The sequence below is a fragment of the Hemicordylus capensis genome, chromosome 16, assembly GCF_027244095.1.
Source record: "Hemicordylus capensis ecotype Gifberg chromosome 16, rHemCap1.1.pri, whole genome shotgun sequence".
Taxonomy (NCBI): Eukaryota; Metazoa; Chordata; class Lepidosauria; order Squamata; family Cordylidae; genus Hemicordylus; species Hemicordylus capensis.
In genome coordinates, this window is record NC_069672.1 from 2,755,167 (window position 1) to 3,314,977 (window position 559,811).

Below are 559,811 nucleotides of genomic sequence, written 5' to 3' on the forward strand. Positions count from 1 at the left end.
GAGTCCCCTCAGGGGATGGAGCCACTCTGGGAAGAGCAGGAGGTTCCAAGCTCCCTCCCTGGCAGCATCTCCAAGATAGGGCTGGGAGAGAGATTCCAGCCTGCAACCTTGGAGAAGCCGCTGCCAGTCTGTGTAGACAATACTGAGCTAGACGGACCAATGGTCTGACTCAGTATATGGCAGCTGCCTATGTTCCTTTCATCTTTTCTAAATCTCCTAGCATTTAGCTTCAACAGATGACGCTGGGTTCAAAACTTAGAAGAGGATGCCTCTGAAATGTGCCCCTTGCCTTACATCTCTCCAGAACAGGGATCGCCAACTGTTGACCTCCTGTGGATGCTGGACTACAACTCCCATCATCCCTGGCTGCTGACCATCATGACTGGGGATGATGGGAATTGTAGTCTGGCAACAGCTGGAAGGCTGCTCTTTGAGACCCCTGCTCTGGGCCATCTGTCCTCAGACTGTTTCTCCAAAGGCAGGGATCATCCAGACATCATGAAGCCATTCATTTTTTGAGCTGCAGTCCGATTATGTAATGCCAGCTGCAGGAAAATAAAATGAAAATATGTATTTAATAGGACGTGCTCCAGCTTTCTCACAGTGAATGATGTGAGCCGGTCAGCTGCACGGGCTGTTTTCCCAAGCCATCCTCTGAAAGCGCATTACCCGAGTGCCACAAACAAGGCTTAACCTCTCAGCGAGGGGGGAAAGGTCCATTCTGCTAACAGGTCTGTTATTAAACTGACTTGTTTAGTGCAATTCAATCTATTCCTGACCACGCTGGACCCAAAAATATATAAGCAGACTCTCCATAGCTCTTCCCTGAGTGGTGATAAGTTCACCGCGATGGCCTGCCTCCTCGAGATATTATATTTTGCATTATGAGGCAGCTGCCTCCCTCTTCAGCTCATGGGTAAAGAGTTGCACAGGATTTCCCACAGCCTCAGACAGAACGACGCAGGCTGGGGAGCCAGTTTTGTGGCAACAAGCTTGAATTGTCCCCTGTGCTATGGAGGGCTCACCTTAGATTGCATTTGCATGGGTGACTAGATAGAAGCAATGAGGCTATTCCCACGATTGTAGAAAATCAGGTTCGCCTCGGCTACCCCGATTTCCCACAACCGTGAGAACCACCGGGTTTGGCTGCGAGCCTGGGGGTTCTTAAGCAGGTCACCCGCTTAAGTAACCCGGTTCTTAAACCAGGTTTAAGCATCGTGAGTTGCCACACCATGGCTCCGCACGGCAGCAACTCACAAGGAGACTCCTGGAGGGGAGGTGAAAAGCCACCTCCCGGCTCCGGGGGTCTCTCCAGCATGCTGGAGCTTCCGGGGGCCGATTGGTTCCCACTCCCCCCAGCACCCACCAGCTCCGTAACGGAGCCGGTAGTCGTGTGGGTGACCACTTCGGCCTCCCAGAGCAGACTGTCTGCTCGTGTGCGGGGAATGTGGGTTAAGCGCGTTGGGTGGGTTAACCCAACCAGGGGTTTGGGTCATCTGGGAGGCATGACTACTACTACTACTATTACTAGGGATATTTATATGCCGCTCTTCAATCAAAGTTCTCAGAGCAGTTTGCATAGAGAAATAAATCAGACATAAATAAAACGGTCACCTGTCCCCAAAAAGCTCACACTCTCAAAGGAAACACAAGGCAGAGACCAGCAACACCCACTGAAGGGATGCTGTGCTGAGGTTGGATAGGGCCAGTTGCTCTCCACCTGTTAAATACAAGAGAACCATCTTTTAAAAATGTGTCTTTCTGCTCACTTAGCAGGGGCACAAGGCAGGAGTGTGCCTTCCCTCCAGCCCACCCCCACATGGTCGTGAGAATGGACTCATGAGCTGTATTCGCACGTAACATGGAACCATGAGTCCAAAGAACCCATGGTTCAGCTCCCCCAAACCCCTGCTCTCCTGTCTGAATTTAAACATCACAGAGAGCACTCTCTTCAGTCTGCAAGACTACAGAGAGGAGGAGGAACTGGCTGGGCAGGCTTCCTTCTGGCATGAATGACAGCCTGCATAGCCATTCACCACCGGAGGGAGGGAGGAGCTTCCTCCCTCAACTCCAGTCACACTGAATGCAGCCTGCAATTCTAAATCTGGACGACACCCAGGCTGTGTGGAGCCTTGAGTTTGGGAGACAAAACTCATGACAACCTGAGGGTTCAGCTTGCAGCTTGAAAATCAAAACCTCCGGTGGGTCGCCTTGTAGAAGTAGAGTTGCACGCATTCGGACAACATGATGAAAAAAACCTCTGCCCCCTAAAACACCAGTTCTGCATTACATGTGAATGCGGCCATGGTTTGCCTCATGTAGTGGGGGGCTGTCCTTCACTAGATGTTTTCAAGCAGAGACTGGATGGCTATCTGTCAAGGGTGCTGTAGGAGATTACTGCTCTGATCAGGGGCTGGATTAGAAGACCGCCAAACGTCCCTTCCAACTCTGATATTCTAGGACAGGGTTTCTTAACCTTGGGCCCCCAGATGTTGTTGGACTACAACTCCCATCACCCCCAGATTTGGCCTTTGTGGCTGAGGGCAATGGGGGTTGTAGTCCAAAAGCATCTGGGGAGCCCAGGTTAAGAAACCCTGTTCTAGGATGTTTTGGTTCTTCCTGGTTCCTTATAGTGATGGTCTATTTCGACAGATTACATTAAGGCTGTAACATACGCTATGCATACTCGCTAGGGAATACGATACTATCCCTATGCTTGCTTATCCAGACATGAATTTAATTTACTCAGATGGAACTTGAGTAAATTAAATCCACGTCTCGATAATCTAGTATAGGAAGAGTATCGGACTGCATATACCATCCTGTTGCTGGAGGAAAATGACTCTTGCATCCAGGTCTGGAAGCATCTGGGTAGGTGTTATTGAAAACAGCAGAGCAGACTAGAAAGGTCAGATGCAACAGAGCTCTTCGCTTATTAAAAAAAAGTGGCTGACACCCTACCGAATGATACACGCGTGCAATGATCAAATATGTACTTGCACCAGATGGTTGAGGGTTTGCATGAAGCTGTGGTATTTCATGATGTTGTTCAACCTCTATTGGGCAGGCTTCTAAGAACACAGGAACCTTGGAAGCTGCTTTATACTATTGGTCCAGCTAGAACAGTATTGCACACACTGACTGGCAGCAACTCTTCAGAATTTCTTATAGGGTCTCTTTCCCAGCCGTACCTGGAGATGCTGCCAGGGGGTCCACTTAGGACCTAGATGCTCTTCCCCGGAGCCAAGGCCAAGGCCCTATTTCCTAAGGATAAGATCTTACAGCATTCACATGCAAGTGCCCATCCAAATGTAAACCAGGCCAGCCCTGCATAGCAAAGGAGACAATTCATGCTTGCTACCACAAGACCAGTTCTCCTCCCCAGACCACCACCAGGGTCATAGTGCTGAGAGACAGAACAAATAACAGACCTCCCTGTTCTGTTTTCATAGGAACAGAGGAAGCTGCCTTCTACCTGGTCGGTCTCTTGGTTTATCCAGCTCAGTAATTGCCTACACTGGCTGGCAGCAGCTTCGCCAAGGTTTCAGAGAGGGGTCTCTCTCCCAGCCCTACCTGGAGATGCTGCCAGGGATTGAATCTGCATGGAAGCTGATGCTCATGCACTGAACTTTGACCCCATCCCCATCTAAATGCCAACCAAGATGGACCCTCCTTATCAAAGAGAACCATACTCTCTACCAAAAGACCAGCTTTCTGCCTCAGTACAAGGACCTGATCCAACTCGGCTCTTTTAATAAGACCTGAGGGTGTCGAGCCTGAAAGATCAACATCTTCACCAGCCTACCATGGTTAATGGCGAGTCGCAAATGACAAATCCCCTTAATAGACTCATAAATTTTGCAACCCGTATATCTCCCATAATATTAACATGACTCTTAAGGTCCTGAGTCGGCCATAAATCTGTCATACGTCAATAAAAATTATGCCAGGAAATAATCTCATTAAGGAAGCCTAAATGAGCACTTAAGGGGTCTATCTATAACAACCAGAGACTGTGTTTGTGGCTGGAGAAGCCAAATTAAAAGGCTTTCCAATTAAATGCCTTGAGCATCTTCTGTCAAAAGGACTACAACCTCCGCAACCCTTACAACTGCATCTTTCCACATATCCGTTGCTACAACAGACTACATCTGCAGTATGCAGTAGATGGGCCTTCTTGGGCCTGATCCAGCAGGGCTGTTCTTATGTTCTTGTGGCACCCTCTGCAACCGGAGTTGAGGGAGGAAACTCCTCCCTCACACCCACTCCTATTGGCTGAGCAGGCTGTCCTTCAGGAAAGAAGGAAGTCTGCTCTGCCTATTGGCAGTCTCGCTGACAGCAGAGAGGCCCCGCCCCCCAACGTCCGAGCACGGACAGAAGAGTGGGGGAGGGGCATGGAACCACAGGTCCGTGTTAAGTCTGAATGCAGTGGCCATGTAACTGATGTGTCGAAACTGATGCATCGCTATAATGATATATATTTAAAATTAATCGTTCTTTGGACTACAGATTTTTATTAAGCTGATCCTGAGCAGAGCATCTGCGCCCCTAGTTCTCCCTGTCTCCTCCCCCATCTTAATTTCATCTTCAGCCCCAGTCCGCTCTCCCCCTCACTTCAGCCCACAAAGTTCAAGAGGATGCCAGCATGGCTAACACATCAGTCAGGGAAGCTATAGAAGGGAAGAGGACCGCCTTCAGAAAATGGAAGTCCTGCCCAAACGAAGAGAACAGAAAGAAACATAAACTCTGGTAAAAGAAATGCAAGGAGATGATTGATTAATTGATTGATTGATTGATTAAGTGCCGTCAAGTCGGTGTCGACTCTTAGCAACCACATAGATAGATTCTCGCCAGGATGATCCGTCTTCAGCTTGGCCTTGAAGGTCTCTCAGTGGTGCCTTCATTGCTGTGGTCATCGAGTCCATCCACCTTGCTGCTGGTCGTCCTCTTCTTCTCTTGCCTTCCACTTTCCCCAGCATGATGGACTTCTCAAGGGAGCTGGGTCTTTGCATAATGTGTCCAAAGTATGGTAGTTTGAGCCTGGTCATTTGTGCCTTGAGTGGAGCACCTTCCTTGGGAGGCAAGACTGCAGCACCTGGGGCTCTTTACTTTAGAAAAGAGGCATCTATGGTGATACATGATAGAGATCTATAAAATTATGCATGGAGTAGAGAGAGTGGACAGAGACCACTCTCCCTCTCTCTCTCTCCCTCTCCCTCTCCCTCTCTCACAACACTAGAACCAGGGGTCATCCCATAAAACTGAAGGCCAGGAAATTTAGGATCAAGAAAAGGAAGTACTTTTTTTTACACAGCTTTAAACATAGATGTAATTAATCTATGGAATTTTCTGCCATGGGATGTGATGATGGCCACCAACTTGGATGGATTTAAAAGAGGCTTAAACAAATTCATGGAGGACAGGTCTATCAGTGACTACTAGTCTGGTGGCTGTGGGCCACCTCCAGCCTCAGAGGCAAGATGCCTCCAAATGCCAGTTGCAGGGGAGCAACAGCAGGAGAGAGGGCTACCTCTCACCTCTTGCCTGTGGGCTTCTTGGAGGCATCTAGTGGACCACTGTGTGAAACAGGATGCTGGACTAGATAGACCTTGGGCCTGATCCAGCAAGGCTGTTATCTTCTTAAGTTCTTATGTCAAGGTTGCAGGCAGATGACTCTCCCAGTCATACCTGAAGATGCTGCCAGGGATTGAAACTGGAGCCTTCTGCATACAAAACAGATGCTCTACCACTGAGAAAACTGTTATCTACAGAGTCAGCCCACTGGTCCATCTAGCTCAGAATTGTCTACACTGACTGGCAGCAGCTTCTCCAAGGTTTCAGGCAGGAGTCTCTCCTAGCTTTACCTGGAGATTATCAGGAGTGAACCACAATCAGCTAGTGATGATGGGTGATGTAGTTCAAGAACCTCTGTCACTCACCCATGTTTGCAGAATGTCCCAGGTTCTGTCCCTGGCATCTCCAGATTAGAGAGGCTTCTTCCTGCAATCTTCGAGAAGCTGCTGCCAGTCTGTGTAAACGATACTGAGCTCGATGGACCAAGGGTCTGACTCAGTATGCTTCCTGCATGCCTATGAAGGGGAGGAAGAGACGTTGCTCAGAAGCAGAGCATTTGTGATGGAAATGTCAATCTCGTTGGTCTGAACTCCCCATGTTACTGCCATTAATCAGCAGGGTTACGTGTGGATGGAATCTGTCAGGTCACATCAATTTGCTCTGGCTGACATTGAGAGCTGGCTTGATGGATCTGATCCAACCTGCAGGAGAGACATAACAGCTGCAAAAGATCTGCCACTCTTACTGTGTCAACACCACCTTCGGAGGTGGGATCATGAGTGGTTCACATTCAGCCAAGGAGAGCACGCATATGGGAGAACGAGGTCAGAGGAAGTCGCAGATGAAGCTTTTACGAAGAGCGCATTGGAGCACAGAAGATAAGAAGGGCGGGAATGGGTCACCACAGGACATATTTCTTTAGGAGGGGAAAAATGCAGATAACAACATGGGGTGATGGAAACAAGATAGGAACACGTCCTTGAAGTTCAAATGTAATGTTGTGAAGGTGGGAAGCAAAACAGTGATGCAATTTGGAGGACGGAAGCCGTGGACTGGTCCTCACCATCAAAGTGATGCTGAAACTGTTTAAGAGCAGGGATTCTCAACATGTGGGTCCCCAGATGTAATTGGACTTCAACTCCCATATTTCCCAACCAAAGGCCACTGGGGCTGGGGATTATGGAAGTTGAAGTCCAATAACATCTGGGGACCCACACGTTGAGAAACCCTGGTTTAAGAGAGTGCCTTCTTTGTTATGAGCCCCACTGCCTGTTGACATAGGAACAAAGATTATGGGGGTGCGCATACATGGCCTCACAAGAGAGATTCATACTGAAGCTCTTCTCACTATGGGTGGGAAGAGCTTCTTCCGGGTCTGCGGGGAGAACGGGCTTAGCCCGCAGATGCTCAAAAGGCAGCCCTGGGTGGCCAGATCAGCTGCCCGCACAACTGCCAGCTCTGTCATGGAGCCGGCAGGGGCTGCAGGGATTGGCTACTCCGGTGGGGAGCGGGCTAAGCACCCTTAGCCCGCTCTCCACGGATCGGCCGAATAGCTTCACTGTCTTTCCGCCCATGCTTTCGGCAGTTGGCCGTTTAATCCAAGAGCAAACAAAAGTCACCCAAAACAAAATAAGAAAAGAGCAGACTTGTCTCAGGCTGTTAGTGGCCTCTTCAGGGTCAGATACTTGGCCTGGGTTTCCCTTCTCTTCCTTTCCCCCTCAGGAGTCCTCTGGGAAATTGGAAAAGGGGTTCCACTCACCTCTTCCACTGAGCTGTGGCCCTATCCTAGTCATCAGCTTTTTGTGAAAAGTTCAACTTGCCACTTTGAGAAGAGGAAACCATCGAAATAAGGCAGCCCCCCTCCTCTGCTTGAGCCTAGAAACTGAGCCTTAATTTGCCCAGCTTTTCACCCTCTTGCTTGGCTTTTCCACGCGGCCATCTTACCGGCCGTCGCTACCTGGCTTGCCTAAACCTCCCCCTCTCATTCCTTGCAAATGTGTGGCAGGATTCCGTGAGCGATTGCTTTTAAGTGACACAAACTCATGTTGATATGATTAACTTCCCCTAACCCTTGCCAATAATCGGGAGATTCATACTTCCTAAGGGGCCATTGATATGTCAAAGCAGACGGGCGAGAGCCATAACTGCATGCTTATGTTCAACAGAGCAGAGAAAGAACCCTCTTTCTACCAGTCGGCCCGTCTTGCCTTGGCATTTAATAGAGCTTTTATGATTATTTACTATTTCTTGCTGGCACACCTGGAAGCCGTGGCCTGTTTTGCTAGGTTTCCACACAGAGATATCCATGGGGCTAGCAGTGAGGAGAGCAGGTCTTGTGGTAGCAAGCATGAACTGTCCCCTTTGCTAAGCAGGGTCTGCCCTGGTTGCATTTGAATGGGAGACCACATGTGAGCACTGGAAGAGATTCCCCTGAGGGGATGGGGCCGCTCTGGGAAGAGCAGAAGGTTCCCAGTTCCCTCCCTGGCAGCATCTCCAAGAGAAGGCTGAGAGAGACTCCTGCCTGCAACCTGGGAGAAGCCACTGCCAGTCTGGGTAGACAATACTGAGCTAGATAGACCAATGGTCTGACTCAGTAGAAGGCAGCTTCCTATGTTCCTATGTTATGTAATGGAACCACCACCACCCCAGTAAGTGACAAAACTGCATTAAGACCCTGTAATGGAACAGCTTCTGCATGAGGTGAAAGTGTAATAAACGGCAGGGATGACCACTTAATGTTTCTCTTTCTTTTGTGATCACTTCATGCATGCACATCTTTGCTGTCTGGTGGCAAATACTAGGATGCTTCACCGGATGAGGAGAAGGCTGGAGAGGAAACCACTGAGTACGCTGGAGGGACGGGAAATAAATATATTAAATAAAAACTAATAAATAATTCATAATTATTACAATTCTTCCCTGATCTTCCTCCAAGGAGCCCAGAGAGGTCTACGTGGTCATGTTTATCCCCACAACAACCCTGGGAAGGAGGTTAGGCTGTGAGTTACATGGCTGAGCGGTGGGGGACAGGGATCCATCTTATTTATTTATTATTCTCTGTGTAAACCGCCCTGAGCCATTTTTGGAAGGGTTGTATAGAAATCAAATTAATAATAATAATAATAATAATAATAATAATAATTAACAAACAGCAAGTGCCGCCTTTGTAAAGAAGCAGATGAAACCGTGGACCACCTAATCAGCTGTTGTAAAAAGATCGCACAGACTGACTACAAACAAAGGCATGACAAGCTAGCAGGGATGATACACTGGAACATCTGCAAAAAATACAAGCTACCTGTAGCCAAAAATTGGTGGGACCATAAGATTGAAAAAGTTGAAGAAAATGAAGATGCAAAAATATTAGGGGACTTCTGACTACAAAAAGACAAACATCTGCCACACAAAACACCAGATATAACTGTAGTCGAGAAGAAAGAAAAACAGGTTAAAATAATCGACACAGCAATACCAGGGGATAGCAGAATAGAAGAAAAAGAAATAGAAAAAATCACCAAATACAAAGATCTACCAATTGAAATTGAAAGGCTGTGGCAGAAAAAGACCCAAATAATCCCAGTGGTCATTGGCGCCCTGGGTGCAGTTCCAAAAGACCTTGAAGAGCACCTCAACACCAGAGGGGCCACAGAAATCACCATCAGCCAGTTACAAAAAGCAACTTTACTGGGAACAGCCTATATTCTGCGACGATATCTATAACCATTGACAATAAAATTCTGGCATCCCAGGTCCTTGGGAAGGACTCGATGTCTGGATAAAACAAACCAGTCAATAACACCTGTCTGACTGTGTAAACAAGAAATAATATAAGGCAGCTTCCTATGCTACTATGTTTTGATCCCTATGTGTTGCTAACATTTAATTAAATGTACTAAATGTACTAAATGTACTTACTAACTAAATCAGTCAATAAATCAATCTATCAGTCTATCAATCAATCAGAAAGTTGTGGTCCTTGACTTCCAGTTATGCCTCCTGTTCTCACAGGTATGGGTCCAAAGTGTGAGCCTTCAGACACCCAAACGGTTAATTCTGTTCCTGACTGGACCATCTTCTTGGAGACCTTCAGAGCTGAGTAGAGTAGATCTGCAATTCCTGGAACCCGGCCCACAGCCTCAGCAGGCCCTAGGAGGGGAGAAGATTGCTGCAACTGTGTTAAACACTCTCGCCATTATGCTATTATCTCTGCCTAATTTGCCATCCTGTCCCCTAACATTCCAATTTCCTCCTTCACTGATCACAGGGTTTAATCGTGCTAATAAACTTTTCTCGGGGATTGTTGGGAAATTGTCATCACGACCCATCATACAATGGGATACCTGGTCTGCCAGTCCAACCAGCCTCCTTCCTTTCCAGCTGGGCAGGTATCATCCAAACTGAACCAGTGAGGTCACGAATTGTTCTCATTCTCAATGCTCCGTGTCTTTAAGGCACATGGGGAGCTGCCTAATACTGAGTCAGGAGCTTGGTCTATCCACCTCACCATTGTCCACACTGACTGGCAGCCGCTCTCCAAAGTTTCAGGCAGGAGGCTCTCCCAGCCCTTTTTGGAGATGCAGCCTGGGGATTGTACCCGGGACCTTCGGAATGCAAAATGGATGCTCTACCACTGAGCTACAGCCTCATCCTAAAATTCATGACAGAAAATGGGGCTACTTAGTGTAGAAAAAAAGATGACTGTGGGGAGACATGATAGAGGTCTATAAAATCATGTGTGGTGTGGAGAAAGTGGATAGAGAGAAATTCTTCTCCCTCTCACAGAACACTAGAACCAGGGGTCATCCCATGAAATTGATTGCCTGGAAATCTAGGACCAACAAACGGAAGTACTTTTTCACACAACGCATAATCCACTTGTGGAATTCTCTGCCACAAGATGTGAAGACAGTCAACTACCTGGATGGCTTGAAGAGGGGTTTGGATAACTTCATGGAGGAGAGGTCTATCAAGGGCTACTCGTCGGAGGGCTATAGGCCACCTCCAGCCTCAGAGGCAGGATGCCTCTGAGTACCAGTTGCAGGAGAGAGGGCATGCCCCTTTCAACTCCTGCCTGTGGCTTCTGATGGCATCTGGTGGGCCACTGTGTGAAACAGGATGCTGGACTAGATGGGCCTCCTTGGGCCTGATCCAGCAGGGCTGTTCTTATGTTCTTATGAATGGCAGCAGCATCTCCAAGGATGCAGGCAGGAGTCTCTCCCAGCCCTATCTGGAGAGGTTTCCAGGGATCAGCCCCATCTTCTAAGGGGCGTATCTCACTGTAGACAGTGCTGACATCCAGTCACCCTTCCAAATGCAAACTGGGGCAGACCCTGCTTAGCAAAGAGGACAATTCATGCTCACCACCAGAAAACCTCTGAGTCTCAAGGTCACTCTTACCGAGAGCCAAGCCAGTTTATGCAATTGTTGTCATCTCTTTCTGTTTCACATTCTGGGCCATTCTAGGCTTTAAAGCTCTTGTGGTGATTCCAGAATGAGGAAAAGGCGCTTTGCTTCATCTCTTCTTTACTACCAGACCATCATCAGGTTTTATTACTCCAATGGCCGCAAATGCTACTACTAGACTCCAGAGCTTCATCTTAGCAGTCAGTCGCGGAGGGGTTTGTGATTCAAATGAAGCCACCCCCACAAATGTACGGTAGGAAGGAGTAGTAAACTGACAGCTCAAGGCAAATGATCAGTTCTTCATTCTTCTGCAATGTGGGTGGGTAATGCCTGTGTGTGTGTGTGTGTGTGTGTGTGTGTGTGTGTGTGTGTGTGTGAAAGAATAAATGAAGAGATAAATCAAAACGTCTCTTAGAAAGAGCACATTGGCAGAACTTGAAAAGCTTGCTTGCAATTATTTATATCTCTGTGTATAGTTCCAAACAACATCAACAACACCACACACACCACCACAACAACACCTCTCTCTCTCCTCTCTCTCTCTGCAGGAATTATGGGATCCACAGTTCCTTTTCCATCTCCCAAGAGGATTTATGTCCCACCCCTTAATATATTTAGTTAGGTTTTTGATTTCTGGCTCACCTAGAGATGCAGGTGTACTTTATGTAAAGGGCTTAGAGGCTTGCATTTTGGTGGTATAAAAATTTAGTAACACAGGGATGGGGCCATAGCAGGGATTGCAAGGACATTGTAGAACTGGGAAAGGTGCAGAAGAGGGCAACCAAGATGAGCAGGGGCCTGGAGCACCTTCCTCATGAGGCAAGGCTACAGCACCTGGGGTTTTTTAGTTTAGAAAAAAGATGACTGCAGGGAGACATGATGGAGGTCTATAAAATCATGCATGGTGTGGAGAAAGTGGAGAGAGAGAAATTCTTCTCCCTCTCCCATAACACTAGAACCAGGGATCATCTCATGAAATTGATTGCCAAGAAATTTAGGACCAACAAATGGAAGTACTTTTTCACACAACTTGCCTAATCCACTTGTGGAATTCTCTGCCACAAGATGTGGTGACAGCCGACAACCTGGATGGCTTGAAGATGGGTTTGGATCACTTCATGGAGGAGAGGTCTATCAATGGCTACTAGTCAGAGGGCTATAGGCCACCTCCAGCCTCAGAGGCAGGATGCAGTTATGTTTACCCTCACAACAACCCTGTGAGGTAGGTTAGGCTGAGAGAGATGTGACTGGCTCAGAGTCACAAAGTGAGTTTCATGGCTGAATGGGGAGCTGAACTCAGGTCTCCCCAGTCCTCGTCCAACACTCTAACCACTACACCACACACTTTGCTTGAGGGCAGATTTTGGAATATTTCACTCAGAATGTGAAGCGAATGTAGTTGAGACAGTGCAGCATGTACTTTTACACTCCTCTTTTTACTGCAGTAGTCATCATAGTTTTATTTTGCCCTTTAAAATGAAATTTCCAGACAAGTAAGTTGATTTTTTTAATGCTTCTTTCCTCCTTTCTGAGCAGAACCCAGCCATTTCTTATAATATCGCTAGGTTCTGCCTATCGTACCCACCAACAGCTAACTAAAACACAACAAAAAGTAATTAAGATTGGGTGCTAGGCTTGAGTATTTAATGCTTTGTCTGTATTTTTCTGTGCAATGTGTTTTGAACTTCTGTATTGTATTTGATGTTGTTTGAAGCATTGCTAACAGCTGGTCCTTGGCCACAATAAGGTTCACTCATTCATTCGTTCAAAAGAAAAACAACTGGGGATGCATTTTAAATCTTGCATTATGCAACAAATCTTTGGGGTTTGTTGTGCAAGGCAGAAAGGGCCATGTGACTGTTTGAATACATGGAAAAAAGTAGATCTCTCCTGCTCCAGGCTGCTCTATGATCTCCTCAAGGCAAAACAAGGATGCTTCAGCACCCTGGACAGTTCCCAGACAGGAAAATTGGCCAGAGCTAACCAGGAACTGGAGAATACGAATGGGGTCTCCCAGCAGATCACCGGGTTTTGTAGTCTTCTGCTAAGGCAAGGTGACAGCTGGTCTTGTGACAGGAAGCATGAATTGTCCCCTTTGCCAAGCAGGGTCTCCCCGATTTCCAGTTTGGATGGATGACTACATGTGAGCACTCTCTGCTGTAAGATATTCCCCTTAGGAGGTGGAGCTTAGTACTAGAGCATCTGCTTAGCATACAGAAGATTCCAGGTTCAATCGCTGGCAGCATCTCCAGGTAGGGGTGGGAAAGACTCCTGCCTGCAACCTTGGAGAAGCCACTGAAAGTCACTGTAGACCAAGGATTCTCAACGTTGGGTCCCCAGATGTTATTGAACTTCAACTCCCATAATCCCCAGCCCCAGTGACCTTTGTTCAGGGCTCATGGGAGTTGAAGTCCAATAACATCTGGGGACCCAATGTTGAGAATCCCTAGTCTAGACAATACTGAGCTAGATGGACCAAGGGTCCGACTCAGTATATCCTGTCTTTTCTAAGCTTTTGTGATGAAAGGGGCCTAGCCCTATTTTGCAGGTGTTTGCTCTGGCAATGCTAGAGGGCTTTGCCATGACCTAGAGGTCCTCAGAGGACTCTTTTGACTTGCAGGATGTTGGCAAAATGATGTGCTCAGGTTTGGTAGGTGTGCTGGTTAGAAATCCCTGGATTCACCTGCTGTGGGAGGTAGAGATGTGCCCAAAATGATTTTTTTCTATTCAATTTGAGGTTGGATCTAATCAGCCTGATTGGATTCGACCTTGAAATGATTTGCACATCCCTAGTGGGAGGTCCCAGATTCATGGAGTCATCTGTTGCCTCACTCATTGACGTCTCCCACTCTTCTATGTGGATTCTCCACCCCAGTCACACCGGAGGGTTCTTGGCTTCCGGGATCATGGCCAAATATTTCCGCGTGGCATTTTCCAGAAATGAGCCTGATCGTTTTGGAAGAAACGGTGCTGACTTGATTGAATTCAGAGCTCACTGCAGCTGAGCTGAGCGGAAACGACTCATCGCTCTTGATAAGTGCTTTTCACGGTGTCAAAATATTCTCCCTTTTTTGGATATGTCATCATGAGTTGAGAAATATTCACAACTTCATTTTCATAATCTGGTTCTCCATTTCAATCCATTTCACTTGCCCTCCACGACATCATCATGTAGCGACATATGCATAGCTGGGAAATGCTGTGTTGTTCTCCCAGTGGCTACGGGGTTCCTGATTGACTGGGATGGCCCGTGAGACTATCCAGAGAAAAGAAAGACCTTAGTCATTAAAGGTGAATCTCTGGCATGGAGTGTTTGAAGGGGAATACTTCTCCCGCAATACTTTGGCAATACTTGCCAATACTATATGCAATACTTGCCAATACTATGCGTAACACTTGTCTATGTGCAATACTTGCCAATACTATGCGTAACACTTGTCTATGTGCAATACTTGCCAATACTATGCGTAACACTTGTCTATGTGTAATACTTGCCAATGCTATGTGCAATACTTGCCAATACTATGCATAACACTTGTCTATGTGAAATACTTGCCAATGCTATGCATAACACTTGTCTATGTGTAATACTTTCCAATACTATGGCAATACTTTCTCCTGCAATACTTTGCCGTTTTGGGCTCCGGGTATTGAGGGGGGATACTTCTCCCACTGAAATAGCTGCTTGCAACATGAACACAGCTCTTTTTAGTGCTCAGTTTTTCCTGCCCACTTCACTGGGAAACAGACTGAATTTGCCAGACTAAGGGGAACAGAGTGTGCTAGGAAGCTGTTCCAGCCCTTTGGTATTCAACTGGCATGAACTCTCAGCTGTTCACTGTGAGGAGATGCTACATGAGATGGAGCGTTTTATCTCATGTGCCGGTTGGTGTATTTTTTTTTTTTGTATCGTTCCATCAAATTGCACCACTGGACTCACCTGGGTTTGCATTTGGATGGGTGGGTGCTTAGGAGCTCTGTAAGTAAACCCCCCCCCCCAAGGCAGGCCTGCACAACTTTGACCCTCCAGCTGTTCTTTGGACTACAACTCCCAGCATGCCCACTGTGGCCAATAGCTAGAGCTGATGGGAGTTGTAGTCCAACATCTGCAGGAGGGATGTTACGCAGCCCTGCCCTAAGGGGATGGGATGGGACTACCGCTCAGTGGACGAGCATCATGCAGGTGGTACCAGTTTCAATCCCTGGCAGCATCTCCAGGTAGGGCCAGCAGAGACTCCTGCCTGAAACCTTGAAGAGATGCTGCCAGTCAGTGCTGACAATACTGAGCGAGATGGACCAAGGGTCTGACTCTCAGTACAAGGCAGCTTCCTATTAAAGGGAGGGGGCTGTAGTTAGACAGACCAACAGCAGTATAAGGCAGCGTCCTATTTTCCTGTGCTTCCTAAGGGGGAATCATGCATAGGGGAAGAAGCAAGAGGATTGCCTCTATCTCTTTCTTGATCCTTTCCTATGGATGGAGTAAATGTTGAGGTGGATTGCAGAAATTGAGACTTCCCAGTCTCAGAAGCAGCATGTGTGTGTGTGTGTGTGCGCGCGCTGCTGGTGTTATTCCCTCCTTCATCACCAGAAGCAAGGAAGGGCTCAGTGACTCACGTGATCTGGAGTCTTCCAAATCACAACCTAATAACTTCTACAGGAGCCAGCACGGTGTAGTGGTTAGAGTGCCGGATTCGGACCGGGGAGACCCGAGTTCAAATCCCCATTCAGCCATGAGACTAGCTGGGTGACTCTGGGCCCGTCGCTTCTCTCTCAGCCTAACCTACTTCACAGGGTTGTTGTGAAAGAGAAACTTCAGTATGTAGTACCCCACTCTGGGCTCCTTGGAGGAAGACGCAGGATATAAAATGTTGGATAAATAAATAAGATAAGATAAGATAAAATACTACAAATATTTATATATCGCTTTTCAACAAAAAGTCTCCATAGCTGCTTACATTTATATAAATAAATAACAGTTATTCGTGACACTTAAGAAGACACTGGCAGTTAGGAAGACTATATCAGTGGCCCCTGAGCAGACTATAAGTCCCAAGGGTCACCAAGCCATCCCACCTGAGGGAGTGTAGAGTAGTACATCAAGGCGACAGAGGAGGGAGTAAAAAAAAAACCACAATTCCCCTCTCACACTGCTGCTCCTGCCAGACTCTAAAGGTAACTGTGTTTGGGAAGGGCTGGTGTATGTTTGGGAGATCTTGGATTGGCCCAGAAAATGATCCAATTTCTTCTTGCTTGGGGTAATTTCTGAGTCAAACTGTGGTGGTGTGGTGGTGTGGGAGAAGCTTGCCCATCTCTCTTCAAGGGCTAGATCTCCTTTCCCCCCACCTTAACCAAGACATTGATTTGGGTGTCCCTGGAACGGATGAAAGTTTCCTGAAGGTAGTGAAGAAAATGCACTCAAAACTCCTACCACTTTGGCAAGACGTGTAATCATCAGCATATGCAATTCCCTCCTTTTATTGGAACCCGTGAAAGAAAAACCCACACCTTGGGTTTCTAAAGTCTGGAGTCCTGAAGTGCAGAAGAAAAAGCATTCTTCCGAACAGTATACAATGCATGTCAGCTATGTTAACGCTCTCAGAGCACATAGTCATTAGAAAACTCTTTTATTCTCCGGGAATTGTCATTTCATTTTGAAGTGTAAAAGGCGGTGGGGGGGATATTTTTTTTAAAAGTTTTATTGTTTGTGTGAGTGTATGGAATTGAGCAGACGACTCTAATCATAGCAACAATTGTACCAGGGGAGCAGTCAAGGGGAAGAGAGAGCTCCACAGATTCAAGAGACCAAAAAAATGCTCAGGGCAGGAAATCGTTTAATTAAACCCAACACAGAACATGAGAAGTTGCTTTATACCGAATCAGGCCTTTGGTCCTTCCATCCCAGGGCTGTCTCCGCTGAAGTGGTTTTCCAGGGATTCAGGGAAGGGTCTTTCCTGGTCCTACCCGAAGAGACCACGGATTGAATCCGGAACTTTCTCCATGCAGAAACTGTACCCTTCTTCTTTATCCCAGCACACTTGGATAGAATAGGTCTGCTGTAGGAAGAGCAGCCAGCCAGACTCCATGACTTGTGAGCCTCCCAAGAAATTGCCATTTGTTGGAAAGACGGAGGGAGGAGGAGGGGGGAGGGGATCTGGTAGGACAGTGTGAGACATGCTTTTCCTCCACCCTTGACACAATACGGGCCGCTCCTCCTACCCAGGACTGTATCCTACCCTGATACAATACGGGCCGCTCCTCCTACCCAGGACTGTATCCTACCCCGATACAATACGGGCCGCTCCTCCTACCCAGGACTGTATCCTACCCTGATACAATACGGGCCGCTCCTCCTACCCAGGACTGTATCCTACCCTGATACAATACGGGCCGCTCCTCCTACCCAGGACTGTATCCTACCCTGCTACAATACGGGCCACTCCTCCTACCCAGGACTGCATCCTACCCTGATAAAATACAGGGCACTCCTCCTACCCAGCTGTCAGTTATAAGTGTGAGTGTATGGAATTGAGCAGACCAGAGTCTTCCTCGAGTCAAGGCTTTAATATGCCTTTTTTTTTTTTTTTGCTTGCCCCCCCAAGGATCTGCTGCTGCTATTCCCCTCGCCCTTGGTCTTGCTTTGTGCTTAATTCAGCTCCTTCCTGGATCTATGGGAACATCTGCTTTTGTACCTGGGAAACCTATCAATTTGCAGCTCCCCAGCCCTGGTGCAACTGTACTATTGAGCGCTCAAGTTTTTACCCTTCTGGAGTGGCGGCCGGCATCGCAACATGGCGCTTGTGCAAGGCTGCTGAGCTAGCTAGATCAACGAAGTCTGGAGCTTGTGTCCCAGACAAGTGCGGTGCTCACACAAACCTATCTGCACTTGCACAACAGGATGCACAACATGTGCTACAATTCAACTGCTTTGCAGGAAGAGTGCAGTTCAGAAAAGTCCCACGATGGAGGGCCGCTACGCAACCTTCTTGCACTACCATACCTGGCTTTGTTCCACGGTGTTAGATACCAGACTTCTGTGTTTGTGGTTGTTCCCGGATATCCCTCTTCCCACTGGCACTTGCCCTTTCTGTGCTCTGTTCGCCATCTGTCGGGACTGTGCCCCAATGCCCAGCAGGACAGGGCACTCACCCAACCGGGCAGTGAGCTGATCACCAGCTGGGGGGGGGGTTGCCTGGCTGTGCACGAAGCCAGCGGCCACCATGTTGGGAGGCAGGGCTGTCCGTAGAGAACCCTGGCGGGGTGCAAATCTGCCAGTGAAGGGCCCCCTCCCAGTTCATTCTAATGGGAGTTAAAAGAGTGGGGCCTGGGGTGGCCACCGTGTTTGCCATGCCCTAAGGACAACTCTGCTGAGAGGTGAGAGAGGTACAGGAGGCTGGGGATGGAAGGCAGAAGAGAGGTATTGGCTGACCCTGAGAACATATACAATGGGCTTGAAGCCAGTGGAGATGGAAGGGGGTGCTTATGTGGGTTCCCGGGGAGGAGCAAGGCTTTCCCTCCCTCTCTGGCAGATGGAGGAGGAATAGGGAGCTTAGAACCCCCTCCCCATCTTTCTGAGGCCTGTATGCCCAGGGGTTGTGAGGCACGTTCAGAGGAAATGCCACACCATCCATAGGAATTTCACCATTCATTCTGTGTTAAGGCACCTGTTTGGTTGGGTCCATGTACCACACATGAAAATGGTGTATGTTGGGTTGCTATCTGCCTTGACACTATTCTCCAGCGCGTCAGGGAAGATAAAAACCCAACCTATATTCAGAATATCTGCTTGTTTGGAGAGCTCACCAGAAGCTAAAGGGATGCATCTCAAGCTGTCTATAAGTGATATCTGCATGTGGGCACCGATTCACAGCTGAACCGGCAATTTCTGAGATGTTTTGGTGCTAAGCTAGTTTCGACTAGAGCATTTGGCACAAGATAGTCCATGGTAGTCCTTTTTCTCCCAAGAGAAGCTATATTCTACAATCTGAATATACAATGCAAAGTAAAATTTGCAAATTTATTTTTCTTGTTCTGGCTATGAAGGAGCGTGAGAAGGACCTTTGCAGAGACCTGTATACCTACAACCTGCTGCAGCCATAACCAAAGAAAATATACATCCTTCCCACTTGGGTATAATTTTTTTTATATACATATGCCAATGGCACCAGATTGAATTAATGGATCAAATGATTACAACTCATATGTTAATTAACTAACACTACTTTGTAAGGCTGACCGCCACAGTTGCTAAGATGAAATGGATACTACCACATCTGAATTCCTTCATCTGGGACAGTAGTGCTTGTGGGGATCAGACCATCATGGCCCTTATGACCCCCCACATGATTGTCTCATTCCTGGAACAGTCTTGGATCTAGGGATGTGCACAGAATTTGCTCAAATCGATTCAAGTTTGAAACCATTGAATAGAGAGGAAATTTGCATCGATTCAAATTTGATTCCGATTTGAATCGATTCAAGTGAATTTCATGCACATCCTTAGTTGGATCCAGCTCCAAGGATTACCCCCCAATGCTGCTGCAGCAACTTAAAAGTCTAGCCTAAAATTTTAGTGTAAATGGTCTCCATGGATGCCAACACAATATGCACCAGTATTCAGACAATGGTGGAATGAGGGTTTGGCAACGTTATAGAATATATATTTTATGATGTTCAAAATTCCATTAGGATTACATTGGAAATACCCACAAGTACTACAGAGTGCAGCCAATAGGTACAAAGGAATAGAAAATCCAGGGACGTCAGTACAATGAGGAGGTCTTCACACAGCCGGGGGCAGGTCATTGAATCGTAAAGAAAAAAACAAAAAACAAAATTACAAATACTTTTCAATGGCAAGTTTGGAGAGAGAGAAACTCTGTGTGGCCTGCACTGTTTACATTGGTTTAAAAAATAGAAAAAAAGCCCCGATATACTGAGCCTACAGATCACATCAAAAGTAAACCCCGCCCGCCCCAAATCACATTGATCAGCGTGCAAATTTTGGTTCGACTGCTTTCTGTAGAGAAGAGTAAGCATTAATTTAAAAAAGAGAGAGTGAAAGAGAGTGTTCCTTGTTTCGTGATGGGCATTTCCATGGCAAGGATGCAGAACGGCCTTCTAGGTCACATCAGACCCTCGCTTTTTTTTTTTAAACTTGACCCCTTGGAAATCGCTTATTAATTTATACTTTACATTGCATCAGTGTTCAGTCCAGCCCAAACCACAGTCCCAAAGGAAATGGATGGTGGGCTCTGCAGGGAATTGACCTGAGCCAGCAGCCAGGATGAAGAAAGAGAAATGGAGGAATGAGAGAGATCAAGTGCAGACGCCGGGTGGCCCTGCCATGAGGGAGGGTGAAATGATGCAGGGCTGATACGACGGCCCACCCCAATGGGAGAAACAACAAAATGGCACAATTCTGCTTCCCTCCTTCCCTTCCTAACACAGAAGGAAGGAAATCAATTGACACGGAGGAAGGATCTGGTGTTTGGCCCATGCCTGGTCTTTCTGGCCTGTTGTGGCATTTGCTGAAACCCTCCTCCTCGTCTCCACAACCATATCCTGCATTTTCTCTTCTGCCAATCAGCCAAGGAGATCCATCTTACTATGGAGAGAGAAGTCCTGCCTGATTCACATCTCTTCGGCATGGAAAAACCAATTCAGAAAGCTCGTGCAAGAAGAACCCTGCATGAGGATGCTCCAATGTCATCCAGAGAATCTCTTCTGCCTGCAAGAACGATTCCCTACCGCTAATAGCTCTCCCTTTTTAGTTCTGCCTGACGTCGCACAACTCTTTTGAGCACTCACGCGCGGGGAAAGAATGACTTCTTATTGCCTTGCACATGTTTTCTCTGCATCCCAACCCAACGCTCGAATAGTAATGACCTCGAATCCAACTCTTGCGAAATGCAAGTAGTCATCTGCAGAACAAGTAATGGCTCCAAATGGGGCATGCCCAACTGCATCAAAAGCCACCATTCAGAGTGGTTGGATGAACACTGCAGTGCACAAACAGATGTGAGTCTGCGTATGTATCGGCTCTGAGCATGGAAGGTCAACCAAGCATGTGGGTCTCCTTGGCTGAATCGGGAGGCATGCATGTGGGGAGATGGTGTGCCCTGGCTGGCCTGTTCTCCTCCTCTTCCCTGCCTACATCAAAGTGCATAGGGAGATCATCTTTTGTCTTTGGAATAGAAAGTCTTGGCTTTATTTGGCTTGCAGGAAAAGGAGATTCCACAGAGCGTCATTAATTCCCTTGATTGGCCAGTGGCATTATCCTTCCTAATGTCATGGAGCTGGGCTAAATAGTCAGCTGCCCCCTGCTAACTGAACAAAGAGGCACCTTTTTAAAGTGGGGATTCTCTTTATTTAGCAGGGGGAGAGCAACTGGCCCTCTCCACCCCCAGCACAGCATCCCTCCAGGGGCTGTTGCTGGTGTCTTATCTTGTGTTTCCTTTTGAGATTGTGAGCCCTTTGGGGACAGAGAACCATCTTATTTATTTAGATCTGTGTCAACCACTTCGGGAACTTTTGTTGAAAAGCAGTATATCAATATTTGTCGTCGTGTTTGTAAATAGTCAGAAGGGTGAAGTGCAGCATCTGGAAATCTAGGGGAGGGGAGGGGGAGAACAAAGTCAGGTATTGCTTCCAGGAAGGCATGGTCAAGACCAACCTGGAAGCTTTAATACTCTTACCAGGCCAAGGGAAATCAATGGGTTGCCTTGGTAAGTCGCATCACCATGGGTCCCCGGAGCCTGGGAGTGATTCACAACCCAGGGGCCCCTTTGCTCTCCATCCTGAAATGGCTGACTTCAAAGGGCAGCATAAAACAGATGCGAAATATGTCCTTGTGAGCCTGTCTTGCTCTTGACACCCCCCATGTCTTAGCAACAGGCCTGGGGCTGGCTTCAAGTTCCATGGGGCCCTCAGAAAGCCTTCATTGGGCCCCTCTGACATGGGTGGGTCCTGAGAGAGTCCCTCTGTCACAACTACACAAATTGCTCTGGACACAGAAGTGGATCAGGAGTGATTTCTCCTGAATCATCCAATTCAGAGGATCTGCAGGGGATCAGAAGAGACGGATCAGCAGTGAGTTCTGCTGAAGAACACCCCTGGCCTAGAGATGTATTTTTTCCTGCCTGACGCATGGAAACACTAGTTTCCAATGCTTCCCCACTGAGTCAGGAAACCTGGGCCTTCAGCAACTGCCCAGCGTCAACCCCTAATGCCCGTCTTGGCTAGCAAGTACAAGGACGAGATTATACAGAGATATAAAGAGACAAGTTAGGCCAATGGGGATGTCGGCAGGGCCTTCTCAGTCATGGCACCCAGGCTCTGAGAGTCCCTCCCGGGGCAAGGGGGCTTCCAAAGTGACATCAAGACCTGTTTTTGTTTGGAAGGCTATTTGGGGGGACAGGCTGCATTTTATTAGCTGTGGGTTTAATGCTTGGCCCCTGCCGGTTTTAATGAATGTTTGCAGTTCACAGCGTTGGATGGTTCTCTTAACAGAAAGATGGGGTATGAAGATATGAAACAAAACAAGACTCTATAATCTCATGAAAGCCAGAAACTTTTTTTTTTTAAAAAGTGTGGTAAAGCCGAAATGAGATAACAACCTACCCATCCCATAATATTTCCATCTCAACAAAGAACAATGAATTAACTAGCCAGGCCCTCTGGTCAGGATCTAGAACACATAGCCTTGTTTCAAAGGGGGCTTCTGCTTCTGTGAATTCAAAGAAACAAATCATCACTAGTAATGATGGGGCAGCAGGGAAATTAGCAAGCCAGAGGTTGCCGGTTGGAATCCTTATTGGTATGTTTCCCAGACTATGGGAAACACCTATATTGTGCAGCAGCGACAGAAGAAGATGCTGGAAGGCATCATGATCTCATACTGCACGGGAGGAGGCAACGGTCAACCTTTCCTGTATTCTACCAAAGACAACCACAGGGCTCCGTAGTCACCAGGATTCGACACCGACTTGACGGCACAACTTTACCTTTAATGATGGGGTGGGGGCAACTTTGGAATTGAAGGAATTCCAGAACTAAACTGGCTGATTTGGAAAAGACATTTCCCCCAGTGTGAGTTGTGCCAAATCCCCTCTGAAGTTCGTATTAAACTTGCTCCCAGCCAACTGTCCCCACAACTTCTCAAGAAAACTTCCCCTTGCAAAAGAGGAGGCAGATGTTGAGAGAACTGATGGGCACAGCTGGAGACCTGGTAAGCATCTTATTCCCTGGCCTGGACAGCTCAGGAGCATCATTGCTTGCTAGGGTGCTCAGGTTCCTTTGCCTCCTCATTCAATTCATGCAGCCAGAAAGCAACTTCCATGCATCCCAGAGGACTATAACCATGAACCCTGCAACATAAGAACGGCCCTGCTAGAATGGCCCAAGGAGGCCCATCTAGTCCAGCGTCCTGTTCCACACAGTGACCCACCAGATGCTGCTGGAAGCCACAGGCAGGAGTTGAAAGAGGCCTGCCCTCTCTCCTGCTCTTACTCCCCTGCAACTGGTACTCAGAGGCATCCTGCCTTTGAGGCTGGAGGTGGCCTATGGCCCTCCGACTAGTAGCCCTTGATAGACCTCTCCTCCATAAATTATCCAAATCCCTCTTAAAGCCATCTAGGTTGCTGGCTGTCACCACATCTTGTGGCAGAGAAGTCCACAAGTTGATTATCTGTTGTGTGAAAAAGTACTTCCCTTTGTCGGTCCTAAATTTCCTGGCTGTCAGTTTCATGGGATGACCCGTTTCTAGTGTTATGCATGAGGCAGAAAAATTTCTCTCTATCCACTTTCTCCACACCATGCATGATTTTATGGACCTCTGCCCTGTCTCCTTGCAGTCGTCTTTTTTCTAAACTAAAAAGCCCCAGCAGGTGTTATAGCCTTGCCTCATAAGGAAGGTGCTCCAGGCCCCTGATCACCTTGCTTGCCCTCTTCTGCACCTTCTCCAGTTCTATAACATCCTTCTCACCTGTTTCCAAAAAGCCCTCTCCATCACCATTCCCTTCCATTTTCAAGGTTACTTCAGATGAGTAGCCGGAACACCTGGGAGCAAGTTCTCTGAGATTTAGTTTTTTCTAGCTTTCTTGGAAAAGGCTGGGGAAGACCCCAGATCCCCCCCCCCCCCGAGAATTCTCCAAGACAGCTTGGAAATACCAAATAACTACAAAGAAAGCTAGGGGAAGCTTGCCCTGGAACATGCATCGGATTGAAATTTTTTAATTGTCCACTGTGGTTTAAAAAAGCTGCTGCTGGAACCAGGTTTATTCTTCATTTTTCCTCCGGCATACTAGGACTGAATCCTTTGGGAGCATGGGGGAAAGGTGTAGCACCACTACCAGCTTTTATAATAGTTTGATGTCAGTTTACCTGTTACCAAAAGAGACCTGGGGATGAGGAGAGTGCTGGACCGTTTCTTACAAAGCTCCCCAGAACTCTTAATTCCCTGGTCTGAAATCAGGTGTGAAAAAATTGTTCTGAACATTTGGTTTGAGGCCGTTAAACTGAAATCAATTGCACTTCGCAGCAAGGGATCTGTACACAATGGGTTCATTTATTTTTCAGTGGGGAAAGTAGATCTAATGGCTCAATCTGGCACAAGGACGGTCTGGATCTATCCTTTCTCCAGTGAATGCGACAAGATGGATTTTTGTTTTCTCACCATGCCTCCTTTGAATAGCCTAAACTTTGGACACAGACCAATTTGGATCCAACTTCTACATTCGTACTTCTCCGCCACCCCCCTCCCCCCTTTTAATGCCACCGCAGCTGGGTGGAAATCGGAAAGCTTTTTTGAATAGCTCTAATTGTGTGGATGCTGGCATCACTTCCTATCGGGTGCCATCTAAATTTGGAATTTCCTTTATGTCCTTTAAAACTGGAAAATGCATTTTTGCGTCGTTCTTTTTTTAATCAGGACCAGGTTGGGTTTGAGAGTTGGGCCGTGCCCAAATCCAAACTTGAAGGGCATTCTTTGCAGCCTTGTATCCCTCTGACTGGTTGCTGAAGTTGGCAGATGAGAGCTTAGGCTAGAAACTTAGCAGTCTGCCTTATACTAAAGTCAGACCTACAATCTCCATAATCCCTGGCTATAGGCTACTGTGTCTGAGGATTATGGGAGTTGTAGTTCAAAAGGAGCTGGGCGGGAGGCTAAGTTGAGCAGGACTGTTCTAGGTCAACTGCCTACTCTGACTGGCAGCAGCTCTCCAAGGTTTTGGGCCAGCCCAGGTGGGAAATGCTGCCAGGGATTGAAGCTGGGACATTCTGCACACAAAGCAGATGCTCTACCACAGAGATATGTAACCATCTCAAAGGTGCCTAGGAAGCTGCCTTCTACTGAGTCAGACCTTTGCTCCATCCTGCTCAATACTGTCTGCTCTGACTGGCAGCGTCTCTCCAAGGTTTCAGGTGGGAGTCTTTCCCAGACCTACCTGGAGATGCTGCCAGGGATTGAAGCTCGGACCTTCTGTATGCAAAGCAGATGCTCTTCCACTGAACCACAGACCCCACCCCATAGAAGCTTGATCATGAAACGCAGAAGATTCTGCCCTGTTGAGCAGAAAGCAACGTCACTTTCTGAGGATGTATACCCAGCCTGTCCAATCCAGAGGGTTCTTACTGCCTGCTAATCACGTGGGCTCCAGCTGCACATCCTTATTCCCCTTGGAACGAGGGAAACACTTAGGCCAATAAATATATACTCTGCAGTAGTTCACTAAACTAAATCCCAGCCTCGGTCGTGCAGTTTGTGCTTTAGGCTTTGGAGTTATGAAACTCTGGATTAGTTTTTTAAAAAGGTTTTGGTATCCAGGAACATAGGAAGCTGCCATATACTGAGTCAGACCCTTGGTCCTCCCAGCTCAGGGCTGTCTACACAGACTGGCAGCGGCTTCTCCAAGGTGATAGGCAGGAGTCTCTCTCCCAGCCCTACCTGGAGATGCTGCCAGAGATTAAATATGGGACCTTCTGCATGCCAAGCAGAGATTCTGCCACTGAGTGCCGACCCCACCCCAAAGGTGGCATACACTGGTCTCCCATCCAGGCACTGACCACACCAAGACCTGCTTAACTTCAGCAAGGTGGCTGTATCATGTGCCCTTAGACCATGCACAGGGACCCGCCACAATTAAACCACCACAGATCTCTCTAGGACAGTCTTGCATGTAGCAAGGTCTTCGACATAGACCCGGAGCAGAAAGCTTTGGAGAGGTACACGTCCATCAGACTTTTTCACAAGCTCAAATGGTTGGATTGGACATGGCATGAACATTATGAGGGACATAGGAAGCTGCCATATCCCGAGTCAGACCACTGGTCTATCTAGCTCAGTACTGTCATCACAGACTGGCAGCAGCTTCTCCAAGGTTGCAGGCAGGAATCTCTCTCAGCCCTATCTTGGATATATCTTGGAACCTTCTGCTCTTCCCAGAGCAGCTCCATCCCCTGAGAGGGAATCTCTTCCAGTGCTCACACTTCTAGTCTCCCTTTCATATGCAACCAGGGCAGGACCTGCTTAGCTAAGGGGACAAGTTGTGCTTGCTACCACAAGACCAGCCCTAACCCTCTCCCCTCCAGTCACTGTGGGGTGACATTGGCTTCAGCTATACTCTAACCCACACAGGATTCCCTTTAGCTTTTCCTCTTCTTTTGAGACTGTTAAGACCGCTCTAGTTCAGATCATTGTTTTAGTGGTAATAAAAATATCATTCAATTTCAACAACAACAACAAAAACCACTGATGAATGTTCAAAAGTGCCTTCTTTAGCTATGAAACGCCCTGCACAACTCAAAAGCCTGGCCACTACAAACCAACGCATGTGGTTGGGCATAACACATTTACACCATGATTAGCTTGACCTCTCTCTCTCTCTCTCTCTCTCTCTCTCTCTCTCTCTCTTTGGGATCAGCACATGGCCATCATCCTGACAACTGATAGACACTAGCAAAATGACCATTGTAATGATTGGGGGCAAAAGGGTATTGAAGAAGATCCTTTGCATGATTCCACAGTAGGATACAGTGTTCCTCTGCTAGAATGAAACTGAAATGTCCATCCCAAATTTCACTGTTTTGTTCACACAGACTGTAACTGTAGGAGACATTTGACTAATTTAATGGGGCAAGAACAGGGGCAAAGTATGGGGTGAATTTTATGATCCGTGGTGATTGTGTTCCAGGGTTCTTCTTGTTTTTATCCACAAGGTTCTGGAGTGAGAGCAGGAAGCATTGCCCTCACTCTGACTCAGCTTCATGATGATGGTGAGGATGAGTGATCACACCTGAAGCCGACTCAGAGTGAGGGCAATGCTCCCTGCCCTCACTCTGAAATCTTGAATAAAAAAACATGGTGCTCAGAAGTGGGCAGGAGGTGCAATCACTGCCAAGGGAAGGACAAGGAGGGCTGAAAAAGAGGACCAGGGGGTTGATATCATGCAACTCCCTCTTTACTCCAAGACCCCACTGATGAGCAGGAAAGGATTTCGTCCCAGCGCTGGTCTTTGTGCATTCTGCACATTCTGCAGCTTGACCAAACTTTCCCCCATAGGAATTAATGGGAGGCATTAAAGAGGGCTGCACTCAGGAAACTCATCAGGGAAGGAACCCCCATCTGATCATCCCAGGACTTAAGAATCAAGCTTGTGCCTTTCTGCATAGCCCTCTCTTTCAGATGCAGAGTCAATTCCTGGCTTCCTGGTCACACTACAGCATGACAGAACCTTGGAAATCGCTTCCACATACATGCAAAGAATCTGTGCAGGAGAAGGCATCAGCTGCAATTCACAAAGGCGTTTGTGCTGGCCACCCGATGCCGCTTTGGAGGAGATTGCTTTGATTCTTCCTGTTAGCCATGACCATAATCCAACAGTCTACGGGGTTATGAAGCCGCCAAGACAGGAAGCTTCACTCACACGTGTCCAGCTGGATTTTCTTCTCCAACTCAGGGCAAGGACACAATGGCTTCTCATTGCACATCGCATCCCATGCATGCAAGGGGATGGAGCGGTTCTGTCCAGAATCTGGCGGTGTGAGACAGCTCCAGGGTATATCCACGTGTGATGTGCCCTCCAGAATTTGATACATGGTCGTGAGTACAGCTGCAATCAGAGCTGCTGCTGAAATTTTGCACACCCAAGTTTCTCCTGGATCTTGGAGTTCTGAATTACAGAGTCACAGGAACACAGGAAGCTGCCTCCTACCAAGTCAGACCCTCGGTCCATCTGGCTCAGTACTGTCTACCCAGACTGGCAGCAGCTTCTCCAAGGTTTCAGGCATGTGTTGATCCCAGCCCTACCTGGAGATGCTGCCAGGGAGTGCACCTGAGACCTTCTGCATGCCAAGCAGATGCTCTACCACTGACCTACAGCTTCGTAGCACAAAAGAACCTGCCTTGTACTGAGTCAGACCCTTGGTCTATCTAGCTCAGCATTGTCAACACAGACTGGCAGCAGCTTCTCCAAGGTTTCAGGCAGGAGTCTTTCCCAGCCCTGTCTGGAGCTGCTGCCAGGGACCCTTCTGCACACAGAGCAGACGCTCTTCCACTGAGACCCATCCCCTAAGGGGAGTATCTCACAGCACCCACATGTAGTCTCTCATCCAAATGCAAACCAAGAAAAACCCTGCTTAGCACAGCAGACACTTAATGCTCCCTGCCACAAGACCGGCCCTCCTTTTGTTTCTGAATAGAAAGCTGCCAGTGTTCTGCTTTTTAAAAAAGTTGCCATTTGGGGACCTAACACGGAGCCTCCTTCCTAGAAAACTCTCCGCTGTCTCTCCTTGGGAGAAACCCTGAGATCTGCCTCCATTTTTCCTTCCGAAGGTGTTGGTGCTCCTTCCATGGCACGCCAGCCTTTCCCCATGCAGTCACATACACTATCCTGTGGAACACAGGCAGTGCTAGATACACAAAAGATCCAGGGTCTCGGCCAGTTTCACAGGGATTCCCAGATGTTACTGACTACAATCGCCATCGCTCTTAATGGGCTTTAATGGTCAAGCACGATGATCTGTGGCTTGCTTGGTTAGAACTGCTGTTGGCTACAATTCCCACCATTCCCAGCTGCAACATCCTTTGGCTGGGGATTGTGGGGGTTGTGGTCAACAATGTCTGGGGAGGCCTGTTACAGGAAATACTGGTCCGAGGTTCAATTACATTCAACTGTGCCCCCGAGAATGATTCTATCTGTCTCCTCCCCAAAGGGAATCTGGGGGAGACCAGTGCTGAATGGAGGGGGGGCATAAAGCATCTTTCTTGTCCCCCAGCACAGAACCTTTTAGGGAAGAGACAGAGACAAGAAGCAACCATTGTTTCTTGAGCAGCAGAACTGACCGTGCGTTCTCCCAATTGAGAAAGGGGTAGCTGATAAGATTCATGGCTCTGAGCCATTCACTGGGGGGCCCAAGCTCCATGGGGTGCCCCTATAGACACCCCAGCTATGGAACAATGGTTTTTTAAAAGGCCCTGCACATAGAGAAAATTTGCATATATTGGATCCCCTGTGCATTCTGGGTCAAGTTCTCAAAGGCATGGTCCCCTCACTGATATAACCTATTGTTTCATTTGGCCCCACCTGAGGGCACCCTATAGGACACCACCGTCTCCTGGTACTGGCTGAGATCCTGACTAAAACTGTGCAGCAAGAAAATTGTGCAGCTGCCCAGAATCCTGAAGCTATGCTCTTGCATCCTTACAGTGTGCATGGATGGAGGATGGAGGAGAGCGGAAGAGGTTCCCCAGCAGAAAACGGTACCTGGATCTCCGGCCCCAAACCTCATCAACCGTGTTGTGCAAGGATGTTTGCGCGAGTATGCCACCAGCCTGGAACTCAAGCTCCAGAGTTAGTGCAACGGGCTCGTGCGACAGCCTTGCACAAGCACGACACCCTTGCACAAGCACTGAACTAGTGAGGATGCTCGCCACTATGTGCAGTGACTGGTTCATGGTGGGCAAGGAGGCCCTGAACACAGGGGCGTAGCTAGGGGAGAGGGGGCCCGTGTTCACCCCTCTCTCCGGCGCCCCTTCAGAGTGAGGGAGAGGATGAAGAAAATAGGGAGGGATATAGCTGGGGGGCTCTCGGGGTCCCAGGTTCTTTGAACCCATCCGCTTAGTTATAGCTACACCCCTGCCTGAACAGCTTCTGGATCTTCATGGGACATCTTCTGGAAACCCCTGGGGAAATGTACTGTATTTACCCAAATAGAAGACAGGGCTGAATTGTATTACAATCCCATTAAAAATACATGATAAATACAGATTATACCGGCATTTGCCCCAAAGGAAGAAGACCCGGGGGCTATTCTCACGATCAGCAAACATCGGGCTAGGAGATCCTAGCCCGATTTTTGCTGATTGTGTAAACCACCGGGATGGCAGGCGAGCCCGGTGGCTTACAAGCGGCTAGCCTGCTTTTGTAGCCCTCTCCTTAGCCCGGGTTTGCGGAGCGAGTGCTCTGCAAACCTGGGCTTCCCGATCGTGAGTAGCCACGGTGCGGCTAGCAATAGCAATAGCAATAGCACTTACATTTATATACCGCATTATAGCCAGAGCTCTCTAAGCGGTTTACAATGATTTAGCATATTGCCCCCAACATTCTGGGTACTCATTTTACCGACCTCGGAAGGATGGAAGGCTGAGTCAACCTTGAGCCCCTGGTCAGGATCGAACTTGCAACCTTCTGGTTACAGGGCGGCAGTTTTACCACTGCGCCACCAGGGGCTCACAAGGAGACCCCCGGAGGGGAGGCGAAAAGCCGCCTCCCGGCTCCGGGGGTCTCGCCAGCATGCCCTGCACGCTCACGCAGGGCATGCTGGAGCTTCTGGGGACCAATCGGCCCCCACTCCCCCCCCAGCCCCGCCGGCTCCGTCACAGAGCCAGCAATCGTGTGGGCAGCCGATCCGGCCGTCCAGGGCTCCGTTCCTGCTCGTGTGCAGTGATCGTGAGCCCCAGCTCCCTGAATTTGAGATGACCCCCACAATTTCAGACATCAAGGAACTTGCGGGGGGGGGAAGAGTCTTGGATTCAGGTAAATACAGTATCACTCAGAATAAGTGCCACATCCACACGGAATCCGTTACATCCCACACCGCTGGGCTAGAAGCGCCATCTGCTAAGATCGGGAATCCAGAGAAGTTACTGCGCAAAGCTTAATATCCCAAGGCCCCCAGTATTTTTTCATAATTTCCGTCCAACGTCCTGGTCTTCAGAACGTGCGTCTCTGTGTGCAGGTCTGTGAAAACTAAACTTCCTGAAGTAGAAAACATCAGTTTATTTAAGTCCATACACGATGCATGTGAATGGAATCATATTTGAGAACCCACGAGACCCATTTCGTTGCTTAAAAAAAAAAATGGGGACATTTAAGATTTTTCAAAAATTTGCTACAGTACAAAAAGTGTTTTGTGTTTATATATATATATATATATTATATATATGTATAGTAACCAGAAATACTGACTTTATTAGAAGAGATACTCTCACCCCTACTTTTCGGTAAGCTTTTTCTTTTTGACACATATTCCACTTAGCTTCAGTTTCTCAAGAAGTCTCCCCTGGCGATTCATGGCACATAGTGGTATTATTATTGGCACAGATTCAGAAAAATAATCACAGTTCACGTGTCGTATCCTTTAGCCATAGCTTCGTCCGGCGCGCCGCTGCTCTCTTCTTGACTCGGTCTTCCCTGGCAAGTTTTATCCTTTTCTTTCCCCCGCTTCTCCCATGAAAAATAATGCACTCCTTGAAAATGCAATCATTTGTAGGGGCAAGTCCCTCTTTTATGATATAAAAATATATTTGGCTGCTCTTTGAGTCTTCCATCAGTAAACACAAATGGTAGGTATAGGTCACCCTTTAAATTTTTTTTTACAGGTTCACCAACGGAATCCTGTTGAGGACAAAAAGGGGGGAAAAGTAGATACAATTAGCAACATTCCACAAAGAAAGTTTCTCCCCCCCCAGTAAAAATTCCCCATGCATTATCTACAAGGATTGCAGGGTGTGTGTGTGCATGCGTGTGCAGTGTGTTTTTGCACTGGAATGCACGTTCCAGATTTAATGCAATTAGCTAGTTGTTGGCCAACTTTACCAAGCAGGGAAGAAGGCACCAAATAGCAAAACAAACGCAGTGGAATGGAAAGAGAAGAAATACCAAATCATCATTGTGTTCTGTTCCAGGCAGTTTTGTGCCTACGAGGGTTAAGCTGGGTAACAATACGTTGCAAAACAGTCTTGCAGATTTGCTCACAAATTTACTAGGTCATAAAGTTGCCTGCCTGGATTTATCTATGGTAATCTTTTGAGGCCTATCAGAGATGAAGAGAAGCAACTCTCTTCCAACACACAGAGAAAGCTTAACTAGGCTGGAGTGGATATGATTTCCCCGATCACTCCGCTATGTGTGGTTGGGGGCAAACCTGCACGTCTTCTCACCTTGTCTACAACTACAATTATTTATATATCACTTTTTAACAAAGGTTCCCAAAGCGGTTTACGTTAGAGGTGTGAACAAAATGGAAAACCCAGTTTGGCTCGAATCGAACTGGACTCAAGCTGAACCGGGTCTGGTTAGGTTTTGTTCACACTTGAACCGGGCCTGGTTCATTTCGAACCAAGCCCGGTTCGAGTGGGCTCAAAGCTCTACTGGCAAAGGGGGATACCAGTAAAGGGGAAGGGGCAAGGAGCTTCACTAAAACTAGTTAGGGAGGGAGTACATTTTTACCTTAAAAGTGCCGCTAGTGGCAGCCATGGGGTTGGCCATTTTATTGACCTCCATGCAGGTGCAGAGGCACAAACCAGTCCTGGCTGCTCTGGTAGGGGTGGGGGGGAGCCACTGGCACACCCGCCCACTCCTGTGGCCACCACCACCAGTGGCACTTTTAAGGTAAAAATAGCCTCCCCTCCCACCCCAACTAGTTTTAGTGAAGCCCCCTTACTGGAGTCCCCTTTACCATTAAAGTTCTGAGCTGGCTTGAACCGAACTGGGCCTGGTTTGGCTCGAACCGAGCCCTTCGAGTCGAGCCGGTTCGCACACCCCTAGCTTACATAGATATAAATAAAAATAAATAAAATAAAATGGCTCCCTGTCCCCAAGGGGCTCACAATCCAAAAAAGAAAAATAAGAGATCTTATCTAGATAAGATTTAGCTGGTCTCCCCCGCTAAATAAAAAGAATCACCCCTTGGAAAAGGTGCCTTTTTGCTCAGTTAGTAGGGCAAGCTGAAAGTTAACCATCTCCACCGGCCCTCCAGGCTTGATGCTCAAATATGGTTCATAAGCTAACAATTCAGTGCGTGTAGGCCCAGATAAACGGTGCATTCTTGGACAAAATATCACTTTGGACATATGATGGCACTAGAAGTGGGGGGGACATAATGGGTGGGTGGAGAGAGAAAGCAGGCTTTTGGGAAATGCCCCCCTCCCACACACACATAGCAGGCAGTGGTCCGATCACGGACAGGGCTGGCCCGTCCACTAGGCAGACTGAGGCAGTCGCCTAGGACGCCAGTTCTGGCAAGGGGGCACATAAAGAGTGCCAAAATATAGTACTACCCATTATTCTCATTCTCCCGCTTGTATTCCACCCCTGAAGCACTACGCTGTACAGTGAGAATGTAAGATGCAATCCTGCACCGTGCTCCCCAAAGGGTCTGCAAATTCTGCACCCCAAAAAGCCACAGTCTACTTCGCCCATTGCTCCTCAGCCCCCAATCAACAGCTCATCTCATCCGCTGCATTCTCACACTTGACAATGAATTGCCTGCCTTGGCATTCATTCCAAAAAGGAATGGACCCGGGCAGGATTTTCCAGTCAACAGCAGACTCTTTCCATCTCTGAAGGTGCAAGGAGCTTGGGCTGGTGAGTTCCGCTAAAAAGGGAGCTTGCAGCCCGTGATATGCCTCCTGCCATTAAAGCTCTTCCTTTGTTCATGTGCATTGAGGGTCATAGGAACACAGGAAGCTGCCATATACTGAGTCAGACCCTTGGTCCACCTAGCTCAGTTTTGTCTACACAGACTGGCAGCAGCTTCTCCAAGGTTGTAGGCAGGAATCTCTCTCAGCCCTATCTTGGAGATGCTGCCAGGGAGGGAACTGGGAACCTTCTGCTCTTCTCAGAGTGGCTCCATCCCCCAAGGGGAATTTCTTACAGTGCTCACACATCAAGTCTCCCATTCATATGCAAACAGGGCGAATCATGCTTGCTGCCACCAGACCAGATCTCCTCTCCTGAGATGCAAAGCTTTGAACTTTGGTGCTGGAGAAGACTTTTGAGGAGACCATGGACAGCCAGGAGAACAAACCAATGGATGACAGAACGAATCAATGCAGAATTTTCACTCAAGGCACAAATGACCCGGCTCAAACTATCATACTTCAGACACATTTTGTGAAAAACCAGCACCCTTGAGAAGTTCATAATGCTGGGGAAAGTGGAAGGAAAGAGAAGAGAACAACCAGCAAGAAGGTCGATCACGACAGCCATGAATGCACCACTGAGAGACCTTAAAGGCCAAACTGAAGACAGTTCATCCGGGAGAGAATCTTTCTATGTGGTTGCTAAGAGTCGACACTGACTTGATGGCACTTGATCAACCAACCAACCAACCAACCAATCAGTCAATATCTTCTAGGTAGGAATCTCCATTTCTGGGAAAACTGGTTCCCATGCGGAACCAGGCCATTGTGTCTGGGGATGATGGTAACTATAGTCCAAAAAATATCTGGGGTGGGAGCAAGTCTGAGAAGCTCCCGGCTTTGACTCTGAAGATGCTCCTGACAAGAGAAGGACCTTTCCTTCCTCTTTCTTCTCTACATCATTTCAAAACTGTGCGAACTGCTAATGCAGAGCTTTTTTTTATTTCTTCAAAATCCTCACTAACGGTAGACATGCAAATATATTTCCCTTTGTTTGCCTGGAAGCATGCCTTGGCACAGGGGGTGGTGATTTAAGGAACTCTATTTTCTCCATCCTTTTGCTGCTTCCTTAGAGCAGAACCCCATCAAATGCCTCGGTCATCAAGAGTACACACCGGAGCTCCCTCTGAACACACTCAGAATCACCAGGTCTGGATGAAAAATTAGGAGGGTGTGGAAAATCCATATAGAATATTGAAGGGGCCGGCCAACCCTATAATATGTGAACGATGGATGCGATTAGAGATCAGGGAGGGAGGGAGGCCAGAGGAGGCAGAACTAAGAGGAGGAAGGGGTGGAGTGGGGGCTGCTGAAAGCCAACAAATAAATCCCAATTCAACTCTGGGTTTTTCGTATGGAGAATATACTACCCAAGCGTTTGTAATGAGCAGGTGAAAGTGAAATCGATTTGGGTTCTCAACACTTTGGCTAGGAGGAGAGCTGGTTTGGTGGTAGCAAGCCTGACTTGTCTCCTTAGCTAAGCAGGGTCCACCCTGGTTGCATATAAATGGGAGACTAGAAGTGTGAGCACTGGGAGATCTTCCCCTCTTAGGGGATGGAGCTGCTCTGGGAAGAGCAGAAGGCTCCAGGTTCCCTCCCTGGCAGCATCTCCAAGATATGGCCGAGAGAGCTTCCTGCCTGCAACCTTGGAGAAGCCGCTGCCAGTCTGTGAAGACAGCACTGAGCTAGATAGACCAAGGGTCTGACTCGGTATATGGCAGTTTCCTATGTTTCCTATGAGGACACCTACTGTATGGTCATTCTCACATGGGTGAAATACTGCCTTATCCTATATCCCCGGGGGGAGAAAGACGACTTTCAGAATCAAGCCTTGCAAGCGTTGAAAAAACCTGTGGGGGGGGGCAGGGAACAGGGGCAGTAGACATCTCCTCTTCTCATCTCTTCTTCACTCCTTGTGCTTCTTGCAAGCTTTGCAAGGAGTTTAAGGAACGTTGCTCCTTAGGAACACAAGAAGCTCTCAGATACTGAGTCCATCTTGCTCAGTATTGTCTACTCTGACTGGCAGCGGCTCTCCACGGTTTCAAGGCCTACCCAGCCCTACCTTGAGATGCTGCCAGGGACTGAACCAGAGACCTTCTGCATGCCAAGTAGATGCTCTTGCTTTGAGCTCTGGCTGTGCCTGATGGCCCCATGAAGCAGCCTATTGAGTCAGGCCCATCTAGCTCAGTACACTGACTGGCAGCAGCTCTCCAAGGTTTCAGGCAGGAATCTCTCCTAGCCCTACCTGGAGATCCTGCCAGGACCTGAACCGGGGACTTTCTACATGCAAGCAGATGCTCTTCCACTGAGCTACGTCGCCATCCCCGGAGGGGAATATCTTAGAGCAGAGAGAGCTCATGTGGAGTCACCCAACCAAATGCAAACCAGAGTGGACCCTGCTTAGCAAAGGGAACAATTCATGCTCACTCCCGCAAGACCAGCTCGCCAAGTCTTGGCAAATGCTCCAATGGCAGACGCGGCAGGGTACCTTGCTGCCCTGCTGGTGCCCCAGGGATCTGCCACCAGAGGCCACTGCCTCTCCTTGCCTCAAGGAAGGGCCGCCCGTTATGATCACCTTGATGTGCATACATATAGCACGGGTGAGCATTCAGTGCCGTGGCTGACTCTCTGCAGGGATGACGTGTGAGCTCACACTATTCAAAAGCATGAGGTCAGAAGGGGCAGAACTCTTCTAACTGGTATAAGACCTGCACCATCCTGTTCTCAGTCATCACCTAAGGACCAACTGGTCCAGTGACTTGAACACATTTCAACCAGACCTCACAATGCACGGACGCTACACCTCCCTAGTGGAAGGTAACTAGGAATGTGTGGGGGCACAATCCCATCTGGGCTGTGTATCTCATGAACCCATAGCCTACAACAATATTCGACATGGCAAGGCCCGGGGGCCAGTGGTGACCCCCAGCTGCCTTAATTGTGACTCTCTACCCAAATAGATGACCCTGACAACCCCCTTTAAAATAGTGGTTAAATAGTGATAATAGTGATAATAATAATAATGGTGATTGTAATAATAATTACATATTAATAATAGTTAAGTATAATAGCTAAATAAAATAAATAAATAGTATATGATAAATATTAAATAATATTATTTAATATTAAATATTATAATATAATAAATAATATAATGAATAAATAGTATATGATAAATATTAAGTAATATTATATTAAAAATATTAAATATTAAATAATATTATTTAACATTATTGAATATTAAATAATAAATTTTATATTATAAATATAATAGTTAAATATAGTCGTTAAAGAATAATAGTTAAATATTATATTATTACTAATACTACTAATAATAGTTAAATAGTGACAATAGTGGTTAATAGTGAGGTTATTCCTCTATTTACCCAAAAGGAACAGCAGTCTGAATTTAAGACAACTCCCCACTTTCTAACATCAGGGAACTTGGGGGCAGGGGGAACCTAGTCTTGGATTCAACATGAACCCCCGTCATCCCCCAATGTGGACTGATTGTTTATTGGGCCTGTGTGTAGCTTTGGCCAAAGCTGAATACCCTGCACCGTCCCCTTGGCACCCTGCAGAGATCACCATCCTCACCATGCAGTGCTGCTTTGCCCAGTGCCTTTAAGGGAAACAGAGCCCTCTCGATCCCCTCCGCCATCTTGGAAGGCATGCACAGAATGCTAGGAAGTGTTGTCCTTCCCAGTGCTCTCCTCCTTGAGCTCTTAAGAGGGGCCCCCCATCTCTCTTCAAAAGCCCTCCCAGTAGAGCAGAGAGCACAGCACTATGTGGACGTCAGTGCAGTAGGAAATGGCTCTCACATGGAAGGTGTGTGTCTACCCAAGTGGCCCCCGCTTGGAAAACCGTGAAGATCTCTGGCCGACGAGCTCACAGGAAGCCAAAACCAGGATAGTCTACGAGCCTGGCTGAATGCTCCCGAGGACTAGCTATGTGTCAGCAAAGAGGTAGTAGGTAGGGATGTGCAAGCCGGCCATGCAGATGGCCAATGGGCATGTGCGGTGGCCTCCAAAATGGCTGCCACTACCATAGGCCCATAACAGGCCAAAAACTACCAGAGGCCGACCGGTGGGAGGAGAGCGAACATCAGGAGATTCCCCCCCAGGGCTGCGACAGAGCCCAGCAATGGCAGCAAGTCTGCCATTTATTTTCCAAAAAAATAAAAATAAATTAAAATTTTATCATCAGGCCTAAACCAATTTGGACTAGAGCCAGTCTGGACTCGGCTCGCGTGTGCACAGAACCAGACCGGACCCGGTTCGGTTCGAGTCCAGTTCCATTCAAACTGAATTGGAGTTTCTAGTTTTGTGTACACCCCTAGTAGGAGGGGGAAGCGCTTGTGGGTAGGAATCTGCAGGATGAAAGAATGCTGGGTAAATGGTGTTGGCAATTTTGGCCAACGCTTGACTGGTTCTTGGAATCTCACTGGACACACCTCGTACCTGGATATCGGCCATGAGAATAGGCATGCTGGGACTTCATGGCTGGGACCAGAGCAATCCAACCTTGTTCCACACTGCACAGGGCAGAGCTGATCATGTGGACGCGCACGCCGCACTCCCACCAAGCACAGCACGATCGTCTGCGGGGTAGGCAAGGTCTTCAAAGCCTTCCTTCCGCCCACCCAGTAGGTCGTGTAAATGGCCCAGCCGGTAAGTCATGTGATTGTGTGTTTATATATTTGTGTGTGTGAGAGAGAGAGAGAGAGAGTGTGTGAAACTGGGAAAGAGGCAAGGTAATGCCCGGAACAAGACAACTACACACTTAATTTAGATTAACGGAAGACAAGGTGATATGTTAGCAAAAGAGTAAATCATTACAACTACATCTGCAGAGGATTAGCAGACAGGCAGGAGATATATAACCCATGTCGCAGTGAAACCTTAATTACATTTTGAGTTAATTGAGGCTGGTGCCGGAGACAAAGGCTATCGGGCTGAAATCAAAAGGGAATTTTTTTTTTATTCCACCCACTTGGCTGTCTACCGGTTATGCCGGCAAAGGTGGTGTTTTCTATCCGACGGGGGTGGTTTCCTCATGCGATGCTGTTCTGTCAAAGAAACATGACGTCTGGGAAAGAGGACCTCCCTCACCTGCGAGGGGCTGAGCACACAAGAGACAAGGGAGGGAAACCGGATCCTGGAGGCCCCGGGAAACCTTAGCCGAAAGGACATTTTGTCTGCAACCTGTCTGGCTTGACAAAACACTGCAGTCGTAGTAACTAACTTCCCAGGGTGATCAGATTTGGGAGGGAAACTGGTCTGGTGGGAGCAAGCACGAATTGTCCCCTTTGTGAAGACCTGGTTTACATTTGAACAGGAGACTAGGAGGCAATTCTCAGGACCAGCCGAAACCAGACGGGCAAAACCGCTTAAACCCCCTCCCCAAATGAGGTTAGCGGAGGGCAGACTCCACTAATTTCTATGATCATGTGTCACGGCAGCCCAGCTCCCAGCGTGGGGGGGGGCTCTTCAGAATGCCAGGAGGCCCCCGAACCCCACCGCCCCAACTGGCTCCATGGCAGAGCCAGTAATTGTGTGGGTGGCTGATCTGGTCGCCCCGGGTGGGCTCCCTGCTCCCTGGTCAAGACTGCTTTCCCCACAAAACCCTTTTAGGCTTTTCCACACTGCTCGTGTGGAGGGCGTTATTATGTGAGCACTGTTATGATCTTCCCTTTGGGGATGGGACCACTCTGGGAAGAGCACCTGCTTGCTTGCATGCAGAAGGTCCCAAGTTCCCTCCCTGGCAGCATCTCCAAGGTAGGGCTGGGAGAGAGACTCCTGCCTGCAACCTTGGAAAAGCCGCTGCCAGTCTGTGTGCGGAGAGTACTGAGCTAGACCAGGGCTGCTCAACTTTGGCCCTCTTGCAGATGTGGGCCTACAACTCCCATAATCCCTGGCTATTGGCCACTGTGGCTGGGGATTATGGGAGCTGTAGTCCAAAAACAGCTGGGGAGGCTATGTTCAGCAGGCCTGAGCTAGATGGACCAAGGGCCTGACTCAGCAGAACGCAGCTTCCTAGCTTCCTATCTAGGTTCTTAGGTTCCTGGGATATGCCAGAATATCACTTTTTTTTTTTTTAAACCAGCCACTTCTAATTTGCAAGCAGTAAGGCCAATCTCCATACCACAACAAGCCTCACCTATTTCATCAAATCTAGGAGCAGCCTTACTTGGGTCATGAGAACCTGCCCTTTGTATTCCACTTTCCAACAAAACAGTTCTCAATGTTCAAGAAACTCTTATGCAGTTTCCATAGAGGAGGAAGAGGAGGAGGAGGAGGAGGAGAGGAGGAGGAAAGAGAAGAAAGAGGAGGAGAGGGAGAAAGAAGAAAGAGGAGGAGGAGGAGGAGGAGGAGGAGGAGGAGGAGAGGGAGGATGGTGGAGGAGAAAGAAGAAAGAGGAGGAGGAGAGGGAGAAAGAAGAAAGAGGAGGAGGAGGAGGAGGAGGAGGAGGAGGAGGAGGGTGGAGGAGAAAGAAGAAAGAGGAGGAGGAGGAGAGGGAGAAAGAAGAAAGAGGAGGAGGAGGAGGAGGAGGAGGAGGAGAGGGAGGATGGTGGAGGAGAAAGAAGAAAGAGGAGGAGGAGAGGGAGAAAGAAGAAAGAGGAGGAGGAGAAAGAAGAAAGAGGAGGAGGAGGAGAGGGAGAAAGAAGAAAGAGGAGGAGGAGGAGGAGGAGGAGAGGGAGGATGGTGGAGGAGAAAGAAGAAAGAGGAGGAGGAGGAGGAGGAGGAGGACGGTGGAGGAGAAAGAAGAAAGAGGAGGAGGAGAGGGAGAAAGAAGAAAGAGGAGGAGGAGGAGGAGGAGGAGGACGGTGGAGGAGAAAGAAGAAAGAGGAGGAGGAGGAGAGGGAGAAAGAAGAAAGAGGAGGAGGAGGAGGAGGAGGAGGAGGAAGAGAGGGAGGAGGGTGGAGGAGAAAGAAGAAAGAGGAGGAGGAGAGGGAGAAAGAAGAAAGAGGAGGAGGAGAGGGAGGAGGGTGGAGGAGAAAGAAGAAAGAGGAAGAGGAGGAGAGGGAGAAAGAAGAAAGAGGAGGAGGAGGAGGGTGGAGGAGAAAGAAGAAATAGGAGGAGGAGGAGTGGGAGGAGGAGGAGAGGGAGGAGGAGAGGGAGGAAGAGGAGGGGAGGAGGAGGAGGAGAAAGGAGGAGGAGAGGGAGGAGGAGGAGGAGAAAGGAGGAGGAGGAGGAGGAGGAGTCTTGTCCCTGCCACAAAGGGACTCATAGTCTAAAAAGAAACATAAGGAAGTTGTCAGAGTGATGGTGGACTGAAGAGTTGCTCTCTCCCCACGGAACAAAGGGGACAGCAATTTAAGAGATGCCTCTCTGTGCCCAGTTAGCAGTGGTTCAAGTTGCCACTGAGCTGAAAGACCTGGAAGCTATAGCGTAAGCTCCAAGCCTGGAATTAACTGCAGAGATTTCCCTAGCTTAGTTTCACTCCTCCTAGTTTCACTCCTCCAGAGTTTAGGAGGAGTGAAACACTACTGGACAGAATGAACAAGAGGGACAAGGAAGGGAGAGAACGCGGGGAACCTCTCATCTCTGTGACTCTGAGAACACGTTCCAAGCTGGCCAGCAGTGTTCTCTCTGAAAGGGATTTCCAGATGTTGCTGACTACAACTCCCAGCATCCCCAACAGCAATTAGCCATTACTTGGGGATTTTGGGAGTTGTAGTCAACAACATCCAGGAATCCCTCTTAGAAAGAATGCTGCTGGCTAGGAAGTTTTCCTTTAGAGCAGTGACCGGGCCTGGACTCTCCTGTGCAGCACTACAGAGAGGGGAGCTAGTCTTGTGGCAGCGAGCATGAACTGCCCCCTTTGCTAAGCAGGGTCTGTGTGGGATTGCAGTTGGATGGGTGGATACATGTGAGCACTGTCTGCTGTAGGAGCAGAGCTGGTCTTGTGGCAGCGAGCATGAATTGTCTCCTTTGAGAAGCACGGTCCACACAAGGAAGTCACATAGGCTGAACACAAATCTGTGCGCTTTTGTGTGGTCTTGGTGTACTTGCACAACACGGATAATAGAAAGCTTTGCATCCCAGGAGAGGAGAGCTGGCCTTGTGGCAGCAAGCATGACTTGTCCCCTTAGCTAAGCAGGGTCCGCCCTGGTTGCATATGGACGGGAGACTAGAAGTGTGAGCACTGGGAGAGATTCCCCTCAGGGAATGGAGCCGCTCCGGGTAGAGTATCTAGGTTCCAAGTTCCCTCCCTGGCTTCTCCAAGATAGAGCTGAAAGAAATTCCTGCCTTGGAGAAGCCACTGCCAGTCTGGGTAGACAATACTGAGCTAGATGGACCAGTGGTCTGACTCAGTATATGGCAACTTCCTATGTTCCTAGATAGATCAGTGGTCTGACTCGGTATGAGGCAGCTTTTTATGTTCCTAATAAATGTGGAATACTCCCTACCTCTCACAGCCTTTGGTGGCTACGCTCCGTGTTTCCCCGCGATACCAGGCAAAGATCAGCAACCTTAATTACTTGTGTTCTTTCTGAGAAGTAATCTCTGGCCACTCAACTGGCATGTGTGGTGCTGTGACTCCCCGCTGAGAGCTTGATTCGTCATTTGACTGCGACTTGTGAGCTCTTAATATTAATACGGAAAGCATTTCCAAGCATCAGGCAGAATGAGGCCAGCACATCAGGCACCTTCGGCTTCCACGGCACCATAATCTTGCTGCAACTTCCATCCACAGTGAGTGAAAATCAGACACGCAGTGTCTTCAGAAACAGTCACACACACACACACACACACACACACACACACACACACACACACACACACACACACACACTTATTATTTTGATCCTAACCAGTCAAGTCAATGGAACTTGACCCACATATCACCGCAAACACAAACTAATAACAGCTCCGTAGCAAAGATATGAAGACGGGGGCTGCGTCGGCGCCAGCAGGCGTATCATTAGGCACCGACGGCTTTTCTGCATGGCCTCAATTTGCAAACTAGGTCGGTGTGCCTTGTGGAATCTTCGGTGACCTCATTCCCGGGCTTCACAGTCAAAGAGAGGAGAACAAGCCGCCCTCGGATGGGAGCCAAGGAGAAATTCACAACTGGAGGCCCTCGGGATTCACCTGGGCTCTTTCATGCTTCTTGTGCGTCTCTCCTCTCATCCAAATTGCCTCTCGCCTCCCCCTCTCTGAACCAGCAGATTCCCTTTGAATATTAAATCAGGGCTTGCTCCATATTTCCTGGTTTGACGGAGATTAGAACGAAGGCTCCACCGAAAGGGCTGTCTTTCGGGGATATTTTCTAGGGTGGGGAATGTCCCCGCTCGTTCAACGGGGGGGCTTGACCTGTGAAATAGCCCCCTATTAAAACAGACGCCTTCAGGAGCAGGAGAAGCTCAAGGCATTCCGAGTGACTGGAACCCAGAAATCACTGGCAGGCCCTTGCCAATGAGAGCGGTGCTGAGGACCTTGATGGAGGCGCCATTCGGTGGGAAGGAGGAAGGCTCTCAGTCCTGTAAGGACCGCAGTGACTCAACCACCACCTGCAGGGCGAGGAGGCGTGGGGTGGTGATGCTTGCCGATTCCCTGCTGAGAGGGAGGGAGGGGGATGTCTGCGTCGCCTCCCCAGTCCATTGACCAAGGATCGGATGGATACATCGCCAAGGTGTGTCAAACACAGAGATAATTATTGCTTCTTGCTCACCACACGCCAGGGATTCGACACGGGGAGAACATGCCCCTCCTCCAAAAAATCTGGTCCAAAATTTTGCAGGGGAAGACTATGAGAAGGGAGAAAATTCTAAGGAATTTCTATGGAACTTCCGGATATTCTCAGACATTCTCATGGGGGTCTTCTTTTTTCAGCACAGCAGCTGATTTTCCAGAAACGACATTCTTTCCCCAGCAGGGTCCTGGGAATATATGGGAATATGCTGGGATATTTAGCAGAAGAAAATAAATCCAAAACAGTTGCCAGTCACCACTGGGCGGGGGGGGGGGGAGAATGGAGACTTCTTGGATAGTTGCTTGCTTTCAATAAAAGGGCAAGAGAATCACTCCACAAGTAGTTGATGGAATCTATTTAATTTTATATCCAGGTTTATGACTCTGCACATGCTCAGGAACTGTGGACATTCTTCTTCTTCTTCTTCTTCTTCTTCTTCTTCTTCTTCTTCTTCTTCTTCTTCTTCTTATTATTATTATTATTATTATTATTATTATTATTATTATTATTAATTCGATTTTTATACCACCCTTCCAAAAATGGCTCAGGGTGGTTTACACAGAGAAATAATACATAAATAAGATGGATCCCTGTCCCCAAAGGGCTAAGAATCTAAAAAGAAACATGGTAGACACCAGCAACAGTCACTGGAGGTACTGTTCTGGAGGTGGATAGGGGATGTGCAAACCAGTTCGATATTGAACTGGTTTGATTCAAAGGCTCAATATTGAGCCAAACACCCCCTGGTTCAGGGAAGGGGGTCGGTTTGACATCAAACTGAACCCCCCCCCAACCTGTTTGGGCGGTTTGAAGTTTTAAAAAAATCTTAATTTTTTTTTAACTTACCCCCTCCGGGGGGCTTCTCTGAGGCTACGGGGGGACCCTGGAGATTCCGCCTCGCAGAGGCCCATTGCGCATGTGCGGCAGCCTCCAAAACGGCCACTGTGACAGGGGAAAGGCCCTTCGGAAAGGGCTGAAGACCGCCCAAACCGGCTAATTTAATGGAGGCCGGTGGAGGAGGGGGAACATTCAGGGGACCCCCTGCAGCCTCAGAGAATCCCCCGGAGGGGCTAAGTAAATTAAAACATAAATAAATAAAATAGCGAACCCTACCCTAAGCTGAAACGAACTGGGGGGTTCGGGGAGGGGGAAACCAAAGCAGCCAGTTTTGTGCACACCCCTTCTTCGATCCCAACAATTCAGATTGGGGTCTTAATCTCAGCACATGTTCAGAGTGAACAGTATGCATAATTCTCTAACAGGCCTCAGCAGATGAAGGGGAAGATACGAGAGGGGTTGGTGGTGGGCTGAATATCTGTTAATGACTCATCCCTTTGGTTTGCAAAATAACGTTGAGCTGCTAAGGTGCCTTTAGAACTGCAAATTAGCACTTTCTGACTCTAGCCTACTGCAAGAAAGATTGGCCAGGATAATGAGGGACGTTGTTTCTCTGATCTTGAGAAACAAAATAGATGATTTTGTTCACAAACTTGGTTATAAAACTAAATACAATTTAAAAATATCAGCCACTTCGGCACCCTTTGGAGGGAAAAACACGGGCGGGGGGAGTGGGGGAAGGACATGGATGGGAAGAGGACAGAAGGGCAGGTCGTTGAGAATGAATACAGGCAGCACAGACATGCAGGGGAACGATCAAGGATGTTGAAACTCAGAATGAGCTGAGACTGGTGGAGGTTACAAAGGGCAAAAGGGGGACTTAAAAGAAGGAAACTGGAGCTCTGCTGCTTAGTAGAGATGACAATCTATACATTTCATTCTCTTGGGACCATGCGTGCCCAGGATTTGGCGGCGGAACTCTCGCGACACGCTGCAAGAGTTCCGAAGTGAGGAGGACTGAGGAGGAGAGGGGGAAGAAAGTGCCAGCAGTGGCCGGCCGGCCGACGGGCGGGGGGGGGGGGAGAGAAAGGCGGTGGCGGGCAGCGGGCGGGGGGGAGAGAAAAGCGGTGGCAGGCGGCAGGCGGACGGGAGGGAGAAAAAGCGGCGGCGGTGGGGCCCTTCTTGGCCGCCCACCACGGCTCTGTGTGTGGGGAGGAACGGGAGGGGAGGAGGGCTGGAGAGCGCAGGGCTGGAGGGAAGGGGAAGAGAGGAGAGACCGGGCCGGGAGGAAGAGGGAGGGGCAAACAGCCGGCCCCAAGTGCCGCACAGATGCTCTGTGCGGGTTCGGCTAGTACGACACTATTCCCGTTTTGCCTTCGTTTTCCCCCCAAAGGGGAGCTCTCAAAAACAATAAGAATGATGCGGGATCTGGATTTCAGTTCAAAACTAATAAGGAGTTGGTCAGGAAACAGCAATCTACATAATTCATGTCCTCGGGGCCAAATGAACTGCATCGCAGGGTAAGAAAAGAATGTGGTGATGTACTCTCAGAACCTTGGTGTATCCTCTCTGGAAAATCCTGGAGAATGGGCAAGGTGCCACGAGACTGGAGAAGATTACATAGAAATAAGAAGCGGTCTATACCGAGTCAGGCCATTGGTCCATCTAGCTCAGTACTGTCCATCTAGCAGCTCTCCAAAGTTTCAGGCAGGAGTCTCTCCCAGACCTACCTGGAGATGCTGCCAGGCAGGGGCGTAACTATAACAGGGCAAGAGGAGACAGTTGTCTGGGGGCCCACTGTTTTGGTGGGCCCCCCAGAGACAAGTCACATGACTGACTCCCTCAGCTGTGCACCCATTTGGGCTTCCTTCAGTTGTATTCATCCTCCAAAATTGATGTGAGTGTTAAGACCTGGAGCTACCAGAACAGCAGGTCTTTCTCGAGTACCACACATAGGTTATACAGTATATAGATGTATATTTTACTATGCTTTTTGTTATTCAGCCTCATTTGAGATTTCTTTACTTCATGAGCTGAGCTTCAACGAGTGGGGAGCCCATTTTAAAATCTTGTCTCTGGGCCCACTCCAACCTTGCTACGCCCCTGCTGCCAGGGATTGAAACTGGGACCTTCTGCATGCAAGGGGATGTTCTACTCCTGATCTATGGCCCCATCCGCCCGAAATTAAAATGCTCTCATAGGAACATAGGAAACTGCCTTATACCGAGTCAGACCATTGGTCTCTCTAGCTCAGTATTGTCTACCCAGACTGGCAGCTGCTTCTCCAAGGTTGCAGGCAGGAATCTCTCTCAGCCCTATCTTGGAGATGCTGCCAGGGAGGGAACATGGAGCCTTCTGCTCTTCCCAGAGCGGCTCCATCCTCCTGAGGGGAATATCTTGCAGTGCTCACATTTCTAGTCTCCCATCCATATGCAACCAGGGCAGACCTTGCTTAGCTAAGGGGACAAGTCATGCTTGCTACCACAAGACCAGCTCTCCTCTCCTAGACCAGCTCTCCTCCCTTGGAGAATCTGCTCCATATACACTCTTGTACTTGGCACTGTAATTGCTGCTCCGTGAAGCAGGTTTGGTTTTCTATTTCAATTGCATGGGTTTTTTTGTTTTTTTAAAGCTGCCTTTTGGGATAGAAAGTTGGGTGTAAATATTTAAACATACAAATAAATACACACTCTCTCTTTACCTTTCCCTCTCTTGCTGCCTCTCTCTCTCTCAATTCTGTTCATGGGCCCTGGAGGATACCATGCAGTCCAATATCAATATTTTAAATACTATTAAAAAGCGAATCTTCCTTGTACAGAAATGTTATAGATTTGGCAGAGTGTGTCAATAGACTTCATATAAAGTTTTGACAGGCATAATGAAAATCAATCAGAGTTCCATCTTTCTTCTTCGTGTTTTCTTTCAAGATTGAACAAAGTGAAATGTTACAGGTATAGGATTGTATTTGTATTTGAAAATGCTTAATTACATGGGTGTTTGGTCTACGGCAGGATATCTGTGTATTTCCCACAGGGAGCAAAGTACCAGGAGAGGAAATGCCCCCCCCCCCGCTTGCCTGTGGGCTTCTCAGAGGTGGACCACGGTGGGAAACAGGATGCTGGAATAGACAGACCCTGGGCCTGATCCAGCAGGGCTGTTCTTATGATCTGATTCCCTGAATTGCTTTTCAGTGGTCAGTGATGATCAATACAGCCAGCTGTATTGAACTGGTGAGTTGTCTGTAGTTGCCATTCTTGGGTGGTCCTTCCATGAGGCAATTGCCTCAGGAGGCAGACCACTGTGGCACCAACACAGACCCTCTTGCAAGCTTTGCAAAAAGCGTCCCTCCTCATGCTCATTGCAAAGCTTGCAAGAAGCACTTGAAGAGAAGAGGGGGACGCTGGCAACCTCCTCCCTGGCCCCCCAGCCACTTTCAAAGCTCGTAAGGATACATTCTGAAAAGGGGGCTGGACCCAGCAGGGGTGAGGGTACGGCTGGATTTGGCACCTACCTCAGGCACCACAATACCTTTGGGAAACCTAGAAGAAGGGCGTTCCCAACAGTAGGGGTATGCACAGAACCATTCTCGCCAGTTCAGTTCGATTTCAAAGTTGCACTGAACCGCTGGTCCACAAACTGGTTTGCTAGAACTGGCCAACGGTTCCATTTGTGCGGTCGAAATGGGTTGAACCAGTTCGGCCCGGTTCGGCCCAGTTTGGCTGGTTATACTTGTAAAAAGGAATCCAGTGAGGATTTCCCTTTATAAGCAAAGGGGATTCCTACCTCTGAAGGGGTTCAAAGGGAGGGTGAGGGGAGGACGAGAGTGCACCTTACCGGTGGTGGCATGGCAGCACAATGGTCCTGGCTCCTCAACAGCAGCAGCCCCTCAAGGCCCCGCCAGCACTACGCCCATCAGCACAGGCCAGCAGCGACCCAGTTCCGGCCTCCGCACATGCACAGAGGTCATTTGCGTGACCTCTGCCCATGTGCAGAGGCCTGATCCCCCTTTACAAACATAGCCCCTTGGACCGGATCGAACCGATCTGAACTGGTTCGATATGAATCAGGCCCAGTTCAGTTCAAATTCAGACCAGCCCCTTTACTGGGGGGCCAGTCCGGTTCGAGCACAGATTCATCGAACCGGGCCAAGTTGCATCGAACCTGGTTCAATTCAATCAGGTTCTGCACACCCCTAATGAACAGTGGCAGCAGCAAAAGGGCCAAAGTGCATTTATGGGTGAGTGAGCTGTATCCCACATATTAGATTTTTTAAACAGAATATGGGGCAGGTAGGGGCAAACTATTTGTAATGTGGAGCACTTGCCCACATTACTCCCCCCCCACACACACACACCAGAGCCACTCTTGAGTCTGCATTAGTGAGGGGGTGAGGTTTGGCTGTAAGGAACTCCAAATATTGTACTAAGTCCCACCACTGGAAAGGCCTCACCTGGTGAGGCCAGGTGAGGTCTCAAGGCCAGGCCATTCCAGATCCGCATTTGGGTTCAATTGGCCTCATACTGATTTTCAAAAACTAATGCCACTTCGGCTACCATTCCTCCCTCCTGTGCTATCTCCATCTTTTCTTCCAAACTTCTCTGAGAGCAAGGGGGGGGGGGGCGGAATGGAAACAGTGCAGCAACAGTAAGTTCTCTCTCCCCCTGCACTCCATGTGTGAAGGATGAGCCTAATGCTCCATTTTGTCCAAATTGGTGTTATGTGATTAAATGGCTGCCTAGTGTGCAAAACGATTTGGGTACAAAATGATTTGTGCCCGAATGATCCAAATCGGGGGTGATTTGTTTTGTACCCAAATCTCAGGACAGGGGTGATTTGTTTTGTCTATAAATCACCTGAATCGGCCAGATTCAGGCATCTGGCTGATTTGGGTGATTTATAGACAAAACAAATCAATCCTGTCCTTTATTGCCGAGATTAGAGTACAAAACAAATAACCACCGATTTGGATCCGAAAAATTCAGAGATTCCAACCTCCATTTTGTGACCAAAGTACCCGAATCTCAGCAATAAAGGACAGGGGTGATTTGTTTTGTCTATAAACCACCCGGATCAGCCAGATTCAGGCATCTGGCTGATTTGGGTGATTTATAGACAAAACAAATCAATCCTGTCCTTTATTGCCGAGATTCGGGTACAAAACAAATAACCACCGATTTGGATCCGAAAAATTTGGTGATTCCAACCTCCATTTTGCAACCAAAGTAGGTTGGGTGGTAGTGCCCAATGGGTGGAAGCTACCACCCAAATTTCAAAGAAATTTGGCAATGGGGTGATTTTTAAAAGATTTTTGAAGTTTACGCATCTTTGAGCTTTTTCCCATCAGGAATATGGGATTTCAGCAGCCTTAGTTATAATTCACTGGGAGGGGGGGTGGCACCAGGGTGGCCCAGAGCAGATTTTGGTTGGTGGTAGTGCCCAATGGGTGCAAGGAAGCTACCACCCAGATTTCAAAGGAATTGGGCAAAGGGGTGATTTTTAAAGAGTTTTTGAAGTTGGCATGTCTTGGGGGAAGATTTGGGGCAGAAAAGGGGTTTCAGGGGCAGAAGAGTGGGTCAGGTGGTAGTGCCCAAAGGGTGCCTGCTACCATCCAGATTTCAAATAAATTGGTGAAAGGGGTGATTTTTAAAGAATTTTTGAATTGTGTGTGTTTTTAAGCTTTCTCCCCATAGGGAATAATGGAGATTTTAGCAGCCACATAACTCCACTTGGCAGGTACCAGGATGGCCCTGAGCAAGTGGTGGTGTGGTGCACACAGGGTGCCAACCACCCCCAAACCCACAAGCCCATGGGGCACTGGGTTTTGTTGTTTCTGAAGTGTTCTGAGAGTAGATTTTCTGGTAGGAAATGAGAGTAGATTCAATGTACCCAAATATATATTAGGGTAGAAGAAGTCTCTGACTCAAATTCGGGAGCCATGTGCACTTCTGGTTGTCCATGGTCAGAATTCTATGGGCAAGGCAAGAGGAAGGGAAATGATAATCTGTGACCTGGGTATGGAGGCAGGTGACAGTGGCAAGGCCAGAACTAGAGATGTGCAAATGGGTTCAAATTCAAACCAGTCTCAGTTTGAACTGGTTCGGTTCAATGGTTCGAATTCAAACCGAACCAGCCATCAGGTTCGAGCTGTAGGTTTGAATTTGAACCGAACTGGGGAGTTCGATTTGAACTGGTTAGAACCTCCAAAAGTGGGTGGGGTAGTAGAATGGCACCCATGAGTGCCTACCACCCAACCCCCAAAGCAATCGGACACTCGTACGACTTTTTATGAATCATACGAGTGTCCGATTGCTTTGGGGGTTGGGTGGTAGGCACCCATGGGTGCCAACTACTACCCCACCCACTTTTGGAAGTTTGAACTGGTTCAAAACGGTTAGAATTTGAACCGAACCGGGGGGGGTTTTCAAGCAAAACCAAAACCGAACCTCCCCCTCCCGGTTTGAACCCGGTTCGAATTCGAACCGAACCAGGCAAACCGGTTTTGTGTACATCCCTAGCCAGAACTTGTACCCAGCTCCAGTGTGAGGGAGGAGGCAAAACACTCCCTGGAGCCTCTCCTGCCTCCGTAACCAGTTAGTAGACCATTTCCACCCAACTCCTACTTGGCTTGCAGAATTCTCTCCGTGGTCAATTGGGAGTATGCACAGCTCCCATAATAGGCCCGAAGACTTGACTCTGCCTACCCTAATGCTGGTCGTGAGAACAGTGTTCTCATCATGCCAGTTGTCTGAGTAGGAAATATGTGAATACAAAGACGGTGAATATTTATGTACCACTTTTCAACGAAAGTTCCCACACCATTTTACATAGATGTAAATAAAGACATATAATGGTTCCCTGTCCCCAAAGGCTATCTTAAAAAGAAACAGCCACCAGCAACAGCCACTGGAGGGATGCCGAGCTGGGGTTGGAGAGGGCCAGTTGCTCTCCCCCTGCTCAATAAAGAGTATTGCCACTTTTAAAAGGTGCCGCTTTGCTCAGTTAGCAGGGGAAATGCTATGTGGGCGGAAATATGTATTTCAATGCAGATTTCTCTGCAAAATTAAATAGGGATTTTTTTTCTTTCTTTGGCAGAAAAAGAATCTGCTCAGTTCCAACAGAAGAGAACACATTCATATTCAAAGGAAATTGCAGAAACGGGGGCACCACGGAAATTGAGCGATCACTCCCTACGTTTAGGATCTTGCATGTTGCAATGATTCTCCCAATCGCTTTACAAGACAACACAACACACAAGTGCTTCATCAGCTGAGTGTACCCAGAAAAGAGAGTGAAGACTGCATCTAGTTAGCAGTGCCCCAAATCTGTCTCGTGCCCCATTCTTGTGCCTTTCTTAATCCCAAACCTCCGACAAGTTTCCATTTCATCTCATTGGCCCGGAAAGAGCTGCGTGCAGCCTCAACGAAGGCTGTTAACTTTTTTATTCTCTTTTCCTGTTCTAATCTAATTACCTTTTTCTCCTGTAATGCTCAATGGCTGGGTATAATGTTAAATGGGCAATTCGGAGCAAGTCACAGTTAGTGGAGGCTGGAAAATTTCATTTAGGGGAGATCCGTGATTCATTACGATGGAGGGGATTTGAGACTGACCAATTAATTTGCTTGAATGCTTGACTCAAAGCTGGCGTGGCTGGCCTACGGTGAAATGCCGAGTTATTTCTAATAGCTCCCCAGTTCTTGCTTCAGTCTACAGGCCACCTTCAAAGCAAAGACATGAAAAAGACCACAGGAGCTAAGGGAGAGGGAAGGGGGAATAACTGAAATATTCCCAGCATGATCCGACATCAATGGTCTCCATTGCTTAAGAATTCAGACTCTGCAACCAATAACTCATTTACTAAAGACACTGATTCCATTTCTATCCACATAATGCCTTATAAGACTCACCAGGAGCCCTCAAAAGAGTATGCCATTGTAGCCCAGTTCAGACATGTTTTTGGATGGACCTCTGTACACTCATACACGTGTCTGTGTGAATGACTGTGCCTGTGTTCATTTTGAAAGTGAACCTAGATACAGGCCCTTCAAATGCATGGCACAGATAGGAAGTATACTTCTGTACCTGCGTTCAGTATAACAGGTGAATGGCTGTACCTGTGTGCAGATCTGTACCTGTGTACACTGTACACTCACTGTAAGAGTGTTGAACGCAATGTGTGAATAGACCTTATGCTTTGCTAACTGGACCCAATTTATCCCAGGAGAGGGTATTTTCCAGTGGCTGTTTGCTGGTGTCTCCCTTGTATTTTTTGTTTTGTTTTTAGGACTGTGAGTCCTTTGGAGATAGGAACCATTATTTTATTTATTTTCCTAAGTAAACCACTTGGAGAACTTCCTTTTGCTGAAAAGTGGTATATAAGTGTACATAATCATCATCAAGTTAGCAATTAAAAAATGGCAAAACCAAATGGCTAACATGCTGGTAACCTCCAGACTTGACTACTGCAGTGCACTCTATGTGGAGCTGCCTTTGTACGTAGTCTGGAAACTGCAGTTGGTACAGAATGTGGCGGCCAGGTTGGTCTCTGCATCATCTCAAAGGGACCATCTTACTCCTATAGTAAAAGGACAGCACTGACTATGAACCACCCAGAGACGGAAGTTGGGGGTAGTTTACAAATATACAAATATATGAGAGAGAGAGAGAGAGAGAGAGAGAGGATAACAGACTTCACAAGAGTATAAGGTCGTTCAGACCGGGGATTCTCAACGTTGGGTCACCAGATATTATTGGACTTCAACTTCCTAGCCTTTGGATTGGCCTTTGGTTGGGAATTGTGGGAGTCGAAGTCCGATAATATCTGGGGACCCAATGTTGAGAATCCCTGGTTCAGACGACCAGCCCTATGGGGATATGGCAGGACCAGCCCAGGAAGGGCTGATCGTGTGCAGCATCGGAATCACTTCTGATCCCACCAATCCTCCCCGGGTAGCCCTGTTCTCAAACCTGGGCTAAAAGTGAGAGGGGAGGTAGGAGAACAAAATGGAGCCATGCATCATGGCCATGGAAGAAACACATTTGAATGTGTTGGAGGTGAGTGGTGATACCTTCAGCAGTTTTGCCCTGAAGTTTCTGCTGGGTAATACTTTGACTCAGATCCCCGAAGACAGCTGGAATCTTTGGCGAAAGAGAGCAGTAGATTTGGAAGGCAACTTGCCATATTTTGCCATTGCCTTGTTCCCTCCTCTGCCCCATTACCTCTTGCTCGCTCACCCTCTGACCAAGTTGCAGCATTTTTAACAATATTGTTACCCTTCTTAATCCCACAAAGATTCTATTGCAAAAGACCTTGAAAATTTTTTTCAAGGTGTGTTCCTTTCAATGAGAACTCTCTTCCTTCTCTTCAAAGACCTTTTTGTGACTACATTTTTATTAATCCCCATTTATAGTCAGTTATTACCGCACAATCACACAACACAAGAGGGCAAAAATGAAAGTCACCCATTACGCTAATTTAAATCAATCTGAAATATGCTTAATCTGAGTTCTTCCAGAATCATATCTCTATGCAGCCAATTTCAGCCCTGCTGGGATCAGCGTCTTGTGTTACTGTGATAATCTAAAATAGATTAAATAAAAATGTTTCATTAAATAAATATAGAGGTAAATGTTTGGGGTTTGCTAAGCAAGGGCCGTATTTGCTTTTGTGTAAGCGAGTAAGATGTTTTAATTAAAAGTTGGCTGAGCTTTCAGATGCAATGCTATTAGCAAGCATGGAAAGGATCTCGCTGTGCATAAGGGTTACAATCAAGTGGATTGGTGGTTGAGGGTGTAAACAGGGCTGAAGAGAAGTGGGTACGTACCAGGAATTAGACATATGGCGTCTGCCCTGCCCCCAGGAAGTAAAACAGACTTCGGCCGGTCAGCAGGAGATTTCAAACCATTTCTCAGACACAAAGGCCACAGGAATTAGATGCCGATCAGAGGATGACGGTCTGCAGCGAGCATAAAAATGGACTTGCACATGCCAATATGTGACATATCGCAAGCAAGCCTAGCTAGGCCTGCTGCCAAAAATCAGCTTTTATCATATTGTATTTGGAGAGGGAGGAAATATATTTTAAAAAAATAATGCTTTGAGCAGTTGTATTGGTCTCTGCACATGAGGACTTTGCAAAGACGGGGGAAAGTGAAGGGTTTTTTAAGCCCCTCTCTAGATTCAAGCAAGTATGATTATGTTAAACAGAATGGCTATAATAATTTATCACAAGCATCTCAGTTGTAAAATGGAGCTGTTTCAGATACAAGCAGATATTATTAATAATATTAACAACATTTGGATACGGCTTTCCGACAAAAAAGTTCACAAAGCAGTTGATTGTATTGGGACATCTGCTTGGGGTCTTTCCCACTGGGATTTGCAGACTCAGGCATAAGCATTATTAGATGCTTGTCCCAAACCTATCCTATGCCACACCTGTGGGTTTATCTCTGCCATGCAGTTGAGATGCTGCACCTTGCCTTTTCCTTAGCCAAATTTTAACAAGGTTGGGCCAGATCCGAAAGGATTAGACAGAGACCAATAGTTCCCAACAAAGCATCACCTTAAGACAAAAAAAAAAAAATCATATATGGAAATATATGTACTGAAAAATATTTGCAATGAACCCTTTCCAGCCAAGTCACACCTGCCAAGGAACAATACAGAGAGAGGAGCAAAAATGGAAAGGCAGCCACATAAAAGAGCTTTCTGTGGTTCACAGAGAGGACAGGAACACATTCACACCTCCACACATAAATCCATCGACCTCCTGAACCCTGATTGCCCCAACATTGCTTGGCGGGGGGGTCACATCCACTGTCCACAAGCTCAGACACTCAATGAAATGGTTTGAAAATCCTTGCCAATGATCTGCCTACTAGGATGCCCACAAAACATTGGCACCTTGGCCAACAGGCATGCAGAGCAATCCTCGCAGATGTCCAGCGATTATTCCTTTCCACAGAAGGCTTCTAACACCTTTGTTTCTCAATGTGCTTCTGGCGGGGTGGGGAGGGGGACTCTGTAGAATTAGTGCCTCATTTCCCCTTCAACGTTGGTTCTAAATTTGGACCAAAAAATGGGTTCCTCAGAATCTCAAGTGTTGTGACGTTTGTCGTGCGGGATTGAAAGTCATTGCAGCAATCATGAGTGAGTTAGGGGTATCCAAAACCAGTTCAACTCAAACCGGCCCGGTTCGAGCAGTTTGTGTTTGGGCCGGACTGCATCCCAAAGAGAGGGGGCCATTCTGAGTTTGAACTGAACCGGGTCCGGTTCGAATAGAACCAGTTCGATGGCTCAAACATGGCGGCTGCCGTGACTGAGCTCTGTTTACAGAATTTCAGGCCTCTTGATTGGAAATCTAACCGAACTGGGGAAAAACAAACAGTTTTATGCACACCCCTAGAGTATTTTCTCGCCTGCGTGTTCTGGTATTTTGTGGGTCTGAGCTCCCCTAAGCCCACCCCCCACACACACAAGCCATCCGGGTATTCCAAGCATGCATGCTGAGTTGGCAGTGATTCTGCCCTTGCCACTTCCGGAGACAGGCAGACTGAGGTCTAACTTAACTCTACCTTTGTGGCATGGTTGCTGCTCACCTGTAGTTTAAGCCTGAATTATGTCATGTTAAATTCTGGATCATGGGGACATTTTTTTGCATGGAAAATAAAAGGCTGGTTCCCATGATCTTTAATAGAGTCTATGGAATCGATGGGATTCTTTGCCATGGGATGTGGAGATGTCCACCAGCGTGGATGGCTTTAAAAAGTGCTTAGACAGATTCATGGTGGGCAGGTCTATCAATGGCTACTAGTCTGGTGGCTGTGGGCCACCTCCAGCCTCAGAAGAATGATGCCTCCCAATACCAGTTGCAAGGGAGCAACAGCAGGAGATAGAGGGCCTGCACATACCTCTTGCCTGTGGGTTCCCCAGAGGCATCTGGTGGGCACTGTATGAAACAGGAGGCTGGACTAGATGGGCTTCTTTGGGCCTGATCCAGCAGAGCTGTTCTTATGTTCCTTTGTTCTTAGAGTAGGACAAGTGTCCTATCCAAGTTAGGGAGCTGTGTGCACTCTTGTTTTGTCAGTGTGTGTGTGTGTGTGTGTGTGAGAGAGAGAGAGAGAGAGAGAGAGAGAGAGAGAGAGAGAGAGAGAGAGAGAGAGAGAGAAAAGGTAGATGTCAGGGGACGTGATAGCCTATGAGACTCCCTCAGGGAAGGAGGGCTCCGTCCTACCCAGCAGCTATAGGGGTGGGGCCATAGCTCAGTGTTAGAGCATCAGGTTTGTATTCAGAAAGTCCCAGGTTCAACACCTGGCGTCTCCAGAAGGGGTGTAGCTATAAGTGAGCAGATGGGTTCAAAGATCCCGGGGCCCCCAGCTCCTGAGGACCCCCCAGCTCCACCCCTCCCTATATTTTCATTATTTCCTTCACTCTGAGGGGCCACCAGGGAGGGGGATGAACCCCCTCTCCCCTAGCTATGCCCCTGGTCTCCAGGTAGGGCTGTGAGAGACTTCTGCCTGTCACCTTGGAGAGCTGCAGACCCTCTGTTTAGACCAGGAGTTCCTAACCTGTGGTTCTCCAGAAGTTGCTGAACTCCAACTCCCAGCGTCCGCAGCCACAATAAATAGTCGTCTCAGTTCCTGCTGAGATCAGAGCATCTCCATCCCTGTCGGCTTTTAGGAAACAACTCAAGGCACATCTCTTCAGCCAAGCTTTGAAGCTATCGGGTAGTTTTAATGGGTATTTTAATTTGATCCGTTTATATGTTTTAATTGTTGACATGTCTTTGTTTTTATTGCTGCTAAGGGCGTAGCAGGGAAACAACTTGATTATCAAGCCAGAGGTTGCCAGTTCAAAACCCCGGTGGTATGTTTCCCAGACTACGGGAAACCCCTATATGAGGCAGCAGAGATGTGCAAACAGGTTCAGCATCAAATGTGTTTGACGTCAAACCTGTTTGGTTCAGCTGTTTGGATCGAACCAAACCATCCCCTGATCGGTCCGACTGAGAAGGAGGGGGTTTGTTAGGGGGCTTGTAGATTTTTTAATTTTTTTAAAAAAAACTTACCCCCTTTGGGGGAGTTGTTGGAGGTGGCAGAGAGCTCCACGGAAGTTCCCCCTCCCCCTGCCGGCCTCCCTTTATGCCACCACCAGCCATTCAGCCGGCTCTTCGGCCCGTTCAGGCCTTCCACTTCCAGCGAGCTGGCCATTTTGGAGGCTGCCACACTTGCACAATTGGCCTCTGCATGACTCAGGGGGTTGCCGGAGAGGGAAGGCCTGAACGTGCTGAAGAGCCGGCCAGTGGAGGCATAAAGGGAGGCTGGCAGGGGGAGGGGGAACCTCCACGGACCCCCCCACACACACACCTCCAACAACTCCCTCGAAGGGGGTTAAAATTATTTTTAAAAAAAAAAATTTTTCGTGAAACCCCCCAGACCGAACCGGAACGGGGGTGGTTCGAGGGAGGGTGCCGGACTGAACTGGCCCGGTCCGGTTCAGGTCCAGTCTGGACTCGACCCAAACTGGACCAGCTGGTTCCGTGCACACCCTTCTTGGGCAGCAGTGATATAGGAAGCTGCTGAAAGGCATCATCTCACACTGTGCGAGAGGAGGCAATGGTCAACCCCTCCTGTATTCTTCTACCAAAGACAACCACAAGGCTCTGTGGTCCCCAGTAGTCAACACCTGGGGCTAAGCAGGCTAAGCCCACTCTCCCTACAGAGCCTGGTTAGGCTCTACACACGGATCGTGTGCAGAGCCTCAATGTGAACCAGCCTATAGAATGTTAGAGTTGGAAGAAAACTTGGGGTCTTCTAGTCCCACCCGCTGCTCCACGCAGGAAACTGCAGAGATGGTGACTGGGCAATCCCCATGATGCAACAATTCAAGATATCCCAGTCGCAAACAGAAGTCAACTGCAGGTGTAGCAACCATACTGCAAAGGCAGGCTGTATACTGGGCCTGCAAGGGAAGAAGGTGGAAGGGTTATATAGGATCACAGTGTCCTGAGGTGGTCTTTGAGGGATGGAGATAGGATAGTACCAGGCCTGTGAAAGATGGTGTGAAGACTGCTTTAGTGAGACACAGTGCAGTGCGGAGCAGAACACAAACCAAATGAACTTGACAGTTGGCCAAATCACAACATCCAAAATCTGGATGTGGGGGATATTTCCGAGACAAACTAGGACCTCCCCTATCAACTGCCCACTTCTCCTTTGGGTGCCCCCTGACTGCACTTGGAGAATCATGGTATAAAGCACACATACACATACACATACACATACACACACACACAAACATATAACACTAATGCTATCCTTTAGAGCCACATGTGCTTGGCCTCTGAGCAGCTGATATGGCATGATGAAACAAGGCCACTTTGCCGATCAGTGGTCTTCCATCAGACTCACTTTCCATCCCCGCAACAAAAGTACAGAGCTCTGGCCCAACACTTGGGATTTCATAATTAACATCCTTCCTGCCCACCCACATTTTGTCTGATGTTATTTAAAGCAAAGCAGGGTAGATTCCCCATGCACCTCTGACCTTACATGGACCATCTGAACTGCATAACACAAATTGACATTAGAATGGCTAGCACATGGCATGTGTGGGAAGGGGTGCCTCAGGATGCCACAAAGATTCTCTCCGGGGCTGAGAAACAAGGAGGCCATTCACACGATCAAAAACTGTGTTCTACCTGGGTTTGGGAGCTTTGTATGCTCCCAATTTTCAGTTGTGTGGAAGCAAGGGAAGAGGAAAATCTGGGTAGAAGTGATTGAGGCGATTCACATGATTGCGCACAACTGGGCTAAGTCTGGTTTTGAACGCTCGTATGAACCAATGGGATCAGGCCCAATCCTGGTGGCCACATGGTGGCAAACCCGCCAAAGTAGCCTCCTGCTTCAATGGGGTTAAGGGGGTGAGCATTCCCTTGACCTCATTTTTAAAAATCGTGTGTCTGCCTTTGGGGGGGGATCGTGTGTCTGCTTGCAACTGCAGCGGGCACACTCAGTGGGCGGTGGTGCATCCCAGCACCCTGACCCCAGAGCTGTCCGGCGAGCTGCAGGAGAAGTCGCTGCACATCTGGGCAGGTAATCCGCCCACCCAGGGAAGGTCCAGAGATCGTCTGTGGGGAGGGTAAGTAAAGCCCGCTCTCCCTGCTGACCGCCCCAGAGTGCTCTCCTGATCGTGAGAAGAGCTCCATTGTGTGGAAGCAAGGAAGGAGGAAAACTTGGGTAGAGTTAACTGAGGTTATTCACACACATATGTAAAACCAGGCGAAGGGAGCCCAGCCCGGTTTTGCACACATGTGTGAACTACCAGGATTGGACCAATCCCAGTGGCACCATGGCAGCAACCCCCCCTAACTAGCCACCCTTAAAGGGGGCTCTGGGGGCTCCACAGCAGCAATCCCACCTATGTAGCCAAACGGAATGAGCACTCTGTTATCCTCATTTTCCGGATCGGGTGTCACTTGGGGGGAAGGAAGGGGGGATCCCAGGAATGCACCGCACTTTCCTTCATCTGACCCCAGGAGCTGCCAGGCAAGGTGCAGTGAGGCACGGGCGGCATGCAGGAGAGTAACCGTGATACGCCTGCCCAGCTACGGGTACATGATCATCTGTGGGGAGAGGGGGTCAAAGCCACTCTCCCTGCAAAGCTCCTCTCGGGGCTTCACGCTGCTCATGGGAAGCATCTCATTGTGTGGAAGCAAGAGAGGAAAACCTGGGCAGCTTTTCCTTCTACCTTGTTTCCACACAATCACTTCTTCCCAGGTTTTCCTCTTACCTTGCTTCCACGCAACCAAAAACTGGAAGAACACACAGCTCCCCAACCCGGGTAGAGTACAGCTTTTGATGGTGTAGATCAGGGATTCTCAACGTTGGGTCCCCAGATGTTATTGGACTTCAACTCCCATAATCCCCAGCCCCAGTGGCCTTTGGTTGGGGATTATGGGAGCTGAAGTCCAATAACATCTGGGGACCCAACGTTGAGAATCCCTGGTGTAGATGACCTCAAGGAATTGGAAAAACCAGAAGGCAAAAATAAGGCAAATTCAGACAACTATTTTTTGATGTGGGAAATACACATCTCATGGTAATGTTCCTTCTCCCCTGCTCTTGAACTCTGCGCACAGATAAAAGGTCTGGAGAAAGTGTCCGCATGTGATCCTATCCATATCTGCCACACCTTGGAGCATGCTCCAAGATGCAATGTCCATCTCAAAAGTGGTTTGAGGAACTGGTTCAAAGACAGCTTGGGGGACTTGTTCTCGTTATTTTGGAGGGGTGGGAAGGGACAGAAGAGGATTATCAGAGGAAGGAGGAGGGATCATGGCATGCCACTAAGGTCTTGAAGTGAGGTGCATCCGAGACATAAAACATACCCACAAAATCGGGATTGTTCTGTTGGACCCTGGCTCTCTGTTTCAGTTTCATAATTTAGGAAGCATCATACTGCCCAAAGGCTGATCTACAGTAACCAAATAGTTGCCCATCAACCACAGTTGGCTGAGCTCAGCATCACCACTTTTCCACAGCCACTCAGAGAGCCAGATATGAAGCGCTTCTCTGTTGTCTGAAATCACCTGGTGGTCGGGCTAAACCAGACAAATCCACCTCTTGCCCTATTGGGATCTGTGTGCTTTGATTTGAATTCAAATCAAATTTTCAAGATTTGATTTGAATGTCATTCAAGAGCCATCTGGCACCCTTTTTTTCAACCTTTCAGCCCCCCTGATTGATTAAAAAGGAGCCAAAACAGGGTCAAAATAGATTCAAATTCAAATCAAATTTTCAGACCAGATTAGAATTTGATTCAATTTTGACACAAATTTGCAGAATCCAATTCAAATTTGAAATGAATTGGGGGTGGGGGGTGGTTTTTATGCACGTCTCTAGTGTGAAGTTCCAAATCTGGATCAGGACCACAACATGGGAGGGGGGAATTTAACCCTTTCCCCTCTATGGTTCCACTCTGGATCAAGCCTCCCACAGCTGCCATTTTGCTCCACGAGGCACCAATGGAAGATTTCCTCCCAAGCCAAATTGCAGCCATGACGACATGATCTAGGTTGGGACCACAGCCTCCCTCCCCTGACTGTGTCCCCAAGGAGGCCCTAGCCCCCTGGGGCTATTTTCATTTATCAAAACAGAGAGACAATCATACCCTAGGCATAGTGTCTTGCTTGAACCTTAAGACTGGGTGGAACGTGAAAGCTGGGATACACTCTATCCTACTGGATCAGTCCTGGTCATTCAATCTGGGTCCGTTTTCAGGAAGAATTCCCTTTCTCACATAAATCATACCTTTGTTAGAGGAGGCCCGAAATGCATTCAGAACGGGAGTTCTCACATTTGTTTCCCCAGACGCTGGATTACAGCTCCCATCATCCCCAGCCTTTCGTCATTATGGCTGGGGGCGATGGGAGGTGTGGACCAACAATATCTTGTGGAACCAAGTGGAGAGCCCCCGATTTGGGAAACCTTCGTTCTGAAGAGACCAGAAGAAAAAGTTCCCGGTTGGCTGTGATGGGGATGCAATCAGATACTCCACCGTTCCACAAGCAAGGCTGAGAGTCCGGATGATTTGGCTTTTGGCGATCTATACTACAACCAGAGAACATTGTGTCTGAGTGCTGAGGACTTTAGGGTGTGAGCTCATTCTCACGACTGAGTGAGAGGGCTCCTGGGTGGGCAGAAGGCTCCATAAACATCTCCCCCACAGACGACTGCTCCTCTGTTGCTGGGTGCACTCACCATGCACCCACATGATCCTCCACTACCCCAGGCAGCGTGGAGGGTCGGGGCCAGGACACATGGACCCGGCCCCCCCAAATCCCATCATGCACTGCATGAGTGCACACACACATTGTGGGGATCCCCGCAACGCCAGCTAAAAGCAGCCAACACGGTACACGATCTTAAAAAATGGGGTGAAGGGATTGCTTGATCCCTTAACCTTGTTTAGGAGGCAGGTTTCACAATGGGGTTGGGCGGTGCTGACCCCCCAGGATAAAGCCTGATTCCAACAGTTCTCATGCTCAGCCCATCCTGGACTGGGCATACCTAGCATAGGTTAGGCTGTGTGTGTGTGTATGTGTGTTCCTACACAATGGCTACCCAGTGGGGCTATTCTCACGATCGGCAAAAATCGGGCTAGGACAGCCTAGCCCAATTTTTGCCGATTGTGTAAACCACTGGACAGGCGAGACCGGTGGGTCACCCACTTCTGTAGCCCTCCCCTCCATAAACTCGGGCTCTCTGAGCATGTGTAGCTGCGGCACGGCTCCGCGGTGTGGCTACTCACGAGTAGACCCCCAGAGGGGAGGTGAAAAGCCGCCTCCCAGCTCCGGGGGTCTCCCCAGTATGCCCTGCGCGCTTGCGCGGGGCATACTGGAGCTTCCGGGGGCCACGCAGCCCCCACCGGCTCCGTCACGGAGCCGGCAATCGTGTGGGTGGTTGATCCGGCACCCAGGGCTCCCTCCCTGCGCACTCACAAAAACTGGGTCTCACTGATCGTGAGACCCGGTCCAGTGTATAAATAGAGATGGTCATTGTCAGTTTTCAACAATGGAGTGGAAGGAAACAGAGGGACTGGAAACCAATGGAGTTGAGATACTACCTAGCTAACACTTCAACTGCCTGATTATTTTAAATGGCTCTTCTAGATTATCCTCCACAGGGAGACAGTTATGTGGGGAGAGATTAAGCAAGCCCCACTTAAAGGATGCCCAAGGTGGTATGGGTGTAAACAATTCTATTTTGAATCCAAGATCAGCAACAAAACCCAACATCCTTGGAAAGCAAATGAGTACATCGTAGACCCAATGGCCCACCTCTGCCCTCCTTACCTGTTTCCGTTGAAGGATGTCTTATAATCCCCTGCTGGAAGTATCGTCTCCTCGGCATACACTGAAACCGGTGTCCTGACGCATTCATGGGAGCACTGTAGTGTCTCGTTGTAGGCCGTGAAGATGTCCAGGTTACTGGGCACTCTGGCTGGGGTGAAGTCTGTCAGATTCTGACAACTTTCTTCCTGCTGGTTAATTTTCCGCTGGTGGCTGTTCCTCCTCGTGTTTCCACTCTGTGCACAACTGTGGATGTCAGGCAGGAGTCAGGTCAGAACGAGGACGGCCAACTGATGGCACAACGCTAACATACAGGTGACCCTTTGAGGTCATTCACACACTCAAAAATGGTGTCCTACCCAGGTTTGGGAGCTGAGCTGGCTCCAAATTTTTGGTTGTGTGGAAGCAAGGTAAGGGGGGGGGAACTGGGGTAGCTTTTCTTCCTACTTTGCTTCCACACAATAAGGCTCAACACTTGATCCATGGGTAGAGCAGGAAAAGATTCTGCAGGGAGAGCAGGCCCGCTCTCCCCGATCAACCACCCCTCCCCAGGCGGGGGGATTGCCTGCCCAGACAAGCAGCGGCTTCGCTCGGGTGCTCCTGCACCTGGCCACGGCTCATCTGGCAGCTCATCATGCCCAGATGTTGTTGACTACAACTCCCAGAATCCCCAGCTACAATGGCTTTTGCTTGGGGATTATGGGAGTTGTAGTCAACAACATCTGGGAATCCCTGTCAGAACGAACGCTGAATGTGAGGATAAAAAGGGAGCCATGAATGGTTGGGAGAAGGGGAGGATATAAAAATAGAAATAAATAAGTTGGATGAGAGAGAGAGAGAAAACAACTCTAATTCCGGAGAGAGAGAAACTCTATTATTCTTGCTAATTACACCTGTGATTTTCAAATTAATTACCATTCTCAAATATCCGAGAAACACGGGCTTCAATCAAGTGATCGGATTTCAGCTATATTTTATGCATGTATTTATTTACTTCACATCATCAAATCTGAATTTTAAATAGCGGCCTTTATAATTAAGGGGAAATTGTTGACATTAAGTGGTGTATCCATGTGTGCGAACAGACCTTGGTGTTCTAATGGATCCTTCCCAGCAAGCCTAACACACTTTCTAGCTTGCCGTAGCCTCAAATTCTGCCTCTTTTACTCAGAACGAGATTCCTGGAGATCAGCTGGGGTGATCGGTACCATTTCTGGGGACAAATGCTCATGGTGATTTTTGACATGGTCTGCACTCCTAGAGATGGAAAATAGGTGTAACACTGCAAAACTTTCAGCTTTCAGTGTGTTTGTATTTTACCAATATAAAACCAGTTAGCACTTGGTATTCAGAAGCATACCTGCTAAATGAGGCACCTTTTTTAAAGTGGCGATTCTCATTATTTAGCATGGGGAGAGCAACTGGCCATATCCGTCCCCAGCACAGAATCTCTCCAGTGGCTGTTGCTAGAGTCTATCTTATATTTCTTTTTTAGAGTGTGAGCTATTCAGGGACATGGAGCCACCTTATTTATTTATTTAGATCTATGTAAACTGCATTGGGAATGTTCGTCCGAAACCGGTATATAAAGATCCGTTGTGTTCATATTCTTTAGAATGCCTTTCTTGTCCTGACCTGCAGTGGCCACATTTGCAGTGGTGTTTTTAAAAACCTTTAAAACTTATATAAAACACAAAAATGACTGTAATATCGAATGGAAATGAATTTTTCCAAGGTTACTCCATGGAGAGAGGAAAATCCTGACCGTAAGCCTTTCTTGCCTATGTCCCTGGCCTCACTTGGCCCTGACACACAACCCCATGACACATTCCCAAGTTACTTTGCTCATTGGGGCTGTGAGATCTTCCCCTTAGGTGATGGCTCAAATGGCTCAGCAGTAGAACATCTGCTTTGCACGTAGAAGGTCCCAGGTTCAATCCCTGGCAGCATCTCCAAGTAGGGCTGGGAGAAACTCCTGCCTGAAACCTTGGAGAGCTGCTGCCAGTCAGTGTAGACAATCCTGAGCTAGATGGACCAAGGGCCTGACTCAGTGGGCGGCAGCTTGCGATATTTCTGTGTTAGGGGACGGAGCTCAGGGGAGGAGCATCTGCTTTGCATGCAGGAGGTCCCAGGTTCAATCCCTGGCAGCATCTCCAGGTATGGCTGGGGGAAATTCCAGTTTGAAACCTTGGAGGGCTGCTGCCAGCCAGTGCCGACAATAATAAGCTAGATGGACTAATTGTCTGACTCAGTGTCCGGGGACACACTAATGGGGAAAGGAGGCGGGCGGCGGGAGGAGTGGTGCTGAGGAGGGGGACACCTGGAGAAAGCAATAGAGAGCCACGTCTTATGCTCTTCAGCCACAGTCATCCCATTGGTGTCATTGCCCTGCTCCAGGCAACACTCTGAGAACACTGTAAGGCATTTTGAGCTGCAAAATCAGCGGTGCAACCTTCTGGGGAGATTCCGTTTGGATTTGCCCAAGCTTTCTCAGCTTCCTAAAAAAAAAAATGAGATTTTAATCTCTGGTTTATTTTTAAATTGTTACATGGTTTTTAAGTGTGTGGGGTTTTTTTTTGTATATGTTTTAACTGTTTTGATGCTATTGTTAAGAGACGAAATGTGATAAAATACGGATGTGATAAAATAAATAAATAAATAAATTTGGGCGGACAACCGCCTGAGAAATGGAGGCGGACTTGGGAAATTGTGCAGCAGCTTCCAATGGGCTTTTCTTCCCCATTGATCCTTTTTGGCAAGGGGGGGGAAAGGGGGGGGTCTTCTCAGAAGGGATTCCAATTGACTTGCAGCCTCATCATCTGATTTGTTCCCCTCGCCAAGGGTGAGCCTCGGAACCACCCGGGCAAACATATGCCACGGGTCACTGTGGATTCAAAGCTATTCGGGAGTGGATTTTGAACAGGCAACAGGCCTGAGATCTGCCGTGGAGGAACAAAAGGCCCGCACGGCCTGCCAATATCGTGCTCCCCCAATTTCTCCCCAGAGGTGCCGCCGTATCATTACAGCTGGCAAAGTTGGCCTCAAAGTAGGTCAATTTGTGTAGGAAAATAGGTAAAGGCAGGAACGCCTGAAGCGAAGACATAACCTATTTTACTATATGCATAACTGATGCGATAGAAGAAAGGAGAGCAAATGAGGGTGGATGTGAACATGGAGGCATGGAGAGTCAGGGCGTGTAAAACAGGCTGCTCTTTGCAAGGTGGGCAGGATCGCTGGAGAGGAGAGCTGGTCTGGTGGCAGCAAGCATGACTTGTCCCCTTAGCTAAGCAGGGTCTGCCCTGGCTGCATATGAATGGGAGACTAGAAGTGTGAGCACTGGAAGAGATTCCCCTCAGGGGATGGAGCCACTCTGGGAAGAGCATCAGAAGGTTTCAAGTTCCCTACGCAGACTGGCAGCGGCTTCTCCAAGGTTGCAGGCAGGAATCTCTCTCAGCCCTATCTGGAGATGCCAGGGAGGGAACCTGGAACCTTCTGTATGCAAGCATGAAGATCATTACATGGGGCCACTTCCCAGAGTGGCCCCATTCCCCTAAGGGTCATATCTTAACAGCGCTCACACATGTCTCCCATTCAAATGCAAACCAGGGAGAAATGGTTTACCGCCACCATGCAGGTGTTTAGGGAAGATATGCCATTTCCTGATGAGGCCGACATGGAGACATGTGGGTGTCATCGCCATATTGATAACACCCTGCACCAAACCTCCTGATGATCTCCCCAGCAGTTTCATGTAGATGTTAAATATCACTGGAGACAGTATGGAGACTTGTGGAACCCCATATGTTAGTTCTCACTTTGCAGAAAAGCAATGTCCAAGTGACACAATCTGGAATCTACCAGAGAGGTAAGAATGGAACCACTGTAAAACAATGCCACCCAATCCCACCTCCCTTAGGTGGTCCAGAAGGATACCATCGTTGATGGTATAGAATGCTACCAAGAGATCTAAAAGGATTAGCAGAGTAACACTCCCTCTGTTGATAGCCAATTGGAGATCACCCATCAGGCCGACCAAGGCAACCTCAACCTCATAGCCCACACAAAAGCCAGTTTGAAATGGGTCTAGATAATCCAAAACTGCCTGGAGTTGAGAGGCCACCACACACTTTCCCCATGGAAGATTAGGAACTGGTTTATAATTAGCTAATTCTGAGGGATCCAATGCCGGTTTCTTCAAATAAGGTCTAATAATAGCCCCCTGAAGTCAAGGAGGCATCCTGCCCTCCCACAGAGCAGCATTTATAATATTTACCAGACCCTCTCTGATAATATGATTACCAGATGAAATATGCCAAGTTGGGCAAGGGTCAAGAGAACAGGTTGCAGGATGCACTGTTTGAAGCATTTTCTCCTCATCCTCAGGAGTCACGCACTGAAAGTGATCCAATCTAATCCTATAAGAGGCTGGACACCTCCACTATAGACTCTGCAGTAACTGTGGAATCCAGTTAGGCCCGAATATAAGATATTTTATCCGCAAAAATTCATTGAAGATGTCACCGTGAGTGACTGATGGTTCCAAGTTCAAATTGAGGGGGGAGGGGCACATACTAGCCCCCTCACAACCTTAGACAACTTGGTTGGATGTGAATATGCAGAAGCAATGTGGGCAGAAAAGAACCACTTCTTTGCCACCCACACTGCAAGCATAGATCTTCAAGTGTGCTCTCTCTTGTGATCTGTCGGTAGGGATGTGCGGACCGGTCCGGGGGTTCGTGGTCGAACCGAAACCCCCCCCCCGGTTCTGTCGGACCAGAACTGGACCGCCGGGTCCGGTCTGGCAGGTCCGCGAAAAAAAGTTCACAAACTGGTCCAGGACCAGACTGGGGGGGGGGCGGGTTCGATGGGGGGCCGGACCGAACTGGCCCGGTTCCATTCGAGGCCACTCCGGCCTCAAACCGAACCGGGCCAAATGGTTCCGTGCACATCCCTATCTGTCGGATTCACACCGATTCACACTCTAGTCAACTACATCACTGCTTCAGTTCCCATATTTCTTCTGAACACCATGGTGCTAATTTCGAAGCAGGTGGGAGAGGACGCCTAGGAGCAATTGTGTCTACTGCTTTAGTGAGTTCATCATTCCGTGTTTGCACCAGCGCATCAACAGAATCACTAGTAGAGCCAACGCTAACCTTTCCAAGGCTTCTTGGAATCGTATTGGATCCAAGAACCTTCTTGGGCGGACCAACCTAACAGGTCTTTCACCCACGCAGAGGTGGGTGCTGCTGATCGTGAGAAGGAGCCTTCCAATTCATCTCCTTTTTGGGGCTACACTCTCCTCTAATCAATGTGCACCTCGACGCCTTTGGAATGGAGGCCAAGTTATTGAATTCACGGAGGCCATTCAAATTCACTGTGGAACATTTCATGTAGAAACTGCAGCCCATAGACCTTGTTCTCCTCGTCCCCTTCTTCCCATCCCCCAAAAAATCCAATATCCTTCTGTACCACTATCCCCCCACCATGTCTCCCCCACTGCCAACCACTGGCACCAACACTCAAGCCAAACTCACTGGAAGGGAGGTCCTTACCAATTTTTTAAGACGAGCGTCGTTATCAGAGCGGCTATGACCATGATGAGAGAGACGGTGATGGTGATAATCTGATGGACAGCCAGACCTGTAGAGGAAATAAACAATAAAGAAAGAATGGAGATGTATCTCGGAACAAAAGAAACCTTGAGTATGCAGAGAGTGACGCCTCATCGCTGGAAGCAACTAGGTCTAGGGTGAAGTGGGATATTCCATTTGAGTCCTCAAGAGCACATGAAGCCTTCAAGGACCTAGGCATGGCATAAATAGGGGCCCGTCTCCCTTTCTATGTTCCACCACTGCCTTTAAGACTAAAGGTAAAGTTGTGCCGTCGAGTCGGTGTCAACTCCTGGTGACCGCAGAGCCCTGTGGTTTCCTTTGGGAAAATACAGAAGGGGTTTATCTTTGCCCTCTCCCACACAGTATCACGGCTGGGAGGAACCCATCTTCTGCCCTCATTCTGCCTGTGCGTATTTTTTAAAAAAATTACTTTTGTCAAGTTTTTTCTTAGCCTATTCACTCACAAGCAGCCAACCTCCAGGTTTTACCTGCAATTCTGTGGTGAGGAAACTTCCCCTTAGATTCTGTGATGTTACTACTACTACTACTATAATATTTATAAACCGCTTGTCAACCAAAGTTCTCAAAGCGGTTTACATAGAAAAATAAAGAACACATCAAGAAGATGGCTCCCTGCCCCAAAGGGCTCACAATCTAAAAAGAAACATAAGATAGACGCCAGCAACAGCCACTGGAGGGATGCTGTGCCGGGGTTGGATAAGGCCAGTTGCTCTCCCCCTGCTAAATATGAGAGAATCACAGCTTTAAAAAGATGCCTCTTTGCTTAGGGAGGAGAGCTGGTCTTGTGGTAGCAAGCATGACTTGTCCACTTAGCTAAGCGGGGTCCGCCCCTGACATGTGTGAGCACTGCAAGATATCCCCCTTAGGGGATGGAGATGCTCTGGGAAGAGCAGAAGGTTCCAAGTTCCCTCTCTGGCTTCTCCAGATAGAGTTTTCTGCCTGCAACCTTGGAGAAGCCGCTGCCAGTCTGTGAAGACAATACTGAGCTAGATAGAACAATGGTCTGACTCAGTATACGGCAGCTTCTTATGTTTCTATGTTCTTAGTTAGCAGGGGTACCTCACTTCCCCCACTTTACCTCACTTGTTACCTCACTTGAGTGTTACCTCACTTTCCCTGCAACTCCCTGGTTTTCTGTTAGTTTTCTTCCGGGTTCACAGTGAGTATCCTTTGGCTACTTTCCAAAAGACCCCTAAATGACCTTTTTGTGGTCTGATTAGATCAGGTTGGACCCAATCCTAGCTTCTGTGTCCATGTGCAGGCCTATTTAAGACCAACTGGCAATGCTTTAAATACCCCACTTATGTGCTAAGAAAGACTAAGACGCAGTTGTTGGTGCTCAACTCTAGAATTATCCAGGAGATGCACCAAAATCTGAGCTTGGGCATCTTCTGGAAGCATCTTTTAAGCAAGGGCTTAAAAAAATATATCCATATGCATTGGTGGAGAAGAATACGGAGGGAAGAGGATAATTACTCAACAAAGAGTTGCTCTAAGCTGTTGAGATGGGACAGGCTAACAGGCTATATACCCAGCGAAATAAAAAGAGATTGAGACTGGAGATGAAGGTTCAGTTTAACTAGCATGACAAACAACTGTTGATAGAATTGTCTTCTGTGTACGTGTCGAATCTGTTTCAAAAACCATGTAATCCAGCAGGCATATCTTGGGGTAGCACATTTTTGTCAGTTAATTATGCATTGTGTGAAGAAGTACAGAACGGGCCCTGGCATCATTTAGACCCCAATGGAAGTGAGTGAAGGAGGGAATGAAGATGTCAGATATCCAGGGTTAATGACACCAACATGAAAGTTGCAGTTGTAATAGTAGTAGTAGTCTTTGATGCTGTTCTCACGAGCAGCCAAAACTGGGATAGGGCAGAGTTTGGGCTTGAACATAGGAACATGGGAAGCTGCCGTATTCTGAGTCAGACCATTGGCCCATCTAGCTCAGGATTGTCTACCCAGACTGGCAGCAACTTCTCCAAGGGTGCAGGCAGGTGTCTCTCTCAGCCCTGTCTTGGAGATGCTTCCAGGGAGGGAACTTGGAACCTAGATGCTCTTCCCAGAGCGGCCCCATCCCCGGAGGGGAATATCTTTCAGTGCTCACACATGTCTCCCATTCAAATGCAACCAGGGCGGACCCTGTTTAGCAGGTACCTGTGAGAAAGGGCTCTTTACTTCGGTCCGGGATCAGATACAACAACAAGGTTTACATCCACGGCACAATAACACATTGCTCCCATTGATATAATCTTACTGTCTCACTGTCTATTCCAGGTAGTGGTACTTGATGGGCTATGCCGGGCTAACGGTTAATAGAAAAACTTAACTTCACCCACATGATGAAAGCTCATTCACCAACACGATCAGCTGGAGGTCAATGCAGCAGTTAAGATCTCCAACGTGGGATGCGCTTTTACCTGCCATCAGCGCCCTCCTGCTATCTACAGGTGACAGAGTCAGTATCCTTTATGGTGTGTGTTGTACTGTAGGAAGGCAGTTCACATGGTTGCAAAGAAGGTAGGTCGCAGACCCAATCTTATGTACACTCCTGGTTTCTGATCGCCTGTTAGCAAACAACCAGCTATGAGGAGGAGGGAGTGATTATCTGTGAGACAGGAGATGGGACTTGTACCCAGCACTTTAGTGTGGTAGGAGGAAAAGGCAGTATTTGTTTGTTTGTTTGTTTGTTCGCTGTCTATACTGCCCTTCCAAAAATGGATCAGGGCAGTTTACACAGTGAAATAAGAAATAAATAAGATGGCTCCCTGTCCCCAAAGGGCTCACAATCTAAAAAGAAACCTAAGATAGACACCAGCAACAGTCACTGGAGGGATGCTGTGCTGGGGGTGGAGAGGGCCAGTTACTCTCCCCCGGCTAAATAAAAGAAAACCACCACGTTAAAAGGTGCCTCTTTGCCAAGTTAGCAGGGGTTAAGAGATGTTCATGATGTTCATTAGAGATGTGCATGAAATTTTTTGATTCGTTTCAAATTTGAATCGAATTCCAAAAATCTGTTTTGAATTAGAATCAAATGAGAATCTGATCCAAAAATGCAATTTGAATTTGAATTTGAATTGATTTGACCCTGTTTTGGCACCTTTTAAAATCAGTCAGGGGGCCTGAATGGCTTTTTTAAAAGGTGTAGAAACTTGTGTAGAATTTGAATCAAATTTCAAAAATCTGATTTGAATTTGAATCAAATTGCCCTTTTAAGGCGTGATTCAATTTGGATTTGAATCACTCGAATCACCCCGATTCAAGCTGAATCGATTCAAATTCAAACTGATGTGCACATCCCTAAAAGCCATCCTTCGCACCCCTTTGCTCCCCCACAAGACCGTATTAACCCGAATAAAAGATGACTCTGAATTTAAGATGACCCTTTTCAAAAGTAGAGGTTAAATGCAGGTTATACCTACATTAACTCAAAGGAACAGGACTCTGAATTTAGGATGACCTCCTGATTTCTAATATATAATTTCTTGGGTGGAAACTAGTCTTGGGTTCAGGTAAATACACTCATTGTTCCCGAGTCGACCCTGTTTGGTCATCTGGAATCATGCATTCTGAATGCACTTTAATATGGACCGCTTTTCATTTATGATAAACTTGTAGTCAGAATTGTAGGCCATGCCTCCCAGGTTCCTTGACCACACCCTCTTAACATTCACAAGAATGTGTTCCTGTTCTCACTGGCGAAATATTTGGAGGTATGATGAATGAAGGGTACGCACTGTCTTTAAAAAAGCTTTATTTTATTCTTTCACTTCTTAAGGATGTAATGGGGCCTGAAATCCTGTTGTTGATGATGATTATGATGATGGTGATTAAGATTGAAAATATATTCCTGACGATGCTTCTGGCCACCCTGGATATTCAAGATTTTGCGTTAAAGCTGAGTATAGAGTAGCCAATCTTTTGATTGCCGGAAGGACCTTCCTGATTGCTAAGCACTAGAAACAAGGTCACTTACCACCCTTCAGTATTCAGAAACGCAGAATCTGGACTTTAATATTGATGTTTCAATTGACCTATATTAAGCAGTCTTGGGGAGGAAAAGCTATTCAGGTTTTTATTGACATTTTTGGAAGTGCAAAAAAAAAATGCCTTCCCTTTTTAGCTATGTTTCTGCGCCCTCTGCCAAAATGTTGGATTATTCATTTTCTTCTCCCTCACTTGCAAATACCCTCACTTGCCCTTAGTCAGGGGTCCCAGATGTTTCCGAACCACAATTCCTATCATCCCCAGCTACAATAAATTGTAGTTGGGAATGATGAGAGTTGTAGCTCAGCCACATCTGGAGGCCCATAGGTTGAGAACCTCTGGCCTAAGTTATGTCACAGGAACACAGGAACATACGAAGCTGTCATATACCGAGTCAGACCATTGGTCTATATGGCTCAGTATTGTCTTCACAGACTGGCAGCGGCTTCTCCAAGGTTGCAGGCAGGAATCTCTCTCAGCCCTATCTTGGAGACGCTGCCAGGGAGGGAACTTGGCATCTTCTGCTCTCCCCAGAGCGGCTCCGTCCCCTGAGGGGAATATCTTGCAGTGCTCACATGTGGTCTCCCATTCGTATGCAACCAGGATGGACCCTGCTTAGCTAGGGGGAGAAGGCAGCTGGTTCATCATGGAACCAACTGCAAGGACACAGTGTTGTGACATCAACACTATGTGACCCCTGATTAGATGGGTCCTAACTAATCAAGCAAGGGAAACAAGGGTGCTGAATGGGATTTCTAGAAAGTAAATATCCGCACCATGTAATGTGGTCTGGGGTGGGGTGGGGAGAGATCTGTCTCACTCAAATGGATATTTACTACCTGAAAATCCCAACCGCAGAAGATCCAGCACAGCGCTGGTGCTGCTCTCCCAGACCAAGATTGCAACAATTGCCGGCGTTAAGCCGAACAAAATGTATCGCTGACGGTCTGGATAGGAGTTAATCAACATGAATGACTGCGCAAGACAAAGGAAGACGCCAGCGACGTAATCGCTGCTCTCTGTTATGACACTTCTCCGCCTGAACGGAGCACGGGAGGCGGCCCCCATCTCTCCTCGGAAGTTAAGACATGTCACAACAGCCATCAGCTGTCAGCAGTTCCATCTCTGCAGCCGCGCCGTATGTCCCACTGCCTCTGAGTTGGCGGCTTTTCTGGGCGGCACTGGCAGCATCCTTATGCTGAAGCCAGCCACTGGGTCTGCCGAGGAAGACAGGAACCTGAAAAGCTGCCTTCTACGGAGTCAGATCCTTGGTCCACCCAGCTTTTCCGTGCTCTTGCTGCTGGCTGGATGTTAGCCCCACCTCTACTCCAGGACTGGAATACCAGCACACAGGAACACAGGAAGCTGCCATATACTGAGTCAGACCCTTGGTCCATCTATCTAGCTCAGGATTGTCTTCACAGACTGGCAGCGGCTTCTCCAAGGTAGCAGGCAGGAGTCTCTCTCAGCCCTCTCTTGGAGAAACCAGGGAGGGAACTTAGGACCTTCTGCTCTCCCCAGAGCGGCTCCATCCCCTGAGGGGGATATCTTGCAGTGCTCACACTTCTAGTCTCCCATCCATATGCAGCCAGGGTGTACCCTGCTTAGCTAAGGGGACAAGTCATGCTTGCTGCCACAAGACCAGCTCTCCTCTCCTGCAGTAACTAAAGCCCCATTCAAAAGCTGGCCTGGATCAAAGAACATGGGTAAATATCAAAAATGTCAAGCAAGCTTCATTAATAAGGTGAATAAACCAACAGCATTAATTATCTTACCCCTATAAATATTCAATGGATAGCAAAACCCTTGCTCCCCTAATAAGATTATTCACATCCCTTTGTTCCCCTACACTACCGTATTCACTCAGGCTGACTTGGCAAAGAGGCACCTTTTTTAACGTGGCGATGCTCTTTAGTGAGCAGGGGGAGAGTAACTGGCCCTATCCATCCCTAGCATAGCATCCCTCCAGTGGCTGTTGCTGGTGTCTGTCTTACATTTCTTTTTAGGTTGTGAGCCCTTTGGGGATAGGGAGCCATCTTATTTATTTCTTATTTCTCTATGTAAACCACCCTGAGCCATTTTGGGAAGGGCAGTATAGAAATCGAATGAATGAATGGCTCAGGATTGTCTACACAGACTGGCAGCGGCTTCTCCAAGGTTCTAGGCAGGAGTCTCTCTCAGCCCGATCTTGGAGATGCTGCCAGGGTCTTGGGACCTTCTGCTCCTCCCAGAGTGGCCGCATCCCCTAAGGAGAATATCTTACAGCACTCACATGCAGTCTCCCATCCAAATGCAAAGCAGGGTGAACCCTGCTTAGCAGAGGGGACAATCCTACCTTACGGCCAGCTCTCCTCCTCAGTGTTTCACACAGGAAAACCAAGACATGCTTGCCAAATCCCAGTTCTCCCTGCCCAGTTCCTCAAGCCCAATGATCTCATAGTCTGGAAGGCATTATTCTGTTTGCCCCCATGTTGTCCCCCACCTTGAGTCTGTAATTGCCGACCTTCCACGGAGTTAAAAGTCGGGAGGAGATTTGTTCTTGCAGCTGGAGACAAAACACACAATTGCTCCACAATAGGTCTCTGCAGATCAGGATCTATACCATTTCGTGCATTTTAAATCTTTGAAGTGTCTCTAGGGACCTTATTTAATTTAATTTAATTTAATTTTTATTAATATACCCAAATAAATACATAAAATGAATAAATTATTTAATTTTTTTAACTGTACATATAACTGTATATGAATTGCAACAAGAAACAGACGTTTTGACATATATACGTCAAAACGTCTGTTTCTTGTTACAATTCCCTCTTTCTATGTTTTAATTTACGCAATTTTTAAAAAAATGGTCTGGAGGGAAGTATTTATACACCGCTTTTCAACAACAACAGAAAGATCTCAAAGAGTTTTGCATAGACTAAGAATAAGGAGAAGATTGTTTCCTTCCCCAAAGGGCTCAAAGTCTAAAATATATTCACCCCTTCACCCCCAGGTACAATTTATTGAAGCTGAGGATGATGGGAGTTGTAGTTCAGCAACATCTGGAGTACCACAAGGTGGGAATCTGTGGTCTACACTGATCGGCAGAGACTCTCCAAGGTTTCAGGCAGGAAACCTGTCTGGAGATGCTACCAGGGAGTACATCCAGGACCTTTCTGCATGCAGATAATCTTCCTCGGAGCTATCTTACAGCGTTCACAGGCGGTCTCCCATCCAAATGCAAACCAAGGGTACCTTGCTTAGCAGAGGGGACAATCCATGCTCACTAACTGTAGAATCCAAGGGAAAGAGTTGTCGTGTGCAAGGAAAAGGCAGAGGAGTGGAATTGGGAATATTCACAGTTTAATGATATACAGTAGATACTGAGGCTAGTCACACAATGGGGGGAAACGGGGCTAAGCGAGCACAGCCTGGTTTCCCCCCATCATGAGTACTACCAGACTTGCAGTCAAGCCTGCTGGTTCCTCGGTGACAAGCCTGCCTACCAACCCCTCCCCTTAAATGAGGTTAACGGAGCAAGCGCTCTGTTCACCTTGTTTTGCTGATACTGTGTGCTGCCGCAGGACGCCGCCACAAAGAGACACCTTTTAAAGTGGCGATTCTCTGACATTTAGCAGGGGGAGAGCAACTGGCTCTATCCAACCCCAGCACAGCATCTCCCCAGTGGTTTTTGCTGGTATCTGCCATGTCTCTTTTCACATTGTGAGCCCTTTGGTGCGGGGCACCCGGGGATTTCCAGGGGTCAGGTGCCCCCCAATCCCTGCCGCCCGTACCAGCTCCGTGACGGAGCCGGTAGCAGTGTGGACGGCCGATCCGGCTGCCCAGAGAGGAGGAGGAAATCGTCTACAGGGAGCTAAGTGCTTTCGGGCTTCCTCCCCACAGAAGGGGGTAGCTTCCAGCAGCGATCATGAGGATCACTTCACTATGTACAAAGAGGCAAGTGCAGATAGATTTTCAGTGCTCTTGCTACTGGCTGCTAGTTAGCCCCACATCTGGAATACCAGTAACTAAAGCCCCATTCAAAAGCTGGCCTGGATCAAGGACTGGGTTGATGAAAAACAGCTCTCTGCCCCACGCTCTCTGCTATCAGGACTCTCCCTGGCCAATCAGGACAATGGCGCACACCCCTGACAGTGATCAATAACGGCACTAGGAAGGCAAACAGGAGACGTATAAATAATGCCCAAACAAATACTGCAAGATGAGATGCCATTCGGAAAAGTGCCTTGGCCCCGTCTGCCAAGACGGATCTGAAGGATCCATCAAAGGCTCGGAGAGGGGAGCTCTGACAATCTCATGCAATAAAAAGCCAAGGTCACCTTTGCCGGTGTGATGCACCAGGACGGCGGCTGCCAGACTGCTCGGGTAATGATAGCCCGCAAGTGACTCTCTTATTATTTTCTCGCTCTCCTTCAAGTTCTTTTGCTAGCTCCGCTAGACCAGAGGAAGAACTCGGAGCTGCGGGGATGCAGGCAGGTACAGAACTAACCCCTGCCAGGAACCGGCAGCAGAGGATGTAACAACAAACAAAGACAAAAACGGAGGCCTTGGCTACGGGGGATGCTTCCGGGACAGCGAGGGGTTGCCAACCTACTCACGACAAAAAACCACCCCCAAAAAATCCGCGGCAGGTCCTCCTCCTCCTGGGCCAGTTGTCAGAATGCTTGTGCATCAGTGCCAGAATGTTGTCAGACGCCTTCTGAGCGAAATTCTGCCGCATCTATCCCCCTGGCTTTGACCTGCGCTATCCGTTGGCCCACTCTGGACAGGGGTAGCCCTTTCCATGAGGGGAAGCAGGTTATTGAGACTACGACGACGACTACAAATATTTACCGCTCTTCAACCAAAGACCTCACTGGGTTTACATAGAAAAATAAATGATACATCAATAAGATGGCCCCTTATCCCCAAAGGGTTCACAGTCTAAAAAGAGACATGACAGATACCAGCAAAACCAATGAGACTCCTGCCCGCAACCTTGGAGATGCCGCTGCCAGCCTGGGTAGAAGATACTGAGCTAGATGGACAAATGGTCTGACTCGGTATATGGCAGCTTCCTATTTTCCTATGCTCTAGAGGAGGTCCGGTCATGTGCTGCCACCAAACAAACAATAGATAAAGGTAGCAAGTGCAACTGGATCTCCCCACATGATCTCAGTAAGTGGTGGGCTTCATGGCAAAGAAAGCACTCTCCTAAATACCCTAGATCCAAACTTTGATCTCTCTAAGGCGTGTGTGTGTGTGTGTGTGTGTGTGCGCGCATGCATAAATTAGAGAGAACACTGGACCCAAGCCATTAAGGGCTTGCTCAGTAGTAATCAGCACATTGCATTCTACTCAGAAACATATCAGTGGCCAGTGGAGCTCTTTCAAAATTGGCATTTTATGGTGTCTTTGGATCACACAGAGACCAATTCTGAAAGGGAGTTGGCTCCCACCAGGATCATAAGAACAGCCCTGCTGGATCAGGCCCAAGGAAGCCCATATAGTCCAGCATCCTGTTTCCCACAGTGGCCCACCAGATGCCGCTGGAAGCCACAGGCAGGAGTTGAAGGCATGCCCTCTCTCCTGCTGCTACTCCCCTGCAACTGGTACTCAGAGGCATCCTGCGTTTGAGGCTGGTGGCCCATAGCCCTCCAACTAGTAGCCCTTGAGAGACCTCTCCTCCATGAAGTGATCCAAACCCCTCTTCAAGCCATCCAGGTTGTTGGCTGTCACCACATCTTGTGGCAGAGAATTCCACAAGTTGATTAACTGTTGTGTGAAAAAGTACTTCCATTTGTTGGTCCTAGATTTCCTGGCCATCCATTTCATGGGATGACACCTGGTTCTAGTGTTATGTGACAGGGAGAAGAATTTCTCTCTCTACTTTCTCCACACCATGCATGATTTTATAGACCTTTATTTTTTCTAAACTAAATAGCCCCAAATGTTGTAGTCTTGCCTCATATGAAAGGTGCTCTAGGCTCCTGATCATCTTGGTTGCCCTCTTCTGCAACTTTCCCAGTTCTACAATGTCCTTCTTTAGATGTGGTGACCAGAATTGTACACAGTACTCCAGGTGTGGCCACACCATCGTCTTGTATAAGGGCATTATAATATTAGCCATTTTATTTTTAATCCCCTTCCTAATGATCCCTTGCATGAAATTGACCTTTTTCACAGCTGCTGCACATTGAGTCGACCCTTTCAACGAGCTGTGGGGCAAGACATGTGGAGCCCCACTTCAGGTTCTGCCAATCCCTTTGGCCTGGTAAGAAAGAGAGATTGAAGGATACCTGAGTGTCCTGAACTCTGGACTGAAGGTCCTCATTGCTTGAAATCAGTAAGTCTATGGGAGACGGGCTTCCCACACGGCCAAGGCTGGATACCTTCGGCTGCCTGAGAGGGTTGCTTAAATGAGTTCTCTTTAATGAACAGCCATAGGCACAGCAGTCATGGCTTCCCACAGCTCTGCAGAATGGCCTCCCACCGCGACCCCCAGAAATTGTCATCCAGGACCTTTGCTGAGGCACCGTGGGGAAGATATTGCTCTTTGGCTCCCAAATGGGTAACCATTTTCTTTTCAGCTTCCAAAGCAAACTAGCAATTTCCCCCCAACTTTCCTCAGACTATGAAGACTTGAATAAACAGCCAAGATAACCAGCATACTTTCATTGTTAGGGTGCATTAATAAGACCCCCCAGTTGGCTTGGGAGGGCTGGATCCTACTGATGGCAAAGGTGTTTCTCTGTGTACAGATGAGGCTTTTCACCACCACCACTGGGAGGGAATGAAAGTAAGAGATCTCACACAGCCGTGAGCCTGAGATGAATCAGTAGGGCTGAACAAAATCAAAATGTCACTTAGAAGTTCTTCGCTTTAACAAGATTTTTCCAAAGACACAAGCAGTGTGGAGAGCCCGCAGGGCTGATGTGGGGAAAGCGGGCCTGACCTTCGCCCGGCTTCCTTCACGCGCGTGAATAGCATGCAAGACAGCAGCCAGTCCAAACATAAATTGGATTCTTGGTTGCAGTATGAGCTCTCTCAAGGAAACCCTATGAAGACCTTTTCATATGTATGTGTGTGTGTGTACACAACACAAACCAGAGAATCTACTCGGATGGAAAGGCTCTTCTCACAATCAGTGAGGAGAGCCTGGATGGGGTTAGCGGGGGTTTGTGGGGAGAGTGGGCTAAGCCCACACGACTGCCGGCTCCGTTATGGAGCCGGCGGGGGCTGGGGGGGAATCAGGGACCGCATGGCCCCCGGAAGCTCCAGCTTGCCTTGTGCGAGACCCCCAAGCCGGGAGGCTGCTTTTAAGCGTCCCGGTCGGGGGTCTATTCGTGACTTGCCACGGAGCTGCGCCACGGCAACAAATGAATGGAAAAAATGGGTTTGCGGAGTGTTCGCTCCGCAAACCTGGTTTAAGCACCGGGGTAGTTTAGCGGGTTACCCACTGAAGAACCACCAGGCTCGCAGCCGAGCCCGGTGGGTCTCACGATGGGAGAAAATCGGGCTAGCCTCCGCTATCCTAATTTTCTCCCATCGTGTGAATAACCTCATAGATAGAGTGTTAAAAGGCCAGAAACTAAAAAATTCCCGGGGGGGGGACCTATAAGCCCCACTGGCTTGGAGCTGCCTAGGGGGAGTTGTGGCACAACCTGTAGTGCCACAAAGCCACTTTGGGGTGCCCAGGCACCCCCCAAAGAGGGGAATGGGGCTGCCTTAAATCCCCATTATCCCCTATAGGAGAAATGCACAGGAGTGTCCGATTGCTTTGTGGTTCAGTGGGTGGTAGGCACCCCGGTTGCCTACCACCCACCCCAGATTTGTGCCCCTAGGTGCTCTGCATGGGGAATAATGGGCCAGTTCAATTCCCCATTATACCCTATGTAGAACCTTTTAGAACCGGTTCAAATTGGGTTCAAATTCGAACTTCAAGCAAGTTCAAGCAAAAACCAAAACAAGCAAGTTCAAGCAAAACTAAAACCAAACCGACCCACCCTGGTCTGAAGCGAGTTCAAATTTGAACCAAACAGGCCAAGCTGGTTTTGTGCACATCCCTACTCCTGACGGGTTTTATTTCTGCAAGAGTTACAAACTGGGTCCCACTTCATTCTTCCAGCCAGGATCCTGTTGACAAGGGCTATAAATGTAATGGCAACTTCAGAGCAACTTTTACAAGGCACTTCTATCTCCTCTTAAAATATATATATATCATCAAACTCACAATTTAGGAACCCAGCTTAGGTTCTCCGCTTCTGGCACCCTGCAAATCCATTAGGAGCACCATTCCACCCCCCCCACTCCATGAAATGGGCCATTAGAAGCCCTCTGACAATTATGGGCTTTCTAAAATATCATTGGCACTAAAAACCAGGATGTAATGACCAGGTGAAAAATGGACTCCTCTGGTCAGGACTATTCAGTCTGCTTAAATGGCTGTTATCTGGGGAGGGGTGGGAGTTTGGGATTCCTTCTTACAATCTGTCTTGGACTGCCTTGATAAAACTCATAGAGCTGGTCTCTGCCACCGACAAATGAGGTAGAACCCTGTCAGGAGCTACTAGTTTTTATTATAAATCACCCAGAGACATGAGTTTGGGGCAGTTTAGAAATTTGCTAAGTACATACATAAATGCTAGGGCTCGATCTGGATTTGAGAACTGTCTTGGAGCCTGGCAAGACAGTACCATGATAACAGCGTCTGTTTTTCAGCTCCGTTCTCTTACCTAGGTCTTTTTAAAATAAATAAATTAGCCGGCTGATTACCTGCTTGATGGCTTTTATATCGTTTGGAAATTCCTATGAACTTTTTGGACTGGTGTTCAACAAAGAGCTTCTTTGGGGGAACCGTTGGGAGAAAAGTCACTGTGTGGTAGAGACTGGACCGGGTCTCACGATCAGTGAGACCCGGTTTAGGGCGCTGAGCGGGAAGAGTGGGCTAAGCCCGCTCTCCCCGCTCACGAATGGGCAGGGAGCCCTGGGTGGCCGGATCGGCCGCCCACACGATGGCCAGCTCTGAGACGGAGCTAGCGGGGGTGGGGGGATACTGGGGAGACCCCCGAGCCGGGAGGCTGCTTTTAAGCCTCCCGGCCGGGGGTCTACTCACAAATAGCCACGGCACGGCTACTCACGAGCAGATAGCCCGGGTTTGCGGAGCGCTCGCTCCGCAAACCCGGGCTAAGGGGCGAGCTACAGGAGTGGGTTCGCTGCTCCAGAACCACCAGGCTTGGCTGTGAGCCACGGATTTTCCTAGCCCGATTTCGGTGATCATAAGAAGAGCCCCACTGCCTTCTAGGAGAGAGGGTGAATTGGTCACCCCACACACAGAAGCGTGGAGGGGCAACTCCTGGACAAGGAGGGAGAGCTGGTCTTGTGGTAGCCAGCATGAATGGTCTCCTTGGCTAAGCAGGGTCCACCCTGGTTTGCCTTTGAATGGGAGACTATATGTGAACACTGTAAGATATTCCCCTTGTGGGATGGGGCTGCTCTGGGAAGAGCACCTGCGTATTTGGATTCAGAAGGTCCAAAGGCTACTCATGAGTCACTGCGGTGCAGAGCCGTGCCCCGGCAACACACCTTTTAACCCTGCAACCTTGAAGAAGCCACTGCCTGACAGTGTGGACAATGCAGAGCTAGATGGACCAATAGTTTGACTCAGTCAGGCTATTCTCACAACCAGCCAAAACTGGGCTAAGGGAGCCCATCCCGGTGTTGGCTGGTCGTGTACAGCAACAGGGGCCATGCGGCAAGCCCACTTATAGAACCGGCCACTTAACCCGGGTTTCAGCATCACATCTGGACCAACCAATCTTTGCTTTTGCTTATTCTGATTGAAGGGCTCCTAAGATCTAAACCAAGGATTTCAGGGGAGCTTCAGAGCTCAGGTTCTCTGGAGCAAGTAGTAGGAGAGGGGATGGAGGAGAGCTGGTCTTGGGGCAGCAAGCATGAATTGGCCGCTTTGCTGAGACTAAGGAGGCTGTGGGGAAGGGGGGGTTGGCTACCCAGCGGGAGGACAGCCCTCGCTCCTCTGCAAGGATGCTGCGTGACAGCGCCGGAAGCAGGGCAACGGTCATGACCAGTTGGAGGCTGCCGAGCAAAGTGGGGAGCAGTGGCAAAGGGAGGCCTGCGGCAACCCTGGTTCAGCCTGCCGGGGCTGTTTTTGAGAAGCTTACCCAGCACTGGCATTCCCAGCCTTGCCGGGAATGCGTCTCTCTACCTTTGGAAGCAGGAAGCACCACTACCGGCTGCGCTGTGCATGTGGCACTGGTGGGAATTTCCCCGCAAATGGGGCGTGCGGCCCCGTTTGCGATTGAAACCATACCCCCTGCACCTGATGTCAGATGCAGGGGGTGTGGCTGCCCCACCCCCCATATATATAGAGAGAGAGAGAGAGAGAGAGAGAGAGAGAGAGAGAGAGAGAGAAAGAGAGAGAGAGAGAGAGATGTATAATTTTTTATTAATTTGATTTGAATCATATATATGTGTGTGTGAAAATTAAATATAAAATATAAATATCATACACACACACATAAATTTATTTATTTATTTTCATTTTCATTTATTTTGTGTGTGTGGATAACTTGCATTTGGAGAGGGTGTTTGGAGTCGGTCTTCATAGCTTCATGCCAGAAGGGGACTTTTATGCTCGCAAAACTCGACTCTCTTTCTCTAAACTGCATGATTTTTGCAGAATCAAGATCTGTCAGTTTGAGTCTCCACGGGCAAAGTCCCGACCACTGAGTTGGAAGTGGCAGGATATTCCTCCGTATGTCGGCCTCTTGCCCTGAGATGTCTGCAGGCACAAGTTTGATCTATCAACAAGTATTATTACATAAGCAATCAGATACTTACAGCAAAGCCCTTCAGATAAAGCTGTGTTTACAAAGCAAAACAGTTCCAGGTTTTGTTCGGGGTCCTCAGCAGAAGCCACCAAACTGGGAGTTTGTGAAACGGAAGTGGAGTTCTGCCCATTCCTTTTTAGCATCAAAGAATTTCCACAAAGCTGTGAGTCAGTCAAGATGTGGACTGGAACACACAGCAATGATCTGGTGTTTGCACAACAACGTGCTGCCCATAGAGATGTCACCCAAGATCATAACGGACAGGCTAGGGAGAAGAATTTGTCCTCATGATGCTCAGATGTTCTACGAATCATTTGCCATTTCACCCACTGTGCTGTGGGGGAATCCAGTGCAAATTCACTCAAAATGTATTGACAATGTTGTCCTCATCAAATGTCATACTGGGACATCAGTGGTCAAATCAGATGGGGCGGTCAGATAGGGAGGAGAGCTGGTCTTGTGGAAGCAAGCATGACTTGTCCCCTTAGCTAAGCAGGGTCTGCCCTGGTTGCATCTGAATGGGAGACTTGATGTGTGAACACTGGAAGAGATTCCCCTTAGGGGATGGAGCCGCTCTGGGAAGAGCATTTAGGCTCCAAGTTCCCTCCCTGCAGCGGCGTATCTAGGGTGGGGCAGGCAGGGCACGTGCCCCGGGCGCCACTTGAAGGGTGGCGCCATTTTTTAAAATTAATTTTTTTGAAAAAAATGGCCACCGGAAACAAAATGGCCACCACACATGCTCAAATGGCCTCTGTGAGGCCCTAGACCATGCCAGGCCTCACAGAGGCCATTTTAGTATGCACGGTGGTCATTTTGTTTTCAGCTGCCATTTTAAAAAAACCCAAATATTTTTTAAAATGGCCACCACACATGCTCAAATGGTCCCCGTGAGGCCCTAGAGGACAGGGGGGGAGGGGGACTTTGCAGACACCCCTCACAGCCTTTAGGAAGCCCCCCAAAGGGGTTACAGGTAATTTCTTTTTTTAAAAAAATAATATAATATGTCACTGTACACATATTCAGATTGGCACTATGTACAGAGAATCAGGGCTTGTGAATACTGAGCGGAAGCTTATGAGCTAGGATTGTATTCATTTGCTCTTACTTTGCTTCTTGTGATAAGTGAGTTAAATGTGATGTCTTAATAATATGGCTATTAATGGTGAGTTTGTCTTTGAATCAGTGTGAAATCCTTAGGATTAAGGCCCACTGGGAGTTTCTTGCTCTCTTTCTCTCATTTTAACTGTCTTTCTGAAATACTAGAATATATTCCAAGCAGTGACACTGTTTACTCTGCATATCCTTTAACTATTTTCAGAGTATCTGGGAAAAGTCAAATTCTCCATTTATTTTTAAAACTTGTGTAATAGTGATGCCACAATGCATAGTAGAGAATTAGACAGGCACTTCTGTTTAGTTTCCCAAGTACACCTCCACATAGTATTTGGGTATTTCATGAGCCCCAGCATACTGAAATGTGTAGTTTTCCAGCATTTTTTGGTCTCGCTAAGTCCACTGCTAAAATATTTTTGAAATATTAAAGATTAACGAGCCTGACTTGTATTTTTGAGCTGATATTATGGTAAAGTTATCTGAAAGATGGGTGTCAGATGCCTGGACAGGGGGTGCAATTTCAGTGCTTGCCCTGGGCGCTATTTCCCCTAGATACGCCTCTGCCTCCTTGGCAGCATCTCCAAGAGAGGGCTGAGAGAGACTCCTGCCTGCAACCTGGGAGAAGCCGCTGCCAGTCTGTGCAGACAACACTGAGCTGGATGGACCAATGGTCTGACTCAGTATATGGCAGCTTCCTATGTTCCTATGTCAGTACAGTCAAATAATAGAGCTGTTCACATGACCCAAACCCCCAGTTGTACACACTCCAGATTTTGGATTGTGTATAAGCAAAGGTTGGGGGGAAGTGATGTGTGTAAGAAAGGAGCTTGGAAAGATGGCACTGGACAACCCAGCTCTTATACCCAACATTTGAATAAGGAAGGAGTAAAGAAATTAGTAATTAGGAGGAGGAGGGGAGTTCTAAAAAGGAGCAGCCAGAGTTAGAAAAAGAAACTAAACATCATTGAAATGATAGGGATGTCTTTGTAACATGCACCGGAAATCACAGAAAGTGGGAGATCAGGCACAAGGATCAGGCCAAGTGTGGAGAGCTGGTCTGGTGGTAGCAAGCATGACTTGTCCCCTTGGCTAAGCAGGGCCCACCCTGGTTTGCATTTGAATGGGAGACTACATGTGTGAGCACTGCAAGATATTCCCCTTAAGGGATGGGGTCACTCTGGGAAAAGCACCTGCATATTTGCATGCAGAAGGTTCCCAGATCCCTCCCTGGTAGCATCTCCAAGACATGGCTGAGAAAGACTCCTGCCTGCTACCTCAAAGAAGCCACTGCCAGTCAGACAAGCTTGCAATAGATGGAGCCGGGTGTCACGATCAGTGAGACCCGGTTTTGGAGAGTGAGCCGGGAGAGCATTCTAAGCCCGCTCTCCCCACACATGAGCAGGGCGGGAGCCCCGGGCGGCTGGATCGGCCACCCACACAATTGCCGGCTCTGTGACGGAGCCGGCGGGGGCTGGGGGGAGCGGGGGCTGATTGGCCCCTGGGAGCTCCAGCACGCCCTGCGCAAGTGCGCAGGGCATGCTGGTGAGACCCCCCCCCCCGAGCCGGGAGGCAGCATTTCGCCTCCCCTCCAGGGGTCTCCTCGTGAGTAGCCGCGGCTACTCACGATAAAAAAGAACCTGGATTTGTGGAGCACTCGCTCTGCAAACCCGGTTTTAGGGGAGGGGTACTTAGGCGGGTTAACTGCCTGGGAGCCATCAGGCTCGCCTGCAAGCCCGGTGGCTCCCACGATCAGGCAAAATCGGGCTAGGCTCCCCTAGCCTGATTTTGCCTGATCGTGGGAATAGCCCCAGTATATGGCAGCTTCCTATGTGCCTTATTTCACATACCACACACACACACACACACACACACACACACACACACACACACACACACACATTGGACTGTGTTAGGAGATTGTCTTCATTGCCTCCGAGCTTCACCCCACAACAGAAGGTCCTGCATCCTTAAGGGGGCCCAGAAAAATCTGCAAGATGCCTCTGGACCCCAGTTGCAGGGGAGCAACAGCAAGGCCTGTCTCGGTATAAGGCAGCTTCCTATGTTCCTATGGCATGCACAGAACTCTTGCTTGTGGGCTTCTCAGAGGCATCTGGTGGGCCACTGTGGGAAACAGGATGCTGGACTGGGTGGGTTTCCTTGGGCCAGACCCCACAAGGCTCTTCAGGGGTTCTGCTTTGGGGTAGGTTGGATACATGTCATTTCATGAGCAATTTCCACTGCTAGGTTCTTGGGAGACCGCTCAGGTGCCGCCATGAATCAAGACTCCTAATATGCTTGCGTTACAGGGAATGTCACACCAGAAAGAAGCCTCTTGGCGTTGTTCATCAGGAATGCACAGATGGCATGCTCATGAAGACAATCGGGGGCGGGGGCCTCTCGGATGAGAACAGATTGTGTGATCATGTTCAAATATGCCTTGGCATTTAAGATGTGGGGGGGGTGGGGTGGGGGGTGCCTGTGTGCATGTGCATGCCATAGGAACATAGGAAGCTCCCATATACTGAGTCAGACCCTTGATCCATCTAGCTCAGTATTGTCTTCACAGACTGGCAGCGGCTTCTCCAAGGCTGCAGGTGGGAGTCTCTCTCAGCCCTATCTTGGAGATGCTGCTGCCAGGGAGGGAACTGGGAACCTTCTGCATGCAAGCACACAGATGCTCTTCCCAGAGTGGTGCCATCCCCTAAGGGGAACATCTTACAGTGTTCAGATGCAGTCCCCATTCAAATGCAAACCAGGGCAGACCCTGCTTAACAAAGGTGTCAATTCATGCTTGCTACCACAAGAGCAACTCTCCTCCCTTGAACTCTACTCCATGCATAATTTTATAAATTTCGATCATGTCTCCCCGAAGTCACCACTTTTTTCTAAACTAAAAAAGCCCCAGATGCTGTAGCCTTGCCTCATAAGGAAGGTGCTCCAGGCCCCTGATCATCTTGGCTGCCCTCTTCTGCACCTTTCCCAGTTCTACTATGTCCTTCTTAAGATACTGTGACCAGAACTACATGCATTACTGTAAATGTGGCTGCATTACAGATTTGTATAAGGGTATTATAATGCTAGCATTCTTATTGTCAGACCCCTTCCTAATGATCTCTAGCATAGAATTGGCCTTTTTCACAGCTGCTGTGCACTGAGTCAACACTTCCAATGAGCTTGACCACCACGACTCCAAGATCTCTCTCCTGGTCAGTCTCTGACAACCCAATGTGTGTGTGAAGTTTTTTGTTTGTTTTTTGCCCCAATTGATGATATCATGGACAGCCAGGAAAACAAACAAATGGATCTTAGAACAAATCAATCGAGAATTTTCACTCGAGGCACAAATGACCAGGGTCAAATTCTCATAATTTGGACACATTATGTGAAGACCCAGCTCCCTTGAGAAGTCCATAATGCTGGGGAAAGTTGAAGGAAAGAGGAAAGCTGGTCTTCTGGTAGCAAGCATGACTTGTTCCCTTAGCTAAGCAGGGTCCACCCTGGTTGCATATGCATGGGACACTAGACGTGTGAGCACTGGAAGAGATTCTCCTCAGGGGATTGAGCTGCTCTGGGAGGAGCATCTAGGCTCCAAGTTCTCTCCCTGGCAGCATCTCCAAGACAGGGCTGAGAGAGATTCCTGTCTGCAGCCCTGGAAAAGCCTCTGCCAGTCCGTGAAGACAATAGTGAGCTAGGTAGACCAATGGTCTGACTCAGTATATGGCAGCTTCCTGTGTTCCTATGTTCCTAAGTAGAGGACGACCAGCAGCAAGGTGGATGGACTCGATGACAACAGCAATGAAGGCACCACTGAGAGACCTTAAAGGCCAAGCTGAAGACAGATCATCCTGGAGAGAATCTTTCTATATGGTCACTAAGAGTCGACACCGACTTGAGGGCACTTAATCAACCAATCAATGTATCACTTTACACTTGCTTACATTAAAGCACATTTTCCATTTTGTTGCCCTTTGGAGAGATCCTTTGGGAGCTCCTCACAATTTGTTTTGGATTTCACTACCCTAAAAATCTGGCCACTTCACTGCTTACCCCAACTTCTAGATCATTTATGAACAAGTTAAAGAGCACTGGTACCAGTACAGATCCCTGTGGGGGTGTGTGTGTGTCCCACTTCTTACTTCCCTCCATTGTGAAAACTCTCCATTTATTCCTACCCTCTGAAACACGAGTTTCAAGTTTGGTACATCCATTCTCTGTTTGAAAGGGCAGTTGGATTCTGCAACCTATAACAACCCCCAAGATCAGGGAAGTTATCCTGATTTGAGTAATCTCGGCTGACGTTCGGTATGTGAGAGCTAGTTGGGAAAATGAGACTTGCGTAAATAATTCAGAAGAGCAGAGTAATGGGAGAGAGCACTTAATTACATGTTAATTACCAGATTGCCTCAGGAAATTACAGAGGGCGAACGGAATCATCACCACAATGCCACCACTGGTAAAAGTAGTTCCCCACCCAGAGGACGTGTTAGCTCTTCAAAATATCAGTCTCCTGATCATCACAGAGGGAAGTTGGCGAGGCTGTCCAATTACCTGTCAAAGCTGATGGAGAACTTGCAGTTCTATGGTGACAGCCAGATGCATTAAAGACTCATTAAAGCCTTCAATGATTTAAACACAGTGAAAGGGAAACAGAAACCATCTCTGATGGTCTCTATATGGTCACAATCCAAGACGATGTGGGACAGATTGTCTTGTGGTAGCAAGCATCAATCGTCCCCTTTGATAAGCAGGGTCTGCCCTGGTTTGCATTTGAATGAGAGATGGCTTGTGTGAGCACTGTAAGGTATTTCACTTAGGAGATGGAGCTGCTCTGGGAAGAGCAGAAGGTTCCAAGTTCCCTCCCTGGCAGCATCTCCAAGAAAGGGCTGAGAGAGAGACTCCTCCCTGTAGCCTTGGAGAAGCCGCTGCCTCTCTGTGTAGACAATACTGAGCTAGGTGGGCCAATGGTTTGACTCAGTATATGGCAGCTTTCTCTGTCCCTGTGTCCCCATGGATCCTATATAAGAACAGCTTGAGAAACACAACTGATTCAGCTCCTTCAGTCTCTGACATTTGTGCCTTGCCTTCCTGGGGCGGGGGGGGGGGGGGGGTGGCGGCTAATGATGTGTGGTTACAGAAGCAACTTCCTTGTATTCCCCCCCCCCCGCCACTGCTCACTCAGCTCCTCCTTTTCCCCTATCCTGGATGCCCAGAGCATATTAGCCAAGCTCCGCAGCAGAGAGGAAAAGTTCATCTCTGCCAGAGCGCAGTCCAGGGCTCCAGCAGCCTCCAGAAGAGTGTAATTGACTCTAACAGAAGATGTCAAAATAATCAGAAAGGTTGCAATTGAAAGAGCAGGTGCTTCGGGGACCTATGAGCTCCGCAGTGTTTGAACAAATTCATTCTGTGTTAGACAGGGCCTCCTCAGGGCTTCCTCTTCCCTTTTCATCCATTCTCTCTCCTGCTCCTTCCTTCCTCCTGACCAGCGGTTTTCCAGTGAGGAATCCTGGGATTTTTGGGAAACTTCCCAGGGTGAAAGCCCACAAGCGGGGAAGGAATTGCCCCTATCTACAGAGAAGCTTGCCGGCCATCATTGATTTCTCATTGAGTAACGGAATCAGGAATGTTACCACTTTTTCAACTATTGTAGCCATATACAAATTTTGAAGTTAATACTATATATACGGCAGGAGAACATCTACTGTAAGACCATATTTTCACAAAACAATCAAGTATCACAGTGTCTGAAAGGTGCAAAAACCGTGGGTGACGAAATCAGAAGCAGAGTATCTTGGTAACGGAACCAGAAGCCATGCACAAGAATTCTGATTCCGTTACTGAGGTACTTTGCACATTTTCAACACTAGACATCTTCACATGACCATGAACTGTCCTACTCAGTTCCAGGAGATGTGCGTGCTCCCAATTTTGGAGTGTGTGTAAGTGAAAAATAAGTTAAGAGGTGGGCAATGTGATTGTCTCCTACGCCCCAGCAGGATCAGACAGTTTTTCGCCTACCTCATTCAGAAGCTGAGGACTGAATTTGGGTAGGGGGTGATCTTCATACCCAACTGGGGCTTAGCAGACCATCATGCTCCCACCTCCAACCTTATTTTTCACTCACACACACCTGAGAATTGGAAGTGCACACAGCTCCCGAAAGTTAGTGGGATGTTTGTCCTACTCAGCTCATTGTTGTGTGAATAGGCCAACTAGCTATCATATTTAAGGGTTTTGTAAAATAAGCGGCTCTTGCCTATGGTTATATAGAGGCTATTCACACATGCGGAGGAAAGCGGGTTAAGGGAGCCCAGCCTGGTTTCCTTTGTGTGTGTGAACCACCAGGAGACACCTGGCGGTTAGTCTGCTTAATTGCCTCCCCTTAAGGGAGGTTAGCGGAGCGAGCGCTCTGCTAACTCCATTTCGTTGATCGGGAGTCGCCCCACCATGACTATATGCCATGGAAGCCTCCAATCCCCGCTGCTCCTAACTGGCTCCATGACGGAGCCGGTAGTCATGTGGGCAGCTAATCTGCAGGGAGAGAAGGCTTGACCCACTCTCCCCACAGAACCCTATTAGGCTCTACACACGGATCATGTGTGGAGTCTCACAGAGTATTAACTTGAAAATTCCCTTATGGCTACAGTCAATGAAAAAGGGGTTATATACCTGATTCCGTTACCCTTGGAATTGCCCCTGTGAGGGGAGCTGTAGCAGTTTCCAGCACTGAGCAAAGGGTTGGACTGGAAGACTGCCAAGGTCCCTTCAAATCCAAACATTCTATAATTCCATAGACCTCTGTCACAGATGGGAGTTTAAGCCCTCACTCATCCATAAAGGTCTGAGGTCATCCACACAAGCAAAACTGTGTTCTACCCAGATTTGGGAGCTGTATGAGCTCCCAATTTTCAGTTGTGTGGAAGAAAGGAAGGGGAAAAACCTGGGTTGAAGTGGAACATAGGAAGCTACCATATACTGAGTCAGACCATTGGTCAATCTAGCTCAGGATTGTCTTCACAGACTGGCAGCAGCTTCTCCAAGGTTGCAGGCAGGAGTCTCTCTCAGCCCTCTCTTGGAGATGCTGCCAGGGAGGGAACTTGGAACCTTCTGCTCTTTCCAGAGCGGCTCCATCCCCTAAGAAGGGGAATATCTTACAGTGCTCCTTCTTCTAGTCTCCCTTTCATATGCAACCTGGGTGGACCCTGCTTAGCTAAGGGGACAAGTCATGCTTGCTACCACAGCTAGGAGGAAAACCTGGATAGCTTTCCCTCCTACCTTGCTTCCACACAATCACTTCTAACCAGGTTTTCCTCTTACCTTGCTCTTCCATTCAACCAAAAATTGAGAGCACACCCTAAACCGAGATAGAACGCAGTTTTTTATTGTGTGGATGACCTGTCCCTTTACCTCAGTCTAACCTAATCCCCGAGTTTATTCTGAAAGTAAAATGGAGTAACCCAGCTTGCACTCCACAGGAAAAAGTCAGGCCACAAATGGGATGAATTAATCAATCCTGATCACCTGGGTTTAATCCACTTCTGCTGTGAAACAACCATAGCTCAGGAAATGGATTTTTCTCCTTTTTGTTTGTTTTTTTCTGAAGAGAAAGGAGAAAGTAGAGAAGGCCAAGAGTTTATCAATAGTGTCTGCAAACTCTTTGTCATGCCCAAGACACAGAGAGCCGGGTTTCACGATCAGTGAGACCAGGTTTCTTGTGAGTGAACACAAGCAGGGAGGGAGCCCTGGGCAGCCGGATCAGCCGCTCACACGATTGCCTGCTCCGTGACGGTGGGGTGGGTGGGGAGCGGGGGCTGATCGGCCCCCGGGAGCTCCAGCATGCCCTGTGCAAGTGCGCAGGGCATGCTGATGAGACCCCCGGAGCCGGGAGGCGGCTTTTTGCCTCCCCTCCGAGGGTCTCCTTGTGAGTAGCCGCAGCACAAACCCGGGCTAAGAGGAGGGCTACAAAAGTGGGCTAGCCTGCGAGCCCGGTGGTTTACACAATCAGCAAAGATCGGGCTAGGCTCTCCTAGCCCGAGTTTTGCTGATCGTGAGAATAGCCCCACAGGCTCCCAAGAGAAGGAGCTGAAGTAGTCTATTACTCATATCCTGAGAAACGAAATGTATGGAGCTGCTTTCTAATGAGTTAGGCCCTGGCTTGGTATTGTCTACTCTGACTGGCAGCATCACTCCAAGGTTCCAGGCAGGAGTCTCTCCCACCCTTACCTGGAGATGCTGCCAGGGATTGGACCTGGAAACTTCTTCATGCATTTACGAAATGGAGGCCCTTTCGAACAAAACCGGTATTTATCAAGGACAGGAGTAAAATCCCTAGGTAAGCCTGGGGAAGACTCCTGCCTGAAACCTAGGTGCGTTGCTGCCAGTCAGTGCAGACAATACTGAGCTAGACGGACCAAGGGTCTGACTAGGTAGAAGGCAGCTTCCTATGTTCAATGGTTTCACATGCACAGCAATTTTTGATAATGACTTCTTTGCTACCCTTGCTGTATGTTCCTGAGGGTCCTCCAGCCCCCTGGGACATATTTTTGGGGAGCACTGAAGGGAGTAGAGGGAAGGAGGATCAGCAAAGGCAATGCTGTGAGGGAATGCTCATCTAAGGGCAATTTTAAATCTGGGTGCCTTCCACTGAAAAGAATGACCCTGCTGGATCAGGCCCAAGATCTATCTGGTCCAGCATCCTGTTTCACCCAGTGGCCCACCAGATGTCCCTGGGAAGCCCACAAGCAGGAGAGGAAGGCAGGCCCTCTCTCCTGCTGCTGCTCCCTGCAACTGGCATTTAGAGGCATTGGCCGCATTCACACATAACACAGAACTGCCGTTGAATGGGCCAGTGGTTCTGCGGACGTTACGTCCGAATGCGGGCAAATGGGGTTAGACATGGCGACGAAACTGAGGGTTCAGGTTTGGAATTCCATTCTGGACCTTCGGGTTGCAGTGAGTTTTGTCACCACAACTCGAGGTTCCAGGCAGTCTGTGATACATCCAAATTCAGAACCGGAGTCTGCTTCCCCTTGGACCGGATTTGAGGGAGGAAGTTCCTCCCTCAACTCCAGCATGATTGGCTGTGTGGGTTGTTCTTCAGTCAATAAGGGAGCCTCCATGGCCAGCTCCCCCTCCTCTCTGCAGTCTCACCGACTGCAGAAAAGACTGGTCTCCAGTACACCCGAATTCAGATGGGAGAGCAAAGGGAGGGGAGCGCAGAACCGCTCCCCGCGTTGCATGCGAATGGGACCATCTTGTCTCTGACTCTGAGTCTGGCGGTAGCCTATCAAGACTGAATGGCTGAATTCAGCCATTCAGCCAGGCACAGAAGGAGAGGAGAGATGGTCTGGTGGTAGCAAGCATGACTTGTCCCCTTTGCTAAGCAGGGTCCACCATGATTGCAGATGAAAGGTAGACTAGAAGTGTGGGCACTGTAAGATCTTCCCCTTAGGGGATGGAGCCACACTGGGGAGGTTTCAAGTTCCCTCCCTGGCAGCATCTCCAAGACAGGGCTAAGAGAGACTATGACGGACCTGTCCTCCATGAATTTGCTTAAGTCTCCTTGAAAGCTATCTAAGCTGGTGGCCATCACCACATCCGGTGGGAAAGAATTCCATAATCCAAATAGTCTGAAAATCTGACATTTGTTGTATACCCAGTGATCCAAATGTGGAAGATGACATTTGCCTCTAAACAGAGCTTTGACAGTCAGAATTCCTGTGGTCTCTTCAAACTTTGATTGGCAAGGAAGACCATTCCAGGAACACACATCTATGCTTATTTATGTATTAAATAAGTATTTAATATTATTTATTAAATTATATTATTATCATTATAATAGTATAATAATAATAATTATAAATATGATTATTGAATATTTATTTATCATATCTATATATTGGTTGAGATGTGTATCCCTAGCCTCTGTAGTTCTTTTAAAATTGGTGTTATGTACTATTAATGTATTATTTAAGTTGTGGTCTCGTAGGCCAATATGGTTGCCGCTTAGAGGATGCAAACAAAAGTTACACGTAAGGATTTCACAGAAACCTTGCATTTCCCGTGCTTTTTTTCCCCTACAGGAAGCTGAGCCTGCAATGGCTGCCCCCAGGCGGGGAAAGGGCACTGAAAAAGTACACCTTCATCCTCTCTAAACCAATAAGGTCGAGCCCCACGACAGACCTGGTCAAGCACTGGCAAAGGCCCCACTGGACAGAGCCTCAGAAAACCTGTCCCTACCTGGAAGTAAATCAAGGAGAAAATGAGTCAGTTGACCAGTCAATAAACGGCCGACTCTTTTACGGTTAACTCAAGCATGAAAAGAGCTATCTTAAGCCTCGGCTGGAGCTTTCAATCAGCGGAGAAGGCAGCCTTTTAAAACCGACCAAATCAATAGGCTCTCCAGCCAGCACAGAAAAAGAGTTTGTCTCCCTCTTTTTCTTCTTTTCTGCAGAGCCCACCAATTCAGTACTGATGAGCAAGAAGAAAAGGAACAAGCTTTTAAAATGTCACTTTTAACATGTCACACACACGCGGCAACTTAGGTCAGGGCTTCTCAAGTTCGGTTCCCCAGATGTTGTGGGATTACAACTCCCATCATCCCCAGTGGATGGGAGTGGATTTGACTATTAATCCCATCATCCCCATTTTATCAGTGGACAAGATCCAGACTTAACACTGCCCTTTCATTAGAGGGTGGAGAGCTGGTCTTGTGGTAGCAAGCATGACTTGTCCCCTTAGCTAAGCAGGGTCCACCCTGGCTTGCATTTAGATGGGAAACTAGAAGTGTGAGCACTGTAAGATATTCCCCTTAGGAGATGGAGCCACTCTGAGAAGAGCATGGAAGTTTCAAGTTCCCTCCCTGGAATCTCCAAGATAGGGCTGAGAGAGACTCCTGCCTGCAACCTTGGAGAAGCCGCTGCCAGTTTGTGTAGACAATACTGAGCTAGATGGACCAGTGGTCTGACTCAGTATATGGCAGCTTCCTATGTTCCTAATTTTGTGTGCACAAAGTCATTTTTTCTGATCCCCCTTCCCTCTACTGCCTTCAGGGCCCCTCAAAAAATATGTCCCCAAGGGCCGAAGAACTCTCAGGGACATACAGCAAGGGTAGAAGAGGCAAGGTAGGCATTAGCAAAAATTAATGTGTATATGAAACACCTTAACATAAGAGCATAGGAAGCTGCCTTCCACTGGGTCAGACCCTTGGTCCATCTAGCTCAGTAGCCACTGTGGCTGGGGATGATGGGAGTTGTAGTCCAACATCTGGACTACAGATGTCCAACAACATCTGTAGATGTACAGCAGATGTCCAACAGTATCTGGTTTGAGAACCTTGACTTAAGGCATTGGACAGTAAGAAGTGGCTAGCTATATCTCTGTAGGACACGTTATGATGATCCTTCTCCTCCCAGTCTGCTGAACAATTAGCCTATCTGAGACCCGCAAACCCCTGAGCATGCTGGGTTGTTCCCCTCTAACCCTGTTCCACCTCTGGAGAAACTTTCTCCACATCTGGCTACACCTGAGGGAGAAGAGAGACCGTGAGGACCCTGCAGTCAGTACAACTGTGACCAACCACAGTTCGGTCCACACATTGACCAGCTTCACATTGACCAGATAGGAAGCTGATGACGTTGCCTCATACTGAGTCAGACCACTGGTCCATCTCAGCTCAGTATCATTTACACTAGGCCTGCTCAGTGTCGGCCCTCCTGCAGATTTTGGCCAACAACTCCCATAATAGCAATAGCAATAGCAATAGCACTTACATTTATATACCACTCTATAGCCAGAGCTCTCTAAGCGGTTTACAATGATTTAGCATATTGCCCCCAACATTCTGGGTACTCATTTTACCGACCTCGGAAGGATGGAAGGCTGAGTCAACCTTGAGCCCCTGGTCAGGATTGAACTTGTAACCTTCTGGTTACAGGGTGGCAGTTTTACCACTGCACCACCAGGGGCTCTGGCTATTGGCCACTGTGGTGTGGGATTATGGGACCTGTAGTGCAAAAACAGCTGAGGGACCAAAGTCGAGCATGTCTTGTCTACACAGACTGGCAGCGGCTCTCCAAGGTTTCAGGCAGGAGTCTCTACCAGGGACTGAAAATGAGACCTTCTGCATTCAAAGCAGATGTTCTATCACCAAGCAACAGCCTCATATGCTAAAGGGAACATCTTACAGCATCCCCATGTAGTCTCCCATCCAAATGCAAACCAAGATGGACCTTGCTTGGGGACAAATCATGCTTGCTAGCAGAAGACCAGCTCTCCTGTGCGTCTGAAGGTAATCGGCATCATGCAAAGCTTGCAGGAGTTGACTGTGGCCTCTTCCTTCCCTTCCCCATCTGTACAGTATCTATTAAATCATGAGTCATTTATTTAAACTCTGTACTGCTTTGAGGGGATACACAGAAATGTGGTATATAAATGGAGTACACAGATCAATCAACAAATAGATTAAAAAACAGGCAACTCATAAAGAGACAGACACCATGGGGCTTGTAAGGGGGCAGTGTAGGTACAAAATTAGTAGGTATTATTGGAGCCTAAAGGCCTTTGGAGGGGCCCCCTCCTCTGCAAATTAAGCATTATAATGCTCGGCCGGGGGCCCACATCACCCAGGACAGACTAAAGAGGATTTGGGGGACCCTGGGGGTGTGGAGGCCCTGGACTTCACCCCCAAAGTCCAGGGGTAAGAGGCCTCTGTTATAGGGGGAAATGAACCACGAAAATCCATTCAAAATTGTAGGTTTGCCATATGTTGTTTCTTACATATCTACTGCACATGAGACATAGGGACATAGGAAGCTGCCACATACTGAGTCAGACCCTTGGTCCATCTAACTCAGTATTGTCTACCCAAACTGGCAGCAGCTTCTCCAAGGTTGCAGCCAGGAGTCTCTCTCAGCCCTATCTTGGAGATGCTACCAGGGAGGAACTGGGAATCTTCTGAATGCAAGCAGGCAGGTACTCTTCCCATAGCAGCCCCATTCCCTAAGGGAAATATCTTACAGAGCTCACATGTACTCTCCCATTCAAATGCAACCAGGGCAGACTCTGCTTAGCAAAGTGGACAATTCATGCTTGCTACCACAAGGCCAGCTCTCTTCCCATGCATGTCTACTTTCACACACAGGAACATAGGGAACTGCCTTCTACCAAGTCAGACTATTGGCTGACTTAGCTCAGTATTGTCTACCTAGACTGGCAGCGGCTTCTCCAAGGCTGCAGGCAGGAATCTCTCTCAGCCCTATCTTGGAGATGCTGCCAGGGAGGGAACTTGGGACCTTCTGCATGCAAGCAGGCCGGTGCTCTTCCACTGAGCTATGGCCTCATCCTCTAAGGGGAACTTCTTACAGTGCTCAAATGTTGTCTCCCATTCAAATGCAAATCAAGGTGGACCCTGCTTAGCAAAGGGGACAATTCATGCTTGCCACCCCAAGACCTTCCTATGAACACACACGTCACTCCCGGCATGGCCACACCACCTGCAGATGGAGCTGGTGGCCCAAGCATTGGCATGGGGATGGTTGCCCAGGCAACCACAGAAAGTGGCAAGACTCAGATGGAGCCGCACCAAGGCCCCGACATGCTGTTGGCAGCATGAAGATGGTTGCCCAGGCAACTGTGGAGAGCACAGGTGGGAGCAAACCAGGAGATGACTGGGGAGGCGCCAGCTCCTCATGGGATGAGGGAGATGTGGGAGGAAGTGGTCAGAGGTATAAAGGAAGAGGGGGGAGGAGGAGGAAGAGGAAGAAGAAGAAGAAGAAGAAACAGGAAGAAGAAGAGGAGGAGGAGGAGGAGAAGGAGAAGGAGGAGGAAGGAGGAGGAGTAAGAAGGAGGTGGAGAAGGAGGAGGAAGAGAAGTAGGAGGAGGAAGAAGAGAAAGAAGAAGAGGAAGAAACAGAAGAAGGAGAAACAAAAGAAGGAGAAACAGAAGAAGAAGAAACAAAAGGGAGGAAGAGGGAGGAGGAAGGAGGAGGAGGAGGAGAAAGAGGAGGAGGAGGTGAAGAAGAGAAGAGGAGGAAGAAGAAGGAGGAGGAGGAAGAAGGAGGAGAAGGAGGAGGAGAAGAAAGGGAAGGAGGAGGAAGGGAAGGAGGAGGAGGAAGAGGAAGAAGAAGAAGAGGAAGAAACAGGAAGAAGAAACAGAAGAAGGAGAAAGAGAAGAAAGAAGAAGAAGAAACAGAAGAAGAAACAGAAGAAGAAACAAAAGGAGGAAGAGGAACAGGGAGTTGCCTTGTACTGAGTCAGACCAAGAAGAGAAGAGGTGGAAGAAGGAGGAGGAGGAAGAGAAGGAGGAGAAGGAGAAGGGGGGAGGAAGAAGAAGGAGGAGGAAGGAGGAGGAGAAAGGGAAAGAGGAGTAAGGGGAGGAGGAGGAGGAAGAGGAAGAAGAGGAAGAGGAAGAAACAGGAAGAAGAAGAAGAGGAAGAAACAGAAGAAGGAGAAAGAGAAGAAGGAGAAAGAGAAGAAAGAAGAGGAAGAAACAGAAGAAGAAGAAACAGAAGAAGAAACAAAAGGAGGAGGAAGAGGAGGAGTGGGAAGAGGGACATAGGGAGCTGCCTTGTACTGAGTCAGACCATTGGTCCATCTAGCTCAGCATGATCCACACTAACTCCAATGTTTCTGGAAGGAGTCTTTCCCAGCCCTACCTTCTAGGACCTTCTGCATGCAAAGCAGACTCTCTGCCTCTGAGCTACAACCCTTTCCTTTTCATAAGCTGCTTCCCTCTGAGTCAACTCCTCAGTTCATCTTGCTCGATACTGTTTACACTGATGAGAAGTGACTCTCCCAGGTTTCAGGCAGGAGCTTTCCCCAGCCCTATCGGGGATTGAACCTGGGACCTTCCGCGTGCCAAGGAGAAGCTCTGCCATTGAGTGACGGCCCCATCCCCTAACAAATGTGAACTGTAAGGGTCATTAGACTGTGGGATCGCCTGCCTCATGCAGCAGTTGTTTCTCCTTGAGCAAGGGGGTTGGACTAGAAGACCTCTAAGGTCCCTTCCAACAGTCCAGTGGATACTCTGTTCCAGGGTAGGTTCTCCTTGTAAACTAAGGTAGGGCCCCACTCTTCTTGGAATTTGTCTTCCCCCTTCCCTATCCATTTCTAGCTTCATCCAGCACCTGATTTCAACTTACCAGGACTGATTATCTCAATTAGAAGGAACACCTGTGCTGGCTTCCACCCACTCTAATCAGCCCAGCCAGACAGCCCACATGGTCTGAGCCATTATTTTTCCCTTCAACCCACGGGGGGTGACAGATGACTCCCCGTTGCTCTTATTAATAACAATAATCATGCCAGAACACTAACCAATCACTCCTGTCCTGACTTTTTCCCCCCGCGACTGGCAACCTGGGTCTTGCCGAAAATGTTCTTCCCACACGTAGGGCGAAGAAAAAAATAAGTAGAATAAAGGATTTCTTTCATAACATAAAGATGTTAATTATTTTCCCCATTGTCAACTCAACTTTAGAATAATTACAGCCCCCCCAAAGTAAGAAAAGAACTGTTTTCTTTGGAAAGCTTACGATAGGTGTACATTTGAATGTGGAGAATGTCATCGGCATTTCAGGAGTGAGAGTGGAAAGACACACCTGGCGTGATTTTTTTTTTTTAGAATTGAAATGCAAGTTCCAACACCTGCTCCATTCTAAAACACTGCTCAGCCACAAGGTTTTTTCCTGTTCTAGGCGAAGCTGGAGTCTCCACTGAGGCAGGGATTTGGGAGGGGCAAAAACCTGGGAAAAGTTTCAGGACCTTGGAAAGCTCCTAGTAGGAATACATCAAAGCTGGGTAGAGCAGCTAAGAGAGATGTTGCTCCAGCAGCTTAAGTGTCCTCCCTTCCCCATGGAAGCCTTCTGAGAAGTCCCACGGTCTCAAGTTGTCCAAACCAGGACACGTTCTGGGACCCTCATTACAGCATGAAGCAGAATCCACCCACAAAATTTACTGGGGAGGAGAGTTGGTCTTGTGGCACTGAGCGTGATCAGCCATGGTTTGCATTGGGATGGGAGGCCACCATGTGAGAGGAGACCTGGTCTTATGGTAGCAAGCATGACTTGTCCCCTTAGCTAAGCAGGGTCCACCCTGGTTGCATATGAATGGGATACTTGATGTGTGAGCACTGTGAGATATTCCCCTCAGGGGATGGAGCTGCTCTGGAAAGAGCTGAAGGTTCCAAGCTCCCTCCCTGGAGGCATCTCCAAGACAGGGCTGAGAGAAATTCCTGCCTGCAGCCTTGGATAAGCCACTGCCAGTCTCTGTAGACAATAGGGATGTGCAAAAAATTTCAGGCACAGAACGATCTGTGCCCGAAACGAGCAATTTCGGGTGATTCGGGTCTGAGCCAAATCACCCCCGATGCCCCCCGATATTTTTCAGGGCCGAGCCGAATCACCCGAATTTCGGGCCCGAAAAATTCGGGTGATTCAGGATGACATCTCTTTGAATTTCCCGCCTTTTTGCATCCATTGATTTGAATGCAAAAAGGTCTGAAGTGATGTCAGCCTGAATTTTGGGTCCCAGGAGCAAAATAGTGGGGTGGGGTGTAGTGCCTAATGGTTGGAGGCTACCACCCAAATTTCAGGGGAATTGGGCACAGGGCTTATTTTTGGGGAATTGTTGAAGTTTACACGTCTGTAAGGTTTTCCCCCATAGAGAAGCATTGAGGTGTCAGCAAATGGATAGCTTCACGCGGGGGGCAAAGGGGTGGCCTAGAGCAGTGTGGGGTTGGTGGTAGTGCCAGGTAGGGTCAAGGAAGCTACCTGAATTTTTTCAAAGGATTTGGGCAGAGGGCTGATTTTTGGGGAATTGTTAAAGTTTACGCGTCTTTAAGGTTTTTCCCCATAGAGAAGCTTTGAGGTGTCAGCAGCCCCATAAGTGCACTTGGGGGGTGCTGGGGTGGCCCAGAGCGAGTGGTAGTATAGTGCACATAGGACTACCACTCGCTCTGGGCCACCCCGGCACCCCCCAAGTGCACTTATGGGGCTGCTGACACATCAATGCTTCTCTATGGGGAAAAACCTTAAAGACGCGTAAACTTCAACAATTCCCCAAAAATCAGCCCTCTGCCCAATCACTCTGAAATTGGGGTGGTAGCCTTCACCCTTAGGCACTACCACCCCACCCCACTCTTTTTGCCCAGATCCCACTCTATGCCCCCGAACAGCACCAAAGACACTAAAACTTCAAAAATTCCCCAAAAATAAGCCCTTTGCCCAATTGCCCTGAAATTTGGGTTGTAGCCTCCAACCATTAGGCACTACCACCCCACCCCACTATTTTGCCCCTGGGACCCATTTTTCCTTCCCGAATTGATTTGGATTCAGATTCGGATTTAATCCGAATCTGAACCGAATCAGGGGTGATTCAGGTGGCCCAGATTCGGGCACAGAACAGATCGGGGGTGATTTGGTTTGGGTCCTGAACCGAATCACCGCAAACCCGAATTGCAACCTCTAGTAGACAATACTGAGCTAGATGGACCAATGGTCTCAGTATATGGCAACTTCCTATGTTCCTATGTTCTCTACATGACATGGGGCCATAGCTCAGTAAAAGAGCAAATGCATGTTCTGCATGCAGAAGGTCCCAGGTTCAAATCCAGGCAGCATCTCCAGGTAGCACTGGGAGAGACTCCTTCCAGCAACCTTGGAGAGCTGCTGCCAGTCAGTGTAGACAATACTGAGCTAGATGGTACGACTCGGTATAATGCAGCTTCCTATGTCCCTGTGTCAGAGGAATTATATCTTATACCGAGTCAGACCATTAGTCTATCTAGCTCAGTAGTGTTTATACTCACTGGCAGCAGCCTTCCAAGCTTACAGGCAGGAGTCTTTCTCATACTTATCTGGAGACACCGGGGAGGGAACATGGAACCTTCTGCATGCAAGCATTCAGATGCTCTTCCCAGAGTGGCCCCATCCCCTAAGGGGAATATCTTACAGTGCTCACATATGTAGTCTCCCATTCAAATACAAACTAGGGTAGACCCTGCTCAGTAAAGGGGACAATTCACATTCCCTACGATAAGGCCAGCTCTCCTTTCAGTGCCCCTACAGCACAGCCTAAGAGAGCACGTTCTCATGCAGCGTCGTACCAACTGACACCCCCTTTCCCTTCTGGTTTGTGTTCTTCAAAGATCAACCCTTTTCATGTCATTTCCACGCATCTCGAAAGATCAAGACTTTTTTCTTCCTTTCCCCCAAGTCGGTCTGGTATGCCTATTTCTCTTTGGTTATTGTCGCACTAAATTTAACAAGATGAATACAGCAAATTGTAATGTTCAATCAACTCAATTAAGAGGCACTGACATATCGCCTCGTTGTCATGTCTCGGCATATGGTCCCTCCGAGTGGAATGCAACGCCTTCTGTACCGAGCGAGAGCAGCGTCTCGTGGAACATGTACAGCTTGCCACCCGGTTATTAAAACCTGCGGCTCAGAAGTCCCCAATTCCACTGCCGATTGGCATCATATTAAGCGGAGAAAATACCTGCCAAGTGGTGGGATCTTTCTGAAAGATTAAAGATGCACTGCGGCGGACTGGGTGAATGGCAGGCACAGCCTCCCCCAGAAGTTTGCTCTGCTCAGAGCCAAGCCCAAATCTGTCAGCATTCTCCCAACCAGTCTTCGGCAGCATCGGAGCTGACTTTTTGATGACTGCAGAAATCAATCGTCATCACAGTGACCAGGGGTGCGAATGGAGCCAAAGCAGCGGCAACTAATGACGGTGCTAAATCGATTTTAAAAGTGGGGTTGATGACTGCAATAAAGATTCCAAAATGTTAGGAACACAGGAAGCTGCCATATACTAAGTCAGGCCATTGGTCTATCTAGCTCAGTATTGTCTTCACAAACTGGCAGTGGCTTCTCCAAGGTTGCAGGCAGGAGTCTCTCTCAGCCCATTTTGGAGATGCTGCCAGGGAGGGATCTTGGAGCCTTCTGCTCTTCCCAGAGACGCTCTATCCCCTGAAGGGAACATCTGACAGTGCTCACACTTCTAGTCTCCCATCCATATGCAACCAGGGTGGATCCTGCTTAGCTAGGGGGACAAGTCATGCTTGCTACCACAAGACCAGCTCTCCTCTCCTTAAAAGCATCTGAAATAGGAACATAGGAAGCTGCCTTCTACCAAGTCAGATCCTGGTCCATCTAGCTCAGTATTGTCTTCACAAACTGGCAGCGGCTTCTCCAAGGTTGCAGGCAGGAATCTCTCTCAGCCCGATCTTGGAGATGCTGCCAGGGAGGGAACTTGGAACCTTTTGCTCTTCCAAGGGCAGCTCCATCCCATGAGGGGAATATATTCCAGTGCTCACACATCAAGTCTCCCATTCAAATGCAACCACAGCTGACCCTGCTTATCTGAGGGGACAAGTCAGGCTTCCTACCACAAGACAAGCTCTCCTCTCCCTTAAACAGAGCAGAGTCAGTAAGAAGAGGGAAAGAATGGAAAAGACAGATGAAAATCCAGATTTTAATAATTTTGATCTAAATTATTGATGGCATTCCTGGGAACATTGCTTTGACATTGCAAAGGTTTGAAAAAACGAGCCATCACTCATTTGACGGCCAAACTGAAATCCTTAGGGACCATAGTTCAGGGGCTGAACACGAGTCTTGCATGCAGAAGGTGCTGCCTGGCATCTGTTTCAAACCTTGGAGAGCTGCTGCCTGTCTGTGCTGACAATAGCGAGCCAGGTGGGTGAAGGGTCTGACTCAGCTTCTGAGGTGGCAACGCGAACCTTAAGCGCTATTTCACTCATTACACTTTCAGGTGTGACGCCCATGACTGTCTAAGTGTGTGCCAAAAGCATCAACTGAAAATGTGAGAAACATCTGTAAATGCCTGTATTACACAGCGACACTTGCAGGGCAGCCAGCCGGGATGATCAAAGCAGGGGTTCTCACATTCGAGCCCCCAGAGATGTTGCTGGACCACACCTCCCTTCTCCACATTGTTTTGCCCAAGTGGGGCCCTTTTGCTCATGATGCCACATGACTGAACTCTGACCACGGATTTGAGGGATCTCATTTTATGTGCTGGGATGAAAAAGGTATTTTGGGAGAACTGGTGCTTGAGTTATAATGCGCCCGAACCTTATGAGCTGAGCAAATTCATACTCTAAGCCACATGAATATATACGGACATAAGAAAAGCCCTGCTGGATCAGGCCAAAGCCCATTCAGTCTCACATCCTGCTTCACTCTGTGGCGAAACAGGTGCATCAGGGAAGCCCACAAGCAAAGAGGACGACGTCCCCATAGCTAGCTGTGCAGGAATTGGATTCAAACGGACCTGGCTCTGTCCAGTTCTGCTCAAACTGAGAGTGCACTCGAACCGCCTCTGCTGCTCCTTTACTCATAAAGGCGAATCCTCACTGGATTCCCCATTACATATAGACTCCCGAAACGATCCGAACCAGTCCAGTACAAACTGGGGCCAGTCTGATTCTAGCGTGGACCGGCACCCCCTTTTGGGGGGCCAGTTTGGTTCAAACCCGGATTTCTCGAACCGCCCTGGTTCGAGTCGAACCGGGCTTCAAACCAAACCGGTTTGCACACCCCTAAGCTAGTCCACACAACTCGGCCAGAGCGAGAATCTTCCTAGCCCAAGACTACACTAACAAAGGACAGAAATATTTCCATTTGGCAAGGAATAATAAAGGGATCTGTGTTCCCTAAAGCACTGTGATTGGCAGGCAAAAGTAAGACCAGGCTGATCAATTATGTTTGAATTGGCCAGCATGGGCTCAAGACTCCTCCCGCCACCTCCCCCTCCAAAAGCACTTCCATAGAAGGCAATAAAGGCCTCAGATTAGAACTGGTACACATTATATAGATTATGTTTATATCTGTATTTTGGGGCAACGGGGGGTGGAACAGCCTTTCTCCAATCTCCACACTCTACCCCAAGCACTTGAAAAACACTTCTTTAAAAAACAACAACACACACACACACACCCCAAAATTCACTGTGTGTTCAAACTGATCTGTTTTTTAAATGAATGTTCTGGCAAGCGGAAACTTTTCTCCAAAAATCCCCCCACCTCCACCAAGCACTTCAGAAACGGTAAAATCGCTATGATTTGGTACTTTATTAATTAAGTCCTTTGATTTATTGTTAGATGAAGCCTTAGTCTTGCTGTGGTTGCCATTTTTTGATTCCAACAAATGAATGTTTTGGCAAGGAAAAACATTTCTCTGAAACCGCCCCCGCCCCCCACACACACAAACACACACCGTGGGCAGGCACTTTAGAAACCATAAAACCACTATGATTCCACACTTTATTAATTGAATTCTTTGATTTATCGTTAGAAAAAGTCTTAGGCATGCTCCAGAGTCCAGAGACATTCCAACAGTAATTCCAACATTTCTGATCCAACATCGGAAACCTGAAATCAGATTGGAATTCGTCTGATTTTTACCGATTCCAGTAATGTCTTATTAATTCCGACATCAGAATTCCAACTTTGAACAGCCTTATTCTCTAGCACCTGGTTTCTATGGGCATGCTCCCTCTCATCCTGATCAAACACAGCTAGCCAGGCCTCCATGAGTTTGTCTACTCTCATTTTAAAACCACCTAGTTGGCCATCTCCAAACCCAGTGGCAGCAAATTCTGTGGTTTAACTACATGTTATGTCAAGAAGTACTTCCTTTGGCCAATCCAGAATCTCCTTGCATTTCACTTCCACAGATGACCCCAAGTTCGAATATTATGCGAGAAGGGCCACATCCCCATGTCACACAAATCCAGAGCTGAAGGGGACTCCGGGTTCCATTTCTGTACATCCAAATGCAGGCAACCACAGCTTTGGCCAAAAATGGACCTGTAATTTCCCTCCCTGAATTCAAATGTGTACCTTCAGTTTGTAGTGAGTTTCACCACCTGAACAGCGTTACATCCGAATGCAGCACCACCGTCTGACTCTTTCACAACCAGAGTTGAGGGAGGAAGCTCCTCCTTTGCTCCAGCTGCTATTGGCTGCTGGGGCTGTCCTTCAATCACAAAGGACGCCCAAGCAACCAGTTCCCCTTCCTCTCACAGTATCGCTGACTGCAGAGAGGGAGCTCTCCACTGGACCCGCGGTTCCGTGTTACGTGCTAATGCAGCCAAGGAGTCCACTCCAGTTGAGAGTTCTAGTTGGTCAGAATCCATGCCCTCTTTAACATACAGAGATACTCCACACCCAGTATGTCCTTCTCTGTCTTCCCTATAGAGCTTGTATCCAGGGATAACCGGATCTCCATTACACCGGGTTTCCATTATGCTCACTCCGTCTATAATCAAGCACTCCAAACCCCGCCCCCTATTTTGGCTCAGAGGCTTCAAGCATTTGCATATGAACACGTATAAACAATGTCCCTCTCTAACTGTTCTCTTGGATGGGTTCTTTTTCCTTCCAGCTTCTTGCTCTCCATGATTGATCTTGCCTTACTGTACTTTCACTACCCGCTTCCTCTAAACTCTAATGTTGACAGATTTGACTCTCTGTTACTGGGATGATCAGAGGCATACCTGCTCCCCAGTCCAGCGGTACCCCTGAGTGCACTCTCTCATCTTTTTCTAACACCCGCATCTTTGCCTTTCACCATGAATATGCAGTGACATTATAAGCTGGAGAAGAACTCTCAGAACACAACAATCATCAATTCGGTGGGGAGGTGTATCTCCGACCAAGCTGAAGGTACCACCACGCACCAGGGACATAGTACCAAAATACACCCTAGCCATGGGAAAGGCATCCCTAGGCAGAGAGACTGTTCCTACGAGCTGCCCAACCTTGGACAGGATCCACACGGATCCCAGCGCTGCTGTGGTGCTAACCCAGCACCAACGCCCAGCACTTAGTCAAGGTGAAGTGCACAAATGCCTTTAACCCGGATCTCAGGATTGTGTGTCAGTGTGAGCTAATTGCAGCTAACACTGACACAGAGAAGGATGCCTAGAGAGCCCGTCCCCTGGAGGATTCCTCTAGTGCACTGCAGTCGATTCGTCGTTGACCTTCATTGCTAGGAGCAGCACGTAGAGTGATCCACGCTGTTCCCAACAGTGCTGGTCATGTGGGCGTGCAGCTTGTGTGCCACGGGGGCTCAGGGTAGACATCTGTGAGGAGGTAGGTTGAAACCTTGCATTCCCCCGCCCTGTCCACGTGTGAGCGCCATTTTATGAGTAGCTCCAGTGTTTCTTCTGCATGCTCAAGAAGACAGCTTGTAATTGCTGAGTCCATTCCAAAGCCAGTTCACCTATCACCAAATCTGTGTCATCACCACATAGGAGACTGTCATCTACCGGATCAGAGCATGGGTCCGTCTAGCTCAGTATTGTCTACACTGACGTGTAGCACCTCTCCGGGGCTTCAGGCAGGCGTCTTTCCCAGCCTTCCCCGGAACTGCGGCCCGGAATTGACTCTGGGGCCTTCTGCATGCAAATTGGTGGATATTGCTTAGCAAAGAGAACCCTGAAAAGGGGGCAGAGGAGAGCCCAGCGCAATCCTGACCAGCAATTTTGTGAATTCCAAGATGAAGGTAGAAGGAGCAGAGAGGGATCGTGGCGGGGGGGGGGAGGTGGGAACTATGTAGGAGGGGTGTGCCCAAGCCACATTCTGCCCCCATCAATTTACTGAGGGTGGACAAAAAGTCGTCCAGCCCCGTGCCTAGATCCCACACAATCTCTCTCCCCTCCTCCTACTGTGATCTCAGTCCACACCACGGCCGGTGGGAGTACACACGGCTCTTTTACCCTGGCTGGCTGCACCTCCGACCCAGATTGTGTTCCTGGGAGCAAGCCTGGCATAATACAGAACATCTGCTGGAAATAGACCGAGATACTGCAATGCATTCTAAAGGGATTTCAAAGGTGATTAATATTTGCACTAAGTATTATAACCTGTCTGCATTTTGTGTGGGGGTGGATGGAAATGCTCCAAATACCTGTTTTCAAGGAGAGGTCTCACACGTATCACTTTGTCCTTCCTCATCATGCTGAGTTGCCCTTTTAACAAGTTGTCTCCCTCCCCCCCCCTGCTTCCAAAAACATTTCTATCCCATCCTTAGGAACCTAGGCAACTGCCATATACCAAGTGAAACCATCGGTCCATCTCGCTCAGCATTGTCTTCACAGACTGGCAGCGGTTTCTCCAAGCATGCAGGCAGGGATCTCTCTCAGCCCTCTCTTGGAGATGCTGCCAGGGAGGGAACTTGGGACCTTCTGCTCTTCCCAGAGTGGCCCCATCCCCTAAGGAGAATATCTCTAAAGAGTGCTCACATATAGTCTCCTATTCAAATGCAAACAGAAGCCCTCTTATTCCTGGACTTCTGGGCTGAAGTCCAGGGTGTCCAAAGCCCCTGGGGACCCTGAAATCCTCTTTTGTACGTCCTAGGAGCATAGGAACATAGGAAGCTGCCATATACTGAGTCAGACCATGGGTCCATCTAGCTCAGTATTGTCTTCACAGACTGGCAGCAGCTTCTCCAAGGTTGAAGGAAGAAGTCTCCCTCAGCCCTATCTTGGAGATGCTGCCAGGAACCTGGAACCTAGATGCTCTTCCCATCCCCTGAGGGGGATATCTTCCAGTGCTGAGACATCAAGTCTCCCATTCAAATGCAACCAGGGTGGACCCTGCTTAGCCAAAGGGACAAGTCATGCTTGCGACCACAGGAGAAATACATGGAGGAAATACTCTTTCTCCAAGGAATACATAGCTAGATTATGCCAGCTGAGCCCAGAGTCAACCCGTGTGTTTCATGGCTGAATGGGGATTTGAACCCGGGTCTCCCTGGTCCTAGTCAAACCACTACACCACACTTGCTCTCTTTGACTTTGACTTTAATTAGGTGTGCCTAGCTCTACCCCTTCCTCAACACTGGAATTACAGCGGCTGCAACCATCTCCCAGTGGAATGTGGTGAACGTCAGTGGCTAAATGCATCAAAAGATTCCGTATTGACAAGGACAAAGGAGGCCAGAGAGAAGGGTCCTTGAAGTGTGTATGCAAAACAGAGACAGACAAAGCCAAGTTCCAAGAGCATCTCCTCCTCCATCGGCTTTGACTGATCTTAGCTGAAGAACAAATCCTCATGACTAGCTCTGGAGATCAAGGGCTACCATTGAGACCTTGGTTTATCCAGCATGTTTGACATCAGACCCACTGACAGAATTTATAATTTCATCCATGTATTTCTTCATTTTATTTTATTATTTATTCATGCTATTTCTGCACCACCACCCCAAACTTGCATCTCTGGGCTGTTCACCACAGAAACAAATTAAAGCAGAAGCTGAAGCATTCAAACAGTTTGGAGCCACGGTTCTAGTTAAAAAGCTTGGCGAATCAATGCATCTTCAGAGACTTTTAAAATGTTGTCAGAGATGGGGACTCTCATTTTGGGAGAGAGCACATTCCGGAGTCTTGGGGGCAGCAAGAGAGAAGGCCCCTCCCTGAGTAGCCACCTGGTGGTAACTGAAGACAAATCTCTCCAGGTAATCTCTTATACCAAGTCAGAACATTGGTCCAGCTAGCGGTCTACAGTGGCTGGCAGCAGCTCTCCAAGGTTACAAGCAGGAACCTCTCCTCAAGGTAAAGAAGATGTTCTCTTGAATACCAAGGGACTAAGCTGTTATAGGTTATAACCAGCACCTTGAATTTTGCCCGGAAACTTATTAGTGTTGTTCTTTTAGCATAGAAGTGTCCCCCTTGTTGTGCTGGTCATAGACCGTAATAAACTTTGATTGATTGTATAGAAGTGATATGGTCTCTCCGAGATGATCCAGAGACCAACCTGACTGCTGCATTAGGAACATAGGAAGCTGCCATATACCGAGTCAGACCATTGGTCTATCTCGCTCAGTACTGTCTACACAGACTGGCAGCAGCTTCTCCAAAGTTGCAGGCAGGAATCTATCTCAGCCCTGTCTTGGAGATGCCAGGGAAGGAACATGGAGCCTAGATGCTCTTCCCAGAGCAGCTCCATCCCCTGAGGGGAATATCTTGCAGTGCTCACACATCAAGTCTCCCATTCATATGCAACCAGGGCAGACCCTGCTTAGCTAAGGGGACAAGTCAGGCTTGCTACCACAAGGCCAGCTCTCCTCTCCATTCTGAACTAATTGCAGGTTCTGGACTATGTACAAAGGCAGCCCCACATAGAGCGCATTGGAGTAATCCAGTCTGGAGGTTACCAGCATATGTACTACTGTTTTGAGGTTGTTTATCTCAAGAAATGGACACCGCTGGCACATCAGCCAAACGTGATATCAAGCACCTAGTGGATAGATTGGGAGAGGAGGAAGAGTTGAAGAGCTTGGAGCCAACCTGGCGCTCTCTCTCTCTTGCATCTAGCTCAGGATTGCCTTCACAGACTGGCAGCGGCTTCTCCAAGGTTGCAGGCAGGAATCTCTCTCAGCCCTATCTTGGAGATGCCGCCAGGGAGGGAACTGGGAACCTTCTGCTCTTCCCAGAGCGGCTTCATCCCCTGAGGGGAATATCTTGCAGGGCTCACACATCAAGTCTCCCATTCAGATGCAACCAGGGCAGACCCTGCTTAGCTAAGGGGACAAGTCATGCTTGCTACCACAAGACCAGCTCTCCTCTCCTTTACTTAGAGAAATAGAAATAAATAAATAAAAATGGCTCCCTATCCCCAAAGGGCTCACACACTTTAAAAGGCACATAAGAGAGAGACCAGCAACAGCCACTGGAGGGATGCTGTGCTGGGGATGGATAGGGCCAGTTGCTCCCCGTCACATCAGAAAGAATCATCACTTCATAAAGGCTCCTCTTTTCGGGGGGGGGGGGGCAAAGATGACCCTGAATTTAAGAGGACCTCCGTAAAAAAGTAAACACAGGTTAAGTTGCTGTCCTGTGATGCAACTCTTATGCCTCTTTTTACACATGCGCAGCCGTGTAAAATTATGCCTCTTTTTACACATGCGCCTGCATGATCTTGCATAGTATGCAAACCACTACATGAAAGTTGAAAGTTGCCACTTCTGCCGGTGTGTGCCCACAGTTCCAGCATGGGCTGCACACTGTGACTCTGTGTCCCCCCCCCCCCCGCATGCCTGCGAGCGCATGTGACCACAGAGGGGAGAGGCAATCAAAGCCATCTGCCTTGCTTCATCCTTATCTCCCATGCTGCAAATTAAGTCTGATCATATCCTTCTGATGTCACCACGCAGGAGAAGAAGGCCAGTCTGGGCCACGGCAATGAATCGCAGTCATCCAAGGGCGGTCAGAGCAAAACCGTGCTGTGGCGGTTCCCCCTGCCGTGACTCAGCCCTGCCGGAAATCTTTGCTGAACGGGTTATCTTTTGTCCAAGCCGTAACCCTTGGGTAACGCAGCAATTAGCGGCATTCAGAGGTATTTGCCTACAAAACTCCAGCGGGAAAGGCCGAGAGATGCTGAATACGCTGTTTTGGTGGCAGAGAACATTAGAGAAAGAGCTTTCCCAAACAACTGAAAGGCTTTGCAGGAGAAAAAAAGAGGAGTCATGGGGTTTTTTGGTAGGGAACTGAGGTTTCCCCTTCCCCACAACTGCCATTGTCACAGGTTGAAGTATATATATATAAAATTATTATTTTTACATTTATATCCCGCTCTTCCTCCAAGGAGCCCAGAGCGGTGTACTACGTACTTGAGTTTCTCTTTCACAACAACCCTGTGAAGTAGGTTAGGCTGAGAGAGAAGTGACTGGCCCCGAGTCACCCAGCTAGTTCCATGGCTGAATGGGGATTTGAACTCGGGTCTCCCCGGTCCTAGTCCAGCACTCTAACCACTACACCACGCACCAAGGAACACTATCAAAGCTCCTCCATGCAGAAATACCCACTGCTGAACTCCCCTATCCCTGCAGTATGCTGTATTTGTAAACCCTCCAAAAACCTGTTCTGCACCAACCCAAAATGGTTTCGGTCATGGAAGGCTGCGGTTTGGAATACAGTCAGGACAGTCAGAGAGTGGATCTTTGATCCTTCCACCCCCAGCCCTTTCCCAACTAAACTTGCCTTTCAGAGAGCATTCCCACCTTTGGGGCTGGCTGATCCTAACAGCTTGCAGAGCCAGCATTAGAATGGGACATAACCCTTTGGAAAACTACATTGCCCAAAAGCCACTAGGGCCTTTTAGTCATGTTTTCTTGGTAGGGAATGGAGGGACCTCCTTTCCCACACCTGCCAACATCATAGGTTGAAGAGAGGGACTTAAAAAATATATTCACACACCAAGGTTCATTAACGGAGCTCCTTTACACATACATGCACAATGCTGAAGGCTACTGAAGTACAAATACAGTATGCTGTATTTGTAAACCCTGCAAACACTGTAAACTCTGCAAAAAAAACCATTTGTAAACCCTGCAAAAATTGTGACTTTGTGACTTGCACAAAGTAAAGAAAAATTGGCTTAGATCATTGTAGGAAGGCTGCTGTTCAGAGCAGGGGAATCATATCTATCTATCTATCTATCTATTTTTATTTCTCTGTGTAAACTGCTTGGGGAACTTTCGTTGAAAAGCAATATATTTATTGTTGTTGTTGTTGTTGTTGTTTACACAGACAGGTGCTATTGACTGCTTTGTTTTATCCAGACATCGAGTCCTTCCCAAGGACCTGGGATGCCAGAATTTTATTGTCAATGTTGTTGCTGTTATAGATATCGTCGCAGAATATAGGCTGTTCCCAGTAAGGTTGTTTTTTGTAATTGCCTGATGGTGATTTCTGAGGCCCCTCTGGTGTTGAGGTGCTCTTCAAGGTCTTTTGGAATTGCACCTAGGGCGTCAATTACCACTGGGATTATTCTGGTCTTCTTTCAATTTCAATTTGCAGATCTTTGTATTTTGTGATTTTTTCTATTTCTTTTTCTTCTATTCTGCTATCCCCTGGTATTGCTATGCCGATTATTTTAACTTGTTTTTCTTTCTTTTCGACTACAGTTATATCTGGTGTTTTGTGTGGCAGATGTTTGTCTGTTTGTAGTCAGAAGTACCATAATATTTTTGCATCTTCGTTTTCTACAACTTTCTCAATGTTATGGTCCCAGTTGTAGAAAATGAGAAAATAATAAAAATTGTTGTTGTTGTTGTTGATTTAACATATTTTTATACCACCCAAAACTTGTGTCTTTGGGTGGTTGACAACAAAACCAAATAAATGACAACAGAAAACATTAAAATATTAGTTAAAATAAATGACAGCAAAAAAGTCAACACATTGCAACCATTTGTAACAATTTGTAATAGCTGGACATTTGATTGTTGCTACCCATATGCAGGGCTTGATGCTTATCTCTGTTGAACTTCATCTTATCGGTTGGTTGTGCCGTCGAGACAGTGTCGACTCCTGCCATACAGGAGGGGTTTACCTTTGCCATCTCCCGCACAGTATCAGAGGGTGCCTATCGAAAACACCTCTATTGGGCAGCAGCGATCGAGGAAGATGCGGAAAGGCATCATCTCATACTGCGTGGGAGATGGCAATGGTCAACCCATCCTGTATTCTACCAAAGACAACCACCGGGCTCTGTGGGTGCCAGGAATCGGAATCGGAATCGACTTGACAGCACACTTTACCCTTTATGAGTAAAAAGCAAGGGAGCAGTTAGGGGAAGAGAGAGTCTGCAAGGGCTTTTTCTCTTGCCACATTCAACACGATCACTTTCCCCACCTCCTACCTGGCTTTTGACTCAGGCACTATAGCAAAACAGGAATCCCAGAGTTGGGTACAATGCTTCTCCTAAAGTACTGCTGGTCATGAGACTCAGCCGACGAAATATTGTAGAGGGACACTTTCTGTTTTGTTTTGCTGTGGGCAAATAACAATAACTGCAAGCACAACCACAGTTCCGCATAAAGCCGGGATTCCCAGCCTTCTGAAAGCGGTCACAATTTTTTAATGAATCAAAGCTTAAAGCCCATTGGACTGTGACAAGCCAAAATGTTTTGTTTTATTTTCAGTGTGGACAAGAATGAATCTCTTGCCCCATATTTCGGCATGATGCTCGATTCCTGGTTGGAAGAAGGAACGCTAACTCATCCAGAGATACAACAGGAAGCCGCTACTAAGTGCAATTCCACTGCACCTCCCCTCTGGGAGAGACTAAATGATCCAGACCCTCATGATTTGCAGATACAGCAGAATTATGTGCATCCTGTGGCATGAGGCAAGGTCAGAACAGTATATCATGCAGAGACACTGAAGGCAGACGCCTCCATCAGTGGGAACATTGGAATTAAAAGAACTCCTTGTTTCTTGCAGCATCTGTGAATCCTTTCACTGCATACAACGCGTAACGAGATGTACCAAGAATGTACCGAAGCCAAGGTCACAGGTAACGTATTATTTTGGAAGAGTCATTCGCAAAAGCTTTTATCAAAAAAAGTCCCCCACCCCCACCACAACTGTCATTTTCTCAGGGTCAGGGAGAATGTCTAGCGACTTGTATCACTTTCCTTCTCACCTCCAAACTGTCGAGAAAGGCCCTGGAATACTTACCCTTTCTGGTTGATTCCCAACGACACACGGGTGTTTTCTCAGCATTAATGTGTGTGGGTGGAACTTAGCTTCACTTCAGATGCCTGTCGAGATGTGTTGCTAATAGCAACCAAGTCCCAGAAAGTATATATCGCCATGGATCATATAGTAGAGAAAAGTAGACACCTCCAGGAGGGAAGAGAGCTGGTCTTGCAGTAGCCAGCATGAACTGTCCCCTTTGCTAAGCAGGATATGCCCTGGTTTGCATTTAAATGGGAGACTACATGTGAGCACTGCAAGATAGTCCCCTTGGAGGATGGAGCCGCTCTGGGAAGAGCATCTTCCTGCTTGCATGCAGGAGGTTCCAAGTTCTCTCCCTGGCATCTCCAGATAGGGTTGAGAGAGACTCCTGCCTGTAACCTTGGAGAAGCTGCTGCCAGTCTGTGTACTTAGCTAGATGGACCAAGGGTCTGACTTGGTAGAAGGTGGCTTCCTATGTTCCTGAAAGCCATACCCTATTCTACAGAGCTTTTTTATTTTACAAAAAGTAAACTTCAGATCTGCACAATAGGTTGTGAATGAAATTCACACACCTAGCAGGTCCCACTGCACCACTCACCTAAGCACTTTCTTAAGCACTTGCCTAGAGTGACATCCCATAACATTGCAAAGCCTAGGCAGAGTGGAAGCAAATACTCAGAACTGCCAATTGGACAGCAGTATTGCAGAAAAGCAGGCTATTCAGTGTCTTCTGTGGGCCGTAGCAGTGGAGTCTTTGGGAAGTAGGGATGTGCAAATCGATATGGATTTGAATCGATTCAACTCAAATCTGGGTGATCCGAGTTATTCAAAATTGAATCGAATCACCCCTTGAAACGGCAATTGGATTCAAATTCAAAATTAATTTTCCAAATTGGATTCGAATTTGATTTGAGAGCCATCTGCCAGTTTTAAAAACCATTAAGGGCACCCTGATTGATTTTAAAAGACACCAAAACAAGGTCCAATTGATTTGAATTAGATTTGAATTCAAATCAAATTTCCAAACCAGATTCAGATTTGATTCAAATTTTTGGAATTCGATTTGAATTTGAAATGAATTTGTTTTATAAACGAATTGTCTTTGGCAAGGGGAAGAGAAATGGAGATGCTTGACGAGGGGCTGGGGTGCAAAGGAGCCGGGACTATTCACTTGACTTTTCTTATTGTGATCAATCACATTTTACATCATCTCCCAGAATACAACTTCTGCATAACTTGAATTTCTGAACTGCACAAATGTTCTTTTAGAATCGCACTTTTCTTCTTTTTTTGGAACAGAACATTTTGTGTCTGGCTGCACATTTGTAAAAAAACAAAACCCTGCTGTTCTCCATGAATGTGTCTAATTCCCTTGTAAGCCACAGAAGCTGATGCTGCCAATACATTTTGTGTGGGCAATTCTGCCCTCCCAAGCCATGCTAGACTTGTCTAACATCTCCCCAGGAGATCTGGTCCCATCCTTGTTTCCCGGTCACTCAATGAAAGTGAAAGCCCAGCATTGAAACCACTCCTGGATCTCCACGGAAACAAACTTAACAAATATGCCAATAGCATTCACATGACAACAGCCAATATCACCAGATTTGGACTCCACCTGAAACATGACCTACTGTATTTACCTGAATTCAAAACTAGGTTTCCCCCCCAAGTTCTTTGATTTTAGACATCAGGGGGCCATCTTAAATTCAGAGTCTTCTTCATAAGAACATAAGCACAGCCCTGCTGGATCAGGCCCAAGGAGGCCCATCTAGTCCAGCATCCTGTTTCCCATAGTGGCCCACCAGATGCCTCTGAGATGCCCACAGGCAAGAGGTCTGTGCATGCCCTCTATCTCCTGCGGTTGCTCCCCTGCAACTGGTATTCAGAGGCATCGTGCCTCTGAGGCTGGAGGTGGCCCACAGCCACCAGACTAGTAGCCATTGATAGACCTCCATGAATTGTCTAAGTGCCTCTGAAAGCCATCCAAGCTGGTGGCCCTCATCACATCCCATAGCAAAGAATTCCATAGATTAATTATGCACGGTGTGAAAAAAGACTTCCTTTTCTCAGTCCTAAATTTCTCAACCTTCAGTATCAAGGGATGACCCCTGGTTCTAGCGATGTGAGAGAGGGAGAAAAGCCTCTATCTGTCCACCCTCTCCATTATTATACACCTCGATCATGTCTCCCCTTAGTCGAGCATGTCTCCCCGTTCACATAAATACTGTATAAACTGCATTTAAATGTATTTTTATGGGGCCTGTCTTAAATTCAAAGTCATCTTCTATTTGGGTAAATACGGCATGCGTTATGTTCCAGACCAGTCAAGAATCCGGATACTGCTCAGTGTCCCAGCAAGGACACAGACCTCAACCAGTTCCAAGGATGATGATGATTTTTAAAAAATATTGATTAATTATTATTAATTAACATTCTAATTAATAATTCAGTGGCAGAGCATCTACTTTGCATGCAGAAGGTCCCCAGGTTCAATCCTTGGCAGCATCTCCAAGGACAGCTGTGAGCCGCCTGCCAGTTGAGTGCAGACAATTCTGAGCTGGACTGACTCGGTAGAAGGCAAGGGGCAACACCGTCAGGTTACGGGGTCATAGCTCCCAAGGGGAGAGAGCCAGGCAAAGGTGAGGTCTCGTTCTTAAAGCTGTCTTATACCAAGGCTGACCACTGGTCCATTTAACTCAATATGGCCTAGGCTGACGGGCAGTGCTTCTCCATGGTTCCAGGCAGGAGTTTCTCCCTGCCCTACCCGGACAGGCTGCCAGGGACTGAACCAGATGTTCTGCTCTGAGCTATGAAACCGTCCCCATACTGCAGTCCACCTTCTGAGTCAGACTGTTAGTCTGCTTGGCTCTGACCAGCAGCAACTCTCCAGGGGCTGCTCTGACTGGCAGCGACTCTCCAGGGTTTCAGGCAGGATCCTTTTCCTAGCCCTACCTGGAGATGCTGCCAGGGACTGTAGCTGGGACTTCCTACATGCAAGGCAGATGCTCTGCTCTGAGCTATGGAATTCCATCCTTGGAACTGCTTGTGGTCTGGGTCCTTGCAGGGATTCTGAACAGGATCCAAGTCTCTGACTTGGCAAAGACCCCTGCTTGGCCATCAACCCTATGGCCTTTCGGAACCTAGGAAGCTGCCTTATGCTGAGTCAGATGCTTGGTCCATCTAGCTCAGGATTGTCTACACTGACTGGCAGCAGCTTCTCCGGGGTTTTGGGCAGGAGTCTTTCTCCAAACCCTACCTGGAGATGCTGCCAGGGATTGAACCTGGGACCTTCTGCATGCAAAGCAGATGCTCTACCACTGAGCTACGGATCCCTCATATAAGAAGCTGCCATCTCCCGAGTCAAACCCTCGGTCCACCGAGCCCAGTATTGTCTACACTGACTGGCAGCAGCTCCTCTCCAAGGTTGCAGGTAGGAGTCTTTCTCAGCCCTACCGGGAGATGCTGCCAGGAATTGAAGCTGGGATTTTTTTGCATACAGGCAGATGCTCACTACCACTGCGCCCTGGCCCCATCCCCCAGTCTCAGGTAGAAAAGAAGTTAATATCCATTCTTTCAGAAGATAGGTCCATTAAATAAATTAATCTTGGTATAGATTATGCTGTTAAAATCCAATAATTCCTCTCGTTCCTTTTTTTAAAGATAAGCATCTTTCTGGCCCTACGAGCGCCGTTGGGCGTGATTTAATTTACTCAAAGTGCCCAAGGAGTCTCCCAGTTCAACGGTAGTAATAGCAAAACATAATTTGCAATAAATGGAAAGTCCCCTTCTTCATCCCTGTCTGCGGAGCAAATGACATTGTTGGGGAGCATTACGAGGCCCGGGAAGAGCGCTTCAATTCGATTACGCCGATGCTGCGCAGATTTACTGGGCTTACGGGCAAGCCCCCTTTTAAAGCTCCAGCGAGTGCTTCACATAAAAATGAAGGATCAGGAAGAGGCCTGGTTTGTTCAGCCACTGAGCTGAAATTCCCTTGAAATTCACTTTTTATTCTCGTTCCAGCTGCAAGTCTGGAAAAGAAACCAACTTTCGAAGGGGAAGAGATCTGGCCTTTGCTAAGCAGGGTCTGCCCTGGGGCGGCTCGCAACGTTTATAAAAACAGTCACAATATGCAATCAGATTGATAATCAACCCAAGTTAAAAACCACCACCAGAATTTGCCTTTAAAATTCCAAATTAAATTCTTCAAGCTAAAAACGAAGAATTCGGAAAACGGAAAACTAAAGAACCTACCAGATACACGCAACAGATGAAGCATTCACAAGCCTCTTTAAAAAGATGTGTTTTTAGTTGTTCCTTAAGGGGGAGTATGGCGAAGCTCTCCAGGGAGGGCGTTCCAAAGCCGAGGGGCCACAACCGAAAAGGCCCTGTCTCTAGTCCCCGCCAACTGGATCTCTGTTAGTGGCGGGGCCATTAAGCTGACGAGCAGAGGGCCCTGGCAGGTTCGAATGGGCAAATGCGGTCCAACGGGTTCCCCGGCCCCAAGTATGCCCTTTCACTGCTTTGCAGTTGAGTGGTGAACTTCAGGGCGGCCGTTCCATCAGGCCGTGTGGAGCAGTCATACCAGGCTGCAGATTTTGGGGGTGCACGTTCAGCAGCAGGATGCCCTACTGGCCTTGTTTTTAAAATGAGAGGAAGGAATGAAGGGGGGGGTCTCATGAGGCAGAGGGTGGCACAGAGATTTTGGGCTGCCACCAGGGCCAGCCACCCTAGGGTGCCAGTTCTTGGGGGTGGGGTGCATAAGCTCTGCCATTTATTCTGCCAATTATTGATTGCCACTCTCATCAACCCCCACCCTCATGGCCAAAGTCATTACACACATCCAGTTATTCACACCGGATCAGGGCTAGCACAGCCACTAGGCAGACCTAGGTGGCTGCCTAGGGCGCCAGTTCTTTGGGGTGAAAAAACAGTGCCAGAATATAGCATTGCCAGTTATTATCTCTCTCCCTCTTGCAATGCATTCCTAAAGTACTGCACAGCGGGGTAAGAATGCACCGTGTAATCCTACACTCTGCTCCCTAAAGGACCTGCACATTCCACACCCCAAAATACAAGAGTGTTCATGGCACCTCAGCCCCCAGTAACCAGCTAGACTCATAAACTGCACCTCCTCTCTTGAAGATGAATTGCCTGACTCGGCATTCATTTCCAAAAAGCAATGGTCTCAGATGTCACAATTAACAGCAGCATATTTTCATCTCAAGTGTCTGAGTTTTGGCCCCGTAATAGCTTAGGAACTCTCTCCCACTGGATCCTCAAACCAATGTGGGGTAGTTATTTGCTGGTCATCCGTGCAGGCTGGCTATTTGACCTGGTGAATGTGGCTTAAGTTAAAGCCAGGGCTACGCGCAGCAGGGAAATGCTTGACTAACAAGCAGAAGGTTGCCGGTTCGAATCCCCGCTGGTCTGTTTCCCAGACTATGGGAAACACCTATATTGGGCAGCAGCGATATAGGAAGATGCTGAAAGGCATCATCTCATACTGCGCGGGAGGAGGCAATGGTCAACCCCTCCTGTATTCTACCAAAGACAACCACAGGGCTCTGTGGGCGCCAGGAGTCAAAATCGACTCGATGGCACACTTTACCTTTATGCACTTCTAGGCTGGCTGTGTGTGTGTGTGTGGTGGGGGCGGGCACCAAAGTCAAACATAGCCTCGGGCACCAAAAACCCGAGTGGCCAGATGTTTCCACTCTCTGATCACAGTTTCCCCAAAGAATGGCCTATGTACTTTTGTTTCAGCTTGGGTCAACCATCAGCAATGAATGCGACCTTCCCACATCCACAAGCAATAGACTCACATACCTGAAGTTTCTCCTGGTGGCTTCGGTGGGACAACTTTATTATTCCCATCAGGCGTGGCGGGGGGGATCATTGTGCTAACCCCACCAGGGTTGTTCTTGGGGAGGTCCACCCCAGCTCTAGGGCCTTTGGGCTGAACTGTTGTGGAAGTGGCAGTGGTGGTGGTGATGGTGGTGGTAGTGGTAGTGGTGGTCGTGTGCGGCGTTCTGCTGCGTGAAACCAGAGTGGTGGCCGGAACATAAATCCCCGGGAACATGCTGGTCTCCAGGGGTTCCAAAGGACTCGTCGATCCCCACACAATCACCTCGTTCTCCGTCGTGGGCTTGCTGATGGCCTGGAGAAACCGTTTCCGCCTTTTCAAGTAAGTCTGGTACTCCGTACTCCCGTCAGCCAAAGAAGGGCGAGATTTCCCAGGTGCCACGTGCTCGGTTCGCCTGCTTTTCCACAGGAGGTCCACGGCTTTGTGCAGCCGTTTGGAATGAGACGTGGGCGGCTGTCCGTGAGACCGTTCCCAAGAGGGGAAGACCAGGCTCCCCAGAAGCCCACGACCCCTCGCCTGTGGCCCATATCTAAAGCTCCACAAAGGATTATGGGCAAATCCGTGCCAACGGGCGGGTCTCTGCAAAGGCCGGAGCCGGTTGGGGCCTTGGCCCAAAGAGTCGCAAGAGGTGAAATCCATGGCGAGTCGGAACATGGCTATTAAAATCCAAGCATGGCTTCTTACAGGATACCCTGACCTGTGGATGGAGAGACGGCGGTATTAGAGGGAAGCAGGAAAGGGCAATGCACAGAAGAAGAAGAAGAAGAAGAAGAAGAAGAAGAAGAAGAAGAAGAAGAAGAAGAAGAAGAAGAAGAAGAAGAAGAAGAAGCAGCCAGCCCAAGTAGCTGGATGCTTCCGGTCTGCTGAGGTCAAGGGGAGTGACTCTCTTGGCATCTTTTCTCAGCTTCATGGTTCTGGTCATCATTTCCAAAGCTGACCATCTCTTACCCTCTCATAATGCATCGCCTTCCCCTTAATTTAATCGTCACCCCTCCGGCAGAGTCAGCCTGGACTGAGTTGAGAGGCTCCTGGCCACTGGGACCCTCACAGGGACGAAGGAAGCCACGTACAGGGACCTTCCACTGAGCCAGACCTTTGGACAATCCAGCTCAATATTGTCTATTCTGACTTGGCAGCAGCTCTCCAAGGTTGCAGGTGGGAGTCTTTCCCAGAAGTACCTGGAGGTCCTGCCAGGGATTGAACCCGGGACCAAGCAGATGCTCTGCCATTCAGCGATGGCCCTGTCCCCTCAAACTCTGAACACATAGACAACTGCCTGATGCCGAGTCAGACCCTTGGTCCATCTAGCTCAATCTTGTCTACACTGACTGGCAGCAGCTCTTCAAGGTTTAGGACTACCTGGAGATACTCGCAGGAATTGAACCTGGGACCTTCAGCACGCAAAGCCGTTTCTCTACCACTGAGCTATGGCCTCCACCCCAAAGTGTGGAACTGGGGTGGAGAGCTGGTCTGGTGGTTGCAAGCGTGACTTGTCCCCTTAGCTAAGCAGGGTCCGCCCTGGTTGCATATGAAAGGCAGACTAGAAGTGTGAGCACTGAAAGATCTTCCCCTCAGGGGATGGAGCCGCTCTGGGAAGAGCGTCTAGGTTCCAAGTTCCCTCCCTGGCAGCATCTCCAAGAGAGGGCTGAGAGAGATTCCTGCCTGTAACCTTGGAGAAGCTGCTGCCAGTCTGTGAAGACAATACTGAGCTAGATAGACCAATGGTCTGACTCAGTATATGGCAGCTTCCTATGTTCCTATGTCCCTGGGTGGGGGAAGGTTTCTTGAAAACATGCTTCATTTGCATACTCATTTGCACACTCATTTGCATATTCATTTGCACAGTCCAGTATTGTCTACTGTGACTGGCAGCAATTTCAGTTTCAGGCAGGAATTTGTTTGCAGCTCTGCTGCAGAGAGTGCAGGAATAAGGTGTTTCTTTCCACAAGCCTTTACAGCCCCTTCCACACCGCTGGCACGAAACAAATCACCAAGAAATAAAATGCAGTGTTAACTGTAGTAGCAGAAGTCTAAGGAGGCGATGGCTGTCTTATGAACAAGTTGGTTCCTGGAAAGGAAAGAGAGGAGAAGGCAGAACCTCGTCACAACAACATCACAACTCCTGTCGGCTATGCCATCTGTCCACAAGCATCTGATCGCAGAGTGCCTCGAAACACGGAGCACCCATTTAGTAATTGTCACTAGCAATGTGGCTTTTCTGCAAGCTTTTGAATTGGGAAATTTCCTGGGAATTTTTTTTTTGCGGGGGGGGGGGAATCCTAGGCAAATTTCCCCTGTCATCTGCATACAATTTACACACATCTTTTCCTTAAAAAAAAAAAAAAAAAGCTATACAAATTTTCCTGGCGCCCTAAAACGCTTGCCATCAATGTCCCCTGTAACTGTGATCCCCAGATGTGGTTGATGACAGCTCCCATAATCCCCAGCCAAAGGCCATTGCAGTTGCGGGTGATGGGACTTGTAGTCAGCACCAGGGAATCACGGACTGTGATCTACTCTGGCAAGTTATACAACCTGTTTCTAGCTTAAAAAAAAAAAAAAACCAGCTCCAGCATATTAATTTCCTCTCCTTGTGCCACAAACCAGGGGTGTAGCTATAATTGAGTGGCTGGGTTTAAAGAACCCAGCCCCCCCCCTGGCCCCTGAGGGGACCCCCAGCTCCACCCCCTCCCTATTTTCTTCATGATCTTTCTCACTCTGTGGGGCCACCGGGGAGAGGAGTGAACACAGGCCCGCTCTCCCCTCGCTATGCCCCTGCCGCCGGCGTTTCCCAAGAAGCCACGTAGAACTTTTAGAAACGGAAGACTGCCCACGGGAATCAAAGTGTGGGGAAACGTTCGGCCGAAAACAGTCCGCCCCACATCTCTGACGGGTGAGTAAGAACTCGTCTCGAACCCTCCCGCGGCTCTTCTCGGCAGCCAGGCGGCTGACTCACCCCTCGACAGTATAATTTAGCGCTCGGGAGATAAGACGCCTCTCTTTGTCCCACGTGGCCACGTCCAAGAGGCTATAAAACTTCTCCCTTTTTAATGAAATGGAATGGAGCTGGATGAGGAAGGAGAATCACCGCATTATGCCTTGCTGACTGGGCATGACGCACCATCGGACCTGGCAGGCTCAGCCCCGCCACAAAGAACAGAGCCCCAGGACGGGACGGCGGCACTCTGGGATGGCTGCATCGGCCCCAAAGCAAGAGGGTCACTGGATGACTCTGCGTTGCCTGCAGTGAATTACCGGATCTGCCGCGGATGGCCGGCACTTCACTCAAGACGCACCTGGCGCTTTCCTCCAAGCATGCAAAGGCTCTTCCCAGAGCAGCCCCAACCCCGAAGCGGAATCTCTTACACGGCTCATGCAGGTAGTCGCCCATCCAAATGCAAACTAGGGTGGACCCTGCTTAGCAAAGAGAACCATTCGTGTGCATTACCACCAAGAGCAGGGAGTCTCAACGTTGGGTCCCCAGATGTTATTGGACTTCAACTCCCATAATCCCCAGTCCCCGCGGCCTTTGGTTGGGAATTATGGGCGTTGAAGTCCAATAATTCCAATAAGTCTGGGGACCCAACGTTGAGAATCCGTGTCTTAGAGGATCAGGAGGATAGGAGGATCTTCGAGGATAGGAGACCCATTGGAGTCCAGATGGGTCCTATCACAGGGACCAGTGTTCCCTCTAACAGGGATTCCCAGAAGTTGTGGGCTACAACTCCCAGAATCTTTTTTTTTTAAACAAATAAATTTTAAATACTTGATGTAGTTTGATGGAGGTCAGATAAGCTGTCCCCTCATAGGTGTCCAGAAAGGGGGGGGGCAGTTCCCCCCCCCCCACTGATGGAGCCAGTTCCCATTGAAACTGGGCTTGAAATAATACCCCCCACCTGTGAGTATGGGGCATACTCACCGGTGGGGGTATTGGATTTCTGAGCCAAAATGAATGGAAGCCAGGATGGGAAACGATTCTCATCTGTCATCCATGAGCAGGTAACTCCCAAGTACCACCCGGGAGAAGTGCGGAGTTCAGCCTTCCAAAGAGAACATTAAAGCAAAACTGGTCTTTAACAGTAAAAAAAAAACAAGAGAGAGAGAGAGAGAGAGAGAGAGAGAGAGAGAGAGAGAGAGAGAGAGAGAGAGAGAGAGAAGGAAAAAACTTGGCTCGACTGTCATTTATAATGGCATGTCAGACTCAATCTGGGACTTTGGCAAACTCTTTTAATGCGATCTGAAATCTCTTCTCGCCGGAGAAAGAGACTGCCGCGCACCACACGCCTGACAGGGCATCCATCTCGGCATTCACATCGCGCCATCCCTTGGCACACAGCTCGCTTTTCTCCCGGTGTGGCATTTCAACCTCTGCTAACACGAACCTTGCAGTCTGCAACGCGTCAACATGACTCAACGTTGTCCTCCTCCTCTCCGGAGGAGGCTGTGGCATGCATGGAGAGGAGAGCTGGTCTGGTGGTAGCAAGCATGACTTGTCCCCTTAGCTAAGCAGGGTCTGCCCTGGTTGCATATGGATGGGAGACTAGAAGTGTGCCACTGTAAGATATCCCCCTTAGGGGATGGAGCTGCTCTGGGGAAAGCAGAAGGTTTCAAGTTCCCTCTCAGGCAATATCTCCAAGATAGGGCTGAGAGAGATTCCTGCCTGAAACTTTGGAGAAGCCGCTGCCAGTCTGGGAAGACAATACTGAGCTAGATAGACCAATGGTCTGACTCAGTATATGGCAGCTTCCTATGTTCCTATATTAAGTCATGCTTGCTACTATAAGACCAGCCCTCCTCTCGTCCCGGCATGGGTCAGGTAAAGCAACATGCATAGCCCAAATGATCCCCAATTTCTCAGTAAGGCAAAATCTGGGGCCCAAATGCCCAAGTCCCATCAGCGGGTGGAAGGTATCTCAAGCGACGTCCCAATCTCCCATGTCTTTTGTGTTTGCAAGGGAGCTGACAGCATGTCTTCCCGAATAAGACAGCAACGTGTGGGAGGGCTGGTTGTCTAGGCAACACGCCACCAAATTGTTTGGAGGCAGCCAACGGAAATTCTGTGTTCCCAACAAGCCGGGCTTGCCAGCCACACAAAGAAAAGGAAGCCCGTTCCCCTTTGCCTGAGACGGACACCGCAGCCCAAAGATCCACATGCATTTTTTAAAAATAAAAAATCCAAAAAAACACACACCAGCAATTCAGTTCACGAATATATTGGGCAGGCATTCTGAAATGGTTCTGATCTGAATCTCTCCCCCGAGTCGGAGGCTGCATGACCCCTCACCCCAGAGAGAACGGATACACTAGGAGTCCGCTCTCGTTTCGCTCTTAATATCGGGATTTTTTTTCCAGAACCTTGTAAATGCACAGCTAGTCCACTGTATAATTAAGGACACAGAAAGTTGCCATGTGCCAAGTCTAGCTTAGTATGACCTACCCTGACTGGCAGTTCCAGACAGAAGTCATGCCCAGTCCTACCGGGAGATGCCAAAGAGATAGATAGATAGATAGATAGATAGATAGATAGATAGATAGATAGATAGATAGATAGATAGAAAGCTGCCATATCATGAGTCAGGCCCTTGGTCCGTCTAGCTCAGTATTGTCTACCCAGACTGGCAGTAGCTTCTCCAAGGCTGCAAGCAGGAATCTCTCTCAGCCCTATCTTGGAGATGCTGCCTGGGAGGGAACTTGAAACCTTCTGCTCCCTCTCTGGCAGCATCCCCAAGATAGGTCTGGGAGAGACTCCTGTCTGCAACCTTGAAGAAGCCACTGCCAGTCTGTGCAGACAATACTGAGCTAGATGGACCAAGGGTCTCACTCAGTAGAAGGCAGATTCCTAAACTGGACCAGACCTCAGTCACTCATGCGTTGGTAACATCCAGATTGGACTACTGCACTGCACTGCACTTGGGGCTCCCCTTGAAGACTGTTCGGAAGCTTCAGCTGGTCCAGAATGCTGCTGCAAGGATGCTCGTGGCTGCAAGTCGTTCCATGAGATGTATCCATCCTGCGGCAGCTTCACTGGTTACTGGTCCACTTCCGGGCTAGATTAATAGGTGCTGGTCTTGACCTTTAAAGCCCTACACAGCTTGGGGCCAGGGTACCTGTTGGACCACATTTGCCCATATGAATCTGCCAGGGCAGGGACTAGACAGGGCCTTTTTGGTTGTGGCCCCTTGGCTTTGGAACGCCCTCCTTGAAGAGCTTCGCCATGCTCCCTCCCTCAGTGTTTTTTAAAAACAACTAAAACACACACCTTTCAAAGGAGGCTTTTTCATGCTCCATCCATTTTTGGTTGTATCTGGTAGGTTCTTTAGTTTCCAGTTTTTATAATTCTCAGTTTTTAGCTTTTAAAATAACTTTTAATTCAAACATAATACTGGTGGTGGTTTTTAACCTAACTTTTAATTTGTTTACTTGATTTGTTTAATTTTATTACTTTTATTGTCTACTGTATCTATTTTATGGCTGTGAGATGCCCTGAGCAATTACTGTGTACTGGAGGGGCGGGATATCAATATTTTAAACAAACAAACCAACAAACTGCCCTCTGTTTAAAAAAAAACTATGTGGCAGCAAAGTAACCCCTGCCACACACAAAGAAGTTGAGGGATGTGATACCAAAAACAAAGTAATCCCGACAGCAGCAAATTGTACAAGGTGGCAAGTTCACGGAAAGTGAATGAAGAAGGGATGGAAATTTGAAAATAAAGCAATTACTGTGGGTCAGTCTTAACAGGACCCCTAGCAACCCTGTCCAAAGCACATCAGATATAAACAGGGACATGCCGGTGTTTAATGGATTGGACTCAGAGTATCCACCTGAGAGGGTGTCTTCTGCTTCAAGATCCCCGCCACTCATTTAGATCTTCAGGAGAAGTCCGTCGGCAGTTGCCCGCAGCTCCTAAGGGCCAAGCCTTTTCTCTAGCAGCCCCAAGACTTTGGAATGAACTCCCTGCGGGTGTAAGAGCCCTTTAAAAGCGCTCTCAAGATTCATTTGTGGAAGCAAGACTTTGACAAGTTGGGAGTTGGTTTCATTGCTGTTTGAAATCTGTAACAGTTTTGAAGTCAGGTTTCCACCAGTGGGTTTTATTGTTTTATTTTGGTAGGCTGCCATTAGGGGTGTGCAAACAGGTCCGGTGTCGAAAATGTTCCGTGAACCACCACCCCTGGACTGAACCAAAATGTGTGTGGGGGGTGTTTCAGGAGGGCCTGGCCAGACCAAACTGGCCCGGTCCGGTGTGGGTCTGGTCCAGACTCAAACCGAACCGGAAATGCTGGCCACATGCACACCCCTAGCTGCCATGGGACAGTTGTGTGTGGCGACAGAGAAATGCAACCAGTAACTGATGATGAAGAGAAAGAATGGCTTCAAAACCTGGAAGAAAGTGCTTGATTCTTTTAGAGAGCATGAAAAGGTTTAATTAGCAAGGTCAGGGGAGGCTGTCAGCCAGAGCTGGGATCTTTTAAGAACCTCATAATGCCCCAAACTGAACCTTCTCTCTATTCTGGATTTAAAGCATTTTACACAGTGTGTACACACACACACACACACACCCTTGGTTGCTAATTTAGAAAATAAGGTGTTTTCTGTGAAACAAATTAGCAGTGGACCAGGCAATCAGGCAAAACCTTTCTGGTTAGAAAGCATCCTGGCAATTGCTGTAATCAACATGATTCAAGCAGGCTGAGCGAGTGGTGGGTGGGGGTGTGTGTGTCATTTCTTTTGCTTTGAATTTCCCTTTTGAAAACGAGTGGCGCCTCTGAGATGAGAGAGGATCTTTTTTATTATTATTCCCACCATTCTCCTTGGAAGCCGCAACTGTTTTCTGCCTCTCATTATGCCACTTGAGAGGGAAACGGATCCCCTGTCATTCAGAGGCAGCCAAGAGAAGGCCTGCACCAAACAGGCTCCCTTCACTTTGTGTTCATTTTTTACGATTGTGGAAAGCACAGCGCAGTGCTGGCAAATTCTCAAAATTCATAGCAAACGCATTTGCATTAGGCATGTGCGGACTGATTCGAATTTGAATTGATTCCGTTCGAATCTGGGGGATTTGAGTGATTCAAATCCAAATCGATTCACCCCTTAACAAGGCAATTAGATTCAGATTCTAATCAAATGTTCAAAATTCGATTCAAAGGCAATTCAAGGGCCATTGGGCACCTTTTAAAAACCATTCAGGCCCAATGGTTGGTTTAAAAAGGTGCCCAAACAGGCTCGAATGGATTCAAATGCAATTTGAATTCAAAACGAATTTTCAAATTCGATTATGATTTGAAACCAGTTTTCAAAATTTGATTGAAAGGTAATTGGATTGTGAATTGAATCAACATTTTCAATTTGTACACATCCCTAATTTGCATTGCGTTGCTTCTAGTTCTCTAAGCTCTTTTCTGTCTCTGCATTCATACATCTGGCTGTCCCTTGCGTATTCTGTCATTTAACCCCATAGCCCCTCCATTGGTCTGTGTCACTGATGCCAGGATGCATCCTGTTCCTGCCAACATAAGAGTGTGGGTGCTGGTGGAGATGGGGTGCTGTCCAGTGGGACAAGGAGTAGGCTGTTTCTGAAGCACAGGCAAGGAGTTCAGAACTAGAACTGGACAGAAAGAAATGTCCCACCATAGGAACCTGCCTTCTCCTGAATCAGACCATTGATCCATCTAGCTCAGGATCGCCGACCTAGGCAGCAACTTCTCCATGCTTGCAGGGAAGAGCTAACGGAGCGAAGAGGCACTTTTAAAAAGTTGTGATCTCTTGACTGAGCAGGGGGAGAGCAACTGGCCCTATCCGTCCCCAGCGCAGCATCCTTCCCATGGCTGTTGCTGGTGTCTCTCTTATGTTTCTTTTTTAGATGGTGAGCTCTTTGGGGACAGGAGGCCGTGTTACTTATGCATTCTTTCTTTCTCTACGGAGCCCCCTTGGGGAGCTTTTGTTGAAAAGTGGTATATCAATAGTCGCAGTAGACTTTCTCAGTCCTGGCTGGAGATGCCCGGGAGGGAACTTGGGACATTCTGCATGCAAACATGCAGATGCTCTTCCCACAGCTGCCCCGTCCCCTAAAGGAAATATCTTACAGTGCTCACATGTAGTTTCCCATTCAAGTGTAAACCATGTTGGACCCTGCTTAGCAAAGGGGGAAATTCATGCTTGCTGCCACAGACCAGCCCCCCTCCCACCAGCAGCATCCGGGCAGCATGTGAGCTGATGTATAGCTGCCCCCACTCCTTCCAGGAACACCATGTTGTGTGCCAAGACTCTTCCGGCACACACCTGGAGATGCTGCCAGGGATTGAACCTTCTGCGTGCAAAGCAGATGTTCTTCTCCTGAGCTGCAGCCCCCTACTCTATTATCTTTCGGGGCTCACACGCAGTCACCCACCTGGATGGGAACCGAGGTAAGCTCTGCTTAGCAAAGAGGATAATCCATGCTTGTTAACACAAGATCCGCTCGCCTGCCTTCTGTGTCCATGCAGAAGAGTCGTCTGGATCTATGCACTGGCTAGTCCCAACCTGATGCTAGTTTCATTGTGATTGCCCCATGGAGGAGGCTTGTCAACAAAGCAATTGTGGGTCCCGCACAGCCAACCGGAATCCCAACTGGATTCAGCGGGAGGATGGCAGATGAGTGAGGAGAGAGCTGGTCTTGTGGTAGCAAGCATGACTTGTCCCCTTAGCTAAGCAGGGTCCACCCTGGTTGCATATGAATGGGAGATTAGAAGTGTGAGCACTGCAAGAGATTCCCCCTCAGGAGATGGAGCCACTCTGGGGAGAGCAGAAGGTTCCAAGTCCCCTCCCTGGCAGCATCTCCAAGACAGGGCTGAGAGAAATTCTTGCCTGCAACCTTGGAGAAGCCACTGCCAGTCTGTGAAGACAATACTGAGCTAGATGGACCAATGGTCTGACTCAGTATACGGCAGCTTCCTATGTTCCTATGAGTCTGAGCACCTTGAGGGCAAAAGTGGAGAATGTGAAAAGAAGAAGAAGCTGCCACCAGGGAAAGAGCATTGGGCAAGGCAATAAGTGACAGAAAGCAACACAAATGTTCAGTGTGCTGAATTCAGTCCCCCCCCACACACCTTTTCAAGCAATTTAGCAAGTGGTGTCAAATGTGCTACTTTCAAAGCAAATATTGAAACGTGAGAATATCTGGCGGGATATTTGGAAGGGGGGGAAACCCAACCCAGAGCCATGTTCCTTTAGAGAATCCCCGTTTTAAGCTGGCAGGAGCTCTCCTAGAGCATGGCGATTTCTATCTGATGCCTTTGAGTAAAACACGAGATCAACATTGTTGTTGGTAAGTAAAGTCTCTGGAGATGCTGCATCTCAGAGGGGAACAATCACATCGGAACAGAGGAAGCTGCCATATACTGAGTCAGACCCTTGGTCCATCTCACTCAGTATTGTCTTCACAGACTGGCAGCAGCTTCTCCAAGGTTGCAGGCAGGAATCTCTCTCCGCCATCTCTTGGAGATGCTGTCAGGGAGGGAACCTGGAACCTAGATGCTCTTCCCAGAGGGGCTCCTTCCCGAGGGGAATCTCTCACAGTGCTCACACTTCTGCTCTCCCATTCAAATGCAAACCAGGGGCAGACCCTGCTTACAGTAGCTAAGGGGACAAGTCGTGCTTGCTACCACAAGACCAGCTCTCCTCTCCAAAGGCTTGGGCTTTTTGTGAACCTTTTCCGGAAGGCTGAAAAATGTCTACCCTTTCGGCTGGATTGTTTGGCATGCCTTCAGTTATTCATTTGCTTTACCCTCACTTGCCCTGACCCTCACTTGCCATGATTGCCCTCAGGGCATCATGTAGTCAAATCTGATAGATGTCTACATAATTAATCCCAGAAGGAGGATGCAATAGCAGCAGTCAGAGAAATAAGAGTAACAATAATAATAACACATTTGATTTGTTAGCTGCCGCATAACATATTGGTCTCTTGGAGGCACACAACTCAGCAACCTCGAAACAGAAAGCAATGGCCTTGAACAGTGTTGTGGGCAAAATAATCTAAATCAGCAGTTCTCAGACTAGGTCCCCAGATGTTGTGGGACTACAACTCCCATCATCCCCAGCCACAATTGCAAGCCGTTGTAGCTGGGATGATGGGAATTCTAATTCACCAACCTCTTGGGATCCAAGTTTCAGAATCCCTGATCTAAATGATTTGCGGGACACATTCCCACCCCGCGTCTTCCCAAAACTCAAAAAGTGCAAATATTCCACCGAGCTCTCAAATAAATACATTTATACATCATTTCTCTGCGAAATGCCAATGCTGAGAGCACCTTGTTATGCAAATTCATGTGAACTGCAATGTCAATTTGCCAGCAAACCAAACAAAATCGGACGAGAAGGAAACGCGGCAGGCTGCCTTAATTAGGCAGGAAAAGTTATTTCACCAGGGGGGACGCATTCCAAAAAAAAGGGGGGAAAAGTGTGCACTGCAACACTTCAACGGAATCGGAATTTGCAAGTGTAATAGCCTCCGGCTGTAGCGTTATCACCTAAGGTGTGACAGCACACGGGAAGATGAGTTCAAGAGGCTCGTTGCGCATTCGTTCTCGGAAGCCCACTGAAGCCTCTATGAGCTTGTTTCCCATCACAACCTATTTCCCTCCTATAATGTTTTCCAATGGTTCTTGCTCTGTTCTCAAAAGCCAGATGGGGATTTAGCCCATGCACTCAGCTACGGCCAAAGGCAGATAGAACAATCCGATTCACCTACTAGAAGGCTGTTCTCACGATCAAATGGGGTGGGAAGGCAGGATCCTACCTCCCCGTCCCAGATGACGAGAGCCTCCTTTTCGGCTCGGCAGTGGCACGCCCACAGCAACGCCACCGTGATATTCTCCAGAACTGAAATCCAGGTCTCCAGCTACTCCACAATGCAATGCGAAGGCACTGGAGAGGACCACCTCAGTACTGAAGCCCCTCCACTCTGCCCAGCCCTGCTGTCCTCAGAAATCGTTGGTCAACATGGCTCCCGGGAGCTCAAACACTCAGTATGATCGCCCAGATGACCAAATTCTGAAGTAGGACAGCAAGTATTTCTGTCCGACCTCGGTTCAGACCTGGGTTAAAAAGCTGGGCTACCCAATGAGGCAGGAGCTGGATAGGAAGGATTCCTACGGCTCCAAATAAGCCTCCGTATCCTGGTTTACCTACACAGAAATGGCTGGTTGTGGGAACAAGTTCTAGGGCTGTTCACACGACCCTAAACAGAGTTGGAGGAGTGCCCAGCCAGGCTAGGAAAGTTGTCCCAATGTGTGGTAGTGTGTACTTGCAAAGATTAAATTACAGGAGAGGGAGGAGAGCTGGTCTTGTGGTAGCAAGCCTGAGTTGTCCCCTTTGCTAAGCAGGGTCTGCCCTGGTTGCAAATGAATGGGAGACTAGAAGTGTGAGCAGCACTGCAAGATATTCCCCTCAGGAGATGGAGCCGCTCTAGGAAGAGAAGAAGGTTCCAAGTTCCCTCCCTGGCAGCATCTCCAAGTTAGGGCTGAGAGAGACTCCTGCCTGCAACCTGGGAGAAGCCGCTGCCAGTCTGTGTGGACAATACTGAGCGAGATGGACCAAGGGTCTGACTCGGTATATGGCAGCTTCCTATGTATGGCGAGTGTCCTTATTCCAAGGGTCAGACACGGTATTAGGCAGACTCCGCTGACATGGTGATTTCGAAGTGGATGAGCTGAGCATCCAGGCTTAGCAGGCAGACACATCTTGTCCTCTGCAGCACTGACCCCCACGCTGCTGCATTGAGGACCTCTGGAGCTCATCCTCCTGACCTTTCCTCGGCCCACGGCAGCTGCCAAAATTACGAGCAGGGTGGCAAAAACGAGCGTGCCCCCCCCCCCCCCGCAACTTTGTATTCCTTAAGTTTCTCTCTGATGTTTGTGATTTGTAATTTGCTGACCCAGCGCAGAGGGTCACAGAGACGGGAAGCCACAATGACGGAGCAAGGGATAAAAGCTTTTGTCAGACCAGCAGCCAGCCTTGGTGCCTGGGTTTGAATTAACTCGCTAGCAACACTTCAAAGGCTGCAGAGCCCAGGAGCCCATAAAGGCCAGGCCATGTTCCATTTCTTCTGATCTAGGGCAGTATCTGCCTCCTCAGCCTCCCACAGAGGGGTCAGTCAAGCAGGCTGGGCAATTATTCCCACAGGGACTTCTGTGGTTGACACCTACCTGTCTTATTTAATCTGATTTATTGTTACAGTCATGAACCAGCACAAAATAAAATGACCACTAGTGAAATAACCAATAGTAAGAACCATTGCACAGTAGAAGAGGGGTTCCCAACCTGGGCTAGTCCAAATGTTGCTGAACTACAACTCCCATCATCCCCAGCCACAATGAGCTGTAGTTGGGGGTGATGTGATTTGTAGTCCAGAAAGGTTGGGTACCCTGGCCATAGAAGAATACCAGAAAACATAGAGTAATACTAGATGTGTCTATATCTACCAAGATAAGAATTGTTTTCCCCGTGACACTCTATGGATGCGAAAGCTGGACTTGGAAGAAGCAAGATAGAAAAAGCATGGACGCTTTTGAACTTTGGTGCTGGAGAAGACTTTTGAGGAGACCATGGAAAGCCAGGGAAACAAACCAATGGATCCTAGAACAAATCCATCCAGAATTTCCACTCAAGGCACAAATGGCCAGGCTCAAACTCTCATACTTCGGACACATTATGCGAAGACCCAGCTCCCTGGAGGAGTCCATCATGCTGGGGAAAGTGGAAGGCAAGAGAAGAAGAGGATGACCAGGAGCAAGGTGGATGTACTCGATTATGACAGCAATGGATGAACCACTGAGAGACCTTCAAGGCCAAGTTGAATCCTGGAGAGAATCTATCTATGTTGTTGCTAAGAGTAGACAACGACTTGATGGCACTTAAACAATCAATCAATCATAATGTCTTTAGTTATATTAAGTTATAATAATTCCACAATCTATGAGTCAGTCAATCAATCAACCAAACAAACTTTGTTTTAGTCTCTGACCAGGAAAAAAAAAAAAAAGCAGACAGATAAAGACCACAATCTATCCTCGGTTGGAAGATGGAATCATCATGTCTCTGACTGTACATGCAATAACATAAAATTTTGCTACAGTTATGGTAATATAATTATCATGATCTGGTAGGAGGAGAGAGGTGTATAATCAATCTTACCTACCTGGGATTTTCACTAAAATTGGAACTATAAGGGATAATGCCCCTCTTATTTTCCATAGGATTGTGTGGGTACAGACATGCAGGTCTACATGTGGATATGGCCGTATCCATTTTTGCGATCCCGAATGCTGGGAAAATGTGGTAAGGCTGCACTAGGAAACGAACTACGGTGCTAGATCAAATCAAGAGTTCTTCTAGTCCAGTGATTCTCAAACTTGGGTCCTCAGGTGTTATTGGACTTCAATTCCCATAATCCCCAACCAAAGGCCACTGAGGCTGGGGATTATGGGAGTTGAAGTCCAATAACACCTGAGGACCCAAGTTTGAGAATCCCTGATCTAGTCCAGCCAGATGCATCCAAGCAACAGCACTTCTGAATTGCTTATTACTTAGGAATATCGGAAGCTACCATTGACTGACCACCTAATGGCGCAGTGGGGAAATGCTTGACTAAGAAGCAGTAGGTTGCCGGCTCAAATCACCGCTGGTATTATATCAGGCAGCAGCGCTATAGGAAGATGCTGAAAGGCATCATCTCATACCGTGCAGGAAGAGGCCATGGTCAACCCCTCCTGTATTCTACCAAAAGAAAACCACAGGGCTCTGTGGGCGCCAGGAGTCAAAATCGACTTGACGGCACACTTCACCTTACCATTTACAAAGGCTGTTCTCATGACCAGCCTAATGCAGCCTGGGGTAGCTCAGCTCAGGTTAAGCTGGTCATGAGAAGTGGTGGGATCTCATGGATCCCTCTGCTCCCGCCTGCCTAACCCTCCAATGAAACCCAGCTGTTAGCTGAGGCTAAGGGTTAACCCGGCTGCCAGCTATCCTGTGTTTCCTTGGGCATAGAGCGCCTGTCTGACAGGGGAATCCCCCAATGTGTTATATTTTAGCTGAATATTTTAATTGTGTCATTTTCATAGTCTTGTTTTTAATTTTGCTGTGATCAGACTTGGGATTGTTTGAATGAAAGGCGGTATGCAAAATTTAACGGTAAATAACATCAATCAATCAATCAATCAATCAATCAATGTAACAATACAATGTAGCGTGCAAGTCACGCATTGCCTTGTGGGATGCCCGGAGGCCAGAACAACAAATTCCCGTCCTGGATTCCTTGGCCCTGCTCCATGCTTCACAGAGGTGTGGAGAGTGCAGAACCCGCAATGCGCTCCCACCACCATAAGATCGCCCGTCTTTGGGGAAGTTCAGGTTTACTCTGCCTTCCCCACCCCCACCCGCCTGCACACAATGGCAATCGTGAGAATCGCCGCACTGAGTCAAGCCATTGGTCCATCTAGCTCAATATTGTCCACACTGACTGGCAGCAGCACTCTAAGGTTTCAGACATGAGTCGTTCCCTGCTCTACCTGTAGATCCTGCCAGGGCTTGAACCTGCGACTTTCTGCATGCAAGCATCACATGCTCACATGTAGGCTCCCATCCAAATGCAAACCACGGTGGGTCCTGCTTAGCAAAGGGGGCAATTAATGCTCGCAACCACAAGACCAGCTCTCCCCCATCATGTGCCATTTGCAGAATCCACCAGGGAGGAAATGTTGTGGCTCAGAAGTAAGAGAAGGGGATGGGAGAGAAGTGAGCAGAGGAGGGAAAGCCAAACTCAGCTACAGAATCACATTTAGCTGGGGGACAGGAGTGATGCAATCAAGATGACAGGACCCATCTGGTGCACAGCAGGATGGAAGCGAGTTCAACGCAGAGGGATCGGTCTTACTGGGTATCTTGCTGTCTGGAACATCCATAACCAGGCACATGTCCTTGCAAAGGTTGGACCTGAGCACAGCCGTCAGTATCGGGATGGTGGTTATTTCTCTGGAAGCAGAAGATCAGGAGGCTGCAACAGTTGCGATATCCACCATCACCATTTATCTTCGGTAGTCCTCTCCTATAATATCTACTGCCCTTGTTAGCGGAGAATGCTACAGGCCTGGGGTGTTACTCCAGTAGAGGAAGGGAGAAGAATGGGAGGAGAGCTGATCTTGGGGTAGCAAGCATGACTGGTCCCCTTTGCTAAGCAGGGTCCACCCTGGTTGCATATGAATGGGAGACTTGATGTGTGAGCACTGGAAGAGATTCCCCTCTTGGGGGATGGAGACGCTCTGGGAAGAGCAGAAGGTTCCCAGTTCCCTCCCTAGCTTCTCCAAGATAGGGCTGAGAGAGATTCCTGCCTGCAACCTTGGAGAAGCCGCTGCCAGTCTGTGAAGACAATACTGAGCTAGATGGACCAAGGGTCTGACTCAGTATATGGAAGCTTCCTATGTCCCTATGAAGGCCTTTTAAGGAGAGGAGAGTTGGTTTCTCCTGTGGCCCAGTGAAGTCATGCTCAGAATGAGGCAAACTCCTTGAGTCCAGTCCAGAGAGGAGAGTTGGTCTGGTGGTAGCAAGTATGAATTGTCCCCTTTGCTAAGCAGAGTCTGCCCTAGTTGCATATGAAAGGGAGACTAGAGGTATGAGCACTGTAAGAGATTCCCCTCAGGGGATGGAGCCACTCTGGGAAAAGCAGAAGGATTCCTGCTGTTTCTAACCTTGTCAAAAATGGTAGTCTAAGAACATAAGAACAGCCCTGCTGGATCAGGCCCAAGAAGACCCAACTAGCCTAGCATCCTGTTTCGCACGGTGGCCCACCAGACGCCTCCGGGAAGCCCACAGGCAAGAGGTCTGTGCATGTCCTCTCTCCTGCTGTTGCTCCCCTGCAACTGGGATTGAGGTTGCATCTTGCCTCTGAGGCTGGAGGTGGCCCACAGCCACCAAACTAGATGAGGACATCTTCTATTGAACTAATTCCCCCCTGCCAATCCAAGTACCTGGCAAAAGCAGAGGCACCTATCCCGCTGACCCACCCACCCCCAGACCAAGCAACATATAAAATCATAAACAATTCAGTTCTTCACAGAGGCAATGCCAGGAAGCATCAGAAAATGTTGGCAGTTATGCCCCCAGAAAAATGAGAGAACTTTCCTATCTCACTCCAGGAAATGCCATTAATCTTTTCATTTTCTCTCAAAAGCACTATAGATGTTTCACCTGCACATTTGTATCCAATCGCACTTGAAATGAAAGCCAACGGCACCTTAAGAGGGATGTGTACGCCCTCGGAATACAAAACTAGCAATCTTAATGAAATGTCAATTCCTTCATATGTCAAGTCAATTTCCACTATTTCTGGCCATTGCCAGATGTTTCCCCCCCGAACCAATTTCCAGATGTTTCCTTCCATTTGTGGGACTCCATAAAAGGGTATCCCCAGATCAGAATGACACATTTGAAAAGATCACATGGAGGAAAATGGTTAAGGTGATTCTTTCCCAGAGGGCCTTTGTTTTCTCCTTGAACTGACCAAGTGTTTTTCCTGAGTAGAAGGTTATTTTGCACTGGCACAGAGACGACATATACATTGGTCATGTTATGGGTTGTTTTCTGATGATGGATTTTGTGACATGGTTTCATTCTTCAATTGTATGACGCGACTTCCACAGCATCAGCTTAGTGAAGTGGGATAACACAGATGATGATGAGGAGGAGGAGGAGGAAGAGGAGGAGGAAGAAGATAATTGGCTCTAGTTCTCCCTCGTTCTTGTCCCCTCATTCTCAGCCCTCCCCTCTCCTCTTCCCTCTTCCCCCTGCCAATGATTTTTGCTCTCTGGCCAGCTGCCCAGCCAGCCATTTTTCCAGCCGCCTGCAGCTTTCTTCTCCCCACCAGCAGCCGCCGCTTTCTCTTCTTCCCTGCCACCGCCTCCACCACTTTCTCTTTCCTCCAGCCACCACTGCTTTCTCTCCACCCCCACCACTGCCGCCGCCACTGCTGCTGCCGCTGCCACTGCTACTGCCGCTGGCAACACTGCTTTCAGTTTCGGTTTCTCCCCCACTCCACACTGCGGCCGAATAAAGCCTCTCTGTGCCTCTGCTGCTTGCTCAGCCATTCACCAGGGCAGCAGTTTCCCTCCTCCCGTCCCCGCTGTGGTCCACCCGTCATCGCCGCTATCTGGCAGCTGCTTGCGAACTCTCATGAGAGCTGCCACGCATGGGGTTAGAGACAGGTACATCTTAGAGAATTATATATGTAGATGATGATGATAATAATGATGATGGAGTGAATCTATCTATGTGGTCGCTAAGAGTCAACACTGACTTGACGGCATTTAATTAATCAAAATCAATCACAGAGAGACAAGTGCAAACTGCTTTTCAGCAACAATGACATCATCATCATCATCATCATCATCATCAACAACAACAACATATATTTATATACCACTTTTCAACAAAAGTTTCCAAAGTGGTTTACACAGAGAAATAATAAAATAAATAAGATGGATCCCTGTCCCAAAAGGGCTCACAATCTAAAAAGAGTAAGTAAGTAAGTAAGTAAGTAAGTAATAGTTTATTATGGTCCATGAGCAGTCAACAATCTAAAAAGAAACATAAGATAGACACCAGCAACAGTCACTGGAGATAAATAAATAAGATTTTCTGTGCTCCGGCTGCTGGCTGTTTGTTAGCCTGCCTCTGCTCCAGGACTGAAATACAAGTAACTAAAGCCCCATTCAAAAGTTGGCCTGGATCAAGGAATGGATGAACCAAAAACATCGCAGATAGGACTCATCATTGCTCATATTCTGACACTAAGACACAACAAAAGGGAAGTGAAAACACAATCCCTTCAGGCTTAGTCCACCTCTTTTAAATAGATATCTGGATAATTCTGATGACTTTTATATAACTGTTCTTCTTTCTGATCAATGTGCTGATAAATCTGATAAAGCAGCTAAATTTGGGATCCATCAATGGTGTGTAAGAAGAGTTAATTACTAGACAATCATAGTAATTTATTTTAATTACTATGTAATTTAATTACTATGTAATGTAAGTAATTCATAGTAATTCATCATTTTATTTTATTTTAGTTAAATTTAGGTTTTGCATATTATATTTCAGGTTCTGGGGTGTGTGTGTGTGTGTGTGTGTGTGTGTGTGTGTGTGTGTGTGTATTTAATGTTTGTTTTTGGCTGGGTTTGATTCTGTATGATATCTTGTGTTTTGCTGGTCCTGGACAATTATTTATTTTTATTTATTTAAAATTAAAATTAAATCAAAATCAAAATCTTTATCGCTTCACTATATCAGCAGTTTTCAGGCCTGTGGGGCCAAATCCTATCACACCCTATGTACACATCCCTAAGACATACCATGCCTTAGTGTTACCTACTGTAGTCTCAAAAAGTTGGAAGGGGCCTGATAGGTCCATTGGTCCTTGATGCAGGAAATGCCGAGGGAGACGGCTACTTGCCTGTCTAGCCTCTGCTTTCTCATGTCCCAGAACTGAGCTAATCTTCTGCCTGGATAAAATGTCATTTCTACTCTGGTACAGAGATTATATGAATTGATCAATTTATGGATTGTTTTATGATGACTGAAAACGTCAGCAAGGGAGAGATCGTGTCCCTTCCTCCCTCTTCTGCTAAAATGGGAGAGAAACACCACTCCAAAAACTTCCTTTGGTGGGGGAATTGACCAAGCCAGAATTCCCCCTGAGCTGAGGTCTGGGGGGAGGTAAGAGTTCCAGGAGGAATTCAGGACCACGGACAGCTCCCAGGAAGCTTCAATGTCAGGTGAAAAGGGAAAGCATTTTGGACAGCTCCAAGCACTCAGAGACAGAGCTAAAGCATGACACCAGAGCAGGGAAGATGGTCTTCTGTGGGTGGGCAAATTTGGCCCTCCAATTGCTGTTGAATGACAACTCCCAACACCCCCAGTTTGGCTGTGGATCATGGGAGTTGTCGTTCCACAGCAACTGGGTGGCCACGTTTTCCTATCCCTGCTTTGGAAGCTCCTGGAGGCCTAGGTAGGTTGCTGACTATTTAGAAGGTTTGCCCCCCACCTCCTCTCTGGAGAGGCTTCTGGGGCTTAGTAGCCTTGCCCAATTTTGGAATTTCTGGGCCCCAGCCCTACCAGCACTCCGGTTCAGGCCCAGTTCGGGTCTCTGTGCAAGTGCAGAGGCCATTAGAGTGATCGGCTCTAATGTGACTGGGTGGTTTGGTTATAGTTTGAACCGAACCACATGTATCAGTTCCGTGCATACTCTAACAACCACTCTGCCCTCCTCCTACCTTGATCTTTGCAAACACAAAACTGCTGTTTGTGAGCACACACGGCTCTGATTTTGATTGTGAGAACGTGTTCAGGGTTCCACTGATCATCATCCTAACACTGTACTTGCACGGGGGGGCTGGGGGGGGCAATGGTTAGTGAATGGCTATTGCCCTAGCTATTGAATGAAATCTGAAGCTTGTATTCCAGATCAGTACTGTGCATGCACAAACATGCTTGCCCACAAGCCACCTCGCTTATGTTCTGCAGGGAACCTATATGCAAGAGTGCAGCTCCACAAATCCCTGTGATCTGCGACAACTACGCCATGTTCTTGCTCTAGCACACATTTGGATGCCCACCACTGACCCCCTCCCCATGTTAGGAACATAGGAAGTTGTCTTATACCGACCCAGACCCTTGGTCCATCTAGCTCAGGATTGTCTACACCAGGCCTGCTCAACTTAGGGCCCCCCCAGCTGTTTTTGGACAATAACTCCCATGATCCACAGCACACAGTGGCCAATAGCCAGGGATCGTGGGAGTTGTAGACCAACAACTGCAGGAGGGCCGAAGTTAAGAAGCCTTGGTCTACGCAGACCGGCAGCAGCTTCTCCAAGGCTGCAGGCAGGAGTCTCTCCCAGCCCTATCTGGGGATGCTGCCAGGGAGGGAACTTGGAACCTATGGCAGGCAAGCATGCAGATTCTCTTCTATTGAGCTATGGCTCAGTCATATTATTAAGCATATTTATATACCACCCAAAACTCACGTCTCTGGGCCGTTTACAATAAAACACGGATTAAAACAAAAGCAAAACATTAAAAGATGAAAACAATTTGCAAAGAATGATAGATTCTATAAGTCTAATTAAAAGCATGGAGGAATAAGAGCATCTTAACAGCCCTTACAGCTGTCTTAAAAGGTTTTAAAACACACACACAAAAACCCTACTATAAAACGTGCTCAATGTCAGAGGAATGGGAATGAAAATTGACGGAAATGTCCCTCAAAGATTACTCTGTGGAGAGAGGCTAACACGATTTGTTCATTGTTACCCTAACCCTTTCCTCTGTGCAAAAATGACTGCAATGTTACCACAATCATCTAGGGGCAGGGATAAAGAAGTGGTGATCACAGAGAAAGCTTTAAAAGCAATAACGCAATCACCTGTTTTCCATCTCTGGGGGTGGGCAAACATTGCCAAAAATTACTACAAGTATTGGTGCCCCTGAGATTTTTATACCGATGGCGAAAATTTGAGGGCTGGCCTCGGGGACTATATTAACCTACAATCCGACAACCCTGCAACTCTCTGTACATTCCCATGGCAGTCCTGGCTTATACTGTGACAATTGTGCTGTCGTGTAAGTAAAAATTCATGAAGGCGCCTCCGTTGACCGGAAGACGGTGAACTTTTATTTTAATGGGCCCCATTTCAGCAAGTGCTTGTAGCTGTAGCCCTTGTGTGAATATTTTGTTTTTATTGGGTTCCGTGCAGTTCTTGGCGTTGTAAAAATGCTGCGAGTGTATAAATCATCAGAAACAAGGAGGACGTAACCTTGACTTCCCCTGTGGTGCCAATGCATTGCTCAGCGTAATCGTGAAACAGAACTGTTCCGTCCATGTCTCTCTGCATTTAAGAATGGCACATCCTTAACGTCAAAAAGCTGTCCATAAAACATGCCTTCACCTGTGAGGGAGGGTGGAGAAGGAAGGAAGGATTACTCTGGCTTCTCCTAGGTGGCTTTCACCGCCCATGGCCACGGTGTTCAAGAATTATAACAGAGCAGCACAACCTGTTGTTGGATTACCATCCCTGTCAGTTCATCCACCTGACTATAGGCCACTGTCACTGGGGATGATGGAAGTTGTAGTCCTACAACAGCTGGAAGGACAAATTTATGCAGTCCCAAATTACAGATTAGGCCCATAACTGACTGATGGTCAATTTCAGTCTGAGGGATTTCATGAATAATATGAACAAGCAGTTCTGGTAAGAACTAATCTGCCTAATTTCCTCTCACTATAATTTTAATGGATCATTGCCATCTTCACAAGTTAGCATACTTCCGCCATCTTGAACTGGGATAAATGGCATCACCACAAACTTCACTGTTGAGGTGTCCCTATGTGTCACTACAAATGTACCAAATTTGGTCCAGATCAGGTAGGCAATTCCCAAGTTAGCCCACTTCCAGCTCAAATGTTCGCGCATTCGAGGAAGCAGCAGCCACCAGGAGGAAACCCTGGCAAAGAATAGAGGCTGAACTGAACATTCATAAAATGAGTGTTATCACAATTTAAGTCATAAGTCCCACCAACCCTGGTGCATGTTCTACCTGGGAATCTTAACTGGATAATATTTGGAGCAGTTCTGTTCTTAACAAACAGCTGTCACACTTGATTTGATAATTTAACAAATCTCCTGTCATCTGACAGCTTTCCAGTTTTAGATAGGAGGTAAATGATTCCTGCGGTGATCACTCTGTATTTCCGAGCCCAAGGAGGGGACAGAAAGCTGGTCTTGTGGTAGCAAGCATGAATTGTCCCCTTTGTTAAGTAGGGTCTGCCCTGGTATGCATTGGAATGGGAGACAACATGTGTGAGCACTGTAAGAGATTCCCCTGAGCAGAGGGGACCGTTCCGGAAAGAGCACCTGCACACTTGCATGTAGAAGGTTCCCAGTTCCCTCCCTGGCAGCATCTCCAAGAAAGGGCTGGAAGAGGCTCCTACCTGCAACCTTGGAGAAGCCGCTGCCAGACTGTGCAGACAATACTGAGCCAGGTGGACCAATACTAAGCTGGATACTCAGCAGGAGGCGGCTTCCTATGTTCCTAAACAATATTGTGGTTACCAGCAATGAATCAGGAAATCCTCATATCCAACTGCAATTCTGCCAGCAATTCACCATGCCATAAATTAAACCAATTCTCTTGTCCACAGCATGTCCTGCATTCCAGTCAGGGGTTACAGAACCATCCTCTAGGGCTGTGTTAAGAATGACTTAGATCATGCATGTGAAGTTTTTGGCATCCTGAGAAGAAGTGGGGATGAAATCTCAGAATTGCCAACATGATTTAAGGGGATGTGGCCATTGCTCAGGGAGAGAGCATCTGCTTTGGACGCAGAAAGTTCCAGGTTCGATCCCTGGCAGCATCTCCAAGACGGAGTTGAGAGAGACTCCTGCCTGCAACCTTAGAGAAGCCGCTGCCAGTCTGGGTAGACCAAGGATTCTCAACGTTGGGTCCCCAGATGTTATTGGACTTCAACTCCCATAATCCCCAGGCCCAGTGGCCTTTGGATTGTGGGAGTTGAAGTCCAATAACATCTGGGGACCCAACGTTGAGAATCCCTGGTGTAGACAATACTGAGCTAGATGGATCAAAGGTCTGACTCAGTAGAAGGCCACTTCCTAGGTACATTCGAGATGGTAACATAGCTCAGTGGTAGAGTATCTGCTTTGCATGTAGAAGGTCCCAGCTTCAATCCCTGGCAGCATTTCCCGGTAGGGCTGGCCCAAAACCTTGGAGAGCTGCTACCAGTCAGAGTAGGCAGTTGAGCTAGAACAGGCCTGCTCAACTCAGCCCCTTTTGAACTACAATTCCCATAATCCTCAGACACAGTGGCCAAAAACCAGGGATTATGGAGACTGTAGGCCAACATCTGCAGGAGGGCTGAAGGTGAGCAGTCCTGACTTACAAGGACCAAGGGTCTGAATTTTCATCCTCTCTCATTAGGATGAAGATAAGCCTAGTATAAGGCACCTTCGGATGTTCATAGGCACTCCCTGACACACTCCGGAACTAGATCTGTGGTTCCCACCCCGGGGGCCTCCAGACGTTGCTGAACTACAACTCCCATCATCCTCAGCGCCAATTCATCGTGGCTGGGAATGATGGGAGTTACAGTTCAGTGACATTTGGAGTACAACAGGTTGGGAAACACAGCTCTAGAACAGGGATTCTCAACGTTGGGTCCCCAGATGTTATTGGACTTCAACTCCCATAATCCCCAGACCCAGTGGCCTTTGGCTGGGGATTATGGGAGTCGAAGTCCAATAACATCTGGGGACCCAACGTTGAGAAGCCCTGCTCTAGAAGATCTCGTTCCTGCGTGTGGCTAGCCATGTGGGAACCAAGGTCGAAGACAGGATTATAGCAAATCACACCTTCTACTCTTTCTATGGGCAGCCCAGCACAGAGTGCATCACGGCGGTCTCATGGTGCGGGAGGAAAGGGCAGAACGACAGACAGCAGGTCTGGATAGCATTTTGCATACTTGCATAAGCCCCCCCAAAATAATTAAATGAAAAAACCCAGAACAATCTCCTGAGCTACCTAATGGTGCAGTGGGGAAGTCACTTTGCCTCGCGAGTAAGAGGTTGCTGGTTTGAATCCCCACTAGTACCTGTATCGGGCAGCAGCGCTATAGGAAGATGCTGAAAGGCATTGTCATCTCATACTGTGCGGGAGGAGGCAATGGTCAGCCCCTCCTGTATTCTACCAGAGAAAACCGCAGGGCCCTGTGGGTGCCAGGAGTCCACATCGACGCGACGGCACAACTTGACTTTACAGTCTCCTGACTGAGGAAAGGACAGCCAAAAATGTGATAGAGAGGAACAGGAACAGAGGAAGCTGCCTTCTACTGAGTCAGACCCTTGGTCCATCTAGCTCAGTGTTACCTACCCAGACTGGCAGCGGCTTCTTCCAGGTCGCAGGCAGGAGTCTCTCCCAGGCCTACCTGGAAATCCTGCCAAGTGCTGAACCTGGCACGTTCTGCCTGCAAAGCATCCCCCTTATATACAAACCAAATAGATTTTCCCCAATCTAAGCCATGGGAAGTGCCTTATACTGAATCTGCCCCTCGCTCCATCTAGCTTAGCCGAAGTTGAGAAGCCCTGGTCAACACTGACTGGCAGCAATTCTCCAAGATTTTCAGGCAGGAGTTTCTCCCAGCCCTACCTGGAGATGCTGCCAGGCAGGGAACTTGGAACCTTCTGCATGCAGGTGCTCTTCCTAGAGCGGCCCCATCCCCTCAAGGGAATACCTTACAGTGCTCACACATGTAGTAGCCCATTCAAATGCAAACCAGGGTGGACCCTGCTTAGCAAAGAGGACAATTCCTACTTGATACCACAAGACCACGCCACCTAATGGCACAGTGGGGAAATAACTTGACTTGACAGAGGATGCCGGTTTACTATCCCCGCTATGGGAAACACCGATATCGGGCAGCAGCAATATAGGAAGATGCTGAAAGGCATCATCTCATACTGCGCGGGAGGAGGCAATGGTCAACCCTTCCTGTATTTTTACCGAAGACAACCACAGGGCTCTGTGGGCGCCAGGAGTCGACACCAATTCGGCAGCACAATTTACCTTTACCACAAGACCAGCTCTCCTCCCGTGCAGCCAAGGAAGCAGATGGGAGAAACAGGAACACCAGCATTCTGCAAATAACCCAATGATCTGTGAGCAGGCAGGCTGGCAGGCTAGTCCAGTTTTGCATGGGCTATTACGTTGTGCAGATTTATTGGCCAGACTGAAGCCCACATGTGTTTGCTCCCCAGACCCTGGTGTCAGGAGGGCCTCCTCCTCCTCCTCCTCCAAATGTGGTCATGAAAAAGTCATTAAAGGCGGGGGGAGGGATCATTAGAGAGATCTTTTCCTTCTTGGCCCACCTCCCTCTCTGCCTCTCTCTTTGCATTTAATCAGGAAAGCTCGCTGGCCCGCAGTTGATAGGTTTGAATGAGGAGAGTTAACAGACGGTGAAATAGCTTCGTCTCCGGTGCCGCTGAAAGGCGAGGAGGGTGTCTCTCTCCACTCCATCCTCAGGTGACGCAAGTCAAGGTGAGGGAAGGAAAGGTCCAGCTTGCCTGCAAGGGACATGGTGTTCAATGTGCCCATGTAGCCTAACTTTATGACATGTATCTACAACTCGTTGCTGAAGAAGTCATGCTCTTATGGAAGATATTCCCCTTAAGGGATGGGGCAGAGCACCTGCCTGCTTGCATGCCAAAAGTTCCAAGTTCCCCCCCGGCAGCAACCCCAGATCGGGCTGAGAGACACTCCTGCCTGGAGCCATGGAGAAGCCGCTGCCAGTCTGTGCAGACAATACTGAGTTAGCTGGGCCAGTGGTCTGACTCAGTAGAAGGCAGCTTCCTATGTTCCTATGACTGCATGTGTGAGCACTGCAAGATATTCCCCTTCGAGGATGGAAGAGCATCTGCAGGACAAAGGTCCCAGGCTCCCTCCCTGGCAGCATCTCCAAGATAGGGCTGAGAGAGACGCCTGCCTGCAACCTTGTAGAAGCTGCTGCCAGTCTGTGCAGACAATACTGAACTAGATGGACCCAGGGTCTGACTCAGTATATGGCAGTTGCCTATGCTGCTAGGTGTAAACATTTAAATAAGTAAGTAAGTTTTTCTCTGGGTTTGGCCACAACCTCAGCAGGGACACTTTGGTTCAGAAGATAGGAACCTCCCAGGCGATATACTCTGATGACTACTTGTGGAAGGAGAGCATGAATTGTCCCCTTTGCTAAACAGGGTCTGCCCTGGTTTGCATTTGAATGGGAGACTCCATGTGTGTGCACTGGAAGATCTCCCCCTTAGAGGATAGGGCCACTCTGGGAAGAGCACCTCCATGCTTGCATGCAGAAGCTTTCAAGTTCCCTCCCTGGCAGCATCTCCAAGATAGGGCTGGGAGAGACTCCTGCCTACAACCTTGGAGAAGCCGCTGCCAGTCTGGGTAGACAATACTGAGCCAGATAGACCAAGGGTCTGACTCGGTAAGGCAGCTTCCTATGCTCATGTAAGAGCAAACCTGTCAGAAACCCTAGAGAGCTGCTGCCTGTCTGTGTTAACAATGCTGAGCTAGGTGGACCCAGGGCCTGATTCAGTAGGCAGCTTCCTATGGTTCTATGACTTCTGACGCAGCATGCCACCACATTTAGGAATATAGCTGCTCTACCACTGAGCTCTTGCCCGATCCCTTGCATACTGCTGCCTACAGAGCCAGACCCTTGGTCCACCTAGCTCAGGATTGTCTGCACTGACTGGCAGCGTCTCTCCAAGGTTCCAGGCAGGAGTCTCTCTCCCAGCCCTACCTGGAGATGCCGTCAGGGTCTGAACTCGGGACCTCCTGCATGCAAAGCCTAAGCCTAACCCATAGTTATCACCTTGGTAAGGAGCGGTGGGGAAATGTGTCGTCCCGCACCTCTGAAATAATTCTGTCTCGTCTCCGTCTGAAATGCACACAATCAAGGGAGGGTTTGTTTCCCCTTTAGACTGATCCAAGCTCTCTTAATTGGCAGCTGCTCTGATCAGTGGGTTGCCTACATCACAGTATCAGAGGCCCCTTGCTGGGTGGTGCCGTCCACCCCCCCCCCCCCCAGGAGCAGCCCAGCTTCAGAAGTCAGTTTTCCCCGCAAAGAGACAAGGGAGGCCATGCTGGGCCCAGAATACGGAGACAATCTTTGGGAATGGGAGGGAGGGAGAAAAGCCTTCCTTCCAGAAAATCAGCGAGTGTGTCGAAGAACAGCCCGGATGCAGCTTCCCTGGAGCAGAAGGGGAAACTGGCAAAAGAAAACTGGTCACTTTAAGGGTCATTCCACTCAATACCTTTTTAGGTGTTCACCAAAAAAAAAAAAAATGGGGGAGGGGGTGACAGATGTTAGCAGATGTGTGCGCTACTGTCAAGGTTGCTGACCAGCCATCCTTTTGCTAGGCGGGTCAATAGCCCAGCGGATGTCTCAGCAGAAGGATCCGGCCAAGGGCAAGGAAATGGTCCCCTGATAGCTGAGAATCCCATTTTGGAATTAGATACCCACAGAGTGTAGGCATGAAATCGGGGTATGTCAAACCCCAGTTTTCAATACCCAATACCCGATAGTCTTAGACATGAAAACTGGGTCTGCCAAACATGCCCCCAGTTTGCAACTGCTGGAAGCCCTGTTGAGGCCGTGGATCTTTCTTGGCTCACACGGCGGAGGCTTGCATCCATTTCGCATGCTGCCTGTGTGCTTCGAAAGCAGCCCAGCCTCCCGAGGATTCCCACCCCCCCAAACACTGCCCACATTCTCCCAGAAGGACCAGACAGAAGGGGTTTTCATCCCACTGCCGGCATCCCCTCCTCCACCACCGCTCAGCGTTTGTCTGGGCTAGACAAAGGGGTTTTCTGTGGGCCGAAATCCGCACCTGCTCCGTGGCTTGAAGGGACGCTGCCACCCCCACCCACCCCCCCAGCAACGACCAGCCCCGGCATACAGAACACACAGCAGACCGGCAACAGTTAGAAGGGACAGATTGCTGCAAAGTCTTAAGAGATCGGCTAGTGTGCTGCACCAACCTCCGTTTCATAAAGACCGCTGTTTTTTGTGTTTTTTTTTTCCTGATCTCAGTCCTGGGAACCTTTCGGGGATCTCGTGTCCAAATTCTGTCCCTGTTGCATGCAAGATCACCTTTCTTCAGAGTTCGACTCCCTCCCCAGAACCTCTAGCACTCAAAGCCTCTGCAATGGATGCATCAATCCATTTCTGATGCACAGCCATATATTGCTCACTGGGCAAAGAGGCACCTTTTAAGGTGGGGATGCTCTGTATTGAGCAGGGGGAGAGTAACCGGCCCTCTCCGCCCCCAGCACAGCACCCCTCCAGTGACTGTTGCCGGTGTGTATCTCATGTTTCTGTTTAGATTGTGAGCCCTTTGGGGACAGGGAGCCATCTTATTTATTTATTATTTCTCTGTGTAAACCGCCCTGAGCCATTTTTGGAAGAGTGGTATAGAAATTGAATACATACATAAATAAATAAAATAAATCTATAGACTCATGCACAAGGGAAAGCAGAAGATATTATAGCCCCAGGCGAGGAACCAAATGCTGCTTGGTCCCAGACCCTAAGAGGGGCAGCCCCCTTTCAAAATTGATCTTGCAAGCTTTAAAGCAACTGGAGGGGCAGGGAGGATTCATTTTCATCTAAAAAATGTGGGGCGGGGGTGATACGCCATGGATATATGGCATTTGGGAAGAGAGAGGACAGCTGGCCTTGTAGTAAAGGGAAAGTGTGCTGTCAAGTCGATTCCAACTCCTGGCACCCACAGAGCCCGGTGGTTGTCTTGGGTAGAATACAGGAGGGGTTGACCATTGCCTCCTCCCACGCAGGATGAGATGATGCCTTTCAGCATCTTCCTATGTTGCTGCTGCCCAATATAGGTGTTTTCCCATAGTCTGGGAAGCACACCAGTGGGGATTCGCACCAGCAACCTCTGGCTTGCTAGGCAAGTCATTTCCCCGCTGCACCATTAGATAGCAAACATGAATTGTCCCCTTTGCTAAGCAGGGTCTACCCTGGTTTGTATTTGAATGGGAGACTACATGTGTGAGCACCATAAGATCTTCCCCTTAGGTGATGGGGCCACTCTGGGAAGAGCATCTGTGTACTTGCATGCAGAAGGTTCCAAGTTCCCTCCCTGGCAGCATCTCCAAGATAGGGCTGGGAGAGATTCTTGCCTGCAACTTTGGAGAAGCCACTGCCAGTCTGGGTAGACAATGCTGAGTTAGATGGACCAAGGGTCTGACTTGATAGAAGGCAGCTTCCAATGTTCCTATCTGCATGTTTGCGTGCAGAAGGCCCCAGGTTCAATCCTTGTGCAGACAACACTGAGCTACATGGACCAAGGGTCTGACTTGGTAGAAGTCAGCATCCAAGCATTTATGTGCCTGGGCCGGACGGCAAAAACGGAAGTCTGCTTTGGGATATTACATTCCAGCACTCACATAGCCCACCCCACCTACATCATGCCTGCAAATCTGAATAGATGCCCCCACTTGTTTTGCCGAGCCTGTTCAAACGCTGCCATTTTGACGACAGTGGGTCATTATGTGCCAAACGAATTCAATTAGCTGCATCCCAAGACAAACAGCATCTCGAAGCCATGTCCTGGCGGCAAGGGCTCCCGGAGGAGGAGAGTAACGAGACGATTCTCCTTCTCTCCGCTGCTGTTGCAGCATTTCATTCGGCTGCCCTTGCATCCTGTGCCTGGTGGTTCTGCTGCTGCCCAAGGAGAGAGCCTTTTCAGAGAGGGGTTGCTGGCATCCACAGTCCCCTCCTCAGTCACCTCACCAGCCTTAGAAAATTGGGTTTCTGTTTTTGCTTTACTTTGGGACAGCAGAATATGCAACCAACAAAAGGCAACCAGAAAATGTAACCAACAATCAAGAGAAGGAGGAGTCAGTGAGAATACACAGAGGCATGGATGCAAACAGAGGACAAGATCCTAGGACAGGAGGAAGCCACTTTGGCTATCCAGTTGTGCCTGAACTACAACTCCCAACATCCCTAGTCACAATAAACCATTTCTGGGAATGATGGGAGTTGTAGTTCAACCCAGGAGGAGAGCTGGTCTGGTGGTAGCAAGCATGACTTGTCTCCTTAGCTAAGCAGGATCTGCCCTGGTTGCATATGAATGGGAGACCAGAAGTGTGAGCACTGCAAGATCTTCCCCTGAGGGGATGGAGCTGATCTGGGAAGAGCATCTGAGGTTCCGGTTTCCTTCCATGGCAGCATCTCCAAGAGAGGGCTGAGAGAGATTCCTGCCTGCATCCTTGGAGAAGCCACTGCAAGTCTGCGTAGGGAACTTGAAACCTCGATGCTCTTCCCAGAGCGGCTCTATCCCCTGAGGGGAATATCTTCCAGTGCTGACACTTCTAGTCTCCCATTCATATGCAACCAGGGCAGACCCTGCTTAGCTATGGGGACAAGTCATGCTTGCTACCAAAAGACCTGCTCTCCTCTCCTTAAAAGCATCTGAAATAGGAACATAGGAAGCTGCCATATACTGAGTCAGACCCTTGGTCCATCTAGCTAAGCATTGTCTACACAGACTGGCAGCGGCTTCTCCAAGGTTGCAGGCAGGAATCTCTCTCAACCTGGAGATGCTGCCAGGGAGTGAACTTGGAACCTAGATGCTCTTCCCAGAGTGGCTCTGTCCCTTTAGGGGAATCTCTTCCAGTGCTCACCCTTCTAGTCTCCCTTTCATATGCAACCAGGGTGGACCCTGCTTCGCTAAGTCATGCTTGCGACCACAAGACCAGCTCCCCTCCCAGCAAGTTGAAATCCAATAACATCTGATGACCCAACACCGAGAATCCCTGCTCTACGTAGTGGCAGCAGCCATTTTGGAGGCTGCCGTGCGTGCCCAGTGGCCGTCTGCGTGGCCTGCATCATGACCGGGCCAAGCAGATGGCCTTCAGGCATGTGTGGTGGCCTCCGAAATGGCCACCAGCACTGCAGAGAGGCCTGAAATGAGCCCAAAACAGCCCGTAATGGCCTGGAAATGACCAGAGGGGGACCAGCAGGGGGGAGCAGGACGGACATCAGGAGACACCCTCGCCCGAGCCGGTCAGTGGCGGTAAGTCCACCTCCCCCCCCCAAAAAAAACCCCACGTGGACTCCTGGGTTTGGCTCAAATTCAAGCCAAACTGGAGCCAGTCTGGCTTGAAGGCAAGTCCTTGAGCCAGGCCAGTTGGAGTGTGAGCCAGCTCGACCTCGATCCGACTCGCACATCCCTACCTACAGGGTTACATCTGCAACCCTACCAGTATCTGCTGGTTCTAGCATTCAATATATCAGTTCACTTTTCTTTTTTTTCCCTTTCCAAACTTGCCATCAAAAAGTTGTTGTTGGTTTTTAAAAAAATAAATTAAAAAATAAAAATCTCCACTCTACAAAAACTCAACACAATTGGCAGCCTTCATTTCAGTAGACAGGAGGCGCCGGCCAGTTCTGGCACCGTCTGCTGATAGTGAGCGATTTTGCCTGGGGATAGTCAGCAAGAGTTAGAATCGCCGCATCTGTAGAGCGTGAAGGTACCTTGTAATCCAACCCCCCTGTGTCCTGCAAAGATCGGCTCGGATGCCCTATCACATCGGTAACACCTGGACATCTTGTGGCCAGATTGCATGCGGAGGGAAAGACTACTAGGGAGCCAAGCAGGAGGACGACCTATCAGCATGGCAACATTCATGGAAATTCTGGCGACACTGGCTGATGTTCTGCCTGATGCTTCATGAATGCATGCTTCAAATACCAGTGAGCACACACTGGTACCCTCCATCCCACCCAACGTCTGGTGCATAGATGCTCTTGTGCAAGGGCATAAATACTCCCGGAGCTGCCTTCCACTTTCTAAGAACGCTGTTAGAATGGAACCACATTGCTGAGGGCCAGCGACATATTTCCATTTGCAACTGAGTGCTTCTGGAACGCAGGGAGAGCTCCCAACTGGTTGTGCTCATATGCAGAAGGGCCCACATCTGGGAAGCGAAGGCTAGTGTTGCATGCATGCTGATGTCAAGCCTACACATGGAAGTTGGGATGTCAGCCAATGGCAGGAGGGAAGAGGGCATGCCCAACTGGCACTGTTTTTTAGCAGTCCACTTGGGCCATAACTCAGTGGCCACACATCTGCTTTGCATGTAGAGGGTGCCGGGTTCAGTTCCTGGCAGCATTTCCAGGTTGGGCTGGCAGAGTCTCCTGCCTGAAACTTTGGAGAGCTGCTGCCAGTCAGTGTAGACAATACTCAACTAGGCAAGCCAACAATCAGACTCAACAGATGGCAGCTTCTGTTTGGGGATGAGGCCATAGCTCAGTGGAAGAGCATCTGCTTGCATGCAGAAGGTCCCGGGTTCAATCCCTGGCAGCATCTCCAGGACTCCTGCCAGACAATGAGGTCATTCACACAACCAAAAACTGTGTTCTACCCAGGTTTGGGAGCTGTGTGTGCTCCCAATTTTTGGTTGTCTGGAAGCAAGGTAAGACAAAAACCTGGGTAGAAGGGACTGTGTTGAAGCAAGGTAAGAGGACAAGCTACCCAGGTTTTCCTCCTTCCTTGCTTCCACACAATCACTTCTAACAAGGTTTTCCTCCTATCAAGCTTCCACACAACCGAAAATTGGGAACACACACAGCTCCCAAACCCAGGTAGAACACAGTTTGTTGATTGTGTGAATGACCTCAACGTATTTCTAATCATCATCATCATCATCATCGAACAAGATCAATCCAGAATTATTCGAGGCACCAATGACCAGGCTCAAACTATCATACTGTGGACACATTCTGCAAAGACCCAGCTCCCTTGAGAGGTCGATAAAGCTGGGGAAAGTTGAAGGCAAGAGAAGAAGAAGATGACCAGCAGTAAGGTGGATGGACTCGATCAGGACAGCAATGAAGGCACCACAGAGAGACCTCAAAGGCCAAGTGGGAGACAGATGATCATCCTGGAGAGAATCTATCTGTGTAGTTGCTAAGAGTCGACACCGACTTGATGGCACTTAATCAATCAAACAATCAATTAATCAAACAATCAAAATCTCAACAAAATTTTCCAAAGCACTTTACAAAGAAAAAATAACAGATAAGCGTTAAGATCTCTTTTAATGGGCAGATAAAACCGATAAAAAGAACGATCTTACCAACTCGAGCAAACACGTTTCCGTGTTAAAACATCATTGCCAATGCTCTATCTCAAACAGCGGGAGATTCTTAAAATTAAATGCAGCAACCGAAGTTTGTAATATCTTCCTTTTTATTGGTTTTATCTCCCCTCTTTGAGAGGTCTTAAATCTGTCGGGGGTAGGGGAGTATGCCTATATCATCGCCACTATGTCCATCTTATAGAAAAATGAGTAATAAATAAATGAAATGTCTCCCTGTCCCCGAAGGTTTCGCAGTCGAAAAAGGTAGACCCCAGCAACAGCCACTGGAGGGATGCTGTGCTGGGGATGGATAGGGCCAGTTGCTCTCCCGTTGCTAGATACAAGAGAATCACCACTTCAAAAGGTAATTTTTGTGCTCAGTCAGCACAGCAGGGGTTAGTGCAGAATATACTACGCTAGATGGACCCACAGCCTGACTCAGTCGATGTCAGCTTCCTCCATTCCTATCAGGCCTGGAAAGTTGCCACATTATCTGGAACGGCAGCTGTGGAAGCTAGTCAGGGGAGAGTACTTATTCCAGTGCTGCAGAGGCAACATTTGAATTGGCCGGTATTCAAGCTCTCTCTCTCTCTCTCTCTCTTCCTCTCTGGAATAAGGTGCCGTAAGCTGCTCCTGCACTCAAGTTCATTGCTATATTGATCCGGCTGACCTGACTTAAAGGCATTTCCTTTCCCAAGTGACAGAGGTGTTAATTACAGATTACTGACCAACCACATCTTGACAGCCTCGGAGTTCCAGCTTTCACCTTGGCTGACAACATAAACCCAGCGCTGGCAAAGGACTTCATTTCCATCTGCTCAGGCTGGAATAGAAGCCTCGCTTTTGGTCCTTCCAGATTGCAAGAAGCTGCATGACGTGAGAAGCCTGCACACCCTTTCCAAGGGCAAGTATACTCACCCCTCCACACCCTCTCGGCAGGCCTCCATCTTCCTTCTCGACACAGATTTGTGCTCTGCTCAGATGCAGAGCAGGGTCCTTGTGCGATTTGTGCAGCGCCATCTGCTGGCCAGTTTGTCCTGCCCTTTACCCCATTCACCTGAAAACTAGTAATCAGCTCTTTTTGGAAAGCAAGAGCAGGCCAGCAGGTGGCGCTGCAAAAATCATGCAAGGACCTTGCTCTGCATCGGAACAGAGGGTAAGATAGTGGCAGGAAGGAAGATAAAATGGAGCGTGTAGAGCGTGGGTTAACTTGCACTTGGAACTGGCATGCAAACTTCTCATATTGCATACCCAACTGATGTCTGGGAGGATCCTCCCCCGTTTCCAGATGTGAGTGTAGGGGAACAGGTTTGGTAACTTGGTGGAGAGGGAAATACATTCATCAAAGGTTTGTGTTCAAGGGTGGGACGCCTCCAAATATTTGTTGCAGGGGAGCAGCAGCAGGAGAGGAGGTATGGCATCCCAGTGGCAGAGAAGTCCCCTGCTAACTGAGAAAAGAGGCACCTTTTTAAAGTGGTGATTTTCTGTATTTAGCAGGAGGAGAGGTACTGGCCCTATCCATCCCCAGCACATGATCCCTCCAGTGGCTGTTGCTGGTATCTGCCTTATGTTTCTTTTTATGTTATGAGCCCTTTTGGGGACAGAAAACCACATCTGCTGGTCACCTCCAGACTTGACTGCTGCAATGTGCTCTATGTGGGGCTGCCTTTGTACGTAGTCCGGAAACTGCAGTTAGTCCAGAATGCAGTGGCCAGATTGCTCTGGGTCACCTCGGAGAGACCAGATCACTCCTATCTTAAAACATCTACACGGGCTGCCAATACGTTTCCGGGCAGAGTACAAGTTTTGGTTATAACCTATAAAGCCCTAAACAGCTTGAGCCCTGGGTATTTAAGAGAACGTCTTCTTTGCTATGAGCCACACTGCCCATTGAGACCATCTGGAGAGGTTTGTCTGCAGTTGCCACCGACTCATCCGGTGGCTACTTGGGGACAAGCCTTCTCCGTTGCTGCCCCGAGGCTTTGGAACTCACTTCCTGCTGAAATAAGAGCCTCCCCATCTCTGACAACTTTTAAAAGGCCAGTCAAGACGCATTTGTTCACCCAGGCTTTTAATTAGGTACTGTTTTAATTAAGTTTTAATTGCATTTTAATAGTTTTAACTTTTTAATTTTAATTGTTGACATGTTTTAATCTTTTATTGGCTGTTCTTATTGTTTTGTAAATGGCCCAGAGAACTATACCATTTGGGCCAATGAAGAAATGTATTAAATAAATAAATAAATATTTCCTTTTGTATGTAAACCCCCGTTGCGAATGTTTATTAAAAAGTGGCATATAAGTATTCATAGCAGAATATGCCTTTGCTTCCTTCAGATTGGCTGGATGTCTCTGGCTTCTTACAGAAGAACAGCCCTGCTGGATCAGGCCCAAGGAGGCCCATCTAGTCCAGCATCCTGTTTCATACAGTGGCCCACCAGATGCCTCTGGGAAGCCCACAGGTAAAAGATGAAGGCATGCCTTCTATCCTGCTTTTGCTCGCCTGCAACTGGGATTCAGAGGCATCCTGCCTCTGAGGCTGGAGGCGGCGTATAGTCCTTGGACTAGTAGCCCTTGATAGAGCTGGCCTTCATGAATTTATCAAAGCCCCCTTTTAAGCCAGCCAGGCTGATGGCCATCACCACTATGGCAGTGAATTCCATAGACTATTTATGCACTGTGTGAAAAAGTACTGCCTTTTCTTATCACAATGGGTGTCGGTACCCAGAGATTCCAGAACTGAACAATGCAATATTGTTTGTGTGCCTTTTCTCCCAACTACTTGATGAAGCTTAAAAAAAACCAAAAAAAACACCCACCCTGCAGGATTTAGTGTTTTGGCATCCTTGAGGCTGACAGTGATAGATACCGCTTGCTTGAGGAACGAATGTTTTCCCTGGAGCCAGAAGATGAAAAATGAGCTCTCTCCCTCTGACAGGTTGCTCTGCCCTGTTCCAGAAGTCCTCAGCCTTCTCATGTGTTTATTGTCTCTCTAATCCATTCAGGGGACGAGCTGGTTCTTCGGCCCAACCGCTGAGGTTCTTTGGCGAAGAAAAATAAAGAAATCCAAATCTCATGGTGGAGTGGGGAGGAAGGAATCCAAACGTGGATGTGACCCATGAGAGCGTGGAGCTTGTTTCCTGTAAAAGCTAAACCTGATGGCAGAAGTAACACAGCAAGCCAGTTGCATTGGGATGGGAGTCGACATGTGAGAGCCGTAAAACATTCCCCTTGGGAGACAGCGCCATAGCTCTGTGGTGGGGCTGTCAAAGGTAAAGGGTGCTGTTGAGTTGCTGTTGACTCCTGGAGACCACAGATCCCTGTGGTTGTCTTTGGCAGAATACAGGAGGGGGTTGACCATTGGCAGCTGGTCTTGTGGTAGCAAGCATGCATTGTCCCCTTTGCTAGTAAGGATCCACCCTGGTTTGCATCTGAATGGGAGACTAGATGTGAGCACTGTAAGATAGTCCCTTTAGGGGACGGGACCCCTCTGGGAAGAGCACCTGCCTACAAGCCTGCAGAAGGTTCCAAGTTCCCTCCTGAGTCCCTGGCACCTCCAAGAGAGGGCTGAAAGAGATTCCTGCCTGCCACCTTGGAGAAGCCGCTGCCAGTCTGTGTAGACAATACTGAGCTAAATGGACCTATGGTCTGACTCAGTAGAAGGCAGCTTCCTATGTTCCTAATGCAAATAATAAGGTGTAAGGCTCCTTCCACACAAATCCACACCTCAGTAGGATCAGTGAGGAGAGCTGGTCTGTGAGGAGAGCTGGTCATTGTAGCAAGCATGACTTGTCCCCTTAGCTAAGCAGGGTCTGCCCTGGTTGCATATGAATGGGAGACTAGAAGTGTGAGCACTGGAAGAGATTCCCCTCTTAGGGGATGGAGTCGCTCTGGGAAGAGCATCTAGGTTTCAGGTTCCCTCCCTGGCAGCATCTCCAAAAGAGGGCTGAGAGAGATTCCTGGCTGTAACCTTGGAGAAGCCACTGCCAGTCTGTGAAGACAATAGTGAGTTAGATGGACCAATGGTCTGACTCGTTATATGGCAGCTTCCTAAGAAGCTGTAAAAAGCACAGGAGCAGGAGACTGCAGAAAAACCACAAATCCGGCAGCCACTAGACCTGATAAACAAGGGCAAGGGTACGGTGTGCAAGCAGAAAAATGAAGCCAGCATTCACCATCTTGCTCCTCACGGTGCCGAAGATTACACAGCCCTCTCCTGGTGCTCTTTGAATTTTTCCAGGCAAAGTTGATCTCTGTTACAGCGGGAGGAGAAAAGGTGAACATGAGTCACCAGAGTTATTCTTTCAGCTTCCTTTGACTTTTATTTATTTTTCTTGGTCTATTTGTCAAAGTCTCAACAATATTGTGCCCGTTTGTTGGGCATACAACTTTGGGGAATCTAATTGCTTTTGTGAGTCAGCCTTTGCCGGCATGCTTTGCATCTCATTAACAACAGGCAAAGGGAGAAAAAAGAAAAGAAATTAAAAAGGGAACTCACATGTTCCAACATACCAAAATTTTTAACCTAGCCGGGCCAGGCGGGAGGGGAAGCATATCTTGCTGGAACCTTTAATATGGATCTGCTTCGGGTATCTTCTTTGGATTGTGTTGATGTGCTTTTGTAGCTGTTATGAGTGGGACCCAAGAGTAGCCCTACCATGGAACGTAGGAACCTAGGAAGCTGTCATCTACTGAGTCAGACCGTCCATCTAGCTCAGGATTGTCTACACAGACTGGCAGCGGCTTCTCCAAGGTTGCAGGCAGGAGTTTCTTCCAGCCTTGTCTTGGAGATGCTGCCAGGGAGGGAACTTGGGACCTTCTGCCTACAAGCTTGCAGGAACTCTTCCCAGAGAAGCACCATCCCCTAAGTGGAATAAAGTGCTCACACGTAGTCTCCCATTCAAAAGCAAACCAGGGTGGACCCTGCTTAGCAGAGAGGGCGATTCATGCTTGGTACCGCGAGGCCAGCTCTCCTCTATGAGGCAAGGTGTGGTGATTGCCTCAGGGGGAAGATCCTTGGGGATCCAGCAAGGCAGCAGGAAGTTCCCCTGCCTCCCTGCTTTTATAAAGGGGGAGAAAGAGGGGGAGAGAGGGTGTGTGCAACGGAGTGGCATCAGCGTCTCCAACCTTGGACCTTCTACAAAGGCATAGCAAGGTTGGAGTGGCCCTGGGATAAGAAGATTAGGTAGGTCCTGGGTAGGGATGTGCACAAAATGAGTTTGCCCGGTTCAATTCGAATCCAAAATTTTGTTTTTACTGATATTTTCTGCCAATCGCCACCCTCGAACTGGGCCTGAACTGGCCCGAGAGGTTGGGCTCAAACTTGGACCAAACTGGACCCGGGTCACTCCGAGGGCGAGCCCTTGAACCGAGCTGGTTCGAGCTCGAACCGGCTCGAAATCGACTTGGTTCGCACATCCCTAGTTCTGGTCCCCCCTGCCCTCTTCTTCTTCTTCCCGCGCCCAACCCCATGTATAGGCTGCAGAATTTCCCTCGCTCCTACATAGCCAAGTGCCTACGCTGAGAAAGGCCATTGGTCCACCTAGCTTAGTATGGTCTGCTCTGACTGGCAGCGGCTCTCTGAGGTTTCAGGCAGGAATCTTTCCCAGCCCTACCCGGAGATGCTGCCAGGGATTGAACCTGGGGCCTTCTGCGTGCCAAGCAGATGCTCCTCCTCTCAGCTGCAATCCTTCGCTTTTATAGGCTGCCTTCAACGGAGCCAGGTTGCGAATATTTCCCCCCCTCTTTAATATAGTACTTACCCCTCTGGGGGCCTTCTCTGAGGCCACGAGGGGCGGGTTTCAGTGGTGGATCCTCCTCCCCCTGCCGGCCTTCCTCATGCCAAAAATGGCCGGTTTGGGCATTTTCCGGCCCTTTCCCCCCTCGCGGTGGCCTTTTTGGAAGACGCCATGCAAGGAAAATGCTGGAGATGCTGCCAGGGATTGAGGCTGGGACCTTCTGCAGGAAAAGGAGATGCTCTTCCACTGAGCTACAGCCCCATCCCCAATAATGTGTGCCCAAGGCAGGTCTCGAACCCATGACCCTGAGATAAAGAGTCTCACGCTCTATCGATTGAGTTAATCAGACTGCCTGACTCGCTGCCATCCCATAAACCTGCTGCCTGAGGCAACTCCCTCACCTTGCCCATGAGAAGGGCCGTCCCTGGGACGGCTGCACAGACAGTTCTGTCTGGAACTGTTCAACTAGCTTGCTGCTCTCTCCACTTCCTCGTTTAGAGGACGGTCAACTAGCACCCGAGAGCTGGTTCTAACCACCCCAATCCTCAAATCCAACTTCTATGTATTCTCGGCTAAAATGCTTTACTGATGTCCGCCAAAGATTGGGAGAAGGCTGGGGCTAAATTCTATCAAACTCTCTTTTTATTTGCTTTTTTTTTTTTTTTAAACCTCAGAGTATGTGGACACTATTGCTGTCTGGGAGGCATAGCCGGAACAGCTTGAAAAGAATGTCCAGAAAGAATATTAAATTCAGCTTCCATAGTTTGTGAATTAAATTTGTGTGTATGTCTGTGTCTGTATGTGATATTTAACACTGATCTGCAAAAGCACCCCAGCACTGACCTAGGGACATAAAAACCTGACCCTATCATACCTCCACTGATTAACTCTTTGTTTTTGGACATGCAGGTGATAATCTTTCAAGCCCTCACTTGCCCAAGGCCGTCAAAGCCATCACTTGCCCAAGACCATCAAAGCCCTCATTTATCTAGGACCATCAAAACCCTCACTTGCCTCAAAACAGGATACCTGAAGAAGCGTCTCTCTCCTGTTTCCTTGACCACTTTTCTATAACATGAACATCCAAAGCCAACATCCAATGCAGATCAAAGACAAACATGAAATCAACACCCATGGTGAAACATCAACATATAGTACTTATGTACTACTTTTCACAATCAAATAGTCACAAAGCAGTTCACAAAACATGAAAAACACACAAACCTAAGATAAGAACAACTGAACAAACACACCAGCCAGAAGGGATGAAAGTCAGATTAAAACTAGCATGAAACCACTATAAAGGTCTGCAATCAAACACATACACAACCCTATTTCTGCAGGCTTTGAAGAAGTTGTGGCTGTGGGTGTCTCCCTCCTCCAGCCTTCTCTTCTCCATTTCTTTCAACTGCTCTTCAAAGGACTTGTTTTCCAGACAGGGGGAGAGCAACTGGCCCTATCCACCCCCAGCACAGTACCTCCAGTGACTGTTGCTGGTGTCTATCTTATGTTTCTTTTTAGATTGTGAGCCCTTTGGGGACAGGGTTCCATCTTATTTATTTATTATTTCTCTGTGTAAACTGCCCTGAGCCATTTTTGGAAGGGCGGTATAGAAATTGAATAAATATTTTTTTAAAAAAAGAAAAAAAAAAGAATCACATCCACCTTTTTTGCTGCTGTATCACACAGCTGGCTCGTGTTCAGCTTGTGATCAATTGTGATCCTTTTCACATGAGCTAATGCCAAGCCAGGTATCCCCCATCCTCTACCAGTAGATTTTATTTTTATTTTTATTGGTCTCAGTGTCTTTGCATTTATCTCTGTTGAATTTCACGCTGTTCATCTCTACCCCATTTTCTATCCTTTTAAGGTCATTTTGAATGTTATGCCTGTCTTCTGAGGTGCTAGATGTCCCTCCCAGTTTTGTGTCATCTGCAGATTTGATGAGCATCTCCTCCACCCCTTCATCTAAGTCATTCATAAAACTGTCGAAAGGTACCTTATCAACCCCTTAACAGAGCCCTGTAGCCTCCCACTCAAGCTATGGAAGCAGGGGCGGACATCACCTCCATGTGAACTTTCTTGGAATCACCCAGCCAACTGTCCACTGTTGGAAACAGGACACTGGGTTGAATGGAATTTGGTGTGATCCAGCAGTGTCCGTCTTATGTTTCCCGGCCCCTTGCTCCCTCACACAATGTCTGGATTTTTTGCACATCCATATTTTGTCATACATTTGCCTCTTATGTACATCCCCTAGGCCCCTAAATCCAAAACAGAACCATAGACAGAAAAGCTGTTGGGTTTGATGAGTTCTGACAGGACGGGGGTTATTGATGGGCTCCCCTTCACTGGAGGTTTTCAAGCAGAGGCTGGCAGGCCATTGCAGTATCAGATTTCTGCACTGAGCAGGGGGTGGACTAGAGGACCGCCCAAGGTCCCTTCCAACCTAAAAGTAGGATTCTGAATTTAAGGCATGCCAAACATCAGTGCCTTGGGAGTGCTGAGTTTTGCAGAGCCCACCGGATTCCTGCAGCCTCTCAACATGAGGCACCTGTGAAAAGACAACCCACAACACCGCTCATCTGAGCATGTCCAGAGTGCAAGCGGGTGCCGAGTATTATCAGAGTCCCTGCACCCAGTATTAGCGGAGAAGGATTTCCAGGAGGCACAACAGAAAAACAAGAAATTAAATACGGCAAAGAACAGGGGGAAATCGCCTTCCCCTAGCAACAACAGAGTGACGGGCTCTCTGGCTGCAAAGTGCATTGTATCATTAAGGGCTTGTGGCGTTGCTTGTAGGGATTTATTAGCTCACTCTTCTCACAAAGGGGGAGACAATGCAGTTGCCGATGCAATAAGCCTGCCATAAAATTACAGCTTTGAAAAAAAGAAAAAAAGAAAAAACCCTGCATGCTGGCTAGCGTGAACTGCAGTTTTCATCCCTAGAGCCCTGTAAGGCTACAGTGCTTTGCAGACCAACACAATGAAAAGAAATATCCCGGTGAAAAATACCAAGGGTTGCCATGAGTCTCTGTGTGTGTGTGTGTTGTTTGTGTCTGTTTGTGTGTTTGTTTCAAAACACTCCAACTCCTGAAGGATTGTTTTTAGGCAATGGCCTCGTTCACATCATGGCCTCGTTCGAATCTAGGCTTAATGTGACATCACTGTATTTACCTGAATCCAAGACTAGGTTTGTTCCTATTAAATACTTAATAAAGCTTGCTTGACGTTTTCATTCGCCTCTGAGCAAAATCAAACTCTTTTTTTGCAGGGGTGGGTGGGGATAATGTTAATAGGAGACTATGAGTCGGGTCTCACGATCAGTGAGACCCGGTTTAGGGAGCTCAGCTCAGCACGCCGAGCATAGTGGGGAGACCTCCGGAGCCGGGAGGCGGCTTTTCGCCTCCCCTCCGGGGGTCTACCCGTCAGTAACCATGGCGTGGAGTCGCACCACGGCTACTCACAATCCCAAAAACTGGCTTTGCGGAGCGCTTGCTCTACAAACCTGGTTTTAGGGGCGGGCTACTTCAGTGGGTTACCCGCTCAAGAATCACCAGGCTCGCAGCCGAGCCTGGTGGTTCTCACAGTTGCAGAAAATCAGGCTAGCGGAGGCTAGCCCGATTTTCTGCAATCGTGTGAATAGCCTCAATATGTGTGAGCACTCTTAGCAATTCCCCACATGGGCTGGGGCTGCTCTGGGAAGAGCATCTGCATGCAGAAGGTTCCCAGTTCCCTCCCTGGCAGCATCTCCAAGACAGGGCTGAGAGAGACGCCAGCCTGCCCCCTTGGAGAAGCCGCTGCCAGTCTGTGTAGACAATACTGAGTTGGATGGGCCAAGGATCTGGCTCAGTAGAAGGCAGCTTCCTATGTTCCTAGAGGTAAAGTGTGCCATCAAGTCGATTTCAACTCCTGGCGCCCACAGAGCACTGTGGTTGTCTTTGGTAGACTATAGGAGGGAATACAGAATATAGGAGAACATATTCCGCGCAGTATGAGGTGATGCCTTTCAGCATCTTCCTATATCGCTGCTGCCCGATAGAGGTATTTCCCATAGTCTGGGGAACACACCAGTGGGGATTCGAACCGGCAACCTTCTGCTTGTTAGTCAAGGATTTCCCTGCTGCGCCACTTAAGGATCCATCCTATGTTCCTATGTAACAGGAAACATGATCACTCCGCCTTAGGGAGGAGAGCTGGTCTGGTGATAGCAAGCATGACTTGTCCCCTTTGCTAAGCAGGGTCCAACCTGGTTGCATATAAAAGGGAGACTAGAAGTGTGAGCACTGGGAGATCTTCCCCTCAGGGGATCCAGCCGCTCTGGGAAGAGCATCTGAGGTTCCAAGTCCCCTCGCTGGCAGCATCTCCCACATAGGTCTGAGAGAGACTCCTGCCTGCAACCTTGGAGATGCTGCTGCCAGTCTGGGTAGACAAATCTGAGCTTGATAGACCAATGGTCTGACGCAGTAGAAGGCAGCTTCCTATGTTCCTATGTACCAGCTGAGAGTGGCGGAAAAGACACAAGGCTTCTACCAGCGTGGTGTCATGGTTAGAGTGCTGGTCTAGGACCGGGGAGACCTGAGTTCAAATCCCCATTCAGCCATGAGACTTGCTGGGTGACTCTGGCCAGTCACTTCTCTCTCAGCCTAACCTACTTCACAGGATTGTTGTGAGGAGAACCCTAAATATGTAGTACACCGCTCTGGGCTCCTTGGAGGAAGAGCGGGATATAAAATGTAATAAATAAATAAATAAATAAATAAAAAATACCTGGGCTTCCCTCCATGTTCTGCTGTAATGCCTAGTTCTGACCATAGGGGACACTGCTTCCCCAGAGTCACTTAGTGGCCCACCTGTCTCCATTGGGATATCTGAACACGGCTCTCCCATGCCCAAACACGCGGCGTTACCTGCTGCGCTAGCTCTGTGCAAAGGAAGACGCGGGCTCCATAATCCCTGCGACGGCTTACACGGCCCCAGCCTCGGGCATCCTTGGGAGGAACGCAAGCAATTACCTCTTTCAATCAGACGGCGGTTATATAAGCTCACCGCAGCCCCCGAGCAGATGGGCAGCCCGGCTGCCGGAGCCCAAGTCGCCGTGAATACAGACGCACGGCAATCCAAGGTGTAATTGTTATCGACACGGGTGAGTAAGGACGCGCGCTTCCCAAGGCCCTGCCTGGAAATCTCCAAATTGTTGGGCTAGAACGCAGAGCACATGTTTAAAGTCCAGAAGCCAATTTATCGGTGTTTGGTGGGGGGGGGGGTGAATTGCACTCCAGCATGCAAAATACAGCCATTGCTGCTAGAGGATAGGAGCAAAAACTGCGTACTCAAGCGCTTCTCCGGAGATCAAGAAAGGGAAGCCGTGCTCGCTGTTTCAGCATTCTCGGCCCAGAAGCCGGCCCCTTCTGAATAAAAGATTGCCAAGGAGCTGCCGTCTGCTGTCGGCTTCAGCCAGCAAAGGGAGGAAATAACTAGTCTGGTGGCAGTAAGCATGAACTGCCCCCTTTGCTAAGCAAGGTCTGCCTTGGTTTGCATTTGGATGGGAGTCTATGTGTAAGGGCTGTCGGATCTTCCCGTTTGGGCGAGGGTTCTCAGAGGGACACCTAGGTAATTTTGGAGCCAGGACCTCAAGGCTTTGGAGCCACACACACACCCATAGGAGAGGAGAGCTGGTCTTGTGGGAGCAAGCATGACTTGCCCCCTTAGCTAAGCAGGGTCTGCCCAGGTTGCATATGAATGGGAGACTAGAAATGTGAGCACTGGAAGAGATTCCCCTAACTCAGTATATGGCAGCTTCCTATGTTCCTATTACACAACATTTTTAACACATCTTTAACGTGACCAGTGACCACACCACCTGGGACAGATTAAAAAGGATTTGGGGGCCACCAGGGTGTGTGGGGGCCCTGGACTTTGGCCCAGAAATCCAGGGGTAAGAGTGCTGTCCCTGTGGCCCTCCAGACCTTGCTGAAATACAACTCCCATTCTCGCCAGTCACAAGGAATTGTAGCTGGGGATGATGGGATTTGTAGTCCCACAATATCTGGAGGACCACAGGTCGGGAATCCCTGTCTTAGGGGATGAATGACTCAATAAAATTTATTTTAGTCTTTGACCAGCAGAAAGTATAATGCAGCACATTTAAATATTTTCGCAGCTCAAACCCTTAGGGCATGGGGCCATAGCTCAGCGGTATAGCACCTGCTTTGCATGCAGAAGGTCCCGGGTTCAATCCCAGGTAGGGTGGGAGAGACTCCTGTCTGAACCCTTGAAAAGCTGCTGCCAGTCAGTGTTGACAATGCTGAGCCTGATGGACCAAGGTCCTGACTCAGTAGGAGGCAGCTTCCTATGTTGGTATGTCAGACACATACACACGCAATGCAAAGTGAGAGATGGTGCCAATTCCAAAACATTGTTGCCCTGGTTATTCAGATTTGGGGAAAGGAGGAAGGCTGGAGGGAGGAGGGAAGCATCTGAAGCTCTCAATATCTCCCTGCTTGTCAGCTGTGAATTTGCTGCCCCTTGTAAAAAAACAGGCTTTCTTCTGTCGGGGAAAATTCCTCCGTTTGTTCCTGCACCTTTGCAAGTGCTGCGGGAGGAGTGTGTGTGTCGACTGCAGCTGCACACCCCCGCCCCCACCCCTAGAGATGTTGCTAACCTGATTGAAGCTCTTCTGATTTTCCAAGCTGAAACTGAATTTCACTTTAGGTGACACTTGATGCAATTTCCAGCAGGAACAGGGCGGGAGAGAGAGCTTCCACTCCAATTTTTCATTTTTACCAGGGACTTTTCTGATTCCTGAGCTGGTAAACACACCGCCCATTTTTCTCTCTAGGTGGGTTTGGGGGGGATGCCTGGTTAAAATTATAAGGAGACCTGAATAGGGTGTCTAAAGGCTGCATTTCTGAAGCGGACAGGATGCATCTTGCTTCCCCTGCACATGCAATTAAGTGCACGGGCATGGACGCTAGGATGCCCTGCAGTGCTAAATTTCTGAAGTAGAAAGGATGCATCTTGTTTCAAGTGCACATGATATTAAGTGTTCGCGCATGAACGCTAAGGCGCCCTGCAGTGCTACATTTCTGGGCAGGATGCCTTTTTGTTTCCAGTGTACATACATCTAATTGCATGCGCATGGATGCTAAGTTGCCCTGCAGTGCCACACAGGATGCATCTTGCTTCCTCAAGTGCACATGCATTTAAACGTACATGCATGGACACTAAGACACCCTGCAGTGCCACATTTCTGAAGTGGGTGGGATGCTTTTTGTCTCCACTCCAGTGCACATTTATATAAGTGTATGCACATGAACACTAAGTCATCCTGCAGTGCTACATTTCTGAAGTTAATGGGATGCCTTTTGTCTCCAACGCACATGCATCTACATGTGTGCGCATGAACGCTAAGGCACCCTGCAGTGCCACATTTCTGAAGTGGGTGGGATGCCTCTTGTCTCCAGTGCACATGCATCTTATTGCACACACACACGAGCACTAAGGTGCCATGCAGTTCGCAGCCTGCTACTGCCACACTGCCGCTGGACGTCTCTTTCTAACCGTGGCGAACTGGAGGTCAGTTGTGTTCTTTTAGCATGTCTTTATCCCAACCTGCCAACCCCTCTTCTCAAAGTGGTTTACATAGAAAAAGCCAAATAATCAGAAAGAGGCTTCCCTGTCCCCAGAAGGCTCACTATCTAAAAGGAAACCCAAGGGAGACCCCAGCAACGGCCACGGGAGTGATGCGATGCTGGGGCTGGGGACGGCCAGTTGCTCTCCCCCAATAAACAGAAGAGAATCGCCACTTTTTAAAATGTCTCTTTGCTCCTGGATGTTGTAGCTGATTCCTGCATGGAGCAGGGAGACTGGACTAGAATCCAACGCTACGATTCTGCGGCTCACATTCTGTGAAAGAGCATGTCAGTCTCATAACATTGTGCTTCTGCAATTGGCACAAGTGGCATTACACAAGAGTAAGCCCATTCATTCCAATTATTCCATCCCCTTTCAGGGCAGCTGTTTTCCCCAGGAGGAAGGCTCTCATTGCTGCCAATACAGAAGCAAGGGGAGAGAATCGATCCAGACTGGGACCCTTATGAAAAGGACCCGCATGCCATGGTCCCAATCCCCTTTGTGCGGCTCCTGTTTAGGGGAAAATGGATCTGAGAGGTGTCAGATCTAAGGGCATGCCTCACATAACACCAGGCTACATAAAGGTTGGATGGCAACTCCCATCATCCCCAACTGCTGGTCACTGTGGCAGGGGGTGATGCGAGTTGTAGTCGAACCACAGCTGGAGGACTGAAGATGTGCAGCCTTCGTAATATGCAGCTTGCCCCTATAATGAAGAGGAAGGTATAAAATGATCTCATTTTTGCCTCTCCCTCCATCCCCTCCCTCTTCCTCTCCTCCCACCCCCTGCCCCAACACCAAACAAACATTCAAACAACAGAAATCTTGCCCGGAGGAACCATTACATTAGCTCTGCAATGATGAATATTGGGCTGCTGCTATTTTATGTGCTGGTTTTTTCCTAATAATTTTCATCAGGGGGTTGTTCCCCAGAAACAGTGGGGGGCAGGCTCAGAATCTCTCTCTATATATTTCTCTAAGGCGTACCCGTGGCTAATCCCATGTGTGGTAGCTCTCGCGAGAGTTCAGGGAGCTGCCGGATAGGCTAGCCATGGAAGGGGTGGGAGAGGGGGAAATGGCGGCAGCGGTGCCTGAAGAAAACTGCGGCGGGGGGGGGGGGAGGCGGCTAGAGGCACAGATACACTGTGCCCGACTCAGCTAGTTACCTTTAATAAGCTAGGGAAACTCCACCACAGCAACTCATAGGAAGCTGCTATATACTGAGTCAGACTCTTGATCCATCTCACTCAGCATTGTCTACACAGACTGGCAGCAGCTTCTCCAAGGTTGCAGGCAGGAATCTCTCTCAGCCCGATCTTGCAGATGCTGCCAGGGAGAGAACTTGGAACCTTCTGCATGCAAGCAGGCAGGTGCTCTTCCCAGAGCGGCCCTGTCCCCTAAAGCAGAGCTGCTCAACTTCAGCCCTCCTGCAGATGTTGGCCTACAACTCCCATAATTCCTGGCTATTGGCCACTGTGGCTGGGGATTATGGGAGCTGTAGTCCAAAAACATCGGGGGGGGGCAAAGTTGAGCAGGCCTGCCCTAAGGGGATTCTCTTACCGGGCTCACATGTAGTCTCCCATTCAAATGGAAACCAGGGTGGACCCTGCTTAGCAAAGGGGACTATTCACACTTGCTCCTGCAAGGCAAATGCTTTCCCCCTGAGCTCGGATATCTTACAGTGCTCACATGTAGAGGTCATTCCCACAATCACAAATGGTGGTTCCAGAGGCGTAACTATAGGGGGGGCAGGGGGGGCACGTGCCCCGGGCGCCATCTTTTCTGGTCACGTGGGGGGCGCCGCCATGACCAATTTTTTTTTAAAAAAAATAATAATAATTTTTTGTTAATACAAATGTTTCCTGCTCAGTGCAGCAGCGCTGCAGCAGTCAAGGGAGCATGTCGGTGCCCCCTTCCCCACGAGCGGTCCCTTCCGCACTGCCTGCGCCCCCCCCATTGCTTTGCTGGCGCCTGGCGGCCAGTCAGTGGCCTGGCTTGGCAGCGGCGGCGGGCGCTTGTGATGAAAAACCTAATTATAATGTGGTATGTTAGGGGGGCGGCGGGGGGGGGGGGCTCCATTTCAGTGCTTGCCCCGGGCACCGTTTTCCTTAGTTACGCCTCTGGGTGGTTCTATCATTTCTATCTGACAGAATTGATAATGAAGACAATTAAGTGGTGGATAACTTCTGCCTTTGAGCATCGACCATCCACAGTCAAGGATCCAGCCGTCAAGAAATACGCTGCAGACTAGCACTTGGTAGGGGTGCAATGAAGGCCTCGGAAACGATATTTAGATGCCGTGACGTGTCTACACCTACAGAGATTAGAATCATTTGGACAATGGATTTCCCCCCCCCATGACAATCTATGGATTGAAAGCTGGACTTTGAAGAAGCAAGAGAGAAAAAGCATTGACGCTTTGGAACTTTGGTGCTGGAGAAGACCTTTGAGGAGACCATGGACAGCCAGGAAAACAAACCAACGGATCCTAGAACAAATCAATCCAGAATTTTCACTCGAGACACAAATGACCAGGCTCAAACTCTCATACTTTGGACACATTATGCGAAGACCCAGCTCCCTTGAGAAGTCCATAATGCTGGGGAAAGTGGAAGGAAAGAGAAGAAGAGGACAACCAGCAACAAGGTGGATGGACTCGATGACGACAGCAATGGATGCACCCCTGAGAGACCTTCAAGGCCAAGTGGAAGACGGATCATCCTGGAGGGAATCTATCTATGTGCTCGCTCAGAGTCAACATCAACTTGATGGCACTTAATCAACCAAAAATCACCCTGGTTCGGAGCTGTGTGTCCTCCCAAGTTTCAGTTGTGTGGCAGCAAGGCAGGGGGGAAACCTGGGTAGATTTCCCTCCTACCTTGCTCTTCTACCCAGGTTTTCACCTCACTTCCACGCAACCAAAACCGGGGAGCACACACAGCTCCCAAACCCAGGTAGAGCACAGTTTTTGGTCGTGTGAATGACCTCAGGGTTTAAGAGGGCTTAAACCAATGGCTTTGCTGGAGGCTCCTGTGCATGGGTCACATCTGTAGCTGGTGGGGGAGGCTAGTGGGGACTGCCCCCACCCCGCTCACACTCCCGTAAAGCTTCATCTCCCTCCCCAATTTGTTAACAAGCAACTATAAATGCAGCAAACCATGATCTCCACAAACTGTCTCCCCCCCACCCACCCGCCCACGTTTCTTTGGTGCCCCTTCCTGAAATTTTAGACTAGATACAGGCTACATATTTGTGGTGTGGTGTGTGTGTGTGTGTGTGTGTGTGTGTGTGTGTGTGTGTTTAGACTGTGAGTCCTTTGGGGACAGGGAAACATCTGCTGTTTTCGTCTGTAAACAGCTTTGAGACCTTTTGGGTGAAAAGCCGAATATAAACATTTGTAAAAATAATATGGTGATGGAGAAAAACTCTGCCCACTCATAGGAAACTGCCACATACAGTTGGGGTGGGAAGTGGACCGTGTGTGCCTGCAGATTCCCGACCGGATCCAAAAATTAGGACTGGGCATCAACAAGCCCCTTTTCAAAGCTGCATCCCCCACGATCGGGGGGGGGGGGGCTTGAGAGATGAAACCTGTCATCCCCACCAAATGCCTGGACTGGCAGGATTTCAGCGCTTCCTGAAAGGGACACATCCCCTGCTGGATCCGTGCCAGATCAGTGCCGGCGTCTCTGCTTGTGCCCTGCTGGACTCCATCTCAACCCAGCCTGAGCTGAACCACATGTGAGCGTTGCAGTTCCTTGCCCTTTAACACCAAGGTCTGATTCAGACAAAAAGGCTGTTTTAGCATTGTGATGTGCACACTGCCGCCACCGGTGAGACCAACCACCAAGACACAGGTCACGAGGAAATGCTGCTTCAGTCTCAGAGCAATCTTGGCTCCCACTCTGTGAAGACATCTTCTTCACAAGAACAGTCTCCGAAAACCATTTCAATAAAAGGGGATGAGGGCGCAGGCGAGGACCACAAATGCAAACATAAGAACATCGGAAGCTGCCATATACCGAGTCAGACCACTGGTCCATCTAGCTCAGCATTGTCTTCACAGACTGGCAGCAGCTTCTGCAAGGTTGCAGGCAGGAATCTCTCTCAGTCCTCTTTTGGAGATGCTGCCAGGGAGGGAACTTGGAACCTTCTGAATGCAAGCAGGCAGGTGCTCCTCCCAGAGCAGCCCCGAAGGGATATCTTACGGTGCTCACACATGTAGTCTCCCATTCAAACACATACCAGGGAGGACCCTGCTTAGCAAAGGGGACAATCCATGCTTGCTGCCACAACACCAGCTCTCCTCCCACCACATCTTTTCTGCTACCCCATGGCCATCATGATATCAGGGATTTTAAAATATTTTAAAATACGATCTGTCGGTACTGCTGATGATGGGTGCATGGTCCTGTGGGTGGTGTGCATCTGTTGGGCTGGCGTTTTCAAGAGTTTTATATCCAGTCTTGTCTGTCTAAATTTCTTATTTATGTCAGAGGCCCTTTCTCAAAGACTGTTAGCCTTCCCAGTTGCAATAGGTGCCTGGCTTCTTTTTGCCATCTGCACTCCCCAAATCAAGCAAAGGAAGGGAAATGGCCAACACTTCTGTGCACAAGCTTCCGAAAATGCTAATTCCCCTTTCTAATCCAAGATGCAGGGACTACACAGGAACAAGCATCAGAAGCCGGTGTAGACCATTCCACAGCAGTCATTTTTTTTAAAAAAATAATGTGTTACATAACAGTTCCACCCCAGTGCTCTTAAAGAAGGAGCCCAATTAGCTCTTGCATCCCTGTGAGATGATTTGTTGATCTGCGAGAGGACAGGGAAATACTTTGCATGCTGTAAAGGGCCATGAAAACCAATCATAATCACAACAGACCAGAGAGCTACTTTTAAGTGTCCGCAATTCTACGCACAGTCTCTGTGAGTGGCCGGAAGGCGCTGGCAGCCGTGCCGGTTGATGGTCTCACCCAGCGTGAGTCCAACCGAGCCAGCACGGTCAAGAAAGGCAAATGTGACTAACAGGGCTGGGCTGGGAGGGTGCCAAAGGTCATCCAGACCACCCCTTTATAGCACAGGAGTTTCCTTATCTTAGCGAACCTTGTCCCCTTACTCAGAGGAGGGTTTCGACGTGCCACAAGCAGAAAACAGGAGCAGACAAGCAAGCCCATCCCACAAAGGTCTCGAGGGAATCCTTTAAAACAAAACAGGTCCCCAATTGGCAATCAGGACTGCAATAACTCAGCGGTCGAGGCTAGTTTGCACATGCAGATAACAATCCCAGGTCCTTTTACACGGATCTCAGGTGGCAAATCTGGAAAAGAGCTGGTCTTGCAGTAAAGTGTGCTGTCAAGTCGATTCTGACTCCTGGTGCCCACAGAGCCCTGTGGGTGTCTTTGGTAGAATACAGGAGGGGTTGACCATGGCCTCCTCCCGCGCAGCATGAGATGATGATGCCTTTCAGCATCTTCCTATATCGCTGCTGCCCGATATAGTACCAGCAGAGATTCAAACCGGCAACCTTCTGCTTGTTCGCCAAGCATTTCCCCACTGCGCCACTTAAGGTGACTGGTCTTGCAGTAGCCAGCATGAATTGTGCCCTTTGTGAAGCAGGTTCTGCCTTGGTTTGCATTTGGATGGGTGACTACATATGAGTGCTGTAAGATATTCCTCTTAGTGGATGGGGCCCCGTAGCTCAGTGGGAAAGCATCTGCTTGCACGAAGAAGGTCGCAGGTTCAGTCCCCGGCCGCATCTCCAGGTACGGCTGAGCAAGACTCCTGCCAGAAACCTTGGAGAGCTGCTGCCAGCCAGTGTGGACAATACTAAGCTAGCTGGACCAAAGGTCTGACTCTGGCGTAGGGCCACTGCTAAGCAGAGCAGGTTTGATGGCGTTAACTGTTTAACTCCGGATGAGGCAGATCCTTATCACTCATCTCCAGGCATGGCAATTCATGGCAAGATTCAGAGAATGGGGAGAAACACCCACAATTATACACATCTTCAAGGGAGGCTTCCATTTCTTGCGGAGGGGGGCGGGATTCAAGGGAGTCTACTGCTCCCAGCAATGTCCTAAGAATGCTAAGATGCGAGGGCGTCCGTCTACACTGTCAAGACCAGCTCCGGTAATATTTAGGAGTTGTTGACAAGCATCATTTTCTGCGCAGCTCAGCAAGCTGCTTGGGGAAGCTCATCTTTTTCTCTCCTCCGGCTCCACCAGAGAGAAACCTGCACTTGGCCACCCAGGGCAGGAATAGCACCCATGCTTATTAAGCATCCCCCCACACACACACTTTGATGCCCCTGGCAGAGAGTCAGTGCAAGCTAGCTTGCTGCTGTGGCTGTAGCCATCCGGTTATCCCCTTGACTTTAAGGAGTCCTTTCCTGCGCCTGGTCCACATTTGCTTCTGTTTCTTTGCAGAATGACGGGCCGTTGCGAAGGTTTCCAGTGCGAGGTGGAAAGCTGTCTATAAGCCCGGCTGCCTGCCCTCTTTCTCCCCAAACCAGGCGTCTGCTGCATCCCAGTGGAGACACACACGAAGAGCAATCCAGTTCCCACAATTCCCCCCCCCCACCCCCCTTGACAGAGAGATCAGATATTCGAGGGACAGGCAAGCGCTTTCGCCTTAAGAGCCATCAAACTGACCGCAAGGTTGCAAGACCTTGGCAACATCATCCACACACTTGGAGAAAAACGCAATCTGTGCACCAGATCAGAGGCCAAGGAGGTTGTTCACCACCTCGCCTCCCACTGCACACTGGTTAGGATCGGGAGGGCTGTCGACGCCATCCTAAAATTGCAGGATGGCACAGGACGGAATGCTAGGACTGAAAAACAACCACAACAAATCAATGTAACTTGCTAGGTTTCTTCCTCTGCCCAGGTTTCCAACTCACACAGACATATGTAAAGAGCAGGCACATGTTTCAGGGTGTGTGTAACTTGGGGGTTCGGTTCACATGAAGGTCTCCATACAGATCCATTCGCCAAGTCCTAGTACATAGGAACATAGGAAGCTGCCATATACTGAGTCAGGCCCTTGGTCTATCTAGCTCAGTATTGTCTTCACAGACTGGCAGCGGCTTCTCCAAGGCTGCAGGCAGGAGTCTCGCTCAGCCCTATCTTGGAGATGCTGCCAGGGAGGGAACTGGGAACCTAGAAGCTCTTCCCAGAGCAGCTCCATCCCCTCAGGGGAATATCTTCCAGTGCTCACACATCAAGTCTCCCATTTATATGCAACCAGGGTGGACCCTGCTTAGCTAAGGGGACAAGTCATGCTTGCTACCACCAGACCAGCTCTACACACATACTGTGTGTGTGTGTGTGTGTGTGTGTGTGTGTGTGTGTGTGTTGCTGCAGCACTCCAAGCCCCACCAATCTTTCCTGTCTGCTATGGCCAGCTAGAGTCTCCTCTTTCTCTCTCTCCTCCAACATCTACTTTCTCAGCATAGGCAACACAGGAAGCTGCCTGCCATATACTGAGTCAGACCTTGGTCCACCTAGCTCAGGGCTGTCTACCCAGACTGGCAGTGGCTTCGCCAAGGCTGCAGGCAGGAGTCTCTCTCAGCCCTCTCTTAGAGGTGCTGCTGCCAGGGAGGGGGCTTGGACGCTTCCGCATTCTTCCACCGAGTCCCCTAAGGGGAAGATCTGGCAGGGCTCACGCATGTCGTCTCCCATCCAAATGCAAGCCAGAGAAGGCCCCGCTTAGCAAAGGGGGGTGGCTAATGCTTGCTACACGACCAGATGTAGGCAGGATCCCGTGGGCACTTGCTCGGGCGTAAGTCCCACGCGACTCTCAAGGAAACTGCCTCCACTGGGGCTCTCTCGGAGCCTCATGCCAGGTTGGAGTCATGTGTGAAATGCGCTCTCCCAGGGAGGGAGGCTTGACCCACATCTGGGCACACATCTGCCCGGACTGCATCACACACACACACACACACACACACACACACACACGGGTTTGGGGAAGGGGGCTGTTCAGACGTCGGTAGGCCAGACCTCAAATATCTAGCCGCAGCGGGATGGCTTGCTCTGAACCGTCCTGAAGGTCTCTCCTTGCTCTCCAATCCTGCCTGAATCCGACCCTCCAGAAGCAACCAAGACCACAGAAAGGTCCAGGGGCATTGCTGGCCAAGGACCCCCCCCCTCCCCACCACCCCACAGGGAAGCCGGCCCTGCCTGGGTGCCCGTCCCCTCCAGAAGTTAAGAGGAAGGTCATCTTCATCCTCCAGCCCCCAAGTTTGCTCCCAGAGAGAGCCTTCAACCCATCACCCATCCGGGGAGCTGGACAGCCCTTCCAGCCCCCCATGCCCCCCCCCACTCCGCCAAGGCACACCGGCTTTCTCCACCAGGACGCATTTATGTCACCCCCCCACTCCCTCCTCCTTCTCTTTCTCTCCCCCCCCCCCCGCCCCACGGCCGTGCGGATTGCTTACCTGGTACCCAAAAACCGATGTATCCACATTGTCACGTCTCGGACCCCAGAAAGGCGGCGTGGGGCGGCGGGGGGGGGGATCAGATCTTCACAGCCCCAGCCATCTGTGCCACCGGGGGTGCAGGGGGGAGGGAGGAAGAGGAGGAGGAGAGGAGTCCTTCAGTTTGGATGGGGGGGGTGTAATTAAGAAAGGAGGGGAGGCAAGAGTTTGCCAAAAAGAAAAAGAAGCCGAAGAAGGGCGAGGGTCCCTCTTGCAGCCCCTGCTGGGGGGGGGCGCCTATTCCCCCCACTGCATGGCGCCAGCCCCCAAAGTGGGTCTCCAAGTTTGCCGGCGGATTAGAAGGCGTTGGGGGGGGCGGGGAGGGATGGAGGCTGCGGGCGCGTGGGGGGGGCAGCTCTTCTGAGCCCACCCCCGGCTGGGGGGGCACTCTAAGCCGGGCCCCCCCAGAGAGAGAGCCCGAGAGCCATGGCGGGCAGCTTGGGGGGCGACCCCTCCGAGGAGGCTGCGGGGAGGGGGGGGAGAGGGAGGGTGGCGGCTGCCGGACGGTGCTCAGCCCTCCGGATGCATCCGCTCCAGCCCCCGCAGCATCCAGGCAGCGTGGAGCGGTCGCCGGCGCTCCTCAGCCCCGCTCAGCCGCCGCCGCCGCCGCCGCCTCCCAGCTGCTGGCTCGCTCGCTCGCTCGGGCTCCGCCGCCGCCGCCTGGCCCAGCCCCGCCTGACGTCAGCCCGGAGCGAGAGGGGGGCGCACCCCGTTATCAGCGGGCACCCCCTGCTGGCCACGATGCCGCGCAGGACCCGGGAGGGCGCGCGGGCGGGGGGGTGGGTGCCTGCCGGAGGGGGCCGGGGCGAGGGGAGGGGGAGGAGAAGCGAAGGAGAGCCGCCCTGCCGGACCCGACCCCAGAAGGCAAGGCTCGGGTAGACTGCCTCTACGCCTGGAGGCTCCGCGCGCGCGGAAGGGCTGGAATTAGGAAGCGGGGACGGCAGTGAGGCCGAGGGGGTGGTGAGCCTGCGCATGGGGCGGAGCGAAGGGGAGCCCTGCCGGGCCCGACCCCAGAAGGCAGCGCTGGTAGACTGCCTCTTCGCCGGGAGGCTCCGCGGAGGGGCCGTTATTAGGAAGCAGGGACGGCAGTGAGGAAGGGTGGTGATGAGCCTGCCTGCGCAAGGGGAGAAGCGAAGGGGAGCCCTGCCGGACCCGACCCAAGAAGGGAGTGGGACCTCTCTGGTAGCCTGCCTCTAACCATGGAGGCTCCGTGCAAGGGCTGTGATTAACGAAGGAGAAGCAGGGAAGGCAGGGAGGAAGGGCGATGCGCGTGCGAAGAAGCAGAAGCGTGGCCCCGACCCAAGCTGCGTCCGGTAGAGTGCTGCTGAGGAGGGGAGGGGTGTTAGCGGGGAATTGGGGACCAGGGGACATATGATGATGCAGCAGAAGGAAGGAAGGGCAGTGGAGTGGAGTGGTTATCCTGCGCAGAAGGATAATTCTGAATAGGAGCCCTGCCGGAGCTGAGCCAGGACACAGCTGGAAGACTGCCCCTGAAGCTGGAGGTTCCATGGAGGAGTAGGTGGCACGGAACTGGGAGCAAGGAAGGGCTGATGCAGAGGAATGGAGGGAGGGCTTGGATTTTTATGGGGGTGTGTGTGTGTGTGTGTGATGGTTTTTATTATTTAACTGCTTTTAAAGTTTTAAATGTGATTTTTATGTAGTTTTACTGTGTTTTAACTTTTGTAAACTGCCTTGGGATGTCTTATGAAAAGCAGTATAAAAATTGAACAAATAAATGAAAAAAAAAGAGTTCAGAGAAGCGAAGAAGGGCCCTGGAGCCAACCAAGCGACATCTGGTAGGCTGCCTTTGAACATGGGGGTTCCACTGTGCAACCACAGCTGCTGAGAAAGGGATGACAGCAGGGATTTGGGGCCAGAGTGGTGCTGAAGAATGAAGAGAAGGCAGTGGGGAGGATTGTCTAGTGTGTGCAGAAGCTGGATCCAAGCCAAGGGACCGCCTGGTAGGCTGCCTCTAAACCTGGAGGTTCTGCTGAGCTACCAAGGCTGCTGATACAGCCACCAGGAGTAATTTATCAAATCCATTCTAAGAGCTCTCCTGTGCCCTGGAAAAGACCAAAGGGGTGGACAAAATCCAGGGTGCTTTTTTCAGCAGTGAACAGACACTTCCAAGAAGGCAAAAGCCCTCTGCTGTTTGACTTCAGCATCTGGTCTTGTGGGAGCAAGCATGAATTGACCCCTTTGCTAAGCAGGGTCCACCCTGGTTTGCACTTGAATGGGAGACTAAATGTGTGAGCACTGCAAGAGATTCCCCCTCAGGGGATGGGGCCCTAGCTCAGTGGAAGAGCCCCTGCCTGCTTGCCTGCAGAAGGTCCCAGGTCCCCTCCCTGGCAGCATCTCCAAGATCGGGCTGAGAGAGAACTGCCTGCCTGCAACCTTGGAGAAGCCGCTGCCAGTCTGTGAAGACAATGCTGAGCTAGATAGACCAATGGTCTGACTCAGTAGAAGGCAGCTTCCTCTGTTCCTATTCAGAGGTAAATGCCTCCACTTGGGAGATTCAACTTTGGGTAGCAGCCATTCATACACCCATTTGTCCAATCACACACACTTCCCCCTCCCTCTCCCCCCCCATATATTGGCAGTGAATTCCATGTGCTAATTATGTGTGAAAGGATGGATAGGACTTTTTGCAAACATTACATTGAGTAAAACTGTTGACTGCAGCCAAGAGAAACTTTGTTATGTTTTAGATGCATTACTCTGACATAGAATCATAGTGGTGAAAGGCACCCTTGAGGTCTTCTAGTCCAACCCCACCCCCCTCCCTGGTCGCTCAGTGCAGGAAACTGCTACAGATTCCTTGACAGATGGGTGCCCAGCCTCTTTTCAAAAAGGAGTCCCTGCCACTGTACAAGAGACTCTTCCACTGTGAAACAGCATTTACAGTTGGGAAAGATTTCCTAGTGTCTAGCCTGAATCGGCTTCCTTGTCATTCCAACCGACCGGTTCTAGTTCTGCGGTCAGGAGCAACAGGAGACAAAGCCTTAAGACGGCTCTCATCTTCCCACACTGTCTTCTCAGTCTCCGGGCTGAACATACGTAGCGCCTGCAACCATCCCTCATCAGAGTTGATTTCCAGCGCCCTCCGGAACCAGCCCTTCTATGAAACCAACATCCTTTTTCAAAGGCAGGGCCCAGATTTGGACACAGTATTCCAAGTGCGGCCGGACCAGCACACCATCAAGTGAAACAACTTATTTCTCATGATCTAGAAACTATGCTTCTCTTAATTAATTAATTAATTAATTAATTAAACAAACAAACACATTTGTATACTGCCCAAAACACAAGTCTCTGGGCGGTTTACAACAAAACAATCAAAACAACTGCTAAAAAGATTAAAACATTTCAACAGTTCAGATTTAAAATGTTAAAACTATTAAAAACACAAAGAAAACTATTAAAAACGCAATCAATGCAGCTTAAGATTGCATTGGCCTTTTTAGCCGCTGCATCACACAGCTGGCTCCTGTACAGCACGTTGTCCTAGGTCCCTTTTACATGTAGAGCCACCTGGCTGGGTCTCCCTCAGTCTGCTTTGTTCATTTGATTTTCCTTACCCAGATTCAGGACTTTCCATTTGTCTCCGTTGAACTTCGTCTTGTTGGTCTGGCTCGATGTTTGAGTCGGATTTAATCTTAATTCTGTCTTCTAAGATCGTAACTACAAAACACACAAAACCAGCTTCATGTCAGCTGCAGAGTTGATAAAAGCATCCCCTCTACTCCCTCCTCCAAGTCATTTATGGAAGTGTTGACCCAAGGCACATCTGGTAGATTGTATATCGTAGGGAATTGGAAGCAGGGAAGGCAGTGAGGAAGAGTGGCTAGCGTGCATGGAAGCAAAAGAGAGCCCTGCTTGGATCTGACCCAAGTAGGCATCTGGTAGACTCCCTTGGAACACTCTGGTAGACTCCCTCTGGAGAGGGAGGCTCCGTGGAGGGGCTGTTTGTAGGGAATTGGACGGAAGCAGGGAAGGAAGTGAGGAAGAGTGGTTAGCATGCCCAAGAAGTGAAAGTGAGCCCTGCTGGATCTGACCCAAGGCACATCTGGGAGACATGGGTCAGGAGGACGCAGGACAGAGCCCTCCTGTGATGCTCCACATGATACCTCCCTCCAGGAGGACCTGGGGCCATTAATTCAACCAGCCTTGAATCCACCTCCGGTCGCTCATTTTGCCTGCATTGTCCCAATCTTTCAAGAAGGCTTTTGTGGGAGACTCTCTCCCAAATGCTTTTCTGAAATCAAGTTACACAATGTTTACTGCATCCCCCTGATCTACTACAAGTCTCTCTGTTGGAAAAGGAGAGGAGGTTACTCTGGCATGAGTTACTCTTGCCCGATCTATGCTGGCTTCGACTAATCACCAGATTCTCTTCTAAGTCCTCACAGACAAACTGCTTAATAATCTGATCTCGGATCTTGCCAGATATCGAGTCAAACTGATCGGTCTGTACTAGAATCCTGGCTCCCCCCTCCTCCCCCTTTGTGAAGATTGGGCTGACTTTTCCCAATCTCTAGCCTTCTGTTACTTAACCTTGATGTGTGAGCACTGCAAGATATTCCCCTCAGGGGATGGAGCCGCTCTGGGAAGAGCAGAAGGTTCCCAGTTCTCTCCCTGGCAGCATCTCCAAGAGAGGGCTGAGAGAGATTCCTGCCTGCATCCTTGGAGAAGCCGCTGCCAGTCTGTGAAGACAATACTGAGCTAGATAGACCGATGGTCTGACTCAGTATATGGCAGCTGCCTAGGTTCCTATGTTCCTAACCTTGTCTCCAGGAGTTCTCAGTGATTACAGACAATGGGATCTGGGATCACCTCTGTGTGCACCTTCAGTAGGGATATACGGTAATCCATCTGGGTGCTTTCCAGATTACACACTACAACAGTGTCACTACTGTCCACGAAGTGTGCTTCCAAACTGTCTGTGTTTGGACATCACCTTCCCTGTGCTGTCAGCAAGATGCCGTTCACCTTTCCGGTGCCTTCTTTCAGATGTTCGCTTTGCATTTTAGCCCCACAACGTTGCATGTGCGTCGCAAATAAACAGCTGTATTTCCCCGTTGTAGGAGGGTTGCGCAAGCTATTTACATTCTCAAAACGACCCTCCAAGCTGAACGGCGTATAATCTGGAAAGCACCCTGGAGTCTGAAAACTCATTTAAGGTAGCAAGTCAAACATGGGAGGCTGCCTTCTACTGAGTCAGACCCTTGGTCCACCAAGCTCAGTATTGTCCACCCAGACTGGCAGCAGCTTCTCCAAGGTTGCAGGCAGGAGTCTCTCTCAGTCCTATCTTGGAGACGCCGCCAGGGAGGGAACCTGGAACCTTCTGCATGAAGGTGCTCTTCCCAGAGAGGCCCCATCCTCTGAGGTTAATATCTGGCAGGGCTCACACTCGTAGTCTCCCATTCAAATGCAAACCGGGGTGGATCCTGCTTAGCAAAGATGGTAATGCATGCTTGCTAGGGAGCAAGAGGTTGCTGGTTCGAATCCCTGCTGGTATGTATCCCAGACTATGGGGAAACACCTATATCGGGCAGCAGCAATATAGGAAGGTGCTGAAAGGCGTCATGTCATACTGTGAGGGAGGAGGTAATGGGAAACCCTTCCTGGATTCTACCAAAGACAACCACAGGGCTCTGTGGGCACCAGGAGTCGAAATCGACTTGACGGCACACTTTATATTTTACTTTAAGGTGGTGGGAGGGAGTCGATAGTAGGCTGTGAAGCTGAGGATCTTGTTAAGGATTCCAGAGTGTGGAGAAATCAAGTGTAGAAATTTAAGGATGGTCATCATATGGTCAGAGCAAGAGAGCTTGGGTGGCTTTTAAAAGGGGCTGGGACAAATTCATGGAGGGCAGGTCTATTAATGGCTACTAGTCTGGTGGCTGTGGGCCACCTCCAGCCTCAGAGGCAAGGATCCTCTGAATCCAAGTTGCAGGGGAGTCACAGCAGGAGAGAGGGCAGGCCCCTCACTTCTTGCCTGTGGGCTTCTCGGAGGCATCTGGTGGGCCACTGTGCGAAACAGGATGCTGGACTAGATGGGCTTCCTTGGGCCTGATCCAGCAGGGCTGTTCGGATGTTCTTGAGAGGTAAATGATGTGGGTGCCCAGGTTTCAACCGTGTGCGGTGGGGTGGATGAGGGGGCAGACCTTTCAGGATTATGGCGTGGCGGAAAAGCCTAAGAGCCTATAGGGCTTGAAGAAAGGAGATTCATCAGCTAGAAGTTGTTGAGGAGGAGAATGGGGCTTGTGGTAGCCAGCATGAATTGTCCCCTTTGCTAAGCAGGGTCTGCCTTGGTTTGCATTTGGAGGGGAGACTGCATGTGAGCGCTGGGAGATATTCCCCTGAGGGGACGGAGTCACGCAACAGTGGGAAATCATCTGCACATCTGCATGCAGAAGGGTCCCAGGTTCCCTCCCTGGCAGCCTCTCCAGGTAGGGCTTGGGAGACATTCCTGCCTGTAACCTTGGGGAAGACGCTGCCGGTCCGTGCCAACAATGCTGAGTTTGCTGGACCCATGGTCTGACTCGGTATGCAGCAGCTTCCTCTGTAGGTATTTCCGCTCCGTTGCCGGCTGAGGAACATGTTATGTGCAGTCTTCCAAGAGCAAAAAGAAATTGGGATTGGGCTGAAGAACGAAGTTTCCATGGCAACGGGGAGGAAAATGTTCTCACCCTAGAGGAAGAGGAGGTAGCAAGGGGCAGGGGCAGTCTATGTGGGAGACAGCCGTGGTGGGGGTCATGCTTGGGAGGGGCCTGAACTGCCCCCCCTCCTTTACAACCCAGAGAGACATCGGCAGGCTGGTGCTTGAATCAGGACGAAGGTGTTGCATTCAAGAGATTCGTCACCGCTCTTAAGGGAATGTGTTTAAATAGAAATGCCAAACAGCTTGCGTTGGAAGGGTGTCGAAAATGCAGCTGGGGCTGGGCTGAGGAGACCCCATCTGCTGTCTACCTTAACTCACTCTAGTCATGAAAATTCGGTTACATCTAAAACAAGAGTTCTCCCCCCCAAAAAAAATTGCCCCCAGATGTTGGACCACAACTCCCATGATCCCCTGTCCATTCTGGCAGTGGATTATGGGAGTTGTAGTCCGACATCATCTGGGACCCAGTGTTTGGGAACCCCTGCTTTAGAACATATAATTGTGCTGTACTTCACATAAAATATCTTGTTATCATGCTTACAACAGCAGAGATGGAAGGGCCCCATCCTGTCCATTTCTTGGGCCTCTCCTTTCCTCAGCAACTCCGGGTTCCGCTCCTGAATTCCAGTTTAGCTTAGAAAATAAATCTGGAATTGGAGCATGCAACAGTTTCTGTTCCGTTGGCTCAGTATTGTCTGATCCCCTCTCGATGGGATTGATGTGTGTCGGCATAATGGTAAACCACTGAAAAATGTAATCATCTATGTGTTCACAGCAAGTCCTGGGGAAATTGCATTTCCCAGGATTCCCGGTGCTACCTCAAACTACCTGAGAAAAGGGCAACATAGTGGAGAACTTTCCTTACAAAGAAAGGCTAACAACTGGGGCTTATTCATTTAGAAAACGAAGGCAGGGCATGACTGAAGGTTATAAAATTACTCAAAGGGTGGAGGAAGTAGAGAACAGAAAAGAAGGGTCCTCCCTTTCTCGAAACACAAAAAACCATCCCTTGACTGACTGAGAGGAAGATTCAGGATGGGCAAAAGGAAAGACTTCTTCACAAATCGCATCATGGATCTATGGAACTCACTGCCACAAGATGTGGCAGTGGCCACTGGTTTAGATGACGATAGACTACCTCCACGATCAGGGGCAGGATGCCTCTGAAGACCAGTTGCAGGGGAGCAACGGCAGGAGAGGGGGCACGCCCATCTCCTGCGGGTGGGCTTCCAAGAGGCATCTGTGTGGCTACGGTGGGAAACAGGGTGTTGAATTGGTTTGGCCTGATCTGGCGGGGCTCTTTTGCCTTTGAGCCTGGGACCATCCGCATGCATTGAGCAAAAGCCACATCCACCTGGCATACCAAATATGGCCACCACCACCCCCCTGGGTTGCCAACTTTACAACTGGCATCTGCAGCTGTGTCTTCAATGGCAGGTTAATGTGCAGAGGCTTGCCCTCCAAGGTTTCATGGAGGAGGATGGGCCCCTTTTCTACACAACGAGGGAGAGAAATGCTAGAGGGCCTACCTTGCATGCAGAAAGTCAAGGTCCTGTGTCCAATTGCTTTCTCCCCCCCCCCCCCAGCGATCCTTCTCTACTGCCAGCCCCCAGGCCCTCCTCCTCCTCCCCCCAGCCGTGGGCCCTCGGAGCCTGGCCACGCCAACTCACCTTCCACGTCGTCCTTGAACAGCTCCTCCGTGCCAAACTTCAGGATGTCGTCCAGCTCCTGCTTGGTCATGGATCCAGACTCGGAGCCCAGGCCGGGCCGCACCACCAGGTGGGTCAGCATCATCTTCCGCTTGGCCACCTGGGTGATGCGCTCCTCGACGGAGGCCCTCGTGACGAAGCGGTAGATCATCACCTTCTTGTTCTGGCCAATCCGGTGGGCTCTGCTGAATGCCTGGGAGGGAAATGCAGCGCTTCAGGACACAGGGGAGCTGGTCTGGCGGTAGCGAGCGTGAGTTGTCCCCTTTGCTAAGCAGGGTCTGCCCTGGTTTGTATTTGGATGGGTGACATGTGTTTGCTGCAAGATATTCGCCTTAGGGGAAGGGGACGTAGCTCAGTGGAAGAGCGTCTGCTTTGCATGCAGAAGGCCCCAGGTTCAGTCCCTGGCAGCATCTCCAGGTAGGACTGGGAGAGACGCCTGCCTAGAACCTTAGAGAGCTGCTGCCTGTCAGAGTCCGCAATACTGAGCTAGATGGATCAATGGTCTGACTCGGTATATGGCAGCTTCCTATATTCCTATTTTCATAGCAAAGATCCCTGTCTGATCCCCAACCCTCCCCCCCCCCGCCGCCCCGCCGATTCACACTTTGCAGGAGTCTTCTTCCTACTGTACGTTTAACTGCTTGTAACACTTTACTCTTGGAAAAACCTCCCAAATATTTCAACAGAATATCTGCAACTCCTACTCAGCTCTATGCTTCACTTCTGCTGGAAGGAGGTCCCTTAAGTGGGACCCAAATAGGGGATAAAAATATTTTAAACAAAGAAGTAAAATTGATGGCCTGGGTGATGGGCCATTTATCACAAAACAGGAAAAGGAAGCCATGCCCTGGAGTATCTAATGTGCTCATATACTTGCACTAGAGTAATGTTGCCTCTCAGACCCACGCGGAGATTTCACTTAAAGAGCCAACTTTCCCCAAAATATAAAATTGGCATAACGTTTTTCCAGAGATAGGAACAGATGGACTTTCTCACTGCGTACCTCTTTAGCCTAGTTTTCTTAAGGAAAGTATGCTTATGAGATGACCCTCACAAGTGTGTGTGAGTGTGTGTATGCTTGTCCCTATCAACTTTGCAATAACTTCTCCCATACAGGGTTGCTGTAGCAGTTTCTTGCATGGAGGAGCGGGTGCACAGGGGTGTGTGTGTGTGTTCCCGGAGGTTCCCCTTTCCCCTGGCAGCCTCCATTCAGTCCCAAATAGCCCAGTCCGGAGGATTTCAGAACCGGAGGGGTCTACTCGTGAGCTAAATGGGCCGTCGCCCAGAATTTGGCCACCCTCTCCTCCATGGCAGTGGCCATTTGGGAAGCTGCCGATTCCCAATGGGCCTCTGCCTGGCCAGGTCACACACAAAGGCAGGATACCTCTAAAAACCAGTCGCAGGGGAGCAAGAGCCTTACCTAGGGGTGTCATGGCCGAGACCTCTGAGTCAGAGGAGGAGCGGGAGGACTCGGGTGGGAGAGTAAGCTCAGAGGCACAGCAGCAGGATTTGGCTGGGAGAACAGACTCCGGAGCTGAGGTGGGACGGCAACAGGCGGGAATCTGGACAGCTGGCAGAGAGGAGGGCTGAGGAGACTAATCAGGAGGAAGCTGGAATTTCACCTGTGTTAAGAAGGCGTCTCAAGCGAAAGGCTCAGTGGGAGACTCACAGCTGCAAGATCTCACAGGAGAGGGAATAGATAATGCTGAGTCAGGGGAAGCCTGATTGGCTGCCGCTTATCTTGAGCCCTATATTAAGCAGACGCTGTTCTTGGGACAGATTACTATCAGCAACACTGCCTATTGCAGACAGTGTCCATACTTAAGAATTATTGATTTGATTTGATTTGATTTATATACCGCCCTTCCAAAAATGGCTCAGGGCAGTTTACAATTAAAACAAACTTGTAAAACAACGAAAAGCTAAAACAAATTAAAAGCAATAAGGCAATTAACAATTAGCTAATTAGTAGCTAATTCAATGCTAACACTTTATAGAGCCCCTGAATTGTATATCTCCTCCCAGATTGGGAGCTGAGCTGTGTTTGGAGTTGTAATTGTTGAATAAGCTGCCCTTTTATTTTAATCTATTTCACTAGTATTTTACTAGCATTTTCAGTGACTCTGTGCTGAGCAGGACCCCATAGAATGCTGATTATCCCCTCTTTTAAATTTGTTCTGATTTTATACTGCTTTTTGACTGAAACAAAGTGTTTGGCTGAGTCCTTTTTAGCTTACATGCATTTTATCTATTCTGTTTGTGTTTTATATCAAGTTTTAAAATTTTGTATTTTTAGATTCCCTCCCCCTCAGTCTTAATGCTACATCAATTTTAATCTCCGTAATACTGCAACACTTTCTTTATATTGCATTTACTGTATAGTATTACTGTTTTACAACTTGTGCTGGTCAACAACCGTAATAAAGATTATTATTATTAATTAACAATTTAAAAACATTTTAAAACAAGAATTAAACATTGTCCCCAGACCCCAGCTCAAGAAGACACGTAGACTTAAAATGGATGAAAAGGGCCACAACTTTATTAACTATTACACAGGCATGGCAGACTGGAACACCAGGTGATTAATCACCCTTAGAGAACAGTGCGGGCCAATAGAAGTCTGAAGTCCTACCCATCACCCTACTGGGCGACACACCTTGGCTCGGGAATGGACAGGTACGCCCCACCCAATTCCGTCAAAGCCAAACACCCCCCCCCCTTCTGTAAGAGAGGATCTGGATACTTCTAGGCATTCGTCCACCCCGGACCGCGAAATTTAGCCTTTCTTGTTTCAGCCTGTCCTTGTTCCGTTCATTCCTTGTCCCGTTATTTTCAGTTATTACTCCGTTATCGTAGAGGGGGGTACCTAGTTTAGTTTCAAGGGGCTTTATTTTGTTTATGTGACTTTTCTTTGTGAGTCATTTTTTCGCTTTCCTTCGTGCAGCTGGGCTGCGATTCTTATCTCTAGACTTTCGGTTTGACTCACAGAAGTAGAGCTGAAGGGGTTGTAAATCCTGTCGGGTCAGCCGAGCCGACAGATTCACGACAATGGGGTCCTCAGAGGCCCGGGTCGGCCAATGTGGGGAACAGGATTCTGGATTGGATGGGCCTGGTGGGGGAGGGGAGCAGATATAAGCTCATTAGGTCGAAGGTTCAAAATTACCTAGTTGCACCGAGAAGAGAATCTGCCTGCTTGCATGCAGAAGGTCCCAAGTTCCCTCCCTGGCAACATCTCCAAGATAGGGCTGGGAGAGATTCCTGCCTGCAACCTTGGAGACGCCGCTGCCAGTCTGTGAAGGCAATGCTGAGCTAGATAGACCTATGGTCTGACTCAGTATACGGCAGCTTCCTATGTTCCTAGAGGAACCAAGGGTTTATGTGTTGAATAGTTCTGCTAGACAAAACTCTCCCCCACTGAGCCAGTGCTGGTTAGAGGATCAGATTCTCAGAGAGAGAGAGCGAACAAAGGAGCCGTCAAACTGCTCAGGACCAATCTTGTCATTTTCCTGGCATCTTGGATGTATAATTTTAAAACCGCGATTGAAATGAGAGGAACAGCCCTCCCCACTCAATCCCCCACTGGATTGCACTGGTGAGAGCGTGGCTCATTTTCACCAGGAACGTGTGCTATCTGGCGCATGGCACCGCTATAATCAGGGCCGCGTTGCCCCGATATCCTCATGTACAGGCAGAAATCATGTAGGTTGCTGGGCAGTGAACTGCCCTTGTCCACACAGCCCCTCCCCCCCCACAAATTTCGGAATTAACTGATAAGGAGTTGCACACTCCACCGCCTGTGGTGCCAACACAGCGGGTTGCCTTCTCGAATCTTGTCTCCCTTTTTAAAAAAGCAAAATAAAGCTACAACCCGCCCCCCCCCAAAAAAACACCCCACCCCCCAAAAAACCCTTTAAGATATTCACTTTCCAAGCTTGATTGCCTCCAATGCAAGGGATGCTCTTGAAATTGTGCTCATTCAGATTTCAGCACTGTTTGATTCGGACCCCGGAGACCCAAGTCCAAATCTCTATTCAGCCAGGAAATGTACTGGGCGACCCTGGGCCAGTCACTTCTCTTTCTTCCTAACCTACCTCACAGGGTTGTTGTGAGGATAAACATGACCATGGATACTGCTCTGAGCTCCTTGGAGGAAGAATGAGATATCAATGTAAAAAAATAAGTGAAGTAAGTAGGCAGCTTTGGGTCTGACACCAAATTATTATGGATGGTGAAAACCTTCATGTTCAGGCACAATATACCACTGATGTTGTGGGCATAAAACTCAGGAAGGCTCTTTCCTCCATTCTCTACTTGTGGACTTCCGGGAGGCATCTGGGAAGCAGGAGAGAGACTCCTGCCTGCAACCTTGGAGAAAAATAAACGGGGTGCATGCACAACAAACCAGAAAACCAAAAATAACATGCACACTGCTAATAATAAAAAAAGAGAACTGATGTAAAACTGCAAAATAAAGTTGTTCCCATTAACAAAAGTACACGTCCCATCTGTCTGCTGAATGCCGTTGCTGTATTGAAACCCATGTAAAATGTGACAAACACAGTAACATGTAACAACCTAAGTGAACCAGCTTGTAGAGACCTGATCAACAGAATTGATAAATGGTTGTATATAACACGGAAATACAAAAAACAATGACAAATTCTGTAAACAAACTAACATGTACTACAACGTTTACAATATGCACAAATAAACCTCAAAATTGCAAAGAAACAAATCCTGTAAGAAGCTTACATGTATAGATACTGTTGCCTCTGTTTGCAAAAGTAAACCTTTGGATTGCAGAAAATAAATCCTTTAGAACTCCTGCCTGCAACCTGGGAGAAGCCGCTGCCAGTCTGTGTAGACAATACTGAGCTAGATGGGCCAAGGGTCTGACTCAGTAGAAAGCAGCTTCCCCCCCCCCCCCACCCCACCCCACCCCACCCCACCCCGCTCTCTCGCTGGCAGCTTCCTATGTTCTTACGTTCCAGGATGCGGGACCTTTGGTCCGATAAAGGAGGGCCTCACACTCAGCTGCCACTCATCAGAGTAATCCATTAATCAAGTGCAGAGAGTTCCACAAAGTGAGTTTGTGCCTGCGAACCCACACGGACAAACCAGGAGCTAAAGAGAGTTACTGTCGTGCCAGACTAGCTCACTGCCTCTTGGCATCATTATTTATGTATGTAGCACTCCACAAAACCCCATAAGCAACACATAGGCCTCTGCCCCAAAGCACTTACAATCCATAATTTAATTTTATGTATGTATGTATGTATTGTTAAGTTTGTACCCCGGCCTTTCATTAAGAAAACCCCAAGGTGGCTGATAGGATTTAGAGCCCAGCTCCTAGGGTAGTAGCTTGCACTACGGTGAAACGGTTTCCCGCTGATTCCCTTGGGAAAGGGAGAGACCAGCAATCAGCCAGCTCAGAAGACGGCCGTTCTCATCCTCGGCTCCAAAGCCGGTTTCACACCCCAGCTCTCCCAGCGGGAGCCGAGCCGCGGCGGGCTTCCTCAGCGGGTGAGCGGCTCGAGGCCCTTGGGGGCTCCCAGACGGAGAGCCTGCAGCTGGCCCCCTTCCTGCCCCCCCACCCCGTTCTCTGGGGCTTCCTGGTCCGTTGATCCGTTTTCGAAGAGGAGAGCTGGTCTCGTGGGGGCGAGCAGGAATTGCCCCCTTTGCTAAGCAGGGTCAGCCTTGGCTTGCATTTGAATGGGAGACTACCCATGGGCACCATAAGAGAGTCGTAGCTCAGGGGGAAGAGCAGCTGCATGGTTGCATGCAGAAGGGCCCCGGTCCACTCCCTGGCATCATAGGAAGCTGCCATATACCGAGTCAGACCATCGGTCTATCTAGCTCAGTATGGTCTTCACAGACTGACAGCGGCTTCTGCAAGGCTGCTGGCAGGAATCTCTCTCAGCCCTATTTTATCTACATTTTATTTATTTTACATTTTATATCCCGCTCTTCCTCCAAGGAGCCCAGAGTGGTGTACTACATACTTCAGTTTCTCCTCACAACAACCCTGTGAAGTAGGCTAGGCTGAGAGAGAAGTGACTGGCCCAGAGTCACCAAGTTAGTTTCATGGCTGAATGGGGATTTGAACTCGGGTCTCCCCAGTCCTAGTCCAGAACTCTAACCACTACACCACGCTGGCTCTCAAGATGGCTCTTCTGCTCTTCCCAGAGTGGCCCCATCCCTTAAGGGGAATATCTTCCAGTGCTCACACTTCTGGTCTCCCATTCATATGCAAACCAGGGCAGACCCTGCTTAGTAAAGGGGACAAGTCAGGCTGGCTACCACAAGACTAGCTCTCCTCTCCATCAGTCCATTTAGCTCAGGATTGTTTACCCAGACTGGCAGCGGCTTCTCCCAGCTTGCAGGCAGGAATCTCTCTCTCAGCCCTCTCTTGGAGATGCTGCCAGGGAGGGAACCTGGAACCTGCTGCTAACTGAGGAGAGAGGCACCTTTTTAAAAGTGGTGGTTCTCTGCAATTCCCAGAGCAGCTCCATCCCCTGAAGGAAATATCTTACCGTGTTCACACATCTAGTCTCCCATCCATATGCAACCAGGGTGGACTCTGCTTAGCTAAGGGGACAAGCCATGCTTGCTACCACCAGACCAGCTCTCCTCTCCGAGGTTTCAGGCCGGGAGAGACTCCTGCCTAAAGCTTTGAAGAGCTGCTGCCAGTCAGTGTAGACAATGCTGAGCTAGATGGACCAAGGGACTGACTCAGTGCCAGTCAGCTTCCTATGTTGCTATATACTCCGTATTTTGGAGATGGAGGTCTAGCTCAGTGGTAGTAGAGCATTTAGTTAAATTCAGAAGGAGACTCCTACCTGAAACCTTGGAGAAGTCGCTGCCAGTCTGTGCAGGCAATATGGAGCTAGATGGACCGATAGTCTGACTCGATATAAATGAGGCAGCTTTCTATGTTCTTTTTAGAGGGTGTTGCTACATGTCCCCGCCCCCCATCCCCAAGATTCTCTTCTCCTTCTTTGAGGAGAGATCACTGAAAAATTATAGGGACCTTGTAATATTTGGTTTTACATTCTGCGATTCTCTGATCCCAAGCTGGAGTAATGTATACAGCAATTTTCTCTCTAACTCCAGCTAATATTTGTCTTCAATATGACATTGACCAAAAGAGTGATCCCTTCACATATACTGAAAGAAAGAAAGAAAGAAGAAGAAAGAAAGAAAGAAAGAAAGAAAGAAAGAAAGAAAGAAAGAAAGAAAGAAAGAAAGATCAGACAGCCAGACCTATCAATGGCAGGAGGTAAACCCAGAACAGTGATTCATGCAGAGATTCCATGGATTCCAGATAATTCTCCCAAGCTTTAGCACTGGGAATGAATGACAGACCTAATGATTTGCAGTCTTGGGAGCGTTGCCTGCTTTTAGTGAAGGCTGATTAGAAAGAGGTAACCCCAGAGCATTGACTCATGCAGAGATGCAGTGGGCAGCCTCCTCTGAAGCCAAGCCGTAATTCCCGCAGCAGCAATGAGATCTGATTCAGAGACATGGCAGAATTACCTTCTCATAGAAAGGCTGACGGAAACTAGGTCAGGCCAGAACAGTGACACTCAGAAGAAGCCCTCCCTCATATGTGGAGGAATACTTTGGACTCAGCAGAGCTTCTCAATTACTTGGTTAATTAATATCTAGTGTTTGATTTCCAGCAGGGTTTACTGATAATCTGAGAAATGTTCTGCAGCTAGCTTAGGAACATAGGAAGCTGCCTTATAATGAGTCAGACCATTGGTCTATCTAGCTCAGTATTGTCTTCACAGACTGGCAGCAGCTTCTCCAAGGTTACAGGCAGGAATCTCTCTCAGCCCTCTCTTGGAGATGCTGCCAGGGAGGGAACTTGAAACCTAGATGCTCTTCCCTAGATGTTCTTCTCCATCCCCTAAAGGGAATCTCTCCCAGTGCTCACACTTCTAGTCTCCCATTCAGATGCAACCAGGGCGGACCCTGCTTAGCTAAGGGGACAAGTCATGCTTGCTACCACAAGACCAGCTCTCCTCTCTAAAAAAAAATCCTACTATCTCTCCCATTAGTCCATCTAGCTCAGTGTTGTTTACACAAACTAGAAGCAACTTCTCCCAAAATTTCTCCCAGTCTTATCTTGGAGATGCCTGGGAGGGAACTTGGAACATCCTGCATGTAAGATGTTCTTCCCCCGAGCTGTGGCCACGTCCCTTAAAGGGAAGATCTTGCTGGGCTCACACATGTAGTCTCCCATTCAAATCCAGGCCAGGATGGACCCTGCTTAGAAAAGGGGACAATTCATGCTTGTTTCCACAAGACCATGAAGCTATTCATATGACCAGGAGAAACTGGATTAGGGGAGCCTAGCCCAATTTCTCCTGCAGCTCCTGGCAGCAAACCACCTAAAGTGCCCCTCTCTTCTTAAACGAGGTGAGCAGAGCTAAGCCCGCTCTTCCCGCGAGACCGACAGAAGCTCTTCTCACGGATCGCGCGAAGAGCTTCCATATCTCACTTGGCAACCTTGGAACATTTCTTGGCTCTCTATCTCCAATCAGACTGGAGATGGGGCATGTGCAGAGAGCATCTCTCTGAGCATGTGCAGAGAGCATCTCTTTCAGTGCTCACAAAACCTCATAGGTGGCAAATGGACGCCTGGAGCCTTCTGTACAGGGCCTCTCCCTGACTCATGGCCTCCTCGTGAGAAATGCAACTTGAAATTACCACCCCACACAGCCTGAAGGAGCCCACATCTGCCCAAGAGAGAGTCGAGTTTCTTTGGGGAGTGTCTTCCCCCTCCCGCCATGAATAAGCAACCCTGTTCTGTGCCACTGTGTCACTCCCCCTCCATAACCTTTTGTTTCCCCCCAATGAATGTGGGTGCTCAGAAAAAGTCGCCAGCCGCGCTTTGCAACCCGGAGATCATGCCCTTGACGGAAGCATCTGCTAATTCGCCGTGGGCGGAAGGGAAGATGCTGTCCTGGAGACGGTTACCAAGGAGGCTCTTAGGACTGCCTCAGCCATAGCAAGAGGCAAGGATTAACCATTCCCTTCCCAACCTGGGTGAAATTCACCATCATCTGGAAGTCCTCTGGATGGGAGGGTTCCTTCCCAGAGGAACATAGGAAGTGGCTTTACACTGAGTCCATCGAGCTCAGGATTGTCTTCCCGGACCGGCAGTGGCTTCTCCAAGGTTGCAGGCAGGAATCTCTCTCAGCCCTCTCTTGGAGATGTCTGGGGGGCGGTGTGCGTGTGTGACCATGGAACCTTCTGCTAAGTGAGCAAAGAGGCACTTTTAAAACGTGGTGATTCTCTTATATTGAGCAGCCGGGGGAGCCGAGAACAGGCCCTATCCATCCCCTGCACAGCATCCCTCCGGTGGCTGTTGCTGGTGTCTATCTTGAGAGAGAGAGAGAGAGAGAGGGTCAAGGATCCATCTTGTTTATTTATTCATTTTGTTATTTCTCTATGTAAACCACTTTTGAAATTTTGTTGAAAAGCAGTATGTAAATATTTGTTGTTGTAGTCCTGCATGCAAGCAGGCAGCAGCCCCATACCCTAATGGGAATCTCTGACAGCACTCAGACATGTAGTCCCCCATCCAAATGCAAACCAGGGCAGACCCTGCTTAGCAAGGAGACAATTCATGCTCACTACAAGACCAGCTCTCCTTCCTTCCTTCCTTTTTCCCTCCCTCTCCTTCCCTTCCTTCATCATCCTTCTGATTTCTTCTGCCCTCCATTCCACTCTCCCGGAATTTGAACTCTTTGGAGAATTTCAAAAATCAGTTCTGGAACTGAAGCGTGCTCAGTGGTGGAACATCTGCTTGGCATGCAGATGGACCCCACTCCAATCCCTGGTAGCATCTCCAGGTAGGGATGGGAAAGACCCCTGCCTGCAACCTTGGAGAGCTGCTGCCAGTCAGTGTAGCTGATACTAAGATAGCTGGACCAATGGTCTGACTCAGTATATGGCAGCTAAGCTTACTATGCTTTTATGGGGATGGGGCTGCTGTTCAGTTGCGGAGCATCTGCTTTGAATACAGAAGATCCCAGGTTCAACCCCTGGCAGCATCTCCAGTTAGGGCTGGGAGAGACTCCTGCCTGCAACCCTGGAGAGCCACTGACAGTCACAGACAATCCTTACTGAACTAGATGGGCCAATAATCTTCCTAAGTCCCTTTTTTAAACCCCTCTGCATTAATCAAGTGAATATGTGCATTGGTAAAGCACTACAAAAAAGCAATTTGATAATACATATGGTTGCATCCAGACACTTTTAATGCAGTGTTTTACCAGTGTGCATATGCACCCTTATACACAGGTGATAATTTAAAAGAGAGAGAGAGAAGCACAATAAAACCAAATGTACAGTCACATCAAGTCTGCTTATTCTTGGGAGGGTGGGGTTTGCATGGGTGCATCAGTAATATGGAAGGTGGGGGGGATGTCATGAAGGAACTTAAGATTTGGCCAACTCTGCATGCATATTGTGTAAACAATTCAGAAGCAAAATATGAAGGATTCTTAATGCTATTTTTTAAAAAAAATAAAAGTTTACTAATGCAAGAAAGACATTTTCTAATGTATTATATAATGAAATGAAATGAAATGAAATTTCCCAGTGCCAAAAATGAAAATGAAAACCGCCCTGAGCCAGCTTGGAAGGGTGGTATAAAAATAAAATCAAATAAATAAATAAATAATAAAATTCCAAATGCAAAAAAAATTACAGCAAAATCCTAATCTAAAAAAAAAAATGAAATTGCCTACTGCATGAAATTATAACATTGAAATGAAATTTCCTAATGAAATGAAATTTCTTAGTGCAAAAAACAAACTCCCCCCCGCCACAAATAGTTACAATTAACTGAATGCAAGCAAAAGGATTCCTAATGCCAAAAATGACATTTCCAAATGCATGAAATTTAAAAAAAAAAAAAGAAATGAAATGAAGTGAAATTTCCTCATGCAAAAAAGGGGGGATTCATAATACAAAAACATGTAATGCAATACAGCATACAAAAATACATGTAATGCAATACAAAATACAAAACATGTAATGAAATTTCCTAATGGGATTTTTTTTAAAAAAAGAAAAGAAAAACTAATACACAAAAATGAAGGTCACTAAATGCATCAGTTCAACACTGGAAAATTCAGAACTCTGAAATCCAGGAAGAAGCTTGGATGAACAAAAGCATCTTAGGCACAGGGAAATGGGGAGAAACCCGGACGCCTAACTTCATTAGCATTGTCCCAACTTTTAATGCAGCACCTTTGCTGGTAAGTAGCCAACAGCACCACTCACCCTTTATTAAGAAAGTCTTGAAAGATAAAAGAAGAAGCCACATATGGGGATGTGTCGGCTGCCCTGTCACCCTGAGGGCTAGTAACTTGTTTGCTCTTTTGCTTTTTAAAAACTGCAGCATTGCTAGGAAAAAATCTATGGGGCAAAGATGGCATGTTGGAATTAACTTGCGAATATTTCAATCAGCAGTGACCCCAACACGCCCTCTCGAAACTCAGCAATGTTTCAAATATAGTTGGGATGTTTGATGCAGAAGAGGCCAGAAAGAAAACTCATAGGGGGAAAGGAAAAATAGAACTTTGGGGTAGTTTTCCTCAGATATTTGTAATATAACGATCAAAAGGAGGAGGATACAAAATCCCTCTTCTAGCTGTGGGAAGTCCCAGGAAGGATGCCACAATCCACTTTTTTCATATGAGTAGATTCACCCTTCCAAGGGAGTATTCTGGGAGAGTAAAGTGGAAATCCCCTTTCCCTACGAGAAAGGCTTGAGCACTCTTAGGCCTTCAAGAACATATGATGAGGGCAGGACCCAATAAGGAGATACACACTATAATGAAAACAACAAGGATTTATTAATAACTGGATGGTAAGGAAAACCACAGAGGCATCAACAATTGTGACTTCCATTCAAGTAAAACCTTTCCCCTAGGAACTACAAGAGCCATGCAGTCAGATCCAAACACTTAAACAAAAATAAATCCCCTGGTACATCTAGCTACATTGGTTCCTTTCCTTCCAACTTCCTTCCAGGTAAGGAACCTCCAGCTGATTCCCAGCCCAAGGCTGTTAGTCTCCCCTTTTCCTACTTAGAGTCATTTATCGTCAATTGCAGTTTTCCCAATCGTGGATTTCAGTATCCACAACTGAGAAATTGTGACTGCCCTCGCTAACCGTGACCTGAATATCTGCAGTTTGGTGAGGTTTTTTAAATGGTGGTGAGGGGGGGGGGGTCATTTCCAAAGGTTTGTGGGTGTCATTTCTGGGAACCAGGGGCAATTTTTTTCAGGTTTTCACCTTCTTTTTCAGCCGTTTCATGACTGTGATTCCCCTAACCCCCTGTTTTTAATGATTCCCTATTGCTTCCCAACCACAAATTTGCCAACCACAAGGATTTCCCAGAACAGAACCCTCACAGTTGGTGAGGGACAACTGTAGATACTAATCAGACCTCATTCGGAGACCTCATTGGGAGGTCTCAGGGAAGAACTGAATTCTAACACACACAGACCCCTATATACGAATGTAAGAACAGCCATGCTGGATCCGGCCCAAGGCCCATCTTCTCTATAGGCTGTTGTCCAGTAAGCCCCGCCCCTCACTCTGGATTGGTCCTCCTGTTTTGATTTTCCTGGGCTTTCCTCCTTCTTAGGAAAGGCCCACCTTCCCAGAAATTGCTCTAAGTGCACCTGCACTTCTGAATTTGCAACACCACCACTTCTTACGGCCAGTTTAGGAATGTCACACATTGGAGGTCTTATCTTCAGGATTCTGGCCCTGACAGGCAAGAGAATACTCCCTGCACTGCTGGAGACACTTGCAGGCTTTGAAATGGTCCTGATCCTGGGGGTAAAGGTGAACCAGTATTCCCCAATGCAGTCCACACTAAAGTTCACTGGCAAGGGGGAAGCCAGAAGGATCACTATAGCCCCCCCAAACATGGACCTATTCCCAGGTCCTGAATGACAGAGCAAGTGCATTGAGGGCATTACGAGTTAATATCATTGGGTCTATTCCTGCATTGCTGTTAGGGAAAATATAAAATGTTGTGGTTTTTTTAAGAGACATCAAGTATGCTTCAATTTGGATTTGGCGGGGCGGGGGGAGAAGAACTGTGTGGGAGATATCTAAACTTGGGAGAACGGCAGCTTCATCTTTGAAATGATGCCAAAGAAGTCCAGAGGAAACATTTATCTTTGTGCTTTTGGAGTGTACACACTATCTGCTTTTTTATAAGCAGCCCTATAGTATCGCCTTATGTTTTTATGCAAGATTTCCCCCTCTGAGGACGAGTTTTCAAAGGCTACAGCGTGTGTTGCCTCTACTACCTTCAATTCTGAAGTGTGTTCCAGAAGTAGCACTTTCAATACAAGCCAACAAATTAGTGGAAAGTGGGGGGCGGTTGGGGGGAGATGAAAGGTTACCGTTCTCTCGTGGCTTCATCGTCCATCTGCAATTTTGCTCTCACAGACCTCATTTGCCACTACGGTCTTTTTTGGAGAGGCTGTGTGGTTTTGTTCAGAAACCTCGGGGATTCTGGTTATTACCTACAAAGCCCGGAATGGCTTGGTCCCAGAGTATTTAAGAGAGCCGCCTTCTCCATGAACCCCTACCCCTATTAAGATCACGTGGGGAGGTCCAGTTGTGGTAACCAGAGGCTCATTGGGTGGCGAGCCAAAACCGAGCCTTCTCTAGGGTTGCCTCGGGGTTCTGGAACATGCTCGCGAGTGAAATCAGGACCCCTCCATCTCTGGCTGTTTTTAAGCGACTCTTGAAAACGCACCTGTTTTATCAGGCTTTTAGTTTATAATGTTTTGAAGTTTTATTGGTGGTGATTTAAGGTTTTGATTGTTGTTTAATTTGTAAAACTCCCCGATATTTTATATGGGGCAGGCTATATATGCAAGAAAGGGAGGGAGGGAGATGGAGAAAGACCATATTGATATGTCAACACAGAACTACAGTTGAAGAGGCCCAGGGTTCTGCAGGCATTGAGGCTATTCTCACGGTCCTAGCCCGATTTCGCAGCCGAGCCCGGTCACACGAAAGCGGGTCATACACTTAGTCAACCCTCCCCTAAGCCCAGGTTAGCCGAGCGAGTGCTCTGCTAACTTGGGTTTTCTGATCGTGAGTTGCTATGCCATGACTCCGTGCCGCAGCAACTCACAAGTAGACCTCTGACCAGGAGGCTAAAAAGCAGCTCAGGGGTCTCTCCAGTTTGCTTTGCGCACTTGTGCAGGGCATGCTGGAGCATCCGGGGGCTGCACGGCCCCCAACCCCCCCAGCCACCACCGGTTCTGTAACTGGGCCGGCAGTTGTGTGGGCAGCCGGTTCGGCAACCCCTTGAGGCAGGTCTCATTGATCGTGAGACGCGCCTCATTATGTCCAAATGGGTACAACTGATGACCCGCACGGCCACATACCTGTGGCCAATATTTTCTGCCTCCGATCTGAACCTTGGGTTGTAGTGAATTTCGTCGCCGCAACCCAAGATTGGAGGCAGCCTGCATTTTGTCCAAATGCAAAACCCTCCCCTTCAACTGGAGTCGAGGGAGGAAGTTCCACCCTCAACTCCAGCTGTGATTGGCTGTACAGGCTGTCCTTCATGGAAGAAGGAAGCCCATACAGCCACTCCCCCTCCTCTCTGCAGTCTTGCTGACTGCGGAGAGATTGCTCTCCATTTCATCCGAATACAGAGGGGAGAGCAGGGGGAGGGGGGAGTGGAACCGTGGGTCCATTGCACCCGCAGTTCCACGTTACGTGTGAATGTGGCCAAAGCCTAATTTAGGTCAGATGTAGATTTGCACAATTGAGGGTTCTCAAACTTGGGTCCCCAGGCTGGGGATGATGGGAGTTGTAATCCAACCACATCCGTGGAGCCAAGGAACACTGGCATCATTGGACTGAATCGTGTGGGTTACCATAGTGTATGGTGATCGTGTGCACACTACTGTATAAGGGGTGGGGGCATGTTTACTCTGCACCATTCATGCATTCATTCATTCAATTTCTATACTGCCCTTCCAAAAATGGCTCAAGGCACCATCAGAAGAATGAAGGCAAGGCGGTGGGGGGCAGGACTCAAGTGCTCTTCAGGCATTTGCTTCCAGCCAGGGGGGCCACCTCTCTGTCCCATACAGGGTTGCTGTAGCAGTTTCTTGCATGGAGCAGCAGTTTGGACTAGGTCCCTTCCAATTCTAAAGGTCTATGATTCTAGTTGTCATTCCTCCCAAAAATGCACCCCCAGAGTGATGCTATATGATGCAGTATCATCCTCCGGGGGCATAGGAACATAGGAAGCTGCCATATACTGAGTCAGGGCATTGGTCCATCTAGCTCAGTATTGTCTTCACAGACTGGCAGCGGCTTCTCCAAGGTTGCAGGCAGGAGTCTCTCTCAGCCCTATCCCGTTGGAGATGCTGCCAGGGAGGGAAAGCAGGAACCTAGATGCTCTTTCCAGAGGGGCTCCATCCCCTATGGAGAATCTCTTCCCGTGCTCACACAGGTAATCTCCCATGCAAATACATACCAGGGCACACCCTGCTTAGCAAAGAGGACAAGTCATGCTTGCTGCCAAAAGACCAGCTCTCCTGATAGGAACAGAGGAAGCTGCCATATACTGAGTCAGACACTTGGTCCACCTAGCTCAGTATTTTCTTCACAGACTGGCAGCGGCTTCTCCAAGGTTGCATGCAGGAGTCTCTCTCAGCCCTATCTCGTTGGAGATGCTGCCAGGGAGGGAACTGGGAACCTCAGATGCTCTTCCCAGAGCGGCTCCATCATCCCCTAAGGGGAATCTCTTCCAGTGTTCACACATCAAGTCTCCCATTCATATGCAACCAGGGCAGACCCTGCTAAGCTAAGGGGACCAGTCATGCTTGCTACCACCAGACCAGCTCTCCTGGTGGGGAGAGATGGCTAGGATCACGTAATGACCTCGAGGAGTGCATGAATTTAGTGGTGGCTTTGAAAGAAAGCCTGGTGTAACCCTCTCTTTGACACACTGACCCCACCCACCCCAGTAAAGTACTCAGCAGAGAACTTTAAGCTCAACCTTCATTGACTTCTCTTATTTCAATGATACATTTAAAACACATTTTTATCTCGGGTTGTTTGCACACACACACACACACACACACACACACACACACACACACACACACCACCCTGCACTCTGAAAGCCCTTGAGGCAACTTACAAAGCTAGTGAGAAGCAATATAATTATTTTTTAAAGCACTGATGACAGTAAACTAACACATTGGAATTAAAAGAAAGAGCTGCATCACTATATCTTTAAAAAACAAAACCAAACCCAACAATGATAGCTAGTAGACCTGAATTATTGTTAAAAGCCTGGGAGAACAGGATAGACACACCTCTGGGTATCCAGTTGGTTTCTGGGCTCAATTAGGGGTGATGTTGAGAGTGCTCTGGGTACCAAATTTAGGACGAGCAAGAGGAAATACGTTTTCACACAGCACATAATTTCACACAGCACAGCTATGATGGGCCAGTCACTTCTCCCTCAGCCTAACCTACTTCACAGGGTTGTTGTGAAAGAGAAACTTAAGTGTATAGTACACCTCCCTGGGCTCCTTGGAGGCAGAGAACAGAAATGTAAGAAAATATAGATAAATATATTATTGCTTGTTTACACAGTCAGACAGGTGTTATTGACTGGTTTGTTGTTGTTGTTATTATTATTATTATTATTAATAATAAATGTCAGCAAAAACATTCAGCTATTTAATAAAAAAAGCAATGAGCATGTGGAGTACACAGTTAACAATCAATGGCGAGACACTTGGACAGCTTAGCATTAGAAGAGGCATTTTCCAAGGGGACTCACTATCCCCTCTGTTGTTTGTAATCGCCATGACTCCACTTTCACAAATACTGAACAAAACAGGCCTTGGATACCAAACATCTAAAACATCAGGTAAAATGACAATCTGAAGTTTTATGGAAAGTCCCAATCAGAAATCGAATCACTGCTAAACACTGTCTTTATATTCAGTAGCGATATAGCAATGGAGTTTGGACTAGACAATTAATAATGAACAGAGAAAAAATAATAAAAACAGAAGGAATAGAACCGCCCAATGGAAGCAACATCAAGAACCTGGAGGAGAAAGAACATTACAAATGCCAGGGCATTCTCCAGGCTGATAACATTGTGCACAGGGAAGTTAAAAGAAAAATTGAAAGTGAATATATCAGGAGAGTTAGAAAAATCCTAAAGTCCAAACTCAATGGCGGGAACACCATACAAGCCATAAAGACCTGGGCTATACCTGTGATCAGATACACTGCAGGGATAATAGACTGGACCCAGGCAGAGCTAGAGACGCTAGATCGTAAGACCAGGAAAATCATGACCATCAATCATGCTCTGCACCCCCGCAGCAATGTAGATAGGCTATACCTCCCTCGCAGCTCAGGTGGAAGAGGAATGCTGCAAGTCCATCAAACAGTAGAGGAGGAGAAAAGAGGCCTTGAAGAATATATAAGGGACAGTGAGGAAGATGCACTTCAGATGGTCAAGAATGAGAAACTATTCAACACCAATGAAACAAAGCAGCAGGCCTGCAAGAAAGAACAAGTCAAGAACCGAGCAGAAAAATGGAAAAATAAGCCCCTGCATGGCCAATATTTGCACAATATAAGTGGAAAATCAGACATCACCAAGACCTGGCAATGGCTTAAGAATGGCAACTTGAAGAAAGAACTGAGGGTTTAATACTGGCTGCACAAGAACAGGCACTAAGAACAAATGCAATAAGAGCAAAAGTAGAAAAATCCACAACAAACAGCAAGTGCCGCCTTTGTAAAGAAGCAAATGAAACCGTGGACCACCTAATCAGCGGTTGTAAAGAGATCGCACAGACTGACTACAAACAAGAGCATGACAAGGTAGCAGGGATGATACACTGGAACATGTGCAAAAAATACAAGCTACCTGTAGCTAAAAATTGGTGGGACCCTAAAATTGAAGAAGTTGTAGAAAATGAAGATGCAAAAATATTATAGGACTTCTGACTACAAACAGACAGACTGCCGTCACACAATACACCAGACATAACTGTAGTCGAGAAGAAAGAAAAACAAGTCAAAATAATCGACATAGCAATACCAGGTGATAGCAGAATAGAAGAAAAAGAAAGAGAAAAAATCACCAAATACAAAGATCTACAATTTAAAATTGAAAGGTTGTGGCAGAAGAAGACCCAAATAATCCCAGTGGTAATTGGCACCATAGGTGCAGTTCCAAAAGACCTTGAAGAGCACCTCAACACCATCGGGGCCACAGAAGTCACCATCAGCCAATTACAAAAAGCAACTTTACTGGGAACAGCCTATATTCTGCGATGATATCTATAATAACAACAAGAACAATATTGATAATAAAATTCAGCCATCCCAGGTCCTTGGGAAGGACTCGATGTCTGGATAAAACAAACCAGTCAATAACACCTGTCTGACTGTGTAAACAAGAAATAATAAGAATAAATCCAAGTGAGAGGTTACCAGAGCATGAGTCACTGTGACCAAGCTCTCTCTGTCCAGCTAAGTTTTACAGTTGGCATATCAGCCTAGGAACACAGGAAACTGCCATATATAGACCATTGGTCTATCTAGCTCAGTATTGTCTTCACAGACTGGCAGCGGCTTCTCCAAGGTTGCAGGCAGGAGTCTCTTTCAGCCCTGTCTTGGAGATGCTGCCAGGGAGGGAACTGAAACCTTCTACTCTTCCCAGAGCAGCTCCATCCCCTGAGGGGAATCTCTTCCAGTGCTGCTCACACTTCTGGTCTCCCATTCATATGCCACCAGGGCAGACTCTGCTTAGCTATGGGGACCAGTCATGCTTGCTACCACAAGACCAGCTCTCCTCATAGCAGGCGCTCTGAGCCACAGAGGGCACTTGAGTCTCTAGTGACAATGCTGTCACCATTCCTTGTGGGGAAGATCTCAATTGATGGGCAGGTTCATATGGAAAAAGGTGGTCCTTTAGTTCTCCAGGATCTTCTCCATGTGCGACACTCAACTCTGGCCAGAACATTAGAGTCTGATTCCAACCAGCATCCTAGAAACACAGCTCTCTTTTGTGCTGTTAACAAAGCAGAAATGCAGCACTGAAACTCATCCGGCTATTAGAGCCTAGACAGTTATTGAATTTCCTCACCGTCTCAGGTGTTCATTATCCCCACCTGTAGCTCTTCAGAGGCCAGGCCTCCATCACAGCCATGGAGTAATTGGTTGGAGAAAAGATGGGGAATGACAGAGACCAACTCAGGACTGCTCTCTTTGGAGAGCTTGGCTGGGAATCAGATGGACTGAGGAAGGCTCTGCTTCATGGTGGGCCGGGGATGTCTTTCCTCACAGCTCGCTAATAGGTTGAGTCGACCACATGCAGAGAGACTGAGGACCGCTGGTCCGTACATTGGCTGCAAAGCAAGAGCTGGATTTGGATCTCCAGGCTCTGGTAGAAGGACTGCACAACTGCAATTGTCGGGATTGGGTCCAACACATTCCAGTGGTAGCAAGCACGAATGGTGGTAGCAATCATGAATTTTCCCCTTTGCTAAGCAGGGTTTGCCCTGGTTTGCATTTGAATGGGAGACTGCATGTGTGAGCACTGTAAGATATTCCCTTTAGGGGATGGGGCCACTCTGATAAGAGCAGACTGTTCCAAGTTCCCTCCCTGGCAGCATCTCCAGTATAGGGCTGAGAGCAACTCCTGCCTGCAACATTGGAAAAGCTGCTGCCAGTCAGGGTAGACAATACTGAGCTAGATGGACCAATGGTCTGACTCAGTTGGGCAGCTTCCTATGACCTATGCAACCCAATCTGCAAATGTCATTTCAGAGTCCTTTGGGCCCTTCAGAATGTCCAAGATGGGATTGGGGTTGGGTATTTTCCCAACCAGCCTTAAAATAATTTTTTTTTAAGTAACTAGGATACTTATTGTGAAACTCAGAAGAACAGTGACCTAACACCAGAGAACCGTAGCAGGAAGCCCAGAAATCGACCACTTTGTTAAATTGTAAGTTTTAAAATGTCTAAAAAATTGTTAAAAATAGAGAAATAAATGCAGGGAGGCAGACGGACAAACAGAAGGGAGAAGATTGTTTTCTGGAATAGCAGAGGCAACGAGAACAACCTCACGCCACCCACTGGAGCTCCCCTAGTTTGGATCAGGCATGTCTTCAACACCTTCTGGAATAGCCTCCACCAGGCCATTCCTGACATTTTCCAACCCGACATTGCAGAGTCCTATCTGGTAGTATAAAGGCCAGCCTGACATACAATTCTTCCTCCGGTATTTTTGTTCATTTCCCGCAGTTCTCTAAAGGGTCTTCAGGATCCAAAATGTGACAGAGAGGTTCTACAGTGCAAAGAAAAACCCGAGGCTGCATTCTTCAAAAGATTCTATCATTCCCTCCCAGAAAACTGTGCACAAGTGACCCATTCAAATAAGAGACGATGGATTGTGGATTTCGGGCATGTTTGATGGCCTTGCTTGCTTCTTGCTTTTATCCACAGTGCCTAGATTTTCCTTCCTTCCTTCCTTCCTTTGAATGCCTGCAAGGCTGTTCTCATGACCAATGAGGGTGGACTGGAGGGAAGACAGGATCCTACCTTCCTCCTCCCAGACCACCAGAGCTTTCGTTCGCCTCTGCGGCTCATGTGCCCACACAAACATGGTAGCAGCGTTCTCCAGAGCTGAAATCGGGAGCTGGGGCCTCCAGCTATCCCACAATGCATTGCACAAGCAGCAGAGAAATAGTGCAGGAACAGCTCTCCTCTCCCTGGCCCTGCTTTGCACCCAACTCTATAGCTAACATGGCTGCCGCCAGCCCGGGAACACTTTAAATCATGCCCCATGCACAGATGAGCCCCAACAAAAAGGTCTTTGTCTCCTATCTCTGTCATGGGCATGCTGGAAGACTCCGAGGAAGAGCTGGAGGCGGAGACAGAGCTGACAGCAGAGGAGGGTGGGCAAGGACCAGAGGTTACAAAGGAGAGGGGGTCTGATGCACAGGGAGTTGAAGATGAGTTAAAGCCAGGTGAGGCAGCTCTTGTGGAGGAGGCACAACCAGTCTCAGCTGTGGAGAGGCGCCGATCTAAGAGACAGCAAGAGCTAAGAAGCCGCATGCGTAGAACAGGCAAAGCTGCTGACTCAGCAACTCTTAATTAACAGCACCGGGGGTCCAGCCTATTTAAGATGCCTCTACCCTGCTGCTAGCAACAGTTTTCTGCGAGCTAATCGGCTGTGTTCCTGTTTTGCTTTGACCATGTTTGGACCCTGGACTGTGTTGACCTTGCCTGTGGATTTCGCTTTGGACTCTGTTGGATTCTTTGGACTGCCTTGGACTGGACCTGGTTTGGAGAATTTATTACTGTTGAATTTTGCTGTTCTGCTTCTGCCTCTGTTGTGCTTCGTCCGGCTAGCCTGACAGATTTAAGACAATCTCTTGGGTTACCCACGTTCAGAGCTGCTGGGTCAGGAGGCCTCCCGGTTTCCCAGAGGGCCACGGTTGCCTGAGTTAGCCCCCTTCTACAGAATCTGTGGTCGTAAAATAGCCTCACTATGTTTGAGTTCTGAGATATAACCCTTCCTTCTTTCATTCCAAAGGCAATCAAATGAACTCTTGTGCAACTATGCAAACACATTACAAGGTGAACATAAAGCTGTGTAGTATGTCAGCCGCTATTATTATTATTATTATTATTATTATTATTATTATTATTATTATTATTCATGCCTAAGATTGCTAGGGACTGTACAGAGATTAACCAGAAGTTCTAGTAAGAATTAATCTGCCTAATATCCTTTCACTGTAATCTTCACAGATAATTACTATCTTCACAAGTTAACTCACTTGTGCCTCAAATATTTATGCATCCGCCATCTTGAATTAGGATGGATGACATCATCACAACTACAACGTTGAGGTGTCCCTATGTGTCATTACAAGTAAACAAAGGGGAGGAGAGCTTGTGGTAGAAAGCATAAATTGTCTCCCTTTCTTTCCCCTATGTTGTTTCCACTGATTAATCAATCAGTGCTGTGTTTGATTAAGTGCTGTGAAGTCGGTGTTGAGTCTTAGCAACCACACAGATAGATTCTTTCCAGGATGATCTGTCTTCAATTTGGCCTTGAAGGTCTCTCATTGGTGCATTCATTGCTGTCGTCATCGAGTCTATCCACCTTGCTGCTGGTCGTCCTCTTCTCTTTCCTTCACCTTTTACTGGCATTATGGACTTCTCAAGTGAGCTGGATCTTTGCATAATGTGTCTGAAGTATGAGAGTTTGAGCCTGGTCATTTGTGCCTCTAGTGAAAATCCTGGATTGATTTGTCTTATGATCCATTGGTTTGTTTTCCTGGCTGTCTGTGGTATCCTCAAAAGTCTTCTCCAGCTACCGAATTTGGTTCAAATTGGTTAGATGGTCCAGAAGTTAGCCCACTTACACCTCAAATGTTCACATGTCCGCCATCTTGAATCAAGGTGGATGACATCATCACAAACTACGCTACTGAGTGTCCCTATGTGTCCCCACATCTGTACCAAATGTGGTTAGGGGTTTCAGAAGTTAGCCCAATTGGGCCTCAAACGTTTATGCGTCTGCCATCTTGAATTGGGGTGGATAGCATCCCCACCAACTATGCTGTTGAGGTGTTCCCCTCTACAACTGTGTAGAGGGGACACAATTTGATTCAAATTGGTCTGGGCATTGTGAAGTTGATAGGGGTGCGCGCGCACACACACACACACACACACACACACACACACAGCTGGGTGATCTCAAAAGCTTACTTTACTTAAGGAAGCAGACAAAAAACCATAAAGATAAAGCAGGCCTTGTCTGCAGGCTTCCAAGCTCAGGTTTCAAACCTTCATCACCAGCATGAGCTGCACATTTGCCAGATAACAGCATCTACCCATTCATACTTCCACTTAGAGAGGTCCTTTCCAACAACCCCCCCCCCCGAGAATTTTTTCCTAGTGGCTTCTCATTCTGCTTCCTTTTGGGGATGTGTTTGCTTCTCATCAGTCTCCGAGCTCCTGAACCGAGTTTAATTTTGCCAATCAGAGTCAACGAGGTCCTCCGCCATGGAGGAAACTCTGCGTCTCCTACTTATGCAAGCCGTTTTTAGTCTTCCCTCCTCCACCCCCGTTTCTTCACCTGGGGTTTCTATTATTGGATGGTGCTATTTATCAATGCATAGCAGGCATATTACCTGACGCGCTCTCCAGTATGGAGCATTCGGCTCTGATCCTGGCTATATTTCATCTCTTCAAGATGAGAGGGGGACTCTGGCATCCAGGCATTCCAATTTCTTCGGAACTGAATATATCTGCATTACCATCGGATAGGTAATTGAACTCCACGCGTACTTCCACCCCTTGACAATTAAATGCAGACTGCCTTATGCACCAGCTTGCTGGCTCCGAATGGAGATCAGAAGCTAGAAAGCTGCCTTCTACAGAGTCAGACCCTTGGTCCATCTAGCTCAGTATTGTCTACACTGACTGGCAGCAGATCTCCAAGGTTGCAAGCAAGAGTCTCTCCCAGCCCTACCTGGAGATGCTGCAGGGCATTGAACCTGGGACTGTCTGCATTCAAGCATGCACATGCTCTACTACTGAGCTATGGACCGACCCCTTAAGGGGCACTGTAAGATATTCCCATTAGAGGATGGGGTCCCTCGGGATCAGCATCTGCCTGCTTGCATGCAGAAGGTTCCAAGTTCCCTCCCGGGTAGCATCTCCAGATAGGGCTAGGAGAGACTCCCCATCTGCAATTCTGGAGACGCTGCTGCCAGTCCGTGTAGACAAGACTGAGCTAGATGGACCAATGGTCTGACTCAGTTTATGGAAGCTTCCTATGTCCCTGTTCTAAGAAGGACATTGATAACCTGGAATTGATTCAGAGAAGGGCAACCAAAATCGTTGGAAACCAAGTTGGGTCTGGAAACTGAGTCCTGTGAGGAACGGTTGAAGAACCTGAGGATGTTCATCCCGGAGAAGAGAAGACTAAGAGGAGATATGAGAGCCATCTTCCAATATCTGAAGGGCCGCCATGGAAGAAGGAATGGAGTTGAACCAATTGTGTTGAAATTCAAGTAAAGTAAAGGTAAAGTGTGCCGTCGATTTCAACTCCTGGCATCCACAGAGCCCTGTGGTTTTCTTTGATATAATGCTAGAGGAGTTTGGAGGGGTTTACCCGTACCCTTGACCAAAGAACGGTACACTCCTATCTGGGATGGTCATCCTCTTCCACCGAGCGCGCGGCTTCGGGAGGGACGCACATGGAGCGATGAGGGAGAAAGGGGACACCCGCCTAGCCAGCCAGATCAGCCTAATCAACCCTGGCAATCAATGGGGTGACAGATGTCGCAGCCAGATCACCCTCACATCCAAGGAGGGGTTGACCATTGCCGCCTCCCGGGCAGTCTGAGATGATGCCTTTCAGCATCTTCCTATATCACTGCTGCCCGATATAGTACCAGCGGGGATTTGAACCGGCAACCTTCTGCTTGTTAGTCAAGCATTTCCCTGATGGGCTACTTAAGGTGACTGTGTTGAAATTACAAGGAAGCAAACTATGGCTAGACATTAGGAGGAATTTCAAGACAATGACGATGACAACAACAACAACAACGACAATTTACAGTATATACTGCTTTTCAAGTTTCCAAAGCCGTTTACATAGAGAAATAACAAATAAATAAGATGGACCCCTGTCCCCAAAGGGCTCACAATCTAAAAGGAAACATAAGATAGACAACAGCAACAGTCACTGGAGGTACTGTGTTGGGGACGGATAGGGCCAGTTACTCTCCCCCTGATAAAGAGAATCCCCTCGTTACAAAAGTGCCTCTTTGCCCAGTTAGCAGGGGCAAGAGCTGTTTGACAGAGGAACAGCCTGTAGACTCTCCTACACTGGAGGTTTTCAAACAGAGGCTGGATGGCCATCTCTCAGGGACACTGCAAGGGTCTCCTGCAATGGGCAGCGGCTTAGACTAGATGACCTTCAAGGTCCCTTCCCACTTGAAGATTCCGGATCTGTCCTGGGTTCCACCCCGGTTGTTCTCTTTGTGAGCAAATGCTGGCAACCCTAAGAGAGGAACAAATGCCATGCTGAATCTATGGAAGAACAAGGGCTCAGAGTTGTTTGGGGAAAGGAATATTGGAGGGTTATATAATTCTGCATTTTGGTTCGGAACAGCCAGCTCTATCGCCACAGGCCTGTAATAAGAGCGGAGGTGGCTGTGAACCTAATCCTAGCTGCTTAGGTTTTGAATACAAAAAACCCCCTTCCGCTCCCTCCCCTGCGTTCTCCAAAGGACTAGCTCGTTATGCTTTGGATACGATTTCCTCCTTTCCCCCTCAAGACATCTGCCAGAATGCACGTATCGATTTATCATGAAATTAATTTACCAGAGGAGGCCTCCCTGTCAGGTTGTAGGAGATCCATATGGCGCTGGACGCCTGACGGCAAGACTCCTTGCTGCTTGCTTGTGGCGAAATGCTCAGGAAATAAATATTGGTTTGTGCGCTCTCGCTCTCTGGCAGGGAGCACATCAGACACATAAGAACAGCCCTGCTGGATCAGGCCCAAGGAAGCCCATCTAGTCCAGCATCCTGTTTCCTACAGTGGCCCACCAGATGCCGCTGGAAGCCGACAGGTAGGAGATGAAAGGGGCATGCCCTCTCTCTTGCTGTGACCCCCCCTGCAAGTGGTACTCAGAGGCATCCTGCCTCTGAGGCTGGAGGTGGCCTATAACCATCCGACTAGTAGCTGTTGATAGACCTCTCCTCCATGAAGTTATCCAAGCTCCTCTTGAAGCCTTCCAGGTTGTTGGTTGTCACCACATCTTGTGGCAGAGAATTCCACAAGTTGATTATGCGTTGTGTGAAGAAATACTTCTGTTTGCTGGTCCTAAATTTCCTGGCAATCAATTTCATGGGATGACCCCTGGTTCTAGTGTGTTGTGAGAAGGAGAATAATTTCTCTCTATCCACTTTCTCCACACCATGCATGATTTTATAGACCTCTCTCATGTGTCCCTGCAGTCGTCTTTTTTTCTAAACTAAAAAACCCCAGGTGTTGTAGCCTTGCTGCATAAGAAAAGTGATCTTGGGCAAAGAAAAATGTATGTTCCAGACCAGTCCTTGAAGGATTTACAAGTTCCACCAAAGATTACACATTAGGGCTGTCCACACCATCATTGTTAGGGTAGGGGGCTTCTTCTGCCTTCGTTTGGGAGTTGTGTGCGCTCCCGGCTTTTGATCATGTGTTAATCAAAGCAAGGTTGGAGGGCCAGCTGGGTAGGAAGGTTTTTGCTCCTACCTTGTTCCAAAGCTGGGAACGAAATCTGGGTAGGGCATTCTTGTCCTACCCAGCTGGGGCTTGACAGACAAGCAAGCTCCCACCACCACCACCTTTAAGAGTGGGCACAAAACTGGAAAATCCGGTTCAGCTCAAATCGAACCAGAGTCGAGCTGAACTGGGTCCGGTCCAGTTTGAGCACACTCGAATCGGACCCAATTTGGTTTGAACTGAGCCCAGTACAGGAGGGTTCGAAGCCATACTGGGAAGGGGAATCTGGTAAGGATCCCCTTTTATAAGAAAAGGGAAAGTGGGGACGAGGGTGTTTAGCTAAAGAAAGTTGGGGTGGTAGGGGAGTTCCATTTTACCTTAAAGTTGCCACCACTGGTGGCTGTGGTGGTGGCAGTGGCTGTGGTGACTGCTGCGGTGGGCAGGGGTGACCGTGGGGACTGCCTCCACCCCCACCAGAGCAGATAGGCCCAGTTCAGGCCTGCACAAGTTAGCACACTTGTGCCTCAAATGTTTACATATCCACCACCTTGAATCAGGGTGGATGACATCATCACAAACTGCACCATCGAGGTGTCCCTATGTGTCCCTACAGATGTAGCTAATTTGGTTCCGATCAGTTCGGTGGTTCACCAGTTGGGCCACATGCGCCCACCATCTTGAATCAGGGTGGATGGCATCATCACAAACTACACCATTGAGGAGTCCCTGTGGGTCACTCACTACAACTGTACCAAAATTTGGCTCCAATCAGTTGGACAGTCCACCAGTTAGCCCACTCGCACCTCAAACAGCCACACGTCCGCCAACTTGAATCAACTTTTGAGTCAGCCCCATCCTACTCAGGGGTCTGTGGTTGGGATCATACAGAGATAAGAACAGCCCTGCTGGATCAGGCCCAAGGAGGCCCATCTTGTCCAGCCTCCTGTTCCCCACAGTGGCCCACCAGATGCCTCTGGGAGGCCACACAACCAGGAGATGAAGGTATTTAGAGGCATCCTACCTCTGAAGCTGGAAGTGGCCAATAGCCATCAAACTAATAGCCACTGAAAGACCTGCCCTCCTCAGCTCATGATCAAGCTCCCCACCTTCTGCTTTGCTTTTATCGAACGTGCAAGGCAGACCTGAAACTGGGTAGGACCCATCTCCTGCCCAGTTGATGAGCAGGAGTCAACTGCCCTAGTATCTTTTCTTCTGTGGGTGGAAAAACAGCTGGGGGTGTGGATTCCATCCTAGCAACATCCTGGTGGGAAAGAATTAAGCCTTCTTTAAGTCCCCCTGCTCATTTAAAAACATTAATATAACCATGTAGAGCAGCAGCTCTGAACTGGAGCAGCAAAGGGAGGGAGGGATGTTTCAACCTTTCCCCGCAGGCCAGGAGTGGGGAGATAAAAGGGGTTTTGAGAGGAAGGAAGGAGCTTCAACTGTTTTTATCTGATTTTCTCAATGTTTGTATTGACTGCTGCCTGCTGCATATGTCTGTCTGATTTTTTAGTATGTGTTTCTCGTTAAAATCCGATGGATAATTGAAGTTGGTTGCTTTTTACTGGGAACCGCCTGGGAGACCTTTTAAGGAAAAACCCCTAACGCATACAAGCCGGAAATAAAAGGCCTGTCAGGTGACAGATGCAACCGAAGCGAAGGAGCCCCTCTGTTTCTCCTCCCTCCTATTCTGTACGGAATAGCAGGAGGCTTGGCCATTACGAGAAAAAGCTCTCCCCCAATCCTGCACTTCTACACTTGATGGACTCCAATTGCACAGCTTTTATCAGATAACAGGACTGATCTATAAAGCGTGTCACTGTGGGTTAAACTGTAGGAGGGGGGGAAAGCATTTTCTTCTCTCTTGGAGAACTCCACCACTGAGACCAAGAGCCTGGGCTGTAAGCAATCTCATGCAGCAAAAAAAAAAAGGGGGGGGGACAATGAGGCGGTTCCCACGATCAGTGGGAGCTGCCTGGAGAGGGTTAGCTTAGCCCACTCTCCCCGCAGACGACCCAGCGGTCTGCTCCGGGCAGCCGAACCGGCTGACCACACGACTACCGTTACAGAGCTGGCGGGAGCTAGGGGGATTGGGGGCCACGCAAGCACGTGGGGCATGCTGGAGAGGGCCCCCGCCGAGCCAGGAGGCTGCTTTTCAGCCTCCCGGTCGGGGGTCTGCTCGTGAGTTGCCGCAGTGCAGAGCAACTCACGATCGTAGAGCCCGGGTTAGCGGAGTGCTTGCTCCGCTGACCTGGGCTTAGGGGAGGGTTATTTAAGCGGGTGACCTGCCAAAGAACCACCAGGCTCGCAGCTGAGCCCGGTGGTTCTCACGACGGGAGAAAATCGGGCTAGCCCCCGCCAGCCCGATTTTCCCCCATCGTGAGAATAGCCTCCATGATTAACTTGCTCCTGTAATTGTATTTACTACAAGAAGCTGGTCATTGGCCATATTAAAGTTGTGATTTGAGTACATGATTAATAACCATATTTTCCCCACACACATTTCCAAAGTTGAGGCATACCTCCCCCCCCACCTTAATGGAATGTGGAGACACACTCTGCTCACACCCCAAAGTGTGACCTTCTTGCATATGAAAAGTCAGAATTGCCTGCCCCCCCCCTCTCTGTGTTTCTGCAGGATTCACTGTCCTGGGCATGGCCCTGATTAGAAAGAGAAAAACCTAGAAGAGTGACTCATACAGAGGAACAACGGACAGTCCCCTCAGAAGGCCGGTAATTCTGTGGCTCTTAGCAGAGCCCAAAGTGTTAAGCAGCAACTACCTGGGCTCAGCAGGAAATGACTTGACTAGCAAGCCAGAGGTTGCCGGTTCGAATCCCCGCTGGTCTGTTTCCCAGACTATGGGAAACACCTATATCGGGCAGCAGCGATCGAGGAAGATGCTGAAAGGCATCATCACATACTGCGTGGGAGGAGGCAATGGCCAACCCCTCCTGTATTCTACCAAAGGGCTCTGTGGGCGCCACGAGTCGACACCGACTCGAGGGCACACTTCACTTTACTCTACCTGGGCTTCCCTGAGAGCCTAGAAATTACGTCTCGCAGGCCTGTCTAGCAAGCAAGGCTTTCTTTTTCCCTACCCAACCGAATCATTACCTCCCTCCTTGGTGGAAGATGAACCATAAACGCCCTGAAGGGTTTCCGTTGCAGGTGATTAATTGGAAACATTTATAATATAAAAGTCGATAAGACACTGCCAGCTAATGTGCTTAATACACCAGAACACTGTACTCCACGCGTGGCTGAGAGGAATCGATTCCTGACCTGACGACCCTCAACGCAGCGTCGCAAATGGCTGGCCTGCTTACAGCTGTGGGCCACGCAGAGGGCGAGATCCGTGTCCGTCACACCCAGACCTGTGCGCTCCCAAAACAAATGAGGTTGCTTTGAAAGATTCAGAGGCCAGATTAAGAGACATGAAGGCTATTCTCATGACCAGCCGAAACCGGAGCCCAGCTGGGTTTCGGCTGGCCGTGAGATCGAACGGGAGCTTCAGAAGCAACCCAACCCGGGTTTCGAGCACAGGAGCACCCAAAAAGGGGGTTAACCGATCATGTGTCAGTGTGGCGCGGGGAGGTTCAATCAATCCCTGTCCCCAAAGGGCTCACAATCTAAAAAGAAACACAAGATCAACACCAGCAACAGTCACTAGAGGTCCTGTGCTGGGGGTGGATATGGCCAGTTGCTCTCCCCCTGCTAAATAAAGAGAATCACCACGTTAAAAGGTGCCCCTTTGCCAAGTTAGCAGGTGTCTAAGTTAGCAGATAAAATACTTGGAGGTGGTAATGGGAGGAACAAGCTAACACACTGACAGCCTGAATACATATCCAAACCCTAAGTTTTATAACATTGTGATCATTTGGTTTTGGGGTGGTTGTTGTTTTTATTCTAGAAGGTTGTCATTTTATATGCGTATGTAAACCTAGGGGGTGGAAATCAGATTTGTGAAAATTGGGCTTTAACATCAGCAGGCTGGGTTTGGATTTTTTTAAAAAAATTCATTTCGTTGCAATGCAATGTTGACATCCTGTAACAAGCGATATGGAAAATTGCTACATTATAGGCTGAACTCCTGGGATCTAAAAATGACTGTGTTGCCCTACGCTGCTGATGGAAAACATGATAAATAACTTTGAATGTGAGCACACATGAGGATGGGATTTCCCTAAATCTCTCACTCTCCAGTTCAGCTGCCCTGGGCCGCAACAAAGGCACACATATACCAGAATGTCTAGGACCTTAAGCTGAAAGGCAGTGGGTGGAAATAACCATATTGTCGGCACGGCGGCCAAAACCACACCACCAAGAACTCAAGCTGGTTTACACTTGCCCCTGAAATCTGCTGTTTGGGGCCAGGAAAACATTAAGCCCCTGTGTGGGTTTTGCCCAGAGCTAAGCAGCATCCATTGGGGATTCTGTCCACGCAAACAGATATATCTCTGTGCCGAAAAGAGCAATACATAATGCTAACAAGACATCCCTTGTCCGAGGTCTCAGGATGGTCTTGAAATAAACCAGACAGCCCTTGAGGTCTAGAGAGATAAATAATATCTATGACCTTCTTCCTCCAAGGAGTTGCACCCATGGATTGCCCAGGCTATTAATAGAGGGGCAGATGGATGCTGTCGGTTTGGGGAACCATTTTCAAAAATGGTTTAATACAACTGCTTTTGCTTTTCGATACAGGCCTCCAGGAAAGACCAGTGGGTTGGACCATGAAGCATAAGAATTGCTTTGCTGGAGCCTGGATTAGACTGAAGGGCCAAATAATCTACTGTATTTATCTGAATCCAAGACTAGGTTTTTCCCAAGATTTTTTTTTTTTTTAAATTAGAAATCTGGAGGTTATCTTAAATTCATAGTCCTGTTCCTTTCAAGTAAATTATTATTATTTTACGCAGTCAGACAGGTGTTACTGAGTGGTTTGTTTTATCCAGACATCGAGTCCTTCCTAAGGACCTGGGATGCCAGAATTTTATTGTCAATGTTGTTGCTGTTATAGATATCGTTGCAGAATATAGGCTGTTCCCAGTAAAGCTGATTTTTGTAATTGGCTGATGGTGACTTCTGTGGCCCCGATGGTGTTGAGGTGCTCTTCAAGGTCTTTTGGAACTGCACCCAGGGCACCAGTTACCACGGGGATTATTTCGGTCTTCTTCTGCCACAGCCTTTCAATTTCAATTTGTAGATCTTTGTATTTGGTGATTTTTTCTCTTTCTTTTTCTTCTATTCTGCTATCCCCTGGTAGTGCTATGTCGATTATTTTGACTTGTTTTTCTTTCTTCTCGACTACAGTTATATCTGGTGTGTTGTGTGGCAGATGTTTGTCTGTTTCTAGTCGGAAGTCCCATAATATTTTTACATCTTCATTTTCTTCAACTTTTTCCATTTTATGGTCCCACCAATTTTTGGCTACAGGTAGCTTGTATTTTTTGCAGATGTTCCAGTGTATCATCCCTGCTACCTTGTCATGCCTTTGTTTGTAGTCAGTCTGTGCGATCTTTTTACAACAGCTGATTAGGTGGTCCACTGTTTCATCTGCTTCTTTACAAAGGCGGCACTTGCTGTTTGTTTTGGATTTTTCTATTATTATTATTTATTACATTTATATCCTGCTCTTCCTCCAAGGAACCCAGAGCAGTGTACTACATACTTAAGTTTCTCTTTCAGGCTAGGCTGAGAGAGAAGTGACTGGCCCAGAGTCACCTAGCTAGTCTCATGACTGAATGGGGATTTGAACTCGGGTCTCCCCAGCCCTAGTCCAGCACTCTAAACACTACACCATGCTGGCTGTAATGCTCTGCTTGCTCTAAATGCAAGTACAACCTGTATTTAACCTCTGCTATTTAAGGGGGTCATCTTAAATTAAGTCGCCTTCGATTAGGGTAAATAAATACAGTAATATTCTATTTCCATTGGTGGGAGGTATTCATTCTGAGAAGCTCACCAGAAGGGCAGGGAGGAAGCAGCCTTCCTCTGAGGTTTGTCCTGAGTATTTGGAGGTATACTGCATCTGAACCTGGAGGATCCATTTAGTTGAACGATCTTGGCTAATAGGACTGGACAGAACTATCCCACTTAAATTTATATAAAGCTTCCAAAGAACATAATGGAAGACCAAGTGAATGAGGTTGATGAGGACCCATCTGGTCCACCATCTTGTTTCCTATACAGAGCAACCACCTCCCTCTGGGAAGCTCAGAAAAAAAAGGCTTGAAGGCAACACCCCCTCACCCACTCTTTGTTCTTCCAGTGGACTGAAGTATATTCTGGGAGGAGAGCTGGTCTTGTGTCACAAGCATGATTTCCCCCTGTTGCTAAGCAGGGTCTGCCCTGGTTTGCATAGGAATGGGAAATTACATGTGTGCGCACTGTAAGACATTCCCCTTAAAGGATGCTGCTGCTCTGGCAAGAGCACCTACCTGCTTGCATGCAGAAGGTTCCAAGTTCCCTCCCTGGCATCATCTCCGAGATAAGGCTGAGAGAGACTCCTGCCTGCAACCTTGGAGAAGCTGCAGCCAGTCTGGGTAGACAATACTGAGCTAGATAGAACAAGGGTCTGACCCAGTAGAAGGCAGCGTCCACTGTTCCTATATTGCCTCCAAACATGGAAGCTCCTTTGAAATATCATATTTAGAAGTTGTTTATCAAACTGTCAGCCAAGAATTTATGCAATCCTGTATACAACCAAGACCCTCACTGGATAGATAAGGATGGGGTTGTAGTTCAGTGGGAATTCATCTTTTTTTGCACGCCGAAGCTCCCAGGTTCAATCCCTGCCAGCCTCTCCAGAGAGGGCTGGGAAAGACCCCTGAGCCTGAAACCTTGGAGAGCTGCTGCCAGTCAATGTAGATGATTCTGAGCTAGATGGACCAATGGTCTGACTCCATATAAGGCAGCTTCCTATGCTTTTATGAGCAAGGTAGGTCCATCCGCCTTCCAACAGTGGCCCCTCAGATGCCTTTTGATAGCCCCAGAGCATGAAAGCAATAACCCATTCCTCCACACTTTGCCTTGGATATTCCATGTTCACAGGTAGATTTTCTGAACATGAAGGTTCCACTCATTTCAGCTCCAATTAAGTTTTACCTTTCAACCTTCCAAGAAAACCAAGCTTAGGACCTGGTTTGCACCTTGTTCAAGAAGAGAACAACAGCAATATTCTCTACCAGGGAACGTACTCTTGGCAACATCAAACACAGAAGACTGTCGCCTGTGCAGGTGATGACGACATCTCTATGTATTGCACAATTTATTTGGCTTATCAGAGAACCTAGAAAACTGCCTTATACCGAGTCAGACCCTTGGTCCACCTAGCTCAGGCTGATACCTGATCTGACCTGAATTGATTTCAAGCCCAGTCCTTACTCCACTCAGTCCCTACCTTCCACAAAACTCATAGAAATACCCTCCTTCCCATCAAACTCATGAAAATCCAAGCTTAATTAATCCCTCTCAAAAAAAGAAAAAGAAAATCCAAGTTGAAGAAGAATTGAGAGGAGAGCTGGTCTTGTGGTAGCAAGCATGACTGGTCCCCTTAGCTAAGCAGGGTCTGCCCTAGTTGCATATGAACGGGAGACTAGGAGTGTGAGCACTCTGATACTCCCCTTAGGGGATGGAGCCGCTCTGGGAAGAGCATCTAGGTTTCAAGTTCCCTCTCTGGCTTTTCCAAGATAGGGCTAAGAGAGATTCCTGCCTGCAACCTTGGAGAAGCCACTGCCTGTCTGTGAATACAATACTGAGCTAGATAGACCAATGGTCTGACTCAGTATATGCCAGCTTCCTATGTTCCTGTGTTCCTATGAGGGGTCCTCCTAAGGCTAACCTGGTGTTTGAGGTGAGAATTATGAGTCCCTCCCTTTAAACACATGAAAATCCAAGCTTAATTAATCCTTCTCATGAAACAATGAAAATCCAAGCTGAAGAAGAATTCAGGGGTCCTAAATGCTTACCTGGTATTTGAATTGAGCATTGTGAGTTCCTCTCATGAAACCCATGAAAATCTATCTCACAAAACTCATGAAAAATCAAATTTGATCAATCCTACCCAAAAAATCAATGAAAATCCAAGTTTAATTAATCTCTCCCATGAAACTCATAAAAATCCGAGCTTAAGAAGAATTAAAGGGTCCTAATGATCACCTTGTGCTCAAGGCAAGCATTACCAATCCCTGGGAACTCATTTTTCTTAGCTAGATATACATAAGAACAGCCCTGCTGGATCAGGCCGAAGGCCTATATAGCCAAGCATCATGTTTCACACAGTGGCGCACCAGATACTTCTGAGAAGCACCTTGCCTCTGAGACTGGCCTATATCCACCAGACCAGTAGCCATTGATAGACCTGTCTCCATGAATTTGTCTAAGCCTGGTTCAAAGCCTTTCAAGTGAGTGGCCATCAGCATATCCTGCAACAAATAATTCCATAGATTAATTATGCACTGCATGAAAAAGTACTTCTGCTTTTTGGTCCTAAATTTCTTGCCAATCAGTTTCCTGAGATGACCCCTGTTTCTAGTGTTGTGAGAGAGGGAGATAAAGTTCTCTCTCTCTGCTCTCTCAACTCCATGAATAATTTTATAAACTTCTATCATGCTTCCCAGTAGCTGTTTTGCTCTTTTCCAAATTAAAAAGCCACAGATGACCTAGCCTAGCCTCATAAGGAAGCTGCTCCAGGCCCCTGATCATCTTGGTTGACCTCTTCTGCACCTTCTTCATTTCTACAATGTCCTTTTTAAGACACAGTGACCAGAACCGTACGCAGTACTCCAGATGTGGCCGCACCATAGATTTACATAAGGGCATTATAATATTAGAATTTTTATTTTCAATCCCCTTCCTAATGATCCCTAGCATGGAATTTGCCTTTCTCAACGCTGTCACGACACGCACTGAGTTGACACTTTCAATGAGCTGTCCACCATGACTGCAAGGTCTCTCTCCTGATCTGTCACTGACAGCTCAGACCCCTTCATTGCATATGTGAATTTTTTCTGCCCCAATATGCATCACTCTATACTTGCTAACACTGAATTACATCTGCCATTTTGTTTCCCCCTCGGCCAGTTTGGAGAGATCCTTTGGGAACTCCTCACAACCTGTTGTGGATTTCACTACCCTAAATAACTTAGTTTCATCTGCAAATTTGACCTCTTCCCTGCTTACCCAAACTTACAGATAATTTATGAACAACTTAAAGAGCACTGATCCCACTACCGATAACTCGAGAACCCCACTTCTTACTTCCCTCCATTTTGAAAACTCCATTTATTCCTACTTTCTGTTTCTTGACCTTCAGCCAGGTACTGATCCATACATGAACTGGTCCCCTTATTCCATGACTGCTAAGTATACTCAAAAGCCTTTGGTGGGAAACTTTGTCAAAAGCTGTCTTGAAGTCCAAGTATACTACATCAACTGGATCACCTTCGTCCACATGCCTGTTGACATTCCCAAAGAACTCCAAAAGCATAGTGAGGCAAGACTTTCTCTTGCGGAAGTCATGCTGGTTCTCCTTTCGCAAGTCCTGTTCTTCTATATGCTTAACAATTTTGTCCTTAAGTCTGTTTTCCATCAATTTACCCAGCACAGAAGTTAAGCTAACTGGCCTGTAGTTTTCCAGATGCCCCCTAGATTCCTTTTTGAAAATTGTAGTTAAATCAGTTACTTTCCAGTCCGCTGGTACAGAGCCTGATTTTGGGAACAAGTTTCATATTTTCGCTAGGAGATAAGCTATTTTCTCATTTGAGTCCCTTCAGAACTGTTGGGTGGATGCCATCTGGCCCTGCCGATTTGATAATTTTTAGTTTTTCAATACAGTTTAGAATATCCTCTCTCATCATCTCAAATTGGCCCAGTTCTTCAAGCCTGAGAAGCTCAATTCTGGAGAGGGTATATGGTCAGTATTCTCTGCCATGAAGACAGATGCAAAGAACTCATTCAGCTTCCCTGCAATCTCCGTATCATCCTTAATAACCCCTTCCATGGCCTCATCATCTAAGGGTCCAACCACCTCCCTGGCAGGCTTTCTGCTTCTGATATATTTAAAGAAGATTTAATTATTCCCCTTGACATTTCTAGCTATGTATTCCTCAAGCTCTCTTTTTGCATCCCTTATTGGACTGGGTCTCATGATCCATGAGACACGGTTTGGGGCGGTGAGCGCAAAAAGCGGGCTAAGCCCGCTCTCAAGCGGGGAGGGAGCCCTGGGCAGCCAGATTGGCCACCCACACAATTGTGGGCTCCAATTGCCCCCCGCAAGCTTGCCCCAAAAGCGTGCAGGGCATGCTGGAAAGACCCCCGGAGCCAGGAGACGGCTTTTTGCCTCCCCTCCGGGGGTCTCCTAGTGAGTAGCCACAGCGTGGAGCCACGCTGCAGCTACTCACGATCCAACAACCCAGGTTTGCGGAGCGCTCGCTCCGCAAACCTGGGCTAAGGGGTGGGCTACTTGAACAGGTTAGCCGCTCAAGAACCACCGGGCTCGGCTGCAAGCCCAGTGTTTCTTATGACTGAAGACAATCGGGCTAGCAGAGGCTAGCCCAATTTTCTTCAATCGTGTTAATAGCCCCATTGTCTCCTGCCATTTCTTTTGCCATAGTTTATGTTCCTTTCTGTTACAGCTCTGTTACAGCTCTGTAACATCTCTGATTTTTGAACTCCCAAATCTATGGTGAAATCTGAAGACACAGAATCTGCCGTATTTCCTTGGGAACTGTATTGTAAGCAGCTTTCAGGGCAAAGAAAACTATGAAAAGCAGAGCTGCAAGGACAAGCGACAACAGAACCTCTATAAAGGAGGCGAACCACTTGAAATATGGACAGGAATTTCCACTGCATAAATATATTTCTGATCATTGCTGGTAAATCATTGCAATTGTCCCATAAATAAAGGAGGGAGAATGCTGCTGGTGTTGTAGATTTCTCTGCCTTTGTTTGGAACACCTTTTTTTCATGCCAGAAAAGCAACTAGACAATCTTGCAAGTTGCTGTTTGATGTTCAATATAATTTTTTTTAACTGTCTGGGTTTTTTTGTGGGGGTTTTTGGCAGCTTAAATTCCTTTGTTGCAAATGCAGTAGAATGCAGATTGTAATTCTCAGTGTTTCTTTCAAGGAAATGTTAAATGCTAGGCTTGTGCAAAGTTGGATCAGTAAAATCAGAACCCCCTAATTGAAGGGGTTTGGAGAAAGTCCAACAATATGTGCAGCAAGGAAGCGATTTTATTCTGTATGTATTGCATCTGCAAGTTTTTGTCCAGCAGATCAGTTCTGGATTCTTAAACCACTAAGAATCCAGAACTGATCTGCTGGACAAGAACTTGCAGATGCAATACATACAGAAACTCAAGCCCCTTCTGTTTCAAATCTGTTTCTGGAAATAATGTTTCACTGATGCATGTAATGAGTTCTTTGCAGATAAAATCTCTTGCATTTGGGCTGATCTAGACAAAAATATTTCTGCAGGGCCAGTTAGGGAAGTGTCCAGCAATCTCTTCTTGCAATATTGGAGAAGATCAGTTTTAATTCATGACTCCTGAGGATCTGGACAAGATGCTTGGAGAGGTACAACCTGTTTTGTTCCCTTACCCAACATGGATCCCTTACCCAACATGGCTAATTTTCATCTTGCAAGGTTGTTGGAGCTGGCCTAGTTGATATTATTAATACCTCCCTGAGGAGGGCAGGATGCCACCTTGTTTTAAGATGTTACTACAGGCAATAATGGGCTGGATGAGGGATAATAAACTGAAGCTGAATCCAAGCAAGATGGGGTTCATAATCTGCAAGATGAGATAGAACTTCCTGTTGTGGATGAGGTTCACTCCCCCAGAGTGAACTTGGTTTATAGCTTGGGAGTGCTCTTGGATTGTAGCTTGGGAGTGCTCTTGGATCTGGGTCTCACTCTGGTGGAGGCTGTGGCCAAGAGCGCCTTTTACCAGCTGTGATTGATTTGACAACTCCACCTGTTCCTTGAGGAGAATGACCTAAAAACAGTGGTACAGCTGCTGGTAACTTCCAGGCTGGACTACTGCAATGCGCTCTATGTAGGGCTGCCTTTGTACGTAGTTCGGAAACTTCAGTTAGTTCAAAATGCGGCAGCCAGATTGGGGTATCCCAGAGAAACCACATTATGCCTGTTCTTAAACAGTTGCATTGACTGTCAATATTTTTCCAGGCAAAGAACAAAGTGCTGGTTATTACTTTTAAAGCCCTGAATTCTTAGGTCTGGGTTAACTGAAAGAGTGCCTTTCTCTACAAGATCTGCACTGCTCTTTTAGATCATAAGGAGGGTTCTGTCTCCGGGTTCTTACACATTCCTAGCCACCAGTTCATCTGGTGGCAACCTGGGATTGGGTCTTCCCAGTTGTCACCTCTGGGTTGTGGAACATGCTCCCTATGGATATATGAGGATTATCTTCATTGGAGGCCTTCAGGAGATCCTTAGAGCCCAATCTTTTTAGCCTGGCTTTTAATGATATCTAGTTTAAATTTAAATTTTAATCTGGTTTAAGTGGGTTTTTAAGAAATTTTAATTGTTTTGTTATTTATTTATTTTAATGTAAACCGCCCTGAGCCACTTTAGGAAGGGTGTTATATCGATTGAATAAATGAATGTAATTAATTAACTAGTTATTAATTAATTTATAGACCCAAATTTAAACACCACTGTTTGAGTTGGACTTTTCTGACTCCTTCCTGGAAAAAATGGAGTGTTGAGTTTTGTTTTGTTTTTTGTTTTTATTTTTTATTATTATTAATTATTATTATTTTGGCAATTCTCTGATGTTATATCACTTCCTGTTGGATTCTCTGTCGTTCTGTGACTCTCTGGTGTGTTTGTGTTACATTCCTTCTCGTTTCAGAGTGCCTAGTAAGGCATAATCCAAACCACTCACGAAGTTTCTCAGATTCAGAAGGTTGTCAATCCGCCGTTGCTTCGGAGCCCTTTCTTTCTCACACTTGGGGCTTTTTCCATCTTCGTTTATGCCCCATTATCATGAGAGTGATCAGCAGTTGCCCGGTCTCTATCCAAATGACTAATTATTTGTGAAGAAGAAAGTGGAGAAGGGGAGGGAGGGGAGACCATATCCAATCCACCTCTGTGCTGCTGTTTCCAGCTTAAAGATCATGGGAGAGCTTCAAGAGAACTGCTCACCCGATGCCATCTTCCCTGGTTTCAGAGTGAGTACTGCAGCTACTTAAAAAAATAATTTCCCCCTTACTCTGACGCCGACCCCAACCCCGATCCAATCCCAACTCCAACTCCGATTTGGGGGGGGATCCAAAAGACCCCAAACCGACATTTGCAGCATCGGAAAAGATCGGGTGGGACCTGAGTGGGACTTTTAGGTCTTTGCACAGGCCTATTAAATGCACACACTCAGAAATTTTTCCAGTCTTGTCTAAGTTTCATAGAAGCTAGTATAAATCCTCAACAAAATATTGCAGTATATTTCTAGAATGGAAAAAAATGGTGGATATTGTGTGTGCACATGTGCACAGACAATGATCAGTGGATTGAAAGATTTAGTGCACAAGCTCCCCCTATACCTCAGGAGAACTGACACACATATAGTTGTTTTTATGTTATTTGTGGGTGAGATAATTACTCAGATACATAGATATGTGGAATGACTGGAGAGAAAATTGAAGAGCTTTAGGCCTCTTTCCCCCTCAGAAGCAGCAAGGGCTGTGACTGCCTTGAGGGAGTATTTTTCAAACTGAAAAATGTCCCATTCTGTTTGTTCAAGACCTCCTTGCCCTCTCCTCACCACTGTGCTCAATTCGGTCTGCCCACCTGGTTATCTGTTAAGTGCCTCCTGAGTTCACAAACATTCCGCTCCGTTGAGTTATAGTGGGGCAGATGCAGTGTGGGGGCGGGTTGGGTTGTTGGTCTGCTTTGATGGACCAACAGTTGAATTGGTATAAGGCAGCTTCCTATGTTCCAATGATCCCTTTTATCAGACAGAAGATGTAATAGCGTGGGAAGGATTAAATCCTAATATTACATTCTGTAACTACTAAATAAATGCATTGCTTTCCTGCACTTACTTTCAGGCTTAAAACCCATTTTTCTGAAATGTCTTGCTGTGGAAATCAAAGATTGTTTGTTTACTTGTTTCCTCTGACAGTTAAGCACTCCATGCAGAAATGCTGAAAAGAAATGGGGTTTTCAAGGCTCCCAGCCCTTTAAGAGCTAATGAGCTTGTGCCAGTGCTGGAATATATGAGTTTTCTGCCACGCAGCCAAGCTTCGGGGCTCTTTGGTTCTCATCAACTCTAATTTTCTTGCCTACATGTTCTTAAACTCTGGTTTATTGCACAAGTCACTCCGGCTGCTCTCGTGGATATGTTTTTTTTCTGCTGGGATGCCCGAAGCCATTGAACGAGCAAACTTTCATACTTTGGCTTTCTGAAGCGAGGGCATTTTGCAGGCGAAAAGGCCACACTTTATTACACTGGCATTGTCTCCCCTCTCTGGGTGAAGGTGGAAGCACAAGAAGATCCTTCAGTGACAAAAAATTTCAAGGTCTACCCATAGTGGGGGCGGGGGAGGGAATGAACTGGAAGGCATCATAGCAAATATCAAGGTGAAAGGATTAGAAATTTGCCAAGAAACACAGCAAAGGAAAACTAGAGATGCTTTGAAAAAATGCTCCTCATCTGAATTCCTCCCAAGATTTTAATATAAACCGCCCTGGGCCATTTTGGAAGGGCGGTATAGAAATCGGATGGATAAATAAATAATGAAGTTAATAATGAATCTTTGGTGTTCCAAAAAAACCTGGGCTCGAGGGCGACTTTAGGACAATGAGGGAGCAAAAGGGTGGTGAATATTATTACTAGGGGAGTGAGAATTTTGCTATACATTGAGGTCGTTCACAAGACCAGCCCTACAGGGATAGAGCAGGGCTATGCCAGGCTAGAACTGGTCATGTGCAGTGCTGGGATCGCTCCCAATCCCGGCACTCCACCACAGAGTAGCCCTGGTTTTCAACCCCGGCTAAGATAAGAGGACACACGCGCACCACTGCTTGGTCGTGTGGACACACTGGCTGCTTCTGGCAGCTCTAACTGGGCTGTCAGCAGCAATCTTGGCCATAGAGGCCAGGAGAAGGAGTGGCCTGGAAGGGATGGGAGCCGGATTGAAATCGAACCTTCGAACCAGTTCGGTTTGAGGTCGGAACCGATTCAATTCCGTTTATTTATTTATTTATTTTTACATTTATATTTCTGCTCTTCCTCCAAGAAGCCCAGAGCAGTGTACATAGTTAAGTTTCTCCTCACAACAACCCTGTGAAGTAGGTTAGGCTGAGAGATACATGACTGGCCCAGAGTCACCCAGCAAGTCTCATGGCTGAATGGGGAGTCGAACTTGGGTCTCGCTATTCCTAGTCCAACGCTCAACTACTACACCACACTGGCTCTTACTTCTTTGTCATGTTTTCACTTTGTGGATAAGTAATATAGACAGAGGGGAAGGCAAGCCAAGACAATGGAACAGAAAGCGGAGGCAAATTCACCCACACTTTTTAACTAGAATTGAAGTTGTAAACTATTTTAGTGTTTGAATTCCTGTTTGAATTTGTTTTATGTTTGTTGTAAAATGCCGAGGGTCATGAGTTTAAGGCAGTGCACAAATATACTACTACAACAACTACAACAACGAATAATTAATCAATCAATCAACAATTTTATTTGTTAGCCACACCATAAAAAATGTTCTCTGGGCAGCTTACAACACATTAAAACATGACATTAAAACACACACAACATATAAACAAACAAGCAAGCAAGCAAATAGTGCCCTCTATTTACTTACTTATTTCATATTTAGTATATTTGAACGCCATCCCAAGCTCACATCTCTGGGCAGTTGTGCAAATATTCTAAATATAAACCAATAAGTAAAGAAGTAAATAATTTATGCCGGCTCAAGTTTCAGAACCAATTGCGGAAAATCTTCCTTGTAAAATCAGAATCCAGCCACCTAATAGCACAGTGGGGAAATGACTTGACTAGCAAGCCAGAGGTTGCTGGTTCGAATCCCCGCTGGTATGTTTCCTAGACTATGGGAGACACCTCTATCAGGCAGCAGCGATAGAGGAAGATGCTGAAAGGTAGCATCATCTCATCCTGTGTTGGAGGAGGCAATGGTCAACCCCTCCAGTATTCTACCCAAGACGACCACAGAGCTCTGTGGTCACCACGAGTTGACACCGACTCGAGGGCATACTTTACCTTTAAAATCAGAGTTCAGGAGCAATGGGCTGCAGGGAAAGGGAATGAGTGAGCAATTGCCAAAAATGTGGCTTTGGGTGAATGCTTTGCACCCCACGAAAAGCCCCCTGGCCTCTCCTCCCACTTCTGTGCCCCAAATATCCACTTAACACACATTTGCTGCAATTAGGCTAATATCCCCCATCAGCTCATGGGAAGGCTGAGCATAGAGGTTGCCCCCACTCATGGTCCATCCTGGCCAGCAGCTCTTCTGCCCTACTCAGTACAGAGACTTGTAGCTCTTCATGACTTCATGACAAACTTCAGCACTACACAGAATGCCTTTTGTCTCAAAAGCCCCTGTGACCTGGCATTTCCCGTGCCCTTTGTAACCGAGAAGGGCATTGCTTTTCCTGTTGATATCCTTTGTGCATTGAGAAAGGAGGTTGCAAATAGAGCACTGGGGAATAGCCCCATGCTCAAGCCAGAGAGAATGCAGCGGGCGGGGTGGCGGGGGGGGGGAGAGATGGATTTCATTAGCAGCTCAGCATGTGGAGTCACCATCAATGCCCCTTTCAAGTGCATCGTGGGCTCTTTTCCAGTGCTTTTTTGGTCTTCTGGACAAAATCGGTCATATTCCCAGATTGGATGGCACGCATAGTTCCAGGGTATCACAGTAAGCAAGCATCGGGGGGTCACACGGTCTACTTGCATGATGTTACATAGTGAAGAAGAGAAAGAGGTCATTCACACGAGCAGGCAGGTGGGGTGGAGGGTGGACGGAGGGGAGGCTGGTTGAACTCTCACACACACACACACACACACACACACACACACACACACACACAACCGCTTGTCTGTTCCTGGGAGTGGGGAGAGCACCCCCAGACCATCCACACTGCATGGCACAGCACAGAGCTCTGGAGGCCAGCCTCTGGATCTCCCACAATGCACTGCACGATGCTTGCTCTAGGCACCCATCACTGTGTGCAGCCGGGCTGGAAGCAGCCCAAGCGTGCACACAAGCAGGAAGCCTGGGTTAAGGGAGTGCTTCCTCCCTTAACCTTGGTTAAAAGCCGGGCTTGGAACGGAAGCACTGCCCCTCTGGGATCGGGCCCAATCCCAGCTGTTCTCATGCACAGCCTAATCCAGGCGGGACTTCCATAGCCTGGGTTAGGAGCAGGGCTGGTGCTATCATGAGGCCAACTAGGCAGCCGCCTAGGGCACAGACCTCCGAGGGGCGCAGAGTGTAAGGCTGCGGGGTGCAAGTTGGGGGTGCAAGTACTTAGCCTCGCCTAGGGTGCAAAATAGTCTGGCCGCGGCCCTGGTTAGGTGGCACGTGAGAATAGCCTCAGTGGCAAGCAGAACGAGCCCTCGTGAAATATGAAGGAGGGGGGGAGAGGGAGAGAGAGAGAGAATGAGAATCTGTGTTGCATTACACAGGCTGAGACTGCAAGCCTGTAAGCCAGTGTGGTGTAGTGATTGGAGTGTCTATAGTGACCAGGATCCCCAAGCCAGGGATGACTCTAGAACAACTGGTGTGGGGGAGCAAAACGGTGGCAAAGGACGTTATTAGGGGAGTGAGAGTTTTGTTCTACATTCAATACTGATAGAAACAAGGTAATCAGCGTTGGCTATTTATTTGCCTTCTTCATGACGCTTGTTTGACATTTTCAAACTGATGAAGAATATGGGCCGGAGTCCTCTTAGAAAATGCTGTCTTTTGGGATTAGGCCAAACCTTCAGTCTGCTTCTCGGGCTCGGCTTCTCTTCCTGTTCAAGAGCATATGGCAGGAAAGGTGGGGGGGGGGACGGGGGGCGAGATCAGTAGCGGAAGTTTTTGACAGCTGGCTTTTAGCCCGCGTCTCCTCCGGAATGGAGCAGGCATATTCACATGTTGGGCAGATTTGCCCAAAAGTCCCTGCGGGTTATCGGGGAGCACTTCACACACGATTGGGGTTTTTCACTGCTCGTCAAAGTGCAACCCAGTGTATATCTGGGGTTAAAAAAAGCCTCCACTTTTCGCACCGGGGTGTTTGAATAGCACTGAGTTTGCAGTAAAGCCTTGCAGAAAACACACGGTCAAGCCTGCTGTGTGGCAAACTCCCTGGCGAGCTGAAATTTGCAGCATGGGTGACCCTACAACCCCCTACAGGCATTTTCTACAATCCCGATTCTCTACAATCACGAGAACAACCGGGCTGCGCGGGTAACCCGCCGAAGTACCCCGCCCCTTAAACTGGGTTTGCGGAGCGAGCACTCCACAAACCCCTTTTTAAAAAAATCATGAGTAGCCACACCACGGCTCCGCACCGCAGCTACTCGTGAGTAGACCCCCGGAGGGGAGGCGAAAAGCCGGCTCCCGGCTCCGGGGGTCTCTCCAGCATGTCCTGCGCGCTCACGCAGGGCATGCTGGAGCTTCTGGGGGGGCGATCGGCCCCCGCTCCCCCCCAGCACCCGCCGGCTCCGTTACGGGAGCCCCAGCTAATTGTTTTGCGCAGCCTGTTCCTGGTCAGCTGCACTGTGTTCTGGGGTACAGGAGGGAGGGAACGAGGCTTCTTGAAACGGTGGAGACCTTTTAGGGTCATTAAATCAAGCAACAGGAGCACAATATACTATGACAATATACTATGCCTGACACTTTGCTGTAAAGTTCCGGTCTGGTGGGTGGGGGAGTGAATGGGGGAGTGGGAAGTATTTGGGGGGGAGCAGCCTCTACCCCTTGCTACCCACTGAAGCCACCGCTGCCTACAACCAGGCACTCCTTGGATGATCGTGAGCGAGTACAAGACCTTGTGGAGACTAGAGACCTGAGCCACATGGAGGGATTTGCATATTTTTTAAATGAGGCAAGAATTACACATAGGGAACCTGGCCCAGTGCAAAGTCGGGGGGGGGGCGGTTTGCAGGGGAGCCGTGTTGTTGGTTTTTTTTAACCCTACAACGTTTTCAGGAATCCCAGCCATGATTTCCACCGCTGGGGTTGCTGACACATGCAGCAGAGAACACGACTTCTCAATGTATGGTTAACAAAAATTAATTGGGGGAGCAATAAATTGGGACTTTTTGAATGGGATGGAGAAGCACAGGGGAGGTTTTGAACCCCCAGAAACACAATGGGCTTCCACCTATTGGCTGGGATGATGGGGGTTGTAGTCCCACATCAGATGGAGGGCCAATGTTGTGCAGCCTTGAGCCCACATGGGGTTCAAAAGGTGCTCTCGTCACCCTAGCTGGTATAGGGCTAGATTGTGGATAGTAGGGGGTGTGCAAAATCGGATCGGTAAAATTGGAAATAGGCAGCAAGAGTCAACTCTCTCTTTCTTTAGCTGGGGCAGAAGATGGGGGGAACCCATCTTCTGCCCTTTGCCTGCCTGCCTTCCTCTGCATATCTCTTCTTTTTAAAAAAGTTTTGTAAATAATTTTAGGCCGTTTTTCACTCACATGGCCCATTTCCAGGTTTCTCCCGCAAATCTCTGATGTTACATCACTTCCTCTAAGATTCTCTGACGTGAGGTTACTTTTCTTCTGGGTTCACAGGGAGTATCCTGGTTACTTTTAAAAATTGGTTTAAGGTTTAAGGTTGGTCCGATTCTGACCCTGATCCAAACTCCGATCCGAATTCTGACCCCAACATTCAGAAGGATTCAAAGGACCCCAAACCGACATTTGCAGGGTTGGATTTAAACTTATAAAATAACATTCTTTGATACATTTAATAGAATGGATAGAATAATTCTCCAAAATAAAAATATTCTCTCGTATCCTCTCTAATAAAACGCTTGGTGTCCGTCCGTGGACGGACACCAAGCGTGTGTCCGTGCCTCCCTGGACTGTTCTGAGCATGCGCGGAGTCCGAGGAAGACACGACCGCCAACACCCGGCGGCCATGATGAGCCGCGGCGACAAGGCCATGATGAGCCGCGGCGACAAGGCAGAGGCCCCGGGCAGCGGAGGGCCCGGCCGCAGCCGTGGGCGGCGGCGGTGGGTGGCGGGTCCGCCGGGGCCGCGGCGGCGGTGGGTGGCAGGCCTGCCGGAGCCGTGGGTGGCCAGCCCGGCTGCGATGGGTGGCGGGAGGGGGAATGGCGGCAGGGTCCAGACCGGCCCAGGGAGACGGAGGCCGGGCCTGGGGGCGAGCGGAGGCCGCTGCCGCCGCCATTGCCGCCAAAGTCGCTCCCTCCCTCCCAACTTTCGTAACCACCTTACCCCGGCCCGTGACAGTGGAGGAAAGACAGACCTCAACTGAAGAGGGAGAGAGGAGCTCACAAGCAGTGCTCCTCCCTCTGCAAAGGCTCTGCCCGAACTGGCGCTTTAGGCGGAAAGGACGCAAGAGGTGGTTACGAAAGTTGGGAGGGAGGGAGAGAGGGAGGGTGCGACTTCGGCGGCAACGGCGGCGGCAGTATTTTTTTAAAAAAAACCAATAAAGGAGAGAGGAAAAGGCTAGGGCCCGTTATTATAACAGGCTTCAAAATACTAGTTGTAAATAATGCAGGAAAATATTATTTTACAAGTTGAGCCTTGGATTAGATCGGGTCAGACCCGATATTGACATTTGCACCCATGCACAGGCCTACTGGACAATATCCTTTGTGGCCATACTGGTACTAGCTCACTTATACCAATGATGTCACCAGATTTGCTTAAAGTGCTGTTCCAAATGGATTTAGAAATTATCACAAAGGATTCCCATTCAGACTAGAAAAAATTCTTCAAGACAGTTTCATAGACCTTCTGTTCCCCGGCACCCATATGGAACATGAGGGTGGAAATAGGAAATGACAGCTTTAGGAACACAGGAACACAGGAAGCTGCCATATACAGAGTAGGACCCTTGGTCCATCTAGCTCAGTATTGTCTACACAGACTGGCAGCGGCTTCTCCAAGGTTGCAGGCAGGAGTCTCTCGCCCAGCCCTATCCCATTGGAGATGCTGCCAGGGAGGGAACTTGGAACCTTCTGCTCTTCCCAGAGCAGCTCCATCCCCTAAGGGGAATCTCTTCCAGTGCTCACACATCAAGTCTCCCATTCATATGCAAACCAGGGCAGACCCTGCTTAGTGAAGGGGACAAGTCATGCTTGCTAACACCTGACCAGCTCTCCTCCCTCTTAAAAAAGTGAATATTAAAGCTTATAAGCTCTATAGGATATTTCCTCTCTATGTTCATAGGAACATAGAAAGCTGACTTTTACCAAGTCAGACCCTTGGTCCATCTAGCTCAGTATTGTCTTCCCAGACTGGCAGCCACTTCTCTAAGGTTGCAGGCAGGGAGCTCTCTCAGCCCTATCTTGGAGATGCTGCCAGGGAGGGAACTTGGAACTTTCTGAATGCAAGCATGCAGGTGCTCTTCCCAAAGCAGCCCCATCCCGTAAGAGGGATATCTTACAGTGCTCATGCATGTAGTCTCCCATTCAAATGCAAACCGGGGCAGACCCTGCTTTGCAAAGGGGACATGTCATGTTTGCTACCACTCAACTTACCACTCAACTCAGCTCCCCCCAACTTTCTCAGTGTCACCCTCTTTGCTCCCAAGTGTGAAGGATTTGAATCCGAGTCTCACACATGCTGAAGCAGCACTCTCGCTGACACACCAAATCTCCACTCGACTTGAACAGCCCAGCCTGAATGAATCATGCTGGTTATGCTACAATAAAAGGCGAGCCTGCTCATTAAAGTCAAGGAAAAGTATTTATGGCCGACCCATGAGAACAACGGCATTCATTTGCCCAAGCTTTCTGAGTGCTCAGGGGGAAATCCGAGAGCCCGGCAAGTTGACCCAAAATTGCTCGTGCATGGAATGAGCTCTGTGCACACAACAAATTTTGCCCCCTGAACAAGTGCCCCAGCTGATTTTGTTTTATATTCCTCCAGTGAGGCCAATGCCTTCAAAGCCCTCCTTTGCCTCACTCTAACTTATTGGAGAGCAGATCTTGCAGTAGAGAGCTTGAATTCTCCCCATGGTTAAACAGGGTCCACCCTGGTTTGCATTTGGATGGGTGACTACATGTGAGCACTGTCTGGTGTACAAAGTTTCCCTTAGGGCAGGCCTGCTCAACTTAGGCCCCCCAGCTGTTTTTGGACTACAACTCCCACAATCCCCAGCCATAGTGGCCAATAGCCAGGGGTTATGGGAGTTGTAGGCCAACATCTGCAGGAGGGCCGAAGTTGAGCAGCCCTGCCTTAGGGGATGGGGTCATAGCTCAGTGGTTGAGTATCTGTATTGCATCCAGAAGGTCCTGGGTTCCATCCCTGCCCGCCTCTCTAAGCAGGCCTAGGAAAGACTCCTGCCTGCAACCTTGGAGAGCTGCTGCCAGTCAGAGTAGACAATATTGAGCTAGATGGACCAATGGTCTGACTCAGAATAAGGCAGCGTCCTCTGTTCCTAGGTTCTAGTCCAAACTCCTGCTGAAGTGCCCAGTGCAGAATGAAGTTTAGAAATCCTCCTGGTTATACCAGAATTCCGGAGGAGTGAAAAAGAGGGAAGGGCAGAGGAGAAACACTGGAGGAATCCTCTTATCTATATCTATATCTAAGGCGTACCCGTTGCTAATCCCATGTGTGGCAGCTCTAGCAAGAGTTGCAGGTGTGTGGGGGGGGAGAAAAGGGCAGCAGGGGAGAAAACAGTGGTGGTGGGCAAGCAGGCGGAAAAGAAAACAGTGGCAGCAGATTCGGCAGGTGGGGAAGGAAAATGGCGTTGAGTAGGTAGTTGGGGGGCAGAAAACAGCAGTGGCGGGTGGGCAGGGAATGAAAACAGTGGTGGTAGGGAGGCCAGAATAGAGGGGAAAGTGAGAGGGAAGGGGGAAGATGGGGGAGAACTAGAGGAGCAGATACTCTGCGCCGGGCCCAGCCAGTTCCCGTCATTTTCTGTTTCATGTATAGCAATTGTCCTTTCAAAGGTTAGGAGGTGTGTATATTCATGAGATCGCGATCAGTAGGCGCGTGTGACTGCAGGAACAAATTACTCAAACCACCAGGAAAGCCGGAGGCAACACTTAGCTATTAGGAGAGCGAATGACCTTGCGAGATATTAACAAAGAGATCCAGAAGGAAGGGGAGGGTCTGGCTGGGCTCCCTCCGTCCTTGAAAGACGCCATTGAGTGGGTCAGCATAACAAGGTTGGCAGAGAGGTCAGGGAAGCCGAAATGGACCGAGCTAGGTACATAGGGAGCTGCCGTCTACTGAATCAGACCCTTGGTCCAGCTAGCTTGATGTTGTCGACTCTGAATGGCAGCAGCTTCGCCCTGGTTTCCGGCACAAATCTTTCCCAGACCTGCCTGGAGATGCTGCCAGGATTGAACCTGGGACCTTCTGGATGCAAGCAGATGCTCTTCCACTCAGCTACCATCTTACCCTAGGAGTTACATAAGATACTGCCTTCTACTGAATCAAACCATCAGATGTTCTGCCTGAGCTATGGGCCCATCTAGCAAAACTAGGGGGAAAGAGACTAGATGCATTTTGTCCCATGGTTTGTGCTCATCTCATGGGGACATAGGAAGCTGCCATATACTGAGTCAGACCATAGGTCCATCTAGCTCAGTATTGTCTTCACAGACTGGCAGCAGCTTCTCCAAGGTTGCAAGCAGGAATCTCTCTCAGCCCTATCTTGGAGATGCTGCCAGGGAGGGAACTTGGAACCTTCTGCTCTTCCCAGAGCGGCTCCACCCCTTAAGGGGAATATCTTAGAGGCATCAAGTCTCCCTTTCATATGCAACCAGGGCAGACCCTGCTTAGCTACAGGGACAAGTCATGCTTGCCACCACAAGACCAGCTCTCCTCTCATCTCCTCTCAGGAAGGAGAGCTGGTCTTCTGGAAGTAAGCATGACTTGCCCCCTTTGCTAAGCAGGGTTCACCCTTGTTTGCATTTGAAGGGGAGCCTACATGTGAGCACTGTAAGATATTCCCCTTAGTGGATGGGGCCAGAGCTCAGTAGCAGAGCATCTGCTTTGCACACAGAAGGTCCCAGGTTCATCCCTGGCAGCATCTCCAGGTAGGGCTGGGAGAGACATCCGCCTGTAATCTTGGAGGGCTGTAATCTTGGAGGACAATACTGAGCTAGACGGACCAAGAGTCTGACTCCGTATGAGGCAGCTTCCTCTGTTCCCGTGCTGGCCCAGCACATGCCCATGAGGAAGGGCATAGCCATCCAGTGCTGAGCGGCAAGGACCAAGGCCCTCTATGATGCACAGAGGCACATTGGGAGAAGCCTTCCTTTGTTTCAGAATTCTGTAGGGCGTGAAGCCGAGACGGCTTACTCCTGCCCCTTGTGGCTATTTGCCGTGCACGAGTGCCTTTGGAATCTCTACCTTGTGAAGCTCATCACTGGATCTCCTTACATTCCCGATCCTTGGCTCTGTTCCTGATCTCTGTTTTATTGCTTAACCCCGGACCTGTCTGCATGGTTTGATCCATAGCTGTGTTCCTTACCTTTGTCTTTTTGCTGGCCCCGTGGCTCCTGATTGTTTGAGCCCCGGCTGGCCCCGTGGCTCCTGATTGTTTGAGCCCCGGCTGGCCCCGTGGCTCCTGATTGTTTGAGCCCCGGCTGGCCCCGTGGCTCCTGATTGTTTGAGCCCTGGTTCCACTCAGCTTGACCCTTGGCTCCCTGAACCATCTCTTTGAGTTGATTTCTGACCCACCATGTGACTCTGACTCTCACCTCACCTTCTGCCCCCCACTTCTTGGCTGTGTGCCTGACTCTCCCAACCCTGGCTTTGAGCCCTGTGCCAACCAGAGGCTGCTGTCCACGGCTCAGCCCGACACGTCCTGTGGTAATATCCACAGGAACGACAGTCGAGGAACACTAATTGACTTGTCTTCCATCACCGTGTTTTATTAATCATGAATGAGGGTTTCCCCTCCCAAATAAATGAGTTTTACATGTACTTTTAAAGCTGTTGAATCCTTGTGAGACAATATTAGTCAATCAAGCTTGAACTGGGGGGGGGAGTTCACTTTTTTTCATTCTCTCTCTCTTTCTCCACTTTGCTCTTAGCAGCTCATTCTCCTTTGTGGGAGCTGCTACTGGTAGCGGCCATCTTTCCTCCCACAATGCACTGGGCTGAGACAATGAGGCAGGTCTCCTGGTCAGTGAGACCCGCTTTTGCCAGTTTTGTGGGGAGAGCGGGGTACGCCTGTTCTCCCTGCAGACGAGCAGGGCGGGAGCCCTGGGGGGCCGGATCGGGCGAGCGGGCAGGGCATCCTGGGGAGACCCCCCAAGCCAGGAGGCTGCTTTTCAGCCTCCCGCCGGGGGTCTGCCCGTGTGTAGCCGTGGCTACACACGATCCCCAAAAACCGGGTTTGTGGAGCGCCCAGCCTCAATGTCTGTCTGTTGTGTGGGGACAGAAAACAGGGTTGCAGGCAGAGGCAGCTGCTGAGAGGAGTTCGCCTACAAGGAAAGCTCTTTTCAATGCAACCGCCTCTCACCCTTTCCCCCGAAAGGGGACCCCAATGGGGTGAATAAGTGCCTGTACCGCTCCACCCATCTGAACACAGTAAGCACTTACTGTATATCCAAATGGCTGTAAACTGGACGAAACTGACTCAACTGGGTTCAGTTTCCAAACCACCATGAAATGAATGTACACCCATACTGGAGATTACATAGGAACATAGGAAGCTGCCTTATACTGAGTCAGACCCTTGGTCCGTCTAGCTCAGAATTCTCTACACTGACTGGCAGCGGCTTCTCTAAGGTTACAGGCAGGAGTTTTCCTATCCCTACCTGGAGATGCTGCCAGGGATTGACCGGGGACCTTCTGCCTGCAAACAGATGCTCTACCACTGAGATGTGCCCCCTGCCATCCCTTAATCTGAATTAAGCCTCATTGGGTGGGTGGGGGGGACAACCCTGAGACATTTTATTTATTTGCTTTCCACATTTCTATACCGCCCCATATAAAATCACTGGGCAGTTTACATATTAAACACACAGCAACAATTAAAAGTTTAAGTCATATAAAACAAATTAAAATAACCATCATAAAACTTTAAAATCTTATAAACTAAAAGCCTGATAAAGTAGGTGCGTTTCCAGGAATCACTTCAAAAGAGCCAGAGATGAGGAGGTTCTGATTTCATTTGGGAGCACATTCCAGAGCCCTGGGGCAGCCCTAGAGAAGGCCCAATTTGGGGTCACCACCAAATGCACCGGCAGGGACTGCAAACAGACCTCCCGTGATGATCGTAATCGGTGATGGGGTTCATGAAGAAGGAGGCGCTCTCTTAAATATTTTAACACTCTACTAGTCATAAAAAGTTGGTAATGTTTACGAATCTAGGAAGCTGCCGTATACTGAGTCAGACTCTTGGTCCATCTAGCTCTGTATTGCCTACACAGACTGGCAGCAGCTTCTCCCAGGTTACAAGCAGGAGTTTCTTGGAGATGCTGCCAGGGAGGAAATGTTGAACCCTCTGCAGGCAAGCAGGCAGTGCTCTTCCCAGAGTGACCCCATCCCCAAAGGGAAATAACTTACATGTAGCCTCCCATTCAGACCCTGCTTAGCAGAGGGGACAATTCATCCTCTCTACCCCAAGACCTGCTCTAGGAGTGTGCACAAAACTGGCTGTCCTGTTTCAGTTTGGGTCCGAATCAGTTTGGTCTGGTACCCCCTTGAACCCCATTCGGTTTGATACAGGGGAGTTTGTGATCTTAAAAAAAAGTTTTTAATTTTTATTTTTGTACTTACACCCTCTGGGGGGCTTCTCCAAAGCCAGAGGTCCTCCAGAGGTTCCACCTCGCACCACCAGTCTCCATTATGTTGTAAATCGCCCTGTTCAGGCGATTCAGTTTGATACCAGACCATTGAACTGAACAGGTTTGATGTTGAACCTGTCCACCATCGAACCTGTCTGCACATCCCTAACCTGCTCTAGGGTTGTGCGCGGAACCAGCTGGTCCGGTTCGGACCAGCACCCCCTCGAACCTCCCCCCCCGGTTCGGTCAGGGAGGATTCACCAACACTGGAATCTTGGAGAAGCTTACGGATTTCAACAGGGCTCACCACCCCCCGCCGCATGTCTCTGCCGGTTGTAGTGCAACATCCGATCCTGTGTCTGCCCCTGCCCTTTGCGAAAGGCCGATAAGGCTACACAGAAAGACACGGCAGATTAGCACGTGAGCTCTCCCATATTCCGATAACCGCTATCTGATCCAAATTAGATGCAGCAGGGCCAGCTGTAATGAACTGTAGCACGTTGGCAGTGTTTGCTAACTTTTATCTCTCGGCTGGTTGGCCTGCTGTACCTCTAATCCCAGCATCTTTTCATTTAACACTTCCCCATTCCATTAAGAGCTTCGCCTCCTCAAAGCCCCCGGACAGTCGGAGTTCCAAAGGGGCGCCAAAGATTTCCCGCGATGGCACTGCTTTCCTCTAAACCCCCCTCTGTTTAAATTTCAGCCACGCTGCTTGCGGACCTGAGAAGATTGAGAATGGGGCGATAAATAGCACAGGGAGTCCATCCAGAGAAGCTTCCTTATGTCTTAAAGAAATGCATTGGGATGTTCCCATTAGTCGTCCACAGACACACACACGGACCCACAATTTCCCTATGATATTACTTTAAAACCTCGTATATGCCACCATTCTTCACAACAAGGTGGAGAGCTGGTCTTGTGGTAGCAAGCGTGAATTGTCCCCTTTGCTAAGCAAAGGGGCTCACCTCTCCAGATACCAGAGGTTGCCGGACCACGGTTGGACAAAGGTCTGAGATATGATTTACGGTTTGCAGTTGAAACCATGGGTTTGTCAACCTCCGGTTTCTAGGGGTGTGTGGACTAGTTAGACTTGATAGTTAGCCAGATCGAACTGGCCTGGTTTGACCGGTTTGAGTTCGAACCGGATTGGCCCCGATACGAACAGAACTTGTCTGAACCAGTCCGAGGCAATGGTTGTAAATGGAAATCCGCTGAGGAGATTCCCAAATGGTGGGGAGAGAGTGGAATTTACCCTCCCACCAGTGATGGGACAAGATAGGCAAGGGCTCCTGTAGTCCTTTTTTTTTAAAAAAAGAACCCACCAGCCTGCAAAACATCAGTTTGATTCAGGCCTCCATACGGTGACTGCAGAGCATGCAGTGGTCTACATTAGAATAGATAGGCCAGTACTCTTGCACAAGAGCGACTGGTGAGGATCCAAACCCTTCCTGCATGAAGACCTAAACTGGGCGGGGGGGTTAGAGGAGCCCCCTGCCACCGCCACTGCACCACCGCCAGGAAGGTAAGTTCCCCGTTCCCCTCTACCCTTAGAGAATCCCCCTTTGTTAGTAAAAGGGAATCCTCAGTGGATTCCCCTTTAAAAGCATTGACCCAAACCAGTCTGCAAACCAGTTCAGCCTGGTTCAGTGGTCAAACCGGACCAGACCCGATTTGGCCGGAACCAGAACTGGACTGGGCAGGCTCAGTTCAAATTCAAACCAAACCACCCAGACCGGTTCCATACACATCCCTACCTGTTTCACCATACATGTGAATGTGTCCATTATAAACACCAGGGCTGTGCAGTTGGATTGCTCTAACAGGTGTTTTAATGAAAACCGCCCTGAGCCTTTTGGAAGGGCGGTATAAAAAAATTAATAATAAATAAATAAATAACAAAATAAATAAAATGTTGGATCCCATAGAACACAGGTGAGCGTTACAAGCTGGATACCTTTGTCTGTAGAGCCAGGTAATGATGAATATCACTAAGGTGTGCTATGAACCCTCCCTAAGCAGTGCACTACTAATATTGCATACGTCTGCATTGCACATTTGAATATATGGATGTATTTTGTATTTGAGAATATGGCTGCCAAGAAAGGAGGAAGGAAAGAAAGGGAGGGAGGAAGGGAAAGGAAAAGAGAGGGAAGAAAGATGGACAGAGGGATGGAGGAAGAGGGAGAGAGGGAATTAAAAGAGAAAGGAAAGAGATGGAAGAGAGAAGGAGAAAGGGAAAGAGGGAGGCAAAGAGGGAGGGAGGGAAATTATATCTTTCTCTCTGTCTCTCTCACACACGCACACTCACCCTACTGTAACAGATGAAATATGGCAACTCCCAGCTCAGGGTCCACAGGTATAAATCCAGCAATCCAAGCTCCTGAACGGCATGAGTTAAACACATTTTTCCTTTCCTTTTTTGAATAAGGGGTCTGCAAAAATCAAGTAGAACATCATTTCACCTGCCAGGGAGCAAGAATAAATCAGATTTCGGAGGGCGGGCAGTGGATTACATTCAGAGAAAGCATCGTAATAAAAATGATGTTTAAATGTGCCTGGGAAAAGTAATTACATTTCCTTCAGTGGTTTTTACCCTTTTCAGGTTCCTTTGGGGGACAGAAGCATAAAAAAAGGGGGGAATTCAACCCAGAGTCGTTTAACTTCCGCAACCTCGAGCTTCAGATGAAACAGGTTTAGTTTGGACCAGTGAAATGAGCACTCGGGGAAACAAATGTGATTTAAACAGCACAGATTTATAGTAGATGTGCTAGAAATAACAGTGCAGCAGCTCGGTGGAGCGGTTCCCATTTTACAGATGGGGAGGAAACACTGAGGGCTGAATCACAAACAGTTCATGGTTCAGGGGCGTAGCAAGCTTGGAGTGGGCCCAGAGATGATATTTTAAAATGCGCCCCCCCCCACACACACACCTCCAAGTCCAGGGCCTCCACACACCCCAGGCCCCCAAGGATTTAAGCCTGATATTTCAAAATAAGTATGCTGCCTGGAAATACATTTCACTGAATACACACACGCACACTTCACAGTATATAGTGATATACATTGAGTACTATATATTTGTGCTACTTTTAATGCCTAGAACACACTAGAAAGACAAATTATTAAAATGAGCCCCTCGCTGCTGCAGATTAGCAAAGGAGACTTTCAACCATGCAGGGTGAGCCTATGTCTGTTTTCTCAGAATTCTGCACAAATTCAGTCAAGTTTGATTCCAGGAGGTTTTTCACACAGGGCTTTTAAAGCCTTTTAACACATATCTCCTCTGGAATGGAGATGTTGCATTCACATGTTGGCCAGATTGCCCCTGAAGTCCCTGCGAGTTACTGGGGAGCAGTTTACACACAATTCAGGTTTTTCACTGCTCCTTAGAGTGTAGCCTGATTTATATCCAGAGTAAAACACACACACACACAATTTTGTGTTGGTTCTTTGGGACAGCTTCAATTTTGCAGTAATTTTACTCCCAGTAAACTTGCAGTAAAGCCTGCTGTGTGGAGAATTGCAGCCTCAGGCAGCAAATCTAACCACATTTAGCTGGAAGTCCATTTCACTGAAACTGAAGTCCATTTCACTGACTTACTAGCAAGGAAAGGATGTCTACTTAAAAATAAACTCCATTGCATTCAACTGTCTGAGATCCTTCCCTGGTAAGTGCATAGAGGATTGCACATGCTCAGGGATGTCAAGCAAACCAAACTAATTTGTGCTCGCAGCATATTTTGCTCCTTATAGGAGACCAGTTAAGTCCCACTGAAGCAAGGAAGATAGGTGGGGAGAAATAGAGAAAAGAGCAAGAATTAGCAAAATTCCTCAGGAGAAAAAGGGCGGGGGGGGGAGAATGAGGAATCTACCTCTTCTTGGTAAAATTTTAAGACATGCCAGGGCTCAAGGAGCTCCTGGTGTTATGCCCTAGTCTGTGCTAAAAGTCATTCTCCCCAATGTGGAAGTAGGGCTGGTTGTGGTCTCTCACTGTACTGAGATTAAAACCACTCTCTGCAGGTGCTCAGAAGCAGGGTCATCCCTAGTGGGGTGTGGGGCTGGGGGGCAAATCAGCATGTGCAGGGCTGCATTCACATTTCATATCTGACTGATGACATACAGTGTCAATAGCGTGAGTGAGGTTTTTGGACCTGCCCAACCAGCTGGGCATTTCTAAAGCCAAATGACCTAAAATAAAAGCACCACACCACATGCTTCACCGTTCTCACCCAGACCTTCTGGGTTGCAAAAGAACTCGAACATAAGTGCATTTATCAATGAATGAGTGAACGAAATATAAATGAATGAACGGATATAAATATAATATTGTCTGTTCCAGAAGTTCTTGTAATTTTCTGCCCTGCAACAAGCCACTTACAGGACTTTTTAGATAGTTTAAAAAATAAAAACCAGCAAATTTTCCAATCTGTTTCAAATTAAATATTCAGAGACTTCTCAGTCTCCCCCCCACCCTGCCATATCAAAGCCCTACAGCAAGCAAGCAGGTCCCTATATATACTGGGGGGGTTAAGCACAAAAAGGAATTCACTTTTTACCTCCATTCCTGGCAAGGGCTGGGCTGGGCTGGGCTGGGCAGGGGGTCTGCAGAGAACTGTAGTGGGTAAAAGGCAGCAAACACTGGCTGCCTGCCTGCCTGCCTCCTTCCTGCCTCTCTGGAAGCTCCGCCCACCTGCTGATCAGCTGAGGGGAGTCATGTGACGTCTTGAGGCAGTGGGGCCTCAAACAGCAGGCCCTGGGGAAATTGCAAGTGGACCCCTGCTGTCATGGCAACGAGGCACCTTTTTAACGTGGTGACCCTCTTGATTGAGCAGGGGGAGAGCAACTGGCCCTCTCCACCCCCAGCGCAGCATCCCTCCCGTGGCTGCTGCTGGTGTCTGTCTTACGTTTCTTTTTAGACTGTGAGCCCTTTGGGGACAGGGCTCCATCTCATGTATTTGTTATTTCTCTGTGTAAACTGCCCTGAGCCATTTTTGGAAGGGCGGTCTAGAAATCGAAATAATCATCATAATAATTATTAATAATATTACAAAAAGCAGCTTTACTGGGAACAGCCTATATTCTGCGACGATATCTGTAACAACAACGATATTGACAATAAACTCCAGCCATCCCAGGTCCTGGGGAAGGGCTCGGCGTCTGGATAAAACCAACCAGTCAACAGCCCCTATCGGACTGTGTAAACAACAACAATAACAGACGACTGCCTCCCCTCGTCGAGTGATAGTTACGCCCACGTCGCGGTGGTCAGGAGTAGCCGTGGCTCGAGCCAGGAACTGGATAAAGCTGCCCTGTGTGAGGAACCACGGCAGCATGTTTCTCTCTGGAGGAGTCCGAATCCTGGCCAGCTGTGCCAGAGACGGAGAGCTGGTCTTGGGCTAGCGAGCATGAATTGCCCCCTTTGCTAAGCAGGGTCTGCCTTGCTTGGCAATGGGACGGGAGACCACGAAGCTATCCACACGTGCAGGCCGCACTAGGCGAAGGAAGCCCAGCCCAGTTTGGGCTCATGCCCGATCCCAGCAGCACCTTAGCAGCAAACCTGCCTCCGGAGCGACCCTCGTAAACAGGTGAGTGGGTGCCTTCCTGAGCCTGTTTTACTGATTTTCTGCCAGCCCCAACTGGCAGATTGTGGGGCTCCCAGCTGGCTTTGGGGAGGGGAGGGGGGATCCCTATAATGCACCGTGCACTCACGAAGTGCATTATAGAGGTTCAGAGAGCGGGGTGGGGTGACGCAACCTGGCACCCTGACCCTCCGAGCAACTGTCAGCAGCCAGCAGTCATCTGAGCAGCGGTTCCGGCTACCTAGCAGCAAGAAGAGGGTCATGTGCTGGGGAGAGGTGAGCTGGTCTGGTGGTAGCCAGCATGACTTGTCCCCGTAGCTAAGCAGGGTCTACCCTGGTTGCATATGAATGGGAGACTAGAAGTGTGAGCGCTGGAAGATATTCCCCTCCTTAGGGGATGGAGCCGCTCTGGGAAGCGCATCTAGGTTCCAAGTTCCCTCCCTGGCAGCATCTCCAAGATAGGGCTGAGAGAGATTCCTGCCTGCAACCTTGGAGAAGCTGCTGCCAGTCTGTGTAGGCAATACTGAGTTGGAGAGACCAAGGGTCTGACTCAGTACAAGGCAGCATCCTATGCCCCTATCGTCCTTGGAGGTCCTCAGTCACATGCTCCCTCTGTCTGAAACGTTTGGGAGACTTTAGGTGTACAGCGTAAATCAGGGATAGGTCGATTCTGGCACTCCGGTTAGTGCTGAACTACAAGTCACATTATCCATATCCGCAATTTTATTTATTATGGTAATAAGATTTATTTATTATGTTTGTTTACACAGTCAGACAGGTGCTATTGACGGGTTTGTTTTATCCAGACATCGAGTCCTTCCCAAGGACCTGGGATGACTGGATTTTATTATCATTGTTGCTGTTATAGATATCGTCACAGAATACAGGCTGTTCCCAGTAAAGTTGCTTTTTTGTAACTGGCTGATGGTGATTTCTGTGGCCCTGATGGTGTTGAGGTGCTCTTCAAGGTCTTTTGGAACTGCACCCAGGGCGCCAATTACCATTGGGATTATTTTGGTCTTTTTCTGCCACAGCCTTTCAATTTCAATTGGTAGATCTTTGTATTTGGTGATTTTTTCTATTTCTTTTTCTTCTATTCTGCTATCCCCTGGTATTGCTATCTCGATTATTTTGACTTGCTTTTCTTTCTTCTCGACTACAGTTATATCTGGTGTATTGTGTGGCAGATGTTTGTCTGTTTGTAGTCGGAAGTCCCATAATATTTTTGCTTCTTATTATTATTAATAATAATAATAATAATAATTCAATTTCTATACCACCTTTCCAAAAATGGCTCGGGGCCGTTTACAGAGATAGATAGATAGATAGATAGATAGATAGATAGATAGATAAATAAGATGGCTCCCTGTCCCCAAAGGGCTCACATTCTAAAAAGAAACATAAGACACACACCAGCAACAGTCACTGGAAGTAGTGTGCTGGGGGTGGATAGGGCCAGTTACTCTCCCCCTGCTAAATAAAGAGAATCACCATGTTTAAAGGTGCCTCTTTGCCAGGTCAGCAGGGGTCATGTCTGGGGATTATGTCTGGGGATGATGGGTGTCGTAGTTCAGCATCAGTTCGAGTACCAAGGGTTCTCGGCTGACTTAAATGATGCTATCTGGTAGGCTTTGGGACAGATAGAGACGCTGCCCTGTCTTGATATTAATTGCTGCTTAATGCTCTACAAGTGTCCTAATTAATTGCTTTGGTTTTAAATTGTGTGTGCTTATCCTGACATACATCAGTGTCATTCGTGGCCCTGTGGATTTTCTTTTTTAAAATGGAACAAGGAGATGCAAATGTTTCCGTGAGTAAATAAATGGCACGTCTTTATATCAGCCCGTGCACAAATGGCTATCCAGTAATAATTTTGATGTAGCAAGATAGAAGCCTCTTGCTGGCACACGGAATGAATTCTTCTCTGTATTCCAAAGACTTTAAAACACAAAAGGAGTGATCTCTCTTCCTTTTTGTCTGTCGCCAGACAAGTTTGACGGTAAATTACCATATTGAAAACTGTCAGGGAGGGAGTTGAGATCACATTCATGAAGCTAGAGGACCTTCCTTTTCTTCTGTGAAGGGAAATCAGGAAAGAAGAACCAGAGGTCCCAAATCACCAGAGTTGGCTTTGGATGTTAAGCAATCTAAATGATCACCATTTAGGAACATAGGTAGCTGCCATATACTGAGTCAGGCCCCTGGTCTATCTAACTCAGTATTGTCTACAGTGACTGGCAGTACCTTCTCCAAACTTTCAGGAAGGAGAAGAGGCGCTCTTACCTCTGGACTCCTGGGCCGAAGTCTAGGGCCTCCATAGCCCCCCTGGGGGCCACCAAATCCTCTTTAATCTGTCCCAGGTGGTGTGGTCACCCGGTCAAGCATGATGATGCTTAATTTGCAGGGAAGAGGGGGCCTCCAAAGGCTTTTAGGTCCAGGCTCCAAAAATACCTAGGTGCAACTCTGGGTAGAAGGCTCTCTCAGCCTTATCTGGAGTTGCTGGCAGGGACTGAAGCTGGGACCTTCTACATGTAAAGCAGACGCTCTTCCACTGAGCTTCTAGGAAGCTGCTGTCTACTGAGTCAGGCCATTGGTCCACCGAGCTCAGGATTGTCTACACTGACAGGCAGTGACTCTCCAAGGTTTTAGGCAGCAGTCACTACCAACCCTGCCTGCAGCCAGGGATTGAACCTTGGGACTTTCTGCATGCAAAGCAGATGCTCTGCCACTGAGCTTATGACTCCATCCCCTTGGGGGAATATCTTACACCACTCGCATGTGGTCACCCATCCAAATGCAAACCAGGGCAGGGCCTGCTTAGCAAAGGGGATGATTCATGCTCACAACCCCAAGACCAGCCCTCCTCCCCACTGGTCTAAATGACCCTCGAACTGTGGAGCAGGGCTTTTTTAAAAGGAAAATTCAGAGCTGCTTGATGGTATGAGGAGAGCTGGTCTTGTGGTAGCAAGCATGAATTGTCCCCTTTGCTGAAATCATAATCAATCCATCATCAAACAATCAAACGTGCACAATTTCTGTTAGATCCCGTCAGGAAAAGAGCTGCAAACCTCAGCAGTTGAGGCATACATTTGTGTGCATGGTTAGACCTTCACACCAGCATCTTTTAAAAGTGCAATCAGTTACAAAGCATGCAGTTCTGTAAACAAAAAAATGTGCAGTTCCAAAAGAACATGGTGCAGATCAAAAATCCAAGTCACACAGAAGTTGTTAGGACGTCAGACGATGTACAAAATGTAGTCCAGGACGGTTCCTCTAGAATCCAGGTCTTCAGATCAAGCGTCTTCACCTCTCCTCCCTCCATCAAAGATACTTCCCACAGATTTTACCAGTGCGCTCTCTAACAGGGATTCCCAAATGCTGTTGACTACAAATCCCATGATCCCCAGCCAAAGGCCATTGCAGCTAGGGAAAATGGGATTTTATAGTCAACAATGTCTGGGAATCCCTTTTACCCTGGACTCCACAGAGTCATGATATTCTTCTGCAATAGTCCTGTCCAAGGATTTGGACAGAGGATTTCTGCCCACTCTCTGCAGGCTTCTAAATGCCCTGAATGTGATACTACGACGACAGCAGCAACAACAACGACTATTTATATGCCACTCTTCAACCAAAGTTCTCAAAGTGGTTTACGCAGAAAAACAAATAAGATGGTCCCCTGTCCCCAAAGTGCTCACAATAGAAAAAGAAACGTACGACAAATAGCAGCAACAGCCACTGGAGGGATGCTGTGCTGGGGTTGGATAGGGCCAGTTGCTCTCCCCCTGCTACATATAAGAGATTCACCACTTTAAAAGGTGTATTTTTGTTCAGTTAGCAGGGGTAAATCTAGGTGGCAACGGAATTGTGCACATGCCTTTTTACCCAGGCTTTTGTATGATTGTCTCTGCGGCTGCTTCTTTGTATCCTGTAGGGTTATTTAATGCATGTATTTTAAATATTTATAATCAGATCTATGTTTTTATATTTTAGCTTAATTGCGTACATTTTATAGCCTTGTCCATTTTTGTGTGAACCACCTTGGGATTGTTTTAATGAAGGGTGGTGTATAAATTTAACAATAAATAAAATAAAATAAAATAAAATGCTGCATATGCATACAATGCTCATTAGTCCATATAAAACAAATTAGGATAGGACATAGGGACATAGAAAGCTGCCATATACTGAGTCAGGCCATTGGTCCATCTCACTCAGTATTGTCTACCCAGACTGGCAGCGGCTTCTCCAAGGTTGCAGGCAGGAGTCTCTCTCAGCCCTATCTTGGATATGCTGCCGGGGAGGGAACTTGGAAGCTTCTTTATGCAAGCAGGCAGGTGTTCTTCACAGAGCGGCTCCATCCACTACAGGGAATATTATACGGTGCTCACACATATAGTCTCCCCTCTAAATGCAAACCAGGGCAGACCCTGCTTAGCAAACGGGACAATTCATGCTTGTTCCCACAAGACCAGCTGTCCTGTACTTCGGACTGTATCAACAGGAGTACAATAACTGACCCCAGGAGGCACCATCGCTCCGAGACAAGGTACATGGTGCACATGCATTGTGTCTCTGGTTATATCCATGGCATCTCCAGCTAGCAAGATTTTGAGCATCGGGGCTGGGAGAAAGATCTACTGCAATTTGCTTCTAAGCTAGATGGAACAGCTGCTATGGAGCACTTTCCAACGTTGCCCATGTATAGATCAGAACATCGTAGTGTCTCTCAACTTGGCGCTGGTGAGGCCACAGATGGAGGAGGGTTGGTTGGTTAGTAAGAAACACTCCAGGGAATGCTACTGCTAATTCTGTTTTCCCATCGCACAGGCTGCACTGAATTTCCTACTTTTGATTTTAGGGTGGATCATCTCCAGCAATGTGACAAACTCCACGGGTAAGTCTTGGAACTAGCCTGGGACAATTTCCCCCCAAACGCAGAAAATAACTCATTTACACCCCTGCTCACTGGGTAAAGAGGCACCTCTCCAAGTGCCTCTCCCAGTCCCAGCAACTGCCCCAATCCAACCACAGCACAGCATCCCTCCAGTGGCTGTTGCTGCTGTCTGCCTGGTGTTTCTTTTTAGATCTGAACATATAAAGCTGCCTTATACCAAGTCAGAGCAGTGGTCTATCTAGCTCAGTATTGTCAACACTGACTGGCAGCAGCTCTCCAAAGTTTTCGGCAGGCATCTTTCCCAGGCCTAATGGGAAATGCTGCCAGGGACCAAACCTGGGGCCTTCTGCATAAATGTTCTACCACTTAGTTACAGTGCTCCCCTTTTATAAGCTGCCTTCTACGGAGTCAGAGCCTTGGTCCATCTAGCTCGGTATAGTCAACACTGGCTGGCAGCAGTTCTCCAGGGTTTCAGGCAGGGGTCTCTCCAGACCCTGCTTGGAGATGCTGCAAGGGAGGGAACCTGGGACCTTCTACATGCAAAGAAGATGTTCAGCCACTAAACTACAGCCCCATCTCTTGTGAGTCCTTTTGGGAGATGGTATAAACAGCAGCCGTAGGGATAGTTTGTTGTGAGCAAAATTGAGCTGGTCGTATGCCCAATGAAGTGGTCCAGTTCCCTCCCAAACTTATCTGATAGCCAACAAGAGTGGAATGGTGGCAAGTCTCTCTTCCTCTCTCTCTCTCTCCTCTCTGGTGTAGGGCAAGTTACAACTGGGAGCCCAGTACTGGGAGCACTGGTAAATATTATTTTCCCAGTGCCATTGATATCAATTCAGAGGGAGTCAGGAAGGGGAGACCTGTTGTTGTTGTTGTTGTTGTTGTTGTTATTCTCCTCCTCCTCCTCCTCCTCCTCCTTCTCCCCTTCCTCCTTCTTCCCCTCCTCCTCCTCCTCCAGGAACCAGTTCTTCTTCTCTGGCTCAGATTGAAATATGAACCAAAGAAGAACTCTGAAAGCTTTACAGTTCACCTTACGTCTGAGGTGAGCTGCTGAACATTGGATTTCTGAGCCAAGAGATAGACAATCAGTATCATCACTTACCCTTTTTAGTTGAGTAGACAGTTTCCTTGCTTGGATTGTGGGAAATCACACCTTTTGAAATAATTTCCCTTGTGGGATGGGGCTCAGCTCTGTGGAAAAGCATCTGCCTGCTTGCATGCAGAAGGTCCCAAGTTCCCTCCCTGGCAGCATCTCCAAGATAGGGCTGTGAGAGATTCCTGCCTGCAACCTTGGAGAAGCCGCTGCCAGTCTGTGAAGGCAATCCTGAGCTAGATGGACCAATGGTCTGACTCAGTATATGGCAGCTTCTTGCATGCTGAAGGTTCCAAGTTCCCTCCCTGGAAGCATCTCCAGATCTCAGCCTGCCTGCAACCTTGGAGAACCTGCTGCCAGTCTGTGTAGAGACAATACTGAGCTAGATGGACCAAAGGTCCAACTCAGTATAAAGTAGCTTCCAGTACTGCTTCTTCCTTCCTGGATACATCACATGGGTGTCCCCACCGACTCAGGAACTACACTGTGAATGGAATGATATCACCTTGCTCCACTGCCAATCAGACTGGACCACAAATGACATCACTAAAAGCAGGTGACTGAGGTTAACGTAAATGAGTGCAAACCTTGTCACAAAGAGTACCAAAACAATCACAGGTGAGGTGCTTCTCAGGAGTGCTGAAAGTAGTCAGTTACCAATTGCAGGGGAGCAACAGCAGGAGAGAGGGCATGCCCTCAACTCCTGCCTGTGGGCTCCCCAGAGGCATCTGGTGTGCCACTGCGAAACAGGATGCTGGACTGGATGGGCCTCCTTGGGCCTGATCCAGCAAGGCTGTTCTTATGTAGTCGTGAAAAGCAGAGAAGTTTCAGCTCAGCAGCACCTCACAGAATCAAGACATGCATCTCCAAAATAATATTTGGATCCCGAAGGGAATTTATCAGCAAACGTTTATTAGATTTATTCACCCCAAGACTTGAATATAAGTAAGTATGGAAAGTTGTTGTGCAGGTGCATTTGCTCAAGTTTGCACTGCAAGATGGGATTTGTGATATTTAACCCTCGAGAATAGATGGAGCTATCATGAGTTACAAAGGGATATCAGGGACAAGCACAGATGAAAAGGTTTTGGCATTGCTGTAAAAGTTAATACTGGAGGGGGGGAAAGAACAGATGAGATTTGATGAGATGAGACAAGATAGTTTGGCACAGAGTGGATTTTAAAAGAAATGTATTGTGAGGCATTCCAGAAGGAGCACTGCAGCGTCATGAAGACACAATGTCACTTTCGATATGAGAATGCAGTGCTGGCATGCCATCAGCTTGACGAAGGATTGTAGCGTGGACAAGAGCTGGCTGAATGTTGCCCAAAGGTGCTTGACTCTTATGCATATTAGTGGTAGTGCATATCTCAGGTGGTCACCGATAGCATCAGTTATGGGGGGGGGGGCATAAACGGCACCAGAATTAAACCGTGCAGCAAGATATTCTTTCTCTCCCTCTTACATTGCACTTAGGAAGTATTGCCCAGTGGTAATGAAAATGTAAGATACAATCCTGCACCCTGCTTCTCACAGGGCCTCCGCATTCTGCACCCCCAAATCCACTTCCAGGTGAAGGAGGAGGTGGAGGTGGGTGTGCACACTGCCACAAAAGGAGAACAAGTGGTAGAAATGAGTGTGAGCGCATGCAGGGAGTGTGAGAGCACACATGAAATCAAGTGGCAACAGCGATTACAATTGTTTGAAAGGGAGGAGAGAAGGTGGAGCCATCTATTAGGGGTGTGTGTTTCGTTTCGGATACAAAACGTTTTGTGCCCGAAACGTCCCTGTTTCGGATACAAAACACTTTGTTGTTTCTGCTGTTTTAGAAATCCATTTTGCAATTGTGAAAAGTCTTTCTCCTTCAGTCTCCATTTTGAGTTTTGACATCTGTTTGGATTTCCGGCCCACAGACTGGCCTGCGAAAGCCTGGGCTGATCTGCTGGCAATTGCCTCCTTATTCCTTTTAAGGAAATGTAAGGGTAAAATTTACCCTCATTGGCCAGTGGGGCAGTGTGCACACTGTGTGGGGCAGTGTGCATTTCATTGTTGTTGTTTCGCACGGCTGTCTGTCGATCAATTGCATTTCTGGGCGGGATGTGGATGTGCATGACCTTTGGAAACCTGCCTGGTACTTTGCAAAGCTCTGCTGCTGTTCATGATGTGTGATGTTGATATTATTTGGGGTGGATTTGGGGCAGAAAGGGGGCTTTGGGGGCAGAAGAGTGGGTCAGGTGGTACAGGGGCATAGCAAGGTTGGAGTGGGCCCAGAGATGAGATTTTAAAATGCCCCCCCCCCAAGTCCAGGGCCTCCACACACCCCAGGCTCCCAAGGATTTAAGTCTGATATTTCAAAATAAGTATGCTGCCTAGAAATACATTTCACTGAATACACACATGCACACTTCACAATATATAGTGATAGACATTGAGTACTATATATTTGTGCTACTTTCAATGCCTAGAACACACTCGAAACACTAATTATTAAAATGAGCCCCTCGCTGCTGCAGATTAGCAAAGGAGACTTTCAACCCTGCAGGGTGAGCCTGTGTCTGTTTTCTCAGAATTCTGCACAAATTCAGTCAAGTTCGATTCCAGGAGGTTTTTCACACGGGGCTTTTAAAGCCTTTTAACACACATCTGAGGTGCTGCATTCACAGGTGGGCCAGATTGACCCTGAAGTCCCTGCGAGTTATTGGGGAGCAGTTCACACACAAGAAAAATAAAACAAAATAAAAGCACCACACAGGCTTCACCGTTCTCACTCAGACCTTCTGGGTTGCAAAACAACTTGAACATAAGTGCATTTATCAATGAATGAATGAATGAATGAATGAATACTATAACATAACATAACATAACATAACATAACATGCCCCAAAACAATGTTATGTTATGTTATGTATAACATAACATTGTTTGTTCCAGAAGTTTTTGTAATGTTCTGCCATGCAACCAGCCACTTGGAGGCCTTTTTAGATAGTTTTTGTTTTTAAAGCCTGCAAATTTTCCAGTCTGTTTTAAATTAAATATCCAGAGACTTCTCAGTCCCCCACCCTGCCCCCATATCAAAGCAGATCCCTATATATCCGGGGGGGGTAACCCCCAAAAGGAGGAATTCACATCCTACCTGGCAGAGGGTCTGCTGCTGCAGAGGACGGTGGTGGCCACTCTGGCTTGCTTCTTCCTGGCTTGCTTGGGGCCTGCTGGCCTACTCGAGCTCAGGCTTCAGCGAGGCCTACACCTGAGAGCTACACCTGCACCTGAGAGACGGGGAGAGAAGGCGCTCCTAGCAGCTTATTGGCTGCTTAGCTTGCCGGCCAGGAGGACAAGCAGGAGGGAGGACCAACAGGGCAAGAGGCCTCGGGGCTGGGCAGGGGGCAATGATGGGGAGTCATGTGAGGTGTCTGGGGGGGCACTGCCCCAGACAACTGTCTCTCCTTTCCTCGTCGTAATTCCACCCATGAGGTGGCAGTGCCCCAATGGGTGCCTGCTGCCACCCAGATTCCAAAGGAATTGGGGAAAGGGCTGGTTTTTAAAGGGTTTCTGAAGTTGACATGTCTTTGGGGCCGATTCGGGGCAGAAAGGGGGCCTGAGGGGCAAAACAGTGGGTTGGGTGGCAGTGCCCCAAGGGGTGCCTGGCACAACCCAGATTCCAAAGGATTTGGGCAAAGGGCTGATTAGGAATTGTTGAAGTTTACGGATCTTTTAAGATTTTTTCCCATAGGGAATAATGGAGGTTTCAGCAGCCCCATAATTCCACGTGGGGTGCACTGGGGTGGCCTGGAGCGAGTGGTGATGTAGTGCACATAGGGTGCCAACCACCCCCATGGGGTACTGGGGTTTTTTTGTTTCTGAGGTGTTCTGAGTGTAGATTCTCTGGTAGCATATGAGATTTTCAATGACAAACCACGAAACCACTCTCATCTGCTACCAGAGAATCTACACTCCAAACACTTCAGAAACAACAGAACCCAGTTCCCCATCGGTTAGCAACCCATGGGGGTGGTTGGCACCCTATGTGCTCTACACCACTACTCTTTCTGGGCCACCTCAGTGCTCCACAAGTGCAGTTATGGGGCTGCTGAAACCTCCATCTCTCCCTATGGGGAAGAACTTTAAAGACACGTAAACGCCATTAAATCTTTAAAAATCAGCCCTCTGCCCAATTCTTTTAAAATAATCCTTGCCCCCACTGGGCACTACCACCCACCTTGCTCTGCTCTGGGCCACCCCTTTGCACCCGACGTGAAGTTATACTTTTGCTGGAACCTCCATTCTTCCCTATGGGGAAAATCTTCAAAACTTCAAAAATTCACCAAATCTCAGCCCTTTGCCCAATTCCTCTGAAATTTGGGTGGTAGCTTCCACCCATTGGGCACTACCACCCCCACCCTCTAATTTTGCCCCGGGGCCTTTTTTTAAAAATCCAAAACATTTCAGATTCGGATTTTGCCATTTCGAACAAAGAACAAAATGGGGGTGTTTTGGATTTGGGGCAGAAACAAAACAGAAAAAAAAAACCCAACCACATAACCCTACCATCTATGGTATTGTTTGTCACCTTCTCTCATAGTAACATAGGCAGCTGCCCTATACTGAGTCAGACCCTTGGTCCATCTAACTCAGTATTGCCCTCACAGACTGGCAGTGGCTCTCCAAGGGTTCAGGCAGGAGTCTTTCCCCACTCTACCTGGAGTTGCTGCCAGGGATGATCCTGGGACCTTCTGCGTGCAAGTATGCAGATGCTCTTCCACTGAGTTATGGCCCCATCTTCTAAGGGGGATATCTTACAAACAGTGTTGCCTATAACAGGGATTCCCAGATGTTCTTGACTACAACTCCCACAATCCCCAGCTGCAATAGCCTGTGTCTGGGGGTTATGGGAGCTGTAGTCAACCATATCTAGAGATCCCTAGTACAGGGAACACCATAGGAACATAGGAAGCTGCCATAGACTGAGTCAGACCCTTGGTCCATCTAGCTCAGTATTGTCTTCACAGACTGGCAGCGGCTTCTCCAAGGTTGCAGGCAGGCAGTTCTCTCTCAGCTCTCTCTTGGAGATGCTGCCAGGGAGGGAACTTGGAACCTAGATACTCTACCTGGAGCGGCTCCATCCCCTGAGGAGAATTTCTTCCAGTGCTCACACATCAAGTCTCCCATTCATATGCAACCAGGGTGGACCCTGCTTAGCTAAGGGGACAAGTCATGCTTGCTACCACCAACAGTGCTCAGATGTAGTCTCCCATCCAAATGCAAACCAAGGCCAACCCTGCTTTGTAAAGGGCCTCATTCATGCTCACTACCACAAGACCAGCCCTCCTCAGTGCAAAGGGGTCTGCCCCCCCCCCCCCCGTTTATGATCCTACAAAAGGATTTGCTGGTGTGCTATATACCCAGTTTAACCCTTGTGGGGGGAATTCTTACCTCCCCACCTCCTCTCTCCGCCCCCTTGCCCAAGTCTGGCAACCACTCAAATCCAATCTTTAAATCCCTCCACCAGAAAAAGAAATGAATTTTGGCCATTTCTGTGCTGCCTGCAGTATTCCAAGTGCCACACGTCTGCTGAGTCTGTGGCAACCCTATCTCTTATCCTTGAGGGTTTTTTTTCTGCTTCATGGGGCTGCTGAGACAGATACGGAGTGAAAAGCCAGGAATGTTGCTCATAACCCCAATTACCTAAGGATAATGAGGCCCACACACCTTTCAGGTACTCGGAGCATTCTCAGCGTTAACGGAAACAATTTGTTTCCATTAAAAGCAGATAATTGGACGCCGCGCACGAGCATGTTTCAGCAAGCTTCCTCTTGAAGGGGACCATCCCTGGATTGCTGTTTTGTGTCTGCTGATGAGGATCTTGCATTTCACAAATGACATGACCCAATGGAGAGAAGTCCTGAAAGACAGGATCTTCAAAAAGCTGCTGCTAACATCTCCAGGCCCTGGTGTCAGCAGCAGGGGCGGGACTTTGATGAGCCAAGGAGACGTCGTTTCTTCCGGCAGCAGATGGCCGGGGAAACGGCAAGCAGGGAGGAGAGCTGGTCTTGTGGTGGCGAGCATGAATGGTCCCTTTTGCTAAGCAGGGCCTGCCCTGGTTTGCATTCAAATGGGACTCTACATATGTGAGTCCTGTAAGACATTCCCATTAGGGGATGGGGCCGCTCTGGGAAGAGCATTTGCATGCTTGCAAGGTTCCAAGTTCCATCCCGGGCAGCATCTCCAAGATAGGGCTGAGAGAGACTCCTGCCTGCAACCTTGGAGAAGCTGCTACCTGTCTGTGAAGACCATACTGAGCTTGATGGACCTATGGTCTGACTCAGTATATAGCAGCTTCCTATTTTCCTCTGCCCATGGGAAGGATCCCACAAACACCATCCCTCTTTCCTCTTGCCATTCTCCCTGACTCCAACCCCTGCCCCCTCACTTTCATTAATATTTGTAATTATTGATGTAATGATTAATGTGCTGGAAATTGATCTTGACCTCCCTGCCACCCCACACATGTCTGCACATGTCATGGTTGGTTCCAGCCCATGAAGGCATTAGAAGCTCACTTAAATTCCCCATGAAGTGCTCTGAACTTTCAGTCTACTTTGCATTTCTCTGTTTCTCTATCTTCTTTTCTATTTTCTGGATCTGCCTATAGATATATTTGCCATATGTGCCTATTTTTTCCACTACCACTGAAGTCAGCATGGAAACTACAGACCTTGCCTGGTGGATATATGGGGTCACAAACTGATACAAGAGATTTTCCATTAAAAGGAGATGAAAAATCAGTCCTCACCTTTTGTTGTTGCTGCACAAATGTTCTGGCATGAGAATTTATCCCATGCTTCTCCCATGCTTAAGTGAAGAAGAAAAAATTGGGGGGAGGGGGGCTTAAAGAAATGCATTCAAACTATTTATTCTAGTTAAAAAAAATACATTATTATATCGTTTCCAAAACTGATCTAAATAACATCCCAAATTAAGTATGGCGCTTTTTAAAAAAGACCTTATGTCTGTAGCTAATGATGTGCTTTGAGGTTCAGATTTTTTTGCTAGCTGAGCCATATATTATTTAATTGATGGCAGAATTGCGATGTTCCTGTAAATTAAGTCTGAAAGAAACATGTGTTAACTCTTCTTACTTGGAATATTTTAGCAGTCATATTTCCCCCCACCCCCCACCTTCTTGTTCAAGGTCAGTTCAGCTTTATGTTATGATTTTGGAGCAATCAGAAGTAACTGGACACATAATTTGGTTTTTAATTGTCCCATAATTATAATGGGACAACAAAGCTTTGAAATGGATTTCAAAATCACGCCTCTCCACATTCAGAAATTCCCAAGCTAATATCTTAAAGATGCCAGCTGATCTACAACAGTTTAAAGTATAAAGGTAAAGTGTGCGGTCAAGTTGGCGTCTACTCCTGGTGACCACAGAGCCCTGTGTGTGTCTTTGGTAGAATACAGGAGGGGTTTACCATGGCCGTCTTCTGTGCAGTGTGAGATGATGCCTTTCAGCATCTTCCTATATCGCTGCTGCCTGATATAGGTGTTCCTATAGCCACAAGCATCCTGGAGTAGGAAGATAACAGATAAACTTTGCCAAAGTGGCCTATCTCCTGCCCTGCTGCTGGAGGCCGGCGAGAACATGGCCCGTACACTGGTGAGACAGAGATTGACTGACATAGATTCACAAACTGAGAAGGCCAGCTTATCGCTTTTCTGTAAATCAATCTATGCTAAGGCAGATTTCACTCCGGCAGTGTACTTATTCACAATCACCTTAAAGCAAATTTAGATGGGCCTTTTCTAGGGCTAGGTTTAACGTTTTCCCATTGGCTTTACTCTATGGGAAATACGCAAAATTACGTTATGAAGAAAGGAAATGCCCTTGCAGTCAGGCGGTCGAAACTATGGCCCACATTTTATTGAAATATCCTATATATCAGGACATAAGGCATCAATTAATTGATCCATTATTAAAAGATCTGAATGGAAAAACTGATGACCTTATGGTAATGCACCTATTAGATGATAAGGATACATCAGTTTCTGCCACAGTGGCCAAGTTTTGTTATGTGGCCTTAAGATTATGGCCCTCAAAGGAATAGAGTTTCTAAGGCTTCTGGGAAGCTACAATATGTACATGTACTTCATTTTAAGTGATCAACTGGTTTTTATTTAATGTTATTGAAAGTATGCTTTGTCTTCTTTTTTGTAATTGTAAATGTTTTGTATTATTTGGTCAAAGACCGTAAATAAATAAATAAGATATAGGTGTTCCCTATAGTCTGGGAAACATACCAGCAGCGGGGATTCAAACCAGCATCTTGAAGATGCTGCCAAGGATTGAACCTTGGACGGTCAGCATGCGAAGCAGATGCTCTGTCACTGATCTATGGCCCAATCCCTGAATTTGACTGCATAAAGCAGTCCAATCTGAAATGGAAGGTGCATCTTGGAAGGAACACCCTTTGTTCCAGGCCTGTAATCTTGGGGTGCTGTGTGAGGTATCCAGTAGTATCTAGAAATGTGCACAAAATGAAATTTTTGATTCATTTCAAATTCAAATCAAATTCTGAAAATCCATTCCAAACTCCTAAAATTTGATTCAGATTCAAATCAAATTCAAATAGATTTGACCCTGTTTCGCTTCCTTTTTTAACCAATCGGGGGGGGGCTGAAAGTTTTTTTAAAGGTGCCAAATGGCTCTTGAATCAAATTCAGAACAAATGTTGAAAATTGGTTTCAAATTCAAATTGAATCGCCCTTTTAAGGGGTGATTCGATTCGCATTTGAATCACTCGAATCAGCCAAATTCGAGTCAAATCAACTCAAATTCTAATCAATTTACACATATCTCTAGTAGTATCCATTCTGCTCCCCAAATGTTCAGCTTTCATTAAAAACACAAACTCAGTCTCCCAGTCTTTTACTTGTGGATACACTCCACAGTGTGAAATAAATTGCTGCCTAAGAAATAATGAGACTTTTCCCCTCCAGTGTTCTGGTCAATGAGTAGGACATGCATTTGTTTTATTTCCAAGCAGAACCATTTTTATTCATTATGAAAAGTATGCCGGAAGCTCTGAATGTACCCCATGGCATATACCACTCAGTTCTTTCAGAATGCCCCATTCATTTTCATGCATGGAGAGAATAGAGAAGCTAGTCTGCAGCACAGCAGGAGGTAGCTTTTTAAAAACTGCATTGGATAAATAATGTGGGTGACCCAACCTATCAGGTGGGTCCTTGCTCTTTATACTTTACTCTATGAAGCAGATGATGCCAGAATGCTTCTTGGCCAATCAAATTTGGACATGCAGTGATGTTGATGAGGACACGTAGGAACATAGGAAGCTGCCATATACTGAGTTAGACCATTGGTCGGTCTAGCTCAGTATTGTCTTCACAGACTGGCAGCGGCTTCTCCAAGGTGGCAGGCAGGAATCTCTCTCAGCCCTCTCTTGGAGAAGCCAAGGAGGGAACATGGAACCTAGATGCTCTTCCCAGAGCAGCTCCATCCCCTGAGGGGGATATCTTATTGTGCTCACACTTCTAGTCTCCCATGCATAATCATATGTCCCTCTCTTCCTATGACCCTAACTTCTGACTCTTCTCAGCCTCTGACTGGTGAAAGCAATCAACCCCTTCCCCTCAGTCACCACATTTTTTCTAATGTATACCTGAATAAGAATCATGCTGGCCACTCTTTCATGTGCACCCCACTATGGCTTCTGATATCACCTAAAGCTAACGGGGTTCTCATGAGCTTGTGCAGTGCATAATAGAATGCACTAAAATGGTTTTATGGGACTTTTATTTTAGAGTAGATGCCAAAGGCGAAGATCTCACAAAAGGCAGCACTCACATGTAATCACTCATCCAAATGCAAAGCAGGGCAGATCCTGCTTAGTGCTTATAAAAGGGGACAATTTGTGCTCACTTCTGCAAGACCTGGAAGAGGTGCAGAAGAGGGCAACCAAGATGATCAGGGGCCTGGAGCACCTTCCTTATGAGGCAAGGCCACAGCATCTGGGGCTTTTTTAGTTTGGAAAAGAGGTGATTATGGGGAGACATGATCGAGGTGTATAAAATTATGCATGGAGTAGAGAGTGTGGACAGAAAGAGGTTTTTCTCCCTTCTCACAATACTAGAAACAGGGGTCTTCCCAAGAAACTGAAGGTTGGGAAATTTAGGACTGACAAAAGGTAGTACTTTTCCACACAATGCATCATCAACCTATGGAATTATCTGCCACAAGATGTGGTGACAGCCCACAGCCTGGATGGCTTTAAGAAGGGTTTAGATAAATTCATGGAGGACCGGTCTATCAATGGCTACTAGTCGGGTGGCTATAGGCCACCTACAGCCTCAGGGTCAAGATGCCTCCAAATATCAGTTGCAGGGGAGCAGCAGCAGGAGAAAGGGCATGTCCTCACCTCGTGCCTGTGGGCTTCTCAGAGGCATCTGGTGGACCACTGTGAGAAACAGGTTGCTGGACTCAATTGGCCTCATCCAGCAAGACAGTTCTTATGTTCTTTCATGTTCTCCTTCCCAGCCCTCACTTCCAATTGCCCTCATGAAGAGAGCTGGTCTCGTGGTAGCAAGCTGGAGCCACTCTGGGAAGAGCACCTGTCCGCTTTCATGCAGAAGGTTCAAAGTTCCCTCCTTGGCATCTCCAGGTAGGGCTGGGAGAGATTCCTGCCTGCTGCCTTGGAGAAGCCGCGGCCAGTTTCTGTAGACAATACTGAGCTAGATGGACCAAGGGTCTCACTTGGTATAGGGCAGCTTTCTATGTTCCTAAGGGCTGCTCGGGCACTCTAACCACTACACAACACTATCTCTAATGGCATCCACTTACTCCTGGCATTGGCTATTGTCACCTTGTCTTCTGCATCTAGAAAATCTTTATCACCCACCTCACCAGCCCCCTCAAAAATCAATCCCCTCATGATATACTCACAACCACCCTGTAAAGTAGGTTAGCAAATATATGATTTGGAGCAACAAATTTGTTAGGGATCCGTACCTGCTGGGTTGCCAGGTTTTGAGTTTTAACCCTGCTAGATATTTTAACTCTATTACAGTGACAATTACAGCAATGAAATACCCTGATGCTGGCACATTGTAATGCTTAACAAACAGCAGTTTTGGAAGGGAGATATTTTAAAAACACCCCTTAAAGAATGTCTTTGCCACTGTAATTCAGGAGATATCAAAACCACAGCTCCTGTGTGGCTTTATTTCCAGTTTTATCAAGAACGGGGGCACAAATCTATAACTCCTTTTATAAGTTGTCTTCCAGTTCGTACGGACTCTTTTTATCTTGATTATCTCCTAGCTGAATGATCTAATATCTTCTAATGTGCCTAAGTTTGGTTTGATAGCCAGCAAAACTTGCCAGGAGCTCATCATGAATTCAATTTAGTTGCTCTATTTTGAGGTTTAACTTGTTAATGTTATATTACAACTTTATGGTTAGCATTCCAGGTTTTCACCCAGGCGGCCCGGGTTCGGATCCCAGAATGGGAAGATTTCGTTTAGAGAGGAGAGCTGGTCCTGTGGTAGCAAGCATGAATTGTCCCCTTAGCTAAGCAGGGTCTGCCCTGGTTGCATATGAATGGGAGACTAGAAGTGTGAGCACTGTAAGATATTCCCCTCTGGGAATGGAGCCGCTCTGGGAAGAGCTTAAGGTTCCCAGTTCCCACCTTGGCAGCATCTTCAAAGTAGGGCTGAGAGAGATTCCTGCCTGCCACCTTGGAGAAGCCGCTGCCAGTCTGTGAAGACAATACTGAGCTAGATAGATCAATGGTCTGACTCGGTATATGCAAGCTCCCTATATTCCTATGTTCCTATTGTTTACTCTGTCAGGCTTCTGTATGTATGTAATACTATTGCACTGGTCTGTGACTGCTAGGGTTGTGCACGGAACCAGTTCTATGCACATCCAGTAGGCGGGGGTCAATTTGAGATGTGGGGAGGGTGCCCTCCCCTCCCCTCCCCTCCCCTCCATGGTTCCTCCTCTGATGCTGCTTCAAAAACTGCTGGCGCGGGTTGGTTGTATACCCTCTTGCCACCCTGGTCAGCATAAAACCAGAAGTGGCAGGCACGCAGACAGGTGTCACGCACACGCCACCTCCGGTTTTACTCTGACTGGGGCAGCAAGAAGGTATACAGCTGCCCTGCACCCGTGGTTTTTGAAGTAGCACCAGAGGAGGAACCGCAGCGAGGAAGGTAAGAGCACCCTCCCTGCGCCTTTAAGCCACACACACACACCCGCCACGTTCCAACTGATTCGAATTTGCGAACTGGTTCGGCACTCTCGAAGTAGAACGCCGAACCGGTTCGTGCCCATCCCTAGCGACGGCATTAACGGATTTGATTTGATTTGAAGCATCAGTCCCACACTAACCACTACACCACACTGCCTGTGATGACATCCACTTACTGCTGACCTTGGCTGTTGTCACTGTCTCTTCAGCATCTAGACAATCTTTCTCACAACACCCCCTCAAAAGTTCTCAAGCCAAAGGTGTTGATAATCTCTACACACAGCCTCTTCCTACCTTGATGTTCCTCTTTTCACACACCAAAGTATGTGAGAATGGATGAATTTAATCAGTCCTCCCCACCTCCCATTGTTAATAATCATAATGTCCAAACAATATTAAGCCCGTTAATTTTCACTCTTGTTTTTTCATTTCTATCTCTCTCCTTTTTTGTTACCTTCGCAGAGCCATGATGTAATTTTCAGTTTAATTAGTTTCTGCCGTTCGGATGGCAACAGGTTTATGTTTCTCTTCTCATTTTTAAAAAATATGCCTAATTGTTTATCCTTCTTTCAGTAATATCTCATTAATTTTATAGCTTGCTTGCTGCATTCCCTCCCCTCAGCATCCACGGAATTAATTTTCTCTCGATCTTGTGAGACTTAGTCTCATAACACACCTTTCCCCGTTCACTACTTTAAAAACTGGTTTCATCTTAACCACCCCTGGTGCCCACCCTTGATGAAATAATTGTTGCAAAATAACTATTTCCCTGAAGAAAAATCTTAGGGGAACGATAAAGGCAAGAATATTTCCCCCATTCTGGTCCTTTGTTGTTCCTCCAGTTCACTCTGTGCTGTGTTTTTCTCCTCCTTAATTCTGGTTTAACGAGGATTTTGAATTTAATTAATTATGGAATTGAAATATATGTGGCTTGCCTCTGCTTCAGTTCACGCAAGTGATTGCGTCCCCCCGCCCCCCGTTTATACTTATGCATCGATGAACCAAATTTTTGTGAATTTATTGATTTATTGTGTTTCTACCCTGCTCTTCCTCCGAAGAGTCCAGAGCGGCATATAGGGTTGGTGTTTATCGTCACATTGACTCTGTGAGGTAAGTAGGGCCGAGAAAGAAATAACTGGTCCAGAATCATCCAGTGAGTAGTGATGAGCCCGGACCGTTCCGGAGGCCTTTCTACAGGCCTCCAGACATGGGCGGTTTGGGGTTCGGGTGATTCGGGGGGGATTCCTTTAAGAGCGGGGGGAGGGTTTACTTACCCCTCCCACCGCTTCCCCCCTCCGGCGCCCGTAGTTCTGTTAATAATTGGGGTGGTAGGATACCTCCCTGCCGCCCCTTCTTACGTTTTGCTGCTGCTGGCTTCTCTGCAAAAGGCTTCAAGAAGCCTGTAGCGCGCACACACACATCACACACGCGCACGTCGCAGAGACGTGAAACGCGCGCGACGTGTGCATGCTACAGGCTTCTTGAAGCCTTTTGCAGTGTAGCCAGCAGCAGCAGCAGCAAAACATAAGAAGGGGCGGCAGGGAGGTATCCTGCTTCCCCAATTATTAACAGAACTACGGGCGCCGGAGGGGGAAACCCTCCCCCCGCTCTTAAAGGAACCCCCCAGCCCAGTGCCGGACCGCAGTTCCGCGGTTCCGTGCACACCCCTACCAGTGAGTTTCATGACTGAACAGGGATTTGAACTCAGGTCTCCCTGGGCCTTTCCCAGTACTTGGAAACAAGGGATTTCCCACTTTTGATACTCCAGTTGCTGCTGAATGACAACCTCCATCACCCCCAACTTCAGTTTATTGTGGCTGTGGGTGATGGGAGTTGTAGTTCAGCAACAACTGAGGTACCACAGGTTGGCAACCCTTGCTCTAACCACTAATGGTCTGCACAAAACTGCCCAGTTCAGTTTGCGTCCAGATTGGACTTGGACTGGACTGGACACCTGAACAAGAGCCCCATCCCGGCTCAAGTTTGACCTGGTTCAGGGGTTCTAATTTTTTTGTTAAAAAAAATTAAGGCTTACCCTGCCTCTGGAGGGTGTTGTCACGGCCACGCGGAGGGGTCTCAGAAGGCTCTCCCTCTCCTTGTGAGCTCCTCCCTGGTCTTCTTCAGGCCTTTTTGGCCCTCTCTCTGTCACTGGGCATGCCAATAGTCACTACACATGCCTGGCAACCTTCAAAATGGCTCCCGCTATCCGGGAGAGGGCTAAAAAGGCCTGAAAATGAGCCTTAATGGCCCCACTGGGGGAGGCCAGTGGGGGAAGGGGAACCTTTTGAGACCCCCCATGGGTGTGGCAGCATCCCCCAGAGGCCAGGTAAGCCCCCCCCCCCTTTTAAAAAACTCAGAACTCCCGAACCGGCTCTGAACCAGCTTACGTGGTTCAGCTCTAGGTCAAGCAGAACCAGGCCCAGTCTGGCTTGATGGCAAGCCAGTTCGATAGCGAACTATCTCAACTTCGAGCCTGTTTGTACATCCCTGCTAACCACTACACCATGCAGACTTGTGGCATTTTATTTGCAAATGTGTTGTTCAGTATTTTATGGACAGGTGTAGACCTGCAACAAAGGGGTGTAATATATCCCTGGTGTCTGTAGAAACACCTGCTCCGTTCCTCAAACCCTACCTCTGTGGGAAACAAAACAATGTATAAGCCATGGGTTATATGCATGGAAATAAAGATATGTGTAGCACAGCAGCATCAGATCACTAAATCTGAGTCAAGTCCATAGCACCAGTGCTTCATTAGTTTACATGTTGTTGTTGTTGTTGTTGTTGTTGGCCAATGGAACCTTATGAACATAGGAAGCTGCCCTCTACCAAGTCAGTCTATTGATCCATCTAGCTCAGTATTGTCTACCCAGACTGGCAGCAGCATCTCCAAGGTTGCAGGCAGGAGTCTCTCTCAGCCCTACCTGGAGATACTGCCAGGGAGGGAACTTGGGTCCTTCTGCATGCCAAGCAGATGCTCAAATCAAATTGGGATGATCAGGGGCCTAGAGCACCTTCCTTATGAGGCAAGGCTACAACACTTGGGGCTTTTTAGTTTAGAAAAAAGACAACTGTGGGGAGTCTATAAAATCATGCATGGTGTGGAGAAAGTGGAGAGAGATAAATTCTTCTCCCTCTCCCATCACACTAGAACCAGGTGTCATCCCATGAAATTGATTGCCAGGAAATCTAGGACCAGCAAAAATGGAGGTACTTTTTCACACAACACATAATCCACTTGTGGAATTCTCTGCCACAAGATGTGATGACAGCCAACATCCTGGATGGCTTGAAGAGGGGTTTGGATCACTTCATGGAGGAGCGGTCTATCAACGGTTACTAGTCGGAGGGCTATAGGCCACCTCCAGCCTCAAAGGCAGGATGCCTCTGAGTACCAGTTGCAGGGGAGTCACCGCAGGAGAGAGGGCATGCCCCTTTCAACTCCTGCCTGTAGGCTTCCAGCGGCATCTGGTGGGCCACTGTATGAAACAGGATGCTGGACTAGATTGGCCTCCTTGGGCCTGATCCAGCAGGGCTGTTCTTATGTTGTGTTCTTATGATTCAGGTACAAATCCATATCGAAAAAATTAAGTCCTGCACAGCCCTCCTCCAAACTTCATCAAAGCAGCAAAGCACTGCCTTCCTAGACAAGTCTGACCAGATTACATCAGTCACTTTCCTCAAACCTTGAAATAAATACATGATATGCCTGGATAAAATTTGGGCAAAATGGGCCAAAGTTTCCATTTTCTGCACTATTTAACATACTCTAGCTGTGGCAATTTATATCACATCTCCTTGAAATTGGGCACATTTGTAGACTTCATCAAAGAGATCATGTACACCGAGTTTGAACTCGTTCCCGTTTTTACCCAAAGAGAAGGCAACCCTGAATTTAGGACAATGTCTTAACCTATGACAGAGGTTAAATGCAGGTTATGTCTGTATTTACCCATAAGAAAGAGGTCTCTGAATTTAAGATAGACACCCCACCACACACACATACACATCTAACAGGAAAGAACTAGGAGAAAACTCCAACTTTGATTTGGTAAATACATTAGCTCCACGTCTTATTTATAAGCAATGGAATTCTGAGGCTTGTAATGGCAGGACTGGGGTATTATTATTATTATTATTATTATTATTATTATTATTATTATTTATTTGCTACATACCATATCTAAAGGGGCATTCCCATAACCCTTTCATAATAATCAATAAGACATGTGGCTTCCCATTCGACCAGCCCTAATGGCTCTGAACAACCCCTCTCTTAAGTCCGACTTCTGCCTTATAAATCCCGTTCTCTGGCCTCATGCTGGCCTCGTGGCTGCAAAACAGTGAGGCATGAGTCCCTCGATGGGCACTCACACTTTACATATTTGCAAGAGGATTTTTCACCCATTTAATTTTGCATGACAGCTGCGAGCGAGGAAGCCGCTGCCTGCTGACAGGGAGGGAAAATTGGCGTCCAGATCGTGCCAGCCGCAGGAGTGTGTGGGAGATAAGCGGAGTAAGGAAGGAGCTTAAGTGGCGCCAAAAAAAAACCCCATTCCTGTCAGGGCGACCAAAGGCGCCCATCGCTTGCAAATTGACACACGGAGGCATCCGTGAGTGAAAGCGGGTGGGCCGCCCCCAGAAAGCAAACAGTGTGTCTTACAAATGAACAGGACGGATTTGCTGGCAGATCATTAAGTAGAAATCGGTGTTAACAAGGAAATTGAAAAGGGCCTGTTGGGCCATTTTTCACTTACCGTAGGCCACAGCGATACAAGGAAGGGGCTCTTCAAGACATGCTTTTGATATATCTAATCAAGGGGGAAGCTTAGAGTAATGAAGCCCAGGCTCTGCCTGAATACAAATATTCTATTGACTTCTAACTGGGAGGGCTCTGTGTGCCGAGGAGTAATCATCCCGGGCGCTCCATCTGGGCATTTTTCACACAGCAGGCTTTACCACAGGTTGACTGCGCGACTTTACTGTGAGTTCGAAGTTTCCCCAAAAAAACCCGATGCAAAAAGTGGATTTTTTTTACCCTGGGTATAAATCAGACCACACTCTAAGGTGCAATGAAAAATCCAAATCGTGTGTCACGTGCTCCCTGATAGCTCAAAGGGACTTGGGGTAAATCTGGCCGGTATGTGAATGTACACCCTCCATTCCAGAGGAGATGCGAGCTAAAAGCCCTGTGTGGAAAACACCCTGGTAGGGCTTGCTTACAAATGGGATTTCCCTATTGGTTCCACCCCGTTTATATGCCATGCTAAGAACATAGATCTATTCACATGTTGTATTCAACCATTGTACAATCTGAGTACAGTGTACATAGGCACAGATCTGTACACAGGTACAATATGTTAAGAACATAAGATCAGACCCAAGGCCCATCTAGTCCAGCATCTTGTTTCACATAGTGGCCCGCCAGATCTGGAAGCCACAGGCAGGAGTTGAGGGCATGCCCTCTCTCCTGCTTTTATGTTATGTGGAAAACAGGTATCTGTATCCTGCATCTTCAGGGGACCCTAGTCACATGACTGACTATTCACATGACCCTATTCACATGACCCTATTCCACAATGCCGCTCCATGTGCTGGTCCCTGGGTGTCATGACCTGTGGCTCAACTGCCCCGAGCCATTTTTGGAAGGGAGATATAGAAATGAAATAAAATAAAATAAAATAAAATAAATAATTCAGCCCTGGACACGCCTATAAACGGCTTGGGCCCTGGGTATTTAAGAGAACGTCTTCTTCACCATGAGCCCCACCGCCCATTGAGATCATCAGGAGAGGTCCGTCGGCATTTGCCACCGGCTTGTCTGGTGGCTACTCGGGGATGGGTCTTCTCTCCTGCTGCCCTGAAGCTTTGGAACACACTCCCTGATGAAATCAGAGCCTCCCCATCTCTGACAACTTTTTAAAAGTCTTTAAAGACGCTTCTGTTCACCCAGGCTTTTAAGTAAATATTGCTTAAACAGTGGACACAGGGGGGTCTCCGGAGGTTCACCCTTCCCCATGGGACTCCATTATGCCTCAAAACGCCCTGTTTGGGAGGTCCTGAGCCCATTCTGGACCTCACCCCCATCACAGTGGCCATTTTTGAGGCTGCTCTGTGTGCCAAATGGGCCTCTGCATGGCCTAGGATTTGAGACGTTATGGAGGCCCACGGGGGGGAGGGGGAACCTCCAGAGGAAACCACCCCCCGTGGCCTCAGAGATGCCCCCCAGAGGGGATAAGTACAGAAAAATTTAAGATAACGCTCACGAAATCCCACCCCACCCCCCAAACCAAACTGGGTGGGTTGAGGGGTGCGGGACCAAACTGGCCCGGTCTGGTTCAGGTCCAGTTCAGACACAAACCGAACCGAGTCAGCTAGTTCTATGCACACCCCTACTTAATGGTCGCAAATACCAATGCACTGATATTTTTAAAAGCAATTCTGTAATATTTAAAGAGGATATAATAGGCCCTGTTAATTAGGTATTTAAGCATGTGTTATTTGGATGCCACGCCCACAGTTGTCAACCCATTTTGTCATATAAAATGTTTTGAGGATTTTTAAACCCATTTCAAGTCCAACAAAATTGCATATCATTTAATACAAACTTGATCATTCATTCCTTTCAAACACTGTCTTCTGAAAACACCATCATTCATTAAAGTATTTGAAAAATTCCTGAACTGAAAATATTCATACCAACAAATGTTTCTAACATTAGCTTTAACCATTCGCTCAGTTCACTTTTTCTATCAAACCTTTATGGTCTGGAACCTTTATAGAAACGATAGATTTTATTTTGCTTTCGTTTTCCACATTTTGAAAGATTTTGAATCCACACCTGATTGGAGGGGGAAAAAATTCTAAGAAAGTTATTATTTATTTATTTATTTATTTATTATTTGACATATTTTTATACTGCCCAAAACGTACATCTCTGGGTGGTTTACAACAAAATAAAAACAGAAAGTAAAACATTAGTTAAAACAAAACCAAAAAGTCTAAAACATTGCAACAATTTAAAATTTTTAAAACAATATTTTAAAACAGCATTAAAACAATATTAATTAAAAGCTTGGGTGAACAGGGCACAGGGGACTCCTTATGAGCCAATTTTCTCCCCATACGTACAAGGTTTTTAAGAATGGATTCTTGTCCATTTCTTGGTATCTGTTTCTTTTATAGTGCCATATCACCTTCTCCAATGTATAATTTCCTCCCTCACCTCATATTGACTTTGGCTTCCAGGATCAATTTTCTTTATTAGCTGATGAATCCCTTCAAAAGACTTTCTGTACTGAATTGGGATAAATTATTTAAGCAGTAAATTGTTTCCAGTCTAACAATGTTGCTGCAAAGTGACTGAACAAGATATAGCTACATGCAGTGACGGTGCTGGTAGTTAAGTTAAGCAAGGTGACCTCCAAGTAGAGTGGCACAAATGGGACCCATAGTCAAGACTGCAGGGAATGAAGAGGTCCAGCAGGGATCTTCTGTTCAATGTATTTCCACAGAAGAATGTATGTTTTAATGAATGTATTTTCTTCTGTTAATATATCTAATATGCTGGCTTCTGCATCCCAGCCTGCAACTTGTGAAGGATTCATACAGAAATGGAGTCTGCAGGATCAGCTCCGAAGGCCTATGTACATCACATTTCCACCATAGCCAACCAGATGCTTCTGGGAAGCCCAGAGTCAGAGAGAGGTTTGAAAGATATGCGCTGCTGGTTCTCTACCAGCTGATATTTAAAAGGGGTGTGCAGAACCAGTTCGAATCGGAACAGGTTCGATTTGAACCGGCCCGGTTCAGATGGTTCAAATTCCAACTGGACTGGCCTCGGAAAAAGGCAGACAGTCCAAGTTTGAACCCGACAAGTCCCAGTCCAATACAGAGTGGTTTGACCCACTTTGACCTGGTTCGAGGACTATGTTTGTAAAGGGGAGTCCAATGAGGATTCCCCTTTACAAGCAAAGGGGCAGGGTAATCCATTAAAAGTGTTCTAATGGCAGCAGGGGGCTGGCGAGATGGCATCTTACTGGCTTCGTTATCAGTGTGGGCTGGCAGTGGCCCGGTTCCAGCTTCTGCACATCCGCAGAGGCCAGAATGGGGCTGCTGCTGGCCTGCACAATTGGGGGAGAGTGCCAGAGGGGCTTAGAGGAGCAACTGCCACCACACTGATGATGACAACACTGGTAAGGTGCCCTTTCATCACCTCTCCAGCCAGCCTTAGAACACTTTTAAAGGATTCCCCCACCCCTTTACTTGTAAAGGGTAATCCTCACCGGATTCCACTTTACAAGCACAGGCCTCGAACCAGGGTGAACCGGGTTGGACCAAACAGACCGCACTGCCAGCTCGAATTTGGAGGAAACCATGTGAAACCGGTTCATTTATGTTAACCGTTTGGGCTGTATAAATGTTTAAATAAATAAATAGTCAGTCATGTTTATTTACGGTCATAGACCAAAATTTAAAACATACATAATAATACATAAATGATATGATAGTAATATATTCAGAGATCCAATATTATCTCGTCCTAATCAGCAGTTTCCAGTTTGCATAATCTGGTTTACCATCTGTTGTCTAGCATTCTTAGCTGCCTCACAAAACTTAGCAACTTTAATTGTTACTTCCTCCTTCTGATCTGAGAGCAGATAGTTGACATAGAATACATCTGTATGTCCTGGGAAGTCAGCCAGTAATGAGGAGATATAACGAGATCAAAAATCCCTATAGGAGAGGCAGCGGAGTAAAATATGAAAGATAGACTCCTGTTCTCCAGAGCCGCAAGGGCATAGTCTCTGCTCTTTTGGTATCCCTCTAAATTTACCTTCTAGTTCAGCTGAAGGTAGCACATTAAATCTGGCCTGTGTGAATCTCCAGTGTGAATCTGGCCAGTGTGAATCTTGCCAGTGTGGTACTTAGTAATCATAATCTTGTCCAAGTAATTCGCAGGTTTAGTATTATACATTTGTAATCCCAGGAAAACTTCTTTAGAGATTAGAGATCGGTCAGTCTGCATTTCCATGTCATAGATCCGCTGCTTTAGTATCAGTCTTGCACGAGAAAAACCCATTTCTAATCAAACGTCCGGACTAAAGCCATATAAACTTGTTTGACGAGATATTGACAGCTTCCAACTAGAGTTAAATATATCCATAAAAATTAGGTGAGCAAGGCCTGTAGAGAAAAAAGACAACCTTAACCAAAAGCTCAAAATGGAAAACCACATCCGGGTTTCCATCTTAGGCATACCAGTTTCAACCCTCAGTATTACATTGGGAACACACATCTAGGAATCTGTAAGACAGATCGCAAAAACTTCGTCTGAACTACCTCTAGAGGTACACAGTTAGTACACGGGCCCAACTGCAACCCATAGAGCAACTGAAGGCAGGTTTTAGCCATAATTAGCTTAAGGGGGCTGGTACAAATTGAGCCCCATCTTGATGGAAATATGATTGAATGGCCAATGCCGATTTACGTGCATTTTGGGTAACATATTGCAGATGTGCTTGGCGTTTTGTAGAGGCCAGGAAAACAACCCCTAGATATTTAAAGGTATTAACCTGTTTTAATTTATGTCTAGCCAAAGACCAGTTCAAGGTCTTCGGGCGTTTAGCAAAGGCCAGAATTTTGGTCTTGCTATAATGGATTTCCAGAGCATGTTCATGGCAAAAAGTAGCCAAAGAGCGAAGCGCTCTATGAAGCCCAACAGGAGTCTGAGATAAAATCACTGCATCATCTGCATAAAGCAGAATATTAACCTGTCTCTATTGGCCAATTTAGGTGGATGAAAAGATGGATTAGTAATAAAATCCACGATGGGGTTAATGTAATAATTAAAAAGAGCTGGGGCAAGTATACAACCTTGCCACACTCCTCGAAAGGTAGGGATTTCCTTAGTGAGGATTCCAGCTGAACTGCATCGGACCTTCAGACGTGAATTCTTATGAAGTTTATACATTAGAAGTAGCAAACATCGATCAATAGAGGAGTTAAACAACCTTTCCCATAATTTGTCTCTGGATATGGAATCAAATGCCGATTTAAAATCCACAAAGGCAGCAAAAAGAGTGGAACGGGATAAATTAGAATATTTCTCCGATAGATGTTGTAAGACTAAAGCATGCTCAATAGTAGAATGATTGGCCCTAAAGCCTGCCTGCTCATCAGCCAGCACCTGCTCTTTATCCATCCAGTCCTGAAATTTGTTGAGTAGGTGAAGTGCATACATTTTACCAATAGCATTAAGAAGGCTAATAGGGCGATAATTAGATGGTAAATGTCTTTGGCCTCTCTTGTATATAGGAATTACAATCATCAATCCCCATTCACTAGGGGGTGAGGTCGTCTGGTCAATAGCTGTAAACAAAGAGGCTAATACTGGCCAATCCATGTTATCGGCCAGTCCGTGAACCAATCTATGTTATTCTTGATGGCCTCCACCGGCAAATTGTCTGAGCCAGGGGCCTTACCAGTTTTAAACTGGTTCACTATTGAGGCAATCTCTGTGCATGATACTGAAGTCCACTCAGGTAATGAGTTAGGATCCAGTTCCTGTTCTATTTGTAGGAACGTTGTAGTTGTTCCCTCTCTAGCGTATAGAGCATGGAAATATTCAGTCCATTCTCTAACAGGTATATAAAAAGATGGCGGGGAAGGTCTAAATTTAGGAGAAGATGATACCAAAGACCAGAACAAAGACACTTTTTAGCCTGTGCTGCAAAGATAAGACGCTGCCAATCTGACCTTTTAGCCTCCCTTTTTTGGGGTGTGTGTGTAAGTAAGTAAGTAAGTAAGTAAGTAAATAAATAAATAAATAAATAAATAAATAGTTCCAGCGCCACACAGGTAGACTTGAGGGGACAGCATCACAGCTGTGTTGGGCCTTTTCTAGAGTGAGTGCCATGCCCAGAAAAGCAGAGAGGCGGCAGCAGAGCAGGTAAATACCTGCTTACCTCCTTCTTAAGGGAACTGCTCCCCACCTCACCAACATCTGCATGAATGGCTAATGCACATCCCGACTCGGATGTGGCAGGAGCACTCGGAGCAGGACCTCAGAAGATCATAATGTCAAGTCGGGACATATGAGGCAAGGCGCTCTCTCAGGTCGCCCGATCCCAAGCCATTTGGGGCTTTAAAGGTTAAAACCGGCCCTTTGAATTGGGCCCGGAAATGGACTGGGAGCCAGTGCAGCTGATGAAGCACTGGTGTGATATGATCAACACGTCCAGTCCCGGTTAATAAACTTGCAGGCCTTGCAGCTGGAGTGATTCAGTCCATGATAGAACCAAACCAGGACCAGTTGGGGTGGAACAGTTTGGTACCAAACAGGTAGCCAGTGGGGTGGGTGTGTGTATGTTTGTATGTGTGTGTTTGTGTGTCGAGAGAGGTAGTAAAATGGTCTGCTTACCAGCCAAGCATACTGCCCACCTGGCACAGCCCATAGCTAAACCGTGAACGCCCCTCCCTCCGTTACCAAGCTGCCCACTCTCCGGTGGCTCAGTTCTGGCCTCTGCTCATGAACAGAGGCCAAATCTGAGTCACCACCGAGCAGAGGTATTGATAAAGGAGGGAGGAGCATGCCCAGTTTAGCTATGGGCTGCACCAGCAGGCGGGGGGGAGCCAGCACAGGCAGTATGCTCAGCCAGTAAGCAACCATTTTACTACCTCTCTTGCCACTGCCCCATCTCTGCCCCTGCTCTGGAGCCAGGGTCCCTCACGCCTGTACTTGTAAAAGGTAATCCTCACTGGATTCCCCTTTACATGTATTAGTCACTGAACCAGTCAAACAGACCACCCTGGCAAGTCGGTTCGTCCGAATCGATTTGACAGCACGTGGTTCGGTTCGGATTTGGTTCAAATCAGAGCCGAACCATGATCTTTGGTTCGTGCGTGCTCCTAATAAACTTCTTTCTCTGGTTTTTCTTGTTCAGGATCTTTTTGTATCTGAATGCCCAGTTTAATATCTGGTACTTCATCAGCATTTGGCTTTTCTTTTTCCATCAAAATGCACCACATTATGCATTTTTAATAGTTTCTGTGGCAAGATCAAGTAATCGATACCCTTTACATCCTGGTGCATAACCAACTCATATCCCTTCCTCACACCTGCAGTTCAATTTGTTTCTTTTAGACGTTGGCACAGAGGCATATGCTTTTGAGCCAAAAGCGATATGACCTGACTCAGTATATGGCAGCTTCCTATGTTCCTATGGCCTCTGGATCTTTGGTCTGATCCAGAAGCACTTTTCTTCCATTCTCATGTTGACATGCACTCAGTTCTTTTCAACTCAAGCCAGAACATTATGGGAAAGTTCTGGCATTCTCTCTGAAAATGCACTCTACATTTTTCCTTCTCCTTAACTAGGCTGTTGAGCTAGATTGCTGTGTTGCATCCCAAGGGTCAGAATACCCCTTTTAATCTTCTGTGTGGCTTGGCTTTGCTAGAGACTGAATATTTTTCTACCAGGGGGAGAAAAAAAAACTAAATCACAGAGGCAAGAACAGATATTAGTCTTTGATCCCTGAAATAGACTTCAGAGTGGTGGAGTAGCCCGTGTAGTGCTGTGTAATAATGCTCTCCGAAAAATAATGAGCAACTATCATTTGCAGAACTCACTGTCTTGAGAGAGTCCCCTGTCTCCTTCGTTGAACACAGTCATCTTTATTTGTGTCAAGATGGGGTGTTGTGTTGAGAACCAATGATTCAAAAACCGAGTGCCAGAGCTGCCTGCGAGCTCATGCTGGATATACGCAGAAGAAGGGATGTGTGAACTGGCTCGGTTTGCCATCAAATGGAGCTGGCTTGAGGAGAGCTGGTCTGGTGGTAGCAAGCATGACTTGTCCCCTTAGCTAAGCAGGGTCTGCCCTGCTTGCATATGAATGGGAGACTAGAAGTGTCAGCAGTGGAAGAGATTCCTCCTCAGGGCATGGAGCTGCTCTGGGAAGAGCATCTAGGTTCCAAGTTCCTTCCGTGGCAGCATCTCCAAGAAGAGGGCTGAGAGAGACTCCTGCCTGCAACCTTGGAGAAGCCGCTGCCAGTCTGTGTAGACAATACTGAGCTAGATGGACCGATGGTCTGACTCAGTCTATAGCAGCTTCCTATGTTCCTATGTTCCTATGTTCCTGTGAGGGTTTGCCCTTGCACTGGACCAGGCCCGGTTTGGGTCAACCTCGAGCCAAACCCCCCAGGCCGGCTTGTAGCTGGTTCAGGGGTTCTACAATGTGTGTGTGTGTGTGTTCTGGGGGTGCTGCTGCAGCCACAGGAAGGTCTCTGCCATCTCCCCTTCCCCCCGCCGGCCTTTCCCTGCTCTTTAAAGGGCCATTTCAGCCCAATCCGGCCCTTCTTCCAGTGGCAGCAGCCTTTTTGGAGGCTGCCGTGCATGCGCGCTAGCCAGTCGTGTGGCCTGGGGGCCAGGGCACATACACAGTGGCCTCCAAAATGGCTGCTGCCTGAGAAGGCCCCCAAATGAACTGAAACGGCCCTTTGGACCCGAACCGAAACAGGCAAACAGATTTTGTGCACACCCCTACACAGAAGGCCCCAGCCTGGGTTCAAATCTAAACATCTGTGCCTGAAATATCTCCTTTCAGAGAGGAGAAGCAAAGTAGGGAAGTGCAAATCCATTCAAATTTGAATTGATTCAACTCAAATCTGAGTGACTTGAGTGATCAAATCACCCCTTAAAAAGGCAATTCCATTCAAATTCAAAACATATTTTTAAAATTCAATTTCAAATCTGATTTGAGAGGCATTTGGCACCTTTTAAAAAACATTCAGCCCACTCACTGATTGGTTTTAAAAGGCACCAGAATTATCATCAAATCTATTTGAATTCAATTCAAATTTGAATCGAATTTTTGAACCAGATTCGAATTCAATCAGAAAGAATCGGAAAACATTGATTTGTGCACCTCTCTAAAGCAAAGCAGAGCGGACATCCCTGGGCCAAATAGGGGCGCTGGTGTTGTGGTAGCAAGCATGAATTGCTTCCTTCACCCTTGCCCTCCTGTTACAGCCCCACTCTTCAAGGTGGGGCCTCAGCCACAAGGGAGGGGGTTGACTTCACCTCCCTTTCCTCCAGCAAGGAGTCTCTCACCAGAGGACCCAGGGTACCCTCTGCTCCACCGACCTCATCCTTGGCTCCTTCCAACCTAAATAGAGAGTCACATGAGGGGTGTCCTCTCAAAGGTCTGCCCTTCTGCGCCTCTTATGCCTTTATTTGTTCTTTCCCCATGTTCTTCCCTTCTTCCATCTCATTGGTGCTCTTCGTTGCTAGTCTGTCCCTCTGACCTCATCTCCCCTCTCTCATACTCCCTTTCCTTTTCCCTCCAGCTGGTTGCCTGGCTCCATTTCGGGACTCAGCCAGCTGACGCCATTCGCCCATGATGAGAGCCTCCTCACCTCTTGCTGCTCCAGCCCTCACTCTCAATCTTCCCTGCCTAACTGCCCAATGGAGCTCCATGTAGGTCACCAGGGAATTCCCACCAAGACCCCTCCAGCTGGCCACGTGAGTGGGTTGAGGTTGTTGACCAGTAGGGAAATGCGATTCGATTTGGATGCAAAACAATTTGTACCCAAATCTACCTGTTTGGGGTGATTAGTGGACAAAACAAATCGCCCCTGTGCTAGCTGGCCAGATTCGGGTCCAAAACAAATCGCCCAGATTTTGGACCTGAAACATTTGTAGATTCAGACCTCCATTTTGTGGCAATCAATCTCTCTTGCTGTCTCCATTTTGTGTCAGGCACTTTAAAAAAAAATAAAAAATCCCACCCTCCCAAGCTTGAGATTGGTGACTTACAGTGTGCAACGATTGGCTAGGGATTCCCCTCTAGTTCCAGATTGGCTCGTTTCCATTCAAATCTTGTGTTGCCAGGCCCTGCACTGGCTAGGGGAAGGTTTAAAGAAGGGGCAAGGGTTGGTGGAGTTCGAAGGAGGGATTTTCAAATGTACTTAAGGAGGCAGGCAGCCACCATTCACCCCCTTCCTGCTGCTGAGAGAATCACTGCCTGCACCTGATGTCTGTGCGAATCGATTTGGGTACAAAACGATTTGTACCCGAATCTACCTGCTTCGAGAGATTTGTGAAATCGGGCAAGCTAGCCAGATTCGGACTCAAAGCAAATCAGGGGCGATTCAATTCGGGTACCATTTGAATCAAAGAAATTGATTTGTGCACATCCCTAGTGACCAGACATCCCCTTTGCAAAGCAAGGCTCACCTGGGTTTGCATTGGGATGGGAAACTATATGTGAGCACTGCCACATATTGCCCTTTGGGGATGGGGCCGGAAGGTCTCAGGTTCACTCCCTGCCAGCGTCTCCAGGTAAGGCTGGAAAAGACTCCTGCCTGAGCTTTTCCTGCTTGTGCTGCCAAAGAGGCTGAGGTCAGCCTTGGAGAATTAAGCTCAAGGCAAAGCAAGGAGTGACACATAATCTGAAAGGTGGGGGGAAATGTTCTCTGCACACAACTACAATAAACACATACAAATGCTGCTCTGCCTACAGCCAACATCATTTTACATATAAACAGTCCTGGAAACGCTGGGAACGAAATACAATGAAGGCATTCAAACGAGAACGTGCATAATATTGCCAAGATAAGACACATCACAAACGGCCTGCGATTATCCTCATTAATAGTGCAGAATGTGACACAGCGGAGCCAGATGCATTATTACCAAACCATTCTTCTGACTGCCCAAAGGACACCTGAAAACGGCAAGTCGTCTATACTCTGCAGAATTAGAACATCCACCTAAACAGAGCTCTAGAGGACGACGAAGAATATAGAACCAATTACCTAAGTGGTGGGGTATGCTGTGGTTTGCATTTGGATGGGTTTCTGCACATGAACGCTGTCTGCTATGAGATATTCCCCTTAGAGGATAGGGTCATAGCTCCGTGGTAAAGCATCTGCGTTGCATGCAAAAGCTCACAGATTCAATCCCTAGCAGCATCTCCAGGTAGGGCTGGGAGATACGCCTGCCTGAAACCCCGAAGAACCACTGCCAGTCAGTGTAGACAGTAATGAGGTAGATGAACCAAAGGTCAGGCAAGCATAGGAACATAGGCAGCTGCCATATACTGAGTCAGATCATTGGCCTATCTAGCTCAATATTGTCTTCACAGACTGGCAGCAGCTTTTCCAAGGTTGCGGGCAGGAGGAATCTCTCTTAGCCCTATTGTGGAGATGCTGCCAGGGAGGGAACTTGGAACCTTCTGCTCTTCCCAGAGCAGCTCCATCCCCTGAGGGGAATCTCTTGCAGTTCTGCTCACACATCAAGTCTCCCATTCATATGCAACCAGGGCAGACTCTGCTTAGCTATGGGGACAAGTCATGCTTGCGACCACAAGACCCTCTCTCCTCCTCTGACCTGGGAGATCCTTCCATTGCTTGCTTCCAAATTAAAGAGGAACAAGCCGTTCAGCCGTGGAACACACCTTTGTCTTTTCATGGGGGAAATCATCATTCTGACAAGGATTGCAGATCAGAGGCTTGTAAGGTGAATGTTCCCCGCTTTGTAATACCAATTTTCATTATAGATTGGGCACCCTTAACCCTGAAATGCTTATTCTCTTCATAACTGATGAGACAAAGTGCCTTCGACACCTGTGCGTTCGGCATTCATCAGGCCAGATTAGTGGTGGCGTTTGGCCTGTATGGAGAACGTGATTGCTTTAACCCTTTCCTCGCTCTCAATAAGAAACCTTTTCTTGCCATTTTATTCACAGGGTCCTTTTTAACTAGCCTTTTTTACCTTGCATACTCCTTTTTTACTTGCATATCTCAAATCTTCCTTTCCCCCTTCTTTACTACAGGAGCCAGCATAGTGTAGTGGTTAGAGTGCTGGACTAGGACCAGGGAGACCCGAGTTCAAATCCTCATTCAACCATGAAACTAGCTGGGTGACTCTGGGCCAGTCACTTCTCTCTCAGCCTAGCCTACTTCACAGGGTTGTTGTGAGGAGAAACTCAAATATGTAGTACACCGCTCTGGGCTCCTTGGAGGAAGAGCAGGATATAAATGTTAATAATAATAATAATAATAATAATAGGAAACACAAGGCAGGTCAGCATACACGGTTCTCTGTTTTATCTTCACAACAACCCTCTGAGGTAGGTTCAACTGGTTTCCTGGAAAGGAGCATGGATTATTGGGTGTTAAGTGGATAGATAGATAGATAGATAGATAGATAGATAGATATTAGAAACATTTAATATACCACCCACTCTGAAGACTCTGGGTGGTGCGCAACATGCAAACAGGCAACATTAAAAATTACATTCTAAATTAAAAACTAAAGTAACTACCAAAGAACAGAAAAATAAACTACAGGGCAAAAGCCTGGCAAAAAAGAAATGTCTTCAATACATGGATGTGGCTGATTGATCTACATAGGAAGCTGCCATTTACTGACTCCGGTTAGGGTTGCAGGCAGGAATCTCTCTCAGCCCTATCTTGGAGAAGCCAGGGAGGGAACTGTGAGATATTCCCCTTAGGGGAATAGGGCCATAGCTCAATGGAAAAGCTGGTCTGGTGGTAGCAAGCATGAATGTTCCCCTGTACTAAGCAGGGTTGGCCTTGGTTTGCATTTGGATGGTCACCCACATGTGTGAGCACTAAAAGATATTCCCCAGGATGGAGACACTTTGGGAACAGCAGAAGGTTCCAGGTTCCCTCCCTGGCTTCTCCAAGGTAGGGCTGAGCAAGACTCCTGCCTGCAACCTTGGAGGAGCCGCTGCCAGTCTGTGAAGACAATACTGAGCTAGATAGACCAATGGCCTGGCTCAGTATATGGCAGCTTCCTAGGTTCCTATGAAGAGCATTTGCTTTGCAAAGGTCCAGGGTTCATGGCTAGGGCCGGGGGAAACTCCTGCCTGCAACCTTGGAGAAGCCGCTGCCAGTCAGCTCAGACAATACTGAACAAGATGGCCTCAATATGTCAATTCCCTATGACTTGCTCCCAAGTAAATACATTTAAGATGGGTGGGGGGGGGGCACTGAAATGATTCTGCTGGACGCGAGCTAAAAGATAGCACGGCACATATATTTTTTAAAAGGACAAAAATGCAATTTAATATCCAACTAGTTAAAGGGAAAAGGTCACCGCGAAGTGTAAATATTTAAGTCCTTCAATCAATAAAGGTATTTGTCATGCCGCCTGAGAAGTACATGGTAATTCATTCGACAGGAAAACATATGTTGCCAAAAATGAATTAATCACTTGCGAGCGCAGCCTACAGCCTCTCGTGGTTGCCAAGGGCGAACGGAGTCACCCAGACTTCCATTTGTGCTGGCACAATGCAAGCAATTGATATAGACATGCAAAGAATGCCGCATTTAACTTTCTCTCCTTAAACCCACAAAGTGAGGGAGAACAAAATCTCTGCTGAGAAAACCTAGATTCTGCCAGTGCCATCATTGCATAAGCTAGGTTATTGTGGATATTCTGCACGGCCTGTGGAATCCTAGGAACATAGGAAGCTGCCATATCTTCCAGTGCTCACACTTCTAGGCTCCCATTCAAATGCAAACCAGGGCAGACCCTGCTTAGCTAAGGGGACAAGTCGTGCTTGCTACCACAAGACCAGCTCTCCTCCGATTGGAACACAAGAACATAGGAAGCTGCCATATACAGTCAGACTCTAGCTCAGTATTGTCTACACAAGACTGGCAGCGGCTTCTCCGAGGTTGGAGACAGGAGTCTCTCTCAGCCCTGTCTTGGAGAAGTCAGAGAGGGAACTGGGAACCTTCTGCTCTTCCCAGAGCAGCTCCATCCCCTGAGGGGAATATCTTCCAGTGCTCACACTTCTAGTCTCTCATTCATATGCAACCAGGGTGGACCCTGCTTAGCTAAGGGGACAAGTCATGCTTGCTGCCACAAGACCAGCTCTCCTCTGCTCAGCCTAACATCCCCTTAATAGGGAGTTGCTGTCTACTGAGTCAGACCCTTGGTCCCTCTAGCTCAGTATTTTCTGCACTGACTGGAAGCAGCCTTCCAAGGTTTCACACAGGAGTCTCCCCCACCCCAAACTGGAGGGGGGAGAGTCAACCTGAGACCCAACCTGGAGAAGGAATAAACCTGGGACCTTCTGCATGCAAAGCAGATGCTCTACCACTAAACTATGGGCCCACCCCCAATGGGGAATTGCTTTGCATCGTATTCAAGGTTCTAGTCCTTGCTACACCGTCTCTTATCCTCTTTCTCCTTACATGCCTTCTTGCTTCTCTCAAACCCATTTTCATGTGATACAGGTCTGGGGTGTGTGTGTGTGTGTGTGTGTGTGTGTGTGTGTGTGTGAGAGAGAGAGAGAGAGAGAGAGAGAGAGAGAGAGAGAGAGAGAGAGAAGACACCTCCTCCCTTAATCCTGAGCTATGCATTTCCTTTTGTTTGCCTGTGTTAATTGACACCTTCTATTCATAGCTGATTACAGTACCCAGGTTTTACTCATCTACATGCAATTTGCATAAAGAGGAACCTGGTGCAAGTCTTATCAGCAGCATAAAGGTTCTTTTATCCTAGGAGAGGCTGTCTCAGGCAGGAAGGAATCCAAGAGGTCTGGAACATCAATTTATTCTCTATCAGGCCTTTCCGTTTATTCTGCTGAGGGGCAAAGCAGTCCCCTGGGCTTGATTCATAATTGGCTTGGCAAAGTGAGCAATCCTCCCTTACGCAACTGGAAACAGCTTTCTTTATTCTGAGTGCCATTGCACACCAAAAAAATCTGTTCCTGGTTACGTCAACAGGATCACTGATCCCTCTACAATTCCTCCATCCCCCCTCCGTGATCCCCCATGATCATGCCCCCCGTGATCCATGCCCCCATGATCCCCCGTGATCCATGCGCCCCGTGATCCATGCCCCCGTCATCCCCCGTGATCCATGCCCCCATGATCCCCCGTGATCCATGCGCCCCGTGATCCATGCCCCCGTCATCCCCCGTGAATCATGCCCCCATGATCCCCCGTGATCCATGCGCCCTGTGATCCATGCCCCCGTCATCCCCGTGATTCATGCCCCCGTGATCCCCCGTGATCCATGCGCCCCGTGATCCATGCCCCCGTCATCCCCCGTGATTCATGCCCTCCTGGGGTGGGGGCATGAATCAGCCGTGAGCTCGCCATGATCAGCCGTGATCCATGCCCCCCGGGATCAATGCCTCCGTGATCTCTGTGATCCCCGTGGCCACACGGGACTGCACAACTCTTTTATACACACTGCCGGATTTTTTAATACACATGTCTGGAATGTACAGGGAGGACCACACGGGACCGTGATCTCTGTGATCCTCCATGATCCCTGTGATCCCCATGATCTCCTGTGATCATGCCCCCCGTGATCCCTCCCACAATCCCACCAAGGGTATCCCTCCTTATGGAAAGGGGAGCTGGTCTTGTGGTGGCACGCATGAATTGCCCCCTTTGTGCAACAGGGTCTGCCCTGGTTTGCATTTGATTGGGAGACAACATGTGGATGCTGTAAAATATTCCCTTTCGGGGTTGGGGCCGCTCTGGGAAGAGTATTTGCATTCAGAAGGTCTCAAGCTCCCTCCCTGGAAGCATCTCCAAGGGGATGATGCTGAGAGAGATTGTGCAATTAAGGCCAGGATATGAGTACTAGCAGTGCTGACAGGAAGGGACGACTAAAAAGAACTGCTAGCATCATCTTAACGTCTCCCCCGTGGTGTAGAGTTCAGCCATGAGGCTGGGAATTATTAGGGCCAGAAGAGCCTACTCAGTCCCAACCCAAGCCCCAACATCAGGCTGGAGTCTGGCCCTGTTAACCAGGAGGCCAAAGCTGGTCTTGGGGTCACAAGCATAACTTGTCCCCTTAGCTAAGCAGGGTCCACCCTGGTTGCATATGAATGCGAGACTAGAAGTGTGAGCACTGTCAGATATTCCCCTCAGGGGATGGAGCCGCTCTGGGAAGAGCAGAAGGTTCCAAGTCCCCTCCCTGGCAGCATCTCCAAGATAGGGCTGAGTGGGATTCCTGCCTGCAACCTTGGAGAAGCCGCTGCCAGTCTGGGTAGACAACACTGAGCTACATAGACCAATGGTCTGACTCAGTAGATGGCAGCTTCCTACGTTCCTATGAGGCCTCCCATCCAGAAACCCCAGAACTGGGGATGCCAGAATCAGCACTCTCTGAGCCTGACCCCAAGCCCCCCGACAAACTGGCCTTTCCCTCACCATCTGCCCTCCACTACGGCAAACCCACACAACAGAATTAGCAATGAGGAGGGAGCTGATTGGAGGCCACTGGGCAGGGTCTCACTGACAGCCCCTTCCCCTGTCTTGCTCTGTGTGCGTGCAGAAGTCTGCACTGGCCACACCCACACCTATGATGTCATAGGCAGGGGATGTGGCCTCTAGTGCCCTTCTGCCTCTTCTAGTCCCTGCTTTATTCATACGTGCTTGGGGTCAGGAAAGGTACATTCTTTCCCTGCCTCACTTGGAGCAGAGAAAGAATGCTGCCGGCCTGATCCTAACAGTGCATGAACAAAGCACTGACTGGAAGCAACAGAAGGGCACTAGTGGCTATGGGCCAAGGAAAGTGGGTGGTGGATGAACATCTGGTGCCCTCCTCAAACGAGTGGGAGAAATATGGGTGTGAGCCCCCAGCAGCCCCAGACATTTGGGGGCAGTGGTGGTCTGTTAGTCCCCCTGGGCTCCATGGTAGCCATGAGCCTGGAGATGATGGAGTGGGAAGGGAATTAAAGACTCCAGTCCAGAAGGCAGACCCATTAAATCTTCCAGTCCTCCAGGCAGGAGGTGGAGCGTGAGGGGGCTCGTCTGAGCCAGAAGGTATTGAAAGCATTGGTTCCAGCTCTGGTCTTTCTTGGAGCAGGTGGCTTTCTGGGTGCTTTCCAGGGTGCTGAAAGCTTGCCTTGGAGGAGTGGTCTGAGCCAGAGCTAATTTAAGGCCTTTTCCCATCTTTGGCCCTTGGGTTGAGCAAATTGCCCACTATGCGCTATCCAGGGTGCTGAATCCGGGCCTGGTCCCATTGTTAGGAGACCCCCACCTTTTCAAACCAATCGATAACTTCACAGTACCATGAAGAAGTTCACAGCAGGAAGCACTTGTCCCTATAACCTTGATTCTGTGAAAATACATAGAACATAAGAGCAACCCTGCTGGATCGAGTCCAAGGCCTCTCTGTTTCAGCATCCTGTTCCCTGCAGTGGCCCACCAGATGCCTCTGGTATGCCCCCTAGCAGGAGATGAATGCAACAGCCTTCTATCCCTGTCCTTCAACAGCAGCCGATATTTATTTGTTTGTTTGTTTGTTTGTTTGTTCGATTTATATACCGCCCTTCCAAAATGGCTCAGGGTGGTTTACAACAAGATAAAAACAGAACATGTTAACAGTTAAAATCAAAACTATAAAAACAGAATAAAACCAATTAAACAATTCAAACAGCTAAAAACCCTGTAAAACCATTATTTATTTATTTATTTATTTATTTATTTATTTATTTATTTGATTGATTGATTGATTGATTGATTGATTGATTGATTGATTGATTGAATGATTTCTATACCGCCCTTCCAAAAATGCCTCAGGCGGTTTACACAGATAAATAATAAATAAATAAGATGGATGGAGCCCTGTCCCCAAAGGGCTCACAATCTCATTTTGACAGATAACCTGCCTCTGAACATGGAGTTTCCATTCCTAGCTACCATGACTAATAACCTAAGATGAGCCCTGCTGGCCGAAGGCGAATTCAACAAGACAGCTTCCGATGTATGTTCCTATGTATGACTGAAACAGCTTAAGCTCAGCTCATGAGATCATGGTTTAGATCAGGCCTCCCATAACCCCCAGCCACTGTGGCCGATAGCCAGGGATTATGGGGATTGCAGGCCAACATCTGCAGGAGGGCTGAAGTTAAGCAGCCTTGCTTTAGATGAAATTTGAATGCAGGACCTGTTGGATCACCATTTACAAACATCCCTCTGCATCACCTATGGAGACCTCCTTCCCTTACTTTTGTCCTTGATCTCTCTCTCCCCCACTCCAACTTGTGAGATTTTATTAAACTCCCATGATTGAAATTGCAGACAGCCACCTTGAACCAGCGCTCTCTCTTTAAGTATACGCTTGTATCTCCCTAAGTCTCTCATCAGAAGCTGCAAGGTAATAGGCAATTACTGCTCTTAAACAGACAAGGCATTCACCAAGCGAACACGCAGCATCTTAAATTCTCCATATATCCTCTAATAGCACTTCTATTAATACCCCATTTCTGGCACGTTCCTAATTACCGCATTCCTTATCAACACGCAGCCTTCCTCTGACAAGCAAATGTCCCTTGCAGACAAGAGTGTGGGGGGAGAAACAGTTCAACTGGAAGCTGCAGAGTAAACATGCAGCCTGCAGCCCATGGGCATCCTGGCCAAATTGAGCTCAGCGCCTGGAGCAGGAGAACCAACCAGCTGCCAGTCATGAACAGAAAGAAACAAAGACAACCTGAAATGAAGGCCCTGCCTCAAATTCCGCCCACCCTCCTAGTCCATTGTTCACCTCATGGTGTCTCTGAATCATCACTCTCCTCACTTCGGCTGCATTCGCATGTAACGCGGAACTGCTGTTGAACGGGCCAGCGGTTCCAAGGATGTTACGTCCGAATGCGGGCAAGTGGGATTTGGCACGGCAATGGAACATAGGAACGTAGGGACATAGGAAGCTGCCATATACTACATCAGACCACTGGTCTATCTAGCTGAGTATTGTCTACCCAGACTGGCAGCAGCTTCTCCAAGGTTGCAGGCAGGAATCCCACTCAGCCCTATCTTGGAGATGCTGCCAGGGAGGGAACTTGAAACCTTCTGCTCTTCCCAGAGTAGCTCCATCTCCTGAGGGGAATCTCTTACAGTGCTCACATGTAGTCTTCTATTCAAATGCTACCTAGGGGGATGCCATGCAATGCAAACTAGTTCTCTCTCTCTCTCTTCTATGAGGCAGAAAGGCAGAATGGCAAATGAGTAACTAACTTGTTGAATGAATGGGAAACCCCTCCTTGAACTCCCCCCCACCCTTGCCTCTTCTTCAACCCTTCCCCTGGCCAATGTGGGGTCCGTAAAGAGTGGCAAGCAAAAAAAGATCCATTGGGGAACAAGAAGGGAATCATCAGCAGATCAGCCCATACTTTAGGTTACCGAACGGAAGGCTGGAAGGGCAGGAAATTCAAAGAGATGTCAAATACAAAATGGAGACTGACTCAAAGATCGCCGCAAAATGGAGGTCCAAAACAACAAAACATTTTCTAGCCGAAACAGGGATGTTTTGTTTTGTGTAGAAAACTTTTGGATTTGGAAAATGGGTCTTTTGTTTTGTCTATAAAACACCTGAAACAGCCCATTTCGAGTACAAAACATTTTGTTCCTGAAACTGAGTCAGACCATTGGTATCTCACTCAGTATTGTCTTCACAGACTGGCAGCAGCTTCTGCAAGGCTGCAGGCAGGAGTCTCTCTCAGCCCTCTCTTGGAGATGCTGCCAGGGAGGGAACTTGCAACCTAGATGCTCTTCCCAGAGCGGCTCCATCCCCTGAAGGGAATATCTTTCAGTGCTCACACTTCTGGTCTCCCATTCCTATGCAACCAGGGTGGACCCTGCTTAGCTAAGGGGACAAGTCCTGCTTGCTACCCCAAGACCAGCTCTCCTCTAGCTTCTTCAGGTAGGGGTGGGAGACAGCTTGGAGAGCTGCAGCCAGTCAGAGTAGACAATTCTGAGCTAGACAGACCAAGGGTCGGATTCAGCTGCCTACGTTCCTAGATCATTTAGTGTGTGGACTTCCTTTGGGAAGGTCCAGTTTAAATCAGCACATACCCCATGAAACCCTTAATTATGATCATAACCTTAGGCTACGTAAGCTTCTTCACAGGGATATTGTAAGAATCATCGGGGGGGGGGGGTGTTGTTTGCTGTTCCTGGAAGAAAGGTGTGATAAAAAATGGTATTGCCATCTCAAAAATCAGGAAACCACAGATATTACCAGGCTTCATTCAGAATTGGCCTGGCTTCAAACAGACCCTACTTCTGACTTTCCCAATTCTCCCAAAGTCCACCCTCATTTTGAGAATCTCTATCCTGTTCCTAGCAAGGTGGGCCAGTATCTTTCCATTTAAAGCAATGAGAAATTGTTATCCCTTTCTCTTCCTGATGCTTCTCCCACCAAGCTGTGCTTAAGACAGCCCTGCTGGATCAGGCCCGAGGCCTATCTAGTCCAGCATCCTGTTTCCCGCAGTGGCCCACCAGATGCCGCTGGGAAGCCCACAGGCAAGAGGTCTGTGCATGCCTTCTCTCTTGCCATTGCTTCCCTGCAACTGGTAATTAGAGGCATCATGTCTCTGAGGCTGGAGATGGCCTATAGCCATTGATAGACCTGTCCTCCATGAATTTATCAAAGCCTCTTTTTAAACCATCCAAGCTAGTGGCCATCACCACATCCTGTGGTAGAGAATTCCATAGATTAATTCTGCTCGGTGTGAAAAAGTACTTCCTTTTCTCAGTCCTAAATGTCCTGGCCGTCAGATTCATGGCATGACCCCTGGTTCGAGAGTTGTGAGAGAGGGAGAAAGACATCTCTCTAATAACTCTAACTACTGCGTGCATCATTTTATGAACCTCTATCATGTCTCCCCATGGTCACCTCTTTTCCAAAGGGTCTAAAATGTCCCAGATGCAATGCCTGGCCTCATACGGAGGCTGCTCAAACATAATACTCCGCTTGTATTTCCGAACCACAGAAATCCATATTTCAAGGAACCAGATGCAAATTTGGCAGCATCACCAGTTGTAGTGGGCAGGAGAAGGTCTTCAAACACCCATCCTTTCTTTTCTCTAGTTCGTCATGCACCACTATCAGAAGGGAAAGTGCTAACACAATGAATGTCAGCCCTGCTTCTCAAATGCCACCACACCGTCCCTCCCTCTTGAACCATTTCATAGATCAGCAGAAAGAGAAGGAACAATTCACGTCTCATTTAAAGGGGGGGAAATGAAATATTATTATCCCTTTACCTTCCTGATGCTTCTCCCCTTATTAAAACAGAACCCGAGCTTCCTTTGGAGAATACAAGCAATTTGTTACCATAACAACACCTTTTTTCTCCGACTCCACAAAGTTTAACTCTCGTCTTTTCTCTGCTGGTGTTTTTCCCCCGTGGGAGTCGAAGTCCAATATTGTTCCTTTGGCAGACGTGTGTCCAGAAAAGAGGGAAATAAGAATCTTTCCTGGAAGATACGCTTTCTGATTTGAGTTCCTGATAGCATTAAATCGTGACATTGAACCTCCATCTTCTTCTGAAGCTTTTTAGCACCTCTATACCTACGCCCAGATTAACAGGCTGGTAACTGAAATCTCATCAGATCAAAATCAGTATTAGAAAAAAGAGGGAATTCTGCTTATTTGCTCTTATATTTCTCTTATATTTAAGAGAACGTCTCCGTCACTTTGAGGCCCGTCGCCCATTGAAATCATCCGGAGAGAGGTCCGTCTGCAGTCGCCACCAGCTCTCCTGGCTGTTACTCAGGGATGGTCCTCCTCCGTTGCTGCCCCGAGACTTTGAAATGCTCTCCTTGCTGAAATAAGAGCCTCCCTATCTCTGACAGCTGGTAAAAGGGCTGTTAAGATGCATTTTTTCACCCAAGCGGTTTAACTAGAATTCTGATTTTAAATAGCTTTAATGTTTTGATTTTGTTTTAATTTGTTTTCTGTTGTAAACCTCCCAGAGACATAAAGTAAACACCTCCTCTGGGGTGTTGTACAAATTTAAGAGAACATGTTCTTCGCTATGAGCCCCATCACCCATTGAGGGGTTCGTCTGTAGCTGCCACTAGGTCGTATGGTGGCTACTCAGGGATGGGCCATCTCCATTGCTGCCCCGCCAAGGCTTTGAAATGTACTCCCTGTTGAAATAAGAGCCTCCATATCTCAGACAACATTTTAAAAGGCAGTCAAGGCACATTTGTTCACCCAGACTTTTAATTCGATTTATAGCTTTTAACAATTAATAGCTTTTAAGAGTGTTTACAGTTTGAACATTGTGTTAAATTTTAAATTGTTTATATTTTACTGTTTTAATTTTGCTTGCATTTGTATTATTCCTATTGACATACGTTTTGGGCGGTCTACAAATATGTCAAAGTACAAATAAATAAATAAATATTTGTGTTTTCTGAGGACAAATTACTAGCTAAGCAAATTGTGGGAATGTCGTGGATGTAATTTATCTTGATTGCAGCAAAACATTTGAGAAAATTGCTCGTGATATATTGGTTAGTAAACTGATACACTGTCGCTAGATGATACCACCAGGTGGGTTTAGAATGAATTAGAAAACTGTACCAAAAGTGTGATAAGCGATGGTTCCTCATCAAACTGGAGGAACGTCTCAGGTGGGTTGTCATATGTGGAGAAACCATCGTAGAAAATCCTCCCAAGTTTCCCCTTGGAAGGAACATTTAAAGTACCTTCAAATTTTGCTTGGGAAAAATTTTGGAGTCAGTTTGTCTGTCTGGATGAGTATTCTTCTAATTTTCTATCAATGATTTAGAGCAGGGCTGCTCTACTTCGGCTCTCCTGCAGATGTTGGTCTACAATTCCCATAATCCCTGTCTATTGGCCACTGTGGCTGGGGATTATGGGAGCTGTAGCCAACTAATGGCGCAGCAGGGAAATGGCTTGATTAGCAAGCCAAAAGTTGCAGGTTCAAATTGCCGCTAGTATGTTTCCCAGACTATGGGAAACACCTCTATCGGGCAGCAGCGATATAGGAAGATGCTAAAAGGCATCATCTCATAGTGCGCGGGAGGAGGCAATGGTCAACCCCACCTGTATTCTACCAAAGAGACCCACAGGGCTCTGTGGTCACCAGGAGTCAACACCGACTCGACAGAGCACTTTACCTTTCGTTCAAAAACAGCTGAGGGGCCTAATTTAAGCAGGCCTGATATAGAGGAAGGGGTGGAGGAAATCCTCATCAGTTTTTCAGAGGACATTGAGCTAACACCTCAGAAGGCAGGATTTACATTCAGAATTACCATGACAGAAGGGGAAACTGGGCAGAAACAAACAAATCAAAATTCAGCAAGACAAATGCAAAGTTCTGCACTTGCAGCAAGGGCAGGGGGGCGAATTCAAATGTGCAGGCTTAGGATGGGTGTGTCTGCCTTGGCAGCAGTATGTGTGAAAAGGATCCCAGCATACAGTGCCAGGTGACCACAAGCTGAACAGGAGCCAGCAGTGTGATGCCACTGCCAAAAAGGCGAATGTGATTGTAGGCTTTATTAATGGAACCATAGTCTCCTGATCATGAGAGGGAATAGCTTTGCCCAGCCATGTTCTGGGTGCTGCATCTTAAGAAGGATGCAGACAAATTGGAATGGGATCAGAAGAGGGCGACAAAGATGGTCAGAAATCTGGAAAACAAGTCATATAAGGAGAGGTTGAAAGAACCGGATAGGTCTGGCCTGGAGAAGAGAAGCCTGAAGGGAGGAATTCTGCATAGCATAGCATAGCATCTCTCTCTCTCTCTCTCTCTCTCTCTCTCTCTCTGGAATATAGGAAGCTGCCTTCTACTGAGTCAGACCCTTGGTCCATCTAGCTCAGGATTGTCTACACAGACTGGCAGTGGCTTCGACAAGGTTACAGACAGGAATCTCTCACAGCCTATCTTGGAGATGGCAGGGAGGGAACTCGAAAACTTCTGCTCTTCCCAGAGCGGCCCCTTCCCCTAAAGAGAAGGTCTTACAGCGCTTGCATGTAGTCTCCTATTCAAATGCAAATGACCGTGGACCCTGCTTAGCAAAGGGGACAATTCATGCTTGCTGCCTGAGTGAAAGGTCTGTGATGGAAGAGGTGCATTTGTTTAAAAGGTTGGGAACTCCTGTTCCGGGGCATAGGAGAACGGCCGTTGTGAAAGTGTGCACCTTAACTGCATTTCAGAAAGACCTCCTCATCAGCTCCCCAAGCGGCAAAACGGGAGCAGTGCAATGATTTACCCAGGAGCGGTGCCAATACTATCCTGGCGTATTGAGAGAGTTGACACATATGGACTTGTCTTCACCGATTTCTCACGTCTTCCTATCACCAAGTCTAGCAACGTGCCATTCACCCCCCTGCTTATATTGCAGTCCTGACAAACCACAGATTTCACAAATGCCAGCAGCTCTGCTTTTATTTTTAAATCAAGCTGCAAGTTCCCCAGGTGCCTGGGACGGAAACTAGAGCTTTGAGAATTCTTCCCCCAAACACACACGTACACACACACACACACACACACACACACACACACAATACCTGATGTAGGGATTGTTAATAATATCACTGCCTGCTAGAAATTCCAGTGCCACCTTCTGGACCCTTTCTGTGCAATTATATAATCTGGTTATGTTGACATGAAAATTAAACACAGGAGATGAATCAGCTGAATTGGATCCACGTCTATTGAGCGAAACCCTGGTGGCATTGTGGATGGGATGACAGCCAAACCGTGGGAAAGGGGGACATTCGGTCTGACCTCGGGGGAACCAGCATCGGGGCATGAGGGCTCTTCAGATATTAGCCAGAGTAATCAAGGTCAAGGCGTCTTGCTCTGACCAAGTGGATTGCAACAGCTGCCGAAAGAATATTAACTGGAGGAGGCCAGGTCTAATGAAAAAGCACAAAGGAATGGGAATCAACTGCAGTCATTCAACAATTACCTGCTGGTCTGAACACCAGCAAAACCAACATGGCCAGCTGGCTTGGCATCTTAGAAGCACGGTGTCTCCGTTCAGCTCCAGGCAGACAAAGAGATCAGCGTGAATGCTAATCATTTGCAGCAGGGAAAGCTCAATGGAAGAGCATCTGCTTTGTATGCAGAATTCAGGCACATAGAAAGCTTTTCTGCGGAGTCAGACCATGGGTCCATGATCTACAAAGACTGGCAGAGGCTCTCCAAAAGGCCTGTGCAGAAATGCAAAAGCCAGGATCAGGGCCGACCTGATCCTGGCCGGACCGGGGGCACTGAAAGGGCAGTGGATTGTTGGTGAGGAGGGCGCCGGGTTTTGAGCAAAATGGGTACTTAAGGGTGGGCGTATTCACTGCTGCCGAGTGCAGCGGGGTCCAGGGGCGCCCCACAGGTGGGGCACGCCGGGAATATGCCCTGTTGCCCTGTGGGCCAGTCCAAGCCTGGGTCTGACCCGATCTAATCTGACCCTGCAAATATCGGTTCAGGGTCCTTTGGGCCCTCCTGCATGCCGGGGCTGGGGTCAGACAAACCTTAAAACATTTTATGTAAAAGAACCAGGGATACACACTGTGAACCTGGAAGTAAAGTAACTTAAGAGCCAAGAGTCGCAGGGAAAGTGATGTTACAGAACTGCAGGAGAAACTCAGAAATCGGCCTTTGTGTGTTAAAAATGGACTAAAAGACTTTTTAAAATGGAGATATGCATGGGCGGGCAGACAGGCAGTTAGAGGGTAGAAGGTAGGATTTTTTTCACCTAGCTGTGATCGGGGGGGGGGGGGGACTATAACCATCATTTAAAGCTCCATGTTTTTTCTGAAGGAGGTTGGAGAAGTCCAGTGTGAACTACACTCTCGAAACCCCTCCAATTTGGGTAAAAGCAGACCATGTTAGACTTTACCAATCCAAACCCCTATGTTGGGCATCATCCCCTATATGCTGAAAGGAATCATCTCAGACTGCGCGGGAGGAGGCAATGGTCAACCCCTCCTGTATTCTACCAAAGAAAACCACAGGGCTCTGTGGGCACCAGGAGTCGACACCAACTTGAGGGCACACTTCACCGTTAATGTTGCTTTAAACATTTCGGCTGTTTTTGTTTGTTAACAACCTTGAGACTTTTATATAGCAGTATACAAATGTAAGGAATGGATGCTTACCATCTCAAAAGAAACCCAAGGGAGAAGTTATTGGGAGGATGACGTGCTGGTGTGAATAGGCCTCTGCTCTCCTCCGGCTCAGTAGAAGATCAAACATCTGATTGGCATTTTGGGTTGGGGGGAGTTGTGTGTGTGTGTGTGGCTTATTGTTGTTGTTGTTTCAAAGAGAATCTGCTCAGAGCTGAAGAAAAAAGGATTAGCCCAAAGTTCAGAGAGTGTTTTTATTATGGACTGCTCTGATAAAATCATACACTCCAGACACATTTGGAGCTGATCAGCTAGGAAGGACTAGAATTAAAAATGAAACTTATTGCGGTCATAAATTTACAAATGTAATATTAAATGTAATAAGATGTAAATTTCCAGAATTGTCATGAAAAGCAGCCTGTAAAGGGAAAACTATTGTGTACAGGCTTTGGAAACCAATCAAAATCTCATTAAATCATACATCTATGGTATAGGGGCACTGACTGGGATTAATGTATCTCATAATATTAAGAATGACTCCTTATTGTTCCAAACTTTTAAATATAATTTTTCTAATCCCCTATGTTCAATTGTTTTTACAGAAGGTTGAATGTAAAAAAAAAAAGGAGAGGAGAGCTGGTCTGGTGGTCACAAGCATGACTTGTCCCCTTTGCTAAGCAGGGTCTGCCCTGGTTGCATATGAATGGGAGACTCGTAGTGTGAGCCCTGCAAGATATTCCCCTTAGGGGGATGGAGCTGCTCTGGGAAGAGCTGAAGGTTCCAAGTTCCCTCCCTGGCAGCAACTCCAAGATAGGGCTGGGAGAGATTCCTGCCTGCAACCTTGTAGAAGCTACTGCCAGTCTGTGAAGACGATACTGAGCTAGATAGACCAAGGGTCTGACTCGGTTAATATATGCCGTCTAGCTGCCTCCAATCTCCTTCTTGAAACAGAGATGAGAAATCCACTTCAAACCTTGGCTTCCCATCTCGGTATATTTCAAATAAGTAGGCTAGAGTAATATAAGACCTGTTGGTTTGGATGACACAGCCGACCCTAGCTGGTCTTGGGGTAGCAAGCATGACTTGTCCCCTTGGCTAAGCACAGTCCACCCTGGTTACATATGGAAGGGAGACTTGATGTGTGAGCACTGCAAGATATTCCCCTCAGGGGATGAAGTCACAGCAAAACCTCTTTTGAGAACACCTGAAAGTACTCTCAAAAAGACTTGGTCTTGTATTGGCAGCAAATGGTCAGCAGATGGCGGTGTGAAATTGTGCAATGGGGAAGAACAGATCTGGACCAGGTGTGGATTAGCAAAAAAACCTTTCTATTTTCAAAAGGAGTATTTTTTCCATGTGGAAACACTCAGTTCGGAATAGCTTGGAGAAGGAGCTGCTGGATTTCCCACTGTTCCTGGTGTGACTTATTGCTACTGTGAGTGTATATGATGTCCGGGGTCTGAGGCCTTTTGACAAAAGTTCTCAGAAGTGATTCCTCTTCTAGTTTATTAAGTCTGGGAAAGTGGGGAGAGTGGGGCCAGAGTTGGGGTCCTCAAACGTGAGTCCTGAGCTGTTGGACTACAACTCCCATCACTTGCTGCACCAATGGCCAATGATGGGAGTTGTAGTCCAACAACATCTGGGGGCCAAAGTTTGAGAAAACCTGCTGTAGAGTATTCTATACCTTCGTACACAGTGATGATGTCATCACTGCGTGCCAGTGATGATGTCATCACCGCATGGCAGTGATGGTGTCATCACTGCGTGCGAGGGCCTAGGGATCCAATCTGTTCCGGCGCCAATTTGGAGTTTGGGTTACATTTTTGGAAGTCCGTTGGCCTTGTGACAAAATAATCCGATTCTCCTGAATTACTTTCTGAGTGGATAGGGGTGGATCGCCCATCTCTACTAACACATTCTCTGTGATCATAATTCCTTGTCATACTTGTCAAGCTCATGCAGGAAGCCTCAGGCTCAGATTCCTTCCCGTACAAATTACAATCAAATATGGTTAAGATGTGTTTATTTTAAAGTTAATGCAAAGTGATATGAAAGCTTTGGATGAAGGAGCCATTTTATTTTCCCGGCATCCACTCCATCCCCCCACCCCACTCAAGTTTAACTCCCCGCTCCCAATCCATTTTAACTGGTTGTCTTTTTTTTTTAAATGCCTAATTCATTTTTAATTCTCCCACACTGTAGTGAAAGCTCATGTTTTAAAAGCCTTTTAGCTGACAACTGTGCATAGGGGGGTGGTCTCCTATAGAATCCCTCCAGCAGAGGAGGCAAAGTTCCTTGACCCAGATTGAACTTTTGGTTCTTCAAATCTCCCCCTCTTTGGCGGGACGGTGGGGGGGGAGCAGAGAAAGGCAGGACAGGCGGCCGCAGCCTGGACTGCAGTGGCCCCTCTCTCTTTCGATGTCATGTAAAAGGTATCAGTTCTCCGATCGTGTGTTTGTCTTCTTTACTTTTCTTTGCGGCTCTTGGAGTGTAATACATTTAATCTGAAACTAAATCTCTCATCCTGTGCTACTCCATATCCCCGCCCCCCCGCCACTCGTCCCCTCCCAGCTTTAACTTGAGCCATGCAGGCTGGTCATTCACCAGGTTGAGCTGCATGGGCTGGCCATTCTTCTGGGCTGGGATCCCCAGCAAATGACCAGCCCACATGGCCCTAGTGAAAGCCAGGATGTGGCAAGGAGAGGCAGGTGGGATGGGAGGAGAGAGATCGAGAGATCGCTGAAGCCCGTTCTCGGCTCCTTTCCCCTCCCTCTCCTGCCCGCTGGCAGTACCTACCACTGAGCTTTGGCTTTGGCCCTCAGTGTTGGTGGGCACCTTCCCAGTGGGGCTAGGGCCCGGAGGAGGTGGCGGCCAGAAGGAAACAGCAAGCATGCATTGCCCAACACCCTCACTGGGCCATTACCCAGTCCAGAAGCCGGCTAGGACCCTGGCAGATTCATATGGGTGAATACGGTCTGACAGGTACCCTGGTCCCAAGCCATGTAGGGCTTTAAAGGTCAATACCAGCACCTTGAATATAGCCCGGAAGCGAACCAGTAGCCAATGAAGCTGATGCAGGATGGGTGTAATACCCATGAAGCGACTTGCACCCACGAGCATCCTAGCAGCAGCATTCTGAACCCGCTGAAGCTTCCGAGCAGTCTTCAAGGGCAGCCCCACGTAGAGCGTATTGCAGTAGTCCAATCTGGATATTACCAACGCACGAGTGACTGAGGTCAGGTCCGACTTCTCCAAGTAAGCAGCTGGCATACGATCCGTAGTTGGTAAAAGGTGCTTCTGCACACCTGTGCCTTCGTTGGGTCCAGAAGCAACCCCAAGCTGCAGACTTCGTCTTTCAGAGGGAGCAGGACCCCGTCCAAGATCTACTTATATAGCACTTTCAACAAAAGTTCTCAACATGGTTGAAACAATACATAAATAAATAAGATATTTTCTGTCCCAAAAAGGGCTCATAGTCTAAAAAGAAACGTAAGGCAGAGACCAGCAACTTGATGTGATTGTGCATCCAGTAGCCTCAAGATTCATTTTGTGCAGTGTTTTATCAGTGTTTGGGAGTGTGACTCAGTGAAACACTGCACAGAATAAGTGATACCAGTAAAACACTGCACAAAACACTTGATGCAAACATACACGAGAAAGTGACGGGATGATTTTTGGAGTGTTTTATGAATGTGCAGATGTGCATCTACGATGCAGAGGCAGGAAGCAGAAGGAAGGAACACAAAATGCTGGCAAACACTGAATGTCCAATACTATATACAAGATTTCAGATTTAAAACAACAACAACAGAACAATGGGAGATTATTAATGCATCTGTTGCACACTGGGAATAAGTCTACATAATTAGAAACTCCAAAATTCAGGAGATTCTCAGACGCATTCCTAGTTTGTTAGATCACTCCCCACCCCAGTGTCACTGTTTAATGCTGCCTACATACTTGCACATGAAATAATCATATATAAACCCTGCCTCAACTTCCTTTCTTTCCTTTCTGGTCTTGCTTATGTTACTTTTCAGATTGCAAGCCCTTTGGGGCAGGGAACCTCTTCTTATGCTGCAATACATACAGACGGTGCAATAAAAACAGCAACGCCATTATCATCATCATCTAAAACGCAACCCTCAACTTGAATCCGAGAACCAGTAGGAAAGCCAGCCAACAGCGCAGAGTAAGATATTCTTTTCTTTTCCCTGCATCTCCCTTCCTCCCCTGTTTAATAGACTAAATGTCATGCTTTAGGGGAAGCCTAGACATGAAAAGTTCAAATAGTAATCTCTGAAATCAGATTGTCTTTTCATTTTGACATTTCATCGTGAAATAGAAGAAGAATTTTAGCGGGGTGGGAAACACTAATGGGGATATTTGGTACCTTCTTTCAGCAAGCATTGAAGTTCAGGCTGGTTACGACTCTCATTTTATGTCGATGTCTGGGGATCTTTAAGGGCCTTGTTCACAAAGCTCAAGCTGCCAAAGATCTCTTTGACAAAAGGGGGCCAGGGTAAAGGAAAGCATGGCAGCCAACTTCCTTTCCACTCTTCTCTGATGTAATGCAGACTAGGATTGCCAGGGTCTGCTTGCAAGAGATATTGAGAGTGGGTTCAAACTGAACACGGAACGGCCATGAACTTTGAGCCTGACCTTCAGTCGAGCACTATTCTTCAAGTGGGAGCCACTTTGGCAAAAAAAAACCTGCAATGTGAGAGCCATTTCCCACTGTGCTGGCATCTGCATAGTACTGCACTTTCCTCAGTGCTGGGAGGTAGGGATGTGCAAATCGATTTGTGGCCGAGTTAATTCGACTCGAATCTAGGTGATTCGAGCGATCCAACCTCAAATTGAATCACTCTTGAGATTGCCTAACAGATTCACGGTCAAATGGATCCACTCTCGATTCGAGCTCGAATCGATTCGGCGATTCGAGCCACCATTTGGTCCCCAGCGATCTCCATTGTGTCCCCTTCGAGCTAAGGATGTGCAAGCTGGTTCGTATCGAGCCAGGCTCACCACCGAGCTGGCCCAGTTCGGGCGGTCCAAGGTCTATGTGGCCCAGACCCCAAAGTGGGGTGCCGGTCCGAGTTCAAACTGGACCAACCCCTCAGGTTATGGAACTGGCTCACCGCCTGGCTGGGAGGGGACAAACATATAAAGGGGAATCCAGCTAGGATTCCCTTTACAGGTACAGGTGATCTCACAGCCAAAAAAGGTTTTTCTTTTAAAAATTTAAAGGGGGAGGGAATACCGTATTTTATGGACTATAAGACTCACTTTTTTCCTCGAAAAATATCTGCCAAAATTCAGGTGCATCTTATATGTTTTAACAGTTTAATATGTTAAAACTCTGAAAAACTGGATTAAAATTAAGGTGCGTCTTATAGTCCGTAGCGTCATATAGTCCGTAAAATACGGTACTTATTTTTTTTACATTTTAAATGAGGCCCTGCTAGCGGTGGAGGTGGCTACTGCAGCGGCAGATACTCAGGTAGAGGCAGCAGCAAGGGGTCCTCCAACTGCCCCACCACCCTCTCAACTGCTCGTCTGGGTGGGCTGCAGCGCTGTTTGGACTGCTGTGCATGCTTTACTGGGCACGGTGCTCACTCGACCAAAGGCTGCATGCAGACTGCAGGGAACAGCACCGGAGCCATGTGGCCTTTGGTAGAGCAGGCACAGCAGCCGGGAAAGCTTCAGGGCAGCAGCGGAAAAGAGAAGGACCTGCTTACCTGCTCCTTAAGGGAACTGCTCTCGGTCCTGACGAACCGGTCCGGCAGCGAGTGCTCGAGTCGGTTCGACACTTCCCTAAGGAGGAACCAAACCGGTTCGTGCATATCCCTGTTCCCAATTACTCCTTTATCCTTGTCCTCGTACTCTGGGGAAGAAGCCGTGGCGCCTCCAACCCCACCAATGGCAGCCCAGCTCCACCATAGCAGTGCCTGGGGAATAGGCCCTCAAGCAGAAGGTTGCCGGTTCGAATCCCCGCTGGTATGTTCCCCAGACTATGAGAAACACCTCTATCAGACAGCAGCAATATAGGAAGATGCTGAAAGGCATCATCTCATATGATGTGGGAGGAGGCAATGGTAAGCCCCTCCTACACACACCACAGGGCTCTGTGGGTGCCTGGAGCCAAAATCAACTTGATGGCACACTTTACCTTTTGGGGGGAAACATTGATTGATTGATTGATTGATTGATTGATTGATTGATTGACATTTATATCCCGCTCCTCCTCCAAGGCGCCCAGAGCGTTGTACTACAGACTTGAGTTTCTCCTCACAACAACCCTGTGAAGTAGGTTAGGTTAAAATAGCTCAATTTAATCCAAGCCAATCTGATCTGAACTGGGGAGAGTTTGCTCACTCCTAAGACAGACTCAACACATCAGTAATAATCTGCTTTCCACAGCGAATTTCTGTCGGCTCAAACCTCCCCACACCAAACAAAGGCAATGTGCAGCCACATACTGTATTCCCACAATTATGTGTGTGTCTGTTGGACCTAAATCAAAAGGAACCCGTGAATAAACAAGAGGAAAGTGGCGAATAATTGAGCTATAAAATAGAGCTTTAATAAGATTCCGCTCCCCTGAATGTTTATGGGGCAGCTTGCTTTGGGATGGTTTCCTTTCCTCTCATTTCAGGTTGATTCGCACCCTAATTAGGTGCTATTATTGCTCTCTTACAAATAATATTTTGAGCCAAAGTCCATTCCGCGGAGAGTGATCAGCGGATGGTTTAATTAAATTTTCATGTTTAATTTTCTTCTGTCTTTGCCAGTGTCTCTTTGTGCCTCATAAAAGTGAATGTGGCAGGAGAAGAGGCTGCAGCTTGAAGGCTGCCATCACAGAGTCACAGGCCTCTGCGGGGACTGATCCTGCAACTTGGCCGGTGGAGTAAAAAGCCAGGTTGCCTGCTCTTTCCCGGCCCACAGAGTCGGACCTTCTGCCAGTTAACCAATTGGTGGAGCCTTCTGCCAGTCCTTCTGCTAGATGGACTGCAGTATAGAAGGCAGCTTCCTTTGTTACTATGAGGTATACTGCCTTTGAATCTGGAGGCTCCATTGACCTATCCAGACTACCCATCATAGCAGTAGCAGCCAGTGAGGGCACAGGTGGAGAGGTGGTGAGAGGCACCTCTAAGAGCAGAATAATTGGTTCTTACCTCCACTCTCGCCACACCTGGACGCTGCTCAGAGAAGCACCCCCTGTAGAGGCGAATCACCTCTGCCACTCACCTGGCCGCGGGCAGGGGATCGGCTCTGTGGAGGCCAGGTGAGTGGCTTCACCAATTGCACTCTGGGTCCAGCGTGGTGTCGTGGTTAGAGTGCTGGACTAGGACCGGGGAGACCCGAGTTCAAATCCCCATTCAGCCATGATCCTTGCTGGGTGACTCTGGGCCAGTCACGTCTCTCTCAGCCTAGCCTACTTCACAGGGTTGTTGTGAGGAGAAACTTAGGTATATAGGACACCACTCCAGGCTCCTTGGAGGCAGAGCGGGATAGAAAAATGTAAATGAATAAATAAATACATGACAGCAGACATGTGTGATATGGACTGCGAGATTGCTTCTGGCTGCGGGCTGGGAAAGGCTAGATTCGAATTTCCCCAATCCACCCCATATGCATGCTGGGGAGTAGAGTGGCTTACCCTATCTTTGCCCTGGCGAAAGGTGTTCCATGCAGTCCCAGATGTGGGCCTGGGTTGGAGACTGAGGAAGTGGAAGCAGAACAAGGCAGATGCCTAGGCTCTGTTGTACCAGCAGCAAAAGCTGGATCTACATAGAAGCCAGGAGCCCCACTTTTTCTTGGAGCTCAGCCAGGGCCCATACTGGTGTTTCCTTCCTCCCGAGTAAGCTCATTTCAGAGGGAGAGCCCAAGCAGTTGGGTTGGTTTTTCACCATCCCTGATGGAGCTTGATCCTGCCATGGGGGCACTTAGGAACATAGGAAGCTGCCATATACTGAGTCAGACCATTGGTCTATCTCACTCAGTATTGACTTCACAGACTGGCAGCGGCTTCTCCAAGGTTGCAGGCAGGAAGCTCTCTCAGCCCTGTCTTGGAGATGCTGCCAGGAAGGGAATTTGGAACCTTCTGCTCTTCGCAGAGCAGCTCCATCCCCTGAGGGGAAGATCTCATAGTGCTCACACTTCTAGTCTCCCATTTATATGCAACCAGGGTGGACTCTGCTTAGCTAAGGGGACAAGTCATGCTGGCTACCACCAAACCAGCTGCTCCCACTGATGGGAGGAGAGCTGGTCCTGTAGTAGCAAGCATGAATTTTCCCCTTTGCTAAGCAGGGTCTGCCCTGGTTTGCTTTTGAATGGGAGACCACATTTGAGCACTGTAAACTATTCCCCTGAGGGGATGAGGCTTCGGGGGGGGGGGAGCATCTGCCTCCTTGCATGCAGAAGGTTCCAAGTTCCTTCCCTGGCAACTACGACTCAACCATGCTGACCATGCCAATGGCTGCCGTGCATGCACAGAGGCCATGTGTGTGCCACTATCGCACAAGGGGAGAGCCCTGCCCACACGCTATGTCAACTGGAGGGCAAGTGGAGGGCAGTGGTGAGTGGTGGAGAAACAGGTATGGACCTGCTCTCCTCCCTTTTAAAGGGCCGGGGGATGTCCTGTGAATCGCTCTTCGAATCGTGATTCGTGCACATCCCTACTGGCCGCATCTCGAAGATCGGGCTAGAGACTCCTATCAGAGGAAGCCGCCTTATGATGAGTCAGACCCTTGGCCCATCTAGCACAGAACTGCCTACACTGACTGGCAGCAGCTCTCCAAGTTCTTCCCAGCCCTGCCTGGAAATGCTGCCAAGGATTCAACCCGAGACCTTCTGCAAACAAATCAGATTCTCTACGATCCCCAACAGAATAGATCTCCAATGGCCCCAAACTCACATTATTACAAATATTTATACACCACTTTTTGACTAAGTTTCCAACGTTTTTTTGACAATGTTCCCAAAGCTGTTTACATTGAGAGATAAATAAGGTGGCCTCTGTCCCCATAGGACTCACAATTTAAACAGAAACGTAAGATCAGCACCAGCAACAGCCAGTGGAGTGATGCCATGCTGGGGATGGATAGGGCCAGTCGCTCTCCCCCTGCTAAACAAAGAGAATCATCAGTTTGAAATGGTGCCTCTTTGCTCAATTGTGGTGGTGGTGGTGGTGCTGTCAAATCGGTGTCAACACAGAGCCCTGTGGTTTTCTTTGGTAGAATACAGGAGGGGTTTACCATTGCCATCTCCCACGCAATATGAGATTATGCCTTTCAGCATCTGCTGCCCGATATAGCCGGTTTCAGCGCTGCTGCCTGATACAGATGTTTTCCATTGTCTAGGAAACATACCAGCGGGGATTCGAACCAGCAACCTCTTGCTCCCTAGGCAAGTTACTTCCCCGCTGCGCAAATTAAATTAAATTAAAAATTCTCCGTTGAGTCCAGAATTCAGAATGCAGCACTGAGTGAAATTCTGAAACACCGAAGCAACAGAATATGGGGAGATCCATTCATCTCTGCGTGCCAGTTGTCAGAAGCAAAATGAATTTTTTTCCCCCTCTATGGCATTGAAGGCCAACCAAGACAGAGAATCAGTTTCCCCTGGTGCAAGCAAGACCTTGGCTAAATATAACCGATTGTTCTCTAGTCACGGAAAAGGACAAACAGGAGAGCAAGTTTCCAAGGGAGTTTGGGAACTGCCTTTATGGAAGGTTTGCTAACACCGCATCTGTTGAGAAACCCTCCGTAGTTGCTTCACCCTGACTTGGAACAAGAGCCAGAGAATGCGGCATTCCATGGCTCAGTGATCTGAGGACTTTTTATTCCATGTTGCGGCGTCATTTTATGATTTTTATGTTTAAGTGTCTCTTGCAAGTTTGAAATGTTATAGTTAATTTAGGGCAATAACATTTAAATTATGAATCATGTGCCATAACTATAAATTATACATTTGGCAAATGAATATTCAAGTCCTCTATTCAAAGCCGCAGCTGTGCTCCGAGAGCTCTCCCAAGCAAATGGTGCTCTAAATCATAGGTTTGTTTTTTAATGTTAATAGCAAACTCAGGAGGGCCCAGCCGCCAGTAGGCAGACGAGGCCAAGCAGAACAAACAGAATAGTATTAATGGGCTCTGCCAGAACTTTCCACCAGAATATACTTTGGCACATAGGAAGCTGCCATATACTGAGTCAGGCCCTTGGTCCATCTAGCTCAGTATTGTCTACCTAGACCGGCAGCGGCTTCCCCAAGGTTGCAGGCAGGAGTCTCTCCCAGCCCTATCTTAGAGTTGTTGCCGGGGAGGGAACTTGGGATCTTTTTCATGCAAACCGGCAGATGCTCTTCCCGGAGTGGCACCATCCCCTGAGGGGAATATTTTACAGTGTTCACATGTGGCCTCCCCTTCAAATGCAACCAGGGTGGACTCTGCTTAGCTAAGGGAACAAGTCATGCTTGCTACCACCAGACCAGCTCTCCTCCCCTTCAAGATTCTAGCCAGCTTCCTGGCATTCTGCTCTAACCGGTTAGGGTTAGAGACCTGAGCTGGTGGAGGCTAATCTAACAGTAATGCTTGATCTGGTAGGAGAACACACACAAGAATCAACCTGCCCTCCAGTGTGAAAGTAGGGGGGTGCCTGTGCATGGGGGTATGGCCTAACAAGCACGCCACCAATGGAAAGCAGGCCATCAACTGCATGCGGAGCAGATGATTCCATGGATCACCTGCGATCTGGGCACGGAGGCCGGTGGAAGTGGTGAGCCCAGAATTTGTACTCTGCTCCCGAGTGAGGGTGGAGTGAAGGCACTTGCTGTGCCTCCTACTAGTCTGGTGGCTAGAGGTCTCCTGCTGAGAACTTCAGCTTCCAAGGCAAGGTGCCTATAAATGTCTGTCTATCTATCTGTCTATCTATCTAATTGGTTGGTTGGTTGGTTTTCTATACCACCCTTCCAAAATGGCCCAGGGCGGTTTACATTAAAATAAAACTAAAATCAATTAACTGCTAAAATCGAAAACTGTAAAAATGACATAAAACCACTTTTAAGGCATTTAAAACCATTTTTAAAACCCTGGAAAACCAGGCCAAACCTTGACAGTTTAAAAACAGTTTAAAAACTCTGGAAGGCCTGGCCAAAGAGATCGGCCTTAAGGGCTCTCCTGAAGGTCAGTAAAGAATTAAGATTACGGATTTCTGCCGGGAGTGCCTTCCACAGCCCAAGAGCAGCTACAGAGAAGGCCCGCCTCTGAGTTGCCGCCAGACGTGTTGGTGGTAACTGAAGATGTGCAGAAGAAGGCGCTCTCTGAGATAACTCAGACCTAAGCCATTCAGGGCTTTCAAGGTAATAACCAGCTATTTGTGGTTATCATTGCATGTATGTAAGGATGGATGGATAGATGGATGGATTGCATTTTTATACTGCCCTATCCAAAGGATTCTGGGGGTGCACAGAAACAAAACAAAACCTGCAAATTGGTCAAATAACAATCAATAAAAACCCCATTTTAAAAACAGTTTAAAACCATTAAACAATTAAAAACATTGAAAAACAGTTTAAAAACCCTGGATGACCAAACCAAACAAATAGTTTTTAAGGGCTGCCTTGAAGGCCAACAGTGAACCCAAGCTACAGGTTTCTGCCGGGAGTGCATTCCACAGCCCAGGAGCGGCTACAGAGAAGGCCTGGTTCTGAGTCACCGCCGCCAGATGTACTGGAGACAGACCTCCTCAGATGACCTTAATGTGCGGAGGGGATCATGCAGAAGAAGGCACTCTCCATCTTTTGCTTGTTGGCTTCCCAGAAGAAGTGGGTCCCAACTCTCAGACGAGCATTTCCCCCTCCTTCTACCTTAGGAACATAGGAACATTGGAAGCTGCCATATACTGAGTCAGACCATAGGTCCATCTAGCTCAGTATTGTCTTCACAGACTGGCAGCAGCTTCTCCAATGTTGCAGGCAGGAATCTCTCTCTCAGCCCTATCTTGGAGAATCCAGGGAGGGAACTTGAAACCTTCTGCTCTTCCCAGAGCAGCCCCATCCCCTAAGGGGAAGATCTTCCAGTGCTCACACATCAAGTCTCCCATTCAGATGCAACCAAGGCAGACCCTGCTTAGCTATGGGGACAAGTCATGCTTGCTACCACAAGACCAGCTCTCCTCTCCTTGTGGAGTTCAAGAATTCTTCCTTGTAGAATTCTCACCATGGCAAATTGGGAGCACACACAACTCCCACACTTGTGTAGGAGACTTCTCCTAGTAGTAATCATTGTGAGGACCCCTCTACTCTCTGGCTGGCAAGCTTAAGCTACCTTCCATGAGAAAGACAGCCAAGCATTTCCTGGAAGTTCTGCTCTTTGAAGAAATTACCTGAGACTTTAACTAATATTCCTCTCCACCTTGGGTGTGCTTTTATTATCATTATCCCCAAATAGCTCCCTGCAGGGCATCTGATGTGCTTTTTGGACTGAAGGGATTTTAGAGATTTTGGATGCAATTACTGCAATTTCCCTCGGAGATACAGCTGAAAGGGGAAGGAGGGAGAGGTCTTTGTTACCACACTCTCACTCCTGAAGCTATCATTATCCACGTAGCTATCAAGCAATGGGGATGCAGAGCTTTGGATGCATTACGGTCCCATTTGGGCTGGTTGTGACCCAGGGGCACTTGGCAATGTCCACTGAGGCTTCAGTGCACATAGGGGGGAGAAACCAGCAGTCAGTATGAGAAACAGATAGTCAGCAGCTGCAGGGAGATGATTGAGAGAGAGAGAGAGAGAGAGAGAGAGAGAGAGAGAGAGAGAGAGAGAGAGAGAGAGAGAGAGAGTACTCCTGGAGACTGGAAGAGTTTTTGCAGCCAGATCAGTGGATTGGATTCCCACACTTTATGTAATCCGGAGCAAGTATGGGCTGTACACACCGTTTGCTTGGTTCTACCGGCTTTGCACCCTTTTCGGGTCTGCACGTTCACCCGTACTGGTGTTCAATCCCAGCTGGCTCTAAATCCCTCGCCATTGTCCCAGCCGCTGGTTTGCATCTTTTGCTCCCTCTCTCTTGGCAATGGCTGGAGGAGGAGAGGAAGAGAGCTGGCAGGAGGCAAGGGCAGCGGCAGAAGGTGGAGGATGGAGAGGAGAGCTGGTCTTGTGCACGCAAGCATGGCTTGTCCCCTTAGCTAAGCAGGGTCTGCCCTGGTTGCATATCAATGGGAGACTAGAAGTGTGAGCACTGTAAGATATTCCCCTTCTTAGGGGATGGAGCCACTCAGGGAAGAGCAGAAGGTTCCAAGTTCCCTCCCTGACAGCATCTCCAAGATAGGGCTGAGAGAGAGATTCCTGCCTGCAACCTTGGAGAAGCCGCTGCCAGTCTGTGAAGACAATGCTGAGCTAGATAGATCAATGGTCTGACTCAGTATATGGCAGCTTCCTATGTTCCTATGGAAGAGAGAGAGGGGCCGGGGAATGCAGTCTGGGCAGGAGAAGGGGGGGAGGAGGGAAGAGTGAGGGAACACAACGGGAGCACCACAGCAGCAGGAGAAAGAGGAAGGGTAGGTGGAGAGGGAGGGGAGAGGGGAAGGGAGAGAAAGAAAGAAAGAAAGAACGTGCTTGAGGCATCCATGGTGGCTGCAGCAGAAAGGCTAGAATTGGAGGGGGGAGGAGTGGGAGCAAACCCACCCCACCCTGAGTTTCCACAGGAGGTGTAGGTGGGGTGATGACCTTCTCTGCCCAGAGAAGGTCATCACCTCTCCTGCTTTGCCCAGAGAAGGTCATCGCCCCACTGACACCTCCCTTCTTAAATGCCGACATGCAGAAATCTCATGTGCACAGCAGCAACTTGTGCATTCAACACTAGTGGTGTGCACGGATCCGGCACCTGCCAGTTCAAAGGTGTGTGGGGGAGGATATATTTAAGGATGGGGGGGGTACGCTTACCCTCCTGCCGCGTTACCCGCCCCCGCCCCCGGTTCTGTCTTTTAAAACTGTCCAGCAGGGTGGTAGTGGACCTCCTTGCCACCCCAGTGCCTCATGCACACGTGCTCACGTGCACTGCACACTTCCGGCCACTTCTGGTCGGAGGAGGCACCGGGGTAGCAAGGAGGTATGCTGCTGCCCCACCAGACTGTTTCAAAAGACAGCACCAGTGGGGGAAACGTGGCAGGGGGGTAAGAGCACCTTCCCCCATCCTTAAAGTTATCCCCCCCCACCTTTGAACCGGCCGAACCGCCAGACATTTGAACCGGTTCAGAGCCCTGTAAAAGGGCCTCCAAACCCATTCATGCACATCTCTATTCGACACAGCAAAAATAAGATTTTGTGGTTGTTGTTGTTCTACCTTTTCCGTGGATTTGAGGGCTACGGGTAGTAGAAAAATATGGAACGGCATGTGATTCTACCCAGCCAGCAACATCCATTGTGGAAATCAACATTCGAGGTGGCACAGATTTCCTGTCCAGATATGCTCCGAGTCTGTGTTCAGGACCATGGACAGCGCCGAGAAGCTGCCGAGAAGTTGCTCCATTCAGCATGAGACGGTGTCGGCTTGCAGAGAGACACAGATTGGGGAACTTACCTTGCAGCTTGGCCAAGGGTGGTAGTGGCTGCCTGCACATGTCCTGTTGTCCCGGACTGATGATGTGGGGCACGTGCTATCAACAGTGAGCGGGGCCAGCCTCCCGAAGCTGAGATGCCCTACCTGAAGGCTGGGCATGCCTTACCATCCCATCAGTTGGGTGGAAGCTTGTAAGGTCTCCGGCACACCTCCTGTAAGGGCTGTGATGCGTATGGAGGGAGCTGGCCTAGAGAAGATGGCCCTGGAATTCCAGCTAGCCCTGCTTGAGGCTGTTCAGCAACTAAGGGAAGGGGGAACATGGTGAGAGAAACTGACCCTCCCTCCTAACTAAGCTCTGAGGGCCAGGGGCAGCTCGTGAAATCACCTCCGGGGCGGCAGGCGGCTTCTTCAACTGTAAACGGAGCCGGTGCCGCCGCCGCCCCGCCCCGGAGGTGAGTTCACGAGCCGCCCCTGCTGATGGCATTGTGGGGACGAGGTGGGGAAATGAAGCCCCAATCTGTGATTTGTGTTCCCAGAGAGCAGGGTCGTGAAAGAGACCCAGAAGAGGAGTGTGCCAGATGAATCATTGATCCGAACCAACTGGTGGGCCACTGTGGGAAACAGGATGCTGGACTAGATGGGCCTCCTTGGGCCTGATCCAGCAGGGCTCTTCTTATGTTCTTATGTTCAACATAGGCAACTTCACATCTGTTCATGGCACAGGACTGGCCAGCTAGGGTCAGTCGATACTGAGGACCAGAAAGATTCCAAGATCTGGTGCCAGAGTGCCTGCTTGAATCCCCCCCAGGAGAAGAGCTGGTCTTGCGGTAGTGTGCATGAATCGGATCCTCTGCTAAGCAGGGTGCACCCTGGTTTGCATTTGGATGGGTCACCATATGTGAGCACTGTGACATATTATGCTAAAGGGAAGTGTCTGCAGCTCAGTGACAGAGCATTGGCTTGCTTGCTGAAGGTCCCAGGTTCCATCCCTAGAAGGCAGGGCTGGGCAAGAGACTACCAGTTCTCTCCTCCCCCTCATCTCTGTGTTTGCAGCTTTTCAGAGGTGAGAGGAGAGCTGGTCTTGTGGTAGCAAGCATGACCTGTTCCCTTAGCTAACCAGGGTCTGCCCTGGTTGCATATGAAAGGGAGACTAGAAGTGCGAGCACTGGAAGAGATTCCCCCTCAGGGGATGGAGCCGCTCTGGGAAGAGCTGAAGGTTCCCAGTTCCCTCTCTGACTTCTTCAAGACAGGGCTGAGAGAGATTCCTGCCTGCAACCTTGGAGAAGCTGCTGCCAGTCTGTGAAGACAATCCTGAGCTAGATGGACCAACAGTCTGGCTTGATAGAAGGCAGCTTCCTCTGTTCCTATGGAATCAATATTCTTATTTGAGGGACAGGCCTTTAATTTCACGGTAGAGCATTTGTATGTTTGCAGTCTTTCCGAAGTGGGGCTGCGAAAGACTCCTGCCTGAAACCTTGGAGAGCTGCTGCCAGTCAGAGTAGACAATGCTGATCTAAATGGACCAATGCTCTGACTCAGCAAAAGGCAGCTGCCTCCACCCAGTGGCCTAAGTGACCTGAAGGCACCGGGAATCCAGGCGAGGTTCGAGCCCCACGCCATTTGCCACAGAACCATTCCGAGCGACAGCAGAGAGCCGTCGTTTTTAACAAATCCCTTTGTGTGCATAATTTGCTTCCACGAGAAGCAAGGTATATTGCTGATGAGCAGAAAATGCATCTGCTCCGCTCTGAAAATGGAGCCTTCAGACTCCCAGCCTCCGCCATTGTTCCATCCGGCGTTGCAGTGACAGCAGAGCAGAGAGTAATGCAAGAGGCTCTCTCCGCATTGAAGTCCGATGTTACTAAAGAATTTATCAAAGTGACAAGATTACAAAAGCAAAGCAGCGACGGCTCGACTGAGCCCTTGCCACTCACCAGAAAATAAATGGAGGCACTGGATCGGTTTGGGTTATTCTTCAATTCCCAGCATGTTGATAAAACTGGGGAGGGAGGAAGAGCAGGAAAGAGATCCAACTCGCCCAACTCCGGTTCCATTAAAAACTTTCCTTGCTATGAATACTCAATGTAGCAAGTGATAAGTGGATTTGCATTAGGGGCGAAGGAACATGTTCACGCAGAACGTCGCCGTGGCCCCCGACTTCCTGATTCCATCCCTCTATTAATTCCACTCGGCGCCGTTCTGCACTTTACACAGCTGTGAAGTACCAGCTCCTCGTGTCTCAGCACTTTGTGACAACCAGTTTATTAATTCATTTCAGTTTCCCTCCTTCTTAAGTGCCCATTCTAAGCATGGTCTGCCCGAGTTCTGGGATGATGCACTCCACGAGGTTAGGGACAGAGGAACAGAGGCAGCTGCCATCTACTGAGTCAGACCATTGGTCGGTCTAGCTCCGTATTGTCCACACAGACTGGCAGCGGCTTCTCCAAGGTTGCAGGCAGGAGTCTCTCTCAGCCCTGTCTTGGAGATGCCGCTAGGGAGGGAACTTTGAACCTTCTGCTCTTCCCAGATCAGCTCCATCCCCTGAGGGGAATATCTTACACTGCTCACACTTCTGGTCTCCCATTCATAGGAAAGCAGGGTGGACCCTGCTTAGCTAAGGGGGCAAGTCCTGCTTGCTACCACAAGACCAGAGGCACTTTTTCAAAGTGGCGATGCTCTTTATTGAGCAGGGCAAGAGCAACTGGCCCTATCCATCCCCAGCACAACATCCCTCCAGTGGCTGTTGCTGGTGCCAATCTTATTTCCCCCCCGCCCATTTTTTCCTTTTGTAAGATTGTGAGCCCTTTGAGGACAGAGAGCCATATTTATTTGTTTGTTTGTTTGTTTATATGTAAAATGCTTTGAGAACTTTTGTTGAAAAGCGGTATATAAATATTTGTCGTATCCGTATAACATCTGGGGGGACTTGGAGAGACTCCTGCCTGAAACCTTGGAGAGTTGCTGCCAGTTAGTGTAGACGAGACTGAACTAGATGGACCAAGAGTCTGACTCAGCATAAGGCAGCTTCCTATGTTCCTATTGTGTTGTTTCTTCGGATGTGTGGCAAGAAGTGGAATGCAGGATAGAAGAAACAAAGGGAACAATTACAGAATGGAATGTGGGCTGGTATCCTCTCTTTCAAAGCATATAATTCATATGCCTTGTTTTTAGGGGCAGGATTCTACCCTAGCTATTTCTGACCCCACATTTGAAAGGCAGGGGATATTTGGCAGGACTCTCAAATAAAGTAGAAGAAGATAATGCATTGCTGAAGGAAACGTGCAAATACTTTTTGCAAGGTCTACAGGGTCAGAGATTTCATCAGCTTGTTCATCACTGCATTATAGGGGGGGAATTCAAATGATAAATTGTTCCTTTCACACTTCAAAGCATGAGTACAACTTTTTTTCCTGTAAGCTTAGCCTTTTGTAAAATAGGTTTAAAAAGCAAACATTCCCCTTAGATCAGTTAGGAAGTAATGAATCCCAAAGAAAATCTTGTTCTCTCCTTCCTCATCTAAACGATGCTTCTCCCAGGGGGTGGAAAATTACTGAAAATTATAAGTCGGGAACAAAAAAAGAGAGTCTTAAATCCAACCTTTATGGACATTTATAAGCACATCAAATGTGATTCATTTCTGATGCAAATCCTTCTCCAATCTTTCAGTGCCTTGAAAACTCATCCAAAAAAGTAAAAGGTTGTGTTACCAATCAGTCATTCAGCTCTCAACTAAAGACGAATGTCAGAATTGTGGTTGGTTCTGATGCTCGGTTTGGAAACCAGATTTCCTGTGGCAAGGTGGGCAAAAAAGGCATTTCTGGAGCGAGGGGCAGATTTATAAGGCTGCCTGAAATGAGTTCTTTTGCAGTAAAGTTGTCACAAGACAGACACTACTCAATACCAGGGCTTTGTGGAATTAACAAAGAGAATTATCCTTAGTGCTGACATGCAAGTCTTTTATCATTTCCCACTCTCATGCAAAACATTAGCTAATCTCCGCTGTTGGCAAACAGAGAGAGGAAACTATTCTGTCACACTGAGCTCACAAAGAAATACAGGACCCTCTTGACCTTCAAAGCATCTCCTCTTGCGACCTTCAGGGGAAGGGATACGTCCCACTCCCATCTGAGCCTTGGAGATTCTGGCCCCAATCCAAAGGACAAAAAATTGTGCGGAAGGTGCCTTATGTCCAGTGATGGTACAACCCGCAGCAGGGTCTCAGAAGTGACCCATAGGAACCATGCAGATCAAAAAGAGGGGGAGAATTGATTCTTGAGATACTGGCCTAGTTCACACAACCATTCAAATCCAGGTTCTCTGTGGGTTACCACATATTGTGTGATTATGTGAATATGAAAGAGGCCCTGGATTGGAGGAGGACAGCTGGTCTTATGGTAGCAAGCATGAATTGTCCCCTTTGCTAAGCAGGGTATGCCACGGTTTGCATTTGAATGGGAGACTATTTGTGTGAACACTGGAGCCACTCTGGGAAGAGCAGAGGGTTCCAAATTCCATCCCTGGCAGCATCTCCAAGATAGGACTGAGAGAGATTCCTGCGGTCCTGTTGCTCTCCCCCTGCTCAATAAAGAGAATCACCACTTTAGAAAGGTGCCTCTTTGCTCAGTTAACAGAGGACATAGGAGCAGAACCACTGAAAAACAGTGCCTTGTATCTCCAAATCCCTCAGGTGATCCAGAAGGATACCTCGGTTGATGGTATCGAAAGCTGCTGAGAAATCCAAAAGAACCAGCAGAGATGCACCCCCTCTATCAATTCCCTGACAAAGATCATCTGTCAGGCTGACCAAGGCCATCTCAACCCCATAGCCTGCCCTAAACCCAGTTTGAAATTGGTCCAAAAAATCATTTTCCTCCAAGACCACTTGGAGCTGGTCAGCCAGCATCCTTTCAATCATTTCACCCAACCATGGGAGGTTGGAGACTGGCCTATAATTATCCATCACCATGGGATTCAGAGTGTGAACACTGCTTCTTAAGAAGAGGTCTAACCTCCTATCTTAGAGAGAAAGCCTTCTTCTGCATGATCCCCACTGCGCATTAAGGTCATCTGAGGAGGTCCGTCTCCAACTACAACCGGTACGTCTGGTGGTGACTCAGAGGCGGGCCTTCGCTGTAGCCGCTCCTGGACTGTGGAAGGCACTCCCGGCAGAAATCCGTAATCTTAATTCTTTACTGACCTTCAGGAGAGCCCTTAAGACCTATCTCTTTTGCCTAGCCTTCCAGGGTTTTTAAATTGTTGTAAAGGGTTTTTTAATGTTGTTTTTTCAGGGTTTTTCAGGGTTCTTACATTGTTCCAATGGTTTAATTATAGTTTTATGGTGTTTAATAATCTCTGTTTTAATTGTTAACTGATATTAATGGTTCCGTTTTAATTGTAAATTAAGCCGACCCTGAGCAGTTTTGGAAGGGCAGTATAGAAATTGATTAAATAAATAAATAATAAATAAATAGCCATTGCCTCCTTCAAAAAGGTGGTATCCTGCCCTCCCTCAGTGAGGTTTTAATGATATCAACTAGGCTAGCTCCAACAACTGCCCTGCAAGATGAAATCTGCCATGTTGGGTAAGGATCCAGAGAACAGGTGGCAGGCCAAGCAGGCTGGGAGAGACTCCTGCCTGAAACCCTGAAAAGCTGCTGCCAGTCAGTGTAGACAAAACTGAGCTGGATGCACCAAGGGCCTGACTCAGTAGACAGCAGCTTCCTCTGTTCCTCTGGTGCCTCTCAAGTCCTTCTGCTTCTATGGTCTGCTTCGGAGAAGCTTCACTTGTGTGCAAAGTGAAAGCCAACATTGTTAGCAAGGCAATAAAGAGCTAATGAAGTCGACAGCAATCTCCCGTGATCAGCAGATGACCCGCACTGAACTGAGAGCCTCGGATGGCAGCAGAGTCTCTGTGACTTCGGCGGCATACAGATTGCTGCCTGCTTCATCCTCCACATCACAATTATGAGTCACTCAGTGGCAATTCCAAAAGACAAGCAGGCTCATCTGAAGAGCCTGCAACTAGCTGAGAGCCAGGACCACTGGCCCCTGGGGAATTGCCCTGCTGACTCCCGCAACGACCCTTTGGAATGTAACTTGTTGAGTGAGAACACAACAAGCAACAGCCTTTTGAAGCATGCTTCTGCATCCTCCGGGGGAATTCAGATCTCCAACCACCACAAAAAACCTTCCAGGTTAAGTGGATTGATCCCTGACCCGGCTCAGAATTGATTTCAGCTTGATGCAGCAAAGCCGACGAGAGGGTTTCGGTTGGGATGTGGATGTGCAGACTCAGCAAACCCAACCTGTGCAAAAAAAAAACCCCACCCTCAAATTTACCATTTGCAAGGATTATAATCTTGCTAGAGAAATTGATGGTGCTGCCACCTTCAGAGTTTTGTTTATATTTCCTAACCTTATGTGGCACAGCGGGGAAATGCTTGACTAACAAGCAGAAGGTTGCTGGTTCAAATCCCCGCTGGTGCTATACTGGGCAGCAGCGATATAGGAAGGTGCTGAAAAGCATCATCTCATACTGTGCAGGAGGAGGCAATGGTCAACCCCTCCTGTATTCTGCCAAAGACAACCACAGGGCTCTGTGGGCGCCAGGAGTCGAAATCTACTTGGCGGCACACTTTACCTTTTAAACTGGCTACCTCACGATAGTGGAAGCTGGACTGAGAGCCAATAGCAATAGGAACATAGGAAGCCGCCTTCTACTGAGTCAGGCCCTTGGTCCATCTAGCTCAGTATTGTCGAACCAAACTGGCAGCGGCTTCTCCAAGGTTGCAGGCAGGAGTCTCTCTCAGCCCTATCTTGGAGATGTTGCCAGGAAGGGAACTTGGAACCTTCTGCTCTTCCCAGAGTGGCCCTATCCCCTAAGGGGAATATCTTAGAGTGCTCACATGTAGTCAGCCATACAAATGCAAATCAGGGTGAACAATCCTTAGCAAAGGGGACAATTCATGTTTGTTCCCACAAGACCAGCTCTCCTCCCATTTATCTCTCCTTCTGACAAAATCAATCAGTTGTTATTAGCCCCGATAGCTCAATGGAACCTGCATGTATAGGAGTAAACGACCTTTGAATACCAGATGCTGGAGTCAAATAACATATGGAAGCCATCATCTTTATTTCCTGCTTCATAAGCACCAAGCGGCTATCTATCCAGCTCCTGCTGCAAACATGGTGCAGGTTTATAGACCTGCACAAAATCCGATTGGTAAAATAGGAAATGGGCCAATTTTACACCGACTGGATTGGTTTGGAGGCAGTCCGAATGTAAAAGTGCACAGTCCAATTCAGTTCAGACTTCTCCAATCTCCTTCCAAAAAAAAAAAAAAAAAAAAAAATCAGAGCTTTCTGGAGCTCCAAATTGCTGTGAGAGTCTTCTCTGTCTTCCACCCCCACCTCACCCTCCACAATCATAGCTAAAGGGGGAAATCCATCTTCTGCCCTTTATCTACCCACCTGTCTCCCTTCCTATGCATTCATTCCCATTTAGAAAGTTTTTAAAATAGAGAATAGTTTGTTATGGGGGCGGCTAACAAATAAAAATGATGATGATGATGATGATGATGATGATGATGATGATGATATTTACACACAGTCTACCAGATGTTATTGACTGGATTTGGTACTTTAATCATCGGGCCCTTTCCAAGGGTCTAGGATAACTAAAGAAGAATTAAAGATAGCGTCGGTCAGAATATTTGTGCTGTCCCGAGTCACGTGGCCTTCTGTAGTTGATGTGTTGTAATTTTATCGATGCCCAAGGTGTCGAGATGGTGTTCAAGTTCTTTTGGGACTGCACCAAGGGCACCAACAACTTTTGGCACCACTATAGTTTTCTTTTTCCGGAGCCACTCAATTTCAATCTGAAGGTCCTTGTATTTTGTTGTTTTCTCCAATTGTTTTCCATTATTGTTGTTGTTGTTGTTAGCGCCTTTTGACTCACAAGTGGCTGATTTTCGTGTTTCTCCTGTGTTTTTCTGATGTTATATCACCCCCACCCCGGTGTAATTTTCTCGTATTAGGTTACTCTTCTTCCGGGTTCCCAATGAGTATCCTGGTTACTCTGAAAAAAAATGTTTCAAGCTTGGTCTGATCCCAGTCCCAATTCCAACATTCACAAGGGTCCAAAGGACCCCCAGCTGACATTTGTAGGATCAGATTAGATTGACAACCCAAACCTGACATTTGCATTTCTGCACAGACCTGCTGGTTCCTACAGACCATAGGTTTGATCAAAAGGGCAGTGCCTATGTTCCCAAGGGATCATCTGCTGACCCACAGCTTGAAAATGCCACCTCTTTGAAGAATCAATGTAAGCCCCATCCCTTCCCCCCGTCCGGCTTCTGGCCAGCTCCTTCTCCAGGATAAAAGCAGCATAACAGTATTTATGAATGAATGCATGTAGGAAATATATATATATATATTTAAAAAAACCTTAGCATTTCCCCTCATTTTATTCACTTTGAAAAATAACTACCCTGTCTGCTGTTCTGAAGAATTGCCTGTTCTTGTCTTCCACTCAATCCGTGTTTATCGCATTTCAGCAAAGAAAATTATAATTTATATTTATAAGGATATATTTTTCAAATGTGGTAATAATACTTGGATTTATTCAAGTATTATCTTGGCAGCTAATGCTTCTTTGGGGGTGTTTAATGCCTTGAATGCTTTTCACTGAAAAAGAGACCAGGTTATCTAGCCTCTTCAAGCTTTTATCTTTACACAAACCACACACACACACACACACACACACACACACACACACACACACACACACAATTTCATGTGGAGCCATTGCTCTGTGTTAGAGTATTCAGAATGTTCAATCCCTGGCAGGATCTCCAGGAAGGACTGGGACGGACTCCTTCCTGAAACCCTAGTGAAGTCCTAGAGAGCCATCGTGGTGTAGTGGTTAGAGTACTGGACTAGGACTGGGGAGACCCAAGTTCAAATCCCTATTCAGCCATAAAACTAGCTGGGTGACTCTGGGCCAGTCACGTCTCTCTCAGCCTAACCTACTTCACAGGGTTGTTGTGAAAGAGAAACTCAAGTATGTAGTACACTGCTCTGGGCTCCTTGGAGGAAGAGCGGGATATAAATGTAATAATAATAATAATAATAATAACAACAACAACAACAACCTTGAATAATAATAATATTGACCTTGAAGAGGTCAATATGAATAATAAGAGGTCAATATGAATAATAATAATATTGACCTTGAAGAGCACCTCAACACCAGAGGGGCCACAGAAATCACCATCAGCCAATTACAAAAAGCAGCTTTACTGGGAACAGCCTATATTCTGCGACGCTATCTATAACAACAGCAACAATATTGACAATAAAATTCTGGCATCCCAGGTCCTTGGGAAGGACTCGATGTCTGGATAAAACAAACCAGTCAATAAAACCTGTCTGACAGTGTAAAATAATAATAATAATAATATAAGACCAGGAAAATCATGACCATCTATCATGCTCTGCACCCCCACAGTGATGTCAATAGGCTATACGTCCCTCGCAGCTCAGGTGGAAGAGGAATGCTGCAAGTCCATCAAACAGTAGAGGAGGAGAAAAGAGGCCTTGAGGAATATATAAAGGACAGTGAAGAAGATGCATTTCAAATGGTCAATAACACGAAACTATTCCACACCAATGAAAGAAAGCAGGCCTACAAGAAAGAACAAGTCAAGAACCGAGCAGAAAAATGGAGAAATAAGCCCCTGCATGGTCAATATTTGCACAATATAAGTGGAAAATCAGACATCACCAAGACCTGGCAATGGCTTAAGAATGGCAACTTGAAGAAAGAAACAGAGGGTTTAATACTGGCTGCACAAGAACAAGCACTAAGAACAAATGCAATAAGAGCAAAAGTAGAAAAGTCAACAACAAACAGCAAGTGCCGCCTTTGTAAAGAAGCAGATGAAACCGTGGACCACCTAATCAGCGGTTGTAAAAAGATCGCACAAACTGACTACAAACAAAGGCATGACAAGGTAGCAGGGATGATACACTGGAACATCTGCAAAAAATACAAGCTACCTGTAGCCAAAAATTGGTGGGACCATCAAATTGAAAAAGTTGAAGAAAATGAAGATGCAAAAATATTATGGGACTTCCGACTACAAACAGACAAACTTCTGCCACACAATACACCAGATATAACTGTAGTGGAGAAGAAAGAAAAACAAGTGAAAATAATCGACATAGCAATACCAGGGGATAGCAGAATAGAAGAAAAAGAAATAGAAAAAATCACCAAATACAAATATCTACAAATTGAAATGGAAAGGCTGTGGCAGAAGAAGACCAAAATAACCCCAGTGGTCATTGGCGCCCTGGGTGCAGTTCCAAAAGACCTTGAAGAGCACCTCAACACCAGAGGGGCCACAGAAATCACCATCAGCCAGCTACAAAAAGCAGCTTTACTGGGAACAGCCTATATTCTGCGACAATATCTATAACAATTGACAATAAAATTCAGCCATCCCAGGTCCTTGGGAAGGACTCGATGTCTGGATAAAACAAACCAGTCAATAAGACCTGTCTGACTGTGTAAACAAGAAATAATAATAATAATAGTGAGCCTCTGCCAGTCAGAGTTGACAATTTTGGCCATGATGGCCAAGGGTCCGACTTGGTATAATGAAGCTTCCTTTCTTCCTACTAAAGCTCTCCTGTGTCAGGAATCGGTCCATAGCTCAGTGTAGAGCAACTGCTTTGCAAGCAGGAGGACCCAATTTCAATCCCTGGCAGCATCTTCAGGTAGGGCTGGGAGAGACTCTTGCCTGGAACCGTGGTGAGCTGCTGCCAGTCAGTGTAGACAGTACTGAACTAGATGGACCAGGAGTCTGACTTGGAGAGTCCCTGCAAGTCAATGTAGGCAATACTGGCCTAGATGGACCAAGGGTTAGGGAGGTGCAAATTGATTCGACTGAAATAATTTCAAATTGAAATCAAATCAATTGAAATCAAATTGAAATCAATTCAAATTGAATTCAAATTGATTCGACTGAAATCTGGGTAATTCAAGTGATTCCAATTCAAATTGAATCACTCCTTAAAGGGGCAATTCGTTTTGAGTTTGAATTGCATTTTTTAAATTTGATTTGAATTCGATTTGAGAGCCATTTGGCACCTTTTTTAACAACAACAACAACAACAATTTATATACCACTTTTCAACAAAAGGGTCCAAAGCGGTTTACATAGAGAAATAATAAATAAATAAACCATCCAGGCCCCCTGGTTGGTTAAAAAAAAAGGCACCAAAACAGGGTCAAATAAATTCCAATTCGATTCAAATTGTAATTGAATTTTTGGACCAGAGACAAATTTGATTCCAATTTGGGGGGAAATTTCAGAATTAGATTCAAATTCAAAATAAATAAATAAAAATTTCATTTTGTGCACATCTCTAACAAGGGTCTGACTTAGTATAAAGAATTTTTCCTAGGCACCCTTGGGATGGGTCAATAGCTTAGTGGTAGAACATCTGCTTGGCGGGCAGAAAGTCCAAGGTTCAGTCCCTAGCAGCATCTTCAGGTAGGCTTGGCCTGAAAAATTCTGCCTAAAATCTTTGAGAGCTGCTGCCAGTCAGAGTAGACCATAGACCATACTGTCCTAGATGGACCAAGGGTCTGATTCAGTATAAGGCAGCTTCCCATGTTCCCATGACCCATCATCCTCAAGGGCAGGGTGCCTCTGAGTACCAGTTGCAGGGGAGTAATGGCAGGAGAGAGGGCACACCCTCAACTCCTGTCCGTGGCTTCCGGCGGCATCTGGTGGGCCACTGTGCAAAACAGGATGCTGGGCGAGATGGGCCTTGGGCCTGATCCAGCAGGGCTGTTCTTATGTTCTTACGTTCTTATGTTCACATTATAATGTAAACCAGGGGTTCCCGCCCTGGGGCACTACAAATATTACTGAGCTCAAACTCCCATCATTCCCAGCCACAATAGTTTGTGGGAACAATCTATTGGTTCCACAGTTTAGGAAGCCCTGCTGTAAAACAAACACTGGAACTCAGGGCAAAGGTGCTGTGCAGACTTGGATGGCAAGCATCCCAAGCCAATGAAGTCCCTTGGATTTACAAAGCACTGGTTGTCTTTCAGTCATGTGGGGGAGACTCACAGGGTCTAAATTGCATTGTGGGTAAACTAGGGACAAACCAAAACACGCCCCCCACCCCGGAAGGCGGTGAACAGGGGTGAATTTTCATTCATTTTTCCAGTAGCCACAATGGCAGTTGCGCTATTTGATGGTTGTATCCCAGCAAGTGACAACTTTCTTCCCCTTCCTCTGCATGGTCCCTCCAACTCTACACACATCCCACCTAGATCCTGCATTTTTAAGTGAAACAGGATGGGAGTGCAACATTAATGGGAGACAAACTGCTCTTGTGGTAGCAAGCATGAACTGACACCCTTTGCTAAGCAGGGTCCACCCTGGTTTGCATTTGAATGGGAGACCACATTTGAGCACTGTAAGATATTCCTCTTAGGGGATGGGGCCGCCCTGGGATGAGCAGAAGGTTCCAAGTTCCCTCCCTGGCAGCATCTCCAAGATAGGGTTGAGAGAGACTCCTGCCTGCAACCTTGGAGAAGCCGCTGCCAGTCTGTGTAGACAATACTGAGTTAGATGGACCAAGGGTCTGACTCAGTATAATGCAGCTTCCTACGTTTCTAGGAGCAATGGTAGAAACAAAACTTGGCAGTGTGAATATATCTGTCAAAAAGTGGGGCAAAAACACCCAAACAGAAAAGAACTTTTGTGATTTGCTTGATGGGTGCCGAGGGGCCCAGATGCGTTGCGAGTAATTAAAGTTCTGTCAGATCATCAGATAAGAAACCTTTAAGATGTTATTTGGGGAGATCAGTGGATTCTGCGGCAGCATTTTCCTGTGGAATGCTGGACTGAGATGTTGACTTAACAGGTCCAAAGGAGAAATCATATTTGCTGCAAAGGCTCAGGGAAGCAACTGTTCATCATTTTTCGTTAACATTTTCAGCAGTGAAATCTGTGCACACTAAGTATAAATGATCATGCTTTTTGCTCAAAACGTTCCAGCCATTTTTTTTTCATGCTGGCAGATAGCCCCACGTTCCAGTTGCTAGAGGGAAAAAATACCTGGGGGGGAATCAGAAAAGAAAAACCCAGATAATTGAAAGGGGGCATCGTTCAGTGGCAAACCACTCATTTTCCATGCAGAAGGTCTCAGGTTCACTTCCTGGCCTTCCCCAGGATTTCTTTAGAATACTTACACTGATTTTCAACTTTGACCACTGCTTATGGTTTATCCTCCGAGGTCATAGGAACATAGGAAGCCAACATATACTGAGTCAGACCCTTGGTCTATCTAGCTCAGAATTGTCTTCACAGACTGGCAGCGGCTTCTCCAAGACTGCAGGCAGGAATCTCTCTCAGCCCTATCTTAGAGATGCTGCCAGGGAGGGAACTTGGAACCTTCTGCTCATCCCAAGGCGGCCCCGTCCCCTAAGAGGAATATCTTACAGTGCTCAAATATGGTCTCCCATTCAAATGCAAACCAGGGTGAACCCTGCTTAGCAAAGGGTGTCAGTTCATGCTTGCTACCACAAGACCAGCTCTCTTCTCTCCGTGTCTTTGGGGTTCTATGAAATAGCCGGCCCGACACCAGGCCCCATGTTACAAGAAAATTAGCCAGTTTTTTAAAAAGGTTTTGGCCATCAAGTTGAATGGCAAGCTGATATAATCCTATACTGAATTATATGATCATAGGAACATAGGAAGCTGCTTTATACTGAGTCAGACCCTTGGTCCATCCTGGTATTGATAGAGAGGCCAAATTTCTAGGTGTGTTAAATGACTGTGCCTTAGAACAGTTAGTCGCAGAACCAACCAGAGAGTTGGCGACCTTGGACTTAATCCTGAGTGGTGCCCAGGACCTGGTGTGAGTTGCCAGGGTTGTAGAACCATTGGGGAACAGTGTCCATAGTGTGATCCAAGTCAGCTTATATGTGAGCGGAGCATTGCCAAGGAAGTCCATGAGGAGTGCAGCTAGGGGAGAGGGGGCCCCTTTTCGTCCCTCTCCCCAGCAGCCTCTCAGAGTGAGGGAGATAATGAAGAAAATAGGGAGGGGTGGAGCTGGGGGGCCCTCAGGAGCTGGGGGCCCCAGGTTCTTTGAACCCATTCACTCAGTTATAGCTACACTGCTGAAGTCCATCACAGATACTTCAGAAGAGGAAGCTTCTCAAAAATGAAGGGACTGGTAAAACGGAAGCTGAAAGGGAAAGTGAGGAGGGTCGAATCCCTCCAGAAAGCATGGAACATATTTAAAACTACAATAGTAGAAGCTCAGTTGGAATGTATACCAAGAAGGAGGAAAGGTACCACCAAGTTCAGGAGGACACCAGAATTGCTATCAAGTCGAGTCAGGGAAGCCACAAAAAGGGAAGGTTTCCTTCAGAAAATGGAAGTGCTGCCCAAATGAAGAGAACAGGAAGGAACATAAACTCTGACAAAAGAAATAGGCAGTAAGGGATGAAAAACAGAGAGTTTGAGGAGCATATAGAAGAAAGTATCAAGGGGAATAACAAAAACCCCTTTACATATATCAGAAGCAGAAAACGTGCCAGGGAGGATCCGGAGATTGCAGAGAAGCTGGATGAGTTCTTTGCATCTGTCTTCGCGGCGGAGGATACTGACCATATACCCACTCCAGGATTGAGCTTCTCAGGCTTGGAGGCTGAAGAACTGGGCCGATTTGAGGTGACCAGAGAGGGAGGCTGGTCACACACTCATGCAGAACTGGGCTAAAGGAGCCCAGCCTGGTTTTGCACGCACATGTGAACCACCAGGATCGGGCTGATCCCGACGGCAACACGGAGGCAAACCCGCCAAACTCGCCACTCTTTAAAATGAGTGTCCCCTTAACCTTGTTTTTCTGATCGTCTGGCAGCTGCAGCTGTCAGACTGAAGGGAGCCTGGGGAGGGGGTCTCCATGATGTCCTGCACACTCGTGTGGCGTATCATGGTATTTCTGGGGGCCAGGGTGACACATCCCTGTCCCCTCCCCCTCCCGCTGTTGGGGTACATGGGGAATCATTTGGGCACGAGGGGAGCACGCCTAGCAACAGTACATTGGCCGTCTGCAGGGAAGGTAGGTTTCGCCCACCTTCCCCACAGCCTGCTCTGGAGTCCTTCTCATTGCTTGTGAGAAGAGGTTCGGGATCTCCTAAACTGTTTTGGAAAACTAGATGCTGCCATGTACTGAACCTGGGACCTTCTGCATGCCAAGCAGATTATTTATTTATTTATTTGTTTGTTTGTTTGTTTGTTTGTTTGTTTATTTATTTATTATTAAACATTTTATACCACCCTTCCAAAAGGCTCAAAGCAGTTCACATTAAAACACCATTAAAATCGATTAACAATTCAAACAGAAAATGATAAAACTGCACAAAATAATAATTAACAATTCAAACATCCTAAAACACCAATTAAATAGCCAAAACAATTTAAAAACAAGTTTTAAAAAGCTGAGAAAGCTTGGTTGAAGAGATGTGTTTTCAGAAGTTTCTTAAAAATTGCCAGATTTTTTTTGGAAAATTTTAAAATTGTCAGATTCTCTGACACTGATCTATATCCCTATCCCCGTCATGTCTGAGCATAGCTCCACTCAGGGCAAGACACACGCCTGGAGCAAAACAACTTCCTTCCACTCCCCCCACACACCCCGCTCGACACCCGGCGCTGAACATGGCATCATTTCCCCGCAAGGAGATAAACTGTTTGAAAACAACGATATGAAAGAGAAATCTGGCTTTTATTAAAATGACTCCATCATTTTGAATGGATGCCTTGGAGTACTCGTTTGCAATTCATTCGTATAGACATAAAATTATCATCCTGAGGAAGCCTGTTAATAATACTGACATTTCTCCCATCAGTCAACTTAATTCACAATATAACACTTCCCCACAATCCAATTATGCCTGCCTGATGACTGACATTCTGCTCAACATTATTGTTCATGTGGAACAAGGATCAGAAGAAGGCGCAGCTTGGAGTAATTGATGGCCAAAGAGGCAAACCACTGGGCTTCAAATGCCAAGGCTGGGGGTGCAAGGACAACATACAAACAGAAGGCCAGCTCTGCCTTAGGAGTGGCTTCCAAGAGAGATCTTCCAAGGAAACTTGAGGCAACTTGGAAGCATAAGAGGGCCTCCTCTGCGAGATGGTTGGTAACCCGGCCCAGGGCAGCCCTTCCGTGAGTCGAGGTGCAGTGGCCAGCTCAAGCAGGTTATTGGAGCACCAGTGATACAGCAAGGTCCCCTTCTGCCCCTTGCTTTAAAAGGGGGTGCAGAAGAAGGGGAGGAGAACTGGGCAAGAATTGTCCACTTTGCTAAACAGGGTGTGAGGGGACTTCAGGTGTGGGGGCGGAGGGAAGAATGAATCGGAGCATAGCTCTGAGTCAGGCCTGACCTATACGTGCCTTACCAGCGCTGAAGGGTCCGCCAGAATGGGGCATCGGTGTTGGCATCATGGCCGATGCCTTGGGGTGGTTCAAGCAGCAAGTAGGCGAGATCTTCCCTGAGGATGGCATGGCTTTGTGAGAGCGCAGACGGATCTCACGAGATCTCGACCCAAAGTCCTGGGACTTGGCTAAGATCTCACAAGAGTTGTCCCGGTTAAGAACCTGAGAACAGCCCTGCTGGATCAGGCCCAAGGCCCATCTAGTCCGGCATCCTGTTTCACACAGTGGCCCACCAGATGCCGCTGGAAGCCTACAGGCAGGAGTTGAGGATATGCCCTCTTTCCTGCTGCTGTTGCTCCCCTGCAACCAATATTTAGAACCATCTTGCATCTGAGGATGGAGGTGGCCTATAGCCATCAGACTAGTAGCCGTTGATAGACCTCTCTGCCATGAAGTGATCCAAACCCCTCTTCAAGCCATCCAAACTGGTAGCCAACACCACATCTTGTGGCAGAGAATTCCACCAGTTGATTGTGCATTGTGTGAAAAAGTACTTCCGTTTGTTGGTCCGTTTGTGGTTTGTTGGGCAGACATACTGCAGTTTATTCTGCTGGGTTATCTCTGCCTCCTTCTTTGCTGCCAACTAACGCCACCCCCCTTCCCGTCCCCAAAAGAACTTTTTGTGGAAAAACTGGGAGCAATTCTGGCTCTGTTCTAGCTGCAGGTATTTTGAGAGAAGGTAGGAGCATTTTGACAGGATGGTCAACATTTCCGAGGGATAGTTGCATTCCCAGCTCTGTTTTGAAGGAGGCATCCGGGGTCTGTCTATGTGATTGCAATATCTAGCATCATGGTATCATTGCAGACACCCCTCCCGCTCAATTTCTATGCCTCCCCAGTGCAGAAGCTGGGAAGGGGCTTTTTACAGCCTAGACCCGGCAAGCTGGACATGTGTCACAAATACCTAACCATCCTGTAAACATATCGTTCTGACATACCCCAAGAGGCGTTAAAAGTGGATTTGCCAAGCCCAAGCAGATGGAAATCAAACTGGCGTGAGCGCTCAACTTTCGCTTGCAAGTAAATCATGTTAAACAGCTTCACGGGAAGGTTACAGATGTTAGCCTGTCTGCAAACATTAGAACAGACAGAGAACGCTTCCCTAGAAAGAAAGAAAAAGAACTCCAAAAAACGACAAGGAAGTTAGTACTTCTTTCGAACATGTTGGTGCTCAGCCACCTGGCGGGCACTGAGGATAAAGTGCATAGGATCACAGAATGTTAAGAGTGGGAAGGGGCTAGGGAAGTCTTCTAGTCCACCACCTCCCCATGCTCATTGCTACCGCATCCACCCTGTGTCTGAAAATCTCCAGGGAAGGAGAGCCCACCCCATCATGAGGCAGACAGTCCCACTGTCACACACCTCTTAGAGCTAGGAACTTCTTTCTAACCTCTAGCATAAATCTGCTTCCTTGACATTTCAGCCCACTCATTCGAGTCCTGCCCTCCGTAGGAGCAGAGAACAGCTGTCAGGAAGACGACAGTCTGCTCCAAATAGTCTCTGGAGCAACATGACTATTAGGCTCCTAATCCCAACGCTCCTGTGTCACTGCTTGTAGCTATCCGAGGTCCTGACCCCTTTCCCCGAGGAGCTGTCCAGGGTCTGCATCCCTCCTCGATCGCTGCCTTGGCAGAGACCCAAACTCGGCCTCGAACAGAATAACTCTCTTGTGGCTTCATTATGGAAACTGGTTACATAAGGAGATTGGTTGGAGGCAACACCTTTAAATGGAACATGAAAAGCCATCAAGAGAAATGTGTTGGTGTTTGCTCTCTCTCTCTTTAAAAAGCCTCTTTTCCACCCCTGCCCAAACACGACACGCGGCACCTTGTGATTTTATATGCCACAAAAGCAATTGCATGGGCCATAGACTTTGTTAGCTGACATTGTGTCAATGTCAGGATGAACACATTAATGCATGTTTCTGGCACTAGTGCTGCTCACTCGGAAATTACAGGAGAAGCTCACTGGGATGGAACGCCTCATTTGTGGGGTGGGGGGGATGTCAGGAGCGCTACGCAGAGAAGCACAACCTGGGTTTGGAGGAGAGTGGACTTTGGGGCATAGGCCCCTCAGTGTTCTAAAACAAAGAGAGAGGAGGAGGAATCAACGCATGAGGGCCGAACTGTTGTCTGTTAACATAGCCCACGGGTGCACAACACAAATGCGCTAGTGGGGGCAAACTAACTGTGACTTGGTGTGTGGGGGCTGAGGTCAATTCTTAGGGCATAAGGATATGTGACCTGGCTTGAAATCAGGCCAGTTTGCACTCGAACCGGCTCAGCTCAAAGGCTTGCCCTTGAGCCTAAAAGCAAGGGGCCCAGTCCGAGGGCAAGTCAACCCAAGCCCCCACCCTGTGAGCCAGCTCAATGGTATATTTGTAAAGGGGGCGTCCAGCAAGGATTCTCCTTTGCGAGTAAACTTTTAAAAGGTTGTTGTACACCGCCTGGAGCCTCTGGATGGGGTGGTTTATAAATGTAATAAATAAATAAATAAATAATAAAGGGCTGCAGTGGAGGGAGGGGGGAGGGAAAATATCAAGCGCATGCGCAGAGAGGCCCAAAATGGCCTGCAGCTGACCTGGGCTGTCATTTGGGAGGGTGGAAGGAGGCCCCACTCCTGCCTCTGCCAACATCTCTCAATCAAGCCCGAGCCACCCAGGGTGACTTGAATCCGATCCGGAATCAACCCAAACTGGGCAATCTGGTTCCGTGTCCATTAGGGCATTGGTTCTTAAGGATGTACTTAATATGTAATTCATTCATATGTCATTAATATGGAAATAATTAACTGATTGCATATTTAAGATATGTAATTAATATGTAATTAAATACTTTAAATCTCAAAATGAAATTAATTTAAATGGGTGGGCAGCAGGAGTGGTGGCAAAGGGGATCTATCCCTCAGGCATGTTTATGCTGGCTTGCGGGGGATTCTAGCCGCTGCTACCCACCTCTGCGGCTGCCGCCACCCATGTCCCAGGCTTGATGGAAACTGTCGCCACCACCTACCCCTGTCACTTTCCTTCCCCTTCCGCGCACCCCGGCTCCCGAGTTCAGAAACCTTCTGATTCTGTCAGGGCCAGGAGCCTGCTGGGAATGGGGGTAAGATGGAAGCCGTATCTTGTGCAGTTCTTACATAACCTAATATACACTAGGAATGAGAAGATTACCCTGCTAACTGGGCAAAGAGGCACCTTTTAACATGATGATTTTCTTTATTGAGCAGGGGGAGAGTAACTGGCCCTATCCGTCCCCAACACAGTATCTCCAGTGACTTTCGCTGGTGTCTACCTCATGTTTCTTTTTAGACTGTGAGCCCTTTAGGGACAGGGAGCCATCTTATTTGTTTGTCATTTCTCTGTGTAAACCACCCTGAGCCATTTTTGGAAGGGCAGTATAGAAATCGAATTAATAACAGTTATTATTAATAATAATAATAGGTCGTAAGCTGCTAATAATTGACGCTAGATCGTAAGACCAGGAAAATCATGACCATCAATCATGCTCTGCAGCCCTGCAGTGATGTAGATAGGCTATACCTCCCTTGCAGTTCAGGTGGAAGAGGAATGCTGCAAGTCCATCAAACAGTAAAGGAGGAGAAAAGAGGCCTTGAGGAATATATAAAGGACAGTGAAGAAGATGCACTTCAAATGGTCAACAACGAGAAACTATTCAACACCAATGAAAGAAAGCAGGCCTACAAGAAAGAACAAGTCAAGAACCGAGCAGAAAAATGGAGAAATAAGCCACTGCATGGTCAATATTTGCACAATATAAGTGGAAAATCAGACATCACCAAGACCTGGCAATGGCTTAAGAATGGCAACTTGAAGAAAGAAGGTTTAATACTGGCTGCACAAGAACAGGCACTAAGAACAAATGCAATAAGAACAAAAGTAGAAAAGTCAACAACAAACAGCAAGTGCCGCCTTTGTAAAGAAGCAGATGAAACAGTGGACCACCTAATCAGCTGTTGTAAAAAGATCACACAGACTGACTACAAACAAAGGCATGACAAGGTAGCAGGGATGATACACTGGAACATCTGCAAAAAAATACAAGCTACCTGTAGCCAAAAATTGGTGGGACCATCAAATTGAAAAAGTTGAAGAAAATGAAGATGTAAAAATACGACTACAAACAGACAAACATCTGCCACACAATACACCAGATATAACTGTAGTTGAGAAGAAAGAAAAACAAGTGAAAATAATCGACATAGCAATACCAGGGGATAGCAGAACAGAAGAAAAAGAAATAGAAAAAAATCACCAAATACATAGATCTACAAATTGAAATTGAAAGGCTGTGGCAGAAGAAGACCAAAATAATCCCAGTGGTAATTGGCGCCCTGGGCGTTCCAAAAGACCTTGAAGAGCACCTCAACACGTTAAGGTCATCTGGGGAGGTCCGTCTCCAGTTACCACCGGTTCGTCTGGTGGCGACTCAGAGGCGGGCCTTCTCTGTGGCTGCTCCTGGACTGTGGAATGCACTCCCGGCAGAAATTTGTAATATTAATTCTTTGCTGTCCTTCAAGAGAGCCCTTAAAACCTATCTGTTTGGCCTGGCCTTTCAGGGTTTTTAATTTAGTTTTAACTGTTTTAATCTTAACCTGGTTTTGGGGGTTTTAATTGTTTTGATAGTTTAATTGTTTTTTAAGATGTTTTTAAATTTGGTGTTTATAATTTTGGTGTTTAAATTTGGTGTTTCGCTTTTCAGCAAAAGTTCTCAAAGCAGTTTACATAGAAAAATAATAAGAAAGATGGTTCCCTGTCTCAGAAGGGCTTGCAAAATAATAATTGCTAGCTGGGTCAGGCACCTTTAGTTATCCCCCACCCACCCACCCACCTCCCACCGCTGCTGTTTTCTTTCCCTGCCCACCACCACCGTCATTTGCTTCCCCGCCCACCTGCTGCCGTCACTGCTGTTTTCTTCCCCTGTCTGGCCCCCCCCCACCTGCCATCGCCATTTTCTTCCCCCCGCCATCTTTCCTGCCTCGCTCACAAGGCTGTTTGCTGCCGCTGCCACTTTCCTGCCCCCTGCTGGCAGCTCTCTAGCGAACTCTCGCGAGAGTTGCCGCAAACGGGATTAGTGACAGGTACGCCTTAGAGAAATATACATATAGATAATAATAAGGTAGACAGAAGCAGCAGTCAATGGATGCTGTCCTTAGGTTGAATAGGGCCAGCTGCTCTCCCCCTGCTAAATATAAGAGAATTATATCTTCAAAAGGTGTCCCTTTAGTCAGTCAACAGGGGAATGATGTTACAGAAACCGATAATTACCTAGTATGGAATATGAGTTTGCTTATCTCACTACACTTCAAAGCAATACATTTTGAACATTTGTTCTCCTAAAGGTTTAGTGTTCAGGACAAAGAAGAGATGAGGTTTTACCCCAATCTAATATAATGCAACCAAAATTACAGGACAATTTAGAAAGCATTAAAAAAAAAATCTTTCTGAGAGTTCTCTAAAAAATACTTGTATCTGGTGACCCATTTCCAAATCGAATTGAGGTGAGTTCGCCCATCATAAATTATACACTGTGCAAATAGATGAAAAATTACAACGGATATATTGAATTATAATAAATCACCCGGATCTAAAGAATCACAAAACACCCAGGGGAAGTTTAGGCTCCTATGCTGCATAACAAATCTCTTTTTGAAACAGATGTGGCAGAGGGGGTGAGTTTCCTAAGCAGTTTGTGATATGAGATTGAAACACAGAAAGCTGCCTTGCACCAAGTCAGAGCTTTAGTCTATCTAGCTCAGTATTGTCATCACGGACAGGAAGCAGCTCTCCAAGGTTCGAGGCAGGAGTCTCTCCCAGCCCTCTCTTGGAGATGCTGCCAGGGATTGAACCTGGGACCTTTAGCATGCAAAGCAGATGCTCAGCCAGTGAGCTATGGCCCCATCTTGACTGAGGAAGATGCCTTGTACAGAGTCAGACCCATCTAGCTCAGTATTGTCATCACTGACTGGCAGCAGCTCTCCAAGATTTCAGGCAGAAGTCTTTTTCAGCCCTACCTGGAGATGCTGCCAGGAATTGAATCTGAGACCTTCTCCATGCAAAGCAGATGCTCTACCACTAAGCAACAAAGCAGGCTACCTTATACGGAGTCAGACCCTTGGTCCATCTAGCTCAGTACTGCCTACACTGACAGGTTTTCTGACAAGGGTCTTTCCCAGGCCTACGTGGAGAGGCTGCCAGGGACAGAACCTGGGACCTTCTTCATGGAAAGTATAGTTCTATGAGTGAGCTATAGCCCCATCTGCTAGGAAACTGCTGCCTACTGAGTCAGACCATTGGTCCATCTAGCTCAGCACTGACTGGCAGCAGCTCTCCAGGCTTTCAAGCAAGATTCTTTCCTAGATGCTCAACAACTGAGCGATGTTTCCATCCCCACTAGCCTGTGTGTGTGTGTGTGTGTGTGTGTGTGTGTGTGTGTGCCATTTGAAATGAAAAACCGGGGGGTGGGATCCACTGTGTACACCCCAAGGCCTTGAGTACACCAGAGGTGTATTATGATATGTTTATTGCATTTTTGCTCCACTTTCCAAACAAAAATTGCCTCCCCAAGTGACTCAAAGCCATCAAAAATGCAGCGTGGTGCTGTTAGCAGGGCACTGTACATAAATGAAAATGAGGCAGAGGCTCTGCTGACGGGCATGCACATAAAAAGGCGAGAGACATTGAAGACGAGGGAGCGGGGAGGGAAAAGGTAGGGGAGGAGGACCAGCTGGAGAAGCCCAAAGCCAGTGAATTGCAAGCTGGCCTCTGAATCTAGATAGGACCAGCCTAGAACTCCTTTCCCCGTATTCTTGCTTGGGCAGAAGTGAAGGAACTAGGGGTGTGAACGATATGGAATTGGCATGCTGTTTTGAGCTCGAAACAAAATGCAGATGATGGAGAAGAGAGCTGGTCTGGTGGTAGCAAGCATGACTTGTCCCATTAGCTAAGCAGGGTCCGCCCTGGTTTGCATATGAATGGGAGACCACATGTGAGGACTGTAAGTTTCCTTAGGGGATGGAGCTGCTCAGGGAAGAGCATCTAGGTTCCCAGTTCTCTCCCTGGCTGAGAGAGATTCCTGCCTGCAGACTTGGAGAAGCCGCTGCCAGTCTGGGTAGACCGGGGATTCTCAAAGTTGGGTCCCCAGATGTTATTGGACTTCAACTCCCATAATCCCCAACCAAAGTCCACTGGGGCTGGGAATTATGGGATTTGAAGTCCAATAACGTCTGAGGACCCAACGTTGAGAATCCCTGGTGTAGACAATACCGGGCTAGATGGACCAATGGTCTGACTCAGTATATGGCAGCTTCCAGTATATGGAAGTATACTGGAAGCTTAGTATCGGACTCAGTATATGGCAGCTTCCTATGTTCCTATGTAATGGTATTCAGCAGAGCCCTTCTGGGTGATGTAAGGGTGGTTGAACCCCAGACTGGAATCTCCAGAAGATGAACCAGCTGTTGCTTGCTGTGATACTTCTACAAGATCCTTTGCTGATAAAGCTTCTCACATTTGGTCCGACCGGGACACTGAGGGAGGAGAGCTGGTCTTGTGGTAGCAAGCATGACTTTGCTAAGCAGGGTCCACCCTGGTTGTATTTGAATGGGAGGCTACATGTGTGAGCACTGTAAGATATTCCCCTTAGGGGATGGGCTGTTCTGGGAAGAGAACCTGTCTGCTTGCATGCAAAAGGTTCCCAGTTCCCTCCCTGGCAGCATCTCCAAGATAGGGCTGAGAGAGACTCCTGCCTGCAACCTTTGAGAAGCCACTGCCAGTCTGGGTAGACAATACTGAGCTCGATAGACCAATGGTCTGACTCAGTATACGGCAGCTTCCTATGTTCCAATGAAATATTTTGTGTTGCGGCCATAGGGAACAGTGGAGAAACCCCAAACACCCCATTGTTACCCATGGGTATCTCCTGGTGACACCAAGGTTGGGCATGATGGGTCCTATCTACCACCCAACCCACAGAAGAAATTGTTATGCTAGCAAGCCAACCAAGGAGATTGGAAGCCAATCGGAAGCCAGTGCCAGAAAACCAATCAGCAAGTGAAAAACAGAATTCCAAAATGGCACTTGAAACATTTCAACCCAAACAGGGTTGTTTTGTTCCAGGCTTAAAACAGGCCCTTTATTTAGAGGGTGTTTTGTTTCGAGCTCTAAATGGCCCGTTTCCAGTTTAAATGTTTTGATGTTGAAAACCTTTTGTACATCCCAAACAAAACTCCTCCGAGTGGTGACATAGATCAGAGAGTCTCTCTCCATTGCTTCTTCAGTCCCAGGCAACTGGGAGTGGAATGTAGGAATATAGGAAGCTGCCTTCTACTGAGTCAGACCCTTGGTCCATCTAACTCAGCATTGTCTACACTGACTGGCAGCAGCTTTCCAGGGTTTCAAGCAGAAGTCTCTCTCAACCCTACCTGGAGATGGTGCCAGGGAATGGACTTGGGGTCTTCTACATGCAGGGAAGATATTCTAGATTGGGAGATGCGATTATAAGTAAACTTCTAGTAAGGACTGTGGGTTAAGGCACAATATTAGGTGCAGGCTAGATTGGATGAATTTTTCACCCATTTTATTTGTTCCTTTATGCTCATACGGCTGCAGTTTTCTTTGTACTAAGTTGAGAAATCAACAACTATGCACTATTAGCCCCTCCCCTGGGCTATTGCTGTCTACTGAGTCAGACCATTGGTCCATCTAGATCAGTATTGTCTACACTGACTGGCAGCAGCTCTCCAAGCCATAGTTCCTTCCTAAGGGCCACAACAATGCATGGAATTTCCAATTTTGGAAGGGTGGTATAGAAATCGAATTTGAAAAAAATAATTTTTTTAGAAGGCCATTGGCCATCGTACAGCACTCACAAGCAGTGAGCAAACTAGAGCTGACCCTGCTTACTAAAGGAGAGAATCCACGCGTGAAGAATGAAGATTAAGGCCCCCTTCGCACATAATGTGCAACCAGAGTTTAAGGGGACAGAGGTGGCCAAACCGACACGTCCAAATGCAGGAAACTCTTTGGAGGCCCCCCATGCAAATTGAGCATCATCTGGCTCTGCCGGGTGACCACACAACCCAGGACCGACTAAAGAGGATTTGGCAGCCCCCAAGGGCTGTGGAGGCCCTGGACTTCAGCCCCAAAGCCCAGGGGTAAGAGCGCCTCTGGCTGGATCCACCATCCCAGCTCCTCGACGAAGGCAGCGCTGGCTGATCTAGCTCAAGAACAGGGCCGCGTGGCCCCATTTGTGAGCTAAATTATGCCCCCCGCGTCTGACATCAGACATGGTGAGGGGGGGGTCCTGTGTGCCAGGTATGGCCCCTGAGGGGCAGCGTCCCGGGTTCTTTGAACCCGTACGGTCAATAGTGGCTCCGCCCCCGGTATTCAGTGCAGGTTAGACTGCGTGCATTTTCCGCCCATTTTATTTGTTCCAATCCTTTATGCTCCCATGACTGCTGTTTTCTTTGTAATAAGTTTTCAACAGCAACCACACCCTACCGTTTCGAATTGAACTCTTTAAAAGGGAAATTTCTCATTTTTCAATTTGAAAACCTGTACCTTCTGTCTGTTTCCCCTCACCCCACACTTAGAAATCTTTCCACACTACCTAACTCCGGATACAACAGAGTTTTGGAAGGCTGTTTCAGTAGACACAGCCAGAAGAAATACAAAGTCTTCTTGTTGGCCACGGGGAAGCTTAAAACCACGGGACTGGTTGGGACAGGGCCGAGACACTATGATCTCCTCTCGAGAAAACCCTTGGGGAGTTTTCCTTCTTGGGGTGGGAAAACGAGCTGGAATCCCCGCTGACCTGGCTCACAAGTGACTCTGTTACTAGCCAGCTTTATGTCACCCACCTTTCGGAATCCTGGTCCGTTTAGTTGCCACCTTCCTGACATCTGCCATCACAGGCACCCGCAGAGTTTTTCCTCGGCAATCGGGAGGTGTTTTTTGACGCAGCCGTGAGATCCGGTTCTCACTACAGCCGCCTCGGTAGCACTTAGACAGATGCAACCGGCCCTGCGCAGGTGTCTGCCCTCAAGGCCTCCCGCCTTTTAGATGGGTCACAGCACACAGAGGCGGCCATGATTGGCGTTGAGAATATGCTCTCTGGCAGCTGGCCTGGATAACACCTTCTGGCACCACGGTAGTGTTGATGCACCTAGAAGTGAGAAAGGTTGATACGGATTGGGGGGGGCGATGGATGAAGAGAGAAGCTTGCGCTGTGTCACCCGATATACACAATGTCCCACCTCAAGATGTGGGGCCAGTAACAATTGTTCCCCAAGCACAAGGAACAGGATCCATTCAGAGAGAATTCTATATACCAGTGTTCCTTATTGCAAGAACATTGTAGCCTTCTGAGGTTTTTACCCTGTTCTTGAAAGTTTTGAACTCTTTTTAAATGGTTTTCGACAGTTTTAAATCTGTTTTTTTATATTGCTTTACAGCGATTGTTTTAAATGATTGTTTGTTCGCTTTTTGTTTTTTGTTGGGCACCGCCCATGGACTTTGGATAGGGCAGTATTAAAAGGAGGAGAACTGGTCTCGTGGTAGCAAGCATGAATTGTCCCCATTGCTAAGCAGGGTCTGCCCTGGTTGCATATGAATGGGAGACTACACATGGGAGCAATGTAAGATGTTCCCCTTAGGGGATGGGGCCTCATTGGAAAGAGCAGAAGGTTCCAAGCTCCCTCCCTGGCAGCATCTCCAAGATAGAGCTGAGAAAGTCTCCTGCCTGCAACCTTGGAGAAGCCGCTGCCAGTCTGTGAAGACAATACTGAGCTAGATAGACCAATGGTCTGGCTCCGTATATGGCAGCTTCCTAGGTTCCTAGTTCAGTATTGTCTACACCAGGCCTGCTCAACTTCGACCCTCCTTCAGATGTTGGTCTACAACTCCCATAATCCCTGGCTATTGACCATTGTAGCTGGTATTTGTTTATTTGATGTATTTGTTTATTTGATGTATATACCGCCTTTCCAAAAATGGCTCAGGTTGGTTTACAGCAAAATAAAAACAATGAAAATCAATTAACAATTAAAATCAAAACTAAATCAAACAATTAAAATCGTTAACGTTTAAATCATTTATAAACATTTAAAAATTTAAGACCATAAATCTAATTAAAAGCCTGGGTGAATCAGTGTGTCTTCAGTGACTTTTTAAAAGTTGCCAGAGATGGGGAGGCTCTGATTTCAGCAGGGAGGACATTCCAACGTCCAGGGGCTTCAACGGAGAAGGCCAGTTCCCGAGTAGCCACCAAACAAGTTGGCAGCAACTGCAGACTGACCTCTCCAGATGATCTTAGCAGGCAGTGGGGCTCATGGTGAAGAAGACATTCTCTTAAATATTATGGGAGTTGTCGTCCAAAAACAGCTGGCGGGGCCTAAGTTGAGCAGGCCTGGTCTTCACTGACTGGCAGCAGGTTCTCCAAGGTTCCAAGCAGGAGTCTCTCCCAGCCCTACCAGGAGATGCTGCCAGGGAGGGAACCTGGAATCTCCTGCAAAGCAGATGCTCTACCACTGAGCTATGGCCCCATCCCCACACAACCCACTTCTGGAGAGTAGAGGAAACTTTAAGCAATGTTGACCATCATAAACGTCATGCCCTTGAAAGGGACCCATGACTGTTGCTCAGTTACTCCCACCAGAGTTCCCTCTAACCGGGATTCCCAGATGTTGTTGACTACAACTCCCAGAATCCCTAGCCAAAGGCCACTGCAGCTAGGGATGATGGGAGTTGTAATTAGCAACATCTGGGATTCCCTGTTACAAGGAACTCTGCTCTCCTCTGGGCTACCATGTTCGCTCTCTTGGATTTCTGGGCAATTGTACACACTTCTGGCATATCTATCTATCTATCTATCTATCTATCTATCTATCTATCTATTTATTATATTTATATCCCACTCTTTCTCTGAGGAGATCAAAGTACATTCTTATTTTTGCACATTTTATGTACAAAATTTTATGTACATGCTTATAAGTGTACATGCTTATTTTTATCCTCACATCAACCCTGTGATGTAGGTTAGGGCTGGGAGGTACATGACTGGCCCAGAGTCACCCAGTGAGTTTCATGGTTGAATGGGGATTCGAACTCGGATCTTCCCAATCCTAGTCCACCACTCTGACCACTACACTATACCCTCCCTTTCTGTTGCATCAGTTCCTTTTGCGCAAGTTGTCTCCCTCCATTGCTCTTTCCAGCCCTGTGAAGTCATATCTCCGTTATCGAACCGTATTTACCTGCCTGTACTAGGAGCTGAAGCTCACCATGTTCATTTCCCCTGCTCTGTGTCTTCGCGAACAGACATCGTAAGCCCCAGATATTACACTCCAGGATCTCAGCCGCTCTGTCATTTTCTTTGCTAGGCAACCTCCACGCCCCCAGTTTCTGCTGTAGCAACCAAGTAAGCCTCTCTCTTTAGTACTTACCCTGAGACTTACCTTTGTACTTTCATCTCCAGCCCCCACATAATTGAGCTGAAAGCTCTCATTGAGTCCTCTGCTAACTGGGCCATGAGGCAGCTTTTCAAGCAATGGCTCTCATAAATCCAACAGGGCAAGAATTCAGTCCAGCATAGCATCCCTCCCAGTGCCTGGTGCATGCATGCCCTTTGGTTTCTTTTTAGATCCTGAGTCACTCTGGGGACAGGAAACTATCTTATTCCTCCTTTTAATATAAACCACTTTGAGAACCTTTTTGTAGAGATGTGCACGGAATGACTATTTCAATTCATTTCGAATTAGAGTCAAATTCGAAAAATTCATTTCGAATTCGCATCAAATTTGAATCTGGTCCAAAGATTTGATTCAGATTCGAATCAAATTTGGATCAATGTGATAGTATTTTGCTGCCTTTTTTTTTAACCAATCAAGGGGCCCCTTCATGTGCACTTGCATCTCGTGGTGCAAATGCAGCCATAATGCTTCCCCATAGTTACCTCTTTAGTCTACTTTCTAGCAGGCTTATGAGATCACCCGGCATTCTGTGTGTGTGTCCATGTGTCCATGTGTACCAAATCAGGTACAGCTGTAGGGACACATAGGGACACTTCAACAACATAGTTTGTGATGATATCATCCACACCGATCCAAGATGGTGGATGTGTAAACTTTTGAGGCACAAGTGGGCTAACTTGTGAACTGCCTAACCGATTTGAACCAAATTTGTTGCAGCTGTAGGGACACAAAGGGATGCCCAAATGGTGTGGTGTGTGATGATGTCATCCACTCCAATTCAAGATGGCAGCCCTGTGAACATCTGAGGCACAAGTGGGCTAACTTGTGAACGGTCTAACTGATTTGAACCAAGTTAGGTACAGTTGTAGTGAGTGACACACAGGTACACCTCAGTGGTGCCATTTATGATGATGTCATCCACCCTGATTCAAGATGGCAGAACCATAAACTTTTGAGGCACAAGTGAACTGACTTGTGAACCACTTAACCAATTTGAACCAAATTTGCAGCAGTTGTAGGGACACATAGGGATATCTCATTGTGATGATGTCATCCACCTTAATTCAAAATGGTGGACACGTAAACTTTGGAGGCGCACGTGCACTAACTTGAGGACAGTCTAACCGATTTGAACCAAATTTGCAACAGCTGAATGGACACATAGGGATGCCCCAATGGTGTAGTTTGTGATGATGTCACCCACCCCGATCCAAGATGGTGGGTGCATAAACCCTTGAGGCACAAGTGCACTAACTTGAGAACTGTCTAACTGAATTGAACCAAATTTGGAGCAGCTGTAGTGAGTGACACACAGGGACACCTCAATGGTGCAGTTTGTAATGATGACATTCACCCCGATCCAAGATGGCAGACACATGAAAATTTGAGGCGCAAGAGATATAACTTGTGGACCTCAATCTGCACCAAATTTAGTCCAGATGTAGAGACAGTGAAAGGAAAGTAGGCTGATTGGTTCTTACTAGAACAACTTGTTTCTAAACTAAAAAGCCCCAAAGCTGCAGCAAAAGAGGAAGGGAAGAAAAATGAAGGTTTCTCACATATGAGTTCCAGGTGTGTAAATGAAGACTGAAACCTAGTGAGTCTTTTTGAAATATATATTTTACTGTAACCATTTTAAAAGAGAGACTATAAAAGCATCCAATGTATTTTCAGTATGGAAACCTAGTGAATTGTGTTTTAAAAAAATAATAGATTTCATGGTAACCATTTCCAAAGAAAGATAATAAAAGTGCTCAGCCTACTTCCCGTATAGAAACCAAATGAATTTTAATGAAATTATTCTAACTTCCTCCAGAATCCCTATAAAGGTTCTGCCCAAATTTAGTTCCGTTATTGCTTTAATTGAAATTTGCACTCCAGAGAGAAATGCCGAGTTTCAGAAGTCCAGCATTCATTTACAGCTGTCATTTCCGCCCAGCATTCATTTTCAGAGATGGCAACGATTACCCTTTCTCAGAGATGGCTCCAGCGGATTGCAATGAGTAGAGAATACTCCCCGCAAAATACAACCCACTCCCCAATTCACTTCCCCACCCACCAGACTGGATCTTTACGGCAAAGTGTCAGCCAATGACATGCCATATTGTGGTCCCCTTGCTTGAATTAAGGATCTTTAAAGATCTCCACTGTTTCAAGAAGCCTCATTCACTCACAACTGTACCCCAGATCAAGCAGGAGAAGGCACTGCAGCCGGTTAAGGAGAAGATTCTATCAGCCTCCCAGGAGCCGAGCCTACCCCATCACTTCCTTTCAGGCCAGTAAGTGAGCTGCGTGATGTCGTAAATCTGTTGGCTCGGCTAACCTGACAAGATTTACAACCCCTTCTACTTCTGTGAGTTAAACAGAAAGTCTGGAAATAAGAGTAGCAGCGAAGCTGCATGAATGAAAGCGAAAAAAAGACTCACAAAGAAAAATAGTAGCAAACAAAATAAAGGCCCTTGAACTAAACTAGGTACCCCCCTCTACGATAACTGAGTAATAACTAGAAAAAAACAGAGCAAGGAATGAACAGAACAAGTGCAAGCTGGAACACGAAAGGTTGAAGAATGCTAAGTAGGAACACAGTCTGCGGTAAGCGAAAGTTGCTGACAGTAATCTGTCCCAAGAACAGCGTCTGCTTAATTTAGGGCTCAAGATAACCGGCGACCGATCAGGCTTTCCTGACTCAGCACTTCTATTGCCTCTCCTGTGAGATCTTGCTCCTGCGTGTCTCCCACTGAGCCTTTCTCTTGAGATGCCTTCTTAACACAGGTGAAATTCCAGCTTCCTCCTGATCAGCCTCTTCAGCCCTCATGTCTGCCAGCTGCCCAGACTCCTCTGTATGCTGCCGTTCCAGCCCAGCTCCAGAGTCTGTTCTCCCAGCCAAATCCTGCTGCTGTGCCTCTGAGTCTGCACTCCCAACCAAGTCTGCAGAGAGAGCAGGCTAACCCACTCTCCCCACAAAGCCCGGTAAGGCTCTACACATGGATCATGCCTAGAGCCTCTGTATTATCTAAGAGGACTCTGGCCCATGTACTCCATATGTTTGAAAATGCCATTGCCAAGCAAGCTTCATTAATAAAGGAAATAAACAAAGATGCATTATCTTGCCTCGGTAAGTATCGTATTAGGGAGTTCACACAATCCTCAAAAGGGTAGGACAAGGGTCCTACCCAAGTTGAGGAGCTGGGTGCCCTCCCAATTTTTTTATTGCCTGTGAAGGAAAAGCAAGGTAGAAAGTGAAGGAAGTGAGCGCATCTGAGGCTCAAGATGGGAACAAGGGCTTTGTCCTACCCACTAGCTGTATGCAGCTATTTATTTTATTTTATTTGGTATACCTCCTCAAACTCATGTCTCTGGGCTGTTCAATGAGCCTATGAGGAAAAGCTGCCGTACCCAGTGTGAGCCCCAACCCATGATCACTCCCTCCCCCTTCTTTTTCCATTGCAGATGACCAAGAATCAGAACTGTGCACTATGGGTGTGCACAAAGCGAATTTTGAATTCCGTTCCAAGCTCGGAACGGAATGCAAAATGCTCGGAAGGTCTCATTGGAAGAATCAATTGAACTGTAACGAGCCCATTCCGTAGAATCATACCAACTCATTCCAAACACCATTTTGAATTCCAAAATGGCGCTCTTCCGGCCTCCTCTGCACACACACAGCAGCCATTTGTGTGGTGGTGCTGACCACAAAAATGTCTGCCACATGTGCACAAAGACAAGATGAACGCCATTTTGGAATTCAAAGTGGTGCTTGGAATGAGTCGGAACATTCCACCTTGGAACAGGTCATTCTGCTCCCAGCTCGAAGCAGCCCCTCCCTTTTAAGGGTGTTCTGTTTTCAGTTTGCAATGCTTGGAATGGCCTGTTTCAAGGTGGGACATTCCAACCTCAGAATGTTCTGCACATATCTGGTCAGAAGAGTGCCATTTTGTGATTCAAAACAGTGTTTAGAATGGGTTGGAACAATCCGACAGAATGGGGTCATTACGTTGGAGCAATTGGCTGGATTGGTTGTTCCAGTGAAACGTTCCGTGAATTTTTTTGTTTTATTCTGAGCTTGGAACGGAATTCAAATGCCTTTTGTGTGCACCCATCGTGCACAATTCCGATTCTTGATCATCTGCAATGGAAAACATCCCGGGTGTCCCAAACTTGGATAGGATAGTTGTCCTACCCTATTGAGGATCGTGTTGAAGTATCTTCATGTATAGCAAAACCCATGCTCCCCTAATAAGGTTCTATGCCACCCTTTGCTCCCCCAGATCTCAGAGGAGCATTTTAACTACTCAGCCTGGGACTGTAGCCACCTTTGATGCAGCGAGAGCAGGGTGGCTCTCGTTCGCCGTGATTCAGAGTTGTTGACAGATTTCCCGCTTGCCTTTGCTTTCTTGCATTGAAGGAGACACTCTGGAATTACACTGCCGCGTCTGATCAATACCCTGACAGGAGCCCCTATGGCTTGATTATGCCCCAGAGTACTTGCAAGGGACCGGCAAGGTCACGCAAAGCTGCTTGGGAGAGGAGACAGCCCTGTGCATCGGCGGTTCTGCAGCTGTCCCAGGCGGAAGAGGGTGGCAGTTGCAGAGGTCACTTGAGTGCGTGGAGACAGCTTCACTTTGTGACGGAGAGGATCAAAATTGCTCCAATACCCCCTAAATACTATCATCAGAGGGGCGTCATTTACCGGTGCTGCCGACCAACTGAACAGCAAAGACGTGAACTCCAAGCTGTCAGCAGCCTGTGCAGAACATGATGCTCTTAAAGAAAAGATGCTCCCACTGGTCGTGGGTGCGGATTTCAGGAGATTAATCCATACTGCAATAAGCAAGCTGGGGCAGCCCTTTCATGAGGCGAGGGGGGGGCAGTCACCTCAGGTCGCAGGTGATCCCTTGGGGAGGAGAGCTGCTTTGGGGAGAAGAGCATGAATTGTCCCTATACTAATCAGGGTCTGCCCTGGTTTGCATTTGGATGGGAGACCATATGTGTGCACTGTAAGATATTACCCTTAGGGGATGCGGCTGAAGCTTAGTAGTAGAGCATCTGTGTGCTTGCATGCCTCCTTGGCAGTATCTCCAGGTAAGGCTGGAAGAGACTCCTGCCTGAAACCCTGCTGCCAGTCAGTGTAAAGCTGCTGCCAGTCAGTGTAGACAATCCTGAACTTGATGGCCCAAGTGCCTGACTCGGTAGGCAGCTTCATATGTTGATCAGGTGCATCCATAGATTAGTGGTAGAGCAGTAGGTCCCAATTTCGATCCTTGGCAGCATCTCCAGGTAGGGCTGGAAGAGACTCCTGCCTGAAACCTTGGAGAGCTGCTGCCAGTCAGTGTGGACAGTGCAGAGATGGCAGCATCTACACTGGCAATGCTACCAGCAACTGAACCTGGTGCTTCCTGCATGCAAACATGCAGATGCCCATCCCCTAAGGGGAATATCATACAGTGCTCACATGTAGCCTCTCATCCAAATGCCAACCTTGGTGGATCCTGCTTAGCTAAGAGGACGACTCAGTTCCACTACCACAAGCCTGGCCCTCCTCCCTAAATGTGTCCCTCTAACTTCCTATTTAGCAGAGACAATCTCTATTTTTCTGTTATTATCCCCAGAGAGACTCAGGGACTTCTTATCTGACCTCCCTCGCTGCTAAGCTTCCAAATTGCCTTGTCTTCTTTCCAGAGTCGATCTGGTGCATTAGGAATTCTCCATGATTCCTTCAGCTCCACCTTTTGCACATGCTGTGCACGTGCACTGTAAGTACACATTCCGTTCCTTCATTTTAATTTCTCTCATCCGGCCGAACGTCATCCCTATGTTCTAGTGGGTGGTTTGGCTCTGAATATTTCTGGTTTTTACATTTAATACCCATCACGGGCAAGGGGACTTTGCTAAGTAGGGTGTGCCCTGGTTGCATATGAATGGGAGACGACATGTGTGAGCAGTGGAAGAGATTCCCCTTAAAGGATAGGGCCACTATGGCAAGAGCAGAAGGTTCCCAATTCCCTCCCTGGCAGCATCTCCAAGATGGGGCTGAGAGAGATTCCTGCCTGCAACCTGGGAGAAGCCGCTGCCAGTCTGGGTCGACAATACTGCGCTAGATAGACCAATGGTCTGACTCAGTATATGGCAGCTTCCTATTTCTCTAAAACTGAGTCGCTGCTTTCATTGGTGCTGATGGGAGATTTCCGTGGGGAACTAACAGTAGAGATGGAGCGGGGCTGTTTTCAGGCCTGTGGTGTACAGGGAAAGGGTTAAACACCCCTTCCCTGGGTGACATGCGGTTGCTTCTGCACAGCTGCTTTTTAATTCTTTAAAAAATAAATGAATAGAGCTGTAACTCAGATGCAGAGTGTCTGCTGTGCATGCAGAAGATCCCAGGTTAAATCCTGGGTAGCATCTCCAGGTAAGGCTAAGGAAGATTCGTGCCCGGAACCCTTGATGGCCCCCAGCCTGGATGGCTTTAAAAGGCACTTAGGCAGATTCATGGAGAACAGAGCTATCAATGGCTACTAGTCAGGTGGCTGTGGGACATCTCCCGCCTCAGAGGCATGATGCCTGTAAATACCAGTTTCAGGGGAGCAACAGCAGGAAAGAGAGCATGCCTCTACCCCTTGCCTCCGGGCTTCTCTGAAATATCTGGTGGGCTGCTATGGGAAACCGGATGCTATTCTTATGTTTTTATGTTTTATCCCCTGCTAACTGAGCAAAGAGGCACCTTTTAAAAGTGGTGCTTCTCTTTATTTAGCAGGGGGAGAGCAACTGACCCTATCCGCCCCCAGCGCAGTATCCCTCCAGTAGCTGTTGCTGGTGTCTCTCTTATGTTCCTTTTTGTAGATTGTGAGCCCTTTGGGGACAGGGAGCTAATTTCATTCATTCATTCATTCATTCATTCATTCATTCATTTCTATGTAAAATGCTTAGGGAACTAAGCATCCTATCCGTATTCATTTATGTTCTTAAATTCGTATGTACTAACAGGAACCAGCAACAGAAGCAGTGGAAGAAGAGCTAGGAGGGAAACCAAGGATAAAACCAAGCTATAACCTCCCGCCCCTTCCCTGAAATTGTCCATGAGTTGAGGAAATGAACAGAAAATGTCCTCTACTGCATGTTTACGTCAACACATTCTAATTCCCTTTCAGACCTCTTTAACTGCCCTGGCGTTCAAGCCCGGAATCCTGGGGTTTGGAGTATTGTGGCTCTGTATAATTTGATTTATGGTGTTTATTAAATTCTTGCCCTGGTCCGATGCCGTTCCCGTGGACATGTGGGGGCAGTGGTGGTCGTCCAACCAGGCTTAAACTGAATTAAACCGTACAGTGTAGATACAATCTAGGTTGTGAAATCAGGGCCCCGACTTCCTGGATGATGCGAGGTCTACTGTACAGTACTAGCTGCTGACCCTACAGGAACACACACACACACTTCGCCAGCCACCCCCAACGGGCTCTATGCTTCTCTCTCGCCCCCCAGGCATTCCCATCAGTCCTTTCCTCTCCCTCCCTGAGCCAGCTCTGAATTTAAAGCCCTCCGGTTCTCTCCCTCCCAGCACAAATGCATCCGAACGCCTGGATACGGGCGGGTGCCAGCGGTGGAGAGAGGCAAGGCATTTTGGAGGCTTCTGTTTTAGCTGGCTCTCTTTCTGCGTGTGATCTCAGTTCCTCCGAGATTAAGAGATAATTGCCATGGCAACCGGCACCTTTTATTAGCCTGCCTCAGTTTGTAGTTAATAGGCTGATAAAAATCGCCCACGAGGGGGGAAATTAAACATCTCCCCTGCTCCTGTGCAAACGCCAATGTCCTCCTCAGCAGTCTTTGGGCGACAGTTTGATCTGCAACACAGCCGGATCCATAATGCGGTTAAGCCAGGAAGCTCAGACCTAAGTTAGGAATGTAGGAACATTGGAAGCTGCCATATACCGAGTCAGATCATCGGTCCATCTCGCTCAATATTGTCTACACAGACTGGCAGTGACTTCTCCAAACTTGCAGGCAGGAGCCTCTCTCAGCCATCTCTTGCAGATGCTGCCAGGGAGGGAACTTGGAACCCTAAATCCCCTGAGGGGAATCACTTCCAGTGCTTGCACTTCTAGTCTCCCTTTCATATGCAACCAGGGCAGACCCTGGTTAGCTAAGGGGACAAGTCATGCTTGCTACCACCACACCAGCTCTCCTCTCCAAAGGAGATGAGGGAGCCTTAGCTACTGTTTCATACGAACATTGGAAGCTGCCATATACTGAGTCAGACCATAGGTCCATCTAGCTCAGTATTGTCTACACAGACTGGCAGCGGCTTCTCCGAGGTTGCAGGCAGGAATCTCTCTCAACCCTACCTTGGAGATGCCAGGGAGGGAGCTTGGAAGCTTCTGCTCTCCCCAGAGTGGCTCCATCCCCAAAGGGGAATATCTTACAGTGCTCACACATGTAGTCTCCCATTCAAATGCAAACCAAGGCAGACCCTGCTTAGCTAAGGGGACAAGTCATGCTTGCTACCACAAGACCAGCTCTCCTCCTCTCTTGCAGATGTCCAGCACAAAGCCAGTGGTCCCACCATAACTCAGTGGCAGAGCTGAGTGAGAATCCTCCATGAAACCTTGGAGAGCTGCTGCCAGTCAGTGTAGACCAGGGATTCTCAACGTTGGGTCCCCAGATGTTATTGGACTTCATCTCCCATAATCCCCAACCAAAGGCCACTGGGGCTGGAGATCATGGGGGTTGAAGTCCAATAACATCTGGGGACCCAACATTGAGAATCTCTGATGTAGACAACACTGAGTTAGATGGACCAAGAGTCTGACTCAGTTTAAGGCAGCTTCCTGTGTTCCTCTGAGTGTAGTCCTCCTTTTACCACCAACTGTAAAGAACACGAATCTCCCACTTCTGGCGAAATGTAGGGCATGGCCACGTCCTACTCTAAGCCCCAGAAAACCCAGGGGATTGAACTTGGGACTCCCTGCATGCAAGCACAGAGATGATTTCCCACTCAACTATGGCCCCATTCCCTAAGGGGAATATCTTACAGTAGACAGCACGCACAGGTGGGCACCCATCCAAATGCAAACCAAGGCACACCCTGCTTAGCAAAGGGTTCCATTCATGCTTGCAAGCACAAGAGCGGTTCTGTCTTGGAAGAGACAGAAAAGAAGCAGACATAGCGAGAGAAAGAGAGACTTCTCATTTTATGGTGTCATGATTTATGGTTCGTCATCATCATTAATTTCCTATATAAATTATTGCTGACTAAAATAATGTCTGTTTACGGTTCAATTACTCAATAATTATTGGCAAGGGTTCTTTACACAATGACTGTATCGGATTCCTCCAGGGTGTGCAGGAATGCTGTGAGAAATTTGCTCGCGCTCTCTCTCTCTCTCTCTCTCTCTCTCTCTCTCTCTCTCTCTCTCTCTCTCTCTCTCTTTTACAGCAGAGCCTGTAGCAGTTGTTGAAATGGTTTCTGTCGGGGATCCTGCAGCAGTTGTTGAAATGGTTTCTGTCGGGGATCCTGCAGCAGTTGTTGAAATGGCTTCTGTTGGGGATCCTGCAGCAGTTGTTGAAATGGCTTCTGTTGGGGATCCTGCAGCAGTTGTTGAAATGGCTTCTGTCGGGGATCCTGTAGCAGTTGTTGATCCTGCAGCAGTTGTTGAAATGGCTTCTGTCGGGGAACCTGCAGCAGTTGTTGAAATGGCTTCTGTCGGGGATCCTGTAGCAGTTGTTGATCCTGCAGCAGTTGTTGAAATGGCTTCTGTCGGTGATCCTGTAGCAGTTGTTGATCCTGCAGCAGTTGTTGAAATAGCACTTAGCACTTACATTGGCTTCTGTCGGGGATCCTGCAGCAGTTGTTGATCCTGCAGCAGTTGTTGAAATGGCTTCTGTCGGGGAACCTGCAGCAGTTGTTGAAATGGCTTCTGTCGGGGATCCTGTAGCAGTTGTTGATCCTGCAGCAGTTGTTGAAATGGCTTCTGTCGGGGATCCTGCAGCAGTTGTTGAAATGGCTTCTGTCGGTGATCCTGTAGCAGTTGTTGATCCTGCAGCAGTTGTTGAAATGGCTTCTGTCGGGGATCCTGCAGCAGTTGTTGAAATGGCTTCTGTCGGGGATCCTGTAGCAGTTGTTGATCCTGCAGCAGTTGTTGAAATGGCTTCTGTCGGGGATCCTGCAGCAGTTGTTGAAATGGCTTCTGTCGGGGATCCTGTAGCAGTTGTTGATCCTGCAGCAGTTGTTGAAATGGCTTCTGTCGGGGAACCTGCAGCAGTTGTTGAAATGGCTTCTGTCGGGGATCCTGTAGCAGTTGTTGATCCTGCAGCAGTTGTTGAAATGGCTTCTGTCGGGGATCCTGCAGCAGTTGTTGAAATGGCTTCTGTCGGGGATCCTGTAGCAGTTGTTGATCCTGCAGCAGTTGTTGAAATGGCTTCTGTCGGGGATCCTGCAGCAGTTGTTGAAATGGCTTCTGTCGGGGATCCTGTAGCAGTTGTTGATCCTGCAGCAGTTGTTGAAATGGCTTCTGTCGGGGATCCTGCAGCAGTTGTTGAAATGGCTTCTGTCGGGGATCCTGTAGCAGTTGTTGATCCTGCAGCAGTTGTTGCAATGGCTTCTGTCGGGGATCCTGTAGCAGTTGTTGATCCTGTAGCAGTTGCTGGTTCTGCAGTAGTTGTTGAAATGGCTTCTGTCGGGGATCCTGCAGCAGTTGTTGATCCTGCAGCAGTTGTTGAAATGGCTTCTGTCGGGGATCCTGCAGCAGTTGTTGAAATGGCTTCTGTCGGGGATCCTGTAGCAGTTGTTGATCCTGCAGCAGTTGTTGAAATGGCTTCTGTCGGGGATCCTGCAGCAGTTGTTGAAATGGCTTCTGTCGGGGATCCTGTAGCAGTTGTTGATCCTGTAGCAGTTGCTGGTTCTGCAGTAGTTGTTGAAATGGCTTCTGTCGGGGATCCTGCAGCAGTTGTTGATCCTGCAGCAGTTGTTGAAATGGCTTCTGTCGGGGATCCTGCAGCAGTTGTTGAAATGGCTTCTGTCGGGGATCCTGTAGCAGTTGTTGATCCTGCAGCAGTTGTTGAAATGGCTTCTGTCGGGGATCCTGCAGCAGTTGTTGAAATGGCTTCTGTCGGTGATCCTGTAGCAGTTGTTGATCCTGCAGCAGTTGTTGAAATGGCTTCTGTCGGGGATCCTGCAGCAGTTGTTGATCCTGCAGCAGTTGTTGAAATGGCTTCTGTCGGGGATCCTGCAGCAGTTGTTGAAATGGCTTCTGTCGGTGATCCTGTAGCAGTTGTTGATCCTGCAGCAGTTGTTGAAATGGCTTCTGTCGGGGATCCTGCAGCAGTTGTTGAAATGGCTTCTGTCGGGGATCCTGTAGCAGTTGTTGATCCTGCAGCAGTTGTTGAAATGGCTTCTGTCGGGGATCCTGCAGCAGTTGTTGCAATGGCTTCTGTCGGGGATCCTGTAGCAGTTGTTGATCCTGCAGCAGTTGTTGAAATGGCTTCTGTCGGGGATCCTGCAGCAGTTGTTGAAATGGCTTCTGTCGGGGATCCTGTAGCAGTTGTTGATCCTGCAGCAGTTGTTGAAATGGCTTCTGTCGGGGATCCTGCAGCAGTTGTTGATCCTGCAGCAGTTGTTGAAATAGCTTCTGTCGGGGATCCTGCAGCAGTTGTTGAAATGGCTTCTGTCGGGGATCCTGTAGCAGTTGTTGATCCTGCAGCAGTTGTTGAAATGGCTTCTGTCGGGGATCCTGCAGCAGTTGTTGAAATGGCTTCTGTCGGGGATCCTGTAGCAGTTGTTGATCCTGCAGCAGTTGTTGAAATGGCTTCTGTCGGGGATCCTGCAGCAGTTGTTGAAATGGCTTCTGTCGGGGATCCTGTAGCAGTTGTTGATCCTGCAGCAGTTGTTGAAATGGCTTCTGTCGGGGATCCTGCAGCAGTTGTTGCAATGGCTTCTGTCGGGGATCCTGTAGCAGTTGTTGATCCTGCAGCAGTTGTTGAAATGGCTTCTGTCGGGGATCCTGCAGCAGTTGTTGAAATGGCTTCTGTCGGGGATCCTGTAGCAGTTGTTGATCCTGCAGCAGTTGTTGAAATGGCTTCTGTCGGGGATCCTGCAGCAGTTGTTGAAATGGCTTCTGTCGGTGATCCTGTAGCAGTTGTTGATCCTGCAGCAGTTGTTGCAATGGCTTCTGTCGGGGATCCTGCAGCAGTTGTTGAAATGGCTTCTGTCGGGGATCCTGTAGCAGTTGTTGATCCTGCAGCAGTTGTTGAAATGGCTTCTGTCGGGGATCCTGCAGCAGTTGTTGAAATGGCTTCTGTCGGTGATCCTGCAGCAGTTGTTGATCCTGCAGCAGTTGTTGAAATAGCTTCTGTCAGGGATCCTGTAGCAGTTGTTGAAATGGCTTCTGTCGGGGATCCTGCAGCAGTTGTTGATCCTGCAGCAGTTGTTGAAATGGCTTCTGTCGGGGATCCTGCAGCAGTTGTTGAAATGGCTTCTGTCGGGGATCCTGTAGCAGTTGTTGATCCTGCAGCAGTTGTTGAAATGGCTTCTGTCGGGGATCCTGCAGCAGTTGTTGAAATGGCTTCTGTTGGGGATCCTGTAGCAGTTGTTGATCCTGCAGCAGTTGTTGAAATGGCTTCTGTCGGGGATCCTGCAGCAGTTGTTGCAATGGCTTCTGTCGGGGATCCTGTAGCAGTTGTTGATCCTGCAGCAGTTGTTGAAATGGCTTCTGTCGGGGATCCTGCAGCAGTTGTTGAAATGGCTTCTGTCGGTGATCCTGCAGCAGTTGTTGATCCTGCAGCAGTTGTTGAAATAGCTTCTGTCAGGGATCCTGTAGCAGTTGTTGATCCTGCAGCAGTTGTTGAAATGGCTTCTGTCGGTGATCCTGTAGCAGTTGTTGATCCTGCAGCAGTTGTTGAAATGGCTTCTGTCGGGGATCCTGCAGCAGTTGTTGCAATGGCTTCTGTCGGGGATCCTGTAGCAGTTGTTGATCCTGTAGCAGTTGCTGGTTCTGCAGTAGTTGTTGAAATGGCTTCTGTCGGGGATCCTGCAGCAGTTGTTGATCCTGCAGCAGTTGTTGAAATGGCTTCTGTCGGGGATCCTGCAGCAGTTGTTGAAATGGCTTCTGTCGGGGATCCTGTAGCAGTTGTTGATCCTGCAGCAGTTGTTGAAATGGCTTCTGTCGGGGATCCTGCAGCAGTTGTTGAAATGGCTTCTGTCGGTGATCCTGTAGCAGTTGTTGATCCTGCAGCAGTTGTTGAAATGGCTTCTGTCGGGGATCCTGCAGCAGTTGTTGATCCTGCAGCAGTTGTTGAAATGGCTTCTGTCGGGGATCCTGCAGCAGTTGTTGAAATGGCTTCTGTCGGTGATCCTGTAGCAGTTGTTGATCCTGCAGCAGTTGTTGAAATGGCTTCTGTCGGGGATCCTGCAGCAGTTGTTGAAATGGCTTCTGTCGGGGATCCTGTAGCAGTTGTTGATCCTGCAGCAGTTGTTGAAATGGCTTCTGTCGGGGATCCTGCAGCAGTTGTTGCAATGGCTTCTGTCGGGGATCCTGTAGCAGTTGTTGATCCTGCAGCAGTTGTTGAAATGGCTTCTGTCGGGGATCCTGCAGCAGTTGTTGAAATGGCTTCTGTCGGGGATCCTGTAGCAGTTGTTGATCCTGCAGCAGTTGTTGAAATGGCTTCTGTTGGTGATCCTGCAGCAGTTGTTGATCCTGCAGCAGTTGTTGAAATAGCTTCTGTCGGGGATCCTGCAGCAGTTGTTGAAATGGCTTCTGTCGGGGATCCTGTAGCAGTTGTTGATCCTGCAGCAGTTGTTGAAATGGCTTCTGTCGGAGATCCTGCAGCAGTTGTTGAAATGGCTTCTGTCGGGGATCCTGTAGCAGTTGTTGATCCTGCAGCAGTTGTTGAAATGGCTTCTGTCGGGGATCCTGCAGCAGTTGTTGAAATGGCTTCTGTCGGGGATCCTGTAGCAGTTGTTGATCCTGCAGCAGTTGTTGAAATGGCTTCTGTCGGGGATCCTGCAGCAGTTGTTGCAATGGCTTCTGTCGGGGATCCTGTAGCAGTTGTTGATCCTGCAGCAGTTGTTGAAATGGCTTCTGTCGGTGATCCTGTAGCAGTTGTTGATCCTGCAGCAGTTGTTGAAATGGCTTCTGTCGGGGATCCTGCAGCAGTTGTTGAAATGGCTTCTGTCGGGGATCCTGTAGCAGTTGTTGATCCTGCAGCAGTTGTTGAAATGGCTTCTGTCGGGGATCCTGCAGCAGTTGTTGAAATGGCTTCTGTCGGTGATCCTGTAGCAGTTGTTGATCCTGCAGCAGTTGTTGAAATGGCTTCTGTCGGTGATCCTGCAGCAGTTGTTGATCCTGCAGCAGTTGTTGAAATAGCTTCTGTCAGGGATCCTGTAGCAGTTGTTGATCCTGCAGCAGTTGTTGAAATGGCTTCTGTCGGGGATCCTGCAGCAGTTGTTGAAATGGCTTCTGTCGGTGATCCTGTAGCAGTTGTTGAAATGGCTTCTGTCAGGGATCCTGTAGCAGTTGTTGATCCTGCAGCAGTTGTTGAAATGGCTTCTGTCGGGGATCCTGCAGCAGTTGTTGAAATGGCTTCTGTCAGGGATCCTGTAGCAGTTGTTGATCCTGCAGCAGTTGTTGAAATGGCTTCTGTCGGGGATCCTGTAGCAGTTGTTGAAATAGCTTCTGTCAGGGATCCTGTAGCAGTTGTTGATCCTGCAGCAGTTGTTGAAATGGCTTCTGTCGGGGATCCTGCAGCAGTTGTTGAAATGGCTTCTGTCGGTGATCCTGTAGCAGTTGTTGAAATGGCTTCTGTCGGTGATCCTGTAGCAGTTGTTGATCCTGCAGCAGTTGTTGAAATGGCTTCTGTCGGGGATCCTGTAGCAGTTGTTGATCCTGCAGCAGTTGTTGAAATGGCTTCTGTCAGTGATCCTGTAGCAGTTGTTGAAATGGCTTCTGTCGGTGATCCTGTAGCAGTTGTTGATCCTGCAGCAGTTGTTGAAATGTCTTCTGTCGGGATCCTGTAGCAGTTGTTGATCCTGCAGCACTTGTTGAAATGGCTTCTGTCAGTGATCCTGTAGCAGTTGTTGATCCTGCAGCAGTTGTTGAAATGGCTTCTGTCGGGGATCCTGTAGCAGTTGTTGATCCTGCAGCAGTTGTTGAAATGGCTTCTGTCGGGGATCCTGTAGCAGTTGTTGATCCTGCAGCAGTTGTTGAAATGGCTTCTGTCGGGGATCTTGTAGAAGTTTCTTTCACTGAACAGGGGGTTGGACTAGCAGACCTCCAGGGTTCTGTGGTTCTGCTTGATGCATGGATTGCATCCTCCACCCTGTCTCCATCCCCCACCGCTGCCACCCCTGCCCCAGAATCCTCTGTGAGATGAAATGGCTAATCTGATAGTCTGCTTGGGAAAATCCAGGAAATGTTCTGACTTCTGGGGGGGAAGATTGGGGCAGGGGGAGAATTGCCATGCAGCATAGGCTCATTTTCATTTCGCTTGTGGGCTGCATCACACCACTGTGACACTTCAAAAATTCCTCAGAAAATACTTGGGGGCTGACGTTGACCTGCTAACGGCGAGTAATCCCTTGCTTTTCTGAAATGCGTCACCCCAAGATTCTTTGAATATTCCTCTCCGTTAAGGAGGGTGATTTGTTTAAAGGCAGAAATCTCATCCTATTAGAGACATAGAGCCATCGCTGCAGTCTTTACAGCTCTTTGGGGATACAATTTGCATGTCATTGTGTGTGTTATTGCCTTTTATCATTGGTGGGATGGTTAAAAAGAGAATGAGGCAAATTTATCAGGAGATCTACCGAGCTCACGGTGAGCAGTTCTCTGGCTTACTAGGCAAGAGAGGGGAAATGAATGCACGCTGGGAATGAGGAGAATGAGAGGAGAGCTGGTCTTGTGGTACCAAGCATGAACTGTCCCCTTTGCTAAGCAGGGTCCACTCTGGTTTGAATTTGAATGGGAGACTGCGTGTGTGAGCACTGTCAGATATTCCCCTCAGGGAATGAGGCTACTCTGGGAAGAACACCTGACTGCTTCCATGCAGAAGGTTCCAAGTTCCCTCCGGGGCAGCAACTTCAGATAGGGCTGAGAGAGACTCCTGCCTGCAACCTTGGAGAAGCTGCTGCCAGTCTGTGAAGATAATACTGAGCTAGATGGATCAAGGGTCTGACTCGGTAAAAGGCAGCTTCCTATGTAACTATACATTTTGGAAATAACTGACTGGGTGTTATATCAAGAGCACTTTAATTCTTAGGGAGCTCAGAAATCATGCAGATAGGGCCATTGCTCAGTGTTAGAGTCCCTGCTTTGAATGTAGAATATCCCAGGTTCAAACCCTGGCTGCATTTCCAAGTAGAGCTGATAGTGTCTCCTGCCTAAAATGTTGGAAGATGCTGATGCCAGTCTGTGTGGACAATACTGAGCTGATGGACGAATGGTCTAACCCTGCAGAAGGCAGTTTTTAAAGTTCCTATATTCCTATTCTCACCCTAACGCATGTGCAGTGCTGCGTGTCAGCCACAACCATTTCAGCAAGTTGGCAAGCCTAATTATTAGAGGCTGGTTGGGCTGAACTGACACCAGACCATTAGATTTCTCTTAGAAGTCTAAACGGAACTTATCTGGCCTGTATTTGCAGTCACTTACAGAAGGGATCCTGTTCCCATCGTGGCGTTCTCTGTACGAACAATTGGTTCTGCAGCGCTGAGGACTGAGAAGATAATGTTTTGCTCTTGGAGAGCAAATGTCAGCCAGCGAGCTCATTAATTCATTGTACGAGGTATTAATTATTCCATACAAGATCCCTCTGAAAGGATGATAACTGTGATCACTGTACCTTAACAACAGTGCCATCTTCGTTCTTGAGTTGAGAACTCGGGCGAATGCAAAAACAGAAGAGGCACAGGATGGATGATAATGGTACTTACGAGGGAATCAGAGAAAGAAGCTGAATTCACACGTAATGGGGGACCAGAGTTTCAGGGGCCTGTGGTTTGCTTACCGTTATGTCAGAAAACTCTGGTCTCATCCATTGTGTGACCCAAGGTTGGGCTCAGGAGACTCCCATTTGAGGAAACTTGGTTAGTCGTGAGTTTCGCCGATCAAAACCAAGATTGCAATGAGCCTCTGTTCTGTCAGAATGCAGGACTAGAGGCTGCATTCGGCTGGACTGGAGTTTAAGAGGAAAGCTCCTCCTTCTCCATCTCTGTGATTGCTTGTGTGGGCTGTCCTTCATGCCAGAAGGAAGCCCACACAGCCAAACCCCCCACTCCTCTCTGCAGTCTCACATGAACATGACAAAGGCCCTGTCGGATTAGGCCAAAGCTATGGGAAACACCTCTATCAGGCAGCAGTGTTATAGGAAGATGCTGAAAGGCATCATCTCATACTACGCGGAAGGAGGCAATGGTCAAACCCTCCTGTATTCTACCAAAGACAGCCACAGGGTTCTGTGGTCACCACGACACCGACTCGACAGCACAACTTTACCTTTACCTTATCCAGTATCCTAAGTCCCACAGCAGTCATAGGAAACTGCCTTATGAAGGCAGACTTCTGGGCCCTCTAACTCTACAACTAGGATTGTCTACACTGGCTGGCAGCAACTTGCTCAGGTGTCAGGTAGGGCTCTTTCCCAGCCCTCCTGAGAGATGATTCCGGGGATTGAACCTGGGACCTTCTGCATGGAAATCAAGTGCTCTACCACTGAGCTATGGCCCTATCAACCAAAATCCTGAGTACATAGGATAATAGATAGCTGAATTATAATGAGTCAGACCATTGGTCCATCTTGTCTACACTGCCTGGCAGTGGTTCTCCAGTGTTTCAGGCAGGAATCTTTCCCAGGCCTACCTTAAGATGCTGCCAGGGACTGAACCTCATACGAGGGGCATAGCTAGGGGAGAGGAGGTCCATGTTCACCCCCTCTCCAGTGGCTCCTTGGAGTGAGGGAGATAATGAAGGAAATAGGTAGGGTGGAGCTGGGGAACCCTCAGGAGCTTGGGGGCCTGGGTTCTTTGAACCCATCCACTCAGTTATAGCTACACCCCTGCCTCGGACCTTCTGTATACCAAGCAGATGCTCTACCAATGAACTAAAGCCCTTCCCTTTTATAAGCTGCCTTCTACTGAGACAGACTCGTGGTCCATCAAGCCCAGTATTGTCTACATTGACTGGTAGTGGCTCTCCAAGATGACAGGCGGGAGTCTCTCCCAGCCTTGCCTGGAGATGCTGCCAGGGATTGCACCTTGGACCTTCTGCATGCCAAGTAGACGCTCTTCCATTGGTACTCTTCCACTGATTCTTCCAGTGCTCCAGTGCTCCGTTCTGCTCTTGCAGGCTCTTCTTCCCAACTGCTGCCGCCTCTTTTTTTCGGCTGTTGTCCTGGCCAGGCTAACACAACCTCTTCATCCCCATCTGTCCAGCTGGAGTCTGGCCTACTCTCTGAAACTTGGCAAGGCTCTGGACTCATCGCCGTTGCCAAGGGGAGCCGAGGTCTTCTGTTCGGCGGCAATTAACAAAATATTAACTGTTAGAGTCTCAGATCTCACCCTGCAGCCTTTAATTGAGTCTTAAGTACAAACAAAGACCGCCTGGCATGAGGCCAGGCCCGGAGAGAGTTTCCTGGACTGGAAACAGAACACAAAGTTAAAAGGAGCAACGGTGCCCAAAACTACAATTTCCTGTCTCAGAAAAATGAATCTTGGGAGCTCATAGTGTTTGCCTCATTTAAAGGTTGAGTATTCCAGCCCCATAATTCTCCTCCAGCTTGGATTTCGATCTGAGCCAGAGAAGAATTCAATCCCAACTGTGAGCTGGTCTAGGGGAGGAGAGAGCTGGACTTGTGGTAGCAGGCATGAATTGCCCCCTTTCCTAAGCAGGGTCTGCCCTGGTTTACATTTGAATGGGAGACTACATGTGTGAGCAGGGTAAGATATTGCTCTTAGGGGCTGGGGTTGTAGCTCAGTGGAAGAACACCTGCCTGCATGTATGCGGAAGATTCCAATTTCCCTCCCTAGCATCTCCAAGATAGGGTTGAGAGAGACTCCCGCCTGCAACGTCAGAGACAAATACTCAAATAGATGGACCAATGGTGCCACTCGGTATAAGGCAGCTTCCAAATTCGTATGTTCCTCTCTTCCACTCCTAGCCCCTCCTTCGCACCCATTTACCTGGCAGTGGTGGAAACAGGAAGTCTCTGCCCTCTCCCTACAGGTAGACATGGGAAATTTTGGAGCAGCAGCCTCTTGGGAAATTCTGTTTCCCAGGTCCACTTGTCCCTGGGATAAATGGAGTCAGCTGCCAGGAAAGCAGACGGGGAGCTTTTGGAAGGTGGCAGTGGGCTTTTGATGAATTGGAATGGACTCATTGGAGGGCAGCCATGTTGGTGAGGGGTCTGGAAGCCATGTCCTATGAGGAACAGCTGAAACCAAGTTCTTCAGCTGAAGGAGCCTGAAGAAAACAAGACTAAGGAGAGACATGGTTGCTGTCTTGGAAGATCTGAAGACCCATCACACAGAAGGAATGGACTTGTTCTCTGTTGGTCCTCCTGAGGACAAGATTCGAACCAATGGTTTGCCTTGGCAAAGAATCAGATTTAGACTAGACATTAGAAGCCATTTACTGGATTGATTTATTTATTTATTTAATACATTTCTATACCACCCAAAACGCAAGTTCTCTGGGCAGTTTACAAAACAATAAAAACAGCCAATAAAAGAGTAAAACATTTCAATAATTAAAATTAAAAGTTAAAACTATTAAAACATAATTAAAACAGTATCTAATTAAAAGCTTGGATGAACAAATGTGTCTTGACTGCCTTTTAAAAAGTTGTAAGAGATGGGGAGGCTCTTATTTCAGCAGGAAGTGTGTTCCAAAGCCTCGGGGCAGCAATGGAGAAGGCCCGTCCCTGAGTAGCCACCAGACAAGCCGGTGGCAACTGCAGACGAACCTCTCCAGATGATCTCAGTGGGCAGTGTGGTTCATGACGAAGAAGGTGTTCTCTTAAATAGCCAGGGCCCAAGCTGTTTAGGGCTTTATAGGTTATAACCAAGACCTTGTAACCTTGAATGTAAAAGCTGTTTGACAGTGGAACAGTTTGCCTCATGCAGTGGTGGGCTTTTCAAAGATGAGACTGATGCTTTTCAAAGAGAGACTGGACAGACATCTGTATGGGATGAGACCTAGGGACATGGGAAGCGGCCATATACTGATTCTGAACATTGATCCCTCCTAGCTTAGTATTGCCTACTCTGGCTGGCAGCAGCTCTTCAGGGCTTCAGGCAGAATTTCCCCCCCCTCATCCTGCTTATAAACTGCTTTCCAACGCACACACAAAAGTCATGAATCCAGTTGCCTATTAAGATCATCTGGAGAGGTCTGGTTACGGTTGCCGCCAGCTCATTTGGTGGCAACAGAGGACCGGGCCTTCTCTGTGGCTGCCCTGGGGTTCTGGAATATGCTCCCAGTTGAAATAAGAGCATTTCCTTCTCCGTTTGCTTTTAGGAAGATAGCCGAGATGTCCCTGTTTTCTCGGGCTTTTAACTGAACATTTAAAACTATTTAATGTGTTTTGATCTTCTCAGATGGTTTTATTTGTTTTGTGAATTTCAGCCATTTTTATATTGTGTTCAGTTTGCTGGGTGGGGGTTAACTTTGTACACCTCCCAGCAGCCATATACTGAGTCAGACCATAGGTCCATTTAGCTCAGGATTGTTTACCCAGACTGGCAGCGGCTTCTCCAAGGTTGCAGGCAGGAGTCTCTCTCAGCCCTTTCTTGGAGATGCTGCCAGGGAGGGAATTTGGAACCTTCTGCTCTACCCAGAGCGGCTCCATCCCTTAAGGGGAATCTCTTCCAGTGTTCACACTTCTAGTCTCCCATTCATATGCAACCAGGGTGGACCCTGCTAAGCAAAGGGAACAAGTCATGCTTGCTACTACAAGACCAGTTCTCCTCCTTCAGGTGGTATAGAAATATGATATCTAGATAGATAGATAGATAGATAGATAGATAGATAGATAGATAGATAGAAGCAGTTTGCGTAGGAAAAAATAGCGATAAGGAGAAAATGGCTCCCTGTCCCCAAAGGGCTCACAGTCTAAAAAGAAATACAAGAGAGACACCATCTAACCCTGCTAACTTGGCAAAGAGGCACCTTTTAACGTGGTGATTCTCTTTTATTTAGCAGGGGGAGAGTAACTGGCCCTCTCCATCCCCAACAAATTACCTCCAGTGACTGTTGCTGGTGTGTATCTAATGTTTCTTTTTAGATTGTGAGCCCTTTGGATACAGGGAGCCATCTTAATTATTTATTTATTATTTCTCTGTGAAAACTGCCCTGAGCCATTTTTGGAAGGTTGCTATAGAAATCCATCCATCCATCCATCCATCAAAATCCACAGGAGGGATGTCATGCTGGTGTTGAATAGGGATGGTTGCAACCCTACCTGGAGATACTGGGACCTTCTGTCCCTGAAAGGCAGCCCTACCCCCATGAGTAGGATGGTGGAGGTGAAGACCTCCCAGAACCTCTCCATGTCTATGATTCATCTCTATGGTGGGAGGACACTGGAAGGTGCATCGCTGTGTAGGAGGGAGGGATGGGAACTGAGGTTTCAGGTGGTTGGAGGGAGGAGGAGGCTTTGCGGGGGTCAGGCCCAGATGCCCTCCCAGTAGGAGCAGCCCACCCACCCACCCACCCCGTCTCCTGTGTGACTCATAACTCAAGCTGGGACTTCTTTCTCAGCAGCTCCAGTGATAGTGATCTCCCCACCTTCCTCCTCTTCAACTCTGCATTGTAATCCTTCCCAACAATCCATCATGATTTTGTCAATGAGGAGAATGAAAAATGGGTCCGTCTGAGCTGGGGAACCAAAAGCGTTTAGCAGCTCCCGAGAAAAACCGGACGTGCTTCTCACCGAAGTTTTACAAACCGGAGGAGAGACGGCCTTCTGTGGCTTCCTCCCCTCCGTCGCGATCTCCTCTGCTTTCCAGTGGTGTCACCCCCGTGATTTCAAGGCAAGGCTGAGACGGCCATATATCAGCTCTCTCGTGGCACCACCAAATCCATTTTCCTTTTATTTCAACAGTCTATTTTCCGTCTCCTGCTCAGCTGGCTTGAAATTTATCAAGAAAAATATGAGCTTGGCATGGTGACAATGGGTACAAACAATACAGGGACATTGGAACGGGGGAGCAGACACTTTTTCAGAGGAGGGAGGGAAGGCTGCTTTGCAGGAGGCTTATAGAAGACCGCATTTCCCAAACATCTGCATCCAAAAGTCTCCACATCTCAGTGTCTGCCCAGAGTTTGGAGTGCTGCATTTTCCTGGGCTTTTGTGTGGTGATGCATTCAGAGGCCTCCATCTTTCCAGTTTTAATGTCCTATTTTCTAATAGAGCCTTGAGTAGGCATAGCTTGCTGCAGCTTGTCTTGCTAATGCTCCATCCTCCATCCTTGCTAACGCTCCATCCATGCTAATGCCTCCATCCGCACATTGTTGTATGCACTCGTGCAGTGAAAAAGCCGTGCAAAGAAAAAAAAGGAAACCGGATGTGATTTGTACATCGGGTCAAAACCAGAGGCTTCTGCATGCTGTTTTTCTGATGAGCAAGCATCCAAAAAGTGCACTGCACATTCATACACAGAGGAGAGCTGGTCTTGTGGTAGCAAGCATGACTTGTCCCCTTAGCTAAGCAGGGCCCGCCCTGGTTGCATATGAAAGGGAGACTAGAAGTGTGAGCAGTGTATGATCTTCCCCTCTTAGGGGATGGAGCCACTCTGGGAAGAGCAGAAGGTTCCAAGTTCCTTCCCTGGCAGCATCTCCAAGACAGGGCTGAGAGAGACTCCTGCCTGCAACCTTGGAGAAGCCACTGCCAGTCAGTGAAGACAATACTGAGCTAGATAGACCAAGGGTCTGACTCAGTATATGGCAGTTTCCTTTGTTCCTATGTTCCTATACATATAATTGCCTCAAGATTGCTTTTTTGCATAGTTTTATCAATGCATACATGCACACTGGGAACCCAGAGAGGAGAGCGGGTCCTGTGGTAGCAAGCATGAATTGACTCCTTTGCTAAGCAGGGTCCACTCTAGTTTGCAATTGAAGGGGAGAACATGTGTGAGCACTGTAAGATATTGCCCATAGAGGATGGGGACACTCTGGGAAGAGCTCCTGCCTGCTTGCAAGCAGAAGGTTCTAAGTGCCCTTTCTGGCAGCATTTCAGGACTGAGAGTGAGAGAGACTCCTGCCTGCAACCTTGGAGAAGCCTCTGCCAGTCTGGGTAGACAATACTGAGCGAGATGGACCAAGGGTCTGACTCTAGAGGAATAAACTAAAAGTGATGGTTCTCTTATATTAGCAGGGGGAGAGCAATTGTCCCTATGCAGTTCTAGCATAACATCCCTACAGTGTTTGTTGCTGGTGTCTAATGTCTTTCTTTTTTTTAAGAGTAAGAGTCTTTTGAATACAGGGAACAATTTATTTTTTACTAGGAGGTGAGGCTCATTTTTGACCAGGCAAGGTCATTTTGTGTAAACATAGGAAACACAGGAAGCTGCCATATACTGAGTCAGACCCTTTGTCCATCTAGCTCAGTATTGTCTTCACAGACTGGCAGCGGCTTTTCCAAGGTTGCAGGCAGGAGTCTCTCCCAGCCCTATCTTGGAGATGCTGCCAGGGAGGGAACTTGGGGCCTTCTGCTCATCCTAGAGTGGCTCCATCTCATGAGGGGAATCTCTTCCAGTGCTCATACTTCTAGTCTCCCTTTTATATGCAACCAGGGTGGACACTGCTTAGCTAAAGGGACAAGTCATGCTTGCTACCAAAAGATCAGGTCACTTGTAGGAAAGTTCAAGAAATTAAATGCACATCATTTTGTTTAAAATGTGCTTGAATAAGGGACATAAAAGAACAGTTTTGAATTTGCAGGATGTCAACTTCAACTTCAAACATGTATTCATTTTATTGAATAATTACCATCCATAGTATATTTGAGTCCTAGTAAATTTGAACGTGAGAAAAGTCGTCTGCTTCTCTTGAGCTTGATGTCATTTTGGAATTGTTGATCTGATTATAGAGTTAAAAATCTGATCTTTCCCCCAGCAAATTCCAGTGTAAATAGTAGTGCATCCAGCTAATTTGTCAGTTGATGATTTTTACAAAATTTGGTATCAGCAAGTAATTGTGAAGCATGACTTTACTTTATTTTGCACAAACAGATCCACAATAAAAAACCAAACTATTTTACACACACACACACACACACACACACACACACACACACACTGTGTGTATATATATATCACATTAATGTTTCTAATGATAATCATAGTGGCAGTGGCAATCTGCCCCTCCTTCAGCTCCAGTATAATTTTTGAAATTCTCCTAGTTCAACTGGAATCCAAAATGAGTAGGATGGAGGGAGAGCAGATCAGAGAAACAGAAAAGAACAGAATGAAGAAACCTGCGTGATTAAAAGCCACAGAGGGAGGAAACATGTATCCGTGCAAGCTGGCAGAGCTAAAGTGATTTTTTGAAATTAATATTATCCTAGCCAAATAACATATTTTTGATGCTTCCTGTGGAGATGTTCAGAAACTTCTGAAAAGCAGAGGGGGAAGTCAGTTTCTCTCAAGCTGAGATTTCTTTTCGGCACAATGCAAGAGCCGAGGGGTTGGAGTTCACAACCTCCACAAGAATCCAGGCTGGAACGTTTCTCAGCGTGGATCTTCTCATGCCCACCGGCCCACATCTCCATGCAAAGAAGAACCCACTTCTAGTTGGCCTGCTGTCAGGGAAGCCATGAGAGCATGTGCCTTTGTGGTGTGCTGTACCCATTCCGGAGATCCAGGGAAGAATATTACTATAGAAACCACCAGTCCCTTCTGTTTTCACAAGGTAACCGTCAAAACCAGGTGGGCGAAGCATCTATTCTTATCTGACTGTGTGTGGGGGGAGGCGATGGTTTCAACTCCCCAAGGGTTGCAAACATCACCTCCCTCACCGGTTTCTCCTTGAAACAAAGGCACAGCCCCGGCTCCTGTTATTCAAAGAGATTTTAAGCAAAAGTGAGCTAAGCGGAGTGTGTTTGGTGAGACTTTCCCTGCCTCCAGTTCTGGAAGGAGGCAGCAGCCCCGAACGGAGGCTCTACTCTCACACTGTCTCACGTGGTGAGCAGAAGTCTGAATGGGGACTCACGCACAGTACTGAACAGCAAGCGGCTGGAAACATGGGCGTAGCGTCCGTTGGGCGAGGGGGTGCAAATGTCCCTGGGCCGGGAGAGTCAAGGGACCCCCAAGGGCCCATCCGCCCTGCCCACATGCACCCCTCTCACTTCCATTTTCCATTTAGCCTTGGTGGTGGTGTTGGTGGCAACCAGACTTCTCCCTCCCTTCTGGGTTGGTGCACAGGACTCCCCATTCCCTGACCGAAGCACCGGCTTCTCCCATGCCTGCGTGCAGGATTTCCCATTCAGTAGGCAGAGCGTTGTGTGCCGTGATGTCACAGTATGCGACTCTCTCCCTACCCAATGGGGAGGCCCACATGCAGGTGTGAGAGAAGCCAGCACATCGGCCAGGGAATGGGGAGGCCCGTGCACCAGCCGGGGAGAAGCTGATACGCTGGGAACCCCACCCACCAGCTGCCACCACAGGTAAATAAAAGCGCCTCCCCATCTCTTACAACTTTTTAAAAGGCAGTCAAGATGCATTTGTTCACCAGCCAGCGTGGTGTAGTGGTTAGAGTGCTGGACTCGGACCGGGGAGACCCGAGTTCAAATCCCCATTCAGCCATGAGACTTGCTGGGTCACTCTGGGCCAGTCACTTCTCTCTCAGCCTAACCTACTCCGCAGGGTTGTTGTGAGGAGAAACCTAAGTATGTAGCACGCAGCTCTGGGCTCCTTGGAGGAAGAGCGGGAGGGATATAAAATGTAAATAATAATAAGTAGATATTGTTTTAACTGTGTTTTCATAGTTTTAACATTTTAAATTTTAATTGTGGAAATGTTTTGGTTTATTTATTTATTTATTTATTTTTATATCCCGCTTCTCCTCCAGTGGCCTTTGGCTGGGGATTATGGGAGTTGAAGTCCAAGAACATCTGGGGGCCCAACGTTGAGGATCCCTGTGCTAAGGGGAATATCTCACAAAAGACAGAATTGACATAAAGTCGCACATAGAATAGGTTCCGTAAAGACCAGGAAGATGCTTGGCCTCTTCAGAACTAGCCACCAGGACCTAAGTTCAGCGAAGGCATAAGAAGGAATCATTTCATCTCCATTAGCCAGACTGCACACAATCATAGGATGTCAGCTGACCAGGACCTTGGAGGTCATCTATTCCAGCCCCCTGCTCAGCAACAGAATCTACTACAGCAACTGTTACTCTCCACCTATTGTTGAACTACAACTCCCATCACCCCCCCATTTATTGTTGCTGGGGATGATGAGAGTTGTAGTTGAGCCACAGCTGGAGAACTGAGGTTGACTACCCCGGTGTTATAGTATCCAAGATGGATGTTAAAGTCATTCACAAGTCCAAAGTGGGGTAGACTGGGGGGAGAGGGAGGAAGGATCCTACCTACCTTCCCTCAGATGATTGGAGGCTCTTTGGGGCTCCACCACTTGCACGCCCACACAAGCATCACCATGGCAATTGGCTGAAGTGTGGTCAGGAGGAGGAAGTCCTCCAGTATCCCACAATGCAAAGCACGGGCCATGGTAAGGCAACTCACAGCACTGCAAGTGCTCCACTCTGCCTGGCCACACTTTCCATAGGTCTCTATGGTCTTGATGGCTCCCAGCAGCCAGAACTTCAACACTCTAGGATGACAACAACGATATTTATATACCAAGCAATTTGTCTAGGGAGCAAGAGGTTGCCAGTTCGAATCCCCGCTGGTATGTTTTCTAGACTATGGGAAACTCCAGCGATATAGGAAGATGCTGGAAGGCATCAGCTCATACTGCATGGGAGACAGCAAGGGTAAACCCCTCCTGTATTCTACCAAAGACAACCACAGGGCTCTGTGGGCGCCAGGAGTCGACACCGACTCGATGGCACAATCTTTCCTTTTTCCTTTTTTTCAGCAAAAGTCCCTCAAATGGTTTACATAGAGAAATAGAAACAAATCAAGATGGCTCCCTGTCCCCAAAGGGCTCACAACCTAAAAAAGAAACATAAGAGAGATGCCAGCAATGGTCACTGGAGGGATGTTGTGCTGGGGATGGATAGGGCCAGTTGCTCTCCTCCTTTACGACTTTAAAAAGGCGCCTCCTTGCTCAGTTCGGAGGGGGGAAATCACACATGCAGACAACTCCACACCCAGATGAGAGAGGAGATTTTTTTTTTCCTACCCAGGTTTGCACCTGGGTAACCAAAGTCAGGTCTCCCAGGTCCAAATGGTGTGTGTTTGTGTTCGTTCATGTGCGGGCATCCAGAGGCGTAACTATAGGGGGGCAGGGGGGGCACGTGCCCCGGGCGCCATCTTTTCTGGTCACATGGGGGGCGCCGCCATGACCAAATTTTTAAAATTTTTTTTTTAAAATTTTGTTAATACAAATGTTTCCTGCTCAGTGCAGCAGTCAAAGGAGCGCGTCGGTGCCCCCTTCCCCACGAGCGGTCCCTTCCGCGCCACCTGCGCCCCCCCCATTGCTTTGCTGGCGCCTGGCGGCCAGTCAGTGGCCTGGCTTGGCGGTGGCGGCGGGCGCTTGTGAGGAAAAACCTAAGCATAATGTAGTATGTTGGGGGGGGCAGTGGGGGGGCGCCATTTCAGTGCTTGCCCCGGGCGCCGTTTTCCCTAGTTACGCCTCTGCGGGCATCCCATGCACCCAGATGACCATGGAAATCCGTTTTGTCTCTCTACAACCCAGCTTTCCATGGTCATGAGAACAACCCCATTGTCTATCTCTTTGTTGAAAATCTCCAGCATGTGAGAGCTCACCACAGAAGGGGGAAAATTCAAAGCAACGTTTCCAAAAACTATTCCAGAATCAGGGCGGGGGTGCAGGAGGGAAAGGCTAACATTATGTTCCCAATATTTTTATAGTTCTGACCTTTAAAAAATATGTCTTCCCAATCCCACCTACATAATTTTAACAAAGCAAGCCTGGCCTGTAAAAATTATGAAGCTCTCAGCGCTTGCAGGCATTTTCTGTTTAGCCTGGACTTTGCTGCCACGGAGACTGTGCAAGCGAAGTTCTCTCGTGCAGCCGGCGTGATGTATGGGTGACATTTTATCCGTTGTATATCGGCTCAGCTGGGAAATGAGAAAAACTGCAGCTTAAAAGGAAATTCTCATGTTGTCCCGGTTGCTAAGCAGAGTCTGCCTGCTTACAGTTCTTACAGTCCAGAAGCCTAGCTTAATGGCAGAGTATCTGTTTTGCAGGCATAAAGGTCCCAGGTCAAATCCAAGGCAGCATCTCCAGGTACGGCTGGGAGAGACACTGGACTCAAACCTTGTAGGGACGTTGCCAGGCAGCGTAGACCAGGACAGCTCAACTTTGGCCCTTCTGCAGACGTTGGCCTACAACTCCCATAATCCCTGGCTATGGGCCATTGAGGCTGGGGATTATGGGAGCTGTAGTCCAAAAACAGCTGGGGGGCCTAAGTTGAGCAGGCCTGGTGTAGACAGTACTGAGCTTGATGGACCAAGCCCTCTGACTCAATATAAGCGAGCTTCCTATGTTCCTATATTACCAAAATGTGGGACCTTGAAGAAGCACATAAAGAGCACACAGAGGTCAGAACTGCAGATTTCCTGAGAACCTGGATAGGGACATAGGAAGCTGCCATATACTGAGTCAAACCATAGGTCCATCTAGTTCAGTATTGTCTACACAGACTGGCAGCAGCTTCTCCAAGGCTGCAGGCAGGAGTCTTTCAGAACCCATTCTTGGAGAAGCCAGAGAGGGAACTTGAAACCTTCTGCTCTTCCCAGCAGCCCCCTTTGAGGGGAATCGCTTCCAGTGCTCACACTTCTCATCTCCCATTCATATGCAACCAGGGCAGACCCTGCTTAGCTTAGGGGACAGGTCGTGCTTGCTACCACAAGACCAGCTCTCCTCTCACCCCTGAAAAGCTGCAAACACAGGGATGAGGGGTAGGGTTGCAGGAGAGAAGTGGTAGGCGATAAATTATCATCCTCATCATTCCATACTGAAATGAATACCCCATCTTTTAAGCACAATACCTCCCAAGGCACCTTAGAGCAAGGAATGGAAAAAAACAGCCATAAACCACAATTACATAGAACTCTCAATTACAAAGTACGGATTAAGAACCTAGCTCTTCCTCACCTGCTGCTTTCCTCTGTAGCTCCCGCCTCACGGCCATTTTTCTCTGTCATAAAAGCAACCATAATCCTGGCTGAGGGAGGGTAAGTGGCTGAGAAAATTAAGCAGGGAGGGGGGGATCCAATGCACTCGTGCGGGCTGAGGGAGAACTGGCTTGGTAGCATGAAAGTGGCCTAAGTTAGTGGACCACTGGCTGAACATCAGCCAGCAGCATCATGCAGCTGCAAAAAAAGTGAATACAATCTTAGGCTGCATTAACAGAAGCTTAGTTTCTACTCTACTCTGCACTGGTCAGGCTTCACTTGGAATACCAGAACCAATCCTGGGTCCCACAATTTAAAAGATGTGGATAAACAGGCATGGATTCAGAGGAAGGCAAGCAAGAGAGAGCGAAATGATGAGCCTGGAGAAGAAGAGCAGGGGTTCATATGGAAGCCATCTTCAAATATCTGAAGATCTGTTGCATAGGAAATGGTGATATTCAGATACTTGGATATCTGAAGGACTGCCTGCTCCCAAAACTTTCTGCCCCCTAACAAGATCATCGGAGGGGACTCTGCTCTGTGTGCCATTGATGAAGGAGGCTCAATTGTCATGCAGGCAGGACAGGGCCTTCTCGGTCATTGCCCCCAGGCATTGGAATGATCTCCCAGTAGGCATCTGCTCCTCAGTCTCCATAACGGATTTCAGAAAGCCAGTAAAAACATGGCTTTCTAGCCATACTTTTGGATGCATATTATTTTCTGTGTGGCTACTGCTCAGGATATCATTGTGTTTTAGTGTTTTATTGTATATACGTTTTTAACTTTAATAGATTTTTATTATTTTTAATTATGGAAATCTAAGATTTGTATTATTTTAATTGTTTAATATATGTGAGTTGTTTTAGAGATACTGCAAACCTTGGGGTTATTTTAATGAAAAGTGGCATATAAATCTGATGAGAGAGAGAAGAGGGGTGGGGGAAAGTGGGAGACAGAGAGGAGAGGAGAGGAGAGGGAGGAGAGGAGAAAAACCAAGAGAGAGGGGGGAGTGAAAGAGAGGAGAGGAGAGAGAGAGACACAGAGAGACACAGAGAGGGGGGAGAGAGTGAAAACAGAGAAGAGAAGAGAAGAGAAGAGAAGAGAAGAGAAGAGAAGAGAAGAGAAGACAGAGGGGGAGTGAAAGACAGAGAGAGGGGAGAGGAGAGGAGAGGAGAGGAGAGAGTCACAAGAGAGAGGCACAGGAGAGGAGGGGAGAGGAGAGGAGAGGAAGCACTGTTCTCTGTTGCTCCCCAGAGCAGGACTGTTGCTGCTCAAAGCATGACTAAGACTAATGGGTTGAGATGACAAGGAAGCAGATTCAGGCTAGAGGAGAAATTTCCTAACTGTGAGAGCTGTTTGGCAGTGGAATCTTCTGCCTCTCCTGCTTCCAAGCAGAAGCTAGATAGGCGCTTGTCAGGGATGCTGTCAGGGATGCTGTAGAAGATTCCTGCTTTGAGCAGGAAGTTGGACAAGAAGACCTCAAATGTTCTTCCTAGGACTTGGAACATAGGAACACAAGAGCTGCCATATACTGAGTCAGACCACTGGTCTATCTAGCTCAGGATTGTCTTCACAGAGTGGCAGCGGCTTCTGCAAGGTGGCAGGCAGGAATCTCTCCCAGCTCCGTCTTGGAGATGCTGCCAGGGAAGGAACTTGGAACCTTCTGCTCTTCCCAGAGCAGCTCCATCCCCTAAGAAGGGGAATCTCTTACAGTGCTTACACATGTAGTCTCCCATCCAAATGCAAACCAGGGCATACCCTGCTTAGCAAAGAGGACACTTTATGGAGTGCAATCCATAGCACTCCTCATATTTGTGCAGGGGATTTCTGCACATGCATGCAATTTTGAGCATCTCCAGGTTTTCACACAGTCTCCTTGCATTGACACAGCATTGTTGCACAAGCCTGAAGATGCCATCTTCTGACTCTAAAATAAAATAAAAATTAGAATTCCAAAATCTGAAGAAATCTGAGCAATCTCACTGCTGCCAAATGATCAGAAACAAGCCTCCTGTGCTGCTCCTGTGCCTCTGGCAGCTCTAGCTGCTGAAATCAGCAGGTGACCCTTTTCACAGCATGGAGGTAACTATTACCATCCAGCAATGTCAATTAAAATTTAATGGAGACTGTGGCTCTCTCTCCCTCTCTGTGTGTCACATTAGCATAGTGAGGCTGGCGGGGAGGGGTGTGTTATTAACACCAATTACTAGTGTTGTGAATGGTGACTGTTTCTGCCTTGGATACATTTGAGCTATGCAAGGAAATGCCACGGATTGCAAAATCGCACTTGCATTCTCTCTCTCTCTCTCTCAGGTAACTTGTTGCTTTTGGACTACAACTCTCATCAACCCCAGCCACAATAGTCCAAAAAGCAACAAGTTACCCAAGACTGCTGGATGGGTGGGAATGTCTAAGTCTTGGGTAAGTTGGAGGAAGTTACGTCAATAACCTGCGCTACACTGATGACATCATTCTGATAGCTGAGAATGTGGATGATCTGCAAGCTCTAGTAATGAAAGTCAAGGACCACGGTGAAAAAATGGGATGACTAAATGTCAAGAAGACTAAACGAATGTACAGCAACCAGCCTCAGAATTGACAATGAAGACATTAAAGAGGTGGACACCTTCTGCCTTTCAGGATCAACAGTCAAGGATCCAGCAGTCAAGAAATACGCCGCAGACTAGCACTTGGTAGGGTTGCCATGAAGGCCTCGGAAACGATATTTAGATGCCGTGACGTGTCTACACCTACAAAGATTAGGATCATTTGGACAATGGTTTTCTCCGTGACACTCTATGGATGCAAAAGCTGGACTTCGAAGAAGCAAGATAGAAAAAGCATTGATGCTTCTGAACTTTGGTGCTGGAGAAGACTTTTGAGGAGACCATGGACAGCCAGGGAAACAAACCAATGGATCCTAGAACAAATCCATGCAGAATTTCCACTCAAGGCACAAATGACCAGGCTCAAACTCTCATACTTTGGACACATTATGTGAATTATTATTTCTTGTTTACACAGTCAGACATGTGTTATTGACTGGTTTGTTTTATCCAGACATCGAGTCCTTCCCAAGGACCTGGGATGCCAGAATTTTATTGTCATTTGTTATAGATATCGTAGCAGAATATAGGCTGTTCCCAGTAAAGCTGCTTTTTGTAATTGGCTGATGATGATTTCTGTGGCCCCGATGGTGTTGAGGTGTTCTTCACTGTCTTTTGGGACTGCACCTAGGGCGCCAATTACCACTGGGATTATTTTGGTCTTCTTCTGCCACAGCCTTTCAATTTCAATTTGTAGATCTTTGTATTTGGTGATTTTTTTCTATTTCTTTTTCTTCTATACTGCTATCCCCTGGTATTGCTATGTTGATTATTTTGACTTGTTTTTCTTTCTTCTCGACTACAGTTATATCTGGTGTATTGTGTGGCAGATGTTTGTCTGTTTGTAGTCGGAAGTCCCATAATATTTTTACATCTTCATTTTCTTCAACTTTTTCAATTTTATGGTCCCACCAATTTTTGGCTACAGGTAGCTTGTATTTTTTTGCAGATGTTCCAGTGTATCATCCCTGCCACTTTGTCATGCCTTTGTTTGTAGTCAGTCTGTGAGATCTTTTTACAAAAGCTGATTAGGTGGTCCACGGTTTCATCTGCTTCTTTACAAAGGCGGCACTTGCTGTTTGTTGTTGACTTTTCTACTTTTGCTCTTATTGCATTGATATATTCTTCAAGGCCTCTTTTCTCCTCCTCTACTGTTTGATGGACTTGCAGCATTCCTCTTCCACCTGAGCTGCGAGGGAGGTATAGCCTATCTACATCGCTGCGGGGGTGCAGAGCATGATTGATGGTCATGATTTTCCTGGTCTTACGATCTAGCATCTCTAGCTCTGCCTGGGTCCAGTCTATTATCCCTGCAGTGTATCTGATAACAGGTATAGCCCAGGTGTTTATGGCTTGTATGGTGTTCCCACCATTGAGTTTGGACTTGAGGATTTTTCTAACTCTCCTGATGTATTCACTTCCAATTTTTCTTTTAACTTCAGTGTGTGCGATGTTATCAGCCTGGAGAATGCCCAATTATTTGTAAGGTTCTTTCTCTTCCAGGTTCTTGATCTTGCTTCCATTGGGCAGTTCTATTCCTTCTGTTTTTCTTATTAATCTCTGTTTATTATTAATGCAGCACACTTGTCTAGTCCAAACTCCATTGCTATATCGCTACTGAATATACGGACAGTGTTTGGCAGTGATTCAATTTCTGACTGGGACTTTCCATACAACTTCAGATCGTCCATGTATAGCAGATGGTTGATTTTACTTGATGCTTTAGATGTTTGGTATCTGAGGCCTGTTTTGTTTAGTATTTGTGAAAGTGGAGTCATGGCGATTACAAACAAGAGAGGGGATAGTGATTCTCCTTGGAAAATGGCTCTTCTAATGCTAACCTGTCCAAGTGTCTCGCCATTGATTGTTAACTGTGTACTCCACATGCTCATTGCTTTTTAAATAAATATCTGAATGTTTTGGCTGACACCAGTTGTTTCTAAACATTTTAGTATCCATGTGTGAGGCAATGAATCGAAGGCTTTCTTGTAGTCAATCCATGCAACGCTTACGATTTGTTTTTCTTCTCTTGCAGTTTTCTAAAATCATTTTGTCAATCAGCAGCTGGTCTTTTGTGCCTCTGGTGTTCGGGCAATTTCCTTTCTGTTCAACTGGGAGCTGTTTGTTAGTTAATAAGGGTTGCATCACTTCATCTGCTATTATTCCAGTTAATAATTTGAACATGGTTGGCAGACAGGTTATCGGTCTATAATTACTTGGAACTGCACTTATTGCTGGGTCTTTCATGATGAGATGAGTTTTCCCAGTTGTTAGCCATTGTTCAATATCACCTCCTTGCAAAATGTGATTGAACTGTTTTGATAGTTGTTTATGAAGGCTTGTTAGGTGTTTAAGCCAAAAGCCATGCAGTTTTAAGCCAAAAGCCATTTTTCTTTTAACTTCAGTGTGTGCGATGTTATCAGCCTGGCGCGTCACCTGCGTCACCTGGCGCAGTCCAGTTTTTAATTTTCTTTGCTCTTTCACTTATTAATTCTGGTGTTATTATTAGCTCTTGCATTTGTTGGTTACATTTTTTGACCTCTTTCATCCAGCCTGCTTTTTTATTATAATCTATTGGATTGTCCCATAATTTCCCCCAGAATTGCACTGTTTCTTCTTTATGTGGTGTTTCTACGTTTCTTGCAGTTTCTCCTTCTATGCTTTGGTAGAAACGTCTCTGATTCGACTGGAATTGGAGATTCTGCCTGTGTTGTGTAGTTCTGGCTTCATACCTGCTAATCTTCTTTGACACTGCTGTTATTTGCTGCTTTATTATTTCCAGGACTTCTCTAATTTTCCTTGAATCTAGGTGGTATTTTTGGATCAGATACTGTTTGGTGTTTTCATTCTTCAGCTTCTTGTCTTTCATATCTTTCAATTTACTAGCATCTGATCTAAGCCTGGAGATTTTATTTTCTAATTTATTCCATTTAGGTGATGTACTACTTTCTTTTTTTACAGGTCCACTGATCTTATATCCGAGCTCTTGTGTTGTTATTGTTGCTGCACTGTACATTAGTTGGTTTGTTTCTTGCAAATTCTTGGTTGTTATTTCTGCAAGTGCAGCATTGACATCTTTTAATATCTGAGCAAGTTGTTTTTTGGCAACTGTTTTTAGAGCTGGAAGTCGAATCCTGGTGGTTGCTTGGTTCATGTGCTCAGTTATTTTTTGCTTTAGTTCTTGTTGCTTTTCTGTTAAACGGCATTTGGGTTTTTGAGGTGAAGGCAAAGGGGAGGTTGCCTGGTTTTGATTTTGAAACAGTTCAGCAACGGTGGTATCCTCTATTTCCAACACCTCCTCCATCTGCGCCTGAGCAACTGCTTCAGTTGGTGGTAATTCTTCTTCCATATCTTGAGCCTGTGTTGCTCTTTGCAGTTCTTCCAGCTCAACTCCTGTGAATACTTTATTTCTTATTATGTATCTTCTCTGGTCTGCTAGCCTTTGTTCTGTTATTTCTGTATCTGGATGCTTCTCTTTCCAAATTTGGTACATTTTTTTTAAATAACCGCTTCTAGTTGGACTAGACTTGTAATAGCAGATCATTATTTCCTTGTTGGCATTTTTTGTATATTTTTTCCGGTTAAGCGACGTTTCTTCCAGTAACTTTGCTGTCTCCAGCCCTGGTTGCTCAACTGAAGATCCTGAGTCCTGCTGCCCACTTGCCCAGAGGCGTAACTATAGGGGGGCAGGGGGGGCACATGCCCCGGGCGCCATCTTTTCTGGTCACATGGGGGGGCGCCATGACAAAAAAAAATTTTTTAATTTTTTTTTTAAAAAAATGTGTTAATACAAATGTTTCCTGCTCAGTGCAGCAGCACTGCAGCAGTCAAGGGAGCGCGTCGGCGCCCCGACGAGCGGTCCCTTCCGCGCCGCCCGTGCGCCCCCCCCCATTGCTTTGCTGGCGCCTGGCGGCCAGTCAGTGGCCTGGCTTGGCGGCGGCGGGCGCTTGTGAGGAAAAACCTAAGTATAATGTAGTATGTTGGGGGGGGCGGGGGGCGCGGGGGGCACCATTTCAGTGCTTGCCCCGAGCGCCATTTTCCCTAGTTACGCCTCTGCACTTGCCACCAGATGTCCAGGGACTCCAGCACCTGGCGCGGTCCTTGTTGACCCGGGCGACGACCGATCCAGTATAGATTTATTAAAGTTACGTCTCACCATATTGTTGATGGGAGAGGCACTCTTTGTCTGGCTCCTCTGGTGAGACCTGTCCAGTATGGTTGGACCTCTGGCATAGCTCTCACCTTCCTCAGAGCACGCAAGCCCCACAACCACGCCAAGGTAGTGCCTCACTGGGGGTTGTGAATTATTAATAATAATTATTTTTATTATTATTATCATTATTATTATTATTATTACATTTTATATCCCACTCTTCCTCCAAGGAGCCCAGAGCAGTGTACTACATACTTGAGTTTCTCCTCACAACAACCCTGTGAAGTAGGCTAGGCTGAGAGAGAAGTGACTGGCCCAGAGTCACCCAGCTAGTTTCATGGCTGAATGGGGATTTGAACTCGGGTCTCCTAGGTCCTAGTCCAGCACTCTAACCACTACACCATGCTGGCTCTGTGAAGATCCAGCTCCCTTTTAGTTTTAATCTGCTTTAGGAAGGGCAGTATATAAACTGAATGAATGAACCAACGAATGAATGAGTAAATCAGTTGGTAAGTGGCTGGTGTACTACATCAGGTAAAAGTAAGATCCTCTGCCTACTAATAAGCAGAGGGTGACCATGGCACCAGAATTAGTGCTATTTAGCGGGGGATCATGTCCAAGGGGTAGACCAGGATTGCATAGCTCTGGGCCTCCAGCTGTTTTGGACTACAATTCCCATCACCTCTGGCTACAGTGGCCCACACTGTCAGGGAGTATGGGAGTTGTAGTTGTAGTCTAACATCAGATGAAGGACCAAAGTTGAGCAGCTCTGGGAGAAACCAATAAGGGTGTGCCATTTTTGCATTTTATAAAGTCTTCCTTCATGGGAAAATAGGACACTGCCTTCCACTGTAGATATTTTATGAGTATGATATATTCTGTAGATATTGTGTGAGTAACAGCTGAAATCACAATGAATTCTGAAATTTGGGGAGAATCCCCATTAATGGGGAGAATCCCCATTCTCCCATTGGGGAGAATCCCCCCTCCTTTCTCATGAACCCCGCCACCTACTGAGATCATCAGGAGAGGTCTGGCTGAAGTTGCCACCAGCTTATTTGGTGGGGATTTGGAACCGGCTTTCACTATGGCTGCCCCCGGACTTTGGAATAAGCCCCCTGCTAACTGGGCAAAGCGTCACCATTTTAAAGTGGTGACTCTCTTTATTTAGACTGGGGAGAGCAACTGGCCCTATCCATCCCAGCATCCCTCCAGTGGCTGTTGCTGGTGTCTATCTTATGGTTCTTTTTAGACTGCGAGCCCTTTGGGGACAGGGATCCATCCTTGATTATGTATTATTTTTCTATGTAAACTGCTTAGGGAACTTTTGTCAAAAAATGGTATACTACAAGACCAGCTCTCCTCTCCTTGATCCTTAGAGTCATGCTTGCATCTCGCTTTCATGAGCAAGACATATGAAAAAGTTTATTTTATGGGGCACCTTCTCCCTAACAAATCTCCAGCCTAAGAAAGACTTTCAAATGGCTTATTGCACATACTTTGCGAATACTGTAGATGCATAGGGCATAAATAACCCCAATTTATCTTCGTTGTTATTGGAAAAAAATGCTGTATTATTAATGCCGAGTTTAGGAAATGTTCTGATTAGAGCTGAAAGGAACTATAAATTGTCAGAGTCTGGGCTACCTAGGCAGGAAAGGAAGCCACTTTGCACCCTGTCAGCAAAATTCAAATGAAGGAGCCAAATGAATTAAGGTGCAATAAACTTTTTAAAAGCTAAGTTACAGTTTAAAACACTATTAGGAGGTCTAGAACTGCGAAGGGTTTTTTAAAAAAAAAACAGGGAGAAAAATTCCCTTTCTGATCTCGTTTCAATTAAGGAGTGTGTGACAATCCATAAATAAATTTTATCACTCGGGACAAATCATCTTTGTTATGCACGGTGTTAAAAGGGTTAGGTCTTGAATGAGGGGTTATAAGCATGGAGCGAAGCTGGGAAGTATAAAGCACTGTGATTGAAAATCGCCCCTCAAAGGCCCACGTGTCAGGACTGAAAGGTACCGGGAAAGGTTCACGCTTTAGTGAGACGCTTATTGGATGGTAGAGCATTTGTTTTGCCTGCAAAAGGCCCGAGGGCCAGAACCCCTATCAGAAACTCTGGAGCGCTGCTGCCAGTCAGAGCGGTCAACCCTGAGTTAGGCGGACCAAGGGTCTGACTCAGTATAAGGCAGCTTCCTCTGTTCCTTTTTCTCCATTTCCCCCATGGGTTCTTTCTGCTCGGCATTCCTCCTGAATCATGGCATAACTAGGAGAATTTCCAAAACTAATTCCAAAATTAGAAGTTCACTGCAGCTTTCAGATCCTTTAGTGCACTGACCTCCTTCCCCCACGGCACCACCCGCTCCCCAACATACACCTGTGCGTGGATAAAACACTGGAAGGCTATTCACACGCTTGAAGAAAATCGGGCTAGCCTCTGCTAGCCCAATTTTCTTCAGCCGTGAGAACCACCGGGCTCAATTGCAAGCCCAATGGCTCTTGAGTGGCTAGCCCACTCAAGTAGCCCGCCCCTTAGCCCGGGTTTGCGGAGTGAGCGCTCCGCAAACCCGGGCTATTGGATCGTAAGTAGCCGCGGCGTGATCGTGAGACCCGGTTCTGGGGAAAAAAATGCATTTGCGTCATTGTATGTATGATTGCATTTGTTCAGTGTTTACCAATGCAATCAATGGGTTGGGGAAATGGCCGTAGCCCAGTGGGTCATCTACTTTGCAAGCAAACAGTCCTAGGTTCAATCCCTGGCAGCCTCTTTAGGTAGGCCTGGGAAATATCCCTGTATCAAGCGCTGATGTGCTTCTGCCAGCCGGTGCAGACAAGACCAAACTAGATGGACCAAAGTTTGGTGAAAGTGTGGATCGAATTGGGGACAAAACGATTTGTACCCAAAATCTACCTTTTGGGGGCGATTTGTGAACAATAGCACGAGGGGCGTAGCAAGGTTGGAGTGGGTTGGAGTGGGCCCAGAGACAAGATTTCAAAATGGGCGAGGCTGAATAGTGGTCACAAAAAGCATAGTATATCCTATGGGCCACAATAGAACCTCATTTTTTAAAAGGTGTTGTAAATTGTGGACGATGCAAGTCATTATTTAATGGTACTCGAGAAAGACGTGCTGTTCTGGTCGCTCCAGGTCTTAACACTCATGTCAATATCGGAGGATAGATACAACTGAAGGAAGCCCGGGTGGGTGGGCAGCTGGGGGAGTCAGTCATGTGACTTGCCTCTGGGGCCCCCCCAGCAGTGGGCCCCCCAGACAACTATCTCCCCTTGCCCTATTATATTTACGCCCCTGAATAGCACAACCCTGTGCTAGCTGGCCAGATTCGGGTCCAAAACAAATTGCCCAGATTTCAGAGCTGAAAAAAGAAAAATCCATCGATTCGGATCTCCATTTTGTGGCGATTTTGCTTGCTGTCTCCATTTTGTGCCAGCAATTTAAAAAAAAAAAAAATCCCGCCCTCCCAAGCTTCAGATTGGTGACTTACAGTGTGCAACGATTGGCTGGCAATTCCCCTCTCGTTCCAGATTGGCCCGTTTCCATTCAAAGATTGTGTTGCCAGGAGTGATTGACCCCGCATTGGCTGGGGGAAGAGTCAAAGACGGGACGAGGGTAGGCAGCCAGACACCATTCTGCCTTACTGCCTCCTGGGAGGAGAGAGAGAGAGAGCCAGAGGAGCTTTGCTTTGCCTTGCCTGCCTACCTGCTGCCTGGAGTGGATTCTCTGCTTTTTGTTCCTGTTTTCCTAACTGAAGAAAAGAGAAGAGAATGTTTTTACCCCCTTCCTGCTGCCGAGAGAATCACTGCCTGCGCCTGCTGCCTGTGCGAATCGATTTGGGTCCAAAACAATTTATACCCGGACCTACCTGTTTGTGGACAAAACAAATCGCCCCTGTGCTAGCTGGCCAGATTCGGACCCAAAACAAATTGGGGGTGATTCGATTCAGGTACAAATCGAATCGAAAAAATCGATTCATGTACATCCCTGCCAAAGGTCTCATTCTGTATAAGGTAGCTTCCTACATCCCTATGGGAAAGAATCAAAGCATAAGCTGCGTTTTTTAGGACCCTGGGGGATCATGGTGGCGATAGGAGACTTAAGAACATAAGCACAGCCCAGCTGGATCAGGCCCAAGAAGGCCCACCCAGTCCAGCATCCTGTTTCACACAGTGGCCCACCAGATGCCTCTGAGAAGCCCACAGGCAAGAGGGGAGGATATGCCCTCTCTCTTGCTGTTGCTCCCTTGCAACTGGGATTAAGAGGCTTCTTCCCTCTAGGCACCACTCATCAAAGGGAAAACACTGTACGCTTACTGGCTTAAGGGAAACAGCAGCCAAATGTGGACCGCATTGACCTCAAAGGCTGAACCGATCAGGAGAACTGACAAAGCTCATCATGGTCACCTCTGACAGTAAGAAGGATCCAGCTAGGAGGAAACCAAGGAAGAGGGAGACGACAGGAGGTCTGGCTGTCATAGAATTGAAGGATTCTAGATCTGGAAAGTACCCCTAAACCTAACTCTAACTCTAACCCTACACCTAACCCAACACTGTCCAAGGCTGGCTATTTCACTGGCAAAAGACTCTTACATCTAGGAAGTTCTCCCTAATGTCTATCCTTAATGTCTACCCTTAATTTCAGGATTTCTCAGCGTGTGAGTCCTCAGATGTTATTGGACTCCGATTCCCATAATCCCCAGCCGCAGTGGCCTTTGGTTGGGAATTATGGGAGTTGAAGTCCAATTACAACTGGGGACCCACCTGTTGAGAATCCCTGCTTAATTTGCTTCCTGGTACTGTAGGTGCAAGATTTTACTTGCCCTGAGCAGAAGGGCTGGACTCAGACCTCCAAGGACCTTTCCGACATGAAAATCCTATGATTCTATGTTGCCGGTCAAATCACGGTAGTAATAAAGTTGTGGCCTTTATTGATTGAAGTCCACATTTGACATCTCATCTCTTCATTCCTGGTAGGGGGCGGTATTCACTCATCCCGACTGTTCTTCTGTGGGGTGGATGCGCTCCTCCACACCAGCTTTGCCTGCTGCAGAAATCGCTGCCCCAGAGAGGTTCCCTGCTTATGAACGGAGCACTCGGCAGTGAAGTGGGAGATGGTTAATGCAAAGGAGAGAGAAGAAAGCAAGGCTCAATAATGTTTGTGTCGCCAGAAGCAAGCACACACACACACACACACACACTCTTTACATGGGAGACTGAGAGGAACAGGGGGTCCCTTCCCGCTTGGCTCCGAGTGGATCAGATGCCGACATGATTTGAGCAATTCAAGCTACCCAGGGGCTGTTTGAGAAGCCAGATAATATCTCCTTAGGCCCATAATACATCTCTCAGCTCCATGTAATTCTGCACCTTTGAATAACTGCTCTAGGTAGATTCAGCCTGCACCACCCGCAACGCCTCCAGCTCTCCTTCTCTCCAATAAACAGCTCTGCTGCTGTCATCTACAATAAACATCGGGGATTATTTAATCCTTGTGAAACCAGAGGACTTTGCAGAGGCATTTAGCGTGGCTGATTGTGATGGGGGTAGGAGCAGAGGGCGCCCTAAGAAGACAATATCCATTCATGTCACAGAAACAGAGGAAGCAGCCTTCTGCTGAGTCAGACCCTTGGTCCAACTAGCTCAGTATTGTCTACACTGACTGGCAGCAGCTCTCCAGGGTTTCAGGCAGGTGTCTTTCCCAGCCCTACCTGGAGATAGAGAGGAGAGCTGGTTTGTGGTAGCCAGCATGAATTGTCCTCTTAGCTAAGCAGGATCCACCCTGGTTGCATATGAATGGGAGACTAGAAGTGTGAGCACTGCAATATATTCCCCTGAGGGGATGGAGCTGCTCTGGGAAGAGCAGAAGGTTCCAAGTTCCCTCCCTGGCGGCATCTCCAAGATAGGGCTGAGAGAGACTTCTGCCTGCAACCTTGGAGAAGCTGCTGTCAGTCTGTGTAGACAATACTGAGCTAGATGGACTAATGGTCTGACTCAGTATGTGGCAGCTTCCTATGTTCCTATGCTGCCTGGGAGTGAACCAGGGACCTTCTGCATGCAAGTGGATGTCACTGAGATACATAACCAGATCCCCTAAGGGGAATATCTTACAGCAGTCACATATCACATTTGTGACTCTCCATCCAAATGCAATCCAACATGAGCCTAAGTAAAGGGGATGATAATGTTACTGCAAGACGGCTCTCCACCACATCAACATTCCTCATGGCATCTCCTTTGCTGTGGAGGGCAAAGGTGGTGGCCCCAGCTCTCAATTTTCTTGTTTAAAGAATGGTTGGGGGAATATCCTGTGAGTTCCGATCAGGTGCTGTGCGAAGACTGGGAACTGGAGAACCTGCATACCGCTGCCCCGTGTGGCAGCCAGTCGAACTGCAACAGTCCTAGGACCACCGTGCCAATCACAGCGAACTTTAGCAGCCAAGAGTCAGAGACGATGGGAGTTGCAACCCAACAAAAGCGGAAGGGCCCAAGTATGCAATTCTGGTGTAAAGGCTTCCTGTGTGGGTTTGGGATTATCTCAGTTCCAAAGCCTCCTTAGTACTCCGTGCTTCCTGATTGGCTTGACCCTGGGTTTATTTCTGACTTTCAGTTTGTCTTCCAGTCAGGGTTCTTGTCCATATGCTTGACTTTGACCATCAGGAAATAGGAAGCTGCCATATACTGAGTCTGACCCTTGGTCCATCTGGTTCAGTACTGTGCCATGAGGGCTCCCAGACTGAGAGCCTGCCCCGGCCCTCTTCCTGCCCCCCACCCAGTTCTCTGGGGCTTCCTGGTCCGTTGTTCAGTTTTCGAAGAGGAGAGCAGGTCTTTTGGGGGTGAGCATGAATTGTCCCCTTTGCTAAGCAGGGTCAGCCTTGGTTTGCATTTGGATGGGGGACTACCCGTGGGCACCATAAGAGAGCCGTAGCTCAGGGGAAGAGCAGCTGCATAGTTGCATGCAGAAGGGCCCCGGTCCACTCCCTGGCATCACAGGAACATAGGAAGCTGCCATATACTGAGTCTGACCATTGGTCTCTCTAGCTGAGCATTGTCTTCCCAGACTGGCAGCAGCTTCTCCAAGGTTGCAGGCAGGAGTCTCTCCCAGCCCTATCTTAGAGACGCTGCCAGGGAAGGAACTTGGGAACTTCTGCATACAAGCATGATGCTCTTCCCAGAGCAGCCCCATCCCCTAAAGGATGCTTACAGTGTTCGCACATAGTCTCCCATTTGAATGCAAACCGGGGCAGATCCTGCTTAGCAAAGGGGACAATTCATGCTCACTACCACAAGACCAGCTCACCTCATTGGCTTCATCTTTGACTCCAGGCTCATCCCGTGATCCTGATTCTGGCTTCCCTGCTTAGCTTTGGCCCTAGATTCTGACCCCTGCATTTCATCAGGTTCTCTGCTGGGCCCTCCTGGTCTCCAATCTCTCCATCCTGCTCCAGGCATGAGCCATCACAAGGGGGTCCAAAGGGTAGCACAGCCCAGGGCAGATTCTGTCCGGATCAATATTAGGAGTGTGCAAGTCAGGAGAAAGAGAACACCCCACACATGCTCAAGGATCATTCTTAAGGGTTACTTTTCTATCTTCCAGTGAAATCTACAGATTCCAGGAATGAGCCCTCATCGGCATGCGGGGGATCAAACCATGCCCCCCCAATCTGGCTTTCCCACTAATGAGGAGGCGCCGGCTTTCAGAGCTAATTGCTAGCTGTTAACCAGCTGCTGCTTTCAGGTTGCTCTCCGTTCCTTTGGCCCACGGTGACCGTCTGGCTGTGGATTTCTGGAGCAGGTCAAAAGGACGGGCCGGCCAAATGCACAGCAGTGCAGCCTCTGCCAGGCTCTGAGCTGGCCCACTTTGGAGACAAGAGATGCCAGACTGGCTCAGAGAAGTGCGGGCTGAGAAGCTTCCAACCTCACCACACAAGAACCAGAAGAAGAATATAGTGCTGTCCTGGAATCCTGAGTATCTAATCTTCCTGCTAGCAAATATATCTCCCTCATGGCTGTCCAGATACGCGTTGCTATTATCAGAAAGAACGTGACTGAGAGCCGCTCTTGTGGTAGCTGTCCCCTTTGCTAAGCAGGATCTACCCTGGTTTGCATTTGAATGGGAGACTACATGTGTGAGCACTGGGAGATATTCCCCTTAGTGGATGGGGCTACTCTGGGGAGAGCACCAGCCGGCTTGCATGCAGAAGATTCCAAGTTCCCTCCCTGGCGTTTCCAAGAGAAGGGTGGGAAAGACTCTGGCCGGCAACCTTGGAGAAGCCGCTGCCAGTCTGTGTAGACAAGTCTGTGTAGACAATACTGAGCTGGATGGACCAAGGGTTTGACTTGGTAGACAGCAGCTTCCTATGACTTTATGATCAGAACTAGGGTAGGAGAAGCCTCCTAACCTCATCCCGGAGCTGTGTGCACGCTCGATATGTGATGGTGTGTGAGATGCACGCAAGGTCAGAGGTGGGGCTCTTGCTTGTCTGCCAACCCCCAGTTGGGTAGGGTGAACCTACCCAGATTCTGTCCCCAGCTTCGAAATGAGCTATGTGGGGAAATTGTTCTATCCAACTGGGACTCAACAGAGGAGCAAGTGCCCCACCGCTGACCTTACTTTTATCCAACACACAATGCACACAGCTCCCGATCAAGCGTAGGAGGCTGCTCTTACCGTCATAATAATCATGAGAACAGCCCTACTCTGTTAGAGAACAACAAGCAGAAGCCCACCCCAAAAGGTCCAAAGAGAAGCATTCCTGCTAAGGCAACATGGAACAGAAGATTTCTAGTAATCTTTGGGGCTTGCTTGGGGTATCCGGAGAACCTTTCCTTTTCTACTATCCTTCTTTTCCCCACCCGCCTTCCTCTGCTGCATTATATAGTAAAGATTATATAATGTAAATATTATATAGTAAATAATAAGGCTGATTTTATTTTGTATTATATTTTCACATTTCTACCCTGCTTTTCCTACAAAGGATCCAGAGCAGTGTGCATGGTTGTGTCTCTCTGCACAACAACCCTATGGGATAGGTTAGACAGAGAGAGAAGTGACTGGGGCAGTCACCCAGTGGGTTTTGTAGCTGAGGAGGGATTTGAACTCAGGTCTCCCCGGTCCTAATACAATACTCTGAAGCTATTCCCACGATCGCCCAAAAACAAACTAAGGGAGCCCAGCCCACTTTGGGGCGATTGTGTGCTGCAACAGGAACCGCGCAGCTGCCAGAAGCTAGCCTCATTAAATCCCCCTCCCCTTAAACAAGGTTAACAGAGCGCTCGCTTTTTGCTTGTGTGTCACCTCAGCACATGGCGACATACAAGTAGGCCCCTGACCGGGGAGCTGCAAGCAGCTTCCCGGGCTTGGGGGGTCTCTCCAGGATGCCCTGCTTGTGCAGGGTATCTTGGAACTTCTGGGGGCCAGGCAGCCCCCGATCCCCGCAGCCCCCACCGGCTCTGTGACTTGAGTCTCCAGGCATCTGCACAGCACTGGCCCTTGTCAGAGCAAGTTACTGACTGGGATCACTCCTGGGTGCTGAAACTCTAATTGTCTTGCCGTGCCCATAGCTAGCTTCACTGGAAGCTCTCCCCAGTACTGGAACCCTGATTGTTTTGCTGTGCCCACAGCTAGCTCCACTGGGAGCTCTCCAGGGTGCTGAAAAACTTGCCGTGCCCACAGCTAGCTATACTGTTAGCTCTCCAGGGTGGTGAAACCCTGTTTGTCTTGCTATGGCCATAGCGAGCTTGACTAGGGGCTCTCCAGGATGCTGAAAAACCTTGCCATGCCCATAGCTAGCTTGACTTGTAGCTCTCCAGGGTGCTGAAACCCTGATTGCCTTGCTGTGCTCACAGCTATCTTTACTGGGAGCTCACCAGGGTGCTGAAACCCTAATTGTCTTGCCATGCCCGTTGCAAGCTTCAGTGTTAGCTCTCCAGAGTGCTGAAACCCTGATTGTCTTGCTGTGCCCCTAGCTAGCTTTACTGGAAGCTCTCCAGAGTGTGAAACCTCAACTTGCATTGGGGTTTATGGGCTCTTGTCTTTGGAATGAGACAAGACAGTTGGCCCTTAGTGCCTTGTTCAGAAACTCTGCTCCCTCCTCCGTTTTGCTCCCTCACCATAGAACTAGGGGAGGCATTAGATCTGGAGGCAGCATCAAAACCTTATTACTCAGATTGGGGCAGGAGAGGAAAATATGCCCTCGCATAGCATCTGCCAATTATTTTATAGAGCTGATAGTTCCCAGATATAGGAGAGTTTTTACCATTGGTTTAACGCACTCCTCTCAGCAGTGGTGGAAGGAAGGTTTAGAAAAATCCTGCTATCAGAGTGTATATGACCTTGCAGTGTTGGTGCTTTTGAGTTAATGGGGCATAGGAACATACATAGGAAGCTGCTTTCTACCAACTCAGATCATTGGTCCATTTAGCTCAGTATTGTCTACACCAGGGATTCTCAACGTTGGGTCCCCAGATGTTATTGGACTTCAACTCCCATAATCCCCAGCCCAGTGGCATTCGGTTGGGGATTATGGGAGTTGAAGTCCAATAATATCTGGGGGCCCAATGTTGAGAATCCCTGGTCTAAATCAACTGGCATGACTTCTCCAAGGTTACAGGCAGGAGTCTCTCTCATCTCCTGGAGATCCCAGGGAGAGAACCTAGGACCTTCTGCATGTTGCTACTCTTTCCAGAGTGGCCCCATCCCTAAAGGGGAATATCTTACAGAGTTCACATGTAGTCTCCCATTCAAATGCAAACCAGGGCAGACCCTGCTTGGCAAAGGAGACAATTCATGCCTGCTACCACAAGACCAGCTCTATTGGTCTGTAGGATAGAATGTCTTGCTTTACTGCAGATGTTCAGGTGACATTCGCAACGCCCTTATTACTCCTTTTTTAACTAAACTGCCTGGGCGGCCCGATCAATTTTAAATCTCATTTTTGCTATTATATAATGTCACCAAGTTGTGTGCAGCAGCGTGTAAAATCCAGCAAGAGCTTTTATTGACAGATAGTTAGATGTTTAGCGTTTGTCTTAACGTATACTCTAATGAAGTAAGCGTGTATATTTTGTATCATTCAGGTTACTGGTCATTGACTGTGATCAAGGTTTTGGATTGCTCCCTCACCACCACTGATGCTGCCTTGAGTTCTTTGTCTGCTTCTTCCTCCCTCCACCCCAGGCAAGGGCTTGCCCCCATTTCTATGGCAACCAGTCTCTTGAGTTGGCTGTCAGGTGGCTACAAGGCCTCAGCCTCCCCTCCCAGGAAACTCCACCTGTATGTGCACGAGTGTTGCCATGCAGAATCTGAAATGGTGGCAAGGGGAGGAACATAGAAACATAGGAGGCTGCCATATACTGAGTCAGACCCTTGGTCCATCTAGCTCAGGATTGTCTTCACAGACTGGCAGCGGCTTCTCCAAGGTTGCAGACAGGAATCTCTCTCAGCCCTATCTTGGAGAAGCCAAGGAGGGAACTTGGAACCTTCTGCTCTTCCCAGAGCGGCTCCATCCCCTAAAGGGAATCTCTTACAGTGCTCACACTTCTAGCCTCCCATTCATATTTTATTTATTTTATTTATCTACATGTTATATCCCACTCTTCCTCCAAGGAACCCAGAGCGGTGCACGACATACTTAGGTTTCTCCTCATAACAACCCTGTGAAGTAGGTTAGGCTGAGAGAGAAGTGGCTGGCCCAGAGTCACCCAGCAAGGATCATGGCTGAAAGGGGATTTGAACTCAGGTCTCCCTGGTCCTAGTCCAGCACTCTAACCACTACACCATGCTGGCTCTCCATATGAAACCAGGGTGGACCCTGCTTAGCTTAGCTAAGGAGACAAGGCATTCTAGGTGCCATCACAAGACCAGGTCTCCTCTCCTCCAGGCATCTCCAGGCATCCAGCAGCAGCAGCAGCAGCAGCAGCAGCAGGAGGAGGAGGAAGGAGTGACAAGTTCTGGGCCATCTTGATCCAACCAGTCGAGCTGCTGGTGTCAGAAGAAGGAGGACTAGGATGGCAAGAGAGTGAACCAATAGCTTCCCGCCACCTTCCTTGATTATAATGGAGCTGTGACGACTGGAGATTAGCAGGGGCTGTGCCCTTCTTGTTCTGCCTGCGCACTTCCATCTTCTGCACCTACACTGGAAGTGAACATGGTCAGAAGGAGGGAGTGCAGTTAGCAGAGACTGAGGTGTGTGTGTGTGTGTGTGTGTGTGTGTGTGTGTGTGTGTGTGTGTGTGTGTTGATATAGCCAGGATCCTCTGGCATCTGGAAGCCCAGGCTTCCCAAAGAGATCAGCATATTCAAAACTCCAGTGATGGGAGACACTTCTGGGGAAATTGAGAATCCAGCTGAATTTGGAGGAGGAGAGGGCAGTCACTGCTACTCAAACCTCCACCCCCCACACACACACAAACACACACTAGATGAATATGTGACTAATGATGCAACAGTTTTATGCCTTAAGTCTCTTTAATCAGAGCCTCCGAGCTGAATTGGATTGCGAGGAAATTCGCTCAGCCTTGGCAGGGTTTCTGATCATCTTCCCAAAGTACAATGTGTGTGTGGGGGGGGGCCTTTTTGCAATAGGCAAGCATGACAAGCATGTAGCATATTCCCAGGTGGTCCATCTGGCCATAGAGAGGTTCCGATCAAATCTAAAGAAGAATTCTAATTTCAAGGACCTCCCCTGCATCTTATGAGCCCAGCTGCTTTCTCAAGCATGAACTGAGAGACATCTTTAGAACCCTTCTCTCCACTGATGCACCAGTCTAAGATGCACCATCACCATCCCCGCCTGCGTTCTTTTCCGAAGGGGGTCATGGCCAAGCTGGGTTTTCAACAGAGTTCTGTGCGGAGGCAACAGTCCCAGGAGAATTCAGCCCTCAAAAAGCACCGAGGGAGAACAAGAGTCAGGCAAGAGACTCAGGACCATGGACGACTCTGCGAAGGAGAAGTTGAGTTGGAGAGTAGCACCAGACAAGGCAAGATGCTGTTCAAACAAAGTCTTGGAGACTAGTGAAGTCTTATGTAGTATGCTGGCTAGTGAGGGTGGTGAGTCCCACACTTTCACTGGAGAAGCTTCTGTAACTTATGGAATACTGCCTAATCTTGCAGGTGCTGACACGGATAGCATTGGGAGGCCTCCATCTATTAAGTCCTCAAGGGATTCAAGGGTCAAATAAGTATACGTGGGCTATCATTATCTTCATTGGCTTTATCCGTCTGGTTTTGCCTGAGCATGAGAACAGCCTCCAGGTCTGGTCTTCTGAGTTTTCCTCCTCATTTCCAGGTTGAGGGTTTGTGACTCCACAAGTTCAGGAAAGCATGGCACCTCATACTTTGCCACCGCCTCCAGCTCTCCATGATCTGTTGGCCTTTCATAAGGCATGTAAGACTGAACTGTTCCGCCGGGTGTTCGGTCGCTGAGATAGCTGGTCATAGAGTGCTCTGGTGATCCATGGTTATTATGTCATGTGGAATGAGTATTGTATGGGGTTGTGGTTTATGAGGCTATGTAAGACATATTTTTATGAAATTGTGTTATTGTGTGTATTATTGCTTGTAAGCCACCCTGAGTCCTTTGGGAGTAGGGTGACATATACATCTAAATGAATGAATGAATGAATGAATGAGTAAATAAATAAATAAATAAATAAATAAATAAATACTTGGCTTTCAAAGCCAACACCCTCCCTCTCCAAAGGAAGCTAGTACCATGGAGAAAATACCATGGAGATGCATTCCCCTTTGGGAATTAGGAGTGATAGGAACGGTGAAAGCACAGGGAGGCATTTCTTCCCCCTTCATTTCTCCAACCTCTTGTTCCTTAGGCAGTACCAGGGAAGGAAGGGAAGGAGAAGGATGGTGAGCCAAGATGGTCAAAGTACCGGAAGCAGCCCACAGCAGAGATAAATCGGCTGTAGCTGGTACTGCTTACAAACCTTGGGAGGTCACCAGCACAGGAGGCAGCTGGGACCCCCACCAAGAAGCAGGATGACTCTGAAGACCAAGCAGACCTTCAGTTCATAGCCTTGGGTCACAGGTATGGTGGAGCTGCAAAAGGCTGTCCCCCAAAGCCAAGGCTAGGCAAGACCACAACGTGACAACCCTTCACCCTACGGCAGGACTGCAGTGCACAACATAAGGCATAGGGGGGCTGGATTCAGCCATGGGGACACTTTTGCTGGCTCCAGGGCTGGGCCCAGAGTTTTGTGGTTTCTGAGGTGAGGTGGGAAAATGCTGCCTTGCCCCATGGTGCTGGTAGGGGTCTGCCCACACCTTTGAAAAAAATCAATGAAGTGGTGCCCACGATCAGTGGGTGCCACCTGGAGAGGGTTAGCAGGGAGTCCACTTCGGGCGGCTGAAGTGGGTGCCCACATGACTGCTGGCTCCGTTATGGAGCCAGTAGGCTGGTGGGATCGGGGGCCACATGGCCCTCGGAAGCTCCAGCATGCCTTGTGCAAGCCCCGACCCCTGAGCCGGGAGGCTGCTTTTAAGCCTCCTGGTCGGGGGTCTACCCATGAGTTGCCGTGGCACGAAGCCACGGCACAGAGTCGCAGCACAGCAACTCACGATCGTAGAGCCTGGGATAGTGGAGCGCTCGCTCCAATAACCTGGGCTTAGGGCAGGGCTACTGAAGCGGGTGACCCGCCAAAGAACCACCAGGCTCGCAGCTGAGCCCGGTGGTTCTCACGATGGGAGAAAACCAGGCTAGCCTCATTTAGCCTCACTAAATGAATAAATAAATTATGCACTGTAGATTCCTTGACTTATCTGCTGTTTAGTGCCTTGTCTGTTCTGTTCTGTTCTGTTCTGTTCTTTTATTTTATTTTATTTTATTTTATTGGTCAGAGATTGTAACAAAGATGATCCTTGTTGTGCATGTGGAGAGCCAAAACTCCTTAAAGCAGCTCACATGGTTATAATTTGGGTAGGGCAAGGAACATTGGAAGCTGCCATATACCGAGTCAGACCCTTGGTCTATCTAGCTCGGTATTGTCTACACAGACTGGCAGCGGCTTCTTCAAGGTTGCAGGCAGGAGTCTCTCCCAGCCCTAACTTGGAGACGCTGCCAGGGAGGGAACTTGGGACTTTCTGCATGCAATGCTCTTTCCAGAGCAGCTCCATACCATTAGGGGAATATCTTACACTGCTCACACATATAGGGGCTATTCTGACGATCGGCAAAAATCAGGCTAGGAGAGCCAAGCCCGATTTTTGCCGATTGTAAGAACCACCGGGCTCGGCTGGGAGCCCAGTGGTTCTAGAGATCCCCTGCCCTAAAACCAGGTTTGTGGAGCGAGCGCTCCGCAAACCTGGTTTTAATCATCGTGAGTAGCCACAGCATGGCTTCACACTGCGCCTACTCACAGGGAGACCCTCGGAGGGGAGGCAAAAAGCCACGTCCTGGCTCCGGTGGTCTCGCCAGCATGCCCTGTGCGCTCGGACAGGGCATGCTGGAGATTGAGGGGGCCAATTGGCCCCCCTGCTCCCCCCAGCCCCCGCCAGCTCAGTCTCGGAGCCGTCAATCATGTGGGCGGCCAATCCGGCCGCCCAGGGCTCCCTCCCCACTCACCCTGCAAAACTGGGTCTCACCGATCGTGAGACCCGGCTCATAGTCTCCCATTCAAATGCAAACCAGGGTGGACCCTGCTTAGCAAAGGAGACAATTCATGCCTGTTACCAGAAGACCAGCTCTCCTGCCCGGTGTCCGGGAGCTGTGTACACTTCCATTTTATTTATCAATATCTACTTATTGGGTTTTGTGATCATGTGCAAAGGAAAAAACAAGGTGGGAGGGGAAGGAAGTGATGACATGGGAGAAAAAATCTGGGTTGGAGGGTGCATTTAAATAGGAACAATGGATAATATACCACCTCTCTCTCCTGTTCTCTCTAATTGTTGATCTGCAAACATTTTTTTCCCCTATACTTCTTATTTTTAATTCTTGCAGAAATGCATTTTAAAAAAATACCCCAAAACCTACAGACAGAACTCAGCTCAGAAACCAATATAACCCTTCACTTTGGGGGGGGGGGGTTATTATTTCACTTAATCAATTTAGAATCCTTTCTAAAATAAAAATCAATGTCAGCCTTTCAGGTCCTGTGTACACAGGGTTTTTGACATCAACAACATTTAAAAAGTGTAACCAATGCTCTAGAAATAAATAATTAGGATGAGCAGAAGCAATTATGTGGGAAGAGAGTTTGTCCTGCACCAGCAACTCCCCAATTTCATCAAATGTTGTAGAAAAGCAACAATGAGGAACAGCAATTCAGATACCACAAAACCCAAAACTAATCTAAACCAAACAACTAAACAAAACAAAACTAAACTAAACTAAACTAAAACTAAACTAAAAACAAAAACTAACAAACTAACAAAACTAAACAAAACTAAACTAAAAACAAAAACTAACAAACTAACAAAACAAAACTAAAACTAAACAAAACTAAACAAAACTAATCTAAACCAATCTAAAAAGAAACACAAGACAGACACTAGCAACAGTCACTGGAGGGATGCTGTGCTGGGGATGGACAGGGCCCGTTACTCTCCCCCTGCTAAATAAAGAGAATCACCATGTTAAAAGGTGCCTCTTTGCCCAGTTAGCCGGGGTTAATATAGAGGTCGTTCTCACGACCGGATGGGTGGGGCAGGGGGCTGGTGGGGCAGGGGGCGTGTTTTACCTTCTCCCCAGTGAACTGATTTCTGCTGTTGGGGATCCTACAGCACTGAGCTTTGGAGGCCAGGATGATGCGTCACACCCCCCGGAGATCCCACAATGCACCGCGTGAGTCAGATCCTCCCAGTGACAGGCAAACACCCGTCTGTGCTTTAGCACCAGCTGCAAGCAGCCGGCACCGACACACATCAGAACATCAGAACAGCCCTGCTGGATCAGGCCCAACGGAGCCCATCTAGTCCAGCATCCTGTTTCGCACAGTGGCCCACCAGATACGCCCAAGAAGCCCACAGGCAGGGGTTGAGGGCATGCCCTCTCTCCTGCCGTAGCTCCCGTGCTTCTTACCCCATGGTGTAGTACTTTAGACCTACAGAAATGTGATTGCATTTTTTCACTGGAATTCCACATCGGCTCCACACCCACAATTTGTCGTTGAATATCCCATTCCTGGATGACCCCCCTTGCTTTATCCAAATAATGGGTCCACATTGGGATGTGCAAATCAATTTGAATTTTGAATCCATCTGGACAATTTGAATGATTTGAATTTGAATCGAATGACCTGTAAAAAGGGTAGTTCAATTCAAACTGGCCAGTTCAAATTCAAATTGAACTGGCCAAATCTAAATTCAATTCAGTTCAATTCAAATAGGTTCAAAGACTATTTGGGGATATTTTGGCACCTTTTAAAAACCATTCTGGTGTCCTGAATGCTCAAAAAAGGCACCAAAATGCCTTCAAATCAAATCATCCTGCTTTGGGCCAATTCAGCCCGAATCCAAATTGAATCAGCCTGTTGAGATTCAAACTTGAATCGGATCTGAAACTCCAATCCATGCACATCCCTAATACAGCCCTAGTTGCCGCCACTTCTTTAACATAATCTCCCATACGAAGGTCGTGTTTGGTTTTCAGGGTCTTGAGAAAGGAACCATTAATGTAATAATGGATAGTATGCATGCCGTGACGTTCAGTGAAATAGTTTCTGTTCTTTTGTTGCTGTTGTTCTTTTAATAGAGGAGGAAGAGAGAGAAGATGGAGGAAAATGAGGCCTGGAATTGTCCCATTTTCTTGGTGCATGCATGGCTGACAGCCGCAAAGCACTGACAACTAAATATTTTATACGCTTTAATTTTCTCATCAACATGCTCAGTGTGCTGCTTCATTCTTCCCCTGATTTCTCAACTTCATAAACATGGGAAAGGGTGGGGGGGAAACACATTTATCCTCTTATTCTTTCCAACAACAACCAAAGTGGGGCGGGGGGAGAGAAAATAAATAGAGAAAGTCATGAGCTAGTATATTCCTCCTTTCCGTTGGCTTTCATCTCTTTATTAGCATAGCAAAACCGGAACGCGGCATCCTGTCTGCTCCCTTTAGCTATTCCAGCACTCGCCTTTTCATTGCCTTCCTTATCACCTGTGCACGGATCTCGATATTATGCAGGATACAAAGTGTGTTAATTTTTCTGCGTGGAAGCATCCCATCTGCTTGCTGAACCATGCAGTCCTTTCAGCAATGGCCTGGCGTTCCCCCCGCCCCATGTTAAATTCATTTCCTCTTATTATGTTCTTTCTTTCCCTCTATGCCTGCCCTTGGCCTTCTGCATTTATAGCGAGCGTCGATGATGGAAGAAGCTATCCCGCATTCCTGTTTACAATGCGGGCTTGTTTTCTGCTTCATTCTTTTCCTTACCAACCCTCCTTGTCTCCAGACACGTTGAGAAAATACAGAAGTCCGTTTCCAATGAGCTAACCTGGGAAGCAGGTCATCTGCCGGTGCCAGGTATGAAAGTCGGGGGGCTAGAAAGTCCACAGGCTGGGCAAGTGATCCGGACATCTGGGGGTTCGACTCCAAGCAGAGTCTCCCAGATTCTTTCACAGGTGACTGACTGAGGCAGGAGAACAACAAGGTGGTGGAAAGGCCTACTCTGCTCAGGGGTGGCCCTTTCATGAGGGAAGGTGATGAGGGCACCTCAGGTGGTAGATGATTGAGCACCAGCAGAGTGACGAGATGTCCTTTGCTGCTGCTACTATCAGAGAAGCTTGTTGGGACCACTCTGAGCCTTGCAAGCTTTTCACAGGAACACAGGTAGCTGCCATATACTGAGTCAGACCCTTGGTCCATCTATCTCATTACTGTCTACCCAGACTGGCAGCGGCTTCTCCAAGGGTGCAGGCAGGAATCTCTCTCAGCCCTATCTTGGAGATGATGCCAGGGAAGGAACTTGGAACCTTGAAACAGGAGGGAACTTGGAACAGGAGCATGCAGGTGCTCTTCCCAGAGCGGCCCCATCCCCTAAGGGGAAGATCTTACAGTGTTGAACATGTAGCCTCTCATTCCAATGCAAACCAGGGCACCGCTTGCTTAGCAAAGGGGACAATTCATGCTTGCCACCACAAGACCAGCCCACAGTTGCAAAGCTGAAAGGCGGCATCTTGAATCCTTCATTGTATCTTGGAGTGTCTCACGTCCGGGGCTGCCCATATGCAGCTCTTCCAGAGTTTCTCGGACCTCCCTGGATCAGGTTCAACAGCCCGAGAACTGTGAAGGCGGGTTCCTCATTAAACCAGGCAATGCTTTAACAAGCAGATCTCTGTCCAATTCGGAAGGGCAGGGACAGCTCCCCAAAGAGTGTGATAATTAAGAGGAAGTTGCCAGAGACAGAACAAATCACTGAGTAGGGTCACAGACCTTGGTGCTTCAGAAAGCAGAACCAAAATGCCCTTTTGTAAATGTCGACTCATCTGTAATGCTGATTCCCTCCATAATCTGCCGTGGGATTTCCACTTTGTTTACTGTTTAATGTCGGTTTTCAGACAGTGTCTGGGAAGACCTAGCATGCCTTTGAAGCTCACTGAGGTTTCTTCAGTGTAAGGATGGCAGGAAAATGGAAGGGAAGTTCTCCTAAAAGTCAGGTAGTGGCCCACTAAACCAAATTTCCCCAGCAATGTGGATCTCATGGGATCTTAAGATGACAGGAAGCTGCCATGTACAGAGTCAGCCTATTGGTCCATCTAGCTCATTATTGTCTACACCAGCGATTCTCAACGTTGGGTCCCCAGATGTTGTTGGACTTCAACTCCCATAATCCCCAACCAAAGGCCACTGGGGCTGGGGATTATGGGAATTGAAGTCCAATAACACCTGGGGACCCAACGTTGAGAATCCCTGGTCTACACAGACTGGCAGCGGCTTCTCCAAGGTTGCAAGCAGGAGTCTCTCCCAGCCCTATCTTGGAGGTGCAGCCAGGGAAGGAACAAGGCACCTTCTGCATCCAAAGTAGCAACTCTACCATGGAGCTACAACGCCACCCGCTAAGGGGAATTTCTTCCAGTGCTCACACATGTAGTCTCCCATTCAAATGCAAACCAGGGCAGACCCTGATCAGCAAAGGGAACAATTCATGCTTGCTGCCACGAGACCAGTCTCTCCTCCCTTTTCTTAAAGCCCATTCTCACAACCAAAGCCCTAATGAGAAACAGACTTGCTCTCTGTTGCTCTTGAGCACAAGACTAGAACCAGTGGGATGGAGCAGATTCAGGCCAGTCATGGGGGACTAAAGGGAGCACTGTCTGCTGTAATGGTGGCCAAGCTCAAGGCTAGAGCATCTGCTGTGCTTGCAGAAGGCCCCAACTAGGTTCAATCCCTGGCAGCATCTTCAGGTAGGGCTGAGAGAGACTCCTGTCTTCAACTTTGCAGATCTGCTTCCAATCTGTGTCAACCACACTGTGCTTTATAGACCAATGGTCCAACCCAGTGAGAGGCAGCTTCCTGAGTACTTTTGCTATGAGGTCATAGCTCAGTGATAAAGCATCTTTTTTGGCATACAGAAGGTTCAATCCCAGGCAGCATCTCCGGGTAGGGCTTGGAGAGACTCCTGCTTGGAACCTTGGAGAAGCCGCTGCCAGTCTAGGTTGACAATACTGAGCGAGATGGACCAAGGCTCTGACTCAGCAGAAGGCAGCTTCCTATGCTGGAGGATGGCCAAACAACATGTAACCCTTTAAGCCATATTGGCCTTGATGGGTTTCAGGGGTTCTCAACCTTGGGTTCCTGAATTGTCGTCAACCCTGATGGGACTACAGTTCCACCATCCCCTGATGGGGCTACAGTTCCCAGCACCCCCAGATGGGGCTACAGTTCCCAGCACCCCCAGATGGGGCTACAGTTCCCACCACCCCCAGATGGGGCTACAGTTCCCACCACCCCCTGATGGGGCTACAGTTCCCACCACCCCCTGATGGGGCTACAGTTCCCATCATCCCCTGCCACAATAATGTGATGATGGGACCTGTTGTTCAACAGCATCTGGGCTCCCATGCCTGAGAGCCCCTGGCTTGTTTCGTTCTTTCTTTAGTAGGCAGCTGTCAGAGCTGGGCTTCTCATGGAACTCCACCATGGTGGGGAATGGGTGTGGGGAGGTCTTTAATCCGACCCCTGTTGTAATCCCAATACACAGAGGCCCCGATCCAGCCACTATATCCTGGTGCTAGGGGGAGCTCCTTTTTGTGCCCAAAGTGGGTCAAACACGAAAGCACTCTACCCTGCACCTGGGTCCCAATCCACAGCAGAGACTGATCTGGTTGCTGTAAGCTAAAGAAAAGACAATGCCCATCACGCCTAATAATGCTTTACACATCATAGTGCATTTAGCTCCTGGCAGGAGATCAACCGCCTGCATGCGAATCCTGACGCCCCATCCTTAGCGATTCAGCACTTCAGTCCAGCAGTGCCTGGGACCCAGCAGGGTCTCCCTCTTACACCCCTTCCGAGGAGGAGGACTCGGGTTCACTCCCTCGCCCCATCTGCTCCCCGGCCATCCTGGCAGAGCCGTGGAAGGCAGACAATTACTGCGAGCTGCACTCACCAGGCCCATCTGCTCCCCATCAGGATGAATGTGTGTCTCAGATTCCTTCCTTCGCCTCTCCCAGAATGACAGTCAGACAGAGAGCGTGCGCCCACAGAGCTGTGCCAGTCACTTCAGCTTGCCCTCGACAGGTCCTCTGTTGAATCTACATCTCCCAGGGAAATGGGGGGGGGGGAAATAGCCCCCAAAAATGTGGTTAGGAAAATGCTTGGCTATTATTCGTATTAATAAGGAAGGTGACAATTACTGTAAACCAGTGCCACTGCTGAGGTGGATGCCATGACAGCCCCCAACACACACCCCCACACTAACCCTCATTTCTCTCCCCATATCATGTAGTAATGCCATGTGTGGTGTGATATCCGTGCATTCTGCCATTCTCCTCCTCCAAATTTCTCTCTGGATTTTGGCATTCTAGACCACCTGGCTTTGAGTAGAGATACGAAGGACTGGGAGGAAAGGACTGCGGTGTGTGTGTTTGTGTGTGGGTGTGTGGGTGTGTGGGTGTGTGTATTCAGAGGGGGGGAGTTTTTTCTTGTGGGGGGGCTGTTTTCCCCCAGGTCTCCATATCTCCAGTTTTGACTGACATCCTTACTAACGCAGAGGCTGCTAATGAACCAATCATGGTCGTGGTTGGTTAACGAACCAACTAATGAACTGCTAATGAACCAAGCAACCTGCTAATGAGCCTACTAATAAACAAACCAGCCACAGCTAACGAGGGGTAGCAGGTAACCAAGGTAGCAGCTAATGAGTAGTTAGTAGGTAAGCAGGTAAGCAGGTAACTAGTTAACCAGGTAATGTGTGGTAGCAGATAACCAGGAAGCAGCTAATAAGTGGTTAGCAGGTAACCAACCTGCAAGGGCAAAACAACTTGTGCTCAACTGTCTTCTGGGAACAGAGGCTGGCAGGCCCCAAGGGGCCCCAGTGGAGGGCCCACCATTCACTGCCTCTGCCCGCTCACCAATGATTGTTGCCTGGCCTCCGTAGCCCCTTCTACACAGTGCTGCCATGATGCAGTATGATGATGTCACCACCCAGCACCTGTTACGGACACCAGATGATGACATCATTATCCCACCTTGTGGCTGCTGACAGTGGTGTGTAGCAGGGGCTGTGGAGGCCACCAGGTGGGCAGCCGGCCTGTGACGGCCAGAGTAACCTTTGGCAAGCTGAGTGGGCAGCCTGTGGCAGCAGCAACAGCCACAACAGGTGAGCTGAGGCCAGTGGAGGAATGTAAGTGGGGCTGGATCCAAACAATTTGAATACAAATCGAACCACCCCTTAAAAGGGGCAATTCAATTCAAATTCGAATCGAATTTTTGGAATTCGGTTCGAATTTGATTCGAGAGCCATTGTGCACCTTTTAAAAATCATTCAGGCCCCCTGGTTGGTTTTTTTAAAGTGCCAAAACAGGGTCAAACCAATTCAAATTTGATTCAAATTTCCAAACCAGATTCAAATTCGATGAATTTTAAAATTCATTTCATGCACAGCTCTAAATTTCAAGGTAAGCTGTAAGTCAACAGACCAATTGTCCCACCAGATTGCTAGAACTAAGTGCATTGCGTTCACCAGCTCTGGAGGCTGCTTGAATGCTTTTCGACTGCCTGGCTTCTGTTACCCAGTTTGTTTCAGGGTCTTTCCCCCCTCCTTTTCTGGTATTTTCCAACCAATTGTGTAAAACTTGGAACTCAGTTTTTTCTGGTACTCAGAGGCCCCTCATAATAGGGGTGTGCGAGCTCGGTTCGAATCCGGAGCAGATTCGAACCGACGCACTCCGGTCTGGGCTCAGACTCCACCAAACCATGCCCGGTCCAGTCCAGCCATTGAGCTGAGCCAGCTCGTGGTCCAGCGAGGGGGTAATACATGTAAAGGGGAATCCAGATAGGATTTCTCTTTACAAGTAAAGGAGGCTTCCCTAGCCTGGAGGGGGGGCAGCGGAAAGGGAATTTTTACTGTTCGTTTCCTGCCACCGGGGACAGTGGCCAAACAATAGTGCAACGAAATAAGGACAGCCATCTCATCTGAAGCATTTCTTCTCCACCATGTGAACATATTTGGAAGCACACAAAAGCCTCATATCCCCCCCCCCGCCGCCACAAAGAAAGGTCCCTCGCTAACAGATTAAGATGCTGCACAGGCATAGGGGATCCTTTACTCCTGTCCAGTGATGCTGTGGGGATTTAAAAGGCATTAACAATGAACTCTTAGGACCTCTCTAGAGGAAACTGTTTTGATTTGTCTCTGGAAGGTGATACCAATTTTCCAGACCACTGCCTGCATCCGAAGGAATGGGCTCTGGCCGAGGAAAGTGTTTGCATCAATCTGTTTATTAGGACCCCCCACATTGTGTTCCTACACAAGCCCCACTGAACTGAGGAGGCACTTCAGGAGGGCCCAGAGAGGGTGACCCACCCCACACTCATGGCAGAGGAGCTGAGATTTCTGATCGGGCCATGCCAGGCAAAGTTTGCACCATTAGCACACAGCAGGGGAGGCAATAAGCAAGATGGATCGGCCCATTTGCTGTTGGCCTTGTTGCAGAATTTTATCATCCAAACGGCCCTGCTGCTCTGTGACCCTTCTCCGTTTCCCAGCGAGAGTTTCCCAGAATGATAAAGTAGCGCCACGGAGATGGCTTCCCGGGGCCGTAAGTCAGAACTGGTGCTTGGCTCGGAATGTCTCCACCTGTTCCCGGATTTTGGCGTCCTAATGAGAGCCTCTCTGTCCCCCAGCCCCATTCCGCACACTCCCCCTCCCCGGTCCTCCCCTCCCCTTGACATGCATCCTTTAGCTGCCAGGTGGCATGATGGAGCTCATTAACCTGCCAGGAGGTAATGACTGGGCCGGCTCTATGGTAATGCTGGGTAAAAGAAGCCAGACAGCCGAATGGCACAATAGTTTATTGGGCATTTAACGACAGGCTTGACATTCAAGCAGTCTCCAGAGCCGGTGAAAGCAATGGACCTCGGAACATGAATGTGAACATGTTAATAGTCACGGTAGAGGGCCAAAAGTGGGGCGGGGGGGCAGGGGAAAGAAAGAGCAAGGAGAGAGGTGATCTGTAGATCTGCTAAACAGGAACAACTCAGAATAAAAATGTGAGTTGGATAGCTTGGGGAGCCTAACTTGACAACAGCACAGCATTGGAGGTTGTCCGTGAAGCTATTCCCACGAAAGTGGGCTAAGGGAGATTAGCCCACTTTCAAGTGGTTGTAGGAACCACCGGGCCCGCAGGTGAGCCCGGAGCCCCCAAGGTGGCTAGCCCGCCTAATTATCCCTCCCCTTAAATGAGGTTAACGGAGCAAGTGCTCCATTAACCTCATTTCGTTGCTCGTGTGACACACGCACACACGGATGGATCTTTCTGAATGCAATCGCTAAGTGTGTCTCCAGTTTTAATCCATATACATCTGCTCCAATATCAGAACTCTGAAAGACCCTGGATTAGACAAATTTGGAAGGTCGGTCTAGCTACCACGGTGGATACACTGCTTTTCAACAAAACATGTCAATTTTGGGTTTCCACAGACAAAATAAATATATATGGTGAGTATGTATATACCGCTTTTCAGCAAAAGTTCCCAAAGCGGTTTACATAGATATAAATAAATAAAATTGCTCCTTGTCCCCAAAGGGCTCACAATCTTAAAAAAGGAACATAAAATAGACCCCAGCAAAAGCCACTGGAGGGATGCTGTGCTGGGGATGGAGAGGGCCAGTTGCTCTCCCCCTGCTAAATAGAAAGAGAATCACCACTTTAAAAAGGTGCCTCTTGGCTCACTTAGCAGCGGCCATATAGCAGGTCGATAAAAGGTTTTTAGCCAAGCTGCCTAGATGGAACCTCCATGTTCCAAAGCAGTGTATCTTGAAGTACCTGGTTCTTGGGCAAACAACATGAAAATGCTGTTGTTTTCCTGTCTTGCAGTGGCAGCTGATCCTGGAAGCAGAATGATGGACCAGATGGACCCTGGGCTGGGCTGATGGCTCTATCACACTGTTGACAATGGGGGAGAGGCAGCGCAAAACTTGTACTAACAATAAAATGTGTCTTCTTTGACTCCCTGAATTGTTTGAAAGGGCACTAGTAAACCAAAGGAAAAGACAATAAAATGTTAGCCAGATTCAGCTGTAATAGGAAGCCAGAGGTCCCTTCACCTCCGGTTTCCTTTTCCACACATCCGCACTCCGCAAAGTTGAAGGTGAAAAGGGACCCGCCGTTTCCCTTGTGAAACTCCACTCTGAACCTTCGGTCAGAATGGAATTTTGCCACCCGTAACTCCAGTGCTGCAGCACCAGCGTTACATCCGAACACTGGGACTGCAGTTTAGGCCCCATGGAGCCAGAATTGAGGATGGAAGCTCCTCCCTCCCTCTGGCCCAATTGACTGTGTGGGCTGTCCTTCTTTCAAGAAGGAATCCCACACAGCCAGCTCCCTCACCTTTCTGCAGTGCTCTCCCAAATGCATGAATGTGGATGGAGAGCGGGGGGAAGAGGTGCAAAACTGCGGGTTCCACATTATGTCTGAAGATGGAGTACGTATTAACAATCCTAAGGTCCTGGGAAGCAACACTGAACACTGCTGTGCCTCCTCTGGAGAAAATTCCAGGGTTAAGAAATTCAGTCACCTGGTTCTAAGTCTCACAATGCCTGGGGCTCTTAACACTGTCCTATAGTTTTTTCAACAGATGTTGGTCTGGAGCTGGGACAGAGAAAAGTTCCATTTAGGGAAGGGCTGTTTTTATTTCCTTAAAGTGGCTCTGCTTCTATCTCTTTAAAAGCATGCTTCCAAGAGTCATCTTTGGCAAAGGATGACTCCAGAGTGTCGGTCAGGTTTTTATTATTACTATTTCTTCCCCTGAAATCCTGGGAAAGGGACAGAGTTACTGGGGAATTATAGTATTTCGTGGGGCTGTAGAAATGGAATTATAGTCGTTGGGGGCATTGCAGCCCTACAAAATACTACAATTCCCAGGAAACTGGGTGCCTTTCCCAGAATTGCATGGGAAAACCGTACTTCTGGGTATCATCCTTGGTGAGGATGTGCAATGATCCCCTGCTGTAAGTCAGAGTGTGATCACTCAACCAGAGTTTTAGGCTAAGATTTTGCAGATTTTGCTCTGGGGCTGAAATTAATGATCACATCATTAAGCAGGTGAAATTTCTAGATCCCCTGCGGTTTAATAATTGTTTGGAATAAAGTTTTGACCCCTTAAAAAAAATCAATACATTGTGTTCTTACTGGTGTGCGGGCAATAGATTCTCCCTTCTTATTCAACCTCCCACCCCACCCTTGCTGAAGAGCTCTGGTACCTTTCGCCAGAAGAAGTTTCCAGATTTGGTCGCCCACAGCGGGCATGTTGTCAGTCAGCAAGCACAGTAGCATAACAATGCCCAAGCCATCTGCATCTCAAGAGTTTTCCTCTCTGTGTTGCATGCTCGCCTGATCTCAACTTGGAAAACAAGTATTGAGAAAGCTGGCTCCAGAGCACAGAAAGAGAGCAATCCTGAAAGTTATAAATCATATAAAAAGAACATTTTCCCCAATTGCTTGCAGTAATTTATTGCCCTACAGTCCTGGGAAATGTGCAGGGTTACCTGGGAATTGTAGTATTTTGTGGGGCTGCAGAAATGAAATTTTAGTATTGGGGGGCAGTAGCCCCTGAAAACACGACAATACCCAGGGAACCTTGTGCCTTTCTTACAATTGCATCGTGGTGGTGGTGGTGGGGATGCTTCTGGTTCTCATCCTTGGTGAGGATGACCACAGCTGTGAGTCAGGGGGGCTATTCTTACGATCACAAAAATCCTAGCCTGATTTTTGTGATCGTAAGAACCACCAGGCTCACAGCCGAGCCCTGTTCTTCTGGAGCAACTAACCCGCTCCTGTAGCACACCCCTTAGCCCGGGTTTGCGGAGCGAGTGCTCTGCAAACCCGGGCTATCTGCTCATGAGTAGCTGTGCCGCGGCTCCGCACCGCAGCTACTTGTGAGTAGACCACCGGCCGGGAGGCTTAAAAGCATCCTCTTGGCTCGGGGGTCTCTCCAGTATTCCCTGCGCGCTCGTGCAGGGCATACTGGGGCTTCCGGGGGCCACGTGGCGTGGCCCCCAAGCTCCCCAGCCCCCACCAGCAACGTCTCGGAGCTGGCCATCGTGTGGGTGGCCAATGTGGCCACCCAGGGCTCCCTGCCCACTCGTGAGTGGGGAGAGCGGGCTTAGCCCACTTTTCCCGCTCAGCGCCCTGAACCAGGTCTCACTGATCGTGAGACCCGGTCCAGGGTGTGATTGACCAACAAGAATTTTAGGCTAAGATTGTGCAAGCTAGCTCTCAGACAGGAATTACTGATCACAATGTTAAGAAGGTGGGATATTGGAGGGCACCTCCAGCCTCCAAGGCAGGATGCCTCTGAGTACCAGTTGCAGGGGAGTAACAGCAGGCGGGAGGGCATGTCCTCAACTCCTGCCTGTGGCTTCCAGCGGCATCTGGTGGGCCACTGTGCGAAACAGGATGCTGGACTAGATGGGCCTTGGGCCTGATCCAGCAGGGCTGCTCTTATGTTTTTATGTTCTTATCTAAATTCTAGACCCTCTGCAGTTTAATATGTGTTATGAATAAAGGTGTTCCTCCTTTCCCCCGTAATTAATGTCCTGTGTTTTTACTGGTGTGAAGGCAATAGATTCTTATTCAAATTCCTCTCCCCCGTGCTGAAGAGTTAGGAACATAGGAACCTGCCATATACTGAGTCAGACCATTGGTCCATCGAGCTCAGTATTGTCTTCACAGACTGGCAGTGGCTTCTCCAAGGTTGCAGGCAGGAATCTCTCTCAGCCCTATCTTGGAGAAGCCAGGGAGGGAACTGAAACCTTCTGCTCTTCCCAGAGTGGCTCCATCCCCTGAGGGGAACATCTTCCAGTGCTCACACTTCTAGGCTCCCATTCATATGCAACTAGGGCGGACCCTGCTTAGCTACGGGGACAAGTCATGCTCGTGACTGCAAGACCGGTTCTCCTCTCCTGTGAAAGATAAATGGAATCTCATCAAAACTTAATAGATATGGTTTTCTACACAGCAAATATTGAATTTATTTACTGGTGATATACTGATGGAAGTTCTGGTACCTTCCATCAGCAGACGTTTCCAGATTTGGTCCACCATAGCGTGCATGTCCTCAGTCCTAATATCCTGCATTAGGATAACAATGCCAAAGCCATCTGCATCACAAGAGTTTTCCTCTCTGTGTTCCATGCTCACTTGATCTCTACTTGAAAAACACACTTGGGGAAAGCCAGCTCCAGAGCACAGACAGAGAGCAATCCTGAAAGTTGCAAATCCTCTTAAAAGAACATTTCCCCCCAATTACCTGTGGGCGAAAATCCCTTGTAGCATTGTATGAATGCGAGAAGACAGGATCAGACTTCCGCACCCGCTGCCCTCATGCCTGGAAGAAAAAAATTGGGTTTAAAGTCAAAATAAAATGAAGCCCAACTTCTCTGCTCAAATAGAGTCTCAAAAAGGCGGGGGTGGGGGGTGGGATAGCTCTAGGAACAAAGGCAGTGGTAAAGGAGAGAATATTCATCTCTACAAAGCAAATCTGAAAGGGAAACTCAGACAATCCAGCAGGAGCTTGCTAAGAAACGCCATTGTTAAGAGGCAGGACAAGCAACGTCGCTCTCTCAAAAGACCTGCTTTCCTCCTCTGTACACCGCCAAGTTGTTTCTCTTTGGCATCTTTGCTCCACTTTGAAATGAAAACGGCTTTGTGGCTTCAGAGAAACCGCTCAGGTGCCACAGAGAGCTTTTCATCAAGGCAGACAACACGGCCAAAGGACTTCAGTTGCATCAGCCACCGTTGCTCTCAGTGGTCCCTCACCACCACACAGAGGCTTCTCGGGGTAGTGCTGGCCCCGATCCTTCGACCTTGCCCTCTTCCCAACCCTTCCCCACACTGCAGTTGTAACGTACAGGATTGCTCTCTGCCTGCGCTCTGGAGCTAGCTTCCCCCAACCCTTGTGAGGTGAGCTTGGAGAAGACAGGAAGACACTTGTGACTTTCCCTGGTGACCTCAACCATCACCATTCCTTATGGCTAGACAGGGCCTCTAAAATCTCCAACTGAGGCCAGGGCCGAAGCATCGTTTCTTTTGGGCCTAGTACTACCTTAAGTGGCGCAGCGGGGAAATGCTTGACTAACAAGCAGAAGGTTGCCAGTTCGAATCCCCGCTGGTACCATATTGGGCAGCAGCGAAATAGGAAGATGCTGAAAGGCATCCACGTCAATGGAGAAGCGGGACCAAAGTTGCACCCATTCAGGTGTAACGGTAGGGAAACCTCTGCCCCATGCAACTCCAGTTCTGAGTTTCATATGAATGTGGGCTAAGTCTATGGGAATTGCGGGTTTGGGTTCCTGATACCAGGGAAATGACTGAAAAATCACCCAAAAAGCAGGGGAGGAAAAGCAAAAACAAGAAAGGAGCACCGCACTGTACCTTGACAATCTCAGCTCTCCCGCTCACCCACTCTCCCGCTCTTCCAGTCATGCACCCCTGGTCTATTAAGTCAGGATTGTTCACGCTTACATTGGCACTCTACCTGAAGGTAGTGGTGAAGTTTCCTCACTCCACTGTTGCAATTCAGCAGTTAGCAGCACAAGTTCTTGGCCTGGTTGGCTGGGAGGTTGGCCAAAAGGTTGTGCTGTCAAGTCGATGTCAACTCCTGGTGACCACAGAGCCATGTGGTTTTCTTGGTTTCTTGGTTTTCTTGGTTTGAATTTTCCAGGAGGGATTTACCATTGCAATCTCCCACACAGTATAAGACTATGCCTTGCAGCTCCTTCCTATATCGCTGCTGCCCGACATAGGTGTGAAACACTCCAGCGGGGATTTGAACCCGCTCTCTAGCCAGGTTGCTTCCCTGCTGTGGCATTAGGTGGCAGGTTGGCCAAAGAAACTGAAAATGGCTCCAAGAAGATCCAAAGGAAGGCTCCCAAACAGTGTTCCCTCTAACAGGGTTACCCAGATGTTGTTGACTACAACTCCAGGAATACACAGCTGCAATGGCTTTTGCTTGGGGGTGATGGGAGTTGTAGTCAACAACATCTAGGAATCCCTCTTAGTGGGAACACTGCTCCCAAAGGATCCCCAAAATAGCTTCAAGAAGTTCCAAAAATGGGGGGGACCCACCCCAAATCAAACCCTCACAGAAACACTCCAATGGTCTCCTCCAAACCCCTCTCTCAAGAGCAGCAAGAACATGCCCATGAAAGGGCAAAGCCATACCCTCGAAAACCATGGATACACGAAACCACATACCAGGAATATCAAAGCTGGAGATATATTACCCGAACATGAATATGCAAAACCACGCTGCGTGAAACAGGGGATAACCAGGGCCTCCTGTATATACAATAGGTGCACAATAGTGTTCCCTCTAACAGAAAATACCAGATGTTGTGGACCACGACTCCCAGCACCCTCAGCCAAAGCCCACTGCAGCTAGGGATTCTGGGAAGTGTGGTCAATCTGGGACTCCCTCTTACAGAGAACACTGGTTGACACTCATGTCCGCCTTTCTCAAGATGCTCACCTCTGAATCTCACAGCCCTTCTTGCCATAAGAAGTTATAACCATATGCTTCTTCCCTGGGGCAGCCCCGCGGGGCCAGTCCATTATCAAAGCTGAGCCTAGCAATCTTTGAAAGTGGCATGGGGGACAAGGAGGAGGGAAGGTTGCCAGATGCTTATTCCAGTTTGCAAAACATGTGGGGAGAGGCACACCTGGGGAATCTTGCAAGGGCCAGATTGGTCCTGAAGAACTGGTGGTGGGTGGCCATCTTGCCACCTTGCGGCCACCCCAGTGATCTGCCGCCTGAGGCAATCATCTCACCACACCTCATGAAAAGGTCACCTCTGCTTTTACCTGTTTTGGGGAAGAGTAGAGACATCATTAAAATCCATTCTCAGCTTGTCAAGGTCCATATGGTCTCATCCATGGGTACCTTCCATTACTGTAAATGCCCTCTCTAACCAGTTCCCAGCAGCAGCATATTTCCCCAGCGCGAGAGATAAATTCCGATGAAAAGGGGACTCCAGAGTTCACCAGAAGGTCTTAATCAAGGCTTCCGTCTCCAGCTAAGTTATTCAACAATTATACAGCTGGGCAATGGAGTGATTCTTTTTTCTACGTTGGTTTTTGGGAAATAGCTGCATAGCGAATTCTCATGCAGCCCTTTCTGTTTAATGGGTTCTGCTGCGTGGAGCAGAAATTATGGGAAACAGCTGGCGCGGGGGTGGGGGGCTTCGAGAAACCTGGGGTCATTCTGTGCTCTTGCATGCAGCTGAGGTCAGTGGTAACCTCTGAAGAGAGACCTGCTAAGAGTTTGATGGGTCCTCCACTCTCAATACGACAAGAGGGCCGATGCAGTGAGCTCATAGGAACATAGGGAGCTGCCATATACTGAGTCAGACCATAGGTCCATATAGCCCAGTATTGTCTACACAGACTGGCAGCGTCTTCTTCAAGGTTGCAGGCAGGAGTCTCTCCCAGCCCTATCTCGGAGATGCTGCCAGGGAGGGAACTTGGAACCTAGATGCTCTTCCCAGAGCGGCTCCATCCCCTGAGGGGAATATCGGACAGTGCTCACACTTCTAGTCTCCCTTTCATATGCAACCAAGGAAGACCCTGCTTAGCAAAGGGTCATACTTCATACTTCACATTCATACTTGCTACCACAAGACCAGTTCTCCTCCCAATGTGAGCACTATAAGTTATTCTCCTGGGGGCAAGAGCCAACCCTAGCAGTATTGTACTGGAGGGGTGGGATAGAAGTGTTTAAAATAAATAAAATAAATACATGCATGCGTGCGAAGGTTCCAGATTCCCGCCCTAGCATCTCCAAGATAGGGCTGGGAGGGACTCCTGCTGCCTGCAACCTTGGAGAAGCCGCTGCCAGTCTGTGTAGACAAATCTGAGCCAGATGGACCAAGGGTCTGACTCAGTAGAAGGCAGCTTAATATGTCCCTATGTATGGTGGGCAGGTCTATCAATGGCTACTAGTCTGGTGGCTGTAGTCCACCTCCAGACTCAGAGACAAGATGCCTCGAAATACCAGTTGCAGTTTAGCAACAGCAGAGGAGAGGGCATGCACAGACCTCTTGCCTGTGGGCTTCCCAGAGGCATCTGGTGGGCCACTGTGGGAAACAGGATGCTGGACTGGATGGCTCTGAGCCTGATCCAGCAGGGCTGTGCTTATGTTCTTATATAAGCAATGATCCAACAGATTCAAAGATTAATGCAGAGTCAGTAGTCAGAGTCACACCAAGAATGGAAGTTGGGTGATTCACAACAGGAGTCAGATGCTAGAATAACAAGATGCATGCCAGATCAGGGAACCTTGATACAGAGGCAGAGAGTACTCCTGACAGGAAGTCTTATATACTCTTCCTGCCTGTAGAGGAAAAGGCTCTCAAACTGAAATATTGTTTTGTTGAGAGAAAGAGAGAAGGGGGGGGGGGCAAATTGCTTGAAATATAGTAAAAGTCACTGACCTGAATTGGAGGCTGGGAGAAACTGCAATTCACTGGATCACCACTGGAGGCAATAACGAGTGTGGAGTCTGGTGCTTGGTTTCCTGACAACCCTCTCAAACTTGGGTCCCCAGATGTTGCTGGTCTTCAGCTCATCCCCAGCCACAGCAGCCTTGAAGTTAAGCTGAAGTCCAACAATATCTTGGGACCCAAGTTTGAGAACCCCCTCCTTAAGGAATTAACTAGGCATGTGCAAGGCCAGGTTGGGGAAGGTGGACCTGGCCCAACATGGGCTAGGTTGGGAGGTGTTGGGGATACTCTGACCCCCAACCTAGAGAAACCTAGAATGGGTTGGAGTTGTCCAACCCAGTCCAGAGAAAAGCACAGCTCTCCCAAACTCCAAATGGTGGCAAGAGTCCCCCACCCGCTATGACGATTGCAGCTGGGATGGAGGACATCCCATTCTGCCAGCCTGCCCTTACAGTTCTTTCTTTCTTTGATAAACTTTTAAAGTCCATTTCTAAACTTACAGTTTGAAAACAGTCAAATTCTGGGCTTCTCCCTGCAACTCTCTACTTCCCCTGTGATTTTCGGATGTTAGTTCACTTCCCCTGAGATTCTCTTGTATTAGGTAATTTTCTCCCAGGTTTCACAGTGAATATCTCAGTACTTCTACAAATCAATTTAGAGCTCGGTCGGGAAAATACCCAGCCCCGAATCCGGCACCAGCATTCTAAAGGGTCCACAGGACCTCGAACCGATGTATGACATATGAGAGCACCTTCCTGAATCAGCTTCCTTATGAGGCAAGGCTACCGCGTCTGGGAAAAGAGGCGATTAAGCATCTTGAAAAGAGGCGACTAAGGGGAGGCATGATCGAAGTCTATAAAATTATGCATGGAGTGGACAGGATAGACAGAGACAAATTTTTCTCCCTCTCTCCCAACACTAGAACCAGAGGTCACCCCATGAAACTGAAGGTTGGGGGATTTAGGACCAACAAGGGGAAGTTCTTTTTCACACAGTGCATAATTAATCTATAGAATTCCTTGCCATGGGATGTGGTGATGGCCACCAGCTTGGATGGCTTTAAAAGGGGCTTAGACAGATTCATGGAGGACAGGTCTGTCAATGGCTACCAGTCTGGTGGCTGTGGGCCACCTCCAGCCTCAGAGGCAGGATGCCTCTCAATACCAGTTGCAAGGGAGCAACAGCAGGAGAGGGGGGGGCATGTCCTCCCCTCTTGCCTGTGGGCTTCTCGGAGGCATCTGATGGGCCACAGGATGCTGGACTAGATGGGCCTTTGGCCTGATCCATCAGGGCTGTTTTTGTGTCCTTATGTTCTTATTCTGGGGATTCAGCCCGTCCCAATCCCAACATTTAGATGAGTGCACACCTCTACAACTAACCGAGGCCATGGCACCAGAGAATCTGGTCCATCCTTCATCCAGCACTGCCTCCTTTGTCTCTTTGTAGAGTTGCTCCTTGATTCCCAACTGGTTCCGCATCTGTCATGAGCTGCCATCTTAATGGACGGACCATTTGTACCAATGGCGCCCAGAGCAGTGATCGTGGGGTTTAAATATTGCCACTTTCTCCCAGCATCAGTCACTCAGCTTCCGTAATCATTTCTCTCTGCTGGATGGAGGCAGAACAAAACATGCTATGCACAGGCAGGCAACGTGCCTTTTCTGGGTCTGCAGGTATTAACCTCACACAAGGCTCCTTGCCGTCTCCCAGGTAATTGAAATAGCTCTGCATAAGCAGAATTCCCTTTGAAAATCAATTATTTACTTACAGCAGAGAGGCGAACCTGGGAGTTTATTTATGATGTGGCTGCCATTGGTGCCGTCTCCTCAATCTTGTTTATTTCTAATAAATAAAAGCCATCTGATTAGAGATAAAGGGTTCCCCCCCCCTCTCCAAGTATATGATTCATTTGAAGAAATCTTATTGCCCATTCTTTCAAACCGTCAGTCCTTTAACTGAGCTGTTGTCTTCAATATGGTACACAACAGAAATTCCCGGGCGCAGAGTCTGCATAGATTTCAAGATCTCTCCGATAGTCAGGGCTGGGTCAACCCCAAGTGATCAACCAATGAATCGGAATGAGACCGAGAGGCTCATAGAATCTTCGCTATTTGGAATTGTTTTAATGTTTTCACTTTTGTTTTAATCTAGGTGGTTTCATGGTAAACTGCCCAGAGCTGTGAGTTTGGTGCGGTAGGGATTTGCACAGAACCAGCGGCTGTCGTGTCGTAGGTGGGGGGAGGGGTAGATTTAAGGACCAAGGTGGGTGCTCTTACCAAAAAAAAAAACCCCATGTTTCCCCCACCAGCACGGTTGAAAATGTTACTTCCTTGCCATCCCGGTGCACGTCGGACTGGAATTACCCAGAAGTACACAGTGCGCATGCGCATGCACACACAGCACAACATGCACACGTGCACCAGGCAGTTCCAAGTACTTCCGGTCCGATGCACACCAAGATGGCAAGGAGGTATACTGCCGCCCCGCAGGACCATTTTAAACCACCGCGCCAGTGGGGAAAATGCGGCGGGGGGTATTTAATAAATAAACAAGGGAGGCCAGTTTTGGAAGGCAGGGAGGCCGGTGGGGGGAGGGGTGACCTCCGCTGAAACCCCCCTGCCGCGGCTGGGTCAAACTGACCCAGACCAGTTCGGGTCTGGTTCAGACGCAAACTGGACTGGACCAGCCGATTCCATGCACACCCCAAATTCTAGGGATGTGATCTTTCTGTCTTGGGTGGGGTTATACTCCTTCAGAAGGAAGAGGTACGCAGTCTGGAAGTACCTTCTCCTGCGAAGGAGAGTTAATCATGCCATAAAGCACACTGTTGCACTGTTTGATGGCCCTTACAGTTAGGAAATGATTTCAAATGTGTAACCTAAATCTGCCTTCCGTAATTTCGATCCATTGCTTCTAGTCCTGTCCTCAGGAGCAAGCAACTCATCCGCTCCTTCTCCTGTGGGACCGCACTTCAAATATTTGAGGTTGGCTCTCATATCTCCCTCTTAGTCCTCTCTTCTCCAGACTAAATATACCCAGCTCCTTCAACTGGGTCCTTCTCATAGGATCTTCCTAGGACCATCATAGGCCATGGTTTCCATCACCCTCTTGATTGCTCTCCTCTGAAACCCTTCAAGGTTATCAACATCCTTCTTAATGGATTCTTCTTACTGGAGACAGGATTCCAAATGAGATTGGACCAATGCTGAACAAGAAAGGGGCTATTATGATGTGGAAACTTTGCTTCTGTTCCTTACTTTCAAAGAAGAGACCTCATCACTCCGTGTTAGAGCTGATGGAACTGGGGTTGTGTTCATTGTACCCTAAGACTACCTTGCCTAGTATGAATTGCCCCCTTTACTAAGCAGGGCCCTATGGAGGGTCCACCCTGATTTGCATTTGAATGGGAGATTACATGTGAGCACTGTAAGATATTCCCCTTAGAGGATGGGGCTGCTCTGCATCTTCTTGCTTGCATACAGAAGGTTCCAAGTTCCCTTCCTGGCATATCCCAAACAGGACTGAGACAGACTCCTGCCTGAAACCTTGGGGAAGCCGCTGCCAGTCTAGGTAGACAATGCTAAGCTAGTGTCCGACTCGGTAGAAGTCAGCTTCCTATATTCCTATGTTCTGGCACAAAACTGGGGGGGGGAGGATTTCTGAAAGGGGGGTATTAATTTGGAATCTGCAATATGCTTAATGTTAGCTCCCATAATGTAAGAGTCTTACAAACCCTTTTTCCCCCGAGTTACTTCAGATAACTTGCCTGAGCTCTTTTGCAGTATCAATTTGTCTTTAAGTGACAGATAAAACCATTTGCATTTTCAAGCTGTTGAGGGTTGGTTTTTTTTTCCTGAGGAGCTTCACTTCCATATAGAAAAGCAGAGAGAATGGTAATAAAGCATGTTTGGACAAGTTTCCAGTGAGGCAAAATTGCTTCAATTGTTTGAAATAGTCGAGGGAAAAATTGAACTCATTATGTCTGTGCTGTGCCAGCAAGGTATGAAAATCAAGATCTAATTGTTCCAATGATGTGAGGAGAGCATGATGAAAATTTCTTCTCTCTTTTTTAATGGAAACCCAGATGGGCCAATTCCACATTCTCTAATTTTAATGGCCCTGACCAATGCACACCCAGAGGTCCATACAGTCAGAAGCTCTCTATTCTCTTCAGTGGAGGAAAATTCTCTGGGACAGCACATAGCAATCCCTAGTTTTGTGCATGGAACACTTCTGGTCATAATGGAACACTTCATGGAAACCAAGATGGGTCAGTTCAAAATTGGCTAAATTTAACAGTCATATCTAATGCACATCTCAAGCTCCATACAGTCAAGGGCTCACCATGAAGGAAAATTCTAGAGCACAGAGCATTCCTCTTTTCTGGACCATCTCATAATGGAGCACTTCATGGAAACCATGATGAGGTAGGCAAGATAGAAGAGAATAAGGAGCCCTTGACTGTACAGAGCTCAGGGTGTGTGTTAGTTACACACACCCTGAGCTCCGTTCGGTCATGGGCTCCCTATTCTCTTCTATGGAGGAAAATTCCCTGGGACAGCACAGAGAATTCTTTTTTTAATATGCATGGGGCACTTCTGGTCATAATTGAGCACTTCATGGAAACCAAGATGGGCCAGTTCAACACTGTCCAATATTTAAAGTCATATCTAATTAACATCTCGAGCTCCATACAATCAGAGGCTTACCATCTCTTCTATGGAGAAAAATCCATTGGAAAAGCAGAGAGAATTCCTCTTTTATGTGCATGAAGCACTTCAGATCATGATGAAGCTGTCACGGAAACCAAGATGGGGCAGTTCAACATTATCTATGTTTTAACAGCCATGACTAATGCACACCCTGAGTGCTGTAACATCAGGGGCTCCCCATTTTCTTCTATGGAGGAAAATTCCCCAGAACAGCACAGAACATCCCTCTTCTGTGTCCATGGAGCACTTAATGGAAACCAAGATGGATAAGTTCAATGTTATCTACCTTTTAATGACAGTGTCTAATGCATCCCCTGAGCTCCATACAATCAGAGGCTTCTCTATTCTCTTCTATGGAAGAAAATTTGATGAAAGAGCACAGAGTATTCCTCTTCTATATGCATGGAGCTCTTCCTGTCATAATGGATGGCAGAGAGACCTTGGACATGCCATATCCTCCAACATTTCACAGATGAAAATATGGACAAGCTGGTTTGCCCCAAATTGTCAAGGCAAGCATCAAGGACTGAATAACCCACCCACACCATTTCTCAGTGAAGTGTTGTGTATCAAACAGCTGTGCATCAAACTCGAATCCTATTACAAAGTCCCCTGAAGATAAGTTTCCCTGAAGATGATACCATCTATGCATCAGACTGAGACATCAAAGAAACAGCTAGAGATATCCTTGGTGGAACTTGGTTGCTTGCAGGCTACCAAGGATCTTGAACCAGGGATGCTGAAAGGAAGCCTCTTACTCTACACACACCATGGAGCACCGTCCCACTTCTCTGCTGTCTTCAGCACCACCACCACAGATGACCAGAGCATGGTTTCCAAGCTCAACTGCTAAGGAAGAGGTGTCCGGGGAACTAACAGGGTTCTGCCTGATTACATAAAGTTTCTGGTTCTGGTCTTGCTCCTTAGTTTGAACAATGGGTTACTAAGATATAGACAAAGGTTTCCTGGTAGTGACTAGCTGGCTGGTGCACTGATTGGTTGGCAGAATAACCCATGCACTGATTGGCTGACTGGTGCCCTGATTGGCTGACTGGCGCACTGAGTGATTGTCTGAATAATCCATGCACTGATTGGCTGACTGATCACTGATTGGTTGGCTGAATAACTGGTGCCCTGATTGGCTGACTGGTGCACTGATTGGTTGGCTGAATAACCCATTGGCTGACTGGTCACTGATTGGTTGGCTGAATAATTAGTGTGCTTATTGGCTGACTGGTACACTGATTCCGTTGGCTGAATAACCCATGCACTGATTGGCTGACTAGTCACTGATTGGTTGGCTGAATAACCCATGCACTGATTGGCTGACTAGTCACTGATTGGTTGGCTGAATAACCGGTGCACTGATTGGTTGGCTGAATAACTGGTGTACTAACTGGCTGGCTGAGCAATACAATTACTGATTGATTGGTTGCTTGGTTGCTTGGTTGCTTGGTTGACTGCTGCACTGGTTGGTTGGTTGGTTGGCTGGCTGACTAACTGGTGTATTACATTTTTAGCTGATTGGCTGGATAACTGACTGACTAGGTAGCCAGTTACTTCCCAGCATGCCTCCAGACCAACTGACTTGACAGTGTCAAAGACCAAGCCTAAGACCTTTTTTGGGAAGCGCTGTATTTCATCAGGTCTTTGAGACTCAGGGTTGAGTTGTGAAAGGGCAGGGCAACTTAAATGAACTTTAATTGCTTTTGCTTGCTTTTCTTTACGGTCTGGTTACTCACCTCAAGCCTTTGGAATGATATGGCCTATAAATCCCAATAAACAAATCAATGGAATAATGTTGTACTGGCTTGCCCTTTAAGTGACTGATGCAATGGGTATTTCACGAAAAGGCGACAGTCTCTCAATTAAGAAAATAATAATAATAATAATAATAATAATACTTCCTGATGAAAGGCAGCCTCCTCTGAAGGGAAAATCTCTCTCTACTGCTCTTTGTTCAACAATATTGAAAGAGAATACCCAGAATCCAATGGGCCACAGCAATGGTGCTATTCAGTCAATGAAACTGCAGGAACAATAGCTCTGGGAAAAGAAAAGGGGATTTTAATTTCAAAGCCAAGCTAAATAACAATTCTAATTAATTATGCTTGCTAGTCAGAGAGACACATCACCTCCCAGCCACCCCTTCTATTGGAGCATGGTTTCCAATTCTCTTTTGATCCTGTTGACAAATTTGGGGTCATTTAAGATCACGCTTTTTGTTTTCAGTCGGCAGATATTCACTGGTGATGCTGGAGCTTAAGGGTACCATTTTCTCCTATTTGTAAGACATGGCATTGCTTTCAAGATTGCTTTCAAGATTTACCTGGATAGAAGGCGACTCCGTGTCAGGAGATGCCTTACAAAAAGAGAGGCTAAATACTGTAAGTGGTGGAGCAACTACTGCACAGTAGGGTTCAAAGAACCTGGGCCACCAATGAAAAGGGCCGCCAAGGCCCTCCTTGTATGTGAAGTCATCTGCAGAGGGGGGCGTGGCCTGATCACCGGAGGGCCCGCCCAAGTCCTCCCGATTGCATTACCAGCCAGAGTTTGCTGGCTGGACACATTTATTTCCCTTTCTCTCCCTTGCTAGAAAAAGAAATAAATGCAGCAAGGCAACAAACGCTGGCTGGACATTTGCTTGGGAGAATTTGCACAAGCTCCTTTGATCCCAGGCCACGCCCCATTTGCAGGTTACATCACACACATGGGTGTCACACGTGGGAGCCTCCAGCAGGAGGAACACGTGACACCCTGGCTACACCACTGACCTGTATTTACCCAAATGAAAGAGGAAACTGAATGGTTGCAAGATTTGGCTTTTTAAAAGCCAAATTCTGGGTTATGGCTCCTGTTTCACACGAGTATACCCCTCATGTTCTGACAACATATTTAATAGGAAAGAGCTGGTCTTGTGGTAGCAAGCATGACTTGTCCCCTTAGCTAAGCAGGGTCCGCTCTGGTTGCATGTGAATGGGAGACTTGATGTGTGAGCAGCACTGGAAGATCTCCCCCTCAGGGGATGGAGCCACTCTGGGAAGAGCAGAAGGTTCCAAATTCCCTCCCTGGCATCTCCAAAATAGGACTGAGAGAGATTCCTGCCTGCAACCTTGGAGAAGCCGCTGCCAGTCTGTGAAGACAATACTGAGCTAGATGGACCAAGGGTCTGACTCAGTATATGGCAGTTTCCTATGTTCCTATGTTCCTAACTGGGGAGAGAAACCTCATCTTAGATTTGGGTAAATATGGTGCAAGTTCGCTGGTGAATAGAGTACTTGGGGTTTTCTGGCCAGTATTTCCAGGATGCAATAAATGCAGCCAATCCTATCTGGAGTGACATTTGTTCAGAACCATCCACGCTACTCTATATCACAGAACTCTGAAAGACAAATCGATCCGCAGGCCAGGAACGCCAATTTGCATTAACGTAGATTTGCACTGGGAAATTAAGAAAGAGCCAACATGGCGTGAAAAAAAGCAGGCTTCTTCCTGGGGAATAGCAGCTGCCTTGCTCAGCAAATCCCCCCAAAGCAAAGGAACCTGGATCCATTTGGCTTCACAGACCCCAATATTGAATTTGTGTTTGCAGATTCAAAGCCAATTAAGGAGGATTAATGAAAACGTGACCCTTAACGCCACGTCTTCGCCGCTTAGGCAGGGGAACACCAGGAGGCGTCAGAGCCAGTAAATAAAGAAAAGCAACCTTTCCTTTTTATTTTTCTGGAAAGCTATTTGTCAGGATGCCTCTGAAATTCTCTTTACATCCATTTCTTCCTGGGTTTGAGTGCTCTGGATTACTGAATCTATGCCCTGAATTTATGGATCATAGGAATCTGCCTTGTACTGAGTCAGACCCTTGGTCCGTCTAGCTCCGTATTGTCTGCACCAGGGATTCTCAGCGTTGGGTCCCCAGATGCTATTGGACTTCAGCTCCCATAATCCCCAGCCAAAGGTCACTGGGGCTAGGGATTATGGGAGCTGAAGTCCAATAACATTTGGAGACCCAATGTTGAGAATCCCTGGTCTACACAAACCTGCAGCGGCTTCTCCAGGGCTGCAGGCAGGAGTCTCTCTGCGCCCTGTCTTGGAGATGCTGCCAGGGAGGGAACTTGGAAACTTCTGCATGCAAGCATGTAGGTGCTCTTCCCGGAGTGGCCCCATCCCCTGAGTGGGAAGATCTCACACTGTTCACACATGTAGTCTCCCATTCAAATGCAAATCAGGGTAGTCCCTGCTTAGCAAAGGGGGCAATTCCTGCTTGCTGCCACAAGACTAGCTCTCCTTTCCTGAGTCTAGTGGAGTTCATGAGTATGTGCAGAGACATGCTTGTTCATAAAATTGGTTATAAAATCAAATAGATTCTATCAGCAACTGATGGGGTGATTCTCTTGCCCTTTTACTGATCAAACAGCAATCCAAGAAGTCACAATTCTTTCTCGCCCCATCAATCGGAGTGGGGAGGGAGTGGCTGCTTTTGTTTTTTCTTTTATTTTCTTCTTCTGAATGAGGATTATGTTGGTGGGAGGCAAGGTCATTTCTGGAAAGCCAGATACTGTGTTAAAGAAAAAGGCCTTTGGATAATTCCTTTACCCATAAACTCCAACAAGCACAGGGAGTGGCACAAAACTTGGTCACCTTTTTAGGGATCTGTAGATTCAGATCAGTAAGAAGAAACCAGGTATAATATTTGTCCAACTTTCCTGGGATTTTTTTAAATTGGTGTAATAAGATCCAACCGAATATTGCAATAAAAGTGGCAATGTAAAAGAAGACGTTCCAGATTCTCCACCACAGGGCATAAGCACTCCTGATAGGGTACCCTCCCATATCTCCTCTCCAGTACAGCAGATGTTAAATCTGGATGATATGAATGCTAGGGGTGTGTATGGAACCAATTCGGTTTGATTTGAGTTGATGGAGAGAACACCTTTGGGGGCCTAGGGGAGCCCCCAAGATGTCGTGCCCCCGCAGACCATGATGTAACCTCCCACCTGCCCTTTGTCAACCCTGTAGGGTTCCCCCAGTGCTTGTAAAGGGGGATCCTTGCCAGATTCCCCTTTGCAATCACTAGAACCAGATGAACTAGGCACAACCATTTCAATCCGAACCAAGCCAAAGCAGTTCGAGCCGAACTTGGACCGGTTCGGCTTGAGCAATGCCTGACCCGCCCTTTTTTTGACAGGCCAGACCAGATCGAGCTCAAACTGTTCAAACTGAGCCGGTTTGACTCGAATCTGGTACAAGCTCGAACCAGTTTGAACGTCCCTAGTGAACGCCCGCTGAAATTTTGGGATTGTTAAATTAAGGTAGAATTTAACTCTAGAACCTTTTAAAACCAAACTGAAGCCACTTCTAAGTATATGAAATTTATGGAGAAAAATAAAGAGTGACACACAGAATAAGGAATTGGAGGAAAGGGGGAAACTAGAGTAAAGAAGAAACACACCCAAGAATTTGGAATGAAAATGCCAAACAATAACTAACTAACTATTCCTTGGCTTTATTGCTGTAGCCCGTAGAACAGGAGTATACAACATCATCCCTCCAGTGGTTGTTAGACTTCAACAACCATCACCCGTGACTTTTGGCCACTGTGGCTGGGGATTATGGGAGTTGTAGTCCAACAACAACTGGAGTAGTGACGTTGTGCATCCCTGAGTTGGAGTTTAAAAAGTCCCCTCCCCACTTTTCTCCCTCCATGTGAGCAGCAACTAGGGCCCAGGACATGGATTAAAAATATCCCAAAGTTAAAAGCTGCTGTGCAGGGGTTGCTTTCTCTCCTTGTGACCTCCATTTGTTTTGTTCTGGCTGCCAGGAAAAATGGAAAATGAAATGAGTAAGTAACAGACGAAGATATGCTCTTCAGAACTCATGGGTGACCCTGATCTGTTGCTCCTTGAAACTCAATTCATGCACTCACAGATCATGTCATGAATGGGATAATGTCTTGCAGGTCTTGCAGTAGCAAGTGTGAATTCTCCCCTTTGCCTAGCAGGGCCTGCCCTGTTTTGCATTTGGATGAGATATTACATGTGAGCACTATCTGCTGTAAGATATTCCCCTCAGGGGGTGGGGCCATGGCTCAGTGGCAGGACATCTGTATGCATGCAGAAGGTCCTAGGTTCAATCCCTGGCAGTATCTCCGGGTAGGGTTGGGAAAGACTCCTGCCTGAAACCCTGGAGATCTGCTGACAATCAGTGTGGTTAATACTGAGCTAGATGGACCAATGGTCTGACTCGGTATAAGGCATAGCCTCCTATGTTCCTAGGTTCCTATCTCATGAGGCTACATAGCCAATCAGATCTGATGATGATGATGACAAACGAAGTCAATTGAAAGTGGGAGGAAAGCAGGGATAACTTGAGAATATCACATAGCCAGTCAGATGTTGCAATGTGATTAGGATCACTAAAGGCAAGTGAGGGCAACTGAGTGAGAGAGCAAGTGACTGCTGTGTGTGTGTGTGTGTGTGTGTGTGTGTGTGTGTGTGTGTGTGTGTGTATATGGGTTTTGCACAGCAGGTTGAAAAATTGTTAAGAGAAGGGTGCTCGGGGGGCACTTCTAAAAGTGATCCTGAAAAACTAGAAGTACTTCTGGTTGAAGAAGAGTGTAAGTTTCCAGCCCATCATTCTTTATGACAATTAATACAGTTCCATTTGTGGGGTGGGGGGAGAACACTTGCAGATAATTTGCACTAGATGAAATCTCCCAGCTGTATACAAGCCATTTGCATTAACATATCACTGCCTCAGATTTACTCTTTAACAGCCAACAACTGTCTTGGACAGACGCCAGAAGCACTCATCTTTGGGTCTGCGTATGATGCTAATCGGCCTGCATGTGATGTTAAGTTTTAAAACCTCTAATAAATTGCAATTATGATGTTTACTTCTGTGTGAGAGAGACGACATCAACGATAATGATAATGTATGCCACGCACAATGTGGGGTAATGTAGTCTTCGCGCTGGATGTGGAAAAGGATGTGTGAGGATCTGCCAGGGAGATATTAGTCTGTGTAATTGTTAGTACATAAAAGATACAAGAGAAAATAAGAACTGGAACTGCCAGCAAAGTTGTCCTGAACAAGAGACTCAGAGGATGACCTGTGGGACTTGTAAAACTTGCATTAAATAGAATCAAAGCCCGCAAATTCTTCTTCGACTCGGATCAAAATCTGAGATGGAGAAGAATCCCAGGTTTCTATGACCCATCCCCACCAGCTCTCATTTACATCCAAACCACTCCCTGCCAGCCACCTCTAGCCAAAACCCTCTCCACCCCCTTTCATGTGCTCACCTGTCACATGGCCAGGAAAGCAAGAGAGGCAGCAGTACATGAGGAGAAAAGAGGAGGGAGGGGAGGGGAGAGAGGAGGGGAGGTATGAGAGGAGAGGAATGGGAAGGAAATAGAGAGAGGAGAGGAGAGAGAGGAGGGAAGGAAGAGGGGAGGGGAGAGGAGTGAGGAGGGGAGTGAGGAGAAGAGCTGGGATGGGAGAGGAGAAGTTCAAATCTACATCTGGCTTGGAAGAAATTATGTTAGTTCCTGCCATTTTTGTGGAAGAACCTGGAACCATTCTGAATAAATCCAAAGGATATTTGGAAGAGCCCGTCCATCTCCAATAAGAACATCAGAAGAGCCCTGCTGGATCAGGAGAAAGGTCCACTTGGTCCACAGGGATGCTTCCCACGGTGCTTCCCACAAGTGGCCAACCAGTTCCCAGTGGACAGCCTACAAACAGGGCCTGAAATCAACATCCCCTGCAATGTCTATTGAGAGGTAGCCTGCCCCCCAACATGGAAGTAGGACTGAGCTTTTATAGCTCATAGCAGTGTTTGATCTCCCTGTCAAAGCCCCTCGTAATCCTTTCTAAGCCAATGTCCATCACCATACTTTGGGCAGTGAATTATAAAGATTCATTAGGCTGAGTCTCACGATCGGCAGCTAGATAGGAGGAGTATCCATCCAGACTCCAAGCCTCCAGTGGTGTCCTGAGAAACAGTCTTATGTTCGCACAAATTGAGACAGGAGGAGGCAGAAGTGAAGGTGGGCTAGCCCCGATCTGGGCAGGACAGCAGGGGGCATGCTTTTCTTCCACCTTTGATGCTGTGTTGGGTACATAGGAACATAGGAAACTGCCATATACTGAGTCAGACCATTGGTCTATCTAGCTCAGTATTGTCTTCACAGACTGACAGCGGCTTCTCCAAGGTTGCAGGCAGGAATCTCTCTCAGCCCTATCTTGGAGATGCTGCCAGGGAGGGAACCTGGAACCTTCTGCTCTTCCCAGAGCGGCTTCATCCTCTGAGGGGAATATCTTGCAGTGCTCACACATCAGGTCTCCCATTCAGATGCAACCAGGGCAGACCCTGCTTAGCTATGGGGACAAGTCATGATTGCTACCACCAGACCAGCTCTCCTCTCCACAGATCGCGGAAAGCAGCCAATTGCTTGTCCTCTCTCGATGACCACTTCTTGAGAGCCTACACATGCATTTAAAAGGAGCATTAAAAGGGGCTTAGATAAATTCATGGAGGACAAGTCTATTAATGGCTACTAGCCTGGTGGCTATAGGCCACCTCCTGCTTCAGAGGCAGGATGCCTCTCAATACCAGCTACAGGGGAGCAACTGTAGGAGAGATGGCATGCCTTCATCTCTCTGTGGGAAACATCTCGCCTTCATCTCACCACTGTGGGAAACAGAATGTTGGACTAGATAGGCTTTGGGCCTGATCTAGCATGGCTGTTCTCCTGTCCTTATGCTCACAACTCCTGAACCTTGATCATGAGAGCCAACCATCACGGACTGTGCAGTATTTTCTTTCATTTTCCCACCGGGGCTCAGCCATTCTGCAGCTTAGAGGAGAGGCACGGGGCCTTTTCCATCAGCCTGATCGGCCCATCTGCCATCTGGCCCTTGCCTCCTGGACTCCACCGCGGATCCATCATTATTACCCAGTGAGTCATTTGTGACTAACCCTGACGAGGTTGGCATTGAATCAACATCCTCCTTCTTCTGGAAGATCAAGGTCAGGCACAATCTCAGCCATCATATCTGCTCCCAGCACATAAAGCTGCTGACACACCCACAGCATCCAACTGCTGCACCCTGGATCGCTGATAAGGAAAAGGAGCCATGAACATCCGTGGATGCGCCGAGTTTTCTTCCAGCATTACAAAAGCCGTATTTGCACATAACACAAAAACGGAGGTGAAGGGAACCTCTGGTTTCATTCTCCGTACGTCCAAATGCAGGCAACCTCAGTTTTGTAGCAAGTTAACCCCTGCTAACTTGGACAAGAGGCACCCTTTAACATAGTGCTTCTCTTTATTTAGCAGGGGGAGAGTCAATGGCCTTATCCACTCCCAGCACAGTACCTCCAGTGAATGTTGCTGGTATCTTTCTTAGGTTTCTTTTTTTAGATTGTGAGCTCTTTGGGGACAGGGGTCCATCTTATTTATTTGTTATTTCTCTGTGTAAACCACCCTGAGCCATTTTTGGAAGGGCAGTATAAAAATCAAATAAATAAATAAATAAATAAATAAATAAATAAATAAATAAATAAATAAATAAATAAGGGCCTGCAGGTTCTCTCCCTGGACAGAGATTTGTACCTTCAGTTTGTAGTGAGGTCCACTGCCCACACCTCTGGTTCTGGGGTGCCATCTTTACGTCCTAATGCTGGCACCACATTATGGTTGCTTTGCAACCGGAGTTGAGGGAGGAAGCTCCTCCCTCCTTCCCTCTGGCTGCTATTTTCTTCAGTAAAGCAGGAAGCCCATGCAGTCAGTTCCACCTCTTCTCTCTGCAGTCAGCGAGACTGAAGAGAGGGAGCTCTCTTGAACGTCTAAATTTGGACGTGAGAGCAAGGGGAGGGAGAGCAGAACTACTGCCCCATTGGAACCCCAGTGCCACATTATGTCTGAAGACGGCCACTGTCTCCATTTATTTATTTATTAAGAGGTGAGGCGAAAGTCATTGACCATGCAAAGTCATTTTGCATGGATTACACTTATAAGAAAGTTTAAGAAATTAAATACATGTAACAGAATTTTTTTATTGTTGTGTGCTTACAAAAGGGAACTAGAAGAACAGTTTTGAATTTGTAAGATTTCAACATCAAACATTCGTTTTATTGAATAATCACCATTAGATGATGATGATGATGATGATGATGATGATGATGATGGTGGTGGTGATATTTACACAGAGACTACCAGATGTTATTGACTGGGTTTGGTACTTTAATCATCGAGCCCTTCCCAAGGGCCTAGGATAACTAAAGAAGAATTAAAGATATTGTCATAGTATTCGTGCTGTCCCGAATAGTGTGGCCTTCTGTAGTTGATGCGTTTTAATTTTATCGATGCCCAAGGTATTGAGATGGTGTTCAAGTTCTCTTGGTCCTGCACCAAGGGCACCCACCACTATTGGCACCACTCTTGTTTTCTTTTCCCAGAGCCGCTCAATTTCACTCTGAAGGTCCTTGCGTTCGGTTATTTTCTCCAGTTGTTTTTCGTCGACTCGTCTATCCCCTGGGATTGCAACCCATAACCATGGTGAGAACAAGAAAAACAAATTCTATACCGGATCAGTCATTGTGCGGGTCAACAGGGCCATGTCAAGTGCTAGAGTACCTGGGCACTTGTCAAAAAATGGGTTACAGGACTCGGGATCTTCAGCTGAGCAACCAGGGCTCCCGTGCCCCACTGCCTTGCCTTCTTCTCAGCACAGCGGCCCACCTCACTCTGGCAGCAGCAGCAGCAGCAGCAATTCTTCCCTCTTCACAAGACAAAAGGAAATGGCTGCCACAGGGACCCCCTTAAGTACATTTGAAGGTCCTTACATCTACTTCCAAAAACACCCTTGTCCCTCCCCACTGCCAATGCTGGCAACACAGGTTTTGTAGGATAACAAGTCAACTGAGAAGCAAGGGGAACATAGGAAGCTGCCATATACTGAGTCAGACCATTGGTCCATCTAGCTCAGTATCATCTTCACAGACTGGCAGCGGCTTCTCCAAGGTTGCAGCAGAAATCTCTCTCAGCCCTGTTTTGGAGATGCTGCCAGGGAGGGAATTTGGAACCTTCTGCTCTTCCCAGAGCGGCTCCATCCCCTGAGGGGAATATCTTCCAGTGCTCACACTTCTAGTCTCCCTTTCATAGGAAAGCAGGGTGGATCCTGCTTAGCTAATGGGACAAGTCATGCTTGCTACCACAAGACCAGCTCTCCTTGGGGATCTCCTGGGGATCACCAGCCAGTTGTTACACACTGCAAGCAACCATCTAGAGTGCCAGAGAAGCTCAGAGTGACATGATGACATGGCAATGATGAAGGGAAACTCAAATCCCGAATCGATTCAAATCAAATCTGGGGAGATTTGATTCAAGTTTCATAACTGTTTTTCATCATTCTCTACTGTCCTATTTTATGCTGGTCTTGGACCATCATAAAGATGATTGATTGTTTCAAGTCTATTTTGGCCAGGGGTGTCAGGGCAGAGTTGTTTCAAGGATGAATCACTCAAATTGACCAGACGCGAGTTGAATCAATTTGACCTCAAAACGAGTTGCATGTCCCCAGTTATATCAGGCCTTGACTGCAGAGGATGAACCCAGCCATTATGAATGGGGTAGAGAAAGTGGACGGAGATCAATTTTTCTCCCTCTCTCACAATACAAGAACCTGGGGTCATCCCATGAAACTGCTTGTCAAGAGATTTAGGATCAACAAAAGGTCCTTAATTAATCTATGGAATACTCTGCCATGGGATGTGGTCATGGCTACTAGCTAGAGTGGCTTTAAAAGCGCCTTGGAGAAATTCATGGAGGACCAGTCTATCAATGGCTACTAGTCTGGTGGCTGTGGGCCACCTCCAGCCTCAGAGGCAAGATGCCTCTGAATCCCAGTTGCAGGGGAGCAACAGAAGGAGAAAGGGCATGCACATACCTCTTGCCTGTGGGTTTCTCAGAGGCATCTCGTGGTCCACTGCGGGAAACAGGATGCTGGACTAGATGGGCCTTGGGCCTGAATCAACAGAAATGTTCTCATGTTCTATAATGGGCATCTCCATATGGGAAAAGATGATTTTTCAGTTTCTCTACTCCCAGGTTTTTAAAGGATTTACAAGCCCATACCAGCACTTTGAACTGCATTTGGAAACAGACCGGAAGCCATTTAAGATCCTTATGTAGTGAAACAATATCCTCAGGAGTCCCATCTGGTTGCCACATTTTGAAGCAGGTGTCATTTCCAAAATTGTCTGAAGGGCAGTGCCTTGCATTCATCAGATCGAGACGTTAGCAAAGTATGGAGCTAATTTCCCAGGTTTCTCAGAGAGAAGATTTCATACCTGAAACCCGCAGAGCAATGGAGGGACTGCCAGGATATTTAGAGAAGAAAAGGGACATCCAGGTGCATTTTAAGTCTGAAATTTCTCAGGAAGATTCATACGGAGACATCTGAAAAATAGCTGCATTTTGGATTTTCATGGGTATTCATTTTGAGTCAATTTCTGCCATTGCTCTCTGAATCAGCAAGAGACGAGATCTCTGGGCGGTCCCTCTCTTTCACTGGCGGGTGTTTTCAGGATGTGCTTCAAATACATATTATTATTTCCCACAGTGCTCATTTCTTCATGCACAGCCCCTGGAGGGACTCCAACATTTTATTGATTAATTTCCCAAGCCTATTTGCTTCATATTTGTCCTAAATCCCAACACTCCCATCAGAAGCAAAATGCAGACTTGAAAACAGGCTGGGACGGGGTGGGGGGAGAATCAAAATGAGAGTTCTTTGCAAATTTACTTTTAGTATGTGCCAGTTTCGCTCCCTGCAGACACGGCAAGAAATTGTCTTGGAGGTAACTGTACCACTTTCTGGAAAGTATTGAGATTCAAGTAGATTATCTCGTGGAAACTTTGAGAGTGAAATAATAAATTACTCGGCACTCGTACCATATTACTGAGAGCTAATGGAATTGTAATATTATTTGTGAAATCCCTGGGAATAGATACAGCGGATCTTTCCTTTGATCAAACTGTAGCTTTCTGCAAAGCTTGGAAGCAACTTCTAACTGTCTTGGGTTCCCCTTCTCCTTTTCACAAGGGTAAATCTTTTTCTCAAGGGTGCAATCCAAAACCCTAGGATCGCACATATTTGAAAAAGTATGCTGAGATGCATACAGTTATAGAAACAATTCCGAGATATACAATTTAATGTTAGAATGAAGTATATGCAGTACTCACTGATGTAATTATTCACCCATAGGGAGCTGCCTTATACTCAGTCAGATCATTGCTCCATCTAGCTCAGTATTGTCTACACAGGCATTCTGAATGACAGGCCCCCTAGCCATGCCCACCCAATGGACAAACACCCTATTTATGCTGAGATTTGCTACGGACATTGTCAGTTCTTCATACAGGGTATGATTCTCTATTTGAATGTATCTACGTACTGGCTTTGTTTGTTTGTTTAAAATATAGATAGACACAGATACAATAAAAGTAATAAAATTAACGATTTTTTAAAAGTCAGATTAAAAACCACTATTATTAGGTTCAAATTAAAACTGCAAATTATAAAAAGCTAAAGAACGTACCAGATATAACAAAATAATAATGGAGCATAAAAAGGCCTCCTTTAAAAAGGTGCATTTTGAGGTGTCTTTTAAAAACTCTGAAGGAGGGAGCATGGCGAAGCTCTTGAGGGAGGGCGTTCTGAAGCCGAGGGGCCAGAACCGAAAAGGCCCTGTCTCTAGTCTTCGCCAACCAGATCTCTGAGAGGTTCTCCCTCTGTTGGCAAAAGAGGTTGTTAATCTGTTTGTTGTTTTCTTAGCCGATGTTTTCGTTAGTAATAAATACCCAACTCTCGTTTCTCAGTTAAATTGGCTGGTTGTTCAATTGCTTATAGAGGATAAGTAATTACTCTGCAACAATTTAAAAAGCCACAGTAATTCGAAGGATTCTGTTACAAGAAGTCAAAGACAAAACTTGAACTTCATTTGGTTCTTCACCCAGAAGAGCACTCTGGATTGTCAACCATAAAGGGTGGAGGATACTCCTTGCAACAGAAGACTGAAAGAATGGGAACAAAATCAACGCAAGTCAGATAGCAATGTAACCATCTATTGGAATTGCAAGAGCAGTATATGATTTCCATTTAGAAATCAAGGGCTTTGCATCCCTGCTGAGACCTGGGAGGAACACCTTTGGGCATGGAATGAGTGGAAGCATTTCCTAGAACAAAGTCCGTGAGGGCTGTGCAGCCCTCAGGGGCATATTTTCAGAAAGCACAGATGCACCACTGCAGTTAGTTGGGGAGGTTCTGTTAGCCTGTTCTCTCACTGCACCATGCTTCAGGATGGTGGAAGCAGCTCTTGTTAAGACAAAGCTCAGACCAGGTTAGACAGCAAACCTTTGATTTCTCTCCTAAATAAGCAAGCAAGAAAATATATAAATAAAGCAACCAACAAGAAAATTAAGGGGGAAAGGACAAGCGAAGTGTGTTAGAGCTGGTCTTTTCTAGGGTTTCATTTCTGGCTGGCTAGAGATCTGTGTTTTTTGACAGGGCAGTTTGATCACAGAAAACTCAAAACCACCGTTTGACCTCCAGTGCAAGAATGCAATGGTGCAGTGAGAGGACAGCTTGAGAGGACTTGGGGAACTTGCAGGAGGGGAGCTCCCTGTGTCAGCCAGTATGAATTGTCCCCTTTGCTAATCAGGGTCTGCTCTGGCTTGAACTTGAATGGGAGACTACTGCCTGTGTGAGCACTGGAAGATATTGCACTTAGGGGATGGGGCCACTCTGGGAAGAGCACCTGCAGGCTTGCATGCAGAAGGTTCCAAGTCCCTGGCATCTCCAAGATAGGGCTGAGAGAGAGTCCTGCCTGCAACCTTGGAGAAGCTGCAGCCAATCTGTGTAGACAATATTGAGCTAGATGTAGAAGGCAGCTTCCTATGTTTGTACATTCCTATGTTGCTATGTTACCTTCCCAAATAATTATACTGATGCATCATAGAAGAAGCAATTTTTGGCACCCTCCCCTTCCTCACGTGGCTGTCTGTGCCACCCAAAACTATATCCCTGAAGGTTACACAGCCCTCGGGGACATATTTCCATGTCTCACAAAAGATTACCTGGGGAAGAGCTTAAAAATCATCATGTGCCCAGTTGGGTAGTTCTGTTAGACTGCTCTGCCACTACACTACATAGGAAGCTAAGAAACTGCCTTCTACAGAGTCCGACCCTTGGTCCATCTAGCTCAGTATTGTCTACACAGACTGACAGTGGCTTCTCCAAGGTGGACCCTGCTTAGCAAAGGGGAGAATTCATGCTGGCTACCACAAGACCAACTCTCCTCTCCTACTGGTATATACATCCTTGCTCTGTATATCAGCCACTGATTTAAAGAGTATCAACACTCTCCAATAGGAGTGTGCATGGAACTGATTCCGGCAGTTCTGTTCAAATTCAAGCCAAATTAGAACTGAACTGCCAGACTGTCAACCGGTTCGAGTTGAATCAGCCCCTCCTCCGACTCAAGGGCCGAATGGCTTGAACCGGTTCGGAACCAGTTTGAATTGACTCAAGGTGGCATGCTTGTAAAAGGGAATCCAGTGATGATTTACAAGCAAAGGGGGGAACCCTGCCTACCTTTAAAAAACTTCTAATAGGGGTAACGAGAGGGCACCTCTTATTTGGAGGCAGCGACAGTGTGGCATGGTGGCAACGCAGCTCCTCCAGACTCTCCGGACCAGGACCGGTGCTGCATTGTGCCACAGTTCCAGCCTCTGAGCATGGACAAAGGCCAGAACTGGGCTGCACTGGAGCACGGGGTGGGTCTGGAGAGTTCAGAGGAGCTGCACCTCCACAACCACCATGCTGTGTCACCACCGCCTCCTTCTTGCCACCCCTTTATGGCAGACAGGATTTCCCTCATTGCTTGTAAAGGAGAACCTTCACATGGTTCCCCTTTACAAGCATGGCCCCTTAAACCGCCAAACCAGTTCCAAACTGCTTCCGAACCAGTTCCTTTAGAACCAGGGCCAGTTTGGGCTTGAACTCGGATTGGCACCACTTTTTTGTGTTCTGGTCTGGTTTGAGTCCAAACCGGTTGAACTGGGCCAGTTCCCTAACCCTAACCCTAACCCTAACCCTAACCCTAACCCTAACCCTAACCCTAACCCTAACCCATTCTGCACACCCCTCCTCTCCAACAGGGTTTGGCCATTGGCTTTTGGAAAACTTGATCCTAACGTTGCCTTTGATTTAAGCATTCGTCTCTGCTCGATCCTTGTAAGCACTTCTCTCATCCAGCGTTCAGCGAGGTCTTTGGGTGTCCATAATGTTCCCCAGCAACCGTCATCTTTTTGCCTCCCTCACCCTTCCCCTACATAAATAAACCTTATGAAGTAGCAAATATATTTAGAATGGAAAGAGGGACAGAAGACTCACCATCTGCCTTCCTCACAGTCGCCAGGCGAGGATGTCCACCTTTCGGAAAGCCAGGGACCTCTCTCTCACTTTCTGTTCCCCAGACGGTGGATTAGGAAAGTCCCAGAAGTATCACATTTTGCTGCCTGTGCTATTTGTGGCCTGTATGGGAGTGAGGCTAGGAAAATGGAGCACCCAAGCAGCTGTCTGGACCAGGAGGGATGGCAAGCTGGGGTGAAGGCAGAGATAATGTTGTTGAAGAAGGTGCTCAGGGGCAGGATGCCTCTGAGTCCCAGTTGCAGGGTAGGGATGTGCCTGGTCCGGAGCAGTCCGGACCGGCACCGAAGGGGGGGCCTTTCTTTTAGGGCGGGGAGGGCTTACTTACCCCTTCCGCCTCTTTGCCCCCTCCAGCGCCCATATTTCACTGTGTAATTGGGGCGCAGGAAACCAGCCACCCCCGCCCCCCCGCGAGCGGATTAGGGCCAAAAGTAAGCTACTGCCACCGTCGCCCGCCCTCCCTCCCTCCCTCCCTCCCAGCCGCCCGCCCAAGTCCTCACCGCATGGTGTTCCAAAAAAGAGAGGAGCTCGCGAACAGAGCTCCTCTCTCGGCAAAGTCTCGGCCCCAACTGGGGCCTTGGGCGCGCACGCACCGCATAGGACACCTGGGAACTTCTGCCAGAGGCCCGGTCTACCCGCCGGCAGGGGACGAGGCCCCTGCCGCCTCTTTCCCCTGCCACCTCTTTCCCGCCCAGTTTCTCCCGCCGCCTCTTTCCCGGCTTTGCGGGGCTTCATCAGCTTCTTCAGGGTGGCCGCTTCTGGCCGCCCAACATGGCCGCTGGGTGCTGGCGGTCGTGTCTCCCTCGGTCTGTTCTGAGCATGCGCTTTGCTTCGCGCATGCCCAGAACAGCCCAGAGAGGCACGGACACACGCTTGGTTGTCCACGGATGGACACCAAGGGTTTTATTATAGAGGATTGAGGATCAGGGAATTTAGGATCAACAAAAGGCAGTATTTTTTCACACAGTGTATAATTAAGCTATGGAATTCTCTGCCATGGGATGTAGGGATGGGCACTAGCTTGGATGGCTTTAAAAGGAGCTTAGACGAACTCATTGAGGACTGGGCTATCAATGGCTACTAGTCTGGTGGCTATAGGCCACTCCAGCCTCAGAGTCAAGATGCCTCTGAATACCAGTTGCAGAGGAGCAACAGCAGGGCATGCACACACAGCTCTTGCCTGTGCTCTTCCCAGAGGCGTCTGGTGGGCCACCGTGTGAAACAGGATGCTGGACTAGATAGGTCTTCTTGGGCCTGATCCAGCAGGGCTGTTCTTAGGTTCTTAGGAACCGATTCCAAGGGAAACTCGAAATGATCGTCGGGAGCACAGAGGGGGAAAGAAAAGCTGATGCAAGTACAAATGCACGAGAATGCAGCAAAGCCAATGTTTCCCTTTATAATGAAATCATGGTTTATGCACCACCAATTACACAAATAAACGTCCGTCGGGAGAGGCAAATCAAGTAATCACACTTTAATAGAATTTAGAAGAGTTTCTATTCAAACCATTAACTTAACATGCAGTAAAACAAAATCTAGCTCTGGCACCCACCCAGATCCACGCTTTAAAAGGGGAGGGTATATTTTATTGCTGTACTTTTAAATAAATAAATAAATAAATAAATAAATGCTGGAAAGAACACGGGGAAATAAATTCCCTTATCACATTTCAGGCTGGTCAAAAAAATAGTGGAGAATTCTATGGCAGAGTTTCTTAAAGTGTGAAGGCTGGTGAATCCGGAAGAATCTATATACTGTTTCTGAAAGTGCTGAAATGTGGGACTCTTATGGACTAGAGAACTGGAGTTCTCTAGCAATGGAAGGTACTGTCAGACTTGGGGTGACCTGCAGATATGTCAGTGTCCAAAAAATCTAAAGAAAAAACCAAAGGGGGGGGACTGCTCCTAGTCAGTGAGTGGGACGGAATATTCACAAGCTCAGCCAGTCAACAGACAAGCAGATGGGTGAAGGTAATGGAACTTTGTGGCAATGGAAGGAGGAGAGCTTGAAGGAAGAGAGTGGAACATTTATCAGCTTTTGTTTTCTCACCAGGCATTTCATAGCTGGGATTGAACACTAGTTCCCACGCCCCACACACAAAAACAAACAAAAAATTTTGGGGGGGACCACTCATGTCTTTGTTGCTAAATTTGTTTTTTCACCATGCTCCCCCATGGGCTCAGGTAACACCAGGATGTAGCGTGATATTCTGTTGCGGATCCATTCCTGTTTATTAGTTAGTTAGTTAGTTAGTTAGTTAGTTATTCAATTTCTATACCGCCCTTCCAAAAACGGCTCAGGGTAGTTTACACAGAGAAAGAACAAACAAATAAGATGGCTCCCTGTCCCCAAAGGACTCACAATCCAAAAAGAAACGCAAGATAGACCCCAGCAACAGTCACTGGAGGGATGCTGTGCTGGGGGTGGAGAGGGCCAGTTGCTCTCCCCCTGCTAAATACAAGAGAATCATGACATTAAAAAGGTGCCGCTTTGCCCAGTGAGCAGGGGTTAACTGTTGTCCTGGATATCAGGATTCAAATGCAACGTCAGAAGCAGGATCACCAGGACCAAAGGCAACTGACAAATGGATCCTACTAGGGGGCTTTCCAAAATTCTCCTCAGTTTTTGGAATTGCTCCCATTTGGGCACTTCAAATTTCCCCCTGCCTGCTGGAGTTCTGAACTGCCAAGTTTTGTTTCCAGAGTGGAAGGGATGCACTTTGTGGGTCTATTTTGTCTTCCCAAATGTGGTTTTCCCTCCCCAAATTTCACACAAAGCACTCTGAACACACAGTTGCCGTTGCTTTCGGTCCCTTCAGTACATTTGCATCTTTATTCCCTTCTCCACTTCCTTCGTTCCCTCCCATTTCTCTCTTTTTCTTTCTCTCTTGTTCTTTCTTTTTATTTATTTCTCTCTCTCTCTCTCTTTCTGCTTCTCTCACTTTCTTTCATTCTTTCTATTTTCCCCTCTCCCTTCCATCCTTCCTTCCTCTCTTTCTTTCTCTCTCTCTTCTTCCTCTCTTCCTTTCAATTTGTCTTTCTATCTCTCTCTTATTCTTTCTTTCTATTTCTTTCTGTCTTTCTCTCTCTCTCTTTCTTCTTCTCTCACTTTCATTCCTTCTATTTCTCTCTCCCTTCCTTCCTTCCTCTCGCTTTCTATTTCTCTCTCTTTTCTTCCTTTCTTCCTTTCAAATTGTCTCTTTCTTGTTTCTTTCTCTCTCTCTCATTCTTTCTTTCTATTTCTTTCTATCTTTCTGTCTCTCTCTTTCTGCTTCTCTCACTTTCATTCTTTCTATTTCTCCCTCTCCCTTCCTCCCTTCCTCTCCCTCCCTTTCTATTTCTCTCTCTCTTCTTCCTTTCAATTTGTCTCTTTGCTTCTCTCTCTTTCTTTCACTTTCTCTCTTTCTCTCTCTCCCTTTCGTTCTTTCTGCTTTTCTTGCTTTCGTTCTATTTTTTCTCTCTCTTTTTCTTCCTTTCTTTCTTTCATTCTACTATTTGTAACCTGCCCCTCCAGTATGATACTGCTTGAGGCAATTCACAAAGATACAGATAAAACAATATAAAATGAATAACATCCAGTTAAAAACAAGTCCCAATTAAAACCAGCTTTACATATTAAAAACCTATTCTAAACAAAGAATTAAAAATAAAAATGCTTTTCTTAAAAAATGGGTCTTTTAAGTGTTACTTAAAAGCCTTGAGGGAGGGAGTGTGGTAAAGCTTGTCAGGAGGGCATTCCAAAGCTGAAAGGCCACAACCAAAAAGGCCCTGTCTGGTCTCCACCAACTAAACCTTAGTCAATGGTGGGGCTGCAAGCAGGCTCTGGGCTGTAGAGCAGAGCAGAGATTCTCAACATTGGATCCCCAGATGTTGTTGTACTTCAGCTCCCCATCATTCCCAACCAAAGGCCATTGGGACTGGGGATTATGGGAGCAGTAAGATCTGGGGACCCAATGTTGAGAATCCCTGGAATAGAGGACCCTAGCAGTTTGTATAGGTGGAAGCACTCCAACAGATACCCCCAGTCCCACGCTCTGTAGGGTCAAAACCAGCACATTGAATCTAGTCTGGAAAGCAGACAGGTAACCAGTGACACTGCTGCAGGACGGCTATAAGACTCAAGAAGTGACGAGCGCCCATGAGCATCCTTGCAGCAGCAGCATTCTGGACCAGCGGAAGCTTCCGAACCATCTTCAAGGACAGCCCCTCGTAGAGTGCGTTGCCATAATTGAAGATGGATTTCACCAATGCATGAATGACTGAGGACTGATCTTACTTTCCCAAGTAGGGTCTCCGCTGGTGTAACAGGTGTATCTGGTAAAAGGCACTTGCACTAGGCATGTGCACAAATCAAATTTTGCAATTCAATTCAAATTCAAATCAAATCTGCCCTATTTGATTTGAATTCAAATCCGACTAGAAGCCAATGGTAGACCTCTCCTCCATGAAGTTATCCATCTGTCAGGATCAGGGTAGGGGCTCTTCCCGGCCCCCCAAAACCAGCCCCAGTTGTTCATGTGAAAGGCTTCCAAGTGTGCCTCAGTTAAACACTGCACAAAAATAATTGATATAATCAATTTGTAATAATTGATGTAATTGATTTGTTTATTGCTGTCTTTTAGCAATGCATCCATACACAACAGTAATGCAGAGTGTAGAAAGATGAAAATATATATTTATTTATCTATCTATTTATACATACATACACACACACATACATACGTATCCTACTCTTCCTCTCAAGAACCCAGAGCGGTTACTGTATATGGTTGTGCTTATCCAGACAACGACCCTATGATGTAGGTCAGGGTGAGAGATAAGTGACTCACCCAGCGTCACCCAGTGAGTTTTGTGGTTGAGCGGGGATGTGTACTCAGGCCGCCTCAGTCCAAGTCCAACAGCGAGGCTAAACAAAGACACAATAAAGAAACAGAAATGGAATTAGAGAGATCCTCTCATCCCTATAAAATCTGTACCCAGTTACACATTTCCCTCCATATCTGTGTGTGTCTGTGTGTGTGTGTGTTTGGTGGACCTGCGAATGCCTGTTACAATAGAACAAATCAGAAATGGAGAAGAAGATCCCCAGTCTTCGGTGAGGAGATTCTTGATGGTCTCTCAATCTGAGTTAAAAATGGGCTTCATCCATCATCCATTTCCCTTGCATTCCATAAATCACATCTCCTTTTCTCTCATCTTCAGGTGCCTTCATCTCAGAGGCATCAGGTGTGTTTTCCTCGGATTTGCCTATAATCTATTTCTCTCACTTGCCTTCATCTGTGCCATGGGACGGTAACTTGCTTAACATCTTTTTTCTCTCTTGGTTACGACACTAATCTTGCTTATGTGGCATATCTCACGTAAGAATCTCTGCAAGCCTCCGAGAAGCATCTCCAGCAGGGGGGAGGGGGGCAAACTGGGCCCTCCAGCTGTTGCGGAACTACCACTCCCATCATCCCCAGCCACAGTCAATTGTGGATAGGGATGATAGGAGTTGTAGTTCAACAAGAACTGGAGCGCCAACTTTGATCTAAAGAGTCACAGTCATTTCACACATTACGAAGGCAAACTCAGATCGGCTGTTGACAGCATGCCATTCTTCACTGGCAGCCCCTATCAACTCTAAGGGCAGATCCATAACTAATTACTTATTGGGCCTGTGAGAAGCGGCAAAGCTGAATCCTCTGTGCAGTTTCCTTGGCACCATGTGGAGGCAATCATTCCCACAATGTAGTGCTGAGCTTTGCCCAGCACCCAGGGAGGGGCTGCTTTCAGGGAAATAGAGCTCTCGTGAGCCCCCGCACCATCTTGGAAGGTGTGCACGGAGTGCGGGAAAGTGTAGCCCTTCCCAGAGCCTTCCTCCTAAGAGGGGACTCCCTCTCTCTTACAGGACCCTCCCAGGACTGAGAAACACAGGAAGCTGCCATATACTGAGTCAGACCATTGGTCTATGTTGCTCACTATTGTATTCACAGACTGGCAGCGGCTTCTCCAAGGTGGCTGTAAAGGGCAGTACTGTGCAGAGATCGCAGTACTGTGATCCATAGTCCATAATGGCTCTTGCGTTGAAGGTGTTTTGCCAGAATGGCCCTCACTAGAAAAATAGTGAAGATCACTGCTATAACTGATGCTACAGCAATATTTCACTATTTCCCACTATATTTTCACTATTTCCCACTATTTTTCACAGTTTTCACCAGCAGCTATTTTTCACAATGCCATGTTTACACAAGCACACAATATATTTCACGGTGGTGAAAATTTCACAACTTTCACCACTCTTTTTCACTGTTTTCACTATTTTGCTGTTTTTTACTATTGCAAAATTGTGATCACGGCTGTTACTCCCTAAAGAGTCAGATATGTTTCTTTAAAAATCTCCAGTTTAAGATGAGCGTTCAAGGGTTTACAGTGCTCACGCCTGCTCTAAAAAAAATGGGAACTGAAAGTAAAGGTTAGTTTCTGTGCCACGCAAAGGCTAGAAGCTTTGTACACTTTTGCAGATGGAAAGACTTTACAAGACAGAATCTATGCACCCACATTTTGCCTGGGGCTTTCAGCTGAACGTGAAGTCGGAGAAGGCGGCGTCCCACTAGGAATTTGCCCAGAGATGTAAGTTTTGGGTGGTATAAAAATATGTTAAATAAATAAATAAGTTCAACAGGTGCAGCTTCCTCCATCACTTCCAAGAAATGCCCCTGATGAATTTCTGCCTACTGCTTCTACAGTAAGAAGTAAAGTGTGCCGTTGAGTCAGTGTCAACTCCTGGTGACCACCGAGCCCTGTGGTTGCCTTTGGTAGAATCCAGGAGGGGTTGACCATTGCCTCCTCCCACACAGTATGAGATTATGCCTTTCAGCACCTTCCTAGATGGCTGCTGCCCGATAAAGGTGTTTCCTATAGTCTGGGAAACACACCAGCGGGGATTCGAACCGGCAATCATTGGCTTGCTAGTTAAGGCACTTCCGTGCTGTGCCATTAGGTGGCTGCTTTTACGGTGCCCCCTCCAACAACAAAAACATAGTCAATGTACAGGCAGAAATCTGACCGCTCCACAATCCACTCCCAATCACTTCCTATGGCTACATCAGATGGACCTGTTCTGACCACAACGGCCAACAAATGTTCAGCCTATCCTACCTCACAGGGCTGTTGTGAGGATTAAAAGAGGGGAGGGAACCCGGCATGACATCTCTTGGTAGGATAAAAATGCATCAAACAAAGTACATCATAATGCATAAAATAAATAATACAAACAGACAAACATCTGCCACACAATACACCAGATATCACTGTAGTCGAGAAGAAAGAAAAACAAGTCAAAATAATCGACATAGCAATACCAGGGGATAGCAGAATAGAAGAAAAAGAAATAGAGAAAATCACCAAATACAAAGATCTACCAATTGAAATTGAAAGGCTGTGGCAGAAGAAGACCCAAATAATCCCAGTGGTAATTGGCGCCCTGGGTGCAGTCCCAAAAGACCTTGAAGAGCACCTCAACACCATCAGGGCCACAGAAATCACCATCAGCCAATTACAAAAAGCAGCTTTACTGGGAACAGCCTATATTCTGCGACGATATCTATAACCATTGACAATAAAATTCTGGCATCCCAGGTCCTTGGGAAGGACTCGATGTCTGGATAAAACAAACCAGTCAATAACACCTGTCTGACTGTGTAAACAAGAAATATTAAAGGTTTGATAATAATATATTGCTGCCAGGTGGCTAGCTACTGCAGGCGCAGAACCATGTCTGCACAACTTTGCTGTCCTGAGTTTTGGTGTGTGTACACACACACACACACACACACACACACACACACAGGGTAAATATTTTTTTTAAAAACCTAAATATACTTTGGGCCTCCCGCTGATTTCGGGCGACAGATCCCATAATCCCCATCCACAGTGGCCATCAGCTGGGGATTATGGGAGTTGTAGACTAACATAGGAAGCTGTCATGTATTGAGTCAGACCCTTGGTCCATCTAGCTCAGTATCGTCTACACAGACTGGTTGCGGCTTCTCCAAGGATGCAAGCAGGAATCTCTCTCAGCCCTCTCTTGGACATGCTGCCCGGGAGGGAACTTGGAACCTTAGATGCTCTTCCCAACGCAGCTCCATCCTCTAAAGGGGAGATCTTACAGTGCTCATGCATGTAGTCTCCCATTCAAATGCAAACCAGGGCAGACCCTGCTTAGCTAGGGGGACAAGTCATGCTTGCTACCACAAGACCGGCTCTCCTCCTTCTGCAGGAGGGCCAAAGCTGTCCAGCCTGGACCGAGGGCTCTGGTGAAAGCATTCATTCCACATTGGCTATCGTGGACCCGGCGCTCTCATTTGTGAGCTGAACGTTCTGGAAGAGCTTGGGTGGATCCCAGTGCTCACAGCTGAACCAGCCCTGCTGGGAGGAAATCGTCTCCCTCCCTCCTTCCTTCCATCACGTCTCTTTGAGAGCTGATTCTGGCTGTCCTCGCTGTGAGCTGCATTTGATTTCCACCTGCCAGGATTCCAAAGGCACTGAGATGTGCCCAACAGCAGCTGCCAGTCTCCCGGGGAGCGTCAGCCAAGAGTTATAGTCGCCAGCTCTTTTGTGGCTCCATCATCTTGCCCATTAATTTCTAAAATTCCTGACAGTTTAAGAACCGCCATGACTTATTGTGCAATAAAGAGGCAGGCCCACCCGCCCGGAAGCCAGCAGTGAGGAAATCTGCCAAAGCAGGCAGGGATGCTATAGGACCCACTCTGCCGAGAACACAGGCCAGATTTGAAAGTGGTTTTTCCTCACCACTGAGAAGGCTTGGAGATGCAGGACAAAATGGATGTGGTAGAGTCCTCTCTCCAGACTATGCCGCTTCAGACAACAGTTGCGGACTTGCATATCCGACTGCATAAAAAATACCTATAAATGTATCTAAAATAGGAACCTAGGAAACTGGTCCATCTAGCTCAGTATTATCTACACAGACTGGCAGTGGCTTCTCCAAGGTCGCAGGCAGGGATCTCTCTCAGTTTAGAAACTTGGAGATGCTGGAGCGGGGGGGACTTGGAAACTTTTGCTCTTCCCAGAGTGGCTCCATCCCCTAAACAGAATATCTCATGGTGCACATGTAGTCTCCCATTCAAATACAGACTAGAGCAAACCCTGCTTAGTAAAGGGGACAGTTCATGCTTGTTGCCACAAGACCAGCTCTCCTCCCATCTGAAAATCTCCTGCCTTCTGGAGCACCTGGCCCAATCCACACAATCATTCAAATCTAGGTTCAATGTGAGTTACCTACATGAGCGTGATTGCGTTCTCCACGCCAAGGTGAGAATCTCAGATTCATCTCAGGTCATATAGTACTTCAGCACTGGCCTTTCAGAACAGCATTGGGCCTTATCCAATCCGACCCTGCAAATGTCAGTTCGGGGTCCTTTGGACCTGCATGAATTTTGAAGTTGGGATTGGGATTGGGGTCACGATTGGGGTCACGATTTCGGTCGGGATTGGACCTTCTTCAAAAATTCAAAAGTAACCATGGATACTCTCTGTGAACCCAGAAGAAAAGTAACATGAGTGAAGTAACATCAGATAATTCAAAGGGAAGTGATGTTATATCAGAGAATCGCAGGAGAAACCCAGAAATAAATCGCAGGAGAAACACAGGAGAAATTGCAGGAGAAACCCAGAAATAACTCAGATCAGCCACTTGTGAATAAAAATTGGACTAAAACCCTTTAATTTATTTATAAAAGGAGATATGCACAGGCAGGCAGAGGGCAGGAGATGGGATCCTACTCCCACCCCAGGGGAACTGCTTTAAAAAATAAAAGAGGAGATTCTCAACGCCATTTGGAGCTCTGGAAAGCTCCGATTTTCCCCAAATGAGGTTGAAAAAGTCTGGTACAAACTTGGCTGTGAAAGTCAGGCTTGGGCTCTATCCAAACCCCTCCGACTGGGGTCCATGACGATTATACCCATCCGATTTTGCACAGGTCTGCTTGGGTGTGGTTTCACACAATCATGTGCACATCAGTAACCCACATCAAGCCTAGATCTGAATGCCTGTGTTAATCAGACTCCCAATTATCTAGTCCTGTTCCAGTGTAGAACTGAAGCTTTGGCAAACCTTTTGTTTTTGTTTCGAACATTTACATCAGGCATGCACTGTTTGACACTGCGTCCAGTTCCTTCCATTGATTTGTGTCTCCCAGCCATATTACAAGTGCACATTTTGGAATCTCAGTGCAATCGCAGGCATGAACCCTATTCACATGTTATGAAATTCTGTGTACAGCATACATAGGAAGAGATCTCTGTGCAGGTGCACTTATTACTACTACTATGAATATTTATATACCACTTTTCAAGCAATGTTCACAAAGCGGTTTATATCGAAAAATAAATGTCAAGAGGGCAGACCCTGCTTAGCAGAGGGGACCATTTATGCTGGCGACCACAAGACCAGCTCTCTTCCAAGCCTGCTGGGAAAGAAGCCAACCGAAGTTAAGTGGGGGAAGGAGCGTTTCACCTTTCAGAACTCCTCAGCAGAACCAACCCGGCGGTTGTAGCAGCCTGACAAATGGAAAAGCGAACACGGAACTGTCAGTCATTTATGAGTCTCATCTCACTTCGTTTGCATCTGTCCTTCAATGTGCGCAAACGAGGAGGAGTTCAGTCTGTCAAGTTTTGCCTCCAGCACTCCCGGATTTATTATTTCTTTTTTTTTCCTCCCCGCCAACTCCATTGCATTTGGCTTAATGAGCATCATTTGAATTCAGGGTGCTGGACGGGGAGAATTAAAAAGATTGGTCTCCACCAAGTGTGCCAGCGGGTTTCTGCATTGCCTTGGCAGTTCCAATCTTAAACAGCACTCTTTATTTAAACGGCAAACTAGCTGTGTAAAGTGCGGGGACTGGAAGAGGAGAATTGTCCGTGGCGCAACTTAGACAGGGACGAGGAAGCGAGCAAAAAAGTGTGTGCTAAGTAGTCACAGTTATTAAAAATGACTTCATATTATGCAATGGTTTCTTTTCAGCATGGAGCAATTAGAAATGTTTTCTCACCTTGCTTAGAGCTATATGCCTCATTACCAAAGGGGGTGTGTGTGTGAGAGAGAGAGAGAGAGAGAGAGAGGGAGGGAGGGGGAGAGAGAGGGAGTGGGAGAGAGAGGGAGGGGGAGAGAGAGAGGGAGGGGAGAGAGAGGGAGGGGGAGGGATGGAGAGAGGGAGGGAGGGAGGGAGGGAGGGGGAGAGAGGGAGGGGGAGGGAGGGGGAGGAGAGAGAGGGAGGGAGAGGGAGGGAGGGAGAGAGAGGGAGGGAGGGAGAGAGGGGGGAGGGAGGGAGAGAGGGAGGGAGGGGGAGAGAGAGAGAGAGAGAGAGAGAGAGAGAGAGAGAGAACAGGGCGATTGTCTGCCCTGATAGAGCACCATACAAAATGCAAACTTGACGTAACTTCTGTCACGAGTCTTTTCTTACAGCATCTTCCTAGTGTGCCATAGAACAAAGATGCATATCGGTAAAACACTGCACCAAAAGAGGGAATAGTCAAGATCGCTTTTTTTGGCAGTGTTATCAGTGCAGTCACAAAAGCTACTAACACAGGAAAAGGCCAAGAAATGGAAGAAACAGAAATATGGAGCAAGTGGGGGCTTCTTCCATTTCAGAATTAATCCTAGGAATTCTCCAGGTTAAAGTAGCAATAAAGGAACAAGCTGATGGAACAATAAAAGAACAACCCAGTGGAAATCATATCACAGCGTCATTCAATGTTATCACTGGAAGGGAACTTGGAGGTCATCTAGTCCACCCCCTGATCAGTACAACATCGCTGACAGGCAGCAGTTCATCCTCTGTTTGAAAACCTCCAGTAAAGGAGAGCCCACCATTGCATGAGGCAGGCTGTTCCACTGTCCAACAGCTCTTACAGGTAGGACATCCTTTCTAACATCTAGTCCAGGGATTCTCAAAGTTGGGTCCCCAGATGTTATTGGACTTCAACTCCCATAATCCCCATCCCCAGTGGCCTTTGGTTGGGGATTATGGGAGTTGAAGTCCAAGAACATCTGGGGACCCAACACTGAGAACATCTGGGGACCCTGGTCTAGTCTAACATCTGGGGATCCAACATTGAGAACATCTGGGGACCCTGGTCTAGTCTAACACTGCTTCCTTGTAATTCCCACCCATTTGTTCTGTTCCTGCCCATAGGAGCAATAAGTCCACTCCCTCTTCTGTTGAAACAACCTCTCTGATATTGGAAGATGGCTCTCATATCCCCCCTAGCCTTCCCTTCTCTGAATGAACCATCCCCAGCTCCTTAAACGATGCCCCATCGGACTTGGTTTCCTGGTCCCTCACCATCTCATTTGCCCTCCTGTGGACATGGGACATGTCCCAGGCTATCGATAGCCCAATTCAGACATTATGCTGTACAAGTGTGCAGATATCTGTACACTCATACCTGTGTTTGAGTGAATGACTGAGTGAATACAATGGGCTTGAAGCCAGTGATGAGGAGGCCAGTGGAGACGGAGAGGAGAGGGGCTGCCTGTATGGGTTCCCGGGAAGGAACAAGGCATTCCCTCTCTCTGGCAGATGGAGGAGGATGCTTAGAACCCCCTCCCCATCCTTCTGAGGCCTGCATGCCCAGGGTTTGTGAGGCTTGTGCAGAGGAAACACCACAGACCATACCTGTGTTTGTTATAGATTCAGATCCAAACTCAAACTTTATTACAGTTAAAGACCAGCCAACACACATATATATATATTACAATAGTTCTAAAAGAGTTTTGCAAATAATATTGCAAGATCTAGCCATTTTATTAATAGCCTCAGAGTCAGAATCTGAAAGCAAATATCTTAAATAAAAATCATCTGGGTGGCCAGGAAAGTTTTGTAGCAGAGGTGATACCAATCTTAAGCATGCTTCCCTGTAAAAATCACAATACAGAATGGCATACGCACTTGTTTCCACCAAACCAGAGCCGCATGGGCAAACACGAGCTGAAAAGGGTGTTCTTTTAAATCGTCCCTCCATTACAGCAGATGGAAGCACATTCAGAGGAGCAAGCGTAAGAGCACGGCTGAATCTGAGGACTACAATGATACTCAAGTATCCTGCTGATTTACTGTCAATTGATCCCCTATTAAAATGTTTGGGGGTTGTTGTTTTTTTGGTTTTTTTGGTACGTTTGCAGCATCCTCCTGCAGTTCCATATCCAGAATTCGTTTCTTAATCACACTCCTAGCCTTATCAAATCCCAGCTTAATGATCTTGTCCTGGGGAAAACCATAATGAGCTAATTTATTTCTGATCATAAACCTGGATACAGGCCCTTCCAATGCATGGTGCCGATCGGAAGCATACTGCTGGGCCTGCGTTCAGCATCACACATGGATGATTGGAACTGGGTCAAGGTCTGTACCTGTGTACCCTGTGCACCCGTTGCACGGGTGCGGAACGTAATGTGTGAATGGGCCAAATGTCCTCCTTGAATTGCAGGACCCAGAATTGGACACAGGATCCCAAGTGAACCCTATTGGAAGGTAGAGAAAGACAGGCACCCTAAATGTGGTGAATTCTAGGGGTGTGCTTGGAACCGGCTGGTCCGGTTCAGTTTGAGTCTGAACTGGACCTAAACCAGACGGGGCCAGTTCAGTCTGGCAGCCCCTCAAACCCCCATCCCCAGTTCAGTTCAATCCATGGGGGTCAAGAGCTCTTTTAAAAAAAATTTCAAACTTAGCTCCCTCCGAGGGAGTTGTCCAAGGGGGCAGGGGGTTCAGCAGAGGTTCCTCCTCACCCTGACAACCTCCCTTAGTGGAAAAAAAATCAGCTGTTCAGCATTGTTTGCTGTTGCAAGGAAGTCCAAGGTAGATGTCCCCCATCTGCTGAACACTTCTCCCAGTATCCTTGGTCCAGTGACCACTCGTCAATCAATCAATCAGTCCAATCAATCAATCAACCAACCAATCAACCAATCAATCTTGCAGATAATTGTTTGATGATGATGATAATGATGATGATTACATTTATATCCCGGTCTTCCTCCAAGGAGCCCAGAGCGGTGTACTACATACTTCGGTTTCTCCTCACAACAACCCTGTGAAGTAGGCTAGGCTGAGAGAGAAGTGACTGGCCCAGAGTCACCCAGCTAGTATCATGGCTGAAGGGGGGTTTGAACTCGGGTCTCCCCAGTCCTAGCCCAGCACTCTAACCACTATACCACACTGGCTGACAAACAGATTATCTTGTTTGTCTTTTTTTCTTGTGGGGGGAGGCTGAGGACCAGCTGAAGAAGGGAGGCCGGTGGGGGGAGGCGGAGCCTCCGCAGACACACACCCCTGCTTCCACCTTGGACAACTCCCCTGGAAGGGGGTAAGTTTGAAAAAATATTTAATTTTTAAAAATCTCATAATCCCCCGAACTGGCCAGGAGGGTTCGGTCCAGGGTCGAACTGAACAGGGGGTGGTTCAGTTCCACCTCATACAGTCAAACCGAACTGGTCCGATGCTGAACCGGTTCGATTTTGAACCTGTTTGCACATCCCAAGAGAATTCTCCACATCTTATACAGCATGCTTTATTTAAACAGAAAACTGGTTGTGTACGTGCGGGGAAGTTGCAAATATGGTGACTTCTCTCCTACAGGGGGTGAATTCTCCAACCCAGGGGCGTATCTAGGGGTAGGGCAGGCAGGGCACGTGCCCTGGGCACCACTTAAGGGGAGTGCCATTTTGTAAAATTAACTTTAAAAAAAAAATGGCTGCCAAAGACAAAATGGCCACCGTGCATGCTCAAATGGCCTCTGTGAGGCCCTAGGTCATGCCAGGCCTTGCAGAGGCCATTTGAGCATGTGTGGTGGCCATTTTGTTTTCAGTGGCCATTTTTTAAAAAAAAGATTTTTAAAAATGGCCACTGCATATGCTCAAATGGTCCCTGAGAGGCTCGAGAGGCCAGTGGGGGGAGGAGGAACCTTTGCAAACCCCCCAGCCTTTAGGAAGCCCCCCAAAGGGGCTACAGGTAAAAAAAAAATACATAATATAAGTCACTGTACACATATTCAGATTGGCACTATGTACAGAGAATCAGGGCTTCTGAATACTGAGCTGATGCTTATGAGCTAGGATTGTATTCATTTGCTCTTACTTTGCTTCTTGTGATAAGTGAGTTAAATGTGATGTCTTGCTAATATGGCTAATCAGTGTGAAATCCTTAATATTAAGGCCCACTGGGAGTTTCTTGCTCTCTTTCTCTCATTTTAACTGTCTTTCTGAAAGACTAGAATGTATTCCAAGCAGTGACACAGTTTACTCTGCATATCCTTTAATTATTTTCAGAGTATCTGGGAAAAGTCAAATTCTCCATTTATTTTTAAAACTTATGTAATGGTGATGCTACAATGCATAGTAGAGAATTAGACAGGCACTTCTGTTTAGTTTCCCAAGTACATCTCCACATAGTATTTGGGTATTTCATGAGCCCCAGCATACTGAAATTTGTAGTTTTCCAGCATTTTTTGGTCTGGCTACGTCCACTGCTAAAATAGTTTTTGAAATATTAAAAGATTAACGAGCTTGACTTGCATTTTTCAGCTGATATTATGGTAAAGTCATCTAAAAGATGGGTGTCAGATGCTTGGACAGGGGGCGCAATTTCAGTGTTTGCCCTAGGTGCTATTTTCCCTACATACGCCTCTGCTCCAAAGAAATACTTTGGAATGCAGCAAGTGGCGGGTGTCCTTCTCCCCCTTTCCCCAATTTCCAGGCTGCAGTCCATGCAAACTTCCAATGTATGTCAGGAATTACGTCCTGACCAACTGACATTTTCAGAGGGGCTGTTTTGGTCTTTCTGAAATCTTCCCTGTTCAGTCTGGTTAGATTGGATGGGATCTAACATTTTTCACCATTCACAGGCCTATTTAACATGTAGGGACAACCAGTACACAACTGAACACATCCTTTAGACCAGGCTTCCCCAACCTGCAGCCTTCCAGATGTTGCTGAACTACAATTCCCATCATCCCAGCCACAATAGATTGTAGCTGGGGGTGATGGGAATTGTAATTCGACAACATCTGGAGGGCCGCAGGTTGGGGAAGCCTGCTTTAGACCTCAGAGGAGCAGTAAAGATAAACAAATCAGATATTTTAAGTAGGTATCTACTTGAGGATTCAAGTATTATCGACAAGCTTAAAGAACGGCACGTTTCCTTTCAAGTCCAACAGATCCAAAGGCGTCTGGATAAAAATTGGTGCTATTATCTACTTAGATATAATATTAGCTTCAGTTGTCCAGTACAGTAGGGGAGAAGGAGAAAATGGAAATCGATAAGAGAAGCTAGGTGGAATAGAGTGTGTGGTTTCGCTGAAGGGACTGAACCACTCCCATCAAAGAATTTATCTCACTGACAAATTGAGAGCACAATCAATTCCCCGCCACTCCAAAGTGAGTCAACTCGCTGATATCATTCTTCTCCTGTATTCTGAACAAACAACGTTTGTGGAATATCAATGCATTTTGGAAAAACCTGGCAGACAGACAGATAACAGGGATAATAACAGGGTGGAAAGTCCCTTCTGCATCAGCCAGGATGATCGCAAGATCACTTAGGTACAAATTGCCCCACTTCTGAACAACAGAGCTTTGAAAAGGCAGGCATTTCGCTTTGATGCTTGATTGTTGGCAACCATTGTGACAAAGCAGAGAAATGGTATGGACAGCCTCCCCTGAGGAGAGATGACAGAAGTGCTTCAGACAGAAAGTGCTGAGTCACTTTGATCACAGCGCACGAGGATCCAGGTATTGTGGAGGGGACAGCAGAGTGGGAACTTCCTCAAAAGCAATATGAATCCATTAGCAGCTCTTCATGGAAATAATGGGCCATTCAAATGCAAACCAGGGCAGACCCTGCTTAGCAAAGATGACAATTCATACTTGCTCCCACAAGACCAACTCTCCGCCCACTGTGGGAAACAGGATGCAGGACTAGACGGGCCGTGGGCTTCATCCACCGGAGCTGTTCTTACGTTCTTATTTAGTACATTTTATTTATTTACTGGTAATGCTCTCTCTCCTGCTGTTGCTCCCCTGCAACTGGGATTCAGAGGCATCATGCCTCTGAGGCTGGAGGTGGCCTATAGCCCTCCGACTAGTAGCCATTGATAGAGCTGTCCACCATGAATCTGTCTAAGCCCCTTTTAAAGCCACCCAAGCTGGTGGCCATCACCACATCCCATGGCAAAGAATTCCATAGATTAATTATGCGCTGTGTGAAAAAGGAAATTTGTTTGTTTTCCTGGTTGTCCATGGGATCCTCAAAAGTCTTCTCCAACACCAAAGTTCAAAAGCGTCAATACTTTTTCTATCTTGCTTCTTCAAAGTCCAGCTTTCACAGTGAGCATGAATTGTCCCTTTTGCTAAGCAGGGTTCACCCTGGTTTGCATTTGAATGGCAGACTACACGGGTGAGCGCAGCTGGCCACCTCCAGCCTCAGAGGCATGATGCCTCTCAATACCAGTTGCAGTTTAGCAACAGCAGAGGAAAGGGCATGCACATACCTCTTGCCTGTGGGCTTCCCAGAGGCATCTGGTGGGCCACTGTGAGAAACAGGATGCTGGACTAGATAGGCCTTAGGCCTGATCCAACAGGGCTGTTCTATGTTCTTATGTCCTCTGCCTTCTGCATTCCTGCTCTGCATATGTGCATTGATAAAACTCTACCAAAAAAAATCCATCGAGATGTGATCGTATGTCTGATTGCAGTAGGAATCCTTTTGTTTGGTGTTTCACTGATGGACATGCACACCAGCACACTGGTAAAACACCACACCAAAAGAATCCTGATTCTGTCTTGACCTGTGGCAAATTGTACAATGCGTGGCATTTGGTGCAGAATTTGGAAATAAAAACACAGCACTGTGGAGCATTCCTAATGCACTGGTTTGACTTTGGAAACAAGAACAGATGATTCAGAATCCCGCAATGAAGGTGGATTTTAGAAGCACCCCTCAAAGAAGTGGAGAAAGAAAGCCGGCAGATGGAGATAGTACATGCCATCTTGGGCATGCTGCCACCTCACCTAGAGTGCTCATTTGCTCTTCTGTGCCAAATAAGGCACTAGACAGGCAGAGAAATGCCTGTAATTACCAGTGGAAAAAAGATATCATTAAACCTAATTTGGCAGCAACAATCCATATTCCACCATGCATTCTGCAATCAGTGAGCTCTGCGCACTAAGCAGGAATAGAACATTGTTGGCAGGTAGAATTATCAACTTTTAGAGTAGGAGAGGAAATGAACAATAGCCCACTTTTACTCCTTCCTCCCTATGGCCTTTACTGCCCTCACCAATGGAAATCTATTTTTCTGTGGCTTCCTGAGTCCTCCACCAAAGCCCCCTGAACCTTCTAAAGGTCTCACTGGCCTTTGGACATGTGATGGGATGCAAACAAATGAACAGCAACTAAGGTGTATCAAGAACAGGTTAAGCTTTGGCTTTTTTAAAAAATTGAATAATTAGTATACTAGAGAAAGGTATGAACCTTCTTCTTACAAACACACACAAACCCATAAGGTTGATCTCACAATCATGCTGGGGAGTATCCTCGCGGATAAAATTGTTAAGCACATAGAAGAACAGGCCCTGCTGGGAGAGAACCAGCATGGCTTCTGCAAAGGTAAATCTTGCCTCATGAACCTTTTGGAGTTCTTTGAGAGTGTCAACAAGTGTGTGGATCAAGGTGATCCAGTTGAGATAGTATGCTTGGACTTTTTTGGCTGAAAAAACCTGCTGACAAAGTTCCTCTTCAAAGACTCTTGAGAATATTTAGCAGTCATCTCCCATTCAGAGGCAAACCAGGGCAGACCCTGCATACCAAGGGGAGCTGGTCTTGTGGTAGCAAGCATGACTTGCCCCCTTAGCTAAGCAGGGTCTGCCCTGGTTTGCATTTGATTGGGAGACTACATGTGAGCACTGTAAGAGATTCCCCTTAGGGAATGGAGCCGCTCTGGGAAGATCACCTGCCTGCTTGCATGCGGAAGTTTCCAAATTCCATCTCTGGCATCTCCAAGATAGGGCTCTTGTCTACAACTTTGGAGAAGCCGCTACTAGTCTGTGTAGACAATACTGAGCTCGATGGACCAGTGGTCTGGCTCAGCATAAGGCAGCTTCCTATGTTCCTATTACTCCTTACTGACTTTCAGTAAGTCCTGGGAACTGACCCTCTGGGTTTTTGACTTAATCTGTTCTCGGCCCTGGCTCTTAGGTCCTCACATGCACTCACCCCTCCAGCCTTTAATTCAGAGGTTACCAACCTTGGGTCCCCAGCTGTTCTTGAACTACAATTCCCATCATCCCCTGCCACAATGGCTGTAGAGCATTGTGGCTGGAGATGATGGGAGTTGCAGACCAACAACGCAATCTTTTAGATTGTGAGCCCTTTGGGGACAGGGATCCATCTTATTTATTTATTATTTCTCTGTGTAAACCGCCCTGAGCCATTTTTGGAAGGGCGGTATAGAAATCAAATTAATAACAACAACAACAACAACAACAACAACAACAACAACAGCTGGGAACCCAAGTTGAGAACTCCTCAATCTCAGCTTTAGAGCAGAGCTATTTAAACACTCAGTTGGGACAGATCTCTGCTGGAGCACCATCCTCCTTCCCCTGGTGGTTGGCCTGCACACAGCCCTGGGAGCTGTCCAAGTGCTGATCCTGGCCTGGGAGCTAGCCCTGGTCCTGATCATCTCTCAGTTTCCTGCCCTGAACTAGTCCCATTCCACTGCTGACCTCAGACACCTAACTGTTGCCTGGAAGAGGATAATTCCAGATGATTTGAGAGAAAACTTGGGATGGAGGCCATCACTTTCATGACCTCCTTGTGAGCTTCAAGAGGCATCTGGCTGGCCTGAAATTAGAAACATAACCCCTTGGGCTGATCGATTCAGGCAATTTTGATGTCCCCAAACTGAGATGCTGATGGCTGCCACAATGCAGCCACAAGCCTCCAGTAGCGCAATTGTGCCCTCTATGTCAGTCAAGGGATCCTTTGCCAAAGGTTTTCATTAGAGAGGGGAGCGGGAGCTAATGGCATTACTTACTCTCTGTCAAGTTTCCAAAAAGGAAGTGCATCATTGTGGAGTAATTAAATTTGTTGGGTAAACCTGAGCCAATGGCCAGATGGCAACGGAGACTAATGGGGTTGCACAAACAGAAAGTGTCCTCATCGTTGTTTCTGAATATTAAATACTAAACCTGAGTTTGGGAGGAGGGGCTGTTTTGCGCTTCATCAACAGAATGTCTAGGAATGAAAATCTTTCTTTCTTTCTTTCTTTCTTTCTTTCTTTCTTTCTTTCTTTCTTTCACTCTCTCTCTCTCTCTCTCTCTCTCTGTCTTCCTCTCTCTCTCTCTCTCTCTTTCTCTTAATCTGTTCTCTGCCCTGGCTCTTAGGTCCTCACATGCACTCACCCCTCCAGCCTTTAATTCAGAGGTTACCAACCTTGGGTCCCCAGCTGTTCTTGAACTACAATTCCCATCATCCCCTGCCACAATGGCTGTAGAGCATTGTGGCTGGAGATGATGGGAGTTGCAGACCAACAATGCAATCTTTTAGATTATGAGCCCTTTGGGGACAGGGATCCGTCTTATTTATTTATTATTTCTCTGTGTAAACCGCCCTGAGCCATTTTTGGAAGGGCGGTATAGAAATCGAATTAACAACAACAACAACAACAGCTGGGAACCCAAGTTGAGAACTCCTCAATCTCAGCTGGAGACAGGAGCTGGAGAGCAGAGCTATTTAAACACTCAGTTGGGACAGATCTCTGCTGGAGCACCATCCTCCTTCCCCTGGTGGTTGGCCTGCACACAGCCCTGGGAGCTGTCCAAGTGCTGATCCTGGCCTGGGAGCTAGCCCTGGTCCTGATCATCTCTCAGTTTCCTGCCCTGAACTAGTCCCATTCTCTCTCTCTCTCTCTCTCTCTCTCTCTCTCTCTCTCTCTCTCTCTCTCTCTCTGTCCTTCTCTCTCTCTCTCTCTCTCTCTCTCTCACACACACACACACACACACACACACACACACACACACACACACACCCAAGTGCCTTTCATGGCAAACAAGCCCAGATGTTTCTGTCGAATCAAAGAGTGATTAATAAATACATTAACATAACGGCTGAGAATGGATTAACGACTGCATTTGGATCACATCTCGCCGCTAATCCATAGGGATGAGAAATCGAAGGGAGGCTGACTGGCAAGAACACTCGGGAGTAACACACCAAATGTCAGCGAAAGAGCCATCAGGATATAGGAACGCAGGGAGCGGCTTTGCACAAATACAAACACAATGAATATTTATATGACTGCTTTTCAACAAAACTCCCCAAAGCAGTTTACGTAGATATAAATAAATAAATGAAATGGCTCCCTGTCCCCAAAGGGCTCACAATCTAAAAAAGAAACATAAGACAGACACCAACAACCACCACTGGAAGGATGCTGTGCTGGGGATGGATAGGGCCAGTTGCTCTCCCCCTGCTAAATACTGTATTTCCCCCAAAAGAAGAGGACTCTGTATTTAAGATGGCCTCCTTAAAAAATAGAGGTTAAATAAGGTTAAATACCTGCATTTACCCAAAAGGAAAAGGACTTTGAATTTTAGATGATCCCCCAGTTTCTAGCATCAAAGAACCTGGAAAAAACATAGAGGCGATTCTCACGATCGCCCCAAAGTGGGCCAAGGGAGCCTAGCCCGCTTTTGGGCAGTCGTGTGCTGCAACAAGATCCACGCGGCTCTCGGCAGCTAGCCCTCAAAAATACGCCTCCCCTAAGATGAGGTTAACAGAGCGAGCGCTCTGTTAACCATGTCTTTTTCCTCGTGTGTTGCCACGGTGCGCCGCGACACACGAGTAGACCCCCTACCAGGAGGCTGCAGCCTCCCGGTCTCAGGGGTCTCTCCAGGAGCTGTCCAAGTGCAGATCCTGGCCTGGGAGCTAGCCGTGGTCCTGATCATCTCTCAGTTTCCTGCCCTGAACTAGTCCCATTCTCTCTCTCTCTCTCTCTCTCTCTCTCTCTCTCTCTCTCTCTCTCTCTTTCTCTCTCTCTCTCTCTCTCTCTGTCTATCTTTCTCTGTGTGTGTGTCCTGCGCACCCCCAATCCCCACCAACACCCCCACAGCCTGTGATCCCCCGCAGCCCCCATGGTGACACACAAGTAGACCCACTACCAGGAGGCTGCAGCCTCGGGGTGGGGGTTCTGCATGATGCCCAATGCACACCTGATCCCCACAGCCCCTGCTGGCTCCATGACGGAGCCAGCAGTCGTGAGGGTGGCCGATCCGGCTGCCCAGGGCTTCCCTTTGATCGTCCTTGGGGGAACCCCCTTCCGGAGAGTCTCACGGATCATGAGACTCGCCTCACAGTCTTGGATTCAGGTAAACACAGAACCAAGTCAGAGTCCACCCAGGGTTGCACTTGGATGGGTGAGTACATGTAGGCACCGTCTGCTGTAAGATATTCCCCTTAGGGGATGGGACCGTAGCTCAGGGGGCTAGATGGACCAAGGGTCAGACTCTGTATAAAGAAGCTTCCTATGTCTCTAGATCTCTGTGACTTCACCTACGCTGCACATCTTCAACCCTCCTACTGAAGTGAGACAGCTTACCCTGATCTTACCTAAGATCACCAAGTAAGTTTCATGGATGAGCAGGATTTGAACCCAGGTCTCTGTGTGTGTGTGTGTGTGTGTGTGTGTGTGTGTGTGTGTGTGTGTGTGAGGGAGGGAGGGAAAATCTTGTTCTGGACATAAACATAGCTAAGTTAGAAAGGAGGAAAGCTGGACTTGTGGTAGCAAGCGTGAATTGTGCCCCTTGCTAAGCAGGATTCACCCTGGTTTGCATTTGAATGGGAGACTACATGTTTGAGCACTGTAAGGTATTCATCTCAGGAGATGGGGCCAGTTTGGGAAGAGCACCTGCCTGCTTGCATGCAAAAGGTTGCAAGTTCCCTCCCTGGCAGCAGCATCTCCCAGAGAGGGCTGAGAGAGACTCCTGCCTGCAACCTTGGAGAAGCCGCTGCCAGCCTGGGTAGACCATATTGAGTTAGATGGACCAACAGTCTGGCTCAGTAGAATGACACAGAATATTGTGCTGCTCAGTGAAAGAGCTGATTAACCGACTCTGTTTACTCTCGTCCCTTTAAAAAAGAAATCCTATACATAATTTATTCAACACACATAATTCCAGATTAAACAAAGACATGGTTTTCCTGCTGATGGCTCCTTGACCTAGTTTTACTGTACACACATGCCCCTACAGAGATGTGGGTTTATCTATATTTTTTTCAAGGCACGACCTTTGGAAATTTCAAGAGCTCCGCGAGAGGTTGCACGCACCTCCTGGGGGGGATATCCTGGAAGGGATCTGGCCCAAATTATCTGCAGTCTAGCTTGAAAGGTTACAGACTGAGGTTGCACATGATAGCTGGTGAGTTTTTTACATCAGCACGCAGCCTCAAAAGCTGCCTCCCCCCCGCCCCACCGTGTCTGGAAGTTAAAGATGCTTAGTCTGGAGATCACGGTGGGGAAACAAGAAGGCTAATGACAGGGATAGACAGGACATGGTGCACAACAGCGCTGCTGGAAACAAAATCCCTGCTTTTAGAGGGAAATGACTTGCCTCGCAAGCCAGAGGTTGTGGGTTCGAATCCCCACTGGTATGTTTCCCAGACTATGGTGGGGAACACATATATCAGGCAGTAGCAATAGAGGAAGATGCTGAAAGGCATCATCTCATACTGCATGGGAGATGGCCATGGCCAACCCCTCCTGTATTCTACCAAAGACACCCACAGGGCTCTGTGGTCACCAGGGGTCGACACCGATTCAACGGCACACTTTACCTTTATTTTGAGAACTATTGTGGGCAGGGACCTTGCAAGTCTTATCTCTTATACCATGGGTTCTCAAGTGCCCCAGATGTTGTTGGACTACAACTCCCATCATCCCCAGCCACAACAGTCCAACAACATCTGGGGACCCAAACTCGAGAACCCTGTCTTATAGCATCCCTGGCAGATGGCTGCCCAGCTTCTGTTTGAAAACCTTCAGCGAAGGGAGTTTCATGAGGCAGGCTGTTCCACTGGCAAACAGCAATCACAGACAGGAAATTCTTCCTAATGTCTAGCCTGAAATGTGAAGTTATTCTTAATGTCTCGCACTGAAGGAGATGGACTCTTCCACTGTCAAACAGCTCTTACAGTTTGGAAATCTTTCCTACTGTCTATCCTAAATCTGCTTCCTTGCCATTTCAACCCACCTAGTCCTGCCCTCAGGAGCAACAGAGAATCAGTCCATTCCTCCATCTATGTCACAGATATTTGATCTAAATCTGCTGTACTTTATGCTGGCCAAAGACCGAGAAAAAGCATATCTATCTCTCATATAATCCCGTAGTCTTCTCCTTTTCAGGCCAAACATACGATATCCATCTATCTCAGGCCTGCTCAACTTTGCCCCCCCCCAGCTCTTTTTGGACTACAACTCCCATAATCCTCAGCCATAGTGGCTAATATCCAGGGATTATGGAAGTTGAAGGCCAACATCTGCAGGAGGGCCAAAGTCGAGCAGGCCTGATCTATCTCCAGCATTCCTCATCGGACTTGGTTTCCAGACCTCTCACTATCTTGGCTGCCCTCTTCAAATTCCCCCTCCTTCAACATACCCCCATCGGGGTTACTACCACTGGGGAGGAGCAGGGAAACATGATTCATAATGATGGCAGGAGTCTGGAGATGGGGCAGTCCTAACTTGATGGTCTGCATTGTGTGCAGTCCTGGTTGCTACCTCTGAGGAAGGAGATCATCATGCTGTAGAAGATGCAGAAGAAGACAACCAAAACGATCAAGGGGCTGGAGCACCTTCCCTACAAGGACGTGTTTGCAGATCTTGGAGGAGGAGGAAGAGGAGGAGGAGTCCAAGATCTTGTGTGCCTGAAGCATGGCACAAATGTTGCCTCCTCCCCCGTCGTGCAATGCCTTTTTGTTGTGGCAGCTGTGACAGTTGCATTTCTGCATGAATGAGGATTACTGTTGCAGCTCTGCATGAATGGCTGTTTCCTTCCCATGAAGAGGCACACTCAGATTCAGAGCAGTGACTCTCGGAGAGACACAGTAGGTACACTCCTCCAAGAGGGGGTCATTCCAACCCTTCCTCATTCTAAAAGCAAACTGTTTCAGGTATAGTGGGTCTGCCTCCATTTTTAATTAGAGACGAGCCAAATTTTTCATGGGTGGACATTTTCAGTGTGGGAAAGGGAATCTGGAGATCCTGAAATGCACTTCAAAAGAACCCCCAATACTAGGCTTTTGGGGGTCAGGGAACATCACTCCCAGCAGCTGCTTCCTATATTTTGCTGGCTATGTGGCCAAATCATTCAAGGATCCTGTAGCCCATGATGTCATAGTGCCATGCAGCCAATCAAATCTGGTTATGTGATAAGATTAGAAAGCCAGATCAGAGTGAGGGCAATGCTTCCTGACCTCACTCTGAATGGGACATTTTTACTTAATTTCTCGGCTCCCTCCCGCAAGACACACAAATTGTTGCCAAAACAGGACAGTGTTTCACAGGGGTGAACTTTTCATGAAAAGTGTCCTCTCTATTTTAATTCAGATCTTTAAAGTATGCCTCCAATGATCAGAAGTTTGGAAAACTCTGCCTTGCAGTTCTAAGCAATAGTTAACACTCTTAAATAACTGAATCTTGCTCAAGACAAGACAAACAAGATGTAAAATCTTCTGCTGTGAGGGCATTGACTTCTGTTTGCTGGGATGCGAAGAGAGATATTGTGCCTTCAAGAATGGATTTCCTTTTTTTAATCTGGCAATTGCAAGAGAAGAAAGAAGAAAAATTGTAATCATATCCTCGGAGGACACTTCCATAATCTGCCGAGGCAGATAATCCTGGATAAGAAACAAGGAAAGAAAAAGTCATTAACAGATCAGATTAGTAATACATTTGAAAAAGACTAAAAGGAGGTCACTCATATAACCGAGGAAGAAATGCAATCCATGACACAGACATACCAGAGATGAGGAAATGGTCACCATCAAAGGGAGAAGGCTCACCCATCACAAATCATGCAGCCAGACTGAGGTGGAGTCAGGGTTAAAGGTTGCCGATTGAAAACTCAAAGAGAAAAGCTTTGGAGTTGACCCCCATCTCCCCCTGACATCGCATCTGTGACCAAAGCCTTCACGGCCTCTGTACCTCTGTGTTTAATATCAGATGAGGAAGATTAAGGGCCCATTCCGAAAGGGATTAGGAATGCAGATGGCTCTTGTGCCTGAAGGAAGACCAAAATGGGAGTGAGCGTCTTGGCAAGGCCAAGACTGCCATAGTAGGTAGAGGATTCTGGGTTTGGATGAGGGTACCCAGAGTGGGCCAATGGTTCACCAGGCAGTCATGGGCAGGCAGGGCAACCCAAGAGATTAGACCAGTATTCTTCACTACCCAGAGTGAAATTCTTCACTGCCCAGTGTTCACCCACATCAAAGCCAAGTGAGGCCCGCTGACTAATTAGCCACATTTGCACGCAACGCAGCACCGCAGATGAAAAAGCCTGCGGTTCTGCGGATAGGAACAAAAGAACATAGCAAGCTGCCATATACAGAGTCAGACACTTGATCCATCAAGCTGGGTGTTGTCTGCACAGACCGGCAGCGGCTTCTCCAAGGTTGCATACAGGAGTCTCTCTCCGCCCTATCTGGAAATACTGCCAGAGATGGAACGTGGGACCTTCGGCATGCAAAGCAGATGCTTTAGGAACATAGAAAGCTGCCATATACTGAGTCAGACCCTTGGTCCATCGAGCTCAGTATTGTCTTCACAGACTGGCAGCGGCTTCTCCAAGGTTGCAGGCAGGAATCTCTCTCAGCCCTCTCTTGGAGATGCTGCCAGGGAGGGAACTTGGAACCTCAGATGCTCTTCCCAGAGCGGCTCCATCCCCTAAGGGGAATATCTTCCAGTGCTCATGCATCAAGTCTCCCATTCATATGCAACCAGGGCAGACCCTGCTTGACCAGCTCTCTTCCTTAATGTATCCAGACATAATGGATGTTACATCCAAATGCAGGGAACCACAGTCGGGTGGGGCAAAAACCACCCAAACCAGGCCATACTGACACCAGGGGAAATATTTTTTAGATTGTTAAAAAACATTTTTAACCAAAAAAAAAAAATGGAACTCCCGAACTCGAACTGAACTGGTTCACCCAGGCTTTTAAATGGAAGTATTGTTTTTACTGCTGCTGCATTGTGCTTTATATATTATTGTTTTAAATGGGTTATTAATTTTTTTAATAGAGATATGATTTTTCTATTTATATTCTCTCTACTTCTGTATTTTAATTGTGCATTGTTTTAATTATACTGTAAACCGCTTTGAGATTATTTTAATGAAAAGTGGTATATATTATAAATCAAACAATAAATAACTAAGCAAGCCTTGAAGAGCTGCTGCTAGTCACTGTTGACAATACTGAGGCAGATGGACCAATGGACTGACTCAGTATAAGGCAGCTTCCTATGTTCCTGCTCCTAGGACAGATGCCCTGTCTCCAGATTATGGACCCCCTCCATTAATAAAGCAACATACAAAAAAGATCCTGTACGTACAATCTCATCACTTTTTGCTATGGTGTTTTATCAACAGACACATACTACACATTGGTGATGTCACGTTGGGGAGACATGATGGAACCAGAAGCTAAATCATGCTTCCATTCTGGGTTTAATTTCTATCTACTCTATTAGGTGCAGCTTGAATTCTGCAAAGGCAAGCCAGAGGAACCACTAAGTAACGGAACGGAGAAAGCTCTCTCTCGGATCTGACAAGATTATCGGTGGCGACACGTTTTCCGCCACCCTGTCATGCTTCAGCCTTGCCCTTTCGGCATGTTCCGCTTTCCGCCCCAAACACAGAGGCAACATAAATGGGGCAAAAATGACATTTTGGATAAACTGCTTTTATTAGTTACACAAATATTGGCAAAGCCATTAGGACTCCCCTTGAAATAGGAGCTTTTCCTTTGGATTTATCTCCTAATGAAAGTTTGTAACAGTACAGTACCATAAACACCCCACAGCACAATCTTATAAAAATTTCATCTTTATCTATTTTGGGGAGAGTGGAGCCTGTCTCCCTAATTGAAGCATCTGTCATTTTGACGTTAAATAGTGCATCTATTGCCCTTTGATTACATTTCCTTCGCATTCCTCATCCACTGTTAAATTGAAATAACACTTCTGGCTTGGAGATAAAGGGAGATAATAGGGATTTTATAATGAGCCGAAAAGGAGGCTTCATGAGAATTGCTTCATCTTGTGTTGTTGTTTTGTTCCCCCCAAAGGGGATTTGCCGGGGCTCAACTCGCTGCGCTCTCTCATCAAAGCGAGATTGCGTCAGAGACACTTAGACAAATATCAGAGCGGAGACGGCAAGACGGCTAGTCTCCAGCTTACGGAGGGAGTCTTTCTGATGAGCTGTTCTTTACAAGTACTTCTGGATGGGCACATTTAAATCACACTCGAGTGGAAGCAGGGCTGGGAAATTTGTCATCGTTACAAGACAGCGACAGCGTTGGTTGCATCTTCATCGCCTGGCAGAACCTCTGCTCTGGAGTGAGATGCCCAGATGCTCTTCTGTCATCCGTTTTCTCTCATAAGCACGCAACAGACATTGGACGACCCTGCAAAGGAGGAGAGCTAAGTAGACATCTTCCACAGCCTTTGAAACCAACGGCGGCCCTTTCATGAGGCACGGTGACACAGTCACCTCAGGAGGTTAGTTCCCAGCCAACCATCCACCACCAACCTGCGGCACTCCAGTTGTTGCTGAACTACAACCTACAATTTATTGTGGATGGGGATGATGAGAGTTGTAATTCAGCTACATCTGGAGGACCACTGGTTGAGAACCCCTACACAAGAGTTTCGACATGGTTGGCAGCTGGTGTTCCCTCTAAGGCATGTGCATATATGCATGCTCACAAGTTTTTTGATGCCCACTCAGTAAATTTTAAATCTCGCTCAGGTTGAACCAGGAAGGCCCCACTCTGAATGCATGTGCGCACACACCACCTTGATACTGCCACCCAGAACAACACTCATTCCGCACACAGATGAAAAAAATGAGAGAGAGAGAAATGACTAGTGGCAGCCCAAGTATAGATTATTATTATTATTATTATTTTTGCTGGGTTGTAGGGATGTGCAAAAAATCCGACCAAATCCATTTGAACTCAAATTGAATTTGAGCCCATTCGACTCGAATCTGCTTGCACAGAATGGTGTTTGTTTGAATTGATTCAAACTTGGGTGAATATGAACCAAATTCACTCAAATCCGATGCGAATTTGATTCATTCACCTGGATTCAAATCGATTCAAATGAATCCGATTCTGTGCCAGCAGCTTTGAATCCAATCCAATCCAATTTGACTCAAATTCAAATCAATTCGGTCAATATATATATATATATTTTGCACATCCCTAGTAGGTTGACTTCAACTCTCACTTCATAGCCACCTGCCCACTGGCTGTTGATCGCCACTGCAGCCCCCACTATTGCCTGCCCCAACCCACCCACTGCTGGTGATCAGGGTGGCTCCCACTCAACACTGTCATCCTTACCACTGGCCTCCATTATTCTACACTGAGAGGGTAAAATGGTCAAGCAAGGATTGGCAGTGAGTCGGGGAGTGCCATGGTGGACTGTGGCAAGTGCTTAAGATCTTGGACAGGATATGAACCTCGGCATATGATCATTTAGGGCAGAAGCCTAACCCAGGTTAGTGCAGGGATGGGTCACATCAACATCACCTCCGTCAGGCTCTGCAAAACCCTGTGTGCACACGATTGCATCAGTGGCCAACATGGTGCACATAAGTCTGCCCGGTAATCGGGGGGTCTTCTTACATAGGAAGCTGCCATATACTGAGCCAGACCATTGGTCTATCTAGCTCAGTATTGTCTTCACAGACTGGCAGTGGCTTCTTTAAGGTTGCAGGCAGGAGTCTCTCTCAGCCCTATCTTGGAGACGCTGCCAGGGAGGGAACTTGGAACCTTAGATGCTCTTCCCAAAGCAGCTCCATCCCCTAAGGAGGGGAATATCTTATAGTGCTCACACATGTAGGCTCCCATTCCAATGCAACCAGGACAGACTCTGCTTGGCTAAGTGGACAGTCATGCTTGCGACCACAAGACCAGCTCTCCTCTCCCCCCAAAAACATAGGATGCTTCCAATTACTGAGTCAGACCATTGGTCTATCTAGCTCTTGTATTGTCTACCCAGACTGGCAGCGGCTTCTCCAAGGTTGCAGGCAGGAGTCTCTCTCAGCCCTCTCTTGGAGATGCTGCCAGGGAGGGAAATTGGGAACCTAGATGCTCTTCCCAGAGCGGCTCCATCCCCTGAGGGGAATTGCTCACAGTGCTCACACTTCTCGTCTGAACTTCAAGCCCTCCCCCACTGCAACTCGAATGTTCTCTGATTCTAGGAAATGCCCCTGCTGCTCGGGCCAGCATGGGGACGTCTAGCCCTGAAAGGAAAGAAAGCAGAGCCCTTCACACTGACACACCAGGCTGCCTCGACATGGAAATGCCATCCGTCTCTGCCAACGGTTGGTGCTGCTGTCCAGACCACTCACAGGGAAGGGGCTGGTTGGGAATGTCAACCTCTAAATCAAACGCGGCCGCCCGCAGCAGCCCTGACCAGCACTTCCTGCACAGAGTAGCCCTTGACGGGAGGAGAAGGCCGCCTGGGTGGCAATGGATTGAATTACAGCCTGGGTTTCCACTGCCAGGTCCCAGCTTCCCGCAGCTTGCAATTGAGAAGCCAAGCAGGAGGCCGGGAGCGAGACTTAGTTACATCAGCTGAGAAAAATGCACTTCTTGGGGGTGATTTTTTTCTCCGCGTGTCATTCGCTCTCAAGTTGGTGTCTGCGTCGTCAGCTTGTGACGCCACCCGGTCTGGGTGCTGGTGTCATCCTTCTTCCAGAGGAGAGCTGGTCTGGTGGTAGCAAGCAGGACTTGTCCCCCTAGCAGAGCAGGGTCCACCCTGGTTGCATTTGAATGGGCGACTAGAAGTGTGAGCGCTGTAAGATATCCCCCTTAGGGGATGGAGCAGCTCTGGGAAGAGCAGAAGATTCCAAGTTCCCTCCCTGGCAGCATCTCCAAGATAGGGCTGAGAGAGACTCCTGCCTGCAACCTTGGAGAAGCCACTGCCAGTCTGTGAAGACAATACTGAGCTAGAGGGACCAAGGGTCTGACTCCGTATATGGCAGCTCCCTATGTTCCTATGTGAGCTATCTCTGAGTTCTGCTTGTGAGCCTCCTGGAAGTGATATCTAAATATCCATGTTCCTATGTTCCAGGTGTTGCCTGTGGGTAAAAAGAGGGGGGAGGGCAACAGAGTCCTCAAAGCTTAGAGTGGGAAGGGTTCTGGGAGGTCTTCTAGGCCAACCCCCAGTTGCAGGAAACAGCTGGGGCAGGGTTCTTCATGGCAAGGCCCAGGGTCCCATGACAACCCACATCTACCTTCAGTGTGGCTGCCGTTGAATGTAGTCCAGAAACTACAGTTGGTGCCAGGCGCGGAGGGAGGGAAGCAGTGTGTGTGTATAAAGGAGTGTGTATAAACTCTCAGTGGTCCAATTTTTTGGAAATTTTTGGCACGTGGGTTCTCAGTTGTGAAATGACTTCATAGGGAATCCCTATGAAGAAGTCATTTCACAACGAACCACAACATATAAAAACTCCTTCAAATTCCTTTGTCCAATTCCTTTGGGGTTTGGGTGGCAGTTGGCATCTTTGGAGCCCTGCCACCCAACCCACTTTGGTGACCCTCGGCCCTTTGAAATGTGGCTGAATCGATTTGGATTTGAATCGAATCAAATTCAAATCACATCGGCGGCGACTCGAGGACAGCACCTTCCAGCTCAAATCGAATCACAAAAATCAATTTGTGCACATCCCTAATTTTTACTACTATGTACTTCCCATGATCTGGACACAATGCCTCTGTGAGTGCAGCATAAGGTTGTGTTAGGTTTCTGAGCAATTGCATCACACTCTCCAAGTGTATAGCAAATGCTTCTTGCCGGATTTTCCAGGGGAGGCTCAGTTAGGAACCTAATAAGCTACCTTCTACCAACTCAGACCACTGGTCCATCTAGCTCAGTATTGTCTACCCCAGTGGTTCCCAACCTGGGGGGGGGCCCTCCAGATGTTGCTGAACTTCAACTCCCATCATCCCCAGCCACAATAAACTGTAGCTGGGGCTGATGGAAGTTGTGGAGGACCCCAGGTTGGAGGGTCTACACTGCTTTACACAGACTGGCAGCAATCTCTACCATTCCTTTCTGGAGATGCACAGGAACTTGGAACCTTCTGCATGCTTGCATGCTCTTCCACTGAGCTATGGCCCCATCCCTGAAGGGGAATATTTTCCAGTGCTCACACACATAGCCTCCCATTCAAATGCAAACCAGGGCAGAGACTCCTTAGCAAAAGGACAATTCATGCTTGCTACCACAAGACCAGCTCTCCTCCCGAATGATAAGTCCCCGTGTCTTTCTGATGGACATCTTGATTAGGAAACTGAGTAGGAAACTTGAGTAGGAAACTGACAAGATGTAAGTGATGGTGTTGATACAAAGGGAGATTAGACAGCTTCACGGAGGTCTATCAATGACTGAGCAGAGCTTCCCAGTTCCGAAGCAGAATGCTGTGTGCGTATCAGAGGGTGAAGTTGTCTCTGAGTTCTGCTTGTGAGCTTCCTGGAAGCGATTTATAAATAGCCATCGTATTCATGTTTGCATTCGTATCTCATTGGCCACTGTAGGAAAGAGAATGCTGAACTTCTGACCTGACCAAGTAGGGTTCATATTTACTTATTCACAAAAAGAACATTATAGAACCAAATGAGATGAAGAAGAGAGACACCAAGAGGTTCAAGGGCTTGGAAGGAACCACCTTCCTTATGAGACAAGATCACATCTTTGAGCATTTTTGTTGTGGTTGTTTAGGAAAAAGGTGTTTATGGGGAGACATGATAGTGGTCTATAAAATTAACCATGGTGCAGAGAGAGTGAAAAGAGAGAGAAAATTGTCCCTCCCTCACAACCCTAGAACCAGGGGTCTTCCCATGAAACTGATGGCTGGGAAATTTAAGGCCAGCAAACGGAAGGACCTTTCCGCATCGCAGGGATTCTCTGCCACGGGATGTGGTGATGGCCACCAACCTGGGTGGCTTTAAAAGGGGCTTAGACAAATTCATGGAGGATGGATCATTTATTTATTTATTTATTTATTTATTTATTTATTTGTTTGTTTGTTTGTTTATTTATTTATTTATTTATTGAATTTTTATACCACCCCTACCAATTTTGCCCAGGGCAGGTTTACAAACAAAACAAAAACAGTTAAAATCATTCAACAACAAAAAAGAAAAATCTTAAAATACCATAAAACAATCGGTTAAAAATCAATTAAAAAACCCTAAAAACCCCAGTACATTAAAACAAAACAAAACACCCTACAACAGTTTAAAAACCCTGGAAGGCCAGGCCAAACAGATAGGTCTTAAGAGCTCTCCTGAATGTCAATAAAGAGCAATGGCTACTAGTCTGGATGGCTATTAGTTACCTCCACGTTCAGAGGCCGGGTGCCTCTGAATCCCAGTTGCAGAGGAGCACCAGCAGGAGAGAGGGCCTGCCTTCATCTGCTGCTTGTGGGCTTACCAGGGCTTAGCCACTGTGGGAAAGAGGATGCTGGATTTTATGGGCCTTGGACCTGACCCAGCAGAACTGTTCTTATGTTCTAATAGGGATCATCTCAGAATACAAAGGGGGGGCCATCCTGAAACCAATCTTTCCTTTCAAATAATATACATCGAAAAGCTAAATAAAAGCAGCCGGAATCGAGAGAGAATACAAAAGCGTCTCCTCCACACAGCAATATTCCGCACCGGGTGTGTACTGACAGCTTGTGTCGCTCTTTAAGAAAGCCGTCAGCCTAAAGCGGTCCGCAGCCTTGTCAAGTGTCAGAAGGCTTCAAGGTGTCTTCTGTTGGACACGCCAAACTTGGCAGGGTCCAAATCACTTTTATGGCTGCGCTTGACACTTTTAAGGCCCATCGAAGGACGGCTTTAATGAACGGCAGCCGGTTGGCGGTTCTCCCCACATTATGCAAAGTGCAAGTCCAGAGAGACGGCTCGTGATTCACTGGCAATGACTAGGGAGGTTGTACAATCTCATAAAGAGCGAGGTGGGAGATGGAGATGCTGCACGACTGATGCTGACGTCTCACATTTCTCGGAGTGGTTGGCGGACGGTCCGCAAATGGCATCCCAGAGCCAAACGGAAAATTGATGGCCGGGTTTCTTTTGCCATTTTGCACATAAGTAATCTCACCTGTGCACATATGTGCACCCCGGAGAACCCCCAGATCTTGACCAAAGGGCCACGGATAAACCCATCACGTCGCAGGCAGGCTGAAGTTTGCAAGGATGTCAATAGCATTAATAAGAGGAAAGATACCTGGGTGGCTGTAATAATCAAAGCCATCAATCACGCCGTCTGCAGCCCGGGCGAAAGCACCACAGCGGGGAATCGGAAACCGAATCGGAATGAGATCAGCAAGGATTAGCCACTGCTTGCAGCACCCCTGGTCTCCCAGAGCTGGGAGTGGGGCTTTGCTGTACAAAAAGCAGATGTCCCTGACAAGGGGAGTGAAGAGAGGGATGGCCCACGTGAACGAAATCCATGTGAATCTGCTACATTCTTAAAATGTCCAAAGGAAGCAGATGAACAGGAAGAATTTCTGGGTAGGGCTGGGAGAGACTCTTAAAAGAAATCTTGGGGAGCTGCTGCCAGTCAGTGTTGACAGTACTGAGCTAGATGGAACAAAGATCTGACTCAATCGAAAGCAGCTTATAAAGGGGAAGGGCTATAACGCATCTGCTTTGCCTGCAGAAGGTCTGAGGTTTAGCCCTGACTGCTTCTCCAGGTAGGGCTGGGAGAGACTCTTGCTTGAAACTTAGGGGAGCTGCTGCCAGTCAGTGTTGACAGTACTGAGCTAGGCGGATCAAGGGTCTGACTCCATATAAGGCAGCTTCATGTGCTGGGGAGGAGAGCTGGTCTTGTGGCAGTGCAAATGACTGTTAGAAACATAGGAAGCTGCCGTATACTGAGTCGGACCATTGGTCTATCTATGGCGTGAGAGCACTGTAAGATGCCCTTTTGCATGCAAGCAGGCAAAGCCTCTTTCAATTTGCTATGGCCCCATCCCCTAAGGGGAATATCTTACAATGCTCACACATCATCTCCCATTCAGATGCAAACCAGAGCAGACTCTGCTTATCAAAGGGGAGCTGGTCTTGTGGTAGCAAGCATGATGTCCTCTTAGCTAAGCAGGGTCAACCCTGGTTGCATTTGAATGGGAGACTAGAAGTGTGAGCACCTCAAGATCTTCCCCTCAGGGGATGGAGCCGCTCTGGGAAGAGCATCTAGGTTCCAAGTTCCTTCCCTGGCAGCATCTCCAAGATAGGGCAGAGAGAGAGAGACTCCTGCCTGCAACCTTGAAGAAGACACTGCTGGTGTGTGACGACAATACTGAGCTAGATAGACCAAGGGTCTGGCTCAGTATATGGCAGCTTCCTATGTTCCTATGAGGAATCACTCCTTTCACTGGAGCAGTGCTGATCCTGCTACCTGGCCCTGCTCATGACTAAGCCTGGGGACCACAAATCCCCAAAGGAAAGGGGTCTCAGGGCCCCTTCCCCAAGCTTTCGGGGGGGGGATGAACCTGGCTGCTCAAAATCCCTGGTTGGGACTGCCTTTTAAACCTGACTCTGCATTCCCCACCACTGCTGCCGCCACCACCCCTTTGCTCCCCTCCCAGCAAAGTAATGGGGTGCCCTTCTTATGTTGCCACCTGGAGAGTTTGTGCTTGCGGACATACATCATTGTCACTTCTCTCTCAGGGAGCAGTGCCCATCCTGTCATTCTGTCCCCTTTCCATCCTGCTTGCCAGGAAGGGGAACATAGGAACATAGGAAGCTTCCATAAACTGAGTCAGACCATTGGTCCATCTAGCTCAGTATTGTCTACACAGACTGGCAGCAGGTTCTCCAAGGTTGCAGGCAGAAGTCTCTCTCAGCCCAATCTTGGATATGCTGCCAGGGAGGGAACTTGGAACCTAGAAGCTCTTCCCAGAGCAGCTCCATCCCCTGAAGGGGATCTCTTACAGTGCTCACACATGTAGCAATAGCAATAGCAATAGCACTTACATTTATATACCGCTCTATAGCTGGAGCTCTCTAAGCGGTTTACAATGATTTAGCATATTGCCCCCAACATTCTGGGTACTCATTTTACCGACCTCGGAAGGATGGAAGGCTGAGTCAACCTTGAGCCCCTGGTCAGGATCGAACTTGTAACCTCCTGGTTACAGGGCAGCAGTTTTACCACTGCGCCACCAGGGGATATCTTACAGTGCTCACATGTGGTCTCCCATTTAAATGCAACCAGGGTGTATTCTGCTTAGCTAATGGGACAAGTCATGCTTGCTACCACTGTGTGTCTGTGCCACTCGACAAGCTGACAAAATTTGGGATGGGATGTGGTAGTGTCCATGTTGCCGGACAACTGGTGCTTGGAGAAGCAGCCAGTGGGAAACACCACGGTCATGGAGCTCACACAACCCCAAGCTGGTCTCTGCCCACCGTCTCTACAATTTTGGTTTCGGAATCAGCACAAAACTGTGGTTATGGCAGTGTCCAGGATCGGACATAACACTTTGGCAGCCAAACCGGAAGTCTCAGCGGCAAACCTTTGTGCAAATCGAAGGTTCGAATTGGAGTTAGGTGAGGCAAACCACAGGTCGCTTTGGGGTTGAAACCACAGTTTCATAAATTTGGACGTAATGGAGTTCCAAACTCGGCCCCGTTTAACTCCGGTTTCGCGTTATGTCTGAATTCAGCCAGCGTCTCAGTACTGTCTGGGGTAGTCATCATTCAGGAAACCAGGTCTTACTGCACAGGTAGCCACAGTATAGTTAGAACCAGAGGAAATTTTCCCATGGGAAAAGGGGGGGGGAGAGAAACTGCAGGGGACACATAGCTAATGTAATGGAAAATGAGACAAATTTTGGGGAAACCCACAGCAGCTGATCGTGTACCAAGCTAGTGATTTTGTACAGATGGCCAATAGGAGATGAGCAAAAAGTGGGAATTTAGACTGTAACCAAACTAGAGTTGAAATTAGAATTGGCAATGTATGAACCAGAAGGCAACTGTACAGGAAATATTGTATAAGATACAGAGAGGGTCCCCTCTCGAAGTCTGGGCACCATCAGCCGGCTGACTACACAACTGCACAGTTCTATTGTACTCTATTCTTGGATTGTGGTGAGTTTCAAATCAACTGTTTACTGTTATAATTCTGGAAGCAGTTGGGTATGACTTTCCTTGTGGGCCAATAAGGCAAAAAGCCTAGGAAGATCTAGTCTTCTGAATCCAAGCATCTCTGCTGAGGTTAGAGCCTAGCCCAGAGGAGAACACTTAGTTTCTAATCTGATTGATTCAATTCCTTGCATCTGCATCCACAATATTTTGTGATTTCCCCAAAACACTGGAGCGCATGTGTGCATAGGTGCACAATCCTTATACACGTATGCTGGAGCGCATGTGCAGAACTCTAAAGCACTGAACAAAAAGAATCTTGATGCAATCATAGGTAGGATCATATAAGGACTACTTTCCCCCCCCTTTTTTTCTTTTGGCCTAAAAACTACAGCAAATTGTCCATTCTTCAATTCTATAATTCATCTGAGAAATTATCTTGGTCTGATTCAGGAGGAGTGGAAGGCAGGTCAGAGTAAATCAGAGCAACAATTAAAAAAAATGAGGGAAATCCTTTCCCCCCAAAGTATCAACTTTAATTGTATTATTGAAGATTATTCCGATTCTCTCTCCCTAATGACACTGCCATGCCTTCTGACTCAAAGAACGTATTAGGGAAAGATGATTCCGTGGCGAAAGCAACAGACGCAAATAGCATTTAGAGAAACCAAATGAAGAGCAATTGCTTATAACAGACACATAAGATGCCTAATTGAGATTTCATTGAAACCCATTGGAAATAATTAAAATTGACTTTTAATACTCCACAAACTAATTAAGAGTATTGGACTGGATAACTACACTGAAGTCTAGCTGGTGCTTAATTGGATGAAAATGAATCATAATTGGAAATAAGTGTTGCACGGAACAATAAACATCAATACTGGTTCGGTGGGGGAGGAATACGGCCATCCTTCAAAAATGGCAGTGAGGAGGATTTGGGTATGCGTGTAGGGTTTGGATTTCAAGGAACACACGAGCTGCCTTATATTGGGTTCGTCTAGCTCAGTAGTAGACATTTTGCTCCATTAGTAAGCATCGGTTAGTATCTAGTTCAGTGTTAGTATCTTCTCTCAGGAGGAGAGCTGGTCTTGTGGTAAGGTAAAGAGTGCCGTCGAGTCGGTGTCAACTCGTGGCGACCACAGAGCCCTGTGGTTGTCTTTGGTAGAAGAATACAGGAGGGGTGGACCACTGCCATCTCCCACGCAGTAGGAGATAATGGCTTTCAGCATTTTCCTGTATCACTGCTGCCCGATATAGGCGTTTCCCATAGTCTGGGAAACATAGCAGTGGGAATTCGAACCGGCAACCTCTGGCTTGCTAATCAAGCTATTTCCCTGCTGTGCCATTAGGTGGCTGATCTTGCGGTAGGCAGCATGAATTGTACCCTTTGCTAAGCGGGATCTGCTCTGGTTTGCATTTGAATGGGAGACGACATGTGTGAGCACTGGAGGATATTCCCCTCAGGGGATGGGGCTGCTCTGGGAAGAGCATTTAGGTTCCAAGTTCCCTTCCTGGCAGCATCTCCAAGACAGGACCGAGAAAGACTCCTCCCTGCTACCTTGGAGAAGCCGCTGCCAGTCTGGGAAGACCACACTGAACTAGATGGACCAAGGTTCTGACTTGGTATATGGAAGCTTCCTATGTCCTTATATATTGTCTGCACCAAGGTTAAGCAACCTTGGCTCTCCAATTCCTTTTGAACTATAACACCCAACACGCCAAGCCATAATTTATTGTAGCAAGGGATGATGGGAGTTGTAATTCAGCACCAGCTGGAAAGCCAGAGATGCCTAGCCCTGGTCTAGCCCTCGCCTCCCCCTTGTCTCGCAGTGGTTCTTCAGGGATCTCTCCCAGCCCTACCTGGAGATGCTGCCAGGGATTGAACCTGGGACCTTCTGCATGCAAAGCAGATGCTCTGCCACTTGAGCTATGGCCCCATCCCCTAATGGGAATGTCTTACGGTGCTTCTGTTGGAGATTGGGGTTATACTATAGCATTTTGTTGCAGATACAACATTGGTGTATGCTATTACATAGCAACCTAGGAAGCTGCCATATACTGAGTCAGACCCTGGGTCCATCTAGCTCAGTATTGTCTGCTCTGACTGGAAGCAGCTCTCCAAGGTTGCAGGCAGGGGTCTTTCCCAGCCCTACCTGGAGATGCTGCCAGGGATTGAACCTGGGACTTTGCAAAACAGATGCTCCGCCACTGAGCTATGGCACCACACCTTGCAGCAGCGCTCACACATGTAGTCCCCTATCTAAAAGCAAACCAGGGCAGATCCTGCTTAGCAAAGGGGGCCATTTATGCTGGCGACTGCCAAAACTGCTCTCTACCCCTCGCAAAACATAGTGGCTGATATCCAGAACAATGATGCGCTTGTGCCAACTTGCGGCATTTCCTTGGACTCTGGTTCTCAGTTGAAAGAAAGGTCTTCCCTTCTTTCAAATGTGATGAGCTTCTGTAGCCATGTCCCAACACCCCCCTGGCACCACCCTTGCTTTTCCATGGGGGGTGGGGGGGGGAGAGAGAGGTGAATGTTGAGTAAAATGGTGCCCTTTAGAGTCGTCGTTTCTCCAGAATTTATTGATCTGAAGACTGCAGTTTGAGCAAAGTAATCTTGATCATAAATGCTTGAAGCACCAGACCATAAAACTGAAGGTAGAGTTGTGTGTGCTTGGAGAAACCAAGAGAGAAGGGGAGTTTATAGTGGGCGTGGGATAGGATATATACTGTATATGTTTCCTCTTTTTGAGTGTGTCCTCTATGTGTCTCTTTTTGAGTGTGTCCTCTTTTTGAGTGCCCCCCCCCGGCGTTTTATTTATTTATTTATTTATTTGTGCATGTTGACAGACTCCCCCGTCAATGACCCTGGTGCAATCGACAAAAATCAAATATACAATAAACACAATTTAGAACCCTGTAAATTTTAATAAAAACAGCCTCCATAAAACCCCAATGAAAACAGCACCAAAGGAGGCCCTCGTACTGCTTTCCAAAATCACAAATCAAAGGTCTTCACTTGCTTTCCCGAACACTGGGAGGAAGGAGAGCATGGATTTCATCTAGCATTCCATGGTCTGGGGACAACTGCAGAAATGACCCCCATCTAGGGACAGGACTGTACATAAGAACATAGGAAGCTGCAATAGACCAAGTCAGACCATTGGTCCATCTAGCTCAGGATTGCCTTCACAGACTGGCAGCGGCTTCTCCAAGGTAGCAGGGAGGAGTCTCTCTCGGCCCTGTCTTGGAGATGCTGCCAGGAAGGGAACTTGGAACCTAGATGCTCTTCCCAGAGCAGCCCCACCCCCAGAGGGGAATATCTTCCAGTGCTCACATGTAGTCTCCAAATGTCCATTTCTGGAGTCAAATGACCTTAAAACGGTGGTACATATGCTGGTAACCTCTAGGCTTGACTACTGTAATGCACTCTATGTGGGGCGGCCTTTGTATGTAGTTTGGAATCTGCAGTTGGTACAGAATGTCGCAGCCAGGTTGGTCTCTGGGGTTTACCTGAAGGGACCATATAACATCGATTCTAAAAGAACTGCACTGGCTGCCGATATGTTTCCAAACAAAATACAAAGATTTGGTTATTACCTATAAGGCCCTTAACGGCTTAGGTCCAGGGTACTTAAGAAAGCACCTTCTCTGTCATGAACCCTGTCGCCTATTAAGATCACCTGGAGAGGTTTGGTTTGAAACACGTTTGGTGGCAACTAGGGACAGGGCCTTCTCTGTGGCTGCCCCGGGGCTCTGGAATTCGCACCCACAGAGCATCTCCTGCTCTAAGGAAGACCCTGAAGACGTACCTGTTTTCCTAGGCTTTTAACTGAAATCTCACTTTCAAATTTTAATGCATTTCTATCTATTATGATGTTTATCTTTTTATGAATTTTAAATGTTTTATTTGTTTTAATTCCTAGAGATTTCGATGTTAGGCAGTATGTACATTGATTGATTGATTGATTGATTGAGACCTACTCTTCATCCACACAGTGCTGTTCTGCCACTGGAGCTCAGGGGCAAAACACCTGCTTTTTATACATCACTCCCAGGGATAATAAAATCTTGCTTTTTTATTGTTAAATTTATATATTTTATTGTTAAATTTATATACCGCCTTTCATTAAAGCAATCCCAAGGCGGGATTTCTGCATGCGTCCTGGCCACATTGCCCTGAAGGATGGCTCCTGTTCCATCTTATGGCCCCTTTCCTTCTTCATAGGCAGGAAGGATCTCACCTGTACTGCTGACTTTATTATGCCAGCCCCGACCCACTCCAATGTGTGCAGAAAGTGAGCTTAAGCAGAGAGAAGCAGGGAAGTGTAAATGGAAAAATAGGAAGCTGCTTTCTACTGAGTCAGACCATCGGTCCATCTAGCTCAGTATTCACAGACTGGCAGCGCCTTCTCCAAGGTTGCAGGCAGGAGTCTCTCTCAGCCCTCTCTTGGAGATGCTGCCAGGGAGGGAACTTGGAACCTTCTGCATGCAAACCGGCAGGTGCTCTTCCCAGAGTGGCCCCCTCCCCTCCGGGGAGCATCTTACAGTCCGCATATGTCTCCCATCCAAATTCAAACCAGGGCAGACCCTGCTTAGCAAAGGGACCTAGATATGCTTGCTACCACAGGACCAGCTCTCCTCCCTCTCCTCTCTCTCCATGGGCATCTGCAGGACCTTTTTGGCGGGCGGGGTGGGGATAGTCTTCAATCCTATACCCACTTACCTGAAAGTAAAGTGTGCCATCGAGTTGATTTCGACTCCTGGCGACCACAGAGCCCTGTGGTTGTCTTTGGTAGAATCCAGGAGGGGTTTCCCATGGCCTCCTCCCGCACAGTATGAGATGATGCCTTTCAGCATCTTCCTGTATCGCTGCTGCCCAATATAGTCCCAGCGGGGATTCGAACTAGCAACCTTCTGCTTGTTAGTCAATCATTTCCCTGCTGCACCACTTAAGGTGACTGTAGGCCCCGTTGAATTCAAATGCACTTGGCAATTGCCCCCTCTTGCCCCTTCCCACGACACCTCTGTTCCCACTAGGTCTGAACAGCTCTCCTATTCACTGCACTTTCTTTGAGATGCTAATAAATAAGTTAAAAAAAGTCTCCCATTCACAACAATATATTTCCTTGTTCCAAACCAAGAGAGACCAACAGAAACTGGTCCTAGAGGGATTTGCTTGCAGGATGAGCTTGGCATCTGTTTCCTACACAAGCATAAATTTTCCCATGGGTAGTGAAAGTTGCCCCTTTTTTAATTACCTACCTGGGCTTCAGCATACAAACAGTTCCTAAACACCTCGTCAGCTATTTCCCAGCCATCTGGACATCAGTGCCTGCTTATGTTCCAGGCAGATCATGAAATAAATCGCAAAGTCCCCTCATGAAATAAAAGCATGAGTAATGTGAAGCTAGACACCTTTGCTGAAAATGAGGGTCTCCCTTCCGACAACTCAAGTCCCATCACAGTAGTTCTATCGAAATCATTGGCCCCAATCCAGCATGCACAGAAGCAGACTCCATTAGTGGATTGGGAATACCAAGGAACGGCTGAATATATGTATCAGTCCGAAGCTGCTTAGCTCTCTCTCACTGATTGACAGATGTCACTCATTGACTTACAGAGATAACAGTACTTCTGCGTGACTCAGAAGGCTGAAATTCCATATGCATGTAATCCAAGCCATCCTGATTACTGGTTTTGCTTGCCTTGTGCTGGTGTTGTTTTCAGCTTAATTTGTTCAATTTCTATCCCAGCTTTCTGTATATGCTATATTCAAGCATACTGAAATATAGCTTGTTGAAAGTGTCGACTCAATGTGCGGCAGCTGTGCAAAAGGCCAATTCCATGCTAGGGATCATTACGAAGGGGACTGAAAATAAAACTGCTAATATTATAATGTCCTTATACAAAACTATGGTGTGGGCACACCTGGAGTACTGTGTACAATTCTGGACACCACATCTAAAAAAGGACATTGTAGAACTTCCAGAAGAGGGTAACCAAGATGATCGGGGGCCAGGAGCACCTTACTTTCGAGGCAAGGCTGCAACACCTGGGGCTTTTTAGTTTAGAAAAAAGATGACTGTGGGGAGACACGAGAGAGGTCTATAAAATCATGCATGGTGTGGAGAAAGTGGAGAGAGAGAAATTCTTCTCCCTCTCCCGTAACACTAAAACCAGGGGTCATCCCATGGAATTGATTGCCAGGAAATTTAGGACCAACAAATGGAAGTACTTTTTCACACAACACATAATCCACTTGTGGAATTCTCTGCCACAAGATGTGGTGACAGCCAACAACTTGGATGGCTTGAAGAGGGGTTTGGATAACTTCATGGAGGAGAGGTCTATTGACGGCTACTAGTCAGAGGGCTATAGGCCACCTCCAGCCCCAGAGGCAGGATGCCTCTGAGTCCCAGTTGCAGGGGAGTAGCAGCAGGAGGGAGGGCCTGCCCTCAACTCCTGCCTGTAGGTTTCCAGCGGCATCTGGTGGGCCACTGTGCGAAACAGGATGCTGGACTAGATGGGCTGCCTTGGGCCTGATCCAGCAGGGCTGTTCTTATGTTCTTAAGAGCCCAATTCAGACATTATGCTGTATAAGAGTTCAGATGTCCATACTCTTGTACAGGTGTTTGTGTCAATGACTGTTTGTGTCCACAATGGTGTTTGTGTCCATTTTCAAAGTGAACCTAGATAACAGGCCCTTCAAATGTATGGCACAGATAGGAAGTGTACTTCTGTACCTGCGTTCAGCATAACGTGTGAATGGCTATACCTGGGTACAGATCTGTACCTCTGTACACTGTACACTCATTGTGAGTGTTGAACAGAACATGCGAATGGGCCTAAGGCAGCACACAATAAATAATAATGGCCATATCTTTCTGCATTCACTGACTCCAACCTGTTATCTTCAGTTTTCCAGTACAAAATAAAATTTCTTGATTTTCTAGTCTTCTACTTTTCTGGGCTTTTTGCAGATAATTCTATCTTTGGCCATGAAAATACTTTTCCCCCCTCGGTGTTAACAGCTGCTTTCTTTCTTTAATTATGCTTCTTTGCACTACTAATTTGTAGGAATCCTTAAATTTTCCACCTTAACAGCTTGTTTATATCTCGCAAATGCTTCCCTGCTGATTGTTTATATTAATCTCTATCCTTGAAATGTCTACTTAACTCTATTGTCCTCTGTTGCCTTCTCAAAAAAATCTCCCTGACTCTGTTTTAACTAGGATGGATCGTTCACCCCAACTTCATCCCTTATTTCTGACTACTTCACGGCAGCTTCAATTAGAGTTGGAATTAATTTGGTCTCAAGATTCACAAAGGAGCCGAAGCAGAGATTCCGGGCAGTAGCAAGTTGTAATCAGCACTTGGGGAAGCCCTCAATTTCGCTCCCACCCGACCTTGGCACGGGGTAGGAGTGTGCAAAGAACCACTTCAGGCCGTTCGATCTGAGTCCAAACTAGACTTGAACCGAACCACCTGCTCTGCGTAGCAGTGGAGACGCAAATGGCCTCCGTGCATCCATCCACTGGCTGAGATTATGGGGGAAGAACCGGCGGAACCTAGAAACCTCCCAGCCACCCCCCTGCCCAGCCTTCTTAACCCCTGTAGGGTTCCCCCGCAGTGCTCATAACGGGGAATCCTTACCACATTCCCCTTTACAAGCACTCTAACCAGTCTTAACCAGTTCCAAACCGGTTCATTAGAACTGGGGTCAGTTCGGTTCGAGCTCGGACCGGCCCCCCCTTTTGGAGAGCCTGTCCGGTTCGAGCTCGGACCAGTCAAACTGGGCTGGTTTGTCTTGAGCCCCGCTTTGAGTCGAACCGGTTTGCACTGGGTTGACCCCCCCCCCGCCAGTGTTCCCTCTAAGGTGTGCACATGTGCTCACACATTTTTTGATGTGCGCTCAGTTAATTTTAGGGTTGAAACCAGAGAGGGCTCCACTTTGAATTCACATACATGCACACTGCCTTGATACTGCCACCCAGAACAAAAGATGAACGATTTAGAGCGAGTGTGGGTCCCTGCCCAAACTCTCCAGACAGCAGGAGTGGGGGGGGGAGTTGTCCAGTGGCAACTCCTCCCCCGACCCCCAACAATTTCCCAGGAGAAATACAAAGTTTGGTAATCACCTTTAAAGCCTTGATCAGCTTGGGGTAGGTTACATAAGAAAGCACCTTCTTCGGTACGATCCTCACTACTCACTAAAATCATCAGGAGAAGTCCCAATCCGCCTGGTGCAGAGACTCAGGATCAGACCTTCTCAGTAGCCACCCCTGAGTCACAGAACACAATTCCTGTGGAAATACACGACCTTCCATCCTTAGAAGCATTTAAGGGAGCCATAAGCACCCGCCTATTTCGGGCTGGCTTTTCGTGCTTTAAATGGTTCAAATTGTTTAATTGTTTTGGGTTTTGTCTATTGTGAACCGCCAAGAGCCATTCGGAGTGGGTGGGTGGGTTTATTTTATTTATTTATCACATTTTATATCCCACTCTTCCTCCAAGGGGTCCAGAGCGGTGTCCTTCTACTTGGTTATGTGTATCCTCACAACAACCCTGTGAGGTAGGTTAGGCTGAGAGGTAAGCGACTGGCCCAGAGTCACCTAATGAGTTTCGTGACTGAACGGGGATTTGAATTGGGATTTCCCCCGTTCTAGTCCAATTATCTAACCCGGGGGGGGGGGAACCTGTCCCTCCAGCTTTTGTTGAACTACATTTCCCATCAGCCATCACTATTGGCCACTGTTGCTGGGGGCAATGGGAGCTGTAGTTTGACAACAGCTGATGGGCCAAGTTTGCCCATCCCTTCTCTAGCCACTACACCATGCTGTCAATCACTCAGTTGGGAACGTCATGCAAACACGCGCACACACACACACACACACACACTTCCTGCTGTGGTCTTGAGCAATCAGAAGTTTGGGAAATGTCCATGCAATTAATATCTGGTGAATATCCAACACACACAATCCCAAAGGAGAAAAGCAGGGAGCCGATAGCTTCCGGCAATGGTTTGAGAACACAAAGTGCTGTAAAAGAGACACACACCTCTCGGGTATATTAGACCAAAGCTTCAAAGAGCTGCCATAAATTGAAACCTTGAATCAGGAGGGAGACCTTCTAAATGGAATTTTTACACGCTTTCCCTCCTCCATCAACCAGATAAGGCTAAACTGCATAATCAAAAGCACACCAGATGGGGCTGAGTTCATAAAAGAATTTTAAACTTCTGCTTCAGTGGGAAAGGTCTACTAGGATCTCGTAGGCTGTTATATCACCCCCGTCTCGTCGAGTGAAAATAATTTTATGGTTAACTACGAACCATCTGCTGGCCGCTCTGTTTCTAACAGTGTCCATGCTCCTTATAGTTTATTAATATTTATTTAGTGCTTGAAAGTGTAATCATGCAGCCGGAGCCTGCCGGTGTATCTGGCAACTGTAAAGATCCCCACACACAGTCAAGGACTGCACCCAGAAATTCTCCACGAGTCAGAGAGGATTTCTCCCCAGTGGTGGGGGCAGGGGGGCAGATGCATCAGCCTGCAATGTGAACATAGGAACATAAGAACAGCCCTGCTGGATCAGGACCAAGAAGGCCCATCTAGCCCAGCATCCTGTTTCACACAGTGGCCCACCATGCCTCTGGGGAGCCCACAGGCAAGAGGTATGTGCATGCCCTCCATCCTGCTGTTACTCCCCTGCAACTGGTACTCAGAGGCATCCTGCTTCTGAGGCTGGAGGTGGCCTATAGCCCTCCAACTGATAGACCTCTCCTCCACGAAGTTATCCAAACCCCCCTTAAAGTCACCCAGGCTGTTGGCTGTCACCAGATCTTGGGGCAGAGAATTTCATAGGTTGATTATGCGTTGTGTGAAAAAGTACTTCCACTTGTTGGTCCTAAATTTCCTGGCAATCAATTTCATGGGATGACCCCTGGTTCTAGTGTTATGGGAGTGGGAGAAGAATTTCTCCCTATCCACATTCTCCACACTGTGCACGATTTTATAGACCTCTATCGTGTCTCCCTGCAGTCATCTTTTTTCTAAAATAAATAGTCCCAGGTGTTGTAGCCTTGCCTCATAAGGAAGGTGCTCCAGGCTTCTGATCATCTTGGTTGCCCTCTTCTGCACCTTCTCCAGTTCAACAATGTCTTTTTTTAGATGTGTATGCAGTACTCCAAGTGTGGTCGCACCATAGTTTTCTATAATGGCATTATAATATTAGCCATTTTAATTTCAGTCCCCTTCCTAATGTTCCCTAGCATGGAATTGGCCTTTCCCACAGCTGCTGCACATAGAGTGGACACTTCCAACGAGCTGTCCACCACGACCCCAAGATCCCTCTCCTGGTCAGTCACTGACAGCTCAGATCCCATCAGCGTATATGTGAAGTTGGCGTTTTTCATCCCAATGTGCATCACTTTACACTTGCCAAAACTGAACAGTATTGGCCGCTTTGTTGCCCACTCCCCTAGTCTGGAGAGATCCTCCTCACAACCTGCTTTGGATTTCTCTACCTCTCCAGATGATCTTAATAGGTGAGAGGTTGCCAAGGATGTTGGAATAGCGAGAACTTGGGCCTGATCCAGCAGGGCCATTCTTATGTTCTGATGGTGTTTTCCTGCAGTGCACATGAACTGCTGTGAACTGACAGAACACAACACAACATTTAAAAAAAAAATAATCCATGCAACCGTAAGTACAAGCATATCAAGGCTGTCAGGCACCAGAGAAGGGAGAGACTTCCCTTGTTTCCTTCCTACCATTTCCCTGAATTGCCACCACTACTGCTGCACTAGCCACATAGCAAGCAGCCAGACAGGTAGGGCAGAGAGAGGAGAGGAGAGCTGGTCTTGTGGTAGCAAGCATGACTTGTCCCCATAGCTAAGCAGGGTCTGCCCTGGTGGCATATGAATGGGAGACTAGAAGTGTGAGCACTGGAAGAGATTCCCCTCAGGGGATGGAGCCACTCTGGGAAGAGCAGAAGGTCCCAAGTTCCCTCCCTGGCAGCATCTCCAAGATAGGGCTGAGAGAGATTCCTGACTACAACCTTGGAGAAGCCGCTGCCAGTCTGTGAAGACAATCCTGAGCTAGATCGACCAATGGTCTGACTCAGTATATGGCAGTTTCCTATGTTTCCTTTGTTCCTAGAAGTGTGGTGGGTCAATTAGAGCCAAGGGGGATAGGGCGGGAGAGGGGGTTTGGGGACTGGCTGGGTCACCCTGGGCTCAATCGCAGCTCATGCAGCCTGTTCCTGTGCCAGACTCAGTCAAGGCAGGTGAAGTGTGCCCATCACAGATCCAACTCTGTTCCTGTTAAATGATGTTCTGCCACATGTCATCCCTGCTCTGCTTTCCTGCCATGCGGCGGCACATCTAGCACCGGGCGTCACTCTGTCTTGTGATAGTGCCTGTCAGCCCCGAGAACCAGTATGGCATCTCAAAGGGGTTGACATCCTTATGCTTATGTATAAGAGTCGAAAGCACTAAAGAGCTGACCGTCAAAATTAAAGCTGTTCGAGCATGCCATTGCAAGCACATTTTCCACGGACAAATCAAAGTTGCAGGTTTCAGACAGTGAAAACATTTGCATTCAATGGGAATCCAGCCCCCCCCTTGCTTTTTTTCAGTTTGTCCCAAAAGCATTTGTTCTCCTTTTAACACGTTCTTCATGTAGAGTGGCCACTTACCATTCTCCAACCCCCCCCCCCCCCCGCCTTATGTCAACGCATTTCCATCCTGAAAAGACATTGCTCTCATTCAGGGCTGGCAATCCTTCCAGATGCCTCGTGTGAGGTCAGTGTGATCCTGTGACCTCATTTCTCCTCACCACGAATCCTAATCATGATTATTAAAAAATACCTTGGCTTCCACATGCAAAGAATTCTATTTAATAGCTCACCTATTTGGATGCTTCAAGGTGCCGTATACATGCCAATGTACAAACATAAGAGGAGTCATAGGAACATAGGAAGCTGCTGTATACTGAGTCAGGCCATTGGTCCATCTAGCTCAGAATTGTCTACACAGACTGGCAGTGGCTTCTCCAAGACTGCAGGAGGGAATCTCTCTCAGCCCTGTCTTGGAGATGCTGCCAGGGAGGGAACTGGGAACCTTCTGCTCTTCCCAGAGCAGCTCCATCCCCTGAGGGGGAATATCTTACTGGGCTCACACTTCTAGTCTCCCTTTCATATGCAAGTAGGGCAGACCCTGCTTAGCTAAGGGGACAAGCCATGCTTTCTACTACAAGACCAGCTCTCCTCGGTCATCCGAGGAAACACTGGACTGGATGCCTTGACAGGTAGATGACATCTGCCTTTTCATTAAGTGCCTCCAGCTTTCCCTCCCCAAATCCTGGCAGAAGCTGTGCTGGCAGTCTATTTATAGCTGATTGTTTCTCGTTTTAAAAAACACACAAAACAGCAAGGTTGTGGCCAGATGCCTGTCTACAGAGCACAGTTCACCTTCAAAGGGCTTTGTGGTAACCGACCGATCTTGTAGAAGTCACCACACGAGCTGAAGTCATGCCCACACATGGTCCCAGTGAAAGATGGTTAGCGGGACGGCCAGCCAGGTCCTTTTGACCCGGGATTCAGATTTCCACATATATTCGCATATTCGGAGGTGCACCTAGGTAATTTTGCAGCCTGGACCTATAGGCCTTTGGAGGCCTCCTCCCTCCCCACTGCAAGTTAAGTGCCATCCCCCTATCCTTATCCCACATATTTCTTTCCCTACACCCCACTTTGTCTCTGCGGCACTCAGCACAGGTCATAATCACCCTCGGCTGCCCAGCATGGTGTGGGCCAGTGGCGATCACACCCCCCAGGACAGACTCAAGAGGACTTGGGGGGGCAGGTGGTGTGGAGGCCCTGGACTTCAGCCCCGAAGCCCAGGGGTCAGAGCCCCACTGAGCATATTCTCCATTCGGATTCTCGATTGATTGGTTGATTAAGTGCCGTCAAGTTGGTGTCGACTCTTGGCGACCACGTTATATGAGGAATGAGATTGAGGCAGGTGGGAACTGAAAGAGGGATTTACAACTCCGACATCAACCACAACCACAACACTGAGCGGCAGTGGCATCTCCAAGGTTGCAGTCAGGGGTCCCTCCAAGCCCTACCCAAAGATGCTGCCGGGGTTGAACCTGGGACCTTCCACATGTATGCATACAGATGCTGTTCCACTAAGGTACAGCCCCATCCCCTAAAGCAGGGATTCTCAACGTTGGGTCCCCAGATGTTCTTGGACTTCGACTCCCATAATCCCCAGCCCCAGTGGCCTTTGGTTGGGGATTATGGGAGTCGAAGTCCAATAACATCTGGGGACCCAACGTTGAGAATCCCTGCAATAAAGCAGGCCTGCTCAACATAACCCCCACCCCCAGTTGTTTTTGGACTACAACGTCCATAATCCCCAGCTGCGATGTCCAATAACCAGGGAGTTGTAGGCCAACATCTGCAGGAGGGCCAAAGTTGAGCAGCCCTGTCCTAAAGGGAAGATCTTACTGTGCTCACAGGTCATCACCTGGCACAATTCATGCTCACTACTGCAAGACCAGCTCTTCTCTCATGATCTGATGGGAGCTGTTGAACTAGCAAAAGCTGGCAAGGACTAAAGGCCTTTACAGCTAGCCGGGGCCCCAGCCGTTCTTGAACCCCCTACCAGAGAGCCTGCAGAGTCTCCTAAGGAGATATCCAGGCTGCTCTTGCCCTGCATCTGAGGCGAGTACGGAACCTCCCCCCACACATCAGGAGGGAGGTCCTGAGCACCCAGATGTGACAACGACGGATATGTATATACCGCTCTTCAACCAAAGTTCCGAAGCAGTTCACAGGGAGAAAGAAAGAGAAATAAAGATGGCTCCCTGTCCCCAAAGAGCTCACAATCTAAAAAGAAACAGAAGAGAGACACCAGCAGCAGCCACTGGAGGGATGCTGTGCTGGGGCTGGATAGGGTCAGTTGCTCTCCCCCTGCTAAATGTAGGAGAATCACCACTTCCAAAAGTGCCACTTTGCTCAGTTAGCCGTTATGCACACAGCCTTCAGCAGGGGCGTATCTAGGGTAGGGCAGGCAGGGCACATGCCCCGGGTGCCACGTGAAGAGGGCGCCATTTTGGAAAACAAAAAATTTAAACGGACACCAAAAACAAAATGGCCACTGTGCAAGCTCAAATGGCCTCTGTGAGGCTCTAGGCCATGCCAGGACTTGCAGAGGCCATTTGAGCATGTGTGGCAGCCATCTTGTTTTCAGTGGCCATTTTTTTAAAAGTTTTTTTTTTAAATGGCCACCACACATGCTCAAATGGTCCCTGTGAGGCCCTAGAGGCCAGTGGGGGGAGGGGGAACCTTTGCAGACCCCCTCACAGCCCTTAGGAAGCCCCCCAAAGGGGCTACAGGTTAAAAATAATAAAAAATAATAATATAATATAAGTTACTGTACACGTATTCAGATTGGCACTATGTACAGAGAATCAGGGCTTGTGAATACTGAGCGGAAGCTTATGAGCTAGGATTGTATTCATTTGCTCTTATTTTGCTTCTTGTGATAAATGAGTTAAATGTGATGTCTTAATAATATGGCTATTAATGGTGAGTTTGTCTTTGAATCAGTGTGAAACCCTTAATATTAAGGCCCACTGGGAGTTTCTTGCTCTCTTTCTCTCATTTTAACTGTCTTTCTGAAAGACTAGAATATATTCCAAGCAGTGACACAGTTTACTCTGCATATCCTTTCATTATTTTCAGAGTATCTGGGAAAAGTCAAATTCTCCATTTATTTTTAAAACTTATGTAACAGTGATGCTACAATGCATAGTAGAGAATTAGACAGGCACTTCTGTTTAGTTTCCCAAGTACACCTCCACATAGTATTTGGGTATTTCATGAGCCCCAGCATACTGAAATTTGTAGTTTTCCAGCATTTTTTGGTCTGGCTATGTCCACTGCTAAATAGCTTTTGAAATATTAAAAGATTATCGAGCTTGACTTGTATTTTTCAGCTGATATTATGGTAAAGTCATCTGAAAGATGGGTGTCAGGTGTCTGGACAAGGGGCACAATTTCAGTGCTTGCCCTAGGCGCTATTTTCCCTAGATACGCCTCTGGCCTTCAGAGTCAGAACTCCAGCCTGGCCTGGCATCTTCACTGCTCCCAGGGTTGGGTCATTGACCGTAATAAAGATTCATTCATTCACTGCTCCCAGGGACCCAGAAGTGAAGGAGAGGGCTCTAGGGAAGATTGCAGAGCTCCAGAAGGTCCTCAGCACTCAAGCATTCTCCAGGAGGAGGAGCTGACACAAGTTATTCTAGTTCTGATGCTTCTGCCCCCCGCCATCAGGACAGGAGCAGAGACTCGGCTTTTTTCTCCAATTTGGTCTCCCTTGGGTCAGTGTCCGGCTGAACCCGGACGAAATGGGACTCCTTGGCCCATAGCTTATGCTCCTCACCAGTGCACTGCAGTGGCTTTCACAGATGCAAGTTTCTCCAAAAGCAAATCGGAAAATGTTAGGGCAAAGGACCAGGAGGCTGATTTTGCTTGGTCCTAGTTCTTGCAGTTGTGCCATTTATTCCCCACTGATTTGTCTTGGGAAGAATGAAATATCTTGTAATCTTTGCTATAAGAGGAGGACATGTCCAAAGCTAGGTGCTTGAAGGCTAAAGCAACATACACAGAGACACACACACAAAAACACACACACTCCTTTCCCCTTCAGTTCTGACAGCTAGGTAGATGGAATGGGTACCTTGGTTTGCCAGAGATTCGTGAAAGATTGATTAAATGGAATAGAAGCTAAAATCACAACAAGGTTTGCAGAGAGAAAGGGGATGATAGATCTCCGTGGGTTTGAATGTGCTCTGTTTTGTAAACAACAGGCAGCCAAATCTTGGGAGGACTCCTGGGTCCGAGTCAGATTGACAAGCTGGAGAGGCACCCACACTAATGAGCAGCGCTCCCTGTAACAGAGATTCCCAGATGTGGTTGACTACAACTCCCAACATCCCCAGCCCAAGGTCACTGCAGTGAGTTGTAGTCAACATCTGGGAATCTCTGTTACAGAGAACACCACGAATGAGCAAGCCAGTGCGTGGGGAGAGATTTTGGACCCCATCCAATTCATGAATTGTCCCCTTTGTAGTCACCGATGGGTGACTACATGTGTGAGCTAGGGGTGTGCGAACCGGTTCGAAACCGAACCAGTTAGAAGTCGAACCGGTTTGGTTCGAAGGTTTAGAGTCGAGCCGAACAACTCTCCCCGGTTCAGCTTGACCCTGAACCGAAACACACAGACACCCCAGCCACGCAGGGTCCCAGTGCGCAGGCGCGGCGGCCTCCGAAATGGCCACTGCAGCAGAGAATAGGCCCAGAAAGGGCCAAAGTCACCCGAACCAGGCAAATTTGACTCCCCAGGAGGCCAGTGGGAGAGGGAGAACCTCCGCGGAACCTCCACGGAACCTCCCCTCCCAGTCACCTTGGAGAAGCCCCCGGAGGGCGTAAGTTTCAAAAAAATTAATTGCTCATTGAAAACCCCCCAGACCGAACTGAACCGGGGGGGGGGTCGAAGGGGGCCAGTTCAGTTTGAGTTTGATTTGAACTCGAACCAAAACAGGCCAGGTGGTTTTCTGTACATCCCTAAGTGTGAGCGCTGTAAGATATCCCCCTTAGGAGGATGGGGACATTCTGGGAAGATAATGCTTCATTGCAGAAGGTTCCCAGTCCACCCCCCCCCCCCGGCACCTCCAGATAGAGCTGGGAGAGACTCCTACCTGCAGACTTGGAGAAGCTGCTGCCAGTCTGGGTAGACAATACTGAGCTAGATGGACCAAGGGTCTGACTCAGTATATGGCAGCTGACTATGCTCCTATGTTCTTAAATTATCCGTAGGACCAACTTGACCCCCCAAAGCCGCCAGAATCAGTCAGGATTCCTGACATTTTATAAACAGTCCACTGAGGGATCTCTCTCTGAAAATTGGAGGGAAGGGAGAAGGGCAGTCCCCCTCCCCACCCTGGGGGAACCATGGGTTCAGTGGGTCCCCTATGGGGGGGTTGGCTTTAACCACACACATATTTATTTATTTATTTACTTACTTACTTACTTACTCATTCATTCATTTAAACAAGCAAACATATTTCTGTACCGCCAAAAACCATATGTCTCTGGGCGGTCCATTTTGAGGATGCAGTCCCTTTAAACAGGTCCCATGAGAAATGTTCTGTATCCTGGTTATGGGCTTCTTTGAAGTGCCTAACAGAAATGTTGGAATTATAACAAGCCGAGACAGGGGGAGCTCTGTCGGAAGTTTTGATTGTCAGGGCTCCCTTCTGTCGTGTCTGACCACATTCCGATAACGTTCACCAGAGGGCGTCTCGGACCGACACACCTGCACAGCACGATTAACGAGCCCAACATACTGTCTTGGTTGCCCTCACTGACAAGAATTTCAAAGAGATCAAAGGGGAGAGTCCAACTGTGTTGCCTTTTCTGGGCTTCTCGGCAGTTTTTATTCCCATCAGCCATGGTATCCTTCTGGAGAGGCTGTAGCTCAGAGGTCGGGCATTCGCTTTGCATGCAGAAGGTCCCAGGATCAATCCGCAGCATCTCCAGATAAAGACTTCTGCCTGCAACCTTGGAGAAGCCGCTACCAGTCAGTGTAGACAGTACTGAGCTAGATGGACCAGTGGTCTGACTCAGTATAAGGCGACTTCCCCTGTTCTTATAGGAGTAAGAACATAAGAACAGCCCTGCTGGATCAGGCCCAAGGAGGCCCATCTAGTCCACCATCCTGTTTCACACCGTGGCCCATCAGATGCCACTGGAAGCCACAGGCAGGAGTTGAGGGCATGCCCTCTCTCCTGCTCTTACTCCCCTGCAACTGGCACTCAGAGGCATCCTGCCTCTGAGGCTTGGAGTGGCTTATAACCCTCCAACTAGTAGCCATTTATAGACTTCTCCTCCAGGATGTTATCCAAACCCCTCTTCAAGCCATCCAGGTTGTTGGCTGTCACCACATCTTGTGGCAGAGAATTCCACACAAGTGGATTATGCGTTGTGTGAAAAAGTACTTCCATTTGTTGGTCCTAGATTTCCTGGCAATCAATTTCATGGGATGACCCCTGGTTCTACTGTTATGTGAGACGGAGAAGAATTTCTCTCTCTCCACTTTCTCCACACCATGAGATGTGGCTGTAGCTAAGAGAAAGAGCATTTTCATGCAGAAGGTCCCAGGTCGAATCCTTAGCACCTCCAGGGAGGGCAGGAAAAGGCTCCTGCCTGTAACCTCGGGAAGCTTGACAACACTGGGCTAAATGAACTGATGTACTTCATTATAGAGCAGGTCCACATGGTCATCAGACAGGATTGGGGCCATTGTTTTGCAGTGGTGATAACATTCTTATTGTTCCAGACTGTGACCCTATGAGATGTACCACAAGATTCATTCTTGTCTCTTATGTTTTCTAACATCTACATGAAACCACTGTAGGAGAGCTGGTGGTAGCCAGCATGAATTGTCCCCTTTGCTAAGCAGGATCTGCCCTGGTTTGCATTTGAATGAGACAGTACATGCGTGAGCACTGTAAGATCTTCCCCTTAGGGGATGGGGCCACTCTGGGAAGAGCACCTGCATATTTGCATGCAGAAGGTTCCAAGTTCCCTCCCCGGCAGCATCTCCAAGGTAGGGCTGAAGAGAGACTCCATAAACATAAAATGACAACCATCACTATGCTGGTGACAATTTGTACATGAGCCAGTAGTGTGATGAAGCAGCTTAAAAGGCAAATGCAATCTTAGTCTGCAATGGCATAGTGTCCAGATCACCAGAAGCGCCTTCCTTCAAAATGCAGAGGTGTGCATGGTTTTTGGCCTGGGAGAGAGTGATTTATATGAGGTGAAGGAGGACCTGGGTCTCTTCACTCCTAGTCTGAGACTCCAACCACAATGCCACACTGTCTGGATTCATGCAGCCTCCTCATGCACTAAGTTCACCTGGTGATGCTCTGCTTGGAATGTACGGGTTTTTTTTCTGATATGAAGAATCGGAGCCTTCTTGGTGATGGTCCCATTTTGTGAAGCTCATTCCCCAAAGCAGCTGAGGACACTCAGTCTTGTTCTACAGGAAATTAACAAGAAAAATTTTATTCCACAAAGCATAGGCAAAGGGAACGTTTTGTCTGGTTCTTTCTTCAGCTTTTAATGGAGCCTTTTCTGGCTGTCATGGCTTAGAAACGTCGCTTGCTTTTCTGTTTTTAATGTTATGGATGCAATGTTTTCATTGATTTTATGTGTTTTAAGCCATGCGGAGAGGATATAAATTCCAACCCTGTGAAGCTATTTAAAACTCCACTCATTCACATAAATCAATAGGTTAATCTGGAAACTGATGGTTAATACTTTCTGGGAGGCCTCTCACACTCCATCCTTGATGATACTTAGAAATTAATGGCTATCAAGGATCATGTTTGATAAATATTTTTTGCTTCTTAATTAATCTGATTGCTTCCAACAACACTCTGGGGACCTTCTCTTGCTTGGCACATCTCCTGCCCTCCAGTTTCCAAACAACAGACCTTGACTGGATTCAAGGGCGGCATTTCCATGAGGCAGAGTGTGGTGGACGCCTCAGATACAGTTGCAGGGAAGGCTCTGAGGACAGTAACTACCAGAACCTCCCTCTCTACCACAGATGCCAGCCTGCCATCCATTCCCACTCCTTCCTTGCCTGGCAAGAGCATGGTGTGTGTTTGTTGGGTTTTTACAGACCCATAGCCAAGGGGGCTAGAGTAGGCCTGCAATACACCCTCACCCTTAAAATCCGTGCTTTCATGCAGAAGGTTCCACGTTCCCTCCCTGGCAGCATCTCCAGATAGGGCTGAGAGAGATTCCTGCCTGCAACCTTGGAAGAAGCCGCTGCCAGTCTGTGCAGACGATATTGAGCTAGATGGACCAGTGGTCTGACTCAGTACATGGCAGCTTCCTAAGTTCCTCAGAGCATCAAATCAGTCCCCTGATGATTCCTGCCCATCCCAGTCTACCCCATAGGGGTAAGGATGCTTTCATGGGCTGCACCCACACATCCCATCCCAGGCCCTGGAAGAAAGCTTGTTGGATTTCTCCTGAGTGCACCACTACTCCTAAAGGCACAGCAGGAGGGCCAGGGAAATAGCCGTAATGTTTTCCTTTTCATTTTGAGACTGGCTTTTGGTGCTCTCTGCAAAACGATACGTCCCATTAGGCTCTGCGCACTCTTGGGAGATTTCACGGGGAGAGCTCAGGCCTGCATATTGCCTTGCTTCAGTGACGCTCATCATCAAAGCTACAAATGTGCATCGCAGTCTGTCCTCCCCTCATGAGGTTCTACGAGAAAATCTGAAGTCTATTGAGTATACAAGCAGCCGTCAGCAGCCATAAGAGTGACAGCCCCATAACGCCTCTTCTGCTCCACCCTGCCCTATTGTTACATAAGAAGTTGCATTATACTGAGTCAGAGGCTGCATTCACATGTAACGCAGAACTGCATGTCCAATGGGCCCGTGGTTCTGCACCACCACCACCCACCAACACTCTCCCATCCAAATTTGGATGTCCAGGAGATAGGTCTTTCTGCACTCAGCGAGACTGCAGAGAGCTGGGGGAGCTGGTTGTGCTGGCTTCCTTCTTTACTGAAGGACAGACGGCACAGCCAATCACACTGGAGTTGGGGGAGGAGCTTCTGCCTTCAACTCCGGTTCGAAGAGAAGCAGCCTACGGTTCCAAATTAAGACATACTACAGGCTGCCTAGAAGGTTGGGTTGTGGTGACGAAGCTACTACAACCCGAAGGTTCAAATTGGAGTTCCGATTCTGAACCCTCGGTTTTGTTGCCGTGTCGGACTCTGCCTTCAGTCGTAACATCTGTGGAACCGCAGGCCTATTCAGCTGTAGTTCCACATTACATGTGAATGCGGCCAGACCCTATTTTCACCCCAAAGGTTACTGCCTGAGCTGACACGACCTTAAACTCGACGTAACCCGGAGTAAACCAATACTACATGTAGCAATGGGGCCAATTGCTATAAGCAATATTGGTTTACTCTGGGTTATGTCAAGGCATGGGGAGATCCAAAGCATGGGAATGAGTGCCTGCAGTAGTCCATGAGATCAGGCAATATGTTGGGGTTCCCTCCCGCAGCTGATTTTTAAGTCTGGAATCAACTTAAACCAACCAGAATTCCCAGCCCCATGAGCAGAGGAAGGGAAGGGAAGGGGGAGAGGAGTGCATGGCCTGATGGAACTCTAGGGCTCACTCTTGTCATAGAAGGAACTCTAGGAACTTCCTGGAACTCCTAGGAACTCTAGGAGTTAGAACTAGGAGCTCTAGGAGCACAAAACCCTAGGAGTATGTTTAGACCATCTAGGCCCCTACGTTTAGTCTTAGGACCCTCTAGGAGCATGGAACTCTAGGAGTACATTTTCTTGGAACTCTAGGGGCATGGAACTCTAGAACTTCCTAGGAACTCCTGGAACATCCTGGAACTCCTGGAACCTCCTGGAACTCTAGGGCTCACTCTTGTCTTCTACCAGGTCAGGCCCTTGGTCCATCTAGCTCAGGATTGTCTGCATTGACTGGCAGCAGCTCTCCAAGGTTACAAGAGACTTTCTTCTAGCCCTACCTGCAGTTGCTGCCCGGGACTGAACCTTTCTTCATGCCAAGCAGATGCTCTACCTCTAAGCTATGGCTCCATTCCCATAAGAATATAGGAAGCTGCCTTTTACTGAGTCAGGCCCTTGGTCTATCTCACACAGTACTGTCTACACTGATCGGCAGCAGCTCTCCAGGGCTGCAGGCAGGAATCTCTCTCAGCCCTGTCTTGGAGATCCTGCCAGGGAGGGAACTTGGGGCCTTCTGCATGCAGGCAAGCAGGTGGTCTTCCACTAAGCAATGGCCCCCTCCCCTAAGGTGAAAAATTTATAGTCCCCTGCTAACTGAGCAAAGAGGCACCTTTTAAAAGTGGTGATTCTCTTTACTGAGCGGCGGGGGCTGGCCCTCTCCGTCCCCAGCGCAGCATTCCTCCAGTGGCTGTTGCTGGTGTCTCTCTGATGTTTCTTTGTTAGATTGTGAGCTCTTTGGGAACAGGGACCCCTTACTTACTTACTTACTTATTTATATCTCTGCAAACCACTTTGGGGACTTCTGTTGAAAAGCAGTCTATAAATAATTGTCGTATTTGTATTTGTAACTACAGAGCTCACACGTAGTCTCCCAACCAAATGCAAACCAAGGTGGACCCTGCTTAGCAAAGGGGACAAGGCATGCTCGCTGCCCCAAGACCATATCTTCCCCATCATGGGAAATGATCACTTTCCGTTCAGTCAGAACCAGCCAGCCCTGGAAGTGGCGAATTCCTTGACATTTAGCCATGATGCGACCTTGACCTGTTCTGATCTGCTCCAATGGCTGCCTCTTACGGGAAGTAGGAAACTCAGCCTGGGATGGTACGCACACTAGATATTCTGGAGGGCAGTGGTGGGGAAGAGGTGGGGTGATTGGCATGTCGAGGCTGAGCAAGCTCTCCATGTCTTCAAAGGTCATCTTCCCTGCCTTCCCGATTCTTGTTTGTCATCTACACCAGACTATTTTTCCTCATCCAAGCCGGCGGTCTGTTTAATTGTGCTCCTAATCAGGGCTAATCATGGAAGCGCAATTCCAGGTCGGCACACGGCAATAAAGCAATCCTGTTTCTAAGTGTCCCTTTCTCAAGGCAGGGGAGAGAAATAAACCGGCACTCCGTAGGGGTGTGAGCCTCTCTCGTTCCAGTTCTTCGGGCAAGAAATCCAGAGAGAAGCCAGCAGGGCAATCCATACTTCATCCTTCCATTTAGATTGATTAATTGACCTTTAAAAATGTACCCAGAAAATAAATGGCCCAATAAAATAAATTATCCAGTGCTTTGTAGCTCTTGAAATCCACTGTTACAGGAGAAGGAGCTAATGAAGCATGGACGGCATTGAAGAAATGACTAATGAAGGGAATGAACCTAATAAAGAATAATTGATTAGCCATTTGGAAAAAGCCACAGGCTGCCCAATGGAGCTGGCCTCCTGCGAAAGGATAAACAGGGACACCTTTGCTACTAAGTTGTCCTAGAAGTATATAACCAACTGTGTCCATCTGTCCATCCGCCCATTGATCACCTATCCTCTTTTGGTCCGGGCAAAACCAATGTGGCAAGGCATGGAACCATACTGTCAGGGACGAGTCATAAGCAGGAGTAACTAGGTGGCACAAGGCTAGAAACTGGGCTTAGAAGAGCCAGAGAACCAGTCAGGGCAGAGGTCAAGCTGGGAAGGCAATCAGGAATCAGAAAACTGGTAGCTAGAGATCAGGAACACATAAGAACATAAAAACAGCCCTGCTGGATCAGGCCCAAGGAAGCCCATCTAGCCCAGCATCCTGTTTCCCACAGTGGCCCACCAGATGCCTCTGGGAAGCCCACAGGCAAGAGGTATGTGCATGCCCTCTCTCCTGCTGCTGCTCCACTGCAACTGGTATTTAGAGGTACTTCTAAGGCTGGAGGTGGCCTATAGCCCTCAGACTAGTAGCCATAGATAGTCCTGTCCTCTATGACAGGGTTTCTCAACCTTGGGCCCCCAGATGTTGATGGCCTACAACTCCCATCATCCCCAGCCATGTCCTTTGTGGCTGGGGATGATGGGAGTTGTAGGCCATCAAAATCTGGTGGGCCAAGGTTAAGAAACCCTGCTCTATGAATTTGTCTAACTCTCACTTAAAGTCATCCAGGCTGGTGGCCATCACCACATCCCATGGAAGAGAGTTCCATATATTAATGCTGTGCTGTTTGAAAAATGACTTCCTTTTGTTGGAAGGGGTCCACTCCAGAGGCATCTACACCAGAGGTCAAATTGAGAAGACAATCAGGAATTAGGGGACAAGCCAATAACTGAAAGTCGGGAACATGCCAGAGGCCAAGCCATGTAGACAGTCAGGAATCAGGGCTCAAGCCAAAAACCTACGGTCAGGAAAATGCCAAAGGTTAAGCCAAGTAGACACTCAGGGGACAAGCTGGTAGCCAAAGGCCAGTAATGGGTCAGAGGACAAGGGCATAGACAGGAATCAAGGGTTGATAGTCAAGTACATGTCAGGGGTCAAGCCAAGTAGACAGTGGGAGCTCAGGGAAACCGGTAGCCAAAGTTCCGTCAGAACAACCAGTTGAGCCGCTTGGTCTGATGGAACACTCAAAACATTCCAAGCGCCATTTTGGACTCCAAAATTGTGCTAGTCTGTCTCTGCACACGTGCTGCAACCATTTGTGTGATGGTACTGACCACGCAAATGGCTGCCACCCATGCGCAGAGGCTAGAAGAGCCCCATTTTGGAGTCCGAGATGGTGCTTGGAACGTTTTGTGTATTCCAACTTGGAACGGGATCATTCTGTTCCGAGCTTGGAACGAGCCCTTCATTTGAAGGGTGTTCTATTCTCAGCTCGGAACACTCGAAATGTCCCGGTTTGTGGTCAGAACGTTCCAACCACGAACCGGTCTGCACATCCGGAGTGAAGACATCTGCCTGAAAACCTTGAAGAGCCAATACTGAGTATTGGCTACTCAGTGTAGCCAATATTGAGCTAGATGGACCAATGGTTTGACTCGGTCGAAGGCACCTTCCTATGTTCCGGAGAGGCAGAAGGCTCTCGATCCCTATCTCCACAACCAAATCCCTCTCCTTCCTTCGTCTCCTCTCTCCGTCTTGAACATCGTCTCAGATCTTGAGCCGACCCAATTAAAATAGCAATTTGTCACAGAGGATCATTCCCTGGAGTTGTGGCAAGCCATGTAGGGCTCAGATGCTGGGTGCAAGGAACCCCCTTTCAAGGTTGTCAAGGTCAGGGTCTTTGCACGATAGTCTTTGCCTGAACTGTCCTGTTGGAACTCCTGCAGTGCTGAGAGGAAATGCCAGACTGTACAATCCACATCAAAGCAAGCCTTTGCTGTCACCATGCATGAGGGTCAACTAGTCACACAGCAGACACAAACTGGAGGAGAGGGGTGTGCCCCCCTCCACTTTAATCCCATTAGTGTCTAAAGGCAGAAATGCCAAAGACAGATGCCCCACCACGTCCTGCCCACTTGGAACATAAGTGAGTCTTGCTTTCACTTTCGCTTTGGTTCTGTGTCATGATTTTGCACTAAGGAATGGTGAACCATTCCCCGAGCATGTCCTGCAAATAACTGGGATTAACCATCCTTATTCTTGAAGAGGAAATTGAAACTGAAGCTGTGACTTGCGCTCATAGACATATCAAAGACCTGGGGACAGCACAATCTCTTTCTGAAAGATCATGTCTCTTGGAGGCAGGCATGATGATGGGGGGACAGAGCTGGCCAAGTGGTAACGAGCACGAATAGCCCCCTTTGTTAAGCAGGGTCTGCCTTGATCTGCATTTGGATGGGTCACTACATGTGAGTGCTGTAAAATATTCCCCATAGCAGATGGGGCCATAGTTCACTGGTACACCACCTACATGTAAGCATGCTGAAAATTCAAGCTTCTCTCCCTGGTGTTTCCATGTAGGGCTGGGAGAGAATCCTGCCTGAAACCACGAAGATCTGCTGCCAGTCAGTGTAGACAATCCTGAGCTAGATGGGACTTCCTATGAGGAGTCCCAAAGCAAACAGCTATTCCAGGAGCAAGCAAGCCTTTTCATTCAATGGCCATCACAGTTTCTGAGAGTGAATTCTACAAGTTAATGATGTGTAGAAGAAGCACATCCTTTTCTCTCTCTTGCATTTGGGTAAGAAATGGACACGTAAAGCTAGTAGACCATAAGTTGAATATGAGCCCGTAGTGTGATACAGCTGCATAAAAAGCCAATGCAATCTCAGGCAGCATTAACAGAAGCATAGAGTCCAGGTCATAAGAAGCAATCATCCCAACACATTAGTATTTTATAAAGATGTATCATCATCCTCATTAGAGATGTGCGTGAAACAAATTTTTTGATGCGTTTCAAATTCGAATCAAATTTGAATCTGGTCCAAAGTTTTGATTCAAATTTGAATTGAATTTGAATCAATTTGATCCTGTTTTGATGCCTTTTAAAACCAGTCGGGGGGTCTGAATGGTTTGAAAAGGTGCCAAACGGCTCTCAAATCGAATTTGATTCGAATTTCAAAAGTTTGATTTGAATTTGAATCCAATTGCCCTTTTAAGGGGTGATTCAATTCAAATTCAAATCACTCGTAGCACCCAGTTTCAAGTTGAATCTATTCAAATTTGAATGGATTTGCACACCCCTAACCCTCACCACCACCACCATTCTGGACATGGGTTCTCAACCTTGGGGTCCTGGATGTTGTTAGGGAAGAACCAAGTCATCACGAGTTTCAGTTCAACAACTGAACCCCAGATTTAAGATATTTCTCTGCTACTTTAGAAAAAACACTTTTCAAATAATGTCTAGCGCAAAAGGCAACATTTCAGCTCAGCTCTAGTATAAATGCAGATAAACAGCTTTAAACGTTTTTTTAAAATGCAAGACAGTGAGTCGATCCAGCATTTGACATGCACAATGTATACATGCATGTACAGCAAGCTTGAAAACCCAACACAATGAATCCTATGTGACTGCTGTTTAAATTTACATCTGCCGTCACCCTAAACATTTCCTTCGCTAAGCAAATTATTGTGATTTTTTAAGCAGCTGAGTTGTAACAAATGTGGGCCATTTGGAGCGGCTGTTTTCTTTTTAATTTGTAGTTTACAAGAATCTGGTAAATTAAAATGGGAAAAGAAATCCCCTCTCCCATCCCCCGTACACGCAGTCATCTCCTCAGGGCAGGAACAATTTGGTGGGTTTTCGTTTTTGGCATCTATAAAGCCCTTTAGCGCACTAAAAAATTATTCCTTAATTTTTATGGGTTTCTCGGTACAATTGTTGACGCTGATGGATAGTTCTATATTCCTGCCTCTCCGCGGAGTTCGCTGTGAGTAGTAGATATTGTTCCCAGGATGGGAAATAAAAGGTAGGAAAGTGTCCATATTTAATTTACGGCTTGCAATATCCGGAGTTTTATCAACATTCTGCCAACAAATTATTCTTATTGTCAGGTTCCTGTTGCCTGGAGCCATGACTGTGAAAACAAAATCATATTTCCGCCTAAGGCGTCATCAGATCACCTGGACCACCAGAAGACAGAGGTGAGGAAGGTGGAGTTGGAGGATTTGGGAGAAGAACTGGTCTTGTGGTAGCAAGCATGAATTGTCCCCTTTGCTAAGTTTCCATTTGAATGTGAAACAACATGTGTGAGCAGGACCCTAAGATACTCCCCTCAGGGGATGGGGCTGCTCTGAGAAGAGCATCTGCGTACTACCAAGTTCCCTCCCTAGCGGCATCTCCAAGAGAGGGCTGAGAGAGACTCCTGCCTGCAATCTTGGAGAAGCCACTGCCAGTCAGTGTAGACCAGGGATTCTCAAACTTGGGTCCTCAGGTGTTATTGGACTTCAACTCCCATAATCCCCAGCCTTAGTGGCCTTTGCTTGAGGATTATGGGAGTTGAAGTCCAATAACACCTGAGGACCCAAGTTTGAGAATCACTGGTGTAGACAATACTAAGCTAGATAGACCAATGGTCTGACTCGGTAGAAGGCAGCTTCCTATGTTCCTAATGGTTGGAGGCAACCATTTTCTGGACATTTTTACTGTGCAGTTTCCTGAAAACAATACAAGAGAGCTTTGTGCATGGATAAGCAAGCAAAAAGGACATCATCTAAAAACACCTTGTTGTACAGTTACCTTGTGGAAGCTAAGCAGGTGTGGGTCTAATGAATGTTTGGATGGGAGGCCACCACTGAACCCTAAGAATGCTGCCTTGAGTTCCATGGAATTGGAAATGGTACAGTCTAGGCTTGTAAAAGAATATTCTCCTGCATTGTTTAGCATGAGAGAGAATATTTTGGAGAATTATTCTACCCATTCTATTAAATGTGTTGGAGAATATTCTTTTACACGTCTAGTACAGCCCAGCCCTATAGAACAATACTGACTGCAAGAACTCAAAGACCTGGAGGTATTTAGCTGAACTCCGGTTTATAGGAACATAGGAAGCTGCCATCTACTGAGTCAGACCATTGGTCTATCTAGCTCAGTATTGCCTTCACAGACCGACAGTGACTTCGGCAGGAATCTCTCTCAGCCCTATCTTGGAGATGCTGCCAGGGAGGGAACTGGGAACCTTCTGCTCTTCCCAGAGCGGCCCCATTATCCCCTAAGGGGAATCTCTTCCAGTGCTCACACTTCTAGTCTCCCATTCATAAGCAACCAGGGCAGACCCTGCTTAGCTAAGGGGACAAGTCATGCTTGCTACCACAAGACCAGCTCGCTTCTCCACTCAAAACACATGTTCAGTTTGTTAACTATGGGGATACTATTTCACCACTGGAATTGTTTCCAGACACAATTCATAGAATCATAGCTAGATGGACTGACTTGGTTTAAGTCGCTTTTCTAGCTCCCTGTGTTTCAAGTGGTTTTGGGGAAATGGGGGCATAGCATAGTGGAAGAGCAACTGATTTGCATGCAGATGGTCCCTGGTTCAATCCCTGGTAGCATCTCCAGGTGCGACCGGGAAAGACTCCTGCCTGAAACCTTGGAGAGCTGCTGCCAGTCTGTGTGGACAATACTGGACACAGTATAAAGCAACTTCCTATGTTCCTATGGAGGGATAAGTTGGTGGAGGTGAAGGGAAGGTGGAAGGAAGGAGTTGTTCTTCTCGTGGATAGCAGTCTGAGCTGGAGAAGAATTCTGGGAGTCATCATGCTCACCTCAGTTGGAGGCGAGCAATCCATGCTGCTGAAATTCATATTTTGAACTGGGGATTTGCAAACTGCAGTGGTTTCAGCCTCCAGTAGTTTCATTCCAATTCATTCCGATTGCTCCGGGCCCCGTTGGATCTGAGCAAGCGGAGAAGGACGCTACGCTACCACATCCAGACATAATAAATGGCTTTGTATTTGCAGATCTATTAATTGGGAGCGTGTCCAGCTCCCAATAAAGTCGCATCCACAACTTCATTAATAATCCTGACTTGACTGCTGGGATGTTTTAGCTCTGAAATTCATTTGTGAACATTGACTGTCAGGGTTCTGGTGTGCTTGTTTTTCAAGTGGTGTAAATAGGCTGCACATTAATAATTGCCTCATCCATAATTTTTCATCAGAGGTTTGCCTTTCATCAGTCAAAATCTTCCTTTTCCCTTTCTTTTCCTCACTCTGTTTACGCTTCTAATGTCTCACAAAGAAAACACTGCCAATTGTCTCAAGCCAACCAACTTGCCTCTGCGGGCTCCCTTTCCATCTCCATTCATTTCCATTTCCGGCGCTTCTAAATAACGGGCATTTGATGCAAAATCAATGTTTGCTGCCCGAACCATTTTTAATGGCACTATTAACATTCATAACCAGTGTGCCATTTTATGGCAACAGACCGGGTTCGAGAGAGACAATATGATTGCGCGGGAACAGAGTTTTTCATCACTTTTCGCTCCAAAATGTCAAAAAGGACGCTTTTATGCTCAATGAATTTGCAACAGATCTAATTTCTTTCTATGTCATGTAAGGTCACTGCACAATTTCCCCATTTTATCATATTATGGGCCATGCAATGCAAGCAACTTCTTCTTCCGTGCCGTCTGTGTGGCTCCCGGGAGGAACATAATAACTACTCTGCCGTAGCTCAGTGTGAGAGCATCTGCTTTGCATGCAGAAGGTCCCAGGTTCAATCCATGGCTGCATCTCCCGGCAGGGACAACTCCTGGAGTAGCAAGCCAGTCATTTCTTGCTTATGGTCTGTGACCTGCAACAAACAAAAATATACAATAAACCTGACAGGCAGCAAGGGATAGCAGTGCTCCCCCCACAAAAAACTTCCCTGCTCCCCCTTTCTCTCCCCCATGCATCAGACTGGACCTTTACAGCAAAATGTCAGGAAACCTTATCTGGCAGTAGCTTTAAAAGGCCTCCCTTATTTAAAGAAGCCTCATTCACTCACTCCTCTACCACCGAACAAGCTGCAGAAGCAAGTGCAGCCAGGCAGGGAGGAGACTCCTTCAGCCTCCCAGCAGCCAGGCTAACCCCTTCGGTCCCTTTCTGATCAGGAAGAGGGCTGGGTGAGACCATGGGGTGGGGGGCAGTCTTTTCCCCTACAGATTTCCGCTGGCCTGATACTAACCACTCGCCCTCCTCCCTAGTCTTTTCTTCCACATTGTCTTGGGCATGAAAAGCAGACCGGTTTCCAACAAGCATTAGCATTTTCTAAGAAAAAAATGTCTCATTTTACATACATAAGAACATTGGAAGCTGCCATATACTGAGTCAGACCTTTGGTCCATCTAGCTCAGCATTGTCTACCCAGACAGGCAGCGGCTTCGCCGCGGTTGCAGGCAGGAAGCTCTCTCAGCCCTATCTTGGAGATGCTCCCAGAGTGGCCCCATTATCCCCTGAGGGGAGAATATCTTACAGTGCTCACACTTCTAGTCTCCCATTCTTATGCAACCAGGGCAGACCCTGCTTAGCTAAGAGGACAAGTCATGCTTGCTGCCACAAGTCCAGCTCTCCTCTCTTAAGAGGCGAGGGTCTCTAATGAAATCTCAGGAGTCAGAGACGATGTGTGAAGACATAGGAACATAGGCAGCTGCCATATACTGAGTCAGACCCTTGGTCCATCTCGCTCAGTATTGTCTACCCAGACTGGCAGCGGCTTCTCCAAGGTTGTAGGCAGGAAGCTCTCTCTCATCCCTCTCTTGGAGATGCTGCCAGGGAGAGAACTTGGAACCTTCTGCTCTTCCCAGAGTGGCCCCATCCCCTGAGGGGGAATACCTTACAATGCTCACAAACATAGTCTCCTATTCAAATGCAAACCAGGGCAGACCCTGCTTAGCACAGGAGACAAGTCATGCTCAACAGAATCCTCGCACGGGAGCCACAAAAGGCAAAGGCGAACATGAGGCCGGGTTCCCAAGCTCCCCTTCACATACCCCCACGAATGCAGCACGAACTTGGCAGAGCAAAGCATTCCGTGGGTTCCCGCACAGGAGGTGCCACCATTTTCCCTCTGGAAAGAGTTCATTGCGTTTCATTTTCCTGCCATGACACCAGTCCCCGCTCTGCAAACGTTCTAATTGCCTGGGACATTCATGCCTCTGATTTTGCAGAATGGGATCTTCTTAAGTTTTGCAAACAGCTTTTATTTCAGTTCCCAGGCTGGCACCGCACACACTCTGTTCTTTCGGCGGTGCAGGGTGGCGAGGTGAGCCCCCGCAGAAATCCCACCGCTGTGGCGCGGTAATTATCAGGTTCACTCTTTTCTTTTGGATGGCACCGGCAGACGTTTGACATGGAGAGAAGCATCGTGAGTAGGGGTAATTAGACCCCCAGATTGCTCTTTTGCTTGCTGATCGAAAAGGCGGACTGCAGACAAAAACTGCCCTGTAGCTTTGAATCAGGGCAGCAATTGAGTCTTTCCAAAAAGCACTCTCTTTGTGCTAGGGAAGGAACGAGAAGCAATGGAACTGAATTAAACCAGCCGTCAAGACTTCTGCAAGCACTCCCTGAGTGTGCATGAACACAAGCTAAGAATAGACGCTTTGGAGTTCAGATTGCAGGCCTGTGTTACGCTACATTACTCCTCGTGTTTTTACATTGCTACCTTCTCTCAGAGCCCGGAAAGGAGATGTTGCTCCTCTGATTACCTGGCTAGGTTCCTCATTCGGCGCTCTCGGAAGGCATGTCATGATCACGACCAGCTCAACCCAATAGGCAGCACAGCCTCTTCAAGCAAGCATTAGAATAACTCAGAAAAACTCTCCGGCGGTGGCGGGGGGGAGAGCCACAAATGTCTTCACCATGGGGCCAAAGGCCCACCAGGTCCAGCATCCAGGGTTTTTAAAATGTGTAGCCAGACACAAAACCTTCTGAGATGCACAAGGAGAGCTGGTCTTATGGTAGCAAGCAAAAATCCCTTGTTCCCTTAAGCTAAGCAGGGTCCACCCTGGTTGCATATGAATGGGAGACGATGTGTGAGCACTGCAAGATCTTCCCCTCTTAGGGGATGGAGCCGCTCTGGGAAGAGCAACTGGGTTCCAAGTCCCCTCCCTGGCAGCATCTCCAAGACAGGGCTAAGAGAGAGTCCTGCCTGCAACCTTGGAGAAGCCGCTGCCAGTCTGTGAAGACAATACTGAGCTAGATGGACCACTCAGTATATGGCAGCTTCCTATGTTCCTATGAGAAGAGAAGGCTGGTGGCTGGGGAGCAAAAAGGGGACCAGAAGGCAGCAAAGGGGCCACAAGACCTTGATTTCTCACTATATCTTTTAATTAATTAATTAATTAATTAATTAATTGCATTTTATATCCTGCTCTTCCTCCAAGGAGCCCAGAGCGGTGTACTGCATACTTAGGTTTCTCCTCACAACAACCCTGTGAAGTAGGTTAGGCTGAGAAAGATGTGACTGGCCCAGAGTCACCCAGCTAGTATCCTGGCTGGATGGGGATTTGAACTCGGGTCTCCCTGGTCCTAGTCCAGCACTCTAACCACTACACCACGCTGGCTCTATAATGCGCTGCATGGGTTTTTTTGGGGGGGGCGGGGGCGGGGGGAACATTCACATCTCCGGACATGGAAAGCGCAGAAGCAAGTCTAGGCTTCACTCCGCGTCCGACCCCAAGATGACTAGTTGCAGCCCATCTTGAGGAGGCAGCAGAGAAGAATTGTCAGGATCTGCATAGTGGGACTTCCTGGGGAGAAAATTTATAGGAGCCATCCATTTTTCGGCCTTCCCCAGAGCACCTGTGGTCCTTTCCCCTAGAACAGCCCTTTAGCAATAAGCTGAACCTACATGTTTCAATGCTTTCCCTTAACTTCGGAGCCCTCTGTTATCAATTACCTTTTGTCTCCTTCTCCGTCCCCTGGACACCATGATGTATGGCGTTAATAACAGTGAAACAGGAGTTTATGGTCACTTTTGCCACAAGCAGGAAATGCTGGTTCTGGGCCACATCGTGTTGCTGTTGCCAAAAGGCACGAGGGATGGCTCAGCTGTTCCAAGGCGCAGAGACCAGACTGGGGGCTGCTTCCAAAATTCTGCTCATCCCCGCTTCTTCTTGGATTTGGGAGTTCAGAATGAAAGAACAGCCCTGCTGGATCAGGCCCAAGGAAGCCCATCTAGTCCAGCATCCTGTTTCGCACAGTGGCCCACCAGATGCCGCTGGAACCCACAGGCAGGAGTTGAGGGCATGCCCTCTCTCCTGCTGTTACTCCCCTGCAACTGGTACTCAAAGGCATCCTTGAAAGAGGCAGGACAGCCAAGGGAGGCAGATTATTGCACAGGTCCAAACGGCTTATTGTGTCTGTATAAGCACAGAAAAAGTGTGGCGTGTGCCGAATCTCGGTGTTCATTTACACAAGTTTCTAGTCCTCGAGGCTGACTTGGCGTAAATGTGCTCCGAGTGTTGATGCCCATTGATGGTGAACATAAGAACAGCCCTGCTGGATCAGGCCCAAGGAGGCCCATCTAGTCCAGCATCCTGTTTCATACAGTGGCCCACCAGATGCCTCTGGGGAAGCCACAGGCAGGAGTTGAAAGGGGCATGCCCTCTCTCCTGCTGTTGTTCCCCTGCAACTGGTACCCAGAGGCATCCTGCCTTTGAGACTGGAGGTGGCCCACAGCCCTCCGACTAGTAGCCACTGATAGACATGGAACTTATGCACTTGGAATGCAGCATAACTATCTTATATCTATTTCTGAAAGTGCTGGAAATGTTGTGACCTTTATGGACACATACCTGGAGGACCTGCAGGTGAGAGGGCGGTACCAAAAGATTTGGAGTAAACTGGAGAGATGTTCCTTTCACAAAAAATCTGAAGAAAGAAAACGGAGGGGGCCAAAAAACAACAACCAGTGTAACTCTGGGATGTTTGCAGACTCAGAAGACAGTTAACAGACAACCAGGCAAGCAACGCTAATGGAACTCAGTGGTGAGGAGGCAGGTATGAGCGTGAGAGCCACGCACCCACCCACTCCCCCTCACCCGCAAAGACCCACATATGGTCTTGTGAAAGGCCCTTATGTAAGACAGTGTTAGGACAAATGAACCAGCTCCATATCTGGGGTTCTGATCATGCTGTGACTGCCTGAAATGAAACATGGTTTCCTAGTTGGCCTGGTTCAGAGATACGCACTGAAGCACAGTTGGTCCAAATAATCCATGGTTCTGTGTGATGTCTGGACCTGCCCTTGGCCTCCTTACTGATTTGAGTTCCCAACTAGCAAATTTAGTGCATCAGGTTTCTCTGAAAGGAAATCAATCCCTCGAATTCGGAATTTGCATTAATTGCTTCGAGAAGGCAGCCCCTTGAAAATGCTGACAGCTACAGTACGCCATGAGTTTATTTAAAATGGTGCACAAATAATTCATTAGCACTTTTGTTTGGGTTTCCTTCCCTCCAATGGAGGAGAGCACAACCAAAAGAATGAAAAAGCGAGGGAGGCACATCTGACATCCTGGGGAACGAACAATTAATGCTGCCAGTTCCACATGTCATGTCTTTCTGCAAATCTGGGAGAAGCGAGATTTTCTCTCGATGGCAGCCTCTAATTTTCAAACACAGTTCTGTTTTGTTTTGTTGCCTGTCAGGACTTTCAAATATTTACATCCTCACAGCTTTGTGCATTCCTGGAACATCCATTAATAAACGGAGTACAACGTTAAACCAACACCAACACTGCACAAGGACTTCATACAATATCCTGAAAGCTCGCTGAAAAATTAATGGACCCACCTCCTGCTTACACTGCTGGAGAACATTTTCTCCTCCTCCTCCTCCTCCACTTATCATCAGCTGGATTCTGGAATCGCTTTCTTTCTAGGGGGTTGCAAGTGCAGGAATCTTTGGGTATAATAATCTTAGGGTATAATAATTTTCATAATTTCCTAATTTGTTTTATATTGTTTTTATTGTGTTTTAAAACCTGTGATTTTAATGTTGGGATTTGTACACCACCTAGAGATTGACATTTCAGGTAGTATAAAAATATGATAGATAGATAGATAGATAGATAGATAGATAGATAGATAGATAGATAGATAGATAGATAGATAGATCTGTTTTTCTCCCTCTCTCCCAACATTAGAAGCAGGGCTCATCCCATGAAACTGATGGCCAGGAAATTTAGGACCCACACAAAAAGGTATATTCATCCTTCACCAACTGTGAGGGCTTCATTCCGGGAAAACTCTGTGGCTGACAAATTTGCAGTTTACAAGGCACCAAAGTACAAAAGCATCAATATTTTATCTCTCTTGCTTCTTCAAAGTCCAGCTTTTGCATCCATAGAGTGTCACAGGAAAAACCATTGTCCAAACTATTCTAATATTTGTAGGACATGTCACGGCATCAAAATATCCTTCTCAAGGCCTTCATTGCACCCCTACCAAGTGCTAGTCTGCGGCGTATCTCTTGACTGCTGGATCCTTGACTGTTGATGGTCGATCCCAAAAGGCAGAAGTTATCCACCACTTCCGGATGTCTTCATTATCGATTCTGAGGCTGGTTGCTGTACCCGTTGTCATTCACATCTTTATCAGCCTTTAAAAGAGCCCTTAAGACACATTTTTTAAGCCTGGCTTTTAGTAATAGTTGGTTGTCTTAAATTGTTGTTTTAATAGCTGTATTGTATTGTATTTCTTTGTGTGCCTTTGGAGTCAGGCAAAGTCTGTTTTGCAATCCCAAGGGCAAAAGGAATCTTCTTGGGGGAGAGGGGCAGGGCAGCAGCCTTCAGCGAACTCCAGCAATGGCAGGAGAGCATGGTTGTGCCTCTCTTCTTCAGGCAACGATGCTCTGAGTGTTATTTCCTTCAGGGACAAATACGACGAATCAGTGCTGGACTAGGGACCCAAGTTCAAATGCTGGACTGGAGACCCGAGTTCAAATCCCCCTTCAGCCATGAGACTTGCTGGGTGACTCGGGGCCAGTAACTTTTTATTTATTTATTTATTTGGTTTTTATACCGCCCTTCCGAAATGGCTCAGGGCGGTTTACAATTAAAACAGAAATCAGTAAAAACAATTAAAACAGAGATACAAATATAAATACCAGTTTAAAACATCTTAAAAAACAATTAAACTAACCAAACAATTAAAACCCTGAAAACCAGGTTAACATTAAAAGAATTAAAACTGATTAAAAACCCTGAAAGGCCAGGCCAAATAGATGGGTTTTAAGGGCTCTCTTGAAGGTTAATAAGGAATCAAGATTACGAATTTCCGCTGGGAGTGCATTCCACAGTCCAGGAGCAGCCACAGAGAAGGCCCGCCTCTGAGTCGCCACCAAACGAACCGGTGACAACTGGAGACGGACCTCCCCAGATGACCTTAACGTGCAGTGGGGATCATGTAAAAGAAGGTGCTCGCTAAGATATCTTGGACCCAAGCCGTTCAGGGCTTTAAAGGTAATAACCAGCACTTTGTAATTTGTCCGGAAACATATTGGCAGCCAGTGTAACTGTTTCAAAACAGGCATCATATGGTCTCTCCGGGTTGCCCCAGAGACCAATCTGGCTGCCGCATTCTGAACAAAGTTTCCGGACTACGTACAAAGGCAGCCCCACGTAGAACGCGTTGCAATAGTCAAGCCGGGAGGTTACCAGCTGATGCACCACTGTTTTGAGGTCATCCTCTTCTCTCTCAGCCTAACTTACTTCACAGGGTTGTTGTGAGGAGAAACCTAAGTATGCAGTAAACCGCTCTGGGCTCCTTGGAGGAAGAACAGGATATAAAATATCATCATCATCATCATCATCATCAATAACACCTGTCTGACTGTGTAAACAAGAAATAATAATAATAATAATAAATTCCCAAAGCAAGAGATAGATAGATAGATAGATAGATAGATAGATAGATAGATAGATAGATAGATGTTAATTCTTTTTCATTTTTCAAAAAAGATCACTAACACCGCACCCCTGGACCAGGAGGGGTTCGAGGGGGTGCCAGACAGAACTGGCCTGTTCCAGTTCTGGTCCAGTTCGGACTTGAACCGAACTGGTCCAGCCAGTTCCGTGCACACCCCAGCAGGAGTCTCTCTCAGCCTTATTCTGAGATGCTGGCAGGGAGGGAAATTTTAACCTTCTACGAGCAGGCAGGTGCTCATCCCAGAGCGGCCCCATCCCCTAAGGGGAATATCTCACAGTGCTCACACATGGAGTCTCCCATTCAAATGCAAACCAAGGTGGTTCCTGCTTTGCAAAGGAGATGATTCATGCTTGCTACCCCAAGACCAGCTCTCCTCCCATCAGTGGTCCCGTTTTCATGGCTTTTGCTGCTCCGGTCAATGTTTCCATGTTTGCCGCCGAACATTTCTCTTTCCACTGCTGTGGAACAGAAATATTAGCATTTGGAGATGAAACAAAGGAGAACAACATTTTCAATGTGGTTTCTTGGTTTAAAATAAAGGCGAGTTCATTTTTGCGCGGTGTCACTGTTGCTCCTTGAAGCTCGGACATAAATTTCAAAGTAGGGTCTCTCCACCCTTTCAATAATTAAATAAATGTGCCCCGCTCCCACTCCACCACCCCCATCATTCTCAGAGCGACACCCCAGAGAAGACTGCTGTCTTGCATTCCTGGTCTTTGAATAATTGAAGTGGGGGAGGGATCCTGTCCCCCAGATGGAAATGATCCTCCCGCAGGCCAGAGATGCGTTAGCAGCATCGAACCTGCCACGGCTCTAATTACTTGATATCCACCACAGTATATTCCAGCCTTTTCTGCATCTCCCCCACCGCCACCCATTTACGCTGTTCCAGGCTGCTGATTAATCATGGGCTCCTCATTTAAAACTGCAGCATGTGCAAATTGAACAATAGTTCAAAGCCAACATTGGGGTCATTGACTCAAAATATTGAACAAGTGTCTACGTGGCGCTATAAATCCTCATTCCAAACCATTACGGCTTTATTAGCCAAGAAGCCGCTTGGTTAGACCGGATTCCAGCACACGGCCGTCTCGTCTAAGAAAACCCTTGGGAGACGAGGGAGCATCCGGAGAGACTGAAGTGTCTTTAGATTCAGTCTGCATCAGTCTCCTTTGCCCCAGTGAACCAAAATGTTCAAGGGGTTGCAGTATAATTGCGGGGGAGGAGGAAGTGGTGCAGACTCACTTTTTTATACCAGCCATCTGTCTCCAATAGAATCATAGAATGTTACAGCTGGAAGGGACTTGGGAGGTCTTCTAGTCCACCCCCCCGATCAATGCTGGACTCTGCCACCACATCCCCTGACAGGTGGACATCCATTCTCGGTTTGAAAACCTCCAGTGAAGGAAAGCCCACCACTGCATGAGGCAGGCTGTTCCGCTGTCTAACAGTCAAGAAGGTTCCCCCTCCCCCCATCCTAATGCCTAGTCTAAATTTGCTTCCTTTAATTCTAGTCCCACCCTCAGGAATAACAGAGAACACTTGTCCTCTGTGACAGCCCTGCAGATATTTGAAGACGATGATGAAGAAGAAGAAGAAGAAGAAGAAAAAGAAGAAGAAGAAGAAGAAGAAGGAGAAGAAGAAGGAGAAGAAGAAGAAGAAGAAGAAACAATCTTTATTTGTTAGCTGCTTTGTAACAAATTGTTCTCTGGGCAGCTTACAACACAATATTAAAACATGAGATTAAAAACACACATTAAATCATAACAGACGCCCTCCCCCCAAAAAGGGGGTGGGGGAGAAAATATAATACAAAAACAATGTAAAAAAAGTTTTTTTTAAGTTACAATCAGATAACAATTTTTAAAATTTTAAATTTTAAATTTAAATTTTAAAATTTTAAATTTTAAATTTTAAAGGCCTGAGTGGGGGAAAAAGGTCTTTCCCTGGCATCTAAAAGAACAAAGTGACAAAGCCAGGCGAACCTCACTGGGGAGGCTATTCCATAAAAGGCGTGCCACCACTGAAAGGGCCCTAGTAGCCACCCGCCTCACCTCGTTTGGCAGGAGCACCCAGAGGAGGGCCTCTGAAGAGCTTAAGGACCAGGTTGGGACAAATGGGGCAAGGCACTCCCTGAGGTGACCTGGTCCCACGCCATTTAGGCCCACATAGCGTAGTGGTTAGAGTGCTGGACCAGGACTGGGAAGACCCAAGTTCGAACCCCGATTCAGCCATAAAACTCACTGGGTCACTCTGGGCCGGTCATGTATCTCTCAGCCTAACCTACCTCACAGGGTTGCTGTGAGGATGAAAATAACGATGTACACTGCTCTGAGCTCCTTGGAGGAAGAGCAGGATATTAATTAATTAATTAGTTAGTTAATTAATTAATTGAAGTAGGTTAAAACCAGCGCCTTGAATTGGGCCCAGAAACAGACTGGGAGCCAGTGAGGCTGATGATCTTATCTCCTCTTAGTCTTCTCTTTTCCAAACTCACGACACCCCTTCAACCATTTCTCATAGGACTTGGCTGCTAGACCCCTCGTCCGTTTTCTTACCCTCCTCTGAACCAGTTGCTCAATACCCTTCTTAAAATGCAAATTGGATGCAGGATCCTAAGCAAATACTTCATAGCGGGATAAAGATTTGCAGACCTGGGAGAGCAGTTGCCCGTCAGAGTAGACAATACTAGGTGAAAATAGACCGATGGTCGGACTCAGTATTTGGCATCTCCATATGTCCCTATATGTCCATGGGTTTGGCTTTCCCTTTGCACTCCATTCAGAATCTTAACTGCTGCTTTTCGCAAATGAAAAAACGCTGACTAAATTTACCAGCCACAGAGGAAGAAAAGGGAAACTCCTTGTGCATTCTGGTAAATAAACATGATTATTGCTGGTTTTTTTGTTTTTTTTTAAGGACGGTTTTATTCCTGGAAATGCCTGTAATTGTAAAATAATCCATGCTAAGTGGAACCTTCTCCTTGCGAAGTCCCTCGTCCAGTCAGAAGAGAGGAAGATGTGTCTGTACGTCTCCCCAGTTTTGAATTTTTTAAAGGCTGGTTGATGGAATCTGGAGAATTACACGCAGGAGGAAAGGATCCATACGGCTTTACTTCTCATCCTTGCACCTGCAGCTCCCAGCTCCGAGCAACACAGATCCCGATGCCCAGAAAATGTCAGTACTGCATTATGTAGGAAGGCTTTTTTTAAAAAATATAAAAAAGGGGGGTTATTTGCAACAAGGGACACTTGAGTGTGTGTCTGTGTTTGAGTTTGCCACACAGCACTCTGTTGTTTGTTCTCCTCGTGTCGGTGTTAAGTGGAGCGTTCTGTCGGAGACCTTAATTATTTATTAAGCGTAATGGAGTTTAATGTAAACAATTACTTATGCTGGTATTTATCTTAAAGCCATTTAACTTGGCAACGGCGAGGAAGATGCTGCAGGTTCCAACGCCGTTCTCAAGCCGATGAGATCGTATGTTGTTGGTCACTTCGGGTGTACAGGCACAGGCAAAATGGCTATTTATTGCTGCCGGTCAGAGCAGACAATGGTCTGACTCAGTACAAGGCAGCTTCCTAGGTGGAATAGGTCCATAGCTTAAGGGCAGAGCATCTGCTTGCATGCAGAAGACACCAGATTCCACCCCTGGCAGCATCTCCAGGTAGGGCTGGGAAAGCCCTACCTGCCTGAAACCTTGGAGAGCTGCTGCCAGCCAGTGTAGACAGTACTTAACTAGATGGACCAGCAATCTGACTCAGCATACAGCAGCTTCTTATGTAAGAAATGTGTATTATTTTACATGTGGTGGAAGTGGTTTCAGCACAGGTAACCTGCATTCCAACCTATTAGTTTTCAAATATCTGTCCAAACCACTAAAACAATACATCCATCTTGGTAATTATAATCATTCTGGCTTTTTTGTTGCTGATGTGGTTCAGTTTTTATGCCACTTTCCATAAGACCTCTGAAGGCAGTTTACAAAAGTTAAAATACAATAAAACTCCATTTTTTAAAAACCACATTTAAACCCTTAATTCAGCTAAACAGTAAAAACCATAACCCCCCCCCCCCAAAAAAAACCCATAAAGAAGCAGGAAAGCTGAGAGAAGGTTTTTCTCATTAAGTTATATTGTCAGGCAAGACAATATAAACATTCCAATTCCACCACATTTAGAATAATAATACATTTGTCTTAACTTCTACAATGTTACCTCTGTCTTCACCCTATCACCACCACAGTTAGAATAATACATCTGTCTTCACTTCTGCAATGTTACCTCTCTCTTCACCCTATCACCACCACATTTACAATAATACATCTGTCTTCACTTCTGCAATGTTACCTCTGTCTTCACCCTATCACCACCACAGTTAGAATAATACATCTGTCTTCACGTCTACAATGTTACCTCTGTCTTCACCCAATCACCACCACAGTGAGAATAATACATCTGTCTTCACTTCTGCAATGTTACCTCTCTCTTCACCCTATCACCACCACATTTACAATAATACATCTGTCTTCACTTCTGCAATGTTACCTCTCTCTTCACCCTATCACCACCACAGTGAGAATAATACATCTGTCTTCACTTCTGCAATGTTACCTCTGTCTTCACCCTATCACAACCACATTTACAATAATACATCTGTCTTCACTTCTGCAATGTTACCTCTCTCGTCACCCTATCACCACCACATTTACAATAATATATCTGTCTTCACTTCTACAATGTTACCTCTGTCTTCACCCTATCACCACCACAGTGAGAATAATACATCTGTCTTCACGTCTACAATGTTACCTCTGTCTTCACCCTATCACCACCACAGTTAGAATAATACATCTGTCTTCACGTCTACAATGTTACCTCTGTCTTCACCCAATCACCACCACAGTGAGAATAATACATCTGTCTTCACTTCTGCAATGTTACCTCTCTCTTCACCCTATCACCACCACATTTACAATAATACATCTGTCTTCACTTCTACAATGTTACCTGTCTTCACCCTATCACCACCACAATTAGAATAATACATCTGTCTTCACTTCTACAATGTCACCTCTGTCTTCACCCTACCTTTCTAGAAAAAAGGAACAGACATTTACTGTCTGAAAACCAATGGGTTGAAATGCAGTAACTAAGGTTGTTTTCATGACCAGAGATGCCTGGGTGGGAGAGGGTTAACTCAGGAATCTCTGGTCATCGGGCATCTATCTGACCCAGCAGTTCCTGACCTGGATTCACTACCCAGGCTAAAGGTGAGGTAGAAGCAAAACAGAGCCTGTCCTACTGCTTGTTCTGGTCGTCTGTGCCGCCACCGTCAACTTTAAACTGCTCTCACGAGGCCGGAGGCCATGCTTACCATAATGTTTTGAAGCTTGCAAGGCCAGGGAGAGGAGAACTGTTCCTGTACTGAGGGCTGCCTCCCCACTCTTAGTGTGGTGCATTGTGGGATACTGGAGGATCCAGCTTGATCCCACCTCCTGATCTTGGCTATGGAGATCACTCACACTGTCTGTATGGGCGGCGGCTTTGGTCATCGGAGAGCAGGAAGGTCGGATCCTGCCTTCCCTCCAGGTCCCTGCCCACCGTTTGGTCATGTGAACAAGCCCAATGTGAGTTCAACCCACTTCCACCATGCATAAATGATACCTCTTTCTTCACATTTACAGGATTACCGTATTTACTCAAATACAAGACAACTCTCAATTTAAGATTAGCTTCTTTAAAAGTAGAGGTTCAATACAGGTTATATCCTTATTTGCCCCAAAGGAAGAGAACTCTGAATTAAAATGACCCCCCCTGATTTTTAACATGAAAGAACTTGCAAGGAAACTACTCTTGGGTTCAGGTAAATGCAGTACATCTGTCTTCACCATCTTTCGGGGGGATGGGGAGGCCAAAGTGAAGCAAGGACACTCAGCGCCACTGCACGGGTTCTCTTTTACTGCACATCCCTGAGACAGACAGGAGAAGACGACGTTTCCCGCAACGGATAGTTTCTCCCCAATGGCGTTGAGACGCATGCTGCTCGAGGTGATGCAAGCTGATACTAAAGTTCTGTCGACAGTGCATAAATTAATTAATAATGCCAACTTCTGCAGGATCATGCATGTTTCCCTGGGGCTGTTTATTCCTCCACACCTTCCATTTTAAAATCTTCTGCATAGACCGTAACAGCAGCTCATTGGAGCTGCTTGGACAGGGGTCAAAATTCTGCAGAACACATCAGGAAGGCAAAGTGCCCGAGTCTTACAAGAGGCTTTGTGCTTGGAACTAATTAGGCCTCCGCAATTGCTTTTATCTATAGCCATCAGGGCCTGTTTTCTCATTAGGTTCCATTGTCAGGCAAGACAATATGGAGCAGATGACGATAGGAAGTCGGGCTCAGCGACAGCACAGAGTGCTGAACCAACATGTCCTTGGTGGTTCAGAAAGGTCCCCTTCCAATAGCCATAAGGCACTGGCCACATTCACACTTAACATGGAAGTGTGGGTCCAATGGACCCGCGGTTCCACTCCCCACCACCCACCTCCGCTCTCCTGTCCAAATTTGGACATAATGGAGAGCAGGGATCCAGCAGTCAGTGAGATTGCAGAGAGCAGAGGGAACTGGCTGTGCAGGCCTCCTTCTTGCATGAAAGACAGCCTGCACAGCCAATCACGGCAAGAGAGAGGGAGGAGCTTCCTCCCTCAACTCCGGTTGAAAGGAAGACAGAATGTGGCTCCAGATTCAGATGCAACACAGGCTGCATTGAACCTTGGGTTGCAGTGACAAAACTCACTACAACCCGAGTGTTCAAACTGGAGTTCCAGAGACAAAACCTCAGGTTGCTCATGTCACAGAACCAGAGTCCACCGACACTTAACTGAATGGCTCAAAATTTTGCTGGAGGGCAAAGGCAGAGTTCGAAGCAGGAATTTTGTGGTCAAAAATAAATGTGGAATGGAAGGAATGTTGGCTGAAAGGAGGCCTGGGCACAGGCTGATTTATCAGCTCAGTCCTGAGTCCAGGAATGATCCAGGTCATTCCCACATCGTACATACCATGTAAGGATGGTCTGGGTTGCATCAAGGCAATAGTAGGTATAGGCTTGATGCCTCATGAATGGGTAGGAGGAATTACCTTTTCAAAAAGAATCGGTTTCTCTGAAGAAATTGGCTGGTGGCCACCACTGTGTTTCAAATTGCCACATTTCCTTCCTTGGCCTCACCCTAGAATATTTTTCATTGGAATCATTTCCAATGGAAAATGCCCTGATAGGACTTGCATCATCTTGGACCTGATTATTGGCCTGATCTGATGCACAGCCCTAGATCAAAGTGTGGGGCCCTAAGTCCACATGCTGGTTTAGCAACAGTGTGTACTAGTGATGCTATCAAACTCTTCATTATCTGGCTCAGAATATAACTGGGGAAACTGAGGGAGGGAGGAGAAGGAGGAGAAAGAGGGAGGAGGAGAGAGAGAAGGAGGGGGGAGGAGAGATAGGAGGAGGAGAAAGAGGGAGGAGGAGGAAGAAGAAGCAAGAGGAGGAGGAAGAGGGAGGAGGAAGAGAAAGAAGGAGAAGGAGAAAGAAGTAGGAGGAGGAAGAGGAGGAAGAGGGAAATGGAGGAGAAGAAAGAGGGAAGAGGAGGAAGAGGGAGGAGGAGAAAGAGGAAGGGGGAAAAAGAGGGAGGAGGAGGAAGAAGGAGGAGGAGGAAGAGAAGGAAGAGGGATGAGGAGGAAAAGAAAGAGGAAGGAGAAGAGGAGAAAGAGAGGAGGAGGAGGAAGAAGGAGGAAGAGAAAGAGGGAGGAGGAGAGAGAGAAGGAGGGAGAGGAGAGATAGGAGGAAGAGGGAGGAGGAAGAAGCGAGAGGAGGAGGAAGAGGGAGGAGGAAGAGTAAGAAGGAGAAGGAGAAAGCGGTAGGAGGAGGAGGAAGGGGAAGAGGGAAACAGAGGAGAAGAAAGAGGGAGGAGGAGGAAGAGGGAGGAGGAGAAAGAGAAAGGAGGAAAAAGAGGGAGGAGGAGGAAGAAGAAGGAGGAGGAAGAGAAGGAAGAGGGAGGAGGAGGAAAAGAAAGAGGAAGGGGAGGAGGAGAAAGAGAGGAGTAGGAACATGCCCAGCTCCCAAATTAGGGTGGGAGGTTTCTCCTACCCTCATTATGACTGTGTGAACTGCCCTGTTCAGGGGCATAGCAAGGTTGGAGTGGGCCCCGAGACAAGATTTTAAAATGGCCCCCCCTCACTGAAGTAAAATTTATATCTATATCTATAATCTATCTATCTATATAACCTATGTGCCACAATAGAACATCATCCTAACTTATTTTTTTTAAGGTTTTGTAAATTGTGGACGATGCAAGTCATTTCATGGTCCTAGAGAAAGACATGCTGTTCTGGTAGCTCCAGGTCTTAACACACATCAATTCCAAAGGATGAATACAACTGAAGGAAGCCTGGGGTGGGTGCGTGGCTGGGGGAGTCAGTCATGTGTCTTGCCTCTGGGGGGCCCCTCAAGGCAGTGGGGCCCCCAGACAACTTTCTCCCCTTGCCCTATTAAAGTTGCACCCCTGGCCCTGTTGTTTATTTACAAAGGTACAGCTTGAGCAAAAATACAAGCCCACAGGCAGGTAGTGTGACCCTCAACTCCACATTGGCCCCACAAACCCAGAAATGGCGCCATCCACCCACAACCAGAAGAAACTGGTCTGTGGCTCATTTAGTGCCCAAGAGAGCTGCTTTCAGCCCCCTACAGGTGGGCCTGACTCACCTTCCAGGTATCTGGAAACCCCCAGCTGCCCATGAGCACCAGGGTTCTCCATCAATGACCCGGCCACGCTGGAATGAGGAACAGAGCCAGCTTGACTTTGCATTTGAAAGCAACGTGGCTCAGAATCGGAACACAGTGTTTCCTCGGTAAACAGTTTTCCTTTGTGTGGTTGTGTCTGATTGGGCATATTGTTTTCAGTTGCTTTTTCACAGCAACAGAGATCCACCTGAGTTGGTGCTGAAACACAGTATGCCATTTTAAAAAAACACCCTGTAGATATTGTGAGTCACCTTGGAAGGGAGGGATGTGCAGTGGTTAGAGCGTTAGAGGGATGTGCAGTGGTTAGAGCGTTGGACTTAGAACAGGGAGAGCAGGGTTCAAATGTCATCGCAGCCATAGGTGATATAAAGCAGTACATAAGCCCAAATGCCATCTCAATGTTCAACACCAGTATAATCTGTGTGCAGTGTATACAGGTAAAGTTCTGTACACAGGTACAATTATTCACATGTTATGTAGAATGCAGGTACAGCAGCATATATCTCGTCTGTCCCCTGCATCTCAAAGGGTCTGTGCTAAGGTTCACTTTTCAAATGAATGCAGAGAAAATGTGTACATGTGCATTCACACACAAAAATGTGTACATGTATACACACAAGTGTACACATTGAGGGAGGAGAGCTGATCTTGTGGCAGTAAGTGTGAAGTGTCCTCTTTGCTAAGCAGGGTCTGCCCTGGTTTGCATTTGAATAGGAGACGTGTGAGCACAGTAAGATATTACCCTTAGGGCAAGCATCCCCAAACTGCGGCCCTCCAGTTGTTGCTGAACTACAACTTCCAGCATACCCAGCCACAAAAAAATGTGTCTAGGGATGCTGGGAGTTGTAGTTCAGCAACATCTGGAGGGTCGCAGTTTGGGGGTGCCAGCCTTAGGGGGCATCCTAAGAGCATCTGTTTGCAGAAGGTTCCAAGTCCCCTCCCTGGCAGCATCTCCAAGATAGGGCTGAGAGAGATTCCTGCCTGCAACCTTGGAGAAGCTGCTGCCAGTCTGTGAAGACAATACTGAGCTAGATAGACCAAGGGTCTGACTCAGTATATGGCAGCTTCCTATGTTCCTATGTCCAGCAGCTGAACAAGGTAGAAGGAGCAGCTCTCCTACCTGGCATGAGCCTTCTCTGGGTTTCAGCTTCTGCTCTGTGAGAAGAAATCCTTTCCTGGCAGCTATTCCCAATCTGCCCCACTTCCGATCAGAAGCTTCTAAAGGCAAGCAAAGAGAGAGTCTCAAATGTGAGGTTGGCCCCAGGTGCAGAAATGTTCCTGGCTGCCACCATAGATGATACATTCCTGGCTGCTACTGGTCATCTCCCGCTCTCCTAATCAGAAGCTTGCTAAAATATGCAAAGCAGGAATCTCACCCATGTGTGGCTTCCTCCGGGTGTAGAGACGTTCCTGGCTGACACTGCAAATGATACATTCCCGGCGGCTTCTTCCAATCTCCCACTCAGAAGCTTCTTAAAGATTCCAAGTATGCCTTATCCCAAGAGAGAGGGAGAGAGGGGAGAGGGGGGAGGGGGGAGGGGGAGGGGAGGGGGAGAGGGCTTGGGAGAGGGAGAGGGAGGGGAGGGAGAGGGAGAGGGAGGGGAGGGAGAGAGGGCCTGGGAGGGAGGGAGGGGAGAGGGAGAGGGAAAGAGGGAGAGGGAGAAGGAGAGGGAGAAGGGGGAGAGGGAAAGTGGGGAGAGGGAGAGAGGGAGGGGGAGAGGGAGGGGGAGGGGGAGAGAGAGGGGAGGGAGAGAGGGCTTGGGAGGGAGGGAGGGGGAGAGGGAGGGGAGAAGGAGAGGGAAAGAGGGAGAGGGAAAGGGGGAGAGGGAGAAGGAGCGGGAGAAGGGGGAGAGGGAAAGTGAGGAGAGGGAGAGAGGGAGGGGAGAGGGAGGGGGAGAGGGAGAGGGAGGGGAGGGAGAGAGGGCTTGGGAGAGGGAGAGGGAGGGGAGGGAGAGAGGGCTTGGGAGGGAGGGAGGAGGGAGGGGAGAGGGAGAGGGAAAGAGGGAGAGGGAAAGGGGGAGAGGGAGAAGGAGAGGGAGAAGGGGGAGAGGGAAAGTGGGGAGAGGGAGAGAGGGAGGGAAGGAGAGAGAGAAGGTGGTGTGTGTGTGATTTGCATACTGCCCCAAAACACCGTCTCTGGGAGGTATAGGGATGTTCCTGGCTGCCACTGAAAATTTCCCTTCCCAGTATGAGATTTCAAGATTGTTTTTTGGCCATGCTTTATCTACGCCCTCACACTGGGCAAAAAGACATTGGCCATATTCAGACGTAATGGCTAACCACAGTTAATCGTGACTGAAGTGTAACTCTGTTACGCCTGAATGCGCAAAACCACGGTTACAAGTCAAAAGTTACCTCACCAAACTCCAGTTTGAACCTTCGGTTATTTCTAAGGTTCACCACTGACAACTGTGGTTTTGCCACGGAAGCCTTACATCCAACTGCTGGTGAAGCCGGAAGTGGTGCAGACCCACCTGAGGATGGCTCAGAGGCCGAGCAGTGACCATCTGCGGCACGAATTGGAGTTAAGAATTGGAACCTTGGCCACCTTTAACTGCAGTTATCCATTAAGTCTGAACACAACCACTGAATAAACTCAAGGAACTGAACTGTGTAGCGAATTGAATAAGCCAAGTCGTGTGTACGAAATGGAGAGCGAAAACAGAATATTGGAGAATTATTCATGCATCCGCACCACCTTGGAAACAAGACAATTTGCTGCTTGTCAATTGCAATTAGCCATTAATGAAACCTCCATGTTCAGTGGCAGTATAATCACAGCACTGTTGGTGTTTGCAGCACGAGCTACAAACCTGGGGACCCATTCGGTATGCCAAGCAAATGTAATTTCTAACAGAATCTCAGTTTTGCTGCCTGGCCATTTTGCATCCCTGCTGGGAGCTAAAGAGAAAGAGAGAGAAATGGCCACCGTTAGAAATTGAGAATTTTTGAAAAGGTCAGATTCATATTTCAGGATTACCTTTTGGGGCTTTTTGCAAGATCAATAGATAGGTGCATCATCCTTCTCAACGTGATCACTACTCAAACATTTCCTGGAAGAAACCAGCTGGCGTACATTTTAACAATGTGTTGGGAGCCTTGTCTGAGACATGCAGAGCTGCTTTTCTGCTGTCAGTTTCCACCAGGGATGCTTCGGACATTTCCCCCATCCAAATGTCTCGCTGTTCTTTGGAGTATTAGGAACATAGGAAGCTGCCTTATACTGAGCCAGACCATCAATCCACCTAACACAATATTGTCTACACTGACTGGCAACGGCTCTCCTAAGTGGAGGGTTGCTGGTCTTGTGGTAGCAAGCATGAATTGCCCCTTTGCTAAGTAGGATCCTCCCTGGTTTGCATTTGAATGGGAGACTACATGTGTAAGGTATCCCCTTTAGGGTTTGGGGCCGCCCTGGGAAGAGCACCTGCATGTTTGCACGCAGGAGGTTCCAAGTTCCCTCCCTGGAAGCATCTCCAAGAGAGGGCTGAGAGAGACTCCTGCCTGCAACCTTGGAGAAGCTGCTGCCTATCTGTGTAGACAGTACTGAGTTAGATGTCCCAATGGTCTGACACAGTATATGGCAGCTTCTTATATTCCTGTGCTTCAGGCAGGAGTTTCTCCCAGACCTACCTGGAGATGATGCCAGGGACTGAATCTGAGACTTTCTGCATTCAGAGCAGATGCTCTAGCACTGAGCTACAGCCCTATCCCTAAAACTATAGAAACATAGGAAGCTGCTGTCTATTGAGTCAGATCCTTGGTCCATTTTGTTCAGACTGGCAGCAGCTCTCCGTGGTTTTAGGTAGGAGTCTTTCCTCACCCCACCTTAAGATGCTGCCAAAGATTGAACCAGAGACCACAGAGCTATAGCCTCATGACCTGAAAGCTTCTGCAAATGATCCATGCACAGCTCTGTCCAAAATCCAGAATTTCTTTATCAAGCATGCAGTTTTGAAGGCCTGTTGGTATCCCACTTCAGAAACGAGGCTAGAGTAATTCAGAACTCCAAAAACCTGAGCTCGTCAAAAACGGAATGGACAAGGGTCATTTAGGGACCATTGTCCTTGATTTCTAATTGGTCACTGTTCATATTAGCCACGTCACCCCATTGCAAAAGGAAGCAAATTTTGTTCCTGACAGTGGAGAAATTGCACTCGCGATCTATCCAAAATGTCTTCCCAAAATGATGGTACTTCCTTTTTTAAAAAAAACCCAAAAACCTCCACTTGGAAATCAAATCAGGACAGAACGTACCCACGGAAGATAAAATATTATTAACTTCTCGACCTGTTGTGAGTGATGGTCACTTTGGGAACTATTAGGGCAGCGGATCGCTGTAGAGAGCATCAGCTGAGACATGTGGTAATGAAGATTTATTGGAGATTGTGGCTGACATGGGTTTATTTAGGATCCTGTAAACTGTTCCGGAGAGACACAGACAAAGCAAAGTACGGTTAAAATGGGTGTCAGAACTATGGGAAATGACATCTGTCTCTCTGGGAGACCAGCTTGCTGGAACATTGAGGTGGCCAAGTGGCTATGAAAACCATCCACCGGAAACCTTAATTAGGTGGCAAGGATTTGGGTGACAGAGCTTAGTTGGCAAAGGGTTGTGAGGTCCCCAGCTCCTATTCAGCTGGCGGAGGTCCTGTCCTGACCTGGCCGTTGTATGCCACACTATGGAAACTGAAGCCAGTGACCAACCATGCTACATGGGCTAAAGCACAGGATGCTATCCTGGGACAAGACAGGTCTGGCTTTCTGTGAAACATGTGCTCAGCAGGATCGGCCCACCCACTTGGCAGACCGAGGTGATTGTCTAGGGTGCCATTTCTTGAGGGGTGCATACGCAGTGCCAGAAATTATCACTGACCATTATTTTCTCTTTCCCTCCTGTTTTGCATGCCTGCATGGTCGGGTAAAAATGTAAGATGTAACCCTGCTCCCCCAAAGGACCGGCACATTCAGCACCCCAAAAGAAAAGATACAGTCTTATTGGCTCACTTCATCTCAGCCCCAATAAGCAGCTCTTCTTATTAGCTGCATTGCTTCCTTTGAATTGGCCTCCTCAGCATTCATTTCCAAAATCAAATAGGGGTCATTCACATCACTGGGTGGGCAGGTGCGGGGGCGGGGAGATTGGTCCAACCCACCTCTCCCCCCCCCGCACCCCAATGATCACTGAAACGTTGCTGAGGGGTGCAGGAAACACTCCAGATGAAAGTGCAGAGACAACCCCCCAAATCTGGAAGATCAGAAGTTCCAAATGGAACTCAAGAGAATGGAAATGGAACAAGAGAAACTAAAAAGAGAAAGAGAAAGACCAGCAGTGAAACAGAGGAGAGCTGAGTTAGCCCATGAGGCTCAGATAGCACGAATTAATAAAGGGATCATTCCCCAACCGATTACCCCAGCAGGACCAGTGGAAAAAGCTCCCTGGATATCGGAAAGGGAAGAAGACTGCACCATATCCTGCCAATTTTGAAAGAACGTGCATCAGTTACAAAGCGCCCGAGGCACAATACATGTACAACCTGAAGCCACACCTCAGTGGGATATTGATGGCTGTGTCTGCTGAGATGAGAGTGGTGGAGATGGAGAGTGAACAGCAGTTTTGGGGAAAAGTGAAGTCCAGATAGTGGTTTAGCCCTGAGAAAGCCTGCAGGAAGTTCCGTAACCTCCATTAAAAGCCCAGCAAGACACAGCAGACCTTTGAACAGAGGAAGCTGCCTTCTACCGAGTCAGACCCTTGTTCCATCGAGCTCAGTATTGTCTACCCAAACTGGCAGCAGCTTCTCCGAGGTTGCAGGCAGGAGTCTCTCTCAGCCCTATCTTGGAGATGCTGCCAGGGAGGGGACTTGGGACATTCTGCATTCAAGCAAGCAGATGCTCTTCCCAGAGCAGCCCCATCCCCTAAGAGGAATCTCTTCCAGTGCTCACACTTCTAGTCTCCCATTCATATGCAACCAAGGCAGAACCTGCTTAGCAAAGGGGAAAATTCATACTTGCTACCACAAGACCAGCTCTCCTCCCATCAGCTATGGCATGCAAGAAAAGTGTGGATGGGGAGAGCCAAGGTGAAGACACTTGAAGACTTGGTGAACCTCATACAAGTTAGGAACATAGGAAGCTGCCATATACTGAGTCAGACCATAGGTCTATCTAGCTCGGTATTGTCTACACAGACTGGCAGCGGCTTCTCCCAGGTTGCAGGCAGGAATCTCTCTCACCCCTATCTTGTAGATGCCAGGGAGGGAACTTGGAGCCTAGATGCTCTTCCCAGAGCGGCTCCATCCCCTGATGGGAATATCTTATAGTGCTCACACATCAAGTCTCCCATTTATATGCAACCAGGGTGGAGCCTTGTACAACTCCCGGATTCACTCCATAAACAACTGTTCAGTGGAGCGCCAAAGACCACTGCTGAAGCAGGAGAGTCAGCCGAAAAGTTTGCTGAGGCTAAGTTAAGTCCCAGGTCTTCTCAGAACATCCCCTCAAGAGAATCTCCAGTACCCTCCATGCATCTGAAGGATCAACGTCGGGCCCATGTGGGGTCCAGGACCTCTGCACATCCTGCCATACTCAAGCGGGAGGAGCTTCTCCCACCTAGAGGCCTCCCTATGGACACACTCCCCCCTCAATTTTTTGAATTTGGAGGGGAGGCAACTGAAAAAGGACTGTTCTTGAGCAGTGGCCTGTATCAACTACTTACGTCTCCTTTCAGAAGAAGACATAACCCTGAAGACTAATTCTCCCAGGCTTTCTTCCTTATTTGGAGACGCCTACCTTCCCAGCAGTTACTCTAATTGAGCCTCAAGCCTATCACTACAGCAGCCTACAATTGCATTCACATTTCTAGCAGCTGCATCACCTGTAGGCTCACGTTGAACTTGTTGTTGTCCCTTTGTGGGGCAGAACGGCTATCCCACCAAGTGGTTAGCCCCCTGGTTGGGGTTGTCTAGAAAGTGGAGAGTCTGGGTGTTGCCTGAAAGAGCAGATCTTCTCCTCACGACTTCCGATCTCCACGTATGAGTTGCTCCCGCTCAGGAAGATCACAAGCTGAGGGCTTAAGGGTGATACAGCCTGGACTCCACCACGTTTTATGAAAAACAGGCCCTCCTGTCAAGCTTACGCCAACATTCTCATTTTCATTGCGGCTGAACCTCTTCCTTGGCTATGGGACCTGGTGGTTTGTTTCCTTTCCTTTTTTTTCTTCCTATCCTGTGTGAATACAGCCAGCTCCTTCTGCGTCCTCTTCTGATGAAATGATTTTGCAAAATTACAGCAGGGCAGGGACGATTACTTGGGTTCACCCGGCGCCGTGAACCCATTCATGGGAATCTAAATTCTCTATGCAGATTGGGCCTTTTCATTTCCTCCACCGTACAGCATGCCTATGTTGCTATAACGCGATGGAAGAGGCAGGCGGGGAATACCAATTTAGAGGGAAACCCTTTGCCGTCCCGCTAGCAGTGAACGAATTATGATGCTTCAGCAGGCTATGGGACCCGGGCAGGAGAAGCCCATCAATTTCTTCTCCGCTCTTAAATGTCCAAAGAACTGTTTGAAACAAGGCAGTGAAGGAGCAGGAGAATGAGGAAGCTCAGGAGATACCAGCACGGCACAGCACTAATTTGGGGATTAGTGAAACAGAAGGCAGAGTGAGGAAAGCTTTGCTTGAAGCAAGGAATAGGAACAAGGAAGAAGGAACATAGGAAGCTGCCATGTACCAAGTCAGACCATTGGTCTATCTAGCTCGGTATTGTCTACGCCAGGGAATCTCAACGTTGGCTCCTACTTTGATCTATGTAAACACATGGCTGCCAGTGGGGAACAAGCACGGCCCTTCCTGGGTGTTCCTCTGACCGTGTTTCAGGTCATGAACACAGTCCTGGTTTTGCCCGGGAAAGACTCACATGCAGATATTCAGTGGCCGCCATTTGCATCACAGCACTGAAAAATGGGGATTGTTGGAATGGCGCTATTGCACCGGTGTGCTATTGCACAAACGCTATTGTACTTTGAGCTATTGGGCAGAAGTTTGAAATATATGAGGCATGCTGCCGGTGGTTCATCTCTTGTGGCAGCTGTGGAAAGGGATTGGGAATGGAGCAAAGGACATTTCCCTCTTCATTCTTCTGTGTTTTCCTTTGCAGGGAGCGAGGAGGGAAAGAAACAGATGTACAGAGTGTAAAGACAACTTTAGAGTCCATAGGAATTTGAACAACCAAAAGCATAATTTATTAGGAACTGGCATCCCTTGTTCGGTTCTATTAAAATTTTAATCAAAACTGTACGCTATTAAAACAGGCAGAGGTTGGCAAGGGATTTGCTATTACCTTATGTTGAAGTCTAGTGGGGCCCAAAACACAAATGAAATACATTTCAGGTGCCAAGAAATGCACAGAGCAACAGCAGAAGCCTGGACAGAGAGAGAGAATGCAACAAGGTCTGCAGAACAGAGAAACATCTGGGGTATATTCTGCAGCATGATTCCCAACCTTGAGTTCCCAGATGTTCTTGGACTACATCTCCCATCATCCCCAACCAAAGTGGCCTTCTGTGACTGGGTTCCCCCATAGAGCAAAAGCGTTCTCCCACACAAGAAATTTAGGACCGACAAAAGGAAGACGTTTTTAACACAACGCATAATTAACTTATGGAACCCTCTGCCACAAGGTATGGTGACAGCCTACAGCCTGGATGGCTTTAAGAGGAGTTTAGATATGTTCATGGAGGACAGGTCTTTCAATGAAATAGGAAGCTGCCATATACCAAGTCATCTAGCTCGGTATTGTCTACACCAGGGATTCTCAGCGTTGGGCCTCCAGATGTTCTTGGACTTCAACTCCCATAAAGCCCAATCAAAGGCCACTGAGGCTGGGGATTATGGGAACTGAAGTCCAACAACATCTGGGGACCCACCATTGAGAATCCCTGGTCTACACTGACTGGCAGCGGCTTCTCCAAGGTTGCAGGCAGGAATCCCTTTCGGCACTATCTTGAAGATACTGCCAGGGCAGGAACTTGGAACCTTCTGCATGCAAACACGTAGATGCTGTTCCCAAAGCAGTTCCGTACCCTAAGGAGAATATCTTGCAGTGCTCACACATGTAGTCTCCCATTCAAATGCAACCAGGGTAGACCTTGCTTAGCAAAGGGGACAAGTCATGCTCGCTGCCACCAGAAGCGTTCTCAACAATAATTAGTCTGAGGGCTATAGGCCACCTCCAGCCTCAAAGGCAGGATGCTTCCGAATCCCAATTGCAAGGGAGCAACAGCAGGAGAGAGGGCATGCCCTCAACTCCTGCCTGTGGGCTTCTCCGAGGCATCTGGTGGGTCTCTGTATGATACAGGATGCTGGACTAGCAAGGCCTTGGACCTGATCCAGCAGGGCTGTCTTTATGTTCTTAAGCCCTGCTGAAATAACAAAGATTTCCAAGCGCACCACTTGACAGGTGCAAATAAATGCCTTTTACTAAATCATGTCTCTTATTTGCTTAGCTGTGCAGTTCAACGCTGAGAGAGTGTCTCACATTCTGGACAGAAAGGGGTGTGCTTTGAAACCAGTCACAAAACGTATCCAATGCCCCCCCAAAGTAGCAATTGTCTAAATATGAGACCCATCCTTTCAGCTGGGGACCTGAGCCAAATGTCCCTCCTGGCTCTTCCCTGATTGGCCCTGTTGATAGACCTCTCTTACTCAAGATGGGAGAGTCCCTCATTTTATCTTCTTCACCCCCACCCCCATGCACAAATCAACCCCCAGAAGAGCACTCCGCTGTGGCGATCCTGAGTCCCAGTGATCAGCCTCTGAGAGAGAAACACTGGCCCGAACCATCAATCACCCGGCTGGCATCCTCAGCCAGTGGACTCCCAAGACAGACCCATCCATCACTGCTGAGGCGTCAGCAGATGGAGAAAGTGTCAGGCCGTGATGGAAAGGGTCGGCGCGGGAGAGGCAGCGGCAAAAGCACCCGCACTTCTGCAGTTTCCAGATCGAGGGATGGGCAGCAGGGGGCAGGTGCCTTCATGCAATTAAAAATAGGAAAAATCCAGACCCTTGGTCCATCTAGCTCAGTAATGTCTACACAGGCTGGCAGCAGCTTCTCCCTCAGCCCTACCTTGGAGATGCTGCCAGGGAGGGAACTAGGAACCTTTTGCAGGCAAGGATGTGGGTGCTCTTCCCAGAGTGGCCCCATCCCCTGAGGGGAATATCTTGCTCTTCTCACATATAGTCTCCCATTCAAATGCAAACCAGGGTAGACCCTTTTTAGCAATTTGAACAATTCATGCTTGCTGCCACCAGACCTGATCTCCTCCAGAGAGGAGAGGAATCTGGAGGGGAAACTCCTGGTTGGGGAAATCCGGATGGAGAAATCCAGAAGGGAAACTCCTAGATGAAACCCCCAGCGCCTCCATTTCCTCTTCATATATCTTCTGGACACACAAATGGCAGGGAATCCTAATTCATGTTTGTAGGACTGGCTCTAGAGTTTGGGGCACCCTCGGTGAAGTTTGCTTTGGACACCAGAGAAGTTTGGAACCCTGCCTTTAGCTCCCAAATGGGGCCATGGGGCCCTGCTCAGGAGCTAAACCAGCCCCACCCCCATCTGACATCAGACATGGGGGTGTGTGTCAGGGCCGCAAGGCATGGCACCTGAGGGGCGGTGGCCCGGGTTCTTTGAACCCGGTTGCCCAACGGTGGCTACGCCCCTGGCTGAGAGGCAGGCAGAGCATGACAACATTAAGTTGACATTCCCTGTTAACTGATCCAAGTGGGGATTCTCTTTATTGAGCAGGGGGAGAGTAACTGGCCCTCTCCATCCCCAGCACAGCATCCCTCCAGTGGCTGTTGCTGGGGTCTATCTGATGTTTCTTTTTGAGATTGTGAGCCCTTTGGGGACAATGAGCCATCATCATCAGCAGCAGCATCAGCAGCATCATTATCTATCAAATTTATATACTGCTTTCTAGATACTGTTTTATATACAAACTTTCATCTCTGGGCAGTCAACATAAAACAATTAAAACACATATAAAAAGTTAAAACAATTCAACCATTTAGAATCAATCACAAAATTAAAATCGTCAAATTTTTAAAAGCTGAGAAAGCTTGGTTGAAAAGATGGGTTTTCAGATGGTTTTTTAAAAATGGACAGAGATGGGGATGATCCTATCTTAGTAGGGAGCACATTCCCCAATCTCGGGGTAGCAACCGAGAAGGCCTGTCTGTGTGTGTAGATTTATCAATTTACAATTTCATCAATTTATCAATTTACAATTTACTTTGTAAATTGCTTTTGGAACTTTTGTTGGAAAGTAGCAAATAAATATTCATCGTATTCATAAGACAGGGACCAATTCACCCTGTACCATGGATTCCCAATCTTGGTTCCCCTCTAAGAGGGATTCCCAGATGTTGTTGACTAGGACTTCCATAATCCCCAGCTGCAATGACTTTTGCTTGGGCGTTATGGGAGCTATAGTCAACAACATCTGGGAATCCCTGTTAGAGGGAACACTGCTTGGGTCCCCCAAAGTTGGTGGACTACAACTCCCATCATCCCCAACCAAAAGGACTGGAGGCCAAAAATTGGGTAAATTGATCCATGTCTTACGAATACAGTGAATATTTATATACTGCTTGCCCTACACAATATGGGGAGAAGAGGAAACCCGTCATCAAGATGCTGGTTGGGATGGCATCCGTGTGTGGCATTTAATGTCCAATTCTCCATACAAACGTGCATGCAATCAATCAATCCATTTGCAGAATGCACCTGTCTGGCCATTGATTTCTTCCTTTCCCGGCTGAAGACATTAAGATGCAAGTACTGAAAAATCACATCCAAAGCAGCATTAAGAGGCATCCATCTGAGGCGGTGAGCCGTGAATTAAAAAGCCATGGATTTTCGGAGAGGCCCGGGATTTTATATTTTCCCCACCGTCGCTGTCCCCCCCCCCCCGCTTGTCTTAAATAACTTCACCTCCATTTTTAATCTAGGTAGCACAATAACCATAAAGGCCAGGAAGCGATCCTTCCAATTAATAATTCATGGCCTGCTTTTATTGTGATTGATCAAAGATATTAAGTTTAATAAGAGAATTTGTCAAGGTTATCTGATGTCAAGAAGAAAAAGGGTGTGAGAGTGTGTGTGTGTTCATTGGACAGGTTGGAAATGGAGAAAGGAGGGAAACCAGGTGTCATGGCACACCCAGACTTCAGAGAAGACACTTATTTGTATTGTAAGAACATAAGAGCCGACCTGCCTATCGAGTCCAGCATTCTGTTCCCCGCAGTGGACTTGCCTCTAGGAAGCCCTCAGGCAAGAGATGAAGGCGTGCCCCCCGCTCTTATTTTTAAATGAAATTAAAAGACAAATACATTGGTCAATACATAGGATTGACTCTAGGGTTGGAGAAGCCTCCTGCTCTAATTCGGGAGTCGTTAGCCAATCATTTGTCAATTACAATCAACGTTGGAGGTGGGGAGCTTAATTGTGAGCTAAGCCCCAGCTGGGTCGGACCATTTTCTTGCTGCCTCATTCCAAAGTTGGAGGTGGAATCAGGATAGAGCATGATTGTCCTACAATCTGAATCTGGAGCTTCAGAGACGATCAAAAGTGGTTAGTGGGAGCTCGGTAGAACAGGTCTTCATCCACTCTCAATAAAATGTTGGGGAATGACCATGGGTTGGCTGCACCCATCCTAGCCAGATGCTGGCTTTTACACGATCACTCTTCCCTCCTCCTACCTTGATCTTTGAATTCACATGACCACGGATCAGGACCATACACAGCTCTCTTACCCTGGCTACTCCCATCCTGAAGAAATGAATGAACCTTTATTTCAGTCATTGACCAGAATAAACATTACTATTTACCAACAAAAAATGGGTGCCCCTGAGAAGCCCACAGGTAAGAGGTGAGAGCATGCCCTCTCACCTGCTATTGCTGCCCAGTAACTGGTATTCATAGGCATCTTGTCTTTGAGGCTGAAGGTGGCCTATAGCCGCCAGACTAGTAGCCATTGATAGACCTGTCCTCCATGAATTTACCTTCTTAAAGCCATCCAGGCTGTTGGCCGTCACCACATCCTGTGGCAGAGAATTCCATAGGTTGATTATGCGAAAACGTACTTCCTTTTGTCAGTGGTAAACCTTCTTGGCAATCAGTTTCATGGGATGACGCCTGGTTCTAGTGTTATGGGAGAGGGAGAAAAAATTATCTCTATCCACTTTCTCCACACCATGCGTGATTATTTTATTTTATTTTATTTTTACATTTATATCCCACTTTTCCTCCAAGGAGCCCAGAGTGGTGTACTACGTACTTGAGTTTCTCCTCACAACAACCCTGTGAAGTAGGTTAGACTGAGACAGAAGTGACTGGCCCAGAGTCGCCCAGCAAGTATCATGGCTGAATGGGGATTTGAACTCGGGTCTCCCCGGTCCTAGTCCAGCACTCTAACCACTACACCACGCTGGCTCTTTTTATAGATTTTATAGATTTTTTATAGATTTTATAGACCTCTATCATGTCTCCCCACAGTCATCTTTTTTCTAAACTAAAAAGCCCCAGGTGTTGTAGCCTTGCCTCATAAGGAAGGTTCTCTAGGCCCCTGATCATCTGAGTTGCCCTCTTCTGCATATTAGCCATTTCACCACAGCAAATTAGCCATTTCCTTGCAAGAAACCAGCATACCCTCCCTCCACAGCACACAGTTTGGGCACTACTGTATTTACACGCATCTACTTTTTGCAGGTTCTTTGATGTTCTTTCTTTATTTTATTTATTTATTTGTCATATTTTTATACCACCTGATAGTAAATTATGTTACATTTATATGTTAATTGTGTCATTTTTACAATCTTGTTTTTAAATATTGCTACAAACCGCCTTGGGATTGTTTTAACGAAAGGCGGTATATAAATTTAACAATCAATCAATCAATCAATCAATCAAATCTCTAGGGGGTGTACAAATCACAACATTAAAATCACAGGTTAAAATACATAAAACATGATTAAAAACAATATAAAACAAATTATTAACATTATTAAAACTCTAATAAAAAGCTTGCGAGAACAGGAAAGTCTTGAGGGTCATCCTGAAAATAAACAGAGAAGGAGATGCTCTTATTTCAGCAAGGACCATATTCCAAAGCCCTGGGGCAGCCCCAGAGAAAGCCTGGTCCTGAGTCGCCACCAGACGAGCTGGTGGCAACCGTAACCTGACCACTCCAGAAGATTGTAAAAGGCAGGAGGATTCATGACAAAGGAACATATTGGAAACAGGGGGGTTGCCTTAAATTCAAAGTCCTCTTCCTCTTGGGTCACTGCAAGTATAACCTGTATATACCGTATTTTACGGACTATAAGACGCTATGGACTATAAGATGCACCTTAATTTTAATCCAGTTTTTCAGAGTTTTAACATATTAAACTGTTAAAACATAAGACGCACCTGAATTTTGGCGGATATTTTTCGAGGGAAAAAGTGAGTCTTATAGTCCATAAAATACGGTAACCACTATTTTAAAGTGTGTTGTCTTAAATACAGAGTCATCAGTACTTGCTTTCTCTTTCTCTTTGGGATGGTAACCCGCTCGCAAGAGCGAGAATCAGGCCACACTTAATGACACTTCTGATGAATCCAGAAAGTCCTGCTTAGGCAAAGAAACATTTGTTTATTTCAGCATGTTTGGTGGTGTTTTTTTTTAAAAAACCCGTCATTCCTGGAAGAGCAAAGAACAGCTTCATCTATTTTGCAAAAGAGCAAGAAATAGTCAGCACTGCAGGGACCCTGGAGCCTAAATTTACCACAGAGCGTCAGGTCAGCACAAAGATTCTCTTTCCAGTTGACATGTCAGATTGCAGCAACAGCTGCCATGTGGGCTTAGAAAGCCAAGCAGGAGAGGGGAGCTGGTCTTGTGGTAGCAAGCATGAAAAGTTCCCTTCGCTAAGCAGGGTCCACCCTGATTTACATTTGGATGGGGGACTACATGTGTGAGCACGGTATGATATTCCCTGTAGGGGATGGGCCTGCTCTTGCTCCATCTAGCTCAGTATTGTCTACACAGGCTGGCAGCAACTTCTCCAAGTTTGCAAGCAGGAATCTCTCTCAGTCCTCTCTTGGAGATGCAGCCAGGGAGGGAACTTGGAACCTCCTGCATGCAAACATGCAGGTGCTCTTCCACTAAGCTATGATACCATCCCCTCAAGGGAATACCCGACCAGGACTCACACATGTAGTCTCCCATTCAAAGGCAAACCAAGGCAGACCCTGCTTAGCAAAGGGGGCCATGCATGCTTGCTACTACAAGACCAGCCCTCCTCCTCAGATAGACAAGGAATCTTGTTGGGATTCATCCGGGAGAGAGAACTCAAGTTTAAAAGCAATTCTCAAGGCGCTCAGTGCGTTGCTAGCAACAGCCACAACATGTTGGGCTCTGCTCCAAGTCAGGGGAGGGGGAGGCATAAATAACTCATCCCTCCTGTCCAAACTGAGTTGCACGTCTCCATCAGCATCTCTTTCGCCTCCACTTTAGGGCTGTCGTTAAAAGTCCGCCTGGCTCCATGGTCTTACAGACACCGACGACACCACGCTGAAATCCACGGCCATCTCTGAGCAGAGAGCGCCTTCGGCGGACGCAGAAGCAGACCATTAATTCTGAAGCCTCGAGTACATTTCGTTAATCAGCATTTCAAAAGGAATTCTTAAATATAAAAACAGCCGGCCCTGGCTTGCCCTTGGATGGCAGGACAAATGGATAATGACAGCCAGAGAGTCTGTTTTTTCCTGAAGGTCCTCTTAGATAATTAAAGGTAGGGGCTTCTTAATGACGGAAAGCTCTAATTTACAGCTGGCTGTAGCCTCCTGTACGTCTCTTTGCAACTTACTGCCAGCCTAATTTGCAATGTCATCAGTACAAATGGATTTTTGTTTGAAAGACTAGTTGAGAGACAACAGGCCCAGCCGGCCCCAACAGGCAGCATCATGGCTGTATCGGAGATTCCTGGCTGGTATCATGGCTGGACTCATGCCCTCTCACCTCCCCCCCCCCCGGCTGCCTCATTTTGTTATAATCTCCCAAGGCTGTGTTAAGACAGCAGAGCTGGCCTTGCGGTAGCAAGCATGACTGGTCCCCTTTGCTAAGCAAGGTCCACCCTGGTTTGCATTTGGATGGGAGACTACATGTGAGTGCTGTCGGATATTCCCTAAGGGATGGAGCCACTCTGGGAAGAACATCTGCCTGCTTGCATGCAGAAGGTTCCCAGTCCCCTCCCTGGCATCTCCGAGATAGGACTGGGAGAGACTTCTGTCTACAACCTTGGAGAAGCCGCTGCCAGTCTGGGTAGACAATTCTGAGCTATATGGCCCAATGGTCTGACTCAGTATAAGACAGCTTTCTATGTTCCTTTGTTCCTCCTTCCAAATGGCCATGGAATGCATTGAATTTCCAAATGGTCATTTGGAAATTCCATGCTTTTCTATAGCTCTTTGGAAGGAACATAGGAACATAGGAAGCTGCCATATACTGAGTCAGACCATTGGGCCATATAGCTCAGAACTGTCTACCCGGACTGGCATCTTTTTAACCTGGTGATTCTCTTTATTGAGCAGGGGGAGAGAGCAACTGGGCCTATCCGTCCCCAGCACAGCATCCCTCCAGCGGCTGTTGCTGGTGTCTATCTTAGGTTTCCTTTTTAGATTGTGAGCCCCTTGGGGACAGGGAGCCTTCTTTTGATTGATTGATTGATTGATTGATTGATTGACATCTTTGATTGATTGGTTTAACGTATTTGATTGATTGATTGATTAAATGCCGTCAAGTCGATGTTGACTCTTAGCAACCACATAGATAGATTTTCTCCAGGATGATCTGCCTTCAACTTGGCTTTGAAGGTCTCTCACTGGTGCCTTCATGGCTGTCGTCATTGAGTCCATCCACCTTGCTGCTGGCCATCCTCTTCTTCTTTCCCCAGCATTATGGACTTCTCAAGGGAGCTGGATCTTCGCATAATGTGTCTGAAGTAGGGTAGTTTGAGCCTGGTTGTTAGTGCCTCAAGTGAAAATTCTGGATTGATTTGTTCCATGATCCATTTTTGTCTTTTCTTGGCTGCCCATGGTCTCCTCCAAAGTCTTCTCCAGCACCAAAGTTCAAAAGCGTCGATGCTTTTCCAATCTTGCTTCTTCAAAGTCCAGCTAGCACAGAACATACATTTCCGTCCTCATCATTGTCCTCATCATAGAATTATAGGTCTGGCAATAGCCCTTCAAGGTTTCAGGCAAGAGTCTTTCCCAGCCCTACCTGGAGATGCTGCCAGGGATTGAACCTGGGACCCTCATGCTCTACCTCTGGGCTGTGGCCCCATCCCTGCTGGTTCATAAGCCACTCCTGATACCAATTCAGTCGTCGATAGGGTCACATCAATATTGCTTTTTTGTCGTCGTCATCATCATCATCATCAACAACAATGACTTTATTTGTTTACCGCTCCATAACAAATTGTTCTATGGGCAGCTCACAACACAGCATTAAAACATCAAATAAAAGCACGTAACACACTCAATCCCAACAGTGATTTATCAATGCACACAGGTGCATCTGTGCTATCGAAAACCATACATGAGCAGAAGGAACGAAATGGTATAACCAAGTACACATGCACAGCTGATGCCAAATTCAGGAATAAGAAGTGAGAAGGGAAGAGAATTGATCTTGTGGTGGCAGGCATGAATTGTCCCCTTTGCTGAGCAGGATCTATCCTAGTTTTCATTTGAATGGGAGACTACATGTCACTCCTGTAAGATATTCCTCTCAAGGGTAGGTCCTCTTTGGGAAGAGCACCTGCTGGTTTGCATGCAGAAGGTTCCAAGTTCCCTCCCTGGCATCTCCAAGACAGGGCTGAGAGAGACTCCTGTCTACAATGCTGGAGAAGCCGCTGCCAGTCTGTGAAGACAATACTGAGCTAGATGGACCAAGGGTCTGACTCGGTAGAAGGCAGCTTCTAGTTTTCTTATGTTCCTATGTAAATTCAGAAATGAGAAATGGAAGGCTGGAGGGTCCATTATGATTTCATGAAGCTCTTCTCGCGATCCGTGAGAAGAGCTTCTGTTGGCCCTGGAAGTTCTAGGATGCCCCACACAATTACGTGGGGCATCCTGGAGAGACCCCCGAGCCCGGGAGGCTGCTTGCACACAAGCAAACAAATGAGGTTAATGAAGCACTTGCTCCGTTAACCTTATTTAAGGGGAGGGGGAAATCGGTGGGCTAGGGAGCACCGGGTTCACCTGCAAGCCCGGTGGTTCCCACGATCCCTGGAAAGTGGGCTAAACCCTCTTTCCAGTGATCATGGGAATAGCCTCAATGTGTTGTGTGTTCTTAACTCATGTTTTAATAACCGCCCAGAGAACAATTTGTTATGGGACAGCTAACAAATAAAGATTATTTATTAATTATCATTATCATTATTATCAGCATCAGCATAATCCTCCACAGGTTGTACTTTGAAAAGCAGATAATTCAGAACTCCAACTTCTGGGGAAATTTGGGAGGATGAGGAAGAGGGTTTCGGAAGCATCTCTCCCCTAACCCTAACCCTAACCCTATGATATCTGGGCCCACGTCCGAGTCACTGCCAAGTCCAAGTCACCGACAGGATGTCTCCATGCCTTCCTTTGAGGCAGTGTCTGGTTCACTGGTTAAGGCTGTAAGAGAGTCTACCCTTTTTCCTCTCCGCTACCCTCCACATCCCGTCTTCCTTGAATTATTTATTCACTGCTAATTGAAGGTTAAATGCAATATTGAGTGTTTGGGGCTTTCATTATCCACTCCTGATGGGTTTCTTTATGGAGCGAAGCTGGTTTTTAAGTGCCTTTTCATTTCTTAGCCTAGCAACCATGAAAGACACAAAAGGAACTCTTTTTTACATTTAGTAACAAGGCTGTCTATGGGTATGAATGGTTCTTCGCTCAAGCCGACATCTCTCAATCCATCTTCAACTGTGAATTATAAGCCCTGGCTAATAAAATTCATAGAACACAGATGAAGCAGCTTAGCTTAATGTGGGCCAGGCTGAGAGCTCAGAAATCAAAGGCAGCGGCACTGCAGAAAGAAAGAAAGAAAGAAAGAAAGAAAGAAAGAAAGAAAGAAAGAAAGAAAGAAAGAAAGAGGGAGGGAGGGAGGGAGGGAGGGAGGAGAGAGAGTGAAGAAAGAAAGAAAGAAAGAAAGAAAGAAAGAAAGAAAGAAAGAGGGAGGGAGGAGAGAGAGGGAGGGAGGAGAGAGAGAGAGAGAAAGAAAGAAAGAAAGAAAGAAAGAAAGAAAGAAAGAAAGAAAGAAAGAAAGAAAGAAAGAAAGAGAAGAGAGAGTAAAGAGAGAGAGAGAGAGAAAGAAAGAGGGAGAAGAGAGAGTAAAGAGAGAGAGAGAAAGAAAGAAAGAAAGAAAGAAAGAAAGAAAGAAAGAAAGAAAGAAAGAAAGAGGGAGAAGAGAGAGTAAAGAGAGAGAGAGAGAGAAAGAAAGAAAGAAAGAAAGAAAGAAAGAAAGAAAGAAAGAAAGGAGAGAGAGAGAGGAGAGAGAGAGAGGAGAGAGAGAGAGAAAGAGAGAAAGGGAGAAAGGAAGAAAGGAAGAGGGAGGGGAGAGAGAAGGAAGGAAGGAAGGAAGGAAGGAAGGAAGGACTATTCTAATGCCAACACAGGGCAGCCTTCCCCGGGCTAGCCAACTGGACTCAGAGGGGCCATTTGAAGGGACGAATCCTTCCCCGTCCTCCTTGCGTCTCCCTCTCCCGGTTCAGCAGAGTTTCCTGCGAGGCCTGCATCCGTCATAACAAGGCCACTGACAGGCCTCAGCCCTCAGCAGAAGCTTGCGGGGAGAAGCCCGTCCTGCTATTATCTGCACCATGGAAATTGCTTTTCTGTTGTAATAAACTCTTTTAGTGGTGCTAAATAATGTAATAAAGGCATCCATGGCCAGGCTTTATTAGACAGAAATCTGTTTTGCTGCTTAGCAATTACCTTTTATCACCGGCTGCTATGTGCAGTAATGGGCACCCATGGACACAAGCTGCTGGGAACCTCGGTGTCAGCCATGTTGTAAAGGACGAGGGACGTTTCTGAAATGGTCCACGCCCAACTGTCTCCCTGTCTCTAGGCGAACCGGTTCGGCAACGAACCATCCATACAGGTCCCTACTATCCAGCCTGCAAGGCTGAAGAAGAAAGCTTACTAGAGGCCTGCAACATGAAGTCAGGTTCACGGATCAAACCGCCCCCAGTTCAGTCCGCGATCGAACTTCCAAACTGGCCTGGTTCAAGGCAAACCGGTTCGGCAATGAACTGTTCCCGCACACCCCGACTATCCAGCCTGCAGGGCTGAAGAAGACTAATTTCTAGAGGCCTGTGACATGAAGCCTGGTTCACAGACCAAACCGCCCCTGGTTCGGTCTGTGATCGAACCTCCAAATTGGACCCATTCAAGGAAGCAGCTCTTGAGAAGACAAGGCTCAGACCAGGGGAGCTTTGCTACCCAGAGCTTTGAGAACAGGAGTTTGCTACCAGATATCAAAGCAGTTTTGCATGGAGTTTTGGAGGGCAGTGTGTGGGTAGGCCCATAAGCTGTCCCCCTTTATCACAAAGGACACACCCAGCACCAGGAGATGAAAACTACCCCATTCTTGTAATTTTCTTGGAGGACAGAGCGTAAAACCTTTAATTAGCTGCCAACTGCAGCAAAGGCCTCGCTTACACGTAAACGAGCTCTATATATTCTAAATAGCCAATAAAACCAGTTACGAAGGTAGAATGCCAGCAGGGGAGGGGGTGCTTCCCTGTATACTGCATCGAGTGTTGCATTTATGACTATCTGCCTGAGGGGCAGAAGTTGTGGGTGTGTGCTCAGTGTGCACAGAGCTCCTGGCTCTCAGGGAACAACAACAACACGTGTTTATATAGTGTTTTTCAACAAACATTTCCAAAGCGGTTTACAAAGGAAGGATGGAAGGAAGGAAGGAAAGAAGGAAGGAAGGATGGAAAGATGGAAGGAACGAAGGAAGAGGTGGCTCCCTGTCTCCAAAGGGCTAACCATCTAAAAAGAAACATTAGATAGATATAAGATAGATACCATCAACAGTCACTGAAGGGGTACTGCGCTGGGGACGGAGAGGGCCAGTTGCTCTCCCCCTGCTAAACAAAGAGAATCACCATGTTAAAAAGGTGCCTCTTTACCAAGTTAGCCGGGTAAAAGTTACCAGTTAAACTGGTTAGCAGGGATCTCTCTCAAAGTCAAGGTGCCTGGCCTGGAGAAGCTCAGGGAGGCCGAGGGATATGTTGATGACCCTCAGGGATGTGAAAGTGGCATCCCACTCCCAGGTTGACAGCTCCTCTGTGGCCATGGAGAATGAAGGTCTCACGGAAGGAAGACATCAGTCTGAGGAAAGGGGAATGCTCCCTTAGAAGGGATCCCTTCCTTGGGTGGTATGCCCATATCCTCTCACACAGCAGTTACTCCTCTGGGGGGTGCGGGCTCCTAGGTAGCGGGTGATTCAATTATTAGGAGTATAGAGAGATGGGTTTGTGATGCATGTGTAGACCGCATGGTGACTTGCCTGCCTGGTGCGAAGTTTGCAGATGTCACGCGGCATCTAAATTGGCTCTTAGGCATTGCCAGGAAAGAGTCAGCTGTCGTGGTGCACGTCAGCACCAGTGATGCTGGGAAATATAGTTGGGAGGTCCTGGAAGCCAAATTTAGGCTGCTAGGGAGCATCTTGAAGTCCAGACCCCCCAGGTAGTGTTCTCTGAAGTGCTACCTGTTCCCCGTAGAGAGCCAGCAAGACAGGCAGAGCAAACGTTTCAGATAAACCAAAGGAGACAGAGTAAAACAGCACATGACAGCTGGTCAAAAAAGTAGGGATGTGCATGAATCGGTTTTTCAACCCAATTTGTTTTGGGTCTGATTCTGCACCCCGAATCACCCCAGAGTCTATTTGGATCTGAATCAATCCAAATCCAAATCTGGATTGATTTGGAGCAAAAAAGGGGTTCTGGTGGCAAAAGAGGTGGGTGGGTGGTAGTGCCCAATGGGTGGAAGCTACCACCCAAATTTCAAAGAAATTGGGAGAAGGGGTGGTTTTTAACAATTTTTTGAATTTTGCACATCTTTAAGCTTTTCCCCATAGGGAATAATGGGGATTTCAGCAGCCCCGTAACTCTGTGGGGGCGGCATCAGGGTGGCCCAGAGTGGGTTCTGGTGGGTAGTAGTGCCCAGTGGGTGGAAGGAAGCTACCACCCAAGTTTCAAAGAAATTGGCCAAAGGGGTGATTTGTTCTGTCTTCAAATCGCCCAAATCAGCTAGATTCGGGTATAAATCATTTTGCACTCGAATCAATTTGCAGATCCCAACGAAAAGGTCAAATGACAGTACAAGAGATAGCAAACGCCAACACCAGGCAAGAAACTTAGCATACAGGCGTATATATGCCAACGCCAGAAGCCTCCAAGTCAAGATGGGCGAGCTGGAGTGCTTGGCTGATAATGACAACACAGATACAGTGGACACATCGGGAACCTGCTTGTAAAAATCAGTGGGGCAGTGTAATTCCTGGATACAAACTCTATAGAATGGACAGGAGGGGGGGTGGATTGGGGGTAGAGTAGCAGCACTGTATGTTAGGGAAGGGGTAGAATCCAACAAGCTGGGGATTATGGGAGTTGTAGTTCAGCTGCAGGCCTCCAAAATGAGCTAAAGCAGGGTCTGTTCTGGTTTGCATTTGAATGGGAGACTACATGTGCGAGCACTGGCAGAGATTCCCCTTAGAGGAGGGCTGCTCAACTTTGTCCCTCCTGCAGATGTTGGCCTACAACACCCATAATCCCTGGCTATTGGCCACTGTGGCTGGAAATGATGGGAGTTGTAGTTCAAAAACAGCTGGGGGGCCTAAATTGAGCAGGCAGCTTCCTATGTCCCTATTGCAGTCTCTACAATCATGTTTTGCAAAGGAAAGAAAATTTGGGGTAAACTGACCCCTGACTGACCGGAATTTGGCTCTAAGGATTATCAGTGCTTCTACTTTACAAACCTGGCAGGATGTGACAAACACAATTCCTGGGAAAGGCATCGAAAATTGCCATTAAAATCTTTCAGAACAGGAAAGGAGCAAGAGGACAATCTGGCCTAGGTGCAATTCCTTTTTACAAAGCGGCGTCGGTTGCTGTGTGGGGCCTTTTGGGGAGCTCAGAGGAACCACAGTGGACGCCTTCGGAGCAAGATGGAATGGATCTTGAAAGATATCTCTTACTCAGTGGAATTCCATCAAGACACAGACCACCAGCGTCTAAGAAATAAGCTATTTCTCCAAGCAGCAGAGTCCAGGCAGGAGACGGTTTGTGCAATTTATTGGTCTCCTACTATCTCAGATGACACCAGTTATCTGTCATATACAGTTTAATTGGAAAAGCAGCCAAAGGGAGGCTCAGATCCAGGCAAACCCCGGCCTTGGTACAGCCAAGGATTTCTAGAAAAGAGCAATACCAGGAGAGGAGAGCTGGTCTTGTGGTAGCAAGCATGACTTGTCCCCCTAGCTAAGCAGGGTCCACCCTGGTTGCATATGAATGGGAGACTAGAAGTGTGAGCACTGGAAGATATTTGGAGCCACTCTAGGAAGAGCAAAAGGTTCCAAGTTTACCTCCCTGGCATCTCCAAGATAGGGCTGAGAGAGACTTCTGCCTGCAACCTTGGAGAAGCCGCTGCCAATCTGGGTAGACAATACTGAGCTAGATGGACTGGTGGTCTGACTCAGTATATGGCAGCTTCCTGTGTTGCTAAAACCCCATTGTTGGCTCCACCCACTGACAGAGACTTCTAACCCTTTGGCGGTTTCCAACTGGCATGTCATGATTTTTGCAAGGGAGCAGTAAATACACCCAAAGTTCAAACTGTTTGCAGTTCAGTCGAATCTGCCAGTGTTAAAGTCTCTCTTGGAGCATGACCATAATTGCCGGGCAGACAAGAATCCATCCATCTAAATCAGCGAGCTCCCCAAAGATGCTACGAACTTTGCCGTCTGCCTTCAGCCATCCCCTGCCAGCAGCTTTAACCTAAATCATGTAAAACCAATGCAACCGCACTCACGATTCAACTCAGAGAGAGATGACGTTTCGTCAAGCTCATTGGGCTGGCCGCTTTGGATATGTTGGATTTCGTCGTCCACTTCAGGAATATTAGTTGGAGGCAGAATATTAGCATTAGGAGCTGTCAGCTCCCAAATCTTCGGTTCGAAACACATCCCCCTTCACCTTTAAAATGGAGGAGAGCAGGTGCTCCCAAACCAAGATGCTCCCATGCTTACATTCCTGGAGTCTGGAGAGCATGTACTCAAGGCTGGCCATAGAAGTTTGATTTTGCTTTAACGTGAGCTACTCGGGCTGCTCATCAGCGAGATCGCATGGCTGGGCAGCCTGCACAGATAACGAGCCAATGCGCTGGTTTGAGGATACAGTGGGGGAGAGTTCCAAGGGGCAAAACTCTAAGACTTCAGACCTGGGGTGGGGGAGCTGCCGTTAGTTTGGAAATCCAATCTGAGACCGCCACTTTTTGGAAATGAACGTCGAGGTGGGCAATTCACATTGAGCTGATGAGACGAGCTGTTCATAGAGGGCTGAGGTCTAATGAGTAAAGAAGACAGTGCATTTTTGGGTGTCGAACATGCCGGCCCTTTGGGCAGCCAGGTGCACGATTACATCTTACATTCTTATACTGCTGTGCAGTAATTCAGTGATGCAATATGAGAGGGGGAGGGAGAGGGGGGGAGAGGGAGGGAGGAGAGGGAGGGGAAGGGGAGGGGGAGGGGAGGGAGGGGGAGGGGAGGGGGGGAGGGAGGGAGGGAGGAGAGGGGAGTGGGAGAGAGAGGGGGAGGGAGGAGGGGAGGGAGGGGAAGGGGAGGGGGAGGGGAGGGAGGGAGGAGAGGGGAGTGGGAGAGAGAGGGGGAGAATAACTGGCAGAGCTATGTTCTGGCACTACTTATGCGCCCACCAAGAATTGGCATCCTAGACAACTGCCTAGGTCTACCTAGCGGACGCACCGGCCCATTCAAGTGGCACATTCCAGAAGCAAGACCCGGAGTCTCTTTGTTAAACCCCCAAAGCTGCTCTTCCCAAGCAACGTGACTCCATTCATGTTTGCCTGTCGTGCGACACGATCAAACACCCCGGCCTGGCCACCAATGGATTCTCCATCTGCCTTCCGGAAACCCAGTGGCTTTTGTTTCTCATCTTGCCTCAAAATGCCGCCACGTCGGGAGACAGCGGCAGGTTTCACCCAGCGCCTGTCAGGTTGGCTGGTGGGTTTTCTCCCCATTAAGGGCCTCTGCATAATTAAAAGAGTGGGACGGATGCCAAAGATGGAACGCCATGTCCTGACATCTGGGCCGAGCAACGGCGGCTCCGCATTGCAAGTGGGACATTTCCCGGCCGGTCACGGTTCCTGGCCTGGCTTCTTTCCTTCTGCTCCTCTTAGCGACGTGCTGCGTCCCAACTAGCTGGAACTCTTGCTTGCCATTGGGGTCGGCCGCCAGGTGGCCTTATCTTCCTCTGCCAGGAGCCTCCACGGCGTCAGGGAAATGCACACCGAATAGCACACAATTGCCAACACTCAGGGCCAAGACAACACTTCTACGATGGGTGAAAACCATCGGAGAAGCAGCGCACGGTTTGCTCTGAGAAGCTGAGGAACTCTGAAGACAGCCGAGTTCATTCAGGGGTTGCTTTGTGCAGCTGGGAGGTGGCTCCAACGTCGGCTTTCCAGATGCTCTTTAAGACCATGCCTGGAAGCATCCCACCAAACGTTAGGAACACAGGAAGTGGCCTATGGCCAAAGAAGTGCAGGACCCCATGAGAACTGAGAAGGCCCGGCAATGTAAGAGGGATGTTGCTCCAGGGTGGAGAGCCGGTGGGAACATAGGGACATCGGAAGCTGCCATAGACTGAGTCAGAGCCTTGGTCCATCTAGCTCAGTATTGTCTTCACAGACTGGCAGCGGCTTCTCCCAGGTTGCAGGCAGGAATCTCTCTCAGCCCTATCTTGGAGATGCTGCCAGGGAGGGAACTTGGAACCGAGATGTTCTTCCCAGAGCGGCTCCATCCCCTGAGGGGGGGAATATCTTCCAGTGCTCACACTTCTAGTCTCCCATTCATATGCAACCAGGGCAGACCCTGCTTAGCTAAGGGGACAAGTCATGCTTGCTACCACAAGACCAGCTCTCCTCTCCTTTGCATTTGCCGTGCATGCGCGGAGGCCATGTGCCTGCCAGTGTCACACGGGGGCAACTGGGGGGAAATGCCGCCAGTGCATGGAGATAGTTGGGAGCAGTGCTGCCGATTTAGGAAGTGGTGTTGAGCAGCAGAGAAGCACCCGCTCTCCTCCACTTTAAAGGGGCTGGGGTGTGTGTTTCGAATCGTGCTTCGAATCGTGATTCGGGCACATCCCTACATCAAACCAAAGCTTTGGGAGCTGACAGCTCCTGTTGCTAATATTCTGCCTCCGACTGATATTCCTGATGCGACCGACGAAATCCGACATAGCCAAAGCGGCCAGCCCAATTTGCTTGGCGAAACGCCAATCTTAGGGGCCCCATCCCCTAAGGAGAATGTCTCCCAGTCCTCACACATGTCGTCTCCCATTCAAATGCAAACTAGGGCAGGCCCTGCTTAGCAAAGGGAACCATTCGTGCTCGCTGCCACCAGACTGCTGTGCATTTGCTGACCCCGAGCTTGCGAGGATTCCACTCTGCTCCCTTGCCTCTGCGTTCCATTGATCTTTAACAGATTCACCTGGCACAGTCCTCGCAACCACACACACCCCTTTCATATTCAGATTCTTCCATCTCGGTGTTTCGAAGCCTTCCACACATGGGAAGGATGACCTCAGGCAACCCCCTCAGGCTAGCTCCTGGCTGCAGGAGGGGAAGCCCATACCCCAAAGAGGCGCTTCCTGCAAAGGCTGCTGGGAGCAATTAGCACACTTTGCTGGCTTCATCCTTGCCGCTCGCTAAGCACGAGGAAGGAGCAAAACGATCCACACACTTCCCGGCTTCCTCCTGTCCCCAGGCCGATCTGCGTTTCTCGTTCGGCAACATTTCGCTTTGCAGCCGTTTTGACACGGATCCGCGGGTGTCTGTGCGTCTTGCTCACACCCAGTGAGGTAGTTGCAGGTGCTCTCCAGGATAGCCCCCGTGGCCACACCCACCACCCCCCATAGCCACGCCCACCCCAATGGCCACCCACCCCACTCGGATAGATGCAATTTGAGGGGTTCTTTTACAAGATGTCAAGGATCGTCTACACTGTAGGAAATGTACTAAAATGAATGGCTGGGGATGCCTCCTGAAATGCTCTGGTTCCTTCCAAATGGCCACTCAGAAATTCAATGCACCCCATGTCCATTTGGAAGGAAGCAGTGCGCTGCTGTGGGCATTCCCCTTCATTCATTCACAGTGGGATTTGCATGCTGGTGGACCCAGGTTCCATCTCTGGCAGCATCTCTAGGTAGGGCTGGGAGAGACTCCTGCCTCTGACCCTGGAGAACTGCTGCTGCTGCCAGTCAGTGCAGATGATGCTGAACTAGATGGACCAAGGGTCTGACTCAGTATGAAGCAGCTCCTTTGTTCCTAAGCCAGGAAGCATGGTAATGAAATCAATTCTAGTCCGATAGTCAGTGGTGTACCAGACTGTTGGAGTAGCAAGCACAGCAGGTTATTTCTATGTCAAAAGCAAAGGGCTTTGCATCCCTGCTGAGACCCTAGAGAGGGAAATGTACAGGGACGGCGACCTTCTATGTCTCTGCAGCACTAGACCACTGCTCCACTGTATTTACCATTTCTTTGATTGCAAGCTCTGGGAGAGCGGAGAGCTCTAACAACATCCCGCACCTCTGCAAAGTCAGGCTGCCTTCTCTCCTTCAAGCACTTTCTTGAGGAGGGCATCTGAGTTTATTGCAGTCAGAAATGCCTCCCGAATCTGACTCAAGCAATCCCTGGAGATATTTTGCCATGTTTCCTCCAATACTTTTCATAATATCAAGCCATTTGGTCTCTAGGACTGCTTTCAAGCGGGGCGGCCCTTCCGTGAGGCGAGGCGGTAGGTGTTCTTCCAACAGGCCGTGCAGCCAGCATCAAATGGCGTTCCCTCCTTTGCAAGTTCCCTCTCAGGCAGTTCCCTCCTTGGCAGACTCTGCAATAGTCTGCCATCTGCCTGCACAGGTCACCCGGGGCCTAGTTTCTGTATTGTTAGCACCCCAAGCGAGAACCAGGTTTTCCAAAATGCCGAAGAGTTAGCAACTCCAAGACGACACACACCTTTGAGAGATTATTGAAACGCTCCATCATTCTGGGCAAGAGAAGTAAGTCAGGAGGAGAGCTGGTCTTGTGGTAGCAAGCATGACTTGTCTCCCTAGCTAAGCAGGGTCCACCCTGGTTGCATTTGAATGGGAGACTAGAAGTGTGAGCACTGGAAGATCTTCCCCTTAGGGGATGGAGTCGCTCTGGGAAGAGCATCTTGGTTCCAAGTTCCCTCCCTGGCAGCATCTTCAAGATAGGGCTGAGAGAGACTCCTGCCTGCAACCTTGGAGAAGCCGCTGCCAATCTGTGTAGACAATACTGAGCTAGAAAGACCAAGGGTCTGACTCAGTAGATGGCAGCTTCCTATGTTCCTATCCTGCCACTGAGCTATGGCTCCACTGAAGACTGCCTCCGCTTTCTCAGCTTGGAAAACGGGAGTCTCCCAAGCATTTGGGGAGATCTGCTTTGCGGTTCCTTCAGACGTCCGGGAGGTGTGCAGGGAGCGTTGAAAAGTTCTCTTGAAGAAAATTAGATGTTAGTGAGAGAACATAAGCCCCTAACCCTGTGAAGGGCAATTACTGTCTCTTTCACTGGTGGAGAGGGTTGCCATCTGAGATGCCTCCTCATGCCTGCAGAACGCTTGAATTATGTGCCTCTCTAAGCTATTAAAGGAGCACATAATATTCACCCGTCACGACTCAATTACCCAGGAATCAGCTGCCAAGGTGTGAGGCCGAGAATCTCTGCAGCGTCCTGAGCCTTCCGGTCCGCGGAGATGACTCTGCAACCCTTCCAAGATGGGAAGAGCCACCTCGACCTGGTGCAATGATGTCAGATTATGGTGCTGTCAAAATTATGTGGAGGACGTGGAGCTTTAGGGATGAACTTTCCAGTGAGCAGCAGCTGGGGAATTATTATTATTATTATTATTACATTTATATCCCGCTCTTCCTCCAAGGAGCCCAGAGCGGTGTACTACATACTTGAATTTCTCTTTCACAACAACCCTGTGAAGTAGGCTAGGCTGAGAAAGAAGTGACTGGCCCAAAGTCACCCAGCTAGTTTCATGGCTGAATGTGGATTTGAACTCGGGTCTCTCCGGTCCTAGTCCAGCACTCTAACCACTACACCACACTGGCAGGGCATGATGATAACACCCATTCTCTAGTCTTTTGTGCAGCTGGTATTCAGGAACATAAGACACTGCCAAGTCAGTCCCTAGCTCAGTACTGTCTACACTGACTGGCAGCAGCTCTCCAAGGTTGCCGGCAGGAGTCTTTCCAACCTGGAGATGCTGGAGGAGAGCTGGTCTTGTGGTAGCAAGCACGAATTGTCTCCTTTGCTAAGCAGGGTCCATCCTGGTTTGTATTTGAATGGGAGACTACATGCATGAGCACTGGAAGATATCTTCCAGTGCTCATGCATGTAGTCTCCCATTCAAATACGTGGCGTATTTTAGAAATCCCCTCCTTAAATGATTGCTTTTTGAAAGTGTGGGATTATGCTTCAGTTTCGAAAGTCTCAGCTTATGTACATGGTATATCTACTGAATCATTCATGTCTGTCTGGGAACCATTTATAAATTATAATAGCCACTACGGTCAAACTTTGTTCCCATTTTCTGGATTCGATTTATAGTGTTCTTGATATGTAATTTACAAGAAGCTGACTAGGTTTTACAACTCTCTTAAGGGTCTGAATTTCTTTTGCTTTGTCTTGTTCTAGATATCTTTTCTTTACTGATGCAATTAATTAGAAAAATGAGGTTTTGCATTATGAAAAACTCTTGGTTTTATACTGTCTATGGTGATTTGTCTCTGTTCCTTTTGGTTTACTTCTTAATAAAAATTCTTATTTTTTTAAAAATATATCCCCCTTCAGGAATGGGGCCGCTCTGAGAAGAGCATCTGCCTGCTTGCCTGCAGGAGGCTCCAAGTCCCCTCCCTGGCAGCATCTCCAAGACAGGGCTCAGAGAGACTCCTGCCCGCAACCTCGGAGAAGCTGCTGCCAGTCTGTGCAGACTGAGCTAGCTGGACCAAGGGTCTGACTCAGTAGGAGGCAGCTTCCTATGTTCCTATGTGACAAGTGCTCTTCCACTGAGCTACATCCTGATCCTTAGGCAGAGGCGTATCTAGGGAAAATAGTGCCTAGGGCAAGCACTGAAATTGCGCCCCCTGTCCAAACTTCTGACACCCATCTGATTCTCTGTACATAGTGCCAAACTGAATATGTGTACAGTGACTTATATTAATTTTTTAAAAAAATTTAAAAATTTAAAAATTTAATTTAATTCTTTTTTTAAAAAATTTAAAAATTACCTGTAGCCCCTTCAGGGGACTTCCTAAAGGCTGGGGGGGGGGTCTGCAAAGGTTTCCCCTCCCCTCTCTGGCCTCTAGGGCCTCGCCGGGACCATTTCAGCATGTGCGGTGGCCATTTTTTTAAAGAATAATGTTTTTTAAAATGGCCACTGAAAACAAAATGGTGACTGTGCATGCTCAAATGGCCTCTGTGAGGCCTGGCATGGCCTAGGGCCTCACAGAGGCCATTTGAGAATGCGCGGTGGCCATTTTGTTTTCAGCAGCCATTTTAATTTTTTTTTTTTTAATTTTTGAAAAATGGCGCCCCCCTTCAAGTGGCGCCCGGGGCATGTGCCCTGCCTGCCCTACCCCTAGATATGCCCCTGTCCTTAGGAAGCAAGGAAGTTGTCTTATACTGAGTCAAACCCTTGGCCCATCGAGGTCAGTATTGCCCACACTTATTGGCAGTGGCTCTCCAACGTTTCCAGCAGGAGTCTCTAGCCAGCCCTACCTAGAGATGCTGCCAGGGATTGAACCTGAAACCTATTGTAGATGCTCTTCCACTGAAGGGGTGGCTCCAGCCCCTATGGGGAATATCTTACAGTGCTGGCATGTAGTCACCCATCCAAACACAAGCCAAGGCAGACCCTGCTTAGCAAAGCACTGATGGACTGTGGAACAGTCTGCCTCATGCAGTTGTGGGCTCTCTCTTCACTGGAGGTTCTAGCATATTCCAGCAATGATCAGGGGGCTGGACTCGAAGACCCCTGGCCTTTAACTTTCAACTCTGACCTTCTTTCAGAAGACCTCTAACCTTCTTTCAGCTCTGACATTCTGTGATTCTATCAAATTCCCCTCCTTGAATCGGAATCCAGGGCACAGCAAACCAGAGGTACAATAAGGGGACCTTCTTATTCCTATCTGTCCCTGTGGCAAACTGGCTTTGCCCCTCTGTCCCCAACAGGAGCTGGGTCTGACAATGGCCCAGACCTGAATTTCCGATCTCCTGGGTAATTGGCACTGATGCCTGTAGAAACACGCCTCTGCTTGGAGAAAGCGTGAAAAATAGCTGTGAATCTTAAAAGTGAGGCTTGCAGCATTGGGTTAAGTACAATAATATGAAAGATTCTGCCGTTGACCTGATGAGAAGGGTAAAAAAGCCAAATGAGATGTGTCCTGCGCTCTGGAAATTTATCTAGTGTTCCCTCTCGTGCCCAACCTCACTCTCTCTTGCTCAAGAAAGGTCAAGGTAGTCCTTGCTTATAGAAAAGCACCGCGGGGAATGACACTCCATTTGATGCTGGCTGCACGGCCTGTTGGAAGAAAGCATTAAGGATTATATGTGTAGAGGTTCAGCGTGGCTATAAAATTAGCAAAGAAAACTGCAGCCCAGCCCAACTGCAAAGACTTTTTCTTCCTTGTATAATCTCTGTGTTTACCTGAACCCAAGACTAGGTTATTCCAGGTTCTTTGATGTCAAATGATTGGGCGGGCATCTTCCTTTCGGGTAAATGCAGGTATAACCATATCTAACCTGTATCCTCTTCCTTTCAGGTAAATGCAGGTATAACCTGTATCTAACCTGTATTTTTAAGGGGATTGTCTGAAATGCAGAGTCTTCTATTCAGGTAAACAGAGGAGGCCCTCTCCAGATGGCTTGATGTTAGGAGAGCAGGTACTCTTGCTTCTGCACCGCCGTAATCCACAGAGGCCAGGGTGGATCCTTGCAAGGTAATGCTGGATCAGGGCCCAATGGGACCTAAAAACCAAGTGGCCTGATTTTTTTTAATCCGAGGGTTACAAGTTCATCCAAGGGGACAGAGGTGAACAGCATGGTCCAAGGCAGGTCAGATGTATCCCGCTTTAGGCTGAATTGTGGTCCTCACCAAGGCTGAGATCCAGGTGACAGACCTTGGATAGCGCCAAAGGGGCAAAGGAGTCAGCACCATGGATAGCTCCAAGCAGAACCCCATGAGAAGTGGGCCCAGCACTTTAAGAGGGATGTTGCTCCAGGGTGGAGAGCCAGTAGGGACATAGGAAGCTGCCTTCTCCCGAGTCAGAATATTGCTCCATCTAGCCCAGTATTGTCTACACTGACGGGCAGCAGCTCTCCAAGGTTTCTGGCAGGAGTCTCTCCCAGCTAAAGCTGGAGATGCTGCCAAGGTCGGAACCTGGGACCTTCAGCATTCAAAGCAGATGCTCTATCACTGAGCTACCTCCTGACCCTTAGAAACAAAGGAAGTTGTCTTATACTGAGTCAGACCATTGGCCCATCGAGGCCAGTATTGTCCACACTGACTGTCAGTGGCTCTCCAAAGTTTCTAGGACTAAGAACTGGGCCAAGCAATGTTAGAGGGATGTTGCTCCAGGGTGGAGAGCCGACAGCCGAACAGGCCGGTTTGGGACAGAATGGAGGCCAGTGGGGAGGGGGGAACTCTGCAGACACACACACACCCTACCACCACCACCTCAGTGAACAGCCCTGGAGGGGGTAAGTTTAAAATAAACAAACAGGCAAACAATTTGCGAGCCACCACCCTGGATCGGACCAGGGGGGTATGTTCAAGGGGGTGCCAGACTGAACTAGCCCAGTCCGATTCGGGTCCAGTTCGGACTTGAACCGAACCAGAACAGTCAGTTCCGTGAACACCCCTAACTACATGTGAACACTATCTGCTGTAAGATACTCTCCTTAGAGCAGGGTTTCTCAACGTGTGGGTCCCCAGATGTTATTGGACTTCAACTCCCATAATCCCCAGCCCCAGTGGCCTTTGGTTGGGAATTATGGGAGTTGAAGTCCAATTACATCTGGGGACCCACACGTTGAGAATCCCTGCCTTAGAGGATGGGGTTGTAGCTTAGTGGTAGGGTGTCTGCTTGCATGCAAAAGGTCCCAGATTCATTCCCTGGCAGCATCTCCAGGTAGGGCTGAGATAGGCCTGAAAACTTGGAGAAGCCACTGCCAGTCAGGGTAGACCATACTGAGCTAGCTGGACCAAGTGTCTGACTCAGTACTGGGCAGCTTCCAATGTTCTTGTGCCCCTATCTAGTTGTTAGCTGCCCCTCAACCGAAAATTGGGAGCAACACAGCTCCCAAATTTGGGTAGGGCTATCTGACAGTGCCCATTCCGAAGGCCCCAACCATTCTATAATGTTTATTCAGAAGGAAATCCTGTTGTAAATATGTTATTTATTTCCCCACAAACCCCGCTGAAGAACAAGTAAACATACAAAAGTCCTTGCCTGAAGGCTTGGGATCTAATCATCTACAGCTATGAAAGCAAAACATTCGTTGCAGGTCGTGGGAAGAGAGAGGCACCCTGACACTTTGCATTTCCCCCGTCCTTTCTTCAGGTAGCCAATTGAAGAAGGTTACTGCTCCCTTATTTGTTTTTACACCTCCGTCAGGAAACAAAAAGGGCGGAGGGGAGAAAAACATCACATCTTCGGCCCAATCTGTAAAGGAAGTAATGAAATCGCCAAAGGGGGAACAGAATAAAGCAATCCAACAGTGAACCCGGTTAGAGAATAAATGTTATTTGGAGCAGGTAGATGGGATCCTCGGTAGGAAGCTTTGCCTGAAACTCTATTTAAAGGACCGGGATGACAAGCAGAGGCTGCAGATGCCTCTCAGAGACTCGGCTTCCTTCCCCTCGCAGTTATAACCCGGGTCGCGTTGTGCCAAATGCAAGAGGAAAAGCTGCAGGGAGAGCAGAGCAAAGTCTCTGAACACTGCAGCAGGTCTCGGAGCTTTGATTTATAGGTGGCTTCGGAAAGGGAGGTGCTTCAGAAACGGAAATGGAGCTGCTTCGGAAACGGAAAGGGAGGTGCTTCGGAAACGGAGGTGCTTCGGAAAGGGAGGTGCTTCACCACAGAACACAGCTTGAAATGGAAGGAGGTTCTTCTGGCCCTCAAATGTGGCTGCGACAATAAACCTCTTCATCTTCAAGGTGCCACAAGAATATGTTAGGGGTATGCACAAAATTGGTTTTGCCAGCGGTGGTGGCGGACACCCTCACCGGCCTCCCCCAGAGTAGGCAGGGCTGGCAGCAGCCTGGTTCGGGCCTTCCTCGACCCGGTTCAGGCCTCTGTGCATGCGTGGTCATGCAAATGGCCTCTGCACATGCAGGGAGGTCACTAAAATGGCCTCTGCGCATGCACAGAGGTCCAAACTGGGCCAAGGAAGGCTGGAACCAGGCTGCCTACACTGGGGGAGGCCAGCGGGAGTTGGGGGGAGCTGCCACTGCCCCCGCGCCGGCCACAGCCACCACCACCGGTGCTTGTAAGTAGCTATTTACTTCCCTCCCACCTCCCATCTCCTCTATCTTTATAGGACAGCCCCTTTTACTGTGAAAGGGGAATCCTCATCCGTTCCAGGCAGGAGTCTGCGTCTAACAGTGAGTCATTCTGCCTTGCATTGTGGTAGACTCTCCAGTGTGACAGCCGTCTCTCAGACCTGCTGAGTGCATCTTTCTGCACTCAGCACGAGGTTGGACTCAAAGACTTCTGAGTGTGTTTGCCTTTGGTAGCAGGTCTCGGGAAGTGGCATCCATGATTATAATAGAGCACTGTGGCTACAGGGGCTGGCATCTGTGAATGAGCTGCTCTGCAAAGCACACTCTATGATCCTTTGCCTGCAACGCCTTCAGTAGGGCTGGCCCCACTTCCTGCCCCTTCTGGACCAATCAGGGGACAGCTGATGACGTAATCAGGGTTCCTGCTCTGCTGGTCATGCAATGCATGCTGGGATAGCTCTTTTGAGCCCTGGAGGACCCAGCTCCTAATTTCAAAAATGGAGACCACGGTGGCCTGGATCATCTGGGTGCTGACCCAAACGGAGAGTCTGCTCATCTCTGGTGACCAGAGTGGGAGCTCACGTTGTCTCCCATGTTCTTCTTTCAGATTGGCATTACAATACCCCAGGAACATGTACCTGGCAGTGGAGCCTGCACACTACAGTTGTCGCCTCAGGCTGATCTAAATGCTGGGGTGTGAGGGGCCATCTAACTCCAGGCAATCCACAGCAACACAGCTCTGGCAATTAGCCAATTCTCAGGGCTGCTGGGGAAACCCTGCCCAAAGTAATTTTGAAATACAAGCTACTGCTGCCGTTGCTGCTGCTCTCTCACTCCCAGGAGCAAGAAGAGTCACCCGGAGCAGATCTACAGCCCCCTGGACACTCCAGAAAGTACCTCCAAGGGTCAGGGAACAAGCTGGGGATTCCCTATCTTTGAACTTAAGCAACAGCTTCAAACTGGGCCAAAACGAGGTGGGAGAACCCCCTCAAAGCCGAGAATGGAATTGCCCTCTCGAAGCACCAAGGTGGCTTATGAACTATGTTTAAGAACATAAGAACAGCCCTGCTGGATCGGGACCACGGAAGCCCATCTAGTCCAGCATCCTGTTTCCCACAGTGGCCCACCAGATGCCTCCGAGAAGCCCACAGGCAGGAGATGAGGGTATGCCCCCTCTCCTGCTGTTGGTTGACTGATTGACTGACTGACTGATTGATTGATTGATGGATTGATTAAGTGCCGTCAAGCCGGTGTCGACTCTTAGCGACCACATAGATAGATTCTCTCCAGGATGATCCATCTTCAACTTGGCCTTGAAGGTCTCTCAGTGGGGCATCCATTGCTGTCGTCATCGAGTCCATCCACCTGGCTTCTGGCCGTCCTCTTCTTCTCTTGCCTTCCACTTTCATCCCCAGCATTATGGACTTCTCAAGGGAGCTGGGTCTTCGCTGGATCTCCTGCTGTTACTCCCCTGCAATTGGTATCCGGGAAGACGGCTGGTCTTGTGGTAACAAGCATGACTTGTCCCCTTCGCTAAGCAGGGTCCACCCTGGTTCCGTATAAATGGGAGACTAATGCTTGAGCACTGAAAGATTTTCCCATTAGGGGATGGAGCTGCTCTGGGAAGAGCAGAAGGTTCCAAGTTCCCTCTCTGGCTTCTCTAGATAGAGTTTTCTTCCTGCACCCTTGGAGAAGCCTCTGCCAATCTGTGAAGACAATACTGAGCTAGATGGAACTATGGTCTGACTCAGTATATGGCAGCTTCCTATGTTCCTATGCAGAGACATCCTGCCTCTGAGCCTAGAGGTGGCCTCTAGCCATCAAGACCAGTATTGACAGACCTGTCCTCCATGAGTTTGTCTATGCCCCTTTGAAAGCCATCCAACCTGGTGGCCATCACCACATCCAGTGGCAGAGAATTCCATAGATTAATGATGTGCTGTGTGGAAAAAGTACTTCCTCTTGTCAGTCCTAAATTTCCCAATCTTCAGTTTCATGAGATGACCCCTGGTTCTAGTGTTGTGAGAGAGCAAGAAAAATTTCTCTGTCCACCCTCTCTACTCCATGCATAACTTTATAGACCTCTATCATGTCTCCCCTCTGTCTTTTTTCTAAACCCCTGCTAACTTGGCAAAGAGGCACCTTTTAACGGGGTGATCCTCTTTATTTAGCAGGGGGAGAGTAAAGGGGCCCTATCCACCCCCAGCACAGCATCCCTCCTGTGACTGTTGCTGGTGTCTGTCTTATGTTTCTTTTTAGATTGTGAGCCCTTTGGGGACAGGGAGCCATCTTATTTGTTTGTTATTTCTCTGTGTAAACTACCCTGAGCCATTTTTGGAAGGGCGGTATAGAAATCGAATGAATGAATGAATGAATGAATGATGATAATAAACTAAAAAAGCCCCGGGTGTTGTAGCTTTGCCTCATAAGGAAGGTGTTCCTTGACCCTGATCATTTTGGTTGCCCTCTTCTGCACCTTTTCCAGTTCAACGATGTCCTTCTTAAGAATCCTTGTAAGCCGTCGCAATGAATTAGCTTCGTGAGCCTAGCTGAACACACCTGTGTTCGCAGGGATTTAATTACCCCTTTCCTTCGACACCCTCATTAATAACACTGTGGCAACCCCCACCGGCAGTGTGAACTAGTTTATGGCTAAATACCTTGGACAACCAGCTGGCGTTCTCCTAATCCAGCCAGTGACGCACCTCATCTTCGGATTCCCGTCTCTGTCTATTCCTATTGTTATTGTGCCGCTTCCTCAGAGCTCTCTGATGGACTGCGCCTAATCACACCGTGTGTAATTCATCTGCGGAACTCCCTGCCACAGGATGTGGGGATGGCCACTAGCTTGGATGGCTTTAAAAGGGGCTTAGGCAAATTCATGGAGGACAGGTCTATCAGTGGCTACTAGTCTAGTGGCTGTGAGCCACCTCCAGCCTCAGAGGCAGGATGCCTCTTAATACCAGTTACAGGGGAGCAGCAACAGGAGAGAGGGCATGCATTTACCTCTTGCCTGTGGGCTCCCCAGAGGCATCTGGTGGGCCACTGTATGAAACAGAATGCTGGACTAGATGGGCCTTCTTGGGCCTGATCCAGCAGGGCTGTTCTTAGGTTCTTATGACTCTCTCTCCGTTCCCCAAACGTCAGAGATGTTTTTGCTATTGCCTAGTAAACAACATGTATGCTCAAGCTGTCACTTTCGGTAATTATACCATCTTTCATTACCGGCGGGTCGCAGAACATTTGCCAAAAACGGAGTCCCCTGCATTTTTAAAATATATATTGATAACATAAATATTTAACATGAAGCATGCACGGTTTATGGTGTCTTCCCTTTCGGCAGCGTCACCCACCCACTCAGAAATACCGCAAAATTGGCCAATATTCTGGCAGTCTCTGCCTTTCCTGGGAGTGGTTTCCGATGCTGGAAAGTCAGGATAGAAATATTTTTTGTCCTCAAAGAATGAATACTACTCATGGGAACATCGGAAGCTGCCATATACTGAGTCAGACCCTTGGTCTATCTAGCTCAGTATTGTCGACACAGACTGGCAGCGGCTTCTCCAAGGTTGCAGGCAGGAATCTCTCTCTCAGCCCTATCTTGGAGATGCTGCCAGAGAGGGAACCTGAAACCTTCTGCTCTTCCCAGAGTAGCTCCATCCCCTGAGGGGAATATCTTATAGTGCTCACACTTCTAGTCTCCCATTCATATGCAACCAGGGTGGACCCTGCTTAGCTAAGGGGACAAGTCATGCTTGTTACCACAAGACCAGCTCTCCTCCCAACTTACTTCTCTTGCTCAGAATGATGGAGCGTTTCAATAATCTCCCAAAGGTGTGTGTCGTCTTGGAGTTGCTAACTCCTCAGCATTTTGGAAAACCTGGTTCTCGCTTGGGGTGCTGAGCATACGGAAACCAGGCCCCAGGTGACCTGTGCAGGCAGATGGCGGACGATTGCAGAGGTACACGCACATTCTCACAGGTCAGCATGACAAGAAACTGTCCCTGAACACCTGTCCTGACGGGCAGTCAGTTTGTTGGTTTTTTGTGGGCACTGGAGATTGAGAAACACTTAAAGGATTTAAATATCGGAAACCTCTTCGTTTCTCCGCGTGCCCTTTCTTCTTATATTTATGCTAAATGTCTCCAAGGAAGGAGACAAATGGAACGTTCTAAAAGCAGTGGAGGTGACCTCTTGGGGGAAAGCGTCTGCAGAATTTGGGAGCCGTTTGGCCGGAATGGGAGGAAGCCATCTATTGGCTAGCACTAGTACCCTCACCGACACACATGCAAAATTCCTACAGCAGTTTTGTTCATTAAATGCTTGAGAATTGATGGGGCGGGGGATGGGACATAACCATATGCAAATAAACATACACGTGACACTTCTTTTAAAAGTGTTAAAAGTGGACAGCCAACGCTGTGCGTATTGGGAAAGGAAAGGCCGAATGTTCATTCCTCATTTGACTTGCTCATATGTCTCTTTGTAAAACAAGCTGGGAAATCCACTAGCATAGCATTGTGGAACCTAGGAAGCTGCCTTCTACTGAGTCAGACCCTTAGTCCATCTAGCTCAGTATTGGCCACACTGACTGGCAGCAGTTCCCCAAGGCTGCAGGCAGGAGTCTCTCCCAGCCCTACCTGGAGATGCTGCCAGGGATTGAACCTGGGATCTTCTGCATGCAAAGCAGATGTTCTACCACTGAATTATGGGGCCTTAAGTGGAGCAGCAGGGAAATGCTTGCCTAGCAAGCCAGACGTTGCCAGTTCGAATCCCCGCTGGTGTGTTTCCCAGACTATAGGAAACACCTTTATTGGGCAGCAGCAATAGAGGAAGGTGCTGAAAGGCATTTTCTCATACGGTGCGGGAAGAGGCAATGGTCAACCCCTCCTGTATTCTACCAAAAGAAAACCACAGGGCTCTGTGGGCGCCAGGAGTCAAAATCGACTTGACGGCACACTTTATTCCCTTTGCTGCCAGTAGCTTCCTTCATTCCCACCCTCAACGCCGCAGGCAAAGAACCAGTGCACAGGCTAATGCCCTCACTGCCTGGCATGTGTAGCTGGCCAGTAACATCATTCACCCATGCCCCTGGCCTTTTGCCAGCAGCGATGAGGAAGGGAGGGAGGAGGGAGGTCAGGGAGGTCAGCAGGGAGGTCAGCTCCACAAGCTGTACCCCCTTTGGTGGACCCATTTCACTGCACCCGGTCACCCGGTGGTAGATCCACCCCTGGAGGTTTTTCACACAGGGCTCTGTGCCTCTGAAGAGCGAATCTGCTTCCCAGCTGATTCGAGGCATTTTAATTTGAGGGATTCAATGGACCACCATTTGCATCGCCATCAGCACCTCCATTAACACCTTCAGAGAAAGCAGAAGCCCCAGCGTTGTTGGGTTCCCCCCCCCCCAAGCTCCTGGAAATAGAGGATTTTTTTAACCCCGGACATAACTCGGGCTAAGCCAGAATTCGCAGCCTCCCTTCACAAAGCCCCGTCTGTCCTGGTCCCCGATAGCCCGCAGGGAGGTCGGGTTAAACCCAGCAAATATGTGGACTGGCAAACTCCAATCAGGAGTGGATTTGGGGGGAAAGCCCTGTCTGCAAAACCTCCTGGTGAAATCGGACTCACGAGCCTTAACTTATTAAAGCCTTACGCCTGCCATCATCCAGATCCACCCTTCCGGCCTCCACATATTCCAGCCAGACATTCTCACGCTCCGAGGCTGGCTTGGTGCCTTTAATTTTTAATGCCATAGATTGCCAGCATGCCGCGTTCTGTCTGGGAGCAGCAGACTTAATTTGAAGGCCTTAAAAGGCCATGCACGCACGCGCGCAGAGAGCCAGGTAGGATCCTCGGCCACGTTGGGCTGCCGTCAGCCCAAGTCACCCCCAGCGACTTCATAGATTTAGATTCATAGATCATAGATCTATTATCATAGATCAGCACACAGTTCAGAACCAGTTAAAAGAGTCCCCAGAAGTGAACATTGATACCAATGCATGCATTCATGCATGTGTGTGTGTGTGTATGTATATATACATAAGTTAGTTCAACTAACTAAGTTAGAGCTCTTCCACTGAACTATAGCTTCATTCCCACCTTCATAGGAACAGAGGACGCTGCCATAAACTGAGACAGACCCTTGGTCCATCCAGCGCAGTGATTCTCAAACTTGGGTCCTCAGGTGTTATTGGACTTCAACTCCCATAATCCTCAAGCAAAGGCCACTGAGGCTGGGGATTATGGGAGTTGAAGTCCAATAACACCTGAGGACCCAAGTTTGAGAATCACTGATCTAGCGCAAGATTGTCTACACAGACTTGCAGCGGCTTCTCCAAGGTTGCAGGCAGGAATCTCTGAACCCTATCTTGGAGATGCCAGGGAGCAAATCTGGGACTTTCTGTATGCAAGCAGGCAGTGCTCTTCCCAGAGCGGTCCCATCCCATGAGGGGAATATCTTACAGGGCTCACACATGTAGTCTCCCATCCAAATGCAAGCCAGGCTGGACCCTGCTTAGCAAATAGGCCAATTCATGCTTGCTACCGCAAGACCAGCTCTCTGCCTTGCAAACAGGTGAACTTTTGCAGTGTGGTGATATTCCCCTCCCCCACCTTTGCTAATGTGTTTGGAGAGGCAACTGAGGCTGCCGGAAGGCCTCTTCTGAGCAGAAGACCTCTTCTGAGCAGCTGATGAGTGGAAGCATCTTCTCAGAGAGCCTATTAGGCATTAACTGCCCTGAGCCATTTTGGAAGGATGGTATGCAAATCAAATCAATCAATTACACAGTATGCAGGGGTGTCCTCAAATCTTGCGGCACTTGAGGTAAGGTGTAAAAGGCTGCCGTGCCCCACGCCCTTGGTGGATGCCAGCCCCCTTTCAGAACTGCCGGCAGCCTCCTCTCCTCTTCCTGTGTTTCTTGCAAGCTTTGCAAAGAGTGTGAAGAGAGGCACTCCTTGTGAAGCTTGCAAGGGTCGATCCAATGGCAGCTGTGTGGGCATCCCACCGCCTTGCTGGTGCCCCCAAGAATCAGCCACCTGAGACCTCTGCCTCACCTTGCCTCCTGAAAGGGCCACCCCTGAATAGGGGTGTGGAGCGTAGCAGTGGAGTCTGCAGGAAGAATCTGTAGCAGAAGGAGGAGCAATGGGGATGGAGAGCTGGCCTTGTGGGAGGAGGCATGAACCGTTCCCTTTGCTAAGCAGGGTTGGCCCTGGTTTGCATTTGGATGGGAGACTACATGTGTGAGTGCTGTAAGATCTTCCCCTTAGGGGATGGGGCCGCTCTGGGAAGAGCACCTGCCTGCCTGCTTGCTTGCTTGCATGCAGAAGGCTCCAACATCCCTCCCTGGCATCTCCGGATAAGGCTGAGACAGACTCCTGCTTGTAATCTTGGAGGTGCCGCTACCATTCTGTGTGGACCAAATTCAGAATTGGATTGTGGAATTATGGATCTAATTATTGAGTGTGAAAAATCTGTTGAGAACACTAACAGCTAAGATCTGATGATTGTATTCAGAACTCCTTCTCAAAAAGAAATAAAACCAATAGTTTAAACCTTCCACCCAGCACGTTTCAGTGTAAAAAGTAGGAAAGTAAAGTAAAGTTGTGCCGTCAAGTTGGTGTCGACTCCTGGTGACCACAGAGCCCTGTGGTTGTCTTTGGTAGAATACAGGAGGGGTTTGCATTCAGCTAATTTAAGTGGCAGAGTCATTTATACAAAATTTGGGAACGTAGGTAATCATGAAGCATGACTTTATTTTGCACAAACAAATCCTCAAACTCTTCAAAATGTATAATAAATTTTAAAAGAACCAAATTGTCATGATAGCCTCAATGTTGGCTTTCCTGCCTGCCTAAGTCATTGAATTAGATCACACATAATCACACATTCCCAAATCTTCTTCATCTATTGATTTCTAGTGAGTTGTTGAGATCTTTCGCCGCTATTTAGCAAGACAAATTATAATATTATATGTTTATAATATGATGCATGCAGAAGGTCCCAGGTTCAATCTCCCCCATCATCTTCTGGCAGGCCTGGGAAAGACCGAAACCTTGGAGAGCTGCTGCCAGTCTGTGTAGGCAGAACTGAGCTAGTTGGATCAAGGGTCTGTCTCAGGATAAGGGAGCTTTGTGGGAAAGAAGTGAAGCTCCATAGCAGAGCCCTTGGCTTGCCTCTAGAAGTTCCTTAGTTTAGTCCCTGGCAGCATCTCCAGGTAGGGTGGGGAAACACTCCTGCCTGAAACCTTGGAGAGCTGCTGCCAGTCAGTGTTGACAGTACTGAGCTAGTTGGATCAAGGGCCTGACTCAGTAGAAGGCAGATTCCTATCTAAGAAAAGCAGGAAACATGCAAAATTGTTTGGGGGGTGCAGAAGGTTCCAAGATCCCTCCCTGGCAGCATCTCCAAGAAAGGGCTGAGAAAGACTCCTGCCTGCTACCTGGGAGAGGCTGCTGCCAGTCTGTGAAGACAATACTAAGCTAGATGGACCAAGGGTCTGACGCAGAAGAAGGCAGCTTCCGGTGCCACACTTCTAAACGATGTGCACCATGTTCCCAATCTTACATCGGCCTTTCCTTTTCATGCATGCCGCACACCTCTTCCTTGGCCTCCCTCACTTCAGTGAGGAGGGAATGTTACTTTTCGGTTGTGTCTCTCGGAGGCCATTTGGGATCTGTGCACACCAAGTAGGCTGCAAACACTGGGGAGAGAGTAATTAATCTCAGGAGATTAGCCTTGGAGAGGAGACTGGAGAGCTTTGTTTTTTAGCTAATTAAGGAGGGGAGAAGTCCCCCGGAGGGCTCGGCTGTGCTCAAACGCTGTGTCCAGCACGCAACAGCAGATCTGTTGACAGGGAGCCCTGGGGAACAAGGTCCTTTATTTATTTTGCCAACTCCATTTGCAAGGAACTACATTTGCTGGTCTCCATAACCCCGATTTCCCCTGTTGATGCTAGTGATGATAAGGCAGACTAGCCCAATAATTCCCTAACTATGTACTGAGAGGAGAGCTGGTCTTGGGGTAGCAAGTAGGACTTGTCCCCTTAGCTAAGCCACCCTGGCTGCATATGAATGGGAGACTAGAGATGTGAGCACTGTCAGATATTTCCCTTAAGGGATGGAGCCGCTCTGGGAAGAGAAGAAGGTTCCAAGTCTCCTCCCTGGCAGCATCTCCAAGATAGGGCTGAGAGAGATTCCTGCCTGCAACCCCGGAGAAGCCGCTGCCAGTCTGTGTTGACAATACTGAGCTCGATAGACCAATGGTCTGACTCAGTATACAGCAGCTTCCTATGTACTTGGGCACATTAAAGAGGAATCTGCCTTATACCGAGTCAGACCATTGATCCATCTCGCTCAGTATTGTTTACACCAGGGCTGCTCAACTTCGGCCCTCCTGCAGATGTTGGCCTACAATTCCCATAACCCCTGGCTATTGGCCAAAGTGGCTGGGGGTTGTGGGAGTTGTAGTCCCAAAACAGCTGGTGGGGCCTAAGTGGAGCAGGCCTGGTCTACACAGACTGACGGTAGCAGAAGTTGCTTCCAGAAGTGACAAAGACGTTGGACAGCTCCAAAGGGGCAAAGGGGTCAGGACCATGGATAGCTCCAAGCAGGACCCCCATAGGAATTGGGCCCAGCAATGTAAGAGGGATGCTGCTACAGGGTGGAGAGTCAGTGGGAACATATGGAGCTGCTTTATACTGAGTCAGACAGACCATTGGTCCATCTAGCTCCGATTTGTCAACCCAGGCTGGCAGCGGCTTCTCCAAGGTAGCAGGCAGCAGTCTCTTCCCAGCTCTGTCTTGGAGATGCTGCCAGGGAGGGAACATGGAACCTTCTGAATCATCATCACTACCCTCATCACCATCTTTATTTGTTAACTGCCCCATAACAAATTGTTCTCTGGGTGGCTCACAACACATTAAAGCATCCAATAACAAAACATAAAACACATCAAATCACAACACACAGGTGGTGGCAGGGAGTACAATACAAAACCATTTAAGAACTTGTTTTTCTTTTAATCAATTTTAAAAGTCAATTTTAAAAAGCCTGAGTGAACAAAAAAATCTCCACCTGGCATCTAAAAGAACAAAGGGATGAAACCAGGCAAACCTCACTGGGGAGGCTGTTCCATAAACGGAGTGCCACCACCGAAAAGGCCCTGTCTCTAGCAGTCACCCACCTTACCTCATTTGGCAGGGGGACAGAGCAAGGCCTCCGAAGAAGATCTGAATTGGGAGATTTGAGGCAAGGCGCTCTCTCAGGTACATAGGAAGCTGCCATATACTGAATCAGACCCTTGGTCTATCTAGCTCAATATTGTCTACAACGACTGGCAGCAGCTTCTCCAAGGTTGCAGGCAGGAGTCTCTCTCAGCCCTATCTTGGAGATGCTGCCAGGGAGGGAACTTGGGACCTAGATGCTCTTCCCAGAGCGGCTTCATCCCCTAAGAGGAGAATCTCTTGCAGTGCTCACACTTCTAGTCTCCCTTTCATATGCAACCAGGGCAGACCCTGCTTAGCTAAGGGGACAAGTCCTGCTTGCGACCACAAGACCAGCTCTCCTCTCCATACTCCTTCATACTCCTGTTGCAAATCCCTCCTCTGAGGCTCCCCAGCTCTCTAAAAACACCAGGAGTCCTTTCCAAAGCTCTCAATCCGACAGCCATGGCAGCGGCCTTCCTCTGCCAGGGTTCGGCACGTTCCGAATCCATCATCCTAACAACCTCGTGGAAGGGAGAAAAGGCAGAGAGAAGTGAGCTGACAGTACGGTACATAAATAAACCACGTCGCACCTCCATCCAAGTCGGGGCTTGTCAGAGGAATCCACCAGAGAGATATTAACATTGAAATATCGGAGCATGTTCTCCGGGAACATTTATGGGGCCGCATGAGGCTCCAATAAAGCTTTTATATAAATTATTCATTATCGGGTTCGGAGGAAATGCCAGAAGAACCACACCCACCCGGGGACTTGGTTTTATTACCTCTGAAAACAGTGAGCCACTAGGCTGTTATTCTGCGGTGCAGTTAATTAGGAAGCAGAGAGAGCCGGAAGGAAGTGGGGAGGGGAAGAAGATGGACGCCTGTGCCCCCTCGGCCCTCCAGTCTCTAGGGCAGTTCACACCATTAGGGACATAGGGAGCTGCTGTATACTGAGTCAGACCATTGGTCTATCTAGCTCAGTTTTGTCTTCACAGACTGGCAGCGTCTTCTCCAAGATTGCAGGCGGGAGTCTCTCGCAGCCCTATCTTGCCTATCCAGTCCGGGAAGACAATTCTGAGCTGGATGGACCAAGGGTCCGACTCGGTAGAAGGCAGCTCCTTCTGTTCCTATGAGCATCTGCTTGGCATGCAGAAGGTCCCGGGTTCACGCCCTGGCAGGTAGGGCCGAGAAAGACTCCTGCCTGAAACCCTGCAGAAATGCTGCCAGTCAGTGTAGACAATCCTGAGCTAGATAGTCCAGTGGTCTGACTCAGCGAAGCTATTCCCACAATCAGTCGAAAGCGGGCGAAGGGAGCCTGGCCCACTTTCGACTGATCGTGGGGACCACCGAGCCCGGTGGTTCCAAGGCGGCTAGCCTGCCTAGCCTAAGTCCCCCTCCCCTTAGATGAGGTTATCGGTGCAAGATGAGGTTAACTGTGGCACACGGCCACACACCAGTAGACCCCAGACCAGGAGGCTGCAGCTAGCCTCCCAGCCTCAGGGGTCTCTCCCTGGAACCTCCAGAGGCCATCCTCACAGCCCCCATTGGCTCCATAACAGAGCCAGTAGTTGTGTGGGTGGCCGATCCCACTGGCCAGGGTTGCAGGCATGATCGTCTGCAGGGAGAGCAGGCTCAGCCCTTCACTCCCCGCAGATACGCCACGGTCAGTGAGAAGAGCTTCCGTATGTGGCCGCTTCCTATGTGAAGTCTGCAGCACACTCCTGGTTAGGAGTAGGCTCTGTCTGTCTTCACGCCCAGTTTCTGGTCTTCACGTCCAGTTACGCTCTTTCAGGGCTGTGTCTGTCTCCATGCCCCGTTTCCTTGCAAGGAGTACTGAAGAACTAGCGCTCCCCACAGATACTGGGAAATCGTGTTCCCGTCAGGCTTAGTTATCCAAGCTCAGCACCAAGCATCCAGCCGCCTGACGGTGAGGGTCTTCTCCATCATCCGCCCAGCAGAAGAAAACCACCTTCCTTCAGGGCCCCTTCAGGCTCTTCCATCTCCACCGGCTGTGCATCTTCTTCCTCTCTCCTCCACTGGCGACATCTGGAAACGGTCTCTCGGGGGGTTTTCATTTCCAGTCCCCTCTCTTGCCGCTCACACACACCACACCAGCGTTGACTCCCTGCCTTTCAGCTTTCCTAATTGCAGGCCAATCAACTGCTCATCAGTGGCCATTAGAAAGCACCTTTAAGGGGCAAGCGGCAGGTTGCATGCAAATTCCTGGAATGAAACCCTGATGATTATTATTTTTTAAAACCAATTCAAAGCAGCAGCAGGAGGCCACAATGCTGAGCAGAGATGAGGGGTGCTTAATCATAGGAACATCGGAAGCTGCCATATACTGAGTCAGACCATCGGTCCACCTAGCTCAGTTTTGTCTACACAGACTGGCAGCCTAATCCTTTCCTTGCTCGCTGTTTTTCTGCTAAGAAGCATCCCACGCAGGGTGGATTTGATTTAAAGCAAACTGATTTAAATCACGATTTAAATCACGATTTAAATCACTAGCAGGTTGGATAAAAATAAAAAAATCCGATTTAAATTTTAAAAAATCAGATTTTTAAAATTTAAATCGGATTTTTTTGATTTAAATCGGATTTTTTTTATTTTTATCCACTCTGCTAGTGATTTAAATCGTGATTTAAATCAAATCCACCCTGATCCCTCGTCTTCTTTTCCTCTTCGACATTCTGGCACGACCCCAAATCTGGGACTACCCCCATCCCGACTGGGGGATGAAGGGGTCAGTTCAGGGGACCAGACAGGGTGGGAAGACCCTAAATGAGATGATCTTGTGGTAGCGATTAGGGTGTTCACGGATGGTCTGGTGGATTGTAGTCATTCTGAAGGAGAAGTTCCTTCTCTCCACTTCCTTTACAACTCGCTTCCTTTTCTTTATCTTCATAGGCAATGAGATTAGAGTTTCCCCTTCTCTGAATGTTTTTAAAAGGACCTGAAAACATACCTGTTTAGCCGGGCTTTTAGTTTGTAGTTGTAAAGCTTTGGGTTTTAGAGTTCTTATTTGTATTTTAAATTTTTTAAATTGTGTTGATGCTTTAACGGTTTTTAGATTGTGAACCGCCCAGGGACATTTTTGTATGGGGCGGTATAAAATGAAACAAACAAATAAACAAACAAACAAACAAACAAACAAACAAACAAACTGCTAACTTGGCAAAGAGGCATCTTTGAATGTGGTGATTCTCTTTTATTGAGCAGGGGGAGAGTAACTGGCCCTCTCCACCCCCAGCACAGGCCCTCCAGTGACTGTTGCTGGTGTCTATCTTAGGTTTCTTTCTAGATTGTGAGCCCTTTGGGGACAGGGAGCCATCTTATTTGTTTATTATTTCTCTATGTAAACCACCCTGAGGATGGTAACTTGTGAGGATGGTAATTTTCCATTAAGAGTTTAGTGAAAGGAAAGTAGGCAGGTTACTTCTTGCCAGAACAACTTGTTTAATCATTTGTCCATCATGCTCTTCACCTTTCCAGTCCTTTTAAAATAAACGCCAAGTAAGCCACACCCGGCTGGATCGGAAAGGACCTGAATGCCTTTCAGGCCAACTTGACATCAGGAGGAATTTAATAAACTTGAGCATCAAATATTTATTCTGGTACAGCGTCTTAAGTAATTTCAAGTTGCCGAAATCAACAAAGCCCGTTCATTTTTAATGAGACTTCTGTAGAACACAGGTTTCTCCGTCACTGTCAGATCTGTGCAGCAGAAAAGCGCAAGGGCACGACAGAGTTTGTTTATGCAAAAAAAAAAAAAAAACCAGCTGAAGAAGGCAGAAGCCGAAATATCTTGCCCGTATACTGTTATATCTCTGCTAATCAACAATAGATGTGTGTATATGTATATATGCATGTGCGTTTACAGCCAGGGTTTCTTAACGTGTGGGTCCCCAGACGTTATTGGACTTTAACTCCCATAATCCCCAGCCCCAGTGGCCTTTGGTTGGGAATTATGGGAGTTGAAGTCCAACATCTACACACACACACACACACAGGTGGAGCAGCCAACACTTTTCAGAGCCCATCGAAGTCAGACGGACATGTGGGTGGTCAGGGGCAGCAGCAACCACAAATAGGAAGGCCATGCAGTGTTCCCTCTAACAGGGGTTCCCAGATGTTGTTGACTACAACTCCCCAAATCCCCAAGCAAAAGCCATTGTAGCTGGGAATTCTGGGAGTTGTAGTCAACAACATATGGGGATCCCTGTGAAGCCATGGTGGGCATCTGGTTTGCGACAGCCGCAACAAATATTGGGGCAGGCAGAGGAGGCTGGT

General features: G+C 47.9%; 1 protein-coding gene and 1 long non-coding RNA gene across 8 annotated transcripts; one reads left to right on the forward strand and one right to left on the reverse strand.

Annotated features, from left to right (window-relative positions):
* Window positions 1–19,618: 19,618 nt before the first annotated feature.
* On the reverse strand, window positions 19,619–253,314 carry AJAP1 (adherens junctions associated protein 1). Of its 4 annotated transcripts, none has more exons than XM_053280912.1 (9): window positions 253,183–253,314; window positions 240,789–240,912; window positions 185,158–185,389; window positions 180,402–180,504; window positions 121,173–121,906; window positions 68,838–68,925; window positions 63,286–63,528; window positions 54,253–54,384; window positions 19,619–31,868 (listed from the first exon to the last, which is right to left on the reverse strand). In XM_053280912.1, exons 2-8 carry the CDS (start codon window positions 240,882–240,884, stop codon window positions 54,312–54,314), a joined length of 1,569 nt encoding a protein of 522 aa, XP_053136887.1. In that variant the 5' UTR covers window positions 240,885–240,912; window positions 253,183–253,314; the 3' UTR covers window positions 19,619–31,868; window positions 54,253–54,311. The 4 variants fall into 4 exon arrangements, with proteins under 4 accessions (XP_053136887.1, XP_053136886.1, XP_053136888.1 ...); XM_053280911.1 differs by lacking the exon at window positions 253,183–253,314 and adding an exon at window positions 243,037–243,121; XM_053280913.1 differs by lacking the exons at window positions 54,253–54,384; window positions 253,183–253,314 and adding an exon at window positions 243,037–243,125.
* Window positions 243,225–398,482, forward strand: LOC128338451 (uncharacterized). Of its 4 annotated transcripts, none has more exons than XR_008312631.1 (4): window positions 243,225–244,065; window positions 248,921–248,956; window positions 297,243–297,394; window positions 398,351–398,482. It is a non-coding gene; the product is annotated as an uncharacterized LOC128338451 (long non-coding RNA). The 4 variants fall into 4 exon arrangements; XR_008312630.1 differs by lacking the exon at window positions 398,351–398,482 and adding an exon at window positions 386,692–387,176; XR_008312633.1 differs by lacking the exon at window positions 398,351–398,482 and adding an exon at window positions 377,840–377,974.
* The last annotated feature ends 161,329 nt before the right edge of the window (window positions 398,483–559,811 follow it).

Bases quoted from the DNA above. Each gene is read 5' to 3' on its own strand.
- AJAP1 (XM_053280912.1), bottom strand. From the start codon at position 240,884: ATGTGTTTAACTCATGCCGTTCAGGAGCTTGGATTGCTGGATTTATAC. The intron at 121,907-180,401 runs GTAAGGAAAATC...CTCCATCCACAG, and splicing joins ATGGAAAGTCCTGAATCTGG to GTCAGGGTATCCTGTAAGAA. The intron at 68,926-121,172 runs GTATGTGAGTCT...TTTCCTCTACAG, and splicing joins GCCACCAGGAGAAACTTCAG to GTCTGGCTGTCCATCAGATT.